Source organism: Urocampus carinirostris, chromosome 12, assembly GCF_059441175.1.
Source record: "Urocampus carinirostris isolate Australia breed hairy pipefish chromosome 12, RoL_Ucar_1.0, whole genome shotgun sequence".
Lineage (NCBI taxonomy): Eukaryota > Metazoa > Chordata > Actinopteri > Syngnathiformes > Syngnathidae > Urocampus > Urocampus carinirostris.
Window position 1 is genome coordinate 40253948 of NC_142360.1, and position 570698 is coordinate 40824645.

The following is a 570698-nucleotide window of genomic DNA, read 5'->3' on the forward strand; positions in this document are numbered from 1 at the left end:
CCTACCCAACCCTGTTAAAAATGTAAAATGAAGTCATGAACCGGCAGCAGAAGTTGTGACAGGAATATGCGTAATGAAGTCAACACGCCGCCGGGAGGGGGGACAGAAGGACTGAGGGACGGCGGGTTTTACCAATGAGCCGGTGGAGCATGAGAGACCAGATCTGTTACTACTGATGGTAAATCTATTTAAATGATGGTAAAATGTATTTGCGCAATGATTGCTCAGTCGAAAAATATCGATGATACAATAGCAAAACATTGGATGCAACAGAAATCGAACCTGGGACTGTCATGATTGCCAATTCGGGGACTGCCCCGTTGGTGCCAACAGCCCTGATCACTGATTGGACTCTTTTTAAACCCCCGTCTTCCAAGTGGAAGCTGTCAGACCGTCTGCGAACCTATGCTTTCAGCTAGGCAAGCTCTGTACTACCTCACATTCTCCTGCCCTGGTTTCTCCTGCCTGATACCTGTTGCCGACCTGTTTCTGCTCTGCTCCTCCCTCCCGGCCATCGACCCATTTTGCCCTGTTTCCTGCCTGATACCTGTTGCCGACCTGTTTCTGGACCCGTTTCTGTCTTGCTCCTCCGTCCCGGCCATCGACCTGTTTTGCCCTGTTTCCTGCCTGATACCAGTTGCCGACCTCTTTTCTGGACCCGTTTCTGCCTTGCGCTTCTGTCCTGGCCATCGACCCGTTTTGCCTTGTTTCCTGCCTGATACCTGTTGCCGATCTCTTTCTGGACTCGTTACTGTCCTTGCTCCTCCATCCCGGCCATCGACCTGTTTTGCCCTGTTTCCTGCCTAATACCTGTTGCCGACCTTTTTTCTGGACCCGTTTCTGCTTTTGCTCCTCGGTCCTGGCCATCGACCAGTTTTACCCTGTTTCCCGCCTGATACCTGTTGCCGACCTTGTTTCTGGACCCGTTTCTGTCTTTGCTCCTCCACCTTGGCCATCGACCTGTTTTGCCCTGTTTCCTACCTGATATCTGTTGCCGACCTCTTTCTGGACTCGTTACTGCCCTTGCTCCTCCATCCCGGCCATCGACCTGTTTTGCCCTGTTTCCTGCCTGATACCTGTTTCTGGACCCGTTTTTGCTTTTGCTCCTTCGTCCCGGCCATTGACCTGTTTTGCCCTGTTTCCTGCCTGATATCTGTTGCCGACCTCTTTTCTGGACTTGTTACTGCCCTTGCTCCTCGGTCCCAGCCATCAACCTGTTTTGCCCTGTTTCCTGCCTTATACCTGTTGCTGACTTGACTTTGTATCCTGAATCGCCTTCGTCGCTAGAGACAAAATGTACTCTTTTGGGTTCTTTGTAACCTGAAACTTCTGCATGTAGAGACATTTGTAAGAAGAGTTAACACTGGTCCTAAGCAGTGTTTTTTGACTCACTTTCCTGGAAAAACTGATCCAATGACGTCTGCTTCTTGGTTTTTGCCGGGATTCATGCATACTCATCGAGTTGGGAGCACGTACTGTGTTTTCGACTTTGTATCCTTCAACGCCTTGGTCGCTACAGGCAATATTTACTCTTTCAGGTACTTTGTAACCTGAAAATTTTGTTTGTAAAGACATTTGTAAGAAGAGGTAACAGAAGTGTTTTTTGACTCACTTTCCTGGAAAAACCGATCCAATGACGTCTGCTTCTTGCTGTTTTTTGCTGGGATTCACGCACACTCATACTATTTTACTGTATTTTGTCGCTAGAGGCAATATTTACTCTTTCAGGTACTTTGTAACCTGAAACTTTTGTATTTAGAGACATTGTTAGGACTAAAACCACTTCCTTTTTTGAAAGCAACGTTCCCGACGCCGCTCATGACGTCAGGCCCTCTGACAAAACGCACACACAGAGCGGCGGTCACGTGCACAGGCATTTAGCCAGGCTGCGCGGCGCTCGGGAGCAACACTCCTGCGGAGGGAAGCGCTCGGCAAACATCCTCTACCGGAGAGACGAAGAGGCGGAGGAGGAAAATCTCATCTCCGTTCCCCAACCTCTTCACAACCATGCACTCCGTCGGGGACCACTAACCCGGAAAATGAGTCACCTCCGGGGTGACTCGTCCGAGCACCGCCGGGTCAGGTCCGGGACCAACTCACCGGGAGAGACTGGGATGACCGGGATGACCGGGACACCGGCCCCGTGACGCTCTCCGGGCCCCGGGGCCCCGTCATGCGTGGCCCCCGCCGGCCGGGCGCCCATTCCTTGAGGCTCCTGTCCCTTTTGCTGTTGGTGATGGGGGTGGCCCCCTCGCCCGCCCTGACGGCCGGATGCCCCGACAGGTGAGGTGGAACTTTCAGCAGTCTTTAGAAATGGGAGAAAGAGTGAAGAGAGAGAGACAAAGAGAGAAAGTAGAAAGAAAAAGAAATAGTAAAGAGAGAAAGAAAGTGAGATCGATCAAAAGAATGAAATAAATGAAAAAAGACAGAGAAAGAAAGAGAAAAATAGTGGGCATAAGAAAGAAGGAACGAGAGAGGGAGAGAGAGAGGGGTTGAGAAAGAAAGAAAGTGTTAAAAAAAGAAGGAAAGAGCAAATGAGAGAAAGAAAGAGAAAAAAACAAGAGAAAAAGTTGGCACAAGAAAGAGAGAAAAAGAGAGGGGGAGAGAGAGACAGGATGAGAAAGAAAGAAAGTGTTAAAAAAGAAGGAAAGAGCAAATGAGAGAAAGAAAGAGAAAAAACAACAGAAAAAGTTGGCACAAGAAAGAAAGAGAGACAGAGAACTAAAGGGGTGAGAAAAAAAGAGAGAAAGTGTAAAAAAAACAAAAAGGAGCAAATGAGAGAAGGAAAGAGGAAAATGAGAGAATAAGTTGGCATAGGAAAGAGATCGAGAGGGAGAGAGAGAAAGAAAGGGTGAGAAAGAAAGAATGAAAGTGAAAAAGAAGAAAAGAGCAAATGAGAGAAAGAAAGAGAAAAAACAAGAGAAAAAGTTGGCACAAGAAAGAGAAAGAGAGAGAGAGAACTAAAGGGGTGAGAAAGAAAGAGAGAAAGTGAAAAAAAGAAGAAAGGAGCAAATGAGAGAAGGAAAGAAAAAAATGAGAGAAAAAGTTGGCATAGGAAAGAGAGAGAGAGAACTAAAAGGGTGAGAAAGAAAGTGAAAAAGAAGAGAAGAGCAAATGAGAGAAAGAAAGAGAAAAAACAAGAGAAAAAGTTGGCATAGAGGGAGGGAGAGAATGAAAGGGGTGAGAAAGAAAGAGAGAAAGTGAAAAAAGAAGAAAAGAGCAAATGAGAGAAGGAAAGAGAAAAAACAAGAGAAAGAGAGTAAAAAACAGTATATAAATAAAGAGTCAGAGGGTGAGAAAAAACAAAAGAAGGGAAAAGGACCAAAGGGAGAGTTGGAGAAAGAATGAAAGAGAGAAAGGAGAAACAAGAAAGGAGATGAAGAGAAAGTGAGAAAGAGAAATGGAGAGAAAAATAAGAGACAGGGAGAAAGAAAGTGAGAGAAAGAGAAAAATAAATCCTACTACAGTAGCTTGACCTTGGTAACATCAAGAGGACACATTATAAAGCGCAGCTCATTTTTCTCTTGCGCTTCTCTCATCTTACACCTTAGTCTACTTGGAAACACTTAGGAGAGGAGGGGGGCCAATACTTTTGCAAGGAGCAATAACAAAAGGAGAACCTGTTCCCGGACGGCAGGTGCGTGTGCGACGAGCAGCTGGTGGTCCAGTGCGCGGGTCGGGACCTGAGCCTGTTCCCTCGGGACCTCCCCCTGGCCACCCGCCAGCTCATCCTCTCCAACAACCGCATCGGGGACCTGCCGGCCCTGCAGCTCAACTACCTGTCGGACCTGGTCTACCTGGACTGCAGCAACAACTCCCTGAGCGAGATCTCCGAGTCCACCTTCGGGAACCTGCGCAAGCTGGCCTACCTGGACCTGTCCTTCAACTCCCTGCTCCGGGTGGACGAGCGGACCTTCGGGCCCCTGGGGTCCCTGGTCATGCTGCGCTTGACCGACAACCCGGGTCTGGGGGAGATCCACTCCGAGGCCTTCTCCGAGAACCCGGCCCTGCAGGTCCTGGACGTGAGCCGGAACAACCTGAGCGCCTTGAACGTCAGCGGTCTGATAGCGCTGCCGGCACTTAGGTCTTTGGGACTCAGCGGGAACCCCTGGAGGTGCGACTGCGACACCGAGGACCTTTGTCTTTGGGTTCAGATCGAGAGCTTCAAGTTCCAAGGTGAGAAGCCGATTCGGGGAGCAGCACGAGAAATATGCACAAAAAGTAGTAGAAGTCTTGGCGGAAGAGGGAGAGATGTTTATTTATCTTCGTCAGAGTCCAAAACAGAGTTCTCATTCGTCTATGAGACAATCAACTTTTTGATACCCTCAGACAACATCTCATGTTACTTAGCCCGTCCCCTCCCCTGTTTTTTCCTCAATGTGCATGCTTTCCAGGAATCGACAATGTTTTCTCGGAACGTTTTCGTCCTTTTTCGATTCTCCAAAGTTACACAATTTCCAAGAAAATCCTTGGGGTCGGCCTGACATCTAAACTCCTATCAGCTTGCCGGGGGAATGTTGTTATTTCGCAAGCTAATCCAAACCAAGCGAGTGTTTTTATTAATAACACTCGCTGATGTCTAAACTCGGGAGAAACAAGCCTGGAATTTCCCGTTTGAAACAAATGTGTCTTCCTTATGTCAAGCTCGACTCCAATAAACCCGGTCACGCTAACGAGTTACTTCAGTTAAAAGTCATTGTATTACTGTATAAGTAACTAGCTAGTTAGGAATGATGGTATATACCAGGGGTGCGCAAACTATAGTCCGCAGGCCACATGCGACCTTCCAGGCTTTCTCATCAGGCCTGCCGAAAACGATATTCATAAATACAACAGAAATACTACAGACATAGTACGGAAATACTTCTAAAGAAATGCTACAAAAGTAAAACTACAGCCGGGAATCGAACCTGCGACCGCTTGGTCCCAAGACACTACCTCATGACGTACTGCCGCCATGACATGAATCAGATATTTTTGAGGCAAAGGAGTTAAAGTGGCAACACGTGAGACGGATCAGGCCGGCCAAGGGTTTGAATCCGGCCTGTGAGACAACACTGAGAGAAGCGCAAGAGAAAAGTGAGCTGCACTTTGAAAGATGTCCAGTTGATGTCACCCAAGCCAGGCAGCTCTTGCAAAGCAAATGTAGTATTATTTTTATTCTCTCTGTCCCTCTCTCTCTCTCTCTCTCTCTCTCTCTCTCTCTCTCTCTCTCTCTCTCTCTCTCTCTCTCTCTCTCTCTCTCCCTTTTATTTTTTTCTGTATTTTTTATTCCTCTCTCTTTCTCACGTTCACTCTCTCTCCTTCTCTCTATCTATTTATCTATCTTCCTTGCTCTCTTTCTTTTTCTTTTCATCTCTGTCTCTCTCCCTCCCCCTCTCCCTTTTATTTTTTTCTGTATTTTTTATTCCTCTCTCTTTCTCACTTTCACTCTCTCTCTCTCTCTCTCTCTTGATCTCTAACAGTCTCTCCCTTTCTTTCTCCTTTTTCTCTCTCTTTCTCACCCTCATTTATATTTCTCTCTCTTTTGCTCTTTCATCCTTTTTTCTCAACTTTGTTCTTTCTTTCTCACCCTCTTTCTCTCTTTTTTTCATGCTCACTCTTTTTCTCTCTCTTTCTCTCTGTCTTTTTCCTTTCTGTGCTTCATTCATTCTTTTACCCACTTCCTTTCTCCCTTTATTTATTTTCTCATATTTCCCTTTTTTCTTTCTTTCTTTTCCTCTCTCCTTTTTTTCTCTCTCTCTCTCCCTCAGTCTCCCTTCTTTTTTATTTATCTCCCATGCTTCTTTTTCCTCCCTTACTCTCTCTCTCTCTTTCTATTGTTTTCTCTCGATTTCTCTTACTCTTTTTGCTTTTTCATGTGTCTCTCACCTTCTCTCTCTCTCTCTATCTCTCTCTTTCTCTCTCACACTCTCCCTTCTTTTTTCTTTCTCTTCTTTTTTCTTTCTCGTTTTTCTCCCTTGCTCTCTCTGTTTCTATTGTTTCTCTCTATTTCTCTTCCTCTTTTCCCTTTTTCATGTGTCTCTTACCTTCTTTCTCTCTCTCTCTCTTTTTTTTTTTACCCTCTCTCTCTCTCTCTTTCTCTCTTTCTCTTAAACCTACTTGTCCAGCCCCCGTGAGATTTGCTTTCCTAGCATGTGGCCCTCAGCTAAAATGAGTTTGACTTCCCTGTTTTAAGGCCAGCAGAGAAGGCCTTGCAGGACCAGACAACCCACCCCTTCTATTTCTCTCACTCGTTTTCCTTTCTCTCTCTCTCTCTCTTTCTCTCTCTCTTTCTCTCTCTCTCTCTCTGTCTCTCTCTCAGTCTCCCTTTTTTTCCTTCTCTCCCATGCTTCTTTTCTCCCTTGCTCTCTCTCTTTCTATTGTTTTCTTTCTATTTAGCTTACTCTATTCCCTTTTTCATGTCTCTCTTACCTTCTCTCTCTTTCTCTCTCTCTCTCTCTCTCTCTCTCTCTGTCTCTCTCTCTCTCTCCGTCTCTCTCTCAGTCTCCCTTTTTTTCTTTCTCTCCCATGCTTCTCTTTTCTCCCTTGCTCTCTCTCTTTCTATTGTTTTTTTCTATTTAGCTTACTCTTTTCCCTTTTTCATGTGTTTCTTAACTTCTCTCTCTCTCTCCCTTCTTTTTTCTTTCCCTCCCATGCTTCTTTTTTTTCTCTTGCTCTTTCTCGCCTTTTTATTGTTTTCTCTCTGTTTCTCTTACTCTTTTCCCTTTTCTTCATGTGTCTCTTACCTTCTCTCGCTCTCTCTCTTTCTTACCTTTGATCTGTCTCCCTTGTTCTCTCTCTTTCTCTTAAACTTGTCCAGCCCTTGTGAGATTTATTTTCCTAGCATGTAGCCCTCAGCTAAAATGAGTTTGACACCCTGTTTTAAGGCCGGCAGAGAAGGCCTTGCGGGCCCTGACGACCCATCCCTTTTATGACTCATGTCTTGAGGTGCAAATTCTGAGAGGTGACAGACAGGAGAGCAGGAAGGGAAAAAGACAGAAAGAACTGGCTAAAATAATCCAAAGACATTCCAAGGTCTCTGGGTTTCCTCTGGTCACGTGAACTCATTAAGATGATGCGATTGCCGCTCGAATTTCATCTCAGATAGCGCCGCACTTATCGCACCGATACCTCCACGCCCGGACTACGCAAACACGGCCTGTGAGGCCCCAAGGACCTCGTTCGCCAGACAAGTCGGTTTTTAATGCCGCTCCTCTGTGTGAATTAGTACAGTTCTGGTTGGTTCTGGGAGTAACTTCCTAACCTGAAACATTTGAAAAACTGATCCAATGACGTCTGCTTTTGCCGCTGCAGTTTCATCTCAGATAGCGCCGAACTTATCGCACCGATACCTCGACGCCGGGAACTACACAAACACGGCCTGTAAGGCACCAAGGACCTTGTTCGCCAGACAAGTCTGTTTTTAATGCCGCTCCTCTGTGTGAATTAGTACAGTTCTGGTTGGTTCTGGGAGTAACTTTGTAAGTAATTTGTAAGTTGAGACACCTTTTAAATGGTAGTGCGCTAATCCGTTCCATGCCCTGCTTAGGTATGAATTATTTTATTTTTTTTAATAGTAAAAGAGCATCAGAACATGTTTTCTGGTCCTCGGCAGTGTATTTGGCCTGGCGTTTCTTAAAAAACTGATCCAAAGACGTCTGCTTTTGCCGCTGTAGTTTCATCTCAGATAGCGTTGGACTTATCGCACTGATACCTCGACGCCGGGACTACGCAAACACAGCCTGTAAGGCCCCAAGGACCTCGTTCACCAGACAGTTTTAATGCCAGTCCTGTGTGTGAATTAGTATAGTTCTGGGAGTGGTTTGTATCCTGACATATTTGTAAGTTAAGTCAAGTCACAGACCACAGATTATTGCAAATTACAGACTATTATAGCACCATCCCCTGATCTAAAACCTACATGAGGGCAAATAATAAATAGATATTGTCAACATAAAATATAGCTTATTCATATGCTATAGAGTAGAAGTGTGTTTTGGTTGCAGATGCAGGGGGAAGAGCATTCCACAGCACCGGGGCCCGAATAGAGAACGCTCTCCAACCTGTAGATCTCTTCTTGGCGATCTAGTTTCATCAGTAAACCAAGGCGAGCGTCTTTTAGGTCGTGATTTAAGCCGTAGGGACGCCACGGAATCCAGGACATTAGCCAGGGTAGCATTAAACTCATTCATGAGTGAGTCAATAGAGCTTTTATATGAAGGAAACGACGCAACTACTACTAACCCTAACCCTAGATCAGAGAGCTGAGAAACTATGCCAGTGCTCATTATATTGCGTCCACTAAATCCTTCAGTTTCTTCAATACTACATTTAGCTAGCACCTCAAATGTAACTAAATAATGATTAGAAATAACGGTAGTACACAGTAACACCATTTGAGGTTGAGATACCTTTTTGAATGGAAATGCGATAATCCATTCCAAGCCCCTCAAAAGTATGATTTATTTATTTTTTATAATAAAAGAGCATCAGAACATGTTTTCTAGTCCTCAGCATTGTATTCCGGCGTTTTTTTGAAAAACTGATCCAATGACGTCTGCTTTTGACGCTTTTGACAATCGGTGGGAAATGCAGAGGCAGACGTCATCATGATGAGCGATAGCCTGACCTGTCAACACTCTCTCTAGAAATTCTGATGGAATTTTGCCAAAATGTCTTTCGTTGGGGTGAAGGAATGATGGTTGCGTCCTGCTCCTTGTCGTCTTTGAAGTCTTCCTGCACGGCACGGTGTGTTTTCATACCTTTCCATTATCACTTGCTTTTGTTTTGATGGCCAGACAAAGTCTCTTCCTCTTCTTTTCTCCTTGTCTTTCTTTTCAGGAATCCACAATGTTTTTTCAGAATGTTTTCGTCCTCTTTCGATTTTCCAAAGTTACACAAGTGAGTGTCTTTAATAATGACACTCGCTGACGTTTAAACTCGGGAGAAACAAGCCTGGAATTTCCCGTTTTAAACAAATGTGTTCTCCTTATGTCAAGCTCCACTCCAATAAACCACAACACGATCACGCTAACTAGTTACTGTGTTTCATGGTGTCCAGTAGATTGTTTACAAAGCGGGACAAAAACACGAAGAGCATGCTGACATTCAAGCGTGAGAACTGGGTTGCCAGGTAGACCTCTGAAATACGTACTACACTGTATTTTTGACTTTGTACCCTGAAACCCTTTTGTAACTAGAGGCAATATTTTGGGAGCATAGGTTCCTTCTGGTTATCTAAATCAGCAATCACCGGGCCCCAGACCGGAACCAGGCCATGGGTCCTCCACTTTACTACTGCTTTTGATACCAATCTATTACCTCAATCTTAGGAGACTCTTTTCAATTGTCATATCACCCCCCCTAACCCCCTAATTGTTCCAATCCTATTTTAGAGACTGCACTCGATTCATACAACTTCTCTTCTCCTCTAACAATTCTCCAGTCACCACAGGTGTGCCTCAGGGCTCCGTCCTAGGGCCCCCTCCACTTCATAACGTACACCTATTAGGCCAGGGGTGTCATACTCTTTTGAACTCGGGGCCACACGATAGAACAAACATTCTGTCGGGGGCCGGATTATTAGATGAAAGAGAAAGAAAAAGAGATCAAGAAATAAGAGAAAGAGGGAAGGAAAAGGAGAGAGGGCGGGACAAAGAAAGAAAAAGAGAGAGAGGGAGAGAGCGTGAGAAACAAGAGAGATGAAAAGTCAAGAGTGAGCGGGAAAAGAAAGGGAGAGGAAGAACAAAATCCAAAGAGATATAGTAAGACAGAAGGAGAGAAAAGAGAAAAGAAAGTGCGAAGGGTAGGAAGAGAAAAAGAGAAAAGAGAGAAAAGGGAAAAAGGAAGTTAGAGCAAAATAAGTTAAAAAGACACAGAGAGAGAAAGAAACAAAGAGCAAAAAAGGAAGAGAAAAAGAGAGACACGGAGAGTCAAGACAGAGAGAGAGAAAAGGGGTGGAAAAGAGAGAGAGGGAGAGAGAGAGAGAGAGAGAGAAATAAATACAAGTACAGTGACTAAGACCGGCAGTGTGTGTTTCTAATAATGAGCTTCCGACGAGGAGCGTGATATTTAAAGACACTCCACTTAAGTGTGTGTTAGGGCAAGGGAATTAATTAAAGGCCCTTCCAATCGGGATTAAGAAGGAACAGGGGAGCACTTTGAGACAAACTGTACCAGGATCATTTTGGGTGTGTCTTAAAAAAGAAATGCAGATATTTAAAGGACGCGTAACAGGAATTAATAGGGCAATGAATTTCATGTTGAGAAGGATCCTGTTATGCTGCCAGTGGCAGGCTGTGCATTTCACACCTAGGCATTTAGCAGTGCTACGTTTTTCCTCCATCTTTCATTTCTTTCTTTCTTTCTTTCTTTTTTCTTTCTCTCTTTCTTTCTTTCCTTCTCTCTTATTTTGTTTCTCTCTTTTTTTCTTTCCTTCCCTCTTTCTTTCCTCCTCTCTCTCTTTCTTTCTCTCTTTCTTTCTTTCTTTCTTTCCTACTCTCTTTCTTTCTTTCTTTCTTTCTTTCCTTCTCTCTTTCTTTCTTTCTTCCTTCCTTTCCTTCTCTCTTTCTTTCTTTCCTTCTCTCTTTTTTTCTTTCTTTCTCTTTCTTTCCTTCTCTTTTTTTCCTTCTCTCTTTCTTTCTTTCTTTCTTTCTTTCTTTCTTTCTTTCCTACTCACTTTCTTTCTTTCTCTTTCTTTCCTTCTCTCTTTCTCTTTCTTTACTTCTCTCTTTCTTTCTCTCTTTCTTTGTTTCCTTCTCTCTCTCTTTCTCTCTTTCTTTCTTTCTTTCCTACTCTCTTTCTTTCTTTCTCTCTTTCTTTCTTTCCTTCTCTCTCTCTTTGTTTCTCTCTTTCTTTCTTTCTTTCCTACTCTCTTTCTTTCTTTCCTACCCTCTTTCTTTCGTTCCTTCTCTCTTTCTTTCTTTCTTTCTTTCTTTCTTTCCTACTCTCTTTCTTTCTTTCCTTCTCTTTTTCTTTCTTTCTTTCTTTCTTTCTTCCTTCCTTTCCTTCTTTCCTTCTCTCTTTTTTTTTTTTTGTCTTTCTTTCCTTCTCTCTTTCTTTCTTTCTTTCGTTCTCTCTCTTTCATTCTCCCTTTCAAATCCTAAGAACCCAACCAAAACACATTAAAAAAAACGAGCAATAAAAAACCAAGAAGGACTACAAATACAACTATAAAATGACCAAAAAACAACCAAACATGACCAGAACTTGACCAAAACATGTCAAAAACGCTTAATGTGACCTAGAAAAAATCCTAAAAAAATAAATAAAATCCCACACATAAATCTAGTCATAAATGCCCACAAATGACTGATAAAAGGCCCAAAACATCAAAAACCCCCACAGAAGGACTGATAAGAGGCCAAAAACATGACAATAAAATGGCACCCCCCCAAACGAACAGACCCAAAAAAAAAAGACAAAATATGACAAATCAAAGTCCAAAAACCGGAAGAAAACACAACCCAAAAACAGTAAAATGACCCCCCAAAATACTGACAAAAAATGACCCAAAGCATGACCAAAACCAACCAACATCTTGGTTGCAATCTGGCACTCTTCCCCACAGCGTGTTTGCTAAAAACACAAGACTCACATTTGACGTGACGCAACCTCATTCGCGTTTCCTTTTGGCGCAGTAGTAAATAGGTGCTCGCTTTTGTAATGGCCGACTTGAACGGTCACATGATCAAAAAACGCGACGTAAACAGAACGGAGCAGCTTTAAAACTTGTACGAGGGCAAAATAGAGTTTCGCTCTCAAATTTGAGCAGGCGTTAATAAGGCGTGCGGAATTTACCGTAATCTCGGTTGCAATCTGGCACTCTTCTCCACATTGTGTTCGCTAAAAACACAGGACTCACATTCGAACATTCAGAACGGAGAAGCTTCAAATCTGGTGCGGGGGCAAAATAGAGTTCCGCTCTAAAATTTGAGCAGGCGACTTTTAATCAAGTGTCCGGAATTTACCGTAAATGGCGATTCCGACGCGATTATTTTGGATAGAGGAGGACAAAAACAGGTCAGGCCGAGGACAGCGCTCCAATTCCTGAGAAGACAATGGCTTCATTCAATCGGGGAGCAAGTTGCATTATTCAGGACGTAGCTCCCATTTAGTCAACCTACTTGTGCACGCTAGCTAAAACGCTACATAACAAAAGTCAGTTTTCCTTCCCTCTTTTTTAGAACGGCTGAAAATTTCCGAGGATAAATCCACGCACACATATTTTGTTTTGTTATTGGCTAAAAATGACAACATTCATTTTCAGTTACAGGAAGTTCTTAACCATTACATTTTACCACTGGGAAATCCTTGCACTAATACACATTTCATGAAGTCCTGTTTGGGTGTAGCATGCACCTGTCCTCTAGGGGGCGATGATGCTTTATAGCAGGGGTGTCAAAGTCATTTTAACTCGGGGGCCACACGATAGAACAAACATTCCGTCGGGGCCGGACTAGTAGATTAAAGAGAACAAAAAGAGAGATAAAGAAATAAGAGAAAGAGGGAGGGAAAAGGAGAGAGGGCGGGACAAAGAAAGAAAAAGAGAGAGAGGGAGAAACAAAAGATAAAAAGGCGTGAGAGAGGGGGAGAAGTAAGAGAGAGGAAGAAAGAAATCCAAAGAGGAATCGAAAGACAGAAGGAGAGAAAAGAGAAAATAAAGCGCGAGGGGTATGAAAAGAGAAAGAGAAAAGAGAGAAAAGGAAAATAGGAAGTTAGAGCAAAAGAGGTTAAAAGACACAGAGAGAGAAAGAGACAAAGAGCAACAAAGGAAGAGAAAAAGAGAAACACAGAGAGTGAAAGAGACAAAAAACAACAAAGGAAGAGAAAAAGAGAGACACAGAGAGAGAGAAAGAGACAAAGAACAACAAAGGGAGAGAAAAAGAGAGACACAGAGAGTGAAAGAGACAGAGAGTGGGAGAAAAGGGTTGGAAAAGAGAGAGAGAGAGAGAGAGAGAGAGAGAGAGAGAGAAAGAGAGAGAGAGAGAGAGAAAGAGAGCAAAAGAAATACAAGTATTGTGTCTTTGTTCGAGGCACCTTTCTTTGGCAACATCAAGTGGACATATTTCAACCTGCAGCTAGTTTTTCTCTTGTGCTTCTCTAACTGTTGTCCGCCTGTTTGACACCTGTGCTGTACCACATCAAGCCATATGAACTCATGCCAGCTGCCGTTAATCATGAAAGAAGAAAAACTACAATTGCAAAGAGAAGCAGTGTCGGGCTCATTTTGAAGCAGACCCACCCGAAATTCCAGCGCTTTTTAACCTTTGAAAATTCAGGCTTTTTTTAAGGATTTCAAACACCCGCACGAACCCTGTGTATTCGTCCCATAACAAAACAGGGTGAAGAAACAGAGGTAAAGAAACATGTTAATAAACTAAAAGAAAGCTACAGAGCTAACTTCAAAAGAAAAGCCAACTAAATAGCCTGATAGAAAGCTAAAACAAAGCTAGCTCGCTAGCTCGAAAGAAGGTCAAAATATAGCTTGATAATTAGCAAAAGAAGATAAAAGTTTAGCGAGATAGTGTGCAAATTTGTTTAGAAAGCTAGATAGATAACTTGCTAAAAAGCTAAAAAGGTAGCTTGATAGTTAGCTAGAAAAATAAACAGGCTAAAAACTAAAAGAAAGCTACATAGCTAGCTTAAAAAGAAAAGCCAACTAAATAGCCAGATGGAAAGCCAAAAACAAAGCTAGCTTGCTAGCTCGAAAGAAGGTCAAAATATAGCTTGATAATTAGCAAAAGAAGATAAAAGTTTAGCGAGATAGTGTGCAAATTTGTTTAGAAAGCTAGATAGATATCTTGCTAAAAAGCTAGCTTGATTGTTAGCTAGAAAATTAAACAGGCCAAAAACTAAAAGAAAGCTACATAGCTAACTTAAAAAGAAAAGCCAACTCAATAGCCTGATAGAAAGCTAAAACAAAGCTAGCTTGCTAGCTAGAAAGGAAGTCCAAATTGAACTTGATCAATTACCAAAAAGGATAAATGTTAGCTAGATAGCATGCAGAAAAATGTCAAACGCTTGCTAGATAGCTTGCTAAATAGCAAAAAAGTAGCTTTACAGATAGAAGACTAAATAGGCAAAAAACAAAAACAAAAGGAAGCTAAAAGGCTAGCTAAAAAAGACAGCGAACTAAATAGCCTGATAGAAAACAAAAAAAGCTAGCTAAAAAGGAGGACAACATTTAGCTTGATAATTAAAAAAAAGAGAAAAAGTTAGCCAAATAGCATGCCAAAAATGACAAAAAGCTAGCTAAATAGCTTCCTTAATAACTAAAAAGGTAGCTTGATAGTAGAAAACAGGTCAAAAAAACTAAAAAAACAAAACTTTTTTAGGTCAACAGGAAACCGCAACTTCAGTTTTCTGCTTCTCTGCTTTCAAGCTGAACTTTGTTCTTTTGCTTAAAGTTCCCGACATTAGTTTGAACTTGTAGTTTGCATTAAAAATATCAATTTATGACGAAATCTGATATACTTCATGTACAATAGGTGTCAAGACCAGAACGGAAACAGGACCCAATTGCGTACGTTTCTCTCAGGTTTTATTGAAGGAAAAGAAAGGGTTGGACCCACGATCCGGTGCCCGGAAGCAGGTCGCTCTGAACGCAGATGTGGGACGGAACAGAAAAAACGGGTCAGTAGCCGGGACAGGAGAGAAAAAACATAGTCGGGGTCGGAAGCGAGTCATTAGCCAGGAAAGGAGAGTAGACGTGGTCGGGGACAAAAGGGGTAGAAAACCAAGACGGGAGACTAGACGTGATGAGGATCAAAAGCGGGTCAAAGCCGGGGGACAGACAGGAGCAAAAAACAGGTTGGAGTCAGGGTCGAAAAAAAAGCTTGCCTAGTGTAAATTGAGGTTCGCAGACGGACTGACAACAGGGGACAGACAGGAGTGGGTACAAAGTACTGATGGGGAGCCAATCAGAGTCCGAGGCAGGTGAGTCAAATCAGTAATGGTGACAATAGGTCTACAATAGAAAGCTAAAAAACAAAGCTAGCTAGCTAGCTAAAAAGGAGCCGGAATTTTAGCTTGATAAGGTCGCAGGTTCGATTCCCGGTTCCTCCGAGTAAAATGTGGAAGTGACCTTGGGCGAGACACTGAACCCCTAAGATCCCTGATAAGCGGGTAGGTGTGGCTGCTATCGGCGTGTGAGTGTGTGTGTGAATGGGTAAAGTGTGAAGCACATTGTAAAGATTAACAGACAGGTCACAGGGACCTGTTTCTTCTTCCTTTTCTATTCCACCGCTTTTTTTTTCTCTCCTTTTTTTTTCTCCGAATTTGCCATCAGGAAAAGCTGTCTCCGTCGGGGACGTCCTTGACATTTGCGCCACTTGTCAGCCGGCTTATCTGTCGAGCGCTAAAAACCCACTTTAGAAAAGGTCCGGCTTTACTCTTTGCTTTACAGAGGGCGATGGAACTGATTTGGGTCGGGATTCGAACCTTGCCAATCGAGCACACGGGAAAAACCGCAGGGTGGTGTTGATGTGAGTAGCGCTTGAGAAGCTGGCCTTGGAAAAAAAAAAAGGAAAAAATGGAAAACAGAAAGGAGAGGGAAGGAAAAAGGAAACAAGTGAAAAGAAAGAAAAAAAGGGAGAAAAATTAAAGACTAAAACTAAGACTAGGAAAAAGTGAGGAAAAGGAAAAGAAGTGTCAAGAACCAGGACAGGATCAGGACCCAAATGCGTGACGTTTTTCACCCAAGCCTTTTATTTTACGGGAAATGGGGAGTCATGCACGTTAGCCAGCAGTCTGGCGTGGAATGACAGGAAGCCAGAGGCCGACGAGATCGATACCAATTGCCCGAATTGATATCGGACAGATGGGGTCGATACCGGACAGGACGGGACAGACAGGATTCATGATGAAACAGGATATCGAAGTTAAACAGGACAATCTAGACGGGAACGAAAACTGGGGAGAATAATAAACAGGACAAAAATAGACGGGAACGAAAACTGGGGAGAATAATATACAGGACAAAAATAGACAGGAACGATACTGTACAGGAAACATAGGCAGGAAACCGGACAGAGTCAAAACCCACGTCTTGCGGAGGTTCGTTGACGGACTGACAAAGGGTGAGTGAGAGCACTGAGCTTAAATAGAAGGGAAACCAATCTGTCACACAGGCGGGGCCAACTGGGCGCCATGGCAACCGTGACAAGAAGAGGAAAAAAGAAAAGGAAAAAAGAAAGGAAAAACAAAACAAGAGAAAAGATGGAAAAAAAGGAGAGAAAATAAAGAATAAGATAAAAAACGGAGAACAATAAAACATAAGAGGAAAAAAGAAACATGAAAAAAGGAAAAATGAAACAAGATAGTACAAGGGAAAAAGGAGAGGAAATTAAGAAAAAAGGAAAAAAAGGAGAAAGACGAAACAGAAGAAGAGGAGAGAGAGAAAAAAGAAAAAGACAAAGGAGAGAAAATAAAGAATAAGAAAAAAGGAAAGAGAAAAGGGAGTCAGAAGAGGAAAATGAAGAAAAAAGAAAAGAAAAAGGTAAAAGGAGAAAAAAGAAGAGGAGAAGAAAAATTGATTAGCAGCTAAAGCGCTAATGTGGACTGCATTACCTTGAAGAACCACCAACTCGACTTGAAACTCATTTGCCTGAAAACCTGCATGGAATTCCGATAAATCACTAAAACCATTTACGAGATAATTTATTTTTGTTCGTTCGTGTTTGAGGCTTTTCTATTTAGGCATAACTCAAAAAAACCTAAATCAACTATTCAAAGGAAAAAAAAAACAGCAGTCTAGTACAATAATATCATATACTACTGTAGCGTCACTGATACCACACCGAGCTAAACCACCAAAGAAGGACAGTGGTATTAAAGCTTTCATTCCATTTTCGGATGGTGAAAACCGCAAAAGTACATGACAACGCATTAAGACCGTGTGCCCACAAGTTCACAAAAGAATAAAAACACCCTTCCGGCATTTATTTTGAAACATTTTCCACATACGGTGTGCGCTAAGATTATTTAAACCCTGGTCCAGACATCGGGACGCTCTTCTCCGAGATGGCGGAGCCAACGTGGGGGCTTCCCTGGCACGCCCATGGGAGGAGCCGGCACGCCAGCTTGCGGAAAAACGTGGGCCGAGAAGAGAAGCGGGAGAGAGCGAGAGAGAGAGAGGAGGCTTGACAGAGACTCGAGCGACGCTGATTCGGCTAATTCGGCCAAATTCGATGGAGTTCACTTAGTTAAATTGTTTAAGAAATTCAATCAAGCCAGTCTCAAGAAATGAGCGTGCATTGTTAGGTGAATGTAGTTTGTGTTTGGTTAATGGAGTCAGATAACTAGTTTGAACAATTTGGTAAATGCTACTTTTTGATAGTTACCGTAAATTCCGGACTATAGAGCGCACCTGATCATAAGGCGCACCCACCACATTTTAAGAGGAAAACCGATTTTGTACATACACATGCCGCACCTGTATATAAGCCGCATGCGCCCACATTTAAACATGTAACACAAACACAAAATTAACAGAAACCCGACTTTAAGTCCCGCGATTGATGTCCTTTATTAAAGTCCACGGTCCAAAAATCTCAGCCAGCAAAATGAACGGAAAATGATACCGGTACTTAAGGTTTGATGCAGACCTGCAGAGTCCGGGTCCCGTTGAAAGTAATCCAAGGAAAAAAGTGTATTATTCCGAATACATTTACTCACGCAACTCCTTTTTCTTCAACCAACTTTTGACCCCCTCTTCTTTCCTTGTCTGTCCCTCACCTTTAGCGGTCCCCACTTCAACTCGGCACCCCGTGTTTGTTCCGCCCCTCCTTTTTCATTCACCCTTGCAAAACATATCAGAATAACTGTCTCAAATAAATACAAATAAATACATTACCAAAATATACAGTTGCAAATACATATTATACATGGGTTACACATATTTACAAAGAAAGACGGTACACCGAGAGAGTTTTTCGAAGCTTTAATAATAATAATAGAGCTTGAACACAAATCGGCCGCGTCACTGAATAAGCCGCAGGGTTGGAAGTTTGGGAAAAAAGTAGCGGCTTATCGTCCGGAATTTACGGTAATTCCTAACACTAGAAAGAAAAATCATGATCAATTGGGCTTAAAAAATGTTTAGGCAATAGGGACCGATTCATTTGTGGATTGACACACCGGTTAGCCAATGAAATTCCAGAGGTAGTTTTAGGAACCGTGTATAAATCAGATCCCGAACTGAACCGGATCCCTTGGATTTCCCTACAGACGAGGGCCTGACGGTGTGCCAGAGTCCGGACGAGCTGGCGGGCCGGCATCTGGCCGAGGTGGGTCTCCAACTGCGGGCGGACTGCCACCAGGGCCTGGGCTACTGGGACTACCTCTTCTTCGCGGCCATCGGCTTCGTCATCTTCTCGGCCGGCACGGTCTCGGCGTGGGTCATGGGCGTCCTCATGGTGCTGTACGAGCGCTACAGCAAACGCAAGAGCGAGGAACAGGACGGAGACGGGGAGGACAAGCAGGGAAACGGGGACCTTAGCAAGACCGGCGTGCAGGTCTGACGCCTACGACCGGGACTCTGAGACCAAAGACTGCGCTCGCGTCTGGATTCGGGTCGGGTTTGCGATGGAAATCCGGGTTAGTTGACGGGATTCGAGCTTTACTATCACCGGTCGGTAGAAAAGTCATACTTTAAGATTAGAGAAGCTCATTTTGAAATACAGTGGCCCCGCTACATACCAGCTACTCCAGATAGGAGACATTTTCGACATACGTGAAGTCTTTTGAGCAGCAATCTGGCGAGAAATGTGAGAAAAATCCAAGTTAGGAACATTTCCAGAGGCTACCACTAGAGGGCCGAGTGCTCAAAACCTCCGTCAATATACGAGCTACTCAAGATATGAGAAAGTCAAGATAAGAGAAATTCGAGATAAGAGAAATTCGAGATATGAGCTGTCTTTCGAGCAGCAATCTTGAGAGAAACACAGGTAAAAATACAAGATAGGAACATTTCCCGAGGCTACCACTAGAGGGCCAGGTGCTCAAAACCTCCCTCCATATACCAGCTACTCGAGATATGAGGAATTCAAGATACGAGAAATTCGAGATAAGAGAAATTCGAGATATGAGCTGTCTTTCGAGCAGCAATCTTGAGAGAAACACAGATAAAAATACAAGATAGGAACATTTCCCGAGGCTACCACCAGAGGGCCAGGTGCTCAAAACCTCCCTCCATATACCAGCTACTCGAGATATGAGAAATTCGAGATAAGAGATGTCTTTCGAGCAGCAATCTTGAGAGAAACACGAGAAAAAATCCAAGTTAGAAACAATTCCAGAGGCTACCACTAGAGGGCCAGGTTCTCAAAACCTCCCTCCATATACCAGCTACTCAAGATATGAGAAATTCGAGATAAGAGATGTCTTTAGAGCAGCAATCTTGAAGAAATATGAGAAAAAAATCCAAGTTAGGAACATTTCCAGAGGCTACCACTAGAGGGCCAAATGCTCAAAACCTCCCTTCATATACCAACTCCTCGAGATACAGGAAATTTTTGAGATACGAGAAGTCTTTTGAGCAGCAATTTTGAAAGAAATACGAGAAAAAAAACAAGTTAGGAACATTTCCAGAGGCTACCACTAGAGGGCCAGGTTCTCAAAACCTCCGTCAATATACGAGCTTCTCAGGATATGAGAAATTTTCGAGAAACAAGTCTTTTGAGCCACAATCATGAAAGAAATATGAGGAAAAAAGGGTAATTACCAGAGGCTACCACTAGAGGGCCGAGTGCTCAAAACCTCCCTCCATACACCAGCTACTCAAGATATGACAAATTCGAGATAAGAAATGTCTTTAGAGCAGCAATCTAGAGAGAAATATGAGAAAAAATCCAAGTTAGGAACATTTCCAGAGGCTACCACTAGAGGGCCAAGTGCTTAATACCTCCCTCCATATATGAGCTACTCAAGATACGAGAAATTTTCAAAATACGGGAAGTCTTTTGAGCATCAATCTTGAGAGAAACATAAGAAAAAATCCAAGTTAGGAACATTTCCAGAAGCTACCACTAGGGGGCCAAGTGCTCAAAACCTCCCACCACATACGAACTCCTTGAGATACGAGAAATTTTCAAGATACGAGAAGTCTTTTGAGCAGCAATCTTGCGAGAAATACTCGAAATCCGAGGGCAATTACCAGAGACTACCACTAGGGGGCCAAGTGTCAAGACCATCTATCCATGCGAGCTACTTCAGATACAAGCTTAGCGATCAGGTAGATGCGCTTTATAGCTAGCTAGCATGAACGTGGTTGAATTTGTTTGGCAGGGAACCGATTGATTGACTTTCAGTTCTTTCCTATGGTAAAAATGCGTTCAAGATACAAGAAAGTACGAAACAGCAGCTCCGATCGGGAACTCATCGATCCGGTATGTAGCGGGGCCGCTGCGCAGCAAATCATAGACGCTTGATTACAATTTCAAATCGATCCGTAGCCATGAAATGAGAGATCCTGAACGCAACCTGGATTATTTTCACGTGTGAGCGTGTGTTTGTGTATGCAAGCGAAAATATGACTCGTATGCCTTTACCTCAAGAATTACTTTCAAGACGATTGCGAGCAATAAATCCATGCGCAACCACCATCTTTGTGTCATTTCGTAGGATTCCTACCTTCAAGAGACGTTGGGGTTATTAAACTCCTTATTTATGTTCCTGTAGTAATCACAAGGAGTCTCAAAGGGCTGCAAAGGCCACAGACTATTGCAAACTACAGACTATGTAGACACCATCCCCTGATCTAAAACCGACATGAGGGCAATGAGACCAAAACTGAACTTTGATACGTACACATAACCCTAAAAACACAATCCTCACTGTCGAACATGGTGGTGGCAGCATCGTGCTCTGGAGTTGCTTTTCTTCAACAGGGACTGGGAAGAAAGATGAAGAAGAATGATTATTTGGAATCTATTATCGATTATCACACCATCTACTGATCTAAAACCGACATGAGGGCAAGGAAAAACTCAAAAACCTCAAGTCATGTTTATTTGTTTGGCCCTTAATCACAAATAGTCTCAAAGGGCTGCACAGACCAGAGAATATTGCAAACTACATACTATGTAGACACCATCCCCTCATCTAAAACCGACATGAGGGCAATGAGACCAAAACTGAACTTTGATGAATACAAAGTGTTACATTTGGCACACACGTAACCCTAAAAACACAATCCTCACTGTCGATCATGGTGGTGGCAGCATCGTGCTCTGGAGTTGCTTTTCTTCAACAGGGACTGGAAGGAAAGATGAAGAAGAATGATCATTTGGAATCTATTATCGATTATCAAACCATCCCCTGATCTAAAACCAACATGAGGGCAAGAAAAAACTCAAAAACCTCAAGTCATGTTTATTTGTTTGGCCCTGCTAGAATTGTAAAACAAATGCGTCTGGCTAATTTCCCAAAAATAAAACATCAATATCCTGACTCCAAAAAGCTAAGTGGAAAGGAACGCTGAGAAAATGTGAAGCAACAGGAAGCTGTTTTAACGGCACGGCAGCGCGTCGAATGTAAAACAGAAAAACACGAGCAAGCTCGCTTTAAAGTTGCGTGTCTGTAGGACGGAGGCTGTATTTTGACACGTGGCTATCTCCTGGACGCTAACCCGAACCGGTGGAGGTAGCGGATCAGGCTAACGCACGGCGACCACGTCAGTGTGATCCGGCGCGTCCGACCGCCAAAGGGAATCCGAGTGATTGGCCGGGGCTGACCCCGACGTATCGGCTTGCTTTTTTCCGGGCTGAAGCCTTTGCGTGTTAAAATGGGGCAACAAAATCATGCCGCTTCCCGTTTATTCACAAGGAGTCCATCACGCAGAGTCCTCAACATCAGGTCGTTTGGTGTCAGGGAGCAGGACTAGAAAGAAATGTCCGTGAATACGAAGCAAAAGGAGGACTTATTGGGGAGAATGAATCTGGGTCAAAACATTTTGGAATCTCTCTCTTCTTTCTCTCTTCTTTTCTCTTCTTCTCTTGTTCCCTCTCTCTGTCTTGTTTTCTCTCTTTTGTTCTCTTTCTTGTTCTTGCTTTATATTTTGTTCTCTTCCTTTCTCTCTCTCTCTCTCTCTTTGTCTTGTTCTCTCTCTTGTTTTCTTTCTTGTTCTCTTTCTTGTTTCTCTCTTGTTTTCTATTTTCTTTTTTCTCCCTCCTTATTCTCTATCCCTCTGTTGTTTTCTCTTTTGTTCTCTCTCTCTCTCTCTCTCTCTCTCTCTCTCTCTCTCTCTCTCGTTTTCTATTTATTGTTTCTCTCTCTCTTGTTTTCTATCTTTCTTCTGTTCTCTTTCTCTCTCTCCTTCTTATTCTCTATATGTGTTGTTCTCTCTCACTCTCTCTCTTTCTTGTTCTTTCTCATGTTCTCTCACTCTCTCTTGTTCTTTCTCTTGTTTTCCATCATTTTCTTGTTCTCGGTCTTCTATTTCTCTTTCTCTCTTGCTCTCCCTCTCTCTTGTTTTCTCTCTCTATCTTTCTGTCTTGTTATCTCTCTTTTGTTATATATATTTTTTCTCTATATATATATTTTGTTGTCTCTCTCTCTCTCTCGCTTTCTATTTCTTGTTTCTCTCTCTTGTTTTGTATTTTCTTCTGTTCTCTCTCCCCTTCTTATTCTCTTTCTCTCTCTTTTGTTCTCCCTCTTGTTCTCTCTCTCTCTCTCTTGTTCTTTCTCTTGTTTTCCATCTTTTTCTTGTTCTCGGTTCTCTATTTCTCTTGTTCTCCCTCTTTCTTGTTCTTTCTCTCTCCCTGTCTTGTTCTCTCTCTTTTGCTCTTTTTTTGTTTTTCTCTCTATCTCTTGTTGTCTCTCTCTCTCTCTCTCTCGTTCTCTATTTCTTGTTTCTCTCTCTTGTTTTGTATTTTCTTCTGTTCTCTCTATCTCTCTGTTGTTCTCCCTCTTGTTCTCTCTCTCTCTCTCCCTTTTGTTTTTTCTCTCTATGTCTTTTCTCTCTCTCTCTCTCTCTCTCTTTCTTGTTCTTTCTCATGTTCTCTCCCTCTCTTGTACTTTCTCTTGTTTTCCATCTTTTTCTTGTTCTCAGTTCTCTATTTCTCTTTTTCTCTTGTTCTCCCTCGCTTTTGTTTTTACTCTCTCTCCCTGTCTTGTTCTCTCTCTTTGGTTATCTTTCTTGTTCTCTCTCTATCTTTTGTTGTCTCTCTGTCTCTCTCTTGTTCTCTATTTCTTATTATCTCTCTCTGTTGTTTTCTTTTTCTCTCTCTCTTTTATTCTCTCTCTTTCTCTGTTTAATCTCACAGACGGGCCCCGGCGAGAGTTTATTCTCCTGCCTCGCGGCCCCCGAGCTCAAACTCCTCCGGCAGCCCCGTTCCAAGACTTAACTCGAAGACGCTTTTCTGAAGAGGGGTCCGCCACCCACTTTTGTCCCCCGACCCACCCGTTGAGAAACCCTGTGCTAATTCATGCTAGCCCCGCGGGGCCGCTCCAGTCTGTGTGTTAGGGCTCTATGGCGTGAGTCGCCCTATACGGGCTTCACGCTCAGAAGCTAATGCGCCCCCTGGAGGAATAAGGGAGTAGGAGCGAGGGAGTACACAGCAAAAGGAGTCATAAGGAAGAGCGCTAAAAGGCCTCTGGTCTTTTGTCTTCCTGCTCGCTGATGCCAAGCTAACGCGCTATATGTCCGTCAGTCTGTCTCATTAGCTCGAAAATTTCAATACGGACTATTTTTAGATCGGGGTCAGAGAAAGACATTTGCGAGTTTTGGGGGAGGAAAATAGGATTTCCAGTCCGTGTTAGGGTCAGTGTCCGCGAAAATGAATTTGTCGCATCGAGGACAATCCAACCATGTCAATTATTGATTCCAAAACACAACAAATAAATAGAAATACGCCTAAAAGCATGTCTGATTCATTGGACGTTGCTTCTTAGGTTTGTTTCACTCTCAAACTCATCTCATCTCATCTCATTAGCTACACCGCTTATCCTCAGTAGGGTCGCGGGGGTGCTGGAGCCCATCCCAGCAATCATCAGGCAATGGGCAGGGGACACCCTGAACTGGTTGCCAGCCAATCGCAGGGCACAAAGGGACAGACAACTCACTCGCCCATTCACACCTAGGGACAATTTGGACCGGCCAATTCACCTGACATGCATGTTTTTGGAATGTGGGAGGACACCGGAGTGCCCGGAGGAAACCCACGCAAGCACGGGGAGAACATACAAACCCCGCACAGGAAGTCTGGAGCTGGATTTGAACCCACGCAGGAGGTTCCCATGACTTGAACTGTGCCGCATATGCGCTAACCACTGCGCTGCCGTGCTGCCCACTCTCAAACTCCTCTTTCCAAATAAACAGACTCGTAACATGATTCTCAATATGGTAGTTATGTCATGAACCGGAACAGGATCAGGACCCAAATGCGTGATGTTTCTCACACAAGCCTTTTATTTAACGGGAAATGGGGAGTCATGCACGTTAGGTAGCCGGTCTGGCATGGAGGGACGGGAAGCCGGAGACCGACAAGATCGATTCCAATTGCCTGAGCAGATATCAGACAGATGGGGTCGATACCAAACAGAACGGGACAGACAGGTTTGATATCCAAACAGGATATCGAAATTAAACAGGACAAACTAGACAGGAACCAAACTGGAAACCGATATTAAACAGGACAAACAGGGTTGATATCAAAACAGGATATCGAAATTAAACAGGACAAACTAGACGGGAACGAAACAAAACCGATATTGAACAGGACAAAATAAACGGGAACAATACCACACAGGAAATACCAACAGGAAACAGGACTGAGTCAAAACCCACGTCTTGCTGGGCAGAGGTTCATTGACGGACTGACCAAGGAAGAGTGAGAGCACTGAGCTTCAATAGACGGAAAGCCAATCCGTCAACGAGCCGCAGCTGGCGCCAAACGGGCGGGGCCAATTGGGCGCCATGGTAACCGTCACAAGTTAGCCCTCCCCTTTCGATTGAAACCTTTTCCATGATGAGGCTCTGTCCATGCTAATTTTAGTACATTCAACTTGCATGTTCTTCAACACATATATTCCACCTGTCTCACGCCTACCTTTACTGCTCGGGCGCCCCCTGGCGGCCATTAGAAAATGCATCAATGGCAGCATCATTGCATAAGACGCAGGGTTAAAAGCTTGGGACCAAAGTCGCGGCTCACGACTCCCACTAGATGACTTGCAGTTAATCCACAACAATGTCGCCCTGTATTGTGAAGATGATGTCACCAGACTCTCTCTCACTATCCATGAACCAGTTTCCCAGCATGTTGAGGTACTTCTCACCATTGACTGATGCTCATTCAAAATAAGAATGGTCCGTAGACAGTTTACTTCCATATTAACATTTTTGGGGGCTTATTGAGTCGGTTGCAAGATACAGAACTGTACTTCATCCCATTTTTTTAGTGGAAGTAAAATGTTGGCAACACGATTCACTTGATATCATTGGAAATGATTTGAATGCAACACAAACTTTTTCTTCTTTTTTTTAAATTCCTTTAAAAAAATCTCATTGTTTATTTTTTCCGACCTGTTACTTTTTTTTCTTTTTGTTCTCTATTTGCTTTTTCCGTACATTTCTTTCTTTTCTTTTCTTCTGACTTTTTTTTCTAAATTTTTCCTTCTTTTTCTCTTCCTTTTGTTTCTTTTTTTCTCAGCTTTTCACTATGAAATGAAATGAACTGCATTTCTATAGCGCTTTTCAAGTCAATGACTTCCCAAAGCGCTTTACAACGCGCTCCACATTTCCCAATAGCGGCCTTGTATTGCAGTCATGTGAGACGCTAACCTGCTTATTGGGGCTATTTGGGGTTCAGTGTCTTACCCAAGGACACTTCGACATGTAACACGGACGAGCCGGGATTCGAACCGGGATCCCTTGATCCCAAGACGAGCGCTCTACCTCCTGAGCTACTGCCGCCCCAAACTACTACTTTTTCATTTTGGTATTTTTTTCTTTTTTGTTGTATTCCCCCCTTCCTTTAAGTCATTTTGTGCATAATTTTACTTAATATTTGGTCATGTTGGGATGAAAGAAGCAAAAACAACCCGAAGAGCCGTTTAGAACCCGAAAGAGCCGGTTCCTTTTAGTGAGCCGAGCCGAAGTAGCCGGTTCCCCGACAAACTCTACTAACTTTACTAAACTTCGTTCGACTTCGACTCGACTTCAAAGTACCGCATTTAGGACACATCGTCGGGGGAACCCGTGTATTTTGACCTTCATGCACTGTAACTTTGACTCAAGTCGCTTCTTAATTGGTCATTTTGAGCCCTGATTTTTGTGCGCTGGCTAAATTTTCTGTGCAGCTTAGAGGGAACACCGATTGCAACCATTGACAATGCAATACTGGCAAGAATTTGACGACGGGCTTGATGTGTGTCATGTGACTCATGGTGCTCACCTTGAAAATCTTTGTCCATTCCATGTAACATTTTATATTACAGGCTTTCGATGTGTTTTGATATCCGAAACAGTTTCCGAGATATCTCATGCCAAAATGCGCCCAGGACCTTCGGATCACCCTGTACAATACAGAACCCTGTTCGTCATGAAACCACGCAGTCCCTTTTAATGAGAGGTGCAGCGCCGTCACACCGAAGCTCAGAATAGAATGTTTCCGACTTTCTGGAATAGATCCTCCTCTGAGATGAACAATTCATTACCATCGGACCACCCCTCCATGGAACAGCTCCCCTCCCGTTCCTCCTCCTTCTCCTCCGTCTATCCTCATTTAAACAGTTACGACTCTCGACCTCAATCTCTTTCCTGAGGAGAGATTCCTGGGGGCTCCCTGGGACTACCACTGCGCTAGCCTGAATGAGGTCTCATCTCAAGAGGTGTCAGACTACAGGGATGAGGTCAAAAGACTAACGGTGTGATGTTCAGTCAACAACCTCCCAACGAAGACCACAAAAACGAAGGAGATCATCCCGGACTTCAGGAATTAGCGTGGAAGGGGTCCGCTCCGTCCGATTCCTGGACGCGCAGATCTCCGAAGGCCTTTCCTGGTTGGCCGACACCACCCTGGTGATAAAGAAGGCCCAGGTGTGACTCTATTTCCTGAGAGGAACAACCTAAAGGAGAAGCTCTTGGTGAACCATGGAGAGCATCCTAACGTACTGCATCACGTCGTGGTTTTAGATATATTATATATATACTGGAGCCATATCCCCATAGTAGGAGGTTGCTAGAGTCAAGAACATGTACACATTTCTGACACTTTCTGGGAGATTGACACAGAGGAGGGGGTTCCCAGCCCCCTCGCTCAACCCAACTGATGTGTTGGGAGTCATTAGGTGAGGAAACCCCCCAATTCCAACCCTTAATGCCGAGCACCAAGCAGGGAGGCAATGAGTACCAATGTTGTAAGTCTTAGGTATGACTCATCCGAAGCTTGAACCAACAACCTCCCGGTCTCGGGGCGGGCGCCATACCCCCAAGGCCACCGAGCCGGTTTCACGTCGTGGTACGCAGGATAATTTGCAGTGGACAGGAACGTGTCACACTCCTGCAATCAGGTTTGATGTCCTCTTTCTCTCCTTCTCATTGTCCAGACCAGGGGTTATTTTTCTCATGGTCCTGGTGTCACTTGTCCTGATAACTCTCCAATCTCACCTCTCTCTTTTCACTGTTTGAACCCTCAGTTTCCTTGGCTCTGTGCTATTCGCTGCCTCTTGCCTTCTTGTCACAGGCTTGTTTTCTTCCACTATACCGGACCCTTGCCTCCTTTCCCGACCACGAGGACCACCTGCCGGACATTTGGACTGTGTAACTGATCACTGACCTCTTGCCTTCACCTTGGGCCAGCACCGCTGACTCTGGTGATCTTGATACTGTTGCCCCGATAGCTGACACCCTGTGTACCGTTAAAGAAACTATATTACAAATGTATCGTTTACCAAATTGTTCGAATGAGTTATCTGACTCCATTAACCAAACACAAACTCCATTCTCCTAACAATGCATGCTCTTTTCTTAATTCAGGAAAAATATGGACAAGAGACTGGCATTTCCACACAGGGGCAGATTTGATTTCTTAACTAAGTGAATTCCATCAAATTTAGTCGAATTATTGTCGCTCCAGGCTTCCTAAAGCCTCCTTTTTCGATTGTCCCTTTCATTCTCCGAACTGATCTTCTGTCTTCTGTCTCTTCTGTTCTTCTCACACGCTGGGCCATTGGCTCCTCCCCCATGGGCAAGCCAGGAACTCCCCGCGTGGCCCCCACCTGGTCGACACCTCGTCTGACCGGTGCGTCACGAAGGCCCCTCCCATGGGGCGGATCAGGTGCCAGCTTCTCCACCTCCTCGCCGAAAGGCGCCGCCACGTCCAAAAAACACCAACAAAGCTTTTTAGAACAACTTCTGCAAACAAATTCCCCTTTCCAGCAGCTCTGTGTTATTTCGCTCTTTTTGTGATTTATTGTTTTAATTGTCTGCTTCCATCTTCGCTGTTTTTCGTCCCGTTTGACAACTACACTTTGGATGACTTTCTATCCTACGGTGATGGGTTTTAACGCACAAAAATGCGTTTATTCGAGGAATCAACTCTTTGCCCTGAAAATTCTTGCGCCGGCGTGATGAGGGCGCCCTATCGTGGCTGCAGAACCGGAGCTAGCTAAACGGCTAGCGGTGTTATAGGCCTTCAGTAACTGTTTGTAATCTTGGTAAATGTGAACTCTCTACCAAATAAGACAGACGAACTTGCGGTGCTGGTGAAAAACATCAAAGCCTACAGAGAGTGCAGTTTGCTGTGTTTTACGGAAACGTGGCTCACGTCTAGCATCCCGGACGGTAACGTGGAGCTACCCGGCTTCAGCGCTGTTAGGGCAGACAGAGACACAAAAGCCTGCGGGAAGCGGAGAGGAGGTGGACTCGCTATCTAGGTGAAACCCGAGGTGGTGGGCACAAAGACTTCCATCTGCCGCAGGGACGACAAACTTTTGGCCTAGCGTGTGACATCATTCACTCCGCTGTTGCTAAACTACAACACAGCACCCCGAGGCCATCCTGTTCATCTGTTAATAATCAACACAAGGATACTGCTGGAAGTGTGAATTTCCCTACGGGGATGAATAAAGTATCTATCTATCTATCGAATAAAGCTAATTCAGATGATGTATTTTCTGTCCTCATATTTTCGTCCAGTGTCTTTATTAAGATATGCGGAATAATCGAATGATCTATTTCAAAGTGTTTTTCAGCGCCGTCCCATCCGAGAAGACACGGGTGGACTTGTGCAAGCGCCGGGCTAGAAGAAAAGCGAGATGAGTTGGCAAGAATCACAACGGGACGCCAACGCGGATGCTGCAAGCTAAGAAGTCATTTGGCTGAAAATGGCTCAATACAAAAGAGATGAGGAGGAAAAGATCTCTCGCTTCCTGCTCTTCGCCACGCCGACTTCCATCGCTTCGACTCGGACTTCTCTGGATCGACGTAGGACGAGTGGCGATTCACGCTTGAACCTTCTTTGGACCCAAAGAGCCATAATGGCAAAAATATTTGGATTATTATTTATTTATTTATTTATTTTTAATTAACAAACCGTTGGGAGGTTTAATAATTCGATAAAATCTATTAAATAATAATAATTGGGCCAGAGCCTGTGTCCTATATTGTTATAAATATAGACAGACTGAGGAGATCATTTCTTCCTCATGCCATGAGACTCTTTAACTCCACCCGGGGGAGTAAAAGCCCACATGAAACCCTACCCCCACATTTGCATATAACCCTATTTTTATGACAGTGTGTATTTTATGTAGCACTATTTAAATATTCTATATCAACACGTGGGCAGCACGGCGGCGCAGTGGTTAGCGCATGTGCGGCACAGATCATGTCATGGGAACCTCCTGCGTGGGTTCAAATCCAGCTCCAGACTTCCTGTGCGGAGTTTGTATGTTCTCCCCGTGCTTGCGTGGGTTTCCTCCGGGCACTCCTCCCACATTCCAAAAACATGCATTTCAGGTGAATTGGTCGGTCCAAATTGTCCCTAGGTGTGAATGGGCGAGTGAGTTGTCTGTCCCCGTGTGCCCTGCGATTGGCTGGCAACCAGTTCGGGGTGTCCCCTGCCCACTGCCCGATGATTGCTGGGATGGGCTCCAGTACCCCCGCGACGCGACCCTACTGAGGATAAGCGGTGCAGCTAATGAGATGAGATAAGATGAGATATCAACACGTTATGTATTCTATTTCTTTTACTTGATTATTATTTTATTTTCAACACAAGGATACTGCTGGAAGTGTGAATTTCCCTATGGGGTTGAATAAAGTTATCTATCTATCTATCTATCTAAATATACCAATTGAAATTCCATTAACAATTACTGTCTTAAGTCATTTTTGTCCTAAATCATGCTTTCAAAACAAGGTGCGAGCAAAGTTCTTTTGTAAAATGTCTCCAAATACTGCAAACCAGGATACCAATGTATTGATCTTCATTGCAGGCGGCACTGAGCAAAGGAGAAGGAGTGTGCGGACACTGTGTATAGCTCCGCCCATTCCTACCACTCGCCCAATCAAATTGCTTTAGAACAGGGGTGTCGGCTCAATTGCTCAGAAGGCCGAAACTCAACGCACAGCTTTAGTTGCTAGCCAAACATTTATTTATATATCATGATTACCGATGTGATGCTCTTTTGGCGCCAACGGCCTCGGACTCTGATTGGCTCCCTGTCACTATTCAAACCCACTCTCTTCTGTCACCTGTTGTCAGTCCGTCTGCGAACCTCTGTTACTCCAAGCAAGCTCCTTTCGACCTTCGCCTGTTTCTGCTCCCGTCTGTTCTCCGGCGTTTTTTTTTATCCCGACTATGTTTTTGCTCTCCTGTCCCGGCTACTGACCCGTTTTTTTCTGTTCCCGCCATCGCTCGCCACGGAAGTCCCACTTCCGCGACCTGCTTCCGGCGTCCAGCGATCACCGGATCGTGGGTGCAACCCCTTCCTTTCTTCTAATAAAACTGAGAGAAATGTAACGCAAGTGGGTTCTGTCTCTGTTCTGGTCCTGACACAATATGACTCAAAATGGAAAGTGTTAATGATCTCCATAAAGACTCTGGGAATGATTTTGCAAGAGGTGTCATTTTTATTCCAGACTCCCCTCACATGCGGCACGTCGCTCTCGACAACATGACAAATAACTTCCCATAACCGTGAAAAATCATCCGTCATCTCGCTCGGCACGTAAATGGATTCCTCTCCATCAAAGTCGTTTATCTAAGGCGTCTCTTTGAGGCCCTGCTGGTTTCGCAGTCGCCTTTCTTTTTTTTTCTTTCCGGCTGGCTGATAACACAGATAACTTGTGACTGGGGGCTAAAGTGCTAATGGATTTAGCACGCTGGGATGCATTTGCATGCGTGGAACGAGAGGCTTCCTGAACAAAATCCAGCATGTTGTGTCTTTCCAATCGTTGGAAATCGGAATATGCATTAGAATCGAGAACGGGGTTCGTACACCTGCTACACGGTCAAATTCCAGCACTTTTTAAGGACTTTCAAAGCTAATTTTCCAGTACCATTTAAAAAAAAAAATCCGGTGTGAATCAAGCATCGTCCAGAGTGTTAGGGAAAAAAACGACCGTAAATTCTGGACTATAGAGCACACCTGAGCCCACGTGGGGGCCTCCCTGGCACGCCCATGGGAGGAGCCGGCACACCAACTTGCGTAAAAACGTGGGCCGAGAAGAGAAGCGGGAGAGAGCGAGAGAGAGAGAGGAGGCTTGACAGAGACTCGAGCGACGCTGATTCGGCTAATTCGGCCATACTCGATGGAGTTCACTTGGTTAAATTGTTTAAGAAATTCGATCAAGCCAGTCTCAAGAAATGAGCGTGCATTGTTAGGTGAATGTAGGTTGTGTTTGGTTAATGGAGTCAGATAACTGGTTTGAACAATTTGGTAAACGCTACTTTTTGATCGTTACCGTAAATTCCGGACCATAGAGCGCACCCGATTATAAGCCGCACCCACTACATTTCAAGAGGAACACCGATTTTGTACATACACAAGCCGCACCTGCATATAAGCCGCATGCGCCCACATTTAAAGATGTAACACAAACACAAAATGAACCCAAACCCGACTTCAAGTCCCGCGATTGAAACTAAATGTCCTTCATTAAAGTCCACGGTCCAAAAATCACAGCCGGCAAAATGAACGGAAAATGATACCGGTACTTAAGGTTTGATGCAGACCTGCAGAGTCCGGGTCCCGTTGAAAGTAATCCGAGGAAAAAAAGTGTATATTTCCAAAGGTAAGGGTGGGAAAAATATATCAGACGAACACATTTACTCACGCAACTCCTTTTTCTTTAACCAACTTTTTACCCCCTCTTCTTTCCATGTTTGTCCCTCACCTTTAGCGGTCCCCACTTAAACGCGGCACCCCGCGTTGGTTCCGCCCCTCCTTTTTTGTTCACACGTGTAAAACATATCAGAATAAGTGTCTCAAATAAATACAAATAAATACATTACAAAAATATACAGTTGCAAATACATATTATACATGGGTTACACATATTTACAAAGAAAGACGGTACGCCGAGAGAGTTTTCAAAGCTTTAATAATAATAATATAACTTTCATGCGGGCAGTTAATGGTAGCAACACTCGAGCGCCGCTAGCAGCCGTTAGAAAAATGACATGAATTGGCCGCATCACTGAATAAGCCGCAGGGTTGAACGTTACGGAAAAAAGTAAATGTAAAAATGTACAGTATATTACAAATTTAGCGTTTACCAAAATGTTCGGATGAGTTACCTGACTCCATTAACAAAACACGAACTTTATTCTCCTAACAATACGTGCTCATTTTCTTAAATTTAGGGAAACATATTGATAAGAGACAGGCTTTTTCACACAGGGGCAGATTTATTTTCTTAATTTATTATGAAGTGAATTCCATCGAATTTTGCCGAATTATTATCGAATTAGTCTAATGAGTCTTGTCGAGCCTCCCATCTCTCGTTCTCCCATCTGGTCCCCTGTCTGTCCCTGCTGTCTCTCTCAGTCTTCCGTGTTCCGTCCCTTTGACACGTCGGGGCGTCGGCCCCTCCCATGGGGTGTGGTGACTTCTCCTGCTAGGCGGGCCAGGAAATCCCCACCTCGTCTGACCGGTGCGTCACGAATCCCCCCCCCCCCCCCCACCATGAGGCAGGTCAGGTGCCAACGTCACCTCCTCCTCGCCGGAAGACGCTGCCACGTCCAGAGGACTCACAACAAGAAAGCTTATCAAAGCTTATGCCAAGCGTTTATCAAAACAAGACCTAATTCCCTTGTCAGCGCCACGCTATCAAAATTCCCCAGCCAAAATACTCTACACTTCGAACGGTGCGACCTTCAGCCTTCTGTGAAAAATCCCCACTGCATTCAACAAAATTTAATTTGTATTATATTAAATCCTTTATAGTCAATTCAATAAAATAAAAAAATCCTTCAAGAGCCACAAATATATCTGTAGTTTACATGTTCGGTTTTAATTTGAGCGCAGTCAAGGATTTTATACATTTGACTATAAAGGATTTTATACAATTGACTACAAGTTACATGTATTCAGTTTAATGCAATCAAGATATTCACTGACTGTGCTTTAGTTCAATGCACAATAAAAGGTTAGGGCAGGCTGTGTGAAATGATGTTTTGTCTTGGCCAATAAGAATGCGGCTCTTTGCCTCATCATATTTTCTATACACTGTGGCTCTTTGCCTCGTTTCATATATATGGGAGAACATATATAGCATTTATATAGCGCTTTTCAAGTCAAGACTTCCCAAAGCGCTTAACAGTGTGCTTCACATTTCCCAATAGCGGCCGTGCAGCCATGGAAGGCTAACCTACTTATTGGGGGTATTAGGGGTTCAGTGTCTTACCCAAGGACACTTCGACATGTAACACGGAGGATTCGAACTGCGATCTCTTGATCCCAAAACGAGCGCTCTACCTCCTGAGCCACTACCGCCCCGATAGATAGCCAATAAGAGAAAGCTAAAGTTAGATGCAAAGGACACATAGCCAATTGGGGAATAGCGGGATGTCTTTGCTTTGTTTATTAAAATGTATAAATGATCCTGGGCAATTCGAACTCGGGCCGTACCCCGTTTACATTTGGATCTGCTGTTAGGAATAATGTGGAAAGGGGCTGAGTCATTTTGCACAACCACTTTTTGTTTTTTTGTTTGTTTAAAATATCTTATAAAGTGTGTTCCACTTCATGATTGTGTCCCACTTATTGTTGATGCTTCATAAAAAATGACAGCTTTATATTTCTATGTTTGAAGTCTGAAAAGCCACCGTATGCACCCGATTGTTTTGTGTTATCCCTTTTAGTCAGGGATAATAGAAAAGCCCGAATCCCGGCGAAACTGCGCTAGATCATATCCAAGTGGTTTTTGATTCAAAGCGATGCAGTGGGAGTACTTTGGGTTATGTCACCTTCGAGTGCTTTCCAGCTGCGCTGCGTTCGGCCTCTCCGCTGGATTTGGATTTTCCGAAACGTGTAGGCGAGTAATGTTTTGTCGATACTTAAAGCTCATCCACGAGTGAGGGCTTTTTTTTGCGGGGAGTGGAGTTATGCGCGTGCGCGCAGAGCGGCCTGGCCCGGAGTGATCCTTATTTGAAATGCTAATTTGCTTCTCTTCCCGCAGGTTGATATAAATGGCTCATCCGAGCGGGTCGGCTTAAAGGGATACCCGAATTCTACAACATGGGAGAACATACTACGTGTTTTTTGCATAACATCTCGAAATATGGCATTCTATAGCGCTTTTCAAGTCACTGAAGACCTCCCAAAGCGCTTTACAATGTGCTTCACACTTACCCATTCACACACACACTCACACACCAATTGGGAGTCTGCCTCCAAACGTTTTGAGGATAATCAAGATGCTAAATGGTAAATGGTCTGCATTAATATAGCGTTTCTCAAGTCAATGAAGACCTCCCCAAGCACTTTACAATGTGCTTCACACTTACCCATTCAACACACTCACACACCAATAGGGAGTCTGCCTCCAAACGTTTTGAGGATAATCAAGATGCTGAATGGCGAATGGCCTGCATTTCTATAGCGCTTTTCAAGTCAATGAAGACCTCTCCAAGCGCTTTACAATGTGCTTCACACTTACCCGTTCACACACACACTTACACACCGATAGCAGCGTCCCCCATGCAAAGCAGCTACCTGCTTATCTGGGGCATTTGGGATTCAGTGTCTTGCCCAAGGACACTTTGACATATAACTCGGAAGAGCCGGGAATCGAACCTGCGACATCTTGATCCCAAGACGAGCGCTTTACCTCCTGAGCCAATGCAGGCAAATTTCAGGTTGTATTCAAATCATTGCCCAAACAAATAAACCTGCATAAACCAAGGTGGGATTGATGATTATCACACACAAGTTTGCACAATCAGTGATTGCCTTTTGGAAAGCCAAGTCAAACATTTCCAACCCTTTCACAATGTCTAAAGAAAGAGCTTTTAGACCCGTGCACGTTAGTATATTCCAATTATTTTCCGGGATAATGCCGTTTGACTTCCTGAGCTGTGACGTCATGTGAGTAACACCGGATCCCTAGCAAGCCAGTCACCCAATTTCTGTGTTCATGAGTCAAGGAGAGCGTTTTCAGCCAAGTTTTGGTAGTTTTGTGGAGAAAAGCTAGGCTTTGTGTCGCAGGTGGGTGCAGCAACAGTACCACAAATGGCGGGGGGCCAACTGGCAAAAACAACACACACAGAGCTAACAGTGGCTAAAGTAGCCAGGACACGGCAGGCTGGACGGCTGCTGAAAAAGGCTGACCAGGACTCATCGGCAGCAAAACAGGAAACTGGCCGACCAAAAGCATGCGATAGGCAGCCAAGATAACCTGGAGCCACCAACAAGATAACCTACCACGGCAATATTCACAAACCCAGCCGTAAATATACCAAATGATCATTGCTGGATACTATACAGCAGTGTTTTTCAACCTTTTTTGAGCCAGGGCACGTTTTTTACATTAGAAAAATTTTGCGGAACACCACTAACTAAGAATTTTATGAAATGACACTGAACAGTATGTTTAATTACAATACAATTTATAATACCCCCAGTTTTTACAGCACAGACACTTGACAATGACATCATATTTGCAGGAAATGATTCATAAATGTTTTATAAAATTCAACATTTTAAAAAGTGACGTTGGATGATTTCTCACGGCACACCTGACGATCTCTCACGGCACACTAGTGTGTCGCGGCACAGTGGTTGAAAATCACTACTATAGAGCAAAAACCGGGACCGATTGGCAAAAAAAAGCAGGACGCTGGCTGACCAAAAACATGCAGAAGGTAGCCAGGATAACCAGGAGCCAACAACAACAAAACAACCACTGCAACAAACCCTGCCACCGGAAAAAAAGTCAAGTCAAGTCAAGTCATTTTTATTTGTATAGCCCTTAATCACAATAAGTCTCTAAGGGCTTCAAAAAAAACAACAAAAAAAAACAAAAAAACAATGAGCTGGCTGATATTATTTGCAAGATACGCGGCAAAAAACACAAAAGGAAATGTCAAAATCACCTACCTAAAAGGAGGCGAAGGAAAAAAGGGAACGCACGCTGTACTTAGTTTTCTTTTTTTTAAAGGAAATCTTTTTTTTCCTTTATTTTCCTCATTTTTTCTTCATTCATTTATTTTTTTGTGTCTTTTCATTCATGTTTTTTTTTTTCTTTTGAGGTCATTGCTCGGATAAAATATATAGTTTGCCATCCATCGAATATCCCGTTTGCATTTGGCATCACGCGGCAGTACACTGTTTATATGTGAGAATAATACGAGAGGTACGCAAGAACTGAAATCAAGCTAAAGTAGAGGATTATGCAAGTGCAACCGTTGCTTGCCCTTTGATGGGATTATTTATTTGTTTGTTGTTGTTTTCTTTAAAAGCAGACGTTTGGGTTTGCGGGTAAATGCTGTTGAATCCCCCCCTCCCCCAGACCCCTACCTCCACTCCAGAGGAATAACAAGCGTAATCCTATTTCTATATCAGCTCCAAACACTCGCCGCTTTTGGCGTATACGGTTTTGACTCGGTCCTGTTTTCCTGTTGGCATTCCCTGTCCGGTATTGTTCCCGTTTATTTTTGTCCTGTTTAATATCGGTCTCCAGTTTCGTTCCCGTCTATTTTTGTCCTGTTTATGGTTTTCTCCAGTTTTCGTTCCCGTCTAGTTTGTCCTGTTTTCTTTTCGATATAGAAAAAGAGCGAGCACGATAGAGGGAGAGAGAGCAGAATAGAGAGGGAGAGAGCACAATAAAGAGAAAGGGATGAAAAAGGAGTGAGATATATATATATATATATATATATATATATATGGATGTATCTCTCTCTCTTCCTCCCTTTTTCTTTCTCTCTCTCTCTCTTTTCCTCCCTTTGTCTTTCACTCTCTCTCTTCCCCCCTTTTTCTTTCACTCTCTTTTCCTCCATTTTTCTTTCACTCTGTCTCTCTCTCCCTCCCTTTCATTTACTCTCTCTCTCTATCTCTGTCTCTTCCTCTCATTTTCTTTCACTCTTTCTCTCTCTCCCTCTCTCTCATCCTCCCTTTTTCTTTTACTCTCTCTCTCTCTCGCTCTCTCCATCCCTTTTTCTTTCTCTCTCTCTCTCTCTCTCTCTCTCTATTCCTCCCTTTTTCTTTCCCTCTCTCTCTTCCTCCCTTTTTCTTTCTCTGTATCTCTCCCTCCCTTTTTATTTCACTCTCTCTTTCTCTCTCTTCCTACCTTGGTTTCTCTCTCTCTTTCTCTCTCTCTGTCTCTCTCCCTCCCTTTTTCTTTCACTTTCTCTCTCTTCCTCCCTTTGTATCTCTCCCTATTTCTCTCTCTCTCCCTCACTTTTTCTTTCACTCTCTCTCTCTCTCCCTCTTTTTCTCTTTCTCTTTCTCTTCCTCTCTTTGATCCGAATACGGAAGTGGACCTTTTGGAGCGGGAGATGGCCGTGTCAAGGGCGGAAAAGACAGGTCGATAGCCGGGACAGGAGAGCAAAAACGTGGTCGGTTTCAAAAACGGGGCGTAAGCCGTGACGGGAGAGCAAACGGGGTCGGGGTCAAAAACGGGTCGAAGCCGGAGACAAACGGGGAGATCGGAAACGGACGGGTGGAAATACGGGTACAAAAAGCTGGACCGACGGCAGTCGGAGTCAAGATGCTTGCCTTGTAGAAACAGAGGTCCGCTGACGGACTGACAACAGGTGAGTGAAAGGACTGCACACATTCGTCCTCACCCGACCTCGCGGCCCCTGCTTCACCTTGGCAGGCGTCTCGAAAACCCGAGCCGGCTAATGACGTCGAGATTTAGGAGCCGGAGGCCGGGCGCTAATTATGCTAATCCGACGAGACCGATAAGAGAATTGCAGAGGCTACGGATTAGGCCGGGTAAACATTTTATGAAGCTAATTTGTTTCCAAGAAGGTGCCAAAAAAGGCCAGATGGTATTTCGATTCTAGCGCCCTCCTGTGGCAGGTTTAACACTAGAAGTAGAAGAGGCTCTCCTACATAGAATGTCCAAAGGACAGCAATACAACTCAGTAATAACCTAATGTGAAGAAAAGAATGTTTAGTGGGGGCGTAATCAGCCTGTATTTTTCTAGTATTACTCTAGTTGTACTTTTGAGTTTTTTTCTGCAGTCTGATTTTTGTTGTATATTCATAGTATTACTGTACTTTCACCTTGTAGTATTTCTACAGTGATTGCAGTATTTCCATAAAACATATATTTCTGTAGTGGTATTTTTGTAGTCCTTTTGATGTATTTTTGTGTTTTTTCTGCAGTCTGATTTTTGGAGTATATTTATTGTATTACTGTACTTTTGCCATCAAACATTTTTTGTAATATTTTTGTAGTATTACTACATTGCAGTTTTTTATTGATGGTTCCTGGTAAGCCTGGCTCCTCACTGCATGTTTTGGTAGGCAATTGTGGCTTTTCCTTTGGTGTTATTCACCGTGTGTCTTGCAGTAAGTATAATAATGGCCGGCTAGTGCCCCGTTAGCATCCAGGCTGCCGTAAGTTTCAAGATTTGTGCGTTCCTGGTTAGCCCCCGTTAGCAGCCAGCTAATCTGCAGTGTCCATCGGTTTAATCTTGATGAAGTCCACATTTGTCGCCATCGTAGTTCTTTGTTGATGGTTCCTGGTTAGCCTGGCTTCTCACAGCATGTTTTTGGTACACAATTGTGGCTTTTCCTTTTTCGCCACGTGTCTTACAGTAAGTAAAATAATGGCTGCCTAGTGCCCAGCTGGCGTCCAGGCTGCCAAAGGCTTCAAGATTTGTTTGCTCCTTGTTAGCCCCCGTTAGCAGCCAGCTAATCTGACCATGTCCATCAGTTTATTCTTGACGAGGTTTGCATTTGTCACCATTGCAGGTTTTTGTTGATGGTTCCTGGTTAACCTGGCTTCTCACAGCATGTTTTTGGTAGGCAATTGTGGCTTTTCTTTTGGTGTTTTTCACCGCGTGTCTTGCAGTAAGTATAATAATGGCCAGCTAGCGCCCCATTAGCGTCCAGGCTGCCGTAAGTTTCAAGATTTGTTTGGTCCTGGTTAGCCCTCGTTAGCAGCCAGCTAACCTGCCGTGTCCATCGGCTTATTCTTGACGAGGTTCGCATCTGTTCCTGGTTAGCTTGGCTTTTCGCTGCATGTTTTTGGTCGGCCAGCGTCCGGTTTTCCAGACAATCGGTCCCGGTTCGACCCCGTTAGCAGCTGGGTAGCCTGTCATGTACATTGGTTTATTCCCGGCCGGGTTCGCTTTCGTCGCCGTTTTTTGTCATTGCTTTCCAGTAGACTTATTGCGTGTTTTTGGTCATTCGGCTTCACGGTTTTCTGCCGAGGCTGCGGACGCCTATTGTGTGGTATTTTTTCCGTAAATCAACATGATGACCGGCTTGCTAGGGTGCCACTGTTACTCATATGACGTCAGTGCTTGAAAAGTCAACTCTGCAAAATGCAATATCTCAGAATGTCATTGGAATAAAATGATAAAATATGTATCGATTTTATGCATAAACGTTGACTCTTTCCTTACATTTTGCATGTGTTAGAATTTGGGTATACCTTTAAATTCTAGCTAGCCTGGAGAACTGACTAACCGAGGAACGTGGGCGTCCGCTACTGCTACGCTAAACCACGGCTCATCAAAGCTTCTGCCGCTCTTTTTCCGCCTATGCACTTTTCAGCGACGGAACCCGAAACGCAGCAGTTGCAGGGTTGCTTTATGTCCAATTTGCCCGTTTTAGAGCGTAATATTGGTAAAAGTCTTAAACTTATCGCAACAATACAAAAAGATCAAGACCCATATGGTAAACGGCAATTACCGTATTTTCCGCACTATAGGGCGCACCGGGTTATAGGGCGCACCCCCAAAAAATAGTTTTTGGTCATATATCTTCCATAGATAAGGCGCACCGGATTATAAGGCGCTACAATGGGAACGTGGACAAAACAGTCAGATGATTCAGTCCAACTTCTTACCCCCTTAACATTTCCAAAGCTTGCAAAGAAGCAAATACGTGTGGTAGACACGTGCGGATGCGGTGTCCGTACGATGTCACTCAAATGCATCGTTTCAAATATCATTCGGAAGGTTAAAGTCTTGGGATTCAAGAAATGCCAACCATTCCTTAGTTTCTATTTTCTTTTTCGCTCGCGACTTTACTGTGCATATGACAATAAACACTTGGAATTGAGTTGAATTCACTCAACTCATCACAGCAACATCAAGATCGTTCTAAAACAAGACACCGGGAAAATAGAAAGCCGCATAGCTCACCTAAGTTCTCACGTTCAAAAATGATACGCAATCATGGTCTTCTTACAACCGTGAGTGAAGTAAATCCAGGAGAGTAAATTATTTGCAAATACAGACTAATAAAACATGTTTCTTTATGGTGTACTTATCAAGCTTGCTAAGCCATTGCTAAACTCGGCCAATTGCAGGGTTTGTTTTGGCCCTCTAGCCAATCCGAGGCTCCGAATAACTTCAGCCAATAGCGATCGTTTCAACGGATGATTGATACATCTTTTTCGGCCAATTGCAGGGTTTGTTTTGGCCCTCTAGCCTATCCGAGGCGCCGAATAACTTTAGCCAATAGCGATCGATTCAAATGATGATTGACACATTGGTTAGCCAATGAAACGCCGGTATATAAATCCCAGCATACACCGCGGACTACTCCACGTTCGGGGGAAAATCGAGTCGGCGGCTGTTGCGTAAGTTGCGAGACGTTGCGATTTAATATTGAGCCATATATAAGGCGCACTGTATTATAAGGCGCATGGTCAGCTTTTGAAAAAAAATTAAGACTTTTAGGTGCGCCTTATAGTGCGGAAAATACGGTACTTGTGTCGGTTGCCTATAAAGTACAACTGAATTCAGTTATGGCAGTGTTCTGGTTTGCCGGCGTCCCTGCGTCCTAGACGCGTTATTTTTGCTGGGGACGCATCGTCTCAAATCAACGTGCGTCCCCGGGACGCAACTTTTTTGACAAAAAATTGTCATTATCACCCGATTACTTTTTTTTAACAAAGATTTAGCGCACTTCAAACTTTTCGTCAGGCAGATCCGCCATTGTTGTTTTGGTCTCGCGCCGATCTCGGCAAACGAGATCTCGTTGCTTCGAGATGTCATTGTTGTGGTGGTTGTCGAGTGAAAGAGAAGTATGCCTCCGAAAAAACAGTTGGTACTAGGTGCAAATCGACAAAAAAATTGGACATTTCTTCAGTGTCGGTAATAAGTCAAAACATAACACAGAAAGTGGTAACAACGGCAATAATTCTGGCACGAAAAAAAAACAGCAAAGAAATTCTTCAGATGACCGCGAAAGCAAGGAAAACACGCGTGTTGAAGCGAACGATTCGATGAAAGAAAATAAGCAAAAGAATACTCCGAGCAAGAAAAGGACTTTTCTGCCCAAATGGACTCAATTCTATTCCTGGTGACGCTATGAGGAGGATGATAATGGATTGGACCTTGAGAAGGCATTACAACTGTGGCGAGACAGCAAATCACGAAGAATATATGAACTGAAAAATTTGAAGTGATAACTGCTTTGTATTACCAATGAACTGTGATGATTAAAACTGCAAGAATATATAAATATTTCAGAAATATTATTTTGTATAGTGTACAATATTGCGAACTGAAAAATCTGAAGTGATAACTGCTTTGTATTACCAATTAACTGTGATGATTAAAACTGAATGAATATATAGATTTATATTATATATTTGTTGCCGATTTACAATTTTAACCGCGATAACACTAAATTTTGGGGACCCATAGATCTCTGTTGAGACCCATAGATTTTTCAGCATTTGAGCTTTTCAGAGGTAAAATGAACACTGTTATGGTGGTGCTGTCTCAAACACAGAGTACAAAGATGCTGAATTTCTCTTAAAAGAGATATCCTCCCTACCTTGTATATCTTTGCATCCAAGCCGATTTACAACTATAAAATAAAATACTGAAATCAGTGGGTCAGCTTATATGCGCATGTTGTGTTGTGTGTCACCAATAGCAAATGGTAGGCAGCGTGTGGGGAGGGGGGTGTGGCTTGGACAGGGACAAAATACTAAACGGGAAATCAATTGGGAAAACATGAGCACTGAATTTTGGTCTTTTGACTTGCAAAATTATTTGTGTAATAAACCATTCCAGGAGATAAGGGGGAAATGTTTTGGACAGTACCCAGGATTGGAAGAGCTCTTTGGTTTGAAGCCAAAATGGATATGGAGTGTCTCGGCTAAGAGTTTGTCTGCAAGCTTTCCAGATTGTACAAGCCAATGAATGGGAAGGTTTCTTTTATTTTATTCTATGACTTTTGTTACGTAACTATAAGAAGTTTTAGGGCAGGGGTCTCCAACCAGGGTGCCCCCGAAGGACAGCTGAAAATAACTCACCAGTACCGAGTCATTGTGATTTTCTAGCAAAATGATTTGTTTAGGTGTTGACTGAATCTACTTAGGGCAGCACGGCGGCGCAGTGGTTAGCGCGTGTGCGGCACAGTTCTGGGGTCATGAGATCAAACCTTCCTGTGTGGAGTTTGCATGTTCTCCCTGTGGGTTTCCTCCAGGCACTCTGGTTTCCTCCCACATTCCAAAAACATGCATGTCAGGTTCATTGGCCGATTCAAATTTTCCTTAAGTGTGAATGAGCGAGTGAGTTGTCTGTCTCTGTGTGCCCTGCAACCAGTTGAGGGTGTCCCCTGCCCACTGCCCGAAGATGGCTGGGATGGGCTCCAGCACCCCCGCGACCCTACTGAGGAGAAGCGGTGCAGATAATGAATGAATGAATCTACTTAACCCTACTCCCAATGATTAACCCTGTAATAACATAGTAACAACATAACACGATAAGTTATTTTAGAAATGCAAATGAAACATAGACATTTTCTGTTGCGCGCCGTGTTATTTAGAGGATTTATGGTAGCGCCCCTCCTCTTCTGTTTTGTGTGCGAGTGCGTATCTGCACAGCGACTCGATGAAAAGAAGAAATCAGTGTTTTGACCCAGCCAATGAAACACACGCGCGCGTAAAAACGGACGAATCATAACGGCTCCTCCGGCAAAAATATCTCGTCCTTACCAGCCAGCGTGGACAGACAAATGAGGCTTTGTGACTAAAATGACCGAGCTGTTTGTGCATTATGCCTCGAGAGCGTTGTACCTCGCACACCAAGTGTAAACATCATTACGAGACAAAACATGAATTCAAGGCGTAGACATTAAAACGCGCTGTGTCCAGGTACGGCAAACAAACACAGACCCTGAAAACATTTGTCACTGCTACAAACGCCACCACTGAAGCAAGCTATCACATTGCTCACTGCATAGCAAAGCACAGAAAACCATTTACTGATGGCGAATATTTTAAAGAAGCCTGTGTGATTTGATATTTTCTGCAACAAGATATCATTGATGAATGGTACGGTAGTTCATTGTTGAATGAAGAATGGTTGATTCAGGTTAATTCTTGTGGTAAGAAGTTGAAGTCATGGATGGCTACAGGCCTTTCCACTTGTTTTTCACATTCTATTTTTAGTTGATTGATGAACAAGAATAGTGGAAGATAAATTGGTGAGTTATACGATTTCAATGTACCGTAAATCCCGGACTATAGAGCGCACCTGATGATAAGCCGCACCCACCACATTTTAAGAGGATAACCGCTTTCGCACTTACACAAGCCGCACCTGTATACAAGCCGCTTGCGCCCACATTAAAACATGTAACACAATCACAAAATTAACCCAAACCCTACTTTGAGTACCGCCATTTTAACTGAACATAAAGTACACAGTTCAAAAATCATAACTGGGAAAGTGAACGGAAAATGATACCGGTATTTAAGGTTTGATGCAGACCTGCAGAGTCCGGGTCCCGTTAAAAGTAGTCCAAGGAAAAAAAGTGTATATTTCCAAAGGTAAGGGTGGGAAAAATATATATCCACTATTGTCTGCTGTGTCCACAAACACTCACCTTTACCGGTCCCCACTTCCCGTCATCCCCCGCGTCTGTTACACCCCTTCTTTTTAATTGGTCAGTGCAAGACTTATCAGAATAAGTGTCCAAAATAAATACAAATAAATACATAACAAAAATATACAGTTGCAACTACATATTATACATGGTTACACATATTTACAAAGAAAGACGGTACATCGAGAGAGTTTTCAAAGCTTTAATAATAATATTATAACTTTCATCCCAAACCGTGCATGTGAAGGGTAGCAAAACGCTACTAACAACACGCTCGCAATACAGTCAACGGGTCTGTTAAAAAAAAGCATACCGTACATGTAGAAATCACAGTAAATCGTTCTCATCTTCCTCCCTATAACTGACGTTATCAAAGTTGTCTACCTTTAGCGTGGGAAAGTGTTGGGAGTTATATACATATATTTATCCTACAGTTGACATTAATATGTTATAAGTGTTCTCAGCCCTTTTTGTATAGTTTTCAGCCGTAAGCTGTTCTTCAAGGCCATGAGTTGTTTTTTTGTTTCTGTCTCTTTCACATTCCAGTGGGTGCACCCTGACCTGTGCATGCCATAACTCAAGTTGTTTTTCTCCAAGAACCTTAATATTAGAAGGGAGGGTTCGGGGACTTGTTCAGAGTGAGAAGGAGATTTGTAACAGCTTGGTCTCCGCCGCTCTCATTATGATGATTAATAAAATAACCAATTCTCAATGACCGATTCTCTATGTCTTCTTTTATTTCAGAGCGTTTTATTAAAAATGTTGGGGAATTAAACCTAACAGAAAGAGACTTTGTCATATAGACGTCGTCCCACGCTCCCTTATTCAAAAACACGCTAGCTACACGCTCGCAAGGTAAAATTTGTGTGCAGTAGCTCTGTTTTTCTTTATCGGACTGCTCGATTGTGGTTAGCTTGTAAGCTGCGTCATGTGCCTTTCTTTTTGCAGTTTGCATGGTGAGGATATGTCTACGCTAATTTAATTTGTGCACAAGCAAAGAAGTTGCAGTCTTCCTCGGCACATATACTGTATTCCACCGGTCTAAATCTTACTTTTTGTACTCTAGCGCCGCCGGCGGCTGTTAGAAAAATGACATAAATTGGCCAAATCACTAAATAAGCCGCAGGGTTGTACGTTTGGGGAAAAAATTGGCGGCTTATAGTCCGGAATTTACGGTATATCCACGTTGTCTAATCAGGCTGGTGTTAAATGACAGCTCTGTTGGATATAAAACACACTGGCACACTGATTTACAAGGAAATATGAAAGTGGCACTCCACACCGAAAAGGTTCCTGACCCCTGGTGTATATGGTAATTTGTAATTAGATACTTCATGAGTAATGCACTACTTTTTGGTGTCAGTAATGTGGGTAGAACTTTTTAATCCTCGTTTTAAGGACTATTTCTGTAGTTTTTTTAGACATATTAAATGGGAAATGAGAATTAAAAACGACACTTGTTTTTAATTCCACTGTCTGAAACAATCTAGTTGAATAAAATATAATTTAAGGGGATTTTTTTCAGGGGGGGTTTTGACAATACAGTGGAAGGTCGTGGATATTCATTGGAGATGATTGATCAAACCTGATTTGCAAAAGTAGAACACAGCACACATCCACTCAAACGTGAGATCCAATTCCTGACTAGGTCACGCTTCTCCAAGGCACTTGGGAATGGCGTTGTGTTCAGCGCCTTGCTCAAGAGCACGGTGACCCGGGCATAGCTGAGAATCGACACCAAGAAAACAGTATTTTATGCGATAGGATTACCGTATTTTCCGCACTATAAGGCGCACCAAAAAGCCTTAATTTTTTTCAAAAGCTGACCATGCGCCTTATAATACAGTGCGCCTTATATATGGCTCAATATTAATTCGCAAGGTCTCGCAACTCACGCAACAGCCGCCGACTCGATTTCCCCCCGAACGTGGAGTAGTCCGCGGTGTATGCTGGGATTTATATACCGGCGTTTCGTTGGTTAACCAATGTGTCAATCATCATTTGAATCGATCGCTATTGGGTGAAGTTATTCGGAGCCTCGGATAGGCTAGAGGGCCGAAACAAACCCTGCAATTGGCCGAAAAAGACGACTGAATAGCAAGCTTGCTAAACTACGCCATAAAGAAACATGTTTCATTAGTCTGTATTTGTTAATATTTTACTCTCCTGGATTTACTACACTCACAGTTGTAAGAAGACCGTGGTTGCGTATCATTATTGAACGTGAGAACTTAGGTGAGCTATGCGGCTTTCTATTTTCCCGGTATCTTGTTTTAGAACGATCTTGATGTTGCTGTGATGAGTTGAGTGAATTCAACTCAATTCCAAGTGTTTATTGTAATATGCGCAGTAAAGTCGCGAGCGAAAAAGAAAATAGAAACTAAGGAATGGTTGGCATTTCTTGAATCCCAAGACTTTAACCTTCCGAATGATATTTGAAACGATGCATTTGAGTGACATCGTACGGACACCGCATCCGCACGTGTCTACAACACGTATTTGCTTCTTTGCAAGCTTTGGCAATGTTAAGGGGGTAAGAAGTTGGACTGAACCATCTGACTGTTTTGTCCACGTTCCCATTGTAGCGCCTTATAATCCGGTGCGCCTTATCTATGGAAGATATAGGACCAAAAACTATTTTTCGGGGGTGCGCCCTATAACCCGGTGCGCCCTATAGTGCGGAAAATACCGTATTTTGTCCCTGGAACAATTCTATAGATTTACACTCGAAACTCCACTACTCCACTTTCATCCACGTTTCCACCGCATATCTGCGAAATAACCCATTTAACAGATCATAGCAGCTAAAAATGAAAAGAATGGAGGAGGTAAGATTGAAGAGATGCTCCGTCAGTGGGCGTAAAGCATAATTAACTCTGCAAGAGCGCTGATTCAGTATACACATAGTTCTAATAGCACGAGTGGGAGAGCGAGCACAGGGGAAAGGCTCAGGGTGGAGTAGAAACACAATAAAAATGCATACGTGGAGTGGAAAACATGCACAAAACGATAATCCAGTAATACTGATAATAGTTGAGAGCAATAGGAGGATCTCAAGAGGCACACTCACCAATAGTATTAAAATACTGACATCTAGCGGCCAAATCATGCAGAAAGCCTAGAATGACAGCCGATTCATTTTTATTTAAAAAATATTTTATATTTAGTTAGTTTTTTACCTCCTATCAAAAAGTACCGCCCACTTAATTGTGGTAGTATTAAGTCACATTTATATTAAATATAGACTGTGTTTTAAATTGTAGGCTATTCTTTGAGATGTAAATATCACAGAGTATAATTTGAAGAACATAAGAGGTATTATTTTAAACCTGACTGAGAAATCCAAAAGCATTTTTATCAGCATTTAAGTATTTATTTTAGTTAACAGTCTCCAGCACATTTTTTTTTCCTTTTTGTATGCAAAGTATCTACTTGTCAAACCTACCGTTTATTTCCAAAGTACTTGAAAAGTTGTGGCACAGTAGCTGAAAGATTTTATACCTGAGAACAATCTTTTTGAATCTATGCAATCAGGATTCAGGGCTAACCACTCTACTGAGACAGCCTTGATTAAGGTAACCAATGATCTTCTACTGGCAATGGACTACGGCGCTTCATCACTCTTGCTGCTGCTGGACCTTAGTGCGGCCTTTGACACTGTGGACCATAATATCTTACTAGAACGGTTGGAAAAATGGATTGGTCTCTCAGGAAACGTCCTCTTATGGTTCAGATCCAACCTCTCAGATAGGACGCACTGTGTTAAATAGGGTGAAATGACATCTGAGCCCTTTGGGGTTACTTCTGGTGTTCCGCAGGGTTCCGTACTTGGCCACCTTCTTTTCAGCATTGACATGCTTCCATGAGATGATATTATTCGCAAGTATAATATCACTCAACTCAATATTCCGATGGGGGAATCTGCCACACTAAACTGTGGAAATTTGGAGGCCTGCCTCACTGAGATAAAAGAATGGATGTCACTTAATTTCTTGTGCCTTAACTCTGAAAAAACTGAAATGCTAGTTATTTGTCCATCTAAATGCCGTGACTTGTTCTCAAAAACGTCTCTGAATATTGACAAATGTAATATCACCGAGAGTGACACAGTTAAAAATGAAGGTGTCACATTTGACCCCGATCCGTCCTTTCAAACACACGTGAAGAAAATGACTAGAACCGCTTTCTTCCATCTTCCCAACATTGCTAAAATTCGTCCTATGCTGTCTCAGTCGGATGCGGAGATTATAATTCATCCCTTCTCGATTACTGTAATGCACTACTCTCCGGTATCCCGAAGTCCAAAATCAAGAGCCTGGTACAAAATGCTGCAGCGAAGCTTTTAACTAAGACAAGAAAGTTTGATCACATGACCCCGATTTTAGCTAACCTGCATTGTCTCCCTGTTAGCTTAAGATGTGATTTTAATGTTCTGTTGGTTATGTACAAAATCATGCATGGACTTGCTCCTTCATATCTTTCAGATTTAACTTTTCCCTATGTTCCGGTCCAGAGCCTTCACTCTGAAAACGCTGGTCTACTCGTGATCCCAAGAGCCAAGAAGAAATCCGCAGGTTTGAGAGCATTCTCCATCCGAGCCCTGGTGCTGTGGAACGCTCTTCCTCCTGAGATTCGATCTGCAACCTCAGTGGAAATGTTTCAATCTAAACTTAAAACACACTTCTACTCTATAGCATATGAATAACCTATACTTTATGTTGATAATATGTGTATCAGCTCAGTAGCCTAGATGGTAGTGTGCCCGCTTTGAGACTGGGAGGTCGCTGGTTCGCGCCTCGGCCGAGACATACCTAATTGGTATAATGGCGGCGCCCTCTGTTGGCTGCGGCTGCATCGACTCGCTACAACGGGTCAGGTGTATCGACATTTCGTTCTGTGTACATTGTTACAAAGAATGACAATACAAAGGAAATTATTATTAATTATTATTATCATTTGCCCTCATGTAGTTTTTAGATGAGGGAATGGTGTCATCATAGTCTGTAATAATAGTTTGGAATAGTCTTTGATCTGTGCAGCCCTTTGAGACTCTGATTAAGGGTGTCACAAATAAACATGACTTGACTCGTGAGGGAAATAAATATTATTATTATAATCATTCATTATTAATATTCAAAGGATATCATGTTATATAATGAAATTGTGAATATGTTTGATTTTCGAGAAGGTTTGTTCAAACCTCACTTTGTGTTTGCTGTTAAAAACGTAATATTGGAATATAATATTGTGAATGTGCTTAATTGCTGTTGAGATTGTCATGATTGTTTTCTGTTTTTAGTGTCAATAAATTTGTTCAAACCAAAAAAATCACATTTTTTGGAACACCCTGTACATTTTATTTAGAATGACAGCAGATAAATAACAAGAATAAAAATCCAAATAAAAAAATACTTTTTACAGATGTATTAATAAGGTTTTTAGCATGGCAGATGTGTCCAAGGCAAAAAAAGCAGACCTCCCAAATGGAATTATCCAACTATATGACAATCATTTCTAATGTAGTGTCAGCATAAAATAAGGTTAAAAATATATAAATAAAGAATTTCTGGAAGCCGTCGCAAATACAGGATGTTGTAGGAAGCCCCAAACCATTTTTGAGAAAGTGAATATTTTTTAGCTTGATAAATGACCAGTGTTCCCTCTAAGCTGCTTGCGTGCACAAGAAAATCTAGCCAGTGCACAAGAAAATCTAGCCAGCGCACAAAAATCAGGGCTCAAAATGACTACTTAAGAAGCGACTTAAGTCAAAGTTACAGTGCATGAAGGTCAAAATACACGGGTTCCCCCGACGTTGTGTTCTAAATGCGGTATTTTGAAATCGGGTCGAAGTAGAACGAAGTTGAGTAAAGTTAGTAGAGTATGTCGAGAACCGGCTTCTTCGGCTCGGCTCACTAAAAAGGGTCCTAAACGGCTCTTCAGGTTGTTTTTGCTTCTTTAATCCCAACATAGGCAGCACGGCAGCGCAGTGGTTAGCGCATGTGCGGCACAGTTCAGGTCTTGGGAACCTCCTGCGTGGGTTCAAATCCAGCTCCAGACTTCCTGTGCGGAGTTTGTATGTTCTCCCCGTGCTTGCGTGGGTTTCCTCCGGGAACTCCGGTTTCCTCCCACATTCCAAAAACATGCATTTCAGGTGAATTGGTCGGTCCAAATTGTCCCTAGCTGTAAATGAGCGAGTGAGTTGTCTGTCCCCTGTGATTGGCTGGCAACCAGTTCAGGGTGTCCCCTGCCCACTGCCCGATGATTGCTGGGATGGGCTCCAGAACCCCCCGCGACCCTACTGAGGATAAGCGGTGAAGCTAATGAGATGAGATAATCCCAACATGACCAAATATTAAGTAAGATTATGCACAAAATGACTTAAAGGAAGGGGACAATAGAACAAAAAAGAAAAAAAATACCAAAATGAAAAAGTAGTGAAAAGCTGAGAAAAAAAGAAACAAAAGGAAGAGAAAAAAAGAAGGAAACATTTAGAAAAAAAGCCAGAAAAAAAGAAAAGAAAGAAATGTAGGAAAAAATAAATAGAGAACAAAAAGAAAAAAGTAACGGCTCGGGAAAAATAAACACAATGAGATTTTTTTAAAGGAATTAAAAAAAAAGTAGAAAAAAAAACACAGAAAAAAAGAAGAAAAAGTTTGTGTTTGCATTCAAATCATTTCCAATGATATCAAGTGAATCCTGTTGCCAACATTGTACTTTCACTAAAAAATGGGATTAAGTACAGTTCTTCAGTGTATCTTACAACCCACTCAATAAACCCCCAAAAATGTTAATATTATGCGACAAAATATATCAGGAAATAAAAAGAAATGGTTATCTTGTGAAATAATTGTAAGAACAAACGACGTTTGTAGACCGTACAACCTTTGCAATAGTACACGAGTCAATTCATTCAAAAGAGAAAAATCATTTTGCATTGCTGTAAACTCAGCAAAATGTAACTTGATGTCAAGTATTGGACATGTTTGATCATGACTTAGTTGCCTCACTTGGGATTATGGTTGCTCACTGTTGTTTTAAGCGTTGCTCACCGACTTTGTGTGAATGCTCAGACCCGGGGAAAATTAGAGGGAACATTGTAAATGACTATACCACAGAAATTGAGAACCGTCTCTCCTCAGCCATGTCCATTCACCTGTGGGTTGTAAGAATCGATGTCGCCAGACTCTTGCAGGAGACCCCAACTTCTTAGCAGAGCATGTCTTTGGGCAGGTGCCGTGGAGAAATAGTCCATCTGTTTCTGGGAGTATGTCTGCGTTGGAGTGATGATGTTCCTGTAGCTCCAGTCCTGTGACATAAAACAATGCAATTGACAGGGGACGGGAAGAGTTCCCCGAGAGATGTTTCCGTGGTACCTGCCAGCGGAGATTGAAATCCTCCAGCAACTGAATCCTGGCCTCTCGAGAGGGAACGCAATCCGGAGGGTCCGGCGGTGTCTGTTCCGGGTCCGTTTTGATGTCTTGGAACACCAGCAGCGCTCGAATGGCGAACCAGCCTCCGAGTTTGGGGTGCACGCAAACCCCGAACATCTTCTTTTAGGGGAAAGGAGTGAGAAATAAGAGGAAAGCTACCATACTTGAATGGTTTAACCCTCATGTTGTGTTAGGAAAAAAGGGCTTCCCTGCCATTAAAACCGCATCCAGTTGCTTCACCTTTTCACAGCGATCTTTTCCATTTAGCTTTTTGTTGTCAGCATGTTTGCTCCGTCAGTGCCTCTTGACATTATATTCTTTGAAAACAGCCACAGTCTCTTAGGCAGAAGCAGTTGTTTCGGATTTCAGTGACAAAAACTAGTTTTCACTTAATATGGAAAACCCTCACAGTCAACTTTCCTTTTTTATTTACAGTCAACATGTCAGAAATGGTGTGGACTAAAATTCTCACAAAAAGCCAAGGGCAAGGTGGAAAATGAATCTGGTGCCATCATCTAGTGAAATGGTAATGTATTTTTTTGGTACACATGTATTTTATACAGCACTCAACATTACTGGCAAGCCACATATTATTCATTTTATGACGGAGGCTGCGGGCGAGTAATAGATTTATCTTACACTTGAAGTGTAACAAAAAAGAACAGTCAACCCTCACAGTCAACTTTCCTTTTTTTATTTACAGTCAACATGTCAGAAATGGGGTTTGTTAAAATTCTCACAAAAAGCCAAGGGCAAGGTGGCCAAAGGGCTACTGCCATCATCTAAAATCAAGATGGCGGCTGCGCATGGATACATGCTCGCGGCTAGCTCTCCAGCTAATCTTCTATTTATTGCCGTTCTCTTGTCTTTTTTGCTTTCACTTTTGGACACATGTGTGGCCAAAAACACTTACAGTAGGGACGAACTTATTCGGTTGGGTGGGCGTCTAAATTTCGATTTTTCGGGCACTTTTTATACCGCCCATGATATACCGAGCGAACTTCAAAGAGACCCGGCATCCTTGTGGACAACTATTCCTCTTAATAAACGTCGCCGACGGCGCCGTAAAGAAAGGACAAAGAAGCGTGGTTGCCGTGCAGGTAGATGTGTGAAACGTGTGAAGTCCAAGCAGCAAGATGGACGCGAGGATGGACGCGAGGATGTAACTAATTCCACCATTTATTCCTCGCCGGACAACCGACGCTTTAAACTCAGCGCTCACGAGCGGCCACAACGCCGGGAGCTTTTGAAGATCTCGACAAAGACTACAAAGAGTTCAGCTAAGTCAAATGATTCAGCAAAGCTGAAATTTGGTCTGTTAAATATTAGATCGCTTGCTCCAAAAGCTTTACTTGTTGATAACATTATTCGTGATTATAAACTTAACTGTATGGGTCTTTGTGAAACGTGGTTACGCCCGGATGAGCACTTAGCTCTAAATTATGCCTCTCCCCCAGACTACGAGAGTAGTCATATAGCACGCACGCTGAAAAGAGGTGGTGGTGTTGCGCTAATCTCTAAAAAATCGCTCAAATTTAATACACGTACCTCTAATAATTACAAAACGTTTGAGGCTCTTGTGATGCGGTCCCCTCAATTGTCAATTGATGTAATAACTATCTATCGTGCACCTGGGCCATACACAACTTTCTTAGACGAATTTGCTGAACTTTTGTCTGAACTAGTAACCTATGCAGACAAAATTATAATTATGGGAGACTTTAACATTCATATGAACTCCCCACACAGTTCACTTACTATTGCGTTTAGTTCTCTAATTGATGCATTTGGTTTTACTCAACTGGTTGACTTGCCAACCCATAAAAATGGGAACACGCTAGACTTGATTCTGACTCGAGGAGTTTTAACCTCAAACATTATGGTGCTACCGTGTACTACTGTTATCTCTGATCATTATTTAGTGACATTTGAGGTGCTAACTAAATGTAGACTTAATATAGCTGAGGGATTTAGCGGACGCAATATAAGCACTGGCACAGTTTCTGAGCTCTTTGAACTCCTTCCTGGAGCAGTTGCGTCCTTTCCTAAATACAATGGCTCGATTGACTCACTCATGAATGAGTTCAATACCACCCTGACTAGTGTGCTGGATTCAATAGCGCCCATAAAACTAAAATCACGTCCTAAAAGACGCACACCTTGGTTTACTGATGAAACTAGAGCCCTTAAAAAAGAATGCAGGAAATGGGAGAGAAAATGGCGCGCTACCAAGCTTGAGGTTTTCCATCAAACCTGGTGTGACAGCTTGTTAAAGTATAAAGCGGCCCTTGCCTCTGCAAAATCGGCCTACCTTTCGAAGGTGATTGCGTCTCAAAAGAACAACCCCAAAGCCCTTTTTGACACTGTAGCATCGCTTACAAGGCAACAGGCTATCGCAGACAGTTCGACACACTCTGCTCAGGACTTAATGGTCTTCTTCACTAAGAAGATTCAATGCATACAGGAAGAAATTGCAAAAGATATTGTTAGTACCACACGTATTAAAGGACTGAAATTTACAGATGCACGACAGGGTGGCTGCCCTGGGAAAATGGCCGGTTTTAGTGAACTGTCACTTGATGATCTCAAACAAGTGGTGAATGCGGCCAAACCGACAACTTGCCAGTTCGACCCTCTCCCAGGTTCACTTATTAAAAGTCTTTTTAGCGTCCTTGGGCCTTCAGTTCTAAATATTATAAATACATCACTCTCCTCAGGTGTAGTTCCAGCAGCTTTTAAGTCCGCCGTTATTAAACCCACACTGAAACGACCCAACCTTGATCCAGAAATATTAAGTAATTACAGACCTGTGTCAAACCTACCTTTCCTCTCTAAAGTACTCGAAAGAGTAGTGGCACAGCAGCTGAATGCTTTCATATCGGAGAATAACCTTTTTGAATCCATGCAATCTGGATTCAGGGCTAACCACTCTACTGAGACAGCTCTGATCAAGGTAACAAATGATCTCCTAATGTCAATGGATTCTGGCGCTTCATCACTTTTGCTGCTACTGGATCTTAGTGCTGCTTTTGACACAGTGCGCCACAATATCCTACTAGAACGGTTGGAAAAATGGATTGGTCTCTCAGGAGCCGTCCTCTCGTGGTTCAAATCTTACCTCTCAGATAGGACGCACTGTGTTAAATATGGTGAAACGACATCTGAGCCCTTTAATGTTACCTGCGGTGTTCCGCAGGGTTCAGTGCTCGGCCCCCTACTTTTCAACATTTACATGCTTCCATTAGGTGATATTATTCGCAAGTACAATATCAGCTTCCACTGCTACGCAGACGACACTCAACTATATCTTCCGTTGGAGGAATCTTCCACACTAAACTGTGGAAATTTGGAGGCCTGTCTCACTGAGATAAAAGAGTGGATGTCACTCAATTTCTTGCGTCTTAACTCTGAAAAGACCGAAATGTTAGTCATTGGTCCTTCTAAATGCCGGGACTTATTCGCAAAAACTGCTGTGAACATTGACAAATGTCACATCACACAGAGTGACTCAGTTAAAAATTTAGGTGTCATATTTGACCCTGATCTATCCTTTGAGATGCATGTAAAGCAAATTACTAGAACTGCCTTCTTCCATCTTCGCAACATTGCTAAAATCCGTTCAATACTGTCTCAGTCTGATGCGGAAACAATAATTCATGCATTTGTTACCTCCCGTCTCGATTACTGCAATGCACTACTCTCCGGTCTCCCGAAGTCCAGAATCAAGTCTCTTCAGCTAGTACAAAATGCCGCAGCGAGGCTTTTAACTAGGACAAAAAAGTACGATCACATAACACCGATTTTGGCTAACCTGCATTGGCTCCCAGTTAGCCAAAGATGTGACTTCAAAGTTCTCTTAGTATTGTACAAAATCATACATGGACTTGCTCCCTCTTATCTTTCAGATCTGATTTGCCCCTATGTCCCGGTCCGAAGCCTACGATCTGAGAGTGCTGGTCTTCTGGTGATCCCGAGAGCAAAGAAGTCTTCTGCTGGTTCGAGAGCGTTCTCCATCCGGGCACCGGTGCTGTGGAATGCTCTTCCCCCTGAGATTCGATCTGCAACCTCAGTGGAAATGTTTAAATCTAAACTTAAAACTCACTTCTACTCCATTGCATACGAATAACCTACTCCTCTTGTCGGTTGAAAATAGTTTGTGTAATATAGTGTAACAATCTGTGAAGCCCTTTGAGACTCTTCGTGATTTAGGGCTATACAAATAAAAATGACTTGACTTGAATCTAGTGAAATGGTAATGTATTTTTTGGTACACATGCATACTGCACTCAACATTACTGGCAAGCCACACATTATTCATTTTATGACAGAGGCTGCGGGCCAGTAATAGATTTATCTTACACTTGAAGTTAACAAAAAAGAACAGTAACCAATATAATAGAAAAGAAATCAGCAATATAAAGTGAGTTTAATAAATCAAATCTAACTCTTACAATCTGATATAACTAGTCAAGTAGACCTAGCCCACTGTACTTCAAGTATTTTGTTCACAACAAAGGTCAACTGTAAAACAATATCTTAAAACAATCAGATTTTTCGCATGGGCATGACCTGTATCCGATTGTTAGAGTGTGTCTGAACAGCTCATTTCTGATCACAGTCGTAACTGGCCCCGAGGGCCAGACTTTGGACAAACACCTGCCGTAACACAACATAAGGGTTAAGTATTTTACAAAAGAAAGGATGCAAAAATGAATTTAGTTTTCGGAAAGACAAATGTGCAGGTTAAAAAAAAAAAAAAGTATACAACAGTACACCCAAGTCACTTTCTCAAAAGATTTAGATAAAAAATAATCCCAAATGCAGTCAAAAATGGGCCGATTGATGATAGGGGAAAAAATTATATGGTTATTAATCAAATAACCCCATCTGTTAATCCAAATACAAAGTTACTATGAATTTGAAACAACTTTAAGAAACAACTAAGAAAAAGAGAAATAAAATAAGGGCTGGTGGGAAATAGCTGTAAATGGAGTAAATGGAAAATATATTGTGTTTTTGAGACCAATCTCTCCCCAAGCCAACAGAGAGCCAGCGTCATTTTTAAGCAAACTTGTTGAAAAACATGTCAAACCTTTTGAGCATTAATTAGCAAGTTCACCCAAAATTCAAGCATTTTTCAATTGATGCAAACACAACTTCAAAAGTCAAGCATTTTTAAGGGTTTCGAGCACACGTACGAACCTTTTCCAAAAATATAAGTCAAATTTGGGATTTTGGAGTTGTTTTAAATAATTTGATGCATTTTGAATATGGAAAAATATAAATCATCCAAGAAATTGGGTTGAAATTTTTGGAGAAGCCCACACTTGACTCTATTTTAGGTTAATTTGACCAAAGTATTTTTAGGGTGCACGAAAATAAAGGTACGATAAACAAACTTACTTTGTCAGCCCAGGGTTGGTCGGTGACATCACTCTGCTGGTAATAATAAGCTGCCCCAGACACATGCGCGGCAGTCTGTGCTAAGAACTTTGGTTTCCTGCTGGGCAGCAGCTCGTAGTCATACCGGACGTCTACCTTTTGTTCGGGTATTCTCTGTGGACGGTAGAGAAGACACACACACACACAAAAAAAAAAAGAGTTTAATTATATATATATATATATATATATATATATATATATATATATATATATATATATATAGAGAGAGAGAGAGAGATAGATAGATAGATAGAGAGATAGTGATAGACATATCGATATATATAGAGATTGAGATATATCGATATAGATTTAGATAGAAGTATAGATATAGAGAAAGAGATAGATAGAAGTATAGATATAGAGAAAGAGATAGAGAGATGTATAGATATAGATAGATGTATAGATATAGAGAAAGAGATAGAGAGATGTATAGATATAGAGATAGATAGATGTATAGATATAGAGAAAGAGATAGATAGATGTATAGATATAGAGAAAGAGATAGATAGATGTATAGATATAGATATAGAGATAGAGATGTATAGATATAGATAGATGTATAGATATATAGAGATAGAGATGTATAGATATAGAGAAAGAGATAGAGAGATGTATAGATATAGATATAGAGATAGAGATGTATAGATATAGATAGATGTATAGATATAGAGAAAGAGATAGAGATGTATAGATATAGAGAAAGAGATAGAGAGATATATTGATATAGAGATGTATAGATATAGAGAGATGTATAGATATATAGAAAGAGAGAGAGATGTATAGATATAGAGAGATGTATATATATATATATATATATATATATATATATATACACACACACACCGGTATATACATGTATATACATACATATATATATATAAGATAAAGAAAGAGAGAAAGAGAGAGAGAGAGAAAGAGAGAGAGAGAGATGGATAGAGATATATAGATAGATAGAGATATAGAGACATAGGGATAGATAGATAATAGAGTCATCCCCGTAGGGAAATTCACATTTCCAGCAGTATCTTTGTGTTGAAAAATAAAACAATAAAACAAAGATATAGAATACAAAAATACCCAATATAACGTTTTGCTATAGAGTATTTAAATAGTGCTACGGAAGATATACACTGTAATAAAAATAGGGTAATATGCAACTTACCACATTTTTGGATAAATCTTTTTCTGATGAAGTGATTTTTTTGCAGAGCAGAAGAATGCTATTTGAAAACATTGTAAGGAGATGTTATGACCCATAGTTTTTAATACAATGGTATTCCGAAATGAATACAACTTTCGTTTAACATACAACTATTTGGCCTAACTTAAGTGAAAATAATTTAATTTCATTGCACATCATTTTAATTCGACATTGCCTACCCAAGAGATTTTGCATCCATGTGGGCATGGGTAATTTTCTGTGATTACTTTTGGCACTTTACTTCCACATCATCTCACATTTAGTGACCCTATAATTAGGATTTGCGAGACCTTTCGGTCTCCTGCCCCTCTTTCTTTGCATTGCTGTCTCTTAGGGAGTAGAGATAAAGAGGAGAGGATCCCCAGTCCCCTCGCTCCCTCCACTTTAGTCGCCTCTTACGGCACGCAGCAGACCACGGTGGGAGAATTCTCTTACCCCTCACGAGGAGAGGGCACCTCACCACAGAGCACTTTGTTTGGACGTGTTCTAAGGGATGGGCAGGGGACCTGTATGATGCGGCAGGGGTAAACCAGTGAAAGCGGTCGGGCCCTTCTGTTGAAAAGAAGAGTGTGTTGTGTCACCCTCACCCAAGTGACATGGCTGCTTTCTGGTGTCCCGTTTCATCTGGAGGGACAAAAGCATGACCAACTTAGGTCCTGAGGTGCCTAACTTGTTTGGGTGTTTGGGCATTTGGGTTGGCCATGGTCCAAAAATGTTTGTGTGTGTTTTTTGCTATTTTTTCCCGCCTTTTTAAAATTTCTTTGTTATTGTATGGGTTTGTCTTGCTGTCGGTCACCCCACTTGAGGGTTATGACCAAAGTAGATAGATAGAATTAATCCATACACGTTTTAGTCACTTGGAATTGACTGGTATCTATTATACCAAGGACAGCAATAGTACACGAATACACACCTGGGAGAGAGCAGAGGTGATACAGTGTTTTACACACTGGTCAATGGGGTCAGAGACTCCTTGAAAGCCCTTTTTCTCCATGAAGGGAAGAAAAGCTTGCTCGAACATGTCAGGAGTGCTGAGGACAACCACTGCCAGGCTGTCATCTGGATAAGGAAGATGCAAGGTGGCTGGCAACACTGAATTGTACCAACCCACCTGAAAACACGAACCACAATTACTTTAATTAATTAATCTTATCGAATTGGAATGATCACACAAACATGCTACGGAAGTAGGACCATAAATACCTTCAATGTGTACAGCTCAAATCCGAGTTTTACAAGACTTTCCTCCAGCAACTTTTTGACAGTTTCCATGTTGACGGCAGAGGCCGCCATTTTGTCGTTTCAGTATGACAATGTGGCATTGTGGGAAATTGTGCTCTCCTCCGCTATTTTAACACTGCAAATTAATGAGTCACCTCAAGGGAAATGACCATATTCTAAAATATGATCATAGAAACAAAATATTTTCAAATAAAATATGTTTTTATTGTTTATTTCGACTTCCTTTGTATAAAAATCAAAGTAGATATCTAAAGAAAACTACAACTCCCAGTTGTCGCTAGGATACCGTGTGACGTCACGGGGCACTACTTGGGGCTCATTGATTTAAAAAGTAGCTCGCGAAACAAGAAGTAATATTAACATTTATTTTCTCCTTAAATAATTCGTTTTCGTCATTTATAGATTTCCAATAGTTGCTTTTTGTATTCCCATTTCAAGCACTATAGTCGATAAAGATATTACTTTACGATGTAGCATAACATGCTAACGCAAACATTTAGACGGTTTATATTTAATATATTTATTTATGTTTAGCCTTACTAGTTAGTTAACATGTATTTGTCTATTTTGGTTGACAGATTTCTGTTCATCAGTACAAAACTGTATTTGTAACTTTGTCTTTGAATCTCCCAGAAAGTGTCAAACTTGTTAATAACCTTGTTATTACAGTACAGAAGTGTACTTTTTACCGTGTGTGTTTAAATACTGATGTCTGGAGGGATGCCATCTTTATCTCCTTGCAGAAAAACCTTAAAATGAACTGGGACCGACAGCTGAACTCTATCCTTTCTGCAGCTGACGATAGTGTGGCCAATATGCGGGTAAGTACACTATATTTCATCTCAACATTGCTCAGTGATTCTTGACACTGTGCTGTAAACAATACCCTGGGTTGGGTAGGGTTACTTTAACCGGATTACTTTCAATGACTTTTGGATGACTCCAATACCAAATATGCTCATAAAAGACCAAAGAAACTACCGTATTTTCCGCACTATAAGGCGCACCGGGTTATAGGGCACACCCCGAAAAAATTGTTTTTGGTCCTATATTTGACATACATAAGACGCACCGGATTATAAGGCACTACAATGGGAACGTGGACAAAACAGTCAGATAGTTGAGTCCAACTTCTTACCCCCTTAACATTTCCAAAGCTTGCAAAGAAGCAAATACGTGTCGTAGACACGCGCTGATGCGGTGTCCGTACGATGTCACTCAAATGCATCGTTTCAAATATCATTCGGAAGGTTAAAGTCTTGGGATTCAAGAAATGCCAAACATTCCTTAGTTTCTTTTTTCTTTTTCGCTCGCAACTTTACTGTGCATATGACAATAAACACTTGGAATTGAGTTTAATTTAAAAATAGACACTCCATTCCATCTATTATCTGCACCGCTTATCACAGAACATCGAGTTCAGTCTGAAACAAGATACAGGGAAAATATATAGCCAGAGTAGCTCACCGAAGTCGTTGTGTTCAATAATAATGTGCAGCCATGGTCCTCTTATATCCGTGAGTGTAGTAAATCCAGGAGAGTAAAATATTTACAAATACAGTACAGAATAGTAAAATACTGTTTTCTCTATGCCGTCAACCCAACTTGCTATTCACATTCATCTTTTTCGGCCAATTGCAGGCTTTGTTTTGCCCCTTTAGCCTATGCCAGCCTGTAAATGATAAAAAGGATCCGCCCCCTTTACCTCCGAATAACTTTAGCCAATTGTGATCGATTCAACTGATGATTGACACATCTTTTTCGGCCAATTGCAGGCTTTGTTCTGCGCCTTTAGCCTATGCGAGCCTGTAAATGATAAAAAAGATCCGCCCCCTTTACCTCCGAATAACTTTAGCCAATAGTGATCGATTCAACTGATGATTGACACATCTTTTTCGGCCAATTGCAGGCTTTGTTTTGCGCCTTTAGCCTATGCGAGCCTGTAAATGATAAAAAGGATCCGCCCCCTTTACCTCCGAATAACTTTAGCCAATAGTGATCGATTCAAATAATGATTGACACATTGGTTGGCCAATGAAACTAAAGGCTTTTAGGTGCGCCTTATAGTGCGGAAAATACGGTAAATATGAATAAAATGATGACTCACAACACGTGGTAAGCTTTCTCTCCTGGCTTTGATCTCTTTGATCTCCGGCAAAACGAACATCAAATGCGACAGAAACAAAATGAAAATAAATCCAAACAGCTTGCCAACATCTTTTTTGCCGTTCCATGTATTCCGTCACTCCTCAAGCCTGCACAAAATTTAGTCATTTTATTCCTATTTCGTTTCTTTTGTCTTTTATTAGCATATTTGCTATCGGAGTAATCCAAAAGTAATTGAAAGTAATGCAGTTAAAGTAACCCTACCCAACCCTGACAATACCTGATTAAATTTAGTTTGTCCAAATGATTTATCTATGACGAATCTGTTATAATGTGCTGTGTGTCCCCAAAGGGAAGACTGTCCTTACTGGGTTACTCAAGTGTCAGGGAAGAAGGTGGGTGGAACTTGTTTTATGTGTGTAATGTTGGGAATTAAATATCAAATTGTACCGTTTAACCAATTGTTGGAATGAGTTATCTGACTCCATTAACCAAACACAACCTACAATCGCTCGTTTCTTGAGGGAAAAGATGAACAGGAAGCCGACATTTCCACACAGGGCAGATTTCATTTCATTAACAATTTAACTAAGTGTACTCCATCGAAAACGGCAGAATTAGTGACGTTGGGGTCTCTGGGAAGCCCTTTTCTCAAGTCCTTTAGCTTTCTCCTATCGGCCATCTTCTCCCCTCATAATGGCGTGCCGACTCCTCCCATGTTAGCGCCAAGGTAGCCCCCTGGGCTTCACCATCTCGTAGAAGAGCGTCCCGATGTGTGTGGTACTCAAAACAACGCCTGCCGTCCTCCCTCAGAGTCCTGTTATTAACAGAACTAAACAAAATATTCTGCATTTGGAACAGCCTGACCTGTCTTTGAACTAAAGCCTACTCAGTGAAAATCTTCATTGCATTATGAGTCAATCGTATAAAATCCTTTATAGTCAAATGTATAAAATCCTTCAGTAAAAAACAGAGAAATCCGACTATAGCTGCCTGTAAACCTAAAATTCTATATGTATTCATTTCTTCAGAGGTATTTCTGTCCAGAGGGAATCCAATTCTCAACAGTCACGCTATTACCACTCCATCAACGACACAGCAGGTTCCTTCTACCGGTCCTGCAGTGCAGTGGTCCGATGTAGCCTCCATCCAATCTCAACTTCAGACACAGAACCAGGTGATTGTGTGAGATAGGACACGGGAGCCTGATGAGACACAACTGGATCCATGGGACTGAAAGTTGAGTAAACTTAACTTTTTTTTCCAAGGCCATTGAATCACTCACCAAGAAACTTGGCGACATAGAACGGGAGAAACAGTCCCAGCAATTTCTCATACAGACCTTGCAAGGTAAAGAGAAATCCTTTCTGGATATCTATCTATCTATCTATCTATCTATCTATCTATCTATCTATCTATCTATCTATCTATCTATCTATCTATCTATCTATCTATCTATCTATCTATCTATCTATCTATCTATCTATCTATCTATCTATCTATCTATCTAGACATCTAGACATCTAGACATCTATCTATCTATCTCTCGCTCTCTCGCTCTATCTATCTTTTTATCTATCTATCTAGACATCTATCTATCTATCTAGACATCTACCTAGACATCTAGACATCTATCTAGACATCTATCTCTCTAGACATCTATCTATCTCTATCTAACTATCTCTCGCTCTCTCGCTCGCTCTATCTATCTATCTATCTATCTATCTATCTATCTATCTATCTATCTATCGCTCTCTCGCTCTATCTATCTTTTTATCTATCTATCTATCTAGACATCTATCTAGACATCTATCTATCTATCTAGACATCTATCTAGACATCTATCTCTCTATGTCTGTCTATCTCTCGCTCTCTCTATCTATCTATCTCTCGCTCTATCTATCTTTTTATCTATCTATCTATCTATTTAGACATCTAGACATTTATCTATCTATCTAGACATCTATCTAGACATCTATCTATCTATCTAGACATCTGTCTAGACATCTATCTAGACATCTATCTACCTATCTCTCTAGACATCTATCTATCTAGACATCTATCTATCTAGACATCTATCTAGACATCTATCTATCTAGACATCTAGACATCTATCTAGACATCTATCTCTCTAGACATCTATCTATCTATCTCTATCTAACTATCTCTCGCTCTATCTATCTATCTATCTATCTATCTATCTATCTATCTATCTATTTAGACATCTAGACATTTATCTATCTATCTAGACATCTATTTAGACATCTAGACATTTATCTAGTATCTGTCTAGACATGTATCTAGACATCTCTCTAGACATCTATCTATCTCTCTAGACATCTATCTATCTATCTAGACATCTATCTATCTAGACATCTATCTATCTAGACATCTATCTATCTAGACATCTATCTATCGAGACATCTATCGAGACATCTATCTATCTCTATCTAACTATCTCTCGCTCTATCTATCTATCTATCTATTTAGACATCTAGACATTTATCTATCTATCTAGACATCTATTTAGACATCTAGACATTTATCTAGTATCTGTCTAGACATGTATCTAGACATCTATCTAGACATCTATCTACCTATCTATCTAGACATCTGTCTAGACATCTATCTCTCTAGACATCTATCTATCTATCTAGACATCTATCTAGACATCTATCTATCTAGACATCTATCTAGACATCTATCTATCTAGACATCTACCTAGACATCTATCTATCTAGACATCTATCTAGACATCTATCTCTCTAGACATCTATCTATCTACCTAGACATCTATCTAGACATCTATCTATCTAGACATCTATCTACCTAGACATCTATCTACCTAGACATCTATCTAGACATCTATCGAGACATCTATCTATCTATCTATCTATCTATCTATCTATCTATCTATCTATCTATCTATCTATCTATCTATCTATCTATCTATCTATCTATCTATCTATCTATCTATCTATCTATCTATCTATCTATCTATCTATCTATCTATCTATCTATCTATCTATCTATCTATTTAGACATCTAGACATTTATCTATCTATCTATCTAGACATCTATTTAGACATCTAGACATTTATCTAGTATCTGTCTAGACATGTATCTAGACATCTATCTACCTATCTAGACATCTATCTCTCTAGACATCTATCTATCTAGACATCTATCTATCTAGACATCTACCCAGACATCTATCTATCTAGACATCTATCTATCTAGACATCTATCTATCTAGACATCTATCGAGACATCTATCTCTCTAGACATCTATCTAGACATCTATCTAGACATCTATCTATATCTATCTATCTCTCGCTCTATCTATCCATCTATCTATCTATCTATCTATCTATCTATCTATCTATCTATCTATCTATCTATCTATCTATCTATCTATCTATCTATCTATCTATCTATCTATCTATCTATCTACCTTGGTCATATCCCTCAAGAGGGGTGATCAACAGCAGGGCCCGACAGCTTTCACTGGTTTACCCCTGCCGCATCATTTCTGGATATGATTTTGTAAAATCACTAAAACGATGTCTCATCTTTTCAGCTGAGGTTGAGAGGTTGCGTGAAGACCTGAGAAGCAAGAAAAAGGACTTTCCGAGAGTAGAACGAGAGATGACCGAAGAAAGGTGCCTTCAAACGTCTTTACCTGAGGTTTCTAGAAAAATACATCATCGTTGTATCTCGATATCGTTCGTTTTGTCATAGTTGGAGCTTCAAGGTGAGCCGAGCAGAGCTGGAACACCTTTGCCGAGAGGTGGACCACCTAAAAATGCGCCTGAGTGAGTCACGATTATTCTGCAGGACTATACAAGTCTTGAGGCCTATTGCTAACCTTCGAAAAGGCAGGCACGGTCTTGCAATCATTTTGTGGTTATTATTATCGTTTCTTATGTGCTGTGGGATAAGAGAGGCAAGAGGAGGCGATGATACTTCATGAGAAAGAAGCTGACGCTACACGGCAACAGTGTCAGCAAAACAATCAGGTGTGTCTTTCAAACATCTTAACACCAAACTTCTAGTAATGATTTAAATAATACTTCTGTGATAACTGTGGTTCTATTGTTTCTGCTCCTCTTTTCTGATTGTGTGTATTCACAATTAAACATGAGTCTGTCATGATCCAGATCAGGACCCAAACGCGTGACGTTCTCACACAAGCCTTTTATTTTACAGGGAAATGGGGAGTCATGCACGTTAGGCAGCGGACTGGCGTGAAATGATAAATAAATAATAATAAATGATAAAAATAGGATAATGCAACATAGAGAAAGTCCTGGATCATTTTGTAGCAAAAGTAAATGTACCTTTCAATTAACTCATTTCTCTGATTCATTTTGAGTTTTCCTTGCCCTCATGTAGGTTTTAGATCAGGGGATGCTGTCATAATAGTCTGTGGTTTGCAATAACCTGTGCAGCCCTTTGAGACTTGACTTTTACGACTTGGAGGCCGACACAACTATTTCATTCTATTTTAGCGTCTACAGCAGACAATAGAACAAACATTCTGTTGAGGGCCGGACGAGTAGATTAAAGAGAAAGAAAAACAGAGGTAAAGAAATAAGAGAAAGAGGGAGGGAAAAGGAGAGAGGGCGGGACAAAGAAAGAAAAAGACAGAGAGGGAGAGAGCGTGAGAAACAAAAGATAAAAAGTCATGAGAGAGGGGGGAAAAGAAAGGGAGAGGAAGAAAGAAATCCAAAGAGAAATAGAAAGACAGAAGCAGAGAAAAGAGAAGAAAGCGCGAAGTGTAGGAAGAGAGAAAGAGATAGGGAAAAAAGGAAGTTAGAGCAAAAGAGGTTAAAAGACACAGAGAGAGAAAGAGACAAAGAGCAACAAAGGAAGAGACAAAGAGAGACAAAGAGAGTGAAAGACAGAGTGGGAGAAAAGGGGTGGAAAAGAAAGAGAGAGGAGAGAGAGAGAGAAATAAATACAAGTACAATGTCTTTGTTCGAGGCACCTGGCTTTGGCAACATCAAGTTGACATATTTTAACCTACAGCTTGTTTTCCTCTTGCGCTTCTCTGAGCATTGTCTCGCGGGCCGGATTCAATCCTTTTGCGGGCCTGATCTGGCCCATGGGCCGCCTCTTTGACACCTGTGGTCTACAGTATCTTTTCACGTCTGCTTTTTCAAGCAGATGCTTCAGGACCTAAAAGAGCGCTACAAGTCTGTCAGCAGAGATCTAGGCCAAAACGCCTTTGAGTATGTGCAGAAGGAGGTCGGTCACATCCGGTATGCGCCTTTTCTTTTGCACGTCCTCCATTTTTGCCGTCTGAATCATCAATGTGCGATTCTCCATCTCATTAGCACGTCGGTGTCGAGACTCGAGGAGGAGGTCATGAATCTGTGTCAACAAAGAGCTGCATTACCGGCAGGTAGGAGTGGATTTTTACATCAGCCTGACCAAATGATTTGATTTGCAAAATTTGATTATCGATTGTACAGTGGTGCTAAGAAAGGATTCATTTGTGCAAGTTGTCCCACTTTAAAAGAGGAGCGAGGTCTGGAATTGCCATCATAGATAGGCCTCAACTATAAGAGACAGAACGAGTGGAAAAAACAGAAGAATCACATTGTCTGAGTTTTAAATCCTACCGTATTTTACGCACAATATGAGAAAATGAGAAAGACTGAAAAAAACGAAAGAAAAAGGAGAAAAAAAACAGAAAATTAAGAGAAAGAAATAGAAACAGAAAAAAATAGAGAAATAAAGTGAGAGAAAATGTGCGGTTCCTTTAGGTTTCTCCATTTTCCTCATGATGAGGTTTTTGAGTTTTCCCTTGCCCTTGTGTCGGTTTTAGATCAGGGGATAGTGTCATAATAGTCTCTAATAGTTTGTAGTCTGTGTAGCCCTTTGAGACTATGTGATTAAAGGCTTACAAATAAAAAGGACTTCACATGTTTTCGAGTTTTTCCTTGCCCTCATGTCGGTTGCAGATCAGGGGATGCTTTCATAATAGTCTGTAGATTGCAATAGTCTGTGCAGCCCTTTAAGACTCCTTGTGATTAAGGGATATACAAATAAACAGAACTTGACGTGTTTTTGAGTTTTCCCTTGCCCTCATGTCGGGTTTAGATCAGGAGATGGTGTCATAATAGTCTGTAGTTTGCAATAATCTGTGGTCTGTGCAGCTCTTTGAGACTATGTGATTAAGGGCTTGCTACAAATAAAAAAGGACTTGACGTGTTTTTGAGTTTTTCCTTGCCCTCATTGCCCTCATGTCGGTTTTAGATCAGGGGATGCTGTCGTAATAGTCTGTAGTTTGCCATAGTTTGTGCAGCCCTTTAAGACTCCTTGTGATTAAGGGATATACAAATAAACAGGACTTGATGTGTTTTTGAGTTTTCCCTTGCCCTCATGTAGGTTTTAGATCAGGGGATGGTGTTATAATAGTCTGTGGTTTGCAATACTCTGTGGTCTGTGCAGCCCTTTGAGACTCCTTATGATTAAGGGCTTCACTAATATAGATGACTTCTATGTTTTTGAGTTTTTCCTTGCCCTCATGTAGGTTTTAGATCAGGGTATGCAGTCGTAACCTAAAAGCCTTTTTTTTTTTCACAAGCTGATCATGCGCCTTATAATACAGCGCGGCTTATATATGGATCAAGATTGGGTCGCAGGGTCTCGCAACTACAGTAAGCAGACGCCAACTCCCATTACCCCCCGAAGAAGAAGTAGAGCACAGTGCATGCTGGGATATATATACCGGCGTTTCATTTGCTAACCAATGTGTCAATCATCTGTCACTATTGGATGAAGTCATTCAGAAGTAAAGGAGGCGGGTCCATTTTATTTGTCGGCATTTGGTGTTTTGGAGTACGTAAATATTTTACTCGGTTGGATTCACTACAGGGCAGCACGGTGGGGCAGTGGTTAGCACGTGTGCGGCACAGTTCTGAGGTCACGAGATCGAACCTCCTGTGTGGAGTTTGCATGTTCTCCCCGTGCTTGCGTGGGTTTCCTCCGGGCACTCTGGTTTCCTCCCACATTCCAAAAACATGGAAGTCAGGTTGATTGGCCGGTTCAAATTGTCCAAAGGTGAGAACAAACAAGTGAGTTGTCTGTCTCTGTGTGCCCTTCAACCGGTTCAGGGTGTCCCCTGCCCACTGCCCGAAGACAGCTGGGATGGGCTCCAGCACCCCCGCGACCCTACTGAGGATAAGCGGTGCAGATCATGGATGGATGGATTGATTCACTACAGGGCAGCACAGTGGCACAGTGGTTAGGGCGTGTGCGGCACAGTTCTGAGGTCATGAGATAGGACCTCCTGTGTGGAGTTTGCATGTTCTCCTTGTGCTTGCGTGGGCTTCCTCCGGGCACTCCAGTTTCCTCCCACATTCCAAAAACATGCATGTCAGGTGAATTGTCCGGTCAAAGTTGTCCCTCAGTGTGAATGAGCGAGTGAATTGTCTGTCCTCATGTGCCCTGCGACGGGCAAGCAACCAGTTGAGGGTGTCCCCTGCCCACTGCCCGAAGACAGCTGGGATGGGTTCCAGCACCCCAGCGACCCTACTGAGGATAAGCGGTGCAGATAATGAATGGATGGATGGATGGATCAGGAGGTAGAGCGCTCGTCTTGGGATCAAGGGATCCCAGTTCGAATCCCGGCTCGTCCGTGTTACATGTCAAAGTGTTCTTGGGTAAGACACTGAACCCCTAATACCCCCAATAAGCAGGTTAGCGTCTTACATGGCTGCAAGGCCGCTATTGGGAAATGTGGAGCACATTGTAAAGCGCTTTGGGAAGTCATTGACTTGAAAAGCGCTATAGAAAATGCAGATATAAAAATGCAGATCATGGATTCACTACACTCACGCCATCTAGCGACCCGCATTATTCGCTTCATTTAAACACGTGATTTCTGTCTAAACCAATCAATTTGTTTCATGTGACCTCGTTTAAGCCAATCAGATGTTTTATACGTGTGTTTTCAATAAATGAGTCTCTAGCCTTTGGGGGGGCGGTGTATGATTCCTTCCTGAGCTAATCTTGGAAGCAGATTTAAGGGAAAGCTCAGGTGGGACGCGTTTTCGATGGAAGGGCTATCAAAAACCTAATCTCTGACTCTGGGTGTGTTCTTTTCTTTATCCTAATACACTTTCAAGTTTTAATAATCTGATCCGGTTGAGATCTTGAGACTGTTTTTAGCTACTCCAGGACCTCGAAATGCTTCTTAAGAAGCCTTACCTTTATTGCCAATGAAGTTTTCGGAGCGGGACGTATATCGGTCCCGCCCCAAAACATACACAAGAGAGCAGAGAGAGTCGAAATGAGAGGGGACACGTTGTTTGTTTCATCCAAACATTGTGTTCCGTCAGCGATGACGTGTTGTTTTCCTCTAGCCGGGCGCTCGATTCGAGTTGCCCTGACCCAGCCATATTCTTCTCAGTTAAGCAAATAGTTGGAGACGCCCTGACCTGGCCAAAGTCCTGTCAGTCACGCACCTTCCAAATGTTTCTTCTTTCCACAATAAAGTTTGCCTGGTATCACTCAAAATTTCACAATACATACTGTAATGGACCTGAGCCTAAGTTTACCATAAGACCTCTCTTGATCCATATCTTCTTTTCAGGTTGACCATGCTTTTTTTTACACTTAGCCGTCCTGGATAGCCGACCCAGACTCCGGGAAAAGTTCAAAGTTGAAGAGGCAAAGCCGGACTTGGACTCGGAGGACTTCAGCCCGTCGTTGAGCCTTGCGGAGATCAGCTCAGATCTCTCGCTACTGGATGATCTGTGTGAGTTTTGCATGGTTGTTCTATTGCAAGATCCTTCAGGAGACTCCAAACGCTTTCCTTAGCCAATGTTGGCGTTTTTCTTCATTTAACTCGTGTTAGGATTTTTTTTTTCTCGACCCACGTCTATCCGCAAGCTGGTGTGCCGGCTCCTCCCATGGGCATGCCAGGAAAACCCCCACATGGAGTCCACCCCCTCGCCTCCATGTCTGGAGAAACTCAAAACACCAGAGCGTTTATCAAAACAATGCCTGACGTCCTTTGTCAGAGTCCTGTTATCAAAGTTCCCCAGCCAAAACATTCCGAATTTGGAACAGCGTGATCTGAAGCCCACTCAGTGAAAATCTTCATTGCACTCGATAAATGTAAATTGTATTTAATCGTATAAAATCCTTTATAGTAAAATGTATAGAATCCTTCACTCGCCGTTCCCGTTACTAGTTTTTATGGGAAATGAGTCTCTGAGCCCTCCATGATAAACCCAAGTGCAGCAAAAAAATAGCCTCTTGCACACACAATTTAACAACACTAACAACTCCTTATGTGCTTCCTCCAGCATTCAGGAACTGGACTGTACCATCCCATGGAAAAGGTGAATTTCTAGACGAGGAAGAATTTGACGAAAAAGAACTCTTGGAGGACGATGATGACTTCAACCCGGATACGGAATCTGATTTGAGTCTGACGGACCTCTGATCCTCAAATTGCGAGGTGAGTGATGTTTCATATTTATTGATGGAGAGCTTCCTTCTCTAGCCACTCTCGTTAGCCACTTGGTTGCAGCTCATTGCAAAATGTTTTTTGTTCATGTTAGCTTTTCCTACTTCTTCCTTCAATGTTGCTTGCCTTTCACAGCCGGTCACGCAAGGATGCGTGGCCATCTATTACTTGTTTCACTGTTTCCTTCTCTAGCCTTGTATGCTAATCTATAGGCTGCAGGCTGTAGCGAACTGCTATAGTTACTTTTAGCTTCTCCTGTTTTGTTGTTCAGCGTTCAAAGTGTAAAAAAAAAAATAACATGAAAAAAGATTAAAAGTATTTTCACAGTTGCGTTTCAAATAACCTTTAATGGTAATAATAATAATAATCCATCATCAACAATGACCAGCAAAGCCTCAAAATGCAATCATAACAAAGCCTTAAAGGTGGGGTGCGTACTTTTAGGTGTCCTTAAAATGTTGATGGGTTATATATAATATATGAATATAATAAAAACATCATAGGCGCTGCCGCGAGTCGCAGCCTTTCCAGCAGCCCCGTGTTATTTCGCACTTTTTGTGATTTATTGTATTTATTGTCTGCTTCTATCTTTGGTGTTTTTCGTCCCGTTTGACAACTACACTTTGGAGGACTTTCTATCCTAAGGACAAAAAATGCGTTTATTGGAGGAATCAACTCCTTGCCCTGAAGAATTCTGGTGCCGGCGTGATGAGGGGGCCATATCGTGGATGCAGAGCCGGAGCTAAGGTGAAGGCTAAGCGGCAAGCGGCGATATAAGCCTTCACTTCCGTCGTAATCATGGTAAATGTGAACTCTCTACCAAATAAGACCGACAAACTGACTGTGCTGGTGAAAAACATCAAAGCTGTGTTTTACGGAAACGTGGCTCACGTCTAGCATCCTGGACGCTAACGTGGAGATACCCGGCTTTAGCGCTGTCAGGACAGACAGAGACACAAAAGCCTGCAGGAAGCGGAGAGGAGGAGGACTCGCTATCTACGCGGACACGAGGCGGTGTCACCCTGGGCACAAAGACTTCCATTTGCTGCAGGGACGTCAAACTTTTGGCCTAGCGTGTGACGTCATCCACTCCGCTGTGGCTAAACTACAACACAGCACCCCAAGGCCATCCTGATCATCTGTTAATAAACAACAAAAGGATACTGCTGGAAGTGTGAATTTCCCGACAGGGATGAATTAAGTATCTATCTATCTATCTATGTAGACATCCATCTATCTAGACAACTATCTATCGAGACATCTATATATCTAGACATCTATCTAGACATCTATCTAGACATCTGTCTAGACATCTAGACATCTATCTATTTAGACATCTCTCTATCTAGACATCTATCTATCCATCTAGACATCTATCTAGACATCTATTTATCTATCTATCTAGACATCTATCTATCTACCTATCTAGACATCTATCCATCTAGAAATCTATCTAGACATATATCTATCTAGACTTCTGTCTATCTAGACGTCTATCTAGATATCTATCTATCTATTTAGACATCTATCTAGACTTCTATCTGTCTAGACATCTATCTAGACGTCTATCTAGATATCTATCTATTTAGACATCTATCTATCTATCTAGACATCTATCTATCCATCTAGACATCTATCTATCTGGACATCTATCCATCTATGTATCTAGACATCTATCTGTCTATCTATCTAGACATATATCTTTCTATCTATCTAGACATCTATCTGCTCTAAGTATGTAATAACAATGCCAAACTGAGTTCAAAGAGCCCTTGTGCTTTATTTTCCATTGCGCCTCACTTACTTTTATCAGGCCTGTTGGAGACGGAACAAACCCCTAACAAGATGAAAAAAGAAGAGTTTATTCCAGCGCCAGAAATGCCATGTAACTGCATGCTAATCACGTGTTACTCTGCCGCCATCTCCTGGCTCAAAGTCATGATTGCAGTTCTCAAACTGCGCACCCCACCTTTAGGAAACGCAATCATTAAAAAAAAATGGAGTTTTCATGTGACTTCATCTCCAAAGGGAATGCATCTCATTTTTATAAATTAATCTTCACATCAACAACAATATTATATACAGCATGAACATGAATGTTTCAAAGGCACTCGCGAGTAGACTGCATTAAGGAGAGAAGCGTCACCAACAAAATATCCTGTTTAACCCCACCCGGGTCACTCTATTAGGTACAGCTACTCGATCAAATAGGAGAACTGTTAAAGGCCGAAAGCGCCATCTAGCTTTCGTTTTGCCTGAATTGTAAATGATTATATTCCGTGCCGGGTTTCTCTCTCGCTGACTTTTCACATTTTGGAAGCTAAACCCCGCTGTCAACAAGGGATGACTGTATTGTAAAATCCATTGGAAGAGGGGAGACTATTACAAAGGAGGTAGAGAAAAAGAGAGAAGGAAAGAGTGAGAGAGCAAAAGAGAAGCAAACATGAGAAAGACAGAAAAAGAGAAAAAAACAGAAAAAAACAGAAAATTAAGAGAAAGAAATAGAAACGGAAAAAAATGAGAGAAAAGAGAAAAAAAACAGAGAAAATTAAGAGAAGGAAATAGAGAAATAAAGTGAGAGAAAATGTACAGTCCCTTCTCTCGGTTTCTCCATTTTCCTCATGATGAGGTTTTAAAATTTTTCCTTGCCCTCATGTAGGTTTTAGATCAGGGGATGGAGTCATAATGGTCTGTAGTTTGCAATAATTTGTGGTCTGTCCAGCCCTTTGAGACTCTTTGTGATTAAGGGGCCATACAAATAAACATGACTTGAGGTTTTTGAGTTTTTCCTTGCCCTCATGTAGGTGTTAGATCAGGGGTTGGTGTCGTAATAGTCTATGGTTTGCAATAATCTGTAGTCTGTGCAGCCCTTTGAGACTCCTTGTGATTAAGGGTGTGACAAATAAACATGGCTTGATTTGACTTGACTTGACAGGTTTTTGAGTTTTTCCTTGCCCTCATGTAGGTTTTAGATCAGGGATGGTGTCATAATAGTCTGTAGTTTGCGATATTCTGTGGTCTGTGCAGCCCTTTGAGGCTCTTTGTGATTAAGGGCCATGCAAATAAACCAGACCTGACTTGACTTTTTCCTTGCCCTCATGTAGGTTTTAGATCCGGGGATGGTGTCATAATAGTCTGTAGTCTTTCGTACTGTAGTGCAGCCCTTTGAGACTCATCGTGATCAAGGGCGTCACAAATAACCAAATGAACATGACTTATTTTTAATTTTTCTAATTATCCACCTTTCATTGTTCTATGTTCCTTTTTCTTTGTGTCGCCTGGAAAATCCGCACGGTGGACTCAGTCCCCCTCTTTGGGACACAAAGAACAATGACGGGTGGATAATTAATCATAAATAAATAGACAAAATGAAATTCAGCGAGAGAGAAACCCGGCTCTCACAAATAAAATATAATAAATTAAAAATTTCTTTGGGCTTGGTACCTCGAATCAAGTTGTGTTCGGGTTGGGTCTGGCTATAATACCCGAACTGGATTTTTTTTTAGCTCAATCCTACGTAGATGCATCTCATGTTCTGGCCCACCAGTGTATCCATTAAATAAGCCATGAACACACCTATTTAAAACACAGGCACACATTTAAAAACACACAAAAGCAAAAAATGTGTCTGTACAGACTTTTCCCAGAAACTGAAAATTAAAGTGCAACCTCATTAAAAATATCATCAGGCCCCATGGTATCCGGAATTCCTTTTATAATAAGATCTCTTTATTTCCTCAAATCGGTGGCTTGATCGTTTTATTTTATTCTATTTTCTTTTAAAAAAAAACGGTAGAGAATTTTTTGACAGGTTCTGCTGTTTTTGTCAGCAACGGCATCCGAATTGAGATCGTTCCCTCCTCCTTTTCCTACGATTTATATTTTTTACTGAGCCACCGTTTGAGGAATTACGGTAAACGAAATCCCCCAAAAATCGTATTTCTTCTGCGTCCCAAAACATAAAATTACAGTTGATATAGAACCTGACATGGATGGGATCCATGTTGGGGATCCGACCTGGAAAAATTGCAGGTACCCACAAAATTCTATACCAAAACCTGGACTCTTCGGGATCGGGGTTCGAAAGAACAAAAATCCTTGGAGAAATTGTGTTTTTTTTTTTTTTGTCATTTGGTGGTGCGTCCATTATCAGTAGCTGTACATGGACAATGGCGTCTCCTCCATCATGTCGTCCTAAAAAAGGAAAGACTGTCATGAACTGGAACCGGATCAGAACCCAAATGCGTGATGTTCCTCACACAAGCCTTTTATTTAACGGGAAATGGAGAGTCATGCACGTTAGGCAGCGGTCTGGGGTGGAAAGATGGGAAGCAAGAGGCAGACAAGATCGATACCAATGGCCCGAGTTGATATCGAACAGATGGGGTCGATACCGGACAGGACGGGACAGACAGGATAGATAATGAAAAAGGATATCGAAAATAAACAGGAGAAACTAGACGGGAACGAAAACTGGAGAGAATAATAAACAGGACAAAAATAGACGGGAACGAAACTGGAGATCGATATAAAACAGGACAAAATAGACAGGGACGATACCGGACAGGAAACGCAAGCAGGAAACTGGACAGAGTCAAAACCCAAGTCTTGCTGGTGCAGAGGTTTGTTGACCAACTGACCAACTAGACGGAAAGCCAATTTGTTAATGAGCCGCAGCTGGAGCCATTCGGGCGGGGCCAATTGGGCGCCATGGCAACCGTGACAAACACAACAATAGCGCTTGGAATAAGAGGAGAGGTGATCAAATAGATTTTTTTTTTTTATTGCTGGGGTGTCAAACTCATTTTCGCTAGAAAAGAAATCTCACCGGGTTCGAACTAGAAGGTTTAAGAGAAAGAGAGAAAAAGAAGAGAAGGAAATAGAGTGAGATTAAAAGAGTAAGAGAGAGAGAGAAGGTAAGAGACAGAAAAAAGGAGAAAGATTGAGAGAGGACAATAGAGAAAGAGAGATAGCACAAAAAAGAGAAAGGGATAAAAAAGAGTGAGATAAACAAAGAGAGAGAGAGGGATAAATTAAGAGAGAAAGAGAAGGAAATGGAGAGGGGTTAAAAAAGAGAGCAAAGGATACAGAGTAAGAGAGAGAGAAGGTAAGAGACAGAAAAAAAGGAGAAAGAGTGAGACAAACAGAGCACAATAGAGGGAGAGAGAGCGAAATAGAGAGAAAGTGTTATAAAAAAGAAGTGAGATAAACAAAGAGAGAGAGAGAGAAAGAAAGAAATTAAGAGGGAAAGAGAAGGAAATGGAGTGAGGTTAAAAAAGAGAACAAGGGATACAAAGTAAGAGAAAGAAAGAGAAGGTAAGAGACCAAAAAAGGGAGAAGGATTGTGAGTGTGAAATAAAGAGGGCACAAGAGAGAGAGACTGGGAAAAAAGGGGTGAAAAAGACAAAGAAAGAGATGGAAAAAAAGAAAGTTCATAACAATGTAAGCAAAGAAAAGACTGAGAAAAAGAGAGAAAAAAAGTGAGAACAATAGAGGGAGAGAGAGTAGAATAGAGTGGGAGAGAGCAAAATAGAGAGAAAGGGTTAAAAAATGAGTGAGATTAAGAAAGAGAGAGAGAGAGAAATTAAGAGAGAAAGAGAAGGAAATGAAGTGAGGTTAAAAAAGAGAACAAGGTATACAGAGTAGGAGAAAGAAAGAGAAGGTAAGACGCAGAAAAAAGGGAGAAAAAAAAACAAAGAAAGAGATGGAAAAAAAGAGAAAGAAGTTAAGAGAGAAAGACAATTCAAGCAAAGAAAAGACCGAGAGAAAGAAAGAAAAAATAATGAGCTTTAGAAAAAGAGAGAAAGAAAGGGAGTGACAAAAAGAGAGGAAGTGATGGAAAGAGCAAAATAGAGGAAGAGAGAGAGAAGTCCCAAAAGGTCTACTATTAATTTGCCAAGCCATATATTTTTCCAAATGAATCATGATGAGATGAGAGGCCGACTCAAAATCAGCTAGTTTTACTGTCAGAACAATCCTAAAGTTTACCTTGATTCTAGATAGTTGACATTTTTTAAACACTATTTTGTGCGTTTCTTTGAAAATAATACCGTGCTTAGAATCTACATATTAAAAGGCATTATATATTCATGCGCCTGGGTCCCTCTACACTGCCCACCCACCAGGGTCTCACAAAATGCTATGAGAAGTTATTTCGATGTGCTCTTCGGTTCACCAATCGGGTTTTTCCTCACCATGGGCAAATCCTGTAGCCTTCGGAACTCCGGCCTGTTGTCCCTTCTCCGAAGTTTGAGGAAGAGAAGCAGCGTGATGACGGCGGCGCTGATGACGAAGGCCGATACCAACCCGGCCAGCAGGGGGTCCAACGTCGGGGAGTCGTGGACGATGACGGCTGAAGGGGGACAAAAAAGATGGCCGATTTTCACCTTCCGAGGTACGGGAAAAGTGGACGGGTCTGGTCGCGAGCTTGCCTCCCTTTTCTACTCCTTTGTGTTACAAAGTTTCACTTTTCTTATTGCTCATTATGCTCGCACGCCATCTAGCGACCAGACACATACCAGTCAAATTTTACTTAAAGGGTTATCCAAATTCCAAACACACAAAATGTAAGAAAATAGTACATGTTTTGTTGCATAATATCTATACATATGTCATTGGTATATTCCAATTATTTTCCAAGATACTGCAGTTTGAAGACAGTGTGTCTCGTCTTTGACTTTCTCAGCTGTGACATCACGTGAAGAACACCAGTACCCTAGCAAGGGTTTACACGTTAACTAGTCAAAAAGGTTTTGAGTGTTTTAAGCCAAATTTTGGTAGTGTTTGTGGAGAATGCCGGTGTTGTGTCGCAGATAGGTGCAGCAACGGTACCAAAAATGGCGGGGCCAACTGGCAAAAATAACTCACAGAGAGCAAACAGTGGCTAAACCAGCAAGGACACGGCAGGCTGGACGGCTGCTGTAAAAGACTAACCTGGACTAATCGGCGGGAAAACAGGACGCTGCCCGACCAAAAGCATGCAGTGTGCAGCCAAGATAACAGGAAGCCAACAACAAAATAACCTAACATGGCAATTTCACGAACCCAGCTGTAAATATACCAAATAGTCACTGCAGGATAGCAGGATGTTAAAGGGCATGAACCGGGACTGATCGGCAAAAGAAAGCGGAACGCTGGCTGACCAAATACATGCCATAAGTCACCAGGATAACCAGGAGCCAACAACAAAGAAAACAACTACAGCAATTTCACCAACCCAGTCATAAATATACCAAATGGTCACTGCAAGATAGCAGGATGTTATAGAGGACGATCCAGGATCAATCGGTGGAAGAAAGCGGGATGCTGGCTCATCAAAAACATGCAGTAAGTAGCCAAGATAACCAGGAGCCAACAACAAAATAACCTACTACAGCAGTTTCACCAACCCCTTCGTAAATATATCAAATGGTCACTGCAGGATAGCAGGATGTTAAAGAGGACGAACCGACCCCGATCGGCGGAAGAAAGCGGGACGCTGGCTGACCAAAAACATGCAGTGGGCAGCCAAGATAACAGGAAGCCAACAACAAAATAACCTACCACAGCAATCTCACGATAGCAGGATGTTATAGAGGACAAAGAAAGAGACAGAAAAAGAGAGAAAGAGAAAGCTCAAAACAATGTAATCAAAGAAAAGACTGAGAAAAAGAGTGAGCACAATAGAGGGAGAAAGAGCAGAATAGAGAGAAAGGGATGAAAAGGGAGTGAGATAAACAAAGAAAGAGAGAGAGAAAGAAATTAAGAGAGAAATAGAAGGAACTGAGTGAGGTTAAAAAAGAGAACAAGGGATGCAGAGTAAGAGAAAGAAAGAGAATGTAAGAGACAGAAAAAAGAGAGAAAGAGTGTGAGAAATAAAGAAGGCACAATAAAGGACGAACCGGGACCGATCGGCGGAAGAAAGCGGGACGCTGGCTGACTGAAAACATGCAGTAAGTCGCCAGGATAACCGGGAGCCAACAACAAAGAAAACCCCCACGGCAACAAACACGAACCCAGCCGGGACAAAAAGCAATGAGCACGGCAGGCAGTTCGGCTAGCCAACTACTAACCACCCGAAATTTCTGATTTTATTTGTGAAGAGGATAGGTGATTTACGATAACAAATCAAAGCCTGTCATTTATAAAAAAGGAACAACACTGAATAAACATTCACATCTTTTATATTTTTGTGTCCTTTACCGTTTCGGTACGTTGAAAATAAATGAAAATTACTCAATTATTGTTGATTATTATTATTATCATAAATTATACAGTTATTATAAATGAATCAAGTAAAATATGTGCTCCGTGGATTGTTATTGCGTCCAGGATTCGACTGTGGCGGAAGGGAGAGCTAACAGCTAGGCTAACAACCCAACGTGGCGAGTCACCAACACCAGATCCACGACAACAAAGACCATTTATTCAACTGCAATTCTGATTTTGGTTTTAGGTCAATAGTTATTTTGTTACAGTCGTATATTCTCAGTCGGTAGTCACGTCACGATGCCAGTCCTTCCTTTTTATGGATAGGGGTCTGCTTCCCCACATGAAACAAATACCACTGGTTTCCATGTTTACCAATAGCAGGAGAAGCCCCCCTGATCTGACTAGGATGCAGCACCTTCATCATCTGGTCGCCGTTGTTCTTCAGCAGAAAGCGTCATTCCACTCCTCAGAGATGAGCCGAAGCTCCGCATTGTGATAATACTAATATGGGTGGGTGGGTCTTTAGTATCCGTTAACCACAAGGGTGGTGGGGGCACCATTTCCTAGAGCACGGGTGTCAAAAAGCGGGCCTGCGGGCCGGATCGGGCCCGCGAAGGGATTGAATCCGGCCCGCGAGACAACACTCAGAGAAGCGCAAGAGAAAAACAAGCTGCAGGTTGAAATATGTCAACTTGATGTTGCCAAAGAAAGGTGCCTCGTACAAAGACACTGTACTTGTATTTATTTCTCTCTCTCTCTCTCTCTCTTTTCCACCCCTTTTCTCTGTCTCTGTCTCTTTCACTCTCTGTGTCTCTCTTTTTCTCTTCCTTTGTTGCTCTTTGTCTCTTTCTCTCTCTGTGTCTTTTTAACTTCTTTTGCTCTCACTTCCTTTTCTCTCTTTTCTCTTTCTCTCTTCCTACCCATCGCGCTTTCTTTTCTCGTTTCTCTCCTGTCTTTCTATTTCTCTTTGGATTTCTTTCCTCCTCTCCCTTCCTTTTCCCCCTCTCTCACGACTTTTTATCTTTTTTTCTCACGCTCTCTCCCTTTTTTCTTTCTTTGTCCCGCCCTCTCTCCTTTTGTCTCTATTTTTCTCTTCCTTTGTTGCTCTTTTTCTCTTTCTCTCTCTGTGTCTTTTTAACTTATTTTGCTCTCACTTCCTTTTCTCTTTCTCTCTTCCTACCCTTCGCGCTTTTTCTCCTTTTCTCTCCCTTTCTTTTCACCCTCTCTCACCACTTCTCTTTTTATCTCTTTTATTTCTCACGCTCTCTCCCTCTGTTTTTCTTTCTTTGTCCCGCCCTCTCCTTTTCCCTCCCTCTTTCTCTTATTTCTTTCTCTCTCTTTTTCTTTCTCTTCAATCGACTAGTCCGGCCCCCGACAGAAAGTTTGTTCTATCGTGTGGCCCCCGAGTTCAAATGAGTTTGACACCCAGGTCCTAGAGTGTGTCTTGGGCAAGGACACCCTGGTGGCGCCCATCCCTCTCCAGGCCAAGAAATGTTCCCACCCAACTTGGAACAGGTTAGGCACCGCACGACGGAAACACGATCCGAAAATGTTGTTTTTTGTTCGGAAATAGTGTCGCGGCCCTACCCCGTGCAATGTCGTGTTGCTACGGAGTGCTGTTTTGCCAACTGGACAGTTTTCACATCACCGAGTAAAATCAAGCACAGAGGAGTGAGTCAAGCCTCTTTTCTTCTGCCGGTGGAAAAAGGCAACTCGCCACGTGCCGACTCATAAAACCACACGTGCGGTTTTTCGTTTCGTTTGACGACGTCCTCAAAATTTCCGACAAAGATCTTCTTTTTATCGTAGTGAACTCGAATTCAACCCGACCGACTCGTTTCCGACCCCCGACCACGTCTTGCTCTCCCTTTGTCAGTCGGTCCGTAAACCTCTGTTTTTCAAGGCAATCCTTTTTTCGACCCTGACTCACGCCTGTCCTGTTTTTTGCTCCCGTTAGTCTCCCGCTACTACCTGTTTTGATTTTTGACCTCGTCTGTTCTCCCGTCCCGGCTTACGACTCGTTTCTGTCCCTGACCACGTCTTGCTCTCCCTTTGTCAGTCGGTCTGTGAACCTCTGTTTTTCAAGGCAAGCCTTTTTTCAACCCTGACTCACGCCTGTCCTGTTTTTTGCTCCCGTTTGTCTCCTGCTACTACCTGTTTTGATCTCGACCTCGTCTGTTCTCCCGTCCCGGCTTACGACTCGTTTCTGTCCCTGACCACAGCTTGCTCTCCCTTTGTCAGTCGGTCTGTGAACCTCTGTTTTTGAAGGCAAGCCTTTTTTCGACCCTGACTCACGCCTGTCCTGTTTTTTGCTCCCGTTTGTCTCCTGCTACTACCTGTTTTGATCTCGACCTCGTCTGTTCTCCCGTCCCGGCTTACGACTCGTTTCTGTCCCCGACCACGTCTTGCTCTCCCTTTGTCAGTCGGTCTGTAAACCTCTGTTTTTCAAGGCAAGCCTGTCCTGTTTTTTTCCTCCCGTTTGTCTCCCGCTGCTACCTGTCTTGATCTCGACCTTGTCTGTTCTCCCGTCCCGGCTTACGACTCGTTTCTGTCCCCGACCACGTTTTGCGCTCCCTTTGTTAGTCGGTCTGTGAACCTCTGTTTTTCAAGGCAATTCTTTTTTCGACCCTGACTCACGCCTGTCCTGTTTTTTGCTCCCGTTAGTCTCCCGCTACTACCTGTTTTGATTTTTGACCTCGTCTGTTCTCCCGTCCCGGCTTACGACTCGTTTCTGTCCCCGACCACGTCTTGCTCTCCCTTTGTCAGTCGGTCTGTGAACCTCTGTTTTTCAAGGCAAGCCTTTTTTCGATCCTGACTCACGCCTGTCCTGTTTTTTGCTCCCGTTTGTCTCCTGCTACTACCTGTTTTGATCTCGACCTCGTCTGTTCTCCCGTCCCGGCTTACGACTCGTTTCTGTCCCCGACCACGTCTTGCTCTCCCAGTCCCGGCTACCGACCGGTTTTCCGTCCCTGACGCGAAAAGGTCCCATGCCAAAGAAGATCCACTTCCGTGTTCGGATCACAAGCCGAGAGCGAATACCGGCGCAGCCCTTCCTCGTTCCTTCGATAAAACTTGTGGTAAACGTTACGCGAGTGGGTCCTGTTTCCGTTCTGGTCCTGACAGATTAAAATACATCTTAAGTCGTCTTAAATCTAGGGGTTTCCCGCAAGTTGTAGCTCCAGGTCATCGGTTTTGTGGGTAAAGGACCTGGCCTTGCTGAGATACTTAAGAGAGTTGTTAGCCTAGCCTCTGAGTCATGCCTCCTTCTGGCCAAGTGTGTAGGTTTTTCTTCTCTTTCGAAGACGTCCTTGAAAATTCTCCGCCGCACCGACGGAACGATAAAATGAAAAAGGGCGGTGTCTGGAGGAGCGGACTGTGGGTGCCTAAATAATTTAGCGGGTAGATGAAGAATGACGGAACAGGAGTCCCGTGACTCGGAACAGAAGCTGTACTGTACGCGGCCTGGTGGCGACGGGACTGGCTGGCTTGCGTGTCAACAAATGAAAGGACAGCGTGGCTTTTGTCCCTCGGCCGCTCTCGGCTTCTGTCCTCATCCAAACAGTGAAAAAACCGAGGACGTATTTGGAAAGCGCTGTTAAAGAAAGCTTTTAGAAACTCTGTTTTTACACGGCTAGCCCTTTTTCGACCCTGACTCCAGACTGTCCCGTTTTTGCTCCCATCTGTCCCCCAGCTTCGACCTGTTTTGATCCTGACCACGTCTGCTCTCCCATCCCAGCTTACGACACCTTTTTGTTCCCGACTATGTCTACTCTACTGTCCTAGCTTAAGACTCCTTTGGTGCCAACTGCCTACGACTCTAAATGGCTCTGTCCCTATTTAAACCCAGTCTTGTGACTCTCCGGTTGTCAGTCCGTCTGCAAATCTCTGTTTTTACACGGCTAGCCTTTTATTCAACCCTGTCTCACGCCTGTCCCGTTTTATGCTCCTGTTTGTCTCCCGCTACGACCTGTTTTGATCTCGACCACGTCTGCTCTCCCGTCCCGGCTTACGACCCATTTTTATCCCGACGACGTCTACTCTCCTGTCCTGGCTTAAGACTCCTTTGGTGCCAACTGCCTACGACTCTGATTGGCTCTCTGTCCCTATTTAAACCCACTCCTATCTGTCCCCTTTTGTCAGTCCATCTGCGAACCTCAGTTTACACTAGGCAAGCCTTTTTTTACCCTGACTCCCGCCTGGATTTCGACTCGGTCCTGTTCCTGTTGGTATTTCCTGTCCGGTATTGTTCTCGTTTATTTTGTCCTGTTTAGTATTGGTTTCCAGTTTTGTTCCCGTCTAGTTTGCCCTGTTTAATTTCGATATCCTGTTTTGATATCAATCCTGTCTGTCCTGTCCTGTCCGGTATTGACCCCATCTGTCCGATATCTGCTCAGGCAATTGGTATCAATCTCGTTTTGCCTCTGGCTTTGTCACGGTTGCGTTTATTTTGTCCTGATTAATATCAGCTTCCAGTTTTATTTCTGTCTTTTTTTGTCCTGTTTATTATTTTCTCCAATTTTTGTTCCCGTCTTGTTTCCCCGGTTTATTTTCGATATCCCGATTCCTTATCTATCTTGTCTGTCCCGTCCTGTCCGGTATCGACCCCATCTGTCCGATATCAACTCGGGCAAGTGGAATCCGTCTCGTCGGTCTCTGGCTTCCTGGCCTTCCCCACCAGACCAGCTTCCTAACGTGCATGACTCCCCATTCCCCGTAAAATAGGCCTGTGTGAGAATGTCACGCGATTGGGTCCTGATCCTATCCTGGTTCTTAACATCTCTCGGGGGCAATCAGTAGGAGTCGGTGACGTTTCACACGATGTGTTGGCGTCATTTTTACGCACTTTAAAAACCTAAAACTTGATGATTGCGTGGTCTTTCGAGTCAAGACTTTTCAAGGAATTCATCCGACCTTCAAGCATTTTCCCGACCTTGAAATCCAAGCATTTTCAAGGAGTTCAAGCACCCGTACGTCCCCCTGACTTACTGTCCCCCTTGTTGAGCTGCGACGGGGTTCCCGGATGCGTTTGGGTCCGCGTGGACGTGAGCGTGGGTGGAGCCACCGTGGTCTTCTGGGTGACTGCGCTAGAAGTCCTGTGCAGCGTGAGAGTCGTCCTCTGAGTCGTTTCTCTGGAGGAAGCGGTCGTTTGGCGAGCCGTGGTCGCAACCGTTAGCCGGACGGTGGTTTTATGCGTCGTGGTGCCGGACGCGGTCGGGGACAGGTGAGGATGCGTTTCCTGGGTGGTGGTCGGGATCGTTGGAGTGGCGGGGACAGGAATTGAGTGCGAAGTGCTGTGGATTCGGTGAGGAGTCGACGCGTAAGCTTTGCCGGGGAAATCAGTCGGCATCGACTCGACGTCGTCGGTCAGGTTGGTGGCGCTTCCTGGGACTGCGGTCGCCGAGGACACCGCCATGACAGAGTCTACGAAAGAGAAGATTTATTTTTAAGGCTGCAACAACTCATCGATTGATTCGGACCGATGATTTACTTGTTCAATGTCGAATGTTTCTCTCAAATGCTACCTGGTGCCTGACCATTTGTGCCATTTTGACTCATTTTTCAATGTAGTTCTGGTGCTCTATAGCACAGGTGTCAAAGAGGCGGCCCGTGGGCCAGATCAGGTCCGTTAAGGGATTGAATCCGGCCCGCGAGACAACACTCAAAGAAGCGCAAGAGAAAAACAAGCTGCAGGTTGAAGAATGTCAACTTGATGTTGCCAAAGCTAGGTGCCTTGAACAAAGACACTCTACCTGTATTTCTTTCTCTCTCTTTCTTTTCCACCCCTTTTCTCCCACTCTGTCTCTCTCTTTCACTCTGTGTCTCTCTTTTTCTCTTCCTTTGTTGCTCTTTCTCTCTTTCTCTGTGTCTTTTAACCTCTTTTGCTCTAACTTCCTTCTTTCCTTTTCTCTTTCTCTCTTCCTACCCTTTGCGCTTTCTTTTCTCTTTTCTCTCCTTCTGTCTTTCTATTTCTCTTTGGATTTCTTTCTTCCTCTCCCTTTCTTTTCCCCCTCTCACATGACTTTTTATCTTTTTTTCTCACGCTCTCTCCCTCTCTCTCTTTATCTTTCTTTGTCCCGCCCTCTCTCCTTTTCCCTCCCCTTTCTCTTATTTCTTTATCTCTCTTTTTGTTTCTCTTTAATCTACTAGTCCGGCCCCCGACAGAATGTTTGTTCTATCGAGTTAAAATGAGTTGAAAATGAAAGAAAACGAGAGAGACGGAGAGAGCGTGAGAAACAAAAGATATAAAAGTCGTGAGAGAGGGGGGAAAAGAAAGGAAGAGGAAGAAAGAAATCCAAAGAGAAATGGAAAGACAGAAGGAGAGAAAAGAGAAAAGAAAGTGCGAAGGGTATGAAGAAAGAAAGAGAAAAGGGAAAAAGGAAGTTAGAGCAAATGAGGTTAAAAGACACAGGGAGAGAAAGAGACAAAGAGCAACGAAGGAAGAGAAAAAGAGAGACACAGAGAGTGAAAGAGACAGAGACAGAGTGGGAGAAAAGGGGTGGAAAAGAAAGAGAGAGAGAGAAATAAATACAAGTACAGTGTCTTTGTGAGAGGCACCTGGCTTTGACCACATCAAGTTGACATATTTCAACCTGCGGCTTGTTTTTCTCTTGCGCTTCTCTGAGTGTTGTCTCGCTGGCCGGATTCTATCCCTGATCTGGCCCGCGGGCTGCCTGTTTGACACCTGTGTTTTAGAGTCTTTTTATAAAGGGGAGTTTTGGAGCGAAACCAAGGCGTTACAAGAAGGAACGTCGAATGAAGCAGACATGCTTTTAGGCGTATTTTTTTAGGTAAAAATCTGTCCGCATCATCCTGTGTTTTAGTTTTCAGGTATCTTGTTTCTGCGGTGAGTAGATCTGGACTCGAATGCCTTTCTTGTCTCTATTCTCCCTCTTTGCCCGTCCCGCCTAATCCGTTTATCGGCACGTCATCGTTTCCCGGATAATGAACTCACAGCCAACGACTTACCGGTGGGCCGACTCGTCCGCCGCCCCGTGTTGGCGACATCTTGACGCGGCGTGGAATGGTTTCCAGTAGAGGGAGCCGAGTTTTTGGGCAGGATCATCGTTTGATTCCCGGTGAGTTCCGCGTCTCGTTCCGGTTGCTCCTGATCTAAAGGGGTGCAAACGGAATCGGAGGAACGGTTATTTGGATTCCGTGGCGACCGCCCTGCTCGAACGCAGCACGAGGGCCAATCAAAAGCCTCAGAAGGACAGGTTTTATAGCGATTAATATTGATATGTATCTCCCCTGAGTTTAAGGTCTCCGACGTGGTGTCTGCAGGCACCGGAGCGCCCTCTATGGACAGTTGGGGTGCCTGCGGACCAATTCTGGAAACAGCTGACCAGTGTTGGGTCACTCTCTCTTTCCCTATCTCTACCCATCCCTCTCCATACATATATATATTTTTCTTTCTCCTTTCTGTTCTCTCTTTCTCTCATTCTCGACCCCTTCTTCTACTCTCTCTCTCTCTCTCTCCCTTTCTCACTCTCTTTCTTTCTAAATGTCATTCTCTTTTTTTTTCTCTCTCTCTCTCGTCTTACCTTTTATCTTGTTTTCTTTCACCCGTGCTCTCATTCTCTCTCCCTTCCTCTCTGTTTCTTTCTACTTTTCTCTTTCTTTTATTCCTTCTCTCTCATTCTCTCTTCTTCTCTTTCCCTATCTCTACCGATCCCTCTCCATACATATACATCTGTCTTTCACCTTTCTGTTCTCTCTTTCTCTCATTCGCTACCTCTTCTTTTCTTCTCTCTCTCGCTCTCCTTTTCTGTCTTTCTTTCTAAATTTCATTCTCTCTTCTCTTTCTTTCTTGTTCTACATTTTCTCTTGTTTTCTTTCACCCGTGCTCTCATTCTCTCTCCCTTCCTCTCTGTTTCTTTCTACTTTTCTCTTTCTTTAATTACTTCTCTCTCACTATCTCTTCTTCTCTTTCCCTATCTCTACCCATCCCTCTCCATACATATACATCTTTCTTTCACCTTTCTGTTCTCTCTTTCTCTACCTCTTCTTTTATTCTCTCTCTCTCTCCTTTTATCTCATTCTTTCTAAATTTCATTCTCTCTTCTCTTTCTTTCTCATTCTACATTTTTATTGTTTTCTTTTACCCGTGCTCTCGTTCTCTCTCCCTTCCTCTATGTTTCTTTCTACTTTTTTCTTTCTTTTATTCCTTCTCTCTCATTCTCTCTTCTTCTCTTTTCCTATCTCGACCCATCCCTCTCCATACATATATATCTTTGTTTCTCCTCTCTGTTCTCTCTTTCATTCTCTACCTCTTCTTTTACTCTCTCTCTCTCTCTCTCTCTCCTTTTCTCTCTTTCTTTATAAATTTCATTCTCTCTTCTCCTTCTCTCTTGTTCTACCTTCTCTCTTGTTTTCTCTCACACTTGCTCTCATTCTCTCTCCCTTCCTCTCTGTTTCTTTCTCCTTCTTTTTTCCTTTCTCTCTCTCTCTCTCTCTCTCTCTCTCATTCTCCCCTTTCTCTCTCTATTTCACTCTCATTCTCTCTTCTCTCTCTCTCTCGCTCATTCTCCCTTTCCGCTCTCTATTTATTTCTCTCTCAGTCTCCATTTTCTCTCTATTTATTTCTCTCTCATTCTCTCTCTCTTTTTCCCCCTTTTTTAATCTCTCATTCTCTCTTCTCTTTCTTTCTCGTTCTACGTTTTCTCTTGTTTTCTTTCACACGTGGTCTCATTCTCTCTCCCTTCCTCTCTGTTTCTTTCCCCTTTCCCCTTTCTTTTGTTCTTTCTCTCATTCTCTCTTCTGTGTCTTTCTCTCGCTTCAGTTCTCCCCTTTCTCTCTATATTTATTTCTCTCTCATTCTCTCTTCTCTGTCTCTCTCATTCTCCCTTTTCTCTCTCTATTTCTTTCTTTCTCATTCTCTTTCTCTGTATTTCTCTCTTTTTTCCCTTTTTTAATCTCTCATTCTCTTCTCTTTCTCTCTCGTTCTACCTTTTCTTTGTTTTCTTTCACACAGGCTTTCATTCTCTCTCCCTTCCTCTCAGTTTCTCTCTCTCTTTCAGGCTTTCTTTTTTTTCTTCTTTCTCTCTCTTTATTTCTCTCTATTTTCCTTTCTCTCCTGTTTTCTCTATCTTTTCTCCTTCTTTCCATCTTTCTCCTTCCAATAATGAACCTGGTAATAACACAGTAACGACATAGTAAGTAGTACAACTTATTATTTTGGAATCTTTTCAAAAATGTATATCAAACCGGGTGGCCTTTGCGCTAATTAGCGGCAAATCAAGCTCTTTGCTAGAAAAAGGTTGGAGAGCCCGGATCTAGAGTATTACCTGTACATTCTGTCTTCTTTTGAAAGTGGGGAAGTACAAATAACTGTAAGCGGAAGAGTACAAATAGGCCACCACATCCTTTCTCTGCGGTTGTGTTAAGAAAGGATGACATTGACACCAAACGGGAGACCCAAAAACACACAAGATAGGCCTTCAATGGATACTTACCGTATTTTCCGCACTATAAGGCGCACTGGGTTATAGGGCGCACCCCCAAAAAATAGTTTTCGGTCCTATACTTTCCATACATAAGGCGCACCGGATTATAAGGCGCTACAATGGGAACGTGGACAAAACAGTCAGATGATTCAGTCTAACTGATTACACCCTTAACATTCCCAAAGCTTGCAAAGACGCAAATACGTGCGGATGCAGTGTCCGTACCATGTCACTCAAATGCATCGTTCCATCATTCGGAAGGTTCAAGTCTTGGGATTCAAGAAATGCCAACCATTCCTTAGTTTCTGTTTTCTTTTTCGCTCGCAACTTTACTGTGCATATGACACTAAACACTAGGAATTGAGTTTAATTTAAAAATAGACACTCCATTCCATCCATTATCTGCACCGCTTATCACAGAAACATCAAGTTCAGTCTGAAACAAGATACACGGAAAATATATAGCCGGAGTAGCTCACCGAAGTCGTTGTGTTCAATAATGATGTGCAGCCATGGTCCTCTTATATCCGTGAGTGTAGTAAATCCAGGAGAGTAAAATATTTACAAATACAGAATAGTAAAAAATGCTTTCTGTGTGCCGTCAGCCACGTGCTATATGCATTCATCTTTTTTGGCCAATCGCAGGCTTTGTTTTGCCATCCAAGCCAATGCCAGCCTGTAAATGATAAAAAGGATCCGCCTCTTGACCTCCGAATAACTTTAGCCAATAGTGATCGATTCAACTGATGATTGACACATTGGTTAGCCAATGAAACGCCGGTAAATAAATCCCAACATACACCGCGGACTACTTGGCGTTCGGGGGAAAATCGAGTCGGCGGCTGCAAGTTAGTTGGAAAACTTAATGTTGATCCATATATAAGGCGCACTGTATTATAAGGCGCATGGTCAGCTTTTGAAAAACATAAAGGCTTTTAGGTGCGCCTTATAGTGCGGAAAATACGGTAATAGAATTGAGCTCAGTCCCATTACTTCCCCTTCCCCTCGATTGTACCCCTTTACTCTAGCAAAGCGCATCCACGATGAGGGGAAGAAAATCCTAATAGTCCGCAAAGAATAGCGTAAGTTGCAAGAGAGAGGGACACAAGAGAGTGAACATTGAATAAAGTACAAAGTACTACAAAAAAGGAAATCTTTTTTCATGTCTCCAATGAAAATACTACTAGAAATACGACAAAATGACTACGAAACTAAATATAAAATTCAGTGCTTGAGAAAACGAAGACTTAATGTATTATTTTCCTTTATTCCATAAGGAAAATACTATAGAAATACTACAAAAGTACTACTACAGCAATGCTAAGATGGAAAAATACAACTACAGATATAAAAATAAAGTAATATTACAAAAATACTACTATGGAAATACTAAAGAATTACTCCAGAAATACTACAGACAAACTACAAAATACTTAAATGGACAAACTTCAGAAATACTTCCACAGAAATACTAAAAAAAACACGAATACTATAATACAAAAGTGCTACTAGAGAAATATTACAACAAGAATACTGCAAAAAAACTACAATACAACAAAGCTACGTCGAAAATATTCCAACAAAAATTCTACAACTACAGTATTATTACAAAAATAGTATACAAAAACACTACAAAAATACAACAGATATACTACAAAACTACTACTAAAATACTACAAAAATAGCTCAAAATTAAACTACAATAACAACAAAAGTACCACAAAAATATTAAGTAAATGTTGCAAAAATGTTTCTGCAAAAAAAAGAAAAATGACAGAAATACTGCAAAATACAAGTTCAGTAAAATTACAAACTTACTACATAGAAACACTACTAAATACTACATATATTCTACAAAAGCACTACTAAGGAAATACTACAAAAATATTTCTACAAAAATATTAAAACAAGAATACTACAAAAATACAACTACAGTGACATTACAAACATACCACTACATAAAAACAACAAAAATACTACAGATACACTACAAAAATACTACTAAGGAAATTCTATAAAATATTACTAGGGATATACTATAAATTAAGCTATAATAACTACAAAAATACGACTAAAAATATTATATACATATTTTACAAAAATATTAGAACCAAAATACAACTACAGTAACATTACAAACATACCACCATGAAAATACAACAAAAATACTATGGACATACTATAAAAGTACTAATAAGAAAATAATACAAAAATACTACTAAGGAAATACTACAAAATACTACAAAATAATGGTACAATTACTACAAAATACGACTGAAGAATTCTATAAAAATACTACTGAGGAAATACTACAAAAATATTACTAAGGAGACACTATAAATTAAACTATAATAACTACAAAAATACAACTAAAACTATTCTAAACATATTTTACAAAAATATTACAACCAAAATACAACTACAGTAAAATTACAAACATACCATCATGAAAATACAACAAAAATACTACGGATATACTATAAAAGTACTACCAAGAAAATACTACAAAATCACTACAAAGGAAATACTAGAAAAATACTACAAAATAAAGGTACAATACTTACAAAAATATGAATAAAGGAATTCTATAAAAATACTACTTAGGAAATACTACAAAAATATTACTAAGGAAACACTTTAAATCAAACTATAATAACTACAAAAATACAACTTAAAATATTATAAACATATTTTACAAAAATATGAAAACCAAAATACAACTACAGTAACATTACAAACATACTACCATGGAAATACAACAAAAATACTACAAAATAAAGGTACAATACCTACAAAAATACGACTGAAGGAATTCTATAAAAATACTACTTAGGATCTACTACTAATGAAATACTATAAAAATACCAAGTGTGACGTATTAAAGCATCGTTGAAGAAGGATGGCGGAATTCATGTCAGTTTACAGCGGCCCATTGACACAAAGAAAATCTAATCTAAGTATGTGTTAGCAGCAGGATAGCAACTTTTGTTTTAGTCATGAAAGTCAGAGGTCATGGAAAAATTGGCCTTAAAAGTACTTGGAAGGTGCTTGAATTTGAACCGAACCCTGTCTTTAGGCTCTTGCTTATCGAGCAATTGCGATTTCCCTCTCCATGGGAAATCCGTTTTGTTTTCCCCGTCCTCCCACTTTCCCGCTTGAAGCGTACCAGAAGGCTAACGAAATGTGATTAGCGCCGGCTAGCTCATTAGCGCCGTCCCTTCCGTGACTGCGACCATCACTCAAGTAGGAACTGTGAATTGTGCGGACTATCCAGTCCGAGCCACTGATGGTAAGATATATTTTTAGCCGGAATATGTCGTAAATATTTCATGCTATCGCTTCGTCAAGATCCACCTTCTTCCACCGACCTCACTCGTCATTTTTTTAAAAGAAATACTCTATTTTTGGGACTATAAGGCTAAAAAATTTTACCTAAAAAAATACGCCTAAAAGCATGTCCGCTTCATTCGACGTTCCTGTAATGCCTTCGTTTTGCTCCAAAACTCCCCTTTATAAACAGACTCTTAAAATGATTCCAAATATGGTAGTTAGGCTCTGACTGTCAGAACCAGAACAGAAACAGGACCCAATCGCGTGACTTTCTCACACAAGTCTTTTGTGTTACAGGAAATGGGGAGTCATGCACGGGCTGGCGTGGAAAGATGGGAAGGCAGAGATCGACGAGATTGATAACGAATCAGGATAACAAAAATAAACAGGAGAAACTAGACGGGAACGAAAACTGGAGAAAATAATTAACAGGACAAAAACGGGAACAATACTGTACAGTAAATACAAACAGGGACAGGACTGAGTCAAAACCCACGTCTTGTGGGGCAGAGGTTTGTTGACGGACTGACAAAGGAAAAACGAGAGCACTGCGCTTAAATAGACGGAGAGCCAATCTGTTAACCAGCCGCAGCTGGCACCACACGGGCGGGGCCAATTGGGCGCCATGGCAACCGTGACAAAGCCAGAGGCCGACGAGATTGATACGAATCGGTCGAGCAGATATCAGACAGATGGGGTCGATACCGGACAGGACGAGACAGACAGGAATGATATCAGGCACTGGAGACTAGAGTCCGATAACAAGAAGGACGAGATAGACAGAAACGATACCAGACACTAAAAATCGAAATTAAACAGGACAAAAATAGACGGGAACGATACCGGACAGGAAACACAAGCAGGAAACGTCAAAACCCACGTCTTGCGGGTGCATAAGTTCGTTGACGGACTGACTAAGGGTGAATGAGAGCACTGAGCTCAAATAGAAGGGAAGCCAATCTTTTAACGAGCTGCAGCTGACGTCACACGGGCGGGGCCATTTGGGCGCCATGGCAACCGTGACAGGTATTGTTATTTTATAGATTTTATCGCATCATTTCACGTCACACAGTGAAATAAAATGGGCAGAGAAATTAGTTTTGGTCTGGAGAGCGGCTTTGGTGTCAGGACCAGAACAGAGACAGGACCCACTTGCGTACGTTTCTCTCAGTTTTATTTGGAAGAAGGGAAAGGATTGCAAAAATGATCTGGTGATTGCTGGTCGCGGGGAACAGGTTGCTCCGGACGCGGAAATGAGACTTCCGTGGCGAGCGACGGCGGTGTCGGGAACGGAAAAAACTGGTCAGTAGCCCAGACAGGAGAGCAAAAAACGTGGTCAAGATCAGAAAACAAGTCGAAGCCGGGAAACAGACGGGAGCCAAAGCAGGAGCGGGTCAGGGTCAAAAAGCTTGCCTAGCGTAAACTGAGGTTCTTAGACGGACTGACAACAGGTGACAGACACATTTTTGACTCAAAATATATATGGTGTGGCTCTCGAAAATCAAAAATCCAAATATTTGAGCTAATATGCCTCTGAGGGTCAAACTCATGGCTCGCATGCCAAACGTGGCCCGCCGCATCATTTTATGCGGCCCTTCTGACGAAAGAACACCGAAACTCCTAAGATGGCGTTCGGAGCCGAAGCTAAACTAAGTTACTGAAGAAAAATTTCCCGCTTCGAAGATTGCAGCAGCATGTCGGTACATGTCAGGTTTTATGCGGACCCACCCGGACTTCGCACGCCGGAGTAACACTAGTTCTCTGTACTCCCTGACCCGGTTCTGCACACTCGCAGAGCATCAATATACAAAAACTCAAAAGTCTCTCAGAGGATCCGTCAGGTTGCAGTACAAGGACGCTCTTATACTGGAAGGCAGCTACATATTTAGCCGGGAGTTCAACATAACAGCTTACGTTTACTCCATTGCGTCCAATTTGGATGAAGTCCTTGAAAATGCTTGGGATTGTTGCCATCGCCATGTTGCTGGGCAGTGGAATTCTAGATACCACGCAATAAATAAAGATATATTTTTTTTAAAGTGTGTGAAAAGGACGCCGACATGGATTGTCATCATGGCGATGTCACTGCCCCCTACTGGTCGCACCCAGGAGGACAGCTCTATTTGGAAAACCGGCTCTTTTTGGCTCAGATCGCTGAGAAGAGCCGTTTCGGCTCCCAAACGACTCCTCGGATTTTTCATTTTTTTTAAATCATATATTATCAATAAAATTAAAACTTTATGGCACGATTACTGATGTGACTCAGCTGTGCCCGCTCCTTTGGCGCCAACGGTTGCGGGCTCTGATTGGGTCCCGATCAGTTCTTGTACCCAGTCCTGTCTGCCCCCTTTTGTCAGTCCGTCTGCGAAACCACAGTTAACACTACGCAAGCCTTTTTCGACCCTGACTCCCACCTGTTTTTTGCTCCCGTCTGTTTCCCGGCTTCGACCCATTTTCTGATCTCGACCACGTTTTTTGCTCTCCTGTCCCGGCTAGTGACCCGTTTTTTTCCGTTCCCGACAGCGCCATCGCTCGCCACGGAAGATCCACTTCCGCGTTCAGAGCGACCTGCAACCACCGGATCGTGGGCGCAACCCTTTCTCTCTCTTCCAATAAACGTAACGCAATTGGGTCCTGTTCCCGTTCTGGTCCTGACAAAAAGTATCTCGAAGCTTGAAAAAGGTTGGAAATCTGCGGTTTAATGCCTGTTATTTTACTCTACGATGACCATTATTCCTTCATGGGCTATTTCTGTATTAAACGCAGGGAAAAAGTCTAATCTTGACAGAAGAACATTTCCTTCTTTCGTTTGGACGAAAATAAAAATGTGAGAAATAGGAAGAGTGTTAATGAACTGCCACGCGTCTGGGTCCCCTTAATGACTCTAAATGCTTCCCGGCTGGATTTCAGTTCTTATCAGTGGCGCTTCTGCACTAAACTAGGCGAGTGTACAACCCCAACAAGGTCCCCTTCCCCAGCAACTAAAGTGCCAAGAGACTTATTTAGATAGATAGATAGATACTTTGTTCATCCGCTTTGGGAAATTCACATTTCCAGCAGCATCCCTGAGCTGAGAACAATCGAGAACAATCGAAAATAACACGGGAGCTGCTGGAGTGGCTGCCATTCGTGACGGCGCCGATTTACCACGAGATACAGAGGTGGATCTATTTGTCAAATGCTTAAATAAAAATAGAAATACCCTATATTCTTAAAAATGGCAACTATTCATCAAAACATGCTTAAATGATGATACAAATGTACCAGGTGTCAGGAACCAGAACAGAGTCAGGACCCAAACGCGTGACATTCTCACACAAGCTTTTATTTTACGGGAAATGGGGAGTCATGCACGTTAGGCAGCAGTCTGGCGTGAAATGATAGGAAGCCAGAGGGCGACGAGATCGATACCAATTGCCCGAGTTGATATCAGACAGATGGGAGCGATACAGGACGGGACAGACAGACAGGATAGATTACGAAACAGGATATCAAAAATTAACAGAACAAACAAGACAGGACCGAAAACTGGGGCCCATCAACGAACCTCTCCCCCGCAAGACGTGGGTGTTGACTCGATCCTGTTTTCTGTTGGTATTTCCTGTCTAGTATTGTTCCCGTATATTTGTGTCCTGTTTACTTTCGGTTTCCCGTTTCTAATTTTTGTCCTGTTTATTATTCTCTCCAGTTTTCGTTCCCGTCTAGTTTGTCCTGTTTATTTTCGATATCCTGTTTTGATATCAATCCTGTCTGTCCCTTCCTGTCCGATATCGACCCCATCTGTCCGATATCTGTTCGGGCTATTGGTATCGATCTCGTCAGCCTCTGGCTCCCTGTCTTTCCACGCCAGACTGCTGCCTGACATGCATGACTCCCCATTTCCCGTAAAAGAAAAGCTTGAGTGAGAAAGGTCATGCGTTTGGGTCCTGATCCTGTTCCGGTTCCTGACATCAGGGAGGAAATCTGGACTTTGCTTGATGTGATCTTCCTCAGGAATGCATTTGTTTACGCATCTCCTCGTGAGCTGAAATTGATTTTTCTCGTTGTGATCTCATTGAGTATTCCACTCTAAGAAGCAAAGCGATAGAGCTATCAGAGTCACTTAAGGCCTTTTAAGACTCTAAACAGGGTTCCTACACCTTCCTCGGATAAACTCAAGCACTTTTAAGGACTTTCAAAGCCAGGATTTCTCCATTACCATCAAAATGTTAAACGGATAATCAGTGCAGAAACAAAACAGTAAATAACGTAAACAATCTAGTCAACGGACCCTGATTGGCTGTTGGACTCTTTTTAAACTCCCGTCTTCCTGAACACACTCGTCAGATCGTCTGCAAACCTATGCTACATGCTAGGCAAGCTTTTGTGACTCTCCCACTCTATCCTGCCCTGTTTTCTGTCCGATTCCCGTTGCCGACCTCTTTTCTGGACCCGTTTCTGCTTCGCTCCCCCGTCCCGGCCATCGACCTGTTTTTGCCCGGTTTCCTGCCTCATACCTGTTGCCGACCTCTTTTCTGGACCCGTTTCTGTTTTGCTCCCCCGTCCCGGCCATCGACCTGTTTTTGCCCGGTTTCCCGCCTGATACCTGTTGCCGACCTCTTTTCTGGACCCGTTTCTGTCCTGCTCCCCCGCCCCGGGCATCGACCTGTTTTGCCCTGTTTCCTGCCTGATACCTGTTGCCGACCTCTTTTCTGGACCCGTTTCTGTCTTTGCTCCTCCGTTCCGGCCATCAACCTGTTTTGCCCTGTTTCCTGCCTGATACCTGTTGCCGACCTCTTTTCTGGACCCGTTTATGTCTTTGCTCCTCCGTCCCGGCCATCGACCTGTTTTTTCGCTGTCTCCGACTACCCTCGCTCGACTCGGAAGTGCCACTTAGCGTTCCAGCTATCTGCTACCTGTGACCGACGATCATTGGGTCGTGGATGCAAGTCCTGTTCTCCTACTAAATAAAACTGAGTAAAACGAACGCAATCGGGTCCTGTCTCCGTTCCTGGACTGTGACAGGTCCAGCTCAGGATAGAATTGTTTTCTCCCAATTACTTCACACAGGACATGGGCCAAATGTGTCCCCTGTTAAAGTGCATAGTAGTAACAGGGGGGACAGAAATAGGGGCCACGTTTTTGTCACGACCAGGCAGGAATCAGAACCCAAAAGCGTAACGTTAACCACAAGTTTATTGATAGAAAGAGGAAGGGTCGCTGGACGCTCACGCAATCAAATCGTGATCCGAATACAGAAATGGATCTTCCGGAGCGGGAGATGGCAATGTCAAGGACAGGAAAAAACAGGTCGATAGCCGGGACAGGAGAGCCAAAACGTGGTTGGGACCAAAAACAGGTCAGAGCCGGAGACAAACGGGAAGATCAGGAAAGGACAGGTGGAAACACAGGTGCAAAAACGGGACAGGCGGGAGTCAGGGTCAAAATGCTTGCCTTGTAACAACACAGCTTTGCTGACGGACTGACAACCTGAGAGTGACATGACTGGGCTTTAAAAAGGACAGAGAACCAATCAGGTAGCACGCAGCGGCTGATGCCAAATGAGCGAGCACGGGTGATACTAATCGGTAATCATGACAGTTTTATGCTCAGTCCTGAGGTCACAAGATCAAACCTTCCTGTGTGGAGTTTGCATGTTCTCCCCGTGAGTGCGTGGGTTTCCTCCCACATTCCACAAACATGCATGTCAGGTTAATTGGCAGGTCCGAATTGACCCTAGGTGGGAATGAGCGAGCGAAATGTCTGTCCCTGTGTGCAAGTTTAGAGTGTCCCCTGCCCACTGCTCGAAGATAGCTGGGATGGGCTCCAGCACCCCCGCGACCCTACTGAGGATAAACGGTGCAGAAATTGGATGTCTTACAGTACTTTGTACTACATAAATCTAGTGTTTTGGGCAAGGGTAATGGGTTCAATTTCCAGACAACCCATTGCCCGACTATCGCTGGGATGGGCTCCAGCATCCCCGAGACCCTACTGAGGATAAACGGTGCAGATGATGGAATGGACATGAGGTGAGGGATATCTCATGAAGGCAATACAGAAATGATGTAAAACATTGTCTTACTTATATTTGTAACATAAGTCAATCAAAAACATGATTTTAGTGTACTTGTACTACTGTTATTTACAATTAATTACAAGTTCAAGGTGTCCCCTGCCCACTGCCCGAAGATATGGGATGGGCTCCAGCACCCCCGCGACCCTACTGAGGACAAGCCGGATGGATAATGGACATATTGGCGTGATAGGCAAGAAAATCTATTAAAAAATAAGTACAAGCAAATGTTGACACAAACTAGAAGAGGTTATGTCCCTGGGAATAACAAGAATGACCCATCAGAGTTGCGAAGTTATTCCGCGAAACATTTTATCGACACGAAGTCATTTTAAAAAAAGTTAACGCGTTACTTCAGGGTTTGGTTGCAAAATGACGCATACTTGCGCCTACTTACACTCCACTGCTGCAATTTAACGAAAGAGATCCGTTACCCCCCCTAAAAGTGTGTCTTACCGTGTTCTGCGGACCCCGTATGAAGCAGCAGCACGACGCCCATGTAGATACACGTTCTTAAATCCATCGCCATGTTTTTTTCTTCAAACTATAATCCGAGTTAACTGATTAGTGTACTGTGATCTGCGGGTACTGCGATATGATGTGATCGAAAATTTTCTTCTTTTTTGCTCTCTCTCTCTCTTTCTCTCTCTCTCTCTCTGGAAACAGTGCCACGTGTTCCCGGTTCCAAAATAGCCCGCTTAGCTCACGCCTTCGTCAGTCACGAGTCACGACTCACCGCCCCCCCGGAAAATAAGATTAATCCAAATTAATTACCCGTTAAAAATAAATATACGGCGTGTGGTCGTCACGCTGGAACTACAATACCCATAATGCCACGTCGTTACTCAGCACGCGCGGTGTGTGCTTTAATGTTTGTTGTTGTTTTACAAGCGAGTGACACGAAAGTAAATACATTTTTCACGCTTTGTCTTACCAACGAAGGCACGAGAGACAACACAAAGTGTTTATTGTTGTTTTATTTATTTAAGCAAATCCCCTGTGCGATTCTAAGTGCCTCTATTTTCATTTCCGGTTGTGTCATGTCAAGGATTGGCCACACAGTGCCGCTGTTGCCCCGGGTTGACGTGTGCTGTGGTTGCTTAGCTACAGCTGTTTAAAAGCTTTATTTAAAAAAGTGTTTTTGTAAATACAAAATAAAATAGGGTGGATTTTAGGTTCAGGGTGGGGTTGGGCACACTACGGCCTGCGGGCCACACGCGGCCCGTCAGGCTTTTTCATCCGGCAAACGAAAATGGTCGAAATAGAAGGACAATATATGTAATATTGAATACAGTAGTACTCATAAAAACTGGATTTTTAGTGCCCCAATGTCCCCATCGTTCCTTTGTGTTTCTGGAACAAAGTACTACGACTGGAATACTGCAAAAATACGACAAAATGAATACAAAACTAAATATCAAATCCAGAGATTGAAAACAGGGAGTTTATATATTATTTAGTTTTGGTTCTGATAGGAAGAAAACAGAACATGAATACTACAAAATACGACTACAGTAGTACAACGGAACAAAAGTACTACTACATAAACATTACAACAGAAATATTACAAAAATACAATTAAACTAATGTTTTTGAAAAACTAAAGAAACATGACAAAGATAATAACATTGAAAAACTTCAAAAATACTTCTTTAGAAATACTACAGAAAAGCACTACATTAATACCATAGTACAAAAATACTGCTGCATGAATATTACGACAGAAATACTACAAAAATACAACGAAATTAATATTTAAAAAAACTAAAGAAACACGACAAAGATAATAACATTGAAACACTTCAAAATACTTCTTTAGAAATACTACAGAAAAGCACTACAGTAATACTACAGTACAAAAGTACTGCTACATAAGTATTACGACAGAAGTACTACAAAAATACAGAAACACTACAAAAATGTGACTACAGAAATTGTACAGAAATACTAAAAAAATAGAACTACCAAAATACAAAAAAAATAATATCGAAAGCATGCAAGGAATCAAATGGACTGAACCATTTCAAGGCTGTGGACTATTTCCGACACTGGCTGGTTCCTATTTTTGTTTTGTTTTACTTGTTTAAAAGAAATCTAGTGTTTTTCATCGTCTTTAATTAATTGGAAGAAAGAGAGTTTTATAAATGTTATTGTTTTTGGGGGTGCCTGGTTTGAATTTGGAGGTGCTTGAGCACCACCCAAAACGGGCTGAAAGAACGAACGAGAAAGAAAGAAAGAAAGAAAGAAAGAAAGAAAAAAAGAAAAGGGATAAGAAAGAGAGTAGGAGAGCGAAAAAGAGGAGACATAGATAGAAATAAAGAAATAAAGAAAAAGGATAAGAAAGAGTAGGAGAGAGAAAAAGAGGAGACATAGAAAGAAATAAAGAAAAAGGATAAGAAAGAGTAGGAGAGAGAAAAAGAGGAGACATAGAAAGAAAGAAAGAAAGAAAGAAAGAAAGAAAGAAAGAAAGAAAGAAAGAAAGAAAGAAAGAAAGAAAAAGGATAAGAAAGAGAGTAGGAGAGAGAAAAAGAGGAGAAATAGAAAGAAAAAAGAAAGAAAGAAAAATGATAAGAAATAGAGAGTAGGTGAGAGAAAAAGAGGAGACATAGAAAGAAATAAAGAAATAAAGAAAAAGGATAAGAAAGAGTAGGAGAGAGAAAAAGAGGAGACATAGAAAGAAAGAAAGAAAGAAAGAAAGAAAGAAAGAAAGAAAGAAAGAAAGAAAGAAAAAGGATAAGAAAGAGAGAGTAGGAGAAAAGAAAGAAAGAAAGAAAAAGGATAAGAAAGAGAGGAGAGAGAAAAAGAGGAAAAATAGAAAGAAAAAAGAAAGAAAAAAAGAAAGAAAAATGATAAGAAATACAGAGTAGGTGAGAGAAAAAGAGGAGAAATAGAAAGAAAGAAAGAATAAAAGAATGACAAAAGTGAAAGAAAGCAAGAAGGTAAGAAAGAAAGAGAAAAGAAAGAAAAAAGAGAAAGAAGGAAAGAAAGAAAGAAAGAAAGGGAGGAAGAATAAAAGAAAGACAAAAGAGAAAGAAAGAAAGAAGGTAGGAAAGAAAGAAAGAAATAAAAAAGGAAAGAAAGAAAGAAAGAAATGCAGGAAAGGGGAAAGAGAGTGAGGAGGAACCAAGAGAGAGGATGAAAGAGAATAGATAGAAAGAGAGAAAGGGAGGAAAAAGAGAGAGAGAGAAGAAGAAAAAATGAGAAACAGAAACAAAGTGTAAAATAGAGGAAAAAAGAAACAGTGAGACAACAAGCGAGAGAGGGAGAAATAAAACGACAGCATCTTTGTGAGTGGCGCCTGGCTTTTGCAACACCTCGAGGACATATTTCAACATGCAGTTCGTTTTTCTCTTGCACTTCTCTCAGCGTTGTCTCTGGGCCTGATCTGGCCCTCTACCCTCAGTACTGTGCTTGGTTGTCCAACTTTTAATTCTAAATCTAAATTCCCATTTTCACCACAGTACTTGAACGCAGCCTAAGGTGCCTTCGGAATCACTGTCAGCCCAGGATGGTCTCACGTCCCAAGATTACATCATCCTACTTTAAATATTACCACTATTACTCATTTGGGGAATAAAAATGTAGGAATAAGATTGTCAACCAAGGAAAAAATAGAATATTTAATCACAATTATCATCGGGAAGGTCTGATGGGTGCGCGTTGTGGTAAGGCGGCTTGAAGCCCGGATTCCCCATAGCACTGGAACGCAACACAAGAGTTCCGAGGGGAAGGCGAAGCAGCGGGCAGCGGCACCTTCGCTCTCCTCAAGCGGACGCGGAGGTGAGGAAAAATGGCCAAAATCCTCTCAATACAATCGGAATTCAATAAACGCTCTTAAATGTCTTTTACGAGGATTTTTGTTGCGGTTCCGTATAGACGAGCGCGCATGGCTAAAGTTAGCTTCGCGTTAGCATCGCTTCTGTCAAAACAGGCGAGCTAGCATTAGCATACCGGCTAGCGTTTAGTAGCACTAAAACCGGTTGTATTGACGCCTTTTTGTGTTTTTTTTGTGTGTTTTGAACAGGTAAGGGGGGATATTTGAAACTCCGTACCCCAAAAGGGGTTGCTAGGATGGAGACGCTGGGGAGGATAGGAACTACTCAGGACGCCTTGGATTTCACCGTGGAGAACGTTGAGAAGGTGAGATCGATCGTGTCATTTTGAATGATCGCCAAATTCTTTAGCGATAATAAATCTTACAAACTCAACCTGGCGCCTAGCAAAACAAGTTGATTTGATTTGAAACCCACAAACCATTATTTCAGTATATTTTTTAGTTCTTTCCCCACTTGCGGTGAATTTAGTCTATCGATCCATTATTTGCACCGCTTATCCTCAGTAGGGTCGCGGCTATCTTCGGGCAGGGGACACCCTGAAGTGGTTGCCAGCCAGTCGCAGGGCACGCAAAGACAGACATTCACACCTAGGGACATTTTGTACTGGCCAACTCACCTGACATGCATGTTTTTGGGAATGTGGGAGGAAACCCACGCACGCACTGGGAGAACATGCAAACTCTACACGGGGGGGGGGCTGCAGTAGCTGGACTTGAACCCTATACCTCTACACTGTGGAGCTGCGCTCTAACCACCCATCCAAACTCTTGCAACATTTGGTCATCCTGGAAGGGGGATTACCTTATGTACAGCCCCCTTCCCAAGAGTTTTTAATTTCCTCATGCTGAGGTTTTTCAGTTTTTCCTTGCCTTCATGTCGGTTTTGGATCAGAGGTTGGTGTCATAATAGTCTGTAATAGTTTGTGGTCTGGGCAGCCCTTTGAGACTCCTTGTGATTATACAATTAAACTTGACTTGAGGTTTTTGAGTATTTCCTTGCCCTAATGTCGGTTTTAGATCAGGGGATGCTGTCATAATAGTTTGCGATCTGTTGAGACTTCTTGTGATTAAGGGCTATACAAATAAGCATGACTTGACTTTATCTCAGTGTTAGTACGAGTGTCTGATATTAGGGCTGCAACAAACGATTATTTTAATAATTGACGAATCAGTCTATTATAATTTCGATTAATCGATGAATTAGACTGTTTTTTAAACACATTTTTAATGTCCTCTTATATTCAAATATTGAAGTTTTGGACAGATAGAAAAAATGTGCACATTACAACGTAATATTCTAAAATACAAAATAACCCCAAGTGTTTGAAAAATAAATGAACAATAAACAAAGACATATAAATGTATGCTATACGTCTGTAAATATGTAAGATACTCGTTTCCTACCACTTCACCTAAAGCTCATATTTCATTTAGACTTATTACACCAAACAAAAATGAAGAAAGTGTAATAAATTACATTTTAATTGTATCAAATTTGTACCCGCCAAAAAATATCAAAAATGTAAACCCACTTTTAAAGCTGCTGTCAAAGAGTTTAGATAGATAGATACTTTATTCATCCCCTTTGGGAAATTCACACATCCAGTAGTATCCATGCTTTGAAAAATAAAATGAAAGATATATAATACAAAAATACGAAATATAACGTGTTAATATAGAGTATTTAAATAGTGCTACGGAAAATACACTCTATAATAAAAATAGGGTCATATCCAAATGTAGGGGTGGGGTTTCATGTGTGCTTTTACTCCCCCGGGTGGAGTTAAAGAGCCTCATGGCATGAGGGAGAAATGATCTCCTCAGTCTGTCCGTGGAACAAGACTGTGACAGCAGTCTGTCGCTGAAGCTGTTCTTCTGTTTGGAGATGATGCTGTGTAGTGGATGTCATGAATTGGTGTCTGCAAATTCTAGCACACAAACAAGGTTGGGTAGGGTTACTTTAACTGGATTACTTTCAATTACTTTTGGATGACTCCAATACCAAATATGCTAATAAAAGACAAAAGAAACTAAATAGGAATCAAATGACTAAATTTTGTGCAGGCTTGGGGAGTAATGGCAAAAATGATGTTGGCAAGCTGTTTGGATTGATTTTCATTTTGTTTGTCGCATTTGATGTTCGTTTTGCCGGAGATCAAAGAGATCAAAGCCAGGAGAGAAAGCTTACCGCGTGTTGTGAGTCATCATTTTACTCATATTTAGTTTCTTTTGTCTTTTATTAGCATATTTGGTATTAGAGTCATCCAAAAGTCATTGAAAGTAATCCAGTTAAAGTAACCCTACCCAAGCCTGCACACAAAACACGTTTTCAGGTTGCGTGAACTCCGTTAAACGACCTGAAAGAAATTTAAAAAAATAATAGATTTAGAAAAAACTTCCAGACACCACAACTTTTATCTAACCACCAATCGTAATTAAGGAGATATGGGGACTTCAAATGTGTCAGAATGACTGGTTTTCCTGTGTTAAAAAGCAGTGTGGATGCTAGTCATATTTGTATTTATCCAGTAACAGTTTACCATTCCTTTCATCTCATCTTCTCGAAGGCATCCGACACTTTTATCGGAGAGTTCTGATACAATATGAAAGGTATTGATACCGGTCCCTGATATCAATATTCACACATTCCTAGTTAAATTTGTTATGTTATTATGTGCATCATTGAAATTTAGTATGCTTAGAATAAGAAGCACACATTCACATATTGTGGTTGATGTTAAGACAACACAGTGAGTGTCAAAATATGTCGTCAAATGTCTCAATACTAGTGTCTAGAGCAGGGGTCGGCAACCTATGGCACGCTAGGGGTTAACCACGAGCGCATGGCAAAATAATCATCTTTTTTTTCCCCATGCACATTTTTAGGTGAAATTCAGACATTTTCAGTTGCGAGCCGTGTTATTTAGAGGCTTTACGGTAATGCCCCTTCTACTCTGCTCCGTGTGTGAGCGTGTCTGCTCCACGCCTGGCAGAGGAGGAAAGATCTGTGTTTTAACCCACCCACAGAAACACCAGCGTGCGATATTTGAACGAATCACAACAGCTCCTCCAGCGAAAAAAATCTCTATTTACAGCCAGCGTGGACAGATGACTGAGGCTTTGCGCCAAAAATGACCGTGCTGTTTGTGCATTATGCCTCGAGAGCGTTGTACCTCGCAGGTCAAGTGTTAAGCGTCATTACGAGATGAATCATGAACATGAATTCAAGGATGAACAACCGACCCTGAAAACAATTGTCACTGCTACAAACGCCACCACTGAAGCAAGCTATCACATTGCTCACTGCATAGCAAAGCAAGTAAAACCATTACTGATGGTGAATATATTAAAGAAGTGAGTGTGCGTTTCAAGTTTTGATAGATTCTAAAATAAGGTTTTATTGGTGAATGGTATGGTAGCTGTCCATATCACTTGATTTTGATTGTAGTTCATTGTTGATGAAAAATAGTTGAAGTCATGGATGTCTACAGGCCTCTCCACATGTTGCTCACATTCATTTTTTAGTTTGTCGATGAACAAGAATAGAGGAAGATAAATTGGTCAGTTATACTATTTCAATGTATATCCATGTTGTATATTCGGACTGGTGTCAAATGACAGCTCTGTTGGATTTAAAAAATTGTTGTGCCAGTCATGAATCTTGGTGTGGCACACTGATTTACAAAGACATTTGAAAGTGGCACTCCACACTGAAAAGGTTGCTGACCCCTGGTGTAGAGCAAAGAGAGAAATGAAGATAGATAGATAGATAGATGGATACTTTATTCATCCCCGTCGGGAAATTCACACTTCCAGCAGTATCCTTTGTTGTTTATTAACAGGTTAACAGGATGCCCTCGGGGTCTTGTGTTGTAGTTTAGCAACAGCGGAGTGGGTGACGTCACACGCTAGGCCAAAAGTTCAACGTCCTTGCAGCAGATGGAAATCTTTGTGCCCAGGGTGACACCACCTCGTGTTCACCTAGATAGCGAGTCCGCCTCCTCTCCGCTTCCCGCAGGCTTTTGTGTCTCTGTCTGCCCTAACAGCGCTGAAGCCGGGTAGCTCCGGGTAGCTCCAGATGTATCCAATGCATGTCAGACATTAAAATGTATCATCAAAGTTCATGGCACATTGATGAGTTTGAGATAAACAATAAGAAAACTAAAATACCATTCTACATCTTCACATCTTTTACATTCTTATTATCAGAAAATATGCTGCAAAAGGAGACATGTTGCTGACTATTGTCTGATAAATCACCCGACTCTCTGGGCCCAATTACTCCAACGCCACATTGTGAATTCTGTATTGGCTGGCTGAAATAAAACCTAGCGAGTTGCGCGGACCTTCGCATTTTGAAGCAACAGTAATGCCCTTTCGTCCACCATTTTGTCCAACATTGATTTAGGGTGCTGAACTGCTTGTGATGTTGTGTTGCTAGCATAAATCTCCCTGCTGGGTGGCCACAGAGGCTACTGAAGGGATGCCGGGGGGAGGATGGAGACGGGAAGGTGGGTCGGTGCATGTATGAGTGAGCAGAGTTTAATGTGCTGAAATGGAAAGGATGGGGTGGTGGGGGGTATTAGGAGGGTGCAGGATGTACAAGAGGGGGAGGTGCGTACATGGAAGATGGCGATGTCATTAAAGACAGAATGACGATGCTGCTCATTCATATAACCGACATTTAGGCTATTTTCTGTAATTTTTTCTAATTAAGACAGGAACTAATCAACCTTTCTGCATGCATAATTAACCCTTCCATGAGATCCATTAATAACTTAATCACATTGAATTGATCTGTTAAAAAAGAACCTGATGTGGGTTGTATGACTCATATGAGCTTCATGCTTATTTCACACCGACAAATTACGTTGATACCGAATCCTACGTAATACCCACTTTCCATCCATTCATTATCTGCACCGCTTATCCTCAGTAGGGTCGCGGGGATGCTGGAGCCCATGAATGCTATGAATGAATGAATGAAAACTTTATTCGAACATCAAAATAAAAAGAGAACAAAAACGATAACTCAACAACAAAATAATGTTACATACTGTATTTTCCGCACTATATGGCGCACCTAAAAGCCTTTATTTTTTTCAAAAGCTGACCATGCGCCTTATAATACAGAGCGCCTTATTTATGGATCAAAATTAAGTCGCAAAGTCTTCCAACTAACTTGCAGCCGCCGACTCGATTTTCCCCCGAACGCCAAATAGTCCGCGGTGTATGCTGGGATTTATATACCGGCGTTTCATTGGCTAACCAATGTGTCAATCATCATTTGAATCGATCACTATTGGCTAAAGTTATTCGGAGGTCAAGGGGCGGATCCTTTTTTATCATTTACAGGCTGGCATTGGCTTAAACAGCAAAACAAAGCCTGCAATTGGTCGAAAAAGATGAATATGTATAGCACGTGGTTGACGGCATACAGAAAGCATTTTTTACTATACTGTATTTGTAAATATTTTATTCTCCTGGATTTACTAAACTCACGGATATAAGAGGACATTGGCTGCACATTATTATGAACACAACAAATTCAGTGAGCTACTCTGGCTATATATTATCCCTGTATCTTGTTTCAGACTGAACTCGATGTTTCTGTGATAAGCGGTGCAGATAATGGATGGAATGGAGTGTCTATTTTTAAATTAAACTCAATTCCAAGTGTTTAGTGTCATATGCACAGTAAAGTTGCGAGCGAAAAAGAAAATAGAAACTAAGGAATGGTTGGCATTTCTTGAATCCCAAGACTTTAACCTTCCGAATGATGGAACGATGCATTTGAGTGACATCGTACGGACACCGCATCCGCACGTGTTCTCGACACGTATTTGCGTCTTTGCAAGCTTTCGGAATGTTAAGGGGGTAAGAAGTTGGACTGAACTATCTGACTGTTTTGTCCACGTTTCCATCGTAGCGCCTTATAATCCGGTGCGCCTTATGTATGTCAAAAATAGGACCAAAAACTATTTTTTCGGGGTGCGCCCTATAACCCGGTGCGCCTTATAGTGCGGAAAATACGGTATTTTCGAAAAGGGGGAGTAAGAAGCAGATGCTTATTTTCCCTTCCCCTTCATCTTCCTCACCAAAAACACAGATGATAATAACACCAATAGTAATAATAACAGTTATGATATAACAATAGCAACAATAACACAAAGTTAACGAGACGCACTATTCCCAATCTCTTGTATCACTCATACCCCATTTTCTTCATCTCTGTATTCAGCCAGTAATGCTTTTTTGTATTTAAATTTGAACACGTGAATAGTCGGACATTGTTTGATCTCGTCTTGTAAATTGTTCCAAGGTTTGACTCCACACACGGACACACACATACTTTTCCTGGTGGTTCTCACCTTTGGGATTATGAATTGACCTCAGCCCCTTAAGTTATCATTTCCCTCTTTCCGAATGAATCATTTATGGATGTTTTCTGGCATTATGTTTTTGTTGACCTTAAATAGCAGTTGTGCAGTGAAACATTTGACTAAATCATCTAAATTTTAATAATTTAGACTGCAGGAATAAAATATGAGTATGATCTGGATATCCTACCCTGTGTATGGTTCTAATTGCACATTTTTGGAGGATAAAATTTGTTAAGTATGGCAGAACTAGAGAACAATATCATAAATACAATACATTATAGTTAGAAATTAACTTCCCTCATAAGTTATTGGACATATTGGGTCTTAAGCCTCGATTTAAACACTAACACAGTGGTTGCAGATCAAATTTCTAAGGGAAGAGTATTCTACAGCACTAGGGTCCGAATGGAGAACGCTCTAGAACCTGCGGGTTACTTCTCGGCTTTTGGAATGACTAGACATCGAGACCTGAGAGTAGTCCATTACAGTAATCGAGACGGGCGGTAAGAAACGCATGAATCCCAGCATCAGACTGGGACAGCATTGGGTGAATTTTTGCGATGTTGCGAAAATGGGGGGAAAAAACTATTCTAGTAACATTCTTTTGTGTTTTTGAATTTATTGTACATAGCTTTAAAGACGATGGTGCCTGGCTCGGTGGCCACACTTTTGTTCTTTCTTTTGTTGAACAGACAAAGATCGGCATTGTCAACACTTGCCAGTTACACACCCTGACCCGGCTTTTTCATGCTATGGATGAGGGAAAACTTGTTGCTTCCCTGTCAACATGAGGATTTTGGAAATAGATAGATAGATAGATACTTGATTCATCCTCGTAGGGAAATTCACACTTCCAGCAGTATCCTTTTGTTGTTTATTAACAGATGAACAGGATGGCCTCAGGGTGCTGTGTTGTAGTTTAGCAACAGCGGAGTGGATGACATCATACGCTAGGCCAAAAGTTCGACGTCTCTGCAGCAGATGGAAATCTTTGTGCCCAGGGTTACACCGCCTCCTGTTCACGTAGATAGCGCCTCCTCTCCGCTTCCCACAGGCTTTCATGTCTCTGTCTAACAGCGCTGAAGCCGGGTAGCTCCACGTTAGCGTCCGGGATGCTAGACGTGAGCCACGTTTCCGTAAAACACAGCAAACTGCACTCCCTGTACGCTTTAATGTTGTTCGTCGGTCTTATTTGCTAGAGAGTTGACATTTCCCATGATTAAGGACGGTACCAAAGGCTTTTAACACCGCTAGCCGCTTAGCTTTAGCTCCGGCTCTGCAGCCATGATAAGGCCCCCTCAAATATAAGCAGCAGGATCTGTTTAGAGATGTAACCGACAAGTAAATCATAAATTACTGAGATTTTTTTCAGCTCTCGCCTCATTTTGAAATCTCAAAGGCAAATAAATTGAAAAAAATTGACCTAAGAGCTTTTCCAGAAATCGGGAACAATTAGGTATCTTGATATTTTGTTGTCTAAATTTGTATCAAAGGCTAAACAATATCTGAAATTGTCATGGTTACATCCAGTAGCCGATTAATTTGACCCTTAATTTTTTTTTTCTGTATTAAAGTAAGTTTTTTTTTTAATCTTCTTGATTTCATTTTTGAAATTAATTTAAGGAAAGTAGAATTTTCAGAAAAATATTGCCGATTTCCCACCCAAACATGGACGTCAATGACCCTTAACATCTTGTACTGACAATGAGTGATTCCATTATCTTTGTTTTTTTATTTGAATGTGTTGCAAATTGTAAAATAACGAATATAGGTTAAGCTCTTCTTTTTTGACATGGTTTCTGTTTTCTGCGTCCTTGGTTCTCATGGTTTATAATTCTGTCTGTAAAACCGAGTGCCCTTGTCAGAATAAGCAGGCATTTTTCCCGGCCGTCATTGATCCTTCGCGAGTGCCAGTTAGCGCTCGCTTTGAGTCATTTGGCACAAATTAGCGTGGCATTGGCAAACGTGAGAGCAGATGGCGAGGATGACATTTTCTCACTCGCGTCACTCCTCCGCCTCTCTACCGTCGCTCTGATGTGTTCGGGTTTGGCCAGTTGGTACGAGCGAGATCTTGTCGACTAGATGGTGTTTAGATGTTGCGGTCGCTCGGGGAATACTCGACTTGCCCTTGGGCTCTATATTCATGTCCTAGAATACAAATGAACCGTAATGGAAATGTTATGGGATGAAATCATTAGCTAAAAGTGTCATCCTATGGGTGTCCTGATGCATTGTTTTGACTTTTGATACAGTCTTGATATTGCAACCCAAAATATACTTCCAAGGAGCTATTATCCAATCCATTAAAGGCAGCATTTAATACACACTGTTTTGTCTCAGTTCGTGTCTCTGTTTCCTTTAGAACGATTCTGGGTAGGGTTATCAACTTTAATAGCAGGAACGGAAACTGAAATGAATTGTCTTTATTGTCGTTGTTAACATAGTCAACAACGGATCATTGTTTGCAACAAGTTAACCGGTAGATTATTAAATCTTATGTACGGTGATGGGCAAGTGCCAATTTTCATGCCATCCCGCCCCCTCAGATCTTCCTCCTCCCTCCATCACACCGTACCCGTTCCCCGTCTCGGCTCCATGGGGAGCCGAGCCCTCAGCTGCTCTGTCCCCAGCTCTGGAACTCAATACTACCCGACCTCTGAATTTCCAATGCCCTGTTCATCTTCAGATCTGGACTTGAAACCCATCTCTTCCGACTTGATTACCCATTAGTAAAGAATAGTAAACTGTCCCCGTCCCTTTATTAAAACTTTATGAGTATCCATTTTTTCAATGCAACTGATAAGATATATATTTTTCACTGTTTTGCACACTCATTTGGGGGGTGACCGCCCATTTGTTCTTGTTTATAGAGACCAGCACCTCTTGTGTGGCCCCTTTCGGAGCAGCCCGAGAAATATGCCCCAAAATATGCTCAAAAGTACACAGAAGTTCTTGGCGGGAGAGGGAGAAGCCGTTTATTTATCTTCGTCAGAGTTCAAAACAGAGTTCTCATTCGTCTAATAGACGATCAGCTTTTTATATCCTGAGACAACATCTCGTATTACGTAGCATGTCCCCCTCGCAATGACGCACGTGTTTATCTCAAAATGCACGCTACCAGACAGAATGTTTTCGTCCTCTTTCGATTTTCCACAGTTACACAATTTCCAAGAACTCGTTGGGGTCGCTTGACCGCATGTTCCACGCCAAGAAGAATGTTATTCCTTGGCAGCCCAAGGCGATTAATAATAACATTCGCTGACATTTACACTCGGGAGAAACAAGCCTGGAATTTCTCGTTTTAAACTAATGTGTTCTCCTTATGTCAAGCTCGACTCCAATAATCCACAACACCCCTTCTCTAGGTTTTTAATTTTCCTCATGCTGGGGTTTTCATTTTTTTTTTCTTTGATTGCATGCAAGTTTTAGATCATGGAATGCAGTAATGCCTGTGCAGTATTTCGAGATATTTTGTAATCAAGGCCTGTGCTAATAAATGTGACTTGACTTGACTAGCACCCATCAGAGGGCAACAGATGAAAGAGGTGGTGGCCTGGTGTGTGACATCCCTGATAATGTTGATTGCTCTGATGCTGTATCGCAAGCAGGCAACTAACTATGCTTGTATCAAAGATGAAGTTCCCCCCCAAAAATTCAATGCTATCTTATGGGCCTCATATTGGTCTAGCACACTGCTATTGGTTACCCTGATGCATACCGTAAAATTTTACCGGACTTCAAGGCGTACCTGGTTATAAGGCCGTACCCAGTACATTTTTAAAGGCAAAAACATTTTGTACCTGCATAAACCGCACCTGACTATAAGACGCATAGACCCACATTGAAACATGAGACATTTACAAATAAAATGGTACACAGAAAGAGTTTTGATAATATATTGTACCCCTTAACAGTGGGCGGCTTGACTTTTTATTAAACAAAATACAAGTCTGTATGATTTCACCAGTCACTGAAATACGTCAAGCCACATATCATTGGAAAGCTTCAACTCTTGGGATTCAAGATATGATCCAAAATATACTCATCAGAGAAACCGCACCATCAGTCTTAAAGGATTTTATACGATTGACTACAAGTTACATGTATTCAGTTTAATGCAATAAAGATATTTACTGACTGCTTTAGTTCAATGTACAATAAAAGGTCAGGGCAGGCTGTGTGAAATGCATAAGTGGCAGAGGTTTTGTCTTGGACGAGCCAAGACGCACTTCTGATAACGGGATGCATGGGTGTGCTGACGCAGAACGACCAGACATCAAGGCGCTGTTGGTTGAGATTGTTGAGCGCAAACAACTGCCTGGCGCGCCCATGCGAAGAGCCGACACGCCATCCTGCGGGGAGAACACAACCAATAAGAGAAAGCTAAAGTTAATTGCAGATGACACATAGCCAATAGGGGAATAGTAGGATGTCTTTGCATTGTTTGTTGAAATGTATAAATGATCCTGGGCAACTCGGAGGGGGGTTAGTCTCCTGTTGGATACACTTAGATCTGCTGTTAGGAATAAATCCGCCCCCGTGTGGAATTGCCGGCTTCCTGGTCATTTCTCTCTCAAAACGAGCGCGCATAATTGTTGAATGAATTTAAAATTCCAACAAGATACCCAAAAACTATAAAGCTGAGGTAACTCACCGTGACGTCCCCCGGCCGTCTTCAACTTTTTTGACTGTCTGTGAAAATGGTTTCTTTACATCAAGGACAATCCAGAGAATGCCACCGTGTCAGATATTTATTACAAAACACACGATCATGACAACAAATAGAAATCCGCCTAAAAGCATGTCTGCTTTGTTGGACATTGCTTCATGTAAGCCGTATGTTTTGCCACAATATTTCGGATGAATAGACTCAAAAATGATTCCCGAAATGGTAGTTAGCCCTCCCGTTTCGATTGACACTTTTTCCATAATGATGGTCTGTTCATGGTAATTTTTTTTACCCACAAAAAGCCAAGTTGTATTAAACTTCCTCAACACATATGTTCCACGTATCTCACTCTTACCTGTACTCCTCGGGCGCCCCCTGGTGGCCATTAACCGCATCATTGCATAAGCCGCAGGGTTTAAAGCCTGGCAAAAAGTCCCGGTTTATAGTCCGAATTTTACAGTACCTATGAATTACCCATAAAGGTTTTCACACTTATGCCACTCAAGGCTCTTCTCTTTTGTAATTGTAACTAGTCCTCTCTTCTATATGAAGTATGATATACACTACAGTAGCTTAGTTTGTTATACATACACAAAAAAATCTTGCTCCCTGAAGTTTTTTTTTAAGAAAGCATGTCTCTGACTGGGACACCTGGGAACTGTTCTGTGTCTTTTTTGGCTCCGGAGTTGCAAGGCCTTTCTTCCTCTTGACTAGTATGGGAAGTATAATGAGCTGCACTAATGATCCTTGACTTTAATAGCCCAATTAGCCGAATAGGGAAGTAGAGCTGTTCGGACTCAAACTGAAAGAAAAAAATAATCCTGATCTGATTCAGAAAATTATCAGTGCATTTTTAGCTTTTTTCACTATTTACTTGATGAACAAATTTTGATGTCATGACCAAAAGTGCAGATAAACCCAATTGTATTGGCAAGGCAGAATATTAACTTTGTATTAAAGGATGTTGGAATTGAACTATCAAAACGTACCGTTTACCTAATTGTTCGAATTAGTTATCTGACTCCATTTACCAAACACAACCTACGTTCATCCAACAATTATGCACCCTCGTTTCTTGAGAGAAAAATTACCAGGAAAGCCGACATTTCACACGGGGGCAGGATGTTTATTTTTCCTAACAGAAGAACTAAGTGTACTCCATCGAAGACGGCCGAAGTGACGTTGAAGTCCGTGGGAAGCCCTCTTTTGAAGTCCTTTAGCTTTCTCTTATTGGCTCACATCTCCCCGCAAGATGGCGTGCCGGCTCCTCCCATGGGCGTGCCAAGGAAGCCCCCTGGGTTTCACAATCTCATACACCAGCGCCTTGATGTCTGGTCAGCAAATCCACGAGCCCTGTTATCAAAATTTCCTAGACAAAATATTATGCATTTCGAACAGCCTGCCCTGACATTGAACTAAAGCCCAGTCAGTCAATATCTCCACTGCATTAAACCGAATACATGCAACTTGTAGTCAATCGTATAAAATCCCTTATAGTCAAATGCATAAAATCCTTTAAGGAGAAGAATAATTATCATGTATGCACAATTTTCATCTAGTTTTTCTTAATATAGGCATTCAAATGATGAGACTGACTATCTTAAAAACTCTTGCTTTTTATAAATAATTGCATTATGAAACCCCTAAGTGTTTTTAATGTAGTAGCGTTGATGGATGGCTGTTCTAAAACCAACCTTTAATTTCACATTTGTACCTGTACGAGTTGAAAAGACATCACTCACTATGACTCCAAGTGGCTTGCCAAATACTTCTCAGCAGTTGTACTTTAAAGCACCGTTTTTTAGGTCAACTCCTAATAAAGCAAAAAGTGTCCTGGGGCTTTTTTCGTAATGTATTTTACACTATTGCTGCTGGATTCCATTTTATGCTGAGTGAAAACATCAGTTTAAATTCTACAGTGATGGTGATTTTGTTCATATGCAAACTCTGACAGTATATCAGATCACACGTATTTTTCTGTCATTTCGAAAATCGAAATACCTTGGTGTTAGAATTACTGTTTTTGTTTAATCGGACTAAATAGATACAGTATTTAAGTGTGCCCTCAGGAGACGACTACCCCCCTCTGATTTTTCTAGGATCATTTATAAATCTCAACAAACAAATCAAGGACACCACCTTTCTCCAATTTGCTATGTGTCATCTGCAACTAGCTTTAGCTTTCTCTTATTGGCCATCTTTTCCCCGCATGATGGTGTCTCGGCTCCTCCCATGGGCGGGCTCCACAATCTCACACCGCACTCCCAGACGTTGTTATCAGAAGTACGTCTCGTCCTGTAAACAACATCTGCCACCGCCTGCCCTGACCTTTCATTGTACATTGAATCAAAGTCGAATTAGTGTCGTCTGAGTCTCTGGGAAGCCCTCTCTGAAGTCCTCCAGCCTTCTCCCTCAAGTTCTCCCGCTTCGCCTCCTGGCCCACGTCTTTCCGCAAGATTGTGTGCCGGCTCCTCCCATGGGCGTGCCAATGAATGAGCTCCACCATCTCTGAGAAGAGCGCTGCGATGTCTGGACCAACCGAAACAACGGAGAGCGTTTCTCCAAACAATGCCTGCCGTCCTCTGTCAGATTCCTGTTATCAACAGAACTAGACAAAATATTCTGCATTCGGATCAGCGTGACTTGTCATTAAACTTAAGCCTACTCGGTGAAAATCTTCATTGCTTTCAATAAATGTAACTTGTATTTAATCGTATAAAATCCTTCAATACTAATCAGTGAGGAAAAAGGATAAGGGTTTATATTGTGTATAACTCTGCTCTTAATTTATTTGTAAGCCTCTACTGTACCTACTGCAAGTATGTGACAAATTGGAGTTACGTTTCCCTTATGTTCCTTGCAGGCTCTCCACCAGCTCTATTATGATCCTAATATCGAAAACAAGAACATGGCCCAAAAATGGCTTATGCAAGCCCAGGTGTCTCCTCAGGCCTGGCAGTTCTGCTGGGCTTTGCTCAGCCCCGACAAGGTACAAAACACACTCACTGTCACATGCATAGAGGGAGTCGTAAACAACAATTTTCTAAACAGGTGCCGGAGATCCAGTATTTCGGCGCCAGCGCTCTCCACACCAAAATCTCCCGATATTGGTCGGACATCCCCAGTGACCAGTACGAGTCCCTGAAAAGTCAGCTGTTCACACACATAGCCTGCTTTTCCTCGGGCGCCAAGATGGTGCTGACGCGGCTCTGCGTGGCGCTGGCGTCCCTGGCCCTGAACACCATGCCGGAGGCCTGGCCCGGTGCAGTGTCCGAGATGGTGAGGGTGTTCCAGGAGGACGGAGGAGGGATCGATGGCAGGGCGCGCTGCCTTGCGCTGCTGGAGCTTCTCACCGTCCTTCCGGAGGAGTTCCAGACCAGTCGGTTGCCGCAGTATAGAAAGGGACAGGTACAGTGTTCATTTTGACCTGTGAAAAGTTCTCAAGGTCCAATCCATTATCATCCTCCTCATAGCGTCACCAGGAATATAATTGAGTCCATTTGGGCAGAAAAGTCCTTGCTAGGAGTATTCTTTTGTTTGTTTTCTTTCGTCGAATCGTCTGCTTCAACACACGTGTTTTCCTTGCCTTCGTGATCTTCCGAAAAATTTCTGCGCCGTTTTTTCGTGCCGGAATTATTGCCGTTGTTATCAATTTCTGCATTAAGTTTCGACTTATTACCGACACTGAAGAAACTATCAATTTTGTGTTGATTTTCACCCAATACTAACTATTTTCGGAGGCATACTTAGCCTTCACCTTCCCTTGACGACAACCACCACCACAATGACGTAATCTCGAAACAACGAGATCTCGTTTGCCGAGATCGGCATGCAGACGAAAACTCGAACCGCGAGACCAAAACAACAATGGCGGATCTGCCTGAAATTAAAGTTTGGAGTGCGATAAATCTTTGTTTAAAAAAAATGTAATCGGGTAAAAATGACAATTTCTTGTCCAAAAAAGTTGCGTCCCGGGGACGCGACGCACGTTGATTTAAGACGATACGTCCCAAGCAAAAATCATGCGTCTAGGACGCAGGGACGCAGGCAAACCAGAACACTGCAGGTACATCGGCGTGCTTGGTGTTCTTAGCCTTTGTAGTCGATACCTATTTTAATTCATTCCTTTTCTCCCTCTCAGGTCCGAGGTGCCCTGGGCCAGGAGTGGTGTTCGGTCTGTCCTCTCCTGCAGCAGTTGCTGCGACGGACTGACAGCCCCGGGGCGGTGAAGGCCCGAGTGCTTCGCTGCTTGTCGTCGTGGGTGCTGCTGGATGTGCCGCTTAGCGAAACCGAAGCCCTGGTGCACGATTGCTTCGTTGCACTCCCCGACCCCGAGCTCTTCGACACCGCCGTGGAGGCACTGGTCAATGCCATCTCGCAGCCAGACTCCCAAAGGTGCGTGCCGGTCTTCTAAGTCTCTCATGGAGAAATGAGGAAATGGGGCACTCTAAAGTCCATAAATTTTCTCTAGTTCTGCCATACTTAACACATTAGAATAGAATAGAATAGAATATACCTTTATTGTCATTGTTACAAAATGGGTTGAACATATTGTGACAATGAAATTGGACGTGGCACTCCAGGTTCACATTTAACAGTGAGGATAAAAGAAAACAAAGAAGATAAAGGTTATAATTTACACAATATTTACACAAGAAGTGTGGGCATGTAGGATGTATATACAGTTTTGGGATCGTATTGTGCAGAAGTCTGGGGCAATCATTACAAAAGTTGACTACAGACCCTTTTTATTTTCCAATAACGTGCAATTAGAACACAGGGTAGGATATCGAGATCATACTCATATTTTATTCTTGCAGTCCAAATGATTAAAATTATTAAATGCACAACTGCTATTTGAGGTCAACAAAAACATAGTGCCAGAAAGCATCCATAAAATGGTTCATTCGAAAAAGGGGAAATTATAACTGTCGTGAATTCCAAATCCCAAAGGTGAGAACCACCAGGAAAAGTATGTGTGTGTCTGTGTGCGGAGTCAAACTTTGGAACAATTGACAAGACGAGATCAAACAATGTCCAACTATTCACGAGTTCAAATTTCAATACAAAGGAACATGACTGGCGGAATACAGAGATGAAGAAAATGGGCGAGAGATTGGGAATTGTGCGTCTACAACTATGGTTAACTTTGTTGTTATTGTTGCTATTGTTATATCATAACTGTTATTGATAATATTATTACTATTGTTGTTATATCATTGGTATATTTGGTGGGGAAGTGGTAGGTAATATAAGCATTTGCTTCTTACTACCTCTTTTCGAGCATATTATGTAACATTATTTTGCTGTTGAGTTATTGTTTTTCTTCTGTTTTTATTTTGATGTTCGAATAAAGTTTTCATTCATTCATTAAATGGACATACTCGTATCTTAAAGGCAGGATTTTCCTAACAAGAGTGGTCAACCTCGAAATTTTACATTGAAATATCTTAAAAGGTTGTCATGGGAATACTGAAAAACATTTCCTTTGGGCAATGTTAGCCTAAAAAGTCCATTTGGAGGGGAATGGCTGAGTACTGTTGGAAATCAAATATCAAAATGTACTGTTTACCAAATTGTTCGAATTAGTTATCTGACTCCATTAACCAAGTGTACTCCATCGAAAATTAGCGTCTCTGGGAAGCCATCTTCTGAAGTCCTTTAGCTCTCTCCTATTCACCATCTTCTCCCCGCATAATGGCCTCCCGACTCCTCCCATGGGCGTGCCAAGGACGCCCTTCCCCCCGGGCATCGGAATGTCTGGAATACTCAAAACAACACGGAGCGTTTCTACGTCATCAGGGCGTTGTTCTCAAAACAACGCCTGCCGTCCTCCGTCTGGATGTGCTGATTATCTTATTAGCAGTACGTCTCGTTCTGTAAACATCTTCCACCACTCATGCCTGCCCTGAACTGTACGTTCCCCCGGATGCTAACGTTAGCATAGCGCTAAATCTCCTGCCCACTGCTATCAATAAACAGCAGCTCGCACACCCCGACGGAGCTTATATCGTCGCCGGCAACTTTAATCAGGCATGATTAAGGCCTGTACTTCCCAAATTCATTCAATACGAGGACTGAGCAATTAGGGAAAAAACACTGGACCGTGTGGACAGTAAGATCAAACATCTAGTTGGATCCGGCCATCTCTGTCTGTCCCTCACCCCCTCATACACCCCCCTCTGAAGGAAAACAAAGCCTGCAACAAGGACAGTACAAACATCCTCTTTGTTCTCTTCTATCCTCACTGTAAAATGTGATACTGGAGTGCCACGTCCAATTTTGTTGTCACAATATATTCAACCCATGTTATAACAATGATAATAAAGGTAAATTCTAATTCTAACTTTCACTGCTCATTGAAAAAAGGCACAGTCAGTAAATAACTATAGCATTAAACTCACTAAATGTAACTTCAATCATATAAAATCCTTTATATTCAAATGTAGAAAATCCTTTAGTACAAAGGAGGGAGGGAAGTTATGACGGGGCGTGTTGACAACTAAAAGAGAGGAGGAGAGGAGAGGAGAGGGGGTGGAGGAAGAAGGCGGCATGTCTCGGTTGGATGGTGTCGCTATGGTTACAGAGCCGGGGCGCGATGTCATCGCCATCGGTCGATTCAGATGTGGCGAGCGCTCATTACCCTTCTCTTTAAAAAGTGGAATGCCAGCATAAAGATGGAGGAGGGGGAAAGGAATGCTACTTCTTACCTTCGCATCACTGATTGGCCTACATCTAGACACTGACCTTTGATTTTGAATGTGTTGAGTTCTATATTATTCTAATCTATTATGTATTAGTGCAGGGGTGTCCAAACTTTTCAAAAAGCGGGCCAGATTTTGGTAAGCTGTAAAGGTGAATGGGCCTACTCTTCGAACAGTCTTTAAAAATTCCCCCCCAAGTTTGCCGCCCTCGTAGCTCGCTTCTGTAGCATTCTCATTTGACTTGTGAAAAGGCACTGCTGTGCCGTTAAAACAGCTTCCAGTTGCTTCACCCTTTCACAGCGTTCGTTTGCGGTTCGCTTTTTGTAGTCGGCATGCTTTGACTGGCAGTGCATCTTGATATTATATTTGTTTATTACAGATGTATTTCATACCGCGGTCAACGTTACTGGCGGGCCAGATATCATAAATTTCCTAGCAGAGGCTGCGGTCCAGTAAAAATTCTATCCTGGGCGGTAACTGGCCCCTGGGCCAGACTTTAGACATGCCTGAGATACACTATAGAGTTGTTTACTTCATCGTGCTTTTTTTCAGTTTTCTTCATTCTCGAGCATTCGTCTCTGGTACCTTGAATAATAATAGCCTTCACCGACTCAGTCTTTCTTTTTCTCTCTATCTCTCTATCACTATCTCTATCTCTATCTCTCTCTATCTCTATCTCTCACTATTTCTCTCTCTCTATTTCTATTTCTATCTCTTTCTATCTATCTATCTCTATCAATCTCTTTCTATATCTCTATATCTATCAATCTCTTTCTATATCTTTATCTATCAATCTCTCTCTTTCTATATCTCCCTCTCTCTCTCTATCTCACTATGTCACTATTTCTCTCTCTCTTTCTATCTATCTCTCTATCTCTATTTCTCTATATCTATCTCATTCTATCTCATTTTATGTCTATTTCTCTATCTCTCATTCTACTGTATCTCATTCTATGTCTCTATCTCATTCTATCCCTCTATCTCATTCTATGTCTTTACCTTTTTTCTCTTTCTTTCTCTGTAGTTATCTTCTTTTATTTCTACTGTTATCTATCGTTCTCTCTTGTTACGTCTTTATTCCTCTCTCTCTCTTTTGTTTTCTCCCTCTCTTTTTTTTGGTCCAAATTTATTTGATACTTCTGTCAACATTACTGGCGGGCCGCATATTAATCATTTTATGACAGAGTTTGAGGGCCAGTAAAAATCTGATCACAGGCCGTAACTGGCCCCTGGGCCGGACTTTGGACATGTCTATATTAGTGAAAAAGCATGCCTCAAGTTTTTCTTGACATCCTTCAGAAATCTTAAGACTGATGTGTGCCTTTGCTATATAGTCCCTCTTTCCCTCTCCTTTCCTTCGGGTTCTCCTCCTCTGTTTGAACTCATCACAATCATCTCATTGGAGGGCATGTGATTGGTCCAGCCGCATCCTGTTGCTAGGCAACCCGTTCCCCCGGTATCCGAGGTAATTGCAGAGGGGATCACAACAGGGAATCATCAGGAAATGTGTGATGGAAGAGAGGCTAATACCTCTTTTTCTCCCTAAGGATGTTATTCACATGCGTCAAACAGTCGGCCCGCGGGCCGAATCAAGCCCGCCGAGGATTTTAATCCGGCCTGGTAGACAACACTGAGCGAAGCGCAAGAGAAAAATGAGCCGTAGTTTAAATAGCAAAGCATCTGTAGTAGTATTTCTCTCTTTCTCTCTCTTTGCCTCTCTCGTTTTTTTCATTCTTTTTCTTTCTCTTTTTTGCTCTCTTTTTCTCTTTCTTCCTTTCTCTTTTTTTCTCTTTCCTTCTCACACTCTCTCTTTCACTCTTTCTCTTGTTCTCTCATTTTTTTCTCTATTGTTTTCTTTCTCTGTCTTGCTGTCTTTCTTTCTCTTTTTCCTATTTCCTTCTCACTATCTGTCCCTCTCTTTTTCTCATTTTTTATATTTCTCTGTTTTGCTCTTCCCTTCTTTTTTTCTCACTTTGTCTCACTCTTCCTCACTCTCTTTCTAATGTTCACTCTTGTTTTCTTTTTCTTACTCTATCTTTTTCTCCTTTCTTATTCTTTTGATCCTTCTCTTTCTTTCTCACTCTTTCTTTCTTTGTTTAATTTTCTTTTTCAATCTCTTTTTACTCTTTTTCTCTCTGTGTTTCACTCTCATTTTTTCTCGTTTTCTCTCTATTGTGTTCTCTCTCTGTATTTCTCTTACTTTTTCTCCAAGTTTTCTGTCTCTCCCAGCTTCTCTGTCTCTCACGCTGTCTCCCATGTTCTCTCTCTCTTTCTCTTTCTCTTTCCTTTTCCCTCTTCTTTCTCTCTTCCCCATTCTCATTCTTTTTCTTAAACCTACTAGTCCGGCTCCAGTGAGATTTTTCTTTTAAGCATGTGACTCCCATGCAATGTGAAATTAAACAACAATAGAATTTTTTTTTGTTTTGTTTTTGAAAAATCTTGAGAAAGTATGCACTTTTGTATTCAAATTTCAGTACTGTGGGAGTCTTTTATAATACTCCCCAGAGTAATATGAATGAATATTGTTATTTCTGATGAGCTGCAAAAATATTATGACATGTAGTTGATTTTACTATTCTTCCTTTTCGACCTTTACTTCAATTGTTTGATGTGGATAAATACTTGATTACACACTGTCAAAATTGCATGTTCAAGCAATTTGAACACCACAAAACTCACCAGAGAGACTCTAAGGCATGCACGGATGTATTTTTGTATTCTATATATTTTATTTTATTTTTCAACACAAGGATACTGCTGGAAGTGTGAATTTCCCTACGCGGATGAATAAAGTATCTATCTATCTATTTGGATATCTATCTAGATATCTATCTGGATATCTATCTATCTAGATATCTATCTAGATATCTATATGGATATCTATCTATCACACCCCATGATCCAGCCTCTGGCTGATTGGTCTGCGCCGTGTTTATGCAGTTTTAAGCATTGGGAGAAGCGTGATAGGTCATCGCCCTTGCCCCCAGGCGAGGTAATTAAATCATTGTTATCTGCACAAACAGAAAGGAAGAAAAGGCACATTCCAATGCAAAGTGCGGTTCACCACAAACCTCCCATAGTTTGCCCTCAAACACTGGAGTCAGATTTTAGAACAAGTATATTTGACTTGACGTAAAATTAAAAAATGTATAAAATAGTATATAACTTCAATACACAATAAAGTCTCTAAAAGCCAAATAGAAAGTATTGTATTAGTCGATTCTTACTTGTTGACATGACCTGCTCACAAAACTCTCAAGGCCACATGTTCAACCTAACTAAAAATCGGCCACTTTCGTAAAATTCTGAGTTTGTAGGATTCATAAAAGTATATATAATTTTTAATAATAATAATAATAATAATTTCCTTTGTATTGTCATTCTTTGTAACAATGTACACAGAACGAAATGTCGATACACCTGACCCGTTGTAGCGAGCCGATGCAGCCGCAGCCAACAGAGGGCGCCGCCATTTTACCAATGTTATAAGTCTTAGGTATGACTCGGCCGAGGCGCGAACCAGCGACCTCCCAGACTCAAAGCGGGCGCCCTACCATCTAGGCTACTGAGCTGGTATAGGATTCATATAAGTATTTAGTAGTATATTTTTAAAGATTGTGTGTCTGCCATCCAGGTACATAAACACCTTGCTGAAGCTGGTCCCTCCAGTCTTGGCTTTGCAAGAACAGCTTCGTGAAGCTGTCCAGAATGGCGATATGGAGACTTGCCACGGCATCTGCCGCATTGCTGTCACCTTAGGAGAGAACCACTCCAGGTAGGTTTACATGTCTTGACCCAGGGGTGTCAAACCCGGGGGGGCCACACGATAGAACAAACATTCTGTCGGGGGCCGGACTAGTAGATTAAAACAGAGAAAAACAGAGATAAAGAAATAAGAGAAAGAGGGAGGGAAAAAAGAGAGTGTGAGAAACAAAAGAGATAAAAAGAGAAGTCGTGAGAGATGGGGAAAGAAAAAAGAAAGAAATCCAGAGAGAAATAGAAACAGAAGAGAGGAAAGAGAAAAGAAAGCGCGAAGGGTAGGAAGAGAGAAAGAGAAAAGAGAGAAAAGGAAAAAAACTTAGAGCAAAATAAGTTAAAAAGACACGGAGAGAGAAAGAGACAAAGAGCAACAAAGTAAGAGAAAAAGAGAGACACAGAGAGTGAAAAAGGGGTGGAAAAGAGAGAGAGAGAGAAAAAGAAAAAGAAATACAACTACAGTATCTTTCTGAGAGGAACATGGCTTTTCCAACATCAATTTGACATATTTCAACCCGCAGCTTGTTTTTCTCTTGCGCTTCTCTGAGTGTTAACTCGCGGGCCAGATTCAATCCCTTAGCGGGCCTGACCTGGCCCGCGGGCCGCCTGTTTGACACCTGTGTGTTAAACCAACATACGGGCGAGGAAAAATTCAAAACCTCAATGTGAGGAAAAAAAGAAACCATGCAGCCATCATTTTTTTGTTTATTTTTTTATCTTATATTATACTTTTAATCAAGTTTGACCAAGTCTGTTTTTAGCAAGATAAAACAAATGGTCAAAGTACATAAATCATACGACATCAAAGCTGGCTTAGTCCAAACAAGGGGTCTCTAAAGTTGTGCCCCCTCAGGACAGTTGAGGTGCCTGCTGACTTGTTCTGAAAATAGCCCCCTCTAGTGCTGGGTCATTATTTTCTTGCAAAATTCTTTTTTTTATTGGTTGTCTTGAGTCTATTTAACCCCATTCCTAACAATGAACTAGGTAGTAACATAGTAATAAAATGAGTTTTCAGAAATTCAAATAAATAAAGTCCATTTCAAAGACCGCATGGACAGAAACAAATATAGACATTTTGACTGTTATTTTGAAGCAATTTATGCAATTCATGTATTAAACTAATTTATGTATTCGTCTTTTTATTTATATTTTTTACAGAAAAATACAACGAATAACGATTTATGGGTTTCATAACGCGAATGAGCAGTTTTTTTTCGTGAGCTATTTGGCTATTTTTTTTAGCTTTGAAGCTAGCTATCTTCCTTCCTTTTTAGCTATTTAGCAAGCTATCTAGCCAGATTTTGTTTTTTTAAATTGCATGCTATCTAGCTAACATTTTACCTTTTTTGCTAGTTATCATGCTATATTTTGCCCTCCTTCCTAAATAGCTGTCTAGCTTTCTCAAACTTCCTATCCTGCTATTGTTAGCTTTTAACTCTTTTAGCTAGTCTTAGTTTGCTATAGCTTTTATCCGTTTACCTTTTGTAGCTAACTATTAAGCTACATTTTGGGCTATTTAGCAAGCCATCTAGCTAAGTTGCCATTTTTAAACAAAAGCATCTCAAACTAGGTGCCCTTTTAGCCATTTACCTTTCTAGCTAACTATTATGTTACATTTTTAGCTATTTAGCAAGCCATCTAGATAAAATGGCGTTTTAAAAAAATGTGTATCAAGCTAGGTGCCCTTTTAGCCATTTACCTTTCTAGCTAACTATTATGTTACATTTTTAGCTATTTAGCAAGCCATCTAGATAAAATGGCGTTTTAAAAAAATGTGTATCAAGCTAGGTGCCCTTTTAGCCATTTACCTTTTTAGCTAACTATAATGTTACATTTTAGCTATTTAGCAAGCCATCTAGCTAAGATGCCATTTAATAAAAAAAATGCATATCAAACTAGGTGCCCTTTTAGCCTTTTACCTTTCTAGCTAACTATTACGTTACATGTTTAGCTATTTAGCAAGCCATCTAGCTAAGATGCCATTTATTAAAAAAACTGCATATCAAACTAGGTGCCCTTTTAGCCATTTACCTTTCTAGCTAACTATCACGTTACATTTTTAGCTATTTAGCAAGCCATCTAGCCAGATTAAAAAAAAATGCATCCTATCTAGCTAACATTTTACCCTTTTTGCTAGTCGTCATGCTTTTCTTGACTACTAGCAAATTATTTACCTTTGTAGCTAACTATAATTTTACATTTTAGCTATTTAGCAAGCCATTTAGCTAAGATGCCTTTTAAAAAAAATGCATATTAATTGCTAACAAAGAGTAGCTTGACGCTTAACAAAGGTTGGAGACCCCTGGTCCAAACTAAATTACCCACATCAAATATTGTTTCACTTTTTCTCTTTTCAGGATTCTGCTAGAACAAGTGGATCACTGGCAGAGTTTCCTGGCTTTAGTCAACATGATCATGTTTTGCACGGGCATCCCCGGCCACTATCCGGTCAACGAGACCACCAGTTCGCTCACGCTGACCTTCTGGTACACGCTGCAAGTAAGGCTTCGCGTCGGACCGTCTGCCGCTTTTGTTACGTGACTCAAGATTCTTTTGTCTCCTTCCAGGATGAAATCATGTCCTTCGAGTCCAGCAAACAGGCAGTGTACCTGCAAGTGTACAGGCCGGTGTATTTTCAGTTGGTCGACGTCCTGCTCCACAAAGCCCAGTTCCCCTCCGACCAAGAGTACGCGTCCTGGTCCTCTGACGAGAAGGAGCAGTTTCGTATTTACAGGTTTGTAGCGCTCTGAACAAAGTTATTTTCTCATTTCTGAGGGATGGAGTTGACTTGCTGTCCCTCTTCAATTCCAGAGTGGACATCTCCGACACACTCATGTATGTCTATGAAATGCTGGGTGCTGAGCTGCTCAGTAATCTCTATGACAAAATGGGACAACTCTTGACGAATACGGAGCAGCCTTCGTCGTGGCAGGTTGGTGGGATGCTTTGTTGCTCGGATGGTATTTCTCAAATGATTTCATAAGGGTTGAGAGCCAAAAGGACAAATCTCCCAATATAACTCTTATGACCTACAGCAGGGGTCGGGAACCTTTGTGAATGTACGGCTCGAAAATAAAATAGAACATGTGCAATTCTTTCATCTTTATGATTAAAACTGTAGAACAAACTTCAACCCCAAAAAACGTTTTTTACCCAAAAGCTCTTGCAGAGCGCCCAGAGCAATTTGATTGGGTGAGCGGTAGGAATTAGCAGAACAATGCACAGGGCGCACACAATCCTTCTCCTCGCCTAGCGCAGTCTGCACTGAAGCTAAATATCTTCTTTGTTAGCAGTATTTTGTGACATTTTTACAAGAGAACTCTGCTTGTCTGTCTCTGTCTGTCTGTCTGTCTCTGTCTGTCTGTCTCTGTCTGTCTATCTCTGTCTGTCTGTCTCTGGCTGTGTCTGTCTCTGTCTGTATGTGTATTAAAACTGCAAGACATTTGACATTGTGACTATTCCTCCCGCAGCACACGGAGGCGTTGCTGTACGGTTTCCAGTCCATAGCGGAGACGATAGATGTCAATTATTCCGACGTCATTCCAGGCCTTATAGGTCTCATACCCCGAATCAGCATCAACAACGTTCAGCTGGCCGACACGGTGATGTTCACCATAGGTGAGCATTTACCTCATAGACACACTTGATTTTACATTCATCGGCTTTTCTGTTTTACTTTTAAATTCTAAAAGTCATCAGGAGAAGCAGGCATGTTTTTGCTGTGAGCAAAAATACTCGTTGAATCGTCTATCTCAGGGCGCTGCTCCTAAATGGCAATGGACTCCGGCGCTTCATCACTCTTGCTGTTGCGGGACCTTAGTGCTGCCTATCTTACTAGAACTGTTGGAAAAATGGATTGGTCTCTCAGGAACCGTCCTCTTATGTTTCAGATCCTACCTCTCAGATAGCCCTTTAGTGTTACCTGTGGTGTTCCGCAGGGTTCAGTACTTGGCCCCTTTCTTTTCACATTGACATGCTTCCATGAGGTGATATTATTCGCAAGTATAATATCAGTTTCCATTGCTACGCAGATGACACTGAACTCTATCTTCCGATGGAGGAATCTGCCACACTAAACAGTGGAAATTTGGAGGCCTAAAAAAATGGTTGTTAATCAACTTCTTGCGCCTTAACTCTGAAAAGACCGAAATGTTAGTTATTGTTCTGTCTAAATACCGTGACTTGTTCTCAAAAACAGCTCTAAACATTGCCTCAGAGTGACTCAGTTAAGAATTTAGTTGTCATATTTGACCCCGACCTGTCCTTTCAAACAGACGTGAAGAGTATGACTAAAACATCTTTCTTCCATCTTTGCAACATTGCTAAAATTCGTCCTATGCTGTCTCAGTCGGATGCAGAGATTATAATTCATGCGTTTGTTACTTCCCGTCTCCATGACTGAAATGCACTACTCTCCGGTCTCATCTCATCTCATTAGCTACACCGCTTATCCTCAGTAGGGTCGCGGGGGCGCTGGAGCCCATCCTAGCAATCATCGGGCAGTAGGCAGAGGACACCCTGAACTGGTTGCCAGCCAATCGCAGGGCACTTGTCTCCCGGAGTCTAAAATCAAGAGCCTGGTACAAAATGCTGCATCCAGGCTTTTAACGAAGACATGATTACATGACCCCGATTTGAGCTAACCTGCATTGGCTCCCTGTTCGCTTAAGATGTGATTTTAAGGTTCTGTTGATGTTATACAAAATCATGCATGGATTTGGAATTCCGCCCCATGTTCTGGTCCGGAAACTTCGCTCTGAAAATGCTGGTCTACTTGTGATCCCAAGAGCCAAGAAGAAATCCGCAGATCGTTCTCCATCCGGGCCCCGGTGCTGTGGAACGCTCTTCCTCCTGAGATAGGATCTGCAACCTCAGTGGAAATGTTTAAATCTAAGCTTAAAACACACTTCTATTCCATAGCATATGAATAACCTAGATTTCATGTTGACAGTATCAGGTGATGCTGTCATAATAGTCTGTAGTTTGCAATAGTCTGTGGTCTGTGCAGCTCTTTGAGACTCTGTGATTAAGGGCCAAACAAATAAACACGACTTGACTTATTGTTCAAATTGACATTCCAAGTCAGGTGAACCTCATGGTGATTTACTGTAAATTGATGCCCCAGGTGCTCTGGCTGAGTGGTTGGCAGACCACCCGGTGATGCTGAGCAGCGTCCTGCCCTTGGTCCTGCAAGCTCTGGGCAACCCGGACCTTTCCATTTCTTCCGTTTCCACGCTAAAGAAAATCTGCCGCGAGTGCAAAAGTGACCTGTCGCCCTACGCCAACAATATAGTCGCTGTATCTCAGGTGCGTTTGTTTTATCGGTCGGAAGCGCATTTCAGCTCTTATTTGTGTGGAGTCACCATTCTTCTTTTTGTTCCCTGTTTTCTACAGGAGGTTCTAATAAAGCAGATCCACAAGGTCAGTTTATGGTCTGGGTTTCAATTAAATGTTATAAGTTTATGGTTCAGAATTTACCTACGGGGAGGAATAAAGTATCTATCTATCTATCTCTCTCTCTCTCTCTCTATCCATCTCCAACTCTCTTACTCTCTTGCTCTCTCGCTCGCTCTCTCTCTCTATCCATCTCTAACTCTCTTGCTCTCTCGCTCGCTCTCTCTCTCACTCACTCACACACTCTCTCTCTCACTCTCACTCTCACTCTCACACTCACTCACTCACACAAAAGGTCTCCGTCCGGGTGGCCGACAACTTTTTCAAGAAAAAAAAAAAAGAAAGATTTTATTTTCAAATCAAACGTATGCTTTATTAAGATTTCGAAATTTTCGTACGGTTTGGAAATTTCAGAATTTAGGTTTGTTTGGCATTTTGCACACGCGGCAGCCAATCAGAAGCCTGCATCGAATAACTTCGTGCTTCTGGACCCTCATGAGCGTTATAATGTCGTGCATTTGCATATCATGTGCCAAAGTAGACGCACAGAGAACACAAGAAAAACTGGATAAGTGGTTAGGAATCAAGCCAAAACCTCAGCCCTAGAAGAAAAATTCAAAAGAAGCTCACAAAATTGATGACGCTCCAAAACGTATACGTACATTAAAAGCATCGTGGAAAGAGGAGTTAATGTGGCTTGTAGCAGACGACGCAACGCAAACATTGCATGAATGAAGACGAGTCAATACAGGTACATACTGATAGCAGATGGAAAACAGCCATGTCATATACATGCAATGAATGTTATAAGTAGCTTTATAATCAACTTCATTTTAAAGTGTTGTTCTGTTATCCAAAATTAGGTGTGCGCCTTATACAAAAATATCCTATTTCCTCCCCACCCTCCTCACATTTTAAGCCCTGGCTCATTTGCATGTTCCCTGTGATTAAACCAGATGGTTTGCTCATGTTGTTTCGTGGCCTTAATTTATGAGGATTTCCTCTGTTTTTATGGTAGACGAGTCAGTGCATGTGGCTGATGCAGGCCTTGGGATTTCTGCTATCTGCTTTGCCTGTAGAGGACATCCTCAGGAACCTTCACTCTCTCATCACGCCTTACATCCAACAACTAGAGAAGCTCGCGGACGAAACGGTGAGTGGATCAAAACACGGATACAACACACAACGCATATCTCTTGAATATAGTCATCCCTTGAACGAACATAAAAACGCACCAGCTATAATTCAATGGATCCTGTTCCTTAAAGACACACATTCATCACATTATGTGAACAGCTGAGCATGTGTAAGAGTAGGGAGTGAGGCAAGTGAGTGGTTCCCTGTGTTGACTGGTGTGAGACAGGGGTGTGTGAGGTCACCATGGCTGTTTAATGTGTACATGGATGGTGTGGTGAGAGAGGTGAATGCAAGAGTATTTGGCACAGGTGTAGAGATGATGGACAACAGTGGAACGGTGTGGCAGGTAAGTCAGTTGTTTGCAGATGACACAGCGCTTGTGGCTGATTCTGAGGGAACATTGAGAAGGTTGCTAATGGAGTTTGGAAGAGTGTGTGATTGGCGTAAGTTATGTGTGAATGTTGGTGATGATGTGTTCATGGATGGAGTGGGCATGGCGTTAGAAATATGGTTGCATGGACGGGTGCTGGAAGAAGTTGAAAGCTTTAGGTACTTGGGTTGTAATGTGGCTCCAGTTGGTGGGATGGAGTGCGAGGTATTGCACAGAGTCAATCAAAGAAGCAAGGTTTTGGGTGCTCTGAGGAGAGGGATGAGCAACAAGAGTTAAGAGGGGACTGTATGAGACTGTGATTGTGCCGACTGTGTTGTATGGTGCAGAGACTTGGAGCCTGAACGCAGATTTGAGAAGGAAATGAAATGTTTTTGAGTTGACTGGCTCAGGAGGTAGAGCGCTTGTCTTGGGACCAAAAGGTTGCAGGTTCGATTCCTGGCTCCTCTGTGTTATATGTCAAAGTGTCTTTGGGCAAGACACTGAATCCCTAATGCCCCCAATAAGCAGGTAGTTTGGTTGTATGGCTGACTCCCTATTGGTGTGTGAGTGTTTGTGAATGGGTATGTGTGAAGCACATTGTAAAGCGCTTTGGGAGCTCTTCATTGACTTGAAAAGCGCTGTAGAAATGCAGACCATTTACATTTAATTCATTTACATTTACGCAAGATGGAGGATGCTTTTTCCATCTGCGGATGATTGAGCATGGAACAAAGCTGCTGCTAGGTGTTATGAAACATCCGCCAAGAGGAATCTTGCGTTGTCTTTGTCTTGTAGCCGTCACACACACAAAGTAGCACACTACTTCATTGATCCTGGCTGCTTCTCATCCATTGTTTACTGTCTTCTACTTGCTTTGTCAGCATGACATAAGACTTTCAAATGGGCTCATTTGCCCTTTGCTGGACAAATAGTGGCTCGTCGTGGGTAAACTTTTTATCCCTCTGTCTTAAAGGATTTTGTGTTTAATATTTTAAGCAGGTCATCATAATCCCAAAGGTGAGAACCACCAGGAAAAGTATGTGTGTGTCTGTGTGCGGAGTCAAACTTTGGAACAATTTACAAGACGAGATCAAACCATCCCCAACTATTCACTTGTTCAAATTTAAATACAAAAATAGAAAATACAAAGTTGAATCTAGAATTCTTGGCCTGTAGTCATTAGGGGGATGAGATGTAGCCCTGTATGCATCATTCGAAAGAAATAAAAGCCTCTTCAATTATTGATCGGCTCATACTTGTGAACATGTGCTGCTCATAAAACATACAGAATGTTCCACAGTTTGTCCATTAGCGTTGATGTCAGTCATGCGGAAGTCATCTAATAAAGCCGGGACCTCGGGGTTGTTTATTAACTCATCTGCAGAGGCATTGATGGGATACAGCTTCCAATTTTAGCATACATTTAGGATTTTCATTTGGATCCAAGACGATCATATTTTAGATAGATAGATACTTTATTCATCCCCGTAGGGAAATTAACACTTCCAGCAGTATCCTTTTGTTGTTTATTAACAGATTAACAGGATGGCCTCGGGGTGCTGTGTTTGTAGTTTAGCAACAGCAGAGTGAATGACGTCACACGCTAGTCCAAAAGTTGGATGTCCCTGCGGCAGATGGAAATCTTGTTCCCAGGGTTACACCACCTCGTGTTCACGTAGATAGCGAGTCCGCCTCCTCGCTGCTTCCCGCAGGCTTTTGTGTCTCTGTCTAACAACGCTGAAGCCGGGTAGCTCCGGGTAGCTCCACGTTAGCGTCCGAGATGCTAGACGTGAGCCACGTTTCCGTAAAACACAGCAAACTGCACTCCCTGAACGCTTTGATGTTTTTCACCAGCCCAGCCAGTTTGTCGGTCTTATTTGGTAGAGAGTTGACATTTTCCCATGATTACGCTCTGCATCCACGATAGGGCCCCCTCATCACGCTGGCATGAGAATTCTTCAGGGCAAGGAGTTGATTCCTCGAAAAAACGCATTTTTGTGCTTATTGGCTCATGTCTCCCCGCAAGATGGCGTCTCGGCTCCTCCCATGGGCGTGCCAAGCAGGTGTTTGGGGCCTTGAGGTCTGGCTCTCGCACAACAGTGCCTGTCCTTCTGCGTCAGCAAATCCACGAGTCCTGTTATCAACATTTCCTAGACAAAATATTATGCATTTTGAACAGCCTGCCCTGATATTGAACTGAAGCTCAGTCAGTGAATATCTTTATTGCATTAAACTGAGTCAATTGTATAAAATCCTTTATAGTCAAATGTATAAAATCCTTTAGTACCAACTTTGTATGTCATGGGTGTGACTCCGCTAAGGCTTGAACCAGCGAGCTCCCAGTCTTAGGACTGGGCGCCCTACCTCAAGGCGACCTAGCTGGTCTATTTAGCTACACTCAACATTTTATTCATACAATTTCAGCATCCCTTATATTTTTTTTTCTGCTTTTGCTGTTTTTCTCCTTTCAGCCAAATCCGTCCAATAAATTAGCCATCATCCACATCTTGGGGCTTCTGTCCAACTTGTTCACCACGCTCGACATCAGCAAGCAAGATGACGAATCGGCGGACGGATTAGTCGTGTCCGTCAAAACTGCCCCTCCTCCGCCCGGACCCAACCCGGTGAGTGCACCCTCTCAACCACCTCTCCTTGCCATCATTTAAGGAATATTACAAGCAAGAGGAACGTGTTTCATATTGAGTGCCGAAGCGTATCGTGAAATATTTCCACAGCTGGAAGAAGACGACGCGTTCAGCTTCTGTTTAAATATAATCAAGTGGTGTTGTCACGATACTGAGATGGAGCCAATAAGAGAGATGTTACTCTCGAAAGGGAAGAGCAGTTGCCAGCCATTTTTTGCCTTTTCGACTCATTTTTGAAAGCCTACAGAAAATTTAGTTCTGCGGTGTGAGGTTTTAACATTGCCTAAACTGCAATCTGACTCAAAGACACCTTACGTGTCTTGTCTAAACCCTTACGGTTGGAACATGTCCAAAAGTCGGAGAAATTATTGAGCCGAGTATAGTCCACGTATTACCGTATTTTCCGCACTATAAGGCGCACCGGGTTATAGGGCGCACACCGAAAAAATCGTTTTTGGTCCTATTTTTGACATACATAAGACGCACCGGATTATAAGGCGCTACAATGGGAACGTCGACAAAACAGTCAGATGGTTCAGTCCAACTTCTTACCCCCTTAACATTCCCAAAGCTTGCAAAGACGCAAATACGTGTCGAGAACACGTGTGGATGCGGTGTCCGTACGATGTCACTCAAATGCATCGTTCCATCAAGGTTCAAGTCTTGGGATTCAAGAAATGCCACACATTCTTTAGTTTCTATTTTCTTTTTCGCTCGCAACTTTACTGTACATATGACAATAAACACTTGGAATTGAGTTGAATTTAAAAATAGACACTCCATTCCATCCATTATCTGCACCGCTTATCACAGAAACATCGAGTTCAGTCTGAAACAAGATACAGGGACAATATAAAACCCGGAGTAGCTCACCGAAGTCGTTGTGTTCATAATAATGTGCAGCCAATGTCCTCTTATATCCATGAGTGCAGTAAATCCAGGAGAATAAAATATTTACGAATACAGAATAGAAAAAATACTTTCTGTGTGCCGTCAGCCACGTGCTATACGCATTCATCTTTTTCGGCTAATTGCAGGCTTTGTTTTGCCGTTTAAGCCAATGCCAGCCTGTAAATGATAAAAAGAATCCGCCCCTCGACCTCTGAATAACTTTAGCCAATAGTGATCGATTCAAATGATGATTGACACATTGGTTAGCCAATGAAACGCCGGTAAATAAATCCCAGCATACACCGCGTACTACTTGGCGTTCGGGGGAAAATCGAGTCGGCGGCTGCAAGTTTGTTGGAAAACTTAATGTTGATCCATAAATAAGGCGCACTGTATTATAAGGCGCATGGTCAGCTTTTGAAAAAAATAAAGGCTTTTAGGTGCGCCTTATAGTGCGGAGAATACGGTAAGTTATTTAGCCGAAACACACAGTTGAACAAATCAGGTCTCTACCTGTGCCAATTACAATCGTGTGCAGGAGACAGAGCGAAGAGACTCCGGGGGCTCCTCTGTCATGATACATGCCGTTGGAATGTTGACACCCCATGACCAAGCCTCTGGCTGATTGGTCCGCGCAGTGTTGATGCAATTATTCCAATGGTCCTTCGAAGCATTGGGAGAGGGGTGATAGGTCATCGCCCTTGCCCCCAGGCGAGGTGATTAAGTCATTGTTTTCTACACAAACAGAATTACAAAGACACATTCCAGAGGAAATGCGTTTTTTTGAGTATAAGTTATTGTCATTAACATCTCATCCCTTTTTCTTTTCAGGGGATTTGTTCATTTTGTGATATGATATTTCTTGCAACATGATTACTTGAACTACTTCAATATTTTCCTCAATATACCATTCGAATCGTGCTAAAAAGAGCACAGCGGGGTTAGTTTGTGTTAAGTCAAACTAAGTCCCGTTTATTAGTGGGCAAATTCAAAGCATTTAATTATGTGTCCTAAATGATTGCCATTTAATATTTTCTTTAAAGCTAAAATGTGGATACATGCTTCTTCACAGGTGGTGGTGGTCCTGCAGCAAGTCTTTGCCCTCATCCAAAACGTACTCAGCAAGTGGTTGAATGACTCGCAGGTGGTTGAGGTGCGGCACCTTGTTTATTTTTGCCCTTTTCTGACATTTTTCCGCTCGGGCTGAATGGAAACGTGTTCTCCTCAGGCGGTGTGCGCCATCTTTGAGAAGTCTGTAAAAACGCTCCTGCACAACTTTGCCCCCATGGTTTCGCAGTTGAGTCAAATGCTGGGACAGATGTACAGCACCATCCCCCAAGCTTCTGCACTTGACCTCACGAGACAGGTAGGAACGAATATATAAGCTAAGGAATTGGGCGTGTCGTAAATTCCCGACTATAAAGCGCACCTGATTAAAAGCCGCATGCTAAAATTTAACCCCTTAAACCAGGCGTGTCAAACTCATCTTAGCTGGGGGCCACATGCTAGGAGAAAAAAATCTCACAGGAGCCAGACTAGTACGTTTAAGAAAGAAAGAATGAGAGTGGGAGAAAAAGACACAAAAGAAGAGTGAGAGAGATAAAAAAGAGCAAGAACAGGAGAGTAGGTGTTTGTGTGTGAGAGAGAGAAACAACCTGAGAAAAAAGGGAAACAAGTGAAAAAGAGTAAAGATGGAAAAAGAATGAGAAAGAAGTGAAGAAAGAAAGTAACAGAGGGGGAAAGATTAAACAAATGAAAAACAGAAAAAAAACGAACGAAAGGGAGAGAAAAGAAGTATGAGAAAGAGAGAAAGAAAATGAGTGAGGAAAAGAGAAAAATAAAAATGATAAAGAGAGAAAGGCAAAATAAGAGTGAGAAATAGAAAAAAAGGGACAGAAAGAGAAGGATGAGAAAGAAGTAAAAAAATAAGAGAGAAACTGTCAAATGTTAAAACTTGAGATTGTATTAGGATAAAGAAAAGAACTGTAATTAGGTTTTTGATAGCACTTCCATCGGAGGCGCATCTTGATGTGGATTAATGAAGTCGGAGCTTATCGACATAATGAGGACACATTTGTTTGGACAGGAAATTCCAGGCTTGTTTCTCCCGAGTTGAAATGTTCTGCCTTGGTCTGGAACAGTTAGCAAGCTGAGCAACACAGCGCGGACCAATCAGCCAGAGGCTTGTTCATGGGGTGTAAACATTTTCTCCCCTCTATTGTTCTCTCTCACTCTATTATGCTCTCTCTATTTCTCTCACTCTTTCCTTGTCTCTTTTTTTCCCTTTACAGCTTTCTTTTAAATCTACTTGTCTTTTTTTTTCAAACAAGTAGCCCCCAGCTAACATAAGTTTGACAACCCGACTTAGAAATTTTACTCAGGTTTCTTTTTTTTTTTTTTTGAGATGCTACGTTTGCTTTTGTTCTAGTTGGTGCACATCTTCGCCAGCCAGACGGAACATTTCCCGCCCATTAAGGCTCTATTTGAGCTGGTCACTTCAGTCACACTCTCCATCTTCCAGCAAGGTAGGGCTTGGTAATACTATGAAATTCCCCCCACAGATTGATCTTTGAATGTATAGGTCTCCTTTCGTCGACGAGGTACAAAGTCGCACAAAAACGGCCGAATAAAACTTTCTCTTTTGTATTTCTTACTCTGCGATCACTCATCCTACACTTTTTAATTGATACCGACTGGGACATGAAAAAAAAAAACAAATGTTTACTTGAATATTCTGCGCCAACTCGTTGAAATATTCAGAACACCACTAGGCGCGACACTTGCACGGCATAATGAGCCAAATGCATAAGTTGGAGTGGAAAATTCTGCTTTCACTGAGACGATGATACTCTGTTTATACTGAGAAATGTTTGCTAAAGCGTTCGTTATCGAGTAAGTTGAGTCGTATTGAATCAATATAGTAATTGTCGGTGTGTGAGCGTGTGTGTGAATGGGTAAGTGAGATGCAGGTCTTCAGTGACTTTTTTCACTAGGGGAGGGGGGGTCTTTGGGGGGGAAAGCTACATTTTTTTAAAGTTGTATATTAATTTTTTTGTTTTTCTGATATCGCACCAAAATAGAGCTTTATAGTTTCTTTGTAATCATTTGTTTTAATCACAAAAAAGGAAAGGATAGACATCCTTATTTTATTTTATTTTTTTAATTAAAGATGATTTAATTAGATTTTTTTTCTTTACACAAGAATTCATTTTTGCAAAAATAAACTATAATGAACACAGCCTGTTTGTTGGATTCACCCATCACCCTTCTCTGTATTACAGACCGCTTTATTGTCTGACTATATTCTTGCGGCCCAATAATCTTAGTAATTATAACAATACAACCAGTTGAGGGTGTCCCCTGCCCACTGCCCGAAGATAGCTGGGATGGGCTCCAGCAACCCCGCAACCCTACTGAGGATAAGTGGTGCAGCTAATGGATGGATGGGTTATAACAATAATCTTAGCAAGCCCAAATCCACTCTGTCATCGCTATACCACTAGGGGTCTTGGCCACATAAGAAAAAGCATTAGATTTGATCTCATTATCGCACTGTTTTTACACACAGTACGACGTTGTTTTGGCTGAACTCTTTCCCATTATGCTCCATCACAACGTTGGACAATTTGGCACCATGAATTAAAAAAAAAGTGGTATGATGAGATGTAATATATTGCCTTTTCATATGTTACATTTAATCCTAGTGATCTAATGATTAGGATTGGGAACTCTCAGCCCCTCCATCCAGGTTTGATTCCAATTGGTCAGCGAGTAACGCCTAAATAGATAGATAGATACTTTATTCATCCTGTTGGGAATTAAATACTAAAATGTAGCTTTTACCAAATTGTTCGAATGAGTTATCTGACTCCATTAACCAAACACAACCTACACTCACCCAACAATGCGCGCTCATTTCTTGATGGAAATGATGAACAAGAAAAGCCGACATTTTCACACGGGGGCAGATTTAATTTCATTTGCAATTTAACTAAGTGAACTCCATCGAATATGGACGAATTAGTGTCGTCGGAGTCTCTGGGAAGCCTTTTTTCTCTCGGCCCACATCTTTCCGCAAGATGGTGTGCCGGCTCCTCCCACGGGCATGCCAATGAAGCCCAACGTGAGCCCCACCACCTCGCCGCGATGTCTGGAAAACTCAAAACAGCGGAGAGCATTTCTCAAACCATACCTGCCGTCCTCCGTCATCAGGGCCTTTCTGCGTCGTCGGATGTGTTGACTATCTTATCAGCCTCACGTCCTGTTCCCGCCATTCCTGTAAACAATATTTTCTACCAGGGTGCCCTTAACTTTCACTGCTCATTGAACTTAAGCCTACTCGGTGAAAATCTTCATTGCACTCGATAAATGTAACTTGTATTTAATCGTATAAAATCTTTTATAGTCAAATGTATAAAATCCTTCAATCCCTCTAGGGAAATTCCCACTTCCAGCAGTATCCTTGTGTTGAAAATTAAGATAATAAAGATATAGGTTACAAAAATACCCAATATAACGTGTTGATATAGAGTATTTAAATAGTGCTATGGAAAATACACACTGTCATAAAAATAGGGTAATATGCAAATGTAGGGGTAGGGTTTCATGTGGGCTTTTAATCCCCCGGGTGGAGTTAAAGAACCTCATGGCATGAGGTTAGCACGTATAAGCAAAAAATAAGGGAATTTTTTTCTTTTTTTTTTTTGCAGCCTGGTACAAAACTACTGAAGGCTTGTACTGTGGAAATGTTTTTAAATGCAATGCGTCCTGACTAGATTTGTCATGGTGGATACTCTAATAAAGGACGTTTTTATCTTTGTGAATGCAGAATTAGGGATTTAATTGTCTGCGAACGTGTATGTCTTGTACACAAACTGTACAAGTGTAATCGGGTATAGCATTTTTGGGGTTGTACACTCACACCAGACACTATCCAAAAGAAATAAGACATTCATTTCCGGCTCCTGTGCTTCTCTTTATGCATCCCCCTACCCCTTCCCTCCCCCTACCGCTATCTCCTGTCTCTAATTGCTTCCGCAATGGCTGCCGCACTCCCCGACTCTTCCTTTCCGAGCAGGAGCCTTTTCCTCAATAAGACCGGATTCTGTATGTTCGCGGCACATACGGTTGGCACCTAAACGCAGCGTATGGCTCTATGAGAGCTACGTGGGGACTCTTTGATTCAAAATATGTTTTTGTGTAGGTCAGGGGTGTCAAACTCATTTTAACTCTGGGGGGCCACACGATAGAACAAACATTCTGTCGGGGGCCGGACTAGTAGATTAAACAGAAAGAAAAAGAGAGAAAAAGAAATAAGAGAAAGGGGGTAGGGAAAAGAAGAGAGGGCGGGACAAAGAAAGAAAAAGAGAGAGGGAGAAACAAAAGATAAAAAGTCATGAGAGAGGGAGAAAAGAAAGGAAGAGGAAGAAAGGAATCCAAAGAGAAATAGAAAGACAGAAGGAGAGAAAAGAATTAAAGTGTAAATTAGAGAGAGAAAATAGAAAGCAAGACAGAGAAAAAGAAAGAGTTCGAGAGAGAGAAATAGAGAAAAGAGAGAGAGTGAACAGGAGAAAGAAAAAGAGGGAGAAATAAATCAAAAAGAAGTGTGTCAGAGAGAAATGGAGAAATACTACCACAACAAAAGTGTTAACTGTCTTTGGTGACAGCCGGTGGAAATATTTAAAACCACAGCTCATTTTCCTCTAGCGCACAGGTGTCAAACAGGCGGCCCGCGGGCCAGATCAGGCCCGCTAAGGGATTGAATTCGGCCCGCGAGACAACACTCAGAGAAGCGCAAGAGAAAAACAAGCTGCAGGTTGAAATATGTCAACTTGATGTTGCCAAAGAATGGTGCCTCGAACAAAGACACTGTACTTGTATATCTTTTTCTTTTTTTCTCCCTCTCTCCCTCTTTTCCAACCCTTTTCTCCCATTCTCTGTCTCTGTCTCTTTCACTCTCTTTTTCTCTTCCTTTGTCTCTTTCTCTCTCTGTCTTTTTTAACTTATTTTTCTCTAACTTCCTTTTTTTTCCTTTTCTCACTTTTCTCTTTCTCTCTTCCTACCCTTTGCGCTTTCCTTTCTCTTTTTCTGTCTTTCTATTTCTCTTTGGATTTCTTCTGCTCCCTTTCTTTCCCCCTCTCTCACGACTTCTCTTTTTATCTCTTTTGTTTCTCACGCTCTCTCCCTCTTTCTCTTTCTTTGTCCCGCCCTCTCTCCTTTTCCCTCCCTCTTTCTCTTATTTCTTTATCTCTCTTTTTCTTTCTCTTTGTTCTATCGTGTGGCCCCCGAGTTCAAATGAGTTTGACACCCCTGTTCTAGCGCTTCTCTCACTGTTGTCTCGCGGGCCGGATTGAAACCATTGGTGGGCCTGATCTGGCCTGCGGGCTGCTTGTTTGACACCTCTACGTTAGTCCTTGAAATGGTGTCCTTTCAGTGTCTATCCATTGGACAACTCTTCCACTAAAATCGTCAAATGATAACCATATATATGGTGATTATTTCCAATTGATGATAACTTTTAAGGGAGGTGACGAAATCTGAAACTTTGCCGACTCATTTCACACAGAGTGTTCATCTTTGGAGCAAAGCAGGATTTAGTGAGAAAGCCACCAACGGACGCTAGGACCTTCCCCTGAAACATGTTCATACCATAATCTTTGGTTGCTAGATATAGATAGATAGATACTTTATTCATCCCTGTAGGGAAATTCACACTTCCAGCAGTATCCTTGTGTTGTTTATTAACAGATGAACAGGATGGCCTCGGGGTGCTGTGTTATAGTTTAGCAACAGCGGAGTGGATGACGTCACACGCTAGGCCAGGGGTAGGGAACCTATGGCTCGGGAGCCATATATGGCTCTTTTCATGAGTGCGTATGGCTCCAAAATAAAATGTAACTATTGCACATCTCTCTGTGGCGTTCCAAAGTCAAGTGATTTCATCCCGATTTTGGTCCATATAAAGCCGAAGCGACTTCATGCAGAAGTTCGATAAGAAACCATTTCAACTGATAAATAAAAATGCTGGCAAAGGATTTTGATTGGGTGAGCAGTACAGGTGGGCGGATCCTTCCTTCTCTCTCTCTCGCTCAGCGCAGTCTACACCCAAAGTGAATATGACCATATGCTTATCGTTTGCAGCCATTTGTGACATTTTTACAAAAGAACTTTGCATGCACATTGTTTTGAAACCGTTAATAAGGACAAATTTCATGGAAAAAAATGGCCTCAACACTCTTAACTGAAGGTGGAAGACAAATTGTAATTGGCGTATTGACATTGATTTGAGACACAGGATTTGGCCCTATTTTCCATTTCATACATTTGATTAAATCATCAAATGACACACAGTGAAATAAAATGTGCTGAAGAATTAGCTTTTTTCTAGAGAGCGTGTTAGGCAGTTTTTGGAATTTTGTCTGAAAATATATGGTGTGGCTCTCTCAATTTCTTCCTAAAACATTTTTTGCTTTTATGGCTCTTTGGGTCAAAAAGGTTCCTGACCCCTGCGCTAGGCCAAAAGTTGGACGTCCCTGCAGCAGATGGAAATCTTGGTGCCCAGGGTTACACCGCCTCGTGTTCACGTAGATAGCGAGTCCGCCTCCTCTCCGCTTCTCGCAGGCTTTTGTGTCTCTGTCTGGCCTAACAGCGCTGAAGCCGGGTAGCTCCACGTTAGCGTCCGGGATGCTAGACGTGAGCCACGTTTCCGCAAAACACATTTCCCATGATTACAGACGGTACCGAAGGCTTATAACGCCACTCGCCGCTTAGCTAGCTCTGCATCCACGATAGGGCCCCCTCATCACGCCGGCACAAGAATTCTTCAGGGCAAGGATTCGATTCCTCGAATAAACGCATTTTTGTGCATTAAAACCCATGTCCATAGGATAGAAAGTCATCCAAGGTGAAGTCGTCAGACGGGAGGAAAAACACCATAGATAGAAGCAGACACTTAAGACAAGAAATCACAAAAAGAGTGAAATGACACAGAGCTGCTGGAAAGGCTGCCGCCCGCGGCGGCGCCTATGATGTCAAAGTTTATGATATATTACATAAATTTATTATATAAAAGTTTTAGAATTTGGGTATTGTATTCATTTTCTGAAAAAAAACATTGTACTTTCCCCAAAGTCTGTCATAGTTGTGTTTCAGGGTGAAGGCGCTAAGCAAAGAGGTGTATTTCTCCCCTTTACTCCAAAGCGTCACAGTAACAGAGGTGCCTCCTGGGTTCCCACTCCAAAGCCACTTTTCTTTCTTAGGTTTCTTCCGTTTCTCTCTTTGTTACGTCTTATATCGTCTCCCGCCTATGCTTTTCTTTCTCCTCCCAACAGTCCGCCACTGCTTCACACGCTCCCTAAAAAAAAAAAAACACCGCCTTCCCTTTTCCCTCCCGACCTCCCCCCTTTGTTCCTTACTCACATGTGAATGATTTCAATGAACTACTTTTGAGTTCTCTTTTGAGTTCCACATGACTGTTGAATCTGTTCCGTTGCTGTTTGTATATTATTCTTATTCTCTTTTGATTTCTTAAGTTTCATCTTTATTATATTTTAGGACCCAGGGATCATCCTGATATTGTTGATTCATTTATGCAACTCCAAGCTCAGGTGTGTTTTTGGTTACTTATTTCACTCACTTTTGGGTTTCTCTCTTCTTCTTTTTTCTGATTCCTCTCTGTCTTCTCCCTCTCCCTTTTGTCGACATTATCGGAGCTTAAAATGTCATGTTGCATATGGTGAGCTTTATCTTTGGTGCACAGCATTATAGGGTCACCTTGCCGCTAAAACGTGACGGTAGGGTAGTCGTACAGCACTAAAATACAGTAGCAATCTTATTTCTCACATTTTTAAAAATGTATTTAATAAACACATAAAAAAGCCACGTTTGGAAACTGAAGATAAACATTTTTTACGAACTCTTTGGTCAACAACTAATCAAAAACTAATTTATGGTCAACTTTAATCATTCGAATTACTGTACGGCTTGAAGAGAGGTAGAATAGCCTCCATCGTGAGGAAATTTAGGAAATTGCTTATCAATTATTTATCTAGTGCAGGGGTGACAAATTTGATTTAGTTAGGGGCCACATGCTAGAAAGAAATCTCTGGGGCCAGACTAGGTGTGAGAGAGAGAGAGGTAGAGAGAGAGGTAGAGGAATACAGAGGTAGAGAGAGGTAGAGGTATAGAAAGGTAGAGGTATAGAAAGGTAGAGGTATATAGAGGTAGAGAGGGGTAGAGGTATAGAGAGTTAGAGAGAGAGAAGTAGAGAGAGAGAGGGGGGTAGAGAGAACAAGGTAAGGAGAGAGAGAGGTAGAGAGAGAGAGAGAGAGGTAGAGAGCGAGGTAGAGGTAGGTAGAAGTAGAGAGAGGTAGAGGTAGGTAGAAGTAGAGAGAGGTAGAGAGAGAGAGAAGTAGAGAGAGGTAGAGAGAGGGGGGGTAGAGAGAACAAGGTAAGGAGAGAGAGAGGTAGAGAGACAGAGGGGTAGAGAGAGAGAGGTAGAGAGTGAAATAGAGGTAGGTAGAGGTAGAGAGAGCAAGGTAGAGGTAGGTAGAAGTAGAGAGAGAGGGGGAGAGGTAGGAAGAAGTAGAGAGAGGTAGAGAGAGAGAGAGCAACAGAAAGGGGATGAAGAGTGAGAGAAATAGAGACCACAATTGAGAAAAGGGAAAAAAACTAAAATAATAAAGGTCAAATGAATGAGCGAAGAGAAAAAGAAAGTGAGGAAAAGGGTGAGAAAGTGAGAAAAAAAATGACAGAAAGAGGAATGAGAAATAGAAGACAAGGTAGAGAACGAAAGAAAGAGGACTATAGACAAAAAGAAAGAGCATGAAAGAAAAATAGAGGGAGAAAGAAAGATTAAGTAATACTACTAAAGTTGCTCTGTGGGTGGCACCTGGCTTCGGTGACATCAAGTGGACATATTCAAAATCGCAGCCCATTTTTCTCTTGTGCTTCTCTGTGTTGCCATTTTGACACCTGTGATCCTTAAACTCGGTTTAAATGATCTAAATCGTTGACATTTAATCCTGACAGTAACTATTTACTGAATTCTGCAGTCCATAAAAATTTGCTAAATGTAAAATATATGCTACAAGTCTGATAAAGAGCTGGTGTATTAAAAAATACAAAGCTTTAAAGGTACATTAAGTAATATTTGTCGATCAGATGTCACTGTATTGTCTAATGCAAAACCAGAGCCAAATGAGCACAGCTTAGCAGCAAGATGCTAGAGAAACATGGCAGCGTCTACTACATATGATACAGCTATGTAAAATAAATACAAATTACTCCACCTATGAATATACAATGGCACGATACCTCATGTATTTTTGTCTAATATTTGAATCAAAATAAATAAAATAAAATTTTTGGTGTACCGTACCACTAGGAGGCACTAAATGGTAAACAAAGTCCACAAGTCCTGTGTATTTGTGACGCCCTTAATCACAAAAAGTCTCAAAGGGCTCAACCGATTATTGCAAACTACAGACTACTATGACACCATCCCCTGATCTAAAATTGACATGAGGGCAAGGAAAAACTCAAAAACATGTCAAGTCATGTGTATTTGTGACACCCTTAATCACAAAGAGTCTCAAAGGGCTGCACAGACCACGGACTATCGCAAACCACTGACTATTATGACAGCATCCCCCGATCTAAAACCTACATGAGGGCAAGGAAAAAACTCAAAAACATGTCAAGTCCTGTTTATTTGTAAGCCCTTAATCACAAAGAGTCTCAAAGGGCTGCACAGACCATAGACTATGTAGACAGCATCCCCTGATCTAAACCTACATGAGGGCAAGGGAAAACTGAAAAATATGTTAAGTCATGTTTATTTGTGACACCCTTAATCACAAAAAGTCTCAGAGGGCTGCACAGACCACAGATTATTACAAACCACAGACTATAATGACACCATCCCTTGATCTGCAACCTACATGAGGGCAAATAATACACAAAACACACTGTCCCTTATAAACACCTCCACTTTTTAAAATTCCTAAAAAAATAACACCAAAAAGGGGTTTGATTTAGCTCTGTGTGCCTCATTCCAGCCCATAGCAAATCAAAGTCCCAAAAGAATTCATATTTAATAATATTAATCACTTGTCTGTTACTCAAAGAACGATTTCCCTTATTACCGTCTCCATTCTTCTTATTTTTTCTATTTTTGGATAGACGCGACCTCCATCTTTCTCCTCCTTTCCTCTTCCTGTCTCCTTTCCTCCATCCTGAATGAGTTGTTTATAAGATTTGTTTGTATTTCGCACACATCGATTACCGACACACTTTTGTTGCATATTCCACCAAAAACACACACATTGAAAACAAAATGGCAGCCCAAAACCACCATCGCCTTTACTTTTCTATGATTTCAAACTTTTAGTTGCAATTTGTTTGTTATACCTGCGGAGTTGTACATCAGAGCATCTCTCTCTTTGAGTTTTTGGGAGATGCGGCCTGATGGTCAGATCTGTTTTCAGTTCCTCTTTGCTGTCAGATGTGACTACTAGGCAGGTGGGATAGGAAGTACTTTTCGCCGAGTACACGTAATATTTTCCTTTCTCGGCAGGCCCTCAAACGCAAGCCCGATTTGTACTTATCCGAGAGTCTGGACGTGAAAGCCGTGTACCACTGTGGTAAGTTTCTGCTGTTTGGTCCAAATTGGGGATTCTCAGGAAGCAGAGATAGTAGAATATACAGCTATTTCAAAGAAAAAAAAACTAAACATCCGGCCAATGTTCCCTCTAAGCAATTGCGCACTACCCGGAGTTTTTCCGCGCACAAGAAAATCTAGCCAGCTCACAAAAATCAGGGCTCCAAATTGCTAATTAAGAAGCCAATTAAGTCAAAGTTACAGTGCATGAAAGTAAAAATACACCGGTTCCCCTGACGCTGTGTTCTAAATGCAGTATTTGGAAGTCAAGGTCGAAGTAGAACGAAGTTGAGTAAAGTCAGTAGAGTTTTTGGAGAACCGGCTTCTTCAGCTCGGCTCACTGAAAAGGACCAGCTCTTTCGGGTCCTAAACGGCTCTTCAGGTTGTTTTTGCTTCTTTCATCCCAACACGACCAAATATTATGCAAAATTGTGCACAAAATGACTTAAAGGAAGGAGGGGAAATAGAACAAAAAACAAAAAATACCAAAATGAAAAAGTAGTGAAGAGCTGGGAAAAAAAAGAAAAAAAGGAAGAGAAAAAAGAAGGAAAAATACAGAAAAAGCCAGAAAAAAAGAAAAGAGAGAAACTAAGTAAAAAAAGAGAACAAAAAGAAAAAAGTAACAGGAAAAAATAAATGAGATTTTTTAAAGGAATTTAAAAAATAGAAAAAAAAAACAGGGAAAAAGAGGAAAAAGTTTGTGTTGCATTCAAATAATTTCCAATTATATCAACTTAATCTTGTTGCCAACAATGTATTTTCACTAAAAAATGTGATTAAATACAGTTCTGTATCATGCAACCGACTCAATAAGCCCCCAAAAATGTTAGTATTATGCGTCAAAAGATACCAGGAATAAAAAGAAATGGAAATCTTGTGTAAGAATTGTTGTAAAAACGAATGACGTTTGTAGGCCGTAAAACCTTTGCAATAATACATGAGTCAATTCATTCAAAAATAATTTTGCATTGCCGGAAACTCAGTAAAATGTAAATGTGATGTCAAGTTTTGGACATGTTTGATAATGACTTAGTTGCCACACTTGGGATTGCCGTTGCTCACTGTTGTTTCAAGCGTTGCTCACCGACTTTGTGTGAACGCTCTGACCTCTGGAAAATGACAGGGAACATTGGTAGAGAGTTTATTTCCCATGATTATGGACGGTACCGTAGGCTTTTAACGCCGCGTACTGTACTAAAAGAAATTCGGCCCCAAAGTATTAATAATCAGGGTTTGCACAGGCGCGTAATATCGCTATAAATGGTCAGAAAAATGGTTGAATTTTGGGTGAAGTGCTTGAAAATGCTTGAAATTGTTGCCATTACTGGTTTTCTCGGCAGTCTGACTCTATAGACAAGTGTTTTTCAACCTTTTTTGAGCCAGGGCACGTTTTTTTCCATTAGAAAATTTTTGCGACACACCACCCACCAAAATTGTGATAAAATGACACTGGAGAGTATCTTTAATTACAACATAATTCATAATACCCCTAGTTTTTACAGCACAGACACTTGACAATGACACACTATTTGCAAAAAATGATTCATAAATGTTTTATACAATTATTAAAAAGTGACATTGAATCATTTCTCATGGCACACATGACGATCTGGTTAAAAATCACTGCTATAGACGAAGAAATAAATGAAGATTTTAAACTGTGAGCACGCCTACTCTGGTGGCTTGTTAATATGGCGTTGTCATGTGAAGCGTCACTGCCCTCTACTGGTTGCACCCAGGAGGACAGCTCGATTTAGAAAACCTGGTATTTTGGCTCCCCTGAAAAGCTGTCTCTTTTGGCTCCCAAACGGATCCTCAGATTTTTTTATTTTTGGGCATATATTATCCATAATAATAAAACGTAATGCATCAATTTATTTAGTCATTAAGAATTTCAAGTGTTTTGCAGGGGATCCCTGGAAAAAAAAACACAATATATAAATTAAAATAAAATATTCACAGATCTACAAAACAAAAATTGTAAAACAATGTTTTTACACACTGAACAAATTTAAAGGGGTGCAACAACACAAAATCCCTGAAAATGACAAAAAAACAATAAAATAATCATCAAAATATGAGCTCTTCAGTGCTATAAATAAATAATAAAATACAAACAAAAACTATTTTCGATTTTATTTTAACCAATTTACACAGTTCCTTTGGAAAAACAAAACACCAAAAATATAAATTGAAGTAAGTAAAACAAAAAGCAGAAGATTAGCACTCTAAGATTGAAAGATTGAATGCACTCTGCTTCGAAGAAATTCAAATCATTAAAATGAGTCCAAATTAACTCATTTTTCTACTTTTGATAAATACAGTACCGTATTTTCCGCACTATAGGGCGCACCGGGTTATAGGGCGCATCCCCCAAAAATAGTTTTTGGTCCTATATCTTCCATACATAAGGCGCACCGGATTATAAGGTGCTACAATGGGAACGTGGACAAAACAGTCAGATAGTTCAGTCCAACTGATTACCCCCTTAACATTCCCAAAGCTTGCAAAGAAGCAAATACGTGTCGTAGACACGTGCGGATGCGGTGTCCGTACCATGTCACTCGAATGCATCGTTTCAAATATCATTCGGAAGGTTAAAGTCTTGGGATTCAAGAAATGCCAACCATTCCTTAGTTTCTTTTTTCTTTTTCGCTCGCAACTTTACTGTGCATATGACAATAAACACTTGGAATTGAGTTTAATTTAAAAATAGACACTCCATTCCATCCATTATCTGCACCGCTTATCACAGAAACATCGAGTTCAGTCTGAAACAAGATACTGGGAAAATATATAGCCAGGGTAGCTCACCGAAGTCGTTGTGTTCAATAATAATGTGCAGCCGTGGTCCTCTTATATCCGTGAGTTTAGTAAATCCAGGAGAATAAAATATTTACAAATACAGAATAAAAAAAAAATGCTTTCTGTATGCCGTCAAACCACGTGCTATACGCGTTCACCTTTTTCGGCCAATTGCAGGCTTTGTTTTGCCGCTTCAGCCAATGCCAGCCTGTAAATGATAAAAAGGATCCGCCCCTTGTCCTCCGAATAACTTTAGCCAATAGTGATCGATTCAAATGATGATTGACACATTGGTTAGCCAATGAAACGCCGGTAAATAAATCCCAGCATACACCGCGGACTACTTGGCGTTCGGGGGAAAATCGAGTCGGCGGCTGCAAGTTAGTTGGAAAACTTAATGTTGATCCATAAATAAGGCGCACTGTATTATAAGGCGCATGGTCAGCTTTTGAAAAAAATGAAGACTTTTAGGTGCGCCTTATAGTGCGGAAAATACGGCACTTTCTTTTTGTCTTAAACAAATGTGACTTATTAAATCTGTACATGCATTGCTGATGCAGAATGGTAGAATTCATCTCTGTTTATAGCAGACCATTCACACAGAAAGATCATAGTTAGAAACAGCTCAAAATAGCACTAAGTATGCGCTAGCACAGGGGTGGGCAATTAATTTTTATCAGGGGCCGCATGAGAAACCTGAATTGTGTCAGAGGGCCACACACTTTCTTTCATTGTAAAATGCTCAAATTAAATATTTTGAATAGCTGATGCTGATAATCAGAAGAATATAGCACTCTGTAAATATTTATATTAGGCTATGTGAAATTGTCGTGTATTGGTTAAATAAGAAAAACAATCATTGAACCAGTGCAATTTATTTTTAACTTGTTAATTTCCACAAACAATAACTTTTAATGTTCTTCACCTCATGTCACCTCTTCAGTGAGAATAATCCAGTCTGTTCTGGGCTTGAACAAGAGCATTGAAATCCGGCGGAATGTCTGAAGTGGCTATGCGAAGGACAGCTGAGAGGTGGTCATCAGTCATGGAGGATCTATGTGTGGATTTATTAAACTTCATAACTGAGAATGTCTGTTCACAACGATAGGTAGATCCAAAGAGGACTAGGATTCTCTGAGCATGCTTCCTCAGGTGTGGAAAGTTCTCCTCTTTGAGGGAGGAGTAAAAATCCAGCAGTGAGACTGACTTGAAGTGATCTGCCAGAAGTGTGTCAGACTGCAGATCTATGAGTTCCATCTGAACTTCACTTGGCGCATCATCCACACTGCATTTGAAGGGAGAAGAGACCATGTGCATTTCACTCTCAAGAGTTTTGAAATCTTGAAATCGCCTTGAAAACTCTGCATGCAATGTTTCTAACATGGTTGAGTACTTTTGGAGGTGATCGCCTGATCTTTTGGCTTCCTTAAGTGTTGGCAAGAAGGTCAGAATGTTGTCCTTCACTTGGCTTGAGAGAAGCTGCAGTTTTCTCATAAAAGCCTTCACTGCACTGTACATCTCATGCACAAAAAGGCCCTTGCTCTGCAGTTTGACATTAAGTTCGTTCATTAGTGCAGTCACATCCACAGTGAATCCGAGGTCTGCCAACCAGTCTTCATCTGAAAGTTCTGAGACGTCATGACCTTTCTGAACACAGAACTCCTGAATCTGGTCTCTCAGGTCCCAGACACTTTTCAGAATTTTGCCAAGGCTGAGCCACCTAACAGTGCAGTAATAGCTTATGTCACCATGTTCAGCCTCATTTTCCTCCAACAAAGCAACAAACTGTCTGTGATTTAAAGCTCTCGCTCTGATGAAGTTAACTATTTTAGTGACAGAATCAACAACATGTTTCATTTTTAACACTGTCTTACACAACACTTCCTGATGTATGATACAATGCAAAAATGTCAATTTCTGATCAGGGTTCATTTCTGTCACTTTATCCTGCATTCTCTTTAAAAGTCCAATATTTTTCCCGACAAGATTTGGACAACCATCTGTTGTCACACCTGCAAGCTTGTCCCATTTCAGTCCTAACATGTCCATACATGCATTTACCTCTCTGAACAAGTCATTACCTGTGGTTGTCCCTTTTATTGACTGCATGGCTGCCAACTCCTCCGTGATTTGAAAGTCTGCGGTTATCCCACGTAAGAAGATGAGCAGCTGGGCGGTGTCACGTATATCGCAGCTCTCATCCAAAGCCAGAGAAAAAAAGTCAAAGTCGGCCGCTCTTTTCTTCAACTGAAGCTCTAAATTTCCCGCGATGTCCTCAATCCGCCTCGTTACAGTGCGTCGGGAGAGTGAAACGTTCTCAAACGCGCCCTTTTTTTCTGGGCATATCAGCTCAGCAGAGTCCAATAAACACTCCTTAATGAACTCTCCGTCGGAAAATGCCTTACTTTTTCTGGCGATTTTATGAGAAATTACATAACTTGTCCTGACGGCTGCATCTCTGGAAGTGTGAAGTTTAGTGAAAAAACCTTGTTGGGTTTGTAGTTTTGCTAGCAATGCATCGGACTTTCTTGCACGCTCTTCACCAGACAGGTTTCTGTATTCATCTTCATGCTTGGTCGTGTAGTGGCGACTCAAATTATATTCTTTAAACACAGCAACCTGTGTACCACAGACTAAGCACACTGCTTTACCTTTAATTTCTGTAAAGAAATATTTGGCAGTCCATGTCTTGTTGAAAACACGGCATTCGTTATCAACTTTTCTTTTCTTGGGGTGTGCCGACATCTTGAAGGGTACCCTGGCGAACAGTATCACCTTCACTCACTCAAGTGTATACGCGCGTGAAGGCGCTACGTCTATGACGTGTATATGTAGTCAAAATAAAATTTCAAAATAAAAGTTTATTTTTTTTTTTATGGTGTATAATTGGTCCTACGCGGGCCGGACAGGGACGTACAAAGGGCCGGATGTGGCCCGCGGGCCGTAATTTGCCCAGGTCTGCGCTAGCAGCAAAATAGGGGCATTTTTTTGATCGCCGTTGAATTTTCTTCCTTGGAAAAATTGAAAACATTGTCCTTGAAAGCGTTTTAAAAGTGCTTGAATTTAGCCATGAAAAGGGTGCACAAACCCTGGCTACAGAATGGAATTTGTGTTACAAGTGTCGAAGGGTGAGACTAGTGTGCCAAAGATATTTGACAAAAAGGCTTTCTGTTTTCTTGACACAAAAACCTGCTTCGGAACTGTTTACCAGAAACTATTAAATTTGTGATATATTTTTTTCCAACACAGGGCTTCTATCACTTAAATTTCCCGAGGGCCCGACCGTCAAATCCACATGTCTCTTCTTTGTGAGTGTGCACATTGTGGTGGTATGATCATTATAGAGCGATATGACGCATTATATTTGTATGGTGTATTTTTCAGACGGAGCTGCTTCCGCGCTGTTCCGATGTGCCCCCCGTGGCCGGGCTTCTGCAGGAGGACGGCAAGCTGCTGATTCAAGCACTTTTGGAGGTAATGATTTGTAGCAGTCGTGCTTGAAATCCTTAAATTATTTTTAATGTTGTGTTTCAAGGATTAGAAAGTGTTTGAATTTTGGGTGAAGTGAAAATCTTGCCCACACTGCTCTCTGGTGGCTTTGCGTTGCCATTGCATTTCTTCTCCCCCTCTTGATTTATGGCTGCTGGCATGAGTTTGTATGGCATTGTCCTATGAAGCGTCATTGCCCCCTAGAGGACAGGTGGATGCTACATTTAAATAGGGCACTATGAAATGTGTATTGGTGCACGGATTTTGTATCATATATGGGCCTTGCAAAAAAAATGAAGGTAGCGTTTCCCAGTGCTAAATTGTGATAGGAAGAACTTCCTGCAACTGAAAATTTCAGCTACATATTACTGTAAATATTACCCATTCACATTGGATTATTTTTTTCAAATAATGATACGAGAAAAATTGGAAAATTGGCTTTGAAATGTTCATGAAAAAGGTGTATAAACCCTGAAAATCCAGTGTGGCTTGTACAAACACAAATAAGAGTTGTAAATCAGGTGCGCTCTGTAGTCTGGGATTTACGGTAATTCGGAATAATCCTTATTATTCTTCAGTGTGAAATTAGCCAAGATGTGAATTATTTTAGGAGGATATCAGTCATCTCCAGGGTTACTTTAAAAATGTAAACTAATAAAGTTACCAGTTACCTGATGAAAAAATGTCATCAGTAACGTCATCCGAATACCATAATAATGCAGTAATGTAATTTGATTACTATTGGATTACACCAATATCATATATGCTAATGAAAGACAAAATAAACAATGAAATGACTAAAAATCAGGACTCAAAATGAATTTCCTAGCAAACATGGCCAGAATTCAGTGCATGCGGGTTCCTTCCGCGGTGTGCGGTATTTCAAAGTCAATGTCAGCGCGTCATTGAGCAAACAAAAGTAAGCACGCATGTGACCTCGAGTTTTTGTGCCAGGAGAGGAGGGAATGGGGAATAGAGAGGCAGAGGGGTCATTGGAGAAAATTCACTGTAAGCCTGATCTTTTTCTTCTTATTATTTTGAAGCAGAAAAAAGTATTCAAAAATTACAAAAAACAAGGAAAGGAAAAATAAGAAAAAGCTAGAATAGAGAAGTAAAAAAAAGAAAGAAATAAGGGAAGAAACAAACAGAAGAAGAAAAGTAAATTTAGACAAATGAAAAAACAAGGAAATAAGAAACAAAATCTTTGTTCGGTTTGGAAATTTCGGAATTTCGTTTCGTTAGGCAATTTGCCTACTCGGCAGCCTATCAGAAGCCTGCATCGAATAACTAAAAAAATGGAGAATTGGTTAGGAATCGAGCCAAAACCTCAACCCCAGAAGAAAGATTCAAAAGAAGCTAACATAATTCATGACGCTACAAAACGTAAACGTACATTAAAAGCATCGTAGAAAGAGGAGTTCACGTGGCTTGTAGCAGACGACGCAACGCAAACATTGCATGAATGAAGACGAGTCAATACAGGTACATACTGAAAGCAGATGGAAAACAGCCATGTCATATCCATGCAATGAATGTTATAAGTAGATTTATAATAAACATAATTTGAAAGTGTTGTTCTGTTATGTATTCTGATGATCAACCCTTAATGCTTTGCAACAATGTTTTTGCAATGAGTCGTCTTATTGTGTTTCAAGTTGTGAAAAATGGGGTAGGGAACTTTTCAGAGTTGTGAAATGAAATGATCTGCATTTCTATAGCGCTTTTCAAGTCAAGACTTCCCAAAGCGCTTTACAATGTGCTTCACATTTCCCAATAGCGGCCGTGCAGCCATGTAAGGCGCTAACCTGCATATTGGGGGTATTAAGGGTTCAGTGTCTTACCCAAGGACACTTTGACATGTAACACGGAGGAGCCGGGACTCGAACTGCAATCTCTTGATCCCAAGACGAGCGCTCTACCTCCTGAGCCACTACCGCCTTGTCTGCACTGGTGTCCGCTAACCTTTTGCCACGAGTTTCGGACTCTGCTGCAACGGAATATATTTCTTTCTTTTGGTATCCTAATAACATAAGGCCGTCGCACGTATTCCATGACTCCCCAACACCGGTCATCTCAAACCTTGCGAAATGTTTCCATTTTGAACATTTCTCCCAGGGTATCGGTGGCGGGGCTTCTCGGAACCTGATGGACCATTTCGCTGAGGTGCTATTCAGCCTGAACAAGCACTGCTTCTCACTTCTCACCGTCTGGCTCAAGGTGGCGCTACAACCGCCCGGCTTTCCCTCATCACGCGTCACCTCCACACAGAAGGATCACTTTTCCCAGCAAATACTCAGGTGCCGACACTGGCTTTTTTATTTCCTGTTTATTTGTTTGGCCCTTAATCACAAAGAGTCTGAAAGGGCTGCACAGACCACAGATTATTGCAAACTACAGACTATTATGACGCCATCCCCGGATTTAAAACCTACATGAGGGCATATAATCCACAGATATTGTCAACATAAAATATAGGTTATTCATATGCTGTAGAATAGAAATGTATTTTAAGCTTAGATTTAAACATTTCCACTGAGGTTGCAGAGCAAATCTCAGGGGGAAGAGCATTCCTCAGCACTGAATGGAGAAGGCTCTCTTAACCTGCAGATTTCTTCTTGGCTCTTGGGATCACTAGTAGACCGGCATTTTCAGAGCAAAGGCTCCGGACCGGAAAATAGGGCAAAATTCAATCTGAAAGATATAAGGGAGCAAGTCCATGCATGATTTTGTATACGACCAACAGAAACTTCAAATCACATCTTAAGCTAACAGGGAGCCAATGCAGTTGAGCTAAAATCTGAGTCTTGTGATCAAACTTTCTTGTCTTAGTTAAAAGCCTCGCTGCAGCATTATGTACCAGCTGAAGGCTCTTGATTTTGGACTTTGGGAGACCGGAGAGTAGTGCATTACAGTTATCGAGACTTTGAAGAGATGTTAGCTTAGCCGTTAGCAGTAGGCCTGATGAGAAGCACCGCTCTTGCCTTCTCCCAGATGCTGCCAGAGCCGCTTCTTGAACCGGATAATAATCCATAAAGCACCTGTCGGTGATCACACGATTTAATCGATGAATTTATTTTCAACGTAACGAGCCGCTAAAAGCTAGTAGTCTCGATGCTTCCCAGTTTGTTATGACTGAGCATGCCCACACCGGCTATTTGACTGACTGCATACGCCAGCCTATCAGATTCTGGCACACAGTCACACCAGCCAATCACAGTCGCGCAGACACCCACATAAAGCCCCTCCCTAATCTGTTCTCGCGGTGTGCTGTCTAACAGAACACAATGCACAAAATGATGTCAATGACAGTAAAGGAAAAATCAAACTAGTGCGGGGTCTTTGTACTGGTATTATAAATACAATATATAATAATGTGTTCATAATTTCACACATAAGTTTCACCAGAGTACAACTCGCACCACCGTCCAAAATATATAAAAAAAAACTGCGATTTATAATTTATAAAATACGGTAATCGTTGCAGCCCTTCAGGCTCGTTTATTCAATTTTGCAAAGTCATGGAAAGTTCAACATTAACAATTCTCTTTCTATCTTCCATTTTGTGTCTACACATGAAGAGAGCGAGTGAACAAAAGGCGAGTGAAGGAAATCGTCAAGGAATTCACGCTCCATTGCCGAGGTCTGCACGGCACGGAATACGCCGCCGAGTACTGAACAAAAACCCTAGAGGGGAACCATCCGACGGGGAACCCGGGACGACCGGGACAGAACACGGAACTCCATTTAACGGACAACCACCCCTGTGGCTTTTAGGAAGGCTTTTTTTTGTAACGGTCCTCTTTCAGCTTTCCCAGCATGCCGACTCGTGTTCCCTCCAAGTTCCTTTCACCGCAAGATCCCTCCGAATGGCCCAGAGATCCATTCCCAGGGGTCTGCTTTTCCTCGATCTTCCTGTGGTTTCCCGGTGATTATGAAAATGGTATCGTAACGTAGCTACTAGACGTTCTCATTCGGGACGACTTATATATAAATCCACGTACATTATGGACAGGTGTTGGGAGGAAGTCGCGCTGCTGCTACGGAAGAGAGAGAATGGCGTAAAAGTCAGATCTGGCACACTCTGACACCTAGCCAAATGATCAAGTCCCGTGTATGTATACTTGGCTTCCTAGAATGAAGGAGAAGGGAACTGTGGGACAAGGCCAAGGGTGGGGAAGCTGCAGTCCTAGGGAGTCTAAGAAATCATGTTTATTTCATTTATCAGCTCTCAGAGGATAATAGATTATCCATAAAGTGCGGAATCCGGCCAAAAAGGGGATATATTTGTGAAATTGGTGTTTGTACAGTGCATCACGATGAATAGCGCTTTCCCCATCTGTTCAGAGGTTTTAGGATTTAATCTGGTCGCAGTTTATATGTCTTGATTCTCAAAGATCTATACCGTATGTTTCAGACTATATGCGCACTGAAAAACCCCTATTTGTCTAGGAAATTGAAAGTGCTCCTTATAACCCGTTGCGCTTTATATTTTGCGGAATACAGTCGATAAGATCGAAAATGCGTACGGTATTTATTGGTGTGCGTCACAACGCGAGGATTTACGGTATTTGAGCGGCAATCGTCGCTGGCCCGAGTCGTAAGCAATTGTATGCAACGGGATTCGAACTTGTGTCGTGGCGGTGAGGGCACCGACACTTTTCCACTGGATCTTCAGTGGGAGAGGTGACATGGAAAGGCATGAGAATTTAGCTTATCACATTATTTTTACTCGCGTTGCCAGAAACACTTATTAGCCAAATGTATGTATGATGGTGATCTCATTTGTATAGTACATTCTAAAAGTTTAAACAGCCACTTCTTCACCTCAACAGAAATTGAAAACAAAGTCTTTTGTACGCATACATAATAAACTGAGAGATTATTGACACACGGTTAAAGAAGTAGAGAGACTATTTAACCTATTAGAATGCACTATGCAAATCAGTGTTTCTGGCACTGTTTGTAAGACGGAAACGGAAAACCGTCTTTCAACAAAATACTATACTAGATGTTTCACGTACGTATACATAATAAACAGAAGTTATTGACACGCGGCTAAAGAAGTAGAGAGACTATTTAACCTATTAGAATCCACTACGCAAATCAGTGTTTCTGGCACTGTTGGTAAGACAGAAACTGAAAACAGTCTTCAACAAAACACCGTAAAAGCTCTTTTCTGTACGTATACATATTATACTAAGAGGTTATTGACACGCAGGTCAAGAAGTGAAGAGATTGTCTAATATAACAGAATGCACTACGCAGATCAGTGTTTCTGGCACTGTTAGTAAGACAGAAACAGAAAACAGTCTTTCCACAAAACACCGTATAAGCCCTTTTCTTTACGTATACATATTATACTAAGAGGTTATTGACACGCAGGTCAAGAAGTGGAGAGACTGTTTAACCTATTAGAATACACTACGCAAATCAGTGTTTCTGGCACTGTTATTAAGACAGAAACGGAAAACAGTCTACAAAATACTATACAAGCTGTTTACGTACATATACATAATAAACAGAGAAGTTATTGACACAGGGTTAAAGAAGTAGAGAGACTATTTGACCTATCAGAACGGTTAAAGAAGTAGAGAGACTATTTAACTTATTAGAATGCACTAGGCAAATCAGTGTTTCTGGCACTGTTAGTAAGACAGAAACGGAAAACAGTCTTCAACAAAACACCGTACAAGCTCTTTTCTGTACCTATACATATTATACTAAGAGGTTAATGACATGCAGGTCAAGAAGTGGAGAGAATGCACTATGCAAATCAATGTTTCTGACACTGTTCGTAAAAAGAGTGATAATGAAACATCCTAATGCGTTTTGCTATGTCAACTGTACCTTGAGTGGTGAAATCGTGGAGCCCTTACCGCTGCGATACAGGTTCGATTCCTGTTTCTCACATAGTTTTGCGAATTATTCTGATTTTTGTGGGTATGGACTGATTCATCATTGCACTATTCCATGCTGCCGAATGAATACGATAGCTCTCAATTGGACCCCTACCTTTTTCACCAATAGTCAGCTGGAATTAGCTTCAGATACTACTAACCCGAATGAGGATAAACTCAAAAATGATATCAAATAGTGTCTTGACATTTGACGCTATGCTAACATGCCAAATTCAAGCTATTAATTGCTTACGTGCTGAGAATTAATGGCAACAGTTTCCCTACCCTTGGACCGCTCGTACAAATAATCCAAATTGTGCATATTATTCGTCATTTGTGCAGCAAATTTAGATTGTAAGTGTTCATAGCTGCATCTTTAGCCACTTGTCCAGTGCACTTACTGTATATTGGACCTAACAGGACACACGCATAACCTCCTCATTTTTCACACTATTTAAAAAAAAAAGACTTTTTAACAAGTTCATATCTTTTCATGAGACTGTCACGGACGGGTTTTCCGGAAATCCGGAACGGAGGATCCAAAAGGATTAGAGCAGTGGTTCCCAAAGTTGACCCGGACCCACAACCTCAAATTTCTCCAATAATGTAGTGCTGGACACAGCTATGCCATTCTGGTACCATGAAATAATCGGAGTGTCTCGCATGCTCTTGCTTTTTTTTTGCGTAATGAAACAAAACTGGTTAGGGCAATTCTTATATCATGATTATCTTCCAGACGATATTTTGTTGGAGTTGAAAACTCCGCCTCACACTTGTACGGAGTAACAAAGGGAACATAGTCATTCATGGCGGATTTTTGTCAGTTTTGGGGACAGTTCCAACCCCTGGCATCAAATTGTTCTCTTATTTTCTTACTTTTAATGACCAGTCTTCTTCTACTTCACCCTGTCGATCAAGTTTGAGTCGACACTTCGAAACCATTCGTGCAGCACAAATCACAAAGTCAGGTCCACTTCTGCCTCTTGTGCCACGCGTCTTCTCTCTTTTTCTCCCCGCTATAGTTTAGTATTATTCATTACTCTTAATTTCTTACTTTTAACGACCAGTCTGTTCTCCTACTTCACCGCGTCGATCAAGTTCGAGTCGACACTTCGAAACGATTCGTGCAGCGCAAATCACAAAGTCAGGTCCACTCCTGCCTCTTGTGCCACGCGTCTTCTCTCTTTTTCTCCCCGCTATAGTGTAGTATTATTCATTACTCTTATTTTCTTACTTTTAACGACCAGTCTTCTACTTCACCCCGTCGATCAAGTTCGAGTCGACACTTTGAAACGGTTCATGCAGTGCAAATCAAAATCAAAGTCAGGTCCACTCCTGCCTTTTGTGCCACGTGTCTTTTCTGTCTGAATCACTCGTCTGGGCTCCAAAATAGGATTTATAAGATGTGGGAGGTAAAAAAAAAATTTTCAGAAAAAAACTTTTTATTATTACTCTGTCTCTGTTTTTCACCCCATGGGGTTCCGTGCACCCCACTTTGGGAACCACTGGATGAGAGGGCAAGAATACCAACCAAGAAGATCATCATCAGCAATCAAATGTATCTACTCCCACGCACACTCTAATCCTGCTGTCTTATCCGAGGTGCCTGCAGAAATGTAGCATGTGTTTGTGTTTAGTAGGGGAGGGAAGGAAGGTTTTGGGGTCTTTGGATTTGAGAAGGACTGGATCCTCGGATGTGTGAGATGAAATAAATGGTGGGTGGAGAATCAGGAAGGGGTGGGGGGGTTGAAATGTATATTGTTTTTTGTACCTTGGCTTTAATTTATTAAATATATATGACTGCAGATTCCTGGTGGTGTTTATTAGCATCATATAGAATTGTCTTGATTGTCATTGATATCTAGGTCTTAAAGCATTTTACACATTGGACTATTAAGGATTTTATACGATCGAATACAAATTACATTTAATGCAAAAGATATTCACTGACTGGGCTGTGGTGTGGTCAGGGCACCCTGGTGGGAAATGTTGTTTACAGGAACGGCGGGAACGGGACGTAAGGCTGATAAGATAATCAGCACATCCAGACGCTGGTGACGCAGAAAGGCCCCGATGACGTAGAACGCTCGGTGTTGTTTTGAGTACCACAGACATCGGGACTCTTTTACGTGATGGTGAAGCCCAGGGGGCTTCCTCGGCGCGCCCGTGGGAGGAGTCGGCACGCCATTATGCGGGGAGAAGATGACCAATAGGAAAAAGCTAAAGGACTTGAGAAAAAGGCTTCCCAGACTCCAGGATGACCAGATCAAAATGGATGTTGCATTACTAAACAATACAAATAATTAAAGTATAATATGAAATAAAAGGATGACCAGGTTGCAATGGATGTGGCATTAACAAATAAAATTAAGGGGTAGGGAATATAAGCATTTGCTTCTTGCTACCCCTTTCATTATTTTGTTAAGTTATTGTTTTTGTTCTTTTTTTTATTTTGATGTTTGAATGACGTTTTCATTCATTCAAAATGTATAATAATTAAAGTATACAAAATTAAAAAAAATACAAATAAAATTAAAAAGAATAGCCAGGTTGCAGCGGATGTAGCACTTCAAAACAAGCAGTGGTTAGCGCGTGTGCGGCACAGTTCTGAGGTCGTGGGAACCTCCTGCTTGGGTTCAAATCCAGCTACCGGCCTTACTGTGTGGAGTTTGTATGTTCTCCCCGTGCTTGCGTGGGTTTCCTCCGGGCACTTTGGTTTCCTCCCACATTCCAAAAACATGCATTTCAGGTGAATTGGCCGGTCCAAATTGTCCCTAGGTGTGACTGAGCGAGTGAGTTGTCTGTCCCCGTGTGCCCTGCGATTGGCTGGCAACCAGTTCAGGGTGTCCCCTGCCCACTGCCCGGAGATGGCTGGGATGGGCTCCAGCCCCCCCGCGACCCTAATAAGGATAAGCGGTACAGATAATGAGATGAGATGAGATAAACTATAGAATATTTGTTTTCGGCTCGCTACAGTTTAACAGTACGGGTCAGGTGTATCGACATTTCGTTCTGTGTGCATTGTTACAAAGAATGACAATAAAAGTAAATTCTTCTTCTTCTTTTAACCCAATGAAATATGACAAAGAAATCTCAGAAATTCGATAATAATTGACCATTACCCTGATTAAATAGGAAAAGGTGTCCACTCCAATCAATTTTCCTCTGTTTAAGCCCCGTGATGCGTTCAAGTCACAAGACTGTCCCAAACCTCCCTCCCTTCCCCTCCCTCCTCCATTCTCGCGCATGCGCACAGCGTCATCTCCCTGTCACCGGGACAAGTCCACGCGGATGTCACTCGCTTCCATCCTTTACCGCAGCCCACCGCAGACGACCGGCGTCTGCTCTCCTTTTCCTCCCTTCTGCCGTCCAAACATCACCCCCTGCCTGGGTTCAAAAGAAGAATAAAAGTCCTTTGAACACTTTAAGGTAAGTTAACTCACTTTTGGAGGGGGACGTACTAAGCTAACAGCTAATTAGCTTTACTTGCGAATGGCGCTCTATTCAAAATATTCTTATTACTTTTTCCTCAATAACACTCTTTATAGTTGTTCGTTAACAAAGTCTAGTCGGAGAAACGAGGTGAAAGTTTGTGTTTTATTTCTAAAACATAACTTTTTACCGTCACGTGTTTTCGAGTTTGTGTTTAAAGTTGCTATCACGTTTTCACACCGATACAGGGTTTGTATGGATGCTTGAAATCCTCCGAATTGTTTGCATTATAACATACCTGTCGCGCTCCAGGGCTCCATGCCCTTACAAATTGTCGTAGTTTCCCTTACAAAGAATCTTGCACCATATTTTTTTTCAAACGTGTTTATTTACGTAGTTTACCATGTTATATTGTACGTGTGTTTCGTTATATCATATATATTGCTGATTAACATTTTGTTGTGAGATACTGAGTTGCTCGACATGAGTGAGGTTTATTATAAAAAAGTTCAAAAATAAAGTAGTTTGGACATTCACTGTAGAAGGAAAAAATACATGCAAATAGAATTAAGTAGAGGGCAGCACGGCGGCGCAGTGGTTAGCGCTTGTGCGGCACAGTTCATGTCATGGGAACCTGTCGTGGGTTCAAATCCAGCTCCAGACTTTCTGTGCGGAGTTTGTATGTTCTCCCCGTGCTTGCGTGGGTTTCCTCCGGGCACTCCGGTTTCCTCCCACATTCCAAAGACATGCATTTCAGGTGAATTGGCCGGTCCAAATTGTCCCTAGGTGTGAATGAGCGAATGAGTTGTCTGTCCCTGTGTGCCCTGCGATTGGCTGGCAACCAGTTCAGGGTGTCCCCTGCCCACTGCCCGATGATTGCTGGGATGGGCTCCAGCCCCCCGCGACCCTACTGAGGATAAGCGGTACGGCTAATGAGATGAGATGAGAATTAAGTAGAATAATACATTTTTCTATTCAAATTATGAATTCATTTTCTGCATTCAATTATTGTTGATAATATACTGATTAAAGGGATAACCACTAACCTGTCTTTTTTTTCATTTTCTCCTTTTATACTTCCTTTTTTCTTCACATCTTTTTACATCATCATTCGTAATATAATGCATCAAAGCAAGTGAGCGGTTGGAGAGCCGGCTCTCTTGAATGAGTTGAGCCGAAAAAGCCAGTTCTCTAAAAAGAGACTGACTTCCTTTCACTACACAACTACCACATGAAATCCGTGGCGGCAGACGCGTGCGCACGGTAACATCAAACCGCTCGCTTCGTCTGCCTCCTGAGCTACTGCCGCCCTGTTGTGCCTTCTGTCACTCTTGAAAATATTTCATCGTTTTTTGTTTGTTCCAGCAATGGCCGTGGTGAAATTTTACGGAGGTGAGGTGAAAGGCAGAAGCGTCCGGCAGGCGGCCAAGCTCTACCCACAACTCTCCATCTCCTCAGAGCTTTGCTACAATGTAGAGCTAACAGGTGAGTGCTAAATGCATGTCAAATACCGGACATTACAGAGCAGACATCCAGGTCTTCACTGCTGTTCTTGCGAATCTGAGAAATGGCGCCGAGATGCTTAATTTTTGTTTGTTTTTTTTTTTTCAAAAAATGATCTTTGTACATGAGGCTCTTTCTAAAATGATTTGTTTGTGTGATAGGAAGCGAGCGTCTGAGTGCAGAACACAGAGAAATCCTGCTGTGGTTGTTCCAACCTCCACTGCAGACAGAAACGCTGAGTGAGACACCAAAATTGAAAGAAGGCGATGGCGCTACGCTGGTGGAGATCGGACCCAGGTGCAAAAATTCTTGACTTAAGAGCACAACAATAACTTCAGTAAATAATAATGCATAACATACAATTCTATATCTACCCTGGTCATATCCCTCAAGAGGGCTGACCGACAGCAAGACCAACACATGCAATAACAAAGAAAATTAAAAAAGGGAAAAAGTAGCAAAAAAACAACAAAACAAAAAAAAATGGGGGGGAATTGGGGATCCTCTCCTCTCTCTCTACTCCCTAAGAGACAGCAAAGCAAAAAAAGGAGGGCAAGAGACCGAAAGGTCTCGCAAACCCTAGTTTTAGGGTCACTAAATGTGAGAGGATGTGGAAGTAAAGCCACTGAGTGGAAGAGAGAGGAGATCAGAAGGATGATGACTAAAAGGAAGGTTGTTTATAACATAAAATACTCCGTAAAAATTTACTTGAACCGCTACAATTTACTGGACACATATATATATATATATATATATATTAATAATAATAATAATTTCCTTTGTATTGTCATTCTTTGTAACAATGTACACAGAACGAAATGTCGATACACCTGACCCGTTGTAGCGAGCCGGTGCAGCCGCAGCCATATATATAATTTTTTATATTATATAATAATTTTAAAACAAATTCACAAAAAAATAATAAATAAATCTTGGTCAGAGCAGGAGGGTTCTCCTGCTATTTAACCATGCAAACCAGTACTATTTGTTTCATGTGTCGGAGCTAACCTCGACCCCAAAAACTCTCCTGGAGCGGGATGGGCCAAGACGGGTTGTACTTGCCCAAGACACACCACATGAAGTGGTGCCTCTACGACCATCACATTAACGGGATCCGTGAACCAGGAGATGTTAAATGACCAGGCCTAGATTTCAAACTCATAATGCATGTGTACAAAAGTTAGACTGATAAAAGAATATTGAGTTAGCAAGAACAACATTTATATATTCTCAAATCAAGTGAAAAGTCCGGGCTCGGACTGGTTTGGGCTTTGATACCCGTGGGCCCAGGTCTTGGTCGGGCTCGATTTTTTTTTTAAAGGCCTGGTATTACCTCTGGTTGTTAGGCGCCAAAAATTTCGGAGCAGGCCGTATATTGGCCCTGCCCCAAAACAGACAACAGAGCAGAGAGAGCCTTCTGCTTTACTGTGCCCTCTCAATCACATACACACGATTTCCCAGAAATAGTTGGAGTTGCCCTGACCCAGCCAAAGTCCTGTCAGTAACGCACCTTCCAGATGTATCTACTTTTATTCCACAATACTATGTTACTCTTGCGTTATTACCAGGTTGCAATCATTAAAAGTCGGGTTGAAATGGGATAGAATGGGTTAGAAAGCAATCTCCTAAAAATCTTAATAATAATTAGTCAGCTACTTTCAGAACCACACTGATCTAAAACTTTGAAAGAAACCAAAAAGTATTCTTTTTTTTTTTTTTTTTTTTTTTTTTTTTTTTCACCAAGCATGTTCAAAATGGTTGTAATTGAGTATTTGCCTTCCTGGTAACTCCACTCAGGTTGAACTTCTCCACTGCCTGGTCTACCAACGCCGTTTCTATCTGCCATAGCGTCGGCCTCACTCATGTCACCCGGGTCGAGTTGTCGCGGAGATTCCTCATCAAGGTGAGAATGCCTTCAATGAAGAACGTTTGTTTGTGGCTTTCTATTTCGTCACAGGACAGAAGAAAACAAAAGTAATCGAAATATTTGCACAAAAACAGCTGTTCAATGTTGTGATATAATACATAGATAGATAGTTTCTTCATCCCCGTAGGGAAATTCACACTTCCAGCAGTATCCTTGTGTTGATTATTAACAGGATGGCCTCGGGGTGCTGTGTTGTAGTCTCTGTCTCTCTGTGTCTATATATCTATATCTCTATCCCTCTCTATTTCTATATATCTATATTCATTATCGTTTAACTTACCGTAAATTCCGGACTATAAGCCGCTACTTTTTTCCCCAAATGTTCAGCCCTGCGGCTTATTCAGTGAAGCGGCCAATTTATGTCATTTTTCTAACGGCCACCAGCGGCGCTGGGGTATAAAAGGTAAGAGTAAGACCAGTAGAATATGTGCGCCAAGAAAGAGTGCAACCTCTAAGTTTATGCATGCATTGTCTGTTAAGTAAAGGTACGTTCCGATAATGAGGAAGACGCCCCTGATGGCGATAGTTATGAGGAGGAAGTTGAGGACGATCTACCGTGAATTTCACAATTACGGGGTACTTTTTTTTTTTGACAGGCACGTTTGATGCATTGCGAGCATGATCCTACTAGCGTTTTGGTACCTTTCAAGGGCACGGTTTGGGATGAAAGTTATATTATTATTATTAAAGCTTTGAAAACTCTCTCGGTGTACCGTCTTTCTTCGTAAATATGTGTAACCATGTATAATATGTATTTGCAACTGTATATTTTTGTAATGTATTCATTTTAGAGATTTATTCTGTTATGTGTTCTACGGGCTAATCAAAAAGTAGGGCCAAACGCGAGTTGATGGGAAGTGGGATAAAGCTGAGTTACCGGTAGATCTGTCTGTTGTCGCAGCGGACAATAGTGAATATATATTTTTCCCACCCTTAACTTTGGAAATATACATTTTGTTTCCTTGGATTACTTTCAACGGGACCCGGACTTTACAAGTCTGCATCATACGTTAATTATGGGTATCATTATCCATTCATGATGCCGACTGTGGTTTTAGGATTGTGTACTATTGACTTTTGGATTGTGTCGCTAGGAGGCTAGGACCTTGACTCTGCCTCTTGGCTGGGAGCAAGTGTCTCGATCTATTGGCTTTGTAGTGTATTATGATTTGACCGATAACGGATAATTGATAAAGGATATAGAACAATAAACCTCTACAAAATCACAATCGTGGAACTTACAGCCTGGTCTGGGTTAAACTTGTGATCGTGTTTTAATGCGGGCGCACGCGGCTTATACACAGGTGCGGCTTGTGTAAGTACAAAAGTGGAAAATCACTTAAAAAGTGGTGGGTGCGGCTTATCATCAGGTGCGCTCTATAGTCCGGATTTTACGGTATTTTCGGTTAGAAAAGACGGGCTTTATTTTGTTATGAGAAATCACCTCCCGTCCTCACAAATAAAATAGCAAATTTGGGGTTTGCTTGGGGCTCATTGGGGCTTTAGTACCCGCAGGCCTGGTTCATGTCAGGCCCTATCTTCCCTCTGACAACAATGTCTTCTTTTCAAGCCAAAAGACAGCGGCGACGCGTCCAACTTTCAGAAGAACGTCCAAAATTTGATCAACCACCTTCACGACAGCATGACCGAGTGCGTCTACGAGCGTCCCATCGCCTCCTTCACCGTGGAAGCTCGAGCTCAGCCTGTTTTCGAAGTGGACGTCCTGAAAGAGGGGAGAGCGGCTTTGGAGAAAGCCAACGACGAGCTCGGTAAACCGCTCCTTCTATTTCTTCTTTTTACTTTGCGACATACAGTATACATCAACTTTGGATTCTCTTCTTCACGGCCTTCTAAAATTCTTTGGTAATCGCAGGGGAAATCAAGATTTAGAAGTAAAAATGGATGGTCCTGCAATAGACATTGTATCAGAAATTACGTTTTTAGGGGTCATAATAGACAATAAATTAAGTTGGAAAACACACATCAGACTCATACAAAATAAGGTATCTAAAAGCATTTCAATAATTCATAAAGCTAAATTCATTTTAAACTATAATGCATTGTATTTAGGATATTGTTCTCTAGTTCTGCCATACTTAACATATTGTGCAGAAGTCCTTTTTATCCTCCAAAAAAGGTGCAATTAGAACCATCGAGACATACTCATATTTTATTCCTGCAGTCCAAATGATTAAAATTGGATGATTTAGTCAATTTTTTCACTGCACAACTGCTATTTAAGGTCAACAAAAACAGAGTGCCAGAAAACATCCATCAATGATTCATTCAGAAAAAGGGAAATGATAACTTGAGGGGCTGTCGTGAATTCATAATCCCAAAGGTGAGAACCACCAGGAAAAGTATGAGTGTGTCTGTGTGCGGAGTCAAACTTTAGGAACAGTTTACAAGACGAGATCAAACAATGTCCGACTATTCACGTGTTCAAATTTAAATACAAAAAAACATGACTGGCGGAATACAGAGATGAAGAAAATGGGGTATGAGTGATATGAGACATTAGGAATACAGTGGGATCTTGCTACTTCGCGGTTCGACGTTCGCGGCTTCAGAGCTTCGCGGTCTGTAATGGTTAAAAAAATAAAATAAAAATTTGAAGGGGCGTTGCTGCTTCGCAGATTTTCACTTTTTGCGGGTTATTTCGGCGTACCGTCAGCGGATGCGGGATAAGGCAGCCAGCTGGATGGGGCGGGGGATGGGGGGGATAGTCGGCAGAGGTCACCCCTGGGCCACGCGACGGAGTGAGTTGGCGGACGTGGCGTCACCCTAATAAGGATAAGCGGTGCAGATAATGAGATGAGATGAGATTTTTTTTTTAAAAAATTTTGGAAGGGGCGTCGTTGCTTCGCAGATTTCACTTTTTGCGGGTGGTTTTGGTCCCCATTAACCGGGTCTAAAAAATAATTTAAAAACAATTTTTTTTTTTTTTTTTTCTTCCTAAATGGTTGTCGCTACTTTGCAGATTTTCACTTTTTGCGGGTGGTTTTGGTCCCCATTAACCGCGATAACCGAGGTCTTACTGTAGTAACTTTGTGGTATTGTTGCTATTGTTATATCATAACAGTTATTAATATTATTACAATTGTTGTTAAATCATTGGTGTACTTAATAGGGAAGATGAAGGGGTAGGAAATATAAGCATTTGCTTCTTTCTACCCCTTTTCGAACATATGATGTAACATCATTTTGTTGTTGAGTTATTGTTTTTGTTCTGTTTTTATTTTGATGTTCGAATAAAGTTTTCATTCATTCATTCCTTTTTCAGTGTGGCCGTTGGGTCAGCTGCTGGAGGTAATGGTGTCACATGAGCCTCGTGTTACTACTAGTCATACCGCCGCCATGCTTCTCATTTGCTTGCACGTGCTTTTGTTTGAACAAACGTGCCGGAAGCAAGCATTCATGTGACATTTTGCATGACACGCATTGGAAACTCAAATATATGGATGCTGCAGAAAAGTACTGGACAAAAATAATTTGAATACATTTAAAAATAATGATGGTTGAATGGCGATAGAATAGAATAGAATATACCTTTATTGTCATTGTTACAACATGGGATATATTGTGACAACGAAATTGGACGTGGCACTCCAGGTCCACATTTTACAGTGAGGCTATAGGGAAAACAAAGAGATAAAGGAACAAAGATGTTTGTACTGTCCTTGTTGTATAGGCTTTGTTTTCCTCCAGAAGGGGGTCTATGAGGGGGTGAGGGACAGACAGAGATGGCCGGATCCAACTTGATGTTTGATCTTACTGTACACACGGTCCAGTGTTTTTTTCCCTAATTGCTCAGTCCACGTATTGAATGGATTTGGGAAGTACAGTCCATAAGCATGCCCGATTAAAGTCCCCGGCGACGATAAACGCTCCGTTGGGGTGTGCAAGCTGCTGTTTATTGATAGCAGCGGGCAGGAGATTTAGCGCTATGCTAACGTTAGCATCCGATACAAACCCTGGCGCGTGAAATGTTTTGGAACATACCTGAATCTTCATAATTGTGGGGAGCAACATTAGGTAGACAGATAGATCCTTTATTCATCCCTGTAGGGAAATTAACACTTCCAGCAGTATCCTTGTGTTAAAAATAAAATAAAAGATATAGAATACAAAAATACCCAATATAGTATGTTGATAAACAGCATTTAAATAGTGTTACAAAAAATAAACACTGTAATAAAAATAGGGTAATATGCAAATGTGGGGGTGGGGTTTAAAGTGGGCATTTACTCCCCCGGGTGGAGTTCAAGAGCCTCATGGCATGAGGAAGAAATGATCTCCTCATTCTGTCCGTGGAACAAGACTGTGACGGCAGTCTGTCACTGAAGCTGCTCTTCTGTTTGGAGATGATGCTGTGTAGTGGATGTAGTGAGTTGTCCATGATTGACAGCAGCTAGTTCGGTGCCCGTCTCTCGACTACAGTTGTCGGACTGTCCTGCTCTGTGCCCGCCTTCCTCACCAGTTTATTAAGACGAGAGGCATCCTTCTTGGCGCTGCCTCCCCAACACGCTGCCGCATAGAAGAGGGCGCTTGCCACAACAGTCTGATAGAATATTTGTAGGAGCTTATTGCAGATGTTGAAGGACGCCAGCCTTCTGAGGAAGTCCAGTCGGCTTTGACCTTTCCTGCATAGAGCTTCTGTGTTGGCAGTCCAGTCCAGTTTGTTGTCCAGCTGCACACCCAGGTATTTGTAGGTCTGGACAAATTCTACACCTTCTCCTTTGATGGTTACAGGAACCGGGTGTGTTTTAGTTCTCCTGAAGTCCACCACCATCTCCCTGGTCTTGGTGGTGTACAGGTACTGATACATCCCATAATAGCAGTGTCATCAGCAAACTTCTGCAAACTTAGACATTCTTTTCCTTATTGCTTTTAAAACAATTGCCGTTAGTAAATACCTTTCAATCCCTTACCGTTCCAGTAAAATTCGCTTAAAATCCCAATCCAAGATGTACTTTAAGTAAATTTTTTTGCTGTTCTTGAACTATTTGGAGAATATGGACGCTTTTGGTCTTTTTTGAATAGAATAGAATATACCTTTATTGCCATTGTTACAAAATGGGTTGAACATATTGTGACAAAGAAATTGGGCGTGGCACTCCAGGTTCACATTTTACAGTCAGGATAGAAGAGAACAAAGAAGATGTTTGTATTGTCCTTGTTGCAGGCTTTGGTTTTCTCCGAAGGGGGTATATGAGGGGGTGAGGGACAGACAGATGGTCGGATCCAGCTAGGTGGGGGTAGGGGGAAAGCTCTGTACGCATGTTTGATGTTACTGTACACACGGTCCAATGTTTTTTTCCCCCCTGGTTGCACAGTCCACGTATTGAACAAATTTTGGAAGTACAGTCCTTAAGCATGCCTTATTAAAGTCGCCGGCGACGATAAATGCTCCGTCGGGGTGTGCGAGCTACTGTTTATTGATAGCAGCGAGCAGGAGATTTAGCAATATGCTAACGTCAGCATCCGGTGGAACGTAAACAGCAATCGCAATGACCACAGTTAGCGCTCTCGGTAGATAGAAGGGTCTACCCGATACTGCTAGAAACTCTATTGGGTGAGCAGTGTGTGTCAATGATTCTGCTGTTATTGCAGCGCATAGTCCCCCACCCCTGTTTTTCCCAGAGTTTCCGTCTCGGTCGTGTTCAAATTCACTAATTTTGTGAACGATGGATCTGGCATTGGTCAGGAACACTCTCTGAAGCGCTGGTCTGTGTGGCATCCTTCTTAGCCTAGCTGCTAGGCCTGACCGGCAGCCTCGCTTTTACTTTCGCTCCCTCCGCCGTCTCCCTCGTTTGTCGGGCAGGCATATCACCCAGGGAGATCTCGGTGGTCTCTGTATATCCCTCATTTGATGTTGTGGATGTTATTGTAGTCCTGAAAGGAGTCAAAGGGAAAATATGAGGGATAAAAGAACACTAAAAACAAAAAGACGAACTGGAGAGCCTGAAGCTGCTGCACTCGCGCAAGCCGCCATCTTGGGAACACTCTCAATGTTTCGTCCTAAACTGAATTAATACCTGCAAGTGCGACTAACATGGAGTCATTTGAGTTAGAACACACATAAATAGAAGGTTTTTATTTCTTTTTTGCATTAGAATTTCCTGCAGATGCGTGTAGCATGGGCATCTTTGCTAGAAAACAGGTGAGACAAAAGCTTGAAGCCTTACCTGGCACCTTATTAATTTGATCACAATCTGTAAAACTATACTAATATTTAACGAAATAACAAAAATATTTTGATGGACTCAAATAATATATAAGAATTCGAACAGCCATTTGATACTAGAAGAATTGGCTATTGCTATGTTGGTATACTAAATGTAAAAAAAAATCTACTTTATTTCAAATACTTCTGCAACATATTGAAATGAAATGAAATTGTCAGTATAAAAATATGAAAGTATCAATGCACAGGTGTCAAACAGGCAGCCCGCGGGCCATATCAGGCCCGCTAAGGGATTGAATCTGGCCCGCGAGACAACACTCAGAGAAGCGCAAGAGAAAAACAAGCTGCAGGTTGAAATATGTCAACTTGATGTTGCCAAAGCCAGATGTCTCAAACAAAGACACTGTACTTGTATTTGTTTCTCTCTCTCTCTTTTTCACCCCTTTTCTCCTACTCTCTGTCTCTTTCACTCTCTGTGTCTCTATTTTTTCTCTTCCTTTGTTGCTCTTTGTCTCTTTCTCTCTCTGTGTCTTTCTCTCTTCTCTTTCTCCCTGCCCTTCGCGCTTTATTTTCTCTTTTCTCTTCTGTCTTTCTATTTCTCTTTGGATTTCTTTCTTCCTCTCCCTTTCTTTTCCCCCTCTCTCACGACTTTTTATCTTTTGTTTCTCACGCTCTCTCCCTCTCCCTCTTTCTTTGTCCCGCCCTCTCCTTTTCCCTCCCTCTTTCTCTTATTTCTTTCTCTTTCTTTCTCTTTAATTTACTAGTCCGGCCCCCGACAGAATGTTTGTTGTATCGTGTGGCCCCCGAGTTCAAATGAGTTTGACATCCCTGCATTAATGCATGTTTTGTGAGTTCTCCAATCATTTAAATGCTGAGACCGAGAACTGACAATCTTGCACCAAAAACAGGTCTGGCCTTCGACAGCTGGGACCTGGACATGTACACGACAATGTTCCAGAAGATCCAGAGGAACCCGACCAGCGTGGAGTGTTTCGACCTGGCCCAGTCCAACAGCGAGCACAGCCGTCACTGGTTCTTCCGGGGACGGATGTTCATCGACGGGCAGGAACAGAAGGAAACGCTCTTCCGCCTTATCATGGACACGCAGAAACGCAGCAACGACAACAACGTCATCAAGTTCTGCGATAACAGCAGGTAGGAACGCTCCAAAACTAAATGGTAAACGGTCTGGATTTCTATAGCGCTTTTCAAGTCAATGAAGATCTCCCAAAGCGCTTTACAATGTGCTTCACACTTAACCATTCACACACACACTCACACACCAATAGGGAGTCTGCCTTCAAATGTTTTGAAGATAATCAAGATGCTAAATGGTAAAAGGTCTGGATTTCTTAGCGCTTTTCAAGTCAATGAAGACCTCCCAAAGCGCTTTACAATGTGCTTCACACTTACCCATTCACACACACACTCACACACCAATAGGGAGTCTGCCTTCAAACGTTTTGAGGATAATCGAGATGCTAAATGGCAAATGGCCTGCATTTCTATAGCGCTTTTCAAGTCACTGAAGACCTCCCAAAGCGCTTTACAATGTGCTTCACACTTAACCATTCACACACACACACACCAATAGGGAATCAGCCTCCAAATGTTTTGAGGATAATCAAGATGCTAAATGGTAAAAGGTCTGCATTTCTATAGCGCTTTTCAAGTCACTGAAGACCTCCCAAAGCGCTTTACAATGTGCTTCACACTTAACCATTCACACACACACACACCAATAGGGAGTCAGCCTCCAAACGTTTTGAGGATAATCAAGATGCTAAATAGTAAATGGTCTGCATTTCTATAGCGCTTTTCAAGTCAACGAAGAGCTCCCAAAGCCCTTTACAATGTGCTTCACACTTACCCATTCACTCACACACCAATAGGGAGTCAGCCATGCAAGGTGCCTATCTGCTTATCAGGGGGCATTAGGGATTCAGATTCTTGCCCAAGGACACTTCGACGTATAACACGGAGGAGCCGGGAATAGAACCTGCAACCTCTTGATCCCAAGACGAGCGCTCTGCCTCCTGAGTTAATGCCGGCATAAAACCTGATGTTGGCTGTGATGCGCGACAATTACCGCAAATTCTGGACTACAAGGCCGCTACGAGTGGCTTTAAATACAGTGCTGCTTATTCTATTTGTTTTTGTTTTGTGTGTCGGCACCGAGGATAACGGCAAACTCCTCTTCCACAACACATGCGCTCTAAATACCAGTTTTTCTTACTTTAGCAAAGCTGTTCGGGGTGGAACACATTAGGTAGGTGGAATAGGGAGGGCCGAAGAGTGAAAAGATGTCTGTATTTCTTTCTCTCTCTTTCTCTCTCTCTTTCTCTCTTTCTATACCATGGTAATACTACAAAAGTATTACTGTAGAAATGCTACAAAAATAAAATTGCCTACATACTACAAAAATACTAGAAAAACAGTCCAAAAATCTGACTGCTCGAATACTACTAAAATACAAATTCAATTACCGTAATACTACAAGACGGAAAGAATTATGCATTGAAAAGTGGAGTGCGTAGTCAGAGGTGTTCTTAAAAAGTAAAAATAAATAATTTCTCTACGGGTGGATGCTAACGAGTACACGCTAATAGATACCAGCTAACGACTTTGTCAAGGTTTCTTTATTTTCCTCATGTTGAGATTTTGAGTTTTTCCTTGAATCATCTTGATTCAGCACGGTTCAAACAACTCCGAGCAAAACTGAAAACAGCGCATCCGAAAACAGCGTCAGGCGTGCAGGTGCACACTGGTTCTGCAGCCAAATACGTCTACGGCCAAATTCCCTCTCCCCCAAGCAGTTGAGGTTGGGCTAAAAATATAAAAATGGACGTGAAAGAGTTCATTCTTATGACTGTTTAATCTTGTAGCTTTTAATCGGGTGTGCGGGGTCTAAGAAGCCGACCACTGACGTGTGGGAGACCTATAATTTGGCTAACGGTAGAAAAAATATCAGGCAAAGACTTGTTCAGGTTTTAACCAGCTGCAGCGGGAAGAGTAGCGGGAAGACAAGCCACTGGCTCGTCCACACTCACTCACTCTGTATGTTGAGACAAAGACAAAAGACCACCCCTATGGTAAAGCACCGACAAGGAACATCAAATGATTAGAAATACAAACCTTGAGCAAATACGTCTAAGCCTACTTTACAGGGTGCGCTTTGAAATCCAGAATTGACAGAAGTGCATTATTGTGTGTTTAGTGGTATCAAAGGTATGGAGGTGGAGTGCCTCTACCCCAAAGATACTTCTCAAGCCAGTCTTTATGAAACACGCCGGTCAGTGCGCCACGTCATCTTTACCGCCGAGACGCACAACTTCCCAACAGGTTAGATCAATGACCTGACAATTGATGACTATTTCAATCCCTCACCTTGTTTCTGATGTCAATGCACAGGGGTAGCCCCATTTAGCGGCGCCACCACCGGCACCGGGGGGCGCATCCGAGATGTTCAGAGTGCCGGACAAGGAGGCCACGTCATCGCCGGCACTGCCGGATATTGCTTCGGCAACCTCCGCCTACCAGGTCCACCTGCTTTCCGAACCTCCAGAGTTTTCCTTCTGGGTTCGCCTTGAACGCCTCGGAATATGCTCTGCAGGTTACGAGCTTCCCTGGGAGGAAGACGGAGACCAATGGGAGTACCCCAGCAGCTTTGCCCCGCCTCTGCAAGTGGCCATCGAGGCCAGCGACGGTGCCTCGGACTATGGCAACAAGTTTGGGGAGCCGGTTCTGTCGGGTGGGGAAACCAAACCTATCTAAACGTGACCAAAAATGTAAAAAAAATTGACAAGGGATATTCCATTTGCTAGGATTTGCTCGCTCCTTTGGCATGCGGCTGCCCAACGGAGAGAGGAGAGAATGGATTAAGCCCATTATGTTTAGCGGAGGGCTGGGTTCCATTGAGGATGCACATGTAAAGAAAGAGGAGCCTGAGAAAGGTGAGTTAGTATTTTTTTGTATTTCTTGTTAGGAATTAATTATTAAAATGGTCCGTTGACCAAATCGTTCGAATGAGTTATCTGACTCCGTTAACCAAACACAACCTACATTCACCCAACAATTTATGCGCGCTCGTTTCTTGATGGAAATGAATGAACAAGAAAGCCGACATTTTCACACGGGGGCAGATTTAATTTCATTAAAGATTTAACTAAGTGTACTCCATCGAAAACGGCCAAATTAGTGACATTGGAGGCTGTGTGAAGCCTTCTTCTGATGTCCTTTAGCTCTCTCTTTATTGCCCCACGTCTCCCCGCAAGATGGTGTGCCGGCTCCTCCCATGGGCGTGCCAATGAAGCCCCCTGAGCTTCACCACCTCGGAGAAGAGCGCCGCGATGTCTATGATTCCTCAAAACAACGCCTGCCGTCCTCCGTCAGAGTCCTGTTATCAAAATTCCCTAGTCAAACTATTCTGCATTTGGAACAGCGTGACCTGTCATTGAACTACAGCCCAGTCAGTGAATATCTTGCATTAAACTCAATAAATGTAACTCATATTCAATCATATAAAATCCTTTACAGTCAAATGTATGAAATCCTTCATGCTTTAATCTTTGTCACCATGTCTGGCTGACTCTCACTAGAAATACAAAGTTCTTAAGATAAAAGGCTAACATATTTTAATTGCTACCATTAAAATATTAAATATACACTTCCTGTGGTGTGTGCTGGCCAAGCACAGCCTGGTGGTGCCCATCCTTCTCTTGGCTGATTTTTAGGGCAGGGGTTTCCTCATACCCCATGAAACAGATAGTACTGGTTTCCACGGATAACGGTAGCTGGAGAAACCTCCTGATCTGAGTCTGATACAGCACCTTCATCATCCGGTCACCGTTGTTTTTCAGTGTAAAGCAGGGGTGTCAAATATGCGGCCCGCAAGACGGCGCCAAGAGCGGTGCGAGAGAAAAATGAGATTCAGTTTTAAATATGCCCACATGCTGTCGCCAAATTCAGCGCCACTCACAAAAGAAGCTGTACTGTACATATATTTCTTTCTCTCTTCCTCTCAGTCTTTGTCTTTCTACCCTTTGTCTTGCTCTTATCAGTCTTGTCTTATTTCCTTTTTTCTCTCTATCTTTTTGCCCCTCTCCTTTTTTCTCTGTCTCGGTCCACTCTCTCACATTTTCTCACTTTCAGTTTTTCTTTTATCTCTCTCCCGTTCTCTCTCTCGCTCTCTCTCTTTCTTTCTCTCCGTCTCCCCCGCCTCTTTTCTGTCTTTCCTCTTTGTCTCGCACATTGTCTTCCTCTCACTTTTTTGTTCTCATTTATTCTCTTTTCTTTACTCTCTTTTATCCTCTCGCGCTCTCTGTCTCTCACACTCATACTCTTACTCTCTCTCACTCTTTCTTACTCTTACTCTCTCTCACTCTTTCTTACTCTCTCTCTGACTCCTTTTTACTCTCTCACTTACTCTCTTCATTACTCTTTTTTTCTTCCACTCTCTCCATTACTCTTTTACTCTTTCTTCCACTCTCTCCATTACTTTTTTACTCTTTCTTCAACTCTCTCTCTTACTCTTTTACTCTTTCTTTCTTCAACTCTCTCTTTTACTCTTTTACTCTTTCTTTCTTCAACTCTCTCTTTTACTCTTTTACTCTGTCTTTCTTCAACTCTCTCAATTACTCTTTTACCCTTTCTTTCTTCCACTCTTTCCATTGCTCTTTTACTGTTCCTTTCTCTATCCTCTCTTTAATCTTCTAGTCCGGCCCCTGTGAGTCTTTTTCTCCTACCTTTTTGGCCCCCCAGATAAATTAAGTACGACACCCCTGGTGTAAAGCGTCATCCTGCTCTTCAGAAATGCGCCGGACCTCAGCCTTGACAGGCAGCGGCGTGTACTGGGGGCAAAAATATTTTCTTACAAAACAATGAATATCAAATGACATCTCATATTGTACATAAATATAATCTCTGCTGAGAGTCGCCTGTGTCTTTTAACACCACCCAAAAACATCTTAAAGCTTGGCTTGATACTACCATCCCCAAGTTACTCACATTATAGAAAGTTTATGCAACAATTATTCGTATTGACAAGTGCCGACTCTAATGAATGCATCAATCAGGTATGGAAGTCGTCAAGATCGGAGGCCCCGTGTATCGAATCGGCGTCGGAGGAGGTGCTGCTTCTTCTGTTCAAGTACGTCTGCTCAAACTTTTAAATGTGATGATAGGTGAATTGGGGAATGATGGTCGGAATTGTTCTGGAACACGTCAGGTGCAGGGCGACAACTCGAGTGACAGAGACCTGGGCGCCGTCCAGAGAGGAGATGCCGAGATGGAGCAGAAGATGAATCGGGCGCTGAGGGCTTGCCTGGAAAGGAGCCGCGGCAATCCTATATGCAGCATTCACGATCAAGGAGCGGGAGGGAACGGTAGGTGGAAGGTTCCCCTGTCAAATTATCGATGAAACTCACTTTTTTTTATCTCCATGAAAGGAAATGTTCTGAAGGAGCTGAGTGAACCTGCCGGTGCTGTCATCTACTGCAGCCGATTCAAGGTTTGAAAGTCAAACATGAACTCCGAGTGACTCTTTTAAGAAGAATAGAAATACCCATACCTGTCAAGCTGTAGGTTTTTGCCGTACAAAGTACGTTTATGATGCATTTTAAGACATGTAAGATGTACGAGAAAATCTGTACGGAAAAAGGCAAATTTGTCAATAAAGGATACCATCCGGTATACACCGACGATCACCAAACGGCAAATCAATCGAGTCAAACGAGTTCGCCGCGGTAGCCTCTATCTCTGTATCGTTTTTTTCGTCTCAAACAAAGCGAGCGGTTTAATGCTACTGTGCGTATGCGTCTGCCGCCTAGGGATCTCCCATCATGCATCATTTCGTGGTAGTTTTGTAGTAAAAGGAAGTCCGTCTCTTTTTAGAGAACCGGCTTTTTCGTCTAAACTCATGAAAGGGAGCCGGCTCTCCAACGGCTCACTTGCTTTGATGCATTATATTACGAATGATGATGTTGTATAAAGAAGTTAAGAGAAAAAGGAAGTATAAAAGGAGAAAATGAAAAAAGACAGTTTTGTGGTTATCCCTTGAATCAGTATATTACCAACAATAATTTAATAAAATTTAATTTAATAATTTAAGAAAATTTATTATTCTACTTAATTATATTTGCATGTGTTTTTTTCCTTCTATAGTGAACGTCCACGCGACTTCATTGTTGAATCTTTTTTATAATGAACCTTATTCATGTCGAGCAACTCGGTATCTCACAACAAAATGTTGATTAACAATATATATGATAAAATGAAACATGTACAATATAACATGTTAAACTACATAAAAAAAGACGTTTGAAAAAAATATATGGTGTAAGATTATTTTGTAAGGGAAAATACGACAGTTTGTAAGGGCATGCAGGTTGACAGGTATGAATACCGCAAATGTTTTCCAGTGAAAACTTGATCTAAAGTTTCTGTTTCATTTCAGAAAGGTGACCCTACATTGAGTGTGCTCGAGTTGTGGGGGGCCGAGTATCAAGAGAGCAACGCCCTGCTGCTACGCTCGTCAGACCGCACCTTCCTTGAGAAAGTGTGCCGGAGGGAGAAATGCCCCGTGGACTTTGTGGGCAACATCACCGGTGACGGCAAGGTGCGTAGAACATGTCGCGCCTTAAAATCTCCCACAATACACTTGTGTATTTTTTGCCCTCTTTCAAGGAAGAAAAACCTTTATTCAGCCAGTATAAACCATAAACATGATATATATACAAGAAATCATTTGACATGCGAACCCTCAATGGTGATAAATAGAATAGAGTAATAAAGATATTGTAGTGTATAATACAAGGTAATTATATAGAAAAGTTTAAAAAGAAAATATGCAAATAACAAGACTAGAGTAGAATAGGTCGGAGGAACATCGTTGGCGTAATAATACTTTACATAATAACCTAATCAATTCTCGTTGAACATGGGAATAGCGGAAGGGTAAAAATTATCTTCAAGATGTGTAGTCTTGCTCCTAATGGAGCGAAGACTGCGACCTGACAGCAGGTAATCAAAGTACCTGTGAGCAGGGTGACTGGGATCGTCCATAATTTTTAGTGTCCGTTTTCTCGTTCGTTCGATGTAGATACTATTCAGAGACGGGAGGCCAGTACCTATTATTTCCTCTGCCGTCCTCGCTACTGATCCCATCTTTGACAATTCTTCCTGATTGACGCGACCAAACCAAACTGTGATTGATCTCGTTAAAACGGATTCAATGATAGCACGATAAAAATTGATTAGAATGGATTGACGTACTCCGATTGATTTGAGTTGACGAAGGAAGTAGAGCCTTTGTCTGGCTGACTTTAGAATATCAATAGCATTGACAATCCATGTGAGGTCAGCTGACAAGTGAGTACCCAGAAATTTGAATGAATGGAGCAGTTCGACCTCACTACCATTAATTGACAGTGGCACATGCGGAGCAGGCTTAGTACGGAAATCTCTTATCTCCTTAGTTTTACCTACGTTCAATAACAGATTACTCTCATGACACCAGGTGGAAAGTGAATCAACTTCTGCTCGGTATTCAGTTTCGTCTCCATTTGAAATAAAGCCAGTAACCGTGGTGTCATCTGCATATTTAGCGAATAGTGAATGGTCAGAATTGGGTTGACAGTCATGAGTGAATAGGGAATACAAAGTTGGAGACAATGGACAGCCCTGAGGTGTACCAGTGTTGAGGACAATAGAACATGAATCTTTCTCACCAATGCGAACGAACTGTTCTCTATTGAGAAGGGAATCTAAAATCCAATTTGATAATAAAACGGGAAAATTGAGGTGAAGTTTAAAATGCAATTTAGAAGTAATGATGGTGTTAAAAGCCGAACTAAAATCTATGAATAAAATCCTAACGTATTAATTACTATGCTCAAGATGACTAAGAATTTCATGAATACAAATTGAAATGGCATCATCATCAGATCGTGCTTGTGGACGACAAGGACCCAGGAACAGAGCCGGTCCGCAACGGGCGTCATCCTGTGGACCTGCAGCTGGAATGGGTGCTGGGTAAGATGCCCCAGAAGGAATTCAAGATGGAGCGTTTGAGCCCGGTGCTTCGGCCTCTGCTTCTTCCTGCTGGGCTGACGGTCCGAGACGCCCTCGAGAGAGTTTTACGCTTGCCTGCGGTGGCCTCCAAACGCTACCTCACCAATAAGGTTTGCTGTTAATATTTGTGATCGGAATTTAAAAAAAACACAGGCATATCTTACAATTTGTATGACCGTTCAGGTGGACAGGTCCGTGACAGGATTAATCGCGCAGCAACAGTGCGTGGGTCCCCTTCATACGCCACTGGCGGATGTAGCCGTGGTGGCACTCTCACCTTTCGGCCTGCAGGGGGCGGCGACCGCCATCGGCGAGCAGCCGATCAAATCGCTGGTGAACCCGGCGGCGGGCGCTCGCATGGCCGTTGGCGAAGCGCTCACCAACCTCATGTTTGCCAAAGTCACCGCACTCAAGGTGAGTAGATACTTTGGAGTCAGAAACGGACACATTGAAATCATTATGTTGTATGTCACAATGAGGGCTGCAACTAATTTCGGAGCAGCCCGAGAAATATGCCCCAAAACATGCACAAAAGTACACCGAAGTTTTGACGGGAGGGAGAAGCTGTTTATTTATCTTCGTCAGTGTCCAAAACAGAGTTCTCATTCGTCTAAGAGACGATCATCTTTTTTATACCTTCAGACAACATTTCATGTTACGCACTTGTTTTTTCCTCAATGTGCATGCTTGACAATGTCTTTTCAGAATGTTTCTGTCCTCTTTCAATTCTCCAAAGTTACACAATTTCCAAGAAACTCGTTGGGGTCGGCCTGACACATCCCAATTCCTGACTTGACCCCTTGTTCAACGCCAAGCAGAATGTTCGCTTACATTTAAACCCGGGAGAAGCAAGCCTGGAATTTCCCATTTTAAACTAATGTGTTCTCCTTATGTCAAGCTCGACTCTAATAAACCACAACACTAACTGCCATTTTGATAGTTGATTATTGAAAGAACATACTAATATTTTTTTCCTGCAGTCCAAATGATAAAAATCTTTCACTGCACAACTGCTATTTAAGGTCAACAAAAACATAGTGCCAGAAAACATCCATAAATGATGACTTAAGGTGCGTTAGTGAATTCATAATCCCAAAGGTGAGAACCACCAGGAAATGTATGTGTGTGTCTGTGTGCGGAGTCAAACTTTGGAACAATTTACAAGACGAGATCAAACAATGTCCAACTATTATGGACATACTCAATGCATACCCTATGTACTATGTATACTCCTATGTAACATTATTTGTTGTTGAGTTATTGTTTTTGTTCTGTTTTTTACTTTAATGTTCGGATAAAAATTCATAAAAAAAAAAAAATACTCGTCTGAAAAATGACAATTGTTTTTTTTTTTTTCCCCAAAATCGTCCAGCCCTTAAGCTCTAGTCACAATATGTGTTTTAGGATGTGAAGTGCAGCGGGAATTGGATGTGGGCCGCCAAGCTTCCAGGCGAGGGGGCGCTCCTTTGGGACGCCTGCCAGGCCATGTGCAAGGTGATGGGGGAGCTGGGAGTCGCCATCGATGGCGGCAAGGACTCGCTGAGTATGGCTGCTCGAGTGGGGAAGGAGACGGTCAAGGCTCCAGGTATGCTTGCAGAATAACTCTCAAAGGTTTGTCTTTAAGGAATTTAACACCAGTTTCATTATTTAATCTTTATCATGAATTTATTACTCAATATTTTTAACGGCTGGAAACATTAATGGCATTAGATAAGATTTTTCTGTTTTTTTACATTGGATACCAGTGTTCTGGTTTTCCCGCGTCCCTGCGTCTTAGACGCATCATTTTTGCTGGGGATGCATCGTGTCAAATCAACGTGCGTCCCCCGGACGCAACTTTTTTGACACAGAATTGTCTTTATTACCAATTACATTTTTTTCAAACAAAGATTTACCGCACTCCAAACTTTTCGTCAGGCAGATCCGCCATTGTTGTTTTGGTCTCGCGGTTCGAGTTTTCGTCTGCATGCCGATCTCGAGTTGTGTAGTGAAAAGTCCGTCTCTTTTTAGAGAACCGGCTTTTTCGGCTCAACTCATTCAAGAGAGCCGGCTCTCCAACGCCTCACTTGCTTTGATGCATTCTATTACGAATGATTATGTTGTATAAAGAAGTTAAGAAAAAAAGGAAGTATAAAAGGAGAAAATGAAAAAAAGAGGTTTGTGGTTATCCCTTTAATCGGTATATTCCCAACAATAATTTGATGCAGAAAATGAATTCATAATTTGATGATTAAAACTGAATGAATATATAGATTTATATTATATATTTGTCGCCGATTTACAATTTCAACCTGGATAACACAAAATTTTGGGGACCCATAGATCTCTGTTGGGACCCATAGACTTTTGACAGCTCAAATGAACACTGGACATCTACAAAGGAGATTGCATAGTATGCAAGTTCATTATTTTGACTATTAAACTTGATTGTTATTCCGACTATTATGCACTGTTTACATCCATTTCCCTATCGGCCAATCATCTTGCTTGAGAACCTCATAAAAAAAAAAAAAAAAAAATCATGAATATTTTATACCGATCACGTCGACTGATGTGTTTTAATCATAAATGGAGATTTCTGACACGCTTCTAGCTTTTCACCGACGTGGGGTTTTAAGTGTCATTCCTGACCTAGGATATCTGAATTGAGGGTGGGTGGATGGATACAATTATCGATATTACTGATACTGAGCAAGTACTCGGATCAAATCGATACTATTTACCTGGGATCGATACTTAACGCCTCAAAGAGCCGCTTATATATGTGGAGAGCGGCAGTCCTTTTCTCTCTCACCCTTGGCGTAACTCTGGGGCCACACGATAGAACAAACATTCTGTCGGGGGCCGGACTAGTAGATTAAAGAGAAAGAAAAAGAGAGATAAAGAAATAAGAAAGAGGGAGGGAAAAGGAGAGAAGGCGGGACAAAGAAAGAAAAAGAGAGAGAGAGGGAGAGAGCGTGAGAAACAAAAGATAAAAAGTCGTGAGAGGGGGGGGAAAGGAAGGAAGAGGAAGAAAGAAATCTAAAGAGAAATAGAAAGACGGAAAGAGAGAAAAGAAAGCGCGAAGGGTAGGAAGAGAGAAAGAGAATAGAGAGAAAACGAAAAAAAGCAAGTTAGAGAAAAAGAGGTTAGAAGACCGAGAGTGAAAGAGACAGGAGGAGGAAAGGGGTGGAAAAGAAATAGAGAGTGAGAGAGAGAGAGAGAGAAATAAATACAAGTACAGTGTCTTTGTTTGAGGCACCGGGCTTTGGCAACATCAAGTGGACATATTTCAACCTGGAACTTGTTTTTCTCTTGCGCTTCTCTGAGTGTTGTCCCGCAGGCCAGATTCATTCCCTTAGTGGGCCTGATCTGGCCCGCGGGCAGCCTGTTTGACACATCTGGTGCAGATACTGAAAAGGAGGGGACCAAGTACCAAGCCCTGTGGCGCGCCACAGGTAACACTAAAAGGCACAGAGGTCATATTACTGTCTAACTTGCACAATGCATCCTATCTGAGAGGTAGGATTAAAGCGTCTTGAATCTCCTTCAATTTCCTCAAACTGAGGTTTTTGAGTTTTTCCTTGCCCCGTTGTGGGTTTCAGATCAGGGAATGCTGTTATGGTGGTCTGTGCAGCCTTTTGAGACTTTTTGTGATAAAGGGCGTCACAAAAAAACAGGACTTGACTTGTATTTCAGGAGCTTTGGTCATCTCAGCCTACGCAGTTTGCCCAGACATCAGTGCCACCGTCACGCCTGATCTTGAGGATCCAGACGGGAAAGGTAATCTGCTGCTGCACACGCTAAAATAATGCCCAACTTGACTATCTTTACCCTGTGTATGTATGCAGGGGTGCTCCTGTGGGTCCCTCTAAGTCCGGGCCAGCACCGCCTGGGAGGTTCAGCTCTGGCTCAATGCTACGCTCAGCTGGGAGATGTTTCTCCTGACCTGGAGAGACCGCAACTCCTGGTGGCCTGCTTCAATACCATCCAGTTGCTTATAAGTGGTCGGTTAGCATTTCCTGAAGATTCCCCCCTGAAACGAATTCTGTAGATGTGATTTTATGCACGCCTCCAGACGGTCTGCTGAGCGCCGGACACGACATCAGTGACGGAGGCCTGGTTTCCTGCTTATTGGAGATGGCGTTTGCAGGAAACCGTGGAGTTGACGTGGATGTGCCGTCTCTTGGAGCTCCAGGAGGTGAGTCATGGAGTTATGCACTTCATGAGCGTTATTAGAATTCAGAGTTGCTTCAAATGAACGTGAAAAGATTGACATATGCAAATTATTTGAACAATCAGACATCAGAGACCCAGAAAAACTGTTTTTGTTTCGTTTTGTCTTGATTTTTTTTTTTTGTCCCTGCTATTTTTTCTTTTTCTTTGATTTTTTTTCCCTTGCTTTTTTCTTGTTTCCTCATTTCCCCCCTTTTATTTCTTTTTTTCTTACTTTTCCCTTCTTTGATCGCTATTTTTTGTTTCCTTTTTTTCTTTATTATTAAAACGCACTTGTATGCTTGTCTGTGTCGTAAGGCGGCCGCAGCAGAGGCCACCTACACCCTATCGTGCGGTGCGCCCTGTATATATGAATAGAACCAGCTATGGAGAATACACCTTATAACACTGTTAAAATGGTGATTGGTCTGCATTTCTATAGCGCTTTTCAAGTCAATGAAGGGCTCCCAAAGCGCTTTACAGTGTGCTTCACGCTTACCCATTCACACACACACTCACACACCAATAGGGAGTCTGTCTCCAAACGTTTTGAGGATAATCAAGATGCTAAATGGTAAATTGTCTGCATTTCTATAGCGCTTTTCAAGTCAACGAAGACCTCCCAAAGCGCTTTACAATGTGCTTCACACTTACCCATTCACACGCACACTCACACACCAATAGGGAGTCTGCCTCCAAACGTTTTGAGGATAATCAAGATGCTAAATGGTAAATTGTCTGCATTTCTATAGCGCTTTTCAAGTCAATGAAGACCTCCCGAAGTGCTTTACAATGTGCTCCACACTTACCCATTCACACTCACACTCACACACCAATAGCAGCCATGCAGCCATGCAAGGCGCCGACCTGCTTATTGGGGGCATCAGGGATTCAGTGTCTTGCCCAAGGACTCTTCGACATATACCACAGTAGAGCCGGGAATCGAACCTGCGATCGCTTGATTTCAAGACAAGCCCTCTACCTCCTGAGCTAATGCCGCCCCACTGTTCACCCCATGGTCGTGAAAATACGGTATTTTGATATTGCAGTGTAATATTAATATTAACTGAGTGCACTGCAGGAAAGAGGTCTAAATCGAGATAGGAATGAGTGGAGAGGTGTTGTAAAAGGATAGTGGGATGTTTGGACGCGTTCTAAGGGATGGGCAGGGCACACCCGTATGATGCGGTAGGGGTAAACCAGTGAAAAGCTGTCGGGCCCTGCGTTCTTGTGTCCCGTTTCATCTGGAGGGATGAAAGCTTGACCGACTTAGGTGCCGAGGTGCCTAACTTGTTTGTGTGTTTGGGCATTTGGGTTGGCCATGGTCCCTACTGAAGGATGGCATGCTTTTGGCAAAGATGAAATGGAGGAAATTCCTGCAGCACACTAATGCACCCAGTTTGAAAAACACTGGAGTAGAATAAAGAAAGCCAAAATGTACATTTCAGGGCCATCCTTGCAAGCGTCCATATTAAAGTATCTCTATTCCTGTCACAGTTATGGAGCTGCTCTTCAGTGAAGAGCTGGGTCTGCTTTTGGAGGTGGCCGAGGTCGATGAAGAAAGCGTATGCCGCAGATTCCTTGACGCCGGCGTCGCCTGTCATCATATCGGACGAACTAGTGGTTTTGGCCCCGAGGCTATGGTGAGATCTCTTTCTACTCCTGTAAATGGTCTGCATTTTTATAGCGCTTTTCAAGTCACTGAAGACCTCCCAAAGCGCTTTACAATGTGCTTCACACTAACCCATTCACACACACACTCACACACCAATATGGAGTCAGCCGTGCAAGGCGCCTACCTGCCTATTGGGGGCATTAGGGATTCAGTGTCTTGCCCAAGGACACTTCGACATATAACACAGAGGAGCTGGGAATCGAACCTGCGACCCTTTGATCCTAAGACGAGTGCTTTACCTCCTGAGCTAATGCCGCCCTAAATCACATGTTTTGAGAAGTTATCGACAGATTATTAGTATTGAGAGGAGGTCGGAACCGATATTCATCTCCTGTAAAAGCTTAAAAATTGGCGCAAGAAATTTTGAATAATGCAAAAAAATATATGAATTTGTTATAAATTCAAATAAAACTTGAATAGCTCTCTGAAACCTATTACAGTAAATAAATTGGAATTTCCACACAACTAACATGATTAATATTTCACTTAGTACAGGCAATAAAATTGGACTTGGCAGAAACTTGTATAAAACTTTAAATATCTCAGATTTTTTGTTTTTCAGTAAAAAAATTTAAATGTCAATACAGATAACATGACTTAAATAAACCTAAAACAAAAGTTTTAGAGCCAGATTGACTAATTAATGTATTGGTAAAATCACTGAGCCCTCTCAATCACATACACGCTTGATTGACCACCTTATGTTATGATAAGAGCTAATATATCAGTCTCTGTCAATGTGCCTCCCTAAATCAAGTTTACTACTTTTGTTACTTGGGGCGGCAGTAGCTCAGGAGGTAGAGCGCTCGTCTTGGGATCAAAGGATCCCAGTTCGAATCCCGGCTCGTCCGTGTTACATGTCGAAGTGTCCTTGGGTAAGACACTGAACCCCTAATACCCAATAGGCAGGTTAGCGCCTTACATGGCTGCAAAGCCGTTTTGGGGAAATGTGGAGCACATTGTAAAGCGCTTTGGGAAGTCATTGACTTGAAAAGCGCTATATAAATGCAGATCATTTCATTTCATTCAATAAAAAATTGAAATGTCAATACAGCTAACATGACTTGAATAAACCTAAAACAAAAGTTTTAGAGCCAGATTGACTAATTAATGTATTGGTAACAGCTAATCACTGAGCCCTCTCAATCACATACACGCTTGATTGACCACCTTATGTTATGATAAGAGCTAATATATCAGTCTCTGTCAATGTGCCTCCCTAAATCAAGTTTACTACACTTTTTTTCGCTATCTGTTATTGTAACATCCATTTTGGCCTGGTCACTCTGGAAGGGGGATGACCTCATGTGCGGTCCCTTCTCAAGGTTTCTTCATCTACCTCATGTTGAGGTTTTTGGTTTTTCCTTGCCCTCATGTAGGTTTTAGTTCAGGGGATGTGTCATAATAGTCTGTGGTTTGCAATAATCTGTGCAGCCTTTTGCGACTCTTTGTGATTAAGGGCGTCAAAAATTAACATGACTTGACTGAGGTTTTTGAGTTTTTCCTTGCCCTTATGTAGGTTTTAGTTTAGGGGATGGTGTCATAATAGTCTGTGGTTTGCACAGACTATGGTCTGTGCAGCCCTTTGAGACTCTTTGTGATTAAGGGCGTCAAAAATTAACATGACTTGACTGAGGTTTTTGAGTTTTTCCTTGCCCTTATGTAGGTTTTAGATCAGGGGATGTGTCATAATAGTCTGTGGTATGCAATAATCTGTGCAGCCTTTTGCGACTCTTTGTGATTAAGCGCTATACAAATAAACATGACTTGACTTGACTATCTTTTCATCACTCAAACTTTTCTACCACCGACATTTTAAAATGACAATATTATGAGAGGCATGATTCACATTCATGCATGTCAGGACAAGTCGGGGGGTTAGCAGAGCTGTCGGAAGACTGCAGTGCGTAGAGTCAGAAAAGCTTTTGCTTCAGTGGTCCCGCTCCGGTCACTTATCCAATCAGAAGGCACGTGGTGGGTAGCAAGGAGAGAGGCGGAGTGGAGGAGTAGGAGCGACTGAGACGTAGGGTGTATTTGAGGCTTGATAGTCGGCCCGTCAAACGAATAATCGGTCAATTTCTACTTTTAAATTCTTCCGTCTTCACTTCGTGTTAATACTGCTGCTACTTGACCAGGTTACGGTGCGCGTGGATGGTCGAGAAGTGCTGAGGGAACGCTTGCCCGTCCTCCGGGCATCGTGGGAGGAGACGAGCTTTCGGCTAGAACGTCTGCAGGCCGACGAATTATGCGTTCGACAAGAAGAAGATGGGCTTTCCAGAAGAACGCAGCCCAATTTTAAAGTCACCTTTGACCCGACGGAGATGCCGCTTTGCAAGCAGCCAGGTAAAACAAGTCAATATCTCTTTGTGATTTGAATGAAGGAATGAAAACTTTATTCGAACATCAAAATAAAAACAGAACAAAAACATGAATTCGTGTGTTTTACTTTATAATCAATACAGGATTAAAACCCAACCAAACTCAGTTTTGCAACCACTGTATTTTTAAATGTGCAAACTCGTGGGTTTGCCTGCGTTGTGCTGATGAATACTATATATTGAAACCGGAGAACAAACCCTTAAACATATAAAAGTAGTTAACTTTATAAACTTTGCTTTGTGTTTTTTTCCCCTAAAAACTTCAGTACTGTCAAATTGTGAATTCCCAATTCCCAAATGATCTATCCATCCATCCATCCATTATCTGCACCGCTTATCCTCAGTAGGGTAGCGGGGGTGCTGGAGCCCATCCCAGCTATCTTCGGGCAATGGGCAGGGGACATCCTGAACAGGTTGCCAGCCAGTCACAAGGCACTCCCAGGGACAATTTAGACCAGCCAATGAACCTGACATGCATGTTCTTGGAATGTGGGAGGAAACCGGAGTGCCCGGAGGAAACCCACCCAAGCACGGGGAGAACATGCAAACTCCACACAGGAGGTTCGATCTCATGACCTCAGAACTGTGCCGCACGTGCGCTACCCGCTGCTCCGCCATGCTGCCCTGTATTGCACTAATGAATCTAAAAAAGGGGTGGAAATTATTTTAAGACACGTCCCCTTTTTATACTTCAGATGATCTGTACAGGTCTTTTAGACTTCTAGTGATTAAGGGCTACACAAATGAGCATGACTTGACTCATTATGTCGCCATCATGTGGACGTTATTGGAAAACAAAAATGTCCTGGAAAAAGGCTTTTGCTTCCTTTAGCATGAGAAGTCTTACTTTGTCGGCAGTACAAAGCACCTTCCCCTTACCTTTTGTGCTCTTGTTGGCCTTGAGGTTTTTGTTGATATGATGGGTTTCAGAGAAAATCGAAAGTGAAAAAATACTTGAGTAATGAAGGTTGGTCAAGCTGTTTTTCATTCTTGGACAACAATGTTATTGACACACAGGCAGACATAGGCAAATAAAGGGATGGGGTGACGGTCATTAGAATGCACAACACAAAATAGGCAAAAACTAAACTCATATAGGGCAGCACGGCGACGCAGTGGTTAGCTCGTGTGCGGCACAGTTCTTAGGTCATGAGATCGAACCTCCTGTGTGGAGTTTGCATGTTCTCCCTGTGCTTGCGTAGGTTTCCTCCCACATTCCAAAAACATGCATGGTAGGTGAATTGGCCGGTCCAAATTGTCCCTAGGTGTGAATGAGCGAGTGAGTTGTCTGTCCCTGTGTGCCCTGCGACTGGCTGGCAACCAGTTGAGGGTGTCCCCTGCCCACTGCCCAGAGATGGCTGGGATTGGCTCCAGCACCCCCGCGACCCTACTGAGGATAAGCGGTGCAGATAATGGATGGATGAATAAACTGATACAGCAAGGGTTTACTGTATTTCAAATGAAGTGACTGATATTGACTAAAAAGGCACAAATATAACTATTGAAGTTATTTGCTGTATATCATCCCTCCTAAAAGTTTTTCATTCAGTTCTGGGTTTTGTTTTAAAAAAAAAAAAAAATGTCTCTGTATTTTCCTCTAGCGGCGCTGCAACCTCGTGTGGCAGTGGTCAGAGAAGAAGGCAGCAACGGCGATCGAGAGATGTCAACCTCCCTCCACATGGCAGGATTTGAGGTTGCTCTTCTTAAACCTAAATAATCATGAATCTGAATTTAAAAAAACGATCCTTTTAATCAGGGGTCGGGAACCATAAAATCGAATATTTCAATGTTTTGATTTCTCAGCTGTCGCATATATTTTTAAGACAAAAGTAAGTACCCACACCTGGTCCCCAGACAAAAGTTAATTCTTCAGTGCATTTTATTTCATGACGTGACCTTTGATGGTTTCATAAACTATATTCAATTATAACGATGCCATAGCCTGTGTACAATATCAAAAATTGTCTCCCTCCAGCAGTTACTTAAGCTCATTCAAGCTCATTTTGTTTCCTAAAGCTAAGGGTCACACGCCTCGCATGAAAGGACATGAATTTAGCTCGTGAGGAGATGTAGTCTGTTCTAGGCCTGATTCTCATTGGCCCAAAACTTTTTTTTTTTTTTTTTACTCAGTTTTGGGGGAAGGGACACTCAATTGTATACATGGGATAATCAAACAGATGAATGCAGTTTTACTCCAGGGGATGATAAATCTGTAGATCAGGAGGAAGAGCACTCGTCTTAGGATCACAAGGTCACAGGTTCGATTCCGGGCTCCTCTGTGTTAAATGTCGAAGTGTCCGTGGGCAAGACACTGAATCCCTAATGCCCCCAATAAGCAGGTAGGCGCCTTGCATGGGTAATGGTGTGTGAGTGTGTGTGTGAATGGCTAAGTGTGAAGCACATTGTAAAGCACTTTGGGAGGTCTTCATTGACTTGAAAAGCGCTATATATGTATATGTTGCCAATAATAGAATAGAAATGGTTTCAAAACAAGGGGCAAGTTCTTTTTGGTAAATATTTAACAAAATACTCCAAATGAGAAGAGTATGGATTTATTTACCTTCAGTCGAAGTTATAACCTTGGGAATGGAGTCGTCAGTATTTGTCCTCCCTTCAGTTTCATAGTTGCAAATCTTTGAAATCCACAAATATTTGTCTTGAAAGGTCTCCAGCACATTATTGATCATTAGTCAAATTTTCAAAACTTGCATCCGCTTAACCACCTTGATCGCAGGGGCACCACTTCCTGTCGTGTGCCTTGGGAAAGTACAGCATGGTGACGCACATCCCTCTCCAGGCTGTTTGTTTGGGTAGGGGTTTGCTCCACCACATGAAACAGATAGTACTGGTCCCCATGGTTACCAGTAACAGGAGAAGCGTCCTTATCTGACTCGGATACAACACCTACATCATCTGGTCGCTGTTACTTTCAGTGTTAAGTCCCGTCCCGCTCTCCAGGAATGAAAAGGACCTCTGCAATGACGGGCAGCGGCGTGTGACAGTACTGATAACAGATCCCAAATCAATGGGGAAAAAACTATTTTGTTCGAAATTTTGAGTATCGCATCGTACAACACTTATTGCATCACTATACGCTTGAAAAAAATCCTGGCAAGGGTAAAAAGGATGTCTTCACACTTGCATGTATATATTGATGCATCTCATTTACAAAAAATCCTTATGACAGTTCCTCTTACCAGAGGATTAATGGACTGCATTTTCTACCAGTCACTGAGGACGTCCAAATTGCTTTACAATACACGTCACACTTGACCCATTCACACACCGATAGCGTAGTCTGCCATGCGAGGCGCCTACCTGCCTGCCTGAGGACACTTCCACATTTACCTCTTGTTGTGGATGAACTGTAAGTCAGCAGCCTGGTGTGCAGACATCTGACAGGATGTTATGAATCATAATGTTGATACTAGAAGTCACAAGTTGTTGACTGAGCGAGTCAGGGCCGAAAAAAAACGCTTTTGATTCTGAGAAAAACGTCACGAGGTTTTTTTGAATACAGTATAAAGCCCAGCGTCTCTTGAGTGGATTTCGAACGTGGCTTGAATGAACGTTGCTGAATGAATGCTGGATAAAGAGCGTTCCCTCTCTGCCTATTTCTGTCTCTGCGTATATTTCTCTCCAAAACTCCAACTATTGAATCGTACCTGCGACCTTATTGATCCTAAGACAACCATGCTACCTGCTGAGCTACTGCCGCCCCTGTTGCTAGTGGTAGAAACAGTGTTGCCCTCCCTCCCTCAACACGTTGAAACAATTGATTTTATCTCCGAGTCAGATGTACTCATGAAAAGAGGCATGTGTTCTCCATCCCTGCTACAGTCGGTGAGTAACAACAGCATTTTATTTTCTGTCTCTTTCTCCCGATTGGCAGGTTTGGGACGTGACCATGCAGGATCTGTGTTCCGCCGCCATTACTCTGGAGGCGTTCAAGGCCGTGGTCTTCGTGGGAGGTTTCAGTTACGCCGACGTGCTGGGGTCGGCCAAGGGATGGGCGGCCACCGTGGCCTACAACGCCGCCGCCAAAGCTCAGTTCGAGCGCTTTCGGGAAAGGGCGGACACGCTGAGCTTGGGCGTCTGCAATGGATGTCAGCTGCTCGCTCTGCTGGGATGGGTGGGAGAGAGCCAAGGTGCTGCAGGTTAGATTTACTTGGAATACCACGCATCTCATTAGCTTATCAGTCGGTCAGTCGCTAGTATTAAATTCTAGATAGATAGATGGATAGATAGATACTTTATTCATCCCCGTAGGGAAATTCACACTTCCAGCAGTATCCTTTTGTTGTTTATAAACAGATTAACAGGATGGCCTCGGGGTGCTGTGTTGTAGTTTAGCCACAGCGGAGTGGATGACGTCACAGGCTAGGCCAAAAATTCCACGTCCTTGCAGCAGATGGAAATCTTTGCCCAGGGTTACACCACCTCGTGTTCACATAGATAGCGAGTCCACCTCCTCTCCACTTCCCGCAGGCTTTTGTGTCTCTGTCCCTAACGGCGCTAAAGCCGGGTAGCTCCACGTTAGCGTCCGGGATGCTAGATGTTTCCGTAAAACACAGCAAACTGCACTCACTCCCTGTACGCTTTGATGTTTTTCTAGTGCTTCAAAATAATAGTGCAATGACATTTAGCTGCAACCTAAATTCCTGAATAAGTCGATGGAACATAGTACCCGTTTTTCAATGCAACAGTAGCTAGTTTACCGTGGCGAATGCCCTGGGGAAGGGAGCGGTAGCGCCTACTTGACTCGCCTTTAAAATGTCTGCAATGTTCTAAACATGTTTTTCGTCTGCCTTACAGCATCGGATGTGGTTCTGACCCACAACAAATCGGGCAGATTCGAGTCTCGCTTTGTGACCGTGGGGATCCGACCTTCTTCTTCCGTCTGGTTGGCGGGCATGGAGGGTTCCGCCCTAGGTGTTTGGGTGGCTCACGGAGAAGGTAATACACCCGTTTAACGCTTAGTGTATTTAGGCACCCCAAAATGAGTTTTTTCCTTTTGCCAAATATTTTTATATATAAAGCGCACTGGACTGCAAACGGAATCAAAACTACAGTAAGAGCTAAAAAAAAAATCATTATTTAAACTAAAATAATTGATTTCATTGAACATAATGATGGCATTTAGTTTCACCACCAAAATGAATTAATTCATACATGGTTGCTGTGGTGTCCTCCAAAATATCCCCTTTTTGCCAGCTAGACATCCTTCATATTTAGACTTATTCTCTTTAGTTGCTGCTTATTTTGGCCTTAACCATTACCCTTACAACAGGGGATAATGGTAAAATGTACCGCATTTATAAAGCGCTTTACCAGTTACTGAAAACCCCCAAAGCTCTTTATGATATAGTTCACTTTTTACCCATTCACACACACACATTCAACCATTCTAAGGCAAAATTTAACACGTAGGACCCGGGAATTGAACCTTCGACCTCTTTTATGTTTCTATTTTTTTCAGCTTTTTTTTTTTTTTATTTCTGTCTCTCTTAATCTTTCTGTTGCTTTCTCTTTTATTTTCTCTATCTTAGTCGATTTCTTTGTCATTCTTTTTTCTCTATCTTCCATTTTCTTCAATACTTTCTCCTCTTTCTTACCCTCTTTCCATGCATCCATTATCTGCACCGCTTATCTTCAGTAGGGTCGCGGGGGTGCTGGAGCCCATCTCAGCTATCTCCAGGCTGTGGGCAGGCCACACAGAGACAGACATCTCACTAGCTCATTCACACCTAGGGACAATTTCGACCGGCATGTTTTTTGAAATGCAAGGAGGAAACCCATGCAGGCACGGGGAGAACATGCAAACTCCACACAGGAGGTTCGATCTCATGACCTCAGATCTGTGCCTCACATGCGCTAACCACTGCGCCGCCGTGCTGCTACCGTCTTTCCTTCTCCATTTTCTTTCTGTTTTTATTTCTTTCCCCCTTCATGCCCCTCCATATTTCATCCTCTTTCTTACTCTCTGATCGACTAGTCCAGCTCGAGAAAAAAATATATATATAAACTCTCCCTCTCTGGCAAAAACGTCCTATGTTCTTCTTCATACTTTCGTTTGGCTGTGCTTTTTTTTACCTGCCATTTCAAGAGGTCATTTCAGGTCAATTGACTACAATACGTTTTGTCAAATATTTTTTCCTCGCTCGTTTGACGTCACTCAAACAGGGTTACATTGTCGGTGTGCCATCTAGCTGTAGGGAAGGCAAATGGCGGCTAAACATTTTTGATGCATGTCATGTTACAGCTCCCAAAGAGTCGCATTACACAGGGATCAGAATTTTCCACGGATCCGCGGATTTCCGCTGTTTTTGAACCCCAAAGGCATTCCGACTTTTTCACTTTTTCTCTTGCGTAGCAAACAAATTCAAAATCCGACTGTCTCACTCTTTCCTTTATTGCTCTGGCGCACCCTGGCGGCTGTTAGAAAAATTGGCCGCATTGTTGGGGTTGGCTCCGCCCTGCTTTATTCCTGGACCCTGCCTATTTCAGCTGAAAATGAAAATCTCCATTCTGATCCCTGATTACACTAGTTTATAACAGCTCCTAAAGAGTCGCATTAAAATATTTTAGTCATCATGTACAGTGGAACCTCGGTTCTCGACCATAATCCGTTCCAGAACCCTGTTCGAAAACCGATTTGTCCAATTACCGAAATCGTTTTTCCCATTAAAAGTAATGTAAATCGTTTTTAATCCGTTCCAACACCCTGAATGTTTATCTTGAATATTTAACGTAAAGCTAACCCAGGCTAATCGTACGTTCGCGTTAGCGTCATCTTCCGTACGAAAGATGACGCTAACATGAACGTGTAAAAATTTAAAAAATCTGGTTGTTTACATGTCATTTATCACCCGGGTCTCCACAACAAGTGGCTATCGCTTCATTGGAAATGGGGCTCGGTTACAACTCCCTGAATGTTTTACGTAAACAAAGCTAACCCAGGCTAATCGTACAATCGCGTTATCGTAATCTTCCCTACGAAAGATTACGCTAACATGAACGTGTAAAAATAAACAAAGGGTAAAGAAAAGAATTATGAATAGGATTTCTTACCTTTGTGGTGCTCAGCAGAAGCCATGCTGTATGTATAGCAAGATCGGAAACTCGCACACCTTCTTCATATTTTGCTATTATTTCTTTCTTAAATGCAATAGTTGTACGCACTACTTTTCTTTTTTCACCTGTAGCAACTTTGCTGCTTGCACCGACCTTCTTCTTCTAAAGCGAAAGCAAAAAGAAGTGCGCGCGCACGTCATAACAGTTCTTCACGAGGGGTGGGGGCAATCTACACCCATACGCCGCTCAGCATCGCACCCTAGCGTACCGGCGTTCGAACTCCCATTATTTGACCGAACAGCGAAGCAAGAATTTCTCGAAATTTTTGGTCGAGAACCGATTTGTTCGAACTGAGAGGCTTTCGAAAACTGAGGTTCCACTGTACTTGATTAGAAGGTGCACCTATTTGCAGTGTTCTGGTTTGCCCGCGTCCTAGACGCATCATTTTGGCTGGGGATGCATAGTGTGGAATCAACGCGCGTCCCCAAGACGCAACTTTTTGGACACAAAATTGTCATTATTACCCGATTACATTTTTTTTTAAACAAAGATTTACCGCACTCCAAACTTTTTGTCTGGCAGATCCGGCAGACGTTGTTTTGGTCTCGCGGTTCGAGTTTTCGCTTGCACGCCGATCTCGAGTTGTGTGGTGAAAAGTCCGTCTCTTTTTAGAGAACAGGCTTTTTCGGCTCAAGTCATTCATGAGAGCCGGCTCTCAAACGGCTCACTCGCTTTGATGCATTTTATTACGAATCATTATTGTTGTATAAAGAAGTGAAGAAAAAGAAGTATAAAAGGAGAAAATGAAAAAAGACAGGTTTGTGGTTATCCCTTTAATCGGTATATTACCAACAATAATTTGATGCAGAAAATGGATTCATAATTTGATGATTAAAACTGAATGGAAATATAGATTTTTATTATATATTTGTCACCAGTTTACAATTTCAACCCCGATAACACTAAATTTTGGGGACCCATAGATCTCTGTTGGGACCATTGTTCCCTGTAATTTTCCTTACGGGTCTGAGCGTTCACACAAAGTCGGTGAGCAACGCTTGAAACAACAGTGAGCAACGGCAATCCCAAGTGTGGCAACTAAGTCATGATCAAACATGTCCAAAACTTACGTTACATTTTGCTGAGTTTCCGGCAATGCAAAATGATTTTTCTCTTTTGAATGAATTGACTCATGTACTATTGCAAAGGTTGTACGGCCTACAAACGTCGTTTGTTCTTACAATTCTTTCACAAGATATCCATTTCTTTTTATTTCCTGATATATTTTGTCGCATAATATTCACATTTTTGTGGCTTATTGAGTCGGTTGTACGATACAGAACTGTACTTAATCCCATTTTTTAGTGAAAGTAAAATGTTGGCAACAAGATTGACTTGGTATCATTGGAAATTATTTGAATGCAACACAATCTTTTTCTTCTTTTTTCCGTGTTTTTTTTCTACTTTTTAAAAAAAATTCCTTTAAAAAAAATCTCATTGTGTTTATTTTTTCCGAGCTGTTACTTTTTTCTTTTTGTTCTCTATGTACTTTTTTCCTACGTTTCTTTCTTTTCTTTTTTTTTGGCTTTTTTCTAAATTTTTCCTTTTTTTCTCTTCCTTTTGTATCTTTTTTTCTCAGCTTTTCTCTACTTTTTCATTTTGGTATTTTTTTCTTTTTTGTTCTATTCCCCCATTCCTTTAAGTCATTTTGTGCATAATTTTACATAATATTTGGACATGTTGGGATGAAAGAAGCAAAAACAACCCGAAGAGCCGTTTAGGACCCGAAAGAGCCGGTTTCTTTTAGTGAGCCGAGCCGGAGAAGCCGGTTCTCGACCAACTCCACTCACTTTACTCAACTTCGTTCTCCTTCGACTCGACGTCAAAATACCGCATTTAGGACACAACGTCGGGGGAACCCGTGTATTTTTACCTTCATGCACTGTAACTTTGACTTAAGTCGCTTCTTAAGTAGTCATTTTGAGCCCTGATTTTTGTGCGCTGGCTAGATTTTCTTGTGCACTGAGAATGTGCTTAGAGGGAACACTGGTTCGGACCCATAGATTTTTGAGCATGCGAGTCCCCGGGACTCATCACTTTTCACAGGTAAAATGAACACTGTATTTGGCGTCTTCAGGTGCGTCTTATAGTCCAGAAGATTCTGTAATTCACCCTTTCCCTTCCAATAGGTCTGATGCAATTCCGTAGCGCCCAAGCTCTAGACGACATCACCTCGTCCGGCTTGGCTCCCGTCCGTTACCTGGACGACGGCGGCCAGCCCACGGAGGAGTACCCGATGAATCCCAACGGCTCGCCTCGGGGCGTGGCGGGGTTGATTTCCCGGGACGGCAGGCACCTGGCTATGATGCCGCACCCGGAGCGATGCACTCTGGGATGGCAGTGGCCGTGGGCACCCAGAAGCTTCAAGAAGGAGCTGAAGACGTCGCCATGGTTACGAATGTTCCGCAACGCCGCCGCGTGGTGCAGCCAAAATTAACTTCTACTTTCCGAATGTTACTGCTGAGGTTTTTTGCCTTTAAAACCAATAGTTTGATTTTGTTTTTCAAAATAAAAGAGCCATAAACTACAGACGCTTATCCAATATTTTATTATCTATTGGATAGGGAAATGGAGCACCAGATAGAGCAGTGTTTTTCAGCCTTTTTTGAGCTAAGGCACACTTTTTTTCCATTCGAAGATCTCAAGGCCCACAGTCCTTGTTTAAAAATTGAATCCCAGAACAAGTTTCATGTTATCGTTGTTCAAATAATCATATTGCTTAAAATGAATGAATGAATGAAAACTTTATTCGAACATCAAAAACAACAACTCAACCACAAAATAACGTGACATAATATGTTCGAAAAGGGGTAGTAAGAAGCAAATGCTTATATTCCCTAGCCTTTCATCTCCCCCACCAAACATACCAATGATATAACAACAATTGTGATGATATTAATAAGTTATAAGAATAGCAACAATAACACAAATTTAACTAGACACACTATCCCCAATCTCTCGTATCACTCATACCCCATTTTCTTCATCTCTGTATTCAGCCAGGAATGATTTTTGTATTTAAATTTGAAAAAGTGAATAGTTGGACATTGTTTGATCTCGTCTTGTAAATTGTTCCAAAGTTTGACTCCGCACACAGACACACACATACTTTTCCTGGTGGTTCTCACCTTTTGAGATTATGAATGTACGACAGCCCCTTAAGTTATCATTTCCCTCTTTCCGAATGAATCATCTATGGATGTTTTCGTTGAGTGATCTTAAATAGCAGTTGTGCAGTGAAAAATTTGACTAAATCATCTCATTTTAATCATTTGGACTGCAGGAATCAAATATTACTATGGTCTCGTATGGTTCTAATTGCAGGTTTTTGGAGGATAACAAGGAGCTGTAGTCAACTTTTGGAATGATTGCCCCAGACCTCCTCACTATATGTTAAGTATGGCAGAACTGGAGAACAATATCATAAATACAATGCATTATAGTTTAAAATGAATTTGGCTTTATTCATGATTGAAATGCTTTTAGATACCTTAGTTTGTATGTGTCTGGTGTGTTTTCCAGCTTAATTTCCTCTATTATGACCCATAAAAATGTCATTTCTGATACAATGTCTATTGCAGGACCATCCATTTTTCCTTTAAATCTTGATTTGCCTTGCGATGACAAAATAATATGACTTTGGTTTTAGTTAAATTTAAAGATCATTTATTTATACCCATCCATACTTTTAGGTTAATTAAGTCAGGATTAATACAGGTTACCAAATCAATATAGTCATCATTTGAATAGAAAATCAATTATTAATTGGATAGGGAACTGGAGCACCAAATAGAAGACACATAAAAAGGAAAAAAATAAATGTTAAGTAAATGTTAAACACCTGAATCGGACAATCTCAAACGGCTGTGAAAAACAAAGCTATGATCCAAATCAAATTTAAATTAGAAGTTGAAAAATAAAATAATAAAAGATATAGAATACAAAAATACCCAATATAACGTGTTAATATATTTAAATAGTGCTACATAAAATACGCACTGTCATAAAAATAGGGTAATATGCAAATGTGGGGGTGCGGTTTCATGTGGGCTTTTACTCCCCCGGGTGGAGTTAAAGAGCCTCATGGCATGAGGAAGAAATGATCTCAGTCTGTCCGTTACTGCATCAAATTAAAGTCAAACTAGAAAACAAGTTTCTGACAAAAAAAAATGTTCAAGTGTTTTAAAAATATATAATACTGTATTTGTTTTTAACACCTGCCCCTAATTTTTATTTTTTTTTAGAAATCACTTTTTCTGAGCTCAGACTAAACTTGTTGTTGGGTTTTTGCTGCCATGATGAAAATAAAGAATGACGTAAAACATAAACTCTATCAACTGATTCATCATCAGATAAACCAAAGAGTCGTTTCCCTACTTTGCGTGCTTTCAGGACCTCTACTTGTTCTCTCCATTCTCTCATATCAATCTCTGGTACCGGGAGTAAAAATAGTCTGATAATGAGATACAACTGATTACCTTTTCATATGTCGCCTAACACCATTCGACTTGTGGCTAGAATTCTCTGCTCTCACTGCCGCAACCAGGGTTCGATTACGGCTGCATCCAATGTTTTGCGGTTTGGGTCGGCGATACTTTATGACTGATCGATCTTTGCACAATTACTGCAGGCACCACATTGGACACCCCTGGTCTTGGTGTTTCCAAAAGGGCCCATTTGGAGACGACTAATTTACAGAACTAAAAACTGTGACAGTATTTTTTTGGGCCAATTTTTTTAGACCTTTTGAAAGAGTCGTAAACGTTTGACTCCTCTTTTCGGAAGTCAATCAATGGTTGTGCACGCTTGCATGTAAAAATGATGTAACTCTGCCTATCAATCTTTAGAGATTTAATCGGCTAACCAGTGTGTCAATCCACATTTGAGTCGATCACAATTGGCTAAAGATTTTTTTAAAATGAAGTACTTTTTATTTTAATACAGGCTAAGGTCTGTGAAAAAAATCCTGCGATTGGCTGAGAGGTGTCAGCCAAAAGGTCAATGGCTAACACTCATATTGGAAGTGATCTGACGAGTTTCTTTATTTTTAGTTATGCAACGAAACAATCTGATTATAACAAGGATCTTCAAATGATGCAGGAATGCTTTTAGGCAGATTTTTTTATTTATCTTTTTAAATCTGTCTGCATTGTCGTGTGTTTTGGAGTCTATATTTTACACGGATTCACTAAACTCCCCCATGGAGGCCATGGTTGTCGAGGTTTGTGTCATCAGCTAACTATAAGCATGTTATCAGTGAGCTATACTGGCTTTATTGTTTTGGGGTGTCTTGTTTAAGGCTGATTATGATGTTTCTGTGATGAGTAGATTTTGAAATATCTTGAGTCCCAAGAGTTGAAGCTTTTTAATGATATGTTGTATGACCGATTTCAGTGACTAGTGAAGATGAGTCTTTGTTTATCAGCAGTCTGACGACCCGCCGGCAGGCCATTGAAACATTAAGGGGTTAATGTGTAATGTATATAGACAATAAAAAAAATTGCATTTGAGATATTTCGATTTAAGCTCAAACAATAAATACTTTTTTTTTCTAACATCAAAACAACATAAAGCATACTGTATATTCACATGTCCATATTCCAAAGAATGTATGAATTAATGTGCATGTAAATAACAACATGAAGATAGGTCAATTCTCTTCTAGCTGGCCCCGTTGGACTACCCTCTTCCAGGAGTGATCTGATGATTGACATTGAGAACGCACAGGAGGAGCAAAACCACCACCACCAGGTCGTCCAGCAACCCCAAGAAGCTGCAGAGGGACGGGGCCTCTTTCGGGGAATCGAACAGGGACGTCGTGGAGACGGCAGCCCCTGCGCAACACAGCGCCACCCGCAGGAAGAAGAGCCACACCAAACGCCCCGGGGAGCCCGAACTGCGGACCGCCAGCTGCAAAAGGACCGGCGCGTCCAACAGGTAGTCCTGCATCTGGAGATAAAGCAAGCAATCTGTATTTGTAATTGCATTGTCACTAGTGATTCAAGTGGAAATTCATTGGAGAAAGATAGGTTTTGTAATGGGCAGCACGGTGGCGCAGTGGTTGGCGCGTGTGCGGCACAGTTCTGAGGTCATGAGATCAAACCTGTGTGGAGTTTGCATGTTCTCCCCGTGCTTGGGTGGGTTTTGTTGTGGAAGTCGGAGCTTATCCACATAATGAGGACACATTTGTTTGGAGAGGAAATTCCAGGCTTGTTTCTCCCGAGTTTAAATGTCGAACAGCTTGCAAGCTGACAGAAATTTGGCTGGGTCAGGCAGACTCCGATTTTCTTGGAAATCGCCTTAATTTGGGAGAATCGAAAGAGGACGAAAACATTCTGAGAAAAACATTGTCAATTCATGGAAGCATGGACTTTGAGAAAAACAAGCGCATCATCGCGAGGGGATGCACTAAGCAACATGTGATATTTCTGACCTGTAGTTTTTGCTCCAGAAGGTATAAGAAAGCTGATTGTCTATTAGACGAATGAGAACGCTTTTTTGAACGCTGATCAATAAATGTCTCCCTCTCCGTCAACTTCTCTGCTCTTTGTGCATATTTCTAGGGCGAGGCGGAGACACGGTCTGCTCCGAAAGTTTCCTCCGGGCACTCCGGTTTCCAAAAACATGCATGTCAGGTTAATTGGCTGGTCCAAATTGGCAACCAGTTGAGGGTGTCCCCTGCCCACTGCCCGAAGATAGCTGGGATGGGCTCCAGCACCCCCGTGACCCTACTGAGGATAAGTGGTGCAGATAATGGATGGATGTTGTGTAATATCAGGCAGCAGTTCCCAAGTGGACAGACTAAGGGGCCCACACAACATCCAACCCAAATTACAGGCCGCGACCCATATCAGGAAAAAAAATTCACTTTACAAATGATCGTGCACTTTAAGCCAGAGGCAGTACAATATATTCTCGTTTTTGACCGGCAAAAAGGTGAAACTTCTCTACTCTGAAGCTATCTTCTGGCGTAAGTCATCATCGCAGCCTCTGTCAAGCTCCTCATGTGGCGCAGGCAAGGATGTGTATTTATTAGACAGGATCGGAAAATCTTTTTTGTTTCATCTTTTTGGGGTTGGACTGTTTTTGAAACTGTTTCTGCAGTGCAGTGGAGGGATGGCTGTCACCAGGCGCGACCCACTTTTGGGACCTGACCCACCAGTTAAGAAACCGTGATATAAGACAAAATCATTTGAAAAAAAACCCCGATGAATTATTTCGAATATCAAATAAAAAAATGAGATCTAAAAGATGACACTGACCCGTCTGGGAGCCCCCGAATAACGCTTGTTGTAGTCTCTGATTTGGCCCAGGACGTCTTCGGACTGCCGGTCTGGTGGGCTCGCGTTAAACAACTGACACATGGCGCTGACCTGAGAAGACATTTGCAATTCATACCGAACTATTTCAGTTTAATTCTCTTTAATGTCATCGATAACGACAAGTTCAACATTGGATGTAACGAGATTAAACAGGGCACTTCACGGTAAACATGTAATAAAGACTTTAGGGAGAAAAACAAGATAAATTGGTAAACATATTTACAAGGTAACAGTTGAAGACCGGCCTATTTTGTAACGATGGAGCAATAAAAAAAGGAAAATAGTGCAATAAGCAATAGTGGGTTGAAATTGTTGTGGATTAATGACATCGGAACTTATCGACATAATGAGGACACATTTGTTTAGACAGGAAATTCCAGGCTTGTTTCTCCCGAGTTTAAATGTCAGCGAGTGTTATTAATAATAACATTCGGCTTGGTTTGGAACAAGCTGTCAGGAATTTGGCTGGGTCACGGCGACTTGGTGAGAAACATGCGGAGATTGCAAAAACACTGTCAATTCCTAGACGCATGCACTTTGAGAAAAACAAGAGTGTCATCGGGAGGGGACGCACTAAGCAACATGTGATATTTGTGACTTTTGATTTTTGCTCCTGAGGGTATAAGAACGCTGATTGTCTCTTAGACGAATGAGAACACTGACGAACATCACTTCTCTCTTTCCCGTCAAAATTCCTCTGCTCTTTGTTTATATTTCTGGGGCGAGGGAACACAGTCTGCTCCGAAAACATCAAGCAGCAACCACATTTTCAATGCAACTTGCATATCCTTGACAGTTTTGCGCACTTGTTTAGGATTGTGATGGCCCTGGGGCCATGTTTCCTGTAAGCTTCCCATGGGTCTGAATTCCCAGCAACACTAGTTAGGTTCGGCGAATTTGAATGACTTGGCTCATGTCATACTGGAAAGGTTGCCTGGCCCACACACATCAGTTTTTAATTCGTTTTAGATGAGATTTCAGTTTTTAAAAAAAATTATCGTTTGTTACATAATATGAACATTTTGTGGATTTATTGAGTTGGATGCACAATGCAGAACTGCCTTACTATACGATGTTCGCAAAAAGACCGTTTCATTCAAAAAATTTGCTAACTATGGAGACTCGGAGTAGCCAAAATAAACTATTAATAGATCTGACGGAGTGCTAAGCCACGCCCACCATAGTAAGGGCATCCACGTATCACACGGGGAGCAAATAAAGCGGCTTTTTTGACACTATTCCTAAAAGCATAGCCGTATCATTTCTTCCTTATGCAAACTTCACAAAAGTCTACAGTACAGTAGATATAGTTTATACAGAGTTCTATTCATGGCATCAAGGTGTCCTAAGACGCTAAAATTTTAGCGATCTATGAGGAAATAAGAAGCCCCTTTTTTACCTTTTGTCGACAGAGAGGACAGTTGACCGCATCCAGCCATGTGCCGTGTCTCCAGTAGGCGATCAAACACGGAGCTGTTCCAAAAGAAAGGAAATGAAACCCTGAGAATGAAATATTTTCCAGACAATAAGGCGCACCTAAAACCCCCTGATTGGCCAGAGATGTAAAAATGGGAAATATTTGAATTGCATAGTTCCAATGACATACTGCATGAGGTACTGTTCTGTCTGTGAGAAACGTAGTTTACTTATGTAATCAATTATTTCATTTTAAATTTTTATGCAACCCTAGCTCATACTGTTGTTTTAATCTCAGTGCGCCCGATGAGTGATAAATATATCACGGATAAAATTATTTTTTGGTGCCCCTTATTATCCGGTGTGTCTTATAGTACAGAAAATACGGTAATTAAGATGTGCAGGAAAAAAGCGAGACATCTTTTAAATACTACAAAATGGGCAGCACGGCGGCGCAGTGGTTAGCGCTTGTGCGGCACAGTTCATGTCATGGGAACCTGTCGTGGGTTCAAATCCAGCTCCAGACTTCCTGTGCGGAGTTTGTATGTTCTCCCCGTGCTTGCGTGGGTTTCCTCCGGGCACTCCGGTTTCCTCCCACATTCCAAAGACATGCATTTCAGGTGAATTGGCCGGTCCAAATTGTCCCTAGGTGTGAATGAGCGAATGAGTTGTCTGTCCCTGTGTGCCCTGCGATTGGCTGGCAACCAGTTCAGGGTGTCCCCTGCCCACTGCCCGATGATTGCTGGGATGGGCTCCAGCCCCCCGCGACCCTACTGAGGATAAGCGGTACGGCTAATGAGATGAACCTTCAGATCCCACGGAAGCCGGCACCCAAACGAACAGACTAAGGCACTGTTGGATCCAAAACGACCACTGTGTGGGAGAGCTCAAAAAATATTGGCTAACGGTAGAAGGAAATTCAGGCAAAGACTTGTTTAGTTTTTTTATAACTGTAGTTGGAGAAGGACCGGGAGGAGCGGATAATTTACTGGCTTTCGTCTCGCTGGCCACGCTCCTTCTGGCTTTTCCCCAGCCTGCCTTTGTGTTTTATTGAGATCACAAGACATGGGAAAGTACTGGTATGTTGAGACAAACACAAAGATAAAAGATAGTTTACGATCGATTACGTTTTGGAGCGTCATCAATATTTTAAGCTTCTTTTGAATCTTTCTTCTGGGGCTGAGGTTTTGGCTTGATTCCTAGCCACTTCCCCATTTTTCTTGTCTTCTCTTCGTGTCTACTTTGGAAAATGATATGCAAATGCGCGACCTTATAGAATAGAATAGAATATACCTTTATTGTCATTGTTACAAAATGGGTCAACATATTGTAACAACGAAATTGAGCATGACACTCCAGTTTACACATTCACAGTGAGGTAAAAAAAACAAGAAGATAAAGGAACAGAGAAGATAAGATTATAAAACAAGGAGGATAAGGTTATAGTTATAATTGACACAATATTTAAACAAGAAATGTTGGCATGTAGGATGTCACATACAGTTTGGTATCGTAAGGGTTTGTGCAATATGCATTTGGTGCAAAGATAGTCATCATAGTGCAAAAAAAAATGGTCAACATTGTGCAAGGTGAGCAGTAAACATAGCGCAGTCAACATTGTGCAGGAGACATAGACATGAGTACCATTTTACGTTCGTATGAGGTAGTGTTTTTGCAAGAGTTTTTCAGTTTTGTGCGGTGTCTGTTTAGGGTGGTAAAGCTCTGGGGAAGAAACTGTCTCTGGGTCTGTTTGTTTTTGTTTTGTGTGACCTGTAGCGCTTGCCGGAAGGCAGCAGGTCGAAAGGCTCAGGAGAGTCCGGAAGCACAAAGTTATTCGATGCAGGCTTCTGATTGGCTGCCGAGTATATGTTTACGTTTTGTAGCGTCATCAATTTTGTCCGCTTCTTTTGAATCTTCTGGGGCTGAGGTTTTGGCTCGATTCCTAACCACTTTTCCATTTTTCTTGTGTCCTCTTCACATTTACTTTGAAAAACGATACGCAAATGCACGACCTTAGAACGCTCGGGAAAGTCCGGAAGCGGGAAGTTATTCGATGCAGGCTTCTGATTGGCTGCCGAGTATGCAAAGTAACAAAACGAACCGAAATTGAAATTCCGAAATTTCCAAACCGAAAGAAGATTTTGAACGTTTGGTTTGAAATTTTTTTTTTTGTAAGTTGTACGCCTGACGTAAAAGACGCACCGTCCGGGCAGACGTTGCTTCAGATACTGGTGTACGGCTACGGTTCGGACGGCAAATTAAGGTTTTAAACTTATTTTAGGGTTCTGAAAGAAGGTTGGGGCTGGAGTTGGGGTTTGAAACTAAGAATTGGGCCATTTGAAAATTGGCTTTGAAAGTCTTTAGAAGTGCTTGAATTTGGCCCTGAAAAAGGTGGAGCAACCCTGTTGATATGAGAGGTGAGTACATATTATTTGTCCATGGATTTATTTTTTGATACTGTCTACGTTGCAAACCCTAACTTCCTTGTAGCGACACAATAATCTTAAAGGTGATTCTTCTCCTGTGGATTTTTCCGACGGGGAAAGTCAAAACGGTCCAGTCATCGAAAGTTAGTCATTAAAGGAGGAACAGATGGCCGCCGACCAAAACCTCCTCACGCTGATGAATTAAATACACAACGCGTGACGCTTTCGACGACCCACTGACGGTTCGCAAGCATTGTGATCGCCATGTCTTCAAAAAACATGAAGAAATGTCTGGGTCATTGTTATTTTCTGGGAAGTCATTGAGAAGATCAGTGGTCTTTAATGACAAAATATCCTCTTTCAAAATTCTCATTTCTATCATATATTCATGTAAATCTGTGCCCTTTATACAAGGCAGATGTATCGGTGCTGGCATTTCCAAAGTCCGGCTCGGGGACCAGTTACAGCCCGGAATAATGTTTTAACTGGCCCGCTGTCTCTGTCGTAAAGCAGTGTCTGAAATAAGGTCTGCCCGGATGCCCGGGGCATGCGTCTTTTACGTCGGGCGTACAACTTACTTAATTAACACTTCAAAATAATGATTTTATTTTGTAAATTGTCTATTTTCATAGAATTTGTCACGAAATACAGTCGGTAGCATGGGCATCGATGATATTGACATTTGGACTTTCTAACCCCCCAAAAATGTCTTTTTAAAAAAATTATTATTAAATTTGAAACGTTTTTGTCCTACGACAGAGTTCCAATTGACCTCTAGATGGCACAAACGGGCAGAATTTGACTGTCACGTACCACAAAATAAATGTCCACAGTTGGTCCGCACAGGAAAAGTGGGCACTTGCAAGCACACCGGGCACTGTCGCTCCCGATGACGTTCCTGCACATGCAAGCAGGAACAGGAAGCAGGAAGTAGAAATCAAAATAAAACAAATATTACCCTGGTCAGGTAACCATAAAAAGGAGCGGCCAAGGGACTCGACCAAACAAAAACGTTTAACGTATGTGGTATCCGCCACATGGAGCAAAGACTTTTCTTCCTGTGTTTTTAAAAATTCCCGTTGAGGTTTTTGTGACAGAATATTCTGGTCCAGTGAACAGAACGTGTCATGATTACGGGCTCTGATTGGCTCCCTGTCCCTATTTAAACCCAGTCTTGTCACTCTCCTGTTGTCAGTCTGTCTGCAAACCTCTGTTGATACAAGGCAAGGCTTTTTTTTTTTTACCCTTACTCCCGCCTGTCCCGTTTTTGCTCCCGTTTGTCTCCGGCTCCGACCTGTTTTGATCCCGACCACGTCTGCTTCCCCGTCCCGGCTTACGACCCATTTTTGATCCCGACCTCGTCTACTCTCCCGTCCTGGCTTACGACTCGTTTCTGACCCCGACCACGTTTCGCTCTCCCTGACCCGGCAACTGACCTGTTTTTTGGTCCTAGACTCGCTACGGAAGATCCGCTTTCGTATTCGGCTCACAATCCGAGTGCGAGAGCGACATGCTTCACGTGTCCAGCAAGCACCAAATCGCAGGCGCTGCCCTTCCTCTCTATCTCAATAAGCTTGTGAGAAACGTTACGCGATTGGGTCCTGATTCCGATCTGATCCCGACAGAGGTTGTGATGGTTTCACAAGCTGTTTTGACGATCATATATAACAACGACAAAACGCTAGATTAGTGGAAAATTCCCTGAAAAACGCCAGTCCTTGGTTCAGACTGCAGGTGCTTGGGTAAGACTTGTCAAGGCCTCCTAAGACCACTTAGGATAAAGGGGGGCAAGATTTTGGAGTTGCATAGGGACAAAACTCCATGGGGCCCTATCTATTTTTTGGGGTGTATTTATAAATATGCATGCAGACATCTAAATGTTTAATGTTTTTTAATACTTGTTTTTAAAAGTATTCGTTTTATCAAACTAAGCGTGAAACATTCAGAATTAAAGCAAAATAATACATTATGTGTCTGTTTTAAGCACTTCATTTGATATTTAGTGTCAAACGTTTACGACTCTTTCAAAAGGTCTAAATGAGTCTTTTTGTATTGTAGTATTACTATGCTCATATTTTTGTAGCATTTTCGTAGTATTTATTTCTTCAGAATGAAAGCATATTTTAGGTCTCTGGATTAAGTGCTAAATGTAATATTTAGTGTTGTTGTATTTCTTTCATAGTATTTCTAAAATTAGTATTTTTGTATTACAGTATTACTGCGCTCGTATTTTTGTAGCATTTTCGTAGTATTTTATTCTTGAGAATGAAAGCAAAATAATATTTTAGGTCTCTGGATTAAGCGCTAAATGTGATATTTAGTAATGATGTATTTCTTTCATAGTTTTTCTGAATTAGTATGTTGTATTACAGTATTACTGTGCTCGTATTTTTTCTTTAGAATAAAAGCTAAAAAGAACAAAAACTTTGCTTGATATTTAGTTTTGTAGTATTACTTTAGTTTTTTTGTACTATTTCTTTTGTAGTATTTTTGTATTGTAGTATTACTGTGTTCGTATTTTCGTAGTATTTTTTATTTAGAATAAAAGCAAAATATTACATTAGGTACCTATTTTAAGCACTTTGCTTGTTTAGTTTTGTAGTATTTTTTGTACTATTTCTGTTGTAGTGTTTTTTTATTGTAGTATTACTGTGTTCGTATTTTTTGTAGTATTTTTTCTTAAAATAAAAGCAAAATATTACATTAGGTACCAGTTTTAAGCACTTTGCTTGATATTTAGTTTTGTAGTATTACTTTAGTTTTTTTTGTACTATTTCTGTTGTAGTTTTTTTTATTACAGTATTACTGGTCTCGTATTTTCGTAGTATTTTTTCTTTAGAATAAAAGCAAAATATTACATTAGGTACCTGTTTTAAGCACTTTGCTTGTTTAGTTTTGTAGTATTTTTTGTACTATTTCTGTTGTAGTGTTTTTTTATTGTAGTATTACTGTGTTCGTATTTTTTGTAGTATTTTTTCTTAAAATAAAAGCAAAATATTACATTAGGTACCAGTTTTAAGCACTTTGCTTGATATTTAGTTTTGTAGTATTACTTTAGTTTTTTTTTGTACTATTTCTGTTGTAGTTTTTTTTATTACAGTATTACTGGTCTCGTATTTTCGTAGTATTTTTTCTTTAGAATAAAAGCAAAATATTACATTAGGTACCTGTTTTAAGCACTTTGCTTGTTTAGTTTTGTAGTATTTTTTGTACTATTTCTGTAGTAGTGTTTTTGTATTGTAGTATTACTGTGTTCGGATATTTTTAGCATTTCTGTAAGGTTCGATCTCATGACCTCAGAACTGTGCCTCACACGCACTAACCACTACGCCGCCGTGCTGCCCCAAAAATCATAACCTTAGAATAAAACAGCAACAAGATCGAATACAGGAACGAAACTTACTTCGGGGAGGATTGGGCGACCCCGACCCGTCAGACCTCGAGAAGGAAGACGGCGCCATCTGTGGTGTGACAACAAGCCAAGGTTAATTGCGCGTTCTCACAATTCAATTTCATTCGTGACGCAAAGGAAAATGTCCCACTTTTTACTGCGAAAATGCAAAAATAAAACGTTAAATAATGTGAGCAAACTGCGGCCCGCGGGCAAAGTAGGGCCCACATGCGCCCCACTCGAGCTTTTTCATTCGACCCTCCGAATGAAAATAGTTTCAATAAAATGACATTTTACGTAATCGATTTTAGTTCATAAAATAGTACTAATAAAAAAAAAACATGTACGCCAACTTTGTCCCCATTACAACAAAATACTACAAGTAAATATCAGATTGAGTGCATAAAACAGCGACCTAATCTATAATAACATACTGAAGGAGAGAATTATTCTACAAAAATACCACAATACAAATATACTATTACAAAAATATTACAACTAAATTACTGAAAAAAAGCCACAACTGTAATTTTGCAAAAATACTAAATACTAGAAAAACACCACCACAGTCATACTCAAATACAAATTACAACTAGAGAATACTACTACGCTGAGTACTAAAATACTTCTGTAGAAATACTTTAAAAAAAATCTGACTGCAGAATTCTGCAAAACAAAAGTACTACAAAAATACTTTACAGAAATACTTCAAAAACACTACCACAGCAATACTCTAGTACTTGATGTAGTATTCTCTAGTAGTAATTTGTATTAAACTACTACTGCAGAAATACTAAAAAATCTGACTGCAGGATTCTGCAAAACAAAAGTACTATAAATATACTTCTACAGAAATACTACAAAAACACCACCACAGTAATACTCTTAATACAAATTATTACTAGAGAATATTACAACAAAAATACTACTACATGAATATACAACATCAAGACAGACATACTACAAAATTCTACTATAGTATAATACACACATAAAACCGAAAGAGCACTAAAATACTACTGCAAAAATACTAAAAAAATCTGACTGCAGAATTCTGTAAAACAAAAGTGCTATAAAAATACTTCTACAGAAATACTACAAAACACCAACACACTGATACTCTAATACAAATTACTACTACAGAATATTACAAGTAAAATACTACTACTTCGAGTACTAAAATACTACTGCAGAAATATTTAAAACAATCTGACTGCAGAATTCTGTAAAACAAAAGTACTATAAAAATACTTCTACAGAAATACTACAAAAACGCCATCACACTAATACTCTAATTCAAATTACTACTACAGAATATTACAAGTAAAATACTACTACTTACAGTACTAAAATACTACTGCAGAAATACTCTGCAAAACAAAAGTACTACAAAAATACTTCTACAGAAATACTACAAAAACACCACCACAGTAACACCATATTATAAAAATACTACTCCAGAAAAAAATATAACCACAGAAATACTACAAAAGTCCTACTATGGAATGGAAACATACTACAAAAGTACTAGAAATGGACTATTGAAACAACTGCGAAAATATCACATATACAGATATATTACGACATAAATACTACCAAAAAAATACAAATTAAGGACTGCATATACCACCGCAGTAATACTATAATACCAAAATACGACTCAAGAAATATTTCCACAGAAATACTACAAAAACGCTACTATAGTCGAATACACACATATACAAGAAATACTGTAGCAATTCGAAAGAAATGCTAACTGTAGAATTCTCCCAAAAAACAAACTACAATATAAGTACTTCTAGAGAAATACTACAAAAACTACAGTACTAGAGAAAGCTTGGATCTCACCTTATCCCAGAGGTGTGTGAGGCGTTCATGGTCCAGCGGGAAAAAGCGAAATGTGGCCGCCGACGAGGACCTAAAAGACGTCCGACCCGGTTAATCATCCACCGCTTTCTCGTGGGAATCGTGCGCTCTCCGACTCCCGCCTTCGCCGCTGAAGGCGGGGTCACGTTCCTGTGAAACGGGGGTCTAGAACTCGCGGCCTAGGGGCCGATTGCGGGAACCTTGGATGACAGTTTGAGGCCCCTGACAAATGAGTAAAAATAGAAAAAAGAAAAAAAAAAGAAATGAGAGAAAATCAAACATGAAAAAAGAGAAAAAGAAAAAAAACAAGACAAAAAAGTGAAACTCAAGGGGTGGAAAAATAAAAAATGAAAATAAAAGTAAAAAAGAGAAAAAGCAAATTCAAAAATGAAAGTCAAACTCATGGAAACAAGGAAAGAAAGGAAAAAGACCACAAAAAAACTAAAATAGAAGAATGAAAAAATGAATAAGCAAAAAGTGAAACCAAACAAAAAGGAAAATAAAAATGAGAAAAGATGATAAAAAAGAAGAAATGTGACAAAAAAATAAATAAGACAAAAAAAGAAACTCAAGAAATAACAGGAAAATACAATTAAAAAAATAAATAAAAGAACAATAGAAAAATAAAAAATAAGACAAAATAACTCAAGAAAAAAGAAAAGGTAAAAAGAGAAAAAGAAAGAAAACGAAAGAAAACGAAAAAAACAAACAAACAAAAAGTGAAACTCGAATGTAAAAAAAAAGGAAAAAAAGAGAAAAAAAATAAAAAGTAAGACAAGAAGTCAAACTCAGAAAAAAAGAAAAGGAAAAAATAGAAAATGAAAGAAAAAGAAAAAAATCAAGACAATATGTGAAACTCGAGGGGGAAAAATGAAAATAAAAGTAAAAAAAGAGAATAAGGAAATAAAGAATGAAAAGAAGAAATAAGACAAGAAGTCAAACTCATGGAAACAAGGAAAGAAAAAGAATGAAAAATGACCACAAAACCTAAAATAGAAGAATGAAAAAAAAAAGAAAAGCAAAATGAAACTAAACAACAAAAGAGAAAGAAAATGGAAAAAGATAACAATAAAAAAGAAGAAAAAATAGGCAAGAAAAAATACGAAAATTGATAAATGAAAAAAAGTCAAAAAAACACCCACCAGAAATAAGAGGAAAATACAATTTAAAAAAATAAAAGAACAATAGAAAAATTAAAAAATGACGAAAAATGAAGACGAAGAGTAAAACTCAAGAAAAAAGAATTTTGTCTTTTTTCTAATTCCTTTCATTTTCCTTTTAATCCATTTCCCCCCCTTTTCTTTTTATTCCTGTTCTCCTTTTTTCACCCTTTTTTCTCATTTATTTTTCCCTCCTTTTTGTCTTTTCTTGAGTAAAGAGGCTGCTTTTTTGTTCCCTTTCAGTCTCCGTAGTTTGCAATCTCGTGGACGGATAGAAAACGCTGTCCCTTTAAGAAGACTGGAATGTTCTTATCAGCGCAGGTTTTTGTGAAAAAAAAAACCCCTTTGGTCCCACCTCGCCCGGACCCTCGCTTCAGCATTCCCCCAGACTCAATTCGGGTCGGAGACCCCCGCCTTAAATCAATCCATGGGACTCCTTGCTGGGGGGTCACATGACTGCGTCGACCACGCCCACTTTCAAGTATGCTAACGCTAACCCGGGCAATCATTGACTCTTTATCGCTAACTTTGTGTTTGGCGAGTCATTTAAGGCCCAATCGTGTCGCTCACAAACTTTAGCTGCAAATTCCCCGTTTGAAGCACCGCTGTCCAAACTGCGGCCCGGGGGCCCTGACGCGTCATCTCTAGAGGCCCGCCGTTATTATTTGTTGCTGAAAAACAGACTGCCTGCTGTGACTTTTTAAATAGGGGTCTCCAAGGTGGTGCCCCCTTGTGGACAGTTGAGATGTCCGCCGACCTTTCTTTGAAAATAGCCTAGTGATAGGCCATTGTGACTTTCTAGTCCAATGAATGATTATTGCTTGACTGATTCTCATCTCATCTCATTAGCCGTACCGCTTATCCTCATTAGGGTCGCGGGGGGCTGGAGCCCATCCCAGCCATCTCCGGGCAGTGGGCAGGGGACACCCTGAACTGGTTGCCAGCCAATCGCAGGGCACACGGGGACAGACAACTCATTCGCTCATTCACACCTAGGGACAATTTGAACCGGCCAATCCACCTGAAATGCATGTCTTTGGAATGTGGGAGGAAGAAACCCACGCAAGCACGGGGAGAACATACAAACTCCGCACAGGAAGTCTGGAGCTGGATTTGAACCCACGACAGGTTCCCATGACATGAACTGTGCCGCACAAACGCTAACCACTGCGCCGCCGTGCTGCTTGACTGATTCTATTTAGCTCTATTTCAAATAATTAGCTTAGTGATAACATGATAAAGTGTTGTTTTAAAAATTGAAATCAATCAATTCCAGTTCATAGTCTTCGTGGACATAAAAATGTTTTCAAGTATTGATAAATAGAGTGGAACTTCCGTGGCAAGCGATGGCGGTGTCGGGAACGGAAAACGGGTCGGTAGCCGGGACAGGAGAGCAAAAACGTGGTTGGGTTCGGAAACGATCCGTAAGCTAGGAAAGGAGAGTAGACGTGGTCGGGGACAAAAAGAGGTCAAAAGCCAGGACGGGAGAGTAGACGTGGTCCGTGGCAAGCAATGGCGGTGTCAGGAACGGAAAACGGGTCGGTAGCCGGGACAGGAGAGCGAAAACGTGGTTGGGTTCGGAAACGATCCGTAAGCCAGGAAAGGAGAGGAGACGTGGTCGGGGACAAAAAGAGGTCGAAAGCCAGGACGGAAGAGTAGACGTGGTCCGTGGCAAGCAATGGCGGTGTCAGGAACGGAAAACGGGTCGGTAGCCGGGACAGGAGAGCGAAAACGTGGTTGGGTTCGGAAACGATCCGTAAGCCAGGGAAGGAGAGGAGACGTGGTCGGGGACAAAAAGAGGTCGAAAGCCGGGACGGGAGAGTAGACGTGGTCCGTGGCAAGCAATGGCGGTGTCAGGAACGGAAAACGGGTCGGTAGCCGGGACAGGAGAGCGAAAACGTGGTTGGGTTCGGAAACGATCCGTAAGCCAGGGAAGGAGAGTAGACGTGGTCGGGGACAAAAAGAGGTCGAAAGCCGGGACGGGAGAGTAGACGTGGTCGGGATCAAAAACGGGTCGAAGCCGGGGGATAGACGGGAGCAAAAAACAGGTGGGAGTCAGGGTCAAAAAGGGCTTGCCTAGCGTGAGCTGAGGTTTGCAGACGGACTGACCACAAGTGACAAAGGGGTGGGTTTAAATTTGGACAGGGAGCCAATCAGAGTCTGAGGTGGTTGGCGGCAAAGGAGCGGGCACAGCTGAGTCACATCGGTAATCAGGACATAAACAAGGTTTTCAAGTCATTTTGCCGTTGATGTAACGTAGTTCTTTCCCTCCAGAACAGTCGGTAGAGGCGACTTTCCCTCGGGATCAATGAATCCAATCAAACTTTACATTTCCGTATTTTCTGGATTATAAGCCGCACGTTGGGGTTTTCAGGCGGCCCTCGTCGTCTGGAAAATAGGGTAATAGTACACCTTTTAAAGTCAAATTCCGTCCTGACCCAATCTGAAAGTGTGAAACTTCAAGCCCGGGTGGGAATGGCCGCAGCAAATATTGACATAGTTCGAGTTCTAAAAATAGAATTTACAGAGCGGGGGAGGGCTAAGAGGCTCTAAAAACAGATAAAAAGAATAGTAACGCAATCAAAGTCCAGACTTGGGTCACCGTGATGTGTCGTTTTCGTTTTTAGGCTTCCAGTTCCACAGTGTCAGGGTGACCACGGCACAAGAATGAATTTTTTTTTTTCAGTTTTTATTTACAAAATTTGTTCAAATAGAATCCATTTTTTGGAACCCTTAAATCAGGGGTGTCAAACTCATTTGAACTCGGGGGGCCACACCATAGAACAAACAGACTTGTAGATTAAAGAGAAAGAAAAAGAGAGATAAAGAAATAAGAGAAAGAGGGAGGGAAAAGGAGAGAGGGCGGTACAAAGAAAGAAAAAGAGGGAGAGAGCGTGAGAAACAAAAGAAAAAAAGTCGTGAGACAGGGGGAAAAGAAAGGAAGAGGAAGAAAGAAATCCAAAGAGAAATAGAAAGACAGAAGGAGAGAAAAGAGAAAAGAAAGCGTGAAGGGTATGAAGAGAGAAAGAGAAAAGGAAAAAAGGAAGTTGGAGCAAAAGAGGTTAAAAGACGCAGAGAGAGAGAGAGAGAGAGAGAGAGAGAGAGAGAGAGATACACAGATACAGTGTCTTAGTGAGAGGCACCTGGCTTTGGCAACATCAAGTTGACATAATTCAACCTGCAACTCGTTTTTCTCTTTTGCTTCTCTGAGTGTCGTCTCGCGGGCCGGATCCAATCCCTTAGCGGGCCCAACCTAGCCCGCAAGCCGCCTGTTCGACACATGTGCCTTAAATGCACAAAGAGGGGTTGTCCTCAAACTCGTGGCCTGGGGGTCGCAATTGTCCCCTGGGATGATCGTTTAAGGCCCCCTTGCCTTAATAGGAAAGTTAAAGGGACAGTGTGTATTATTTTGTCCACTAGATGTCGCTGTATTTCATTGTGCAACCCAAACGAGTGCTAAAAGTGCGGCGGAAAAGGACAAAATAGAGAATCAGAGTGACCAAAACGCAACTTATTCAGGTTGGAAAGAGAAATAAGAAAACCAAAAAAAGAATGAAAAGGAAAATAAAAAAGAGAAAAAAAGAAAAAAGGGGCAGCACGGCGGGGCAGTGGTTAGCGTGTGTGCGGCACAGTTCTGAGGTCATGAGATCGGACCTCCTGTGTGGGGTTTGCATGTTCTCCCCGTGCTTGCGTGGGTTTCCTCCCAAATTCCAAGAACATCCATGTCAGGTTCATTGGCCGGTCAAAATTGTCCCTACATATGGTTGTCTGTCCTTGTGTCCCCTGCCAAATTCTTGAAGATAGCTGGGATGGGCTCCAGCATCCCCGCGACCCTACTGAGGATAAGCGGTGCAGATAATGGATGGATGGATGGAAAAGGAAATAAATGAGAGAAAATTGCATGTTCTCTTTGAGACACTACACTGTGTTTAAGGGTAAACTTGACTTGACTTCATGCTGAGATTTTTGAGTGTTTCCTTGCCCTCATGTAGGTTTTAGATCAGGGGAAGGTGTCATAATAGTCTGTAGTTTGCAATAATCTGTGGTCTGTGCAGCCCTTTGAGACTCTTTGTGATTAAGGGCGTCACAAGTAAATGCAAATGAGTATCAGAACCTTCTTCAACAGCACTTGCTTCCTTACCTGTGTCCATTATCGCGCATTTTTTTGGAGATCGTTACTTAACTCTGGCCCTTTAAGTGGGAATCCATTTTTTTAAAGCATATTCTCTCCGACGATTGGCTCAAACGGCTGTCCATTACCAACCCTCAACGCTGATTGGATACGCCGTCAACGTAGGTCATCCTGGAAAAAATACACACAAAAAAAAGCGGATAGGGTATTCACCGGCGCATTTACGCCATTTGTGTTAGCTCGGCCGTGGTTTTGACCCTCTCTACGTAAATGACGTTAAAGCTTTACCTCTCGACAGCAGGTGAGGTTAATTGTAAAAAGAGGAGGAAGGGGACGAAGAAACAGGTGGAACGTTCTTTCGCTTTATGTTTCTTTTTCACTCTTTTAATTTCCTTATTTCGAAAAATGGACGAGGGGAAAACCGTTTTGGTTGAAAGCCTCATAAAATGGGTGAGTTTCGTGTTCATTTTATTCGTGATACGAGGGGAAATGAGTCCATGCCCCCCAGACGACACCTGTCGCCCTCGCCAATCAAATCATCGATTATGAATTAGTATTTCAGATTTCAACGAGCAATTCAACAATTTCACATGATATTTTCAAGTTTATTTGGGGACGAGCGAGTGCGCCTTTAAACTCAAATTAGCATAGCGCAGTCCTAGAGAGTCAAACGAGGTTGCCAGTTTGAGACGAAATCCCCCTTTTTACAGGACTAATCCGTTTACACCGGGGGAGCAAAGTACTCGGGGGCCGGACTACGAGATGAGAGAGCGAGAGGGGGGAGAGAAAGGGGGAGACATGGATAAAAAAGGAGAGATGGATAAAGAAAGTTAGAATGATAAGGAAAGGTAGAGAGATGATGCATAAAGAAAAGAAAGGGATGGATAAAGAAAGGTAGGATGATAAAGAAAGGTAGAGAGATGATTCAAGAAAAGAAAGGAGAGATGGAAAAAGAAAGGTAGCGATGCATAAAGAAACGTAAGATGATAAAGAAAGGTAGAAAGGGATGGATAAGGAAAGGTAGAAAGAAAGATGGATAAGGAAAGGTAGAAAGAAAGATGGATAAGGAAAGGTAGAAAGAGATGCATAAAGAAAAGAGATGGATAAAGGTAGAGTGATAAAAAAGTAGAGAGATAAAGAAAGGTAGGAAAGATGGATAAAGAAAACAAAGGAGAGATGAATAAAGGTAGAATGATAGAGATGGATAAAGAAAGGAAAGATGGATAAAGAACGGTAGAATGATAAAGAAAGGTAGAGAGATGGATAAAGAAAGGTAGAATGATAAAGAAAGGTAGAGAGATGAATAAAGAAAAAGAGATGGATAAAGGTAGAAAAAGATGGATAAAGAAAGGTAGAAAAAGATGGATGAAGAAAATAAATGAGAGATGGATAAAGATAGACAAAGATGGATGAAGAAAATAAAAGAGATGGATAAAGAAAGGAAGAGAGATGGATAAAGAAAAGGAGAGATGGATAAAGAAAGGTAGAATGATAGAGAGATGGATAAAGAGAAGAAAGGAGATGGATACATAAAGGTAGAATGATAAAAAAGGTAGAGTGATGGATAAAGAAAAGAGATGAATAAAGGTAGAATGATAAAAAAGGTAGAGAGATGGATAAAGAAAAGAGATGAATAAAGGTAGAATGATAAAGAAAGGGAGATGGATAAAGAAAGGTAGAATGATAAAGAAAGGTAGAGGCAGATGATTAAAGAAAAGAAAGGAGAGGTGGATAAAGAAAGGTAGAAAATGAGATGGATAAAGAAAATAAAGGAGAGATGCATAAAGAAAGGTAAAAAGAGAGATGCATAAAGAAAAGAGATAAAGAAAAATGAAAGATGGATAAAAAAGGTAGGAGAGATGGATAAGGGTAGAGAAATGGCTAAAGAAAAGGATACAAACATATAATATAGGATTAGTAAATAAAGTACTACTGATTGTTTTTTTATGCCAACTGTGTTTGTGCATCTACAACATAAATACTGCTACAGCACTCGTTCTCCCGCTCTTTTTCTCCATCTTTCCTCTATCTCTTGATCTTTCTCTTCCTCTCTTCATCACCTTTCTTCCTTTCTTGTTCTATTGCTTTCTAATCTACTCGCTCCCTTTTTTTTGTCTTTTCCCGAGCAAAAATGTGTTTGACAATCTTGGTGTATGGCCCCAAACATGAAAGGAAAAGACCCAGGATATTGTTTTAACTAAACAAAACATGAAAGGAAAAAGACCCAGGATATTGTTTTAACTAAACAAAACATGAAAGGAAAAGACCCAGGATATTGTTTTAACTAAACAAAACATGAAAGGAAAAAGACCCAGGATATTGTTTTAACTAAACAAAACATGAAAGGAAAAGACCCAGGATATTGTTTTAACTAAACAAAACATGAAAGGAAAAAGACCCAGGATATTGTTTTAACTAAACAAAACATGAAAGGAAAAGACCCAGGATATTGTTTTAACTAAACAAAACATGAAAGGAAAAAGACCCAGGATATTGTTTTAACTAAACAAAACATGAAAGGAAAAGACCCAGGATATTGTTTTAACTAAACAAAACATGAAAGGAAAAAGACCCAGGATATTGTTTTAACTAAACAAAACATGAAAGGAAAAGACCCAGGATATTGTTTTAACTAAACAAAACATGAAAGGAAAAAGACCCAGGATATTGTTTTAACTAAACAAAACATGAAAGGAAAAGACCCAGGATATTGTTTTAACTAAACAAAACATGAAAGGGAAAAGACCCAGGATATTGTTTTAACTAAACAAAACATGAAAGGAAAAAGACCCAGGATATTGTTTTAACTAAACAAAACATGAAAGGAAAAGACCCAGGATATTGTTTTAACTAAACAAAACATGAAAGGAAAAAGACCCAGGATATTGTTTTAACTAAACAAAACATGAAAGGAAAAGACCCAGGATATTGTTTTAACTAAACAAAACATGAAAGGAAAAGACCCAGGATATTGTTTTAACTAAACAAAACATGAAAGGAAAAGACCCAGGATATTGTTTTAACTAAACAAAACATGAAAGGAAAAGACCCAGGATATTGTTTTAACTAAACAAAACATGAAAGGAAAAGACCCAGGATACTGTTTTAACTAAACAAAACATGAAAGAAAAAGACCCAGGATACTGTTTTAACTAAACAAAACATGAAAGGAAAAGACCCAGGATATTGTTTAACTAAACAAAACATGAAAGGACAACTTCCAACCAGCTTTAATGGAAAAAAAAAACATGAAAGGAATACAACACAAGACGTTAGAACTGCTGAAAGTAAGACAACGCGGGGCGTGCTAAAACGGTAACCAGACAAAAACATGAAAGTATTTTAGGTTCCGTTCTTGTGCAGAAGATCTCAAAATGTAGGAATGTTCAGGCAGACTTGTTTTGGAGCGACTCGGCCTCTCCAACTTTGCACAATTGCATTTAGAACACTAATCTCTTTAACCACCAGACGAGGGAGGACCGTTCTCTAATTAAGGTCTTTGGTTGTGCCAAGTAAACCAGACGTACAAATAAGAATTTTATTAGCGATGTGATCGCACGATTTGGGGCCACCCACTTCGACACTCTCAACCGCTGGATAGAGGAAGCAAAGCAACAGAAGTGGTTACAAAAGAGCTGATCATCCTGGGGTCATTTATCATTCTGAAATCATCCCAAGAGGCTTGATACTCGCGCCAAGGCCTTTAGAATAGTTGTTTTTACGATTTGGCAATCAATGACAAAGATCTGAATGTATTTTTACGGTATGAGTTAAGATGAATAACATGGAAGTCAATGGGCTTCCGTTGCTTTATGATGGGACTGCAGTACAGCCCCTGTTGTGGTATAATGGAGTCGGAGCTCGACATAGTGAGGACACATTTGTTTAAGACAGGAAATTCCAAGCTTGTTTCTCCCGAGTTTAAATGTCACTCGCCTTGGGTTTGCCAGGTAATAACATTCTGCTTGGCTTGGAACAAGCGGTCAAGTCAGGCCGACTCAGACGATTTTCTCAAATTGTGTAACTTACTCACCTTCAACGCTGTCGACACAAACAACTGTTAGCGTGGACCAGTAGTTGTCAAATAGGGGGGTGGGGGCGTTGCAGGGTGCACGAGGCTTTGTTAAGTGGGACGCGTATTGTTGTGGATTAATGGAGTCGGAGCTTGACATAATGAGGACACATTTGTTTAAGACGGGAAATTCCAGGCTTGTTTCTCCCAAGTTTAAATGGTCTGAAACAGCCTCCAACTCCGATTTTCTTGTAAATCGGTGTAATTTTGGAGAATTGAAAGATGACGAAAACATTCTGAGGAATAACATTTTCAATTCCTGGTAGCATGCAATTTGAGAAAAACAAGTGCGTCATCGCGAGGGGACGCACTGAGCGACATGTGATATTTCTGACGTGATGTGTCTGCTCCGGAGGGTATAAAAAGGCTGATTGTCTCTTAGACGAATGAGAACTCTGTTTTTGGACACTGAGGAACATCAATAAACAGCTTCTTCCTCTCCTGCCAAGATTCCTCTGCACTTTGTTTATATTTCTGTGGCGAGGCAATAAGGTCTGCTCCGAAACCCCCTGGCTGCCTGGAGGGGTGTTACCTGAGGAAATAACACTTGGTAAGGCGCCCGCTTTGAGACTGGGAGGTCGGTGGTTCGCGCCCCGGCCGAGTCATTCCTAAGACTTAAAAAGTGGTCGGCGGCGCCCTCTGTTGGCTGCGGCTGCATCGGCTCGCTACAACGGGTCAGATGCAATCGACATTTCGTTCTGTGTACATTGTTACACAGAATGACAATACAAGGAAATTATTATTATTATTATTATTATTTATGTCAAAGTCACAGCTGTTTTCCAATGGGAGCTGCAGTACCGCCCGTGGCCTGTGAGGGGGCACATCAGAAATAACATTGGAGTCAATTTGAAGCCATTTTCTTACAACGTGAGCTGCAGTACCCGCATCTGGCCTGCTAGGGGCGCAACATTTAGAGGAATAACAGTCAGTGGGATGCATTTGACTTGCAATGGGAGCTGCAGTAACCTCCCAAGGCCTGCCAGAGGGCAGATCTTTCATTATTTCTCGAGTGTAAGCGAAGAAAACCTAAATGATGTGAAAATCCGTCTTTGGCACTGAATGAGTTAAGAATTTTTTTTTTCTTCATCAGCTCCAGACCTTCAAGACTTCGGCACCGTGCACGACAGTGGCCGACCTGAGCACCGGCGTCGCCATATCCCAAGCTCTCTGTCAAATGTGAGTGCATCAACCGGCAACATGGTAGAGAAAAAAAAAAACCTCACCAGGGCCAGACGAGTGGTATTACAGAGCAAGAAAGTAAGGGAGAGAGGAGAAAAAAAGAGTTAGAGGTTTAAATAGTGAGAGAGATAGAAAGACATTGATGGAAAGTGTGAGTGAAAGAAAGGAAAAAGGGGAGAAAAATAAAAAAAAGGAAAAAGATAAAAACGGTGAGTGTGAGAGAGAAAAAAGCGAGAGAGAAGGAAGGAAAGAGTGAAAGAAAGTAGGTGAGACAAAGAAGAATGAATGAGATATGGATAGAAATAGAATGATAAAGGTAAAAAGAGATGGATAAAGAAAAGAAAGAAGGAAAGATGGATAAAGAAAGGTAGAATGATAAAGAAAGGTAGAAAGATAGATCCTTTATTCATCCCCGTAGGAAAATTCACACTTCCAGCAGTATCCTTGTGATGAAAAAAAAGCAAGAGAGAAGAAAGGAAACAGTGAAAGAAAGTAAGAGAGAGACAAAGAAGATAGATAGATAGATACTTTATTCATCCCCGTAGGGAAATTCACACTTCCAGCAGTCTACCCCGTTGTTTATTAACAGATGAACATGATGCCCTAGGGGTGCTTGTAGCGGAGCGGATGACGTCACGCTAGTCCAAAAGTTCGACATCCCTGCGGCAAATGGAAATCTTTTCTTTGTGTCCAGGGATACACCACCTCGTGTTAGCAAGTCCGCCTCCTCTCCGATTCCCCCCGGCTTTCTTGTCTCTGTTTAGCGGCGTTGAAGCCGGGTAGCTCCGGGTGGCTACACGTTAGCGTCCGGAATGCTAAACGTGAGCCACGTTTCCGCAAAACACAGCAACTGCGCTCCCTGTGCGCTTCGATGTTTTCCACCAGCACTCGATGATCTCATTTGGTCGTGAGTTCGCATTTACCATGATTACGGATGGTACCGAAGACTTATAACGCCGCTAGCCGCTTCGCTAGCTCCGGTTCTTCTTCCACGATAGGCCCCTTCATCACGCCGGCACGAGAATTCTTCAGGGCAAGGAGTTGAAATTCCTTGAATACACGCATTTTTTGTGCGCTAAAACCCATGTCCATAGGATGAAAGTAATCCATAGTGTAGTTGTCAAAACGGGAAGAAAAAACACCGAAGATAGGAGCAGACAATAAAACAATAGGGCAGCTGCTGGAAAAGGCAGCCGCTCGTGGCAGCGCCGCTTTGATAGAGGATAGAGGATACAGGAGAAGAAAGAATGATGGATGGATAAAGGTAAAATGATAAAGGTAGAGAGATAAAGAAAAGAAAGAAGGAAAAATGGATGGATGGGGCACCATCAGGGCCAGACTAGTGTTATTACAGAGCAAGAAAGTAAGTGAAATAGTGAGAGAGATGGAAATAAAAATGTAGACAGAGAAAGACGGTGAAAGAAAGGAAAACAGGGTAGAAAAATACAGAAAGAAGGAAAAAGATAAAAACAGTAGGAGTGAGAGAGAGAAAGCAAGAAACAGTAGGAGTGAAAGAAAGTAAGAGAGAGACAAAGTCAAGTCTCATTTATTTGTTTGGCCCTTAATCACAAGGAGTCTCAAAGGGCTGCACAGACCACAGATTATTGAAAACTAAGACTATTATGACACCATCCCCTGATCTAAAACCCACATGAGGGCAAGCAAAAACTCAAAACCTCAACATGAGGAACATAAGAAACCTTGAGAAGGGGCTTCACAAGTGGTCATCCCCCTTCCAGGATGACCAGGCTGCAATAGATTATGCATTCGGTAACATTTTTTCCACCACTAGGAGGCGGTAGCTAATACAACTGTCCCTTTAAACAAATTATGGTGTAGGCGTGAAACGATTCCCCCGCAGGCCGCACGTTGGAGACCCCTGCCCTCTCGGTCTCGCAAATTTCAATGGGAAACAAACATCGAGCATAGAAAATGCACTTTTGTTTTCCGATCAAAAAATCGCATCGGAATCGCGATACCGGTCTGAAAAATCGCAATTGGGTTTTTCGGAAGTCTAAACCGAACGTAGGGTTTTGAAATGGTTTTGGAGCTAGGGTTTGGGCTTCAAGTCAGGTTTTAAACAGATTTTAGGGTGTTGTGGATTAACTGCAAGTCAGCTTGTTGGAAAACCTCTGGATGTTATGAAGCAACGGTGATACAGGAAATACCGCGGTATCGACTGAGCCAAGTCGGGAAAGAAACACGGTCGATCCTGAGAAAAAATAATGTCTGTTAGAGAAAAACATTACTTAACCACGAGGACACAGTATAAAAAAAGCTGACCGTCTTCCAGACAGACTTTGAACCTAGATGGATGTTGTTGAATACACAGGTTCCCTTTCTGTCATATCTCGTCTCTGCTTATGTTTTGGGGCGACGCCCAATAGCATCCTCTCCAAAAAGGCTTCCGAAATAATATAAATAATAATAACAGTGTGTTTGTGTGTCAGAGACCCGTCTTGGTTTAACGACGGATGGCTGGCTCGGATCAAAGTGGACGTAGATGGCAACTGGAGGCTTAAGGTTTGTTCTTTTATGATGATTTTTTTTTTGTTTTGTTTGAATTTTTGTGTCTTTTTAGCTAAACAACCTGAAGAAGATCCTGCAGATGGTGCTGGGGTATTACAACGAGGTAGGCCCCAACCCAAAGGTCTTCTTTTGGTTCACCTCGTGCAGGGGTCATCAACTTTTTGGACGCTGAGGAATACTTTTTTTGTAACTGATCAGCTGAACGTATGTACAGTGCCCTGCAAGAGTTTTGGGCCCCCCTAGATTTTTTTGACATAGACGCTGCCCTACTTACGAATGAGTTGAATTCGAATTTATTGGTAAGTTGCTTGAGTGCTATATTTTGTATGATTACGGTTTTTAGAAGTATGTTTAAGGCTTATATAAGTAACCTGTATTGTTTTGTACTACAAAATAAAGTTTCCATAAAATAATACCATCAATGAAGATAAAGTGAAATTTAACTTACTTTTGAACGACATGCTTCAAGAGGTCCTCTTCTGTGGTGGAAAAAAAGCGTTGCAAACATTTTCTCAACCGCATCAAGCTTTCTTATTCCACTTTCATTTCAAAAGAAACGGCTCACCTCTTCTTCACACTTTACACCAACCATATTGAATGGATGCATGAGATATTAAACGATAAAAACGTCAAAGATACAGAATACAGTACACGTTATGATTACACACAAAGTAGAAGCTGGATTTCTTCTTCAGGGTGGATGCTGGTTGAGCTCTCACAGTGCCACACTCTGGTAGAGGCGGAAAGGGGTACTACAGTGCTGTCCTGTACTCGGAAAAAGGTGCACACAATACATAATCTAAGTTACAGCAAAGTATTTTTCGACATCCTGGAAAAAAATGTTCGTATCTACCATTTTTTGTAACTCGGATGCTCGTAAGTAGGGGAGCGTCTGTATTGCTGTCTTTCTGGCCTCAATAAAAAATGTTTTTAAATATTTTCTAAGAATTAACAAGATGTGAGATACCGTCGTGAAAAGAAACCAAATTTCATCTATTGTGCTTACAAATACATGATTGAAAAGTTAGTACTTTCTAGAAGTCTTTTTGGTTAAGAAGTTTTGTACATCTTGTGCCCATTCTTCGTTCTTTAAGGTTGGATGGTGATCATTTGAGCAATTTTTCCAGATCTCTCCACAAATGGTCTTTAGGAGGATTGACACCTGTCTATTTTTAGTTATAAATTTGTCTTTATGTTTAGAGTCTTTGTCTTGTGCCCCTTTTTTGGGTTTCCTGCAGACCAGAAACAGATTTTCTGGCAAAATCGCCCCGCATCAATGATCTTCCAAGCTCAAGAAAAACAAACCCAGAGAATGATGATGCCACCACCATGTTTGACAGTGGGGGTGTTTTCAGGGTGAGGTGCCGTGTAACCCTTGCGCCAAACGTAACACTTTGCATTCAACCCAACAAGTTCAATTTTGGTCTTATCTGACCAGAACCCCTTGATCCACATGATATTTGTGTCTCCTATGTGGCACTTCCTGCCTGGTGTATTCTTTGATCCCCGTAATGCTGTCTGTTCTTCAGCTACTCCTTTCACAGACCTCTGAGCCTATCACAGAACACGTGCATTTAAACTGACACCTAATGATACACAGGTTCACTCTGTAATTGCCATTTAGGTTGACATTGGATCTTTCAGAAGTCATCACAAAACTTTTCAGTTTTGTTATAAAAATGTTCAATTTTCAAATCATCTGTTTCCACTTCACGATTATCTCACTTCTTGTTGATTCTTAGAAAATATTTTCAGTTTTTGAGCTTAGAGTTGAAATCCTGAAATAAAACTGCGAAAAATTTGTTGGGGGGTGGCCAATATCGCTAAGGGCTATCTGGGGCCGTGCTCCGCAGTTTGTTTTGGTCGCCACTCGAGCGCCCGCCCTCAGGTTTGACTGACAGCATATAACAGCCTATAAGTCAAACCCACCCAATAGAAACACACAATCTGCCCCATGATAGCATTTGCTGTGTGCTGTCTGCACAGAACGTTTAATCCAAAATAAATGATAGGCTAATTTTGGGAAAAATTTGGAATAAATCAATCCTGTCTTATATGCTCGCGGGCTCCGCGTTGGTGATCCCTGAATATTAAAGTGGTGTTGTTTTGTGTGACTCGCTATGCTAGGTGTTAGCCCAGGGTCTTTCTGACTTCCCCCTTCCCGACGTGGCCTTACTCGCCGAGCACTCGGACGGGGCCCAGCTGGGGAAACTGCTGCAGCTGGTTTTGGGCTGCGCTGTCAATTGTGAGCGCAAGCAAGGTAAACAGCTTCCGCCCCATTCGTAATATACAGGGTTTGTACGGGAGCTTGAAATGCTTGAAAATGCTTGATTTCTAATGTGTTTTTAAGGATATCAAAGTTTGATTGCCATGTTTCTTAACTAGTCTGCTCAAAAGTGTCGACGCTGCTCTCTAGGGGCTTCACTTTATTTACTCTTCCCCTGTGATGAACTGCAACTGGCATTAGTTTGTACCGCATTGACCTAGCGAGCGTCAACGCCCCCTACGGGTTGCATGCTACAGCTAAACAGGTCGCTATAAAATGTGTATTAGTGCAAGGATTAGTTCTCAATTATGGGTGTTAGGAATTTAATATTAAAATGTGCCGTTTACTAAATTGTTCCAATTAGTTATCCCACTCCATTAACCAAACACAACCTACATTCACCTTACAATGCGTGCTCGTTTCTTGAGGGAAAAGATGACCAAGAGACCGGCATTTTCACACGGGGGCAGATTTAATTTCTTAAACAATTTAACTAAGTGAACTCCATCCAATATGGCCGAATCGGTGTCGCTCGAATCTCTGTCAAGCCTCCTCTCTCGATCTTCTGCTTCTCTTCTCGGCCCACGTTTTTCCGCAAGCTGGTGTGACGGCTCCTCTCATGGGCATGCCAGGAAAGACACCCCCCCCCCCCTGTGGGCTTCTCCATCTCGGAGGAGAGCGTCCCGATGTTTGAAAAACTCAACACCGAGCGTTTCTACGTCATCAGGGCCTTGCTCTCAAAACATCGCCCGCCGTGACCCGGATCAGCGTGACCTGTCATTGAACTTAAGCCTACTCGGTGAAAATCTTCATTCCACTCAATAAATGTAACTTGTATTTCATCTTATAAAATCCTTTAAAGTAAAATGTATAAAATTCTTCATGGGCCATCCCAAAAAAATGAAGGTAGCATTTCCCAGTGGCAAACTTCATGTAACTGAAAATTTCAGCTACATATTACTGCCATTTTTACCAACATTCTCAATTGACTCAAGATTTAAAAATCATATGTCTTGATAGATGCCCACGCATGATGGATAATAGTAAATGTAAACATCTGCAAAAAACATGATATACACCAGATTTTTTTTTTTTGTTATTGGTACTGGGGAAATTGGCAACATAGGCTTTGCAAGTGCTTCAGTTTTTTCATGAAAAGGGTGTACGAACCCTGCGTGTATTTTTCCAATATCAAACATGTTTGAAAACGCTTCGGGGAGCCACTAGGAAGCACTAAAGACTCTCATGTGGCTTTAGAGCAAGTTTAGCGGGTCGAGAGGTCCATCTGTGTTGGCGACAGAAAGCATCTTCCCCTGTTTAGCCAGTCATTTTTAGCCAACGCCTCTACAAGGAGAGAATTTAAGTCATGTTTTGAGAAATCCTTCTTCAAGATTTAAATCGCATATGTATCGTATACAGATATACCAGTGTCACGAACCAGAACAGGAAAACAGGAAGCAGAACCCAATCGCGTAACGTTACTCACAATTTATTGGGGAGAAGAAGAATGAGCGCACACTCGATCCGGAGATCGTTGGTCGTGGAAGTAGATCGATGAGAACGAGGAAGTGGCCAAAATCAAACAGAACGGGGCGAGAACAAAACAGGAGCAAAACACAGGCAAAAACGGAGATTCACAGGGCTTGGCAAAACGAGAGCACAAAAACACGGGCAAAACGGAGAATCACAGGGCTTGCCAAAACAAGAGCAAAAAACACTGGCAAAAACGGGGATTCACAGGACTTGACATATCACAACAGAGTTTAGCAGGAGTTTTGCAGGCGCGCCGACAAAAGGCGACTCACGGGACAGCGTTTAGGTAGTGTCAGGGAGCAATCGGTCAACGCGTTTCAGCCGGTGTCCATGGGCGGGGCCAATTGGTCACCGTGGCAACCAGTGGTGCTGCAAAATACATGATCCCCGCCCACTTTTGTCTTTTAACGGTATTGGAAAATTTCAAAATTGGCTTTGAAAATCCTTAAAGAGAACATTTGAACGCGGCCATAAAAGTTCTACAAACCCTGAATTTCACAATATCTATTTTCACAGAATACATTCAGATCATCATGACGCTGGAGGAGTCGGTGCAGCACGTGGTCATGGAAGCCATACAGGAGGTGTTAGCATTGACAGCTAGCTAGCTAGCGTTTGGAAATTTACCGACCGAAAAAAACTTTTTCACGCAGCTTCTTCATCGAGACTCCGTCGGCCCTTTAGGAGCGGAGCTGTCGGGGGATTTGGAACCGCGGGTAGGTGGTCTTAGTATATGCACAGGACCAATACTCCCTGTCATTTTCCTTACTTATTTTTTAGTGGAAGTACAATGTTGGCAACAAGATTGACTTGATATCATTGAAAATGATTTGAATGCAACACATACTTTTTCTTCTTTTTCCCTGTTTTTTTTTCTACTTTTTAAAAAATAATTCCTTTAAAAAAAAAAATCTTATTGTGTTTATTTTTTCCCCAGCTCTTTTTCTTGCTTTTATGTTATCTGTTACCTTTTTCCTTTATTTGCTTCTTTATTCTTTATTTCCTTTCCTTTTTTTCTCTTTTTCTCTCCTTTTGTTTTGTTTTTTTCACTACTTTTTCATTTTGGTATTTGAATGCAAGACAAACCTTTTCTTCTTTTTCCCTGTTTTTTTTTTTACTTTTTTTTTTTTAAATTCCTTTAAAAAAAAATCTTATTGTGTTTATTCTTTCCCCAGCTCTTTTTCTTGCTTTTATGTTATCTGTTACCTTTTTCCTTTATTTGCTTCTTTATTCTTTTCCTGCTCTTTTTTTCTCTTTTTCTCTCCTTTTGTTTTGATTTTTTCACTACTTTTTCATTTTGGTATTTGAATGCAAGACAAACCTTTTCTTCTTTTTCCCTGTTTTTTTTCTATTTTTTAAATTCCTTTTAAAAAATCTCTTTGTTTCTCTTTGTTCTCTATTTACCTTTTTCCCTTTGTTTGTTTGTTTCTTTTCTTCTGGCTTTTTTCCTGCTCTTTTTTTCTCTGTTTCTCTCCTTTTGTTTCTTTTTTTCCCCAGCTCTTTCCTACTTTTTCATTTTGGTATTTTTTTCTTTTTGTTTCATTTCCCCCCCTTCCTTTAAGTCATTTTGTGCACAATTTTACATCATATTTGGTCGTGTAGGGATGAAAGAAGCAAAAACAACCTGAAGAGCCGTTTGGGACCCGAAAGAGCCGGTCCTTTTTAGTGAGCCGAGCCGAAGAAGCCGGTTCTCGAAAAACTCTACCGACTTGACTCAACTTCGTTCTACTTCGACCTTGACTTCAAAATACCGCATTTAGAACACAACGTCAGAGGAACCCGTGAATTTTGACCTTCATGCACTGTCACTTTGACTTAATTGGCTTCTTAATTAGCAATTTCGAGCCCTGATTTTTGTGCGCTGGCTAGATTTTCTTGTGCTCGGAAAAGCTCTGGATAGTGCCTAATTGCGCACACTTGCAGCTTAGAGGGAACATTGCACAGGACGTATTTTTATCATGAACATGTGTTGAAATTTTTCCTATAAGGGCCAAGCCAACGTGTACAAAATGTTATGTTCAGTGTATGCTCCCGGCCCCCAAAAAAATAAATCAGCAGGCTGCAAATGGCCCCTGGGCCATAGTCTGGAACTAGTTTTATATAACTATGATAATGCTTAACTCATTTAGTGCATTGTCCCTTAGTGCCAAAACCTAAAAATGTTTAAACTGAGATGTAATGACACATTCATAATTGTCATTTAGGTTGACATTGGATCTTTCAGAAGTGATCACAACACTTTTCAATTTTGTTGTAAATATGTTCAATTTTCAAATCATCTGGTTCCTCTTCATGATTGTCTCACTTATTGTTGATTCTTGGAAAATATTTGTATTGGTTTCATTAGGAATATTATAAAGGCTAAAGGTATCAAGCCTCTGGGAATGATGTCAGTATGGAAAATAACCATTAAATGGCAGGAGTTCCTCGGATCGGATCTTTGTCCTCGCATCAAGGAAGCCCCCACTTCCTTGTGTTTCTTCCTGTTTCCAGTAAATGAGAGTGTAGGCGCAGTGTGGTGAAAACAGCGAAGGTATAAGTATGAACAGTTAATGCTTCAAAGCTTTATTCTTTCTAGAAAAGATGACAAAGTCTCTTCGTCTTCGTCGGGGCAGAGAAGGATGTTTTATGCTTGTTCGCGATCGCCACGGTGACTGAAATCATGTAATCACCTATGCTAAAAAATATCTGGCAAAGTTCATGCATAAGTTCAATGTTCTTGCACTGAAATTTTATTTTGGAAGGAAAGTGCCTTTGTGTTTATGCAAATTATGGTTACGCTATGGGAGTTATCACAAATGCAAAAAAGTTGTTTGAAATACATCCTTTCACAAAAATCCGTTTTTCACAAAACTTTGAATGATATTGTCCGGATTATAAGAACACTGAGCTTATGCATGAACTTTGCGAGAACTTTTCAGCGCCTGATGTTTCTGGCGATGGTGCGATTTCTGTCACTCTGGTCCGCCAACACTATTTCAATCGCTGGATACAGATAGCAAAACTAGGCAGTGGGGGCTCCTTGATGTGAAGAACAAAGACAGACCCAAGCAACTCCTGCTATCTAGCGGTCAATTGATCATACCGAAATCATTCCCAGAGGCTTGATGATGAGCAGCCACAAAGCCTTAGGAATAGTTCTAAAATTGAATCCCAAAAAACAATTTCGATTTTGGCACTCAAGGACATTGCTTCGTTACATTTCTACGTCACGACACTGAGGTAAGTGAATTGTCTCGTGCGTTTGTTTCCAGCTGAAGAAAGCCTTGGAGGAACTCTGGGAAGTTTCCTCGGAGAAGGAATCGCTAGCGCAACGTTGCCTGGAGCTTGACCAGCAGGTAAATGGTCTGCATTTTTTTATATAGCGCTTTTCAAGTCAATGAAGAGCTCCCAAAGCGCTTTACAATGTGCTTCACGCTTACCCGTTCACACAGACTCACACACCGATAGGGAGTCAGCCTCCAAACGTTTTGAGGATAATCAAGATGCTAAATGGTCTGCATTCCTATAGCGTTTTTCAAGTCGAAAAAAAGACCTCCCAAAGCGCTTTACAATGTGCTTCACACTTACCCATTCACACACACACTCACACACCGATAGGGAGTCTGCCTCCAAACGTTTTGAGGATAATCAAGATGCTAAATGGTATATGGTCTGCATTTCTATAGCACTTTTCAAGTCAACGAAGACCTACCAAAGGGTTTTGCAATGTGCTCCACACCTACCCATTCACACACACACACTCACACACCAATAGCGGCCATGCAGCCATGCAAGGCGCCTACCTCCTTATCGGGGGCATTAGGGATTCAGTGTCGGATGGCTTCTCTTTGACATTGCATTTCTTCTTTCTTCACAATTAACGACAGCTGGAATTCATTAGTGCTTTGTCGCCCCCTACGGGACAGGTGGATGCTACACCCAAACAGGACACTATGAAATGGGCATTAGTGCAAAGAATACAAAATGCAAAAAATGAAGGTGGCATTTCCTAGTGCTAAATTGAAATGGAAAGAACTTCCTGCAACTGAAAAAGTAAGCCACATATTCCCCACCATCCGGTCGATGATGCTTCATAAGATAATTCCGTAAAAACTAATGCCGGCTGACGTTTTTCACCAAGAAAATGAAACAATGGTGAAGCCATTTGTCAGTGTCATTTTTAAGCGGACTTTTTTTTATTTTTCTTCATTTACCGCATGGTGTACTGCAGGGGTGTCAAACTCATTTTAACTCGGGGGGGGGGGGGGGGGGGGCACACGAGAGGACAAACATTCTGTCGGGGGCCAGGCTAGTAGATTAAAGAGAAAGAAAAAGAGATAAAGAAATGAGAGAAAGAGGGAGGAAAAAGGAGAGAGGGCGGGACAAAGAAAGAAAAAGACAGAGAGGGAGAGCGCGTGAGAAACAAAAGATAAAAAGTCGTGAGAGAGGGGGAAAAGAAAGGGAGAGGAAGAAAGAAATCCAAAGAGAAATAGAATGACACTAGGAGAGAAAAGAGATAAGAAAGCGCAAAGGGTAGGAAGAGAGAAAGAGAAAAGGAAAAAAAGTTAGAGCAAAAGAGGTTAAAAGACACAAAGAGAGAGAAAGAGAAAAAGAGAGAGGGGGGGAAGAAATCCAAAGAGAAATGGAAAGACAGAAGGAAAGAAAAGAGAAAAGAAAGCACGAAGGGTAGGAAGAGAGAAAGAGAAAAGGAAAAAGGAGAGGGAGCAAAAGAGGTTAAAAGACAGAAAGAGAAAGAAACAAAGGAAGAGAAAAAGAGAGAGAGTGAAAGAGACAGAGACAGAGTGGGAAAAAATGGGTGAGAGAGAGAGAGAGAGAGAGAGAGAAATAAATGCAAGTTCAGTGTCTTTGTTCAAGGCACCTGGCTTTGGCAACATCAGGTTGACATTCCAACCTGCAGCTTGTTTTTCTCTTGCGCTTCTCTGAGTGTTTTGTCTCGCAGGCCGGATCCAATCCCTTAGCGGGCCTGATCTGGCCTGCGGGCCGCCTGTGTGACACCTGTGGTCTACTGAGGAAGACTGCTGAGAAACACGGTATCAATTTCAAGCATTTACAAGCACTTGACACACAAAGGACTTTTCATGAATGATAGCAAAAACAGGTACAAAAATAAGTTCTTTTATCAAAGAACAATTCGAATTGGGTTCATCAATTATTATTAAATAAATTATGAAGTAACGCGGGCTGATTTCTACCGTTTTTCATTTTGGCTAACTGCCGTTTGCACCGGGGAAGTTTCTCTGGGTTTGAGGCCGCCATTTTGAATTTGCCAACTTCCTCACCAGGTGGCCATTTTGAATTTGCCAACTTCTTCACCAGGTGGCCATTTTGCAAGAGGAATATAACAGCCTACTGGCGGAAAACCAAGTCCTGAGCGATCGGGCCAACCAGCTGGACGCGTCGGAGGACCCCGACACGCAATTCGGCGAGAAACGCGGGCGCTCGCAGCAGCAGCTGGAAACGCTGCAGGAGGAGAACTTCAGGTCAGGGCCGCGCCGCGAGAGGACCCGTTAACGGCCCGCGGGCCGGAGGTTGAGTCAGGTTTTCTACCGGCCGCAGGCTGGAGGCGGCCAAGGACGACTACCGGATCCGTTGCGAGGAGCTGGAGAAGCACTTGGTGGAAGTCCAACACCGCAACGACGAACTCACCGGCCTGGCCGAGGAGTCCCGGACCCTCAAGGACGAAGTGGACGTGCTCAGGTAAAAGGGACGCCGACCGGGGTTTGAATCTGGCCCCCGGAGAAGCACGAGAGGAAAATGAGCTGACCGAGCAGGCAACTGAAGCTATATTACTCTCTCTCCCTCTCTCTCACACTGTTTTCCTTTCTCTCATATTTCTCTCCTTTTCTCTGCTTCTTTCTTTCTTCCATTGTCTTTATTCTTTCTCTATTCTTTCTCTCTTTCTATCCCCTTTTTCTCACACTTTTTTTTTCTATCTTTCTTCCCTCTTTCGCTATACCTTTTCTCCTTTCTGATTCTCCCTTTTTTCCCTGTCTATTTTTCTCTATATCTATTGCTTTCTATCTTTTTCTCTCTTTCTCTCACCCGTTGTCTCTTTTTTTTCTCTCTTTCTTTCTTCCTTTTTTCTCTTTCTTTCTTTCTCTCTTTCCTTCTTTCTCTCTTTCTTTCTCTCTTTCCCTATCTATCTTTCTTTCTCTTTTTTTCTTTTTCTCTCTCTTTCTCTTTCTTTCTCTCTTTCTGTCTTTATTTTTTTCTTTCTTTCTCTTTTTCTTTCTTTCTCTTTTTGTCTTTCTCATCCTTTCTCTTTTTTTCTTTTCTCTTTTTTTCTTTTCTCTTTTTTCTTTCTTTTTTTCTTACATACATGCAGTTGCCCGCTCTTGCTCTCTGTCTACTCTACGTCCAGCCCTCTTAAGGTTTTCTCTACCATGTGCCCCCCAAGCTCACACGATTTTGACACCCATGTACTAAGCTGTTCGGCATTCAATTGAAGCTAAGCAAGATGGCCACGATGACTTACGAGCTATCAAATGCGAACGTGACTCACGATGTCCTCGGTCCAGTTTGTCCTTTCAACAGATTGCAGCTACAGGCACCTCCTTTTGAAAATATCCGTTTTATGAATTGAATTGAAAAGAAATCGGCACATTTTCACTCTGAAAACGCCACTCGACATACAAATCTTCCCTCGCTCTATGCAAAGTCCTACTCCCAATGTTTTTGGGCAATGATATAGGAAGACATGTCAAGGATTCGTCCATATGATCCTCTTTCAGGAACTGTTCTGAGCGCGTGGTCATGCTGGAGGCCTCGGTGGAGACCTACAAGCGCAAGCTGGAGAATTTGGGAGATCTGAAGCTGCAGATGAAGCTCTTGGAGGAGAACAACACCATCTACATGCAGAACACCGTCAGCCTGGAGGAGGAACTGCGGAAGGCCAACGCTGCCAGAGCTCAGCTGGAGACGTACAAGCGGCAGGTAGAAATGCCCGGCTCCATTTTCATATATCTATATGCAAAAAAAAAAAAACATCTGCGACGCTCGTCAGGTCCAAGAGCTCCACAGGAAGTTGTCGGATGAAACCAGGCGAGCGGGCGACCAGGCCTTTGAGTTGAAAAAGCTGGAGGAGAAGAATGAGCTGGTGACCAAGGAGAAGGAGGTGAGACTGGGTGGAAAAGGTAGGGGGCCATGTTGATGTTTCTCCTTGTGGTCAGCGGGTTCTTGTGGAGAGGGACTCCTTGAAGGAACTCTACGAGGAACTACGCTGCACGCAGGCCCAACAGGACCAGCTTTCGCAAGCAGGTAGGGATTGACCGATACGTCAATTTCCACAAAAACTCTACACAAAGTAGACTGAACATCCATCCATTATCTGCACCGCTTATCCTCAGTAGGGCCGCGGGGGTGCTGGAGTCCATCCCAGCTATCTTTGGGCAGTGGGCAGGGGACACAGAGACAGACAACTCACTTGCTCATTCACACCTAGGGACAATTTGGACCAGACAATCCACCTGACATGCATGTTTTTGGAAGGTGGGAGGAAACCCACGCAAGCATGGGGAGAACATGCAAACTCCGCACAGAAAGCATGGTCTCATGACCTCAAAACTGCCACACTCGCGCTAACCACTGCTCCACCGTGCTGCGTAGCGTGAACAATTGATTATTTATAGAAGGTATTATGTTGCTGATACTGATAAATTGACTGAGCTGCCAAACATTAAACATAATCTTGGGGAATTGGAAGAATTTTCTAAGTATAAAAATTTACCGTATTTTCCGCACTATAAGGCGCACCTAAAAGCCTTTATTTTTTTCAAAAGCTGACCATGCGCCTTATAATACAGTGCGCCTTATATATGGCTCAATATTAAATCCGCAAGGTCTTGCAACTTACGCAACAGCCGCCGACTCGATTTTCCCCCGAACGCCAAGTAGTCCGCGGTGTATGCTGGGATTTATTTACCGGCGTTTCATTGGCTAACCAATGTGTCAATCATCATTTGAATCAGTCACTATTGGCTAAAGTTATTCAGAGGTCAAGGGGCGGATCCTTTTTATCATTTACAGGCTGGCATTGGCTTAAACGGCAACACAAAGCCTGCAATTGGCCAAAAAAGATGGATGCGTATAGCACGTGGCTGACGGCATACAGAAAGCATTTTTTTACCATTTTGTATTTGTAAATATTTTATTCTCCTGGATTTACTAAACTCACGGATATAAGAGGACCATGGCTGCACATTATTATGAACACAACGACTTCGGTGAGCTACTCCGGCTATATATTATCCCTGTATCTTGTTTCAGACTGAACTCGATGTTTCTGTGATAAGCGGTGCAGATAATGGATGGAATGGAGTGTCTATTTTTAAATTCAACTCAATTCCAAGTGTTTATTGTCACATGCACAGTAAAGTTGCGAGCGAAAAAGAAAATGGAAACTAAGGAATGGTTGGCATTTCTTGAATCCCAAGACTTTAACCTTCCGAATGATGGAACGATGCATTTGAGTGACATGGTACGGACACCGCATCCGCACGTATTTGCGTCTTTGCAAGCTTTGGGAATGTTAAGGGGGTAAGAAGTTGGACTGAACCATCTGACTGTTTTGTCGACGTTCCCATTGTAGCGCCTTATAATCCGGTGCGTCTTATGTATGTCAAAAATAGGACCAAAAACTATTTTTTGGGGGTGCGCCCTATAACCCGGTGCGCCTTATAGTGCGGAAAATACGGTAGTAGCATTTAACTCTCCGTAAAACGGAAAGTATCCAGGAATCGACAACATCCTGTCAGAACCGATACAAAATGGCGGTAAGCAAACTATAGACATCTTGACAAAAATTTGCAGAAAGCTCTGGTCGACGGGACAGTGGCCATCTGCATGTTCTTTCAGCTCAGTCAACTGACTCCAGAAGTTCCCTGATGATTTCCGAGTGATCCAATGTCCACCCAAATGACGAACGGGGTGTCCGTGTGTGTCATGACGTCTCAGTTTAAATCACGGGCGTCAAACTCATTTTAACTCGGGGGCCACACGATGGAACAAACATTCTCTCGGGGGCCGGACTAGTCAATTGAGGGGAAAGAATAACACAGAGAAAGAGTGGGAGAGAAAAGGAGAGGGTGTGGGACAGGGAAAGGGAGAAAGAGAGAGAGAGAACGTGAGAAACAAAAGAGATAAAAAGATAAATAGTGAGAGGGGGGAATGAAAGAGAGAAAGAAAGATATCCAAAGAGAAGTTGAAAGCGAGAAGGAGGGAAAAGAGTACAGAAAGAGAGAAGGGTAGAAAGATAAAAGGGGGAAGCAAGAGAGAGAGAGAGATAAAGAAAGGGAAGAGAGCAAAAGAAGGCAAAAAGACAGAGAGAGAAAGACAAAGGGGAACAAAGAAGGAGAGACAGATAGTAAAAGAAAGAGAAATAGAGAGTGAGAGAAAAAGGAAGGAATAGAGAGAAAGAGAGATAAAGAAATACAAGTACAGCATCTTTGTGAGAGGCACCCGCCATTGGCAACATCAAGTGGACCTATTTCAACCTGCAGCTCATTTTTCTCTTGCACTTCTCTCAGCGTTGCCTCGCGGGCCGGATTCAATCCCCTAGCGGGCCTGATTCTTTTTGCTATAGATAGATCATTTATTCATTCCGGTAGGGAAATTCATACTTCCAGCAGTATCCTTTTGTTGTTTATGAACAGATGAACAGGATGGCCTCGGGGTGCTGTGTTGTAGTTTAGCAACAGCGGATTGGATGAGGTCACACGCTAGGCCAAAAGTTGGATGTCCCTGCACCAGATGGAAATCTTTGTGCCCAGGGTTACACCGCCTCGTGTTCACGTAGATAGCGAGTCCGCCTCCTCTCCGCTTCCCGCAGGCTTTTGTGTCTAACAGCGCTGAAGCCGGGTAGCTCCACCTTAGCGTCCGGGATGCTAGACGTGAGCCACGTTTCCGTAAAACACAGCAAACCGCACTCCCTGTACACCAGTTCGTCGGTCTTATTTGGTAGAGAGTTCACATTTCCCATGATTACGGACGGTACCCAAGACTTATAACGTTACGTTTGGTGTCAGAAGAACACTACATTACCATGAAAACATATTCCCACTGTCAAACATGGTGACGGCAGCATCATGCTCGGGTAGATATTTTTCGGCAGGGACTGGCAAGATGGACGAAGCCAAATACAGGGCGTTTCTGGTTGAAAATCAGTTTGGAGTATGCAAGAAACCTAAAACGCAGGTTTTTCTTCCAACAGGGCAACCACCGTGGACATAAAGCAACATTTGGAATACAATGGTTTAAAACCAATAATGTCAAGGTGCTAGACTGGCCAGGCCTTAATCCTAGAGAGCTTCTGTACCTTGAATTTTATTTGTTTTTAAAGTTGTATTTTTCCCGATGTTCATTAAGTGAGAATGTTTATTTAATGTCTCTGATGATTTCGGAGAAGCCCGATAAGTATGCCCCAAACTATGCGCAAAAGTATGCTTCTTGATAAACAGAGTTCTCATTCGTCTAAGAGACAATCAGCTTTTTATATCCTCAGACAACATCTCATGTTACTTAACACGTCCCCTCGCCATGACGCACTCGTTTTTCCCCCAATGTGCATGCTTTTTGGGAATTGACAATATTTTTTCCGAATGTTTTCGTCCTCTTTCGATTCTCCAAAGTTACACAATTTCCAAGAAACTCATTGGGGTCGGCCTGACATCCAAATTCCTGACTATTGTTCCACGCCAAGCAGAATGTTATGACTTGGCAGCCCAAGGCGATTAATAACAACACTCGCTGACATTTAAACTCGGGAGAAACAAGCCTGGAATTTCCCGTTTTAAACTAATGTGTTCTCCTTATGTCAAGCTCGACTCCAATACACCACAACAACGATGCCCATCCTCGGTCTTGAAAATTGTAAATTGCTTCTACTGTCTTGTGCAGGGATGCTTCCTTCAAGGAGCTCCAGCCACGACAATTTGGAAGCGGAACTCATCCCGATCGAGCACAGGTACACCGAAATACCCTCAAACATCGAGCGTAGGTAAACCCTAAAATACAGACGGAATTCTTCCCTTTCTGACTTCAGTTTGTATCTTAGAGTTTCAAATATATCTGCCATCTTGAGAAAATCGCAAATATATTTGTTTTTGAGATGTTGGGTAAAAATGACAGTAAAATGTAGCTGAAATTTTCAGTTGCAGGAAGTTCTCCCTATTATAGTTTGCCACTGGGAAACGATACGAAATCCTTGCAGTAATACACATTTCATAGTGCCCTGTTTAGATGTAGCATGCACCTGTCCCCTAAGGGGCGATGACGCTTCATAAACAATGCCATACAAACTCATGCCAGCTGCCGTTCATCACAAGGGAAGAAGAAATGCAACGGCTTAGCCAAGCAGCCAGAGAGCAATGTAGGTGATATGTTCAAGTAGACTTGTTGATAATGATGCAGGGTTTTTACGGGTGCTTGAAATCCTTGAAAATGCATGAATTTTAATATTGGATTGAAAAGTGATTGAATTGTGGTGGAAATGCTTGAAATTGTTGCCGTGTTTCCTTTCCAAAAAAGCATATGTCGTGATAAATGCACATGCAAGATCAAAAATGGTATTTGTGAAAAACAGTATTTGTGTCAAAATACACGATTAAAACGGGATTTCTTCTTCATGTGGTACTGGAGAATTTTGAAATTTGGGTTTGAAAGTCCTTGAAAAGGCCTTGAACTGAAAAATGGGACCCTGAATAATACGTTTCATACTAACCAGTTTAGATATAGCATGCACCTGTCCCGTGGGGGGCGATGACGCTTCATAGGACAATGTCCTACAAACTAATTTCAGCTGCAGTTAATCAGAGCAGTGTTGGCGTCATTTTTAAGCAGAGAAACGTGGCTACAATTTCAAACACAAGCACTTTACCCAAAATGCAAGCCGTTTTCAGTCCTCGAACACAATTGGAGGATTTCGAGCGCCCGTACGAACCCCCGTTCTGGTTTCTACCTCAGGGAGAGGTTCATCCGGCTGGTGCACGAAAACAAGACGCTGCGGGTGCAGCAGCAAGACTTGGAGAGGGAGATCACCTCCTTGCACTCTCAGTTGGAGGACGCCCTCAAAAGTGGCAGCCAGATGGACACGGAGAGCAGGTCGCCTTTACATTTGAGTGCTTTAGCCCACCTTTGTCAAACGATGCTTAGAGAAGCACAAGAGAAAAATGTGAGGAAAGTGGACCTACTGTAGCTGTAGTCAAGTCATGTTTATTTGTGTAGCCCTTAATCACAAGGAGTCTCAAAGGGCTGTTTGTAAATCATTGTATGAAAACAAGATTAGACTTGGCAAACCGCAGACTATTATGACAGCATCCCCTGATCTAAAACCTACATGAGGGCAAATAATACACAGACCTAGCCACATCTAATATTCAATTCCCTTGCTGATGGAAGGAGATTTTCTCTCAAAATGCCTCCACGCATGGCCCCATTCGTTCTTTCCTTTACACAGATCAGCCGTCCTGGTCCCTTTGCAGGAGCCCCATGCATGATGTTTCCACCCCCATGCTTAACAGTGATGTTCTTCGGATGCAATTCAGTACTTTTTCTCCTCCAAACACGAGGACCTTATCAATTTCGGTTTAATCTGACCAAAACACATTTTTGATATGAATGTTGTATTTGCCGAGAATCCACCTGAGAGGAATAGTTATTCAACGCCTTAGTGTTCCTCATGCTTGCCGTCAAGACTGTTGATAAGCAGATTGGTGTCTTCACGATATTACCATTCACTGAAATCGCTAACGCTCGGGATTCAAGATTTTAAAATATACTCGTCATAGCAAAATCATCATCAGTCTCAAACAAGATACCTAAAAACTTAATTAAAAAAATCCACCTTAAAGCATTTCTGCCTCATTGGACGATCCTTGTTGCAATCTCTCTGTTTTGCTCCATCATTTCCTTTTAAAAGGAAAAAAAATGGTGAGATCATTTCTAATATGGTCATTCGCCTCTGACGTTTTGATTGACACCACTTTCAGCCATTTGCAACCTTTTTCACGGTGCTTAGCATGCCGATAGCCAATGAATGGATGTATTGAGAAAACAGACAGGACCTACTTTATCTTGAGCCCGTAATGACCGACTAAATTGATGATTGGCACATTGGCCATCCAATGAATTTCCCAACATAAATTTATTTATTTGCGATGTGTGTTCGCATCGACGCCGAAAATAAACATTGTAGATGGAACTCGGGATCCATTTTTACGCAATGTGCACACCTGTGCGTGATAAATCAGCGATTGACTTCTGGAAAGAGAAGTCAAACATTTATAACTCTTTCACAACGTCTAAAAACTGGCCAAAGTCGTATACACGGTTGCGAAGGTTTTAGTGTTGTAAACTGGTCGTCTCTAAACGGCCACTTTTGGAAATGCCCTCATAAAAATGTGTAATATACAATTTTTAGTTTTTTTTAGACTTTGATCAAATTTGACAAGATGCAAGGTACGGCTTCAAGCTATTGTCTTATCTGTTTTTCAGCCGTTTTTTGCTGAAGTTTTAAAGAAGCTTTAGCACCTTTCTTCTGTAAAATTGATTTGAAATATAACTGCAATGTTCCCATATACAAGTAAGAATTTTCATAAACTAAAAATTAAAAGCAGAAAGACTTTTAATCATTTACAGTCATGTTTGTATGTTATTTTTTTGTCAAATAAACATGCTTAATGGAACTCGGGGTCCATTTTTACGCGAATATCACGCACAAGTGTGCACAATCAGCGATTGACTTCTGGAAAGAGAAGTCAAACATCTATAAATCTTTCACAACGTCTAAAAAAATAACACATGTCAAATACATGGTTACAAAGGTTTTAGTGTTGTAAACTGGTCGTCTCTAAATGGCCACTTTTGGAAACCCAGTAACCTACAGTTAGAAAAATGTGATTGTGTCTAGTTTTTTCTTAGATTTTGATCAAATTTGTCAAGGTACCAGGTACGGCTTAAGCTATTGTCCTATCTGTTTTTCAGCTGTTAAATAAACGAATAAAAATACATTTTTTTTTACAAATGCACGGTTGACAAATACTACAAACCCTCTAATAGTTTTATAATGAAATCTTAACATCCCTGAATCCTAGTTTAGTTGTGGCCCCTCAAAAGACCCCCAGAGAAGGCCCTCATGAATTTACTCATCCGGCCCCTGTTTTTTCGAACATGTGGGGGCGCCCCCGAGCTCCAATGAGTGTGACACCCCTGCTTTAGTGCAATATTCTGTGTCCCTTCTCCAAAAAACCTGCAGGCTGAGTCGCCAGCGGATCGGCGAGCTGCAGCAGCAAGTGGAAGACCTCCAGAGGGCGCTGCAAAGTCAGGCTGTCAAACCCGATGACGTAAGTGCCACCGGCAGAATGACGGTATCAACCTTAGCATGATGCTGCCGTCACCATGTTTGACAGTGGGAATATGTTTTGATGGTAATGGAGTGTTACTCTGACACCAAATGTAATGGTTCGGGTTCAGCCCAAATCTCTCGGTGATCGCGCTTAATCGGGACGGGAAAAGTGAAATTCTGCCAAGTGATGTTACTCACTAACAGAGTTAGTCACCAAATTACTCTATAGTAAAAGTAAATAGTGACCAGGGAAAGTAACTATTACCGTTGTTTTAAAAAGTTGGATGTCAAAGAATTGGGAATTTTCCGAGCATAACTGCGTTATTCCCAACACTGGTTGCACCTTCATAAACCTACCTCTAGATCAGGGATGTCAAACTCCTTTGAACTCGGGGGCCACACGATAGAACAAACATTCTGTCGGGGGCCGGACTAGTCGATTAAAGAGAAAGAAAAAGAGAGAAAGAGGGAGGGAAAAGGAGAGAGGGCGGGACAAAGAAAGAAAAAGAGAGACGGAGATAGCGTGAGAAACAAAAGATAAAAAGTTGTGAGAGGGGGGGGGAAAGAGGAGAGGAAGAAAGAAATGCAAAGAGAAATAGAAAGACAGAAGGAGAGAAAAGAGAAAAGAAAGCACCAAAGGTATGAAGAGAGAAAGAGAAAAGAGAGAAAAGGAAAAAAGGAAGTTAGAGCAAAAGAGGTTAAAAGACACAGAGAGAGAAAGAGACAAAGCAATAAAGGAAGAGAAAAAGAGACGCGGAGAGTGAAAGAGACAGAGTGGGAGAAAAGGGGTGGAAAAGAGAGATAAAGAGAGAGAAAGAAATAAATACAAGTACAGTGTCTTTGTGAGAGGCACCTGGCTTTGGCAACATCAAGTGGACATATTTCAACCAGGGTTTGTTCATCTAGATGAAGTCCTTACCGACTGAGAGTACATCGCTGTAACAAAATAACCACACATCAACACATACAAACAGAATTGCAGTTGAATCAATGCTCTTTATTGTCGTTGTATGAAAGTACAACGAAATTAGTGGCCAGCGCAGCAGGCTGAACACACGTATCAGGGATCCTCGGCTTGAGCCAGGTCTCCGTAATTGTTAAAAACCGAACCTTCCTGAATGTAGCGGTTTCCCACGATTTGTTTAATGGGTAATGGATATGGTGATACAGGCTCTGCAGGGGTGGCTTGTGAGAGCTGTCAGCTGGACCTGCAGCCTTCTCTCCTGTCCCCACCTCAGCCCCTTTGGGACCTGATAAACTATGGAGCTCCTGCTGGTGATCAGCATTCCTTTGAGCTCTTCTGACTTTCCTCAGAGTCCAATTTAATTGACGAATTTCTTTTTTATGTTAATGTGCCGCTAAATGCTATCTATCGCCATGCTTGCCAGTTTGTTTTGGGTTAACGCGTCGACTCGCACGCCCGCCCCGCTGTTTGACCAACATACACCAACCTATCACACTCGTGCCCACCCAACACTAAGAGACCGCCCTAACCTGCCCCTGTGATAGCGTTTGTTGTGTGCTATTGTTGTGGAGTCGGAGCTTGACATAATGAGGAGACATTTGTTTAGAACAGGAAATTCCAGGCTTGTTTCTCCCGAGTTTAAATGTTATTATTAATAACACTCGCCTTGGGCTTGCCAAGAAATAACATTCGGCTTGGCTTGGAACAACGATTTTCTTGGAAATTGTGTAACTTCGGGGAAAACACGTAATGTTGGAAAATGGAAAAAGGACGCACCGACTTCGGGGGAAAACAACACGTGATATGGATGATGGGATGTGTCTGCTCCAAAAGGGTATAATGAAATGAAATGATCTGCATTTCTATAGCGCTTTTCAAGTCAAGACTTCCCAAAGTGCTTTACAGTGTGCTTCACATTTCCCAATAGCGGCCGTGCAGCCATGTAAGGCGTTAACCTGCTTATTGGGGGCATTAGGGGTTCAGTGTCTTACCCAAGGACACTTTGACATGTAACACGGAGGAGCCGGGATTCGAACTGCTATCACTTGATCCCAAGACGAGCGCTCTACCTCCTGAGCTTCTGCCGCCCCCAAAGGTCTGCCACAAATGGGATTTGAACCCACAATCCCTGGTCACAAGGACAATTACTAATCCATTAGGCCACTAAGGTTGCTATAAGAAAGCTGATTGTCTCTTAGACGAATGGGAATGTTGTTTGGACACTCTTGTGCATATTTTGGGGCATATCTCTCAGGCTGTTCTGGAACTGTCAGAACACAATGATTGATATGTTGATATCAATGACAAAAACGATTCAACTCCAAATCCGTGTACCAATAAACCAGCGATAACCGAAGCGTCTAGTACCGAGGGGCCTCTGTATGACCAAGCTGACTCTCTATAAATTGTTTTCCTTTGTTTCCCTCTCTAGTCCAACCTGAAGCGGAAATTGGACGCTCACATGTAAGATGACAAAGAAAGCTGGACGCACGCTGAAGACTTTCAGAAGTAATAAACGGTGCTTTTATTCCCTTCTCAGGGTCCAGCTGAATGAAGCCCAGGACCAAATCCTGAAGAAAAAGGAACTGCTGGAGGACCTGCAGCCCGACAACACTCAGAACTGTGAGTGCCAATCCGCCTGGACTGACTTGGCCCTTGGTCGATCACTTCGAGACTTTTGAAGACCCTTTAAATGAAACTTGAAATCAAATTGAAAATCAAGTTGACAAAAATACAATTGAAACGAACAACGCACCAAAAAACCCATGCAAAGCAATGTTAAACAAATGTTTATTTTAATCTTTTTAAAACTAGATTTTGATCCAGTTCTACTTGGAAAACTCTAGTTTTAGACATGGAAGATGTTTACGGTATAGCATATGGATCCTCAGTCAAAACTGCCAAAGAACTACTAATATATTTTTATCAAGATGCATTCAACCTTTTTAGTTTAAATAAATGTAAATATCAACAATGCGTTCATTTTTAAGACTTTCTAAAATTGGATTCGAAACACTTTAATGCCATTTAAGGCCTTATTTTTATATAAATAAAGTCAATGCCTTTTAAGACTTTTTCAAGGATCCGCTGGAACCCCTAGGAAGAGGAAAACCTCTCTCACCTCTCCAAGTGAGCGTGCCATTGCCACTTAGCGTAGCGGAGGTGCAACGGAACTTCATTCTCTTGAAAAACGTCTGAGGTGAAACTTTCAAAGCAGCTTGTGAAATATGCCCTAGAAATATGCACAAAGAACAGAGGAATCTTGACAGGAGAGGGAAAAGCTGTTTATTGATGTTCATCAGTGTCCAAACAATGTTCTCAGACAATTAGCATTCTTATACCCTCCGGAGAGAAAACATCATGTCAGAAATATCACATGTTGCTTAGTGCGTCCACTTGCGATGACGCGCTTGTTTTTCTCAAAGTGCATGCTTCCAGGAACTGACAATGTTTTCGTCCTCTTTCGATTCTCCAAAATTACACCGATTTTCAAGAAAATCGTTGGGGTTGGAAGCTGTTCCAGACCAAGGCGAGTGTTATTAATAATAACACCCATTTAAACACGGGAGAAACAAGCCTGGAATTTCCTGTCCTAAACAAATGTGTCCTCATTATGTCAAGCTCCGACTCCATTAATCCACAACAATACGCGCCCCTTAACAAAGCCTCGTGCACCCTGAAAACGCCCCCACCCCCCCATTTGACAACTACCGACCTACGCTAACAGTTGTTTGTGTCGGCAGCGTTGAAGGTGGATGAGCTGAACGCGGCGCTGAAAAAGAAGGATGAGGACATGAGGGCCATGGAAGACCGGTACAAGATGTACCTGGAGAAAGCTCGCAACGTGAGTGGACTCGGGTCTCGTTCGGCAAAAACTGGTCTTGAGTTTCCTCCTGGGATTAATTGATAAGGTTTTTAACGTTTCCCATGTTCGTCAGATGAAAAGTTGCGACAAATTCAAAATCAACAGCATCGATTGACTACGTTTTGCGACTCGATTATAGGGCGAGACGATTATCGGCACTGGAATTTTAACAGATATCGGTATCGGCATTTTCATTCATTGGACCGGCTGATTCAATATACCCAAAACGGGCTAAGAAGCTGGAGAGAACTTTGCTTCGAAGCCCAGCCATTCTCTCACTCTCCTCTTTTCCTGCTCTCTGATTGGAGAAGTGACTGAGGGGCGGAGCCACTGAAACGAAAGTTATCCGGACTCAGCATGCTCACATGACGTCGAGATTTCCAAAATGCCGCTTCTCTGTAGAAAAGCGCGTGCGTGATTGAGATGGCAGAAAAACTGTAGTTCACTTGTTTTAGGGAAGCATGTTCTGGTGGAGCTTGATCTATTAGCTCTTATCATAACATGAGTTTGTCAATAGTGTGCGTGATGAGAGAGCAAAAAAGCTCCTGCACTGTTATTTTTGAGTTGAAGTGAAAATGAGTCGTCTTTTCCATTGAAAAGGTTTCAGGGTGCAATTAAAGTTCGATTTGAATTTGTTTTGGCTTAAACAAAAATGTCTTGCGTCAAAATTTAAGCTTTTACAGCAAATGAATATTGGTTATCGATCTCTTTTTAAAACTAATCATCGGTATCAGCCCTGAAAAACCTGTATCGGTCAATCCCTACTCGTGACCCAACGCAACATATATTGCTGCCCGGTTGTCTTGGGAGGGGGATGATCACTTGTGTGGCCCCCTCTCAAGGTTTCTTGTTTTTCTCATGTTGAGGTTTTGGAGTTTTCTTCATCTCTGTATTCTGCCAGTCATGTTTTTTTTGTGTTTAAATTTGAACACGTGAATAGTTGGACATTGTTCCAAAGTTTGACTCCGCACACAGACACACACATACTTTTCCTGGTGGTTCTCACCTTTGGGATTAGGAATGCACTACAGTTAAACACTAAGTTATCATTTCTCTCTTTGCAAATGAATCATTTAGTTTTTTTGTTGACCTTCAATAGTAGTTGTGCAGTGAAAAATTTGACTAAATCATCTCATTTTGATAAAGTTAAAACTTATATAAACTATGTTGGCAGAATTACTTAAATAAAAACAAGCATTAAGGTAAATAAATGTAATAGCACTGTCCGGTGGCCCATTGGGGCCACACCTCGGGCGAGTGCCCCGGCAGCACTGGCCCCTCCCGTGTGTGTAGTTAACTTTATTCACACAGCAAACAGAAAAATACACCGGAAATGCGACTTCAAAATAAAAGAGTACAAGACTGATAAACGTACAAGAGATGCAATTAGACTGATTATTGAAACGTTACTTTGTGTGTGTGTGAAAGATTGTTTTTATATTTAAGAATATAAAAACAAGTTATATTCACTCAGTGAATTCTGAGAAATGTTACAACCAAAACGACCAACCTATCAAATTTGATAAGTTTTATCGGTTAATGAACATATTTTGGTATCTGGCAGCCGGGCTCCTGTGTTCACGGTGTAGGCGTTGGGGGCGGAATTGCGGCGCTGGAGGCGTCATTACACGAATGATGGCAACGTGCTGCCTACTTTTATTGTCAATGGGTCGATTGGACAATAAACATCTGATTTTTCTTGCTGCTGCGTTGGCAAGTTGAACGATAGAATAGAATATACCTTTATTATCATTGTTACAAAATGGCTTGAACATATTGTGACAACGAAATTGGACAGTTACACATTTTACAGTGAGGATAAAAGAAACCATAGAAGATATAGGAACAAAGAATATCTGGATCTGGAGGGAGGTTTATGAGGGGGTGAGGGACAGACAGAGATGTTCAGATCCAGCTAGGTGGGGGAGGGAGGAAGCTCTGTACGCATGTACTCAGCGCTTCTCCTCAGTAGGCTTGCGAGAGCCCGTCTTGGTGGTCTTTGGGCAGGGGACATCCTCCACTGTGTGCGTGTTAGCGTCCATTTCTTTGACTTTCAGGTGATCCGAGCTCTGGATCCTAAACTGAACCCGTCCACCCTGGAGATCCAGACCCTGAGGAACCAACTGACTCACAGGGACGAGCGGATCCTGGCTTTAGAGGTAACGAGCCGGGGGTGTCGAGCGTGCGGCCCGCGGGCCGTATCGAGCTTACCGAGGAACTGAATCCGGCCCGCGGGCCGACGCTGAAAGCGCAAGAAAGCTTTTAAATGTCGTTCTTTCTTTCCTTCATTCCATTGGTCTTTCTCATTCTTTATCTTTCAACCTCAAAGCGGCGCTGCCACGAGCGGCTGCCTTTTCCAGCAGCTGCCCTGTTGTTTTATTGTCTGCTCCTATCTTCGGTGTTTTTTCTTCCCGTTTTGACAACTACACTATGGATTACTTCTATCCTATGGACATGGGTTTCAACGCACAAGAAATGCGTGTATTTCAACTCCTTGCCCTGAGGAATTCTCGTGCCGGTGTGATGAAGGGGCCCATGGTGGAAGAAAAGCCGAAGCTAGCGAAGCGGCTAGCGGCGTTATAAGTCTTCGGTACCATCCGTAATCATGGTAAATGCGAACTCACGACCAAATGAGATCATCGAGTGCTGGTGGAAAACATCGAAGCGCACAGGGAGCGCAGTTGCTGTGTTTTGCGGAAACGTGGCTCACGTTTAGCATTCCGGACGCTAACGTGTAGCCACCCGGCGCTACCCGGAGCTATCCGGCTTCAACGCCGCTATACAGAGACACGAAAGCCGGGGGGAATCGGAGAGGAGGCGGACTTGCTAACACGAGGTGGTGTATCCCTGGATTCTCACAAAGAAAAGATTTCCATCTGCCGTAGGAATGTCGAACTTTTGGACTGGCGTGACGTCATCCACTCCGCTACAAGCACCCTCGGGCATCATGTTAATCTGTTAATAAACAACGGGGTAGACTGCTGGAAGTGTGAATTTCCCTACGGGGATGAATAAAGTATATATCTATCTAGACATCTATCTATCTTTTTCACTTTGTCTGTTTATTTCCTGTCTTTCCTCCTTTTCCCCCTTTGCCTTTCCTTAGATATATATATATATATATATATATATATTTCCTTTCTTCCTCTTCCTACTGCTTCTCATTTTCTCTCTCGCTCTTATTCTACCACCATTTTTATCTCTCTCTCTCTTTCACTCTTTTCCTCATCTCTTTTCTCTCTTTCTGTCCAAATATATAGATATCTACCTCTATAGATATAGGAGATAGATATAGAAATATCTATATAGAGATATCTATAGAGCTGGATATCTATATTTTCTTTCTTCCTCTTCCTACTGCATCTCCTTTTCCCTTGCTCTCATTCTACCATCATTTTTTATCTCTGTCTCTTTCTCTCGCTCTTTTTTGCTCTTGCACTGTTTTTCCGATCTTTCTCTGTTTCTGAGTTTTCCAAACGCTCTTAAATGTTGTTCTATTGGTCCCTCTTTCCATTTGTTCTTCTTATTCTCTATCTTTCAACCTCTTTCTGTCTTTCTCTTTTTCACTTTGTATGTTTATTTCCTGTCTTTCCTCCTCTTCCTACTGCCTCTCCTTTTCTCTCTCTCATCTTACCACCATTTTTTATCTCTCTCTTTCTCTCGCTCTTTTTTGCTCTTTCGCTGTTTTCCCCTTCTCTTTTCTCTCTCTCTGTCCAACCTTCTCTTTCTGTTTCTATGAGTTTTCCAAACGCTTTTAAACATCGTTCTTTCTTTCCCTCTTTCCATTTGTTCTTCTCATTCTCTGTCTTTTTCTCACTTTGTCTTTTCTCCTTTTTTACCTTTGCCTTTTTTTCTTTCTTCCTCTTCCTACTGCCTATTCTTTTCTTTCATCATTCTACCACCATTTTCTGTCTGTCTCTCTTTCTCTCTGTGTGTGTGTGTGTGTGTCTTTTCTCTTCTTCTGTCTAACCTTCTGTTTCTAATGAGTTTGACAGCCCCGATGCAATGGATTTTGGCTTCTCCTGCTACCGTCACCATTCCGTCTCGTAAAAATCCATTCTCCTCCCGCAGCGTCAGTGCGAGCAAGCCAAATTCCGCGAGTACGAGGAGAAGCTGATGGTGACGGCCTGGCACAACAAGGTAAGATCCCCGACGGGACTCGGAATTTAAGCAGGGGGGAAATGACGCGGTGTCCCCCCTCCAGAGTCTGGACTTTCAGAAGACGGCCATGGAGTCGCGTCTCCTGGGCCGCGCTTCGCCGTCCCTCGGACGCTCCTTCTTATTTCAACAGCGACAGGTCTCGGGCGCCCCTCGGCGAGTGCTCAACGCCGGCGTGCGGGGACCCGCCACCGAGTAGGTCTCTCGCTAAGTGAGCGTTCCGCCCTCAAGTGACCTTAAGCGTTTCAGGACCCGGGCATTAGAAAAGACCCAGATTTTTCCGATCGGGCACGGAACGTGTGGCGTTCCTTCCCGAAATTCTGAAAATATGTTGCAAAATATTACGTACGCCCTGGGACTTTAGTATATGTATACATCTCTATATCTCTCTATCTATATATCTCTATATCTACACCTATATCTATCTCTATATCCAGGGTTGGGTAGAGTTACTTGAACTAGATTACTTTCAATGACTTTTGGATTACTCCAATAGCAAATATGCTAATAAAAGACAAAAGAAACTAAATAGGAATAAAATGTAAAGGTTGACAGGTATGATCGATATATATATATATCTCTCACCTTCTCTCTCTCTTGCTCACCTACTCTCTCTCACCTTCTCTCTCTCACCTTCTCTCTCTCTCTCTCACCTACTCTCTCTCTCTCTTGCTCACCTACTCTCTCTCACCTTCTCTCTCTCTCGCTCACCTTCTCTCTCTCTCTCTCACCTACTCTCTCTTTCTCTCTCGCTCACCTGCTCTCTCGTTGCTTTTGAAAGAAATCAGCCAACTCTGGAAGCCACATTTGCACTCATGAGAAGCAACGGTATCCACTTTCAGACGGCATTTCTCTAAAAACCCAGCGTCTGGAATATTTTGCAACATACTTGCATCATTCTTCTGTCCCCTAATTAAGAAAAAGGCTCTTCCGATCCCTCCAATAGCGAATGAACAATCAATGTGACGTGCATCTTTGTTAGCGATCCAGTTGCCATTTAGACACAGGCAGCAAATGGAAATTGCTTTATTGAATTTTAGTACCAATGAATTTGAATGATGTCACTGAATAGCTGTAAATGAGAAGATTTTGAATAAATTGTCAATGTGATTCTCACATTCAAATAATGCAGGTCGACCGATTATCCGACGGGCAATAATTGGGAATTTGACGGGTATTGCCATTTTTATCTGACAGGGGAGTTATTTATGCTTGGATACAGCTGAACCTTTCTCCCCCTCTCTTGTTTTTTTTCCTTCCTTCTGATTGGATGAGCGACCAGGGGCGGAGCCACCGAAGCAGGAGGAATAACGTTAGAATGGAGTTTTTGAATCAAGATTAATATTATAAAGTGTGTGCGGGATTTGAAAAAAAGCGTAAAAAGTGTAATTGTTTTAGGCGAGCGCCTTCAAATTTACACTGATATATTAACTCTTATCATAACATTAGTTCGTCAATTAAGTGTGTATGTTTGAGAGAGCCTAAAACACTCGAGTGGAAATGATTAGCTGTTACCATAACGTTAGCTGGTCAATCTGGCTCTAAAACAGCTTGTTGAAATGTCCATGGACTTTTTGTTTTAGCTCAAATCATGTTGGTTGTATTGACATTTTTATTTATTTGATGTGAAGAAAAATAGATAGGGAGCTATTTAAGTTTTTATGTACCTTTAATACAAATTGCTGCCCTACGGTGCCGGACGACAACGGCAACCGACAAGGCCGAAAGCAACTGCTACGTCTTCCCAGCCGGGAAACCTAGCCGCAGTTTTCTTCTTCCCTCTCGGCTTAGAATGTTGACGAAGAAGGATAGAGAGAAATTTCTGAGGAGGGTTATTTTTCCTTTCTGCTTGCTGGTAATGCGCCGTGAGTGGCAAGCCATCGCAACTAACTCGACAATTCCCGAGGCAATTGTGAGAGTTGTGATGGATCTGGGAGATAATACCGGGATACGTATAACACGGTTGTTTTCGAAATGTTTGCATTTTAACGTTACCTTTTGAACTCGGTGAGATGTAACCCCTATAAATCCCTTACCACTTTAAACGAGAGTGACGCGTTGAAGCTGGTCATGCATTGTTGATACAGAATGTCAGAATTCATGTCACTTTAGAGCAGCCCATTGACACAAAAAGACCCTCGATCATAGATTGGAACTACGCAAAGTAGCACAAAGTATGTGCTAGCAGCATGATGGCGACTATTATAGACAAAAGAGTGCTTTTGGTTGGCGAAGCTTCTGGGAAAATAGAAAAAATGGTTATGAAAGTGCTTGAAAAATGCTTGAATTTGGACATAAAAGGCGTACAAATTGCCATCACAATTTTCAGCAGTGGCAAGCGTGTCATAGTAACCACTTGGCTTCGTGTTTACCATTCCATTTTATTCGAAAAAGGACCGACATGACCATCAGAGTTCATTGCTTTTTTTTTTAAAAAAAAGTTCTCTATGCCAAAGATGGGATAACCATCAGACAGATCTCCATCAAAGAGCACTACATCACCTCATCATATCAAAAGGAAACGTACCAAAAATGGCTTTGACATCCTTTTACAAATCGCAAAAATTGTTCCCGTGTGAGCTCTAAATTGACAAAGTATGAATACATAACTAGGCACATAAAAAAAAAACAGGAACCTACCTCTTTGAGTACAGTACACACGAGTATCATGGGAAATAATACCTCACATAGGTTTTTGTGTTAAAAGAAAGCAAGCGGGGATTTCAGGAGCCATTGGAGAAATCATGCTAAACACAAGTAGAGTGGGGCAAGGAAGTAGAGGTAAGATGGGGCCCGACCGTTTAATTTGAAGGACCGAAAACAAAACCCACATTTTCAGAATTTATTCGTGCAAATTATCCACCTGACATTATCCTTCGTTTCCTTTGTGGAGGATCCGTGCAATGGTTTCCATCCCCCTTTCAATCCCCCACAAAGAAAAAGAACAATGACAGGTTTATAGTAATAAAAAAAAATACACAGTAAGGGGAAAACCCTGCCCGAACCCGAACGTAATGGTTGACATTTCGAGGCTTTACCCGATCTGAATTTTAAGTCGGGCTTAAGATCTTACCTCTACAAGAAAGTCCATCCGTATTATAGCAGCTTCTTGTTTTATTACAGGGGGACCATAGTTCTTCCTCTCAAACTAAAAAGTTGTGCAATATTACTTTCACACCTCAACCTAAGAAAGGTTTTTATATACTAAGTCTGTTTGTATATAATGAGTATAGGTTCAGGTAGTTACTATGGTCATTTGTTTTTCAAAAAGGGAAAAAAATAACAGTCCACAAATAATACTGCCCATGCATAGATAAAAATGTCATTTTTGCATGTGATTTCTAGGATAAATGGCCGAATAATTCAATTCCAAAAAGTGAAAAATACATCAATTATTGAAATGATTTGCAAGTTCAATTTCATTTTTTCCACATTTAAAGTACATTTCAAGGGGTAAGAAACATGAAACACAGGGGTGTCAAACTCATTTTAGCCCAGAGGCTGCATTGGAGAAAAAAACACTATCAGAGGGGGCTGCAACAACTAGTCGATTCAAGAGAACTAAAGGGGGGGGAGGGACAAAGGGAGAGATAAAGAGGAAAGAAAAATACAAAAAAAGAGAATTGGAGAAATAAATAAAGAAAAAAGTGTACTCTCAGAGTTCTCACGAGCCCTCGGGCCACGCGTTTGACACCCCTGATGTCACTAAATAGGATCAATGCTTACGTTTTGTACAAATCTGCCATTGGCGGCTATATACGTCTAACCTTCGTTTCTCCTTCGAGTGTGCTCGTCCGTCCTTACGTCGTGTTTTCTTAAGAAAATTCAAAGGTAGTATCGAAATTCCTGACCATCGGTGATGATCCTTTGTATAAAAGTACGTCCACGTGATTTTTTTGTAACTTCCATTCCACTGGGCCCGCTTGTTCGCAGCAGTGAAAGTGCATACAAAACATCATAGAAGACCAAAATGTGCCACCACTTACAGTGCCTTGCAAAAGTAATGCCCCCCCGCAATATATTGTCGCATTTCAAGCTTCCAACTAAAAGCAAAAAAAAAAAAAAAATCAACAACATGAGAGGCACAATCGTGAAGTGGAAACAAATCATTTCAATGTTGTCCCCCTGTTCTCTCAGCTGAGCCAACTCATCCCAAAATTCCCCAATCACATCTGATTGAGCCAATGTCAATCTAAATGACTCATTTTGCAACATTTACAAATCTGGAGCACTGTGTGAGCAATGATATTCAAATGGAGAGAGAATAAAACCACTGCAGACCTACCAAGACACTCGAGACTTTCTCCCCAACAAGAAGAAAACTAATCAGAGAAGCAACCAAGAAACTGATCTGTGAGGGCTCGGAGATCTGCAAGAAAAGAGACGCTGGCAAACAGAATTATGAAGACCAAGAAAAACACACCAGGCAGGACTGAGTTAAAATTGTCAAAAGGTTAAAAGCAGGAATGTGATACAAGATTTCACACTTTGCATTTACACATCTTCCAGATTACTGTGCGAGCAATAATAAAAAGGGAGAGAGCATAAAACCACTGCAGACCTACCAAGACACTCGAGACTTTCTCCCCAACAACAAGAAAACTAATCAGCACAGCAACCAAGAGGTCAATGATCATATAGGATAAAGGGCAGACAATCTGTGCATAAGACAACTATTAGTTGTATACTGCATGAATCTGCCTTTCATGGAAGAGTGGCAAGAAGCAAGCCCTTTCTGAAAGAATACCATAAAAAAGTAGCCACATGGGAGACACAAAGCAGGAACGGGATCCAAGAAGATTTAACAATCATTACCCAAAACACAGTGCAAGCAATAATATCGAAATGAAGAGAGCATAAAACTAGTGCAAACGTTCCTAAACCTGGCCATCCATTTTGGGCCCAAACAAAGAAAAAACTAATTAGAGAAGCAACAAAGAGGTTATGCGTTTGTCGTACTTTGAATACATCTGCCTCTTATGTATGTGTGGCAAGAAGAAGGCTCTTTCTGAAAGAATGAGATAAAGAAGCAAGAAGCCACATAGTGGACACAAATAACATGCAGAATAAGGTGCTCTGGTCAGATGAGACCAAAAAGTGTTACATTAGGAGCAAGAGTAACTGCGTACTTCCCCTTCAAATCACCATCCTCACTGACAAACATGGTGGTGGCAGCATCATGCTCTGGGGTTGCTTCTCATGAAACTTAATACAGGACCTGAGGACAGGGCAAGGGTTCACCTTCCAACAGGACTACGACCCTGACCAAAATCTACAATGGAACGGTTTCAAACGGAAAACATAAAGGTGTTAGAATGGCCAAACCTCAATCCTGAAGAGCATTTGTGGAAAGATCTGAAAAATACCGTGCACAAATGTCGCCATCAAACCTTAATTGGGCAAATATTTTTCTATCAAGAAGTGCAAAAAAAAAAAAAGACTGATTGCAGCAAAAGGAGGTTGTACAAAGTATGACCTCAGAGGGGGCCGACATTTTTGCAACACCTACTTTTCAATTTTTAAGATCGAAAATGTCAAATAAATGTAGTTTCTTTTCAAGATTGTGTCGTGTTGTCGATTTTTTTTTTGTATCTGTTAGTTTGAAGCCTGAAATAAGTCTTGGGGGTCCAACACTTTTGCAAGGGACCGTACGCAGCGATTCCGTTGGACTTTTGTCTCTATAATCGTCATTGTGGCACGTGATCGCGATCGCTAAGGCAGAAAACGCAGGAAAAAGTAAAGACAAAAGTGAAGGGTTCTTGGTCCTCGCCGTCCCTAAAATGTCCGGGCGTGGCAAAAGGTCCCCGGGGCGTCTCATCGGGAGCCGGCTCTACAAATACTACAATCGCTACTACTGTCGCTGGCGGCGAGCGGGAAGCGGTTGCTTTTGCCCAGGATCCGGCACAGCTCGGGGGACATGTAGTAAGGCCTGAGGGACGAACCGTCGTTCCTCTCCAGGTCCTCGCCTGACGGGAGACGGGCGGGAAGCGGAGGAAAGGAAAACATGCGGGGAGGAAATTAATGGCTGAGACGACCTTCTTCTTCAGTTAGGCTTTGTTCTTGTCCTTTAAAGTAAGGGTGGGGCAACTATTTGGAGTCAGGGGCCCGCATTAGGCTGCTAAAATTTGGCTGAAAATTTTTATCCTAGAGAGCTAACACATTTTTTCATGCATAAATAAATATACTTGTTCTATTTCTTATCTAAAACTGCTTTTAAGCATATTCCATGTCAAGAGATTTCTTGGTTTTTGCGGTCAACGGGGACCAGAAACACCCAGAAAAATGGAATATCTGCGTATTAGTGTCACACTTTTTCGTTGTTGGGGGGGCAGCCTTGCTGACTGAAAATGAGAGAGAGGGAGAGAGAAAGAGAGACGGGAGCAGGAGAGAGAGAGAGCGTGAGAAAGGGCGGGCGAGCAAGCGAGTAGGTGAGCAAGAGAGGGCATGCAAGTGAAAGAGCAGTTGAGTGGACAAGAGAGAGAGAGAGAGAGAGAGAGAGAGAGAGAGTGAAAAAGGGTGAGGGAGCAAGAGAGGGCAGGCGAACAAGCAAGTAGGTGACCGAGAGAGAGCAAGCGAGTGAAGAGCAGGGAAGAGAGGGAGAGAGAGTAGGTGAGCGAGAGTGAAAAAGGGTGAGGGAGCAAGTGAGGGCGGGCAAGAGAGGGCAAGCGAGTGAAAGAGCAGGTGAAAGGGAGAGAGAAAGAGACAGAGTGAGAAAGGGTGAGGAAGCAAGAGACTGGGGCAAGCAAGCAAGTAAATGAGCGAGAGGGCAAACAAGTGAAAGAGCGGGTGAGCAGGAGAGAGAAAAAAGGGTGAGGGAGGTAGAGGGGGGTGGGGGGGGGGGGGGGCGAGCAAGCGAGTAGGTGAACGAGAGAGGGCAAGCGAGTGAAAGGGCAGGTGAGCAGGCGAAAGAGAGAGAGAGGGTGAGGGAGCAAGAGAGGGCGGGCGAGCAAGCGAGTAGGTGAGCAAGAGGGCAAGCGAGTGAAAGAGTGGGTGAGCAAGAGAGGGGGGGCGAGCAAGCGAGTAGGTCAACGACAGGAAGCGAGTGAAAGAGCAGGCGAGAGAGAGTGAGAGTGGGTAAAGGGAGAGAGGGCGAGCGGGAGAGGGCAGACAAGCAGGAGAGCAAGAGAGAAGAAGAGAGCGAGAGAGAAGGTTCGGCAGATGCATTCTTTGGCAGTATGACAAAGTAGCATGACACCCTTCCAAGCGAGATGCAGATAGAGTGCAGAGGAGGTGTCTGGTATGAATCAACCAATCGGCAAGTCAAGAGTTTTCTGGCCTAAGGGCGTGAATCTTAGCTCCCTGTGTCCCCCACTTTAACCCAAACTAGCGAAGGGTCTCGGTACCATTTCCTCCCATTTTGCATGTTAAGGATTTTGGGATTACCTTTAAAACCCTAACAAACTAATCATCGATCGAGAGAGGAAAAAGATTAAAAGTCATCCGGGGGTTATTATGCGTCTTCAAAGCGAGCGGGATTGCGGAATCGAGTGTAGAGTACTCACAAAAGCACAGGAACAAGGTGTCTACGCACATGGCGTAGACGTTAAAGAAGCTGTGAGCGACCAAGTAGGATCCCAATATCACCGCCTGGAAGGGCAAGGAAAATAACAAAATGATCATCGAGAAGGACAAAGAAAAGTACCACTTTTGGTGTGAATCGCGTATTGTGCAGAGCTAAATGTTTATCTATCAGGACTTTTGGGGATTTTTACATTTTGAGTCAATCTTTGTAGACTAAAATGGTTTTTGAGACAAATCTCTCTTTGAATAGGTTCTGGGTAAAAATGACTTCCATTTTCAGTTGCAGGAAGATTTACCTCTGGGAAAAGCTACCTTCATTTTTTGGATGGCTCATAATAAATGTCCATAATTCGCATTTTATAGTGCCGTTTATGTGTAGCATGCGCCTCTCCTGTAGAAGGCCATGACACTTCATGGGACAAACGCCATACAAACCAATGCCAGCTGCCGTTAATCACGAGGGTAGAAACGCAGTGGCAAAGCAAAGCCACCGGAGAGCATCGTCAGCGTCATTTTTGAGCAGACTATTTCCAGCACTTCCCCCATAATTTTCAAGCAATTTTCAATCCTAGAAAACTTTCAAATTCAAGGATTTTTAAAGCACCTATACACTCCTCGAATAAAGTCCATTTTTAAGAGATCACATGTGTGGCTCATAAAAACAACCTTTATAAAAATGGTGAGGTTTTGGGGTGACATTTTCTTAATTTTTTTTGTTCAACAATTTTTCCTGACAAAAAAGGACATTCTCTATTTTAATAAGTGATTTGTTGCATGCATTATACTTCATGTATTTGAAGAAGTCAAAATGACATCGGATAAAAGAAAAGCATGTTTGAAAACCCACATCGAGATATTTTTGTAAATAATATCTTTAAATATGTTTGAAGATATTAAAGATAAACATACAACTTTTTAGAGTGTTTTGCATGCACGTAATGAACATCTCTCACCAGCAGAGGGACCCAGTAGTAGTTTAAGGTGGGCGCATGACTTTCAAAGAGCGGGATTTGATGAGTGAAGAAGAAAAATGCAAACGCACCTGGTGAGCGGGAAAGGAACCCCAAAAAGGGAACATACGTCAAGAAAACCAGTAGGCGAATTGCCGTGGGCCGGCTCGGCGGACTCACCCACGCCCCCTGCGATGAGAAGTTTCCCCAGGAAAAGCAAGAAATCCGTCACGTTGTCCAGAAGGGCCACGCTAAAAGCGGGAGGGAATCAAAAACAAACTTGAGACGGGCGCAGGTGATGCGGTGTTTCCTGTGGGGGTGTCAGACTCATTTGAGTTGGGGGGCACGTGCAGGGTCAAAATCTCAATGGGGCCACGAGAGCGGATTAAAGAGAAAGAGGGAGAAGAAGAGAGAAAGGAATAAAGAGATCACAATAGAGGAAGGGAGAAAAATGGAGAGAGGAAGAGAAAGAAAGGGAAAGCAAAAGAAAGTGAAAAAGAGAAAGTAAAGGAATAAGAAGAGAAAATGAGTGAAAATGACAGATAGAAAGCAAGTAAAAGAAATAGAAAAGAGAAAGAGGAAAAAAGAACAGGAAAATAGATCAAAAGAGAGAACTAAGAGAGAGAAATGGAAAAGAGAGAGTGTGATAAAGAGGAAAAAAGAACAGAGATAAAAAGATAGAAGGAAAGATGGTGTGAGATATAGAAAGTAAAAAAAGTAAAAGAAATAGATAAGGAAAGAGGTAGAGGGGGAGAAAAAAGGAAGAGATAAAGAGAAAGAGGAAGAGAGAAAAAGGGAAAGAAAGAGACAGATAGAAAATGAGAGAAATTGAGAAAGAGTGAAGAAGAGAAGAATAGAAAAAAAGAGAGTGGGAAAGACAGAGAAAGTGAGAAAGTAATTGAATAAGAGAAAATGAGTGAACGTGACAGAAAGTAAGAAAAATGAATGGAAAAGAGAGAGAGAAAGAGAAAAAAAGAACAGGAAAATAGATCAAAAGAGAGAAATAGAAAAAAGAGAAATAGAAAAGAGTGTTATAAAGAAAACAGAGAAAAAGAGTGAAAGAAAGAGTGGGTGTGAAATATAGAAAGTCAACAAACAAAAAGAGAAAAAGAAATACACAAAGAGATAAGGAGGGGGAGAAAAAAAGGCAAAGAAATAGGAATAAAAAAGATAGAGAAAAGGGGAGAGCGAAAAAGGGAAAGAGATAGAAAGAGAAATTGAGAAAGTGAGTGAGGAAGAGAAAAATAGAAAAAACGACAGTGGGAAATACAGAGAAAGCGAGGAGTATAGAAAAATAAATGGATAAAGAAGGAGATAAAGAGAGGGAAGAAACAATAAGAAGAAAGAGAGAAAATAAAGAGAGAGCGCAAAATAAATAAAAAAGAGAAAGAGACAAAAGGACAAAGAGAGAGAGGAGCAAAAAAATAAGTTTGTCACTTGGACCCGTTGAAAAACCTTGGCAGGCCTGATCTGGCCAGCAGGCCGCATCTTTGACACCAGAAGCCCAGTGAAAGTATTGTCCCCTCCCCAAGAACCTTTTGTCATGGTGCAAAATTTGCGGCTTCAAACCTAAAAAACTGAAAATATGTGTGAGACATTTATTCCCAAATGTAGGTAAGTAATAACTCAAAGAGGGGCCATTCATTTTGCAACACCTACATTTCCAATTTTCATTTGTGAGCACAATATAAAATCTTTAATACATTTTGGTTTCCCTTCTCGATTGCGTGTCAAATCTCGTCGATTCTTCCAAAATATTTTGAGTTTGTTTGCAGCCTGATGTCAAAATATTCTTGGGGGGCCAATACTTTTGCAAGTCACCCAACAGAGGATATTTAGACCTTACCGGATAACGTTTCTCATCAGGAGGAAGAAGGCGTCCTTTGAGGAAGTGCAGAAGCTCTTTCCGTAGATGGCGATCTGTCGGCAAGCACATCCGTTAGCGAAACCGGGGGTGAGAAACCTGCGGCTCGGGGGCCGCATCGTGCTCTTTAGCGCTGCAGAGTGGCTCCCTGCTTCTTTTCCAAATCATGTTGATGGAGGAGGGGAATATATATATTTTTTGTTGTAGTTTCTCCTTCCAGAAACATGACTCAAGCACTCTTTCCATTTTCCAATGCTATTAAAAAAAGTTATATTTCAATGAGTTTGTACTTCCTGTGTTAAAACCGAGCAGAGCGCAAGCTCCGCCCCTTTTAAAGGGCTAGCCTCGCAATGTAACGCAACACTCCTAAATAAAGACAGAAAGTCACATCATGGTGACACGTGACGTCACACATGTTTGCGGAAGTAGTCATGGATGTTATCAGCAAAGCGTTGTGGCGCCAAATATCAATGAAGACTTGTCTTTCTCTTTTTTACTCGCTCTTAATTTTTCTTCCTCCCTCTCTCTTTCTCTTTTATCTACTAGCTTGTCCCCCGCTCCAGACAAATGTGTTTCATTTTTTTCGTCTAAACACACAAAGTTGAAGACCGACTTACCATAATGTAAGCGTTCTTGTTGAGGAACTTGATAAAACGTTCCAAACACCAGAAGCAGAATTTCAGGCATCCCATCAGGAAACGGGCAAATGCCGTTTGGGAACCTGGGAAGAAAAAAAAAAAACGTCTTATTTTGAAGTCATGAAGAAGGTGAGGATCGTATTAAGTCAAGTCAAGTCATGTTTATTTGTGAGGCCCTTAATCACAAAGAGTCTCAAAGGCCTGCACGGATCAAAGACTATTGAAAACTAGACTATTATGACATCATCCCCTGATTTAAAACCTACATGAGGGCAAGGGAAATCTCAAAAACCTCAAGTCAAGTCCTGTTTATATGTTTGGCCCTTAATCACAAAGAGTCTCAAAGGGCTGCACAGATTTTTGCAAACTACAGACTATTATGACAGCATCACCTGATCTAAAACCTACATGAGGGAAAATAATACACATATTATCAACATAAAATATAGATTATTCATATGCTATAAGAGTAGAAGTGCGTTTTAAGCGTATTACCCTTGAGTTTTCGGTCCAGGTACTCCAGGACGATGCGCACCATTTGCACCGCCGACAGAATGAGGGCGCCGAAGGCCAGAGAGCCGATGTGGAAACTGTGACGAGGAGAATTCAATCGAAGTTAGAAAATCCAGTTTTTCCCGTATCATATAAATTCATTGGCCAGGGTCTAATTGGTCCCACCGGGGCGTCATTATCTTGGAATATTCAAAATGATAAGGTTTTTAAATATATATAAGCGTGAAGTGTCAAAACATTATTAGGGAGGGGGCAATACTTTCACTAGGCTTATAGGGTCAAAGATGTGGCCCGCTGGCCAGATAAGGCCTGTCAAGGTTTTTCATCAGGTCCACGTGACTCACACTCTCTCTCATCTATTTCTTTAGCTCTCTCTCTCATCTATTTCTTTAGAGAAATAGAAAGACAGAAGGAGAGAAAGGAAAGCGCGACGGGTAGGAAGAGAGAAAGAGAAAAGGAAGTTAGCGCAAAATAAGTTATACACAGAGAGAGAGACAAAGAGGAAGAAAGGAAGAGAAAAAGAGAGACACAGAGAGTGAAAGAGAGAGACAGAGAGTGGGGGAAAAGGGGTGGAAAAGAGGGAGGGAGAGAGAGAGAGAGAAATGAATACAAGTAGTGTCTTTGTTCGAGGCACCTGGCTTTACCTGCAGCTTGTTTTTCTCTAGCGCTTCTCTGAGTGTTGTCTAGCGGGCCGAATTCATTCCCTTAGCAGGCCCGCGGGCCGCCTGTTTGACACCTGTGCCCTAACCCTAACACTTCACCCAAAATTCAAGCATTTTTCTGACCTTAAAAACACAACATTAGATTTTGAAGATATAAAGCCTTGAAAAATTGTCTGGCATGTATGGAATTAGTATGAAGCATGTATATTGTCATACCATGAGGCTCTTTAACTCCACCCAGGGGAGTAAAAGCCCACATGAAACCCTACCCCCACATTTGCATTTTACCCAATTTTTATGACAGCATGTATTTTCTGTAGCACTATTTAAATACTCTATATCGACACGTTATACAGTGGAACCTCGCTAGTTCGCGGTTCCACTTTTGCGGGTTCAGAGCTTCGCGGGTCTAAAAAATATGCCTTGCCTTCTCAATAAAAGCATTTATTGACTTGAGATTATGTCAACTGAGGACACGGTGTGGACAATCTTATTGTGAAGGGGAGGGGGAGGCCCTGACACAATGCTTAGTCATTGCCGCTTCACTCACCCCCCCTCCTTCAACTCCTCCCACCTCACCCCCTTCTTATGTGGCGCTCAGTTTATCAAGGAGGGAACTCGGCGACGCGACGTAAGTATATTCTCTTCTGTCACATTTCATCTCAAGTTTGACTTTATTATACCAAAAGCGAGCGGTTGTTTGTACTACCTAAACACGGCTAATTGTGTGCGGTTTCGTGTATTTGTTGTAAAAGCCGTTCGATGCCGCTAGCTAAAGTATGTTGTTATTGTCAGAAGGTGGCTCTTTCACTTTCATTAAAATGAACACAGACCATTTTTTGAACTGTTGTTTCCCAAAACGCTTAACAAACACTCATCAAATATCACATATTCACCGTTTTTATTTTCAATATGTAACCGGTAGTGTTAACCAGACATGGGGACTTGAGACTTAGTGACTTGGACTCGAGTCGACTCGAGTCGCTGTTTTTATGACTTGTGACTTGACTTGGACTTGGCAATCTAAGACTCGGGACTTGACTTGTGACTTGACTTGCCCAAGAAAAAAATACTTGGGACTTACTTGGGACTTGAAGGTGAAGACTTGAGACTTACTTGAGACTTGCACATGTGTGACTTGGTCCCATGTCTGTTAACAAGCGAAATAAGCTGCGATGGCTGCATGTGGTCGGTTAATACAATCATACTGAATGGTTCATAGTGGTTTCGCCGCAGCCCTATTCCGTGTACATACAACAGATTTTACAGGTTTTTTTTTGTTATAACATGAATTTCTCTCTGAGTTCAAATCCAGCTACCGGACTTACTGTGCGGAGTTTGTATGTTCTCCCCGTGCTTGCGTGGGTTTCCTCCGGGCACTCCGGTTTCCTCCCACATTCCAAAGACATGCATTTCAGGTGGATTGGCCGGTCCAAAATTGTCCCTAGGTGTGAATGAGAGAGCGAGTTGTCTGTCCCTTTGTGCCCTGCGATTGGCTGGCAACCAGTTCAGGGTGCCCCCTGCCCACTGCCGGCTGGGATGGGCTCCATGAGATGAGATGAGTTTCTCTCTCTCTACTCATATTCTATATGGTGTACTGTATACAGGGGGGGGTATACAGTATACGTTTTTTTAAGCATTTTTGAAGTGGCGCCGCTACTTCGCAGATTTTCAGTTTTTGCGGGTGGTCTCGGTCCTCATTAACCGTGAAAACCGAGGGATTACTGTATTGGGTGTTTTTGTATTCTATCCTTTTTATTTTATTATTTTATTTTTCAACACAAGGAGACTGCTGGAAGTGTGAATTTCCCCACCGGGATGAATTAAGTATCTATCTATCTATTGTAGTTTCGTAAAATTGTATGATGATCCACGTACCTTATGGCTCTGTTGAAAGAAGAAAAGAGAGGCCAGGAAGGGATGTCTCGGGGTTTCTTCAGGGCCCAGTAGTAGGATGCAAAAGCTCCGGCCAGGGTGCACTGGCCCAGAGCGAGGATAAAGTTGAGAAGCCAGAGGAAAGCAAAGACGTTGAAGCTTTGCAGGGGCGTGACGTACGCGCCCAGGAAGCCCTCGCCCTCGTAAGATTTGAAGAGGCAGCGGGATTTGCCACAGTTTTTCGGCAGCTGGGCGGGATCGAACGTCTGCGGGGTCAAAACGCAGGGGTGTTATTTTCAAATTGTCCCACAAACGAGTCACGGGCTTCCTGAACCTTTTTCAGGGCCAAATTGAAGCACTCTTTAACGTAGGGGCATCAAACAGGTCGCTGAGGGAAGTGCAAGAGAAAAACGAGCTGCAGGTTGAAATATGTCTACTTGTTGTTGCCAAAACCAGGTGCCTCTCACAAAGATGCTGCAGTTGTATTTCTCTCTCTGTCTCTCTTTTCTCTTTCTCTCTCATCTATTTCTTTAGCTCACCCTCTTTCGCTCTCTCATCTTTTTAGTTCTTTCTCTCTCTCTCATCTATTTCTTTAGCTCTCTCTCTCATCTATATCTTTATCTCTCTCTCTCTCTCTCACTCTTTAACTCTACCTCTCTTTATCTCACTTTGACTGTCTATCTTTTTCTCTTTGTCTCTTTCTCTCTCAGTGTCTTGACCATTTTTCCTCTCTCTTCCTCTTTTTCTCTCGCTCTCTTTTGATTTCACCTTCTATCTTTCTACCCTTCTCTTTTTTTATCCTCTTTTCTCTCCTTCTCTCTTTCTCGCTTTCAATTTCTCTTTGGATTTTGTTATTTCTCCCTCTCTCACTATTCCTCTTTTTATTTATTTTGTTTCTCACGTTCTATCTGTCTTTTCTCTCTCTCTCTTTCTCATTTTCCCTTTCCTTGTCCGACACTCTTTTTCTTTCCCTTATTTCTTTCTCTCTATTTTATTCTCAATCGAATAGTCCGGCCCCTGAGAGAATGTTTGTTCTATTGTGTGGCCTGCAAATTAAAATGAGTTTGACACCCAAAATCTTCTGGGTATCATGTATTTAGCGGAGCCACAAATTTGTATAAGATCTACGTATGCAATTTTTAATCTTGCGTGTTTATCTATCAAGACATATGATTTCTAGATCATGAGTAAATCCTGAGTTTATTTGTGAAGCTTAACAATACGTGTGTTTAACAAATCTCTCCCCATGTTGGGTTCTCCAGTACCATTAAAAGAAAAAAAATCCGGTGTGAATCATGTATTTTGCAGAGATACAAATAGATCTGAGATTTTGGTGCATATGATCTTGAGCAAATTGCGAAAATGTTTTTTCCTAAAAGGTGTTCGGTAACAATGACAGTAAAATGTAGCTGAAATTTTTTGTTACAGAAAGTTCATGCTATGACAATTTAGCACTGGGAAAGGCTTCATTTTTTGCATGGCTCATAATAAATGTCCATAATTGAAACATAATCCTTGCACACATTTCATAATGCCCCTTTAAGGTGTAGCATGCACCTGTCCTTTTGGGCGCGACCTGTAGAGGGCGATGAAGCCTGAGAGGACAATTCCATACAAACTGTGGGACGAATTAGATAGATAGATAGATACTTTATTCATCCCCGAAGGGAAATTGACATTTCCAGCAGCATCCCTGAGCTGAGAACAGTACAATAATAAAGCCAAAAGAATACAATATACAAATACCCAGTGTGACGTGCAAATGCCCACTGTAGCGTGTTATATAGAGTAACTAAATAGTGCTTCACAGAATACATATTGCAGTAAGATTCGGTAATATCCAATGTAGGTGGTGTGGTTTAATGTGGGCCTTTACTCTGCCGGGTGGAGTTAAAGAGCCTCATAGTACAAGACAGTGACAGCAGTCTGTCGCTGAAACTGCTCTTCTGTCTGGAGATAATGCTGTGTAGTGGATGCGATGGATTATGAATTATCAGCTAGTTATCACACATTTTCTTATGATTAACATTCATACAACATGTGGTATGTTACACTCAAATCTGCAGTTTGCAGTGTTTTACGGAAACGTGGCTCACGTCTAGCTAACGCTAACGGAGCTACCCGGATTCAGCGCTGTTAGGGCAGACAGAGACTCAAAAGCCTGCGGGAAGCGGAGAGGAGGCGGACTCGCTATCTACTTGAACACGAGGCGGTGTAACCCTGGGCACAAAGATTTTCATCTGCTGCGGGGACGTCCAACTTTTGGCCTAGCGTGTGACGTCATCCACTCTGCTGTTGCTAAATTACAACACAGCACCCCGAGGCCATCCTGTTAATCTGTTTATAGACAACACAAGGGTACTGGTGGAGGTGTGAATTTCCCTACGGGGATGGATAAAATATCGAGTGGCGTGGGATTTCGTCCCTTACGCAGATGTAACTGGAGGCTTCCCAAGTCAAATACAATGTTTGGGGAAACTGAGGGACAGCAGAAGCTGATGAGTAAGCTCCCAATTCTGACTGTCACTCAGTCTTCTCCCTGCTGGAAAAATAATTCAGCGTCTGCGCCTCTTTTTGGTCTATAAAAATGTCTCAATGAACCTGACACAAACTAGTGGTGGGGCAAAAAAATGATTCATGTATATATGGTGATCTTAGTTTTAGCAATTTTTTAAAATGAAGAATCGTGATATAAATCCTATCGGCACCTTAGGTATGATACAATGTCATCGTGACCAAAGCACAACGTCCCGCCGCCAACACAAACTAATGGCAGCTGCCGTTAAGTACAAGGGAAGAAGAAATGCAATGGCAAAGTGAAGCCACTAGGGAGTAGTGTCTGTGTCCTTTTTAAGCAGACTTGTTGAGAAAAACAACAAGCACTTCACCCAAACCCCGAAAACACAACATAAAATTTCAACCACGTTCAAGGATTTCGAGCACCCGAACGAACCCTGATTTCAGTAGCAGTAAGGAGTAAAAAAAAAAGGGAGAACGGATCACCGTTGGTTTGCACTTGACGTTGTCGCCCAGATTGCAAGACTCGTCTGGAGGTACGATCACGTAACTGGCCACACCGGACGTCGCCAAGCAGCTGAGATAGAAAGAGTTAAGGAAATACACACACAAAGGCAGGAGGAATAATAGTAAATTCTATTGAAAATTTGCTTTGAGGACGTTCAAGGCCAATTTTCCAATTTTTCCAGTAACATTAAAAGAAAAAATCCTGTGTAGATCATAAACCAAAACCCCTCGCTACTTCATGATCAGTTATCGCTGGTCTTTTTCAAAGACGCAAACATATCTGATTTACACATGCTATTTCAATCCTTGACAACACATTAAAATTCAGTCATTTTCAAGGATTTCAAGCGCCCATACAGACCCTGGAAAAACATGACACCTGGTGTTCCTTACTAGAAATACAACATACCTATTAACCTCAACCTCCTCGTTAATGATTGTAATTCCCCTTATTAAACCATAATGAACCGTAAAAACACAATTGCGGCACGTATTTACTCGCAACTATACAAACAATAAAGAATACCCTGACAATGTTAGCAGTCTAAATGACGTTGATTAGAGCCAAAATGGCCAAAGCAAGATCTTTCTCATAAAAAAAAAAAAATTAAATTACATTATATAAACATAAGTATATATTTATTTTATTGCGAAATTATTTGTCATACGTTGTACATAATTTGAAATAAGCAAAAAATAAAACGGGAATAACGTAAATTGACATGTATGTTACAATCTTATATAATTTGTAACACAAAAAAAGGCAGCATGGTCAACAATATGAATTAAACATATTATAATAATTATAATATTAATAATAATTAAAGCCTGTTTGTGTAGTTTGTTAAATTATTTGAAAGAAAGAACACGCTAATCATTATACAAGCTAATGCTAAGCTCAGTAGGCTATAGCTTCGCATACAAGGCGAGGCTTTAACTACACTTAACAAAATATCCTTTTTTATATTTAAAAAAACACAATCATGCGATAATAGTTGGACAAACGTTCAAGAAATTACATAAAGAAAAGACTAACGTGAAACTACTATACAACTTACGTTGTCCTCATCAGACGCCATGATGTGCACAAATCTCAAAGCACCACTAGAGGGCGGTATGTATTCTCCAAACCTCATTGAACTAAAGGTCGTACTGTATTTGGAATATTGTAGCTTGTTTATATTACAAATATGATGAAACTAAGCTTTTATTCGCAAACTAATACCATACCTGTCTGTCTAGAAGTTATTTTAATGATTCAAAATTGTGTACCCATTCTAAGAGGAAAAATAACATTCGAAACAGCAGGACTAAATCTACTGCCAGTGGGGAGGAAGAAATTGTGTTGTATATCCATCCATTATCCGCACCGCTTATCCTCAGTAGGGTCACGGGGGTGCCGGAGCCCATCCCGGCTATCTTTGGGCAGTGGGTTGTCTGGAAATTGAACCCAAAACCCTTGCCCAAAACACTAGATTTATGTAGTACAAAGTACTGTAAGACATCCAATTTCTGCACCGTTTATTCTCAGTAGGGTTGCGGGGGTGCTGGAGCCCATCCCAGCTATCTTCAGGCAGTGGGCAGGGGACACAGAGACAGACAACTCACTCGCTCATTCACACCTAAGGACAATCTGGACCTGACATGCATGTTTTTTGAATGTGGGAGGAAACCGGAGTGCTCAGAGGAAACCCACGCAAGCACGGGGAGAACATGCAACAGAGGCGTGTTCAGGAGAGTGATCAGACATGTAGTCTCTTGATAATCGCTTGCCGCGCACTGCTGAACGTTTTGTAATCGCTCACTGTGATTGCCTTACTGATCCAAAATGGCCGACGACAGTACAATGGATTTCGTTCTACAGCTTGCTTTGAGCGAGTTGGCTGATATGAGCGACAGTTCGCATATTGACACAGTTAAGGTTATCCTAAACGCAGTGGAAGGGTCATACCTGTCTTGCATTGTTCACAAACATTACCAGGCAATGTAAGACGATATATTACATCGCCAACAGCACTCGTCAGGGTGAGATCCTCCATCTTCTGCACTGTCGACGCCATGTTGGAAATCAAAGTAAGCGGTCTTTCTCCCGTGATTACTCGGGCACGCGAGCGCTCAATAATCACTGGCCGTTCAGAAGCTAGCGATAGCTCGCGATAGCAATCACTCACTCTCCTGAACACGCCTCAGGCGCACTAACCACCCAGTCGCCGCGCCAGCCTGTGTTTTATATATTGAAATAAAAATAAACGTTTTTACATGAATGATCTATGTTTTTATTATACAGAGATGCTCTTGCTGTGGGTAAATAGGTGCCGCATTGTGTTTTTAAGATTATCGCTGAAAAAGGGGAATTGCAATAATTAACAATTGGCTAAAGTTATGACAGGTATGGATTACAACAAAACAATTTATCACAGCTGCAAAATTCATGAGGATAACAGACTATGAAAATAGGGATCAATGTGTAAAAATTGAGATTTGGCTGTGAAGTTATATACTATTTACACGTTGTTTTATTCCACTTATACTCAAAATACTTATCCTCGGTTTGAGCCTCAGCCTTGAGTGGAACTTGTAAACGCCTATGCTTTGGAAAGTTTTCTTTGTTTTCAGTCTGTGCAGATAACAATGATTTAATCACCTCGACTGGGGGGGCAAGGGCGATGACCTATCACCTTCTCTCAATGCTTTGAAGGACGATTGGGACGATTGCATCAACACGGCGCGGACCAATCAGCCAGAGGCTTGATATGGGGCGTGTACAGTTCATCCCATGAGGCATAAAAGTGGACAACCTGGAACCCCTTGTCATATCTCCTGCACACGATTGTAAAAGTGGCACAGGCAGAGACCTGATTTGTTAAACTCTTTGATTTGGCTAAATAAATTATTATGTGGACTATACTCGGCTCAATAATTTCTCAGACATCTGGGCATGCTCCAACTGTGAGGAATTAGGAGTCAGATTTCAGATTTACAGTTGTAAAAGTGGACTCCAGATTTCATCAACACACCATCAAGTCTTGTCAAGGATACATTGCTACGACAGCACCGTAGGCAAGTGTGAGGCTGAACAGGAAGAAGGTGAAGATGGGGTAGGCCAGAGCGGTCATCACGTACCTGATGGCTCTAGATAAAAATATAGATTGAAGGGTTAGTAGAGGAACTCTAAGGACAAGATCAGATACACCTTTCCCATTGAGCAAGCGCCAGTGCCAAAATAATGTTCATGTTACACATTTGTTTCATATATTTTTTGTTGTTGTTTTACCTCACCTGCAAAATAGATGATAAATGTCAGTCTCACACGACACCCTTTTTGACATTAAGGATCATTTATTGAGCAAGTCTCGCTAAATCACGTGAGGTCTCGTGAGACTTGGCCCAAGCACCCTTCTCTGACCTGTGAGACTATGCCATCTAGCGGTGATATACTGGTACTACTCTTACCCCTTTCTGACATACAAAACTCAATACCCTGAAAAATAATAATACACTTCCCCCAACAGTCAAATACTGATTACACAACAGAAAAATCCCAAAATATAACATTTTAACTAGTCAGCAACCCTTGTTGCGCCACACTCAGTCTTGATAACTGTACTTTTGCATGCAACGTGTCGAAAGTTCTGCTCGAAAAATTTGTTTTGTGCGGGATGATCGTGTCGGGAAATTTTAGATGCAGTTCTTGTTTCAACGCAAAGAAAAAATAATCTTGTCAGCATTTAATTTTGATTTTTAATTATCAACGTTGTTATATGACTGCTGTCACAGTCTTGTTCCGCAGACAGACTGAGGAGATCATTTCTTCCTCATGCCATGAGGCTCTTTAACTCCACCCGGGGGAGTAAAAGCCCACATGAAACCCCACCCCCACAATTGCATATGACCCTATTTTTATGACAGTGTGTATTTTCTGTAGCACTATTGAAATACTCTATAGAAAAACATCATAGTGGGAATTTTTGTATTCTATATCTTTATTTTATTATTTTATTTTTCAATAATGAATAAAGTATCTATCTATCTACATAAAAGAAAACTAATAGTATACTAATATTAGTATTTTTGTTTAAATATAATAAGAGACACACAATATCTTGTTTCACCTCTTGCTTTGCAAAATAGTTGTCATCAATAATCTCAGACAATAGCTGACAGGACAGTTGCGTGTCCAATCCATCTCCATCCATGTTGAAGGATTTTCACCATCCACCATGTTAGAAATTTTACTGAGAAACGCTACCTTCATTTTTGGCATAGCCCATTATAAATGTCTATAATTGATGCGTAATCCTTGCACTTATTTATATTTTATAGTGCCCCGTTTAAGTGTAGCTTGCCTCTGTACTCTTGGGCCAAACCGTAGGGGGTGGTGACTCTTCATAGGACAATGCTGTACAGACTAATGCTGGCTGCAGTTAATCAAGAGGGAAGAAGAAATGTAACGGCAAAGTGAAGCCATCAAAGCAGTGTCCTTGTCATGTTTAAGCAGACTTTTTGTGAAACGTGGTGGCAATTCGAGCATTAACAAGAAATTTATCCGAAATTCAAGCCCTTATCTTCGAAAACACAACATCACAATTCAGGATTTTCAATACAAGATTTCAAGCGCCCGTACGGACCCTGAAGAACATTACAGTAAAGGTAATTTAAGCCTCAATAGCACATCCCCTTCAGTCCTTCTTTGGTGGTTTAGCTCGGTGTAATAACCATGACACTGCGGCAGTAGCTCAGGAGGTAGAGCGATCGTTTTAGGATTAAGGGATCCCAGTTCGAATCCCGGCTTGTCCGTGTTACATGTCGAAGTGTCCTTGGGTAAGACATTGAACCCCCAATTACCCCCAATAAGCAGGTTAGCGCCTTACATGGCTGCACAGATCACGGCCGCTATTGGGAAATGTGAAGCACAATGTAAAGCGCTTTGGGAAGTCATTGACTTGAAAAGCGCTATAGAAATGCAGATCATTTCATTTTCATTTCATTTTATACATTTGACTATAAAGGATTTTATACGATTAAATACAAGTTACATTTATTGAGTGCAATGAAGATTTTCACTGAGTGGGCTTCAGGTCACGCTGATCTGAATGCGGAATGTTTTGTCTAGTTCTGTTGATAACCGGACTTTGACGCAGGACGACAGGCGAAACGCTCGGTGTTGTTTTGAGTTTCTCCAGACATCGAGGCGAGGGGTGGACCCCACGTGGGGGCTTTCATTGGCACGCCCATGGGAGGAGCCGGCACACCAGCTTGCGGAAAAACCGTGGGCCGAGGAGGAAGCAGAAGATAGAGAGAGGAGGGTTGACGGAGACTCAAGCGATACCAATTCGGCTAATTCGGCCATATAGAAATTAAATCTGCCCCCGTGTGAAAATGTCGGCTATTTTTGTGCATCTTTTCCCATCAAGAAACGAGCGCGCATTGTTAGGTGAATGTAGGTTGTGTTTGGTTAATGGAGTCAAATAACTAATTCGAACAATTTGGTAAACGATACATTTTGATATTTATTTATTTCCTAACAGTATTCATAGACTGTATGTTAGTAATCTTAGGTATTCAATCGCTTTGAAGCTTAATTTAAAAAGAAAACGTAAATCCTATAAATATCGCAGTCCAGTAAAAAGTGATTTTTGAGCTCTTGGCACCCGTTCATTGTGAAAAGGGTTGAAAGTGAAGATTGCTGCTACCTACTTGCTCGCTTCCTCCAATAGCGCGATGGCGATCAGCAAACGCTGCCTCAGGAAAATCAGGATGAGCAGAATGATGCCTTCGATCACAGCCAGCGTAATCACTTATAAACAAGACCGCACGGTGAATTCTCAGGTGTTATTTTACTCCTTTGCAATCTTGCATGCAATGTTAAAGCGTACTGAAAATGAGCCAGGTTTGGGAAAGCTCCAGGTAGACGCCGAAATCCGTCTGGAAGCCGATATCGGCGATGGCGCTGTCGGCGCCCTCCGTCCCCAAGCGCTTGTTGTATTCCAAGTAGCAGTGGCCAATACCTGGGATGCAAAAGGCAAGAGAATCAAACGTACGATTGCGTTTTTTACAAGGATTTATGAACAGCAACCCTGACAAAGCTCCCCAGAAAAAGGTGCTGACTTAAATTTAATCCTGTAAAATTCACCAAAACTAACAATCCAAGCCAAAGAAAATGGAATGCTGTTTTTGTTGAACCGTTTGGAAAAACTGGACGGTTTTGGTCTCTTTTGACAGGTTTGTCCCTAACTGATACAATCACTGCAAGTGTCACTAACATTGAGTAATCTATGGAGGAATGGAATGGAATAGAGGAATCTGTCACACTAAACTGTGGAAATTGTGAGGCCTGCCTCACTGAGATAAAACTCATCTCAACTTCTTGCGCCTTAACTCTGAAAAGACCGAAATGCTAGATATTGATAGAATAGATAGATACTTTATTCATCCCCGCAGGGAAATTCACAAAAGTGGTCCATCTAAATGCCATGACTTGGTCTCAAAAACAGCTCTGAACATTGACAAATGTAATGTCACCCAGAGTGATTCAGTCAAAAATGTAGGTGTCATATTTGACCCCGATCTGTCCTTTCAAACACACGTTAAGAATGTTACTAGAACAGCTTTCTTCCATCTTGGCAACATTGCTAAAATTCGTCCTATGCTGTCTCAGTCGATGCGGGGATTCTAATTCACGCGTTTGTTACTTCCCGTCTCAATGACTGTAATGCACTACTCTCCGGTCTCCCGAAGTCCAAAATCAAGAGAGTTTATAGCTGGTATGAAATGCTGCAGCCAGGCTTTTAACTAAGACAAGAAAGTTTAATCACATGACCTCGATTTGAGCTAACCTGCATTGGTTCCCTGTTAGCTTAAGATGTGATTTGAAGCTTCTGTTGGTCGTATACAAAATCATGCATGGACTTGCTCCCTCATATCTTTCAGATTTAATTTCCCCCTATGTTCCGGTCCGGAGCATTCGCTTTGAAAACGCTGGTCTACTCGTGATCCCAAGAGCCAAGAAGAAATCCGCAGGCTCGAGAGCGTTCTCCATTCGGGCCCCAATCCTGTGGAATGCTCTTCCCCCTGAGATTGGATCTGCAACCTCAGTGGAATTGTGTAAATCTAAGCATAAAACACTTCTATTCTATAGCTGATGAATAACTTATATTTTATGTTGACAATATCTGTGTATTATTTGCACTCATGTAGGTTTTAGATCAGGGGATGGTGTCATAATAGTCTGTGGTTTGCAATAGTCTTTGATCTGTGCAGCCCTTTGAGACTCTGTGATTAAGGACGTCACAAATAAACATTACATGGAACGCACACAGAAAAAAAATGTTTTTCTTCTCTCCTGAACTTTATTTTGCAATCACATGCCTGCAGATGTGTAGCATGATCATAGCTGGAAAACAGGTGAGACAATAGCTTGAATCCTCACCTGTTCCCAGGTGAAAGTTGATGACAATCAGATAAACTAAACATTAGTATTTTACACATTTGTTCTCAGGGTATCTATCTATCTATCTATCTATCTACCCTGGTCATATCCCTAGAGAGGGGTGACCGACAGCAGACAAACACCTACAATAACAAAGAAAATAAAAAAAGTGGGAAAATAATAGCAAAAAAAAACAGACACAAATTTGGGGGAGGACCATGGCCAACCCAAATGCTCAAACACCCAAACCAGTTAAGCACCTCGACACCCAAGTCGGTCATGCTTTTGTCCCTCCAGATGAAACGGGACACGAGAAAGCGGCCATGTCACTCGGGTCAAGGTGACACAACACACTCTCCTGTTCAACAGCAGGGCCCGACAGCTTTTGCTGGTTTACCCCCGCCGCATCATAGAAACCGTCCAAACATCCCACTATCCTTTCACAACATCTCTCCACTCATTCCTATCACCAACAAGAGCTCTATCTTCCACTAGATTTAGACTTCTTTCCTGCAGTGCACTCATAACACCATCCATCCACGTCAATCGGGGCCTTCCTCTTGATCTCCTTCCATTGACTTCTGCTCTGTAGATCCTCTTCAACATTGGCTCCTCATCCATCCTCTCCATGTGTCCAAACCAACAGAGTACTCCCTTATCCACACGCTCGCTCAGTTCCGCTACTACTCCAGTTCTGCCTCTCACAATTTTATTTCTCAATCTATCCAATCTTGTCACTCCTAACATACTCCTCAAACACTTTATCTCAAAAACATTTAGAGAAACACAAAAAGGGTATTTATAGGAGATTCCAAAAGTGGCCATTTGGAGACTCCATACACCATACAACAGTCTGACGGCCCACCGGAGGAACGTCAACAGGTTATGAAGCAGGTCACGATGATTAGCCCTCAGAAGCATAAATGGCTAACAATTCCGAAATCGCAATACCGGTCTGAAAAATCGCTATTAGGTTAGCGTGGATGACGCGGAGCTTACCGTAAGCGATAGTGATCACCACGGAAACGACGATGAGCCACAGAAGCGGTCCGGCGACGAAACGCAGCAGCAAAAGGAAGATCAAGCTGATCACCATCGAGAGCACCATACCTCTGGAATACATACACAGGCTTCAAATACCGTAAATCCGGCACTACAAGCTCCAAATGTTTTCGACATTTTCAACAAAGCAGCTTACAATAGCATACGGCTTATTCACGACACAAAGTAAGACATTTCCCACCTTGAACTCATTCAATGCCAGACATTTCTCTCAAATAACAGACAATTTTTGCCATTTTTAATCATTTTTGAAGGCCTATCGAAAATGTCGTTTGGAGGTACAAAGGCATAAGACGCAAGTTTGACTCCTTATCTTTCATTAGAAATATACATTAGAAAATACTAGTTTCCAAGAAAACTTTTTGTGAAAGGATGCATTTAAAGCACAACTTATATAAGCAACTCCCAAATTTTCTTTCTAAGTAAAAAAAAAAAAAATCTGTGTTTTTTACTGAATAAATGCCGTACTCCCTCCCGCACAAACAAAACTGATTTGAATCAAACGCACCACCTCTAACCCCTGCAAAAATTTTTTCCAGGGATCTACACAATTCGCATTGGTCCCCATTTATGCCTTCAAAATGGTAGTAGCATGAAAACTCACAGCAGGATCCATTGCCAGGAATTTGCAAAATCCTCAAAGACTTTCCCGCTAATATCTCGAGCGTGCAGCAAATAGGTCATGTTGCTGTCATGAAGGAGGGAGAAGAAACACGGCGTTAAAAACAAAACTAAATGTTCCCTCTAAGCTTCCGAGCAATCTTACAGAATCTGTGAGCGTGGCTTGGAACCAGGGCGAGCAACATTAAATCCCGAGTGCGGCGACCAAAAACTCGCAATTGGAATCATACACAGGGTAGGATATCTAGATCATACTCATATTTTATTTCTGCAGTCCAAATGATTAAAATTAGATGATTTAGTCAAATTTTTCACTGCACAACTGCTATTTAATGTCAACAAATACATAGTGCCAGAAAACATCCATAAATGATTCAGTCGGAAAGAGGGAAATTATGATTTAAGGGGCTGTCGTGAATTCATAATCCCAAAGGTGAGAACCACCAGGAAAAGTATGTGTGAGTCTGTGCGCGGAGTCAAACTTTGGAACAATTTACAAGACGAGAGCAAACAATGTCCAACGATTCACGTCTTCAAATTTAAATACAAAAAAACATTCCTGGCGGAATACAAGATATGTAACATTATTTTGTTGTTGAGTTATTGTTTTTGTTCTGTTTTATTTTAATGTTTGAATAAAGTTTTCAATTATTCATTCATTCAAATCGTTATCAAAACCCGACTTCCAATCAAGTCACGTTCTGCTGGCTTTCCTGCAATATTTAGCATGTCCTTTTTCCTGCTTTTTCCCCACTTCTTCATTTTTACCCTTTATTTTTTCCTAGGTTCTTTTTACTTTTACTCTTTACTAGTTATTTACTTCTTAACTCTTGCTTTTTCCTTTTTTTCCTATTTTTCACTTTTTTTTTCCCTTCTAGTTTTCTTTTGTTTCCTTTTTCACTTTTGTCTTGTGATTTTTTTCTTTATTTCATCCTGTTTTAAGTAATTGTGTGCATAATGATCTGAATAATTGGTCACATATGGATGAAAGCAACAAAACAAAGAGCCATTTGGGTCCCAAAAGAGTCTTACTGTGCCGGCAATAATTAAAGTAAACCACACTTGTCTCTCTATATCTTAATGTCTCAGTGATTAAAAATAATACAATAATACTTGTTTTTTAAATTAAAGTACTGCAACCACCCCAACCCGAAATGTACGCCCCCCCCAACCTTTCAGAATTACTCAAGCCCATTTGCACGCTTGATTTCATTTACTCTATCTCGTGCTGACGTTGACTTTAAAATATCGCGCTTAAAATGAAAAGGAACAAAGAAACTGGCGTAGGTTTTGTCTGTATGCGCTGTAATTCTGGCCAAATTTGCTCGTGAAATAACTGATCAATTTTGAGCCCTGACGTTTTTATGCGCAGGAAAGGTTTTCTTTACGGGGACGAATAAAGTATCTATCTATCTATACATCTATCGAAAAGGTGACGCTGCTGTGCACACAGCTAAGAGGGAACATTGTAACGTATCTTTTCATCATCCAAACAAGAAGTAGTTTTCATTGCTTACCTGGCGGCATCTTTTAACTGATTGACACTAACAACTTGTTGTCCGTCATTAAATGAGGTCATGTTGCCGATGGATATAGTTCCGTGACTCGTTAGGAAACTGGGGAAGCACCGTTGTAGAACTGCAAAGAAATAAAACAAAACTTTCAAGGGGAATGCAGGGGAAATCAGTGTCTTGCAAAAGTATTGGCCCCTCCAAGAACTTTTGAAATACAGTGGAACCTGTGTTTTCGAACGCCTCTCAGTTCGAACAAATGGGAGTCCGACCCAAAATTTCGAGAAATTCTTGCTTCGCTGTTCGGTCAAAAAAAATCGGAGTTTGAACGCCGGTAATGAGTGAGTGCGTACGCTAGGGTGCGATGCTGAGCGGCGTACAGGTGTAGATCGCTCTTTTCGTGACCAACTGTTATCGCGTGCGAACGTGCTTTGTTTCGCTTTCGCTTTTAATATAGGTGTACGAAGTGTTTTAGCTCCTAATTATGCCTCTGAAGAAAGTCAGTGAGAGCAGCAAAGTTGCAACAGGTGAAAAAAGAAAAGTAGTGCGTACAACTATTGCATTTAAGGAGGTGTGCGAGTGTCTGATCTTGCCTGCGGCTTCTGCTGACCACCACAAAGGTAAGAAATCCTATTCATAATTATTTTCTTTCTCCTTTTTTTTAATTTTTACACGTTCATGTTAGCGTCATCTTTCGTACGGAAGATTACGATAACGCGAACGTACGATTAGCCCGGGTTAGCTTTATGTTTACGTTGAACATTCAAGGTAAACATTCAGGGTGTTGGAGCGGATTAAAACGATTTACATTATTTTTAATGGGAAAAATGATTTCGGTGATCGAACAAATCAGTTTTCGAACAGGGTTCTGGAACGGATTATGGTGGAGAACCGAGGTTCCACTGTATTGTCATACTTCAGGCTTCAAACTTATAGACAAAAAAACATTTCTAAGACTTGACAGACAACATGTGAGATACAATCGAGCAAATAAACCAAATAGATTCAAGGTTTTAAATTGTGCCAATAAATATAAAATAAATAAATAAATAAATCAAATCAATAAAATTAGTGTTGCAGAAATGTTGGCCCCCATTGAGTTCATACTTTTTAAAACCTCCATTTGCTGCATTCACAGGCAGACGTCTTTTTAGGTATGTCTCTTTTGCACATCTTGAATCAGAAATATTTGCCCAATCTTCCTTACAAAACAGCTCAAGTTCCTTAAGATTTGATGGTGAACACAGCATTTTGAAGGTCTTTCCACAAATGCACTATAGGAGGTCTGGCCATTCTAATACTTTAATATTGTTAGTTTTAAACCATTCCTTTGTAGATTTTCTTTTATGTTTAGGGTTGTTTTCCTGTTGGAAGGTGAATCTATGCCTCATTCTCATGTTTTCATATTATTGCTCGCAGTGATCAGGGTCATGTGTAAACGTTGCGAAATATTTTTGTATCCCATTCCTGCATTGAACTTTTCTACAACGATATCCGGGACCTGCCCGGTGTGTTGTCTGGTCTTCATAATATTGTCTGTTCTCCAGTGTCTCCTTTCACAGACTTCTGATCGCATCACAGGTGCATTTAGGTCGACGTCGAATCACTCAAAAGTCATAAGGGAACTTCTGGAGTCAGTTGGCTGAGCTAAAATAACAGGGGGGCAATGTTTTTGCAAGACCTATTTTTTCATTTTTCTCGTAAATATAAAGTGTTGAAAGAATTTGGTTCCGCTTTAAAATGATGTCTCGCTCGTTGTTGATTCTCAGAAAATGTTTTCATTTTTTTTTAGCTTTTTAAGTTTGAATCCGAAATGTGACAGTGATAAAAAGTTTTGTGGGGGGTCAATACTTTTTCTAGGGTGCACGTGCACTTACAAGGTGAGCTTGGAACAATCATGGATGGGCAGTCTTCATTTTCAATGAGTTCTTGATAGGCCTTGACGGGTAAGAAAGAAGAAACGGTATAAAAAAATGACACTCCATTGAAAATATAAACATTTGTCTCTACCGATTGTTCAAAAGCTGTGGTTTCAGTGTAGGACAGAGGTGGGCAAACAAAGGCTGGAGGACCACATGTGGACCCCCGGGCCTTTTCACACGGCCAGCCAAACTTATACAAATATATTTCAACCTGCAGCTTGTTTTTCTCTTGCACATCTCTGTGTGTTGTCTCGCGGGCCGGATACAATCCCTTAGCGGGCCTGATTTGGCCAGCGGGCCGCCAGTTTGACACCTGTGATCTACAGCAATATCACAATGACTCCCTATTGGTGTGTGAGTGTGTGTGTGAATGGGTAAGTGTGAAGCACATTGTAAAGCGCTTTGGGAGGTCTTCAGTGACTTGAAAATCACTATATAAATGAAGACCATTTAGCATGTTGATTATCCTCAAAACGTTTGGAGGCTGACTCCCTATTGGTGTGTGAGTGTGTGTGTGAATGGGTAAGTGTGAAGCACATTGTAAAGCGCTTTGGGAGGTCTTCGGTGACTTGAAAAGCGCTATATAAATGCAGACCATTTAGCATCTTGATTATCCTCAAAACGTTTGGAGGCTGACTCATTGGTGTGTGAGTCTGTGTCTGAATGGGTAAGTGTGAAGCACATTGTAAAGCGCTTTGGGAGGTCTTTGTTGACTTGAAAAGCGCTATAGAAATGCAGACCATTTACCATTTATCATATGCTCATCCTGATAATTGAAGAGGAGGCAGCTAAACTATTAAACGTCCATTTCGGAGTGAAATGGAACTAATGCTTACAAGGTTCTGCAAAATATTTTTTGGGGGCGGCAGTAGCTCAGGAGGTAGAGGGCTCGTCTTGGGATCAAGGATCCCAGTTCGAATCCCGGCTCGTCCATGTTACATGTCGAAGTGTCCTTGGGTAAGACACTGAACCCCTGATACCCCCAATAAGCAGGTTAGCGCCTTACATGGCTGCAAGGCCGCTATTGGGAAATGTGAAGCACACTGTAAAGTGCTTTGGAAAGTCATTGACTTGTAAAGCGCTCTAGAAATGCAGATCGTTTCATTTCATTTCATTTCAAAATATTTTGGCATCAGTTGATATTTATTAGCTATTTGAGATTTTCCTTAAAATCTAGTTCCAAAACACCTCAAACACTGGCCTTTTAACGGTAGGATTGAAAAAGCTTTGAGAATAGAGCACCTGATATTGCCGCTTTCAGTGAAGTGGAGGGAGAACTCTTACCGGATTCATTTTCACCCCGGGTTTGCAGAATTGCTTGTATTCCTCCCACTTGTCCTTCGAAACGGCATCCCGAAGTGTCATAAATTTGACGGGGCACTCGGAGACGCAGATCTGGGGGAGGCGGCGCGACAACATCAGAACAAGGAAGCGCATCCATCCCGTGTCACCGAGCGTGGAGGCAAAAGTCGGATGCAGGTCGGGAAAACCACGTAGGGCGTGGATGGACTTCTTACCTGAGTTGTAGGGCACTGGAGGTGAATCAACGCTGCCGAGTTCAGACATCGGAGGATGTTGATGTAGAACAATTTGGTTTTGTTCCTGCGGGTCGGCAACGGCACATGACGGGTTCAAATGACGGTCACAGAAATAAAAGTCACTGACATTGAGTGGAAACTTATTGTGCAGAAGTCTGGGGCAATCATTACAAAAGTTCCCTACAGCCCCTTTTTATCCTCCAAAAACGTGCATTTAGAACCATACACAGGGTAGGATATAGAGATCATACTCATATTTTATTCCTGCAGTCCAAATTGTTAAAATTAGATGATTTAGACAAATTTTTCACTGCACAACTGCTATTTAAGGTCAACAAAAACATAGTGCCAGAAAACATGCATAAACGATTCATTCAGAAAAAAGGAAATTATAACTTAAAGGGCTGTAGTTAATTCATAATCCCAAAGGTGAGAACCACCTTGAAAAGTATATGTGCGTCTGTGTGCGGAGTCAAACTATGGAACAATTTACAATACAAGATCAAACAATGTCCAACTATTCACGTGTTCAAATTTAAATACAGAGGCGGAATACAGAGATGAAGAAAATGGGGTATGAGTGATACGAGAGATTGGGAAAAGTGCGTCTACAGCTATAGGTAACCTTGTTGTTATTGTTATATCATAACTGTTATTATCAATATCATTACAATTGTTGTTATATCATTGTGTATTTAATAGGGAAGATGAAGGGGTAGGGAATATGAGCATTTGCTTCTGACTAGCCCTTTTCGAATATATTATGTAACATTATTTTGTTGTTGAGTTATTGTTTTTGTTCTGTTTTTATTTTAATGTTCGAATAAAGTTTTCATTAATTCATTCAAAAAAAAAAAAGCGAAAGTATTGGCCCCCCCAAATAACTTTTGTCGTAATGCCACACTTCAGGCATCAAACTTAAAGCTAAATATCTCAAAATAGTTTCTAAGATTTGACAACATGTGAGACACAATCGTATAGTACAACCAAATGATGTTAACATATTATATTATATTTACAACCAACAAACTAAAAAGTAGGAGTTACAAAAATATTAGTCTCCTGTTCTCTTAGCTTAGCTTCCATAAGTTCCCCAATGACTTCTGAATGATCTAACGTTAAACTTAATATTAACACTGACAAATAAAGTACACCTGTGTGTCATTAAGTCTCAGTTGAAATGCACCTGAACGACATTTTCAAGCATTATGACTGCATTATGAAGACCAAAGAACACATTGTTGTGGATTAATGACTTCAGAGCTTATCGACATAATGAGGACATATTTGTTTGGACAGGAAATTCCATGCTTGTTTCTCCCGAGTTTAATTGTCAGCGAGTGTTATTAATAATAACATTCGGCTTGGTTTGGAACAAGCTGTCAGGGACTTGGCTGGGTCAGGGCGACTTGATGAGAAACATGCGGAGATTGCAAAAACACTGTCAATTCTTGGAAGCATGCACTTTGAGAAAAACAAGAGCGTCATCGGGAGGGGACGCACTAAGCAACAAGTGTTATTTCTGACGTGATGTTTTTGCTCCGGAGGGTATAAGAACGCTGATTGTCTCTTAGACGAGTGAGAACGCTGTTTTGAACGCTGACAAATATCATTAAACAACTTCTCCCTCTCCGATCAGAACTTCTCTGCTCTTTGTTTATATTTCTGGGGCGACGAGGCAATACGGTCTGCTCTGAAAACACCAGGCAGGTTTGGGATAAAGTTGTGTAAAAGTTCAAAGCAGGAATGGGGTACAAGAACATTTCACAATCATTACACATCTCCCAGAGCACTGTGCAAGCAATAATATTGAAATATAGAGAGCACAAAACCACTACAAACATCCGAAGACCCTGCCGTCCATCTAAACCTTGGGTCCAAACAAGGAGAAAACTAATCAGACAAGCAACCAAGAGGCCCATGATCACATCACGTATGGAGAATGCTCTAGAACCTGCGCATTTCTTCGTAGCTCATGGGATCACTACTACACGAGCGAAGGCTCCGAGCAGGAACATAGGGGTAAAATTAAATATTATCCTATCACCTTACTTCTATGAGTGGAGTCCTGGGGGCTATACTTTCGCAAGGCACGGTAAAAAATGATAAATGAATTACAGAGGACAGCTTACTTATTTTGCTTCTGGCCGCAAACCTCCCCTCCGCTGTCGGTCGGATAGATGATTGTCCTGGGGTCGCCATTGAACCAAGCTGGAAACATAAAGTAGTTGAGGTCAGAAGCAAACTGGATACTTCGCTGAACACAAATAGAGGAATTCAATCTTAAAACTAAGTAGAAGTAAATTTTTATGATTGCTGCAGTTTGCAAATAACCTGTCTCTGGCACATTAATTTGAATGAATGAATGAAAACTTGATTTCGAACATTAAAATAAAAACAGAACAAAAACAATAACTCAACCACAAAATAATGTTACATAATATGTTTGAAAAGGGGTAGTAAGAAGCAAATGCTACCTACCCCTTCATCTTCCCTATTAAATACACCAATGATAATAACAACAATAGTAATAATATTAATAATAACAGTTATGCTATAACAATAACGACAAAGTTAACTATAGTTGTAGACGCACTATTCCCAATCTCTTCGTATCACTCATACCCCATTTTCTTCATCTCTGTATTACGCCAGGAATGTTTTTTTTGTATTTAAATTTGAACACGTCAATAGTTGGACATTGTTTGATCTAGTATTGTCAATTGTTCCAAAGATTGACTCCGCACACTGACACACACATACTTTTCCTGATGGTTCTCACCTTTTGACATTATGAATGTACGACAGCCCCTCAAGTTATAATTTCCCTCTTTCCAAATGAATAATTTATGGATGTTTTCTGGCACGTAAAAAAGTCATTATTGTTATTACTTCTTCCAAAAAGTAACTGAGTTAGTGAGTTACTCTATAGTGAAAGTAACAAGTTACCAGGAAAAGTAACTATCTCCGTTACTTTAAAAAGAAGTTGTATGACAAAGAATTTGACATTTTCTGAGCAAATACAAAACGCCGCCTTGATGTCTATGACAGGAGTTGACTTGTAGTGATGGATGGGGATTCCAACGAGAACTGCCTTTTTCAGCTCGACTCACTCTTTCTGGTCAAAAAGGCTCTTTAGGTTGTTTTTGTTGCTTTATTCTCTACATTACCAATTATGTAACATTATGCATAGAACGACATAAAAAAGGGGAAAAGAAACAAAGAAAGACCAAATGAATTAAAGAAATGGGAAATAAAAGTTTATTTGTGTAGCCCTTAATCACAAAGAGTGTCGAAGGGCTGCACAGACCACAGACTATGTAGACAGCATCCCCTAATCTAAAACCTAGTGAGGAAAAACTCAAAAACATGTCAAGTCATGTTTATTTGTATAGCCCTTAATCACAAATAGTCTCATAGGGATGAACAGACCACAGATTATTAGAAACCAGACTATTATGACAGCATGCCCCGATCTAAAACCTACATGAGGGCAAGGAAAAACTCTAAACCTTATTCGCTATCTAACTATTTTACATTTTGCATAAATCGAATGGTCGTAAGTAGGGGAGTGTCTGTACTCCAAATCCTGTGTTTAAGCTGCAAACAATCAATTAGCTTTCCTGTCATTAAAATGACTCTTGATTAATTGATCTGGGGCGTTTTTTCCCTGCAGTGAGTAGACAAAAATGCATTTGTGAATGATTTTTTAAAAATGTGGCCTATAAATAAGTAGCAGTGTGTCACACTCACCCACGATGCCCAATATGACGTAGGCGAAGATGACAATGACAAAAATAGCGCAGCAGATCACGTCCGTGCGCCTCCTGCAAAGATGTAAAAAAACAAATATTGTGAGTTTTGAAAAAGAATGGGAAGAGAGGGGGGGGGACATCACTTATTTGATGAATGTATAACACAATCTAAACAGAAACACTGCAAAAAAACTTCAGTTTTCACTTGTTTTATTTCCAAATCAAGTAAAGACTGTGAGAATGACAGTAGTGTAATTAGGATTCCTTAGGTTTGAAAAAGTAAAAATTTTTCTGGTCCGCTAAAATCTTTGGCACCATTTATATATTTTTTCATTGTTGGAATTGAAACTATCAAAATGTACAGTTTTACCAAGTTGTTCAAATTAGTTATCTGACTCCATTAACCAAACACGACCTACATTAATCCAACAATTGTGCGCGCTCGTTTTGAAAGAGAAAATGACCAGGACGCCCGACATTTCCACACGGGGGCTGATGTTTATTATTCCTAACAGCAGATCTAAGTGTACCCAATAGGAGACGGCCCCCATCCGAGTTGCCCGGGATCATTTATACATTTCAATAAACAAATCAAAGACATTCCACTATTCCCCCATTGGCCATGTGCCATCTGCAGCCAACCCCAGTTTTCTACCATTGGCCATCTTCTCCCGCATGATTCCACCCGGGCCTTGACGTTTTGTAAGTTGTACGCCCGACATAAAAGATGCATGCCCCAGGCATCCGGGCAGAGGTTATTTCCGACACTGATATATCACTGAATGAACAAAACAAAAATCTGAGGAGCTGTTCGGGAGCCAAACGAAAAACAAAGTAAAAAAAAAAGACCAATTACAAGACATTTAAGCAGTATTAGAATGACTGCTAGCCTCTAGAATTCAAGATATATTTTTACCTCATTAATAATGTTCATCAACGTTTGTATCTGCATAAGAGCCACAAACCATAGAAGTGTTTTTTCCTTTTTTGAAAAGTGACAGTTCTTGGGAGCATTGCACATTTTCTGAGTTTAAATAGGAGACAGTGTATGCGCACTGCCGTATATTCTCTGAAGGTTCTCATTAGGGGAAACCCTTTCAGCCGAAGAAACATGAAAGTATGTGAAGTCCCTTTACCCAGATGCAAAAGCGACGTGAAAAGGGGGGAGGGCAAGAAACAGCGGTACTGAAAACCCAAAACACCCTTATAGAAGCCTCCAGACGTTGAACTGAAGCAGGAGAAGATCTTGCAATACCTCAAAAAAAAAAAAAAATCATCAAAAGAAACAATGCCGAAAAAGCTGGCAAGGACCCTTAGGGAGGTCTGCTAGCAATTCAATACAGATCTCTCATCTGCGTCGTGCCATTTCTTTAGGAACACGTGCTAAAAAATAAAATAGCGAGACACACACTGTGTCACTTGTTTTCTCTTTAGCATGTTGGCGACTCGCTGCGTGTTCAACTTGAGAGATTTGGACTGAGTATATGAATGAATAAAGAAAAAAGTTAAAGAAAGCAGTTCGGTTAAGGACTTTTAAAAGGTACAAAATCAAATAAAAAGACTATACCAAGGGTCGGCAACCTATGCCACTGCTGGCACGCGAGGGGTTAGCCAGTGGCACGTGAGCGCACGGCCAAATAATAATGATTATATTTAAAAAATGCGCATTTTTACCTGAAATATAGACATTTTCAGTTGCGCGCCGTGTTATTTAGGGGCTGGTCCGTGTGGGAGCGTGTGAGGAAAGATCTGTGTTCCAACCCAGCCAACGAAACACACGCGCACAATAGAACGAATCATGACGGCTCCTCTAGCGAAAACATCTCGTTCTTTCCAGCCAGCGTGGACAGACGAATGAGGCTTTGTGCAAAAAATGACCGTGCCGTTTTGTGCATTATGCCTCGAGAAGGTTGTACCTCGCACAGCAAGTGTTAAACATCGTCACGAGACGAAACATGAACATGAATTCAAGGATGAGTCTGACATGGCGGAGACATTAAAACGCGTTGTGTCCAGGTACGGTAAACAAACACAGACCATGGAAACCTTTGTCACTGCTAAAAACACCACCACTGAAGCAAGCAATCACATTGCTCACTGCATTGCAAAGCACAGAAAACTATTTACTGATGGCGAATATTTTAAAGCATGTGTGTGTGGGCGTGCGTGCCTTCTGCTTTGCTGCTGTTATTTCAAGTTTTGATATTTTCTGCAACAAAATATCATTGATGAATGGTATAGCAGCTGACCATAGCACTTGTTTTTTGATTGTAGTTCATTGTTAATGAAGAATGGTTTATTCTTGTGGTCAAAAGTTGAAGTCATGGATGTCTATAAGCCTTTCCACGCGTTGCTCACATTCATTTTTTAGTTGATTGATAAAACAAGAATAGTTGAAGGTGAATTGGTCAGTTATACGATTAAAATGTATATCCATGTTGTATATTTGGACTGGTGTAAAATGACAGCTCTTTCGGATATTTAAAAAAAATGTTGTGCGAGTCATTAATCTTGGTGTGGCACAAAGAAATTTGAGAGTGGCACTCCGCACCGAAAAGGTTGCTGACCCCTGGATTATACTCTTATACTTTCACTGTTAAGGAGAGCGTTCTTCCACAAAGGTATCGAAAAATGTCTCTTCCCTGTCTCATCCAAAAGGGACGTCGATTTTACCCTCTCCAGGCCAACATACAGGTTTTATTTCCATACCGGGGACTTTTCTCACAGTTTTATTGAGAAGAGAAAGGAGCGCAAACACGATCCGGGGAACGTTGGTCGCGGGGAGTAGGTTGCTCAGACGCGGAAGTGGGACTTCCGTGGCGAACGTTGGCGGTGTCGGGAACGGAAAAAAGTCGAAAGCCAGGAGAGGACAGTAGACGTAAAACAGATTGTTATTCGGGGCGGGAGAACAGACGTGGTCTATCTTAAAACATATCGTAGCGGGAGAAAAACAGGAGCAAAAACACAGGTCAGGTGAAAAAGGGCTTGCTGTGTAAAAACGGAGATTCGCAGACGGACCAACAAAAGGGGACTGTCAGGACAGAGTTTAAATACTCACAGGGAGCCAATCTGTCAACAAGCTTTAGCTGGCGCCCACGGGTGGGGCAAATTGGGCGCGGTGGCAACCGTGACAGAAGCTGGCGCCACACGGCAGGGGCCAATTGGGTGCCATGGCATTCGTGACAGTTTGATTTATACTATTATTATTTTATTGTTTACTAGAGTACTTTAATTTTTAACGTATGATTAAATCAAATGTAATTTATTGTTGTTTATATGATTTGCTGATCTGATTCAACGGTTGTCTAAAAAAAAAAAGAAATCAATAAATAAGAAGTTGCAACAATTACTCGAAACTTGAATTGTTCTTTTCCACCAAGTAGTACTTCACTTTTACTCAAACAATCATTAGGGTGAGTATTTTTTTCCTCCTTTGCAACCCCTTCTTAAGTTTTTTTCATTTTCCTCATGCTGAGGTTTTGAGTTTTTCCTTGCCCTTATATAGTTTTAGATCAGGGGATGATGTCATAATAGTATGTAATGGTTTGTGATCTGTGCAGTTCTTTGAGACATCTTGTGATTAAGGGCCAATATACATGACTTGACTTGAATTGATTTGACATGTTTTTGTGTTTTCCCTGCCCTCATGTAGGTTCTAGATCAGGGGATGGTGTCATAATAGTCTGTAGTTTGCAATAGTCTGTGCAGGCCTTTGAGACTTCTTGTGATTAAGGGCAGAACATACATTTATAAATATTTCCAATGTGTTTTTATTGATGTTCACCATGTTTTGTGTATAGTTACACAATGCTAAATCTATTGTACCCCGGTCATCCGCGAGGGGGGGGGGGGGGGATTACCACTTCCACTACCACTCAAGGTTTCTTATTTTCCTCATGCTGAGGTTTTTGAGTTTTCCCTTTCCCTCATGTCGGTTTTAGATGAGGGGATGGCGTCATAATAGTCTGTAGTTTGCAATAGTCCGTGCTTTGTGCAGCTCATTGAGACTCTTTGTGATTAAAGGCCATACAAATAAACAGGACTTGACATGTTTTTGAGTTTTCCCTTGCCCGCTGTTGGTTTCAGATCAGGGGATGGTGTCATTGTAACCTGTGCAGTCCTTTGAGAGATTTTGAGATTAAGGGCCAAACAAAGAACGTAACATTACTTTTGATTGGTTGGATCTATTCACCACTTTGGTCGTCGGGGCACCATTTCATGTGGTGCGTCTTGGGCAAGTACAGCCTGGTGGCACCCCAGGCCAACATGGGTTTCCACCCGGTCTCAAACCGGAGACCTTATGCGTGTTAGGCGAATGTGAAAAACACTGCACTACCGAAACACTCTAACTTGAGTATAATCTTTGGCTACTCTACCCAACGCTGCATCTGGACTACAGTTTTTGTGCGTGGGCATGTGTGGTAGTATTAGGACTTCACAGTATGCGCCATCGAACAAACTGCCAACAGTACCGCTTCTGGTTATTGATCTGCGTGATGGAGCAGGGATTGCTGGCGGCATTTCGCCTCAGTCTGAATTAACCCAATGTGACAAATGATCAATCTGTTAATTCCCGCCACCTCCCAGCCACGAAGCTTACACAATAGTCACAATCAGTACACGCGCATCACTAGTTTTGGGAAGTTGAGGTTGGAAATCTGGGGTCTCGAACCCGCGACTCACGGGCAAATCCCAGGACACGGGATGATATTTTTCTGCTGCCTGCACATGTTTGATATGGATCCTATATCCGTGATGATAAGTTATAGAATATGGAACTATTCTTACTCGCTTACGTCATCTTCTGGCTTGTTTCATCATTACAGCCTCTTTTAAGCTTCGATGTTGTGCATGCAGGTAGTGAATTTCTTTTCTTTTCGTTTTTCATCTTTTTGGGGTGTGGGTTGGTGTTTTGAATGTATTTGAAACAGGCCTTTTCTTACTTTTACCATTTTCATGCTACACTAACAAAACACTGCAGTGAACAGCATAAACTGACTCCTCAATACCCAATACTCCTCCTGATTCCGAGATTCATCTTTCTGGACGTCAGATCCATTACCCATTAAACAGAAGAGCTGAAACTACAACTTGTGGAAAACTGCTACATTCGCGATGCTTGTATTTTAATCGTCATCAACACAAGGATCCCCAATGCTAGCGTGCAGCTAGTCAGCCGCTCTCTAAATCGCTTTCTTACACTGAAAGCAAGAGCCTTTCAATTTTGTTGTACTTTTGTATGACGATAAAAAACATCCATTTAACTGCAATTCTGTGTTCTGTGTTTGTATCTGTAGCTCTATAGTTTTTGTTGGTGCGGCTTGTTGTTGTTAGTCGTATATATTATATTTTACTGATATCTAATAAATACATAAACGTATTTGCTTCACAGGTTATGACTATTTTAAGTCCTTTGGAATACAACCCCACGAAAAACAAGGGATAACTTTATTAGCTTACTCTTGTGTTAACCTAGTGTGACCCAACCTTCCCTAGACCTAGCTCTTGTAGCCCCGGGTAAATTGAGCAGGAGACCCTTATTTTAAATAAATGCTGTATCTGAATTTTACACCGACTCAAAAATAAGATGATCATGAAAATGCTTGAATACCTGTCAAGAATTGGTCCTTTGAACCTTGGGTCATACTTGCGTGGCTCACCTATAAAAAGAAGAAATCAGAGTTAGTTTCAAAACAAAACAAAAAAAATTGTAAAAACCACAACACCACAGTACTATTTGGATTACAAACCGAAGTTAAAGTACCATGGTATCATGAATAAAATCCTGCGCTTAAGATATTGGCACTAGCATGATGGTATTGCTTCACTCATCAACTCGCATGAGGGACATTTGCATAAACATTTTCCAGAAATTTCAGTAAGTAGCTAACGTGAAGCTAACCGGAGCTACCCGGCTTCAGCGCTGTTAGGGACAGAGACACAAAAGCCTGCGGGAAGCGGAGAGGAGGCGGACTCGCTATCTACGTAAAGACGAGGTGGTGTAACCCTGGGCACAAATTTCCATCTGCCGCAGGGACGTCGAACTTTTGGCCTAGCGTGTGACGTCATCCACTCCGCTGTTGCTAAACTACAACACAGCACCCTGAGCCCATCCTGTTCATCTGTTAATAAACAACAAAAGGATACTGCTGGAAGTGTGAATTTCCCTACGGGGATGAATAAAGTATCTATCTAATTAAAAATAGAAAAGAAGAAAGTCAAAAACTCCTCCTCTTTTGAAATGTGGGACACTGAACTGTAATTAAAAGATAGAGAGTTTTGCATTAATAATTGGAAGATGGGGAGAACACATTTTAGATTTGTGACTGAGCAGTCGAATCCAGGTATAGCCACATTTGAAAACGTGCAAAATGGTACAGAATTTTTGTATAAGGTGACGTTGCCTTCCCTTCGCAGAATGAGAGCCATGACGGACAGCACTTGAATGAGCATTTGAGTTTCAACACAAATGCAGAAGAATATAACCAGCACTATTTACTATGGTAATTTATTGATGTGCGGTGGGCAAGGTTCTAAGCCCGATTTGGAACTTTAACCTGTTTGATGAAGACAGAAGACGGTGGGGTTTTATCTGCAAATCAAACGGAGAGACTCGCAGCTCTGAAATGATTCCAGGATTGGCAGCAAGCATTTTTACAAGGTAGGTTTGATGTTTTTCTGAGCAATTCTAAGTTAAGTAGGTAAGAGTCGTGTCAAAGACACTCAATTCTCTCTCTCCCTCTCTCCTTTTTCTTTTTCCCTCTGTTTTGTACTTTCTCTATCCCTCTTTCCTTCTCTCTCTCTCTATCTCTTCTTTTTCTATTTCCTTCCTATCTCACTCTCTCTCTTACTCGATCTCCCTTGTTCTTTACATCTTTTTATCTCTTTTTATTCCCCCTTTTGTCTCTCTTTTTCACTCCCTGTTTCTTTCTTTCTCTTAATTCTTGTCCAGTCCCCATAAGATTGTTTTTTGGCCGCCAGCTAAAATGGGTTTGACAGTCCCTGTGCTAAGAAAAGTTCCAATTTCTCTAAGCAGAAATGAGCTCTGTGCAATTGCATTCACTACTACGGCCGTCTGTTTTGGAGCTCCCTTATATGTTTTGTTAATGAGATTCACGATGTTGGAGGGGAGGTGTTCCTTCAGTGACATCAAATCTTCAGAGGATAGAAGCCAAATCGGTCAACTTTGAGATTAAATTTACCAAGTCCCCTTGCGCGAGGAATATTTTGCTATAGATAGATAGATGTCTAGATAAAAAGATGTCCAGATAGATGTCTAGATAGATGTCCGGATAGATTTTTACATAGATGGATAGATGTCTAGATCAGGGGTGTCAAACTCATTTGAACTTGGGGGCCACACGATAGAACAAACATTCTGTCGGGGGCCAGACTAGTAGATCAAAGAGAAAGAAAAAGAGAGAGAAAGAAATAAGAGAAAGAGGGAGGGAAAAGGAGAGAGGGCCGGACAAAGAAAGAGAAAGAGGGAGAGAGTGTGAGAAACAAAAGATAAAAAGTCGTGAGAGGGGTAAAAGAAAGGGACAGGAAGAAAGAAATCCAAAGATAAAAAGGAAGACAGAAGGAGAGAAAAGAGAAAAGAAAGCGCAAAAGGTAGGAAGAGCTTGTTTTTCTCTTGTGCTTCTCTGAGTGTTGTCTCGCAGGCCGGATTCAATCCCTTAGCGGGCCTGATCTGGCCTGCGGGCCACCTGTGGTCTTGATAGATAGATGTCTAGATAGATAGATACTTAATTCATCTTTACAGGGAAAATCAAACTTCCAGCAGTATCCTTGTATTAAAAATAAAATAAAAGATGTACAATAAAAGAATACCCAATATATCGTGTTAATAAAGAGCTTTAAATAGTGTTATGAAAAATACACAATGTAATAAAATAGGGTAATATGCAAATGTGGGGGTGAGGTCTTAAGTGGGCTTTTACACCCCAGGGTGGAGTTAAAGAGCCTCATGGTATGAGGGAGAAAGTATCTGATTGTATGCTGATGACGATTGTATCTGCATAATCATGGAAACATTCTAGGTTCTGTGCCAAGTTGACAAACAATTGGTCATTTGGAATACCTTTAACACAGTTTTCGGATAATAAAGAAATAAATAAACAAGCCTCAAATACTTCATTCATGACCTATTCCCAACTGAAATCCCATCATCACATAGTGCTGTTCACAACAAATTTACGAAGCACTGACAAAAATATCACTTTCTGAAATGTCACAGCAAATAAATTGCGAAACACTTTACTACAACAGTTCACCCGAATGTTTCTCCTCTATGTTAAATACTTAAACTACACACAAGAGTAGAAAAAAAAAACGGTGAAAATACTCCAAAGGGAAGGATAAAAACAGGTTTGTCCATATGGCCGCGACAGAAGGACTCACACGGCGATCAATGAGGGATAACAGATTGTGAGTCATACATTTTTTTCTAAACTGATATGTATTGTGCTCATTTTTGCTCTCCGATCAATACGGTTAGAAATTGATGTATAATTAAAAGTAGGTTATAGATTTTGGAGGCCGTGCTTCGGTTAACGCTGGTTCAGTCCATTGATTTTTATCTTTATTGTCATTGAGATCATTGTATCGTGTATTGTGTTCTGTTAGAGAGCAGACAGGTTATGGAAGGCGTGCCGTGGTGGGTGGGTGTGACTGTGTGTGCAAGACTCTGATTGGCTCTTGTAAGTTGTCAGTCAAACAGTTTGCAGAGGCTGCCTCCGTAAACCATCTACGAAGCAAAGGGACCACTAACTTTTTAGTGCCTTGTACAGTAAAAACTGATTGTCCAAAAGTAGTTTTCAACCTCAGGACTTGACAGTTCCCGCTCTGAACTCCTCTGGTTCTGGAGCCTACAGACCTACAGACCCATTTCCATTGGTATGTCTCGGGTAAGTACTGCCTGCTGGTGCCCATCCTTCACCAGCCTGTTTTCTATTTTATTTTAATTTTAAATTTCCTTTCAAGATGACATGTATTTTTTCAGTGTTGGATTTTATCCAATAAATATCCCCCAAAAAACGTGACTCATACCCCAGGTACGACTAATATGTTTTTTCTTTCTAAACTATGTATTTTTTGGCTGGTTTGACTTATACTCTGGAACGACTCGTAGCCCGTAAAATATGCTAAGTACACTTAAAACAACACTTTTCAATTGTTAAAAATAAAGCAATAGCGGTACTACTCTCCTGTCTCCCGTAGTCCAAAATCAAAAGCCTTCAGTACAAAATGCTGCAGCCAGGCTTTTAACCAAGACAAGAAAGTTTGATCACATGACCCCGATTTTAGCTCACCTGCATTGGCTCCCTGTTCGCTTAAGATGTGATTTGAAGGTTCTCTTGGTAGTATACAAAATCATGCATGGACTTGCTCCCTCATATCTTTTCAGATGTAATTTGCCCCTGTGTTCCGGTCCGGAGCCTGCGCTCTGAAAATGCCGGTCTACTCCTGATCCCAAGAGCCAAGAAGAAATCAGTAGATTCAAAAACGTTGCCTATTCGGGCTTTGGTGCTGTGGAATGCTCTTCCCCCTGGGATCCGATCTGCAACCTCAGTGGAAATGTTTAAATCTAAACTTAAAACTCACTTCTACTCTATAGCATATGAATAACCTAGATTTTATGTTGACAATATCTGTGGATTATTTGCCCTCATGTAGGTTTTAGATCAGGGGATGGTGTCACAATAGTCTGTGGTTTGCAATAATCTGTGGTCTGTTCAGCCCTTTGAGACTCTTTGTGATTAATAATGTCACAAATAAACAGGACTTGACATATTTTTGAGTTTTCCCTTGCCCTCATGTCAGTTTTAGATCAGGGGATGCTGTCATAATAGTCTGTGTTTTTGTAATAATCTGTAGTCTGTGCAGCTCTTTGAGACTCTTTGTGATTAAGGGCGTCACAAATAAACATGACTTGACTACCGGAAAACAACATTATAATAGCCACTGCTAAAGCCTAGCGATGCTAATCTGGAAAAACAAAAATATTGTCAGGGGAAAATACATCATTAACAAAATTAACAACTCAGCACTTCTATCCAGATAAATAACAACATGAATTGGTTTCTCCCCACGGGGAGTGAAAATGGTGGACTTCAGTTATGAAAGTTTTGCAAGAATCAGCTAACAAGTGAGAAAAAACAGATCCAGGTAATTAGGCGTCAAAGAGGCCCGGGGATGGCATTGATGCCAGGCCACCAGCAGGTGGCATCTGTTGAAATGGCATGGCACATTTCAAAGTCTAGAAAAACGAAATATTCTGCATAACTGTGAAGACAGAGATTTTTTAACAATTGTTTGGTTGTCAATGATTAAAAATTCAAATAATGCTTGGCCAAATAAAATCGATTTTTGACATCAAGAGCAGTAAATGTGGTGGGCTTTGCGTTTCACATCTAGGCCTTCAATCCAACCCTGCAATAGCTACAACAAAAATAAAAACGTCTCAATAATAACCTAATAAAATTGCAATATCATTTAGGAATATAGACAAATTTTACCCACCAAAATCAAGTCAAGTCATGTTTATTTGTATAGCCCTTAAACATAAAGAGTCTCAAAGAACTGCACAGACCAAAGATTATTGCAAACCACAGACTATTATGACAGCATCCCCATATGTCGAAGTGTCCTTGGGCAAGACACTGAATCCCTAATGCCCCCAATAAGCCTTGCATGGCTGACTCCCTATTGCTGTGCGAGTGTGTGTGTTGAAGGATTTTATACATTTGACTGTAAAGGATTTTATACGATCGAATGCAAATTACATTTAATAGAACACATATTGCGGGCAGCACGGCGGCGCAGTGGTTAGCGCTTGTGCGGCACAGTTCATGTCATGGGAACCTGTCGTGGGTTCGGCTAATGAGATGAGATGAGATGAGAACACATATTCACTGGGTGGGCTGTGGTGCGAGGTCAGGGCACCCTGGTGGAAAATGTTGTTTACAGGAACGGCGGGAACGGGACGCTGATAAAATAATCAGCACATCCAGACGCAGAAAGTCCCTGATGACGCAGAAACGCTTGGTGTTGTTTTGAGTATTCCAGACATCGGGACGCTCTTCGACGAGATGGTGAAGCCCGGGGGGGCTTCCTTGGCACACCCATGGGAGGAGTCGGCACGCCATTACGCGGGGAGAAGATGGCCAATAGGAGAGAGCTAAAGGACTTGAGAAAAAGGCTTCCCAAAGACGCCAACGACGCTAATTCGGCCGTTTTTGATGGAGTACACTTAAATTGTTAATGAAAATGTCGGCTTTCTTGTTCATCTTTTCCCTCAAGAAACGAGCGTGCATAAATTGTTGGGTTAATGGAGTCAGTTAACTAATTCAAACAATTTGGTAAACGTTACATTTTGATATTTAATTCCCAACAGTGTGAATGGGTAAGTGGGAAGCACATTGTAAAGCGCTTTGGGAGCTCATTGACTTGGAAAGCGCTATATAAATGCAAGCCATTTACAATTTACATGATTCAGATATGATTTGGGCCAGCACAGAAGGCCTTGCAGGTCCAGATGACCCACCACTGGTTAAGACTTTCCTAAAAGTCTTTCTTCATCTCGCGTCTCTAGTGAACGTTTATTTTCCTAGCCGGGTTCCGCTTGTCAAAAGAAGAGGCTCGGTTCTACTTCAAATTAGTGACTGAAGCAGTACAGTACGTCAAAAACGCGCTGACAGCGCATTCTCACTTCAAAGACGGCAAAAATAATGATGCAGTTCAGGACGATGGCGCTATTGGCCACGCGAGTGGAAACGTTTGATGTTGCACCGTATGTCCATTCATTTTTGATGAAAGCACTTGCGTCTGCTACAAGACGAGAGAAAGTGATATCTAAATGTGCCTTTTGGGGCATCCTATGTTTTCCTGAGGCATCTACTCAAAGAAACAAGGACGGTGAGAAAAGGGAGGACGTTCAAGGATCTACTCTCGTTGATATCTCCTCTAAAAATAAAAACAGAAACACTGAAGGATTTTATATCTTATTTATTTGACTATAAGGGACTTTTTTTTACAATCAAAAAAAAATTACATTTAAATACAAAAGATATTCACTGGCTGAGCTGTGGGGCGAGGTCATTGGGAAATTATAACTTGAGGGGCTGAAGTGAATTCAAAATCCCAAAGGTGAGAACCACCAGGAAAAGTATGTGTGTGTCTGTGTGTGGAGTCAAAATTTGGAATAATTAACAAGATGAGATCAAACCATGTCCAACTATGCATGTGTTCAAATTTAGATACAAAAAATATATACGGGGATGAAAAAAATGGGATATGAGGGAGATTGGAAATACTACTTTTAAAACTATGGTTCACTTGTTTTTATTGTTGCTATTATTATATCAGAACTGTTATTATAAATATCATGTTTATTTTTATTGTTGTTATTATCATTGGTGCCGCAGTGACATTTGGTAACTAGGCGCATTATGACGTTGACGGATGGGTATTACGGAGATTAGTGTATAAAATATGTGATTATTGTAATTATTATAATTATTGATATCTGACCTAGGTAATAAGTATATCCATTAGATTTTGTTATATTAGACACAAGAGGAAAGGAGGATTTGTAAAATGTATTTAATAGGGAAGGTAAAGGGGTAGGGAAAATAAGCATCTGCTTCTGACTACCCCTTTTCGAACATGTTGTTATGTGACATTATTTTTGTTGTTGACTCATTGTTTTTGTCCTGTTTTTATTTTAATGTTCGAAATAAAAGTTTTCATTCATTCATTGTAGCCTAGACAAGAATGAATTACAGAAAAACAACAAGAATGGGGACAAGGGCTGACGCGGGAAAAGGCTGATAAGCTTTGTTGGTGTGAGTCCTTTAGACATGGCGCCTTACAACGAGGAGGTGGCGAAGCTGGTTCCTGGCCCGACAATGGGGGGTGGCCGGCGCCCCGACGTGTGAAAAGACGGAAGACAGAAGGAGAGACGAGAGCAGAGATGGGAGAGAGATGGGAGATCATGAGAGGGAGGCTCGACGAAGACTAATTCGACAATAATTCGGCTAAATTTGATGGAATTCACTTAGTTAAATACCTTAAAAAAATAAATCTACCCCCGTGTGGAAATGCCTGTCTCTTGTCAAAAATTTTCCCTAAATTAGGAAAAGAGCATGCATTGTTAGGAGAATTAAGTTTGTGTTTGGTTAATGGAGTCAGATAACTCATTCAAACAATTTGGTAAACGCTAGATTTGGAAGATAGTTTTTTTTCCCTAACAGCACTCACACACAACCGCACGTATGAGAAAGAAAACGCTGTATTTTTCAGTATCTCCATCACGGTTGACCGATTACTGGCACGGATATCGGTATCAGCATTTTTATTTATTCGATGGGCCGAATTTTAAGGCTCAGATGCAGCTGAGCCTTTCTCTCCTTCGCTCCTAATCCTACCCTCTTCCTCCCTTCCCGCTGCCCACCGCGCACTTTCTGATTGGATAAACGACTGCGGCGGAGCTACTGGAGCAAAAGCTTTCTGGAATACACACACTGCAGACCGCAAACAGTAGCAGCTTCGCTAACTCGTCCTGAAATGCCTGAGTGTGAATCAAGCCGATAATAACATTGAAATATTAAAATAACTGTGGCAGAAAAATGTGAGTCTGATTAAGAAGTAGTAAGTCACTTATTTTAGGGAGGCACGCTCAAGTGGAGACTGATTTATTAGCTCTTATCAGAACATTAGTTCGATTAACCAAGCATGTGTGTTTGGATTGAATGAGAGCAAAAAAAACAAACATGCTAACGTAGAAGAATGAGTGATTAGCTGATACCATAACATGAGTTTGTCAATCTGGCTATAAAAAAGAAGTGCCCATATGATGTAGCACCGCCTCCGCCCAAAAAATACACAACAATGTACTATCAAAAAAACAAAAATCAAGGCCAAGTCAAGTGTTCCCACTACGTTTCGTGCATGGGACATTATCCTGACACACACATACTGAATAATCACACAAGTCCCTCTCAGTTTTGTTTTTTTTACTCCATCTCGGAAGCAATCACTGCAGCTAAGAGGCGCCAGATGGCTCATTTTTCTCTCCTTCTGACATGAAGGTGTTTCGAGATAATATCAGTCCTTTTCTCCTGACTTTTTGTTGCTCTTAATTGCCCTTTCCGTATCCTTGCTCACACGGTCTCCCTCAGGAGAAAAGCGCAACCTTTTAAGTTCTCGTCTCCTTGCCGAAACAAGGCATCGGCATCCAGATCCGTACTTTAAATTTACTAAGCAGCATCCCTCCTGGGATTTTTTCTAATTAAAACAAGTCGGAGAGTAGTCAGCTTTTTAAAACCCACTGGATCAGATCTTATTAGTGTACTTTGGTAAATCCTTATATAAGCACCTCTGTCACGGTTGCCCATGATGCCCAATTGGCCCCGCCCGTTTGGCGCCAGCTGCGGCTCATTGACTGATTGTCTTCCCTTCTATTTAAGCTCAGTGTTCTCACTCACCCTTAGTCAGAAAGTCTGCACCCGCAAGACGTGTGATTTGACCCTGTCCGGTATCGATCCCGTCTATTTCGTCCTGTTTCCATATCGGTCTCCAGTGTCTGTGATACATTTTTTTATTCCGCTGTAAATTTTAAAACGTCAGAAAAATGTATAAAATATGAGGAAAACCTTTAAATTGGTAGCTACGTGATCTCCGTTGCGCCTTTATAGCAATATCAGGTTTGGGAGCTCGGGAACAAACAAGTCATGTTTATTTGTACAGCCCTTTATCACGAGGAGTCTCAAAGGGCTGCACAACCACAGACTATTGCAAACTACAGACTAATATTACACCATCCCCTGATCTAAAACCGACATGAGGGCAAGGAAAAACTCAAAAACATGTTAAGTCATCTATATTTGTGACGCCCTTTATCACATGAAGTCTGAAAGGGATGCACAGGCCACTGCAAACCACAAACCACTACCACACCATCCCCTGATCTAAAACCTACATGAGGGCAAGGTAAACCTCAAAAACCTCATCATGAGGAAAATGAAGAAACCTTAAGAAGGGACTGCACCAATTAGTTTATTCATAATGGGAAAGTGTGCTCGTTATGCAAGCAAAGTGAGCTATTAGCACGATCCTGGAACAACTGAAGCTGGTATGAAGAAAAGGTACCACTGTATTAACAAGTCTTGGAACGGCAGAATGAGAGAAAAAATCCAAGGCTAGCAGACAAGCTCTTGCAAAAACAACAGCGGGGACGAGCATCGGGATTCAAACCCCGGGAGGGGGCGTTGGCGTCGGAGAGTGTCAAGCGTTGACAGCTGGCCTGCTGCTTTGCACTATCGGAACCAAGATTTTCTGCTTCTAAGTGACCTTGGCGAATTCTGGAAGAATGAGAAGTGCCTGGCTGTTGTGTGAAAGGAATTCATCCCCAGCGTCTACGTTGGCAATTATGGATTTGGGGGAACTGCCCATGCAGGACATTTCTTAATTAACTGCGGCCAGACTTAACGCTTCTTTCTCGCTTACTTTTTAAGTCACTCAATCAAGTATATAGTAGCGTCAGATACTCTGTCAAGGAATGATTACACCTTTATCTCAGTAATTACACGCCACAGGAACTCTGATTTAAGGATTGAGATTTGGTATTTATTACGATTGCATACCTGTCAAGTTCCAGGGCTCCATGCCCTTACAAACTGTCATATTTTTCCTTACAAAATACAAAATAATCTTACACCATATTTTTTTTTTCAAACATATTGATGTAGTTTAACATGTTATATTGTACATGTGTTTCCTTATATCATATATATTGTTAATGAACATTTAGTTGTGAGATACTGAGTTGCTCGACATGAATGATCTTTATTATAAAAAAGTTCAAAAATAAAGTCGCTTGGACGTTCACTGTAGAAGGAAAAAAATACATACAAATAGAATTAAGTAGAATTTTCTTATTCAAATGATTCATTTTTTTGCATTATATTATTGTTGGTAAATACTGATTAAAGGGATAACCACAAACTTGTCATTTTTCATTTTCTCCTTTTATACTTCCTTTTTTTCTTAACTTCTTTATACAACAATAATGATTCGTAATATAATGCATCGAAGCAAGTGAGCCGTTGGAGAGCCGGCTCTCTTGAATGAGTTGAGCCGAAAAAGCCGGCTCTCTAAAAAGAGACGGACTTCCTTTCACTACATAACTACCACATGAAATCCGAGGCGGCCAATGCATGTGCACAGCAGCATCAAACCGCTCGCTTCGTTTGCAATGGAAAAAAAACGATACAGAGATAGAGGCTACCGCGGCGAACTCGTTTGACTCGATCGATTTGCCGTTTGGTGATCGTCGGTGTATACCGGATGGTACCAGTCATTGACGAATTTGCCTTTTTCCATACAGATTTTCTTGTACGTTGTACACATCTTAAAATGCATCATAAACGTACTTTGTATGGCAAAAACGTACAGGTTGACAGGTATGCGATTGAGGAAAAAACATAAGAGTATTTGAAAAATTGCAGATAAAAAAAGGCACTGATGCACCATAGATAATGGATAATTTCTATTTCTGCCACTTGCGCACACCATGACTCTACAAAATGCTCCATTAGGCTTGATCTACGCTGGCACAATTAACCTCATTAAATGACTTTGTTCACTAGAAGGTGAAAGAAAACAACTCTACCACGCTGCAGGAATCGCATACCGTATTTTATCCTCTGGATGAGGAGCAAACGTAGCAAATGAAGAGGATCTACAGAGCAGAAGTCAATGGAAGGAGATCAAGAGGAAGGCCGCCATTGACGTGGATATATGATGTTATGCAGGAAAGAGGTCTAAATATAATGGAAGCTAGAGCTCTTGTTGGGGATAGGAATGATTGTGAAAGGATAGTGGGATGTTTGGACGCGTTCTAAGGGATGAGCAAGGCACCCGTATGATGCAGCAGGGGTAAACCAGCGAAAGCGGTCGGGCCCTGCTGTTGAACAGAAGAGTGTGTTGTGTCACCCTGCCCCGAGTAACATGGCCGCTTTCTGGTGTCCCGTTTCATCTGGAGGGACGAAAGCATGACCGACTTGGGTGCCGAGGTGCTTAACTTGTTTGGGTGTTTGAGCATTTGGGTTGGCCATGGTCCCCCAAAATCTTTTGTGTGTATTTTTGTTACTTTTTCCCTTTTTTAATTTTCTTTATTTTTGTATGTGTTTGTCTTGATGTCGGTCACCCCTCTCGAGGGATATGACCAGGGTAGGTAGATAGGTAGAATTTTATCCTCAAATGAACAGACTGGGATTTAAGTGACCCAAATGATAGAGCTATCAAACTTTTGTAGACTTAATTGTTTTTCTACTCTCTTATTTGCAACAAAAAAAATTAAAACTCTGTAGTTGCAGATGCCGTTTACTGTAAAACTGAACATTAAAAAAAAAAAAATCACATTATTTCTCAAAATTATTTCTTTAGCTTACTGTAAGAAATGTAAAAGGCCAGTTAATTAGGGCCATTGTTTTTTCACCAACTAAGTGTTTAACTAAGCAACAGATATTTGAACAAAAATGGCGGAGTAATGCAAAGAGAAAAAAATTGTTCGTACGACAAAACAAAAGAGTAATTTACTATTATTATGCAATTTACTAAAATTATGCAATAAGTGTGTCAAGCTTGATTCTGATTCATCATATTCTACTAGAGCTTATTAATATTGCCAAAGAATAGAATCTTAATTTCATCTGTCATTCCGGTCGCTTAAAATTTTAAAGAATAAACCCATCTTAGTAGTCATTTAAGTATTTTTAATTAATTAAAAAATAAACCCCGAGTAAAATGTTCAATCAAAATTGAGGTATTTTTTAAAAAAAAATGTTCCAATAGAAGTTAACACTTTCAAGGATTTCAAGCACCCATACAAACCCTGCTAATAATAATAATAATTGTCAACACTAGCTTTGAGTAAATGCAACGAAAATCCTTAATTCTTGGTCTCAATTTCCTGATTTAGCAAACGTTCAAATTGACAATTTTCATAATGACGTATTCATTTAATGAATTGTATTAAATTGTGTGTGTGTGTGCACAAAATTAGCGAGAACAAGCATCTGAAAAAAAGCAATGAATGAATAATGAATTTTGCAGGCCTGTCCTGTATTCTTTTCGACAATTTATGATCAATATTTAATTTTTTAGAAGCTAGCAAACATCTGCAAGTCTGCTGCAAAGAGCGCCGATCAAACTGCAACTGACGGCTTGCAGAGCGTTGCCGTCACAAGTCACTGGGGACACCGAGGGGTCAACGGAGGAGAATCTCGGTGCATCGGGATCGGGGACAACTCGGCGTCACGGATGAGCTACGCCTTGCGCTGTCATGCACAACTCTGGCACAATATGATGATATGATGTCACTGTCCGTAATAGACAAAGACAAAAAAGAAGCAGTGAATAAAGTCGGATTACAAGAAATCTCTGATATCTATCTATCTATCTACCTCAAGAGGGGTGACCGACAGCAAGACAAACACATACAATAAAGAAAATAAAAAAGTGAAAAAGGAGCAAAAAACACACAGAAAATTTTTGGGACCATGGCCAACCCAAATGCCCAAACACCCAAACAAATTAGGCACCTCGACACCCAAGTTGGTCATGCTTTTGTCCCTCCAGATGAAACGGGACACCAGAAAGCGGCCATGTCACTCGGGTCAAGGTGACACAACACACTCTTCTGTTCAACAGCAGGGCCCGACAGCTTTCGCTGGTTTACCCCTGCCGCATCATACGGGTGGCCCTGCCCATCCCTTATAACGCGTCTAAACATCCAACTATTATTTTACAACACCTCTCCACTCATTCCTCTCACCAACAAGAGCTCTAGCTTCCACTAGATTTAGACCTCGTTCCTGCAGTGCACTCATAACACCATTCATCCACGTCAATCACGGTCTTCCTCTTGGTCTCCTTCCATTGACTTCTGCTCTGTAGATCCTCCTTAACATTGACTCCTCATCCATCCTCTCCATGTGTTCAAACCAACCGAGTACTCCCTTATCCACACGCCTGCTCAGTTCCGCTACTACTCCAGTTCTGTCTCTCACAATTTCATTTCTCAATCTATCTAATCTTGTCGCTCCTAACATACTCCTCAAACACTTCATTTCATAAACATTTCATTTCCTTCTCAAATCTGCATTCAGGCTCCAAGTCTCTGCACCATACAACACAGTCGGCAAAATCAGACTCTCATACAGTCCCCTCTTAACATCCATACTCATACTCTCCTCAGATCACCCAATACCTTGCTTCCTTGATTCACTCTATGCAATACCTCGCACTCCATTCCACCAACTAGAGCCACATCACAACCAAAGTACCTAAAGCTTTTAACTTCTTCCAGCATCTGTCCATGCAACCTTATTTCTACCGCCATGCCCACTCCATCACGTGAACACTTCATCACCTTACTCTTCCCAACATTCACAACTAAATTACGCCTATCACATTCTCTTCCAAACTCCATGACCAATTTTCTCAATGTTTCCTCAGAATTAGCCACAAGCACTGTGTCATCTGCAAACAACAACTGACTTACCTCCCACACCGTTCCACTGTTATCCATCATCTCTACACCTCTTGCATTCACCTCTCTCACCACGCCATGCATGTACACATTAAACATTAAAATCTCTGATACGAATACAGTAAAGCAGGGTTCAGGAACCTATGGCTCTTTTCATGAGAACATCTGCCTCAGGTACAAAATTGAAATCATGCAGGTTTTGTCGTTCTATTTACAGCATTAGCTAAGCTAATTGATGTGAACACCAAAGGTGTGGTCCAGTATATATATAGAGACAAGTTTTGACTACAATTTACAGTCACGGTGCAATAGACCCAGTTTTGGCTCTATGCTCTATGGAATCCTGTACATCAGTGGTCTCAAACTCAATTTACTTGGGTGCCGAAGGAACTAGGGTCTGCCTGATGTTGGGCCATATTGGGTTTTCAAAAAGAAGAAAATCACAGAAAGTTACACGAAAGATACATCCAATGTCGTTTAAGCTTCAGTTCACCCCATCAGCCTCTCGTTCACATTTCAACTTCAATGAAATATTCTGCCATCAGTTTTGAAAACGATGATCAGTAGCTTCAGCTAATGTATAGTCTGTGTTGTGAACGCACTACCGTGAGTCCAACCAGGAAGTAGCTAGCCAATCATATAGTAGGGTAACTTACACCGATCTCAAACATTAGTCTGTACATTTCGAGCGCTGCCTAACTAATAAGCACAAATGTAGCATCCATATCAAACTCGAACGGGCCGCACAAACATTAAGCCTTCATATTGTTCCGGGGGGCCACGGGCCGAAAGTTTGAGGCCACAGCTGTACATGAAAGCTCATTAAAACAATGTATGCTCACTGTTAAGACACTATATAAATAAAACCCAAATAACAAAATGTAAACACTAGTAAAAGACCCAAAGCAATTTGATTGGGTGAGCAGTAGGCAGAGTTGGGTAGGGTTACTTTAACTTGATTACTTTCAATTACTTTTGGATTACTCCAATACCAAATATGCTAATAAAAGACAAAATAAACTAAATAGGAATAAAATTACTCAATTTTGTGCAGGCTTGGGGAGTAACGGAATACACGGAACGGCAAAAATGATGTTGGCAAGCTGTTTGGATTGATTTTCATTTTGTTTCTGTCGCATTTTATGTTCGTTATGCCGGAGATCAAAGAGATCAAAGCCAGGAGAGAAAGCTTACCACGTGTTGTGAGTCATCATTTGATTCATATTTAGTTTATTTTGTCTTTTATTAGCATATTTGGTATTGGAGTAATCCAAAGGTAATGAAAAGTAATCAAGTTAAAGTAACCCTACACAACCCTGTGTGGTGAAAAGTCCGTCTCTTTTTAGAGAACCGGCTTTTTCGGCTCAACTCATTCAAGAGAGCCGGCTCTCCAATGGCTCACTCGCTTTGATGCATTATATTACGAATGATGATGTTGTATAAAGAAGTTAAGAAAAAAAGCAAGTATAAAAGGAGAAAATGAAAAAAAAGAAAGGTTTGTGGTGATCCCTTTAATCGGTATATTACCAACAATAATTTGATGCAGAGAATAAATTAATAATTTGATGATTAAAACTGAATGAATATATAGATTTTTATTATATATTTGTCACCGATTTACAATTTCAACCTGGATAACACAAAATTTTGGGGAGCCATAGATCTCTGTTGGGACCCATAGATTTTTTTGAGCATGCGAGTCCCCGGGACTCATCACTTTTCAGAGGTAAAATGAACACTGGGACGGAGATAAATGTTAAGTGGTAAATTTATAGTAGGTAACATTATTATTTCATACATTTTATCAAATGATCAAACGTCACACACAGAAAATAAAATACCCTGAAGAATGACCTTTTGTCTGGAGAGCTGGTTTGAGGTTGTATTGAATTTTGTCTTAAAATATATTAGCATGGCTCTCTAAAAATAAAAATAAAAAAAAAAAAAAAATAAAAATAGTGTGGTTTCATGGCTCTTTGTGTCGAAAAGGTTGCCGACTCCTGCGGTAAAGGATTGGGATATGATATAAAGAAAGACATGTACAATATAACATGTTAAACAACATAAATATACACGTTTGAAAAAAAATATGGTGTAAGATTATTTAGTATTTTGTAAGGGAAAATACCACAGTTTGGAAGGGCATGGAGCCCTAGTATGCAACAGAATGAAATATTGTTTTTGTACCACTATATTTCACGCACTGTCTCTTTGGGATATCAGCAGTATAATCGTGTTTAAAAGAAAATAACTTACTCATTGAATCCTTTGCGTTGAAGTCAGAAACTCACAATAACACCAAGTGAGTTTTTAGATGGAGGAACTTCCTTCACATTGAGCTTCTACACTTGCAAGGGGCCACACGTCATTAACATCACCTTTATGTATCCATCATCAAAACCAACGATTGGTGACGACGTCAAATATATAATAATAAAGGAATAAGATAACGTAAACACACGACATACGTAAAAAAGACGAGAGTAGCCATTTTATGTTGAAAACTCGAAAGTGCTACTCCGAAATCACTGATACATTTATTTTTCTTTCTTCTTCAAAAATAATATATATTAACTTGTCTTTTTTTTAATTAGCTAACATTCCTTTACTGGACCACCGAGCGGTTCCGAAGAGGCCCGTTATCTTTTTTAGCAGACGAAAAAAAGAACAAAGATGTAGTCGTTAACAACAACAAACCACCGACCGTAGTAGGCGGATGGAACGTCCGTCTTCCGAGCCATGGCACCCTTCAAACGGGACCGCAGTGCCGTCGCTTCGGACCCGGGGACCGCATAGGATGGAGAGGAGTGAGCAGGTGGAGCGGAGAGAAGGAGGGCGGAAGGGAAAAACACGACCGCCTGCCACGGAGCTCTCGTCGGGTCCGGAGGATGCTGGCGTCCGCCACGCAGTTCGGCTTCGGCGGTGTTTACAGCTTCACTTCGTTAATTATTCCAAAATGGTCTTAAAGGGTCCGCGGCGCTGTTCTTTCTTTGTTCGGTTGTGGTTTCCTCGTCTTCGGCTTTTTAAAGCCTTGGCGTTGTGGTTTAAAATAATTATAGTTGGCAGTAAAATAGAAGTACGTGTTAGTACAATAGAACACTGATTGAGGTTTATTTTTGTCCCCTTTGTTTTCGCGTTAAAGATGGGTGAAACGCTGCCCCCTGCAGGAAATGACGCGGTATAACATTCCAAACAAAGGAGCACGTGAATCAAATGTTGTTGATGGAGATGGTTTCTTTGTTTCCGTTTTTAACCGCCATGACATGCAGGTACATCAACAAGATCTATATTTTATATCTATATTTTCATGTTTTTGTGTACTTTCACTCAGAGAGATCATTGAAAAGTAAATATTTGGGAGCTTGTATTTCCCCCAGGTTGTGATATATTTATTATTGTCATGATTACTGATGTGACTCAACCGCCACGGGTTCTGATTGGCTCCCTGTCAGTATTTTACGCAGTCCTGTCGGTCCCCTTTTGTCAGTCTGTCTGCGAACCTCAGTAAACACTAGGCAAGCCTTTTTCGACCCCGACTCTCACCTGTCCCATTTTTGCTCCAGTTTGTCTCCGGCTATGACCTGTTTGGGTCAGTACCCTGTGGTCAGTCCGTCTGCGATTCTAAGTGAACGTTAGGCAAGCCTTTTTTTTACCCTGACTCTCACCTGTCCCGTTTTTGCTCTCGTTTGTCTCAGGTTATGACCTGTTTGGGTCAATCTCCTGTTGCCAGTCCGTCTACAACTCTCCGTGAATCCTAGGCTAGCCTTTTTTGACCCTGACTCTCGCCTGTCCCGTTTTGCTCCTGTTTGTCTCCGGCTATGACCTGTTTGGGTCAATCCCCTGTGGTCAGTCCGTCTGCGAATCTCCGCGTATACTAGGCTAGCCTTTTTTTGACCCTGACTCTCGCCTGTCTCGTTTTTGCTTCCATTTGTCTCCACCTATGACCTGTTTGGGTCAATCCCCTGTGGTCAGTCCGTCTGCGAATCTCAGTGAATACTAGGCTAGCCTTTTTTGACCCTGACTCTCGCCTGTCCCGTTTTTGCTCCCGTTTGTCTTCGGCTACGACCTGTTTGGATGCTGACCACGTCTGCTCTCCTGTCCTGGCTTACGACCCCATTTTGTTCTACTCTCCCGTTCTGGCATACGACTTGTTTCCGACCCCGATCACATCTTGCTCTCCCAGTCCCGGCTATCGACCAGTTTTCCGCCCCTACAGAAGATCCACTTCCGCGTTCAGATCACAATCCGAGTACAAGAGTGACTTGCTTCCCTCATCCAGCAAACACCGGATCGTGGGCGCAGCCCTTCCTCTCTCTTTCAATAAAACATCACGCAAGTGGGTCCTGTTTCCTTCTGGTCCTGACAATTATAGCTTTTGGGAGCCAACCCTATACTATACTAGAACATGCTATGTACATTATATGGAGGTATATACATCCATTATAATTCATAATCCTTTATATAAAATAAACCTGGTGTTTTTAAATGCATTTTCCGTGGTTTTTGTATTTCTTCAGTGCCGTGGAGTCGATTTTATGCAAAGTAAACAAATTTGTTGTGTCGTTCGATTATTAAAATGTGCAATATTTCAATAAGTATGTTGTCACTATTGCATGCGTTTTCCAGCCATATTACCTTTATTTTTTAATCATCCACTTATTACTGTCAAGACCAGAACGGAGACAGGACCCACTTGCGTTATGTTTCTCTCAGTTTATGTCACGGATCAGGACAGGAAGCAGGAATGGAGAACCCAATCGCGTAACGTCCTCACAGTTTATTAGGGAGAGGAGGAATGCGCGCACACTCGATCCGGGGATCGATGGTCGCGGAAGTGGATTGAAATCCGAACAAAAGAGTTGTCAAAATCAAACAGATCAGGCCAAAAATAAAATAGGATCAAACACGGGCAAATTCACAGAACTAGGTATTTCACTCAGAGTTTAACAGGATTCTTGCATACGCTCTGACAACTAACGGCTCAAAGGACCGCATTTAAGTACTCCCAAGGAGCAATCCGTCAACGCGTTTCAGCCGGTGTCCATGGACGGGGCCAATTGGGCACCGTGGCAACCGTGACTGGCGCCACATGGCTGGGACCAATTGGGCGCCATGGCAACCGTGACAGTTTACTTGGAAGAAAGGAAAGGGTGGCACCCACGGTGGTCGCGGGAGGCAGGTCGGGAACGGAAAAACGGGTCAGTTGCCGGGTGTTAGGAATTAATTATTAAAATATACCGTTAATTGTTCGAATGAGTTATCGGACTCCATTAACCAAACACAACCTACATTCACTCAAAATTTTATGCACGCTCGTTTCTTGATGGAAATGATGAACAAGAGAGCTGACATTTCCACACGAGGGCTGATTTACTTTCCCTGACAGAACTAAGTGAACTGCATCGAATATGGCCGAATTAGCGTCGTCTGAGTCTCTGCCAAGCCCTCTCTGAAGTCCTCCAGCCTTCTCCTCTCGGCCCATGTCTCCCTGCAAGATGGTGTGCCGGCTCCTCCCATGTGCGTGCCAATGAAGCCCAACGTGAGCTTCACAATCTCAGAGACGAGCGTCCCGATGTCTGTGGTTCCTCAAAGCAACGGAGAGCGTTTCTCAAAACAATGCCTGCTGTCCTCCGTCAGAGTCCTGTTATCAACAGAACTAAACAAAATATTCTGCACAGAGTGACCTGTCATTGAACTAAAGCCTCCTCGGTGAAGATCTTCATTGCACTCAAAAAATGTAACTTTTATTCAATCATATAAAGTCTTTTATAATCAAACGTATTAAATCCTTGGGGCAGCACGGTGGGGCAGTGGTTAGCGCGTGTGCGGCACAGTTCTAAGGTCTTGGGAACCTCCTGTGTGGGTTCAAATTCAGCTACCGGACTTCATGTGTGGAGTTTGTATGTTCTCCCCGCGCTTGCGTGGGTTTCCTCCGGGCACTCCGGTTTCCTCCCACGTTCCAAAAACATGCATGTCAGGTGAATTGGCCGGTCCAAATTGTGCCTAGGTGTGGATGAGCAAGCGAGTTGTCTGTCCCTGTGTGCCCTGCAATTGGCTGGCAACCAGTTCAGGGTGTCCCCTGCCCACTGCCCGATGATTGCTGGGATGGGCTCCAGCCCCCCCGCGACCCTACTGAGGATAAGCGGTGCAGCTAATGAGATGAGATAAAATCCTTCACTGGACAGGAGAGCAAAAAACGTTGGGATCAGAAACAAGTCAAAAGCCAGGAGAGGAGAGTAGACGCGGTCAGGATCAAAAAACGGGTGGAAGCTGGGGAACTGACGGGAGCAAAAAAACAGGTCAGGGTCAAAAAAAGCTTGCCTAGAGTAAACTGAGGTTCGCAGACGGACTAAGTTTGATGACCTTGATGTACTGGAAATAGAATGTTGACTGTTTACTACAACTTTTAAACTTTTTCAGCTCTTCGCAAGTCGATAAAAGATTTGAGCAAGTCTTTCCCTCTTGAGAAACGTTCCCCGCTGAGGTTGCCGGGACAGATGAGGGGAATACGGTGCCCGTTACTCTCGTTCGTCCCTTCAACTATCTTTCTGGCCCGAGTGAAGCGCTATCGGCGGTTAACCCAGCGAGGCCGGAATACAGATTTGTAATCTCTCAAATCCATCTTAATTAACTCCTCTGAAGCTTTTCGACCGTTGCGGTAAAAGCAAAAAATGATAAGCCGACAATGCAAATCCTATTTATTTGCTCTGCGGGGATTCATTTGCGGACATTGTCTAAATACTGATCATCAAGGACTAACGCCTTTTGCTGCTGTCAGACAAATCTGCCTCTACCTTCATGGCCGAGAGAATTGCTTTACCGCAGTTGTTATTATTCAAACTTTTTAGTCTGCTCCCGTCTGTCTCCAGCTACGACCCGTTTTTTATCCCCACCACGTCTGTTCTCCTGTCCCGGCTTACGACCTGTTTCTGTCAGATGTCAATACAGGCTTATGGGTTAGGGTTAGGTTTATGTCAAGAACCGGAAGAGGATCAGGACCCAAATGCGTGACGGTTCTCACACAAGCTTTTATTTTACGGAAAATGGGGAGTCATGCACGTTAGGGAGCGGTCTGGTGGGGAAAGACAGGAAGCCGGAGACCGACGAGATCGATACCAATTGCCCGAGCAGATATCGGACGGATGGGGTCAATACCGAACAGAACTGGATTGATATTGAAACAGGATATCGAAATTAAACAGGACAAACTAGACGGGAACGAAAACTGTAGAGAATAATAAACCGGACAAAAATAAACGGAAACAAAACTGGAAACCGATATTAAACAGGACAAAATAAACAGGAACAATACCAGACAGGAAATACCAACAGGAAACAGGACAGCGTCAGAACCCACGTCTTGCGGGGCAGAGGTTCGTTGACGGACTGACAGAGGAAAAATGAGAGCACTGAGCTTAAATAGAAGGGAAGGCAATCTGTCAACGAGCCGCGGCTGGCGCAACACGGGCAGGCCCGATCGGGCGCCATAGCAACCGTGACAAATATGTTCTAAGTGTGCAGTCAAAATGGCTGACAATTGCTTTTAAACTGGTAGGGCGGTCCCAAAGACGGAGACCTAGGGAAAACGAAACTAAGAAAGTAAGCTGCAGTTAAATTCCCCAAACCAAGGAGACTTTGTCCAAAACAAACACATCCATAACGAAAAAGCCCCAGCAGCATCTTCACTTCTAGAGAGTCCTCAGGAGGACCAACCTGCTAGCTTTCTACCGCTCATCCATCGAGAACCTGAAACATACTGCGTTTTCGCTGCAATGAGGCAGACAGGGAGAGGAACTGATATGACGAGCCCATTTTGAGATAATGGAGAAGCTGGAAAATGACAACCAAATAAATTGATAAATCATGAAGTGTCAGGGGCTCTCTGGATGGTGCAGAAGCCCGTTGCAGAAGACCAGATTAGTACAATAAATAGTTTTCCCTTTTTTTGCAGTGTTCGTCACACTCAAAGGCAAGCGGCAAGGCAACAGTATCCTGAGCACCAGAAGCAAACAAGTGTTGCCAAGTAGACAGTCCAAAAGTCCATAGGGTGGTATTGGTCGTACAGGATGTCAGATGAAGGTTCAGTACACTAAGTGGAAAACCGCGTTGTGACAGCTGCTAGTAACGTGTCGAGAAGGGCAACAAACTAGCAAGGAACCAAGTGGATAGAGATTTATTAAAGGAAAGAGGACGAGGCAGGATTGGAGGAAAAAAACGCAGGGAACTCAAGACAAGGGACAAAAACAAATGAAGGGATATTCGTACTCGGCACAAAAAATGTTCTATAAGTAAATAGTTTTGGGGGTTTGGTGTGCTTCCTTCCTCTGGGGGGCGCTGGTTTGAAACTGGTCACAGGTGTGTCTACTGACGCATACTTGTCAACCTGTACGTTTTTGCCGTACAAAGTAGGTTTATGATGCATTTTAAGACGTGTACGTACAAGAAAATCTGTACGGAAAAAATGCAAATTTGTCAATGATGGGTACCATCCGGTAAACACTGACTATCACGAAACGGCAAATCGATCAAGTCTAACGAGTTTGCCGCAGTAGCCTCTATCTCGATATCGAAGCGAGCAGTTTGATGCTACTGTGCGCATGCGTCTGCCGCCTGGGGATTTGCCATCATGCACCGGAAAAAAAATGGTGTAAGATCATTTTGTATTTTGTAAGGGAAAATATGACAGCTTATACAGGTATGGTAACGTTACGCAAGTGGGTTCTGCTTCCTGTTTCCTGTCCTGGTTCCTGACATTAGGCGCCCTCTGGTGGACGGAGGTGCGTCAGACCCTCACAATTCTTTTGGCTGAATAAAGAACTCAAAATGTGAAGGTGTTTAGGATCACGCGGAGAAGAGTCGGGAACGCTGAGGCGAAGCTGGTATGAGGAAAAGGGGTTGGAGGGGGATGCAAGCGATAGCATGACGAGGGTGTCGCTTCTCCAGCGTTTTCCGGTGTCGACGTTATGTGAGAGAGGATGAGGGCTCGAAACGAGGGAGAGGAAAATGAGGATACGCTTGGTAATTATAAATGACACCAGGAAATATGTGCCCTTTTGCTTTAGGAGCGGGGGGTGCTTTGCAAATCGGTGATCTCATCAATGACAAAAACCAAGATTTCGCCTCCTGCTTCCTTTTTATACTACCGACCTCCGATTCCGTTGCGCACTGACGTGTTTTTCTTTATATTCCCTCTTTCCGCTCCAGTGCTTTGGGGTGAGTAGCATCATTGTCGTCACCATGGTGACCATTTGGATGCTGGTGTACCGCAGGAGATTCGGTGGTGAGAGATTATCCTCATCATCCCCGGGACACAAAGAAGGTCCCGCATCGGTGATAGGAAAGAAGCCCCAGAAGAGGTTGGGGGCGACACTCGGGGGCTACGTCGGTGTCTTGGATCGAAAGGTAAATATAAGACGATACGACTGATTTTGCTTCTTGGATATGTTCCAGATCCAACAGCAATAGTGGGAAATATTTTGACAAAAGACCACATTGTGTCAGGACCCACTTGCGTTACGTTTCTCTCAGTTTTATTTAAAGAAAGGTGTCATGATTGCCGTTGGCGCCAACAGCCCTGAGCGCTGATTGGTTCATTGACTCTTTTTAAACCCTAGAGGAAGCTGTCTGACCGTCCTGCGAACCTACGCTTTTGCTAGGCAAGCTCTGTACCCTCCAACAATCTCCTGCCCTGTTTTCTCCTGCCTGTTACTCGTTGCCGACCTGTTTCCGGACCCGTTTCTGCCCTGCTCTTCCGTCCCGGCCATCGACCTGGTTTGCCCTGTTTCCTGCCTGATACTTGTTGCCGACCTTTTTTCTGGATTTGTTACCGCCCTTGCTCCCCTGTCCCGGCTATCAACCAGCTTTCCTACCACCCACGACTCCACACGGAAGTGCCACTTGCGCTTTCCTGCCATCAGCTACCCGTGTCCGACGATCATCGGATCGTGGAAGCAAACGCTGCTTTCTTTCTCAATAAAACTGAATAAAATGCAGGCTATTGGGTCCTGTCTCCGTTTCTGGCCTGTGACAAAAGGAAAGGGTTGCACCCACGATCTGGTGATCGCTGGACGCGGTAAGCAGGTCGCTCTGAACGAGGAAGTGGGACTTCCGTGGCGAGCGATGGCGGTGTCGGGAATGGAAAAACGGGTCAGTAGCCAGGACAGGACAGCAAAAACGTGGTCGGTGTCAGAAACGGGTTGTAAGCCGGGACGGAAGAGCAGACGTGGTCAGGATCAAACACGGGTCGAAGCCGGGGAACAGACGGGAGCAAAAACAGGTGGGAGTCAGGGTCGAACAAAGCTTGCTTAGAGTAAACTGAGGTTCGCAGACGGACTGACAACAGGGGACTGAAAGGAGTGGGTTTGAATAGGGACAGGGGGCCAATCAGCGTCCGAGGCAGTTGGCGCCAAAGGATCGGGAACAGTTGAGTCACATCGGTAATCATGACACATTGAATTGAATTGAATTTTTTTTTTTCAGGATATAAGCTAGAAAAATGAATATTTGCAACGCAGTGCTTAGAGACTGGCCTAAGTTTTAATAATAGCGTGAATGAAAAAGAATCAGAATTAGAATTGTCCTTACTGTCATTGATATTAAAATTGTGAAACATATAGACAAAGAGAAAAGCAAAGGGTCAAAAAAGAGAGAATAAGAGAAAAAAAATCAAAGTGAAAGAGACTAAAAGGAAAGAGAGGGAGACAAAGGAGAGAGAAAGAGATAAAAACAAGAGAGAATGAGTAAAAGAGAAAGAGATAAGAAAATAAGGGAGACAGAGAGAAAGAGATAAAAAAGAGAAAGATGAAAAAGAGAAAAAGAAAGTGAAAGAGAAAGAGAGAAGAGAACAAGAAAGAGAAAGTGGGGCAGAAAAATAAAGATACAGAAAGACGCAGGTTCGATTCCCAGCTCCTCCGTGTTGTATGTCCTTGGGCAAGACACTGAATCCCTAATGCCCCCAATTAGCAGGTAGGGGCCTTGCATGGCTGATATCGGTGTGTGAGTGTGTGTGAATGGGTAAGTGTGAAGCACATTTTAAAGCGCTTTGGGAGGTCTTCATCGACTTGAAAAGTACTAGAGAAATGCAGACCATTTGCCATTTAGCATCTTGATTATCCTCAAAACGTTTGGAGGCAGACTCCCTATCGGTGTGTGAGTGTGTGTGTGAATGGGTAAGTGTGAAGCACATTGTAAAGCGCTTTGGGAGGTCTTCATTGACTTGAAAAGCGCTATAGAAATGCAGACCATTTACCATTTAGCATCTTGATTATCCTCAAAACGTTTGGAGGCAGACTCCCTATTGGTGTGTGAGTGTGGTTTGAATGGGTAAGTGTGAAGCACATTGTAAAGCGCTTTGGGAGCTCTTCATTGACTTGAAAAGCGCTATAGAAATGCAGACCATTTACCATTTAGCATCTTGATTATCCTCAAAACGTTTGGAGGCAGACTCCCTATCGGTGTGTGAGTGTGTGTGTGAATGGGTAAGTGTGAAGCACATTGTAAAGCGCTTTGGGAGGTCTTCATCGACTTAAAAAGCGCTACACAAATGCAGACCATTTAGCATTTACAGCAGCACGAGCAGTCCAGTTATCTCTATTTTATGAAAGGGTGCATCTGAGGTCTGCTTCTGCTGCATGGAGGGAGGAAGTGTTCCAGCACGCCCGTGCATAATCACACCTCGTTGTGACTCAGGTCTATAAATACACGGATAACTGGGTAATACCTTCTTGAATTCATACCGTTCCGACAGCGCTTGTTTTCAGCCAATCAGAAGGCGAGGCAAACGACGATTTAGGTCGGCCATCTTGGTATCACAAATAATGCACATGTGATCCACACGCTACTAGAGTGATTTGATCCCACTGTTGTCAGGACCAGAACAGAAACAGGACCCACTTGCGTATGTTTCTCTCAGTTTTATTAGAAGAAAGGTGTCATGATTGCTGATTCAGGGCACCTGCGAATGCCCTGTAGGCGCCAAAAGCCGTGGCGAGCGATGGCGGGGTCGGGAACGGAAAAACGGGTCAACGGCCAGGGCAGGAGAGCAAAAACGTGGTCGGAGTCATCCAAAAGTCATTGAAAGTAATCCAGTTAAAGTAACCCTACCCAACCCTGATCATGTCAGCCATATTTGCTCCGCTTGTGATACGTGGATACCGTAACTTGGGTGGGCGTGGCTTAGGGCTCACTGTCGGATGTATGAATTGGAACTGTAGCTTCCTGGTATTCTGCTTATGTTGCTAAAACAGGGGTGTGTAGACTTTTTATATGTCCTTTGTCATTGATGCCCACAGACTTTAAAGATGCACTGCAGGACTTGCGCTCTGGTCAGCAGCTCCGGCCAACTCACCGGCGGCAAAATGGGCCGTGAAATCGACCGATCGGAGTGCGTGATCCGCATGAACGACGCCCCCGTCTCGGGTTACGAGCGCGACGTGGGCGCTCGCACCAGTTTACGAGTGGTGGCCCATTCCAGTCTGCAAAGAGTCCTGCGCAAGACCCGAGAACTGCTGGACCCTCGCCAGGGGTCCGTCTTTGTCTTCTGGGGGCCCAGCATGAGCATGAAACGGGACGGCAGGGGCCACGTCTACAACCAGTTGAAGACGTTGAACCAGCAGATGCCCAGCCTGAAACTTTACATCATTTCTCGACTTAAAATGATGGCCTTTGATGAACTTTTTAAAAATGAAACTGGAGTGGACAGGTAAGCGCTTCATTCTTGTAAAAAGGCAGAGCGAATATATGACGTAGGTGTCCTTCAAAAACAGACCAAAACAGGAGTGAGTCAGGGTCGAAAAGCTTGCCTAGCGTGAACTGAGGTTGGCAGACGGACTGACAACGGGTGACAGAAAGACGGGTTGGTTAAACTAAGGTCCACGTACTAGATGCGACTCACCGTAACATTTGGTCTATTCCCCTGAAAAGTACTTAAAGGTAGAGTGTATCTTTTAAGGTGTCCTTAAAAATGTTAAGTATTATTTAACCCTCTGTGAACTGGTACCTTATCATGGTGGAGGGGTTTGTGTGTCCCAAATGATTCTAAGAGCTATGCTGTCTGTTTCGGAGCAGACCGTGTATCCGCCTCGCCCCAAAAATATGCACAAAAGAGCAGAGAAGTATGACGGAGAGGGAGACGTCGTTTATTGATATTCGTCAGCGTTCAAACAGCGTTCTCATTCGTCAAAGAGACAATCAGCTTTGTTATGCCCTCCGGAGCAGACACATCATTTCAGCCATATCACGTGTTGTTTTCCTCTTACTGGGCGCATACTTACCGGAATCGACAATGTTTTTCTCGATTCTCCAAAATGACGCGATTTCCAAGAAAACAGTTGGAGTCGTCCTGACCCAGCTAAATTCATGTCATCTTCGGTAGCTGATCCAATTATTGCCTCGCTGACATTTAAACTCGGGAGAAACAAGCCTGGAATTTCCTGTCGAAACATATGTGTCCTCATTATGTCGATAAGCTCTGACTTCATTATTCCACGACTCCTGGGGGCTACAAGCCCCTGGTACGGTCACTCATGACAAAGGTGTGGGGCCAGACCATGGATTCATGCCCCCTTCTGGAGCCATGCCTGGAGATGGGGTTTGCTGGCGAGCGCCTGATGGCCGGGCCTATACTCACGGGGCCTGGGCGGGCTCAGCCCGAAAGGACGACGTGGGTCCCTCTTCCCATGGGCTCACCACCTGTGAGAGGGGCCAAAGGGGTCGGGTAAAACGAGAGCCGGCTGGCAGCCAAAGAAGGGGTCCTTGGCGCACCAATCCCTGGCCTGGCAATGCCTGGGGATCCTGTGGGATGAGTTGGGTGAAATGGCTGGGAGTAGGGACGTCTGGGTTTCACTGCTAAGGATATTGCCCCCGTGTCCCGACCCCGTTTAAGCGGAAGATGTTGGCTGGATGGATGGGGTATGATTTCACAATGCCCAACTGAGTTCAAAGAGTCTTTATAATTTTTTCCATCACACTTATCTACTCTTATCTTACTTTCACCATAAGGTGTTATGGTTTCGGAACGACATTAGGCTGTAGGAAAGGAGGTGGAGTGGAGAGGGGTTGGAGAGTGTTTTCATGCTCGTGCTCTCCTTTTTCTGTTAGTGTAGCTTGAAAATCATAATAGTAAGAAAAGGACTGTTTCAAATACAGTCAACCTAAACCCCTAAAAAGATGAAAAAAAGAAGAGTAAGATTTGCAAGATTTGCAAGTACAAGCAGCTGGACAGAGTCGGAAATGATGACTTGAGCCAGGAAGTGAGTGACCAAATAAGGTAAGCATGAATGAGAGGGAGAGAAAGAAGAAATCAAGCCTGATTGCAGGACTATGGCCCCCTATTGGCTCTTCTGATGGGTTGCACGGGGGCTTCGCTGGAATGTCGTTACAACTTCAATCACATCTTCTGAAGTTGAGGGGCGTCACGTTCTTTTGCCTGGCCATAAGCACCCTTCCGTTATGAATTGACCACACTATTCCAAGATGGACTTCCTCTCTAGTGGTTTCTTTCCCAATTTTCTGTGAACTGCACCTTGAACAACAGTCCATAATTCAGATTTGCAAATTCAAGCACACAAAAACTGTCACGGTTGCCATGGCGCCCAATTGGCCCCGTCTGTGTGGCGCCAACTGTCAGTATTTTAACTCTGTCCCGTCAGTCCCCTTTTGTCGGTCCGTCTGCGAATCTGTTTTTACACAGCAAGCCTTTTTCGCCTGTCCCGTTTTTTGCTCCTGTTTGACTCCCGCTACGATCCGTTTTGATCTCGACCACGTCTGTTCTCCCGTCCCGAATAACATCCGTTTTTTATCTCGACCACGTCTACTCTCCTCTTCTGGCTTTCGACTTGTTTCCGATCTTGTTTTTGCTCTCTATCCCGGCTACTGACCCGTTTTTTCCGTTCTCGACCCCGCCATCGCTCGCCACGGAAGTCCCACTTTCTCCACACGATTGTGATTGGCAACGACGAAAGATCCGATTTGTTCAACTCTTTGTTCAGAGCGACCTGCTTCCCGTGTCCAGCAATTCCCAGATTGTGGGCGGAACCCCCTCCCTTTCTTCTAATAAAACTTGTGAGAAACGTTACGTGAATGGGTCCTGTTTCCGTTCTGGTCCTGACCAAAAAGAACGCCTTTTCTGGTTGACTTTACGCCATTAATGGGTCTAAGAAGTCATTTTAAAAATCAAGTGCCTTCTAGAAAAACAACTTGTATCTTACTACCATGCATAGAGAAAGAGATATGAGGACTTCAAATCTGTTATATTTTCAGGAAAAGCTCCAACTCGTGGCTAAGTACCGGCTGGTTCACGATGGCAATGGCCCTGGAGCTCTGTGACAGGATCAACGTCTATGGCATGGTGCCACCTGACCATTGCAGGTACAGTACTTCGTAAAATCTTTATTTGCATGGCTACAAAGTCATTTTCCATTCAACGTAATGGAGCATTATGGGAAAGTGTTCAGCCAAAGCAATAACAACATAGCAACTTGGTACCACAAGTCAAAATAGTGTGATGATGAGATTAAAATAAATACATAATACAGAAAAATCGAATGCCTTTTCTTTTGTCATCTAGATTTTCAAGGGTCTAATGTTTTCATAGTCAGAATTCCTTTTTAAAGATCCTCGTTTGCCTCTGCCGTCTCCCGACTGAGTGACTCGGACAAATAGTGCGTGAAGAAGAACAGATGGTTTCTTCTGTAACGGCCCCACTATGATTTTTTTTTCACGGTGTTCTCTGCTCCTCCTTCATCTTTAATAACGTCCTTTTGCTGTCTCTCAGTGACAAAGGGAAATGACAACCGCGACGGTTTAAAACCCATTTTAAATGACACACCGGGAAAACAAATGTATCATCCACAAACCCACCCTATACATTGCACTAATTATTAACATTTGAGAATACTCACATGCATAGATTCTTCATCCTCTGCATCAAACAACTAGTGGTTGAGTTGTATACTATTTTATACATTGTTTTATCTTAAGGAAAGTCAAATATACTTGTTCTAAAATCTGACACCAGTGTTTGAGGGCAATTCTTCAGAAGGGTGTTGTAAACCGCCTTTGCTTTGCAATGTGTCTTTGGTTTCAGTCTGTGCAGATAACAATGACTTATCACCTGGGAGGTAGGGCGATGACCTATCACCCTTCTCCCAAGCTTCGAAGGACTATTGGGAAATTTGCATTGACACGGCACGGACCAATCAGCCTGAGGCTTAGTCATGGGGCGTGAACATTTCATCGGCATGGATTATAACATGGGAAGATCCTGAAACCACGTTGTCTTTCTCCACACGATTGTAATTGGCAAGGACGAAAGACCCGATTTATTCAACTCTTTTATCCAGCTGAATAAATTGATATGTGGGCTACACTTGTCGTTCGGCGAATTAAATTTCTCCGACTTTTGAATATGCTTCAACTGTAAGGGATTACACAAGACACGGGTAGTGTCTTCGGAGTCAGATTTCAGTATAAGAAATGTTAAAACCTTACAGGGTCGACCAATTAATGCGCAGATTATCTGCACTGATATTTGGGAATCTGATGGACATCGGTATCGGCATTTGTATTCACTCGACTAGACGATTAAATATATTTAGAACTGGGTTAAAGGAGCAGGAGAGAGCTTTGCTTTGAAGCGGAGCCGTTGTCTCACTCTCCCGCCCACCCCACGCCTTCTAATTGGAGAAGCGGCCAGGGGCGGAGCCACAAAAACAAAAGCTTTCAAGACTTCACACGCTGCAGACAGGATTCAAGCCACTGATTATATTGAGATTTTTGAAAGTCGGTGCCTTGGTAGAAAAGCCTGCGTGTGATAAAAAGATAGCGTAACCAGTATAGATCGTTCAGGCGGAGACTGATATATTAGCTTCTATCATAACATTAGTTGGTCAATCAAGCGTTTGTGTCTGTGATTGAGCCAGAGCATGAAAAGCACCCTAAAGTGGAAAGCTAAGTGATTTGCTCTTATCATAACATTAGTTATTCAAGTCCCCACACTTTTTTTATTCGCCAGTTTCATTGAAAATTCCATGCACTTTCTGTTGATATTTATTTATGTATTTATGAAAAATGTATATTTATATGAGTCGCTGCTGTTGTGGATTAACTGTAAATCAGCAGCCTTGGAGTTAGCAATAGCCTATTGTGTGCAGACATCTGGTAGGCTGTTATTGCAGGATTCTGGCAGGATGTTATTGCAAAGAAAGTTGTTGACTAAGCGAGCCGAGGCCGGAAAAAATACTTCTGATTCCGATAAAACTTTAGAAAAAAACTTCACATGATCTTGTTGAACATAGTATAAAAAACCCAGCATCTCTTGGACGAATTTTGAACGTGGCTTGAATGTTGCTGTGTAAAGGATGTTCCCTTTCCGCCATATTTCTGTCTCTGCGTATATTTTGGGGCGACGCCCAACGACGTCCTCACGAAAATAAGTGGCGCCCAACGTGGGGAAAGCCTGATTTTATTTCCTGCACTGTTTTTGGTTGAAGTGAAAGATTAGTCATGTTAGTTGAAATTCAAATTTAGGTTTAAGAAAGCTATTAGAGTTTTATTTGAACTGATAATAAATATTCTTTGTTTGTTTTCACATTGTTAAAAATATGTCAATTTTCACACTTCTACAGCAAATTGATACCAGCTCTAAATAATCTGTATCGGCCCTAAAAAACCTGTATCGGTCGATCCCTTAGAATAACTAATATCAGAGTTCAGAGTTGTCAAAACACACAAAAAAGGTTCCTGTTATGCCATAGATAAAAATCCGGACTTTCCGGACTGAATCGCATACTTAAAGGGGCATTGTGTGTTGTTTAGCGCCTCTTAGTGTAAAAAACATCCACCCCTAAAAAATGGATTTAAGTAATGAGCCAAAATACCTGAACTATCATTTAAGCGTTCATTTTTTTGGAATACATGTCGATTGTGAAATCTGTATTTATTTCACATGACATGCGGCTCACTTAGAGAGAGCTGACATGATTTCCTGCCATCTTGCTGCTATGTGTACCCCCAAAAAACAACAGCCTTGTGAAAGATTGGGCAAAAAAAAACGAGAATAAAAATGGTGCGGTTTGGTCACTTTGATAGTTTACATTCTTCCTTTTCTCTGTAGCACTCTTTTTCAGTCGCACTACACGATACAGCAACATCTAGTGGACAGATATCACACAGTGTTTCTTTAAAATACAAAATGTGCCAGATATTTGAAAGCCTAATCATCCTTTGTGCCTTTGGGTGGAAAATACAGAAAATACAATTGGAGATGAAACACAATGAAATACTACTTAGTTAGGTAACCATTGAGGAATAAATCAATTCATTTTAGTAGTGGAACCATATTTAAGAATGTTATTTTGGTATTATGAAATACGTTTTTTAAAATTTTCAGGTGTTTTTATTTTTTTTCCATATATTTTTTTGATGCAAACCCATCTCCTACAGTAATTAAAATTTCATGTGGCTTATTGTCGGGTGTAAAGCGACCACTTACGTGTGGGAGAGCTAAAAAAATATTGACTAATCGTAGGAGGAAATTCAGGCAAAACCTTTTTGAGTTTTCTGGACAGCTGCAGCAGGAGAAAGGTTGCTTTTCGCCGGTCCCGCCCTTTCTAAAACCCTTCCCCACTGCGCTGTACTTTATTGAAGTCTTAAGGGTGAACAAAGAAACAGGAAAAAGAAACTCCCTCTGCCCCTCCTCCCTAGGACGGTACCAACATTTTTAAACAAAGAAACAGGATACAATCTGATTAGAAATACACACTTTTGAGCAAATACGTTTAAGCCTACTTTACACTTATAGTCCGGTGCACCTTGTATAAAGTTAAACCTATTTTACAAAAGATTATTTTTCAAAGGTGAGCCTTATAACCCAGAAAATTGATTACTTTGTTTCCTTTGTTTTTAGAACCCCATCCATTCCTTTGGTGCCGTACCACTACTACGAACCCTCGGGCCCTACCGAATGCGCCATGTACTTGAGCCACCAACGAAGCCAGCATGGAAGTCACCATCGTTTTATCACGGAGAAATCAGCCTTTGCCAACTGGGCCCGCCGCCTCGACATTCGTTTTTACCAGCCGGACTGGGAACCTGAAGTATCCACACGAGCTCTATCTTAGAAATAGTTCGATGCTTCGAAGGGAAGGATTCAACGCAAAGACTGAACCTTGGTGTCCTTATCGGAAACGTGTGCGCTTTTAAAGGTTCATTTGAGAAACTACTGAGTGTCATGATTATCAATGTGAATCACCTGTGCCCGAACTGCCTCGGACTCTGATTGGCTCCCTGTCCCTATTTAAACCCACTCCTATCTGTCCCCTTTTGTCAGTCTGTCTGCGAACCTCATTTTACTCTAGGCAGGCTTTTCTACCCTGACTCACTCCTGTTTTGGCCTCGTCTGTTTCCCGGCTTCGACCCATTTTCTGATCTCGACCACATCTACTCTCCTCTCCTGGCTTTCGACTCGTTTCCGACCCTGACCACGTTTTTGCTCTCCTGTCCTGGCTTCTGACCCGTTTTTCCGTTCCCGACACCACCATCGCTCGCCACGGATGTCTCACTTCCGTGTTCAGAGCGACCTGCTTCCCGTGTCCAGCAATCACAGGATTGTGGGCGGAACCCTTTTTCTTTCTTCTAATAAAACTGAGAGAAACGTAACGCAAGTGGGTCCTGTCTCCGTTCTGGTCCTGACACTGAGAGGATGGCATTCTCTTTTCACTTCCTTATCAGAAACGAGTTGGCGTTTTCATCTTTATTACTTCAAAGAGCAAAGATAAAGTGATGTTCTCATCTTCACCTGTCATAGCATTTTTTTTTTTCTCAAGTTTTCTCAGATGTTTGTTTTGACTCTTAAACATTACAAGATAAATGCCGTGGATTTTCTACTCCAGGGCTTCCCAACATTTTAAGATACAGGGAACCTGGCAAAGGTAAAATCTTCTTATTTGGGAGTTGGTTTGAGAGGATTTTATTTCAAGTCAAGTCATCCATGCATTATCTGCACCACTTATCCACAGTAGGGTCACGGGGGTGCTGGAGCCCATCCCAGCTGTCTTCAGGCAGTGGGCAGGAAACATGTCGAACTGTTTGCCAATTTACCTGACATGCATGTCTTTTTTTGGGAATGTGGGAGGAAACCGCAAAAATAGGGAGAACATGCAAACCCCGCACAGAAAGGCTGGTTGCTGGATTTGAACCTAGACCTCAGAACTGTGCCGCAGACGCTCTACTCAAGTCGAGTCAAGTCCTGTTTATATGTTTAACCCTTAATCAATTGAAATGTCAGTAATCGATTGGTTTCATGAAATAAAAACAACAATTTCAACCACAATTTCCTGTTTGCAGCAGTGTATCTGTTTTTGTTCTTTCCAGAAGATAAAGAATATCCGACATTGTATCTGGAAAAGCTCTCACGTCGAGTTTAATCTCAAAGCGGCCGTCACGATGCAACTTCTGAAGCCGGCAAAATCGTCAGATGGGGATTACCATACGCGGCTGCATCCGCATCTCCAGACAACCGCCACAGAATTCCACCTACGCCTGCTGCGTGTTCCTGAATGTTTCTTGGAATTTGGCCGCAGGACCCAGCGCATGAATGCAAATGAAACAGGAAATCATGTTTAATATATTTTATTCCGACTATAGGACAATAAAGTTTGTATCACGACCAGCACGAAAAGTAGACCCAATCGCGTAACGTTTCTCACAAGTTTATTGATAGGAAGAGGAAAGGCGGCGCCCGCGATCCGGTGCTCGCTGGACGCGGGAAGCAAGCTGCTCACAGAATCGGAACATGTTCCGAATGCGGAAGCAGGAGATCGTGGTGTCGAAGACAGAAAAAAACAGGTTGATAGCCAGGTCAGGAGAGCAAAACGTGGTCGGGATCAAAAACGGGTCATAAGCCAAGAAGGGAGAGCAAAACGTGGTCGGTGTCAAAAAAGTAGTCGTAGCCGGAGACAAACGGAGAAATCATGAGCAGACGGGTGGAAAACGGGTGCAAAAAGCGGGACCGACGGGAGTCGGAGTCAAAGTGCTTACCTTGTAGAAACAGAGGTTCGCTGACGGACTGACAACAGGCGAGTGAAAGGACTGAGCTTAAGTAGGACGGGAAAGTCATTTTGATCGGCACAACACTGTGAAAGCCACTTTAGGGAACTTCTTATTATCGACTTTTTCACCTCATATAGAACATCGGTCCTATCCGGTAGGTAAAATCTATTTTCATCCCCTTTAAATGGATGAAAGTAGTGGTTTAAATGAGCAGTTCATATTTACATTAGCATAGTTGGTGTCACGATCAGAACGGAATCAGGACCCAATTGCGTAACGTTAACCACAAGCTTTATTGATAGAAAGAGGAGGGGCAGTAAGCAAGCTGCTCACGCAATCGGATCGTGATCCGAATACGGAAATGGGAGATTGTGGTGTCGAAGACGGAAAGAACAGGTCGATAGCCTGGACTGGGAGAGCAAGGCGTGGTCTGGGTCGGAAACAAGTCATATGCCAGAACGGGAGAGTAGACTTAGTCGGGGGACAAAAAGAGGTCGTAAGCCGGGACGGGAGAGCAGACGTGGTCAGGATCCAAACAGGTCGTAGCCGGAGACAGATGGGAGCAAAAACAGGACAGGTGGGAGTCAGGGTCGAAAAAGGCCTGCCTAGTATACACTGAGGTTCGCAGACGGACTGACAAAAGGGGACAAATAGGAGTAGGTCTATATAGGGACAGAGAGCCAATCAGATTCAGAGGCAGTTCGGGCACAGGTGATTCACATCAGTAATCACTGCTACTAACATTGAGTCATCTGAGTTGGAACACACATAGATAGAAGGTTTTTATTCTTGATTATTTTTTTTGCAATCAAATGCCTGCATATGAGTGTAGAATGGGCATCTTACCTGGAGACCAGGTAAGACGATAGCTTGACTTACCTGGTCCCAAGTCAAATTTGATCACAATCTGAAAAACTAGATTATATTTTGCTAAATGTTCAAAGTGTATGTCAAAGTGTTTCCCAAAGTGGCCACTTGGAGACGACCAGTTTACAGCCCTTAAAACTTTGCATTCGTGTATATTACTTTGGCCAATTTTGGACAATTTAGAAGAGTTGTAAATGTTTGAATTCTCTTTCTAGGAGTCAATCCATGAATTGTGCACAATTGCACATCATAGTAGTGTGTAAAAATGAATAAAGATTAGTAAGTCCCCTTTTGCCGGTCCCTCTGTGAATCTGTTTTTACACAGCAAGCACTTTTTCGCCTGTACGGTTTTTTGATCCCGTTTTTCTCCCCCTACGATCTGTTTTGATCTCAACCATATCTGCTCTCTTGTCCTGAATTACGACCTGTTTTGATCTCGACAACGTCTGTTCTCCCGTCCTGACGTCCAATAAAACTGTGAGAAACGTTATGCAAGTGGATCCTGTTTCCTTTCAGGTCTTGACACCCTCACTGTAGACTGTAGTTGAAAATTTGCTCTATATCTATCGGGACGAACGAGTGTTTTGGCACCCATATACCAAAACTGAAAAATAATCGACTGACTTTGGACTGTCACAGAGAGAGTCATGAGATCGAACCTTCCTGTGTGGAGTTTGCATGTTCTCCCCGTGCTTGCGTGGGTTTCCTCAGGGCACTCCGGTTTCCTCCAACATTCCAAAAACATGCATGTCTTGTTCATTGGCTGGTCCAAATTGTCCCGAGGTCTGAATGAGTAGGTGAGTTGTCTCTCTTTGAGTCTCCTGCCCACTGCCCGAAGATAGCTGGGATGGGCTCCAGCACCCCCGTGACCCTACTGAGGATAAGCGGTGCAGATCATGGATGGATGGATGGATGGATGGACAATTGAAAACATGCTAAAAGAATAGCTGACGCTTTATACCACAGTATACTTTTGAACGCGTTCTTAAGGATGGGTTGGGCACCTATGATGCGGCAGGGGTAAACCAGCGAAAGTGACCCGAGTGAGAAGGCCGCTTTCTTGTGTCCCGTTTCATCTGGAGGGACGAAAGGATGACCAACTTGGGTGCCGAGGTGCCTGACTTGTTTGGATGTTTGGGCAATTGGGTTGGCCATGGTCCAAAAAAAATTTGTGTTTTTTTTTTGTTTGTTATTTATTTCCCTTTTATTTTCTTTGTTATTGTATGTGTGTGTCTTGCTGTCGGTCACCCCTCTTGAGGGATATGACCAAGGTATATAGATAGATAGATACTTTTGAATAGTAACCTGTTTTTATATAGAACAAGGAAGAACATATGGTTCAGAAAAAGGCCCTTTCCTCCTTACAGCACCAATAAATTGTCAAAAATGGCCGCCCGGGGACAGTTTGGGGCCACTTCTGGCGACGGCGAGGACATCACGAGGAGGAGTACGAACAGGGGAAGAGGACGTTTAATACCCGCGACTTTTGCCGTGGGAGGGCTTTTTGTGATTCCGCACCGCCGAAAAGCAAGATTACGGCTTATTTACTACTCCGGTGGAACAAAGCCTCCCCCCTGGACTGTGCTTTCCTATTAAGAAATCCGACAAAAGAGGTGATTTTTGCTTTTCTGCACATGGACCGCGTGCTTTCCCCGTGAGAGCGCGTTTAGAACGCGAGATGTCAAACTCGGGAGAGGATTTTGGGGGTGTCGGGCACGGAACGGGGCTAAACCACATGGCTATATTGTTGAGTACGGATGATTTCTTTGTTCTGAATGTTTGCTCTCGTAGTTCTCATTCCAGAAACAAAAATATCTCAAAGATTGTTGCAACGATCCGATGACTAGCCTACTACCTAGTGGTTAAAAAACAGGAAAAAAATGTATTGCTGATTTAAATTAAGAAAATATATATTTGAATGAAATAAGAAGAAAAACGTCTTTATTTTCGGGATGAGAGAAAGACAGAGAAAGAGAGAAGAGAGAGAGAAAAATAAAAATAAAGAGAAAGAGAGAGAGAAAGAAAGAGATAGAAAGATCCATCCATCATCTGTACCGCTTATCCTCAGTAGGGTCGCGGGGGTGCTGGAGCCCATCCCAGCCATCTTATATATATGTCACGGTTGCCATGGCGCCCAATTGGCCCCGCCCGTGTGGCGCCCTTGTGGTGCCCGTGTGGCGCCAGCTGCGACTCGTTGACAGATTGTCTTCCCTTCTATTTAAGCCCAGTGCTCTCACTCTTACTTTGTCAGTCCGTCAACGAACCTCTGCCCCGCAAGACGTGGGTTTTGACTCGGTCCTGTTTCCTGTTGGTATTCCCTGTCAGGTATTGTTCCTGTTTATTTTGTCCTGTTTAATATCGGTTTCCAGTTTCTAGTTTGTCCTGTTTATCAATCCTGTCGGTCCCGTCCTGTCCGGTATCGACCCCATCTGTCCGATATCTGCTCAGGCAATTGGTATCGATTTCGTCGGCCTCTGGCTTCCTGTCATTTCATGCCTGACCGCTGCTTAACGTGCATGACTCCCCATTTCCAGTAAAATAAAAGGCTTGTGTGAGAAACGTCACGCGTTTGGGTCCTGATCCTGTGCTGGTTCATGACATTACATATATTTTCCTTTTTTTCATTAAAAAATGATACATAAAATAAGCAAAATTCTCTGAGACGGCAGCTAGCAGACTATTTTTCTTATTTCAATATAATTTTGGAATCTTCATTTATGTAAATTGCATTTAATGATTATAATGAGATTCATTTAGTTCAGTGAATTTTAGTCATTGATTTAATGTCCTTAACTGGAACAGGAGGACCAAGATGCGTGACGTTCCTCACACAAGCTTTATTTTACGGGAAATGGGGAGTCATGCACGTTAGACAGCTGTCTGGCATGGAATGATAGAAAGCTAGAGGCTGACGAGATCAATACCAATTGCCCGAGCAGATATCGGACGGGACAGGACAGACAGGATTGATATCAAAACAGGATATCGAAATTAAACATGACAAACTAGACAGGAACGAAACTGGAGATCGATAATAAACAGGACAAAAATAGACGGGAACGATACTGGACAGGAAACACAGGCAGGAAACCGGACAGAGTCAAAAACCCACATCTTGCGGGACAGAGGTTCGTTGACGGACTGACAAAGGGTGAGTAAGAGCAATGAGCTTAAATAGAAGGGAAGCCAATTTGTCAACAAGCCAAAGCTGGCGCCACTTGGGCGGGGCCAACTGGGCGCCATGGCAACCGTGACAATTGTTCTAACTTTGTTCTTTTATTTCAATGTGTCATTTACAATATATACATTTTAATAACTATTGAAGGATTTTATATTTTATACGATTAAATACATATAACATTTAATGCAAAAGATATTCACTGAGTGGGCTTCAGGTCGCGCCGTTCCTAGTGCTGAGAGTTTTGGCTGGGGAATTTTGATAACAGGGCGCTGACGAAAAACGTCAGACATTGTTTTGATAAGCGCTCCGCTGATATGAGTTTTTTAGACATCGCGACGCCCTTCGGCAAGGAGGTGGTGAAGCTGGCACCTGGCATGCCCATGGGAGGAGTCGGCACGCCCATGGGAGGAGTCAGCACGCCCATGGGAGGAGCCGGCACGCCAGCTTGTGAAAAGACGTGGGCGGAAGAACTTCAGAAGATCGAAGGGAGAGGGATCGAGGGAAAAGGCTCGAAGAAGACTAATTCGGCTAATTCGATGGAATTCACTTAGTTTATTTAAGAAATTAAATCTGCCCCCCTGTGAAAATATCAGCTATTCTTGTCCATCTTTTCCCAAAAAGAAACGAGCATGCAATGGTTGGGAGAATGAAGTTTGTGTTTGGTTAATGGAGTCAGATAACTCATTCGAACATTTTTTTTAATATTTTAATTATTGTTATTTTAACACTAGCATGATAATATAATCTTTTATTGATATATTTAAAATAATAATAATAATAATAATAATAATGAACCACTTCATTGCATTTAATTTGATGATATAAAGGTGTATTTTTCTAAATGTGTGAGCTTGTGTGTGTAAGTGCTTGGAGGAGCCCTCCCAATAGGAGGATGGGCCGTGCTCAGTTTTTTTTTTGCAAGAACTGGAATCAGAAAACAGGATCTATTTACTTCTCCGCTTCATATGTGACATGGACCGGATGCTGAGAAGATTCATGACGTGAGATAACTCGGCTCAGGTAAGAAATCTTTCTATATTTTTATCGGTTGTCCTATAAAGTACAATTGTTTATTTTAGCATCCCCAAAAGTCCATCATGTCCAGTTGGCATCCGATATTAAGAGTCCACTGAAAAGTTGCTATTTGGGGTTTTCTTGTGCTACTTACTCCAATAATGAAGAAGATTCAAGTTGTTGAGCTGTTCCTCTCATTTTCTTCATTCAAATCCTTTTGAATAGAAATACATGATCAGGGAGCCATAGCTTTTTATTTGTTTTATCCGTGAGTCCAGACTCTTTCTCTGCCTTTAAAAGCGTTTCATCTCAATTGTTCCGATGAAAAGGACCAGCGAATGCCAAATTCACTGGCCTTTGTCATTTGTCTGGAATGAAGTTAACCTTTTGCGAGTCCAAACGGAACAAGTACCTTGGAGCCCCTGAAAAGACAGTGAGTCATATGACTGGAATAAGTATACATTGTAACAATTTGGAAACGGATTAACCGATATTCACTTTGATCACCACTCATTTAAATCCACTGAGGTGTGTACATAATTCGAAATGATGTGCATGGCTCTCTTTTATACCTGCCTCATGATTTTTTGGTGACATTCAAGTGGTAACTAACTAACTAACTAACTAACTAACTAACTAACTAACTAACTAACTAACTAACTAACTAACTAACTGACGAACAAATGAACTCACGAACAAATTAACTAACTAACCAACTAACTAATTAACAAACGAACAGACGAATTAACTGACTAACTAACTAACTAACTAACTAACAATATATCTAACTAACTAATTAACTAACAAAAAAATGAACGAACGGACAAATTAACTAACTAACTAACTAACTAAATAAATAAATAACTAGCGAACAAACTAACGAACAGACGAATTAACTGACTAACTAACTAACTAACTAACTAACAGTATAACTAACTAACTAACTAACAAAAAAATGAACGAACGGACAAATTAACTAACTAACTAAATAAATAAATAAATAACTAGCGAACGAACGAACTAGCGAATGAACGAACTAACTAACTAACTAACTAACTAACGAATGAGCAAACGAACGAAAAAAATAACAAATGGACGAATTAACTAACTAACTAACTCACAAACGAACGAACGCACGAACAAACGAACTAACTAACTAACTAACCAAGACTGGTACTTCTCTTACACAAATTTCCAAATTAATTCTTATCCTTTGGCAAATACGTTTCCTCATTTTTCACATTATTTTGAACTTTCTGTATTAAACTATTTATTTTCTAGTTCTAATAACTGAGTCAGATCAGGATGTTTCTCCTGCTACTGGTAACCATGGAAACCAGTTTCGTGTGGGGGAGCAAAGCCATACTTGTTATGAACCAGAACAGGATCAGGACCCAAACGTGTGACGTTCTCACACAAGCCTTTTATTTTACTGGCAATAGAGAGTCATGCACGTTAGGCAGCGGTCTGGCGTGGAATGATAGGAAGCCAGAGGCTGACGAAATCGATACCAATAGCCTGAGTAGATATCGGACAGATGGGGTCGATACCGGACAGGACGGGACAGACTGGATTGATATCAAAACAGGATCTCGAAATTAAACAGGACAAACTAGACAGGAACGAAAACTGGAGAGAATAATAAACGGGACGAAAATAGACTGAAACTAAACTGAAAACCGATATTAAACAGGACAAAATAAGCAATACCGTACAGGAAATACCAACAGGGAACAGGACCGAGTCAGAACCCACGTCTTGCAAGGCAGAGGTTCGTTGACAGACTGATAAAGTAAGAGAGAGCGCATTGAGCTTAAATAGACGGTAAGCCAATCTGTCAATGAGCCGCAGCTGGCGCCACACAGGCGGGGCCAATTGGGCGCCATGGCAAGCGTGACACTACCCTGGAGATGAATGGGCGCTGCCAGACTGTCCTAGCCCAAAATGTTTTTCTGAAAGATGTTTCAATAAAACTCTTCCAGATTCCCTTTCCATAATGTCGTCCGGTGAACTCTCGGATCTTATCTGCTGGGAAGAAGCCTCAAACATCACCCACATGAGGAACAACCTGTCGGTGACCACCTCGGTCGTCTCCATGACCGTCGGCGTCCTGTCCAATGGCCTCGCCTTCTTCATCCTGCTCAAGTCCTCCAAACGCATCAAGTCCAAAGCGCCCTTCTCAGTTCTGGCCACCAGCCTGGTGCTCACGGACCTTCTGGGCCACCTGGTCAACGGTTCTGTGGTTCTCTACGTCTACAGCCTGCATAAGCGCTGGGAGAGGTTCGATCCCCTCGGCAGAGTGTGCAACCTCTTCGGCGCCACCTTGGTGTTCTTCGGTCTGAGCCCGCTGTTCTTGGGGAGCGCCATGGCCGTGGAGCGCTGCATCGGGGTCACCAAACCCTTCTATCACTCAACCGGGGTAGTTTTCCGGCAAATGACTAAGCCTCTTTCTGCAATCTGGTCTTCAGCCGCACTGGTCGCGGCATTGCCGATGGTGCTGGCCAAGTCCTACAAGGTGCAAAGTTCCAGAAGCTGGTGCTTTTATAATTTGGACCAACCTCAGGACTGGCTGGAGATGTTCTTGCCTCTGCTCTTTGCCTTACTTGGCTTGCTGGCTCTTCTGTGCTCCATCTTGTGCAACGCCGTCACCAGTTGCTCCCTGCTGTGGTCCACGATGAAGCGAAAGCAACTCAGCAGAGGGACGGCTTACCATGTGGAGATGATCTGCCAGTTGATGGCCATCATGCTGGTTTCCTGCGTTTGCTGGGGACCTCTACTGGTAAGAAAGTGAATTGAATTGTCTTTATTGTCATTGATACTGTTAGGAAAAAACTATATTACAAATGTAGCGTTTACCAAATTGTTCGAATGAGTTATCTGACTCCATTAACCAAACACAAACTTTATTCTCCTAACAATGCATGCTCCTTTCTTAATTTTAGGGAATAATATTGACGATAGACAGGCTTTTCCACACGGGGGCAGATTTATTTTCTTAAAGTATTTATTAAGTGAATTCCATCGAATTTAGCTGAATTATTGTCGAATTAGTCTAATTAGTCTTTGTCGAGGCTCCCATCTCTCGTATTTGTCACAATCACCCGGATCGGGAACACCTGTGTTCAGGATTTGGCGCCAACAGCCAGGACAGCTGATTGGCGCACCCTGTACATTTAAATCCCCAACTTCCGGTAACACTTTGTCTGATTGTACTCACGCTACCTGTTGCCTTCAGCTCAGTAAGCCCGTACCTCTGACTCTTTGCCTGCTCCCTGTTTTCTTCTGATTGATCTCCGTTGCCGACCCGTTTCTGTAATCTGCCCTGCCCGTCTGACTCCTGAACCCTTTTCCGATTACTACGACGCTCTTCTTCTCCAGCCCCGGCCATCAACACTACGATTACGCCTGTCCGAGACCATTCCCGCCAAGCATTCACCCGCCTGTCAAGTTCCGTCAATCCGCCAACAAACGGATCGAAGAATCCCACCTTGTCATTTCCTTCCTTGCAATAAAAACCAAGAAACGAGGGCAAGTGATCTCAGTCTTCCTTTCGTCCTGTCTGACAGTCTCTCTCTTGTCTCTCTCTTTCCATCTTCCGTCTTCCGTCTTTTTGACATGTCGGGGCATCGGCCACCCCCCATGAGCGTGCTGACTCCTCACGTGGCCTCCACCTAGTCGCCACCTCCTCGCCGAAAGACGCCGCCATGTCTAAAGGACTCACAACAAGAAAGCTTATCAGAACACTTGTCTCCTTTTCCCGCGTCAACCCTTGTCCCCGTTCTTGTTGTTTTTCTGTAAACATCACTCTTGTCCAGGCCACACTGACCCCAAGCCTTCCCTGTGAAAAATCCCCACTGCATTCAACAAATGTAATTTGTATTATATTAAATCCCTTACAGTCAAATAAATAAAATAAAAAATCCTTCATTACCAATGTATGCAACAAGATTAGACACGGCACTCCAAGGCAATCACATAATCAAGTCTGTTATGGTGGGGTGCGGAGTTTGAGATGTTCCTAAAAAGTCAAAAGTTAAAGATTTTATCTATTAAATGTGTTTTTTGGGGGGGGTTGGGTTGGCGTTTGGACTGTATTTGAAACAATTCCTTTTGTCAGGACCAGAACAGAGACAGAACCCACTTGCGTACGTTTCTCTCAGTTTTATCGGGAAGAAGGGAAAGGATTGCACACATGATCCGGAAAACGCTGGTCGCATGTTGCTCAGATGCAGAAGTGGTATTTCCGTGGCGAGCAACGGCGGTGTCGGGAGCGGAAAATACAGGAGAGCAAAAAACGGGGTCAGAAAATGGGTCGAAGCCGGGAAACAGACGGGGGCCAGAACAGGAGAGTCAGGGTCGAAAAGCTTGCCTAGCGTGAACTGAGGTTCGCAGACGGACTGACAACCAGTGACAGAAGGACGGGGGTTTAAAAAGTGACGGGTTCAATGGAATTTAATGGAATCATATAAACTATATATGTTCATTGTTGAGATACCTTTTGATTAAAACACTCCAAAATCTTTTGTCATTTCCTCCATTTGCGAAACTCCACAGACCCGCATCATCCTTCTAACCGCCACAGAAGATCATCACCCCTCCTCCGACCAACTTCTTCTTCTCCTGCGGATGGCCACGTGGAACCAGATCCTGGACCCGTGGGTCTACATCCTGCTGAGGAAGGCCGTGCTGAAGAAATTCTACGTGGCGTTACGGCGCTGCTGCGGGTCCGAATCCCGGCGGTCCAAACGCTGGCAGAACAGCTTCCTGCGAAGCTCCAGCTGTTCCAAGCCGGATCCGCCCGCCGTCCTTTTCGATGGCCTACTGGTGCAAAATACTCACGGGGGTTCTTCTGAGGACTCCAAGATTGAAGTCTTTCACGTCATGCTCTCCGTGTGGAAGAAAAATTGAACGGAAGTGGGAATATTAGCGAATCTTACGTATTATGGACTCAATGTTAAGGTGGTGTGGTAATCTTCAAAGCTTTGCTATTAGATAGATGTCTAGATAGATGTCTAGATAGATGTCTAGATGTCTAGATGTCTAGATGTCTAGATGTCTAGATGTCTAGATAGATAGATAGATAGATAGATAGATAGATAGATAGATAGATAGATAGATAGATAGATAGATAGATAGATAGATAGATAGATAGATAGATAGATAGATAGATAGATAGATAGATAGATAGATAGATAGATAGATAGATAGATAGATAGATAGATAGATAGATAGATAGATAGATAGATAGATAGATAGATAGATAGATAGATAGATAGATAGATAGATAGATAGATAGATAGATAGATAGATAGATAGAAAAATACCCAATATAACGTGTTGATATAGAGTATTTAAATAGTGCTATGGAAAATAATAATAATAATAATAAAAATAGGGCAATATGCAAATATGGGGGTAGGGTTTAAAGTGGGCTTTTACTCCCTCGGGTGGAGTTAAAGAGCTTCATGGCATGAGGAAGAAATGATCTCCTCAGTTTGTCCGTGGAACAAGACTGTGACAGCTATCATGTTATCATTTTAAATACAAATTGAAGTTTTTTGGTAGATGGATTTCTTGAAGCGTAGTGAATAAAATATGTTTATATATTAGGGCAGCTGAAGGGCCTTGCCACATGTAAAGCCTGTCTTTTGTAATAAAATATAAGTTAAACAAATTTTGTATGGGTGGAGACAAAGAAGAACAATGACAGGTGGACAATACAGGTTGGGCTTGGGCTTAAGAGCGTACCTCCAGATCATGGGGTGTCCAAACTTTTCAGAAAGCGGGGGGCCAAGTTTCGTAAATGTGTCAGGGCCGACTATTCAGCCTGTTATTCTTTGAACAGTCTTGAATAAATTTAATTTTTCTGAAAGGTTTGCAATGCTTGGCCATCAGAATTTGTAGTTCGCCTTAGTCGCATTTTCATTTGACGCGCAGGGTCTCGTGAAAAAGCGCTGCCATGCCGTTAAAACAGCTTCCAATTGCTTCACCTTTTCACAGGGTTCGTTTCCAGTTAGGATGTTTTTTTTTTTTTTTTTTATCGCTCTAGGCTGAAAGTGGCGGACAAAACCTTTTTGGTTCAGAGTTGTCCGACCTTTCACTATTCACTATCCCTTGATTCCGATATTTTTTAGGCCGGCCCAGCAGTGAAGGCCTTGCAGGCCCTCATGGCCTGCTACAGTATTACCTATATGTGGTAAAATCGTTTTTTTTTATTTTTTTTTATCTTTATTACTTGCTTTTCTTGTCAGGAGAGTCAAATTTCGTTGTAAACATTGTACACAACGTTGTAATAAATGTTAAAACTATTCTATTCTATTCTATTCTATTCTATTCTAATGTCATTCTATTCTATTCTATTCTGTTCCCTTCCTCTTGTCCTTTCTATTCTATTCTATTCTATTCTATTCTATTCCCTTCCCCTTTCTATTCTATTCTATTTTACTCTACTCTATTCTATTCTATTCTAATTCTATTCTATTCCCTTCTCCTTTCTATTCTATTCTATTCTATTCTATTCTATTCCCCTTGCCCTTTCTATTCCATTCTATTCTATTCTATTCCCCTCCCCTTTCTATTTTATTCGATTCTATTCTACTCTAGTCTATTCTATTCTATTCTAATTCTATTATATTCTATTCTATTCCCTTCTCCTTTCTATTGTATTCTATTCTATTCTATTCTATTCCCCTTGCCCTTTCTATTCTATTCTATTCTATTCTATTCTATTCTATTCTAATTCTATTATATTCTATTCTATTCCCTTCTCCTTTCTATTGTATTCTATTGTATTCTATTCTATTCCCCTTGCCCTTTCTATTCTATTCTATTCTATTCTATTCTATTCTATTCTATTCTATTCTATTCTATCCTATCCTATTCTATTCTATTCTATTCTATTCTATTCTAATTCTATTCTATTCCATTCCATTCTATTCTATTCTATTCCCTTTGCCCTTTCTATTCTATTCTAATCTAATTATATTCTATTCTATTCTACCCCATTCCCCTTGCCCTTTCTATTCTATTCCATTCTGTTCTAATCTATTCTAATCTAATTCTATTCTATTCTATTCTATTCTACCCCCTTCCCCTTGCCCTTTTTATTCTATTCTATTCTATTCTGTTCTATTCTATTCTATTCTATTCTGTTCTAATCTATTCTATTCTAATCTAATTCTATTCTATTCTACTCTATTCCCTTCACCTTGCCCTTTCTATTCTATTCCAATTCTATTCTATTCTATTCTATTCTGTTCTAATCTATTCTAATCTAATTCTATTCTATTGTATTCTATTCTATTCCCTTCACCTTGCCCTTTCTATTCTATTCTAATTGTATTCTATTCTATTCTATTCTGTTCTATTCTATTCTATTCTATTGCTGTATTTGTTAAGTGGCAATGTGAAGACAATAAAAACAAAATTAAAATGAGTGGAGTTTGTCATTGATGCATGTCGTAGTTGACTCTCTAATATTTACGTCGTGGCTTTTGGAACCATGTCCAACAAAAAAGATACGCTAAGAATAATCATCGTTAAAAGCTTTCTACAATATTCACATAAATGCAACAGTGTTTTTCTTTTAGAATGAAATGTGTCTTTACTGATAACAACGTAGTGAACGTGGCACTCCAAGATAAACACCAAATGAAATACTTAATAAAGATAAAAATAAGAAAACAGAATGTGGGGATAAATAAACACGAATAGTTATATTATTTATACAGAAAAAGCTTTAAAAAATAGCTTTCCCAAGTCGTAAACATCCAGTCAATACATTACTAGTTTCTGGATGCAATACTTCAATTGTCCAGTAAGTGACAGTCAAACGAGAAAATCGTGTATTTTGTTGCAACGAAGAAGACGTCATAAACATCCATTTGTGACTTGACAACGTCTTCGTCTACATTTCTAAAATTATAATAATACTAATTATCATAAATATAAAAACCTGCATGTCTCCGAGGAAATCTGAGTAAGTTTGGGTATTAAATATTACAATGTCGTGCAAATTTTGTGTTGTTGTGGCGCTGCACCATGTCAAGCTAATGGTAGCTAACTTCATGTGGAATGTGATCCTTAATAGTCAATATTTAGCGTCATGTTCAGTTGCAAATATATACATATGGTTTTCTTGGGATTTTTCTTAGTATTTTATCACTGCAGGTAACAAGATGAATCAAGAAAAATTGGCCAAACTTCAATCCCAAGTGCGTATAGGAGGGAAGGTAAGTTCGAACCCGGAAGTAAGTGAAACCTCACGTCACGTCAAATAAACAAATAAATGCCATAAAAAATCAATAGCTCAAATTAAAACGATATTTTACGAATAACATTTATTCAAAGAACAGCCAAACACGAATCTGTTCTGAGCTGGAGATCTCAAACTAAAATGACTGAATTGCGGGGGATACAAACCTATGCTAATTAGCTAATGCCTTCCGAATTCCCAATTAAACGCAATAAAATAACAAAATTTCTACATCATAAGTACAACTTATCTCTAATATACGTGCATAGGAATTATTATTCCATTTTCTGTACCGCTTATCCTCACTAGGGTCGCAGGGGATGCTTGAGACCAACTGCTTATCCTCACTAGGGTCGCAGGGGATGCTTGAGACCATAATGTTTAATGAACATTATAAATAAATACAGGTAAAGGAAAAAAAATATAATTTATTTAACTTTGTTGTAATGTGACTGCAGATGGTCAAGTGGAATAGGGTGGATGAGACGGCGATGGAGGATTGTCATGCCCTTTAATCATAGTCCTTACTATAAATGTAAATGGTCTGCATTTCTATAGCGCTTTTCAAGTCAATGAAGATCTCCCAAAGCGCTTTACAATGTGCTTTACACTTACCGATTCACACACACACTCACACCCCAATAGGAAGTCAGCCTCCAAACGTTTTGAGGATAATCAAGATGCTAAATATTACAGCACTCCTTTTCTGTTTTCGTTTTTCAAAAGCGGTGAAGGGAGTGTTTTAACCCCTAATCATGCCTCGGAAAAAGGTCGGTTCAAGCAGCAAAGTTGCTGCAGGTGAAAAAAGAGGAGTAGTGCGTACAACTATTGCATTTAAGAAAGAAATAATAGCAAAATATGAAGAAGGTGTGCGAGTTTCCCTTCTTTCAGGAATACAGCATGGCTTCTGCCGACCGGTAAGAAATCCTATTCATAATTCTTTTCTTTATCCTTTAACAGCTCACCACTTGTTGTGGAGACCCGGGTGCTAAATGACGTGCAAACGACCTAATTTTTTTATTTTTACACGTTCATGTTAGCGTAATCTTTCGTACGGAAGATTACGCTAACGCGAACGTACGATTAGCCTGGGTTAGCTTTACGTTAAATATTCAAGATAAACATTCAGAGTGTTGGAACAGATTAAAACAATTTTACATTACTTTTAACGGGAAAAAATGGCTTCGGTGATCGTACAAATCGGTTTTCGTACAAAGAAATGGAACGGATTATGGTCGAGAACCGATGTTCCACTGTACTGTGGGTATCCGGGGGGGTCTACGGTAATTGATATTCTCAGATGAAATGAAATGTCAAGTCAAGACTTCCCAAAGCGCTTTACAGTGTGCTTTACATTTCCCAATTGCGGCCGTGCAGCCATGTAAGGCGCTAACCTCCATATTGGGGGTATTAGGGGTTCAGTGTCTTACCCAAGGACACATCGACATGTAACACGGAGGAGCCGGGATTCGAACTGCGATCTCTTGATCCCAAGACTCTACCTCCTGAGCCACTGCCGCCCCTAGATCAACTAATCTATCGTAAAGCACAATTTACCATGCTCAAATGTTACGGTTTTTATCACAGGCTGAATTGGAGTTAATAATTGAATGCTTTTCTAGTTATCCAAATGTCGCCAAACGATTTTTTTAAAGTGTAGCAGTGTAACATTTGATGTGATTTCAGGGTTCAGCAAGAAGGAAAAAGAAGGTAGTACACAGAACAGCCTCGGCCGATGACAAAAAGCTTCAGAGTTCCCTTAAGAAGTTGGCCGTCAACAATATCGCCGGGATTGAGGAGGTAAATGGGTCGGAATACACCTGGACGACAGTCGAGCTGCCAAGATTAGTCAACATTGTTTACAAAAATCGATAATAAAAAAAAACAACAATGAATTTAGACCGGCCAATTAACCTTTTGGGAGGAAACCGGAGTGCCCGGAGGAAGCCCACGCAATCACGGAGAGAACATGCAAACTCCGCACAGCAAGGCGTGTCGCTGGATTTGAACCCATTACTTGAGAACTGTGCCACGGACGCGCTAACCCCCCAGCTGCCGTGCCGACACTAGTTTTATATATAACGGTGAGCATTCCCTCTTCAGGTCAACATGATGAAGGACGACGGAACGGTGCTCCACTTCAACAACCCCAAAGTTCAAGCTTCGCTGTCCGCAAACACCTTTGCCGTCACGGGCCACGCCGAAAGTAAGCAGCTCACCGAGATGCTGCCGGGTATCCTCAGTCAGCTGGGGGCCGACAGCCTCACCAGCCTCAGGAAACTGGCACAGCAGTTCCCGAGACAAGGTACGCACAGCTACTGCACGATCCATCGATCAACACTCGTCACTAAAATACTCCAAACTCCAAACACAGAAACAAAAAAGCTTCTGTTTAATTTGTGTCGATTGCTAATCTCTTTCATTCTCTCTCATTCATTTACCTGAGAACTGTCGGGAAGGAACAACATGAGGGTAGTGTTCTGGTTTGCCTGCGTCCCTGCGTCCTAGACGCATCATTTTTGCTGGGGACGCATCGTCTCAAATCAACGTGCGTCCCGGGACGCAACTTTTTGGACACAAAATTGTCATTATTACCCGATTACTTTTTTTTAAACAAAGATTGACCGCACTCCAAACTTTTCGTCAGGCAGATCCGCCATTGTTGTTTTGGTCTCGCGGTTCAAGTTTTCGTCCGCACGCCGATTTCGGGAAACGAGATCTCGTTGCTTCAATATTACGTCATTGTTGTGGTGGTTGTCGTCGAGGAAAGGTGAAAATCAACACAAAATTGGTCATTTCTTCAGTGTGAGTAATAAGTCGAAACATAATGAAGAAAGTGATAACAACGGCAATAATTGCGGCACGAAAAAATTCTTCGGAAGATCGCGAAGGCAAGGAAAACACGTGAGTTGAAACTGACGATTCGACGAAAGAAAACAAACAAAAGAATACTTCTAGCAAGGGCTTTTCTGTCAAAATAGACTCAATTATATTCCTGGTGACACTATGAGGAGGATGATAATGGATTGGACTTTGAGAAGGCATTACAACGGTGGCGGGACAGCAAACCACCAAGAATATATGAACTGAAAATGTTGACGTAATAACTGCTTTGTATTACCAATTAACTGTGATGATTAAAACTGCACGAATCTATAGACTAATACATCAGCAATATAATTTTGTATAATGTACAATATTTTTGTGAAGTGAAAAATCTGAAGAGATAACTGCTTTGTATTATCAATGATTAAAACTGAATGGAAATATAGATTCATATAATTATTTCAGCATTATTATTTTGAATAATGTACAATATTGTTGCGAAGTGAAAAATCTTGAAGTGATAACTGATTTGTATTACCAATAAACTGTGATGATTAAAACTGAATGAATATATAGATTTTTATTATATATTTGTCACCGATTTACAATTTCAACCTCGATAAGACAAAATTTTGGGGAGCCATAGATCTCTGTTGGGACCCATAGATTTTTCAGCATGCGAGTCCCTGGGACAGCTCAAATGAACACTGTGAGGGGCCTCTTTTGAATGTATGAATATTGTGAAGCCAAATTATGGATGGATGTTTGTTGATGTTATATTCAGGCGGTGGATCACAATTATGTTGCTTTCTTTTTTTTTTTTTAAACAATTAAAGAAAGATCTGTCCTGAAACTAATTGCGGATTTCATACGGGTGCTTGAATTTTGAAGATGTGTTTAGGGTCAGGTCACACCCAAGAGGACAGCTCTATTTAGAAAGGCAGCCCTTTTGGCTTGGCTCCCAAACATCTCCTCAGATTAGTTTCTTTTTCAATGATATCTTATCAAGAATAATAAAACATTGTCTACCAAAAAAAAAAATTACATTTAGCAACAATTCCTGTGGTGTGTCTTGGGCAAGCACCGCCTGGCGGTGCCCATCCCTCTCCAGGCTGTCTTTTGGGGTAGGGGTTTGCTCCCCCCAGTGCAATGAAAAAAAGTGCATCGTAGAAATAATGCAATGAAAAGTAGTGCAATAACATTTAGCATTTATTAAAGGGTTCCTATGTTTTATTCTCCATTATAGCGCTGGAGAGCAAATCGACAAAAATAGAAGACATCGAGGAAGAAGACGAAGTTCCAGGTAGGTTTTATTTCTTTTTTTTGTGCTTGTGGTATGTATGGGGATGTGTTGATGTCGTACTACCCTGTTTACCCGGAGCGGGACGATATGCTTCGGTCTCGATTCGATTGTATCGCGATACTAAGGTGCCGATCCGATTGACATCGCGATTCTGCGTCATTGCGATTTGATATCATTGACGATTGCAATTTATTCTCTTTCCTAAAACACAAGCGACTTAAATCATACGCTTGTGACACAATAAACCATGAATGATGTTCAAACAAATGCTTATCAGTCATTCCAGAAGCTAAGATTTATGAACTTATATAATTGAGACAATGAGAACATGTACACTGCGCAACCGGTTTACAGCCACAAAATGTTATTAACTGAGATGTCAACATAACACAACAAACTACTACAGTAATACTATAATACTAAAATGCTACCATAGAAATACTGCAACTGAAATACTACCATAATACAACTACAGTAATAATACAAAAATGCTACTATGGAAATTTTACAAAAATACTACTGAAATACTAAAACAGTTCTATTAAGGAAATACTTAAAAAAAACTTTGTACAGAAATACAACAAAATACCATAATACTATTATACAAAAATAATACTAAAGTACTGCGATTGGCTGGCAACCAGTTCAGGGTGTCCTCTGCCCACTGCCCGATGATTGCTGGGATGGGCTCCAGCACCTTCGCGACCCTACTGAGGATAAGCGCTGCAGATAATGAGATAATACTAAAGTATTACAACAGAAATACTACTAAATACTATAGAAACAGTGCAAAAATACTAAAATGGAAATACCGTATTTTCCGCACTATAAGGCGCACCGGGTTATAGGGCGCACCCCGAAAAAGTAGTTTTTGGTCGTATTTTTGACATTCATAAGACGCACCGGATTATAAGGCGCTACGATGGGAACGTGGACAAAACAGTCAGATAGTTCAGTCCAACTTCTTACCCCCTTAACATTCCCAAAGCTTGCAAAGAAGCAAATACGTGTCTCAGACATGTACGGATGCGGTGTCCGTACCATGTCACTCAAATGCATTGTTCCATCATTCGGAAGGTTAAAGTCTTGGGATTCAAGAAATGCCAACCATTCCTTAGTTTCTATTTTCTTTTTCGCTCGCAACTTTACTGTGCATATGACAATAAACACTTGGAATTGAGTTGAATTTAAAAATAGACACTCCATTCCATCCATTATCTGCACCGCTTATCACAGAAACATCGCGTTCAGTCTGAAACAAGATACAGGGACAATATAAAACCCGAAGTAGCTCACCGAAGTCGTTGTGTTCATAATAATGTGCAGCCAATGTCCTCTTATATCCGTGAGGGTAGTCAATCCAGGAGAATAAAATATTTACAAATACAGAATAGAAAAAAATGCTTTCTCTATGCCGTCAGCCATGTGCTATACACATTCATCTTTTTCGGCCAATTGCAGGCTTTGTTTTGCCGTTTAAGCCAATGCCAGCCTGTAAATGATAAAAAGGATCCGCCCCTTGACCTCCGAAAAACTTTAGCCAATAGTGATCGATTCAAATGATGATTGACACATTGGTTAGCCAATGAAACGCCGGTAAATAAATCCCAGCATACACCGCGTACTACTTGGCGTTCGGGGGAAAATCGAGTCGGCGGCTGCAAGTTAGTTGGAAAACTTAATGTTGATCCATATATAAGGCGCACTGTATTATAAGGCGCATGGTCAGCTTTTGAAAAAAATAAAGGCTTTTAGGTGCGCCTTATAGTCATGAAAATACGGTACTATAAAAATACGACTTGAGTATTTCTGAAATACTAAAACGATACTACTATAAAATCATTTGACAGAAATACTCCCAAAATACTACCACAGTTATACTATAATATAGGGGTGCTGGCCTTAGTTCTCGTTCCTCGCTTTTTTCCTTTTCCGTTTTCTTACCTGCATTTTCACGTACCGGATTAAAGGTCAAATAAAGTCGTGTTTATTTGTGACGCCCTTACTCAACAAAGGGTCTCAAAGGACTGTACAGACCACTGATTATGGCAAACTACAGACCATTATGACAGTAGCCCCTGATCTAAAACCGACATGAGGGCAAGGGAAAACTCAAAAAACATGAGGTAAATGAAGAAACCTTGAGAATATCACAAAAAACTAGCAACTGTGTTGAAACGGAGAACATTATTGTGTCCGTGTGAATAATGATTCCCGGAAATTTAAAGGAGCCCGGCTAGCGTAACTGGCTATAAATGGGCACAAAACCATTATCCATTCTAAGAAACCTCGATTTTAAAAATCGCCAAAAATAAACTCGCCATATGTACAAAAATCGATTTTTATTTTTATTTTTTATTTTTTTTTTTTGTCCCAGTCCTGCCGTTGACGATCATGAGTGAAAACAATTTGATGTTGTCGTTGCAGATTTGGTGGAGAACTTTGACGAAGCGTCCAAGAACGAAGCCACTTGACCACTGTGCTAAAACCAGAAGAAAATCCGTACTTTCGCTTTTACACATATCAAATTCGACAAACATGCAACAAGTGTCTGATTTCCTCTGTGTTTTATTTTTTTGTCTGTAAAAGAAAATAAAAGGAGATCAAGATTTTCAAAGGCTGTTGAATTTTAATGTTGAGTTTTAAAGGTCGGGAAAATGCTTGAATTTTGGGTGAAGTGCTTGAAAATGCTTGGAATTGCTGCCGTGGACATGTAAATAAACATTTTAAGAAAACGGGTGAAAATAACGCCCACACGCTTCCTGTAGTGGCGTGTCGTTACGTCGTTGTCATGTGAAGCGTCACCCCCCCCCTACTGGTGGTCGCTCCTAAAAGGACAGCTCTATTTAGAAATCTGTCTCTTGGTTTGGCTTTTTTAATTATATATCATCAATAATATTAACATATTGTGCAGATTATTAACAGTTGCATATTAATTTGTGGGGAATACCTAAAAAAAAAAAACACCTGAAATACAAATTAAAATATTTACAGATCTCCAAAAAAAAGTAAATTTCAAAACAATTCCAGCTTTTTACACACTTAACAGATTTTTAAGTGGAACAACAAAAATGCAATGAAATAAGAATATAAAATATTAATCGAGTGCTATAAATAAATGATAAAATGCAAAATAATAACTATTTACAATTTTATTTTACCCAATTCATACACAGATCCACTGAAAAACGCAAAAAAGATCATTAAAATAAGTTAAACAAAAAGCAAAAGATCAGATCGGATTCTTTAAAAATTAAATGTACTCTACTTTGGAGCAATCAATATCATTAAAATGAATCCCATCTCATCTGATCAGCTGCACCGCTTATCCTCAGTAGGGTCGCGGGGGTGCTGGAGCCCATCCCAGCAGTCAGTGGGCAGGGGACACCCTGAACTGGTTGCCAGCCAATCGCAGGGCACAGACAACTCACTCGCTCATTTACACCTAGGGACAATTTGGACCGGCCAATTCACCTGAAATGCATGTTTTTGGAATGTGGGAGGAAACCGGAGTGCCCGAAGGAAACCCACGCAAGCATGGGGAGAACATACAAACTCCGCACAGGAAGTCTGGAGCTGGATTTGAACCCACGCAGGAGGTTCCCAAGACATGAACTGTGCCGCACATGCGCTAACCACTGCGCCGCCGTGCTGCCCTAAAATTAATCCGAATTATGCTAATTTTTCTGTTTTGTTTTGTTTTGAAATTTTGTTCTTTTTTTTCTGGTCTTCTGTATTGAACTCTATTATTACCCAAAACCTATTGAGCTATTTCCAGGTTTGTAAACAATAATTCTTCCAAAAGGCATCAAAGAAAATATTCCACTCCTCTCTTATAGGGAAAAATGCGAGGAATGTGACAAAATGGAATATAGAAGGCTAAAGAACGTAACTCAATCAACAAAAGACTTTTGTTAAAACTGCACACTGCTTGGATTTTCTAGGTTGTATAATAAGATACGGGAAAATACTGACCTGAAAACCTTGAATGAATACGGGAAGTTTTTACTTCATTCACGTATGTGGATAAGCATTAGGCGCATTTACTGTATAATGTTGTGGATTAACTGTGTTGATACAAGAAATCACAAGTTGCTGACTAAGCGAGTCGATTCCGAGAAAAAACACTTTGGAATCTGAGAAAAACATCACGTGATCACGAGAACACAGTGTAAAAAGCCCAGCGTCTCCTGGACGAATTCGAACGTGGATGAATGAACGGATGCAATAAACTGCGTTCCCTCTCTGCCCTATTTTGTCTCTGCGTATATTTTGGGGCGATGCCCAACGACGTTCTCATGATGTGAGGTGTCAAACAGGCAGCCTGCGGACCAGATCAGGCCCGCTAAGGGATTGAATCCGGCCCGCGAGACAACACTCAGAGAGGTGCAAGAGAAAAACAAGCAGGCAGATTGAAATAGATAGATAGATAGATAGATACTTTATTCATCCCCTAAGGGAAATTCACATTTCCAGCAGCATCCCTGAGCTGAGAACAATACAATAATAAAGCCAAAAGAATACAATATACAAATACCCAGTGTGACGTGCAAATGCCCACTTTAGCATGTTATATCGAGTAACTAAATAGTGCTACACAGAACACATAATGCAGTAAGATTCGGTAATATCCAATGTAGGTGGTGTGGTTTAATGTGGGCCTTTACTCTGCCGGGTGGAGTTAAAGAGCCTCATGGCATGATATGTCAACTTGATGTTTCCAAAGCCAGGTGCCTCTCACAAAGACACTGTACTTGTATTTATTTCTCTCTCTCTTTCTTTTCCACCCCTTTTCTCCCACTCTGTCTCTGTCCCCTTCACTCTCTGTGTCTCTCTTTTTCTCTTCCTTTGTTGCTCTTTGTCTCTTTCTCTCTCTGTGTCTTTTAACCTCTTTTGCTCTAACTTCCTTCTTTCCTTTTCTCTTTCTCTCTTCCTACCCTTCGCGCTTTCTTTTCTCTTTTCTCTCCTTCTTTCTTTCTATTTCTCTTTGGATTTCTTTACTCCTCTCCCTTTCTTTTCCCCCTCTCTCACGACTTTTTATTTTTGTTTCTCACGCTCTCTCCCTCTTTCTCTTTTTCTTTCTTAGTCCCGCCCTCTCTCCTTTTCCATCCCTCTTTCTCTTATTTCTTTCTCTTTCTTTCTCTTTCTCCTCAATCGACTAGTCCGGCCCCCGACGGAATGTTTGTTCTATGGTGTGGCCCCCGAGTTAAAACGAGTTTGACACCCCTGCGATAGTGGGTGCCCTTTGCGCCCATTAGCGACAAAAATTGATATTGACGCTAGAAAAGGCAGGAGACCCCTGATGGAGATGCCTTAGCCTCTGTGACGTCCTACGACTTTCGTTTCCTCCCTTTTAATTGCAGCAGAGAAACACAAAAGAGGAAGGAGAGGGGGAAATGAGGGAATGGTACCCAGGGGAGGCGGTGATGCAGCCCCCACCCCCCTCTGCTTCACCCCCCCCCTCTCCTCCCCATCAGCATCATTTTCTGCTGATGCGGCTGCAGCGCCGAGAGATTCGTGACGCCGGTGCCAAATCATGTTGAAGTTGTTCTCGGCGCGGGACGACGACGGACAAAGACTCTTGGGGGGGAACGCAGAAGGTAAAATCCTCTCCCGTCTAGTATTTCCTCCTCTCTGTATTCGGATTATTCTCCATCCACGCCGCCGATCTGCGGGAAGGTCCTCGCTTTCGGAGAGACGACTCTGCGTCGGCTCGTCGGAAACCGATTTCTGTTTTTCTTCCTCATCCAGTAAAAGTGGGAACTTAGAAGCAGGGCGAGCATGCATGCGTGATTAGCATAGTCAATAAACAACAGGGACGTAACCAGTTGGGTTTTGAGGGGGGAAATACACCCAAGAGACCCGAAAAATGATAACATTTTTAAACTCTCTTTTCCTTCTCCAGAATAGGCCTCAAATATAGATCAAAAAAGTCACTAAAAATAGATATAAACTGTGTGCATATATATATATATATATATATATATGTCATGAACCAGAAAAGGATCAGGACCCAAACGCGTGACGTTCTCACACAAGCCTTTCATTTTATGGGAAAGTCATGCACGTTAAGAAGCAGTCTGGTGTGGAATGACAGGAAGCCAGAGGCCGACGAGATCGATACCAATTGCCTGAGTTGATATCGGACAGATGGGGTCGATACCGGACAGGACAGGAGAGACAGGATAGATGATGAAACAGGATATCGAACATTAACAGGAGAACGAGGTGGGAACGAAAACAGGAGAGAATGATAAACAGGACAAAATCAGACAAAAACGAAACTGGAAACCGATATTAAACAGGACACAAAAATAAACAGGAACAATACCGTACAGGGAATACCAACAGGAAAACAGGACCGAGTCAAAACCCACGTGTTGCGGGGCAGAGGTTCGTTGACGGAATGACAACAGGGAAAATGAGAGTACTGAGCTTAAAAATACAAAAATACTACAGAAATGTTAAACAAATATGATTAAGGGAATACTTCTAGATAAATACTTCAAAAATACTGCTAAAGAAACAATACTACATAAATACTACTACAGGAATATCAAAACCAAAATACTACAAAAATTCCCCTACAGTAACTGTAATACAAAAAATAACAAAACAGAAATATTACAGAAATACTACAAAAATACTTATACAAATAATATACAACATAAAAAATACAAAAATAAAACTATAATAGTATTTCAAAATACTAAAGAAATACTACAGAAACACTACGATGGAAATACTAGGTGATACTTCAGAATTAAAACTAAATTAATCGTCAAAAAACTACAGAAATACTATGGAAATACTACTATGGAAATACTAGAAAATACTTCAGGAATAAAGCCAAATTAATAGTTGAAAAAAACTACAGAAATCCAATGGAAATACTACTATAGAAATACTAGAAAATACTTCAGGAATAAAACTAAATTAATAGTTTAAAAAAACACTACAGAAATCCAATGGGAATACTTCTATACAAATACTAGAAAACACTTCAGGAATAAAACTACATTAATAGTCAAAGAAATACAATGGATATACTACTTTAGAAATACTAGAAAATACTGCAAGGATAAAACTACATTAATAGTCAAATAAATACTCGAGAAATACTACCGAAATATTACTATGGAAATACCAGAAGATACTTGAGAAATAAAACTACATTCATAGTAACAAAAAAAATACTACAGAGATGCTATGGAAATACTAGAAAATACTACCAAAATATTACTACAGAAATACTAGAAGATACTTCAGAAATAAAACTACATGAATAGTAACAAAAAATACTACAGAGATGCTATGGAAATACTAGAAAATACTACAGAAATATTACAAAAATACGATGATGGAAACACATCAAAAATACTTAAAAATACTACTAGGGAGATCTTACAACCAAAATACTATGTACTCCAAAAGCTGGATGACGCAATAAATGCGCAAGGAAACGCGCCGATTTGGCCGATGCGACACTCGTGCGACGGATGAACGAGCCCCTCTATGCTTTCCTCGTATCTTGAATCAACGCAGAGGATCAAAAACTCGCAAATCGATTGGAAAATCCACGCGATCGACCGATGCGGCATCAGCGCCATTCCACGCTCCAAGTGACGTCACAGTGACGCTCTAATGATAATCCTACTGGCGCTTAGTGCGCATGCGCACAGGAATGATCAAGATTGAGTATTTCCCCTTTTCGTTTGGATTTCCTCTCATTTTTCTCTTGCGCTGCTTTTAAATATTGTTTCCTGGCGTCTTTTGCTAGCTTATTAGCTAGTGTTTGTCAGGGAGGTTCAGCAGGGGTGAGCAAACTACAGCTTTTCTATAAAAATACTACAAAACAACTACTTGTCAAGACCAGAACGGAGGCAGGACCCACTTGCGTTACGTTTGTCTCAGTTTTATTGGGAAGAAAGGAAAGGATTGCAGCCACGATCCAGTGATCGCAGGAAGCAGGTCGCTCTGAACGCAAAAGTGGGACTTCCGAGCGATGGCGATGTCGGGAACGGAAAAAACAGGTCAGTCGCCGGGACAGGAGAGCAAAAATGTGGTCGGGGTCGGAATCAAGTCAAAAACTGGGACAGGAGAGTAGACGTGGTCAGGATCAAAAAATGAGTCGAAGCCGGGAAACAGACGGGAGCAAAAAACAGGTGGGAGTCAGGGTCGAAAAAGCTTGCCTAGAGTACACTGAGGTTCGCCGACGGACTGACCACAAGTGACAGAAAGGGGTGGGTTTAAATTGGGACAGGGAGCCAATCAGGACCCGCGGCATTTGCCGCCAAATGAGCGGGCACAGCTGAGTCACATCAGTAATCTTGACACAAAGTAAATAAAGGTACTGTAAAAAAGGCATCGAAAGGTCTTAAAAGTGCTTAAATTTGGCCTTGAAAAAGGTGTACAAACAGTGTTTATTTGAAATATCGTAGAATCGAAGTACCCAAAGACACATATTGTACTTGACGCCGCCATCCTTTATTATTGTTTGTTTTTACAAAAAAACAGTCGATTGCTGGGACAGGAGAGCAAAAGCGTGGTTGGGGAGAGAAACCGGTCGTAAGCCAGGACGGGAGGGCAGACGTGGTCGGGATAAATAAACGGGTCGTAAGCTGGGACGGAAGAGCAGACGTGGTCGGAAACAAAACAGGTCGTAGTCGGAGACAAACGGGAGCAAAAACGGAACAGGCGGGAGTCAGGGTCGAAAAAGGCTTGCCTTGTATAATAATAATAATAATAATAATAATTTCCTTGTATTGTCATTCTGTGTAACAATGTACACAGAACGAAATGTCGATTGCACCTGACCCGTTGTAGCGAGCCGATGCAGCCGCAGCCAACAGAGGGCGCCGCCGACCACTTTTTAAGTCTTAGGAATGACTCGGCCGGGGCGCGAACCACCGACCTCCCAGTCTCAAAGCGGGCGCCTTACCATCTAGGCTACTGAGCTGGTATGCACAGAGGTTCGCAGACGGACTGACAACCGGAGAGTGACAAATCCGGGTTTACTTAATCCCATTCCGAATCCTCGTTTCATCTCGTGCCAAATGTTCCTTTTTTTGCGCCGTCATTATCTTTTTGCCGCAGTCCCGTCTGGCGCCTTTGAGACACTTTGGAGGCCATTGACTTTTATGGGTGCTGAAGCGTCATCTCGCAAACTCCTCAAGGGCGACTTAAACACAATTCATCGTGAAGCTTTAATGGACACTTAAAGAGCGTCAACCTTCCCCTTTTCGCACCCCTGAATGCCAAAACGTAAAAATAGTTCATTTTTTATGTTTTATTTAAAAAAAAATAGTATAAAGACTTTGTTAAAGTCAATCATTTTCGAGACTATTTCGTGGCCATATTTACCCAAATAAAATACATATATATAGTTAAAATCGAATTGTACCAAGAGCAGATTTCCTCACGTCCTTCATGTGATGTTGTTACAAGGGAAAGAGACCCCGCCCACAACGTGGGCGTCATTTATCATACTTCCGGGAGAAAGTTCACACGAGCATTTCACAATAAAAGAATATAAGATTGATAAACGTACAAGAGATGCAATTAGACTGATTATTGAAACGTTACTTCATGTGTGTGTGTGTATGAGAAACATTGTTTTTATATTTAGGAATATAAAAACAAGCTCATTACCTTGAGACAGAAATTCAAGAGATTTACATTGAAAACCTGACATTTTCAAAACTGCTGATCAGTAAGTACGAAAACCAGTGTCAAGAGCACAGCGTAGCAGCGAGATGCCTGAACAAAAATGGCGTCGACCTAAGTAAGCTTTCCTCTAGGTAAAAGAAATACAAATTTCTCGACCTATGATTTTTTTTCTTCTAAAAAATAGCATTGGTGTGTTGGTTCATGTATTTTTGCCCAATATACAAATGAATGTTTTTATAATTAATAATAATTAATAAAGCCAAATTCATTTTAAACTATAATGCATTGTATTTATGATATTGTCCCCTAGTTCTGCCATACTTAACATATTGTGCAGAAGTCTGGGGCAATCATGACAAAAGTTCACTCCAGCCCCTTTTTATCCTCCAAAAACGTCCAATTAGGGTAGGATATCGAAATTCCTGCAGTCCAAATGATTAAAATGAGATGATTTAGTCAAATGTTTCACTGCACAACTGCTATTTAAGGTTAACAAAAACATAGTGCCAGAAAACATCCCAAAATGATTCATTCGGAAAGACAGAAATGATCATTTAAGGGGCTGTCGTGAATTCATAATCCCGTAGGTGAGAACCACCAGGAAAAGTATGAGTGTGTCTGTGTGCGGAGTCAAACTTTGGAACCATTTACAAGACGAGATCAAACCATCCCCAACTATTCACATGTTCAAATATAAATCCCAAAAAACATGACTGACGGAATACAGAGATGAAGAAAATGGCGTATGAGTGATACTAGAGATTGGAAATAATGCGTTTACAACTATAGTTAACCTTGTTGTTATTGTTACTTTTATTATATCATAACTGTTATTATTAGTATTATTACAATTGTTGTTATTATCATTGGTGTATTTGATAGGGAAGATGAAGGGGGAGGGAATAGAAGCATTTGCTTCTTTCTACCCCTTTTCGAACATATTATGTAACATAATTTTGTTGTTGAGTTATTGTTTTTGTCCTGTTTTTATTTTAATGTTCGAAATCAAGTTTCCATTCATTCATTGAATGTAATTTTTGTACCGCTATGAAGCAATAAATTATTACACACTGTCCCTTTTTTAGGACACTGATCATATCTATGACTTCTAGTGCCAGCTAGAAATCAAATTTCCTCAAAAATGACTTATCACTGGTGAACTATTTTCGGAACCGCGGGCACCATGTTGGAAACCCCCGTTTTACTGCAACTGAAAACGAGTCCTAAAAAGCACCAGAAAAAACACAAGCTACGGAGACTCAGGGTAACAAAAATGCAAGATTCTACTTCTCAATTTTTAGAGTTTTGTCAGGACCAGAGCGAAAACAGGACCCAATTCCGTTACGGTTCTCACAAGTTTTATTAAAGGAAAGAGAAAGGGCCGCGCCCACGATCCAGTGTTAGCTAGGCACTCGAAGCAGGTCACTCTCGTACTCGGATTGTGATCCGAACACGGAAGTGGATCTTCTGTAGAGAGCGATGTCGGTGTCAAGGACGGAAAAAACAGGTCGATAGCCGGGACAGGAGAGTAAAAACGTGGTCGGGGTCAGAAACGGGTCGTAAGCTTGGACGGGAGAGCAGACGTGGTCAGGATCAAAACGGGTCGAAGGCGGAGACAGACGGGAGCAAAAAACAGGTGGGAGTCAGTTGCCTAGTATAAACTGAAGTTCGCAGACGGACTGACAACAGGGGAGTGACAGGACCGGGTTCAAATAATGACAGGGAGCCAATCAGAACCCGCGGAGGTTGGCGCCAAATGAGCGGGCACAGTTGAGTTGAAGTGAAGTTTGGGTATTAGGGTTAGTGTTTGGGGTTAGAGGCCGAGGGTAGGGTTAGGACTACAGCTAGGACTAGTGGGGTTAGGGTTAAAGGCTTTAGGGGTTAGAGAGTAAGGCTTAGGATAAGTGGGTGAGGTAAGGCTGTTATGGTTCGAGGTCAGGGGAATAGGGTCAGGGTTTATAGAGAGACATACAGGGTACAGGTTGAGTGTTGCAGCTTGTCGTTGCAACCCACTGAAACCAGGTCTTCCACCTTTGGGTCGGGACCCGTGTTCGGTGATCTAGGATGGATTGAGAATAGAGATCCTGCACCTCTGTTTTGGGAGAAGTACTTGAGTTGGTTTGTGGATCGTCAGAATTCCGCCAGGAAGCCTATCGTGTCAGAGGTTGAGGGCATGTCCAGAACTGATATGCTATGATGCTAATGGGTTGGATCCCCTAACTGCTAGAGTTGTAGGGGCACCGTTTCCTGTGGTGTTTCCACTCAGTCTCTAACTGGGGACTTTTCGCGTGTCACCAATGTACTTTGGCTAATACAAATAAACATGACTTGACATGTTCTCCTTGAAACAGATGAAGGTGACAATCCATCCCTTGGTGACACCAAGCTGCCCTGGCTGAGCCGACCTTATCTCCTGGTGCTCAAAGATGCAGGAGACATGCCCAAATCAGGTCAAATCCGATTGGAGGTACCTCCTTCCGAGTCCTCCTCGGATGAAAGGGACCCAGCCAAGCTTTCTGAGGAGGAACCTGCCAAGACGCCCAACGAGGAGGGTGGCAGCTGCATGGTGACCTCATGGGTCGAGGAACCACCCGGCCCTCAGGTTCTTAGCCCGCAGCAGGTGAAACTCAAGACCTCCAAGGAAGACTCTGTGGTCGAAGAGAAAGAGATGGAAGACTCCGCAGAGCTCCACAAAACCACCGCATCCTCGCCGATCTCCCCAGATAACGAGTCGGCACCGGCCGGTGTCCTGACCAAAGAGCGAGTTGGCGCCTTGGGGGAGGTCGCCCCGGTCTGGATCCCGGACACCGAGGCCTCGGTGTGTATGAAGTGCGGCGTAAAGTTCACGTTTACCAAAAGGAGGCACCACTGCCGTGCCTGCGGCAAGGTGAGGCCGGAGCTCCGTCCTCTTGTTGTCTTTTGTAGACTTCTGGTGTCATTGAAAGGTGTTTGTGTGCATGCGCACGTGTGTCGTCAGGTGTTTTGTGCACTTTGCTCCGGCCTCAAGTTCAGACTTACACATCTGGACGGCAAGGAGGGGCGGGTTTGTGTTTCCTGTCATTCAACCCTCATTAAAAGTGAGCCACTTTAGTTTTATTTCCTCACTCTGTCGTCCCTGTTTCTTCTTCTCTGGGTTGGTTGTAAAAACAACGTCGCAACAACTACTGGTGTCTTGCTCCCAGGCACCTCGCCGAAGGGGAAGAGGAGGGTTTGGTTTGCCGACGAACTTCTCATCGGCAAGCGGTCTGACTCGGCGCCTGCTACGCCGGCAGCGGGCAGAACACCACGGAATGATGCGGCCAAAGGTCCTTCGGGGTCGCCGCAGATCAGAAGAACCTCCAGGCCACGAGGGGGCGCTAACGTAGGATCACACCGGAGACGATCACACATAGTTCCTGATCTCCTTTGACATGACGCCGCTGCAATCATTGATCTTCATTTTTCTGTAACTTCTCATTTTCATCCATACTTTAAAGTCCTGATCAATGCCACGACTGAAATTAATATTATGGTCCTCATTCCATTCACACAAATCCCTGTAACCATTGTTATCATGTTTGAGCCCCTTCTTTTCCTTCCCCCCAGGAGGCGAGTGCTCGTAAAAGTTGGGGAATCCCCACTCTCGTGAACAGTTCATCCAACCTCATCCCGTTGGATGGCCTGCCACCCATCCTCACTTCCACAGGAGTCAAAGGAGGTACAGTGAGAATCTCTGTGGAACCATCATCCTAATAACCCTATTCTGTGTCCTACAATCCATGGAAAGAGTTGGATTCAAGTGAAAGTAGTTATCCGCATCAATGAAGTATATTGAACCAGAATTCAGGATCCCAGTTCAATGATTTGCCTGTAACCAAAACAATGTTTGTTTCTAAAAATGAATATGGCCATGAGAACTGAGGAGACTGTGCAACTAACTAATCTATTGACCAACCCACCAACCAACCCACAACCTAAACATCTCACCCTGCTAACCATACACCCACCCATTCAATAATCAACCCCCCAAACCACCAACTACCCCGCAAACCAACCAACCAACTCACCCACTCCTAAACCAACCCATAAACTAAACACCCCACCAACCAACCCACTAGCTTATGTTGTTGAGACATTCAGTGTCTCGCTGCGTGTTTAGACCGAGTATTCGGATGAAGAAAAAAAATAAGCTGAAGATAACATTTGAGTTGAGGACATAAACAAAGAGTATACTCTGGGCCAATTGGTCAGGAGAGTGTTCACCCACAAAAAGCATCAGAAAATGGCTGACCACAGTTTTTGTAAGAAAGGGTTGTGGATTGACAAGATGGAACATGAAACCAGCCAAAGAATAGACCTCACATGTATAAAGAAAAGGGCTGACTTATTGGAAGACCATTGCTGGGAAAGTACTGATATGAAAGGATACATTCAAACATCATATGAATACAATGAGTAAATATCCACCCATCCATCCATTATATGCACCTCTTATCCTCAGTAGGGTCGCGGGGGTGCCGGAGTCCATCCCAGCTATCTCCGGGCATTGGGCAGGGGGCACCCTGAACTGGTTGCCAATCACAGAGACAGACAACTCACTGGCTCATTCTCACCTATGGACAATTTGGACCGGCCAATTGACCTGACGTGCATGTTTATGAAATGTGGGAGGAAACCGGAGTGCCCGAAAGGAAACCCACGCCAGCGCGGGGAGAACATGCAAACTCCACACAGGAAGGTTTGATCTCATGAGCTCAGAACTGTACCCCACACGCGCTAACCACTGCACCGCCGTGCTGCCCAGCAGTAAATACTTCATTGAAATATGTGGATGAGCATAAGTACATTTATAACAACTAAATAAGTAATGTCATCAAAATAATAATGTTTTGACTAAATAATAGAACCAATACACCTGGAAAACGATATGTGATAGTGACTACATACTCAGTGACACATTTTAATGGTTTAACACTAACCAATGAAGGAATCAAACAACCAATCAACTCACCAAATATTCCACCCACTGACCCAATCACAAACCAACCCACCCATTCACCAACAAACTCATCCATCCACCCATTTTAATAGTTCAACACTAACCAAAGAACAAATCAACCAACCAACCTACTAACCAAATATTCCACCCACCGACCCAGTCATAAACCAACCCTCATTCACCAACATACTCATCTACCACCCATCCACCCATCCACACATCTTAATAGTTTAACACTGACCAAATAACAAATCAACCAACCAACCAACCAACCAACCTACTCACCAAATATTCCACCCACTGACCCAAACATAAACCAACCCACCCATTCACCAACAAACTCATCCATCCACCCATCCACCAACCAATCAATCAATCAATCAATCAATCAATTGAAATGATCTGCATTTCTATAGCGCTTTTCAAGTCAATGACTTCCCAAAGCGCTTTACAGTGTGCTTCACATTTCCCAATAGCGGCCGTGCAGCCATCTAAGGCGCTAACCTGCTTATTGGGGGTATTAGGGGTTCAGTGTCTTACCCAAGGACACTTCGACATGTAACATGGAGGAGCCGGGATTCGAACCTGCGATCTCATGATCCCCAGACGAGCGCTCTACCTCCTGAGCTACTGAGTATCAATCAATCAATCAATCAACCTACCAACCAACCAACCAACCAACTAACCAACCACGGTCGGTCGGTCCATCTGTCCCTCTGTCTGTCTGTCTGTCTCTCTGTCTGTCTATCAACACACCAACCAATTAATCAACCAACCAACCAACCAACCAACCAACTAACCAACCACGGTCGGTCGGTCCGTCCATCCGTCCCTCTGTCCGTCTGTCTGTCTGTCTGTCTGCCTGTATACTGTCTGTCTGTCTGTCTGCCTGTATAGAATAGAATAGAATAGAATAGAATATACCTTTATTGTCATTGTTACAAATGGGCTAACATATTGTGACAACGAAATTGGGCATGACACTCCAGTTTTACACATAGTGAGGGTATGAGCAAGAAGATAAAGGAACAGAGAAGATAATGTTATAAAACAAGGGGAATAAGGCTATAGTTATAATTGACATGGTATTTACACAACAATGTCAGCATGTGGGATGTTACATACAGGGTTGTCGTGATAACGTTGTATCGTAACGGTTGTGCAATATTGCATTTGGTGCAAAGTCATCATGGTGCAAAAATAGTCCGCATATACATTGGTGCAAGCATAGACATCATAGTGCAAAAAAGGAAATGGTCAGACATTGTGCATCCCTCTGTCCGTCTGTCTGTCTGTCTGTTTGTCTGTCTCCGTCTCCGTCTCCGTCTCTGTCTCTGTCTCTGTCTCTGTCTCTGTCTCTGTCTCTGTCTCTGTCTCTGTCTCCGTTTCCGTCTCCATCTCTGTCCGTCTGTCCGTCCGTCCGTCTGTCTATCTATCAACACACCAACCAAACAATCAATCACACCCGAGAATTAAGTCAAAAGACCGAATGAAGATGCACTGAGAAACCGTGTAGGGAAAAGTAAAAGAGAAGTCCTCCAGACTGAAAACTACAAAGACAGTAGCGTAGGAAACTAATAGTGTGAAACAGACCTCCTTTTAAAAATATGAGTCCTTATTTCAAGCAATTGGAACATTCATGTTTGAACTGAATATCTTGTATTCATCAAACACATTCCCAAAGGATGTGAGGAAAGGGCTTCAATGAATAACGTCTTTTGTAACCTTCAGGGCAGACTCTTGTAGTACTCGCTGTTTTCTTCAGCGTTGTCCTCCGACTTAAAAGTTTCCCGTCCTTCCTGAACAATTTCACAGAGATTTATTCTTAAGCAGCACAAATCCGTTTGAAGGTCTCGCAGATAACCAACACAATGTCGGCATCGTTACAACCGTGGCTGCCCTTCGCCCAACCAAAGGACATCGTCTGCTTCTGTCCTCAGATTACACCGTGGAAGAACGTCCCTCCGAGACGTTGCTGATCCAGGAACTGGAAAGTGGCCGCTCCGGTCCTCTGGTGTTCGTTCTCAATGCCAACCTGCTCGCCATGGTCCAGATGGTCAACTGTGAGATGTTTATTTCAGGTTGCGGACCTCCGCCGCAGCCGATTGATCGCGTCCTTGTGGTTCAGATGTCAACAGGAAGTGTTGGTGCGTGACCACCAAGGGGATGCACGCTGTGGGCCAAGTGGAGGTTGTGGTTCTCCTGCAGTGTCTGCCTGAGGAGAAGACTTTCCCCAGGGATGTCTTCAGCCACTTTGTCCAGCTGTACAAGGACAGCCTCACCGGTGAGGACCATTGAGCAGGGGTGTCAAACTCATTTTAGTTGGGGGGCCACATGCTAGGAAGAAAATCTCAAGGGGGCCTGACCAGTGGGTGTTCCATCGTTTCATTAAAGGACTGCTTGTGATCTAAATGTGGTTTGGTGGTCTAGGGGTATGCTTGAGGTACAAGAGGTTCAATTTTCTGACAAGCCCGACACACAATTACAATTTTGGTGTACTATCTAAGTGAAAACGCATAATAGACCACAAATATATATAGATGTAGTATGGTACTATGCACTCCCTCAAATGTGCCATTTAGGTCTATGGTCCTGGATTCAATTCTCAGTCGAGTATTACTCTTGTGGTGTACGGTCAATGTGACAATGCGTGATGGATCCCAACATTAGTTTAACCTGGTTTTGGAGCCTTGTTTCATAGACAGATATTTTCCAGAAGTTATTGTCAATGTAGACATGGCTTGTTGGTCTAGTGGCATGATTCTCGCTTTGGGTGTGAGAGGTCCTGGGTTCAATTCCCAGACAAGCCCTTCTCAGAATGACTCCTGTGGTTTATGGTAAAGGTGTGATGCATCCCAACATTACTTTAACCTGGTTTTTGAGCCTTGTTTCATAGACAGATTTTTTCCAGAAGTTATCGTTTATCTAAACATGGCTTGTTGGTCTAGTGGCATGATTCTCGCTTTGGGTGTGAGAGGTCCTGGGTTCGATTCCCAGACAAGCCCTTCTAAGAATGACTGCTGTGGTTTATGGTCAAGATGTGATGGATCCCAACATTTCTTTAACCCGAGTTTGGAGCGTTGTTTCATAGACAGATTTTTTTCCAGAGCTTATTTTTAATGTAGACATGGCTTGTTGGTCTAGTGGCATGATTCTCGCTTTGGGTGTGAGAGGTCCTGGGTTCAATTCCCAGACAAGCCCTCCTTAGTGTGACTCTTGTGGTGTATGGCCACTGTTTCAAGGTGTGATGGGTCCCAACATTTGTTTAACCTGATTTTGGAGCCTTGTTTCATGGCCAGATTTTCCCAGAACCCATTTCTTATCTGGACATGGCTTGTTGGTCTAGTGGCATGATTCTCGCTTTGGGTATGAGAGGTCCTGGGTTCAATTCCCAGACAAGCCCTCCTGAGAAAAACTCTTGTGGTGTACGGATATTGTGTCGAGGTGTGATGGATCCCAAAATTGCTTTAACCAGGTTTTGGAGCCTTGTTTCATAGACAGATTTTTTCCAGAAGTTATTGTTTATTTAAACATGGCTTGTTGGCCTAGTGGCATGATTCTCGCTTTGGGTGTGAGAGGTCCTGGGTTCAATTCCCAGACAAGCCCTTCTAAGAACGACTGCCGTGGTTTCTGGTCAAGGTGTGATGGATCCCAACATTTCTTTAACCCGAGTTTGGAGCCTTGTTTCATGGCCAGATTTTTTTCCAGAGCTTATTTTTTATGTAGACATGGCTTGTTGGTCTAGTGGCATGATTCTCACTTTGGGTGTGAGAGGTCCTGGGTTCAATTCCCAGACAAGCCCGTCTCAAAATGACTCCTGTGGTTTATGATCAAGGTGTGATGGATCCCAACATTACTTTAACCTGGTTTTGGAGCCTTGTTTCATAGACAGATTTTTTTCCAGAAGTTATTGTTTATCTAAACATGGCTTGTTGGTCTAGTGGCATGATTCTCGCTTCGGGTGTGAGAGGTCCTGGGTTCAATTCCCAGACAAGCCCTCCTGAGAGAAACTCTTGTGAGTGTACGGATATTGTGTCGAGGTGTGATGGATCCCAACATTACTTTAACCTGGTTTTGGAGCCTTGTTTCATAGACAGATTTTTTCCAGAAGTTATTGTTCATCTAAACATGGCTTGTTGGTCTAGTGGCATGATTCTCGCTTTGGGTGTGAGAGGTCCTGGGTTCGATTCCCAGACAAGCCCTTCTAAGAATGACTGCTGTGGTTTATGGTCAAGATGTGATGGATCCCAACATTTCTTTAACCCGAGTTTGGAGCGTTGTTTCATAGACAGATTTTTTTCCAGAGCTTATTTTTAATGTAGACATGGCTTGTTGGTCTAGTGGCATGATTCTCGCTTTGGGTGTGAGAGGTCCTGGGTTCAATTCCCAGACAAGCCCTCCTTAGTGTGACTCTTGTGGTGTATGGCCACTGTTTCAAGGTGTGATGGGTCCCAACATTTGTTTAACCTGATTTTGGAGCCTTGTTTCATGGGCAGATTTTTTTCCAGAACTTATTTTTTATCTAGACGTGGCTTGTTGGTCTAGTGGCATGATTCTCACTTTGGGTGTGAGAGGTCCTGGGTTCAATTCCCAGACAAGCCCTTCTCAGAATGACTCTTGTGGTTTATGGTCAAGGCGTGATGGATCCCAACATCTTTTTAACCTGGTTTTGGAGCCTTGTTTCATAGACAGATTTTTTTCCAGTACTTATTTTTTACTTAGACATGGCTTGTTGGTCTAGTGGCATGATTCTCGCTTTGGGTGTGAGAGGTCCTGGGTTCAATTCCCAGACAAGCCCTTCTCAGAATGACTCTTGTGGTTTATGGTCAAGGCGTGATGGATCCCAACATCTTTTTAACCTGGTTTTGGAGCCTTGTTTCATAGACAGATTTTTTTCCAGTACTTATTTTTTACTTAGACATGGCTTGTTGGTCTAGTGGCATGATTCTCGCTTTGGGTGTGAGAGGTCCTGGGTTCAATTGCCAGACAAGCCCTCTTTAGCGTAACTCTTGTGGTGTACGGTCAAGGTGTGATGGGTCCCAACATTTGTTTAACCTGTTTTGGGAGCCTTGTTTCATGGACAGATTTTCCCAGAACTCATTTCTTATCTAGACATGGCTTGTTGGTCTAGTGGCATGATTCTCGCTTCGGGTGTGAGAGATCCTGGGTTCAATTCACAGACAAGCCCTCCTGAGAGAAACTCTTATGGTGTACGGATATTGTGTCGAGGTGTGATGGATCCCAACATTACTTTAACCTGGTTTTGGAGCCTTGTTTCATAGACAGATTTTTTCCAGAAGTTATTGTTTATCTAAACATGGCTTGTTGGTCTAGTGGCATGATTCTCGCTTTGGGTGTGAGAGGTCCTGGGTTCAATTCCCAGACAAGCCCTCCTTAGTGTGACTCTTGTGGTGTATGGCCACTGTTTCAAGGTGTGATGGGTCCCAACATTTGTTTAACCTGATTTTGTAGCCTTGTTTCATGGGAAGATTTTGATCCAGAGCTTATTTTTTATGTAGACATGGCTTGTTGGTCTAGTGGCATGATTCTCACTTTGGGTGTGAGAGGTCCTGGGTTCAATTGCCAGACAAGCCCTCTTTAGCGTAACTCTTGTGGTGTACGGTCACTGTGTCAAGGTGTTATGGGTCCCAACATTTGTTTAACCTGTTTTGGGAGCCTTGTTTCATGGACAGATTTTCGCAGAACTCATTTCTTATCTAGACATGGCTTGTTGGTCTAGTGGCATGATTCTCGCTTCGGGTGTGAGAGGTTCTGGGTTCAATTCCCAGACAAGCCCTCCTGAGAGAAACTCTTGTGGTGTACGGGTATTGTGTCGAGGTGTGATGGATCCCAACATTACTTCAAACTGGTTTTGGAGCCTTGTTTCATAGACAGATTTTTTCCAGAAGTTATTGTTTATCTGAACATGGCTTGTTGGTCTAGTGGCATGATTCTCGCTTTGGGTGTGAGAGGTCCTGGGTTTGATTCCCAGACAAGCCTTTCTAAGAATGACTGCCGTGGTTTATGGTCAAGATGTGATGGATCCCAACATTTCTTTAACCTCAGTTTGGAGCCTTGTTTCATGGCCAGATTTTTTTCCAGAGCTTATTTTTCATGTAGACATGGCTTGTTGGTCTAGTGGCATGATTCTCGCTTTGGGTGTGAGAGGTCCTGGGTTCAATTCCCAGACAAGCCCTCCTTAGTGTAACTCTTGTGGTGTACGGTCACTGTGTCAAGGCGTGATGGTTCCCAAAGTTCTTTAACTTTATTTTGGAGCATTGTCTCATAGACAGATTCTTTTCCAGAACTTTTTTTTTATCGAGACATGGCTTGTTGGTCTAGTGGCATGATTCTCGCTTTGGTTGTGAGAGCTCCTGGGTTGAATTCCCAGACAAGCCCTCCTGGGAGAAACTCTTGTGATGTACGGTCACTGTGTCAAGGTGTGATGGATCCCTACATTAGTGTAACTTGATTTTGGAGCCTTGTTTCATAGACAGTTTTTTTTCCAGAGCTTATTTTTTATGTTTTTCCTTGCCCTCATGTCGGTTTTAGATCAGGTGGCGGTGTCATATTAGTTTGCGATAATCTGTTGTCTGCGCAGCCCTTGGAGATTCCTTGTGATTAAAGGCCTCACAAATAAACATGACTTGACTTGACTGACCTTCTGCTTGTCACACTATCACTATTGTAATAATGAATGTCAATATAACTGAAATCGAACCCTGATCCCCCAAGGGGCTACACATCGTCAAATACCCGATGTGTGGGGTATAAGACCTAAAGATCAGGGACGTCTAAGGATCCTTACTCATGATGTAACAAATCATGCATTCAAATCCCAAACAATTTATTTCTTTAGACTATTGATTCTTTCCAAGAAGAAAGCTGAATTGTGTTTTAAGTGTCAGAGAGTAAGACAGTCTCCTTTGGCTACAAGTACTCAACTTGAAATCCAGGTCCAAATGGATCGCCACATGATTGGCTATGTTCTAGGTCATAGTTCATGGTAAAGCATGGCTCTCTGGCTGCTATTTATTGTCTTCTCCAGCAAGACCTTTAATACTGAACTTCTTCTCATGCGATCATGGCCCATGCAGGGAAGGTGATCAAGCACCTGTCCCTGTCACTTTTTGGCGGCCAGTTCCTGGGAAGCGAAGAGCACGCGGGCCTCCTGTTTGTCCGGCCCACCCGACAGTCCCTGCACGGTCTACCCTTACCCAGACAACCGTACCTCTTCGGCCTGCTCCTTCACCGGGCCGAGGTGGTCTGGGCCAAGACCTTCCCCCTGCGTCTCATGCTACGACTCGGCGCAGAGTACCGATGTGAGTTTTTCCAGCTCATCCTCATAAGGTAAAAGTTATTTCGGGGGCTTTACTTAACGCGCTTTCCCTGTTTTGTTGCAGTTTACCCCTGTCCTCTGTACAGCGTGCGCTTTAGGAAGCCTTTGTTCGGAGATGTTGGACACACAGTCATGAGGCTTTTAGTGGTATTTCCCATTTCGTGTTAGCATTGATCTCGTGAACTTGAACCCAAAATATACGTACCATCCCTCCATCATGTGCAGGACTTTAGGAATTTCCGTTACAGTCTCCCCACAGTAGCAGGCCTCACCGTGGACCTCGAGGCTCAGAAGACCTGCATCAAAATACCGACCAGCGGCTACAATGAGGTGAGACCTGAGATGAACAACGCTTTGGAAAAGCTTTTTGGTGGACGGTCTGTTTGTTCTTCTTGGTCAGATGATGAAGGCCATGAACAAGAGCAACGAGAACGTCTTGGCCTTGGGCGCCTGTTTTAACGAGGAGGCCGACTCGCACCTCATTTGTGTCCAAAGGGACGACGGACAGTACCAGACGCAAGCCATTAGCATCCACAACCAGCCGCGGAAAGGTAAACATTTTCAACCGAATGACTACATGCTAACCTCTGCATGCTAAATCCTACATGCTTACAACTTCATGCTGACGATCGCATGCTCGCAACTGCATTTTAGCAACGACATACTAAGGACAACATACTAAGGCGTATATGCTAACAAGTAAACGCTATTAATTAGATGCTAAAGACTACATTATAATGAGGATATGCTAAAGAGAAGATTCTAACAAGTTGATGCTAACGTAAAAATGCTAATAACCACATGCTCAACACGACTTGTTAACGACAACATGCTAACGAGAACATACTAACAAGTAGATACTCACGACTTCATGCTAATGACTACATGCTAACGAGTAGATGGTAACGAGTAAATGCTAACGTCATATGCTAACAACCAAATGCAATGGACTACATGCTAACGAGTATATGCTAACAAGTAAACGCTAACAATTAGATGCTAATGACTACATTATAATGAGTTTATGCAAATGAGAAGCTTCTAACGAGTAAATGCTAATGTAAAAATGCTAACAACCACATGCTTGCCACTACTTGTTAACGACAACATGCTAACGACTACATACAAACAAGTAGATACTGACGACTTCATGTTAATGACTACATGCTAACAAGTAGATTGTAACGAGAGGATGCTAACGTCACATGCTAACAACCAAATGCTAAGGACTACATGCCAATGAGTATATGCTAACAAGTAGACGTTAACAATTAGATGCTAATGACTACATTATAATGAGTATAGGCTAACGAGAAGATTCTAATGAGTAAATGCTAATGTAAAAATGCTAATAACCACATGCCCACCACGACTTGTTAACGACAACATGCTAACGAGAACATACTAACAAGTAGATACTGACAAATTCATGTTAATGACTACATGCTAACGAGTAGATGGTAACGAGTAGATGTTAACGTCACATGCTAACAATCGAATGCTAAGGACTACATGCTAGCGAGTATATGCTATCAAATAAACGCTAACACTTAGATGCTAATGTCTACATTTTAACGAGAACATGCTAACAAAAAGATTCCAACGAGTAGATGCTAACGTAAAAATGCTAACAACCACATGCTCACCACGACTTGTTAACGACAACATGCTAACGACTACATACTAACAAGTAGATACGGACGATTTCATGCTAATGACTACATGCTAACCAGTAGATGGTAACAACGACTTGCTAACATGCTAATTCAAAATGAACGGGCCCATTCATTTTGTTATTGCTGTGTTATTACAAGTTCTAAAGTGTGCACAACTAAGGTAAACTAGGCCTGATTGAGATAAACAAAGTAAGTCAGTTCAACTAAAAGTAAAAGAAGTTTAGCTATACAAAGTTTAAGATAAAATGATCAAGTCAACTAAACTGAGCTTCAATCAGATAAGCAAAACTAAAATAAAATAAGTTTCTTTGAAGTTCGGATACACTGAGAAAACGGTGAGCTGCTCTTTTCCACTATGCATGCTCTCTGGAAAAAACGTAGCAGTGACATCTGGAAACATTTATGACGCCCTTCTAGAGAAATGAGCTTCTGAAGACTGGAGTTGATCTATTCAGATTTTGAGCATTTTATTTTTGTTCCCTTTTCTTTTTTTTTGTTCCAGTGACCGGATCGTGTTTCTTCATCTTTAGCAGTGCCCTGAAAGCAACAGCAGGTTACTTTGCCAAATCCAGCATCGTGGAAGGTACACTGTGGGCTACTCTTGGTCATAAATCACATTTCACGTTCCTTCGCAACCTTCATCTTTGTTCATACACTGTAATACGAGTTAGTTTACGTTCATACACTGTAAAGCAAGTTCGTTTACGTTCATACACTGTAACGTGAACTTGTTTCTGTTCATACACCGTTAAGTGAGCTTGCTTCCGTTTATACACCGTAAATTGAGCTTGTTCATATTAATACAATGTAAAGCGAGTTTGTTTGCGTTCATACACAGTAAAACGAGCATGTTTACGTTTATTCAGCGTAAAGCCAGCTAGTTTACGTTCATACATCGTAAAGCAAGCTTGTTTACGTTCCTTAATGGTAAAGCGAGTTAGTTTACATTCACACACAGTACAACGAGCTTGTTTATGTTTATGAATTGTAAAGCAAGCTAGTTTACGTTCATACACAGTAAAACAAGCTTGTTTATGTTTATAAACAGTAAAGCAAGTTTGTTTATATTCATACACCGTAAAGCAAGCTTGTTTACGTTCATACACCGTAGAGGGAGCTTGTTTTCGTTCATACACAGTAAAGCGAGCTTGTTTACATTTATTCAGCGTAAAGCCAGCTTGTTTACGTTCATACATCGTAAAGCAAGCTTGTTTACGTTCCTTAATGGTAAAGCGAGTTAGTTTACATTCACACACAGTACAACGAGCTTGTTTATGTTTATGAATTGTAAAGCAAGCTAGTTTACGTTCATACACAGTAAAACAAGCTTGTTTATGTTTATAAACAGTAAAGCAAGTTTGTTTATATTCATACACCGTAAAGCAAGCTTGTTTACGTTCATACACCGTAGAGGGAGCTTGTTTTCGTTCATACACAGTAAAGCGAGCTTGTTTACGTTTATTCAGCGTAAAGCCAGCTTGTTTACGTTCATACATCAGAAAAGCAAGCTTGTTTACGTTCCTTAATGGTAAAGCGAGTTAGTTTACATTCACACACAGTACAACGAGCTTGTTTATGTTTATGAATTGTAAAGCAAGCTAGTTTACGTTCATACACAGTAAAACAAGCTTGTTTATGTTTATAAACCGTAAAGCAAGTTTGTTTATATTCATACACAGTAAAACGAGCTTGTTTACGTTTATTCAGCGTAAACCGAGCTAGTTTTCGTTTATACATCGTAAAGCAAGTGTGTTTACGTTCATACACAGTTAAGCAAATTTGTTTACATTTTTACACTGTTAAGCCATCCTGTTTATGTTTATACACCGTAAATTGAGCTTGTTCATATGAATATAATGTAAATTTGTATTTATTTATTCAGCCAGTACATACCATAAACATGATATATACAGGAAATCATTGCGAGTTTGTTTTCGTTCATACACAGTAAAGCAAGCTTGTTTACGTTAATACACTGTAAAGCCATTCTGTTTATGTTTATAAACCGTAAAGCAAGCTTGTTTATATACACATACTGTAAAGCAAGCTTGTTTACGTTCATACACCGTAAAACGAGCTCTTTTCCTTTTTTGTCCGCCAATGTGTAAAATTGCGTCGGGCAGACGGTCTGATGGTGCAGATCACCGTGGAGACGATGGCTGAGTTGCGGCGCTCGCTGCGAGAAATGAAAAATTACTCGGTGACCTGCGGCCGCCTGGATGCGACCGACAACCAAGAAGTGGTTAGCCTGCAGTGGGTGGAGGCCAAGTCCAACCTCAATAAAGGGTAGGGGGCGCCGTCGCACCTTTATCCCTTAAAACGTCCTATATTTAAGCATTCCGTGTTGATTTTGGATCCAGTATATATTTGTAGCATTCGATTTCTGTTTTCTTGTTTTGGGACAGCGTTCTGAGCCCCATTGACGGAAAATCCCTGGAGTCCGTCAGCAGTACTAAGATGTTCCAGAAGTCGGAATACAAAGAAAACGGGAAAATGATCCACTGGACTGAAGTAGGTTCCCATCACCCTCCACTTTTTAGTCGGGGCTGGCGGAGCTAGGCGAAATCCTAGACTCGCTGTGCTAACTAACAGATGCTAACCAATACATATGCTTAAAACTACGTGCTAACGACTGCATGCTTGAAACTGCATGCTAAATCCTACATGCTAACAAGTAGTCAGTTAAGAGTAGATGCTAATGACTACAGGTTAACCTCTGCATGCTAAATCCTACATGCTTACAACTTCATGCTGACGATCGCATGCTCGCAACTGCGTTTTAGCGACGACATGCTAAGGACAACATACTAACGAGTATATGCTAACAAGTTAAAGCTAACAATTAGATGCTAATGACTACATTATAATGAGGATATGCTAACGAGAAGATTCTAACGAGTAGATGCTAACGTAAAAATGCTGATAACCACGTGCTCACCACTACAGGCTAACGACTACATGCTAACAAGTACATACTGACGATTTCATGCTAATGACTACATGCTAACGAGTAGATCTTAACGAGTAGATGCTAACGTCACATGCCAAAACCCAAATGCTAAGGACTACATGCTAACAAGTATATGCTGACAATTAAACGCTAACTATTAGATGCTAATGCCCACATTTTAACAAGTATATGCTAACGAGAAGATCTAACGAGTAGATGCTCATGTAAAATGCTAACAACCACATGCTCACCACGACTTGTTAACGACAACATGCTAACGACTACATACTAACAAGTAGATACTGACGACTTCATGCTAATGACTACATGCTAACGAGTAGATGCTAACGTCACATGCTAACAACTGAATGCTAAGGACTACATGCTAACGAGTAGATGCTCACGACTACTTGCTAACATGCAAATTCAAAATGAATGGGCCCATTCATTTTGTTATTACTGTGTTATTACAAAGTGTATTAACAGTGTTATTAATATAGCTAAAGACTGCAGGCTAACGAGTAGATGGTAACAACTACATACTAACAAGTACATACTGACGACTTCATGCTAACATGCCTAGATGCTAACGTCATATGCTAACAACCGAATGCTAAGGACTCCATGCTAATGAGTAGATGCTCACGACGACTTGCTAACATGCTAATTCAAAAATAATGGGCCCATTCATTTTGTTATTACTGTGTTATTGCAAAGTGCATAAACAGTGCTATTAATATAGCTAAAGACTGCAGGCTAACGAGTAGATGCTAACGACTACATACTAACAAGTACATACTGACGACTTCATGCTAACATGCCAACATGCTAACGAGTAGATGGTAACGAGTAGATGCTAACGTCATATGCTAACAACCGACTGCTAAGGACTCCATGCTAATGAGTAGATGCTCACGACTACTTGCTAACATGCTAATTCAAAAATAATGGGCCCATTCTTTTTGTTATTACTGTGTTATTGCAAAGTGTATAAACAGTGCTATTAATATAGCTAAAGACTGCAGGCTAACGAGTAGATGCTAACGACTACATGCTAACCGCGACATGCCAGGGCCCAGCCCCACCTGTCACAATTGCCGCGGGAACTGTTTATTTTTGTTATTATCTCTTAAATGTATTTTGATTGGACGATGCACAGGTGTTCTACCTGCAGAGGGCGGAGCCACCCAAAGAAATGACGGCGAGCGTCTCGGAACACAACCGGCTGACGGAAAGAATAGCTCGAGCATTCTGCTTGGCGCTTTGCCCGTACCTCAAACTCCTCAAAGAGGACGGCATGGCCAAGTTGGGGCTGCGCGTTACCTTTGACCCCCAGCAGGTGGGTGTAACACTTTATTGGCCACGCCTCCGAGAGGCAAAACACATTGATAAAGATTTTTTTTTCTTATTCAATACCATAGTTTTGTCTCTCATCTTTTTTTGAGTGTCTGTAAAACCATAAACTTATCATTTGGTCCTTTGAGCCAGATTTGAACTATCAACAGGTAGGCATTTTTAGGTTATTTGTACAGTTATCTCAAATTCAAAATTCATTGGTGTATTCTCTTCTTGTTTTGAGTGTTTATTAAACGATAAACAATTGGTCCTTCAAGCTGGATATTGGACATATTGATGGTTTTGTACGGTCCTCTCCTGTTTTACTCGGAAGTTTAAAATAGTGTGTAAAAGGGAAAAACTGTGAAGCACATTGTAAAGCGCTTTGGCAGATCTTCATTGACTTGAAAAGCGCTATAGAAATGCAGAACATTAACATTAAAGTTGATCGAGTTTAAAATAAGTGTCCATCTTCAAACCTGGGTTAAGAACAGTTGGCTTCACATATAGTGCCTAGGGTCCCACGCCAATCGGTGGAGGTACCCCAGTTTTCTTAAATTTTTCAAAGTTTAGGACCATGCAGGCTTTAATGTCATCAGGACAGGAAAGTAGGTGTTCAATGGAAGGTGCATCTTTCTCATTGAATGGAATCCAGCAGGAGTAAATACAATGAGATAGGATGGGATGAAGTGGCGAGTCTGGTGACACGGTGCGGGGACAAGAACCTCACCCTCAATACGGACAAGACAAAGGAGATGATAGTAGACACGAAGAAGAGGAGACCTCGTCAGCCACGGGAGCTTGAAGTAGAGCGGGTGAGCAGCTTTAAGTTCCTCAGCATGAACAATACAGAGGACCTTAGATGGTCCCTTAAAACCAAACAGCTCGTCAGGAAAGCTCAACAGCGACTGTACCTCCTGAGGAGGCGAAGGAAGTTTGTATTGTCAAGCAAGATCCTTGGCAACTTCTACAACTGCATCGTGGTATCACAGTTTGGTATGGCCATGGATCTTAAACACCTGCAGAGAGTGGTTAGGAACATCCAGAGGACCCCCAGGACCCCACTACCCTTTCTGCAGAGCATATACCACCGCAGGGTCCACAGGAGGGCTGCTTCCATCATTAAGGACCCTACTCACCCACAACACAGACTGTTTACACCTCAGCCCTAAGGACGGAGGTACAGGCGTCTGAAGAACTGATTTTACCCCTCTGCCATCAGACTCTTTAACGGCTGCTGATCGGACAAAACACTACAGTTACTTCAAACTGGACTGCACAGGACTACTCATGCAGAGTTAATTTTGTGTTTTATCATTATTTTTATCTTTATTGCCTTAACTCATCTCTGTCATGATCATCGATTCGGGGCACCTGCGGCTGCCCCGTTGGCACCAACAGCCCTGGTCGCTGATTCAAACCCCCCGGCTCCCTGTTACCAGCGTCAGACCGTCCTGGGAACCTACGCTTTCAGTTGGGCAAGCTCTGTACCTTCTGACATTCTCCTGCCCTTTTTTCTCCTGCCTGATACCCGTTGCCGACCTGTTTCTAGACCCGTTTCTGCCCTGCTCTTCCGTCCCGGCCATCGACCCGTTTTGTTGCCGACCTCTTTTCTGGACTCGTTACCGCCCTTGCTCCCCTGTCCCGGCTATCGACATGTTTTCCCGCCGCCTTCGACGACCCTCGCTCGACACGGAAGTGCCCCTCCCGCGTTCCTGCCATCCGCTACCCGTGTCTGACAATCATCGGATGGTGGAAGCAAGCGCTGCTCTCTTTCTCAATAAAACTGAGTAAACCAACGCTATTGGGTCCTGTCTCCGTTTCTTGCTTGTGACAACGTTTATTCTTGTAGAGCACAGGTGTCAAACAGGCGGCCCGCGGGCCAGATCGGGCCCGCTAAGGGATTGAATCCGGCCCGCCAGACAACACTCAGAGAAGCGCAAGAGAAAAACAAGCTGCGTGTTGAAATATGTCCACTTGATGTTGCCAAAGCCAAGTGCCTCTCACAAAGACACTGTACTTGTATTTATTTCTCTCTCTCTCCCTCTCTCTCTCTCTCTCTCTCTCTCTCTCTCTCTCTTTTCCACCCCTTTTCTCCCACTCTCTGTCTCTGTCTCTTTCACTCTCTGTGTCTCTCTTTTTCTCTTCCTTTGTTCCTCTTTGTCTCTTTCTCTTTCTGTGTCTCTTTAACTTCTTTTGCTCTAACTTCCTTTTTCCCTTTCTCCATCCTTCGCTCTTTCTTTTCTCTCCTTCTGTCTTTCTATTTCTCTTTGGATTTCTTTCTTCCACTCCCTTTATCTTCCCCCTCTATATCTTTTGTTCCTCACACTCTCTCCCTCTCTCTCTTTCTTTGTCCCCCCCCTCTTTCTCTTATTTCTTTATCTCTCTTTATCTTTCTCTTGAATCTACTCGTCCGGCCCCCGACAGAATGTTTGTCCTATGGTGTGGCCCCCCCAGTTCAAATGAGTTTGACCCTCCTGTTGTAGAGCTTTATCGAAGATTTTGGCTTTGAGAAGTAAAGGATAAATTGTGTTCTGACGCTGGACTTGGTTTTCAATTCCAGGTGGGTTTCGTGGCAGGCAGCAACGGACACCCCCTGCCCCCGCAGTACCTGAACGCCTTGGACAGCACGCTTATTCCCGTCATCCACAGCAGGGGGCGCAAAAGAGGGGACGAGCCCATCGTGATGGAGCTCATCTTTTACATCTTGGAGTACATCACGTAAATAAGACCGCAATAGGAATGGAGTTCCCCATGTGGACCACTCCCGAGGACCAAGGGTGTTTTTGGAGTTCCCAAGATGCAATACTGGGCGTCAAGCAATAAGAAAACAAAATGAACAAAGCATTAAAGTACAGTGGAACCTGGGTTCTCGACCATAATCCGATCCAGAACCCTGTTCGAAAACCGATTTGTTCGATCACCGAAATCATTTTTCCCATTAAAAATAATGTCAACCGTTTTAATCCGTTCCAACACTCTGAATGTTTACCTTGAATGTTTAACGGAAACATAAAGCTAACCCAGGCTAATCGTACCTCCGCGTTATCGTCATCTTCTGTACGAAAGATGACGCTAACATAAACGTATTAAAAAATCAGGTCGTTTACAAGTCATTTAGCACCACAAGTGGCTAGTGCTTCATTGGAAAGGGGGCTCCGTTCCAACACCCTGAAAGTTGGGCTCTGTTCCAACACCCTGAATGGTTACCTTGAATGTTTAACGTAAACATGAAGCTAACCCGGGCGAATCGTACGTTCGCGTTATCGTAATCTTCCGTACGAAAGATGACACGAACGTGAACGTGTAAAAATAAAAAAAAGGATAAAGAAAAGAATTATGAATAGGATTTCTTACCTTTGTGGTGGTCAGCAGAAGGCACAGGTGGACGGTGGTGCCATTATTTCTTTCTTAAATGCAATAGTTGTACGCACTACTTTTCTTTTTTCACCTGTAGCAACTTTGCCGCTTGCACTGACTTTCTTCGGAGGCATAATTAGGGGCTAAAACACTTGGTACGCTGATAGGTCGGTCGTTTTGGTTGTAACATTTCTCAGAATTCACTGTGTGAATATAACTTGTTTTTATATTCCTAAATATAAAAACAATCTTTCACACACACACACACACATGAAGTAACGTTTCAATAATCAGTCTAATTGCATCTCTTGTACGTTTATCAGTCTTGTACTCTTTTATTTTGAAGTCGCATTTCCGGTGTATTTTTCTGTTTCCTGTGTGAATAAAGTTAACTACACACACGGGAGGGGCCGGTGCTGCCGAGGTCCTGGCCCGGATGGGCCACCGGACAGTGCTCTTCCGCTTGGGAAATGTATTTACCTTAATGCTTGTTTTTATTTGAGTAATTCTGCCAACATAGAGTTTATATAAGTTTTAACTTACACCTATATTAAAAGCCAAAGCAAAACGCGATAACAGTCGGTCACGAAAAGAGCCATCTGCGCCCGTACGCCGCTCAGCATGGCACCTTAGCGTACGCACTCACGCATTGCCGGCGTTCGAACTCCGATTATTTGACCGAACAGCGAAGCAAGAATTTCTCCAAATTTTGGGTCGGACTCCCATTTGTTGGAACTGAGAGGCCTTCGAAAACCCAGGTTCCAACTGTAGATGATAATCCCCAAACTTGCCCAGGAAGGGCAAGATAGGGCATGAAGAGTCCCATTTAGTTGAATGCCGTAGTGAGTAGTGGATGCCGATGGAAGGAATGCCTGAATGATAGTTGAATGCAATGTTCTTGTATTTCATTTCGGTTAGCTTGAAATAAAACTTTGCAAGTAAATCTAGTTGACTTTTTCTTGAAGGTTGGTTGAGCCGCTGAATGCTAGCACACAAGTCCAGGTTAACATCTGAGTAGACTTCAAAATAAAACTCTGAGAGATACTCCTTGTTACTGATAAGCACACCGGGTTTCCATTTTGAGATACAGTTCCAAAATGTTCCTACGAGATACTGTGGTGGGTCTCACCCAGGGTTGGGTAGGGTTACTTGAACTGGATTACTTTCGGATGACTCCAATACCAAATATGCTCATAAAAGACAAAAGAAACTAAATAGGAATAAAATGACTCCATTTTGTGCAGGCTTGGGGAGTAGCTGAATACATGGAACGGCAAAAAGCTGTTTGGATTGATTTTCATTTTGTTTCTGTGGCATTTGATGTTCGTTTTGCCGGAGATCAAAGAGATCAAAGCCAGGAGAGAAAGCTTACCGCGTGTTGTGAGTCATCATTTGATTCATAATGAGTTTCTTTTGTCTTTTATGAGCATATTTGGTGTTGGAGTCATCCAAAAGTAATGGAAAGTAATCCAGTTAAAGTAACCCTACCCAACCCTGCGGAGATCAAAGAGATCAAAGCCAGTAGAGAAAGCTTACCACGTGTTGTGAGTCATCATTTTATTCATATTTAGTTTGTTTTGTCTTTTATTAGCATATTTGGTATTGGAGTCATCCAAAAGTCATTGAAAGTAATCCAGTTAAAGTAACCCTACCCAACCCTGCGGAGATCAAAGAGAGCAAAGCCAGGAGATAAAGCTTACCACGTGTTGTGAGTCATCATTTTATTCATATTGAGTTTCTTTTGTCTTTTATTAGCATATTTGGTATTGGAGTCATCCAAAAGTCATTGAAAGTAATCCAGTTAAAGTAACCCTACCCAACCCTGCGGAGATCAAAGAGATCAAAGCTAGTAGAGAAAGCTTACCACGTGTTGTGAGTCATCATTTTATTCATATTTAGTTTGTTTTGTCTTTTATTAGCATATTTGGTATTGGAGTCATCCAAAAGTCATTGAAAGTAATCCAGTTAAAGTAACCCTACCCAACCCTGCGGAGATCAAAGAGATCAAAGCTAGTAGAGAAAGCTTACCACGTGTTGTGAGTCATCATTTTATTCATATTTAGTTTGTTTTGTCTTTTATTAGCATATTTGGTATTGGAGTCATCCAAAAGTCATTGAAAGTAATCCAGTTAAAGTAACCCTACCCAACCCTGCGGAGATTAAAGCCAGGAGAGAAAGCTTACCACATGTTGTGAGTCATCATTTTATTCATATTGAGTTTCTTTTGTCTTTTATTAGCATATTTGGTATTGGAGTCATCCAAAAGTCATTGAAAGTAATCCAGTTAAAGTAACCCTACCCAACCCTGCGGAGATCAAAGAGATCAAAGCTAGTAGAGAAAGCTTACCACGTGTTGTGAGTCATCATTTTATTCATATTTAGTTTGTTTTGTCTTTTATTAGCATATTTGGTATAGGAGTCATCCAAAAGTCATTGAAAGTAATCCAGTTAAAGTAACCCTACCCAACCCTGCGGAGATCAAAGCCAGGAGAGAAAGCTTACCACATGTTGTGAGTCATCATTTTATTCATATTGAGTTTCTTTTGTCTTTTATTAGCATATTTGGTATTGGAGTCATCCAAAAGTCATTGAAAGTAATCCAGTTAAAGTAACCCTACCCAACCCTGCGGAGATCAAAGAGATCAAAGCCAGGAGAGAAAGCTTACCACGTGTTGTGAGTCATCATTTTATTCATATTTAGTTTGTTTTGTCTTTTATTAGCATATTTGGTATTGGAGTCATCCAAAAGTCATTGAAAGTAATCCAGTTAAAGTAACCCTACCCAACCCTGCGGAGATCAAAGCCAGGAGAGAAAGCTTACCACATGTTGTGAGTCATCATTTTATTCATATTGAGTTTCTTTTGTCTTTTATTAGCATATTTGGTATTGGAGTCATCCAAAAGTCATTGAAAGTAATCCAGTTAAAGTAACCCTACCCAACCCTGCGGAGATCAAAGAGATCAAAGCCAGGAGAGAAAGCTTACCACGTGTTGTGAGTCATCATTTTATTCATATTGAGTTTCTTTTGTCTTTTATTAGCATATTTGGTATTGGAGTCATCCAAAAGTCATTGAAAGTAATCCAGTTAAAGTAACCCTACCCAACCCTGCGGAGATCAAAGCCAGTAGAGAAAGCTTACCACGTGTTGTGAGTCATCATTGTATTCATAATTAGTTTGTTTTGTCTTTTATTAGCATATTTGGTATTGGAGTCATCCAAAAGTAATGGAAAGTAATCCAGTTAAAGTAACCCTACCCAACCCTGCCTGTAGGTTGTCTCTTCACCGTTGTTGGTAAGACCAGGGTTGGGTAGGGTTACTTTAACTGGATTACTTTCCATTACTTTTGGATGACTCCAATACCAAATATGCTAATAAAAGACAGACGAAACTAAATATGAATCAAATGATGACTCACAACACGTGGTAAGCTTTCTCTCCTGGCTTTGATCTCTTTGATCTCCGGCAAAACGAACATCAAATGCGACTGAAACAAAATGAAAATAAATCCAAACAGCTTGCTAGCATCATTTTTGCCACGTCAATTAAAATATTGTCCAGAAAGCTCTCTGTTAGCATGCAGGTACCTGAAAGCTTCCAGGTTAGCCTTGTTAGCAGCCGTCTAGCAGTCTAGTCTGCCATGCTCATTGTTTTTTTTTTTTTCCTGCTAGGTTTATGTTTGTTGCCGTAGACATTGTTGTTGGCTCCCTGTTATCCTGGCTTCTTACTGCATGAATTTGATCGGCCAGTCTCCCGTTTTTACGCAGATCTGTCCCGGTTAGCTCTCTATAGCAGTCAGATAAACCGCCGTGTTGCAGCTGGTTAGCTCTCAGTGTTATTTGAGCCAGTTGCCCCATTTGGCAGCTTGCCAATTGTTGTACCATCGCTGCACCCACCAGCGACTCAACGCTTTGGCATTCTCCATTAAAACTACCAAAATTTGCCCTAAAACACTTAAAAGCTCTTAGCATGAAAACCAATATGGTGGCAAGCTTGGCTTCACATGACATCATAGCTTAAAGACAGGACAGACAGTCTTCAAAATGCATTATCTCGGGAAATCATTGGAACAAACCAATGCGATATATTAAATTCTGAATTAAAAATAAAATAAAATGGAGGTAGCTTCTTTGCGGGTTTTGACCATTTTTGGGGGACGCAACTCCCGTAAAACAAAACCGGGATTAAAATATGACACCTATGAATACACTACCCCTAAAAGCCTAGTGTAAGACCAAATATGTGTTTTCATATTTCCTCATCAATTTCATACAAACTGCACACAAGCGCCCCCTTTTGGTGAATGAAAGCAGCCGAACCAAAGGGGGCGTCGACTCTTCTCCGAACAAGAATGTGAGCAGCATTTTTTTGAGCAACTCCCACAAGCCAGTGTCACATTTTTGGCATACTCGCGTTTATTGTTCGAATTGCGTAGTGGCCGCACAGCCATACTGCGTGTCCTGGGGGTCATGGGTGCGGTCGGACCGTTTTCGGGGTGCACAAGAACCCCCGGAATTCGAGCCAAGGATCCCAAAAATGATAGCATTTGTAAAACTCTCCCTAAAAACGACAGGTTAGGCTTAAATAGGATGAGATACATTACATGTTTTTTGAAAAATACACCATGGACTTGAAATGGTTCAGTCCATTTGATTCCTAGCACCACTTTTGATCATTAGTTTGCAGTATTACTAGAATTCCATTTAATATTTTGGTAGAATTTTCACATTTTTGTAGTATTTCTGTCGTAATACTTCTATATTTTTTTAACCGTTTCTATGCTGGTATCTTTGCAGTATTTTTTAAGTGTCTTTTAATGTTACCATAGCTGAATTTTTGTAGATTTTATGCCATATTTATGTAGCAGTATTTTTGTATATTATTGTAGTGTGTGTATTTCTATACTTGTGTTTAGTATTCTAGGATTTTTCAAATATTACTGTTTTTTTGCAGTATTTCTATCGTAATGCAGTACTTTAGTAAAAATTTTGAACTGCATGCTAGAATCTGCAGTATTTTTTTATTTTATAGGATTGCTGTAGTTGTACTTAAATACTACTATTGTACAAGAAAACTACTTAAGTAGTACCTCTTGTATTTTCTTCTCAAATTTAAAACATATAAAGGTCTGTTTTTAAGCATTTTACTTTGTTTATTTTTTGAGGTATTAATGTAGTTTTATTGTTGTATTTGGAATATTTCTATAGTATTACTGTAGTTGTATGTTTATAATATTTCTGTGGAAGTACTGCAAATTTGTATTTGATGTTGTTGCATTTCTGTTGTCGTTATTTCGAAATCAAAGCAAATATATTAGGTCCCCATTTTAGGTAATTAGTTTTGAAGTACTACTGTAGTTTTACTCAGGTAAAATATGTTTTAGTATTGTTTTTTAATAAAGCAAAAACAAGTATTTAGTCCGGGCAGCACAGTGGTTAGCGCGTGTGCGGCACAGTTCTGAGGTCAGGAGATCGAACCTCCTGTGTGGAGTTTGCATGTTCTCCCTGTGCTTGCATGGGTTTCCTCCAACATTCCAAAAACATGCATATTAAGTTAATTGGCTGGTCCAAATTGTCCCGAGGTGTGAATGAGCCAGTGAGTTGTCTGTCCCTGCCCAAAGTTGGCTGGGATGGGCTCCAGCATCCCGCGACCCTACTGAGGATAAGCAGTGCAGATAATGGATGGATTGAAGTATTTAGTCTTCGTTTTGAGCACAAAAATGGAGATCTCGTTCTGTTGGAATTTCCTAGTATTTTTGGAGAACATAAAAGGACGATAAGGACAAAGCTGGTACCTTGGATTTTTTTGTACTTGTACATCCTATTTCTACCAGTTGCCTCGGGCCACAGTTTGCCCACCTAAAACATCACTCAGTCGGAAAAAGGCCACGATTGAAAGCACAGTTTATTGGCATTTTATTTTTAAATAGACAATTTGTAAAGTAGAAAGCCTTAGAAATACAATTAGTCGTTGGGAAGTAAAACTATTTACAGGTAAAAGTATTCAAGTCATCCGTCCAGTCATCTGTCCGCAAAAGGGGAGAATCGCTTGCGACCGAGTGAAAGGCAACCAGTGCGATAGGAAAACTTTTTGCACGTCAGTGAAAATATTCCCTTCATACGTTGTGCTTCGGACCCCTCCCCCCAAAAAAACCTAAAAGACGGAAATCCCCCTTTTGCGGAAGTCGTGGAAGGCGTCGCTCCTTCCCTTTGGAAAAACTTTAAAAAGGAACGCGGCCAAAAATCGTCTTCGGGTCGTCCTACGCCTTCTTCATCTTGCCCATGGGCGTGCTGCCGTTTTCGTGGCGGGCCGTCCCGTTGGCGGTCCCGTTCTTGAAGCCGTTTTCCTGGCGATGCTTGCCGTTGGCGTGGACGACGGCGGCGGGGGCGTCCCGGACGCAGGGTCCGACGTCCCGCTTGGGCAGCCGCTTGCCTTTGACGTAGGCCTGCACCCAAAAGTTGGAGAAGAGCACAAAGAAGAAGGTGCCGTACATCCAGACCAGGTGGATGATGATGGGGAATTGGTAATCGCAGCTGCTCATGAAGTAATACTGGGTGGCGTGGAGGGAGACCAGCACAAACTGGGTCTGGTGGGGCAAAGAGAAATGATGGAGGAATCAGAAACGGTAGAAATTGGCAATTGAGATTAGAGAGGACCCAAAAAAAATGAAAGCGCAAAATACAAAATAGGTAAAAAGACTTGTATGGTGAAATGACATCTGAGCCCTTTAGTGTTACCTGTGGTGTTCCGCAGGGTTCAGTAGTCGACCCCCTTCTTTTCAGCATTGACATGCTTCCATGATGTGATATTAACCATAAAAGTTTCCATTGCTACAAAGAAGACACTCAATATATTCCGATGGAGGAATCGGCCACACTAAATTGTGGAAATTTGGAGGCCTGCCTCACTGAGATCAGGGAATGGATGTCACTTAACTTCTTGCGCCTTAAAGACCGAAATGCTAGTTATTGGTCCATCTAAATGCCGCGACTTGTTCTCAAAAACGGCTCTGAACATTGACAAATGTAAGATCACCCAGAGTGACTCGGTTAAAACTGTAGGTGTCATATTTGACCTCGATCTGTCCTTTCAAACAAACGTGAAAAATTTGACTAGAACAGCTTTCTTCCATCTTTGCAACATTGCTAAAATTCTACCTATGCTGTCTCAGTCGGATGCGGAGATTATAATTCATGCGTTTGTTACTTCCTGTCTCGATTACTCTAACGCACTTCTCTCTGGTCTCCCGAAGTCCAAAATCAATAGCCTGGTACAAAATGCTGCAGCCAGGCTTTTAACCAAGACAAGAAGGTTCTGTCGGTAGTATACAAAAAACATGCATGGACTTGCTCCCTCATATCTTTCAGATTTAATTTCCCCCCATGTTCCGGTCCGCAGCCTTCGCTCTGAAAACGCTGGTCTACCAGTGATCCCAAGAGCCAAGAAGAAATTCGCAGGTTCGAGAGCGTTCTCCATTCGGGCCCCAATGCTGTGGAATGCTCTTCCCCCTGAGATTGGATCTGCAACCTCAGTGGAGATGTTTAAATCTAAGCTTAAAACGCACTTCTACGCTATAAATATATAAATAACCTATATTTAATCCTGACAATATCTGTGTATTATTTGCCCTCATGTGTGTTTTAGATCAGGAGATGGTGTCATAATAGTCTGTGGTTTGCAATAATCTGTGCAGCCCTTTGGGACTCTTTGTGATTAAGGGCCAAACAAATAAACACGACTTTACTAGTGCTGAGGTTTTGAGTTTTCCCTTGCCCTCATGTAGGTTTTAGATCAGGGGATGGTGTCATAATAGTCTGTAGTTTGCAATAGTCTGATCTGTGCAGCCCTTTGAGACTCTGATTAAGGGCCAAACAAATGAACAGGACCCGACTATGAAAAGAATAACATCAATGTGACAACGTAAGGATCCGAAAGAAAAATTTGAATACAGGGGAAACAATCCTATAAAATCATCCTCAAGAAGAAAGATAGCCAAAAACATGAAAAATTAGAGATAGTAAAAAATCATGACTGATGCTAATCAAATAACAAAGGTAGAAATTAGCGAGAGATGAAAGTGCAAAATACATAATGGGCCAGATTAAAAGAAAAATGCATTTCAAGAAAATGACGATTTGAAAAAAGTGCACGTACAAGCTGAATGGCCGTCATGTATTTCTTCCACCAGAGGAACTTCTGGAAGCGAGGTCCGGCGGCGGCCAGGAAGTAGTAGAAGTACATGATGACGTGGACCGAAGAATTCACCATGGCGTGGAAGGATCCCATTCCGCCTGGGGGGGCGACACGCAGCCAATGAGGCGACAGTGGCCAAAACGTTCCTCAGTAAAATTAAGTCTCGCCGATTCTGCTAGAACGCCAAACTTTGTTTTATAGACATATATGTTTTTCCATATAAAGATGCAATAGAGGTAAGATTGGGCCTAAAAAAAAACAAAAAAAAACTTCATTTTATTTGTGAGGACTTGGGAGGAGGAGAGGTGGTCTAATCATAACAAATTAAAGCCCGTCTTTTTTTTTAATTCAAGTTAATTAGAATTGTATAAATATTGATTAATTTATATGTCCAGAGAGGTTACGTTAACCCACAATTTTCTATCGGTTGACGGATTTCTTTAAGTTGATGGATTGAAAATGGGGGTCATAAATCACTGCACAGGTTTTGTACACCTTTCAATGGCCAAATTCAAGTACTTTTTCCAGAACTTAATTTTTCCAATTTCTTCACTATTACTCATAAAAAAAAGAAGATTTTAGGCACTTTGTTTAAGGTATCACTGTAGTAGTATAATTTAGTTTTAGTTTTTTGGGGAGTATTACTGCAGTTTAATTTTTGTTGTTTCCTCAGTAGTTTTTCCATAGAGGTTTTTCCTTGGTATTTCTGTAGTATTTACATAGTAAACATGTTTGTTGTATATGTGTTGTATTTTTGTAGTATTACAGTAGTTTTATGTTTGAATTTTTTTTATAGTAGTACTATTTTTTTAGTATTATTTTTCTGTTTTATTTTGTAATATTTCCATAGAATGTTTGTTGTGTATCTGTAGTATCGCTGTCGTATTTTTGTAGTAAATTATTGGAGTTGTATTTTTGTCGTAGTTTCATAGTACAATTTTTGTAGTATTCCTGTATTGTATTTTGGCAGTATTTTTGTTGTACTACTTCTGTATTACTATTTCTCTAGAAGTGGTTTGAAATTGAGTATTATGAAGTGGTATTTTTGTTGTATTTCTGTAGAAGTATTTTCAAGTATTTCCAAAGCAGTATTTTTGTAATATACTTTTGTAATACTACTGTTGTCGTATTTTTTAAGTAATTGTGGAGGTCATATTTCTGTAGTAGTATTTTGTATCATAGCATCACTTAAACATTCACTTCAAGCATTTACAAGCACTTCAACCCAATATTCAAGTACTTAACAATCTTTGAAAACAACATTCCAATTCAAGCATTTTAGGATTTCAAGCACCTGTACAAACCCTGCACAGCTGCAGTGCGTCCTTTTAAATCTATAGCATAGGTGTCAAAGAGGCGGCCCGCGGGCCAGATCAGGCCCGCCAAGGGATTGAATCCGGCCTGCGAGACAACACTCAGAGAAGCGCAAGAGAAAAACAAGCTGCAGGTTGAAATATGTCAACTTGATCTTGCCAAAGCCAGGTGCCTCCAACAAGTACAATGTACTCGTATTTCCATTTCTTTAGCTCTCTCTTGCTCTTTCGTCCATTTCTTTAACTCTCTCTTGCGCTCTCATCCATTTCTTTAACTCTCTCTCGCTCTCTCTCTCGCTCCCTCTCTTTCACCCCTTTTCTCCCACTGTCTCTTTCACTCTCTGTCTTTTTCTTCCTTTGTTGCTCTTTCTCTCTGTCTTTTTAACTTCTTTTGCTCTAACTTCCTTTTTTCCTTTTCTCTTTCTTCATTCTCTTTGTGCTCTCTTTTCTCTCCTTCTGTCTTTCCATTTCTCTTTGGATTTCTTTCTTTCTCTCCCTTTCTTTCCCCCTTACGACTTCTTTTTATCCCTTTTGTTTCTCATGCTCTCTCCCTCTCTTTGTCCCTCCCTCTTTCTTTTATTTCTCTATCTCTTTTTCTTTCTCTTTCATCTACTAGTCCGGCCCCCGACAGAATGTTTGTTCTATCGTGTGCCCCCCCCCCTGATCTATAGGATGAAAACGCTTCACATACAAAAGATTTTTGGTTTAAATAAAGGACATTTTTTCCGTTCCTGTCCCGAGTAAAGGTGGCCAGACATCGCAGGCTTTCATCAGATGGGAGACAAAAAACGATCGGAATTCAGCTAACGTGCGGTGGGGTACTCACCCGGAGCGTAGCCGACGCCCCACCACCAAGTCCAGGGCATGAAAGAATGGTGGAAGATGTGCAGGAAAGTGATCTGCCCGCTCTTTTTTCTTAACACGAAGAAGATCTAGCGCAAAAAGCGGGACGAGGTTTTTTCCATACCGTCTTTAAACCGTGCCGGGTTCCAGAGATGAAAATGTGACTTACAGTGTCCATGAGTTCGATGATTTTGGAGAACCAAAAGAGCCAGGCCACGTTCACCATCTGGAGAGAGAAAGAAAAACAAAAACATCAGTAGAAGTCAGTCATTCTAGTGTTTTTAGCACCTTCACTCATCTAGGGGGCAGCGGCGCTCTAAATACTAAAGTGAGCGCACGGAGCGTTGTTCACGTTAACGACACAACAGGTATAGACACCTTACTCTTCCTGTCAAATTGGCCCCGAACAGTGTCCCCTCTAAGCTGCGCGTGTGCGCAATTGCGCACTGCTCGCACATTTCCAGCGCACAAAAAAAATCTAGCCAGCGCACAAAATCGAGGGCTCAAAATGACTCATTAAGAAGCGACTTAAGTCAAAGTTACAGTGCATGAAGGTCAAAATACACGGGTTCCCCTGACGTTGTGTCCTAAAAGCGGTATTTTGAAGTCGAGTCGAAGTAGAACCAAGTTGAGTAAAGTTAGGAGAGTTTGTTGACCACTCGTGGCAGCGCCGCTTTGATGTAAGACGACCCGTTGACAGCTCTAAAACCTCTGCAACGGTATATCTTACTTCGGCCGGTTTTTAGACATCGTGAAAGAGTTGTAGATAAAACCTTGATGGCCTCGGGGTAGAGTGCCCGTCCCAAGTCTTGGAGGTTGCAGGTTCGAGCCTCGGCTGAGTCTGCTCAGCTCTAGGCATTAGCGAGTTTGGACACCCAATGACTTCCAACGACTTGTGTTGAGACAAGTTGGGTAGAAAACTATTGTCGCATCATTAACCGGGCGCATTCGTACGACAGTGTATGGGAGCTAACCTCTGGTAAGATAAAATAAGGTGAGGAGGAAGACGTGAAAGACTTAAAAAGTTTGACTTCTCTTTCCAGAAGTCAATCACTGTGCACACTCGTGCGTAAAAATGGATCCCGAGTTGGATTAAGCACCTTTTTTTCCCCAATTCCTGATTTGAATACATATTGCAAATATGAATTCATCCATGTTGGGAATTTCATTGGCCAACCAATGTGTTAATCAATTTAGTCGGTCACTATGAGCTGAAGATTTTTACAGCCAGAGTAGGTCATGTCCGTTTTTTTTTTCAATATAGGCATTCATAGGCTATGTCATGCCAAGCACCGTGAAAAAAGCTTGCAATTGGCCGAGAGTGGTGTCAATCATAATGTCATGATAACTGCTATACCAAAAGTCATTTGACAAGTCTATTTTTAAACACAAGTCATGAAGGCAAAAAGTCAGATTACAACAAGGATTGTCAAATGATGTGGGAATACTTTTAGGCGTATTTTTTATTTTTTTTATTGTTCTGCATTATGGTGTGTTTTAAGTAAATATTTTACACAGTTGGATTTACTGGACTCTGGTGACTGTAACCAGACCATTTATGCGGGGAATTATGTCATGAGTGGAATCTCATAGCACTTTTAGGTAAGCCATCTTTATAGTTTTGGCGCATCTTGTTAATGACGGTGAGGTTTCTGTGACAAATGCATTTTGAAATGGTCCATCGTATCTTAAATCCCAAGAGTTTGAGCTCTACAATGATTAGGTGGCATAGTATATGTCAGTGGCTGATGACATCGTGAAAAGGGATGAAAAGACGGGCTTAAAAAAACAAAAAACAAAAAAAAAAACAGATCATCTCGGTCACTGGTAGCAGACAGTCATTGAAGATGCAAATGTTATGCTCGATAAGCATTTTATCTGCGTATTGTGGCACTTCTACATACATTAAACTTACTGCACGTGGGAAATAAACCAAGAAAGATGCTGGAAGAGGAGTTTGCCCGTTTTTTTAAGTCATTTGCAAGTCAATGACTAAACTGTATTCACCATACGTCACGAGGAAAAAAAACATGATCACCCTGGAAACAAATCTTGCAATGATCTAGAAATCTATTAATTGAATCCAATGTCCTCTCTAGTCTGCATCCACCCGCTACTCCACTTGACCAGTTCAACCCACAAGGTAAATACAATTTCCTTTCAATGTATATTTGTTTATAATGTTATCTTACACACACAAGCTGCGCTTACCACTTATCACTTTTCTATTATTATGTTATAATCTGAGGTTTTTATCCCCTGCTATAGGGTAATTTAATTTTACAATTCTGGGGTCCAATGTATAAGTCTGTTTCTTCTTTTTCACGGCTTACCATATTTTTTTTCACTTACTCTAAGTGCTTGAGGGCTGTTGGACTCATCGATTGCGTCGCATCGCCAAGTATACGTGGTGGCCCATCCAGACATCAAGAACTGGAATATAAAAATATACATTTAAGAACAGATAACGTACAAAAATCAGCTTGAAACAGGAAGAAAATCGGAGTCACCTCGTAGACGATGTATAAGGAGAGCGCCACCAGCGCAAAGTTATAAACAATCATGGCCTCCTTCAGCTGGAAAGGCTTCCGATTGGCCATGAGGCGAGGGCCCAGGCACAGGACGAAAAACAGGTAGCCCAGCAAAATGGCCGTCATGGGAACGGGGGACTGCATCAGGAAATGATTTTTCAGTCGGGGATCTAAACATGGAAACAGAAAAAGACATTTGGTCAGCCATTAAGCCATGTCAACTGGAAAACACTTCACTATGTTCACTTATTCAGTGCCAAAACATATAAAACGTTTTCAGAAGCATTGTCAAGAAGTGCCAAAAAGGTTTTGGTGCGGCTGATCAATACACATCAAGCCTCTAGGAATGATTTCAGTATAATAACCACGAGCTAGCAGGAGTGGCTTTGATTAGATATTTGTCTCCACAGAGGAACCCCCACTTCCTAGTGTTGCTTGCTGTATCTGGCGATTGAGAGTGTGTGGGCTAATACCAAGGGACCGAAATAGTGTGATTTTGTCACCGGAAGGGTCGGGACCGAAAGAGTTCTTGCAATAAAATGTTAATTGCAAGCATAGTGCCCTTGTGTTAATATATATATACACACACACAAAAGAGCCTTCTATGGCTTACAAGCGTAGGTCCCCGACCTGATTTTAATATTGGTGTCAAAGATAGTCATTATTAAGACTCTTTGATGGCTGTATTTACACAGATAAAATACATATATTGTTAAAAACTACATCGTGATAGCAGCTGCAAAGTACTCACGAGGCTCTCATGTCGGTTGAAAAAAAGGAAAGAAAGAGCCCAAACAGTGGGCGTGGTTTATGATACGTCAGTGAAAACAGTACACACATGAGCACTACTTCACAATAAAATAATATAACATTGATAAACGTACAAGAGATATAATTAGACTGATTATTGAAACGTTTTCTGTGTGTGTGTGAGAAAGATTGTTTTTGTATTTAGGAATATAAAAACAAGTTATTTTCATTAGACTGAATTCTGAGAGATTTACATCCAAAACGGCCACCTTGACAATTGGGGAAAAAAACGTTTGTGAAAGCTTTTTTTTAAAAGATGAATTTCAAGCAGAAGAAATCTTCTTGGAAGCAGGTTAAGAAATGTGAAATTCTTGTTTACAAAACAATAGTAATAGCTATAAACAGTTTTTTCTGATGAAAGACGAGGGTTGAAGCTTTCTTTTGATGTGTCCTAGATGCCTGTATAACCACAAAACTACATTTTCTGTAAACCTTCATGAATTTGACAAATGGCAAAAATGGACCGATATCTGCTCTAAAATCTTGTCGGAGAGCCAACATAATAAGAACAATTTGCAGTTTTTTCTTCAGACAACAAACTCGATACGCAATTTTAGAGGACCTCTTGCGGAGGAAACCGAGTCATTTGACTACTATACCAGATACAGTCATTTCCATGCTGTTGATTTGTTCACCACGGTTTTGCTACTTCGCTCATTAGCCCCGCCCCATTTTAGCTCTGCAATGACTTTGCGGCCCAAGTCGAACACATGCGTCAAACCAACTATTCAAGTTTCTTTAAACGCCATCAAAAAACTCTACATAGACCCACAAAAGCAGTAAAAGGCATTGGATGATGCTTTCTATTGCCAACAAACATGGACCTCTCCACTAGCTAGACTTGCTAGGAAGCCACATGCAGGTCTTTAGCACTCTCTAGTGGCTCTTTTTCCATATTTTCCAAATGATGGCAGCAGCGTATCATGTAGAGTGGACGGGTCCTTAAACCGTACAATTGTGCAATAAAACAGCCGGATTTTAAAAATTATAATTTGACTGTACACAAGTTATCCGTACAAAAAATGGTTATAAAGCAATGGTGTCAAACAGGTGGCCCGCTAAGGGATTGAATGCGGCCTCCGAGGCAACACTAAGAGAAGCGCAAGAGAAAAACAAGCTGCAGGTTAAAATATGTCCACTTGATGTCGCCAAAGCCAGGTGCCTAGAACACTTTACTTGTATTTATTTCTCTCTCTCACTCTCTCTCCCTTTCTTTTCCACCCATTTTCCCCCACTGTTTCTGTCTCTTTCACTCTGTCTCTTTTTCTCTTCCTTTGTTGCTCTTTTTCTCTGTGTCTTTTAACCTCTTTTGCTCCAACTTCCTCTTTTCCTGTCTCTCTTCTGTCTTTCTATTTCTCTTTGGATTTCTTTCTTCCTCTCCCTTTCTTTTCCCCCTCTCACGACTTTTTATCTTTTGTTTCTTACACTCTCTCCCTCTCTTTTTTTTTCTTCGTCCCGCCCTCTCTCCTTTTCCCTCCCTCTTTCTCTTATTTCTCCCTCTTTTTCTTTCTCTTTTAGTCCGGCCCCCGACAGAATGTTTGCTCTATCGTGTGGCCCCCAAGTTAAAATGAGTTTGACACCCCTGTTATAAAGTATGGTTCTTTTATTTGTTAAATACTTGAGCATGTAAAAATGGTTCTTGAGTAATGAAGGTTGCTAGTCTGCAAAAAACAAGGGATTCATGTACAGGGAGTTTTAAAACACGAATGTAAATAAAATCCATTTACCAATGGCAAACTCCACTAAGATTTTTGAAAAAAAAAAAAAATCCTCTTTGTGTAAATAAATGTACATAAAAAGTAAAATATACTAACCAGTTCCCGTGGCGAGGTATTCATAGATATCCATGGCGTGAGAGCCGAATTCCTTCAGCCCCTGCAGCATGTTGGCAGTTTTGTAGCCAGGTAACTAAAAAGAAACACAGCTTTAGTAAGTCTTGCCAAATAACACCAGAACCAGGGTTGGGTAGGGTTACTTGAACTTGATTACATTCGATTACTTTTGGATGACGCCAATACAAAATATGCTAATAAAAAGACACACTAAATATGAATAAAATGATGACTCGCAACACGTGGTAAGCTTTCTCTCCTGGCTTTGATCTCTGGCAAAACGAACATCAAATGCGACAAACAAAATGAAAAGCAATCCAAACAGCTTTTTGCCCTTCCATGTATTCTGTTACTCCCCAAGCCTGCACAAAATGGAGTCATTTTATTCATATTTAGTTTCTTTTGTCTTTTATGAGCATATTTGGTATTGAGTATCCAAAAGTTATTGAAAGTAATCCAGTTAAAGTAACCCTACCCAAACCTGACCAGAAGCCCAAAATAAGAGCACAATGTTTGATTTTGTTGCTATGGTGAGATCCAATTCTTCCGTTTCTCCTGCAGAACCTTGTGACATGTACCAGTTTTAGCCTCATAACAAAAGTGGTTAATCATTACATAAGTCTGAAATGTTCTCAAAGAGTTAAAGAGTAATCTCATTGAGGTGAAAAGAGTTTTGGGAATAAAAATGAATGCAAATAAATAAATAAATCACCCTCCCCATCAAAGATCCGTACGAAAACAAAACTGCAATTGTTGACTTTCAAAGCCAATTTTCTCAAGTAGCATTTCAAGAAATCCGGTGTGAATCATGTATTTTGCAGGGCTACAAACACATCTAAACGACAAATGCATTTTTAAATCTTGCGAGTGCATTTATAAACACATGATTTATCAATCTTGTAAATCTCAAATCTAGGTTTAGGGTAAAATTTTCATATTTTGCTTAGATTTCATGTCGCTAGAGGTACTTCCCGCTTCAATTTACCACGGGAGAACGTGGCCCATATTAAATGTTCATAATCCATAAACGGGGCACTATTAAATGTGTAAAAGCGCATGGATTAAGTGCAGCATGCACCCGCCCTCTTGGGTTCAACCCCCAGGGGGCGATGAAGCTTCATGGGACATGCTATATAAATTAACGCCAGTTGCTGTTAATCACAAGGTAATAATTGCAATGGGAAAGCAAAGCCACCAGAGAGTAGTGCCAGCGTCACATATAAGCAGCCTTGCGGTGAAACAGGGCAACAATTTAAAGCATTTACGAGCACTTCACCTAAAAATCCTTGAGATTTCAAAATCCCATACAAACCTTGCATTTAAAGTATACAAAATGGATGGACTTCCCTACTCGTTGCTTTTAGATTTAGTTTCCCCCTATGTTCCGGTCCGGAGCCTTCGCTCTGAAACCGCTGGTCTACTAGTGATTCCAAGAGCCAAAAAGAAATCTGAAGGTTCGAGAGTGTTCTCATTCGGGCCCTGGTGTTGTGGAATGCTCTTCCAACTGAGATTTGATCTGCAACCTCAGTGGAACTGTTTCAGTCTAGGCTTAAAACACACTTCTATAGATTATGAAAGATTTATATTTCATGTGTACAATATCTGTGTATTGTTATTGCAACATCCATTTTGGCCTGGAAGGGGGATGATCTCATGTGCGGTCCCTTCTCACGGTGTCTTCATTTTCCTCATGTTGAGGTTTTTGAGTTTTTCCTTGCCCTCATGTCTGTTTTAGGTCAGGGGATGGTGTCATAATAGTCTGTAGTTTGCAATAGTCTGGTCTGTGTAACCCTTTGAGACTTTGTGATTAAGGGCTATACAAATAAACATGACTTGACATGTTTTTGAGTTTTTCCTTGCCCTCATGTCGGTTTTAGATCAGGGGATGCTGTCATAATAGTCTATGGGTTGCAATAATCTGCGGTCTGTGCAGCCCTTTGAGACCATTTGTGATTAAGGGCCAAACAAATAAACACGACTTGACTTAAAGTCATGGCAAATGACACCAGAACCCCAAAATAAAACCACTATGACTGTTGCTGTGATCCGTTCTTTGTTTGACTTGCAAAACCTTGTGACATGTTTCAGTGTTTGCCTCATAAAAAGTGGTTTAATCATTACTCCAAACTGAAATTTCCACAAAAGGTAATCTCACCCAGGTGATAAAAATTTCTGACCAACTAAATCAAGGCAAACAAATCAGCCTCCCATCAAGGGAGGTTTCACGTATTGAAGCCGAGCACTTCCTGAAACAAGAAAAGGGCCGTGAAAAAATCCCAGGATGCTTCGCTCCGCTCATGCGACATGGCCTGACATCCGAGGAGGGGCCACCAGGGAAGTGGGACGGCTTTTTCCTGGTCCCGAGGCGTCAACACTCCCGGATTTATTCTCACCTCTCACACCAAACACGAAAACGCCGAGGGGAAAATGTGACGGGTTTCTCGGTAAGCTTCACCCTTATGTGGCAAATGGAATGAGTGGGCCATTACAAACAAATAGCCCATACTGGAATCTATGTAGGTCAGGGGTCTCAAACTGAATTTACCTGGGGCCCGCTGGAAACAAGACTCTAGGTGAGGCTGGGTTTTTCTCATAAAATATCTGAAAACAATTCTTATAATCTTGAAACATGAAAAATAAGGAAATAAATCAACCAGGAATAAAAGAAACCACGTATGGTTGCTGACTGGGAAAAAAAAGGTTGTCAGTTAAATTTCTCATTAACTTTCTAAACATGAAAAAAAACATGGCATCTCTTGCCCACTTCTTGCTGCAAGAAAAAAACGACCAAAAAAAAAAACAAAAATCACAAAACGTCAGAAAAATGATGGAAGCAAATCTTAAAATGAAAACTCGACAAAAAAAATCCCAAACCCCACAAGTATAACCCCAAAAAATGATCAAAATGACTCCCCCACCCCTCAAAAGAAACCATCCAGTAAATGACCCAAAATCAAATTTAGTACTGACAGAAACCTTAAAGGTTAAAAAGTTGAAGAACGTACTGAAAAGCACTGAAATTTAGTACTGAAGTACTTTTGTAAATATTACTCACAAGTATGAAAATTAACCCAAAAAAAAAACAAGAGAAATGAAAGATTTTAAACCAAAAAGACAAAAAAAAAGAAAATTCAACTGAAAATCGCCCACCATTTTCAAATAAAACAGACAAAAATAATTACAAAACGACTGAAAAAAATGATCAAAAAAACCCCAAAACTTAAAAATGAAACTATCATACCATAAAATAGCCCAAAAAGTCAGACAATGTGTATATAAAGATAAAAGCTTGTAGTACTGAAAAGTTGTATAGTACATATTACTCCAAAGTATGAAAATAAACAAAAAATAATCATAAAAAACAAACTATGACCCCCAAAATGATCAAAATTACACCACCCCCACCCCCCAAAAGAAACCATCCAGCAAATGACCCAAAATCAAAAAAATACTGAGAAACCTTAAAGGTAAAAGGAACGTAGAAGGAACTGAAAAGCACTGAAAATTAGTACTGAAGTACGAATCTAAATATGACTCAAAAGTATGAAAATGAATCAAACAAATCAAAAGGAAAAAAAGGATTTTAAGACAAAAATAGACAAAAAATGAACATAACAAAAATCAACTGAATATTGCCCACTATTCCGAAATAAAACAGGCCAAATAAATAATTACAAAACGATTGAAAAAAAATAATCCAAAAAAAAACCAAAAACCTTAAAAATGAAACTAGACCATAAAATGGCCTACAAAGTCAAAACGACCCCAAAACAGCCAGAAAATGATACAAAAACCGAAAGTATATATAAAAAAAGCCTTCTTAAGTACTGAAAGGTTGTACAGTACATATTACTCCAAAGTATGAAAATGAACAAAAAAAAAAAGATCTTAAAAAAACTTGACCAAGGCCATCGAGGTTTTATTTACAAATCTTTCACAATGTCTAAAAAACTACAATCGTCCAGAAAACCCCCCACCAGAATCGCAGTTTGCCTGCCGTCAGCCCACGAACCGCATGCTTGAGACCCCCGATGCAGCAGCGGGGGCAAACAGGGCCGCGTGTTCCTCCTTTGAAAGCGGAGCCATAGAGCGCCATTGTTTCATATACAATCAACAATGAGCCAGCCCAGATGAAGGAACCTCCTTGAACCAATATCATTACCAGCCGATATGCCGTTGCGCGGGAACGCAAACAAAGGAGGGTTAGCTTAAGTATTTACACCAGATAGCGGTCTTAACATTTGCTAAATGCAACCCCGAGGGCTAGAAATTCGCACCGAATACCTTTGACCGACAAGAAAACAGTAAATAGTGCCTAGCCTAGAAAGACTTGAGGCTGTAATTGCAGCAAATGGAGGGTGTATGAAGTATTCACTCAAAGGGGGCCAATCTTTTTGCAACACCTACTTTTAACATTTATTGTGCAGAAGTCTGGGGCAATCATTCCAAAAGTTGACTCCAGCCCCTTTTTATCCTCCCAAAATGTGCAATTAGAACCATACACAGGGTAGGATATCCAGATCATACTCATATTTGATTCCTGCAGTCCAAATGATTAAAATGAGATTTCGTAAAATTTCTCAATTCACAACAGCTATTTAAGGTCAACAAAAACGGTGCCAGAAAACATCCATAAACTATTCATTCGGAAAGAGGGAAATTATAACTTGAAGGGCTGTCGTTAATTCCTAATCCCGTAGGTGAGAACCACCAGGAAAAGTAAAAGTCAAACTTTGGAACAATTGACAAGACCATCAAACAATGTCCAACTATTCATGAGTTATTGTTTTGGTTCTGTTTTTATTTGGATGTTCGAATAAAGTTTTTCATCTTTGATTTTATGGCACAATTTAAAATGTTGAATAACTTGCGTTTCTTTCCACGATTTTCTCTCACATCATGTGGATTCTTGAGTTTTTTTAATCTACAAGTTTTAAGCGGTGTGTCAAAAGTTCTTGGGGAACCAATATTTCTGCAAGGAACGGTAGCTCCAACTACTATTGTTAACTGAATGGCATCCAGAGCGACAAAATACCACACTTCTCATGTCGTTTACCATGTCAGTTCATAACCAATTACAAAAACCACATTAACGATGAAAAAATTATCTAGAAAAATTCATTTTACTCCCCTGGGTTTAAATACAAAAGCTAGATCAAGACATGTCCAGTAACTCTTCAAACAGAGTGCTATCTAGAAAATCAATCGTTATTTCAAAGAACATTTTCTATATTTCTTCCTCATGCCATGAGGCTCTTTAACTCCACCCGCCAAAATTAAGCTTGCAGACGGATACTTAAGTGTTTTTCAACCCTTTTTGAACCAAGGTAAGCTTTTATTTATAAAAACTTCCGAGGCACACCATTTGTCGAAAATGTTTGAAAATGATGTCAAATATTTCACTGTACTACCTCATAAGCAGGTAATTAGTATATAAAAAGAAATACAAATGATGTTTATATTTTTTACAGTGCAATCTTAAACCGCTTCATTAAACAAATAAAGTTATTAAATGTACTGTGCTACCTCATGAGCAGATAATAACTGTATAAAAAGTAAATAAAAATGACTATTACAGTTCCTAGTCGGAAGAAAGCAAAAATACTAATAATTGGCCTGATTTTTTGGGAAAACTAAAATTGGGAAAATTCCAGCAGCACACTAGACAAGGATTCACAACACACTGGTTAAAAAACACAGACTTAAATGACCTTGAAATTTAATGCATTGACATAGATTAGGGGGCCCTATCGTGGATGCAGTGCCGGAGATCAGGCTAAGCGACTAGCGGCGTTACAAGTCTTCAGTACCGTCCGTAATCATGGTAAATGTGAACTCTCTACCAAATAAGACCGACGAACTGGATGTGCTGGTGAAAAACGTGGCTCACGACTAGCATCCCGGACGCTAACGTGGAGCTACCCGGCTTCAGCGCTGTTAGGGCAGACAGAGACACAAAAGCCTGCGGGAAGCGGAGAGGAGGCTTTTGCAGGAGGTGGTGTCACCCTGGGCACAAAGATTTCCTTCTGCTGCAGGGACGTCCAACTTTTGGCCTAGCGTGTGACGTCATCCACTCCGCTGTGGCTAAACTACAAACACAGCACCCCGAGGCCATCCTGTTCATCTGTTAATAAACAACAAAAGGATACTGCTGGAAGTGTGAATTCCCTACGGGGAGGAATCAAGTATTCATCATTTGAAACAAATGAGTCTGTTGGTACATCATGGACCTCTAAAGAACGCAAAGCCAGAAAGTCAAGGTCAGTTCCTCCGGCGTGGAAATTCGTCCCGCCTTATCGCAGATGTTTGTGTGTGGCGTGACAGCATCGGATAGACAACATTTGACAAAACTCTTACGCGAAACGCTGCGGTTTTTGAGCCACGGCGAGGCATTTGTGGCGGCTTCTCGGCATTTCTGCAAAGAGTTCATGTCAACTTCAAGGTCTTGTTCTGAGGAAAAATGCTACACAGTTAAGGCGACCCATGAGCCGTCCGTCGGGATGGGTCTAAACACACCTCAACTTTGGATTGCGGAGAAAACGTACTCAGGTTTTACCCATAAAGAAATAACCCTAGAGCAGGATCTCTTTTTTAGCAGCTGGATGAGATTTGCACTGAGAATATATCGCGTCCGTTCGGGTTCAATAACATCTCCAAACCGTGAGGAAACTGAGAAACCTGAGATGACACCCACATGAAGAGCCAAGTTGAAGGAAAATGAAAATTAAACCCTGGATGAAAACCATACAATCTGCCATTGACTGACGACAACCCATACTATGGTTCTTCCTCACTTTGTCCGTCAGCTCCTAGCAAATAAAAAGCACAACCTGATGTCTTCACCTCCTTTATAATCCCAATCCTTTTCATCGAAAGAACCAAAACGCTTCCACTGAGGAGACAAATATTCATTCTGTATACTATGTAGCAGTTGGTGATAGGAATGAGTGGAGAGGTGTTGTAAAAGGATAGTGGGATGCTTGGACGCGTTGTAAGGGGTGGGCAGGGCACCTGTATGATGCGGCGGGGGTAAACCAGCGAAAGTGACCCGAGTGAGATGGCTGCTTTCTTGTGTCCCGTTTCATCTGGAGGGACAAAAGCACGACCAACTTAGGTGCCTAAAATGTTTGTGTTTTTGCCTTTTTTTTCCCTTTCTTTTTATACGTTTGTCTTGCTGTCGGTCACCCCTCTTGAGGGATATGACCTAGGTAGATAGATAGATGTAGCTGTGTTTTTCACTGTTTGCTGTGAGACCTTGTTTAGTGTGCTGTAGTTAAGTGTCGAATTTTACCTTTGCAAAAAAAGCATGCACAATGTTCAGTAAATTCGCTTTCCTCCAGTGAGAAACGAGTAACTTAAACTCATACTTGCCAGTAGGTGGCACCAGATTACCATACTTTTTCTTTTAATACCAAATATACAGTATATAATTTGTCCAATAAGGCTGTTTAACCCTTATCCAGTGAACCGTTTTAAGGTTATATGTTAAAACTGATGCGTCTTCGGGGCCATAACATAAAATTATAATGGGAATATATTGTGATGGGTGTATATGATGTATTTTCAGATGTTGATGGATTTAAAACAAAAAGAATATTGGAATGATAGCTCATGTATTTTTGTCTAGTATTAAAATCAATGTTTTTACAGAATTAAAGTTATTTGTACCAATAGGAGGTACTTAATACCCCGATTTTAGCTAACCTGCATTGGCTCCCTATTAGCTTAAGATGTGATTTCAAGGATCTGTTGGTACTATAAAAAAAATCATGCATGGACCTGCTCCCTCATATCTTTCATATTTCATATCCCCCTATGTTCTGGTCCGGAGCCTTTGCTCTGAAAACGCCGGTCTACTAGTGATCCCAAGAGCCAAGAAGAAATTTGCAGAACGTTCTCCATTCGGGCTCCGGAGCTGTGGAATGTTCTTCCCCCTGAGATTGGATCTGCAACCTCAGTGGAAATTTTTAAATCTAAGCTTAAAATACACTTCTATTCTATAACATATGAATAACCTATATTTGATGTTGACAATATCTGCGTATTATTTGCCCTCATGTAGGTTTTAGATCAGGGGTTGGTGTCATAATAGGCTGTGGTTTGCAATAATCTGTGGTCTGTGCAGCCCTTTGAGACTCTGATTAAGGGCCAAACAAAGAAACATGACTTGACTACCGTCCTTTTGAGCTTCCAAAAAATGTTTAAAAAAATGAAAAAATAAAGTGGGGGATTAAAAACATCTTTAGCTTATTGTGTGCATAAAAAAAGGTGTGGAAAAAAGAGTCCTATAAATAATCTTGTTTCATGGAGAAAACAAAACATACGTGGCCAAATTAGCTTTTTGTCTATGCTAACATGATGAAAAGCTATACGAGATGAATGAACGACGTCATTGAAGTCCTTTAGGGAAGTTGCCAGCTCAGACTGTATTTACCTCTAAACTCTCCTCCTCAAACATTCACCCACTTTCCCTGCCAACCTCGATTGCGCAATCCCGTATACAGGAGTAGGTAACATACAGAAACCTTCATGGACAGTAAAAATCCGATTTCTTTCATGCCTCAAATCAGGGGTCTCCAACCTTTTTTCAAGGGTTGATCTACTTTTTGTTACTAATTAGCGCAAAGGGCACCTAGATGGATATCCACTTCTAAAACAGCAACTTCGCTAGATGCCTTGCTAAAAAGGTAAACAGGTCAAAAGCTAAATGGAGCTAAAAAGCTAGCTGTAAGAGTCAAAAGCCATCTAAATACTAATACGATCCCAAAACTGTATGTAAACACCTAATGTAAATATCTTCTGCCTCTACATGCCCACACTTTCTTGTGTAAATAATCTTATCTTTTGTTTTTTTAAATTCTCTCAGTAAAATGTGAAACTGGAGTGCCACGTCCAATTTTGTTGTCACAATATGTCCAACCCATTTTGTAAGAATGATAATAAGGGTATATCCTATTCTGTTCTAAATTGTCAGATAGAAAGCTAAAATAATAGCAAGGAGGCCAAAGCTTAGCTTGGTAACCAGCAAGAAAATATGTTTAAAAAAATGAATACGCTTGCTAATTAGATGGCTAACTACAATGCAAGACAAGTAGCCGGATAGCCAGCTTAAAAAACTGTTTTGCTCATTCACTTTATAAAACCCATTAATTCAAATTTAGTTTGTTGGAAATTATGTAAAAAATTAAAAAAATCAAAAATTAATACATTTGTTTAATACAGATTGTCTTTTGATTTTATAATTGCTTAAAAAAAAAATTGTCCATCAAGCCCGTGAATCAGAATTTATCGGTATTTGAATTTCTAAAATAACAATTTCATTTCTTCCTCATTCCATGAAGCTCTTTAACTCCACCCAGGGGAGTAAAAGCCCACATGAAACCCCACCCCCAACATTTGCATATCACCCTATTTTTATGACAGTGTGTATTTTATGTAGCACTATTTAAATACTCTATATCAACACGTTATATTGGGTGTCTGTGTTCTATTTATTTTATTTTATTATTAATTTATTTTCAACACAAGGATACTGCTGGAAGTGTGAATTTCCCTACGGAGATGAAGAAAGTATCTATCAAGTTATTACAATGTTCCCAAGTTGATGATTAAAAATAGGGTTAAGTGGACTCAGTCAACTGATAAAACGATCATTTTAAGAGAAATTTTTTAAAAAGCCAGCACTGATGAGCTATTTTCAGAACAGGTCCTTGGGCACCTCAGCTGTCCTTAGGGAGCACCACGCTGGAGACCCCTGCTTCAAATGCTATCAAAACATTTACATGCAGCTTTTGGGGTGTCAACATTTTAATTTAATGTCAATTTAGAAACTAGAACCTCGGCACAAGAAACCAAGCAAGTCCTTTTGAACTCTTATCTTAAATCAAGACAATGCAAGGCCCGACCGACACCTCCTATAATGTAAATGAGTTTCTTGTGAAAGAAGATTTTGTTGCCTTATAGTCATGTTTACGCAATCTTTCGCTTCTTTTCAAGTGCAAACTATTTACGCAGATTAAAAAAGTGCTGAAAGAATGCTTGGCAACAACACATTGTGGGCAAACCCAAAGTTACATTACGTAATTTTTTTTTTAATCGGTCGCGAAATGATTGCGATTCGTGGAATGCAAGTCGTTTCTGTGCCTTGAGGATTTAGTTGTTTTGATTGCCAAGAATAAGCAAGCATGGGCAGTAATTGGGTTCGAAATTTTGTTTGAGAAGGGCTGTGGCTCAAGAGAACCAAAATATGTCTTTTGGCCAAATTGCTTTCCCTGTATCAAGGCAAAATATGTAGTTTTCTTCTTCTTCTCACTTGGAAATCAGGCTGCCTTCCTCGACGTCAGATTTTTCTTCAAAAGCAAACCTAGCATTCATTTGCCGCTTTATGCTAGGCTGTGCGCACCCAATTGACACAAAGGATCGATTGATATTTGATTATTAGTATTTAGAGGAGGATGATAACGGATATTGGCGTAACATTTTTAATAATGCAAAAGATACTTAAGGTACTAAGTTATGCTAACTAATACCAACTTAAAAGCTCTCTGAAACCTTTTATAGTCAATGAGAATTTCAACACCACATGACTAATCTTTCACAAAAACAGTGCAGGAAATAAAATTAGACTTAGCAGGAAACTTGAATTATTAAAAAAAGAAATCAAGGGCAAACATTCAAAATGCGTTCTCATCAGTAAGAAGAAACCCCCAAAATATATGAAAACAATGGAAAAATTTGACCAAATTCCTTAATTCTCATGCCATGAGGCTCTTTAACTCAACCCGGGGGAGTAAAAGCCCACATTAAACCCCACCCCCACATTTGCATATTACCCTATTTTTTATTAGGGTGTGTATTTTCTGTAGCACTATTGAAATACTCTATATCGACACGTAATATTGGGTATTTTTTGTATTTTATTATTTTATTTTCCATAAGATCTTAAAGTTTACCTTCCCCTCCACGAACCGCATGACATTGTCAACTTTGATCCCCATAACATTTGGAGTCGGTGCCCCGACCAGAAAAACCACACTACGAAATTATAGTCTGCAGATTTTTCCCCGCGATTAGTTTTTGCTGAGCTTCGACAACAGTGTGGCTGGTTTTGCATCTAGTGAGGGGAAAAAAGCCGAGGCGGTCAATGAATCACAGGATGGGGGAAAAACTGGAAAGAGTTAATGAACACAGGAGAGAAGGTTAAGTGAGGAACACCAAAGGTATGAGGCATCTCTTGCAGGAGTGGTCAAACAGTGGCCCAGGAGGCTTTGTATTCCTGCCCGCCGAAGGGAAATGGCAAAAAATATCATGAGAATATATAATTAAGTACTATTAATTTTAAAAAGAAAAGTTTTTTTTCATGCAGCGAGCTTTGTTCTTAATGTCCCTTTAAGTGTCTGGAAGGGGGATTACCACTTGTGATGCCCCTTCAAGGTTTTTTTTCCTTCACGCTGAGGTTTTGAGTTTTTCCTTGCCCGCATGTTGGTTTCAGATCAGGTAATTGTGTCATTGTAATCCTGTGCAGTCCTTTGAGACATTTTTGTGATTAAGGGCGTCATAAATAAATGCGACTTGACTTGTCTACTAGGAAAATACTGCAGAAATTCAACAAAATACGACAAAACTAGAAATCAAATTTGGTGCTTGAGAACAGGGATACTACAATAAAAAAACAACAAACATGCGACAAAAAACGTACAACTACAAACACTACCATAGAAGTACTTCAAACCTTCTTAGATCGTAAAGTTAAGGATCTAACATATTAATTTGCTTTAATTCTGAAAATACTACAAAAACCCTGCAATATAAAACCCAAAGAAAATACTTCACTAATATTACAAAATACCACAGAAATACTACAAACCTCATCTTAGATCGTAAAGTTGGGGATCTAACATATTAATTTACTTTAATTCTGAAAAAAATACTACTAGAATCCTAAAATACCCAAAGAAAATACTTCAGTAATATTACAAAATACCAGAGTATTCTACAATATACTACAAAACTAGAAATCAAATTTGATGCTTAAGAACAGGGATACTACAACAAAAACATACAACTACAATAATACTACCATAGAAATACTACAAACCTCATCTTAGATCTTAAAGTTAAGGTTCTAACATTAATTTGCTTTGATTCTGAAAAGAAATACTACAAAAACCCAACACTACAAACAAAACCCTAAGAAAATACTTCACTAATATTACAAAATACCACAGAAATACTACTAAATTACTACGAAACTGAATAATAAATTCAGAGCTTAAAAGCGAAGTCCCGATGTTAATTTGCTATATTTCTGAATACTACAAAAACCCTACAATACAAAACCCGAAGAAAATACTTCACTAATATTTCAAAATACCACAGAAATACTACTAAATTACTACAAAACGGAATAAATTCAGAGTTTAAAAGCGAGGACCCAGTATTATTTTGCTTTAATTCTTATTACTACAAAAAAAAAAAAAAATCTACAAAAACCGAATATCAAATTTAGTGCTAAAAACATACCCATTTATACTTTTAGTTGAGTTTCAGAACTATGTTTGGCCAAATTCTTTAAGAAGCCAATCAAAGTTTGCCGACCCCCGTCTTGGAGGAAAACACCAAAGACACAAACCGAAAACAGGAACGTAAAACCGCACCAGAGCACATCAAGTTAGTCCGAGTGGAAAGAACTTACCCAGTTGGGAAGAGCCGAATTTCCAGCTTGGGAAAAGAAAAGCCAGCGTTGAGAGAATCCTCTTGGGGCGTTTCTCCCGGCCGGTAGGAACTGCAGAATGAAAACTTGTGTGTAAAAGAAAGGAAGGGGATGGAAAAGAAAAAAAAAAAGAAAAAGGGAAAACCGGGGAAAAAAAAATCCACCGACAAACGCGACTGGTACTGCCGAATCTCCACCCTCCCTGACTCACTCGTGGATGAATAACCCGACAGAGAAAACGAGGGGGAGGGGAGAGTGAACGCTACGAGAGAGATGTGAGGTGACGGCACTGTGCAAGGTTTTAAAGGCAAAAAGGAAAAGCTTGCGCTTTTTAGACTCCCGATCCTGGCTCTCTCCTCCCACTCGCGACTCTCCTGGCCACACCCTGAAAACCTGGCTCTCGACTTGCTGCCCTGTTTGTCCTCGGGGTGGGAAGATAATATTATTCCAATGGCGAAGGCGGAGAGTCAAGGGACCTTGCTATTATCAAGGACAACCATTGTTCTGTTTTTGACAGCCTTTGCTGTAGGATGAACAATTCATACAATTAACATTAAGGGTTGGCAAACTACGGCCCGTGGGTCACACGTATGGTAGAAATACAAGGTTAGATACACAGTATGTTGGAACTCTGTTCTAGATCAAGATTTAAAGGTGACCTTTACAACTACGCGTTTGTAGTTTTGGTCATTTGACAACTTAAAAATGTTTTTTTTGTCGCAATCAATATTTTGTTAAGTTCCTTTTGCAGAATTTGTACAGTTTTTCATGGCCTAATTCAAGCACTTTTTAAGGACTTTCAAAGTCAAATTTTCCAATTTCTCCAGTACCATCAAAAGAAAAAGAATCGTGTATTTTGCAGAGCCACATATACGTATGGGATTTTTGATTGGTGAGGTGTTGCTTTCATTTTCAGTTGCAGGAAGTTACCACTGGGAAATGTTACCTTCATTTTTTGCATATCCAAAGTTGATACGTAATCCTTGTACTACTACACATTTCATAGTGCCCTGTTTAGGTAGAGCATCCACCTGTCCACTAAGGGGCGATGACGCTTCATAAGACAATGCCATACAAACTCATGCCAGCTCATGTTAAACACATGGGGAAAAAAATGCAATGACAAAGCAATGCCACCATAGTGTTTGTGTCACTTTTAATCAGACATGTTGACAAACATGGCAACAATTTCAAGCATATCCCAGTACTTCACCCGAAATTCAAGCACTTTTTAAGGGACTTTCAATGTCAATTTTCCAATTTCTCCAGTACCATTAAAAGAAAAAAAAATCTGCGGTGAATTGTGTATTTCGCAGAGCTACATATACATATGGGATTTTTGATTGAGTTAGGTGTAGCTTTTATTTTCAGTTGCGGGAAGTTACCACTGGGAAACGTTACCTTCATTTTTTGCATGTCCATAGTTGATATGTAATACTTAACACATTTTATAGTGCCCCGTTTAGAAAAAGCATGAACCTGTCCTGTAGGGGGCAATGATGCTTCATAGGAAATTACCAGACAAACTCATGCCAGCTGCCGTTAAACAATGCAAAAAATGCAATGACAAAGCGATGACACTACAGAGCAGTGTTGGTGTCACTTTTAATCAGAATTGTTGAGAAACAATTTCAAGCATATCCAAGTACTTCACCCAAAATTCAAACACTTTTCAATCCATAAAAACACAACTTAAAAATCGAAGCATTTAGAAGGATTTCATGCACCCGTACAGAGCCTTTATAACCGGTTACATGACACGTTCAAAACATCTAAACGTGAATGCCTTCATGCTTCCATGTTTCGCATTTCAGAGATTTATGGACTTGGGAACATCGCCAAAGCACACTCCACCATTCGCTTATACAAGAAACATCAACATGATGTTTTCACAAAAGCCAACTAGCGCCATTGCTCATGAAAACAGTGTTCAAGGGCGCAGTTGGATTCAACAATAATGCCTCAAGGAGTTAAGTCGAACTGTTGAGAGGCAAAGGTACCAGGTAGGTAAGGCTTCAAGATATTGTCTCACCTGTTTTACAGCTAAGATGCACATGCTACATGTAACATCATAGGCGCCGCCGCCAGCGGCAGCCTTTCCAGCAGCTCCTTGTTATTTCGCACTTTTTGTGATTTATTGTTTGAAGTGTCTGTTTCTATCTTCGGTGTTTTTCGTCCCGTTTGACAACGACACTTTGCATGACTTCCTATCCTATGGTTATGGGTTTTAACGCGTGATGATGAGGGGCCCTATCGTGGATGCAGAGCCGGAGCTAAGGCTAAGCGGCTAGCAGCGTTATAAGCCTTCGGTACCGTCCAGTCATGGTACCAAATAAGACCGACAAACTGGCTGTGCTGGTGAAAAATAAAGCGTACAGGGAGTGCAGTTTGCCGTGTTTTACGGAAACATGGCTCCCGTCTAGCATCCCTGACGCTAACGTAGAGCTACCCGGCTTCAGCGCTGTTAGGGCAGACAGACGCAAAAGCCTGCGGGAAGCGGAGAAGAGGCGGACACGCTATCTACGTCAACAGGAGGTGGTGTAACCCTGGGCACAAAGATTTCCATCTGCCGCAGGGACGTTGAACTTTTGGCCTAGCGTGTGACGTCATCCACTCCGCTGTTGCTAAACTACAACACAGCACCCCGAGGCCATCCTGTTAATAAACAAAAGGATACCGCCGGAAGTGTGAATTTCCCTACGGGGATGGATTAAGTATCCACCGATCTTTACTCATCTGTAGGCTTTGATTGCAAAAACAAATATTCAGGCAAGGATAAAAACATTCTATATCTATGTACCAACTTAAGTTACTCGATGTTTGTAGCACTCTTGCAGTGATCATTACAGTTCAGAACAGCATTCAATTGACTTCGGGTACGTCTTGGAATGGGATTTTAGGCTAATTTGACAGGAACGTTAAGGGGTTAAACACCATATTGGTAATACTATGGACTTAGAACATTGCCAAAACACACAGCACACATTTGCTTATGTAAGAAACATCAACACTATGGCCAACCGACCGTGATGTTTTCAAAATAGCCAACTAGCGCCATCGCTGATGACAACAGGCGTTCAAGCGCGCAGCAGGATACGAAAATAATGCCTCAAATTCTTTTGTACATGACTTCACTGCCACGCCCTTGTGTTGTCAGAGCTTAGATATCAGTCATAATAGCAATAGTACATTTTCTATCGGTGACTGTGCTTTAAAAGAACTTAAATGGCTGCCGAGGGGAACAATGGCCGAGAGGACGCAGGAATTTCATTCACAAGATCGGGAGTCACTTCGCTCGGTGATCCGCAACGTTTTCTATCACGGACCCGTTTGATCTCGGTGTCGACTAGATTTACGCCACCCGCCCCAATAACAACAAGACAAAATCCACAGTGTAATTACCAGACCGCTAAGGGTGTAGATGACATAGGAAAAGGCATTCGACACCAAAAAAGGAACTGCCTGGGGAGGAATGGGTGCCACGAGGCCGGGAGTCAACCTTTTTTCAAGTCGTTTAATACCAATCAGTGCAAACTGTACCCAGCTTGATATACATTTCTTCCTCATGCCATGAGGCTCTTTAACTCCACCCGGGGGAGTGAAAGCCCACATTAAACCCCGAACCCACATTTGCATATTACCCTATTATTACAGTGTGCATTTTCCGTAGCACTATTTAAATACTCTATAGAAAACATTATATTGGGTATTTTTGTATTCTATATCTTTTATTTTATTATTTTATTTTTCAACACAAGGATTCTGCTGGAAGTCTGAATTTCCCTACAAGGATGAATGACAACTTGTTATTACTAGGTCGTTACTTTGTTATGACCAGACTTCCTATTGGTAATAGGGTTATAAGGACTCAGTCAACCACCCCAACATATTGTACTAGAAAATCACAATGGACCAGTACTGGTTTCACAGCAGGTCCGCGGGCATCTCAGCTGTCCTTGGGCGCACCACGTTGGAGACCCATGCACTAGGCTGTACATGCTCAAGACACACCACAATAAATGGTGCCCCTATAACCCCAGGTTACAGGATCACGTTGTACAACATTGTTTTGGCTAAACTCTTTCCCATAATGCTCTATTACAACATTGTAAAAACCACGGGTAAAAGTAGTGTGAAGATAAAATCAAATGCCTTTTCAATTGTCGATGACACTTGATAAGACAATGCCATACGAACTGATGTCAGCTCACGTTAAACACATGGGGAAAAAAATGCAATGACAACAAAATAAGGCAAATGGTCCTGCAGTCCAAATGAATAAAATTGGATGATTTAGTCAATTTTTTCACTACACGACTGCTATTTAAGGTCAACAAAAACATCAATAAATTATTCATTCAGAAAGAGGGAAATTCTAACTTAAGGGACTGTCGCAAATTCATAATCCCAAAGGTGAGAACCACCAGGAAAAGTATGTGCGTGTCTGTGTGCGGAGTCACTTGTTCAGGTTTAGATACAAAAAAAAACATCACTAGCATAATACAGAGATGAAGACAATTTGAAAATAATCCAGCTGCTTTTGTCCATTACCAAATACAGAAGCGCCCTTGATCACAGAGCGACTGCCTGGGCTGGTTGGACCTGTCACTCAAGCGAGCTCCGTGGAGGTGCGGGTTCGAAGGCGGGCGGGTGGATGATGGAGCTGGAGTGGCAACACTCCCTAGCGCCCCTCCTCCAAATATTTCAGAAAAATATATCATCGCAAAAGCTGCTGACAGCAATATTCGAGAAATGATCGCCATCTTGCCCCGTGAGGAAAACGCCTCGGCAATTGGACGGCCTGACAAATAGAGGATTAACAGAGGAAGTGGAGACGACAATTATAGCGCTTGATGAGTAAGCAGACAAGTTGATTTAAGGAATGGTTATCAATGGTCTCAATTTCAACTTACATTTCTCCCAGAATTTGCAATTAAAAATATTTGTCTATTTTAATATATTTTTTTCCTTTAACTGCAAATTACATTTTGAAATGCATTGTCAATCCCTACAACAGGGTTTGTACATCTTATTTATGGCCAAATTCAAGCACTTTTTAAGGAATTTCAAGTCAAGTTTATTTCTTTCGCCCTTAATCACAAAGAGTCTCAAAGGGCTGCACAGACCACAGATTACTGCAAACCACAGACTATTATGACACCATCCCCTGATCTCAAACCTACATGAGGGCAAGGGAAATCTCAAAAAAACTCAAGTCAAGTTTAATTGTTTGGCCCTTAATCATAAAGAGTCTCAAAGGGCTGCACAGACCACAGATTATTGCATACTACAGACTATTATGACACCATCCCCTCATCTAAAACCTACATGAGGGCAAGGGAAATCTCAAAAACCTCAAGTCCTGTTTCTTTATTTGGCCCTTCCTTAATCACAAAGAGTCTCAAAGGGCTGCACAGACTACAGATTATTGCAAACCAAGGACTATTATCACACCATCCCCTCATCTAAAACCTACATGAGGGCAAGGAAAATCTCAAAAACCTCAAGTCAAGTCATGTTTATTTGTAACGTCCTTAATCACAAAGTCTCAATTGGTAAATGGTCTGCATTTCTATAGCGCTTTTCAAGTCAATGAAGACCTCCCAAAGCGGTTTGCAATGTGCTTCACACTCACGCATTCACACACACACTCACACACTAATAGCGGGCATGCAGCCATGCAAGGCGCCGACCTGCTTATTGGCGGCATTAGGGATACAGTGTCTTGCCCAAGGACACTTCGACATACAGCATGGAGGAGCCGGGAATCGAACCTGCAATCTCTTGATTCCAAGACGAGCGGTCTACCTCCTGAGCCAATGCCGCACGGATCAAAGACTATTGCAAACTACAGACTATTATGACACCATCACCTGATCTAAAACCTACATGAAGGCAAGGGAAATCTCATAAAACCTAAAGTCATGTTTATTTGTGATCCCCTTAATCACAAAGAGTCTCAAAGGGCTGCACAAAACACAGACTATTGCAAACTACAGACTTATGACACCATCACCTGATCTAAAACCTACATGAGGGCAAGGGAAATCTCATAAAACCTAAAGTCAAGTCATGTTTATTTGTGATCCCCTTAATCACAAAGAGTCTCAAAGGGCTGCACAGATCAAAGACTATTGCAAACTACAGACTTGTGACACCATCCCCTGATCTAAAACCTTCATGAGGGCAAATAATACACATTATCAACATAAAACAATTCGACTGAGCTTTCCCCCCCTCTCTCATGACTTGTTTCTCACGATCTCTCCCTCTCTCTTTTTCTTTCTTTGTCCCACCCTCTCTCCTTTTCCATCCCTCTTTCTCTTATTTCTTTATCTCTTTTTCTTTCCCTTTAATCTACTAGTCCAACCCCCGACAGGCCCCCAGAGTTAAAATGAGTTTGACACCCCTGCTCTAGGGCCACCAATATAAAACATTTGTTTTTCTTTGCACAAAGTAGAATTTCTTTTGTTTTTATGATCCAGTCTGTCCTCTGAAGATTTAGCAATTTAACGTAAATAATTGGTGTGGCAGACTTTGCCAATCACGCCAAGAATCACCAGCAAGTAAATGTAAATGGTTTCAAGTCAATGAAGACCTCCCAAAGCGCTTTACAATGTACTTCACACTTTTTTCCCTTTTACAAACTAACCGATAGCAGCGTCAACCAAGCAAGGCAACTACCTGCTATCAGGGGAATTAGAGATTCAGTGTCTTGCCCAAGGACATATACTACGAAGGAGCCGGTAAAGGATTTTATACGATTGACTACAAATTATATGTATCGAGTTGAATGCAATAGATATTCACTGACTGGGCCTTACTTTAGGCAAAATTAGAGGAAATTTTGATAACAGGACTCGTGGATTTGCTGACGCTGAACGACAGGCGCTGTTGTGAAAGAGCCAGACCTCAAGGCGTGCAAACTGCTTGGCACGCCCAAGGGAGGAGCCGAGACGCCATCTTGCGGGGAGACGCGAGCCAATAAGAGAAAGCTAAAGAACTTCTTCGACCGTCTCCTGAGTACACTTAGTTCTTCTGTTCCAAAAAATAAATCAGCCTCCATGTGAAAGGCCTTCCTGGTCATTTTTCTCTCAAGAAACGGGCGTGCATAATGGTTTGATAAATGTAGGTCGTGTTTGGTTAATGGAGTTAGATAACTCATTTGGAAAATTTGGTAAACGGTACATTTTGATCATTAATTCCAACACCGGGAATAAGTCACAGCATATCACTTGTACGGTAGCTTAAACATTTTTGAATGAGAAAGTTAAAATAACAGTCTGGTACAGTCAAGAAAGCTGCAAAATAAGCAGCTTTGACAATCACACCATCGCTGGAATGACGATTTTGATCCCAAAAAAAATCAATCACCCATAATCTGGACACCATCGTCACCTTGCTCAACTGCTACCATCAAACCAGATAATCTTCCAGCAGCACGCAGTCAAATTCCAGGGACAAAATGTATCGCGGCTTCATCTTAATAACCCACAATGCATTGCCATCACCAGCAATATCCAGTTTAACAAATCAAAGTACTGTATTCAGGGTAAGTTCACCCTTTTTCATGGCCAAATTCAAGCACTTTTAAAAGACTTTCAAATCCAATTTTCCAGTACCATTAAAAATTCTGGTGTAAATCATGTATTATGCCAGGGGTGTCAAACTGGTTTTAGCCGGGGGCCACAAATGCTATAAAAAAAATCTCACGGGGGCCAGACTAGTAAGTTTAAGAGAAAGAGAGAGAGAGAAAAAGACAGAGTAAGAGAGAAAAAGGGAGCAAAATAGAGATATGAATGGAGAAGGGGGGAAATGAATAGAGAGAGAAAAAGAAAGTGAGAGAAAGATAAAAAGAATAAGAAATGAAACGACAGAAAGAAAAGGTCGGCAGGAGAAAGAAACAGTGAGGTGAGAGAGGTTGAAAAAGGGAAAGAAAGGGTGAGAAAAAGAAAAAATAGAGAATTAAAGTGTAAATTAGAGAGAGAAAATAGAACGAGAGCAAGACAGAGAAAAAGAAAGAGTTAGAGAGAATTAGAGAAAAGAGAAAAAGAGAGAGTGAACAGGAGAAAGAAAAAGAGGGAGAAATAAATAAAGGAGTCAGAGAGAAATGGAGAAATACTACAATTGTTTCGCGAGTGTTAACTGGCTTTGGTGACATCCGGTGGAATTATTTAAAACTACAGCTCATTTTCCTCTTGCACTTCTCTCACCGTTGTCTTGTGGGCCGGATTTAAACCATTGGTGGGCCTGATCTTCAATTCTTAATCTAGTATGTGAATTTATTTTTAGATTCAGTCTATATTGCAAATACATTTGTGGATCTCAACGATTTCTGTAAATATTTTTCAGACAAATAAAAAGAGAAAAAGTGAGAGAGGGGGAAAGAGAGAAAGAAATCCAAAGATAGAAGAGGGAACCAAGAGAGAGAGAAAAGGAAAAAAGTGAGAACAAAAGAAATTTAAAAAAAAAAGAAAAAAAAAAAAAAGAAAAAAAAATGGGGACACAGAGACAGACAGAGACAGACAGACACAGAGAAATATATAAAAGTACAGCGTTAACGAGAGGCTCCTGGCTTTGGCAACATCAAGTGGACATATTTCTACCTGCATCTTGTTTTTCTCTTGCACTTCCCTCAGCGTTGTCTTGCGGGCCGGATTCAATCCCTTAGCAGGCCTGATGCGGCCCGCCTGTTTGACACCCCTGGTTTAGGGGAAGCATACCTGTCCTGTAGGGGATGACGCTTCCTAGTACAACGCGATACAAACCAATGCCATCTGCTGTTAACCACAAGAGAATAGGAACTGCAATGGCAAAACTAAGCTACCAGAGATCAATGTTGGCGTCATTTTTAAGCAGACTTTCTAAATAACATGGCAACAATTCTAAGCATTTAAACGCACTTTGCCCCTATTCAAGCACTTTACAATGCTTGAAAACATTCAAGCACCTGTAAAAATCCCGTCTCTGGCTTGGCTTAGAAATTACATCACTGGGTGTGTACTCGAGTACAGGTGTTTGGGTAGCCGCCATGCTAACAATTATCAAAATTACGACACACTTAAAGCAACTCTATGAAAACACATGAGGTCATTGGAACCTTTATGGACATTTTTTTTTGTTCTGGAGCTTGGGCACAGATCTCAGTTCTCGTTGCACCCTGTGAAATACTTTGGACCACACGGGGTAAAATTCATGCTCGTCGAACTCCTGACCCCAAAGTAAAGCCGATAGTAATTTGCATAAACTAATTAGAAGCACACTAGATTACTTAAGTACTCTAAATCCAGGTTGCCAAATTCTCTAAGAATTCAAACCATGCACTTGCAAGTGGTTTAACACTTAGCTGGTATGTTTTTTGAAAACCAACGTGGAAAAAATGGCAAGAATAATGTTTTGAACACAAGCAAAAACCAAAAAAAAACCCTGGAGAGTACAAAACACGAAGGTGCAACCTGAGACGGAGCCAAAGTCGAAATGAGGCTAGCAAGCTGGTGTTATCCTGCGTCGTTTGCAACTCAATGTCAACAAAACTTGCTCTGCCGCTTTGAAAGGTGACGCTACACGCAGAGAAAGATAACAAATAAAAACTACAGCAACAAGTAAAACAACTTGTTTACGAAGAGCCGTACTATAAATCGTTTTACAAATTCGGGATTTTTTAAGTCATGAAGATGCAGAAAAGAAGGGGGCCAAGTACTGAACCCTGGGGAACACCTTGAAACATTAAATACAGAAGGTATATACTTCGCTCACACATTTGCATAAGAATAAGGTGCATAGATAGATAGATAGATAGATAGATACTTTATTCATCCCCTAAGGGAAATTCACATTTCCAGCAGCATCCCTGAGCTGAGAACAATACAATAATAAAGCCAAAAGAAAACAATATACAAATACCCAGTGTGACGTGCAAATGCCCACTTTAGCATGTTATATAGATTAACTAAATAGTGCTACACATAATGCAGTAAGATCCAATGTAGGTGGTGTGGTTTAATTCATAACAACCAAGTTATTCATGTGATTTTCAAAATAATGAAGTACTGATTAAATAAGTACAATGCTGCCTAATTTGCCAAGGGACTTACCGTTTTAGTGCAAGTGAACGACTGCAGTCCAAAATTCATAGGTCCAATTTTAAACTACAGTCTACTCTCATGGCGTTACACCAACAGACCCCACATTGGCTCTACGTCTCTAATAAGCTTCCATTTAAAAATGATTCTTTAAATGACCTATTTTCCCCGTTAAGACACTACGAAAACCCACAGACCAAACTGTAAAACACCTGCCAGCCAAGCACCCAGAACTATTTGATTGGGCGAGCGGGTCTCTTCACGCATGTCACACTCCCCCACAAAAAAAAGTGTATCCTTTTTGTTTGCAGTCTTGTGACATTTTTACAGAGGAACTCTGCTCGCACCTTGTTGTGAAACCATTATTTACGACAGTAATGACGGTAAAAACGAGCATCAATGATTTTAAGTAAATGCGGGCAAAGACAAATTTTATTAGTACCTCTACTTATGAAAGTTTCAGGTTATGAAGTACCTGGACGGGAAAATATTGCCTTTAGTTACAAAAGCGTTACAGGATATAAAGTCCGATAAACAGTAAGCGTTGCCAATATCTGCTCCTAAAGTTTCCCGAACAAAAACTGGCTATCGCTTGAGATCTGCCTGGGAACCTGGTGCAAATGTGTTATGCCAGTATGCTCTTTGGGTCAAAGTTCAAAGATGAGGAGGGGGGGATGTTCCGGCAAGATGGCGCAGGAGGAGGATGCAGCTATTGTTCCATTAGCCCAAATTAAAGAGTTTAGCAAAATTCCATGAAGTCTCTAAATTTCTGGAAAGGAATCACCCGGAACAAGTGTTGACAAGTCGGGCTATCGCTTATTATGATGTCTGCCTCGTGCATTTCAGACAGATTGGGAAAGATAGACGTCATTGGATCAGTTTTTCAGGAAAAGCGAGGCAAAAAGGTAAATGAATATTTTGTTAGTTTCCTTTATACTCTGATTTTTATGTGACATGCCTCTTGTTTTATGTTTATTGTGCAGTAATTTAATTTTAACAAGCATTTGTTTTAAGTCATGATGCTCTTTTAGGATTAAAATATCATTCTGTAGTTTTGTAGAGCTTGGAACAGATTAAATCATTTACATTGAAGGATTTTATACATTTGACTATAAAGGATTTCACATGATTGAAAACAAGTTACATTTATTGAGCAAGATTTTCACCGAGTGGGCTTTAGTTCAATGACAGGACAGGCAGTTCGAAATGCATATTTAGTCTAGGGAATTTTGATAACAGGAATCTTGACGGTTGACGCAGGCGTTGTTTTGAGGAAGCCAGACATCAAGACGCTCGTCTATGAGATTGTGAAGCCCACGTTGGGCTTCCTTGGCACGCCCATGGGAGGAGCCGGCACACCATTATGCGGGGAGAAGATGGCCAATAGGAGAAAGCTAAATGACTTTAGAGAAAGGCTTCCCAGAGACTCAAAAAAACACCAATTCGTCCGTTTTCGATGGAGTACACTTAGTTAAAATGTTAATGAAATTAAATCTGCTCCTGTGTGGAAATGCAGGTCTCTTGTCAATCTTTTCCATCAAGAAACGAGCGCGCAGGTGAATGTAGGTTGTGTTTGGTTAATGGAGTCAAATAACTAATTGGAACAATTTAGTAAACGGTACATTTTGATAGTTAATTCCAACAACATTCAAAATGAGTCTACTAACAAAGTTTACGAAGCTACTCCTGGAACAAATTCAATTCTTAGAGATAGTGTTTTCATTTGCCCGCGTCCTAGATGCATCATTTTTGCTGGGGGTGCATAGTCTCAAATCAACGTGCGTCCCCGGGACGCAACCTTTTTGCCACAAAATTGTCATTATTACCCGATGACTTTTTTTTTTTTTTAACAAAGATTTTACTGCACTTCAAACTTTTCTTCCGGCAGATCCGCCATTGTTGTTTTTGTCTCGCGGTTCGAGTTTTCGTCCGCACGCCGATCTCGGCCAACGAGATCTCGTTGTGTAGTGAAAGGAAGTCCGTCTTTTTTTAGAGAACCGGCTTTTTTGGCTCAACTCATTAAAAAGAGCCGACTCTCCAATGGCTCACTTGCTCTGATGATTGATATTACGAATTAAGTTGTATAAGAAAAAAAGGAAGTATAAAAGGAGAACATGAAAAAAAGACAGGTTTGTGGTTATCCCTTTAATCTGTATATTACCAACAATAATTTGATGCAGAAAATGAATTCATTATTTGATGATTAAAACTGAATGAATATATAGATTTATATTATATTATTTGTCGCCGATTTACAATTTCAACCTGGATAACACTCAATTTTGGGGAGCCATACATCTCTGTTGGGACCCATAGATTTTTCAGCATGAGAGTCAAATGAACACTGGAGGTACCACTGTATATTTGTTGATATGGGACACAAGCTCATGATATCATTTCCTAGATGGTCAAATTATCAAACCGTCTAAAAATATATGGTGTGATTTTGATGGGAAAAAAAGAAATAAAATCTTTTATGGCTCAAAAACGGTCGCCGAGCCCAGCTTTAAAGCGTCTCCCGAGAAAACAACTACTAAGTATCCAAGAGAAGTAGTTTACTGTTACACGGCCTCCATGAATTCCGTGGAATGTTGCGTGACTAGCTTGATGTCAGTCACGTTCATGTGCTTTTGTGTCCCGTGTTTGGGTGATGGTCTGTAGTTCCGGGAGGGAGCTCGACTGGGATGACTACACCCACCCCCTCCATATCTTGTTCAGATCTTCGGACAAGGGCAACCTTTCACCTCTAAAGATCTTCTTTTCCCCATGCCACACCTTTCCGTCCACTCTCACCTCTCCGGTAACTTTCCCGTTTGCAGCAACAGAAAGTGCAAGCTTGATCTTTATGAATGAGCTCAGAGGCGAAAGTGAAGAAACTGCCTTTGGGCAGCTCCGAGTCGATTAGCACGACGGCATTGATCGGTTTGTATGCAACTAAACCGAAAGTGAAGCTTATCTTACTTTACAGCAGTATTAGATTGCAGGACAAAGTTGAACTGCAAGTTTAACACCATCTGCACTGTTTAAGGGCAAATTTTCCAATTTTTTCGAGCAATAAAAATAAAAAAAATGTATGAATGAATGAAAACTTTATTCGAACATTAAAATAAAAACAAAACAAAAACATTAACTCAACAAAATAACGTGACATAATATGTTCGAAAAGGGGCAGTAAGAAGCAAATGTTTATACTCCCTACCCCTTCATTTTCCCTATTAAATATACCAATGATTTAACAACAATTGTAATAATATTCATAAACTTATGATATAACAATAGCAGCAATAACACAAAGTTACTATTCCCAAACCCTCGTATCACTCATACCCCATTTTCTTCATCTCTGTATTCCGCCTCTGTATTTAAATTTGAACAAGTGAATCGTTGGACATCGTTTGATCTCGTCTTGTAAATTGTTCCAAAGTTTGACTCCACACACAGACATACTTTTCCTAGTGGTTCTCACCTTTGGGATTATCAATTCACTACAGCCCCTTAAATCATAATTTCCCTCTTTCCGAGTGAATCGTTTTTGGATGTTTTCTGGCACTATGTTTTTGTTGACCTTAAATAGCAGTTGTGCAGTGAAAAATTTGACTAAATCATCTCATTTTAATCATTTAGACTGCAGGAATAAAATATGAGTATGATCTCTCTCCTCTCTATATATACTTTATCGAAACCAAAGATGAAACCTTTTTTAACAGGCCCAAGCATTCTTTTAACACAGGGGTGGGCAACTATTTGGAGTCGGGGGCTGCATTGGGGGTTTGAAAATGTGGGTGATTCTGGAGACGGATCCGATGTTTTCATTTACAAATATACATACACATTTTTAAAAATATTTTCAGAATGAAATTGTCTTTGTCATCGATTACAACATAGCGTACATTGTTTACAACGAGATTGGATGGGTCCCCTTAAAATAAACTGAATATTACCTTTTTTCTAATAGCTTTATCTTAGCTCATCATTACATAAAGTAATGATTGTAAAATGACCGACAGAAAATAGCACAACAGTAACAATATTATCTAAAAAAATATATACATTTTCAAGTCAAGATATAACCAGATCTGTAAGAGAAAATAAGTGTGAATGTCCTTTCATTTCTGTAATGCAATTCAATACAAAAACTAATGTCAAACATTTTTGATTCTTTCGAAAATTAAATGAAATACTGCAAGTCGTTTTAATATTGCTGAATATTCAGCAATATTATGAAAAAGCACAGGTTGCAAACCATTATATGCAACTATCAAAAGCCAAGCCATATTTTAGATGATTTGTAAAGAATACAGTATATATGTTATTTTAACTGCCACCTATGCATTTCACACAGCCTTCCCTGACCTTTTATTGTACATTGACTTAAAGCACAGTCAGTTAATATCTTTATTGCATTAAACTGAATACATGTAACTTGTAGTCAATCGTATAAAATCCTTTAAACCCAAAGAAAAGAAAAAAAAAACACATGAACTCATTTCTGCAGACGGTCCTGTACAACTTGTGATATAAGATTTGTTTTACTGGGTGACCTTAGTATCCAACTAACATGGTTTACTTCCGCGTATTCCTTAAAGTTACATAGACATACCACAGATCAATCAGCTCAAAAGACAGGGTAGAGGTATGTTCCCAAACTTATCTTCATGCATATCTGAGTAAACCCCACCCATGATCGTTGTAATCCTAAAAGGTAAAAAACAATGTACGCTTTCTTCCAAGAACAAGCAAGTCATGAGGGGACAAATGGGGAAAGTGCAAAACTAACCTGGTTGACTAGTTGTCTAACGCAATACTTTTGGTATGACTGGAAGCAAAAACATTCGTCACGTCTCCGGTGCGAGTACATGTTGGCATTTCCGAGCCGAGTGAACTTTGCTCCAATTATTTTAATGAGCGATACTTTGTTTCAAAACACGATGCAACTTTACTATGTTATTTACGCGGAAGTTGCGAAGATTAAATGTCCAAAAATGAAAATATGGACAAGCTTGCAAAGAAAAAAAAAAGGATTAAAGAGCTATCAATGATCAAAATATCTTACTTTCATTCCCTTCATCAAGAGTGAGTTTGTGAATCTTTAATAGTTACTTTTTTCAATACTTAATAGGTAATGAAATGAAATGATCTGCATTTCTATAGCGCTTTTCAAGTCAATGACTTCCCAAAGCGCTTTACAATGTGCTCCACATTTCCCAATAGCGGCCTTGCAGCCGTGTAAGGCGCTAACCTGCTTATTGTGGGCATAAGGGGTTCAGTGTCTTACCCGAGGACACTTTGACATGTAACACGGACGAGCCGGGATTCGAACTGGGATCCCTTTATCCCAAGACGAGCGCTCTACCTCCTGAGCTACGGCCGCCCCAAATAAATGATAATTCCACAAAGAAAAAAAATAAAATGTATAATAAATAACCCTCCCCCCAAGAACAAGTAAAAGCATCAAAATACAAAAGTAATTGCCAATAAAATAACAAAATACATTAAAAAATATCAAAAATTAAAGACAAAAACAAAATATATTAAATAACCAAATGGCAAAAAAACTCAAAACTTATATTTACCAAATGACAAAAAAAAAAAATAGATTACAAATAATTATCCAGTAATATAAAACACAGTACATTAATTTTACCAATAGTAAAGATTAAAAAAAATCCACCAATTCATCCGTTGTCTTTTGCTAATCAGCAGGGAAGCCCAGACCTCCCTATCCCATCATTTTTAAAATGAATATTTTTACAAAAATACATAGTTAAATTAAATCATTAAGCATGTAAGGTTAATTTTATTGGAATTGAATGGGTTAGTCCAAGAATTTTTACACAACGTGCCACACCTCCCCTCTCCAAGTACTCATTGCAAGCAAATAAGCATCGTGTATTAATACCTTTAGTCCAATAAAATAAAAAGGAAATACTGAGATAATGTTGGGGTCAAGACTTAAATACTCGAAAAGGTGAATAATCAGTTTAGTGAAAAGATATTGCTGTGTATATACACACAGCGTCTGAAACCCGTGAGAAAAAGTTAGTGGACCAAAGGGCAGACAACTCTGAGAAGTTGCCTGCCTCATTTTTCACAACCTGAAACACAATAAGACGACTCATCGCAAAAATAAAAAACCATTGTTGCAAAGTATTAAGGATTGATCATCAGAATATAGAGCAGAACAACACTTTCAAATGAAGTTTATTATAAATCTACTTCTAACATTGCATGTACTGGACTGTCTCAGAAAATGAGAATATTGTGATAAAGTTCTTTATTTTCTGTAATGCAATTAAAAAAACAAAAATGTCATACATTCTGGATTCATTACACATCAACTGAACTATTTCAAGCCTTTTATTATTTGAATATTGCTGAATTTGGCTTACAGCTTAAGAAAACTCAAAAATCCTATCTCAAAATATTAGAATATCATGAAAAAGTATACAAGTAGGCTATTCAACTAATCACCCGAATCATCTAATTAACTCGAAACACCTTGCGAGGTTTCCTGAGCCTTAAAAACACTCAGCTTGGTTCAGTAAACTAAATCACAAGTATGGGGAAGACTGCTGATCTGACTGCTGTCCAGAGGACCATCATTGATACCCTCCATCAGGAGGGTAAGACACAAAAAGAAATTTCTCAAAGAGCAGGCTGTTCACAGAGTGCAGTTTCAAAGCATATCCACAAAAAGTCTGTCGGAAGGGAAAAATGTGGCCGGAAACGCTGCACAACCAAGAGAGATGACCGCAGCCTTAACAAAATTGTGAAGAAGAGCCGCTTCCAGAATTTGGGGGAGCTTCAAAGACAGTGGGCTGAAGCTGGAGTCCAGGTATCAAAAGCCACAGTTCACAGACGTGTCCGGGAAATGGGCTACAATAGCCGTATTCCCGTGGTCGAGCCACTTCTGAACTCAAGACAACGGAAGAAGCGTCTGACTTGGGCTATGGAGAAGAAGCACTGGACAGTTGCAGAGTGGTCCAAAGTCCTCTTTTCAGACGAAAGCAAGTTTTGCATTTCATTTGGAAGTCAAGGCGCCAGAGTCTGGAGAAAGGCTGGAGAGGAGCAAAATCCGAGTTGCTTGAAATCCAGTGTGAAGTTCCCACAGTCAGCAATGGTTTGGGGAGCCATGTCAGCTGCTGGTGTTGGTCCACTGTGTTTCATCAAGTCCAGAGTAAATGCAACTGTGTACCAAGAGATTTTAGAGCACTACATGCTTCCATCTGCTGAAAAGCTCTATGGAGATGAGGATTTCATTTTCCAGCATGATCTGGCACCTGCCCACAGTGCCAAAACCACCAGTAACTGGTGCACTGACCATGGCATCACTGTCCTTGATTGGCCTGCTAATTCCCCTGACCTGAACCCCATCGAGAATTTGTGGGGTATAGTTAAGAAGAAGATGAAAGACACCAGACCTACAAATGCAAATGAGCTGAAGGCCGCTATCGAAGCATCCTGGGCATCAATAACACCTCAGCGATGCCACAGGCTGATTGCCTCCATGCCATGCCGGATTGATGCAGTAATCCCTGCAAAAGGATTCCCAACCAAGTACTGAGTGCATCGATGGACATTTTCAAATGTTTGATTTAGTTTTGCTGTTATAAAATTATTTTTTACTTGGTCTGAGGAAGTATTCTAATATTTTGAGATAGGATTTTTGAGTTTTCTTAAGCTGTAAGCCAAATTCAGCAATATTCAAATAATAAAAGGCTTGAAATAGTTCAGTTGATGTGTAATGAATCCAGAATGTATGACATTTTTGTTTTTTTAATTGCATTACAGAAAATAAAGAACTTTGTAACAATATTCTAATTTTCTGAGACAGTCCAGTATATGACAATCTTCTTTCCATGATGCTTTTGATGTACTTTTACTTTTAGTAGCGTCATCCCTTTTGTTAGCTTCTTTTGAATCTTGTGGGGCTGAGGTTTTGGCTTAATTCCTCACCACTTCTCCATTTTTCTTGTGTTCTCTGTGCGTCTACTTTGGAAAATGATATGAAAATGCGCGACCTTTTAAGGCTCGGGAGAGTCCGGAAGTTATTCAATGCAGGCTTCTGATTGGGTGCCGAGTATGCAAATTGCCAAACGAACCTCAAACTGAACGAAGATTTTGAAATCGGAATAAAGCTAACAATTGATTTGAAAAAAAATATTTTGTTTTTTTTCTCTGTTAAAGTTGTGGGCCACCCGGGTGGAGTACTTTGTACGCCCGACGTAAAAGATGCATGCCCCGGGCGTCCGGGCAGACCTTATTTCAGACACTGATATATTCTATGTATATAACATATTTTTCACCCATGGATCATCAACTCCCATTAAGATTAAATACGTTCCCTCTTTAAAAGCATAAAACATTCTCAGGTTGATTGCAGTTCCTTAGAGACCAGATTTTAATTAAAAGATTACCAATTGCAATTTAAATATACAAAAAATTGCAAAAGGACACTCACAGGCTAAGTAAACACAGGATTGCAGTGCTCAGACTTCCTGTCACAGGAAATTGCGGCGAGTCACAGTTCTAGGAAAGTTTCTGATTCAAACACCAAGTATTACTGCGTTGGAAACATACGTCGGCCTGGAGAGGGATGGGTCCCATCAAGCTGTACTTGCCCAAGACCAACACAGGAAATGGTGCTCAAGGATTACCGGTGTACTGGACCATCAATAACCGTTGACATCAAGTTATGGACTTGTTGGTCGGTTCTTACTGCGCGTTATCATTGAAACTCAGGTTTATGGAGTCCTGTTATAAATTTACTTTTACCATTTCAGATTCAGATTCAGATCTACTTTATTGTCATTCTAGTACACGTGTATACAGAACGAAATGTCGATACATCTGACCCGCACAGTTTCCTCGAATGTACAGATATAAGTAAAAGTTGTATTGTATTATGGCTACGTATAGTATTTTACCATACCATAGTGCCGATAGTGCAAGAGGATCTTAAATTTCTCACAACTAAATCATAATATTTGCGTCTTAATTTTATGGTTTATTTGCATCTTAGTTTATTATTGAGTTCTTTGATATAAATTAATGGTGATAATACATAAATGTCCTTAATAATGACATAATATGTATTAAGTGCATCATATGTAATACTTAGTATATGTACCACAGAAGATGGTTTAGTGCTACAATGGCAGCTTTGGTTTAATTCTCTCTCTTCTGAGGGGCCCAGTTAGTTAAATTAATATATTTAGAATGTCAGGGGTAAGGTTTACATGTTTATATACTAGTAAGTACAAAATTAATGTTTGTATTTCACAGAAAAGTATTCAGTCATATTAGTTTATTCCAAGAGCTTGTGGTGTAAAACTGAGTATATTATATTTTCAGACCAGCCCAGTTTGCATGAGCGACTTCTCGGTGTAAGGGAGATGCTTTAACTATGTTCTGCTATATATATACATATATATATATGTGTGTACGTACACCATCACCATAAAAACAACCAATCCAACCATCCATCCATCCAAACCAAACTGAACTGAACTTTCTCAAACTAATGAAGGATTTTATACATTTTACTATAAAGGATTTCATAAGATTAAATACAAGTTAAATTTATCGAGTGCAATGAAGATTTTCACTGAGTGAGCTTTAGGTCACGCCCTTCCAAATTCGGAATGCTTTGGCTGGGGAATTTTGATAACGGGACTCTGACGAAGGACATCAGGCATTGTTTTGATAAGCGCTCTGCTGTTAGGAGTTTTTCAGACATTGAGGCGAGGGGGTGGACCCCACGTGGGGGTTTTCCTGACACGCCCCTGGGCCGGCACACCAGTTTGCGGAAAAAAAAACGCGGTCCGGGAGAAAGAAGAGAAGATCGAGAGAGAAGGCTTGTCGGAGACTTGAGCGACACAAATTCGGTTAACTCGATGGAGTTCACTTAGCTAAATTATTTTAGAAATTAAATCTGCCCCCGTATGGAAATGCCGGTCTTTTGTCCATATGTTCCCATCAAGAAACAAGCTCGCATTGTTAGGAGAATGCAGGTCGTGTTTGGTTTATGGAGTCAGATAACTCATTCGGACAATTTGGTAAACGCTACATTTTTAATAATATTAATTCCCAACACCAACCACCCAACCCCATGTACACCACTGACTCCAACACAGCTACAAACGAGCTGTATTTGACTTTTGATGAAAATGCAAAATAGAAGAATTTAAAAGAAGTTAGGAATACTTGAAGTTTCAACCTGGCACGCATGCTCAGAATGTATTATATAAAGGTCACCTCGCCTTTACAACTCTACAAAGTAAATAGCAAGAGCGTGGGGTGTGGTATCACCCTAGAACAAAGAGTTGAAAGCTATCATATTATCTCATCTCATGCCAACAAACCAAAAGATGTTCACTTATCATGCTTAACTTGTTAACGTTCCCGTAAAATTGGCCTCATATCCCAAGCGAAGACGTGCCTAAAAGAAATTGAACCTGTTCTTAAACCATTGGGACATTTCCAAAAGTGTCCATGTTTACAACACCAAAACCTTTACAAATGTGTATTTGGCTTTGGCTAATCTTTTAGACATTGTGAAAGAGTTGTAAACAATTGACTTCTTTCCAGAAGTCAATGAATGATTGCACACACATAATAACGGCGCGGATAAATGACTCACAAATAATTTCGGATCAGATTTTAATACACCCCTGGAAAATAAGTTTGTTGGGAATTTATTGGCTAGCCGATGTGTCAATCTAATCTGTTACTACTCGCTGAATATATTCCGACCAACGACCTGTATAAGCTAATGGGGTTTCTCGGACCGTGAAAAAAAGCCTGCTACTGGCAGAGAGTGGTGTCAATCAAAATATTTGAGGCCACCGTCAAGATTGAAAATAAGAGGCTTGTAAAATTATTCCCAAAAGGGAGTTTTAGAGCAAAAAAAAAATGAATACGACATGGAACGTCCAACAAAGCGGATATGCTTTTCGGAGCTTTAGATAAAAGGTAGTAGGAAAAATGTATCTTTCACATTTGCATGTATTTATATTTATTGCCAAGTTATTTGACAACCCCTTGTATTTTGTATGAGTTTTCCATCAAACAGTCTATTGTTTTGTGCATTATTTTTCCATCGGTCCAAAACTTGTATATTTGAACAATGGAGGACATTTAAAATGTGTTTTTAAAAAATCAGATTCATCGAAAGAAAAACCGACCGATTCATCGATTATTAGTTGCAGCCCTAATCTCCACTAGAGTCTAAGTACGTCCATTAAAAAGTGGTGCTACTTAAAGGCTCCAATCAACTACAGCGATCTAATACAGTAAATTCCGGACTATAAGCCGCTACTTTTTTCCCCAACATTTCAACCCTGGTTTACCGTGCTTACTACAAGTACGGCATATTTTTTTAACAGAGCTGTTTGCTGTGTCGCGAGCGTGTTCCTAGTAGCGTTTTGCTACCCTTCACAGGCACGGTTTGGGATGAAAGTTATAATATTATTTTTAAAGCTTTGAAAACTCTCTCGGTGTACCGTCTTTCTTTGTAAATATGTGTAACCATGTATAATATGTATTTGCAACTGTATATTTTTGTCATTTATTTTAGAAACTTATTCCGATATGTTTTGTACGAGCAAATGAGAAAGGAGGGGCGGGGCAAACGCGGGCTGACGGGAAGTGGAGTAAAGGTGAGACGTGTGTGGATGCGGCCGACAATAGTGGATGAATATTTTTCCCACCCTTACCTTTGGAAATATACACTTTTTTCCTTGGATTACTTTCAACAAGCACCTGGACTCTGCAGGTCTGCATTAAATGTTGAGTACCGGTATCATTTTCCGTTCATTTTGACGGCTGTGTTTTTTGGACTGTATCGGGTATGGGTTAATTTCGTGTTTGTATTGCGTTTTTTCAATGTCGGCGTATGCGGCTAATACACGGGTGCGGCTTGTGTATGTACAAAATCGTTTTTTTCCCCCAAAATGTGGTGGGTGCGGCTTATAATCAGGTGCGCTCTATAGTCCGGAATTGACGGGAGTTAACAAAATTCACAAGCATACAAGGTTTTTCAACAGGTGAAGGAGGGCGAGCTGGATTTACCCGGAGGCGCTGAGTTTTTTTTCAATTCGGGAAAAAAAATCTATAGTGTTCCCTTTTACAAGGGACCAAAATTGTCAGTATTCTTTAAACAGTTCCAGAAAAAACATTCAATTGACTTGGATTATGTCTTAGATCATAGGTGTCAAACAGGCGGCCCGCGGGCCAGATCAGGCCTGCTAAGGGATGGAATCTGGCCCGCGAGACAACACTCAGAGAAGCGCAAGAGAAAAACAAGCTGCAGGTTGAAATATGTCCACTTGATGTTGCCAAAGAAAGGTTCCTCTCATAAAGACACTATACTTGTATTTCTTTTTCTCTCTTTCTTTTTCACCCCCTTTCTCCCACTCTGTCTCTGTCTCTCACTCCCTGTGTCTATTTTTCTCTTTGTTGCTTTTTGTCTCTTTCTCTGTGTCTTTTAACCTCTTTTGCTCTAACTTCCTCTTTTTGCCTTTTCTCCCTTTTCTCCTTCTCTCTTCATACCCTTTGCACTCTCTTTTCTCTCCTTCTGTCATTCTATTTCTCTTTGGATTTCATTCTTCCTGTCCCCGTCTTTCCCCCCTCTCTCACGACTTTTTATCTTTTGTTTCTCACGCTCTTTTCTTTGTCCCGCCCTCTCTCCTTTTCCATCACTCTCTTATTTCTTTATCTCTTTTTCTTTCTCTTTAATCTACTCGTCCGGCCCCCGACAGAATGTATGTTCTGTCCTGTGGCCCCCAGAGTTAAAATGAGTTTGACACCCCTGTCTTGGATTGAGATTTTAGGCCAATTTTAAACTGATGATGAAACAGTGGACTTAAATCTTTACTGTACCATGGAAAATAGTTTGAAGAGTTAAAATTAAATGACTTTTTCTACATCATCTAAATCCCTGGTGGTGCAGTGGTTAGAAATTCGGCCTTCTCACCGCCCCGAGTCGGGTTCGATTCCCTTTGTATCCAATCTTGTGTTCAGCGGAATTTCTCGACTGATCAATCATTGCTCAAATACAATATTACACTACCGTTAAAACCTTGTGTGTAGCGTGGACTCAAAAATTGAGCTCTTCTGTGGGTAAAATATGCGTTGTATACGATCTAGCCAAAAACATACAATTTTAAAATCTAAAATAAGGCAGTTTCTATTTATCTCTGAGCGTCCTGGTGATTGCTGAACACCATTTTAAATGCATTAGCTATTTACAAGACTAGGGGTTGCTCAATGAAACACCCTGGGGCTTTAAGGTTAGGGTTACTGTGACAGTTGAGTGTGTAAACTAGGATTTGCATAACCGAACCCGGCGGGGCTAAAATTAAAATAACGACACCAAATAAAAAAAGGAAACCCGACAGTTATGTTTACATAGTTCCCAAACTGCATGAGCCACTCTTAGACGGCTGAGAGTTGCGTTTTAAGGACACAAAATGAGGAAAAAGTACATTTTCAAGACATCCAATTCCAATAATTTTAGTGAAAAGTACATATTGGTGTTAGTAATCAAAACTACCTCTTTTAAAAAACTATCAAAAGTATTATGTATGGAAGCACTGGAATGCCAACATACTATAAATAGAAACTTCCTTTGGGAATAAAACATTTTTGAATAGCAGGCAATAATGTAATCTGGTTATTCATTTTTACAAAGTCACGTTTTTTTAATCACATGAAGTCTTACACAATTGCTCTTTAAGGTCAAGAAAAACAGTGCCAGAAAACATCCAAATTCATTCAGAAAGAGGGAAGTTATAAGTTAAGGGGATGTCGTGAAATGCGAACGAAAACCATTGCCAAGAGCACAACGTAGCAGTAAGATGCCAGACATATTACACATTACATTTTCTGAACCGAACCAAAACGCACTATATTACTTTTGAGAAGGAGAAATAAGAAAAAAAATGAAAAATGAAAAAGACAAAGACAAAGAAAATCGAAGTTTGCATTTTCCCCTCTCTTTTTCTGTAATTCCTTTTTTCCAGTTTCTCTTTTTTGCCTCGTCTTCCACTAGATAGATAGATAGATAGATAGATAGATAGATACTTTGTTCATCCCCGAAGGGAAATTCACATTTCCAGCAGCATCCCTGAGCTGAGAACAATCGAGAACAATCGAAAATAACACGGGAGCTGCTGGAGTGGCTGCCATTCGTGACGGCGCCGGAAGAAAAGATTCAATTTGAATCATGTACAAACAAACAAACAAAATATTCATGTTTCAATAAGTGGAGTGTTAATAAAATATTTCTGATACTGATATAACCAGATAAAACTAATTTTAAGTTACCTGTCCAAATGAATGTTGTGCCATCTCACCTTTCCCACTCTCTCTCCTGCAGTTGACTTGCTGCTGCTCGCTCCTGAAACTAATACTTACCTCTTTGTGTATTGCCTGCATATGGCGACACCCTCTTTCAGCTTGTCTGTCAGAACCTTGATCTCCTCAGTTTATGAAGATGATTTTGATCATGTCTGTCAGAACCTTGATCTTTAATTACTTAGTTTTTGGAATAAAATTGTAAATATTGTCATAACAAATTAGGGTACATTATGGCAACAATGTCAAATTTTTACAAGCACGTTACCAAAAATCTAAGTACCCTTTAATCATTGAAAACCTTACATTAAAACTCATGAAATTTCAAGGAAGACTACACATAGTCATTTCTACTTTTCACTGAGAGAGAAACAACAGAGAGAAGAAAAAAAAAAATCGAGAAGACACAGAATATAAAAAAACGAGAACGAGAGAAGAAAAAAAAAAAAGACAGAACACCAAAACCGAGAAAGCAAGAGAACAAGAGATAGAGAAGAGCAAGAGTACAAAAGATAGAAAAAAAATGAAACAAGACAGTGAGCGAGCACGTGGACGAGAGGAAGAAAAGAAAAAAGGGAGGGTGCAAAAGAAAAAAAGCAAGAGACAGAAAGAAAGAAGCAGGAGCGAGAGAGGAGAAAGAGTGAAAGAAACCAAAGGAAAGAGAGATGGAGAGATAGAGAGCAAAGATAAGAGTGGGATAGCGAAATAAGGAAAAATAAAGAGCAAATAAGAAAAAGGGAGGTAGGGAAAGAGGAAGAGGAGAGAATGAAAAAGTGAAAGCGAGAGATATTCTTTAAAATTCATTTGATAAAACAGATTTCCCTTTATGTCTGAGAAAGGCAGGGTAAATGTGACAAAAAAGCTGCTTTTCACTCCCATTCCAACTAGTTTTTACTTGCACTCCACACAACAGCGCCCTCTGGTGGACAAATGTAAACAATTGTCCCTTTAAGAACAATGGAATAGTTGATCAGCCCTCAGCCCATTCGGTCCCACCTCTGTGCTGATAGAACATTCGAGAAACAGCGATTTCAAACGAGGAGCGCGTGTCAGGTAATAAATACAAATATGGAGATAATCACAGATGTAAAAGATTTATATATATATAAAAAACAAACACACAAAATGAAGTTTTGCCCACTCAAAAAAGTTTCAATCGACCGCAGCGCGAAAATGACGTCACAGCAATCACGCTTAATGGACATTTTGGAATTGTTGTTACTTACTTACTCACTCTGTGTAGAAGGAGACAATAATGTTGTAGAAAGACAGTGGAGAAAAGTGACAACTTAGGCAGCAAGAGTGTTTCGAAGATTATCAAATGGGCTCCAAATTGCTCATTTCCGCGTCAATCTTTGAAGGCGAAGAGAGAGGCCAGCCACGGTTTTGACCGCCACTCACCAGGGGGGCGGAGTCTCATCACTGGCCACTCTTTATTAGTCGCATGGTTTCTACGTCATCGACTGATAGCTTCAGGGTCAATTAAGAAAAATGGCAATTTCATTAGCTCGTTATTCAAGTGAAGGCATGTTTTGTGTTACTATTTGGAGTGGTAGGTTCAAATAAGGGGCCAAGGGGCCAATTCTGGAGACTTCTCCAATGTTCTCACTTATTCATAAAAAAAAAAAAAAAAGTAAGAGAAATAGACACAGAATATAAAATAAACACAAGAGAACGAGAGAGAACAGAAAAGACAGAATATCAAAAGAGCAAGAGATAGGAGATTTTTTTTAAATAGTACAATGGAAAAAAAGACATAAAAAAAGAAACAAGACAGACAGTGAGGAAGTGCGTGGACGAGAGGAAAAAAAGAAAAGAAAGGAAGGGTACAATAGAGAGAGAAAGCAAGAAAAAGAAATAAAGTCAAGTTGAAGAACTTTTGGCATACATCACACAGTGTCACATAGATAGTACACCAAAAGAGTTACTCTAAGGAGGGCTAATATGGGAATTGAAACCAGGACCTCTGAGACCCAAATAGAGAATCATGCCACTGGACCAACAAGCCATGTCTAGATATGAAATAAGTTCTGGAAAAGAATCTGTCTCTGAAACAGGGCTCCAAAATCAAGATGAAAAAATTTGGGATCCATCACACCTTGACCATACACCGCAAGAGGCACTCTCAGGAGGGCTTGTCTGGGAATTGAACTCGGGACCTCTCACACCCAAAGCGAGAATCATGCCACTAGACCAACAAGCCATGTCAAGATATAAAACAAGTTTTGGAAAAAAATCTGTCTCTGAAACAGGGCTCCAAAATCAAGATGAAAAATTTTGGGATCCATCACACCTTGACCATACACCACAAGAGTCACTGTAAGGAGGGCTTGTCTGGGAATTGAACCCAGGACCTCTCACACCCAAAGCGAGAATCATGCCACTAGACCAACAAGCCATGTCTAGATATGAAATAAGTTCTGGAAAAGAATCTGTCTCTGAAACAGGGCTCCAAAATCAAGTTGAAGACATTTGAGATCCATCAAACCTTAACACAGTGACCGTACATCACAGGAGTTACTCTCAGGAGGGCTTGTCTGGGAATTGAACCCAGGACCTCTCCCCCCCAAAGCGAGAATCATGCCACTAGACCAACAAGCCATGTCTAGATTTGAAATAAGTTCTGGAAAAGAATATGTCTCTGAAACAGGGCTCCAAAATCAAGATGAAGACATTTGAGAACCATCACACCTTGACACAGTGACCGTACATCACAAGAGTCACTGTCAGGAGGGCTTGTCTGGGAATTGAACCCAGGACCTCTCACACCCAAAGCGAGAATCATGCCACTAGACCAAGAAGCCATGTCTAGAGATGAAATAAGTTCTGGAAAATTATCTGTCTCTGAAACAGGGCTCCAAAATCAAGATGAAAAAATTTGGGATCCATCACACCTTGACCATACACCGCAAGAGTCACTCTCAGGAGGGCTTGTCTGGGAATTGAACCCAGGACCTCTCACACCCAATGCAAGAATCATGCCACTAGACCAGCAAGCCATGTCTAAATATGAAATAAGTTCTGGAAAAGAATCTGTTTCTGAAACAGGGCTCCAAATTCAAGTTGAACAAATTTGGGATCCATCACACCTTGACACAGTGACCGTACATCACAGGAATTACTCTCAGCAGGGCTTGTCTGGGAATTGAACCCAGGACCTCTCACACCCAAAGCGAGAATCATGCCACTAGACCAACAAGCCATGTCTAGATATGAAATAAGTTCTGGAAAAGAATCTGTCTCTGAAACAGGGCTCCAAAATCAAGATGAAGATATTTGAGATCCATCACACCTTGACACAGTGACCGTACATCACAGGAGTTACTCTCAGGAGGGCTTGTCTGGGAATTGAACCCAGGACCTCTCACACCCAAAGCGAGAATCATGCCACTAGACCAACAAGCCATGTCTAGATATAAAATAAGTTCTGGAAAAGAATCTGTCTCTGAAACAGGGCTACAAAATCAAGATGAAAAAATTTGGGATCCATCACACCTTGACCATACACCGCAAGAGTCACTCTCAGGAGGGCTTGTCTGGGAATTGAACCCAGGACCTCTCACACCCAAAGCGAGAATCATGCCACTAGACCAACAAGCCATGTCTAGATATGAAATAAGTTCTGGAAAAGAATATGTCCCTGAAACAGGGCTCCAAAATCAAGATGAAGACATTTGAGAACCATCACACCTTGACACAGTGACCGTACATCACAAGAGTCACTGTCAGGAGGGCTTGTCTGGGAATTGAACCCAGGACCTCTCACACCCAAAGCGAGAATCATGCCACTAGACCAAGAAGCCATGTCAAGATATAAAACAAGTTTTGGAAAATAATATGTCTCTGAAACAGGGCTCCAAAATCAAGATGAAAGAATCTGAGATCCATCACACCTTGACACAGTGACCGTACATCACAAGAGTCACTGTCAGGAGGGCTTGTCTGGGAATTGAACCCAGGACCTCTCACACCCAAAGCGAGAATCATGCCACTAGACCAACAAGCCATGTCTAGATATGAAATAAGTTTTGGAAAATAATATGTCTCTGAAACAGGGCTCCAAAATCAAGATGAAGACATTTGAGATCCATCACACCTTGACACAGTGACCGTACATCACAGGAGTTACTCTCAGGAGGGCTTGTCTGGGAATTGAACCCAGGACCTCTCACACCCTAAGCGAGAATCATGCCACTAGACTGACAAGCCATGTCAAGATATAAAACAAGTTTTGGAAAATAATATGTCTCTGAAACAGGGCTCCAAAATCAAGATGAAAGAATCTGAGATCCATCACACCTTGACACAGTGACCGTACATCACAAGAGTCACTGTCAGGAGGGCTTGTCTGGGAATTGAACCCAGGACCTCTCACACCCAAAGCGAGAATCATGCCACTAGACCAACAAGCCATGTCTAGATATGAAATAAGTTCTGGAAAAGAATATGTCTCTGAAACAGGGCTCCAAAATCAAGATGAAAAAATTTGGGATCCATCACACCTTGACACAGTGACCGTACTTCACAGGAGTTACTCTCAGGAGGGCTTGTCTGGGAATTGAACCCAGGACCTCTCACACCCAAAGCGAGAATCATGCCACTAGACCAACAAGCCATGTGTAGATATGAAATAAGTTCTGGAAAAGAATCTGTCTCTGAAACAGGGCTCCAAAATCAAGATGAAAAAATTTGGGATCCATCACACCTTGACCATACACCGCAAGAGTCACTCTCAGGAGGGCTTGTCTGGGAATTGAACCCAGGACCTCTCACACCCAATGCAAGAATCATGCCACTAGACCAACAAGCCATGTCTAAATATGAAATAAGTTCTGGAAAAGAATCTGTTTCTGAAACAGGGCTCCAAAATCAAGTTGAACAAATTTGGGATCCATCACACCTTGACACAGTGACCGTACATCACAGGAGTTACTCTCAGGAGGGCTTGTCTGGGAATTGAACCCAGGACCTCTCACACCCAAAGCGAGAATCATGCCACTAGACCAACAAGCCATGTCTAGATATGAAATAAGTTCTGGAAAAGAATCTGTCTCTGAAACAGGGCTCCAAAATCAAGATGAAGACATCTGAGATCCATCACACCTTGACCATACACCGCAAGAGTCACTCTCAGGAGGGCTTGTCTGGGAATTGAACCCAGGACCTCTCAGACCCAAAGCGAGAATCGTGCCACTAGACCAACAAGCCATGTCAAGATATAAAACAAGTTTTGGAAAATAATATGTCTCTGAAACAGGGCTCCAAAATCAAGATGAAGACATCTGAGATCCATCACACCTTGACACAGTGACCGTACATCACAAGAGTCACTGTCAGGAGGGCTTGTCTGGGAATTGAACCCAGGACCTCTCACACCCAAAGCGAGAATCATGCCACTAGACCAACAAGCCATGTCTAGATATGAAATAAGTTCTGGAAAAGAATCTGTCTCTTAAACAGGGCTCCAAAATCAAGATGAAGACATTTGAGATCCATCACACCTTGACACAGTGACCGTACATCACAGGAGTTACTCTCAGGAGGGCTTGTCTGGGAATTGAACCCAGGACCTCTCACACCCAAAGCGAGAATCATGCCACTAGACCAACAAGCCATGTCTAGATATGAAATAAGTTCTGGAAAAGAATCTGTCTCTGAAACAGGGCTCCGAAATCAAGATGAAGACATTTGAGATCCATCACACCTTGACACAGTGACCGTACAACACAGGAGTTACTCTCAGGAGGGCTTGTCTGGGAATTGAACCCAGGACCTCTCACACCCAAAGCGAGAATCATGCCACTAGACCAACAAGCCATGTCTAGATATGAAATAAGTTCTGGAAAAGAATCTGTCTCTGAAACAGGGCTCCAAAATCAAGATGAAGACATTTGAGATCCATCACACCTTGACACAGTGACCGTACATCACAGGAGTTACTCTCAGGAGGGCTTGTCTGGGAATTGAACCCAGCACCTCTCACACCCAAAGCGAGAATCATGCCACTAGACCAACAAGCCATGTCTAGATATGAAATAAGTTCTGGAAAAGAATCTGTCTCTGAAACAGGGCTCCAAAATCAAGATGAAGACATCTGAGATCCATCACACCTTGACCATACACCGCAAGAGTCACTCTCAGGAGGGCTTGTCTGGGAATTGAACCCAGGACCTCTCACACCCAAAGCGAGAATCTTGCCACTAGACCAACAAGCCATGTCTAGATATGAAATAAGTTCTGGAAAAGAATCTGTCTCTTAAACAGGGCTCCAAAATCAAGATGAAGACATTTGAGATCCATCACACCTTGACACAGTGACCGTACATCACAGGAGTTACTCTCAGGAGGGCTTGTCTGGGAATTGAACCCAGGACCTCTCACACCCAAAGCGAGAATCGTGCCACTAGACCAACAAGCCATGTCTAGATATGAAATAAGTTCTGGAAAAGAATCTGTCTCTGAAACAGGGCTCCAAAATCAAGATGAAGACATTTGAGATCCATCACACCTTGACACAGTGACCGTACATCACAGGAGTTACTCTCAGGAGGGCTTGTCTGGGAATTGAACCCAGGACCTCTCACACCCAAAGCGAGAATCATGCCACTAGACCAACAAGCCATGTCTAGATATGAAATAAGTTCTGGAAAATAATATGTCTCTGAAACAGGGCTCCAAAATCAAGATGAAGACATCTGAGATCCATCACACCTTGACCATACACCGCAAGAGCCACTCTCAGGAGGGCTTGTCTGGGAATTGAACCCAGGACCTCTCAGACCCAAAGCGAGAATCGTGCCACTAGACCAACAAGCCATGTCAAGATATAAAACAAGTTTTGGAAAATAATATGTCTCTGAAACAGGGCTCCAAAATCAAGATGAAAAAATTTGGGATCCATCACACCTTGACCATACACCGCAAGAGTCACTCTCAGGAGGGCTTGTCTGGGAATTGAACCCAGGACCTCTCACACCCAATGCAAGAATCATGCCACTAGACCAACAAGCCATGTCTAGATATGAAATAAGTTCTGGAAAAGAATCTGTCTCTGAAACAGGGCTCCAAAATCAAGATGAAGACATCTGAGATCCATCACACCTTGACACAGTGACCGTACATCATAGGAGTTACTCTCAGGAGGGCTTGTCTGGGAATTGAACCCAGGACCTCTCACACCCAAAGCGAGAATCGTGCCACTAGACCAACAAGCCATGTCTAGATATGAAATAAGTTCTGGAAAAGAATCTGTCTCTGAAACAGGGCTCCAAAATCAAGATGAAGACATTTGAGATCCATCACACCTTGACACAGTGACCGTACATCATAGGAGTTACTCTCAGGAGGGCTTGTCTGGGAATTGAACCCAGGACCTCTCACACCCAAAGCGAGAATCATGCCACTAGACCAACAAGCCATGTCTAGATATGAAATAAGTTCTGGAAAATAATATGTCTCTGAAACAGGGCTCCAAAATCAAGATGAAGACATCTGAGATCCATCACACCTTGACACAGTGACCGTACATCACAAGAGTCACTGTCAGGAGGGCTTGTCTGGGAATTGAACCCAGGACCTCTCACACCCAAAGCGAGAATCATGCCACTAGACCAACAAGCCATGTCTAGATATGAAATAAGTTCTGGAAAAGAATCTGTCTCTTAAACAGGGCTCCAAAATCAAGATGAAGACATTTGAGATCCATCACACCTTGACACAGTGACCGTACATCATAGGAGTTACTCTCAGGAGGGCTTGTCTGGGAATTGAACCCAGGACCTCTCACACCCAAAGCGAGAATCATGCCACTAGACCAACAAGCCATGTCTAGATATGAAATAAGTTCTGGAAAAGAATCTGTCTCTGAAACAGGGCTCCGAAATCAAGATGAAGACATTTGAGATCCATCACACCTTGACACAGTGACCGTACAACACAGGAGTTACTCTCAGGAGGGCTTGTCTGGGAATTGAACCCAGGACCTCTCACACCCAAAGCGAGAATCATGCCACTAGACCAACAAGCCATGTCTAGATATGAAATAAGTTCTGGAAAAGAATCTGTCTCTGAAACAGGGCTCCAAAATCAAGATGAAGACATCTGAGATCCATCACACCTTGACCATACACCGCAAGAGTCACTCTCAGGAGGGCTTGTCTGGGAATTGAACCCAGGACCTCTCACACCCAAAGCGAGAATCTTGCCACTAGACCAACAAGCCATGTCTAGATATGAAATAAGTTCTGGAAAAGAATCTGTCTCTTAAACAGGGCTCCAAAATCAAGATGAAGACATTTGAGATCCATCACACCTTGACACAGTGACCGTACATCACAGGAGTTACTCTCAGGAGGGCTTGTCTGGGAATTGAACCCAGGACCTCTCACACCCAAAGCGAGAATCGTGCCACTAGACCAACAAGCCATGTCTAGATATGAAATAAGTTCTGGAAAAGAATCTGTCTCTGAAACAGGGCTCCAAAATCAAGATGAAGACATTTGAGATCCATCACACCTTGACACAGTGACCGTACATCACAGGAGTTACTCTCAGGAGGGCTTGTCTGGGAATTGAACCCAGGACCTCTCACACCCAAAGCGAGAATCATGCCACTAGACCAACAAGCCATGTCTAGATATGAAATAAGTTCTGGAAAAGAATCTGTCTCTGAAACAGGGCTCCAAAATCAAGATGAAGACATCTGAGATCCATCACACCTTGACCATACACCGCAAGAGTCACTCTCAGGAGGGCTTGTCTGGGAATTGAACCCAGGACCTCTCACACCCAAAGCGAGAATCATGCCACTAGACCAACAAGCCATGTCTAGATATGAAATAAGTTCTGGAAAAGAATCTGTCTCTGAAACAGGGCTCCAAAATCAAGATGAAGACATCTGAGATCCATCACACCTTGACCATACACCGCAAGAGTCACTCTCAGGAGTGATTGTCTGGGAATTGAACCCAGGACCTCTCACACCCAAAGCGAGAATCGTGCCACTAGACCAACAAGCCATGTCAAGATATAAAACAAGTTTTGGAAAATAATATGTCTCTGAAACAGGGCTCCAAAATCAAGATGAAGACATCTGAGATCCATCACACCTTGACACAGTGACCGTACATCACAAGAGTCACTGTCAGGAGGGCTTGTCTGGGAATTGAACCCAGGACCTCTCACACCCAAAGCGAGAATCATGCCACTAGACCAACAAGCCATGTCTAGATATGAAATAAGTTCTGGAAAAGAATCTGTCTCTGAAACAGGGCTCCAAAATCAAGATGAAGACATTTGAGATCCATCACACCTTGACACAGTGACCGTACATCACAAGAGTCACTGTCAGGAGGGCTTGTCTGGGAATTGAACCCAGGACCTCTCACACCCAAAGCAAGAATCATGCCACTAGACCAACAAGCCATGTCTAGATATGAAATAAGTTCTGGAAAAGAATCTGTCTCTGAAACAGGGCTCCAAAATCAAGATGAAGACATTTGAGATCCATCACACCTTGACACAGTGACCGTACAACACAGGAGTTACTCTCAGGAGGGCTTGTCTGGGAATTGAACCCAGGACCTCTCACACCCAAAGCGAGAATCATGCCACTAGACCAACAAGCCATGTCTAGATATGAAATAAGTTCTGGAAAAGAATCTGTCTCTGAAACAGGGCTCCAAAATCAAGATGAAGACATTTGAGATCCATCACACCTTGACACAGTGACCGTACATCACAAGAGTCACTGTCAGGAGGGCTTGTCTGGGAATTGAACCCAGGACCTCTCACACCCAAAGCGAGAATCATGCCACTAGACCAACAAGCCAAGACTAGATATGAAATAAGTTCTGGAAAAGAATCTGTCTCTGAAACAGGGCTCCAAAATCAAGATGAAGACATTTGAGATCCATCACACCTTGACTATACACCACAAGAGTCACTCTCAGCAGGGCTTGTCTGGGAATTGAACCCAGGACCTCTCACACCCAAAGCGAGAATCATGCCACTAGACCAACAAGCCACGTCTAGATAAAAAAAAAGTTCTGGAAAAGAATCTGTCTCTGAAAAAGGGCTCCAAAATTAAGATGAATACATTTGGGATCCATCACTCCTTGACTATACACCACAAGAGTCACTCTCAGGAGGGCCTGCCTGGGAATTGAACCCAGGACCTCACACACTCAAAGCGAGAATCATGCCACTAGACCAACAAGCCATGTCTAGGTATGAAATAAGTTCTGGAAAAGAATCTGTCTCTGAAACAGGGCTCCGAAATCCAGATGAAGACATTTGAGATCCATCACACCCTGACACAGTGACCGTACATCACAGGAGTTACTCTCAGGAGGGCTTGTCTGGGAATTGAACCCAGGACCTCTCACACCCAAAGCGAGAATCGTGCCACTAGACCAACAAGCCATGTCTAGATATGAAATAAGTTCTGGAAAAGAATCTGTCTCTGAAACAGGGCTCCAAAATCAAGATGAAGACATTTGAGATCCATCACACCTTGACACAGTGACCGTACATCATAGGAGTTACTCTCAGGAGGGCTTGTCTGGGAATTGAACCCAGGACCTCTCACACCCAAAGCGAGAATCGTGCCACTAGACCAACAAGCCATGTCTAGATATGAAATAAGTTCTGGAAAAGAATCTGTCTCTGAAACAGGGCTCCAAAATCAAGATGAAGACATTTGAGATCCATCACACCTTGACACAGTGACCGTACATCATAGGAGTTACTCTCAGGAGGGCTTGTCTGGGAATTGAACCCAGGACCTCTCACACCCAAAGCGAGAATCATGCCACTAGACCAACAAGCCATGTCTAGATATGAAATAAGTTCTGGAAAAGAATCTGTCTCTGAAACAGGGCTCCAAAATCAAGATGAAGACATTTGAGATCCATCACACCTTGACACAGTGACCGTACAACACAGGAGTTACTCTCAGGAGGGCTTGTCTGGGAATTGAACCCAGGACCTCTCACACCCAAAGCGAGAATCATGCCACTAGACCAACAAGCCATGTCTAGATATGAAATAAGTTCTGGAAAAGAATCTGTCTCTGAAACAGGGCTCCAAAATCAAGATGAAGACATTTGAGATCCATCACACCTTGACACAGTGACCGTACATCACAAGAGTCACTGTCAGGAGGGCTTGTCTGGGAATTGAACCCAGGACCTCTCACACCCAAAGCGAGAATCATGCCACTAGACCAACAAGCCAAGTCTAGATATGAAATAAGTTCTGGAAAAGAATGTGTCTCTGAAACAGGGCTCCAAAATCAAGATGAAGACATCTGAGATCCATCACACCTTGACCATACACCGCAAGAGTCACTCTCAGGAGGGCTTGTCTGGGAATTGAACCCAGGACCTCTCAGACCCAAAGCGAGAATCGTGCCACTAGACCAACAAGCCATGTCAAGATATAAAACAAGTTTTGGAAAATAATATGTCTCTGAAACAGGGCTCCAAAATCAAGATGAAGACATCTGAGATCCATCACACCTTGACACAGTGACCGTACATCACAAGAGTCACTGTCAGGAGGGCTTGTCTGGGAATTGAACCCAGGACCTCTCACACCCAAAGCGAGAATCATGCCACTAGACCAACAAGCCATGTCTAGATATGAAATAAGTTCTGGAAAAGAATCTGTCTCTTAAACAGGGCTCCAAAATCAAGATGAAGACATTTGAGATCCATCACACCTTGACACAGTGACCGTACATCACAGGAGTTACTCTCAGGATGGCTTGTCTGGGAATTGAACCCAGGACCTCTCACACCCAAAGCGAGAATCATGCCACTAGACCAACAAGCCATGTCTAGATATGAAATAAGTTCTGGAAAAGAATCTGTCTCTGAAACAGGGCTCCAAAATCAAGATGAAGACATCTGAGATCCATCACACCTTGACCATACACCGCAAGAGTCACTCTCAGGAGGGCTTGTCTGGGAATTGAACCCAGGACCTCTCAGACCCAAAGCGAGAATCGTGCCACTAGACCAACAAGCCATGTCAAGATATAAAACAAGTTTTGGAAAATAATATGTCTCTGAAACAGGGCTCCAAAATCAAGATAAAGACATCTGAGATCCATCACACCTTGACACAGTGACCGTACATCACAAGAGTCACTGTCAGGAGGGCTTGTCTGGGAATTGAACCCAGGACCTCTCACACCCAAAGCGAGAATCATGCCACTAGACCAACAAGCCATGTCTAGATATGAAATAAGTTCTGGAAAAGAATCTGTCTCTTAAACAGGGCTCCAAAATCAAGATGAAGACATTTGAGATCCATCACACCTTGACACAGTGACAGTACATCACAGGAGTTACTCTCAGGAGGGCTTGTCTGGGAATTGAACCCAGGACCTCTCACACCCAAAGCAAGAATCATGCCACTAGACCAACAAGCCATGTCTAGATATGAAATAAGTTCTGGAAAAGAATCTGTCTCTGAAACAGGGCTCCAAAATCAAGATGAAGACATTTGAGATCCATCACACCTTGACACAGTGACCATACAACACAGGAGTTACTCTCAGGAGGGCTTGTCTGGGAATTGAACCCAGGACCTCTCACACCCAAAGCGAGAATCATGCCACTAGACTAACAAGCCATGTCTAGATAAGAAATAAGTTCTGGAAAAGAATCTGTCTCTTAAACAGGGCTCCAAAATCAAGATGAAGACATTTGAGATCCATCACACCTTGACACAGTGACCGTACATCACAGGAGTTACTCTCAGGAGGGCTTGTCTGGGAATTGAACCCAGGACCTCTCACACCCAAAGCGAGAATCATGCCACTAGACCAACAAGCCATGTCTAGATATGAAATAAGTTCTGGAAAAGAATCTGTCTCTGAAACAGGGCTACAAAATCAAGATGAAGACATTTGAGATCCATCACACCTTGACACAGTGACCGTACATCACAGGAGTTACTCTCAGGAGGGCTTGTCTGGGAATTGAACCCAGGACCTCTCACACCCAAAGCGAGAATCATGCCACTAGACCAACAAGCCATGTCTAGATATGAAATAAGTTCTGGAAAAGAATCTGTCTCTGAAACAGGGCTCCGAAATCAAGATGAAGACATTTGAGATCCATCACACCTTGACACAGTGACCGTACATCACAGGAGTTACTCTCAGGAGGGCTTGTCTGGGAATTGAACCGAGGACCTCTCACACCCAAAGCGAGAATCATGCCACTAGACCAACAAGCCATGTCTAGATATGAAATAAGTTCTGGAAAAGAATCTGTCTCTGAAACAGGGCTCCGAAATCAAGATGAAGACATTTGAGATCCATCACACCTTGACACAGTGACCGTACATCACAGGAGTTACTCTCAGGAGGGCTTGTCTGGGAATTGAACCCAGGACCTCTCACACCCAAAGCGAGAATCATGCCACTAGACCAACAAGCCATGTCTAGATATGAAATAAGTTCTGGAAAAGAATCTGTCTCTGAAACAGGGCTCCGAAATCAAGATGAAGACATTTGAGATCCATCACACCTTGACACAGTGACCGTACATCACAGGAGTTACTCTCAGGAGGGCTTGTCTGGGAATTGAACCCAGGACCTCTCACACCCAAAGCGAGAATCATGCCACTAGACCAACAAGCCATGTCTAGATATGAAATAAGTTCTGGAAAAGAATCTGTCTCTGAAACAGGGCTCCGAAATCAAGATGAAGACATTTGAGATCCATCACACCTTGACACAGTGACCGTACATCACAGGAGTTACTCTCAGGAGGGCTTGTCTGGGAATTGAACCCAGGACCTCTCACACCCAAAGCGAGAATCATGCCACTAGACCAACAAGCCATGTCTAGATATGAAATAAGTTCTGGAAAAGAATCTGTCTCTGAAACAGGGCTCCGAAATCAAGATGAAGACATTTGAGATCCATCACACCTTGACACAGTGACCGTACATCACAGGAGTTACTCTCAGGAGGGCTTGTCTGGGAATTGAACCCAGGACCTCTCACACCCAAAGCGAGAATCATGCCACTAGACCAACAAGCCATGTCTAGATATGAAATAAGTTCTGGAAAAGAATCTGTCTCTGAAACAGGGCTACAAAATCAAGATGAAGACATTTGAGATCCATCACACCTTGACACAGTGACCGTACATCACAGGAGTTACTCTCAGGAGGGCTTGTCTGGGAATTGAACCCAGGACCTCTCACACCCAAAGCGAGAATCATGCCACTAGACCAACAAGCCATGTCTAGATATGAAATAAGTTCTGGAAAAGAATCTGTCTCTGAAACAGGGCTCCGAAATCAAGATGAAGACATTTGAGATCCATCACACCTTGACACAGTGACCGTACATCACAGGAGTTACTCTCAGGAGGGCTTGTCTGGGAATTGAACCCAGGACCTCTCACACCCAAAGCGAGAATCATGCCACTAGACCAACAAGCCATGTCTAAATATGAAATAAGTTCTGGAAAAGAATCTGTCTCTGAAACAGGGCTCCAAAATCAAGATGAAGACATTTGAGATCCATCACACCTTGACTATACACCACAAGAGTCACTCTCAGCAGGGCTTGTCTGGGAATTGAACCCAGGACCTCTCACACCCAAAGCGAGAATCATGCCACTAGACCAACAAGCCACGTCTAGATAAAAAAAAAGTTCTGGAAAAGAATCTGTCTCTGAAAAAGGGCTCCAAAATTAAGATGAATACATTTGGGATCCATCACTCCTTGACTATACACCACAAGAGTCACTCTCAGGAGGGCCTGCCTGGGAATTGAACCCAGGACCTCACACACTCAAAGCGAGAATCATGCCACTAGACCAACAGGCGGTGTCAAAATGTAAAATAAGTTCTGGAAAAGAATCTGTCTCTGAAACAGGGCTCCAAAATCAAGATGAAGACATTTGGGATCCATCAAACCTTGACACAGTGACCGTACATCACAGGAGTTACTCTCAGCAGGGCTTGTCTGGGAATTGAACCCAGGACCTCTCACACCCATAGCGAGAATCATGCCACTAGACCAACAAGCCACGTCTAGATACGAAATAAGTTCTGGAAAAGAATCTGTCTCTGAAACAGGGCTCCAAAATCAAGATGAAGACATTTGAGATCCATCACACCTTGACACAGTGACACAGTGACGTACATCACAGGAGTTACTCTCAGCAGGGCTTGTCTGGGAATTGAACCCAGGACCTCTCACACCCATAGCGAGAATCATGCCACTAGACCAACAAGCCACATCAAGATACGAAATAAGTTCTGGAAAAGAATCTGTCTCTGAAACAGGGCTCCAAAATCAAGATGAAGACATTTGAGATCCATCACACCTTGACACAGTGACACAGTGACGTACATCACAGGAGTTACTCTCAGCAGGGCTTGTCTGGGAATTGAACCCAGGACCTCTCACACCCATAGCGAGAATCATGCCACTCGACCAACAAGCCACATCAAGATACGAAATAAGTTCTGGAAAAGAATCTGTCTCTGAAACAGGGCTCCAAAATCAAGATGAAGACATTTGAGATCCATTACACCTTGACACAGTGACTGTACACCACAAGAGACTTACTCTTGTTTATTGATTTTATTGTTTGGCATTTTCAGGAATTTTGTATTGTTGTTGGATTTGAAATCTGTATGTAAAAATCTATAATTGTTTTGTATTCGACACATATTTTTCATCGATTTGTGAATATTTTAAATTGATATTGTGTTTATGTGTTTTTCCCCTGCAAACCATAATTTGATGCATGTTTTATTATTATTATTAAGATATGCTTTAAAAAAAATTGCAAAGAGCCGTTTGGGAGCCGACTCTTCTCAGTAGGCTGAGCCAAAAGAGCCGGTTTTCTAAATAGAGTAGTCCTCTTGGAGGCAATCAGTGATGTTTTCCCATGATATGTTGCCGCCATTTTCACTTTAAAAAAATAAAAGTTCATCATTTGCTCAGAAGGAAGAGCGCTCGTCTTGGGATCAAGAGGTCGCAGGTTCGATTCCTGGCTCTTCCGTGTTATTTGTGGAAGTGTCCTTGGGCAAGACACTGAATCCCTAATACCCCCAATAAGCAGGTCGGCGCCTTGCACGGCTGTCTCCCTATTGGTGTGTGAGTGTGTTTGTGAATGGGTAAGTGTGGAGCACATTGTAAAGCACTTTGGGAGGTCTTCATTGACTTGAAAAGCGCTATACAAATGCAGACTATAATTCAAACTGCAGCTGATCATTCTCTTGTGCTTCTCTGGGTGTTGTCCAGCCGGCCTGAGTGAAAACCTTGGCGGGCCTGTCGTGGCCCGCGGGCCGCACCATTGACACCTGAGACATCGTGTATTCATTGCTTGTTGCCGCGGTACAATCGCTCCATTGTCTGACACCGATACTGTACACGTAACGTTTTGTTATCGTTCAAGGGTCAAAAAGATCAACATTGGCAAGGAATTATTTTCTGTTCGAAGTCATAAAGCGTGGAAAAGAGGAGAATGCAAAACAAATCAGGGAGGATTTCAATCTATCTTTCATAAGTGCGATACAGGTCGATGGCCGGGACGGGGGAGCGAAACAGAAACGGGTCCAGAAAAGAGGTCGGCAACAGGTATCAGGCAGGAAACCGGGCAAAAACAGGTCGATGGCCGGGACGGGGGAGCAAAACAGAAACGGGTCCAGAAAAGAGGTCGGCAACAGGTATCAGGCAGGAAACGGGGCAAAAACAGGTCGATGGCCGAGACAGCGAAACAGAAACGGGTCCAGAAAAGAGGTCAGCAACAGGTATCAGGCAGGAAACCGGGCAAAAACAGGTCGATGGCCGGGACGGGGGAGCGAAACAGAAACGGGTCCAGAAAAGAGGTCGGCAACAGGTATCAGACAGGAAACGGGGCAAAAACAGGTCGATGGCCGGGACGGGGGAGCAAAACAGAAACGGGTCCAGAAAAGAGGTCAGCAACATGTATCAGGCAGGAAACCGGGCAAAAACAGGTCGATGGCCGGGACGGGGGAGCAAAAACAGAAACGGGTCCAGAAAAGAGGTCACCAACAGGTATCAGGCAGGAAACGGGGCAAAAACAGGTCGATGGCCGGGACGGGGGAGCGAAACAGAAACGGGTCCAGAAAAGAGGTCGGCAACAGGTATCAGGCAGGAAACGGGGCAAAAACAGGTCGATGGCCAGGACGGGGGAGCAAAACAGAAACGGGTCCAGAAGAGAAGTCGGCAACAGGTTTTAGGCAGGAAACAGAGCAAGATAGTGTCACAGAGTACAAAAGCTTGCCTAGCTGAGAGCATAGGTTCGCAGACAGTCTGACGGCTTCCTTTCGGAATACGGGAGTTTAAAAAGAGTCTAACAGCCAATCAGGTCTTGTGGCTGTTGGCGCCACCGGGTCAGCCGCAGGTGCCCCGAATCAGCAATCATGACATGATATATTATTTTCATTTTATACGATTTGACATTCGTTTTCTGTATTAGATGTTTTTGCACTTTTTTCATGGCCAAAATTTTCAGGGACTTTCCATCCCAATTTTCAATTCCTCCAGTACCATTAGAATCAAAAATGTATTTTGCAGGGACACAAACTGTCACAAACCAGGAACGGAGACGGGACCCAATTGCGTTCGTTTTACTCAGTTTTATTTACAAAGGGAAAAGGACTTGCATCCACGATCCGATGATCGTCGGTCACAGGTAGCAGATAGCTAGAAGGCGAGCGAAGGCAGTGTCGAGAGCGAGAAAAAACGGGTCGATGGCCATGACGGGGGAGCAAAAAACATAAATGGGTGGAGAAAAGAGGTCGGCAACGGGAATCAGACGGTAAACAGGGCAGGATAGAATCAGGAGTCACAAAAGCTTGCCTAGCGGGTAGCGTAGGTTCGCAGACAATCTGACAAATGTTGACAGGAAGGCGGGCGGGGGTTTAAAAAAGAGGAAGCAGCCAATCAGCGTTCGCGGCTAGCGCCCCGCATCAGTAATCATGACACAAACAGATGTGCAATTTTTTAATCTTACATGCACATTTATCAAGTTATGTTTTTTAGATCTTGAGTAAATCACAAATATATTTGTGGTCTGTCGTCAGACCGTCTGCGAACCTCAGTAACACTAGGCAAGCTTTTTGACTCGTTTCTGCTCCTGTCTGTTTCCTGGCTTTTTGACTCATTTTGGCTCCTGACCTCGTATACTCTGTTTTTCCCGGTTCTTGACTCGCTTTGGACCACGACCTCGTCTACTCCCGTCTCCTGGCTTTTCAACTCGTTTCTGGCTCCCGAGCACGCCTTTGCTCCCCCAACCCGGCTACTGACCTGCTTTGCCGATCCCGACGCCACCCTCGCTCGTCACGGAAGTCCCACTTCCGCGTTCAGAACGAACGGCTCCCCGCGACCACCGAGCTCCAGATCGTGTGTCGTCCTCCTGACCTGGTCTACTCTGTTTCCCGTTTTTTTGACCCGTTTTTGGCCCCTGACCTCGTGTACTCCCATCCTGGCTTTCGACTCGTTTCTGGCTCCTGATCACGCTTTTGCTCCCCTGTCCCAGCTACTGACCTGTTTTCCCGTTCCCGACGCCTTCCTCTCTCGCCATGATGTCCTACTTCTGCGTTCTGAACGAACAGCTCCCCGCAACCGGCGAGCTTCAGATCGTGTGTCCTCCTGACCTCGTCTACTCTGTTTCCCGTTTTTTTTTACTCCTTTTGGCTGCTGACCTCGTTTACTCTGTTTTTTGTTTATTTGTACTCGTTTTTGGCCCCTGACCTCTTGTACTCCCATCCTGGCTTTCGACTCGTTTCTGGCTCCTGATCACGCTTTTGCTCCCCTGTCCCGGCTACTGACCTGTTTTCCCGTTCCCGACGCCTTCCTCGCTCGCCATGATGTCCTACTTCTGCGTTCTGAACGAACAGCTCCCCGCAACTGGCGAGCTTCAGATCGTGTGTCCTCCTCCTGACCTCGTCTACTCTGTTTCCCGTTTTTTTTTGACTCCTTTTGGCTGCTGACCTCGTTTACTCTGTTTTTTGTTTATTTTTACTCGTTTTTGGCCCCTGACCTCGTGTACTCCCATCCTGGCTTTCGACTCGTTTCTGGCTCCTGATCACGCTTTTGCTCCCCTGTCCCGGCTAATGACCTGTTTTCCCGTTCCCGACGCCTTCCTCGCTCGCCATGATGTCCTACTTCTGCGTTCTGAACGAACAGCTCCCCGCAACCGGCGAGCTTCAGATCGTGTGCACCCTCCTTTCCCAACAAAACTCTGTGAAACATTACGCTACTGGGTCCTGTCTCCATTCTGATTTCTGACAGTAGTGGGACTTCCGTGACGAGTGAGGGTGGCGTCAGGAACGGGAAAACAGGTTATTAGCCGTGGTAAAAACAGAGTATACGAAGTAGGGAGCCAAAACGGGTCCAACAGCCAGGAAACAGACGGGAGCAAAAACGGGCGGGAGTCAGGGTCGAAAAAAGCTTGCCTAGAGTACGCTGAGGTTCGCAGACGGACTGACAACAGGTGACAGAAAGCAGTGGGTTTAAACAGGGACAGGGAGCCAATCAGAGTCCGAGGAAGTTGGCGCCAAAGGAGAAGACTCAGGTGTCCCGCATCAGTAATCAGAGACCATGGCTGGGAATGTAGTGATACAAAAGGATACAGCGAGTAAATACTTCATTAATATAAGTGGATAAATATGATGTGCATTTATAACAACTAAATAAATAATGTGATCATCAAAGTAATGATGCTTATACACGAATACATGCAGTATAGAACGTCAATCGACAACGAACCGGGACAGGGTCTCGACCTCACGGCCCATTCGGGTTCCGTCGGAATCCCAAAACCTGATCCAAAACCAACACAGAGGCCCGATTGTTACTGTCTGTCATCCGTCGGCTCGAGCGGATGTTTGACAGAGGAGCCTTGTAGAAACCGTGTTTTCCTACCGCATGCTTGTCATAGTTAAGGCACTTGAAGTCAAAAACTGCAATTGCTGCGTTCAAGGACCTTCTCTCCAGTTTTCCTTCGACGGAGGCGCGTTTCTAAAGTGACAAACGAGCGACCGGGAGTATCACACTCAATGGTTTCCGAACCCGTTCCATTTTCTCGGTAATGAAGGATTTTATACATTTGACTATAAAGGATTTTATACGATTGAATACAAGTTCCGTTTATTGAGTTTAATGCTGTAGTTATTTACTGACTGTGCTTTTATTCAATAAGCAGTGAAAGTTCAGGGCACCCTGGTAGGAAATATTTTTTACAGGGATGGCGGGAACGGGACGTAAGGCTGATAAGATAATCAGTGCATCCAGACGCAGAAAGGCCTTGATGACAGAGGACGGCAGGTATTGTTTTGAGAAACGCTCTCTGTTCGCTTTTATTTCCCTCTATCTCTTTTTTCAATTTCTCCTTTTCCTCTCTCAGTCTCAATTTTACTCTTTTATTCTCTCTCTTCTTACTCTCTCTCTTTCTCTCTATGTTGTCTCTCTTATTTTCTCTCTTTTTATATCCCTTTTCTCTCTTCTTTTATTTACAATATCTCATCTTTTGATCTCTCTCTTGCTCTCACTCTCTCTTTTCATTTTCTCTCCTCCTCTTTTCTCTCTCTCATTTTTTCTCTCCTTTCTCTCCCCACCCACTCCCTTATTTTTTTTCTCCCTGTATAATTTACTGGACTGCCCTCCTCTTTCTTTCTTTCCTTCTTTCCTTTCTTAGTAGTACAAGATAAGTTCTGTTTATCTTGTACTCTGATGAGTTGCAAAGAGTAGCTCTCACCTTGAACACCGCTCTAAGACTTGAGTGCAGGAGGCCTCCAAGTGGTCAATTTGAAGTATTACAGCTATGGGGAGTGACGTCACAATATATCCGCACACTAAAATCGAGTACGGTTGAATTTTGGGGGTTTATGACGATAATACAAAACAATTGAAGATATTTAATCCTCCGGTTCTGTTTTATATGGAACATAAGGTCCAGAGAAATAATTGATTGTTGTTGTTATCATTTGAGCCATCTTTGTATATTTTTGCTGTCATGCGGGGAAAAACGCGTTGACCAGGGCCGGACTGGTAGATTGAAGCGATAGAAAGAAAGGGAAGCGAAAGAAAAAGAGAGATGGAGCAGAAGAGAAAGAAAAAGAGGTAGAAAAAGAGAAAAAGAAAAACAAAGTGGAGTAAGAAAGGAAAACAAAAATGCTCAAAATATAACCAAGATTATATATATATATATATATATATATATATATATATATATATATATATATATATATATATAGTACTAAATTTGTGTGCCAACTTTGCCCCATTGTCCTTTTGGGTGTCTGCAAAAAAAGTACTCCAAAAATACTTCAAAATACTACAAAACTAAATATCAAAAAAGTGCTTAAAACAGGGACCTAACATATTATTTTGTCTTCATTCTGAAAAGAAAACTAGAAATACTGCAAAAATACTACTATGGTAATACTACGACACAAAAAGACCATTATAGAAATATTACAACTGAAATATTGCAAAAAACACAACTACAGAAATAGTAGAAAATAATTAAGAAATACTACAAAGATACTAGTATCGAAATAATTCAGAATATTTCCACAGAAAAACTACAAAAATACCACCCTAGTATCACTATAATACAAAAATACTGCTACAAAAATAGGACAATGGAAATACCACACAATTTCACTGCAGAAATACTACAAAATAAAAGTACAGTAATACTATAATACTACAGAAATACTACAAAAATCTGACAGCAGAATTTTACAAAAACACCACAAAGTTAAAGTAAGACTATAAAAGTACAGCAGATATAGTACAAATATTCTTATATGGAAATACCACAAGAATTCAAGTGCAAAAATACTACAAAAATACAAATAAAGTAATACTAGAAAAATTCTACAAAGATTTTACTATAAAAATACTACAAAAACACAGGTGCAAAAAGACAACAAAAATATAAACAAAATACTACAAAAATAAAACTACAATACTAATTCAGCAGTAATACAACATTTTGACTTCCGTGTCAGGACCAGAACGGAAACAGAACCCAATCGCGTTATGCTTCTCACAAGTTTTATTGGAAGAAAGAGAAAGGGTGATCGCTGGACGCGGGAAGCAGGTCGCTCTGAACGTGGCGGTGTCTGGAACAGAAAAACAGGTCAGTAGCCGGGACAGGAGCGCAAAAACGTGGTCGGGGTCGGAAGCCAGGAAAGGAGAGTAGACGTGGTCGGGGACAAAAAGAGATCGAAAGCCAGGACTCGAGAGAAGACGTGGTCAGGATCAAAACCGGGTTGAAGCCGGGGGACAGACGGGAGCAAAAACAGGTGGGATTCAGGGTCAAAAAAGGCTTGCCTAGTGTTAACTGAGGTTCGCAGACGGACTGACAAAAGGGGACAGATAGGAGTGGGTTTAAATAGGGACAGGGAGCCAATCAGAGTCCGAAGCAAATGGCGCCAAATGAGCGAGCACAGGCGATTCCTATCGTTAATCATAAAAAAAAAAATCAAAAATACCACAAAGATACAGTAATACTACAGATATATTACAAAAATTCTACTTAAGAAATACCACAGAAATACCACAATGCGGGGCTAGGAATGAAATGAACCATTTCAAGGCAGTAGAGTATTTCTGAAGCATCATTCACAGTTGTTGTTTTTATGTAGCGTGTTTCCTGATATTTTAAGCCTATCTTGTACCTTAATGACGGAAAAGAGAGTTTTTTAGAAATACAAAAATAAACATTTTGAGGGGTGCATGAATTTGGTGGTGCATGAGCACCCCCAAAAAACGGGCTGGTTACGCCCATGTTTCAAACTGCCATGAAAAAGAAGATATCGGGACATTTTTGTGGGCTTTTTTTGCAACACGCTGCTCTGATGGTTGGTTGCCCGGGTGGATTCCTTAACCAAGAGAGTCGTAGGGGCACTATTTCCTGTGGTGTGTCTTGGGCAAGTACAGCCTGGTGGCGCCCATCCCTTTCCAGGCCAAGATATCCTTCTTTCATGTTACATTCACTGCTCTGGACTTGTGGCAAATGGATCAAGACAGGGAAGCGGGGAGGGTCTTTGAGGAAAAACAAAGAGGAAGGACTCAAAGAAGGCCTTTCCCCTTACAGGTTTACCACACTTTTTTGGGAAGCGGCACTTTCGGCTCGGCTCCCAAACGGCTCTTCGGATTGTTTTAGGTGCTTTCATCCGCGTTCTACCGATTATTATGCAACATTATGCACGAAATGGATTAAAAAAGGGAAAAATTAAGCAAAAAAAAAATCAACAAAAATAAACAAAAGAAAGAAAGAAAAGAAGAAAAAAAGAGAAAAGGAAAAATTTGAAAACCAAGAAACGAAGGAAAAAAAAGGAAAGAAAAAAGGGAAAAAAGAAAAAAAGAAACAAGAGTAAAGTCAAGTCAAGTCAAGTCATTTTTATTTGTATAATATAGAAGAGAGCCAGCTCCCTATTGACGGAAAGCCGGGCCCCGTCTCTCACTTCAAAGAGTTGTCACATAAAGCCGTTTCGTTTACCAATGACACATGACCATAGAAAGGAGACAACTCCCTGTCGGCAGGGTAGCCTGTCTGAGTCGTCTAGCAGAGCCGTTTGGTTCCCCAATGACACATGACCGTAGAAGGGAGTCAGCTCACTATTGATGGAAAGTCGACCCCTGTCATTCACTTCAAAGAGTCGTCTCATGTAGTCGTTTTGTTTGCCATTGACATATGACTATAGAAGGGAGCCAACCCTCTGTTGGAGGGGAGCGGCTCCCGGCTCTCACTTCAAAGAGTCATCTCACAGAGCCGTTTGGTCTGCCAATGACACGTGACCACAGAAGGGAGCCATCTCCCTATTGATGCAAAGCCAGCCCCCGTCGTTCACTTCAAAGAGTCGTCTCACAGAGCCGTTTAGTTTGCCATGAACACATGACCAAAGAAGGGAGCCAGCTCCTTATTGATGGAAAGCCGGCCCCTGTCTCTCACTTCAAAGAGTCGTCTCATAGAGCCGTTTTACCCGACAATGACACTTGACTATAGAAGGGAGGCAACTCTCTGTTGACGGGGAGCCGGCTCCCGTCTCTCACGTCAAAGAGTCGTTCACAGAGGCGTTTGGTCCGCCAATGACACATGACTATTGAATGGCGCCAACTCTCTGTTGATAGAAAGCCGGAGCCCGTCGTTCCCTTCAAAGAGTTGTCTCATGGAGTTGTTTCGTTCGCCATTGACACATGACCATAAAAAGGAGCCAAATTTCTGTCGTCGGGGAAGCCAGCTCCTGTCTCTCACTTCAAAGAGTCATCTCACAGAGCCATTTTGTTTGCTAACAACACATGACTATAGAAGGGAGCCAACACTCTGTTGGAGGGGAGCTGGCTCCCGGCTCTCACGTCAAAGAGTAGTTTCACAGAGCTGTTTGGTTCGCCAATGACACGGTACTGCAGAAGGGAGACAAATCTCTATCGGCAGGGAAGCCGGCCCCCGTCTCTCACTTGAAAGAGTCGTCTCATAGAGTTGTTTTGTCCGCCAATGACACATGACTGTAGAAGGGAGCCAACTCTCTGTTGGAGGGGAGCCGGCTCCCGTCTCTCACCTCAAAGAGTCGTCTCATAGAGCCGTTTCGCTCGACAATGACACATGACTAGAGAAGGGAGCCAACTTTCTGTTGGAAGGAAGCTGGCCCCCGTTGTTCACTTCAAAGAGTCATCTCACAGATCCTTTTCATTTGACAATGACATGTGACTATACAGTAGAAGGGAGCTGCTCCCTATTGATGGAAAGTCAACCTCCGTCTCTCACTTCAAAGAGTCGTCTCACAGAGCCGTTTGGTTCGCCAATGACACATGACTATAGAAAGGAGCCAACTCTCTGTTGGAGGGGAGCCGGCTTCCGTCTCTCACCTCAAAGAGTCGTCTCATAGAGCCGTTTTACCCGACAATGAAACTTGACTATAGAAGGGAGGCAACTCTCTGTTGACGGGGAGCCGGCTCCCGTCTCTCACGTGAAAGAGTGGTTCACAGAGGCGTTTGGTCCGCCAATGACACATAACTATTGAATGGCGCCAACTCTCTGTTGATAAAAATCCGGAGCCCGTCGTTCCCTTCAAAGAGCCGTCTCACAGAGCCATTTTGTTTGCTAATAACACATGACTATAGAAGGGAGCCAACCCTCTGTTGGAGGGGAGCCGGCTCCCGGCTCTCCCGTCAAAGAGTCGTTTCAGAGAGCTGTTTGGTTCGCCAATGACACGGTACTGTAGAAGGGAGCCAAATCTCTATCGGCAGGGAAGCCAGCCCCCGTCTCTCACTTGAAAGAGTCGTCTCATAGAGCTGTTTTGTCCGCCAATGACACATGACTGTAGAAGGGAGCCAACTCTCTGTTGGAGGGGAGCCGGCTCCCGTCTCTCACCCTCAAAGAGTCTTCTCACAGTGCTGTTTGGTTCGCCAATGACACATGACTATAGAAAGGAGCCAAATCTCTGTCGGCAGGGAAGCCGGCTCCCGTCTCTCACTTTAAAGAATCGTCTCATACAGCCGTTTTCTTCACCATTGACACATGACTGTAGAAGGGAGCCAACTCTCTGTTGGAGGGGAGCAGGGTCCCGGCCTTCACTATAAAGAGTCGTCTCACAGAGCCATTTTGTTTGCCAATGACACATGACCATAGAAGGGAGCCAAATCTCTGTCGACAGGGAAGCTGGCTCCTGTCTCTCACTTCAAAGAGTCGTCTCACAGAAGCATTTGGTCCGCCAATGACATGTGATTATAATAGGGAGCCAGCTCCCTATTAAAAGCTGGCCCCTGTCTCTCACTTCAAAGAGTCGTCTCATAGAGCTGTTTTACCCGACAATGACACTTGACTATAGAAGGGAGCCAACTCTCTGTTGGAGGGGAGCAGGGTCCCGTCCTTCACTATAAAGAGTGGTCTCACAGAGCCATTTTGTTCGCCAATGACACATGACTATTGAATGGAGACAACTCAACACCGGCTCCCGTCTCTCCCTTCAAAGAGTGGTCTCACAGAGCCGTTTCATTCGCCAATGACACATGACAACCCCCACCCCCACCACACATTTAAAGCAAGAAGAGAGTTGAGAAGACAAAGTCAGGATATGACATCACTCAGAGAAGGGAAGCCAAAAGACAATTTCAGCTTTTTTCTGACACTCGACTTGGATTTCTGGAGGGGGACAGCGGGGGACTTTAGGGGGGGGGGGGGAAGCAGCTGAAGCTGTCCTCTAAAATTCCACCGCCGCCTCTCCTTTGGTCAGCGTCGCCGAGCCCCTGCAGGTACAATGCCGACGACTCTTTCCTCACAGACGTGAGTTACTTAATACTCCCGGTCTGGATTTTCACTTCCGAGCGGTTTAAAGTACGGAGGGTTCCTAAAAATGACGCTGGTATGCGTACGGGAGGAAAACGCAGGATCGGACATGCTTGAGGCCGGCAGAAGGGGTTTTTTTTTTAGCTCACATGTGTTCGTCTTTCGGGACCGGCGTTGCGCGGAAAAACAGTACTTAGTTATGGCTACTTCGTTTAAATAGTAATTCAGTTACCCCCCCTAGATTACTGAGACCAAAAAGTACCATGTATTTCCCTATGTCTCACTCCAAGCCAGGGGTGTCAAACTCATTTGAACTCGGGGGCCACACCATAGAACAAACATTCTCTCGGGGGCCGGACTAGTAGATTAAAAAGAAAGAAAAAGAAAGATAGAGAAATAAGAGAAAGAGGGAGGGAAGAGGAGAGAGGGCAGGACAAAGAGAGAGAGGGAGAGAGCGTGAGAAATAAAAGAGAAAAAGTCATGAGAGAGGGGAAAAAGAAAGGGAGAGGAAGAAAGAAATCCCAAGAGAAATAGAAAGACAGAAGGAGAGAAAAGAGAAAAGAAAGCGCGAAGGGTAGGAAGAGAGAAAGAGAAAAGAGAGAACAGGAAAAAAGGAAGTTAAAGTAAAATAAGTTAAAAAGACACAGAGAGAAAGAGACAAAGAGCAACAAAGGAAGAGAAAAAAGAGAGACACAGAGAGTGAAAGAGACAGAGACAGAGAGTGGGAGAAAAGAGAGGTGGAGAGAGAGAGAGAGAGAGAGAGAGATAGATAGATAGATAGATAGACAGATAGATAGATAGATAGATAGATCTATCTATTTATTTATTTTTATCTTCTACTTCACAAACTGTCTGGTATTGTTATAAAAATTGTGAAAAAAGGTAAAGGTGTGGGCCGACAGAAAGAAAATGTCTTCTATTCTGCAGTGAAGAATTTGGAGCCGGTCCGGACAAGACTCTTCCCTCTCGGTGACGTCCTCCTCAAGAGCATCAAACGCATTCTGGAGATTCCAACCTCCTCGGGAGATGGCTTTGTGCCTGGGTCAAGTCTTCAGCAAAGACAAAACCTTCCGACCCAGGAAGCGTTTCGAACCCGGGACCCAACGTTTCGAACTCTACAAGAAGGCCCAGGCCTCGCTCAAGTCCGGCCTGGACTTGAGGAAAGTGGTGCAGCTCCCCGAAGGCGAGAACCTCAACGATTGGGTGGCCATGCACGTGGTGGACTTCTTCAACAGAGTCAATTTGATTTACGGGACGGTGAGCGAGTACTGCACCCAGCGGACCTGCCCCATCATGTCGGGCGGCCTCAGGTACGAGTACAGGTGGCAGGACGGGGACGAGTACAGGAAACCCACCAAGCTGCCCGCGTTGGTCTACATGAACCTGATGATGGACTGGATAGAGTCGCTCATCAACGATGAGGAGATCTTCCCCACTCGAGTAGGTAAGTGTTAGATCTAAAACGACGGAGAGCTCAACCATATTGACTGATGGTAGGAGAAATTCAGACAAGGACTTTTGGTATTTTGAATGGTAAAATGGCCTCCAAACGTTTTGAGGATAATCAAGATGCTAAGTGGTAAATGGTCTGCATTTCTATAGCGCTTTCAAAGGCAACGAAGAGCTCCCAAAGCGCTTTACAATGTGCTTCACACTTACACATTCACACACACGCTCACACACCAATAGGGAGTCAGCCTCCAAACGTTTTGAGGATAATCAAGATGCTAAATGGTCTGCATTTGTATAGCGCTTTTCAAGTCAATGAAGACCTCCCAAAGCGCTTTACAATGTGCTTCACACTTACCCATTCTGTGTTGACTGCAGGTGTTCCCTTCCCAAAGAATTTCCAGCAGGTGTGCAAGAAGATCCTGAGCCGGCTCTTTCGGGTTTTCGTGCACGTTTACATCCATCACTTTGACAGCATCTGCAGCATGGGGGCCGAAGCCCACATCAACACCTGCTACAAGCACTACTATTTCTTCATTTCGGAGTTTCACCTCATCGACTGCTCGGAACTTGAGCCTTTGGTGAGATACCGGCATTATCTTCATCTTGTGCAAAAAGTCAGTGTCGTATGTTTCTGATCGGGAAGTATGGAATGAAACGAAGATTCGTGAAAGTCAGTTTTGGGGATAATACCGTTAGACATAATTGGCTCCCTGTCCCTATTTAAACCCAGTCCTGTCAATACCCTGTTGTCAGTCCGTCTGCGAACCTTTGTTTATACAAGGCAAGCCTTTTTCGACCCTGACTCCCGCCTGTCCCGGTTTTGCTCCCGTCTGTCACCGGCTTCGACCTATTTTTGATCCCGACTACTCTCCCGTCCTGGCTTACGACTCGTTTCCGACCCCGACCACGCTTTGCTCTCCCAGTCCCAGCTACCGACCAGTTTTTCCGTCCCTGACACCGCCATCGCTTGCTACAGAATAGCAAACTGAGTACGAGAGCGACTTGCTTCCCGCGTCCAGCGAACACCGGATCGTGGGCTTTCTTTCAATAAAACTTGTGGTAAATGTTACGCAATTGGGTCCTGTTTCCGTTCTGGTCCTGACATCTTCGGATTACTTTTCCGCTGTTACCGTACTTTGAATAAGAGATTGTTTTCATTCCATTAAATGCAACTTTTTTGCAATCTCCTGTGACTTTTAGGCTAGGTTCGCTGCAGAGCTTAAAACTAGAAGGAGCACAGCCAAGCCATTCGGTTTTCCTGGATAGAACTGTCACGACCAGAACGGAATTCGGACCCAAATGCGTAGCGTTAACCACAAGTTTATTGAATAGAAAGAGGAAGGGCAGCGCCCGCGATCAAGTGCTCGCTGGACCACAAGTGTCGGATAAATCTGTTACTGGTGAGGTGCAATAAATACTAATAGGTTCTAAAATACCTGTTTGTGTCACGGTTGCCATGGCGCCCAATTGGCCCCGCTTGTGTGGTGCCATCTGCGGCTCGTTGACAGATAGGCTTTCTGTCTATTTAAGCTCAGTGCTCTCACTCTTCCTTTGTCAGCCCGTCAACAAACCTCTGCCCCGTAAGACGTGAGCTTTGACTCAGTCCTGTTTCCTGTTGCTATTTCCTGTCCGGTACTGTTCCCTTTTATTTTTTTCCTGTTTAATATCGGTTTCGAGTTTTGTTACCGTCTAGTTTCGTCCAGTTTATTATTCTCTCCAGTTTTCGTTCCCGTCTCGTTTCTCCTGTTTATTTTCGATATCCTGTTTCATTATCAATCCTGTCTGTCCCGTCCTGTCCGATATCAACTCGGGAAATTGGTATCGATCTTGTCGGCCTCTGGCTTCCTATCATTCCACGCCAGACTGCTGCCTATCGTGCATGACTCCCATTTCCCGTAAAATAAAAGGCTCGTGTGAGAAACGTCACGCATTTGGGTCCTCCTCCTGTTCTGGTTCTTGACAGTTTGTTCTTCTCTATTCAACTGACTCGTAAACTGCTCAGAAAATTTCCAATTCTTTGACATGCAACAAGTTCTTGTTGATGTAACAGAAATTAATTTCCTGATATAACGTAGAGTAATTTCGTTACTAACTCAGTTACTTTTTGGAAAAAGTATTGAGTAACTATAACAGATTACTTTTTTTTGTTTGATTTCCACGCAGAAAGAGATGACGGAGAAGATTTGCAATTAAATAGAAGAAGACGAGGACTTCAGTGAACTTTGAACTTTGACATCAGTGTGTATCGTTACGATGTGTGCTGTGCCAGTGTCACTGTGAATATTTTTTTACTATCCCACTATGCTCTTTTTGGGGGTGGGGTTAAAATAGGTGTTACTTTCCTATTCACTGGTGCTTTATTTTTGTCTTATGGGGGTGGTCTCCGAGCTAGCTAATGTTTCCCTCGGTCTTGCATCCTCTTGACCAGGGGTGTCAAACTCATTTTAGCTCGGGGGCCACACGATAGAACAAACGTTCTCTCGGGGGCCGGGCTAGTATATTAGAGAGAAAGAAAAAGAGAGAAAGAAATAAGACAAAGCGAAGGAGAGAAAAAGCGAGAGGGTGGGACAATGAAAGAGAGAAAGGGAGAAAGAGAGAGAGAGGGAGAGAGAATGTGAGAAACAAAAAAGACAAATAGTGAGAGAGGGGGAAAGAAAGAGAGAAAGAATGATATCCAAAGAGAAATAGAAAGAGAGAAAGAGGGAAGGAGAGAAAAGAGAAGGGGAGAAATAGAGAATGGGAGAAGGGGAAAGCAGGAGAGAGCAAAAGAGAAAAAAGGAAAAATGGAAGAGAGAGCAAAAGAAGGTAAAAAGACACAGAGAGAGAAAGAGTCAAAGATAAACAAAGAAAGAGACACAGAAAGTGAAAGAGGGAGAGACACAGAGAGTGAGAGAAAAAGGGAGGAAAAGAGAGAGAGAGAGAGAGAGAAAGCGAGAGAGAGAGAGAGAGAAAGAGAGAAAGAAAGAAATACAAGTAGAGTGTCTTTGTTTGAGGCACCTGGCTTTGGCAACATCAAGTGGACATATTTAGACCTGCAGCTCGTTTTTCTCTTGCGCTTCTCTGAGCGTTGTCTCGCGGGCCGGATTCAATCCCTTAGCGGGCCTGATCTGGCCCCCGGGCTGCATGTTTGACACCCCTGCTCTTGACCCTTTGCACACACGGGACCTAACTTCGTACCGTAAACTGTAGTAAACGGTACTCCTGCAAACAGTAAACAGAAGACAACATAAGCAAATAGCTATACTAGGGGTTGGGAACCTATGGCTCACGAGCCATATATGGCTCTTTTCATGAGTACATTGTCAGGACCAGAACAGAGACAGGACCCACTTGCGTTACATTTCTCTTAGTTTTATTGGGAAGAAGGGAAAGGATTGCACCCACGATCCGGTGATCGCTGGTCACGGGGAGCAGGTCGCTCTGAACGCGGAAGTGGCACTTCCGTGGCGCGGGATGGCCGTGTCGGGAGCGGAAAAAACAAGTCAGTAGCCGGGATAGGAGAGCAAAAACGTGGTCGGGGTCGGAAGCGAGTCGTAAGCCAGAAAAGGAGAGAAGACGTAGTCGCTGACAAAAAAGAGGTCAAAAGCCGGGACGGGAGAGCAGACTTGGTCAGGATCAAAAACGGGTTGAAGCCAGGGACAGGCGGGAGCATAAAAGGGACTGGTGGGAGTCAGGGTCGAAAAAGGCTTGCCTAGTGTTCACTGAGGTTCGCAGACGGACTGACAACAGGGGACAGACAGGACTGGGTTCAAGTAGTGACAGGGAGCCAATCAGAACATTGACGTCACGTGCAAAGGGTCAATTGTGCTATCCTGTGCATGTATTCATGATTGGAATTTTATAAGCTTTATAAGCATATATTTATAAGCTATTTTGGGTTCTTTGGGATTGTATTTGTAATAGCGAAGGCTTTTTGAAGTTTAAGACACCCTGGATTTCAGGGTTGAATTTGTCAAGCTAAAAGGGAAAAATGTTTATGAATAAATGGAATTTACCTATGAAAGTGTTGGTTCTCAAAATTCATTCCACCAAAGTATTGGCATTACTTTCGGGTCTGCCAAATAAAGGATTTTATACATTTTGACTCTAAAGGATTTTATACGATTGACTAATGCAATGAAGATTTTCACTGAGTGGGCTTGAGTTCAATGTACAAGGTCAGGGCAGGCTGTTCGAAAGTCTGCCATTGAATGAGTTAAAAAAGAAACTTGAGAAAAAAACGATAGACAAATGCACAAAAAACTATTTCAAATAGGCTTTTGTCATCTTTCTAAAAACCATAACAAAAATGCGTACTAAATCAAATAGAGAGTTAAATCAAATAAAAGGAGGAAATAAATCTTATTTATTCGGATCAAAATAGAACGGCGAAGGCGTGCGGTGAAACGTCGTTATGACGTAGTTATATAGACCAATAGGAGAAGAGAACATGCGGAAGTAGGCGTGAAGGAATGTTTTCATGTGTTTCCCCGCTGGGAGCGTCACCGCCGCCTTCGAGAGGCACCTGGCTTCTCTTGCTGTTTTCAGCCAGATTCTGAACGGCGTCGACTTGACACTTCGGAGGATTTTCAGGTTATAAATCGATATTATCTCTTATAATTCACGTCCTTTTTCCTACATAAAAAGGACGGCGCGAAATGCTCCTTCGGTTTATGCTAGGCTAGCAGGTTAGCGTTGGCTAACGCTAAGAACAAAATGTTTCTTTCTTATCCTTTCTTTAAAACCAAGTCACGTAACCGTGTGTTTTACTAATAGGGTATTTTACTAAATATTAATTTCTTGAAATTAAAGTAAAATATGAGAGTTAAAAAAAATCCACGAATGCTTGGCTGTCAGTGACGTCACAGCTTGATTTGGTTATATTTACGGGACTAGCTATTGGATTTCACACTGATGTGTCTTAGTAAGAGTTTATTTACATAACATTTCTCACAGCGGATTAAAATGCTTCACGAGGTCAAAAGTAATTTAGAATACTCATTAAAAGGGCAATCGATACATTCAGGTTGGCATCTTTCATGCCTCTGGGAATGAGTAAGTGTGAAGCACATTGTAAAGCGCTTCAGGAGGTCTGTAGTGACTTGAAAAGCCCGATACAAATGCGGATCATTTTAATATTTCAGTGACGCGGTAGACAGAGTTCATATATGTGCTCTAAAGTACTTGAATTTCAATGTGTTTTCAAGGAATGAAAAGTGCTTGAGTTTTGGGTGAAGTGTTTGTAAATGGTTGCAAGTCTGCTAAAAAATGATGCAAACACTGTTCTCGGGTGGCTTCGCTTTGTCATTGCATTCTTCCCTTCTTCCCTCGTGACTAACGACAGCCGGCATTAGTTTGTACGGTCTTATGAACCGTCGTCTATTCCAAGAGGACAGGTGCATGCTGCACCTCAACAGGGGTACTATGAAATGTTAAGTATCAGTTATGGAGACTTATTCTGAGAAGTAAATTATAGTAGGAAAAAACTTCCTGCAACTAAAATATAAGCTACATATTACTGTCATTTTTACCCAACACCTATAAAAGGTTAGATTTGTATCAAAACCATTATTAACTATTTACTCAAGATTTTGTCTTGATAAATGTACAAGCAAGATTAAAATGGAATATATAAATCACAAATATATTTGTGGCTCTGCAAAATAAATCATTTGCACTTTTGCACTATTTTAACGGTACGAGAGAAATTGGAAAATCAGCTTTAAAGCTTTGAATTTGGTTGTGAAAAAGGTGTATGAACCCTGCATAAAAGTAATCATTTGGTTCAGTGACGTTATAGTCAAGTCACATTCATTTGTATAGCCCTTAATCCCAAAATTTCTCAAAGGACTTCACCGGTTACATTGACACCATCCCCTGATCTAAAACCTACATGAGGGTAGGGAAAAATTCAAAACCTCAGCACAAACCTCACAAGTGGTCTTATGGTATAGTGCAGAGGGTCTCCAACCTCTGTCAAGCAGAGGGCTATTTTGTTACAAATTAAAAGGGCACCCGGGTTGATACGGATCTCTTAAATAACAACTTATTATGTTGTGACTATGTTATGACCGAATTTATTATTAGACTTAGGGTTAAATAGACTCAGCCAAGCGCTCCAAAAATAATTTTACAAGAAAACTCAGAAAAAGTCTGCGGGGACTTTCGCTGTCCTCAGGGGTACCCTGGTATAGTGTCTCGAATTTTTTTATAAAACAGTTGTTTATGCATAACCAAAGAGGGGAAAACCCCCTTGTACTAGGCACGGAATTATGCTCTTGACTGACATTCCCTTATATTGTTTCATCTAGGTAATTGTGGCCGATGCGCATTATTCCAGGCCAACTAAATACTCGTAAATCTCCCCTCAGCCGGCAGCCATGGTGAGGCGCAGCATGATGACTGAATTGCAAGTCTTCCAGCACCCGCTCCAGGTACCGTCTGTCATCGCCATGTTGTGAAACATCTACTTATCGGTGGAATGACTTATCTCTCTTATCTACCTTTACACAGACATCAGTCTTAGTGAGTCATATGTGCTATGACTGGATGTATAAATATGTTTGGTCATATCTGATTAGGGTGCTCTTTTGCAAGGTAAAAGTGAGCTACTGTTTGGGCAGGTTGCCGAGAAGTGACTCTGTAGAAGCGATTTAGTATATTTGGGGAATAGAATAGAATAGAATATGCCTTTATTGTCATTGTTACAACATGGGATATGCTGTGACAACGAAATTGGACGACTCTAGTTCCACATTTACAGTGAGGATAAGGAAACAAAGAGACAAAGGAACAAAGAACTAACTGACTTTGTTGTAAGTAGGCTTTAATGTCATTTTGTCAGTAAATTTGACTGTTAACCCCGTTTGACTGTTAAGAAGCAAATATGTCTCTGTAAAATGTCACCAGTGACTAGAAAATGTCATGCCATGTCATTGGAAAGCTTTAACTTTTGGGATTCAAGATGTGATGATCATTTCAAAATACTTATCGCAGAAATCTCACGATCAGTTCGAAACAAGATACCCGAAAACTCTAAAGCCCGCCTAGCCTACCAATTACGTCCCCATCGAATGAGTTGAATGTCCGCAAACAGTGTCGTTATTTCCAGGACTGTCCAGCGAATCCAACCGTGTAAAATATTTGCTTCAAAACACACAATAATGCTGACTGATAAAAATAAAAAAAATCCGCCTAAGAGCATTTCTGCATTGTTGGACGTTTCTTGCTGCAATCGCCACATAATTCCCATTTGCAAATAAAAAAAACTCGCAAAACTATTTCCAAGATGGCCCTTAGCCCCTGACCTTTTGATTGATACAATTTTTTTGTCCAATTGCAGACTTTTTTTCACAATCCACACCCTGTATTAGCCCGTTAGGGCCTGTATTGATAAAACGGATGTCGCCTCCTTTAGCTTCAAATATCTTTAGCCAGTAGTAACAGATTCAAATGATTGACACGTGAAATTCTGTAAAGAACAATATGTAGATGCACGCAATGTCTTCAAATTAGACCCCAAAATAAACATGCGTAACGCCACTCGTGACTCATTTTACCATTTTTTCACGCAAGTGTGAACAATAGTGATAGAAATGCAGAAGGGGTAGTCCAACATTTGCAACTCTTTCAAAATGTGCAACAAAAACTAATCAAAGTCAAATGCACAGTTGCAGAGGTTTTAGTGCTGTAAACTGGTCGTTCCCAAATGACCATTTTTGGTAACGAGCTGGTCAGCTGGTATTAGTTTGTATGGCAATGTCCTTTAAAGCGTCATCCCCTCCTACAGGTCACGTCCAACGGGACAGGTACATGCTACACCTAAACAGGTCACTATGAAATATGTATTAGTGCAGGGATCACGCACCCATTATGAACTTTATTATGGACCGTGTAAAAAAAGGAGGTAGCTTTTCCCAGTTTTGAATTGTAATGGGAAGAACGTCCTGCAACTGAAAATATAAGCTACATATTTCATTTTACCCACCACCTACATGGGGAGAAGATTGTCTCATAAATATTTACGCACATATTATCTAGATTTACAAATGTATTCAGGATTTACCAATGATCTAGGAATCATATGTTTTGATATATGCAAACGCAAATTTAAAAATCGCATGTATAAGTCTGACATATTTTGGGATCTGCAAAATCACGACTCACACCGGATTTCTTCTTTTAACGGTACTGGAAAAATTGGCTTAAAAGTCCTTTAAAGTGCTTGAATTTGGCCATGAAAAGGGTGTAGGAACCCTGTGGTCTACTTTTAGAAACACTTGATTTTCACACCGTTTTTATAATAACCGGTTCCTTCCCTCGTTTCCCCATCTGTTCCAGGGCAACTCCCTGGCTCTGGGCCAAGTAGGCCACTGTTGTGGAGAACAAGAGCACCAACAGAATAAGATGGCTTCAGAGGACAGGCAGCTCATTGCTCAAGTCGCCTCAGGTACGACAGTATTGTCGCTCAGTGCCGCGAGTGGTTTTAAATATCCTTTTATTCCTTTGTTTGGATCAGAAGTTGAGAAAAGCCAACCTTTGAACATCCCCGATGCAGCCAAACGAAAGAAGAAAAAAAGATCCCGGGCGGCAAACGGCTCCACTGGCACTTTTGACGGTAAATATAGTGGAATTCTGTCACGTCTTATTGTAATATATAATTTCTGGATTCATTTTAGACCGTTACAAGCTGACAGATGAGGTGTTAGGCCAAGGCGCCTTTGCAAAAGTCCAAGGATGCATCAGCCTGCAGAATGGACACGAATATGCCGTAAAGGTGAGTTAAAAAAAAATTCAATAAAAAGGGGTTGTATTAGAATTTATGGCTAAGATGAGAGGTGTTTAGGTTTTTACTAACCCTGTGTGCATCAAGGCCTCAGTTTACAACAGAATTCTATTCCTTCAGAAAGAATGCAATAAAATTATATAGAATAGAATCATTAATGATATCAACGTGGTGAAACATTGTCACTCCAGGATAAACGTCTGATTTGGTCACAATATTATATATTTTTAGTATATAAGGATATATATTTAAGGGTGCCATTGCACATCAACTCCCCCTGGTTGTGCTGTGGGCTTATTGTTCGGTGTCAAGTCGGGAACAACAAAGTGGATTGAATGTCTGGTAAATGTAAGTGTGTTCTTGGATTTAGCCAACTCACACTGGGGGAATATGGCTTTGGTATATAGATAGATAGATAGATAAAGGGTACCGTATTTTCCGCACTGTAAGGCGCACCTAAAAGCTTTTATTTTTTTCAAAAGCTGACCATGCGCCTTATAATACAGTGCGCCTTATTTATGGATCAATATTAAATCGCAAAGTCTTCCAACTAACTTGCAGCCGCCGACTAGATTTCCCCCCGAACGCCAAGTAGTATGCGGTGTATGCTGGGATTTATTTACCGGCGTTTCATTGGCTAACCAATGTGTCAATCATCATTTGAATCGATCACTATTGGTTTAAGTTATTCGGAGGTCAAGGGGCGGATCCTTTTTATCATTTGCAGGCTGGCATTGGCTTAAACGGCAAAACAAAGTCTGCAATTGGCCGAAAAAGATGTGTCAATCATCAGTTGAATCGATCACTATTGGCTTAAGTTATTCGGAGGTCAAGGGCCGGATGCTTTTTATCATTTACAGGCTGGCATTGGCTTAAACGGCAAAACAAAGCCTGCAATTGGCCGAAAAAGATGAATGTGTATAGGACGTGGCTGACGGCATAGAGAAAGCATTTTTTTCTATTCTGTATTTGTAAATATTTTATTCTCCTGGATTTACTACCCTCACGGATATAAGAGGACATTAGCTGCACATTATTATGAACACAACGACTTCGGTGAGCTACTCCGGGTTTTATATTGTCCCTGTATCTTGTTTCAGACTGAACTCCATGTTTCTGTGATAAGCGGTGCAGATAATGGATGGAATGGAGTGTCTATTTTTAAATTAAACTCAATTCCAAGTGTTTATTGTCATATGCACAGTAAAGTTGCGAGTGAAAAAGAAAATAGAAACTAAGGAATGGTTGGAATTTCTTTAATCCCAAGACTTTAACCTTCCGAATGATGGAATGATTCATTTGAGTGACATCGTACGGACACCGCATCCGCACGTGTTCTCGACACGTATTTGCGTCTTTGCAAGCTTCGGGAATGTTAAGGGGGTAAGAAGTTGGACTGAACCATCTGACTGTTTTGTCCACGTTCCCATTGTAGCGCCTTATAATCCGGTGCGTCTTATGTATGTCAAAAATTGGACCAAAAACTATTTTTTCGAGGTGGGCCCTATAACCCGGTGCGCCTTATAGTGCGGAAAATACGGTATATAAAATACTAGAGGTGCCAAATATTAAAAATCATATTTTAGAATGGACAAAGATAATTTTCAAATGTGATTATTTTTCGTAGTTCCATTTAAGAGCACTGTTTTCAGGTTTAAAGTAGTTCTTAGACACTTAAAATTGGCAAACAACAAAGTAGCCATCATTAATAACTTTATGGGAGGATTTTAGCATGAATATGATTCAATAATTATAAAATTCAAGTCCTGTTTCTTTGTTTGGCCCTTAATCACAAAGAGTCTCAAAGGGCTGCACAGATCAAAGACTATTGCAAACTACAGACTATTATGACACCATCCCCTTATTTTGTCAATATAAAATAGATAGATGGATAAATATAGGTTATTCATATGCTATAGAGTAGAAGAAGTGTTTTATGCTTAGATTTAAACATTTCCACTGAGGTCGCAGATCGAATCCCAGGGGGAAAAGCATTTTTAATAAATTAAAATAATTATAAAAAACAATTTGGATTCCATTTTTGTAGTTTTTATCGAAAACGTGAATATAGTAATTTGCTGTAAGCTTTTGTATTTAATTGAATTGTCTTTATTGTTATTGATATCAACGTTGTGAAACATTGTATTTAACAACATTGTTTTCAACCACATTAGAGATGGCACTTTGTAAACATGTCATAAAGATTTGAAAAAGAAAAGTAAGATTTAATTACTGTCGGAATGAAAAGGCAAAATACATTTACAATGGATTTCTTAGAGACTGGCCAAGGTTGTGATAATAGTGCAATGAAAACCTGTGCAAAGATATTAGCAGAAACAAAAGTTCCCAAACGAGTTACAGGATACATATTTTAGTGTGCTTGTTTAGGGTGGTGATGGCCCTGGAAGAGAAACTATCACTGAGCCCATTTGTCAAGTCAAGCCAAATTTGTGACGCACTAAATCAAAAAATGTCTCAGAGGACTGCACAGGCCACAATGACACCATCCCCTGATCTGAAACCAACATGCGGGCAAGGAAAAACCCCAAACCTCAAAATGAGGAAAATAAGAAACCTTGAGAAGGTGACTTACAGGTAGTAATTCCCCTTACAGGATGACCTGGCTGCAATGGATGTTGCATTGGGTAACAATACTCAAAACATATTCAACATCAATAAAAAAAAACATGCAATATGTAAAATTGTCCAAAAAGTCCATGACAGCAACGGGGCAGCTTCCTTTCTCAGCCAGCTGGTCGATCAGACATTGACATGCTTTAGGTCCAGGTGCTGGTCTGCTAACTTATGCGGGTACGTCCTTCTCCCTCCTTTCACCACCAACCATCCTGCTGGAAAGGACACCAAAAAAGTATGAGGTCGGCATCAATCATAAGCTATAGAATAGAAGTGCGTCTTAAGTCTAGATTTAAAAACTTCCACTGAGGTTGCAGATCCTATCTCCTGAGGCAGAGCATTCCACAGCACCGGGGCCCAGATGGAGAACGCTCTCGAGCCTGCAGATTTCTTCTTGGCTCTTGGAGTCACAAACAGACCAGCATTTTTTAAGCAGAGGGTCGTAGGGGGGAAAATCAAATCGGAGAGATGAGAGGGGGCAAGTCCATGCAAATATTTGTATGTTAGTAAAAGAACCTGTCAGGACCAGAACGGAAACAGGACCCACTCGCGTAACGTTTACTGCAAGTTTTATTGAAGGAACGAGGAAGGGTTGCGCCCACGATCCGGTGTTCGCTCTCGTACTTGGCTTGTGATCTGAACTCTGAAGTGGATCTTCCGTAGCGAGCGATGGCTGTGTCAGGGGTGGAAAGCGGGTCGTAAGCTGGGACGGGAGAACAGACGTGGTCCGGATCAAAAACGGATCGTTATTAGGGACGGGAGAGCAGACGTGGTCGGAATCAAAACAGGTCGTAGGAGACAAACGGGAGCAAAAAACGGGACAGGTGGGAGTCAGGGTCGAAAAAGGCTTGCGTAGTATACGCGGAGCTTCACAGACGGACTGACAACAGAGGATTGACAGGACTGAGTTCAAATAGTGACAGGGAGCCAATCAGAACCTGCGGCGGGCACAGCTGAGTCGCATCAGTAATCATGACAGAACCTTAAAGTCACTTCTTAAGCGGACCGGGAGACAATGCGAGTCATGACTTGGACAGACTTTGTCTTCGTCGCATTTTGAAGCAGCTGCAAACTTTTGATGCTAGATATGGGGGGACCGGAGAGCAATGCATTACAGTCATCAAACTGAGAAGTCATCAACGCATGAATTATAATCTATGCATTTGATTGTGACGGTGTCGGGCGAGTCCCCGCAATATTACAAATGTAGAAGCAAGTCACTCTAGTCATGTTTTTCATTTGTAACTGTGAAACGACAGATTAGGATCAAATATAACACCTAGAGTCACTTTGGCTGATATTACATTTGTTAATGTTTTATGGGAGTAAATACTTGCGCAATACCTATTTTGAGGTTTTGAATTTGAAACAGACAAACAGAAATTAGTAGTTGAGAATCTTAACGCCGATGCCATTTTGGAATCTCGCACAGATCATCGAAAAGAGCGCAGGCCACAGCCGCAGCCGAGTGTTCCGGGAAGTGGAGACGCTTTACCAGTGCCAAGGAAACAAGTGAGGAAGCTCATGTTTCATTTGAAATGCTTTGCGCAAAATAACCACGATTATTACTTAACTCATTTTGTTTTCAGGAACATTTTGGAACTGATAGAATTCTTTGAATGCGAGACCTGCTTTTATTTAGTGTTTGAAAAGTTGCGAGGAGGTGAGCGGAGGAAAACAAAATCAGCCGTTTTGTCTGCAGGCTAAGCAAAACCTGTAGAAGCAATGTGATTTTTGTTTTCATCTCCCCAGGCTCCATTCTGACGCACATCCAAAACCGGAAGCACTTTGATGAGCTGGAGGCTAGCAGGGTGGTCCGTGACATTGCCCAAGCTCTCGACTTTCTACACATTAAAGGTAAATCGTCTTATTATCCACTCTAATCAAGCCTCTTCTCGTTGTCATGGTCGTAAATTGGTGTCCCTTCAGGTATCGCTCACCGGGATCTCAAACTGGAGAATGTGCTTTGTGAATACACGGATCAAGTAAGTTTGGGCTGTAAATGGGGGCTTAAAAGGATGGAGGATGTTTTCAGGAAACGCATTTCAAGGTTAGCAGGAGATTAAAAACCATGAAGGCTCAAAAAAGTGCGTCAATTAGTCTGTTTTCTTTGACAAAAGTCAACTTATTTAAATGATTTCTATTGATTGTCATGCATATCAAATACATGAAAAAAACACTACTTATCCAGTACCAGTAACGAAACTAGGGTTAGGGTTAGGGCTTGTCAAGTCATGTTTATTTGTTTGGCCCTTAATCACAAAGAGTCTCAAAGGGCTGTACGGACTACAGGCTGTTATGACACCGTCCCCTGATCTAAAACCTACATGAGGGCAAATAATACACATATTATCAACATAAAATATAGGTTATTCATATGCCATAGAATATAAGTGACACCCTTAGATCAGGGGTCGGCAAGCTTTTTGAGTGGCGGTATGCATCATTTTGAAATGATTTGCACAAGGGAAAAAAAGAATCTAATTGATGCATTTTATCATTTGTGTATACCAGTTGAAAGTCTTACATCAGAAACCTCGACAATTCATAAGGAAAATAGATAAATCTAATCCATGTTTCTGTTTTGGATTCACCTGCAGTGTTTGCATTTCATTGTCTATTTGTTTATAAAGGGACCGTTTCATCCAAATGGTTTTGAAACACAGAAAATCGATAGAGCTAGATAGATAGATAGATACTTTATTCATCCCTGTAGGGAAATTCACACTACCAGCAGTATCCTTTTATTATTTATTAACAGATTAACAGGATGGCCTCAGGGTGCTGTGTTGTAGTTTAGTAACAGCGGAGTGGATGATGTCACACGCTAGTCCAAAAGTTTGACGTCCCTGCACCAGATGGAAATCTTTGTGCCCAGGGTGACACCACCTCCTGTTTACGTCGATAGCGAGTCTGCCTCCTCTCCGCTTCCCACAGGCTTTTGTGTTTCTGTCTAACAGCGCTGAAGCCGGATAGCTCCGGATGGCTCTGGGTAGTTACACGTTAGCGTCCGGGATGCTAGACGTGAGCCACGTTTCCGTAAAACACAGCAAACTGCACTCCCTGTACGCTTTGATGTTTTTCACCAGCACAGCCAGTTCGTCTGTCTTATTTGGTAGAGAGTTCGCATTTACCATGATTACGGACGGTACCCAAGACTTATAAAGCCGCTAGCCGCTTAGCCTTAGCTCCGGCTCTGCATCCACGATAGGGCCCCTTCATCACGCCGGCACGAGAATTCTTCAGGGCAAGGAGTCGATTCCTCGAATAAACGCATTTTTGTGCGTTAAAACCCATAACCGTAGCATAGAAAGTCATCCAAAGTGTCGTTGTCAAACGGGACGAAAAACACTGACAATAGCTCCCATTTTTATGAGTAATTTTGATCATTTGGATTGAAAAACTCGATGCAATAGGGCTACTTCATAAGTGTTTTATTGCATACTTTGGTGACATCCATTGGACATTTTAAAAACTGCATATCATTGTTTGACTAGAAGCAGGTTATATTTTTCTTATGCTTCTCTTAGCATCGTCTCTGTTGGGGTTTAAGGGTTTTACATATACTGTAACTGTGACTTGAATAGTTGTCAATTGTGGTCATCAACTTTAGAGTGGACCTCTGCCCGTTTAACAATCAATGTTAGAAACTGATATTTATTTATTTGTAATTCTGTATTTCAAATGTTTTTTTATGAATTTAAAAAGAATCATTTATACAATACTTTTCCTATTTTTTTTTTTAGGTGTCACCAGTTAAAATCTGTGACTTTGACTTGGGAAGCGGTGTGCAGCTCAGCAGCGCCTGCACGCCTATCACGACTCCAGAACTTACCACGCCGGTAAGATTTTTGACTATTACCACCTGTGTTATAGCACATTAGCATTGTCCCGACGTGCCAAAACGTAAAAACATTTTTTTTTCATTCTTTTATGAGTTTTTCCCTAAATAAAATAATTATAAAGAATTGGTTGCAGCTCATCGGTAAGTATCAAGCCTCTGGGGATGGTTTCAGTTTGATAAATCACCTATAGATGTCAGGAGTGGCTTGGATCAGATCTTTGCCCACACATCGAGGAAACTCCACCGACCCGTGTTGCTTCCTGTATCCAGCAATTGAGTGTGTGTAGGTGAACCCCTAGTAGGCATAGTGGAGTGACATAGTAAGCTAGGGATCAGTAGACAGTCCCTACGCCGTTGTTGAGGCAACGAGAGATGGCGTTTCGTGCACGCCTGCAGGAGGGTTGTATGAGGGGGTGAGGGACAGACAGATGGGCAGATCCAACACATGTTCTATTCTAGCCTCTTGAGAGCGATTTTGAGACTATTAAACTCATCCGTAATGGGGCATATGGGGCCGTGTATCTGGTCCGCCACAAGGAGACCAGGCAGAGGTTTGCCATGAAAAAGATAAATCGGCAAAACCTTGTCTTGAGGAACCAAATTCAGCAGGCTTTTGTGGAGAGAGACACAAAAGCATCTCCGCGGACAGCCATGTTTACCTGCAGCACAGGGTTTTTAAAAAAATGTCGAATTTGAAGGATCTTGATTTTAATGTGATCGCTTACACTTGTGGTGTTTTTCTTTTTGTTTTAGATTCTCTATTTTATTTTACTATCTGACAGTGTTGCCTGTTAAATAGGATCATTAAAGGACCACATATGTGTTACGCTAACATTTCAATTCATGAGACTTTGAGGCTGTAAACCTGTTGCACGGTCTACATCTTATGTTCTTATTACCTCCGTTGAAATAAATGTCAGCTTCCAGACTGACTGACACAGGCTGATGTGCATCGTTTGACCATCGTTCATGGTTTATTGGGCCACAAGCGTATGATTTAAGTCGCTCGTTTTTTAAATTGCACACAATTATATCGAATCGCAATTATCGAGAATCGTAATGTAAATCGAATCGGTACCTTCAGTATGATACAGTCAGAGGTGGGTGGAGTAGCCAAATATTTTACTCAAGTAAAAGTACTGTTCCTTCAGAATAACACTCAAGTAGAAGTAAAAGTAGTCATCCAAGTACTTATTTGAGTAAAAGTAAAAAAGTACTTGGTGAAAAAGTTATTTAAGTACGGAGTAACTGTAGCACTGTAGCAAGTTAGGCACCTCTGCACCCAAGTCGGTCATGCTTTCGTCCCTCCAGATGAAACGGGACACCAGAAAGCGGCCGTGTCACTCTGGTCAGGGTGAGACAACACACTTTTTTGTTTGACAGCAGGGCCCGACAGCTTTCACTGGTTTACCCCTGCCGCATCATACAGGTAACCTGCCCATCCCTTAGAACGCGTCCAAACATCCCACTATCCTTTAACTAAACAATAAAATAAAAGTAGTATTAATCAAATAAATAAATTAAGAACATGTAGTAGAATATATATCTATATAGTATGCGTGCGTGCGAGGATAAATGGATATGCACTGCGCATTCAGCACAGTAAAAAAAGCCTAGTAAATGTACTCCGTTACTACCCACCTCTGGAGACAATTTAATCGTGACCAAGGCATATGGTCCCACCCTTAACAACGATAATGTCATGTCATTGTTTGACTGTTCTCTCCTTATTAGTGCGGCTCAGCAGAATACATGGCCCCGGAAGTGGTGGAGGTCTTCACCGACGAGGCCTCCTTCTACGATAAGCGCTGCGATCTGTGGAGCCTCGGGGTTATCCTCTACATCCTTTTAAGCGGCAGCCCGCCGTTCACCGGAAACTGCGGGAGCGATTGCGGCTGGGACCGGGGGGAAACGTGCCGCACCTGCCAGGTGAGCTCGCAACCGAGTGACCTAAATTGTGAAATGTTTGCATGTAAGGTACATTTTGAAGTACAAGACGCTTACTTTTTTGCTACGTCTTTAAATACGGTGCAGATATTATGTAATATTTTCCAACAGTATTCATATACAGTAATCCTTCGATCATCGCAGTTCATGGGGACTTGAACTCCCAGCGAAAAGTGAAATTCCAGGAAGTAGCACCTTCATAAAAGCCCCCAAGGGTCAAATTTATCTCGATATGACGTCCCTACCGACTGAAAGTATACCACTGTCACAAAATAACTAGATCTACAAATAAAAAACAAATACAGAATTACAGTTGAATAAATAGTCTTTATTGTCATTATACCAAAGTACAACGAAATGAGAGCCAACTGATTGCATGCTAGCATCAGGTATCGTCAAACTGAGTAAGGTCTCTGTGATGATTCAAATACAACCGTCCTGAACGTAGCAGTTTCGCACGAGTTGTAGCTCCAGGTCATCCGTCTCACGGGTAATGGATCTGGCATTGGTGAGATGCCAGCTCGGGTAGGAGTGGCTTAAGAGAGTTGTTAGTTTAGGCATAGCAGTAGCCAGGACATGCAGCCACGTTATCAGCTGCTCTCCTGACGCCACCTCAGTGGCTTCCCCGACCCGATAGCAATCCACGGAGCACCCGCTTGTGATCACCGTTTCTTTGAGCTCTTCTGACTTTCCCGAATTTAGTTTTAATGTAACGGGCCGCTAATAGCTAGCTGTCGCCATGCGCTGCAGTTTGTTTTGGTAGACACATTGACTTGTGCGCCTGCTCCACCGTATGACTGACACACAGCAGCCTTTCACAGTAGCACACAGTCGCAACCATAATAACATTAGCTGTCTGCTATCTGCTCAGAAAACAGGTTACAATACGTTGATATCAATGACAATAAAGACAATTGAATTCGATAACCAACTTAAAATATAAAAAATGGATTTGGGCTTATAGGAATTCGTAAAGGAGCCTTTTGGAATTTTGTTACTTCCTGCCCTCATTGCCTGGCTTACTCAGCTCACTCGTGATGTGCGTGCAAGTACGTGGATTTTTTTTCCATCTTTTTGCGAGTTTGGGTTGTTGTTTGGACAATCCTAAAAGCAAGCATTTTCTTACTTTCACCATTGTCATGCTACACTGGTGAAAAAGGGAACAAGAAATGCAAAAAAAAAAAAAAAACCCGCTGGAACAAGTATACTCTCAGCACTAGCCCCCAGCCCCTATTCCTCAAACCTAATGTTTTCTGCGGCAAACAGCTCTGATAAAAGCAGATAGGCGCAGTGGAAAATTAAACATAAGGGCTCTTTGAACTCAATTGGGCATTCGTAACACATATGTGATAGGGGAAATATTCTACTTATAACTTTTCTAAGGACACCTCAAACAATGCACCCCACCTTTAAATTTGTTAAAAGGTTAATCAGAAGTACTCTGTAGTCCAGAATTTACAGTATTTAGCCTGAGGATTGCTGATTCAGCTCAAGTAACTCCACAGACCAATGAGACGATAGATAAGAACAGAATTCAAAGTAGCAGACCATGCGGCATGCTCTTCCTTTCCCTGACATTTTTACGCTCGTTTGATTTATCGCGCCTCACCCGTCACCCAATGGTGTCGAACAAGTGAATGCGTGTCAGATAAGAGCATCCAGAACTTTCATCCGTCAACACCTAATCATCGTCTGAAGCTCCGTCATGCGATGCCCGCCAGCATTTGGCGGCGCTTGGCGTTTCGAAAATAGAACGGAAGGGAGATGAATCATCTCCTCGTGCCGGAAGGGCAATTTTAGACGGCACGATGAACCGAAATCCAATCCGGATTGCGATGTGACGTTGTGTAATCGTGTCATTTGCAAGACACTGCGGGTTTTTCAAGGATAAGTGCTCGTACGGGTGCTTGAAATCCTTGAAAATGCTTGAATTTTAATGTTGTTTGGACCAGCTCACTTAGACTTTTTTCGGCTCCCAAGCAGCTCCTCTGATTTTTAGTTTTTTTAATGATATATTATCAATAATAATAAAACACGATGCACCAATTTATGTCGTAATTGCTAATTTTATACGTTTTGCAGGGGATTCCTGCAAATATAGATTAAAATATTTAGAGAGCTACAAAAACATGCTTAACATACAAAACAATTTTAGATTTTTACAGACTGAACGGATTTAAAGTCAAACCACTACACAAAATCCCTGAAAATTCAAAATAATAAAATAAAATAAATACAATTTCAAATATGAACTCAATAGTGCTATAAAGGATAAAATGCAAAAAAAACCAATTTATTTTCACCGATTTACACACAGATCCTCTGAAAAACATGCAAAAAATAAAGATAAATAGATAGTTTATTCATCCCCATAGGGAAATTCACACTTCCAGCAGTATCCTTGTGTTGAAAAATAAAATGATAAAAGAAAAGAGACATACAAAAATACCCAATACGACGTGTTGATATAGAGTATTTAAATAGTGCTACAGAAAATACACACTATCAATGGGGGTAGGGTTTCATGTGGGCTTTTACTCCCCCGGGTGGAGTTCAAGAGCCTCATGGCATGAGGAAGAAATGATCTCCTCAGTCTGTCCGAGGAACAAGACTGTGACAACAGTCTGTCGCTGAAGCTGCTCTTCTGTCTGGAGATGATGCTGTGTGGTGGATGTGATTCTCCATGATTGACCGCAGCTTGTTCTTTTTTTGTCTAACGTAATGGAACTCCATTATTACCCAACTCCTATTGAGCACTTTCCAGGTTTGTAAACAAGTGTGACGTATTGAATCTGTCTGCGAATTGTTGACACAGAATGGCAGAATTCATGTCAGATTGTAGATCATAAATAGGAAATAACCCAAAATAACACAAAGTAGGTAAGATAGTGACGAAACCACTGTTTGTTTTTGTCCTTTGAAAGTCCTGGGAAAATTGAAAAGTCCTTGAAAGTGCTTGAATTTGGCCATGAGAAAAGTTTACAAACCCTAAAGGATTCATAGTTAGTGTGTTATTTCAGTGATGGAGTCTTTGACCAACCAGAATTGTGAATGTTTGGCTAGTACTGTTAAAACCCAATCAAAGGCAAGTTCAGTTCATTTCATTTCAAGTTTTAACAACACTATCAGTCAAACAGCCATTGTGGGCGGGCGCACAACCGGCCATAAAAACAAGCGACGGAGCAACACGACAGCTAGTATCAAAAAAACAGAAACATCATCAAATTGGAGGAAAGTCAGAAAAGCGCAATGAAATGGCGATTACCAGCGGGTGCTCTGTGGATTATTATCGGGCCCAGGATCGACTGAGGCAGGAGAAGAGAGAAAGCACCAGTGGTGCTCCAGGCCTGGCCTATGGCTATAGCTAGTTAACAACTCACACAAGCTACCCATGTACTCATCACAGAAACATCACGATCAGTCTTAAACAAGATACCTGAAAACCCCTGGAGGCCCGCTCATGATGCGATTCCCTGCTAACATTTTCTGGTTGCATTCACTAGTCCGGTGAATCCAACCGTGTAAAATGTTGCCTCCAAAACAAACCATCTGACATTAAAAAAAAGAGATCCTACTAAAAGCACCCCTGCATCATTTGACAATTTTATACGTAATTCGTCTGTTTGGCTGCATAATAAACACGTCAGATGACTCCCGGTACAGCCATTAGCCTCTGAAGTTTTAGTCTATCCCACTTTTGGCCAATTGCAAACTTTCTTTCACGGTCCTTAGCCTGTGACAACTTATACTACCTATACTGAGAAAAAAACATCTTGACCTACTTTTGCTTATAAAAATATTCAGCCAATAATGACCGATTGAAATGTGGATTGACACTTCGGTTAGCCAATGAGATTCCCAACATAACTTTTCCAGGCTGTATTAAGATCAGAGCCAAAAGTAAACGTAAGCGAAGCCAATCGTGATTCATTCTTACTTACCCACCATTATTATGTGCAAATGTGCACGATTCTTGGATTGACCTTTTTAAAAAGAAGTCCAACATTTACAACTCTTTCACATCGTCTAAAAATTGGCCAAAGTAAAATACACAAATATCCCCATGCGACACTCGTCTGCAGGCATTTGATTGGAAAAAAATAAATTCAGGCGAGAATCAAAACTTTGTTTCTGTGTGTGCCAACTCGGATGACTTCATGTTAGTAGGACTTGCAGTTTGGGACAAAACTTGAGAAAAGAGACCAAAAGCGTCCATATTCTCCAAATGGTTCAAAAACAATATTCTTCTTCTTTTGTTTTTTTTATTTGTTAAAATCATTCGTGTCTCGTCCCGCCCACAGAGTCACCTGTTCGAGAGCATCCAGCAAGGCAAGTACGAGTTCCCGGACAAGGATTGGGCCCGCGTCTCCGACGCCGCCAAGGATCTCATCAGCAAACTGCTGGTACGAGACGCCACCCTGCGTCTGAGTGCCGTGCAGGTCCTGAAGCACCCGTGGGTGCAGGGGGTAGGTCCATGCTTTTGAAAACATCAAAATAAAAACAGAACAAAAACAATAACAACAAAATAATGTTACATAATATGTTCGAAAAGGGGTAGTAAGGAGCAAATGCTTCTATTCCCCCTCTTTATCTTCCCCACCAAATACACTAATTATAATAACAACAATAGTAATAATATTAATAACAGTTATGATATAACAATAGCAACAATAACAACAAAGTTAACCATAGTTCCAAAGTTTGACTCCATACACAGACACACACATACTTTTCCTGGTGGTTCTCACCTTTGGGATTATGAATTTGCCCCATATTTAGGGTGGGCAGAGAGCTGGTCTTGATATTGGTCAATTCTTTGTGTGTGCAGAAGGCTCCAGAGAGAGGTCTTTCCACTCCTCATGCCCTACAGAGGTAAAACAGACATTTCATAATCACTTTTCAAAAAAGTTACGTCGACGAGGCTCGTTCGGGTGCTTGAAATGCTTAAATTCGTCCCCTGTGTCACCGTCACGGTAAACAATCTGCCGTTTCAGTCTTCTGGTTCTACATTGCGTTTGTCGGTCTCATTGTTATTTTCAGCTGGAATCTGCGGGAGATGATTTTCTTTTTGGTGCCATTTTTGTTTAGTTGAAACTGAATACCAAGCAGAAATTGATTCATTTTCCACCTGGTGTCATGAGAGTAATTTGTTATTGAACGTAGGTAAAACTAAGGAGATGATAAGAGATTTCCGTACTAAGCCTCCCCCGCATGTGCCACTGTCAATTAATGGTGGTGAGGCCGAACTGGTCCATTCATTCAAGTTTCTAGGTACTTACTTGTCAGCTGACCTCACATGGACTGTCAATGCTATTGATATTCTAAAGTCAGCCAGACAAAGGCTCTACTTCTTTCGTCAACTCAAATCATTCAGAGTCCTTCAATTCATTCTAGTCCATTTTTATCGTGCGACCATTGAATCCGTTTTAATGAGGTTAATCACAGTTTGGTTTGGTCGCGTCAATCAGAAAGAATAGTCAAAGATGGGATCAGTCGTGAGGTCATTATGTATATAGGGCGGCAGTAGCTCAGGAGGTAGAGCGCTCGTCTTGGGATCAAGGGATCCCAGTTCGAATCCCGGCTTGTCCGTGTTACATGTCGAAGTGTCCTTGGGTAAGACACTGAACCCCTGATACCCCCAATAAGCAGGTTAGCGTCTTACATGGCTGCAATACAAGGCCGCTATTGGGAAATGTGGAGCACATTGTAAAGCGCTTTGGGAAGTCATTGACTTGAAAAGCGCTATAGAAATGCACACATTTCATTTCATAGTATTATGCCAACGACGTTCATCGACCTATTCTACTCTTGTCTTGTTATTTACATATTCTTTCTTTTTAAACTATTCTACATAATTACCTCGTGTTATACACTACAATATCTTTATTACTCTATTATTTTACATCTATTATATTATCATTATCGAGAGTTCATGTGTCAAATGATATCTTGCATTTATAATGTTTATGGTTCATACTGGCTGAATAAATACATTACATAAATGAGACATCCCTTTTAAGCACGTTTAAAATATATACTTTGGCAAAAAAAAAATTCTAAATGTTCGCGTCCAGATCGGTAAGAAATCTAATTCCAAATTCATACATTTTCCCGACCTTGAAAACACAACCTGAAAATCCAAGCATTTTCACGCATTTCAAGCGTCCGTACGAACCCCCGAGTCTGTTTCGACGCCTATAAATCCGGGTTTTCCCTCGGTCCGCCCGGCAGGAACGGCAGCACCAAAGACCTGAGCCAGTTCTCGGCCGAAGCCATCGCCTTCCACCGGCAACTCTCGCAGCACGACGAGCAACGCCGGCACGAAAAAGACAAAGAGGACGAGGACGGAGAGGTTTGTCCCGTCCTGGTTTGTTCCGTGAGACTGTCTCCGCCTTCCAATTCCAGACTTGCTCGCCGGAGGGCGCAGTCCAACGCCGTGCGTGCCCGAGAATCCTCCGACAAATTTAGCGCCTGAAACCTCACTTTTTTTTTTTCCCCTAACTTTCCTTTTTCTGTCCTCGGTTTCCTCCAAGTTTTAGAGGTTGACCGATTATCAGGCAGGTCATTTCTCGCAACCGATATCGCTATCTGCATTTTTATCTATTATTAAAGGGAAAATAGTACATGATTTTTTTTGCATTATCCCGCTCTCGATTTAGCTATAGAGACAGGTGTCAAAGAGGCGGCCCGCGGGCCAGATCGGGCCTGTGAGACAACACTCAGAGAAGCGCAAGAGAAAAACAAGCTGCAGGTTGAAATATGTCAACTTGATGTAGCCGAAGCCAGGTGCCTCGAACAAAGACACTGTACTTGTATTTGTTTTTCTCTCTCTCTCTTTTTCCACCCCTTTTCTCCCACTCTCTGTCTGTCTCTTTCACCCTCTGTGTCTCTTTTTTTCTCTTCCTTTGTTGTTCTTAGTCTCTTTCTCTCTCTGTATCATTTTAACTTCTTTTGCTCTAACTTCCTTTTCTCTCCCTCTGTCTTTCTATTTCCCTTTGGATTTCTTTTTTCCGCCCCCCTTCTTTACCCCTCTCTCACAACTTCTCATTTTATCTCTTTTGTTTCTCACGCTCTCTCTCTCTTTCTTTGTCTCCTTTTCCTGTCCTCTTTCTCTTATTTCTTTATCTCTCTTTTCTTTCTTTTTCATCTACTCGTCCGGCCCCCAACAGAATGTTTGTTCTATCATGAGACCCCCGAGTTCAAATGAGTTTGACACCCCTGCTAGAGTGACATTGGTATATTCCAATTATTTTCCTAGATAATGCGTTTAGAAGACAGCCTGTATTGTCTTAGACTTCCTGGTTTGTGACATCATCAGAGTAAAACGGTCAGAAGTCTCCCAGCAACACGTTGATTAAAGTTCCGTTATGTGACTAATTGAAAAAAAAAAAGGTCTTTTGTAATCCCTTTAAGTCTGAGATGCAGCCGCCCTAAACTCTTTTGCACCAGCTCCTACTGTTCCCCTCCCCTTTTATCTGATTTTCTGACAAATATTCGGTGTTTCTCTTATGCCGACTCTTCAGCTTTTACAGCAAATGAATATCGGCTCCATATTTCGGTTCCCTTTAGACCAATCCTCTGTATCGGCCCTGAAAAACCCATATCGGTCAATCTCTAATAACTTGTGTTTTGGATTTTCTTCCTCACTTTCTGTCATCTTTACTCTTGCGAAAAAGAAGAGTTTCCTTATGGATTTTTTGTGGAAAATCTGGACATTTTTAACTTAACGTTTTTCTTGTGTTTTTGGAAGCAAGCATGCAATAGGTCATATATTTTTTATCAGCGAAAACCTGCTTAATATGATTTACTCTTAATTGATTTAAGGAACTTTTTTCCTCATGATTTTTTTTCCTTAAAGACTGTGAGTAAACAAAGATTGTGAATTCGACTATTTTCCAGACTATAAGGCGCACCCCAAACCCCAAATTTGGCAAACTCGAAAGTACTCCTTGTAAAGGGTTCGTACGGGTATTTGAAGTCTTTCAAAATACCATTATTGTTGTTTTTTTTAGGTTTGAAAAATGCTTAAATTCGTAGAGGGGCTTGTAAATGCTTGGAATCGTTGCCACCTTTTAGGTTAGGTGTTGGGTTAGGGTTAGGAGCTAGGGGTTGGGCTTCAAATCATGTTTTATGGTTCCCAAAATAGGTTTGGGCTGTGTTGGAAATTAAGGTTTAGGCTGTGTATTAGGGTTAGGGCTAGGGTTGCAGCCAGTGTTGGTTTTAGGGTTAGGAACAAGGATTTGCGCTCCATATTAGGGTTCTAAACTGAATGTGGGATGCCAAAATAGGTTTCGAGCTAGGTTACCTTTTGAAACTGGGTTAGGAGCCAGTGTTTGGGCTGCAAGTCAGTGTTTGTAACCCATTTTAGGGTTTGGAAATAAGGTTGGGGCTAGATTTGGGTGTAGGGTTGGGACTAGGATTTGAGCTCCATATTAGGGTTTTAAACTGAATGTGGGGTGCCAAAATAGGTTTCGAGCTAGGTTACTGTTAGAAACAAGGTTAGGGTTAGGAGCAAGCGTTTGGGCTGCAAGTCAGTAGTTGTAACCCATTTTAGTTTTCTGAAATAACGTTGGGGCTAGATTGAGGTGGAGGGTTGGAACTAGGATTTGAGCCCCGCCCCTTATTAGGGTTATAAATGGACTGTCTGCTTCCAAAATGGATTTAGAGCTAGGGTTACTGTTTGGAACGGGATTAGGGCTAGGGTTAGGTTTAGGGCTAAGTTTAGGAGTCAGTGTTTGTAACCCATTTTAGGGTTCCAAAATAAGGTTGGGGCTAGATTTAGTTAGGTTCTAAATTGAATGTGTGGTGCCAAAATAGGTTTAGAACTAGGTTACTGTTTGAAACGGGGTTAGGGCTAGGGTTAGGGTTAGGGCTAAGATTAGGAGCCAGTGTTTGGGCTGCAAGTCAGTGTCAGGGTTCCAAAATAAGGTTGGGGCTAGATTTAGGTGTAGTGTTCGGAGTAGGATTTGCGCTCCATATTAGGGTTCTAAACTGAATGTGGGGTGCCAAAATAGGTTTAGAGCTAGGTTACGGTTTGAAACTGGGTTAGTGCTAGGGTTAGGTGGTAGTGTATAGGCTGCACATTAGATTAGAGATTTAACTGATTTTAGGGTTCTGAAATCATGTTGGGTCTAGAATGAGGGGTTTCGTTTCTTTTTTCGATGGTACTGGGGAAATGAAAAAGTCTTTAAAAAAAGTGCTTGAATTTGGCCATGAAAAGCTGTACTAACCCCGATTATTATACTGTGCACCTTTAAAGAGGCAGAAATAAGGCACTTCAAGTTAAAAACAGATATGTGTACACTCGTATTTGCATCAATTTAACATACTTAGTGGCTCCTAAATCACGTGATACAATGAATCCATGATTGAAATTCAATTTTAATCAATTCCATCGATGAGTTGTTGCAGCACTAAACCATAAAAGGGCATGCCTGCAGGAAATTCTGTGCACTAAGCATTTATGGCTCATTTTAGCGGTGAAACCAGAATCCCTCCAATAAAAGAAGTTTTTGATCTTTCATTTTAATAGTATGCACCTTACACTTCAGCGCTTTGAAGAAAAACTTTTACAAGGGGATATTTTTCAAGGTGTGTCTTCTCATCGAGTGCGCCTTATAATCCGGAAAATACAGTCCTTTGATTTTGCAGACTGTGACGAAGGAACTTGTTCTAGTTTTCTTTCCTACATTTTCTAAAACGCACCTTTTGCTTTTCATGTTACTGTGATGTAACAGTTTGAGCCAGCAAGTATTTTCAATTTTCAGTTTTGTGAACTTTGCACGAGGTAAAACTACGAGTCGCCTATTTATTCCTAAGCCGGTGCTTCCACGTTGAATGTCAAGGAACCTGAAATGTGAGTTTTTGGCATATCGGGGGTGTCGGACATGCGGTCTGCCGAGGCTTTTAATATGGCTTGCGAGAAAATACTGAAAGAAGTGCAAGAGAAAAACAAGCCGCAGTTAGATGTGTGTCCACTGGATGTCGCCAAGCCAGGCGGCGCTCAAATATCTCACTCCTTTTATCTATCAAACACTCTCCTTCTCTCCTACTCATTTTTGTCTTTTCTCTTTCTCACATTCTCTTTTACACTCTTTTCCCTCTCTCTCATTCTCTTTTTTCTGTCTATTTCTTCTCTCTCTTTCTCTTTCCATTGCTCTGTATGTTTTCTTTATCTTTCTCACTCTCATTTTTCTCTTTATTTTTCTCTCCTTTTTATCTCTTTCCCTCTCTTTCTTTCCTTTTTTCTTAATTTCCCTTTCTTTTGTCTTCCTTTGACTTTTTCTTTTCTCTCATGTTTTCTCCGTCTTAGTCTCTTTCTCCTATGTTTGTCTTTCTCTAAATTTCTCTTTCCCTTTTCTCCTACTCATTTTTGTCTTTCTCTTGTTCTCTCTTTTACTTTCTCACATTCTCTCTTTCACACTCTTTTCCCTCTCTCTCGTTCTCTTCTTTCTCTGTCTTTCTTCTCTCTCTTTCCCTCTATTGCTCTGTATGTTTTCTTTCTTTCTCACTCTCACTTTTCTCTTTATTTTTCTCTCCTCTTTATCACTTTCCCTCTCTCGTTCTTTCCTTTGTTTCTTAATTTGTCTCCCTTTGACTTTTTTTCCTCTCTCATGTTTTATCTGTCTTAGTCTCTTATCTTTCTCTTTCTCTAAATTTCTCTTTCCCTTTCCTCCTCATTTTTGTTTTTCTCTTGTTCTCTTTTTCTTTCTCACATTCTGTCTTTCACACTCTTTTCCCTCTCTCTTGTGCTATTTTTTCTCTGTCTTTCTTCTCTCTCTTTATCTCTTTCCATTGTTCTGTATGTTTTATCTTTCTCTCCTTTTTATCTCTTTCCCTCTCTTGTTCTTTCCTTTTTTTCTTAATTTCTCTCTTCTCTCTCTCTCGTGTTTTCTCCCTCTTAATCTCCTTTCTCCTAGCTTTCTATTTCATTTTTACTTTTCTTTCTTTCTCTAAATTTCTCTTTCTCTTCTCTCCTTATTCTCTCTAATTTTCTTTAAACAACCAGTTTCCATGCCTTTTTTTTCTCTCGCTACGTGGCCCCCGGCCTCAAAGTGAGTTTGACACCCCCGGTCTATATAAAAAGGGATTGATTTTTTTTTTTTTTTATCCGAATGTGTTGGTTTTACTGAACGGATATAAAAAAAAAAAGGGGAGGAGCCCCAAAGTGTCTTCCAGTGCGTTTTTCTCTATTCTCTCATCTTTGGAATCCTACATGTGCCGAGAATGACACACTCTACGTACTATATTTTCTATGGAGATGTCTATTTTTTATATTCGGAAGAGATTTGTTTAAAAAAGTCTGGCGTCCGTTTGTTTATCCTGTGGTTGCCACGGTGACATGATCCGATGTTTGTTTATCTGCGTCCTCGACCGGAGAAGCCGAGGAGCTTTCAATAAAAGGTTCCGAAAGGTCTGTCCTGTTCAATTTTGGGGGGGATTGATGTGCCTCAAGTCATTGAATTTGGAACCTTGTGTTTTCCAGGCCTGGAAAATGCTTGAAGCGAAATTCAAGCGCTCTCAAATCTTTGAAACAAGTCTGCTTGAAAACGAGGTTTGTACGGGTGCTTGAAACCTTTGAGAATTCTGTCGTTTGAATAGGTTTCAAAGGTTACATTTTGTGTGCTTGTAAATGCTTGAAATTGTTGCCGTGTGTCCAGACCACACAGTAAGTGAAGAAGAATAAAACGATTCCGCTTAAAAACGAGGTTGGTAGTGGCGCTTGAAATCCTTAAATGCTTGAATTTTGCTTCAAGTGCTTTCAAATCCTTGAAACTGTTACCAGGCAGTCTGACTCCATAGAAAACAAGTCTGCTTAAAAACACGGTTTGAATGGGTGTTTGATATTTTTCGAGGATTCCGTCATTTGAATAGGTTTCTAAAGTTAGATTTTGTGTGCTTGTAAATGCTTGAAATTGTTGCCATGACGCAATAGACCACACAATATACAAAGGAAATTATTATTATTAATAAGCGAAGAAGAAAACAATTCTGCTGGTTTAAGATCAGGTAATTGTGTAATTTTGTAACTGTAATCCTGTGCAGTCCTTTGAGACATTTTTGTGATTAAGGGCGTCATAAATAAATTTGACTTGACTTGACTTAAAAACAAGGTTCGTACTGGCGCTTGAAATCCTTAAATGCTTTAAAAGTTCTTGAATTTTGATTAAATGCTTTCGAGTACTTGATATTGTTGCCATGACTCGATAGACCACACATTAAGTGAAGAAGAATAAAACAATTCCGCTTAAAAACGAGGTTCGTACTGGCGCTCGAAATCCTTAAATGCTTTAATGTGTTTCAAGGTTTAAAAAGTTCTTGAATTTTGGTTAAAGTGCTTGCAATTGCTTGATATTGTTGCCATGACTCAATAGATTACACATTAAGTGAAGAAGAATAAAACAATTCCGCTTAAAAACGAGGTACATACTGGCGCTCGAAATCCTTAAATGCTTGAATTGAATGCGTTTTCAAGGTTTTGAAAAGTTCTTGAATTTTGGTTAAAGTGCTTGCGACTACTTGATATTGTTGCCGTGACTCGATAGACAACTCGTCAAAGTGAAAAATATTTTGATGCCAGCAAGTTAAATGTACAAAATGAGTGGCTCAGATGAGCAGTTCATATTTGGCATGCACCCACCTCAAATACCTTGTTACGGTTGGTGAGATCAATAATGAATATTTTTAACAAAAATAGATTTTATTCTTCTTTAGATGGTACTGGAGGTATTGGAAAAGAAGTCCTTAAGTGCTTGAATCGGCCTTAAAAAGTGTACCAAAAAAACCCTGGTCTGGCAGCGTCACTTGATATTAAAGTCTTGGAAAACAACGTTGTTTCGGATATCCGTGAAAAAAACGACTCCGATTTCCACTTGGCCTGGAAGTGGCGGCCCTCACAGTCAACTTTCCTTTTTTACAGTCACCATCTCAGAAATGGGGTTTGTTAAAATTCTTATAGAAAGCCAAGTGCAGGGTGGCTAAAGGGCAAACTGGTATCCTTTCTCAGCAAACAGTAACACAAAGTAGTTTTCGGCTTCATAGGGTACTGTATAGCCTCGATGTGGGGTGGGGGTCGGCAACCTATGGCTCGTGAGCCAAAAGTATGCTACTTATGCTAATTGCTCCATCACGTTCCGATGCTTTTCTGTCAATTTCGGCGCAGGCGTCGTCGCAGTTACTCTAATCCCGCAGATTGTTTGGTCCAGTCTATAAAGCACAGGTGTCAAACAGGCAGCCTGCGGGCCAGATCAGGCCCGCTAAGGGATTCAATCCAGCCCACGAGACAACACTCAGAGAAGCGCAAGAGAAAAACAAGCTGCGGGTTGAAATATGTCCACTTGATGTTGCCAAAGCCAGGTGTCTCTCAGAAAGACACTGTACTTGGATTTTTTTCTCTCTCTCTCTCTTGCACCCCTTTTCTCCCACTCTGTCTCTTTCACTCTCTGTGACTCTATTTTTCTCTTCCTTTGTTGCTCTTTTTCTCTCTCTCTCTCTCTCTTTTCCACCCCTTTTCTCCCTGTCTCTTTCACTCTCTGTGTCTTTTTAACTTCTTTTGCTCTCACTTCCTTTTTTCCTTTTTTTTCTCTTTCTCTCTTCCTACCCTTCACGCTTTCTTTTTTCTTTTCTTTCCTTCTGTCTTTCTATTTCTCTTTGAGTTTCTTTCTTCCTCTCCCTTTCTTTTCCCCTCTCTCACGACTTTTTCTCTATTGTTTCTCACACTCTTTCCCTGTCTCTCTCTCTCTTTCTTTTTCCCTCCTAGTCTGTGTAACATAGTGTACTAATCTGTGAAGCCCTTAGAGACTTATTGTGATTATACAAATAAAAATGACTTGACTTGACTTGACTTCTCTTATTTCTTTATCTCTAATCGACTAGCCCGGCTCCCTACAGAATGTTTGTTCTATCGTGTGGCCCCCGAGTTCAAATGAGTTTGACACCCCTGATATAAAGGGTACACTTTTACTTCGTTTACAGTCACGATATCACCCTAACAGGCCTTGTTTTGGCTGTACATCGCTACAGAATCCTTTTTATGGGAGCTCATTAAATAATGTATGTTCACTGTTAAGGAAAACCATGCAACAAACTGTAATTACCCACAAAAGCTAGCCAAGCTCCCAAAACAATTAGATTGAGTGAGCTATGCAACACAGCACGCTCCCTTGTCACACGACGCTGGAAGGAAATAAATCCATTAACTTTTCATTTGCAATTTTTGGGTGACATATTTACAAAAGAACTCTGCTTGCACCTTGTTCTGAAAATCGAGACTTTGAGTCGAAGTGGGTTCCGAGTTCTGATGGAGATTGTAAACGTCCTCGAGATGAAAGCACATTTTATTGAAATACATACATTGGTGATGATTCACGGAGTACTGATCTTTACCGCTAGAGGGTAGCATTGTCATTCAGACGCTCTTCAACGATTTCCTCAGATCTTCCCAAAAAGAAGACGAGAGGAAAAAAGGTTTTCTTTCTATTTTTAGGTTCATTAAATGAAATTGTTTTCACTCTGATAGTGAGGATTGTTTTCTTGTTTACTTTGTAAACAAGAAATCAAAGAAATGAAATCAATTAGAGAGCCAGCCCTTCATCACAAATAGTCTCAAAGTCCTTTTGCAGTATTTCTGCAATTGTATTTTTGGAGTAGTACTTTTGCAGTATAGATTACTCTGGTAGTGTTTCTGAAGTAGTATTTTTCTAGTATTTCTGGAATAGCATATATGTATTATACTATTAATGTAGTCATTTTTGTAGTATTTCTGAAGTAGTACTTTCGTCGTATTTCTGGAGTAGTTCATCTAAATTACACCTTGAGCGTAGTTGTATTTCTGTATTATAGTAATATTGCAGTAGTATTTTTTGGTAGTAATTTGAAGTAGTATTTCTGTATTATAGAATACTGTAGTAGTATTTTTGTAGTATTTCTGAAGTAGTTTATCTGAATTATACTATGAGCATTGTTGTATTTCTGTAGTAGTATTTCTGTACGATAGTAATTTTGTTGTAGTATTTCTGAAGTAGTAGTTTTGTAGTATTTCTGGAGTAGTTTATCTGAATCATACTATGAGCTTAGTTGTATTTCTGTCGTAGTATTTCTGTACTATAGTAATATTGCAGTAGTATTTTTGTTGTAGTATTTCAAAGTAGTATTTCTTTGGTAGTATTCCTGTATTATGGAATACTGTAGTAGTATTTTGTCGTATTTCTGAAGTAGTAGTTTCATAGTATTTCTGGAGTAGTTTATCTGAATTGTACTTTGAGCGTAGTTGTATTTCTACGATAGTAATATTGCTGTAGTATTTTTGTTGTGTTTCTGTATTATGATATAAGCGTAGTTGTATTTCTGTAGCAGTATTTTTGTATTATAGTAATACTGCAGTAGTATTTTTGTTGCAGTATTTTGAAGTAATAATTCTGCAATAGTATTTCTGTACGATAATATGAACATAGTTGTATTTTTGTAGTTCTGTTGTAGTAATACTGTATCATAGTAATATTGCATTAGTAGTTACATTTTTGTAGTATTTCTGTATTGCAGTAAATTACAGCAGTGTTTTGTAGTAGTTACATAGTATTCTGTAGTATTTCCGTAGTAGTATTTTTGCAGTGTGTTTGTTGTAGTAATAAAGTATTATGTTATTACTGAGGTAGTATTTTTGAAGTAGCATTTTATTAGTATTTCTGGAAGAGTATATTTGTATTATGCTATTAATGTAGACGTATTTTTGTAGTCGTATTTCTGTATTATGGAATACTGTAGTAGTATTTCTGAAGTAGTAGTTTGATAGCATTTCTGGAGTAGTTTATCTGTATTATACTATGAGCGTATTGTATTTCTGTAGTACTGTTTCTGTACTATAGTAATATTGCAGTATTTTTGTTGTAGTATTTTGAAGTAGTATTTCTGTATTATACTATGGACGTAGTTGTATTTTTGTTGTAGTCATATTCTTGTAGTTCTGTAGTAGTATTTCAGTATCCTTGCACTAATACACATTCCACAGTGTCCTGTTTAGGCATGCACCTGCCCCTAGAGGGCGATGACGCTGCATAGGACAATGCCGTACAAACTCATGCCAGCCGCTGCTCATCACGAGGGAAGACGACAAGCAATAGAAAAGCCAAGCCACCAGAGAGCAGAGTCAGCGTCATTTTCAAGCAGACTTGTCAAGAATCATGGTGACAATTTCAAGCCTTTACAAGCACTCCGCGCCCCATTCGAGCACTCTTTAATCGTTGAAAAGGCAACATTAGAATTTAAGTATCGGGAGATCAAGCAGGATCGGCCCGGTGAGTACTCAAGTGGGAGACTGCCTGGGAATATCAGGTGCTCTACGCTCTGCTGCCAGAGCACTGACTGTACCCCCACCCCTGTACAGTCAATGAAAATGGAATTTCCCTATGGGCACCGAATACATCGAACAATCGTGATTTCGAAGGATTTCAAGCACCCGTCTACTTGGCATCGGAATTTGCGCGTTCATTTCTGGCCTGGTTCACTCGCGGGCCCCTATTGGCTCCCAATCATATTTCCTCCCAGATTAAGCGAGTGACACTCGCTCGCGCTTATTTCCAAGACATCATTCATTCAGGGATCTGGAAGCGGCCCCGTTTGTCAGTCCGAGTCCGGTCTGGGGCCGGCCGACACCGTGATGTATGAGGCGGCGGAGGCGAGCTATGAATGATCAAGCAGGGAGTCAATTATCCACTCTTAAAAGAGGGGGCCGGGGTCTTTTGGGCCCCGGGGGCCCCTTTCCCTATTCACCATATGATCCCATGGGAGGGCGGTGGACACGCCCTACGCCGAAATATGTACAGCGGTGCCTCTACTTACAAATCGGTTCCGAGAGTAGCTTCGTAACCTGAAATATTTGTAAGTAGAGGCGCCTTTCGAATGGAAATGCCCTCATCCGTTCCAAAAACCGCCAATGTAGATTTTCTTGAACAAATCATTGAAAAACATCACAACCTGACACAAATACATGTTCAAATGAGATTACCGCACAATAAACATAAAACGAAAGGCACATTTTTGGAAAGAACCCAAAATATACGCAGAGAGGAGATATGGCAAAAAGGGAACGCTCTTTTTGCATCCGGGACACGTTCAAAGTTCCAGACGCACAACATTGGCTTTTAGAGTGTTCTTAAATAAAGATATCTAGTATGATTTTTTTTTTTTTTTTAATAAAACGTAAAAGAGCATCAGAACATGAAACTTACTCAAATGGGATTACCGCACAATAAACATAAAAAACAAAGAGTAAAGGAAATATGCATTAGCTTTTTGAAAAAAAAAAAACAACTGATCAACAAAATGTAAAGTAGGCTTAAACGTATTTGCTCAAAAGTGTATTTCTAATCAGATTGTATAGGCCTTTTTGGCGTGCCATATCAGGCCAGCCAAGGGTTTGAGTCCAGCCAGCAAGACAACATGGAGAGAAGTGCAAGTGAAAAAGAAGCGGCACTTTGAAATATGTCCACTTGATGTCACTCAAGCCAGTCATTGTTCGCAAGCAACTGTAATAGTATTTTTTCTCTCTCTCTCTCTCTCTCTGTCTTCTTTTCTTCTACCTATTTTTTTTCTCACCAACTCTTTTTCTTTCTATTTTCTCTTTCTTTGTCACCCTGTCCCGCTCTGCTTTTCTATTTCTCTCTAATACCCTTTCCTTTTTCTCTCTCAATCTCTCTCTTTCTTTTCCCCTCTCTCTAACTCTTTCTTTCTTTATCTCTTTCTTCTTCACCCTCTCTCCCTTTTTCATCTTTCTCTTTTGTCTCTTTCTCTTTCCTTCTTTATTTCTCCTTCTTTTCCCCACTCATTTTCTTTCTTCAACTTTTTCTCATGCTCAGTTTTTCTGTCTTTTTCCTCTTTCATTCTTTCTCACTTTCTTTACCACTTTATTTCTTTCTCTGTCATTTTCCTCTTCTCTCATTCTTTCTAACTTTTTTCTCTCAATTCCTAGACTCTTTCTCCCTTTTATTGTCTTCTATTCCCCTCTCTGTCTGTTTCCCCTTTTCATCCATCTCTCCTTTTTCTCCCTCTCTTTCTCCTAAACCTACTCTCCAACTCTTTTTCGTTCTATTTTCTCTTTGTCACCCTCTCTCCGCTTTTCTATTTCTCTCTTTCTTTTGCCCTTTCCTCTCTTTTCTCTCTCTTTATCTCTTTCTTTCTCATCCTCTCTCTGTGTTTCATCTTTCTCTTTTTTCTCTTTCCTTCTTTATTTCTCTTTCTTTTCCCCGCTCATTTTCTTTCTTCCACTTTTTCTCATGCTCACTCTTTTTCTTTCTCTGTCCTTTTCCTCTTCTCTTGTTCTTCTCACTTTTTTTTCTCTATTTCTTTCCCCTTTCTCCCTTTTATTGTCTTTCTCTCTCTTTCCCTGTTTCCCTTTTTCGTCTATCTCTGCTTTTTCTCCCTCTCTTTCTCCTAAACCTAATTTCTAGGATCGCGAGCAGCCGGAATGACCTTGACAGCCCGTCCTTCTCCGGGTTCGACGGGGGCCGGCCACCCGGGTATCGGCGCGATGCCTTCGAGGGCGTCGGGATCTCGGAGCGTCGCTTCCTGTCAGCGTTTTGACATTTAAGTAAATGAGGCAGTTAGACCGCGTCGCTCGCTAATGGCTTTTAAGTTGGGGAAATTGCAGGCCCGGCCCATCGGGGACAGTACTTCTTTTTTTTTTTTCGACAGTCGTGCTGCTACGGAATAAAAACACAGGGGACTTTAGCTAAAGAGGAGATGATGTTCTAAAAATAAATCCGACGGAGACGGAAAAGATTTGAGGCCTTTTTCCTGGAGGTTTTTCTTTGAATTCTATGCCTCGACTTAAGAATGTCCCTACATATGAAACGTTCAGGTTGCAAAATATTGCCTCGAGTTACAAAGGCGTTTCAGGATACAAGCTCTGTAAACAGCCTACTATAAAGTATCACGACAAAGAGCTATCGTTAACAATGGGGACCGATGGAGAAGGAGAAAAGAGGAAGAGACTTTTTCTGGCCATCGAAAGAAAGCAAGAGATAATAGAAAGGGATGAAAACACACACCGCCGTGCAGGAGGACTTCAGAGACGAGGAGGACGAGGAAGTGCCTAAAATAAAGCCATTTTGGCAAAATTCCATAAAGACTCTGAATTTATGGATAGCAATCACCCATAACAGGGTTATCGCTCATTACGATGACAACTGCCTCGCGCATTTACCACAGATCGGCAAAAGCCGGCCAAAGCAGACCTCATTGGATCAGTTTTTCAAGAAACGCCAGGTAAAAACACTGCTGAGGAGCAGGAAACGAAGAGGCCAATTCAAAGTCAAATGCATATTTGGATTATTTCCTTTATTCTTTGTTTGTTTGACATGCTGTGCCTTTCGTTTTAGGTTTATTGTGCGGTAATCTCATTTGAACATGCATTTGTTTCATGTTCTGATGTTCTTCCATGATTTATGCAAGAAAATATCAAACATTGGACGTTTTTGGAACGGACGAGCGCATTTCCATTCAAAAGGTGTCTCGGGTTACGAAGCTACTCCCAGAACAGTCGCGAAATTCGTGGATGCTCGTTTATGATTTATTTAAAATATATCCAATTGCGATTTTGCGGGGCTTGAAAAGGATATATATATACATCTATCCATCTATCTAGACATCTATCTAGACATCCATCTCGACATTTGTCTATTTAGACATCTATCCATCTAGACATTTATCTAGACATCTATCTAGCTAGACATCTATCTGAATTTCCCAACAGGGATGAATAAAATATCCATTATCTATCTATATCTATCTAGCTAGACATTTATCTATATATATATATATATATATATATATATATATATATATATATATATATATCTCGACATCTATCTATATCTATCCATCTATCGATCTAAACATCTATCTATATATCTATCTAGACATCATTCTATATATCTATCCATCTATCTAGACATCTATCTATATATCTATCTATCTAGACATTTATCTAGACATCAATCTATCTATATATCTATCCATCTATCTAGACATCTGTCTATATATCTAGACATCTATCTAGACATCTATCTATCTAGACATCTAGCTAGACATCTATGTATATATCTATCCATCTATCTATCTAGACATCTGTCTATATATCTATCTAGACATCTATCTATCTAGACATCTAGCTAGACATCTATGTATATATCTATCCATCTATCTATCTAGACATCTGTCTTTATATCTATCTAGACATCTATCTAGACATCTCGACATTTATCTAGACATCTATCTATCTCGACATCTATCTAGACATCATTCTATATATCTATTTACAGGGAGTGCAGAATTATTAGGCAAGTTGTATTTTTGAGGATTAATTTTATTATTGAACAACAACCATGTTCTTAATGAACCCAAAAGTCTCATTAATATCAAAGCTGAATATTTTGGAAGTTGGAGTGGGGCTTTTTTAGTTTTAGCTATTTTAGGAGGATATCTGTGTGTGCAGGTGACTATTACTGTGCATAATTATTAGGCAACTTAACAAAAAACAAATGTATACCCATTTCAATTATTTATTTTCATCAGGGAAACCAATATAACAGCTCAACATTCACAAATATACATTTCTGACATTCAAAAACAAAACAAAAACAAATCAGTGACCAATATAGCCACCTTTCTTTGCAAGGACACTCAAAAGCCTGCCATCCATGGATTCTGTCAGTGCTTTGATCTGTTCACGATCAACATTGCGTGCAGCAGCAACCACAGCCTCCCAGAAACTGTTCAGAGAGGTGTACTGTTTTCCCTCCTTGTAAATCTCACATTTGACGAGGGACCACAGGTTCTCTATGGGGTTCAGATCAGGTGAACAAGGAGGCCATGTGATTAGTTTTTCTTCTTTTAGACCCTTTCTTGCCAGCCACGCTGTGGAGTACTTGGATGCGTGTGATGGAGCGTTGTCCTGCATGAAAATCATGTTTTTCTTGAAGGATGCGGACTTCTTCCTGTACCACTGCTTGAAGAAGGTGTCTTCCAGAAACTGGCAGTAGGACTGGGAGTTGAGCTTGAGTCCATCCTCAACCCGAAAAGGCCCCACAAGCTCATCTTTGATGATACCAGCCCATACCAGTACCCCACCTCCACCTTGCTGGCGTCTGAGGCGGACTGGAGCTCTCTGCCCTTTACCGATCCAGCCACGGGCCCATCCGTCTGGCCCATCAAGACTCACTCTCATTTCATCAGTCCATAAAACCTTAGAAAAATCCGTCTTGAGATTTTTCTTGGCCCAGTCTTGACGTTTCAGCTTGTGTGTCTTGTTCAGTGGTTGTCGTTTTTCAGCCTTTCTTACCTTGGCCATGTCTCTGAGTATTGCACACCTTGTGCTTTTGGGCACTCCAGTGATGTTGCAGCTCTGAAATATGGCAAAACTGGTGGCAAGTGGCATCTTGGCAGCTGTACGCTTGACTTTTCTCAGTTCACGGGCAGTTATTTTGCGCCTTGGTTTTTCTACACGCTTCTTGCGACCCTGTTGACTATTTTGAATGTAACGCTTGATTGTTCGATGATCACGCTTCAGAAGCTTGGCAATTTTAAGAGTGCTGCATCCCTCTGCAAGATATCTCACTATTTTTGACTTTTCAGAGCCTGTCAAGTCCCTCTTCTGACCCATTTTGCCAAAGGAAAGGAAGTTGCCTAATAATTATGCACACCTGATATAGGGTGTTGATGTCATTAGACCACACCCCTTCTCATTACAGAGATGCACATCACCTGATATGCTTAATTGGTAGTAGGCTTTCGAGCCTATACAGCTTGGAGTAAGACAACATGCATAAAGAGGATGATGTGGTCAAAATACTCATTTGCCTAATAATTCTGCACTCCCTGTATATCTATCTAGACATCTATCTATCTAGACACCTATCTATCTATTTTTTCTACATGGGCATTTGTTTTTCCAGACCTTGGCTTATCTCAATAGATAGATAGATACTTTCTTTATCCCCGTAGGGAAATTCACACTTTCAGCAGTATCCTTGTGTTGAAAAATCAAATCATAAAATAAAAGACATCAAGCTAAGTTGCGATTTTAGAAATTCATATCAAAGTGGTTGCTCTTTGCGCTGAATAGAAACAAAATGGGGATTCAAAAAGGTTGGAGACCCCTTAACTAAGCCTAGTTGGTCGCGCTAGCTGCTAATGCTAGCAGCAAGCTAAACAAGGCTGACCCGTAAATAAAGCAATACGCACGTCATTCTTTACCGAGCAAGTTTGAAATCTCGAAAGGCAGTCGAAATTCAAAAAACAGAAGGACTCTTCACATCCTTTGTTCCGGTCGGAAGGGTTTTTCATTTTGCGTGGCGATTCCGAAGCGCCCCGAGTCTTCAATTCAGCAGCTGGAGATAAACTCTTCACTTTTAAGACATGGGCTAATGCGTACGACCGTTAAAAGCAGCGGGACAGTTGAGTGGAGATTAAGGGACGTCTCCGAGCCTCCGTTCGCTCGGTCGGCGTCTGCCCTGAAAAAGTTCGAGATAAATAAATAAATAAATAAATAATTTACTTGTATTGTCATTCTTTGTAACAATGCACACAGAAGGAAATGTCGATACACCTGACCCGTACAGTTAAACTGTAGCGAAGCCGATGCAGCCGCAGCCAAACAGGGCGCAGCCATTTTAGTCATTAGGTGACCAAACCCCCCAATTCCACCCCTTAATGCTTTGCGCCAAGCAGGGAGGCAATGAGTACCAATGTTGTAAGTCTCGGCCGAGGCTTGAACCAGGAACCTCCCAGTCTCAAAGCGGGCGCCCTACCATCTAGGCTACCGAGCTGGTAAGCCCGGGTCTGGAAAAACAAATGCCCGTCTCGTAGAAATAGGCATAAATAAAGGATCATTCACCATTTAAATAAAGCCATACAATGTCATTGGGGAAACACCTTGTAGTAAATGTTTTTAGATAGCTGGATGTCTACATAGATAGATGTCTAGATAGATAGGTGTCTAGATAAATGTCTAGATAGATAGATAGATGTCTAGATAGATAGATGTTTAGATAGCTAGATAGATGTCTAGATAGATAGGTGTCTAGATAAATGTCTAGATAGATAGATAGATAGATAGATGTCTAGATAGATAGATGTTTAGATAGCTAGATAGATGTCTAGATAGATAGATGTCTAAATAGATAGATGTCTAGATAAATGTCTAGATAGATAGATATCTAGATAGATAGATGTCTAAATAGATGTCTATATTGATAGATGTCTATATATATAGATGTCTAGATAGATGACTAGATGTCTATATATATAGATGTCTGTATAGATAGATGTCTAGATATACAGATGTCTAGATAGCTGTCTGTATAGATAGATGTCTGGATAGATAGATATCTAGATGGACAGATAGAAGTCTAGATAGATAGATGTCTAAATAGATAGATGTCTAGATAAATGTCTAGATAGATAGGTGTCTAGATAAATGTCTAGATAGATAGATAGATGTCTAGATAGATAGATGTCTAGATAGATAGATGTCTATATATATATAGATGTCTAGATAGATGACTAGATGTCTATATATATAGATGTCTGTATAGATAGATGTCTAGATATACAGATGTCTAGATAGCTGTCTGTATAGATAGATGTCTAGATATACAGATGTCTAGATAGCTGTCTGTATAGATAGATGTCTAGATATACAGATGTCTAGATAGCTGTCTGTATAGATAGATGTCTGGATAGATAGATATCTAGATGGACAGATAGAAGTCTAGATAGATAGGTGTCTAGATAAATGTCTAGATAGATAGATAGATAGATAGATAGATAGATAGATAGATAGATAGATAGATAGATAGATGTCTAAATAGATGTCTATATAGATAGATGTCTATATATATATAGATGTCTAGATAGATGACTAGATGTCTATATATATAGATGTCTGTATAGATAGATGTCTAGATATACAGATGTCTAGATAGCTGTCTGTATAGATAGATGTCTAGATGGACAGATAGAAGTCTAGATAGATAGGTGTCTAGATAGATAGATAGATAGATAGATAGATGTCTAGATAGATAGATGTCTAGATAGATAGATGTCTAGATAGATAGATGTCTAGATAGATAGATGTCTAAATAGATGTCTATATAGATAGATGTCTATATATATATAGATGTCTAGATAGATGACTAGATGTCTATATATATAGATGTCTGTATAGATAGATGTCTAGATATACAGATGTCTAGATAGCTGTCTGTATAGATAGATGTCTAGATGGACAGATAGAAGTCTAGATAGATAGGTGTCTAGATAAATGTCTAGATAGATAGATAGATAGATAGATAGATAGATAGATAGATAGATAGATAGATAGATAGATAGATGTCTAGATAGATAGATGTCTAGATAGATAGATGTCTAGATAGATAGATGTCTAAATAGATGTCTATATAGATAGATGTCTATATATATATAGATGTCTAGATAGATGACTAGATGTCTATATATATAGATGTCTGTATAGATAGATGTCTAGATATACAGATGTCTAGATAGCTGTCTATATAGATAGATGTCTGGATAGATAGATATCTAGATGGACAGATAGAAGTCTAGATAGATAGATAGATAGATGTCTAGATAGATAGATAGATACTTTCTTCATCCGGGTAGGGAAATTCACATTTCCAGCAGTATCCTTGTGTTTGAAAATAAAATAATAAAAGATATAGAATCCAAAATACCCAATTTAACGAGTTGATAGAGTATTTAAATAGTGCTACGGAAAATACACACTGTCATAAAAATAGGGTAAGATGCAAATGTGGGGGTGGGGTTTCATGTGGGCTTCTACTCTCCCGGGTGGAGTTAAAGAGCCTCATGGCATGAGGAAGAAATGATCTCCTCAGTCTGTGTTTGGCCAAATCCCTAAATGATCTTCTGAAATAAACGATTCTGATTTGCAACCATCATAAATGTCAATAGCACATATTTTGTTAAGATGATCAACAACAATCCAACACCAAATCTCTCCTTTTCATATAAAACCTTCGTTTTGACTCCGCCCGGTAACGCTATGATTCACAATGGACCAAAAACCGAACGAGACGAGTTTTGGACAGCTTTTTTTTCCCTCCCAGAAAAATTCCTCCATTCTTTGGACCGTCAGAAATCTCAATCTACTCAGACCAGGGATCTAACAAGGATCTGATCCAGGATTTTCCCATCAAACTTTTTAAGACCTTTTCAAGACCTCATCTCATGAAATTTAGGACCAATCTCGCACCTATTTATGCATACAGACTCAGGAAGCGGGCGCTGACATTTACATTTTACATTTCAGTGGAAAATTCCTTTCGTCTTTACTGCGGAGAACTGAATTTTGAAAACCAGCGTGTGTTCCTGGAAACTTATCCATTGATTTGGAATTCCCTCACATAAAGAACATTGTGTTATATTAATAAACCTACAGCTATACCAGTAGATTTGATTCCCTCTGCTCACTAGAGTGCTTCTCAATTATTTTCTATCACCCCCCCAAAAGAAGAAGAAGAAAACTTTTCGCATTCCCCCCAAAAAAATCTCAAAATGCGTTAATTGACAGCTTTATTTATTTGGCTTCATGCTGTCCGCTGCCAACATTTTTCAACATAGCAAGAACACCAGTATTTTCTCGTCTTTTTTTGGGACTTTCGTGTTCTTCTTTATCCCCGCTTGTTTCTTAATCCCATGAAATAGTATTTAAAAGAGTGACTGGAGGGTTTGTGACACTTCTGTAAAGTTGGCTGTTTTTGGTTGTGTATATCTCAGACTGCCATGCTATGACATTAACCTGTTTTTATATTCCTATAATGAAAACAATCATCACACACATACACATACCGTAAATTCCGGACTATAGAGCGCACCTGATTATAAGCCGCACCCACCGCTTCTTAAGTGATTTGCCACTTTTGTACTTACATAAGCCGCACCTGTGTATAAGCCGCGCGCCCGCGTCGAAACTTGTAACAATCACGCGTTTATCCCAGAACAGGCTGTTTGCTCCACAATTGTAACTAAATAGATAATACACAATTCTAGAAACACAGTCAGCATCATGAATGGAAAATGATACCCATAATTAACGTATGATGCAGACTTGTAAAGTCCGGGTCCCGTTGAAAGTAATCCAAGGAAACAAAATGTATATTTCCAAAGTTAAGGGTGGAAAAAATATATATCCACTATTGTCCGCTGCGACAACAGATCTACTGGTAACTTAGCTTTACTCCACTTCCCATCAGCCCGCGTTTGCTCCGCCCCTTCTTTTTGATTCGCTCGTAGAACACAACAGAATAAATCTCTAAAATAAATACATTATAAAAATACACAGTTGCAAATACATATTATACGTGGTTACACATATTTTATTTTATTTTAATGTGAAGTCGCGCTTATGTGTGACTTCATTTCCTGTTTATGTGTGACATCAATAAAGCAGGCCCACTGACCGAATGTTGTCAGTAAAGATGGCGGCCGGGCCGTGCTGGCTCCATTCGCCAGGGATGTCAAACCTCAATCAGTGTTTTTATTTGAATAATTCTGCCAACAGAGAGTTTATATCTTGTATATCTCTCACAACTTCATAGTCATTCTCTCAGCTATGCATGCACAAGGATGCTTTACCACCAAGGGTTAGAGGGTGAGGTGGTTAAAGTTAGAGGGTTAGGGTTTTAGGTTAGAGGAACAGAGGGTAAGGGTTAGCACTGCTGCCCCTGATGTCATGGAGGTTGAATTGCACTTTATTCAAGGACAGTAAAAAAATAATAAAAAAGATCCTGCTGTCAAACGCTTTCCCCTTGGCAGAGCCGTGCGCCCCCACCCTGGGGGGCCCGCCCTACTCTTTGAGAACCACTGGCCTGATAGCAAAGGTGCTACACTGACCTCGGTTTTTCTGGTTAAACTACCGCCAGAGTCTTAATGAGAAAATGGCAGGCCTACAGAAATCAAGTGCCGATCCAAATTGGGCTCGCCTGACCTTGCTAGAGGTCCAGGATGCGTTTTAGCACCGTAATCTGGATTTTCAGTAGTTTAAACCAACTCAAAACCCGTCTCCGGTCTGGTAAACAAAGTCCCGCCCGGCCGGCGCGGAGAAGGTGTCGTCTGACGGCTTAAGTGTCAGGTAAATTGCGGGTTAAGTGGAGAACGCCGTCTCTTAACAAGAGACTCCGGGCTCCTGCTAATCCTCCTTAGTCTCTAATCTCAAAACAAAAGAAAGGGACTCAGGATTTCATCGGACCTCTTAATGTTCTGTTTGTTCCAGGCTGGGCTTTGCCTTATTTACTCCCGGTTGGGTTTTGACATCGACGGTGCTTCTAAAAGGTCTACGCGCCCCTACGGGAATCTAAAGTTATCCAGAGATGAAATTTAAAAACCGAAAAGGTCAAAGGACCTTTGAAAGAACATAAACTAAAATCAGATTTTCACTTCTGACTTTGCAAAAAAAACCAACAAAAAAGAAAGAAAAGCAATTCAGACTAAATTTGCATCGTTGGACACTCTCAGCAAGATGGAACTCTTTAGATAGATGTCTGGATAGATGTCTAGATGGATAGATAAATGTCTAAATGTCTAGATAGATAGATGTCTAGAGAGATAAATAGATGTCTAGATAGATGTCTAAATAGATAGATAGATAGATAGATAGATAGATAGATAGATAGATGTGTAGATAGATAGATAAATGTCTAGATAGATGTCTAGATAGATAGATAGATAGATGTCTAGATAGATAGATAGATAGATGTCTAGATAGATAGATAGATAGTTGTCTAGATAGATAGATAGTTGTCTGGATAGATGTCTAGATATATGTCTAGATAGATAGATAAACGTCTGGATAGATAGATAAACGTCTAGATAGATGTCTAGATAGATAGATAAATGTCTAGATAGATAGATAAATGTCTAGATAGATAGTTGTCTGTATAGTTGTGTGGATAGATGTCTAGATAGATGTCTAGATAGATAGTTGTCTGGATAGTTGTGTGGATAGATGTCTAGATAGATAGATAAATGTCTAGATAGATAGATAAATGTCTAGATAGATGTCTAGATAGATAGATAGATAGATGTCTAGATAGATAGATAGATAGATGTCTAGATAGATAGATAGATAGTTGTCTAGATAGATAGATAGTTGTCTGGATAGATGTCTAGATATATGTCTAGATAGATAGATAAACGTCTGGATAGATAGATAAACGTCTAGATAGATGTCTAGATAGATAGATAAATGTCTAGATAGATAGTTGTCTGTATAGTTGTGTGGATAGATGTCTAGATAGATGTCTAGATAGATAGTTGTCTGGATAGTTGTGTGGATAGATGTCTAGATAGATGTCTAGATAGATAGATAAATGTCTAGATAGATAGATAAATGTCTAGATGTCTAGAGAGATAGATAAATGTCTAGATAGATGTCTAAATAGATGTCTAAATGTCTAGATAAATGTCTAGATAGATGTCTAGATAGATAGAAAAATGTCTAGATAGATGTCTAGATAGATAAATGTCTAGATGTCTAGATAGATAGATAAATGTCTAGATAGATGTCTAGATAAATGTCTAGATAGATGTCTAGATAGATAGATAAATGTCTAGATAGATAGATAGATAGTTGTCTGGATAGATGTCTAGATGTCTAGATAAATGTCAAGATAGATGTCTAGATAGATATCTAGATAGATAGATAAATGTCTAGATAGATAGATAAATGTCTAGATATCTAGGTAGATAGATGTCTAGATAGATAAATGTCTAGATATCTAGATGTCTAGATAGATAGTTAAATGTCTAGATGTCTAGATAGATAGATAAATGTCTAGATGTCTAGATAGATAGATAGTTGTCTGGATAGTTGTGTGGATAGATGTCTAGATAGATAAATGTCTAGATAGATAGATAAATGTCTAGATAGATGGATAAATGTCTAGATAGATGTCTAGATAGATAGATAAATGTCTAGATGTCTAGAGAGATAGATAAATGTCTAGATGTCTAGAGAGATAGATAAATGTCTAGATAGATGTCTAAATAGATGTCTAGATAAATGTCTAGATGTCTAGATAGATGTCTAGATAAATGTCTAGATAGATGTCTAGATAGATAGATACATGTCTAGATGTCTAGATAGATAGATAGATGTCTAGATAGATAGATAGTTGTCTAGATAGATAGATAGTTGTCTGGATAGATGTCTAGATAGATGTCTAGATAGACAGATAAATGTCTAGATAGATAGATAAATGTCTAGATAGATAGATAGATAGTTGTCTGGATAGATGTCTAGATATATGTCTAGATAGATAGATAAATGACTAGATAGATAGATAAATGTCTAGATAGATAGATCGTTGTCTGGATAGTTGTGTGGATAGATGTCTAGATAGATGTCTAGATAGATGTATAAATGTCTAGATAGATAGATAAATGTCTAGATAGATGTCTAGATGGATAGATAAATGTCTAGATGTCTAGACAGATAGATAAATGTCTAGATAGATGTCTAAATAGATGTCTAGATAGATGTATAGATGTCTAGATAGATGTCTAGATAAATGTCTAGATAGATGTCTAGATAGATGTCTAGATAGATAGATACATGTCTAGATGTCTAGATAGATAGATAGATGTCTAGATAGATAGATAGTTGTCTAGATAGATAGATAGTTGTCTGGATAGATGTCTAGATAGATGTCTAGATAGACAGATAAATGTCTAGATAGATAGATAAATGTCTAGATAGATAGATAGATAGTTGTGTGGATAGATAGATAGATGTCTAAATAGATGGATAAATGTCTAGATAGATGTCTAGATAAATGTCTAGATAGATGTCTAGATAGATAGATAAATGTCTAGATGTCTAGATAGATAGATAGATGTCTAGATAGTTGTCTGGATAGATGTCTAGATAAATGTCTAGATAGATAGTTGTCTGGATAGATGTCTAGATAGATGTCTAGATGTCTAGATAGATAGATAGATGTCTAGATAGTTGTCTGGATAGATGTCTAGATAAATGTCTAGATAGATAGATAGTTGTCTGGATAGGTGTCTAGATAGATGTCTAGATAGATAGATAAGTATTTTTTAAATCTTAATGCTGAGGTTTTGAGTGTTTCCTTGTCCTCGTGTAGGTTTTAAATCAGGGGATGGTGTCGTAATAGTCTGTGCAACCTTTTGAGACTCCTTGGGATTAAGGGCCAAACAAGTGAACAGGACTTGACATCCATTTGAAAGCAAAATGATTGAAATAGAGGGTCTTTTTAAATCCTCATGCTGAGGTTTTGAGTGTTTCCTTGTCCTCATGTAGGTTGCAGATCAGGGGATGCTGTCATAATAGTCTGTAATAGTCTGTGGTCTGCGCAGCCCTTTGAGACTCCTTGTGATTAAGGTTGTCACAAATAAACAAGACTTGACTTGACAGAAAGACAATTCCAATTCTTCAAATAATAACAATAAAAGAATCCTAACCAAGTTTGGTTGAACTGCAAACAAATCTAAGACTTTTGTACCCAAACGCAAAACGGCATAAACAAGGACTTATTTAGCAAGCGACGGCGGCACCCAAAGTGGAAAGCGAAAGAAAAAAAAGAAAATGGCGACAGAGAGAGAGAGAAAGGCGCTTTGGGTTGTCAAGGTTTTAGAAGCTTAGAGTCAAAGCTATCCGGGCTCAGGAGAGAGGAGTCGGGGTCTTAGGAAGCCAGAATGACTCCTGATAGAAGGAGTTTGCGGCTCAAGCCCGGAAGAATCGTCTCGGCTGCCGGATGAGGCCGCCGCTAATTGATTCTCGCTAGTTTGCGGCGTCGCGCTACGATTACAGGTGTGACCGGATTAAAAAAGAAAAACGCAGAGAGGGGGGTTAAAAGAAAAAACAAGGAGGGGAAATCAAAGAGAAAAGAAGATGAGGCCTGCCACCGACGGATCAGCATCACTCGGCTCGCCTGATGCGCTTCATTTTTTTTTTTTGCGTCGTCGTTTGATCTCGGGTGTCGTCGCTCGCCCCGTTCCCGCTCGTTCCCCCAAGCGGCATGCCGTCGTGCCCTGATCGCTCCTTTCGCTTTCAAACGGAGGTCGAGTCCCGTTTACTTGTTTGGCCCTTCATCACAAGGAGTCTCAAAGAGCTACACAAACCACAGACTATTATGACACCATCCCCTGATCTAAAACCTACATGAGGGCAAGGGAAATCTCATGAAACCTAAAGTCAAGTCCTGTTTATTAGTTTGTCCCTTAATCACAAAGAGTCTCAAAGGGCTGCACAGACCACAGACTATTGCAAACCACAGACTATTATGACAGCATCCCCTGATCTAAAACCTACATAAGGGCAAGGGAAAACCTAATACCCTCAAGTCAAGTCAAGTCATGTTTATTTGTTTGGCCCTTAATCTCAAAGAGTCTCAAAGGGCTGCACAGACCAAAGACTATTTGGCAAACTACAGACTATTATGACACCATCCCCCGATCTAAAACCTACATGAGGGCAAGAAAAAACTCAAAAACACGTCAAGTCAAGTCCTGTTTATTAGTTTGTCCCTTAATTACAAAGAGTCTCAAAGGGCTGCACAGACCACAGACTATTGCAAACCACAGACTATTATGACAGCATCCCCTGATCTAAAACCTACATGAGGGCAAGGGAAAACCTAAAACCCTCAAGTCAAGTCAAGTCATGTTTATTTGTTTGGCCCTTAATCTCAAAGAGTCTCAAAGGGCTGCACAGACCAAAGACTATATGGCAAACTACAGACTATTATGACACCATCCCCTGATCTAAAACCTACATGAGGGCAAGGAAAAACTCAAAAACATGTCAAGTCAAGTCCTGTTCACTTGTTTGGCCCTTAATCACAGGGGGGTCTCAAAGGGCTACACAGACCACAGACTATTACAGACTATTATGACACCATCCGGTGATCTAAAACCAACATGAGGGAAGGGAAACACTCAACCTCAAGTCAAGTCATGTCTATTTGTGACACCCTTAATCACAAGGAGTCTCAAAGGGCTGCACAGACCACAGACTATTACGACACCAAACCCTGATCTAAAACCTACATGAGGGAAGGGAAACATTTAAAACTTCAGCATGAAGATTTAAAAAGACCTTCTATTTCAATCCTTTCGCTTTCAAATGGAGGTCAAGTCATGTCCTGTTTACTTGTTTGGCCCTTAATCACAAGGAGTCTCAAAGGGCTACACAGACCACAGACTATTACGACACCAACCCTGATCTAAAACCTACATGAGGGCAAGGAAAAACTCAACCTCAATTCAAGTCATGTCTATTTATGACACCCTTAATTACAAGTGGTCTCAAAGGGCTGCACAGACCATAGACGATTGCAAAACACAGACTATTATGACAGCATCCCCTGATCTAAAACCTACATGAGGGCAAGGAAATACTCAAAACCTCAACATGAGGATTTAAAAATACCTTCTAGTTCAATCACTTCGCTTTCAAATGGAGGTTAAGTCCTGCTTACTTGTTTGGCCCTTAATCCCAAGGAGTCTCAAAGAACTGCACAGACCACAGACTACAGACGTTCCCCCACCACTAAAATTCGAGTTACAAACAACGGTACATACAAACATTTTTTTCAAGATATCGAAAAAATATCCGGACTTTGCCGTAAGTTAGATTTTGTATATTGTGCACCTTTTTCCGAGTACAGAACTGTACTTGTAGTACTCCTTTACACCTCTACCGGGCGTGTGGCGCTGTGAGAGCTCACCCAGCATCCACCATGAAGAAGAAATCCGCTTCCTCCTCCTAGTTCGTGTATAAACAACTATACTGTATCTCCAGCGCGCTAAGCACTTTGAATTTTTTATTGTTTGATATCTCGTGAATCCGTTCAATATGGTTGGTGTAAAAAGTGGAATAAGGAAGCTTGATGCGGTTGAGAAAATGGTTGGACCAATCTCTACCACGCGGGAGGACCTCTTGAAGCCCGTCTTCCAAAAGTAAATTAAACTTCACTTTATAGTCATGTTTAATGGTCACGCCCTTAATCACAAGAAGTTTCAAAGGGCTTCAAAGACACAGAATGTCAACGCCTAATGTGTACCTTTGTTTTTCAGTACTATGCTTTATCATACAAGCCTTAAACATACATTCCTCTCTCTCTCTCTCCCCCTTTATTTCTCTTTCTACCTTTATTTCTCTCTCTCGCACGCTCTCTCTCTCTCCTTTTATTTCTCTCTCTCTGTACCTTTATTTCTCTCTCTCTCTCTACCTTTATTTCTCTCTCTCTCTACTTTTATTTCTCTCTCTCTTTATCGCACTCTTTCTACCTTTTTTTCTCTGTCTACCTTTATTTCTCTCTCTACCTTTATTCCCCCCTCTCTCTCTCTCTCTCTCTCTCTCTCTCTCTCTTTCTACTTTTATTCCTCTCTCTTTGTACCTTTATTTCTCTCTCTACCTTTATTCCTCTCTCTCTCTACCTTTATTTTTCTCTCTACCTTTATTTCTCTCTCTACCTTTTCTCTCTCTGTCTCTCTCTCTCTCTCTACCTTTATTTCTTGCTCCCTCTCTTTTTACCTTTATTTCTCGCTCTCTCTCTTTTTACCTTTATTTCTCTCTCTCTCTCTCTTTCTCTTTCTCCCTCTCTGTAATTACCCCTGTTATAAGGACAGCTTGGACAACCCACTAGGTCATTAATATCACTATTTCTGTTTTCTAGTTTCATCCTAGTTTGGTTTTTGTTTCTGGTTGAAACAGTTCTGTTTATTACTTTGTTCCTGTTTTGTTTTCTTAACAAATGTGAGGTTCAAGCCCACCAAAGCCAGCCCAGGGGCGCTCACTTTGTCACATGTACACGAAAACATTCAACAAGCGCCAAAAGTCGGAAGCCGGGCCCCGGAGAGCCATTTACCCCCGGACTATCGATCGGGTCCCGGGGCCGGCCCCCCTTGCGCCCCCTCCCCCACCCCTGGTCCCCGATCCCGTTCGGTACTCGTGTCAAGAGGAGCCAGTGGCCCCCGCCTGGTGATTCATAACCGGGCCCCCGGACTCGCTAATCAGTACCCGGCGGCGCCACCTGCATTTGACGTCTTGATGGAGTTGAAACAAAAGACTTTTTTTTTTTTTTTTAAGTGCTGAGACGTACATACGAGAAAAAACATCTCACGGGGGTCGGACTACTAAATTAAAGAGAAAGAGAGAAAGAAAGAGAAGAGGACAAAAAGAGAGAAGGAAAGAGAGAACAAAGAGATGGAGAAAAAGAGAAAAGTGGAGAAAGAGGGAGAAAAATAGAGAGAGAACACAATAAAAGAGAGAGAGAAAGAGATGCACAATAGGGAGAGAAGGGGAAAATAAAAGAGGGAGAATGAGAAAAAAAGATAAAAAAGAGAAATAAAGCAATGGTTAAAGAGAAAAAGAAAGAGAAGTGGACAAAAAGAGAGAAGGAAAGAGAGAACAAAGAGATGGAGGGAAAGAGAAAAATAGAGAAAGAGAGGGAAAAATTGAGAGAGAGCACGATAAAGAGAGAGAGATACACAATAGGGAGAGAAGGGGAAAATAAAAGGGAAGGAGAAAGAGAAAGAAAGAGAAAAAGAGAGAAATAAAGCAAAGGTAAAAGAGAAAAGAAAATAAGAAAGAGAGAGAAAAAGAGAAAAGGAATGGGAGTAGGGAAGAAAAATAGAGAGAGGTCAAGATATATAGAGAGAGATACAGAACAGGGAGAGAAGGGGATAAATGATAGAGAAAGAGAAAGAAAAAGATGGAAAAGAAAGTAAGAGAGAGAAAGAGAAAAATGAATAAGAGAAAAAGGAAGAGAGAAAAATAGAAAGAGCACAATATATAGAGAGAGATAAGAAATAGGAAGAGAAGACAAGGAAAAGGAGAAAGAAAAAAGAAAAAAAAAGAATAAGAGAAAAAGAGAGAGACAGAGAGAAAGAGACAAAGAGAGAGAGAAAATGAGTGAAAGTAAGACAAAGATGAAATAAAGAAAGAGCAAAGAGAAAAACAACCAAGAGTGAGAGAGAAAAATGGAAAAAAATGAGAGAAAAAGAGAGAGTGGGTGAGAAAGAACGAGGGAAGAAAAAAGACTTTCTTTTTCTGTCTTATTGCTGCACAGATGAAGATTGTTTCACCTATCAGAATGCACTATGCAAATCACTGTTTCTGGTACCATGAGTAGCAAAAGTGTGTCAATGAGATCCATCCATCCATGTATAGTGTAAGTCAATAACCTCGGGGTAACATGTATATCAACGTAAGAGCATTTTCTTCAAGGGCTGTTTTCTTTTTCTGTCTTTAGCAACGTTATTGACGCACAGACGAAGAAGAAGAGACTGTTTCACCTATTAGAATGCACTATGCAGATCACTGTTTCTGGCACAAAATGATATCAACTCTACTGCATGGATGTCAATTAGAATTTGGCTCCGGGGCCGGATCTAGACTTTCTGTTCTCAGGGGGGCCAGATCCCTAAAAGAATGTCAACTTAAAAGTTTTAGCTTAGCTTAGTTTTCACTCTTATGCTTCCTCAATCTGCCAACCCTGCATATTATAATTATGGATATTAGAGGATTTTATACATTTGACACTAAAGGATTTTATACGATTGACTCATAATGCAATGTAGACGGGTCAGGCCATTCCAAATGCAAAATATTTTGTCTGGTTCTGTTGATAACAGGACTCTGACGAAGGACGGCAGGCGTTGTTTTGACAAACGCTGGGCGTTGTTTTGAGTGTTCCAGACATCGCCACGCCCAGGGGGGCTTCCTTGGCACGCCCATGGGAGGAGTCAGCACGCCATTATGCAGGGAGAAGATGGTGAAAAGGAGAGAGCTAAAGGACTTCAGAAGAGGGCTTCCCTGAGACTCCAACGACACTAATTCGGCCGTTTTCGATGGAGTACACTTAGTTAAATTTTTAGGGGAAAAAAAATCTGCCCCTGTGTGAAATGTCGGCTTTCCTGTTCATCTTTTCCCTCAAGAAACGAGTGCGCATAAATTGTTGGGTGAATGTAAGTTGTGTTTGGTTCATGGAGTCAGATAATATTCCCAACAATGACAAGGCATCAATTCCAAGCATAAACATTTTCACGTTTGCCACGATCGATTCCTCACAGTAGGTATCGGCAGTGCGGCGTCGAGCAGAACAACAAAAACGTCGAGGCGAGGGGACATTAAGGACGCGCCGCTGAAGATGATGACGTCGTCCTCGTCGGTGCGCGATGTCAATTGGGAAAAGGACCCGGTCGACGGGCACGGCTGACTGGCCGGCTCGACACTGACAAATGGAATATTTGGGAGGACTTAATCAGAGGGAATGGGTCGGGGTCTGCGGGCGACACGCGTCTCGCTCCGGCGAGCGCCCGGAGAAAAGCTTTGACGCCGCCGTCTCTCGGTTTCCATCTCTGTCTGTGTACTGCTTTTTGCCGAATGCCATTATATATACATAGACGCAGTGGAGATCAAAATTGGAGAACAATTTGCAAACAATTGGATCATTCAGAAGAGATTCTATCTTCACTGCTCAACAGTTTAAGGGCGAGCGGCAGCCTTTCCGGCAGCTCCGTGTTATTTCGCTCTTTTTGTGCTTTATTGTTTGAAGTGTCTGCTTCTTATCTTCGGTGTTTTTCGTCCCGTTTGACAACGACACTTTGGATGACTTTCTATTCTATGGTTATGGGTTTTAACACACAAAAATGCCTTTATTCGAGGAATCAACTCCTTGCCCTGATCATGATGGGGCTCTATCGTGGATGCAGAGCCGGAGCTAAGGCTAAGCGGCTAGCGGCGTTACAAGCCTTTGGTACCGTCTGTACTCATGGTACCAAATAAGACGGACGAACTGGCTGTGCTGGTGGAAAACATCAAAGCGTACAGGGAGTGCAGTTTGCCGTGTTTTACGGAAACCTGGCTCACGTCTAGCATCCCGGACGCTAACGTGGAGCTACCCGGCTTCAGCGCTGTTAAGACAGACAGAGACACAAAAGCCTGCGGGAAGCGGAGAGGAGGCGGACTCGCTATCTACGCGGACACGAGGCGGTGTCACCCTGGGCACAAAGATTTGCATCTACCACAGGGATGTCAAACTTTTGGCCTAGCGTGTGACCTCATCCACTCCGCTGTGGCTAAACGACAACACAGTACCCCGAGGCCATCCTGTTCATAAACAACACAAGGATACTGCTGGAAGTGTGAATTTCCCTACGGGGATGAATAAAGTATCCATCTATCTATCTATCTATTGCAGTGAGGGCCCTAGCGCGGGTAGCGGGCCTTTATGAGCAGACTGTGACACTTTCCAATCATGTTGTCCGCCGGGGTCGCCCTATTGGTTTGAGCGCTTGCACGACATCAGCAGGCCGGACGTGCGCCACAGCACCGCCGACCCCGAGAAGGAGACGGGAACGCCGATAATAAATGAGGCCCGTCACTCCGCAGCGTTGATGAGCCGCGCCACCCGAGGGAATTGGACCGCGAGATGCAAACCTTTCTTACGCTTTCATCATCTTATTTTTTTCCTGGACTCGCAACTCTACCTGCTAACTGCGTATGTGTTTAAGCATATTCGTCATCTTCCCAGCATGCTCTTGGTGTCCCTTTCCCGCTCTGTAAACAGTCTACTGTACGGTACCGCTACGACGAGCTAACCTTCATAACAAACCCCAAGAAAAGTGGACGAGGAGAAAAGAGGAGGAAGAGACTTTTTCTGGCCGTCGAAACAAAGCGAGAGATAATGAAAAGGGATGAAAACGCACACCGTCCTGCAAGAGGAGTTCAGACAGGACAAGAAGGAGGATGCAACCTTCATTTCATCAGCCTAATTGGCAAAATTCCACAAACTTTTGGAATTTGTGGAAAGGTATCACCCAGGCTATCGTTCATCTGCCTTGCGCATTTCCCCCAGAGTGTCAAAAGCCAGCAAAGCACACGTCATTGGATCAGTTTTTCAAGTAACGCCACAGAACAAAACAATGCTGAGGACCAGTAAACAAAGAGGCAAGTTACGACATGAGAGAATTTATATTTACTATTTCCTTCATTCTTTGTTTCAGATGAAGCGTCTCTCGTTTTATGTTTATTGATTGGTAATTTAACTTATATATTTGTTTTGTGTTCTGATACTTTTAAAGGATTTATTGAAAAATATATACTTTTGCGGGGCTTGGAACGAATGAGCGCGTTTACATTGAAAAGGCGTCTCTCCTTACAAATGTTTCAGGTTACAAAGCCACTCCCAGAACCAATAAAATTGGTAAGTAGAGGTACCACTGTACTTGATTCTTACTTAAGGTCACAGCTGGTTCATAAGAGTTGCAGAAACTCGGCTCAAACTCAAACCCTGAAATTCTTTTGTGCGCGTGTTTTTTTCTCTGGCGTCGGGATGAAGACCCAGCGAAGAATAACAAATGCGTTTTGATCCGAGAGAGGGGGGGGGGTGCAATTTGGCATGCTAAACAGGCGGGCTAAACCCATTACCTAAGTGTTCTTTATCTTCCCATATGCTTTTGTTGTTTCATCAGCTTTGTATCTCTCCAAATCCTGGATTGAGATAACAAACAAATGGATGAGCGGGAAAAAAAAAATCCTTTCTGCCGGCGTCTTAAAAAAACCATTCATGGTACCACCTCACGGTCAGAGTACAGAACAGAACTGGGTCAAAAGGGATTTTCGGAGATTCTGCGTTTCGGTCATTTTTTGTCCCCGCCCGTCTCACCTGAAATCGTGGCGAGTCGATAGGGAAGGCCTGATTTCGGAGGATTTGAAGGCATCGGCGGCAGATTCTCTCCTCTCGTCTTCTACATAAGAAAAGGAGGATTCCGGTTTTAGATAAGCCGCGGCGTTCCGAGCCGTCAGAAAATTTGCTGCCAGCTCGTGCGACAGACACGCTTCTTATCAGATTTACTTCCTGTTCTGACTGATCAAAGTCCATTTATTTGTCATTTTTTTCAGATGTGCTCAAGATACAAGCAATCGAAATTTCCTTTCCCAATCTCCCGTGCGCAAACGTTGACGACAATAAAGTGCAGATGGATAATACTACTCGTCCGGTGAAGGATTTTATACATTTGACTATAAAGGATTTTATACGATTGAATACAAGTTACATGTATTGATTTTAATGCAAGATATTCACTGACTGGGCTGTAGTTAAATGGTAGATGGTCTGGATTTCTATAGCGTTTTTCAAGTCAATGAAGAGCTCCCAAAGCGCTTTACAATGTGCTTCACACTTACCCATTCACACACACACACTCACACACCAATTGAGAGTCTGCCTCCAAACGTTTTGAGGATAATCAAGATGCTGAATGGTAAATGGTGTGCATTTCTATAGCGTTTTTCAAGTCACTGAAGACTTCCCAAAGTGCTTTACAATATGCTTCACACTCACCCATTCACACAAACACACTCTCACACACTGATAGCAGCCGTGCAGGCATGCAAGGCGTCGACCTGCTTATTGGGGGCATTAGGGATTCAGTGTCTTGCCCAAGGACACTTCGACATGTGACATGGAGGAGCCGGGATTCGAACCTGCGGTCCCTTGATCCCAAGACGAGCGCTCTACCTCCTGAGATGACAGGTCACGCTGTTCCAAATGCAGAATCTTTTGACTAGGGAATTTTGATAACAGGACTCTGACGGAGGACGGCAGGCAATGTTTCGAGAACAAGGCCCTGATGAAGTAGAAACGCTCAGTGTTGTTTTGAATATTCCAGACATGGCGGCGAGGTGGTGGAGCCCACGTTGGGCTTCCTTGGCACGCCCATGGGAGGAGCCGGCACACCATCTTGCGGAGAGACGTGGGCCAATAAGGAGAGAGCTAAAGGACCTCCAACGACGCTAATTCGGCCATATTTGATGGAGTTCACTTAGTTAAATACTTTAAGAAATTAAATCTGCCCCCGTGTGAAAATGTCGACTTTCTTGTTCATCTTTTCCAACAAGAAATGAGCGCGCATAAATTGTTGGGTGAATGTAGGTTGTGTTTAGTTAATGGAGTCAGATAACTCCTTCGAACAATTTCTTTTCTGTTCTCTCTCCTTCTGTCTTTGTATTTCTCTTTGGATTTCTTTCTTCCTCTCCCTTTCTTTTCCCCCTCTCTCACGACTTTTTATCTTTTGTTTCTCACCCTCTCTCCCTCTCTCTTTTTCTTTCTTTGTCCTGCCTTCTCTGCTTTTCCCTCCCTCTTTTCCCTTTTCCCTCCCTGGCTGTGCTGGTGAAAAACATCGAAGCGTACAGGGAGTTCAGTTTGCTGTGTTTTACGGAAACGTCTAGCGTCCCGGATGCTAACGTGGAGCTACCCGGCTTCAGCGCTGTTAAGGACAGACAGAGACACTAAAGCCTGCGGGAAGCAGAAAGGAGGCAGACTCGCTATCTAGGTGAACACGAGGCGGTGTCACCCTGGGCACAAAGATTCCCATCTGCTGCAGGGAGGTCGAACTTTTGGTCTAGCGTGTGACCTCATCCACTCCGCTGTGGCTAAACTACAACACAGCACCCCGAGGCCATCCTGTTCATCTGTTAATGAACAACAAAAGGATATTGCTGGAAGTGTGAATTTCCCGATGGGGATGAAGAAAGTATCTAGCTATCCATCTAAATCACAGGTGTCAAACAGGCGGCCCGCGGGCCAGATCAGGCCTGCTAAGGGATCAAGAAGCGCAAGAGAAAAACAAGCTGCAGGTTGAAATATGTCTACTTGATGTTGCCAAAGCCAGGTGCCTCCAACAAAGACACTGTACTTGTATTTCTTTTCTTTCTTTCTTTCTTTTCCACCCCTTTTCTCAAGTCATTTTTATTTGTGACGCCCTTAATCACAAAGAGTCTCAAAGGGACTGCACAGGTTATTGTTCTCCACTCTGTCTCTTTCACTCTGTGTCTCTTTTTTTCTCTTCCTTTGTTGCTCTTTGTCTCTTTCTCTCTCTCTGTGTCTTTAACTTCTTTTGCTCTAACTTCCTTTTTTCCTTTTCTCTATTTTCTCTCTTCCTACCCTTCGCACTTTATTTTCTCTTTTCTCTCCTTCTGTCTTTCTATTTCTCTTTGATTTCTTTCTTCCTCTCCCTTTCTTTTCCCCCTCTCTCACAACTTTTCTCTCCCTTTCCCTCCCTCTTTCTCTTATTTCTTTATCTCTCTTTTTCTTTCTCTTGAATCTACTGGTCCGGCCCCCGACAGAACGTTTGTTCTATGGTGTGGCCCTCGACTTCAAATGAGTTTGACACCCCTGATCTAAATCCTGCCCCTCGCATGGTATCTAAACCAATAGGGTGCATTAAAACAAGCCTCCCTCCCCTCGGCCAACCAATCCGTAACTCCTGCATCGACTCCGATAAAAACACCTCAAAGAGGTCAGCCAGGAATTTTGGGGAGGAGGTCCCGGGCGGGGCATAAACATATTTCCCCCCCCTGCCCACTTCCCCCCGTTTATGGAAAGCAGCCGCCAGAAAAGGTGCTTACTTAGAGCAGATAAAGAGCCAGATGAGAGGCGAGCGGACTCGGATTAGGGAAAGGAGACGAGGCGGGCCGGGAGAAGCGGGAGGAGGGCGGGGGGTAAGGTGCGGACGGGCAGGGGGTGCCGGGCGGAGGCCGGCGGCATACGGGGGGAATATTAATCCGGGGCTCCGGCAAACAGAGCTTAGACGGGGCCGAGCTTCGGAGAAAGTCCTAAATCTTCACATTAGCTCCCCGCGTTTCTTCTGCTCAACCCGTAAGCTCTTTTTCTAAAGGACAGCACAAACAAACTGCAACCCCCCCATGACCCCCACCCATTCCTAGTACCTCTTGCCAGTCCCACTTCCTACTCTCGCACTCTCAAAATGGTTTGGAGATTGCAGGAAACCTATAAATCCAGGGTGTGAGTGGATAGGCAAAGATTAGAAGCCCCCCGCCCCGAAAAGGAAAGGATGCCCCTCCGATTGTGTCTCTTATTCTTCTTCTTGGCCTACTTCTGCGTCAGCAAAGAAAGAGGACTAAAAGAAGAATAGCACCTAAACCATCGTCACAATAACACAGAAAAGGGATAGAAGAACTCGATGTAAGATCAAAAAAAAAAAAACGACCCCGACCTGATCCAGGACGCAGGTATTAAAGCCTGACCCTGCCTGACCCCAACCAATTACCTGATTTGCAACACCGAGCCCGAAGCGAACCCCAAATTTCATTTCTATTTGGGAGGACTGGGGAGGAGAAGGGGTGATTTTTCTGGATCCAACGAGCGCAGTCCGAGGAAGAGGCAAGCGTGACAAGTGAAGCCCGTCTTTTGTAAGAAAATCGGTGTCAGGACCAGAACAGAAAACAGGAAGCCGAACCCACTCGCGTAACGTTACTCACAGTTTATTGGGGAGAAGAGAAAGGAGCGCACACTCGATCCGGAGATCGTTGGTCGCGGGGAGTAGATTGCTCGGAACGTGCAATTTTACCATCCCCTTATCTGAAACCTACTAGAGGACAAGGAAAAACTCAAAATAACCTGAGTTTTTTTGCTTTTGCATAGTGGCAAGCTGTTACCAAGAGATGCCAACAGGCGCATTTTGGCAGGAAATGCTTTTCAAGATATTTGGTATTAAAGGAATTTATACATTTGACTATAAAGGATTTTATACGATTGACTTAGTTTAATGCAGTAAAGATATTCACTGACTGGGCTTTAGTTCAATGACAGGGCAGGCTGTTCGAAATGCAGAATATTTTGTCTAAGAAATTTTGATAACAGGACTTGTGGAGGCGAATTTGTTTTGGGAAGCCAGACATCAAGGTGCTGTGTTGTGAGAACGATGGCCGCAAACAATTCCTTGGCACGCCCATGGGAGGAGCCGAGACGCGGGGAGACGTGGGCCAATAAGAAAAAGCTATAGGATTTCATAAGAAGGCTTCACACAGACTTCAACGTCACTTCTTCAGCCGTCTCCGATGAAATACACTTAGTTCTTCTGTCAGGGAAAATAAATCCGCCCCCGTGTGGAAATGTCGGCTTTCCACGTCATTTTTCCCTCAAGAAACGAACGCGCATAAATTGTTGGGTGAACGTAGGTTGTGTTTGGTTAATGGAGTCAGATAACTCATTCCGACAATTTGGTAAACGGTACATTTCGATAGTTAATTCCCAAAACAATTGAAATCAAATTTTGAGGAAAGTCAGAAGAGTTGTTATGGGGTCCGGGAAGAGACTGACGCGGCGTCGGCAGAGAAAACAATATCGGGGCTGCGGGTCCCGCCCACAGCGGCTAGGCTACGTAACAGCTGTCACACGCCCCCTCCTGCTGAGCTTGTATCTCAACAACACCAGATCCATTACCCATAAAACAGACGAGCTGGAGCAACGACTCATGCGACATTCGTGACTCTTGTAGTTTTGCCATCGTGGAGACCTCGCAGTTGCGGTTACCCGATGCTAGCATGTAGATAGCCGGTCGCTCTCTAAATCGCTTCTTTACACTTTCCAATGTCAATGTAGTATTTTAGAATGAGTACTCATAAGCAATGTTCCCTCTAAGCTGCGTGTGTGCACTACCCAGAGCTTTTCCGCGCACAAGAAAATCTAGCCAGCGCACAAAAATCAGGGCTCAAAATTGCTAATTAAGAAGCCAATGAAGTCAAAGTTACAGCGCATGAAGGTCAAAATACGCGGGTTCCCCCGACGCTGTGTTCTAAATGCGGTATTTTGAAGTCGAGTCGAAGGAGAACGAAGTTGAGTCAAGTCAGAAGAGTTTGTCGAGAACCGGCTTCTTCGGCGCGGCTCACTAAAAGGAAAAGGCTCCTTCTGGTCCTGAACGGCTCTTCGGGTTGTTTTTGCTTCTTTAACCCCTACACGACCAAATATTATGTAAAATTGTGTGCAAAATGACTTAAAGGAAGGGGGGAATAGAACAAAAAAGAAAAAAATACCAAAATGAAAAAGTCGTGAAAAGCTGAGAAAAAATCAACGAAAGGAAGAGAAAAAAGAAGGAAAAATTCACCCAGAAAAAAAGAAAAGAAAGAAACAAAGTAAAAAAAGTAAATAGAGAACAAAAAGAAAAAAGTAACAGCTTGGAAAAAATAAACACAATGAGATTTTTTTAAAGGAATTTAAAAAAAGAGGGAAAAAGAAGAAAAAGTTTGTGTTGCATTCAAATAATTTCCAATGATATCAAGTGAATCTTGTTGCCAACATTGAACTTTCACTAAAAAATGTGATTAAATACAGTTGTGTATCGTGCAACCGACTCAATAAGCCCCCCAAAATGTGAATGTTATGCGACAAAATATATCAGGAAATGAAAAGAAATGGAAATCTTGTGAAAGAATTGTAAAAACAAATGACGATTGTGGGCCGTACAACCTTTGCAATCGTACATGAGTCAATTCATTCAAAAGTGAAACAGAATTTTGCATTGTCGGAAACTCAGCAAAATGTAACTTGATGTCAAGTTTTGGACATGTTTGATAATGACTTAGTTGCCACACTTGGGATTGCCGTTGCTCACTGTTGTTTCAAGCGTTGCTCACCGACTTTGTTTGAACGCTCAGACCCCGGGAAAATGACAGGGAACATTGCTCATAACAATAAAGACCATTCGTTCGACGGCATTTCTGTTTCTACTCGTAGATCCGTCGTTGTTATTTTGTTCCAGAGGTGTACTCTCAGTCGGTAGTGACGTCATCTCAAGGCGAGTTGAACCCTTTTTCCACACGAGGTCACTCTGATAGCTTCAGGGCAAGGTTCCCTGTCATTTTCCTTAGGGGTCTGAGCGTTCGCACAAAGTGGGCGAGCGACGCTTGAAACGACAGTGAGCAACGGCAATCCCAAGTGTGGCAACTAAATCGTTATCGAAAACTTGACATCACGTTACATTTTGCTGAGTTTCCGGCAATGCAAAATGATTTTTCTCTTTTGAATGAATTGACTCAAGTACGATGGCCTACAAACGGCGTTTGTTCTTACAATTCTTTCACAAGATATCCTGTCCTTTTATTTTCCTGATATATTTTGTCGCATAATATTAACATTTTTGGGGGCTTATTTAGTTGGTGGCACGATACAGAACTGTATTTAATCACATTTTTTTACTGGAAGTACAATGTTGGCAACAAGATTGACTTGGTATAATTGGAAATTATTTGAATGCAACACAAACTTTTTCTTCTTTTTTCCGTGTTTTTTTTCTACTTTTTAAAAAAAATCCTTTTAAAAATATCTCAGGGTGTTTATTTTTTTCCAATGTGTTACTTTTTTCTTTTTGTTCACTATTTACTTTTTTCCTACATTTCTTTTTTTCTGGCTTTTTTTCTGAATTTTTCCCTCTTTTTTTTCTCTTCCTTTTGTTTCTTTTTTTTGCTCAGCTTTTCACTCCTTTTTCATGTTGGTATTTTTTTCTTTTTTGTTCTATTCCCCCTTTCCTTTAAGTCTTTTTGCGCATCATTTTACATCATATTTGGTCATGTTGGGATTAAAGAAGCAAAAACGACCCGAAGAGCCGGTTCCTTTTAGTGACCCGAGCCGAAGGAGCCGGTTCTCGACAAACTACTAACTTTACTCAACTTCGTTCTACTTCGACTCGACTTCAAAATACCGCATTTAGGACACAACGTCGGGGGAAGCCGTGTATTTTGACCTTCATGCACTGTAACTTTGACTCAATTCGCATCTTAATTAGCAATTTGGAGCCCTGATTTTTGTGAGCCGGCTAGATTTTCTTGTGCGCGGAAAAGCTCCGGGCAGTGCGCAATTGTGCACACACGCAGCTTAGAGGGAACACTGCTTCAGGGTGATCCTGGCTGTGACCACCACATTTGTCCCCAATACCAATCTGTCAATCACCAAGAGACTGGCATTTTTCGGAAAACAAGCTAACCGTTTCCTGTCCCCGGCAATCGTTCGAACCCCAAAAAGAGGGAATCGTCCGACCGCGTTCCGACACCCGCGGCTCGAAGGCGGAGAAGGAAGCGGCGGGGAAACCGGGAAAAGTGCTTCCTCGCTGAGTTTCATTAACCTGACCGCATGCGCCAAAAGCCGCCGTGTCGGACTTAATCAGAGTGACACCGATACGCAATCCGTGGCCCGCTGGCTCTCGAGCGGCCATTTTGAGAATCCGCGCACAAGTCGGTCGGCGCGGAAACGTGCCGAGTTCCGACGAACCGGCAAAATGGCCGAAGAGGTTCTTCACCGTGATTAGAACATCAGATGGAACCTCTGGGGGACTCGTGGCCTTATTAGTCACACTTTTCCATCATCCCGTCCGTCGCCCTTTAAATAGGTAGGAAGCCGAGAACCTTTCGAAAAAAAGGCGCAGGAAAGGGATGGGCGACACCAGGCTGTGCTTGCCCAAGACCGGGGTTGGGTAGGGTTACTTGAACTGGATGACTTTCAATGACTTTTGGATGACTCCAATAGCAAATATGCTAACAAAAGAAACATGCATTTCAGGTGAATTGGCCGGTCCAAATTGTCCCTAGGTGCGAATGAGCGAGAGAGTTGTCTGTCCCCGTGTGCCCTGCGATTGGCTGGCAACCAGTTCAGGGTGTCCCCTGCCCACTGCCCGATGATTGCTGGGATGGGCTCCAGCACCCCCGCGACCCTACTGAGGATAAGCGGTGCAGCTAATGAGATGAGATAATGAGAAACTCAATATGAATAAAATGATGACTCACAACACGCGGTAAGCTTTCTCTCCTGGCTTCGATCTCCGGCAAAACGAACATCAAATGCCACAGAAACAAAATGAAAATAAATCCAAACAGCTTTTTGCCCTTCCATGTATTCCGTTACTCCCCAAGCCTGCACAAAATGGAGTCATTTAATTCCTATTTAGTTTCTTTTGTCTTTTATTAGCATATTTGGTATTGGAGTAATCCAAAAGTAATTGAAAGTAATCCAATTAAAGTAACCCTACCCAACCCTGGACTCACCGTTTTCCACTTCCCCTCATCACTCATTTCTTAGGATTCAATAATATCATGACAAATGGGCAATAAAACACAGTAGATCACAATAAAACGAGATGGGGTCTTGCCCAACACATTTGGAACAGAACAGGATCAGGTAGAGGGCATGTTATATGTGGAAGTGTCCTTGGGCAAGACACTGAATCCCTAATGCCCCCGATAAGCAGGTCGGCGCCTTGGATGGCTGACTCCCTGTTGGTGTGTGAGTGTGTGTGTGTGAATGGGTGAGTGTGAAGCACATTGTAAAGCACTTTGGGAGGTCTTCCTCGACTTGAAAAGCGCTATAGAAATGCAGACCTTTTACCATTTAGCATCTTGATTATCCTCAAAACATTTGGAGTCTGACTCCCGATTGGTGTGTGAGTGTGTGTGTGAATGGGTAAGTGTGAAGCCCATTGTAAAACGTTTTGGGAGCTCTTCAGTGACTTGAAAAGCGCAATAGAAATGCAGACCATTTACCATTTAAGTAAACCAAGTAAAAATAGACAAAAAGGGTTACCAAAAACAAAAGTTTCTGCATTTTTAGATGATGTTATTCATTTTTAATTGAAGTTAAAAAAATACATGTATATAACAATTGAAAGAAGACTGAAACATTTACATTGGCTTGCAAAACTATTTGTCCCCCTGGAACTTTGTGACCTTTTGCCACATTTCAGACTTCAAACATCAAGATACAAAACTGTCATTTCTTGTGAAGCATCAACAAGAAGTGGGACACAATCATAAAGTGGAACGCACTTCATTGGATATTTTAAACTTTTTTTTTAACAAATAAAAAACAAAAACGTGGGTGTGCAAAATGATTCAGCCCCATTGAGTTCATACTTTGTAGCGCCACCTTTTGCTGCGATGACAGCTGCAAGTCACTCGGGGTATGTCTCTATCCATTTTGCACATGGAGAAACTGATATTTTGGCCCATTCCTATTTGCAAAACAGCTTGAGCTTAGTGAGGTTGGATGGAAAGCGTTTGTTTTCAGTTCTTTCCGTTTCTTCAGAAAAATATTACTCTAGTAGAAGTAAAAAACTGTCATCTTAATAAATACTTGAGTAAAAGTAAGAGCATGCTGTGCAGATCCTCGTCGAAGGAGGAAAAAAAATGAAAAACTTTAGCTCGGGATCAGGTGAGATTCGGACCCGAGGACAAAATCTCACCTCTACTTCAAATGAAGAAATCCAGCGTCGATCAAAAGCAAGTTGTTTTTTTCCTCGTGACCTCGATAACTAAAATAAAGCCACTATCTCGCTGCTAGCACATTCTTTGTGCTATTTGGAGCTGTTTGGATCCATGAACTAAGATCTTTTTTGTGTTAATAGGCTGCTATAAACTGACATGAATTCCGCCATTCTGCTTTAACAATCCACGCGCAGCTTCAATACTATCTATCTAAATACTTCAAAACGAAGATGCCACTTTGAGAACTAATGATCTACAATGCATTGTTGCGAACATGCCTAAGTGTCTAAAATAGCATTAGCGGCGTTTTGACACGGCCCGGAACGCCAGGTGAATCCTTCCTGGTAGATAGGAGGCAAAGCGGACCCAAAACTGCCACCCGGTATACCCTGAGAAGTTAAGAATTAGCGCGCGATGAGCTTAATGCTCCGCAAAGAAGAGAAAGTAGCGCTTTCAATGTGACAGAGAGTCGAAATCCACTTCTGTGGACAAGAATGACTCAGGCGAAGGAGCAAAACGGAGGCTTTAGATGTGTACAGTAGGAGGACCACGTGGCTTTAAGCTCCCCGCAAAGTCTCCCGCCGCCGGCTTTATTCCCAACGGGAAGCTGTCAGAAAACACAAGACCGCGCGCCGAGGCGACTTCATCAAAAGCGGACTAGCAAATATTAGACGAGTTTCAAACGTGAGCCGTGCCGCGGCCCCCCCGTGCCTCCCTTTGCCTGCGGGAAACGATTTCTTTCATTCCCGGGTTCCTACACCTTTTCCGTGGCCGGATTCAAGCACTTTTCAAGACGACGTGTTCCTTTTTCAAGTACCTTCTGTTAGGAATTAATACTATTAAAAATGTAGCGTTTACCAAATTGTTTGAATTGGTTATCTGACTCCATTAACCAAACACGACCTGCATTCTCCTAACAATGCGCGCTCATTTCTTGATGGAAAAGATCAAGTCAAGTCACATTTATTTATGACGCCCTTAATCACAAAAATGTCTCAAAGGACTGCACAGGATTACAATTACAAAATGACACAATTACCTGATCTTAAACCAGCACGATGAACAAGAATAGCCGATATTTTCACACACGGGCAGATTTAATTTCCCTGACAATTCAACTAAGTGAACGCCATCGAATATTGGCCGAATTAGTGTCACTCGAGTCTCTGTCAAGCCCCCTCTTTAAGTTCTCTAGTCTTCTCCTCTCGGCCCACGTCTTTCCACAAGATGGTGGGCCGGCTCCTCCCATGGGCGTGCCAATGAAGCCCCCAAGTGAGCTCCACTACCTCGCCGCAATGTCTGGAAAACTCAAAACAGCAGAGCGTTTCTGAAAACGTTGCCTGCCGTCCTCCGTCATCAGGGCCCCTCCGCGTCTGGATGCGCTGATTATCTCATCAGCCTCACGTCCTGTTCCCGCCATTCTTGTAAACAATATTTTCTACCGGGGTGCCCTGAACTTTCACTGCTCATTGAACTTAACCCTACTCGGTAAAAATCTTCATTGCACTCGATAACTGTAACTTGTATTCAATCGTATAAAATCCTTTATAGTCAAATGTATAAAATCCCTCACTACAAAGAGAGAGATCCAGCACGAATCAAAAGAACTAATGTTTTTTGTTATAAAGCTGCTATCTTGCTGCTTGCACATACTTTGTGTAATCTGGAGTGGTTCCCATCTATGATCTAGGGCCGGGGTCGGCAACCTATGAGGGGTTAACCAGTGGCACGCGAGCGCATTGCAAAATAATAATGATTTTTCTTTTTCATGTACATTTTTAGGTGAAATTCAGACATTTTCAGTTGCGCGCTGTGTTATCCAGAGGCTTTACGGTAGCGCCCCTCCTACTCTTCTTCGTGTGTCAGTGTGTGTTTGCGCAACGCCTCGCAGAGGAGGAGAGATCCGTGTTTTAAGACAGCCAACGAAACACAGGCGCGCGATAATCGAATAAATCATGACGGCTCCTCCAGCGAAAAAATGTTGTTTTCAGCCAGCGTGGACAGACGACTGAGGGTTTGTGCAAAAAATGACCGTGCTGTTTGAGCATTATGCCTCGAGAGCATTGTACCTCGCAGCTAGTGTTAAACGTCATGACGAGACGAAGCATGAACATGAATTCAAGGCGGAGACATTAAAACGCGTTGTGTCCAGGTACGGCAAACAAACAGACCCTGAAAACCTTTGTTACTGCTACAAACTGCCACCACTGAAGCAAGCTATCACATTGCTCACTGCGTGGCAAAGCACGGAAAACCATTTACTGATGGCGGATATATCAAAGGTGTGTGTGTGCGTGTGTTTCAAGTTTTGATATTTTCTGCAATAAGATTTCATTGATGAATTGTATGTTAGCTGTTCATATCACTTGATTTTGATAGTAGTTCATTGTTGATGAAGAATAGTTGAAGATGTGGATGTCTACAGGCCTTTCCACATTGCTCACAGTCAATTTTTAGTTTGTTGAAAAAAAAGAAAAAAATCCGAGGAGCCGTTTTGGAGCTGAAAGAGTCGGCTCTTCCCGATGAGCTGAGCCAAAAGAAACGGTTTGCCCCTAACTGCATGACACTTTACACCGAAAAACAACAGCGAACAAAAGATGAAAGTGCTGTATCTGAGTCACAACAGAAGATTTCTCCTGCTACAGGAAACCAGTACAATCTATTCCAAGCGGAGAGAAACCTTCATGCCAAAAACTGTCTTTCTCTCTTTTTCTGTCTTTATCTTTCTCCCTTTCTTTCTGATTCTCCCCATTTCTCTAGCTTTCTTTTCTCTCTCTCTTTCCCTCAGTATTTTTTTATTTCTTTCTTTCTCTTCATTCTCCTTTTCTTTTGCTTTCAATCAATTTCTCTCTCTCTCTCTTTCTTAATTCCCCTTCAGTCTGTTTATTTCTCTCTCTTTTTCTGTCTTTATCTCATTCTCCCTTTCTTTCTGATTCTCCCCAATTCTTCATCTTTCTTTTCTCTCTCTCTTTCTGTTTCCCCAGTCTTTGTTTTTTTCGTTCTTTCCCTTTTTTTTCATCTCATTTTTCCTTTCTTTTGCTTTCACCCAATTTCGCTCTTTCTCTCTCTCTCTCTCTCTCTTTCTTCCTTTTCCCCTTCAGCCTTGTTCATTTCTCTCTCTTTTTCTGTCTTTATCTCATTCTCCCTTTCTTTCTGATTCTCCATTTTTCTTTTCTCCCTCTCTTTCTGTTTCCCTCAGTCTGTTTATTTTCTTTTCTCTTTTTTTCCTCATTCTCCCTTTCTTTCGCTTTCACCCAATTTCTGTCTTTCTTTTTCTCTCTCTCTTTCTTCCTTTTTCCATTTCAGTCTTTGTTTATTTCTCTCTCTTTTTCTGACTTTATCTTTCTCCCTTTCTTTCTGATTCTCCCATTTCTTCCGTGACCTAAATACGGCTCACCGGGACATATCGGCGGAAACACAGAAGGCCGGCCGGCCGAAAACATGCAGTAAGCAGCCAGGATAACCACAAAAAAAAACCTACCGGCAACAAACAGAAACCCGGCCGTGAGAAAAGACACGGAGCACGGCAGGCGAGCCGGCTCGTGGCCCCGAGCTACAGAAGGAGAAGATCCGAGAAGATCAATCTTCGGGTGACACTTCATTTAGTCGGCATTGATGCGGAATTACCGCCCATTACGGCTATTGGCAGGATCTGACACCGCTTCCCGGGCGAGGCCGCCGCTGAATAGGGCAGATAAGCCTTTTTTTTCCCTTTTTTTCCCTTTTCTATTCAAGCCCGTCATCACTATTGCTAATCAACTAAAAGGACACGTTAGGGTTTTCTTTCATTCCTCTCCGTAGGGATCCTATCAAATCCTTTTTCAAGGGTAGATCCTTCAATATTTTCAACCTACGGTAGAATCTTTTTTAATCTTAGCCGTCTCGTATCGTTAAGGGACTCCGGGCCTCATCCGAACGGAGCAATTTCATTATTCATAGTACTTGAGCAGGGGTGTTAAACTCATTGGAGTTTGGGGGACATGTGGTAAAAAAAAAATTAAACTCTCACAGGGAAAAGAAAGAAAAGAGAAAAAAGAAAGAAAAAAAGAAAGAAAGAGAAATGGGGAGAAAGTGAAAGAAAGGGAGAATGAGATGAAAAGAGGAAGAAAGAAATAAACAAAGACTGAGGGAAAGAGAGAAAAGAAAGATGGGGAGAATCAGAAAGAAAGGGAGAAAGATAAAGACAGAAAAAGAGAGAGAAATAAAGAAAGACTGAAGGGGAAAAAGGGAGAGAGGGAGGGAGAGAAATTGGGTGAAAGCGAAAGAAAGGGAGAATGAGATAAAAAAAAGAGAAAAGAAAGAAAAAAAACAAAGACTGAGGGAAAGAGAGAAAAGAAAGATAGAGAAATGGGGAGAATCAGAAAGAAAGGGAGAAAGATAAAGACAGAAAAAGAGAGCGAGATAAAGAAAGACTGAAGGGGGAAAAGGGAGAAAGAGAGAGAGAGAGAGAGAGAGAGAGAGAGAGAGAGAGAAATTGGGTGAAAGTGAAAGAAAGGAAGAATGAGAAAAAAAAGAGAAAAGAAAGAAAAAAAACAAAGACTGAGGGAAAGAGAGAAAAGAAAGAGAGAAATGGGGAGAATCAGAAAGAAAGGGAGAAAGATAAAGACAGAAAAAGAGAGCGAGATAAAGAAAGACTGAAGGGGGAAAAGGGAGAAAGAGAGAGAGAGATAGAGAGAGATAGAGAGAGAGAGAGAGAGAGGGAGAGAGAGAAATTGAGTGAAAGTGAAAGAAAGGGAGAATGAGATAAAAAAAAGAGGAAGAAAGAAATAAACAAAGACCGAGGGAAAGAGAGAAAAGAAAGATGGGCAGAATCAGAAAGAAAGGGAGAAAGATAAAGACAGAAAAAGAGAAATAAAGAAAGACTGAAGGGGAAAAGGGAGAAAGAAAGAGAGAGAGAGAGAGAGAGAGAGAGAGAGAAATTGGGTGAAAGCAAAAGAAAGAATGAGATAAAAAGAGAAAAGAAAGAAAAAAACAAAGACTGAGGGAAAGAGAGAAAAGAAAGATAGAGAAATGGGGAGAATCATAAAGAAAGGGAGAAAGATAAAGATGGAAAAAGAGACAGAGAAATAAACAACAACTGAAGGGGAAAAAGGGAGAGAGAGAGAGACAGAGAGAGAAATTGGGTGAAAGCGAAAGAAAGGGAGAATGAGATAAAAAAAGAGGAAGAAAGAAATAAACAAAGACCGAGGGAAAGAGAGAAAAGAAAGAAAAGAGGAGAATTAGAAAGAAAGGGAGAAAGATAAAGACAGAAAAAGAGAGAAATAAACAAAGACTGATGGGGGAAACAAGGGAGAAAGAGACAGAAAAAGAGAGGGGGGGAGAAATTGGGTGAAAGCAAAAGAAATGGAGAATGAGATAAAAAAGAGAAAGAAAGAAAGAAAGACTGAGGGAAAGAGAGAGAGAAAAAAGAAAGATAGAAGTAATGGGGAAAATCCGAAAGAAAGGGAGAACGATAAAGACAGAATAAGAGAGATAAATAAACAAAGATTGAGGGTGGAAAACGGAGAAAGAGAGAGACTAATGATAATTGATAAATCGGTCGAGGATTTCTTAAATTACTTCCCCTTTGTTCAAATATTGAAGTTCTGAACGGATAGAAAAAGAGTGCACAAAACAACAGCGTTGGCCATCGCAGGTGAAGGATTGCCAAAAGGTTGAGAGTCAGGTCGGCCTCCCCCTGAACCTCCACCCCCTCGGCAGGGGTCGACCCCCGAACCCCCCGGCCCGTCCCGTCCCTCGCTGACCGAGAGGCACCCAGATACCCCCTTAAGGAGCTTTGCTTTCTGCAGGAAACTTAATCTTCTTTTTAAAGGCCGTGCCCAGGCTCCTCACAAGCCCCTGAATGGAGCGCGAGGGGGGGGGGGGGGGGGTGCGCTTGAGTCGGAGACGGAGTATCTCGGGGCCCACATTGAAGCCCGGCCCCCCATCCCAATAAGCCCAGAGATGCTCCAGATGCCGGCGCGGGAATTAAAGAGGAGACGGGCCGCCTCAAATACCGAGTCCGCACTGTGACCGACTCGCGTGACAACATAGACGGCGACTCCGGGCGATTTCATGCTGGATTTTCAGTAACATACCTCCGTTCACTTAAGAGAAAAAAAAATGGCTGCCGTATTTACTAGTGTGGAATGCACAGCCCTCATTTTTGGTTAAAAATCACTATACATTTTTTCCACTTGATTCAAATCCTTTATTGGCGACGTCAACGATGAACACAATACGGTACTAAAGGATTTTATACATTTTGACTATAAAGGATTTTATACGATTGACTTAATGCAAGATTTTCACCGAGTAGGCTTTAGATCAGGGGTGTCAAACTCATTTGAACTCGGGGGCCACACAATAGAACAAACATTCTGTCGGGGGCCGGACGAGTAGATTAAAGGGAAAGAAAACGAGAGAGAAAGAAATAAGAGAAAGAGGGAGGGAAAAGGAGCGAGGGCGGGACAAAGAAAGAAAAAGAGAGAGAGGGAGAGAGCGTGAGAAACAAAAAAGATAAAAGGTCGTGAGAGAGGGGGAAAAGAAAGGGAGAGGAGTAAAGAAATCCAAAGAGAAATAGAAAGACAGAAGGAGAGAAAAGAAAGCATGAAGGGTAGGAAGAGAAAAGAGAGAAAAGGAAAAAAGGAAGTTAGAGCAAAAAAAGGTTAAAAGACACAGAGAGAAAGAGACAAAGAGCAACAAAGGAAGAGAAAAAGACAGACAGTGAAAGAGACAGAGACAGAGAGTGGGAGAAAAGGGGTGAAAAAGAGAGAAAGAGAGAGAGAGAGAAAGAAATACAAGTACAGTGTCTTTGTGAGAGGCACCTGGCTTTGGCAACATCAAGTTGGTCTATTTCAACCTGCAGCTTGTTTTTCTCTTGCGCTTCTCTGAGTGTTGTCTCGCGGGCCAGATTCAATCCCTTAGCGGGCCTGATCTGGCCCGCGGGCCGCCTCTTTGACACCTGTGCTTTAGATCAATGACGGGGCAGGCTGTTCGAAATGCAGAATATTTTGTCCAGTTCTGTTGATAACAGGACGCGTGAGTGCGCTGACACAGAATGTTCCAGACATCAAGACGCTCGTCTATGAGATTGTGAAACCCACGTTGGGCTTCCTTGGCACGCCCATGGGAGGAGCCGGCACACCATTATGCGAGGGGAGATGGCCAATAGGAGAAAGCTAAAGGACTTTAGAAGAAGGCTTCCCACAGAGACTCCAACATTACTTCCATGGAGTACACTTAGTTAAATTGTTAGGGAAAATAAATCAGCCCCTGTGTGAAAGGCCTTCCCGGTAATTTTTCTCTCAAGAAACGAGCGAATGTAGGTTGTGTTTGGTTCATGGAGTCAGATAACTCATTTGAACCATTTGGTAAGCGCTACATTTTATTATTTAATTCCCTACAGTACCAACAGAAAATTTACAAAGTATTTATTTCCAAGGGAGAAATCCCAACGATTAAAAAAACATTTTTTCTTTTAGGTTGGCATTTTTTTGATAAAAATAAAGTTGCTATCTTGTTGCTAGCACATTCTTTGTGCTATTTTGAGCTGTTCCCATCTATGATCTACAATCCTTTAGTGTCAATGGTCTGCTATAAACTGACATGAGTTCTGCCGTTCTGCTTAGAAAACGCCCAACCCAAAACGTCAAACTTGGTGGTTGGTAATAATTCCGTTTAATCTCATCTCATCTCATCTCATTAGCTCCACCGCTTATCCTCAGTAGGGTCGCGGGGGTGCTGGAGCCCATCCCAGCAATCATCGGGCAGTGGGCAGGGGACACCCTGAACTGGTTGCCAGCCAATCGCAGGGCACACAGGGACAGACAACTCATTCGCTCATTCACACCTAGGGACAATTTGGACCGGCCAATTCACCTGAAATGCATGGTTTTTTTTGGAATGTGGGAGGAAACCGGAGTTCCTGTAGGAAACCCACGCAAGCACGGGGAGAACATGAGAACTCCGCACAGGAAGGTTGGTAGCTGGATTTGAACCCACGCAGGAGGTTCCCAAGACATGAACTGTGCCGCACATGCGCTAACCACTGCGCTGCCGTGCTGCCTAATTCTGTTTAATATGCAATACAAAAAAAAAATGAAAGTACTGAATGTATAAAAAGCAGAAAACATTTTAAGTTATTTGTCCTTCCTTACCTCCTTTCTTTCTTTCTTTCTTTCTTTCTTAAACTGCAACTTCTGCTGGCCATCTGTTGGCCCATATTTGTGTTACCAGCCAATTCTCAAAGTTTCAGTTAGTTTTTGAGGCATCTTCTAGGTCAACAGGAAACCGCAACTTCACTTTTCTGCTTGCAACAATCTCTGCTGAACTTTGTTCTTTCGCTTAAAGTTCCTGACATTAGTTTGAACTTGTATTTTGCATTGAAAATATCCATTTATAATAAAAGCTGTTGTACTTAATGTACAATGGGTCTAACATGGACCACTCAAAAATGCCTAGGGTCGCAAAAAAAATTATAATATTATAATGAATGCAAATCACGCTGTATCTGTATGAGCTATATCAAGTTTCATGAGTGTTTTTTCATAATGGTTGACAGGTAAGGGGCAGAACACAAGTTAGACGATACCTTTGCAAAAACCATTGTAGCAGGGTCATCCTGGAAGAGGGGCATTACCTCAGATTTTTGAATTTCTCCTTGCCCTCATGTCGGTTTTAGATCAGGGGATGCTGTAATAATGGTCTGTTGTTTGCAATAATCTGTGGTCTGTGTAACCCTTTGAGACTCCTCTTGATTTATATTGTGCAGAAATTTGGAGCAATCGTTCCAAAAGTTAAATCCAGCCTCTTTTTATCCTCCAAAAACGTTAGAACCATACACAGGGTAGGATAACCAGATCATACTCATATTTGATTCCTGCAGTCCAAATTATTAGAATTATTAAATTCACAACTGCTATTTAAGGTCAATAAAAACAGTGCCAGATGCGGTGTCCGTACGATGTCACTCAAATGCATCGTTCCATCATTCGAAAGATTAAAGTCTTGGGATTCAAGAAATGCCAACCATTCCTTAGTTTCTATTTTCGCTCGCAACTTTACTGTGCATATGACACTAAACACTTGGAATTGAGTTGAATTTAAAAATAGACACTCCATTCCATCCATTATCTGAATGGAGCCCATCCCAGCCATCTCCGGGCAGTGGGCAGGGGACACCCTGAACTGGTTGCCAGCCAATCGCAGGGCACACACGGACAGACAACTCATTCGCTCATTCACACCTAGGGACAATTTGGACCGGCCAATTCACCTGAAATGCATGTTTTTGGAACGTGGGAGGAAACCGGAGTGCCCGGAGGAAACCCACGCAAGCACTGGGAGAACATGTAAACTCCGCACAGGAAGTCTGGAGCTGGATTTGAACCCACGACAGGTTCCCATGACATGAACTGTGCCGCACAAGCGTTAACCACTGCGCCGCCGTGCTGCCTTGTTATACCAGCTCAGTAGCCTAGATGGTAAGGCGCCCGCTTTGAGACTGGGACGTTCGGGTTCGCGCCCCGGCCGAGTCATTCCTAAGACTTAAAAAGTGGTCGGCGGCGCCCTCTGTTGGCTGCGGCTGCATCGGCTCGCTACAACGGGTCAGGTGCAATCGACATTTCGTTCTGTGTACATTGTTACACAGAATGACAATACAAGGAAATTATTATTATTATATTATTATTATATCCTAACTGTTATTATTAATATTATTACATTTGTTGTTATATCATTGGTATATTTAATAGGGAAGATGAAGGGGTAGGCAATGTAAGCATTTGCTCCTTACTATCTCTTTTCGAACATATTATGTCACATTATTTTGTTGAGTTATTGTTTTTGTTCTGTTTTTATTTTAATGTTCGAATAAAGTTTTCATTCATTAAGGGTGTCACAAATAAACAGGACTTTGTTTATTTTTTTCTGTGTTTTATTTATTTATTTTGTATTATATTGTCACTTAGGATGCTCTGTTATTAATGTACAAGCTGAAAGAGTTTTATGTTTATATTCCTGATGATCAAAAATCCGGGCAGCACGGCGGCGCAGTGGTTAGTGCGTGTGCGGCACAGTTCTGAGGTCATAAGATCGAACCTCTTGTGTGAAGTTTGCATGTTCTCTCCGTGCTTGGGCGGGTTTCCCCCAGGGACTCCCACATTGCAAAAACATGCATTTTAGGTTAATTGGCCTAACCAAATTGTCCCTAGGTGTGGATAAGTAAGTGAGTTCTCCATCTCTGGGACTGGCTGGCAACCGGTTCAGGGTGTCTGAAGACAGCTGGTATGGGCTCCGGCACCCCCGCGACCCTACTGAGGATAAGTGGTGCAGATCATGGATGGTTGGATGGATGATCAAAATCCCCCGCAAAAAGAAAAACAAAATATATATATCTATATATTACCAAAAACCCCAATTTTTGGGGGGGTGTGCCTTATCATCCAGTGCACCTTATAGTGCAAAAAATACGGTATTTATAGGACGATACAGTGATCCGAACAAAACAGTTGAACTGAAGATGTACAACTGACAACATGAAGATCGCTTTAGTCAAAGCAAGAAGCATGCCTTTAGCGTGTCGACATTTTCGCCAGATTATCGTCGAGGAACGGGCGAAATCTCCCGCGACGGTGGCCCCCTTGCATCGACATGAACCCCCGCCCCCCAACAAACACGGCCAAAGGTTTTCTACGGGTCCTCGTAAAGTCCCGGAAAAAAAGACTCGGGAGAGGCGAAGAGCAGCGCAAACGGGCCTCACAAAGCTGGCCGACACGGCGTCTTTGCTTAAGCTAACGGGAGTTTCGTCCTTGGTCTGAAAGGAAAAAGACATTTTATGGCGGCGGGTGCGACAAATGGAGAAGGGGGCGCTCTATTTCATGCTTGAGTTACAGCCCGGGAGTAAAGAAGAAAATACAGATTCTTAAACCACTTTCCTCTTCTAAATACTTATTTCACTTTATCTGCTCAAGTACATTGGCTTCATCCCTTTAAAAGGCCATATTCAACATTTTAAGGCTGGGAAATGATAGTATTTTTTTCACTTTCTCAACTTTTAAGCTCTAGATGTCTTTGTACTTGTCCTGTACAATGGCATATTCATACTATACAGCAGGGGCGTCAAACTCATTTTAGCTCGGGGGGCCACACGATCGAACAAACATTCTCTCGGGGGCCTGACTAGTAGATTAAAGAGAAAGAAAAAAGATAGAAAGAAACAAAGAAAGAAAGAAAGAAGGAAAGTAAAAAGAAAGAAAGAAAGAAAAAAGAAAGAAAGAAAAAGGAAAAAACGAAAGAAAGATAAAAGAAAGAAAGAAAGAAAGAAATGAGAGCGAGAGAGAAAGAATGTGAGTAACAAAAGAGATAAGACAAATAGTGAGAGAGAGGGGGAAAGAGAGAGAAAAAGTAATCCAAAGAGAAGAGAGAACGAGAGAAGGAGAGAAAGAGAGAAGGGAGAAAAAGGAGGGGGAAGCAGGAGAGAAAGAAGAGAAAAGAGAGAAAGGAAAAAAAGGAAAAGAGAGCAAAATAAGGTAAAAAGACAGTGAGAGACAGAAAGAGACAAAGAGGAATAAAGAAAGAAAAAGAGAGACAGAGCGAGTTAAGGAGAGAAGGATAGAGAGTGAGAGAAAAGGGAGGGCGATAGAAAGAGAAAGAGTGAGAGAGAGAGAAATAAATACAAGTACAGTGTCTTTGTTCGAGGCACCTGGCTTTGGCAAGTTGACATATTTCAACCTGCAGCTTGTTTTTCTCTTGCGCTTCTCTGAGTGTTGTCTCACGGACCGGATTCAATCCCTGAGCGGGCCTGATCCGGCCCGCAGGCCGCCTGTTTGACACCCCTGCTATACAGCAAGGGTGTGCATACTTTTCAGAAAGCAGGACAGATTTGGAAGCTTTAAATATATTCAGCCTGGCATTCTTCGAACGGTCGTTAATAAATTCAGCCTCCGGTTTGCAGTGCTTGGCTATCAGCGTCCTGACCTCCCAGCTCGCCCTTGTAGAATTTTCATATGACGAGCTGGCTCCTGTGCCGTTAAAACAGCTTCCGGTTGCTTCACCTTTTCACAGCGTGTTTACAGTAAAGGATTTTATACGATTGACTCATAATGCAATGAAGATTTTCACTGAGTGGGCTTGAGTTCAATGTACAAGGTCAAGGCAGGCTGTTGGAAATTCATAATATTTTGGCTCGGAAATTTTGATAACGGGACTCGTGGAGGCGAATTTGTTTTGGGAAGCCAGACATCAAGGTGCTGTGTTGTGAGAACGATGGCCGCAAACAATTCCTTGGCACGCCTATGGGAGGAGCTGAGACGCCATCTTGCGGGGAGACGTGGGCCAATAAGAAAAAGCTAAAGGACTTCAGAAGAAGGCTTCACACAGACTTCAACGTCACTTCTTCAGCCGTCTCCGATGAAATACACTTAGTTCTTCCGTCAGGGAAAATAAATCTAATTCGAACAATTTAGTAAACGCTACATTTTGATGGTTAAATTCCAACACTGGCTGGCTCCTGTGCCGTTAAAACAGCTTCCTGTTGCTTCACCTTTTCACAACGTTCCTTTCCAGTTAGCTTTTTGAAGTGAAAATTTGATCGCGGGCCGTAACTGGCCCCCGAGATAGACTTTGAACACGCCGACTAGACGGGTATGACTTCTGTTGTATTTGAGGATTGACCCTAAGTGTGTGGAACTAAACAACAAAGAGAACTGATTTTGACGCAGGCATGGAAATAAGGTGGTAGTGGAGGAGATTCCTAACAGAATATTTATGTTTATGACCTTGGCTGAATTTAGCCTCAAGTGGCTTGCATAAAAGCAGGTTAATTTTAGCTTGGACCAGATCTGTGCCGATTTATTCTCTTCCTCTAGCCTGCTTCTGACCAGGCTAACTATCAGTTTATTCCAAGAGATACATGACACTTCTATCGTCTCGCTTGAGAAAAATTTAAGGGTTCATAGCAGTTCTGGACCGTTTATCACTAATATCGAGCAATCGTTGTTTTGTCCCCACCATTATTATCTGAAAAAAAAAGATCGATCGTAGAGGTTTTCTTCTTCCGAGGGGGGTCATGACGGAAAATAATTGAGACGCACTGCTCCAACCAAATAAATCAATAAGTGTGTCGGCGCGTTTCTTCTCGATGTAGGGATTTTCCATGAACTGCAAAGATCGATCTTAGCAATTAGCATCCTTCTCGTTTTTTAAGGATCCAATCAATGGATCATGATTTATGGGTTTTCAGTTGTCCATTCTCCACCCTGATTGGTTAAAACTGCAGAAGGCAACTCCTCCCGCCTGCACGAATGAGTGACTTTATGCTCGTCATTGCAGTTTTTTGTTAGTGTAGCAGAGAAGTGGTAAAAGTAAGAAACCGCCCGTTTCAAAAACAGTCCAGTTTTTGGCAGCTATTTATCATCAGGGAGCAAAACAAGGGTGGTTATATCGTTTTCGTTAGGGATCGAAGTATATATATATATATATATATATATATATATATATATATATTATGTATAACATTTTTCTAAAGAAATGTCAAAGAGTTTCCAAAAGTCTACTTTGGTCAAATGTTTAGACATTGTGAAAGAGTCGTGAATGTACTTCTCTTTCCAAAAGTCATTTACGGATTGTGCACACCCGATAATCGCCTGTCTAAAGGAATCCCGAGTGGCATTACGTACGTTTATTGTCGGCTCTGATTCGAAAACACATCGTGAATATGCATGCATTTATGTTGGGAATATCATTGGCTAACCAATGTGTCAATCATCATTTGAATCAGTCACTACTTTTTTACTTTGGTCACTTAAACTCCCAATATGGCACACCATGGCAAGGAACTCTCTGAGGAGCCTCCAGGAATTTAGATATGAACACCCTCTTTCACAGGCAGTCAGGTGGGTTACCCTATATGTGGAAAAATTGCTTTAGATTATATTCATGGAGGGGGGAAAAAAAACCCTTCTTCAGACAAGTCTCTCTGTCCCTTTCATCGCATCCCTCAGCCGAGGGAAAGGTAAAGGAGAGGAGAGGTGCTGTACAAGGATAGTGGGATGTTTGGACCCGTTCTTAGAGATGGGCAGGGCAATCGTATGATGCGGCAGGGGTAAACCAGCGAAAGCTGTCGGGCCCTGCTGTCGAACAGAAGAGTGTGTCGTGTCACCCTGACCTGAGTGACATGGCTGCTTTCTCGTGTCCAGTTTCGTGATCGACTTGGGTAACGAGGTGCCTAACTTGTTTGGGTGTTTGGGCATGGTCCAAAAATTTTTGTCTGTGTTTTTTTGCTACTTTTTACCCTTTTTTAATTTTCTTTGTTATTGTATGTGTTTTTCTTGCTGTCGGTCACCCTTCTTGAGGGATATGACCAAGGTCAGATTACAAATAGAAACTGGTGGAATTAGATAGAGATAGATGACTAGATAGATAGATGTCTAGATAGATGTCTAGATGTCTAGATAGAGATAGATAGATAGATCGCACTTTGCAGGAGGCATTAGAGGACAGAGCAAGCTCTGGGCTTTGTCTGTCCTCATAATTACTTGAAACGAAGACTCCAAAAGGAAGAGAATTCGCCATCTTTAAAAGGCCTTTCTTCTTCTTAAGCTCCTTCTGCAGATCTACACCAGACCCCCAAAAAATGTGAACCCCCTTTTCCTCAGATTCCATCTTTTGGGGGGGAGATCACCTCTCATTGGTCCACTTCTTTATTAATGCAGTGAAAGAGTCTTTAAAGGCACATTGGCCCAAAGAAAGGGAAGACAGCCTGTCCTATTGGAATGCTTCGTTCTGACTAAATGAGTCCTGACAGTGAGGATAGTCCATACCTGTCGAGCTCCAGGTCTCCATGTTCATACAAACTGTCGTATTTTCCCTTACAAAATAATCTTTCACCATATTTTTTTATTTATTTAGTTTAACGTGTTATATTGTACATGTGTTTCTTTATATCATATATATTGTTCATTGTGAGATACCGAGTTGCTCGACATGAATGAGCTTTATTATAAAAAAAAAAGTTCCAAAATGAAGTCGCTTGGACGTTCACTGTAGAAGGAAAACATACATGCAAAAAGAATGAAGTAGAATAATACATTTTCTTATTTTCAGCATTCAACTATTGTTGGTAATATACTGATTAAAGGGATAACCACAGACCCGTCTTTTTAGCAGCTGCCCTGTTATCTCTCACTTTTTGTGATTTATTGTTTTATTGTCTGCTCCTATATCTTTGGTGTTTTTCTTCCCGTTTGACAACTACACTTTGGATGACTTTCTAACCTATGGACATGGGTTTTAGCGCACAAAAATGCGTGTATTCAAGGAATCAACTCCTTGCCCTGAAGAATTCTCGTGCCGGCGTCATGAAGGGGCCTATCGTGGAAGAAGAGCCGGAGCTAGCGAAGTGGCTAGCGGCGTTATAAGTCTTCTGTACCATCCGTAATCATGGTTAATGCGAACTCACGACCAAATAAGATCATCGAGTGCTGGTGGAAAACATGGAAGCGCACAGGGAGCGCAGTTGCCGTGTTTTGCGGAAACGTGGCTCACGTTTAGCATTCCGGACGCTAACGTGTAGCCACCCGGAGCTATCCGGCTTCAACGCCGCTATACAGAGACACGAAAGCTGGGGGGAATCGGAGAGGAGGCGGACTTGCTAACACGAGGTGGTGTATCCCTGGACACAAAGAAAAGATTTCCATCTGCTGCAGGGATGTTGAACTTTTGGACTAGCGTGACGTCATCCACTCTGCTACAAGCACCCCTTGGGCATCATGTTCATCTGTTACTAAACAACAGGGTAGACTGCTGGAAGTGTGAATTTCCCTACGGGGATGAATAAAGTATCTCTCTATCTTTTTTCATTTTCTCCTTTTCTACCAGGGGTGGCGAACAAGTTTGACACAAAGAGCCGAAATTTTTAACTTTAAGAGCCACACCACGCACTTGAGGCCGTCTTTTGACCTGGCTTTTCAAGGTGCTCCATTTTTGCTTGCGTAGTTCAGTCCCTTTGGGGAATTCCGTGTCAATATTAGCATGGGCTGTGCTAAAATGACGCTAAAGTCTTGGAATGGGATATCGTACTACTGCATAATAAACGGAGTGATTTACCATTCTGTTCAATAAAAAGTAAGCGTCTTCCCATTCTTTCTGAAATGCTCTGTGTTCATCTTCATATTTCTGTTTGCATTTTGCCATTTTGACCATGAGGGGAACAGTCTGCACGCTCATGAAATGTTTACTTAATTTCCCGGCATTAGACGTAACCGAAGCAGAGGATTGGCAGTCAGTTATGTGTCCGGAGCAGCATAAAAACAACAAATCTGCCAAATTAATTTCAAACTATTATTTATTATTAACTCTGATGGATTCAAGTGTGTTTTAAGAGGGGGGAAAAAAATAAACATCAGTATATAGAAAATATGGTGAGGCAAAGAGCTGCATTTTGATTGGCCAAGAGCCGCATGCGGCTTGAGAGCCAGCCCCTGTTTTATACTTCTTATTTTTCTTAACTTCTGTATACAACATCATGATTTGTAATATAATGCAAGTGAGCCGTTTGAGAGACGGCTCTCTTCAATGAGTCGAGCCGAAAAAGCCGGTTCTCTAAAAAGAGACGGACTGCCTTTCACCACACAACTACCACATGAAATCCGAGGCGCCAGACGCATGAGCACAGTAGCATCAAACCGCTCGCTTCGTTTGCAACGAAAAAAACGATACCGAGATGGAGGCTACCGCGGCGACCTCGTTTGACTCGATTGATTTGCCGTTTCGTCATAGTCGGTGTTTATTGGATGGTACCCATCATTGACAAATTTGCATTTTCCGTACAGATTTCCTCGTACGTCGTACTCGTCTAAAAATGCATAATAAACGTACTTTGTACGGCAATTAGGGAAAAAACACTGGAGCGTGTGTACAGTAAGATCAAACATCTAGTTGGATCCGCCCATCTCTGTCTGTCCCTCACCCCCTCATACACCCCCCCTCCGGAGGAAAACAAAGCCTATACAACAAGGACAGTACAAACATCTTCTTTGTTCCTTTATCTCTTTGTTTTGCTTATCCTCACTGTAAAATGTGGACCTGGAGTGCCACGTCCAATTTCGTTGTCACAATATATCCTATGTTGTAACAATGACAATAAAGGTATATTCTATTCTATTCTAAAAACGTACAGGACGCCAGGTATGGGATACTGTATTGTAACCAGTTCATGCCAGCCCCCTCCTTCAACATCATCTAGGATATATCTCTTAAACTCTCGGACCCCCACCCCCCCTGTCCATCAGCAGCAGCGGTGCAATAGCCCGATTGCATGCTAATCCTCTTAAAGCCGGGCCTTATTAAACATTCATCTCGACCGGCGCAAAAGCGTGTGAGAAGGACGGCCGTGGCGGTTGTACGGCTGTTTTTTACTCGGGAGGGGTGCGTAAAAAGCAAAAGGTGCCCCCCAGAAGAAAGTTGCTTGGAATTCCCCCAATTTGATGGTGTGACAAGTGTATCTAAGTCCGCTCAAATGTACTTTAGAGCCCATCAAGCGGAGCCAATTTAGCCCAGAGCAGACGCTAAATTGAATTCCAATTAAGACGGCAGGGCAGACCATGAATACGCCGCTGATCCGAGTGGCTTTTGACTTATTCAATTTGGGAAATTGGGCATCGCTTGATCCCTCTTACGTCCCCCTCCCCGTCACCCCTCGCAAATACCGGCGCCGTAGGAAACGACTCATCAGGGTCCATTTGTAAAACGAGGTTTTATTCCGCCCCATTCAGAGAGGAGGCGGACTCGCTATCTACATGGACACGAGGCGGTGTAACCCCGGGCACAAAGATTTTCATCTGCTGCAGGGACGTGGAACTTTTGGCCTAACGTGTGACGTCATCCACTCCGCTGTGGCTAAACTACAACACAGCACCCCGAGGCCATCCTGTTTATAAACAACAAAAGGATACTGCTGGAAGTGTGAATTTCCCTATGGGGATGAATAATGTATCTATCTATCTATCCACAAATGAATTGCAGTCTTTTGACCAGACTTCTGCAAAAACCGATAGCCGGTTGTTAAGTCTTTAAGATGTCACCAGTCACTGAAACATGTCATGCCACATAACATCTGAAACATTATGAGGAACATCCATCCATTATCTGCACAGCTTATCCTCAGTAGGGTCGCGGGGGTGCTGGAGCCCATCCCAGCTATCTTCGGGCAGTGGGCAGAGGACACCCTGAACTGCTTGCTAACCAGAGACAGACAATTCACTCGCTAATTCACAATTTGGACCAGGCAATTAACCTGACATGCATGTTTTTGGAATGTGGGAGGAAACCCAAGCAAGCACGGGGAGAACATGCAAACTCCACACAGGAGGTTCGATCTCATGACCTCAGAACTGTGTCGCACACACGCTAACCACTGCGCCACCGTGCTGCCCAATACAAACATCTCATCTCGTCTCATTAGCTGTCCCGCCTATCATTATTAGGGTCGCGGGGGTGCTGGAGCCCATCCCGTTACTCCTTATTTTCTTTCGTCGAATCGTTCGCTTCAAAACACGTGCACTAAATATAGAAAACATCGAAAATTTAGAAGCTTTCCAACCCGGGAGAACAAGAATCATGATTCTAGCATGCATGGTTCAAAAGGCCAGAAATGTATATATATTTAGTCGTTTTCAAGCATCATGTTCTTGGCGGATCTGGATAAAATCTCGCTAGACTCGACAACAGGTCTAGGGTAAAGCCATCTTCGGGCAGTGGGCAGGGGACACCCTGAACTGGTTGCCAGCCAATCGCAGGGCACACGGGGACAGACAACTCACTCGCTCATTCACACCTAGGGACAATTTGGACCGGCCGATTCACCTGAAATGTTTTTGGAATGTGGGAGGAAACTGGAGTGCCCGGAGGAAACCCACGCAAGCACGGGGAGAACATATAAACTCCGCACTGTTAGGCCGTTAGCTGGATTTGAACCCATGCAGGAGGTTCACACGACCTCAGAACTCTGCCGCACACGCGCTAACCACTGCGCCGCCATGCTGCCACAATACAAACATTCAAATGAATATCATTTTTCCTTATAACCCAGCCTTTCTGTCAATTCTTTTACCTGAACGCAGCCCGCCGCTGCAAAAAATGGCCCACCCTGCCCCTATAGGGTACTTTCCCTGAGCCCATTTTATGAAATCTGCAAGACCCCCCCACTCCACACACACACCCCCCCAATATCACCCACATCCAGCCTCACGCCTCCTCTCAAACACAAACCCGAACTGGGCAGCAGCGCCGGGGCGTCTTAAAGGCGCCTTTAATTCAGCCAACTTTGAAGTGGCGCTCCGGCAAATGCACTCAATCAATTATAAATGAAATAATCTCCTTAAAATATTAGAGATTTTTCCCCCAGTCTAAGAAATAGCGGGAGATTAGGGCGCCCAAATCACTTTTAGCGGTATCTAAAGTGACAGCAGCAGAATCATCGCAGGAAGCGGCGAGGAACTTAAAATGATTATGTAGATCTGTGTCAAAACTGGCAAACGTTTGGCTAAATCCCTCCGCCGGATCCGCCGCGACCGGGGAAAGCGATCATTCCCGGCCTTATTTCCAGGGTTGCACTTCTTAAGGGGGGGGGGGTTGACGTCCGTATATATTTACCATGGTATTTACGGGCGCCGTCGGCGTCTTGTTACCTTCGGGGGTCAACGCGTTACACGGGCCCGCCTTGTGTACCACGCTTCGACTTGTTGTTCGCTAATACGGCGTGCATACCTTGACGTGTGGGATTAAGGCGGCGGAATGAGGCTTCGGGTGTATGATCATTATTGATATCTGACCTATGTACCGTATTTTCCACACTATAAGGCGCACCTAAAAGCCTTTATTTTTTTCAAAAGCTGACCATGCGCCTTATAATACAGTGCGCCTTATATATGGATCAATATTAAGTCGCAAAATCTTGCAACTAATGCAAGCAGCCGCCGACTCGATTTTCCCCCGAACGTGGAGTAGTCTGCGGTGTATGCTGGGATACATATGCCGGCGTTTCATTGGCTAACCAATGTGTCAATCATCATTTGAATCGATCACTATTGGCTTAAGTTATTCAGCAGTCAAGGGGAGGATCCTTTTTAACATTTACAGGCTGGCATTGACTTGAACGGCAAAACAAAGCCTGCAATTGGCCAAAAAAGATGAATGCGTATAGCACGTGGTTGACGGCATACAGAAAGCATTTTTTTTACTATTCTGTATTTGTAAATATTTTATTCTCCTGGATTTACTAAACTCACGGATATAAGAGGACCATGGCTGCACATTATTATTGAACACAACGACTTTGGTGAGCTACTTCGGCTATATATTTTCCCTGTATCTTGTTTCGGACTGAACTCGATGTTTCTGTGATAAGCGGTGCAGATAATGGATGGAATGGAGTGTCTATTTTTAAATTCAACTCAATTCCAAGTGTTTATTGTCATATGCACAGTAAAGTTGCGAGCGAAAATAGAAACTGAGGAATGGTTGGCATTTCTTGAATCCCAAGACTTTAATCTTCCGAATGATGCAACGATGCATTTGAGTGACATCTTACGGACACCGCATCCGCACGTGTTCTCGACACGTATTTGCTTCTTTGCAAGCTTTGGGAATGTTAAGGGGGTAAGAAGTTGGACTGAACCATCTGACTGTTTTGTCCACGTTCCCATTGTAGCGCCTTATAATTCGGTGCGTCTTATGTATGTCAAAAATTGGACCAAAAACTATTTTTTGGGGGTGCGCCCTATAACCCGGTGCGCCTTATAGTGCGGAAAATACGTAGTTTTTATTCAAACATTTTGATGTTTTTATATCTTTTATTATAAAGATAAAATACTTTAAATGCACATTGTGATTTGAAGGTTTTGTCGGTAGTATACAAAATCGTACATCGATTTCCTCCTTCATATCTTTCAGATTTACCTTTGTGACTAAACTGGCACTACGGCGGTTGCGATTTCTCCACCGTCGTTGGCGTTTCTGCTGAAGTTGGGATGCTGTTCGTACTCCTTTGCTCTTCTATCGTTACTCACAGAACTGGAAATTATGACCCAGTGCACATTTCTACGGGGTCGGGGCTCATTCATCTTTGATTACAGCTTTCAGATGATATAAATTAGGCCTATCCCACAGTGTTGGCTTGATGGATTACCTGGACCCATAGGAAACGCACTGATCAATATCATGGATTAGCTTCCCGAGTTTCCAGGCTATGCCATCGCGCTTTTTGCTGTTTGTTGCTAATGAAGAACTCCGAATGAGCCTTTTGAACATAGTAGCGGAACATGGTTGCACTTCGATAAAAGTGAAACTTCCAAAAGTTTTCTTTCTTGTGTATGGGTCACAGAATAGAAGAAAACTTTATTCAAACATTAAAATGAAAACAGAACAAAAACTCAACAACAAAATAATGTTATATAATATATCCGAAAAGGGGTAGTCAGAAACAAATGCTTATATTCCCTTCCCCTTCATCTTCCCTCTTAAATACACCAATGATATAACAACAATTTTAATAATATTAATAATAACAGTTATGATATAACAATCGCAAGAATAACATAAAGTGCTATTCCTAATCCCTCGTATCACTCATACCCCATTTTCTTCATCTCTGTATTCCGCCAGTAATGTTTTTGTATTTTAAATTGAAGACGTGAATCGTTGAACATTGTTTGATCTCGTCTTGGAAATTGTCCCAAAGTTTGACTCCGCACACAGACACACACATACTTTTCCTGGTGGTTCTCACCTTTGGGATTAGGAATTGACAACAGCCCCTTAAATTATAATTTCCCTCTTTCCGAATGAATCATTGATGGATGTTTTCTGGCACTATGTTTTTGTTGACCTTAAATGGCAGTTGTGCAGTGAAAAAATTTGACTAAATCATCTAATTTTAATAATTTGGACTGCAGGAATAAAATATGAGTATGATCCCGATATCCTACCCTTTTGTATGGTTCTAATTGCACGTTTTTGGAGGATAAAAAGGGGCCAAAGTGAACTTTTGTCATGATTGCCCCAGATTTCTGCACAATATGTTAAGTATGGCAGAACTAGAGAACAATATCATAAATACAATGCATTATAGTTTAAAAGGAATTTGGCTTTATTCATCAATGAAATGCTTTTAGATACTTTACTTTGTATGTGTCTGATGTGTGTTTTCCAGCTTCATTTATTGTCTAATAGTCCCTATCAAAATACAGGTGAAGGTACATAAACAGGGTATTCCATAAGTCCTGGGCACATTTGAAGTACTCATTATCTCCTTAACTATTAATGGTAGTAGGATAAAAGTTGTGCATTTGTAAAGGCAGTGATAGTACAAGTTTTGGATCCCTGTCAGTTTAAGATGTGATTTAAAAGGTTTTGTTGGTATTATACCAAATCATGCATGGACTTGCTCCCTCATATCTTTCAGATTTAATTTGCCCCTATGTTCCTGCTCAAATTCTTTGCTCGGACAATGCTGGTCTACTAGTGATCCCAAGAGCCAAGTAGAGAACCGTTCTCCATTCGGGCCCCGGTGCTGTGTAATGCTCTATTTATGATCCAATTGGCCAAAGCTAAATCTTATGCTAAATAAGTCAATCAATGCCTAACTAAGAGAAATGTAACTCAGTAAAATTACAAGACAATGAGTGAAAAGTTAATTTTCTAGAAACAAATAAAACACTTTACAGCTATGAAATAAAGTGTTGGTGACAAAAAAACACATCTCTCAGGAACCATCCTTCCATTATTATCCATTATTTTTATGTTCGAAATAAAGTTTTCATTCATTCATTCATTCATCCTCGTATGGTTCAGATCCTACCTCTCAGATAGGACACACTGTGTTAAATAGGGTGAAATGACATCTGAGCCCTTTAGTGTTACATGTGGTGTTCCTCAGGGTTCAGTACTTGGTCCCCTTCTTTTCAGCATTGACATGCTTCCATGAGGTGATATTATTGGCAAGTATAATTTCAGTTTTCATTGCTACGCAGGTGAAATTCAACTACATCTTACGATAGAGGAATCTGCCACACTAAATTGTGGAAATTTGGAGGCCTGCCTCACTGAGATCAAAGAATGGATGTCACTCTACTTCTTGTGCCTTAACTCTGAAAAGACCGAAATGTTAGTTATTGGTCCATCTAAATGCCGTGACTTGTTCTCAAAAACGGCTCTGAACTTTGACAAATGTAATGTCACCCAGAGTGACTCAGCTAAAAATGTAGGTGTCATATTTGACCCCCATCTGTCCTTTCAAACACACGTGAAGAATATTACTAGAACAGCGTTCTTCCATCTTGGCAACATTGCTAAAATTCGCCCTATGCTGTCTCAGTCAGATGCAGAGATTATAATTCACGTGTTTGTTACTTCCTGTCTCGATGACTGTAATGCACTACTTTTCGGTCTCCCGAAGTCCAAAATCAAGAGCCTTCAGCTTGTGCAAAATGCTGCAGCCAGGCTTTTAATTAAGACACTAAAGTTACCCCGATTTGAGCTAACCTGCATTAGCTCCCTGTTAGCTTAAGATGTGATTTGAAGGGTCTGTTTGTAGTATACAAAATCATGCATGGACTTGCCCCCTCATATTTTTCATATTGAATTTCCCCCTGTGTTCCGGTCCGGAGCCTTAGCTCTGAAAATGCCGGTCTACTCGTGATCCCAAGAGCCAAGAAGAAATCCGACAGTGTTTTCCATTGGGGGCCTTGGTGCTGTGGAATGCTCTTCCCCCTTAGATTCAATCTGCAACCTCAGTGGAAATGTTTAAATCTAAGTTTAAAACACACTTCTACTCCATAGCATATGAATAACCGATATTTTATGTTGATAATATGTGTACTATTTGCCCTCATGTAGGTTTTAGATCAGGGGATGGTGTCATAAGAGTCTGTGGTCTGTGCAGCCCTTTGAGACTCTTTGTGATTAAGGGAGTCACAAACTAACATGACTTGACTTATCAAGCATCATGGAAAAGCTAAGTCACCAAATAAACCTGATTTCCAAAATCAATCTCGCCAATGATTGTCCATCTTTGAGTCACGCTTGCTTTGCCATACATTAAAAGAAAAAGAGAAAAAATAGGAGGGGATGCAATGGAGGCGGTGCAATGGAACAGCGACAACTTCATGTTTGGGTAATTATCAGCAGTCACGTAGCGAGGGGCCGCTTAACAGACTCATTGTTGCTGTTTAACACTTTGGCCTGCTGATTGATGAATAAAAGGGGAACGCACACGCACGCAATTCTCACGGGACGCACGCCAAAATACGACAGCAGGGGCGTTACCGGGGGGGTCAGGGGTGTGCCGTGCTTACCCGTTGAGACACTCTGCCGCCCAAAGAAAAATAGATGGAGTGGTGAGGGCAGTCTGATGAATGAAAAAGACAAAAGAAAAAAAGAGAAGAAAAGAAGAAGAAAATAAAAAAGGAAGAAAAAGTAAAAATCCAGGAAAAGAAACAAACAAATGAGACAAAAATGAAAAAAAGGAGAGAAAAAGAAGAAGATATTATAAAACAAGAAAAAATAAGTTAAAAGCTAAGGGGGGAAAGAATCAAGGAAAAAAGGAAAAATAGAGGAAAAAGAAGAATAAAAATAACAGGAAAAAATTAGAAAACGAGGTAAAAGCAAGAAATTTAAAAAATCAAAAGCTAGGAAAAAAAGACAATAAAAGGAGAAAAATTAAAAAATGAAAATGGAGAACAAAATAAGAAAAAAGGGGTAAAGAGGTAGTGGGGAGTAACAAAAAAAAAGAAAAAAGAAAAGAAAAATGAAAAAAAGGGAAGAAAAGAAGAAGAAAAGAAGAAAATAAAAAAGCAAGAAAAAAAGTAAAAAGCCTGGAAAAAAAAACAAATAAAAGACAAAAATGGGAAAAAAATAAGCAAATGAGAAAAAAGCCAGAGAAAAAGAAGTTAAAAGCTAAGGGAAAAAAGAATCAAGGACAAAAGGAAGAATAGACGTAAAAGAATAAAAATGGCAGGAAAAAATTTGAAAACGAGGTAAAAGCAAGAAATTTAAAAAAAAATAATCAAAAAGCTAGGAATAAAGACAAAAAAGGAGAAAAATAAAATATGAAAATGGAGAAAAAAATGAGAAAAGGGTAAAAAGGGGGAAAAGAAGAGGTTTGGGGGGTCCCTTTGTCCAGTATAGTCCTAATAATAACGCTTGTTTTTTAAAATATATTATCCTTCTAAATTCTAATAAAATGTATTTTTTTCAGCTTTTAAGTCATTCTAGCTTTTTTATAAAAAGGGAATTTTCAGTGCACCAACAAATAAATAAACTATACATTTAAAACAAACACGGATTGCAGAGAAACACTGCAAACAGTTGGAGTTGATACTACCGCCCCAATGAGACGCATGTGTAGAACGGCCCCGGAGAGGACTATAGCGCAAGCGCCCGGCGAGCAATACATTATTCATAAGCGTCCGACGGGAGAGGGCGGCCATTTTATCATATCGGTGACAGACGTGAGTGAGAAGTCCCCAAGGGTCCTTTTACTGCACTGTCATCAGCTTCCCCGACATTCCCTCGGGACCGCCCGTCCCATTGCCGGTCACGACCCGATAATCATGATAGCCTAATATTTAGGCAGTGAAATAGAGGAGATCTTGATACGGGTCTTCCTTCTTTGAGAGCTGTCTTAAGGGGATACCCAAATTCTAAAACCTACAAAATGTGAGACATGTGTATATATATTTCGTTTTTAAATCCCAATCATTTCTCAAGACAATGTTGTTTTTATTTTCCCTGTTTTTACTTTTTGTCTCTTTTTTTTGTCCTTCTTTTCTTATTTCTCTTCTTTCCAAAAGTAATAAGGAGCGTTTTGGTCACTAAGTCTCCGTATTTTGTCCTCTTCCGTTGTGATTTTAGCACGCGGGAATAACGAAAAAAGAAAAGAAAAATGAAAGAAAAGAGAAGAACAGAAAAAGAAAAGAAAAAAGCAAGAAAAAAGTAAAAAGCCTGGAAAAAAAGAAACAAACAAATAAAAGACAGAAATGGGAAAAAAATAAGCAAATGAGTAAAAAGCCAGAACAAGAAATTAAAAAAGAAGAAATTATTAGGCAAGAAAAACCGTAATATCGATTTCAGACTGCAAAAATGAAGTTCCACTTCTCTTAGCAGATGTTTTTTTTTCATATGAAGATTATTTTTCTCGTTTTACTATATATTTATCTCTTTTTTTTTAATTGGCATTTTGTAGTGTGGAGTTGCTAATAGAAGAATAAACTTACATAATATTAATATTTAATATGAAAAATAATAGCAATAATACCTAATCGTTTGAGATGTATATATTTTATAATATAATCTTTAGTATTTTATATATATTTATATTTATATTTTATCTTTTATTTTTTCATTTTATTTTTTTATTTATATATTAATATTTATTATTTTATATATATTTATTATTTTATATATACTTAGATTTTTTATTTAATCTAATTTTTTCATTTAGATTTATTATTTGATATATGTTTATTTTAGAATATTTATTATTTAATATATGTATATATATATATATATAGGTATATATTTATTTCATAATATTTTATAATATTTTAATATGAAAAATAATACTTAAAGGTGCGTTGTTTGAGATGTCCTTAAAAATTCAAAAGTAGAATATTTTGTTCATCAAATATGTGACACCAATGCCTAAATGAGCTCATAGAGGCTTTATATTTTTTCCCCACTGCGCCTATCTGCTCTGATCTTACTTTCATCAGAGCTGTTTGGGACTCGCAGGAAAGGGGGTGTGGAGCGTAATTTTATGCTCATCCTCGCGGATTTCTGTTAATGTAGCATGAAAATGGTGAAAGTAAGAACTGTTCCAAATACAGTTTAAACACCAACGCAAACCCCAGAAAAGATGAAAAACAGAAGAGTTTATACGAGCGAGTCTCTTCTTTCTTGACAGAGGCTGCGATGATAACTTAAGCCAGAAGACGGCATCAGCGAGTAGAACATTTCTAAACTCTTGACAGCATCCTGAAGAGACCAATATTATCCAACAAGAGAATTTGAATTATTTTACATTATTCTAATTTATTTTGTGTGTCAATTTTTTTCAACGCGAGTTTCCGCAGTGTTTGCATCATATTTACACATCCATCCATCATTATCCACAGTAGGGTCGCTGGGGTGCTGGAGCCCATCTCATTTGAACTCGGGCAGTGGGCAGGGGACACCCTCAACGGGTTGCCAATGAACCTGACATGCATGTTTTTGGAATGTGGGAGGACACCAGAGTGCGTGGAGGAAACCCATCCAAGCACGGGGAGAACATGCAAACTCCACACAGGAGGTTCGGTCTCACGACCTCAGAACTGCGCTGCACACGCGCTAACCGCCGCGCCGCCCCATATTTACACATCAAACACGAAAACCTTAAGTTTTGACGCACCTGTCGAGCTCCATTCGGCTTTAGATCGGCTCGCAACCGTCAACAGGGTGGCTTAACGCGGGACGCGGCTCTTCTCTGGAGGTCAGCCAGAGCCTTTCTAAGAAGGCTTTCTGCAGAACAGGACCTAAAACCAGATTATAAATCAACAATATAAAGGATCCCTTATGCTCATTTGACAAAACAACACCCAACGCTCATAAAGCTTACGAAAGGATGCCAACGACGGCCATTATTCCGATGAAGGCCTTTGCGAGAAGCCTGCGCTTAAGCCGCACGGATGAGCTTCAATTCTCTAAAAAATGGCAATCCACATGACCCGCAGATGCTTTAGCGCAGATTTGACAAGCAAAGACAGATGTCGAGAGGTAGCCGGCGTTATCGCTCGCCGTTTCCGCGGCCTAAAGACTCGGAGCCGTCTACCGGCGCTGGCAAATCAGATTGAAAGAAAAGGAGAGAACCCAACTTCCCCGTGTAAGAGCGCTTTGTGCGGCTCACGAAGGAGCAGAGAGGATTACTTCTGGACGGGATCCTGGCTTTGGGAGGACTATGAAGACGGGAACGGGGACTTTACGGGATCGCTGGAGTCGAATAGAGGATGGGGGTGCATATTGTTCTTAGAGGGCCTTCTTTTTGACCTACTTGTCAACGTTTTCCCTGTATTATAAACGTTTTCGGATTATGACCATTTTTGTATGGGGTAAAAAAAATAATAATTTGAAAAAAAAAATAGAACAGGAGAAACGGAACCTATTGCAGGGGGATCCTGGCTTTGGGAAGACTATGAAGACGGGAACGGGGACTTTATGGGATCGCTGGAGTCGAATAGAGGAAGGGGATCTTTGTTCAATTTGTTCTTAGAAGTCCTACGTTTTTAACATACCTGTCAACGATTCCCCTGTATTATAAACAATTACATACCTGTAGGTTTTTGCCGTACAAAGTATATTTATGATGCACTTTAAGACGCGTACGACGTACAAGAAAATCTGTGCAGAAAAACGCAAATTTGTCAATGATGGGTACCATCCAGTATACACCGACTATGACGAAACGGCAAATCAATCAAGCCAAACGAGTTGGCCGCGGTAGCCTCTATCTCGGTATCGTTTTTTTCGTCGCAAACGAAGCCACCGGTTTGATGCTACTGTGCGCATGCGTCTGCCGCCTGGGGATTTCCCATCATGCATCATTCCAATCACACTTGAACAAAGCCAACGCGCTGTAAGTCAACAGGCGGGGTTTTATCGAGTACATTTGAAATACGCATGGTCCTAAAAAACATCGGATTTCATGTGGTGGTTGTGTAGTGAATACAATTTTTGTATGGGGAAAAAAATAAGAATTTAAAAAAAACAGAACAGGAGAAACAGAACATATTGCAGAGGGCCCGACCAAAACACTGACCTCCGTTTGGCATAATATTCATTCTGGTTCTTTAACATATTGTGCGGAATTCTGGGGCAATAATTAAAAAATTCACTCAGCCCCCTTTTTATCCTCCAAAAACGTGCAATTAGAACCATATACAAGGTAGCATATCGAGATCATACTCATATTTTATTCCTGGATTCCAAATTATTCAAATTGGATGATTTAGTAAAATTGTTCAATGCACAACTGCTATTTAGGGTTAACCAAAACATAGTGCCATAAATTATCCATAAATTACTCCTTCGGAAAGAGGGAAATTATCATTTAAGGGGCTGTTGTCAATTCCTAATCCCAAAGGTGAGAACCACCAGGAAAAGTATGTGTGTGTCTGTGTGCGGAGTCAAACTTTGGAACAATTTCCAAGACGAGATCAAACAATGTTCAACTATTCACTTGTTCAAACTTAAATACAAAAACATTACTGGCTGAATACGGAGATGAAGAGGGTGGGGTATGAGTGGTACGAGAGATTGGGATAGTGCGTCTAGTTAACTTTGTTTTATTGTTATATCATAACTGTTAAGGGGTAGGTAATAGAAGCACCTGCTTCTTACTACCCTTTTTCGAACATATGATGTAACGTTATTTTGTTGTTGAGTTATTGTTTTTGTTCTGTTTTTATTTTAATGTTCACAATAAAGTTTTCATTCATTCATTCACAATTTGATACGACCGGTAAGAATATACTGTATGTTTAATTTGATAGCAACAAAGGGAAGTGGCTTTACGGAAAATGTATTCAGTCAAATTTCCCAAAACAATGGCCAACAAAACGGGAAGCCCTTTACCATTTTTAACTTATATAAGTGATCTTATTTCGTCACATTACTTCAGAACATAAAAAAGTGAATAAGTTCACCATTTTCAAAATTGTATTCCGTTAAATTAGCTTCAAAAGCTACAGTAAATAAAATGTGAAGGATTTTGGCATTTTTACCTTAGTCACATTGTTGTACCCGAATTATTAAGAACATAAAATACCTGGTAGGTCTATCCAATTTTCGAGATCCCCTGCATTTCTATTTAAGTATTTTTTTTTCATTGTGAACATTCTATTCATGCAAAAATGACAACTTAATTGATTTTATTATTTGTTTTTAATCACAGCATACTGAGGAGATCATTTCTTCCTCATGCCATGAGGCTCTTTAACTCCACCCGGGGGAGTAAATCCCCACATGAAACCCCACCCCCACATTTGCATATGACCCTATTTTTATGACAGTGTGTATTTTCCGTAGCACTATTTAAATACTCTATATCGACACGTTATATTGGGTATTTTTGTATTCTATCTCTTATTTTATTTTTCAACACAAGGACACTGCTGGAAGTGTGAATTTCCCTACCTGGATGAATAAAGTATCTATCTATCTATCCATCCATCTATCTACTGTATCTATCTATCAGCAATGAAATGCATTTATGAATAAACAAGTAGACATGATTTACATTTAATATTTTTGTCGATAAGTAGACCGTTTCATCAAATTTATTTTGAGACACTATGAATTAATTTAAAGTCATATAATACATCCCTTTTTCCAGCACTGAATTTGATAATATGCATTGAGAAACTCAACATGTAATACGAGTAGCTAAGAAGTGTTTTTTTATGCATGAAATATTTTGATAAATAAATATAAATTTTTCCTTATGTATGGAAAAACGTACCCAGCTTTTAGAATGTAGTACTTTTTATACTTTACCATTTCACACATTTGATGAAGGGTAGTTTGTGCAAAGGTGCAGTGAATGAGGGTTACATTATCATAAAATTTTCAACATCGGATTCAGAAACCCTGTAGGTCGCATGTGGCCTGCGGGCCGTAGTTTGCTCACCCATGGTATAGGAAGACAATGCGAACTGATCTTTTGACATCTTTGTTGCAAATTAAACTAAATTGTGGCCAATTCTGCACTGCTATGTATAATAAGCAACCCCAAATGCACAGCAAGTGGGGAAAAAACGAAGAAAGCTCCTAAAAGAATTGTTTGTGTTGAAAATTTGGTGAATAATATACACGTGTTTAAACAATTTGTGAGTAAATAGGTGCCGCGTTGTGTTTTTGAGGTTTATTATCGCTTATTAAAGGAAATTGCGATCATTAATAAGGAATTATTGAGTGAGGTTGACAGGTATGTTTTAACACAAAATTCTAGACGTGCAGCAATTGCTGATGGCAAATAGGGGGCGCTACAACATGACGATATTAAGATGAAATAAAAATAAAAGCAGGGTAAAAAGTGTTTTTTATGGCGCTTGTTTATATTAAACGTCATTTCACTTTTGACCATGAGATGGCGGCACACCTGAATAGTGTGAGCCAATGTAAAGTTGAATTAACAAGGAATTACGTTCAGGAGTTAATAATGATTTTATGAGCTAGGTGGGATGACAAGTCTCCAAATAGTCTTCCCAACAACATGTTATATTGGTTACAACTGGTCCAAAGAGAGAAATATGGCTAATATTGCGTATTTGGAATGTAAATGAAGTAACAAAATTCACCTGTAATTATTTCCGGAGTGGCCATTAACGTCTTGCTGTCGCTTGAATATGACATCACAGTTACTCCGAGCTAACGACGAATCAGAACTCAGTTTATCAAGTCACATGACCAAACTCGGTAAACAATCACCGCCGATTCCTACATTAAACTCCACTCGGTTTTATATTATTATTATTTTTTAATTGTGTTGGTGTATTTCTTACATCCAGTTGCAATTTTATTTTATGGCCGGTTAGTTTCATAAAGTGAAAAATTAAAAATATGAGTACCAGACTTGATTTTGCTCAGTAGTGGGATCTGAGGGCTTGCAAGGCCTTCTCTGCTGACCTCAAAATGTCAGAATCATAACATGTTAATTATGTTTTGTCCCTGAATACTTTTTATATCATTACAAATTGTCTGTCAGATTTATTTCATTGCTTTTACTTGGTTGTGCTGCCTCCAGATGTGTGCAGCATTTAACCAATCAGATTTCAAAAATTGGCTGTTGCTATCCAGAGGCCTTCACAAAAAATCTCGAAGGCCATGTCCCATAATATAAGTCTCTGAGAAAACTGCTTCAGCCAATCAGATTCTGAGTTGGCGTTTGAAAGCTCTCTACAGGGCCGAAATCACCGCTCCCCCGCCCGAGTCCTCACAAATAAAATAAGAAATTTCATTTCACTAATTCAGACTGGACCTGAAGGCCCAAGTGTAAAATCCACAGCATGTCACTGCCTTTTCTTATTTCTGTCCTTTCTTTTTGTTTAACAGTAGTCAGCCAAAAGTGTGGTTTTTGCACATTTTTTATCTTTATTATATATTTTGATATTTTTATCTGCATTCGTTTTTTAAATCTTGTTTATCGGTGCAGTGTCCTAATTATTACATGTGCTGTGTGTTGTGCGGAGAAAATATTTGACAATAAAGTGGATAAAACAAACAAGTGAGCACTAAACAAAATGTCCAAACAAGAAACCAAAACCGGGCACAAAGTGCCGCAGTGGTTAGTGCGTGTGCGGCACAGTTCTGAGGTCATGAGATCGAACTTCCTGTGTGGAGTTTGCATGTTCTCCCCATGCTTGCGTGGGTCTCCTTCGGGTACTCCGGTTTCCTCCCACATTCCAAAAACATGCATGTTGGGCTAATTGGCCGGTCCAAATTGTCCCTAGGTGTGAATGAGCGAGCGAATTGTCTGTCCCCTGCCCACTGCCCGAAGATAGCTGGGATGGGCTACTGAGGATAAGCGGTGCAGATAATGCATGGAAGAAACCAAAAACCAGAAAAGCCAAACCTGGCGTGCCAGTGAAGATGCAATGATCCGACCCCATGGGCAGTCCAGACGGTCATTATAAAAAGTCAGTAAAATGTAGGGGACAGGAGTATTGAGATCTCAGGTGTCTTGTTCCTTACCTGGTTGGCGCCCCCTGGAAGTTGGCAACAGGTTGACACCCATGATCTCCGATGATGTAACTAAACCGGGATTCCTTCAAATGAATCCCGTGCACGGACCCCGTTCGGTGACTCTGCCGTAGGTTTGCGAGCCCCCTTCCCTCGGGTGATAGTTAATTACTCCCAGATAAACCAAGAGCCCCCCCACCCCGAATCCCCCAATAGACCACTTCCTCCTTTTTTCGGTTCCTTCTAAGCTCATGTAATGAATCGCTAATCACTCATTCCCTCATGAGCATCCCCAGTCTCTTATCTCTTAATTACCCCCTGGCAGGGGGTAACAGGGCACCGTGGGGGGGCAAGACCACAAATAGCATTCACGGAAAATTCCGTTTGTACAAATGGGAAATTTCAAAATCTGCAAGTTATTATTAGATCCTTATTATACAATAATGGACATCAATGGACAATATAACAAAATCAATACAATGGACAATAAGGATTATACTTATTATACTTAGTTATTGTTACATATATTGTTGTCAGAACCAGAACAGGACCCAATCGCGTGACGTTCTTACACAAGCTTTTTATCATACGGGAGATGGGGAGTCATGCACGTTAGGAAGACGGTCTGGTGGGGAAGGCCAGGAAGCCAGAGACCGACGATTCCAATTGCCCGAGTTTATATCGGACAGATGGGGTCGATACCGGACAGGACGGACATACAGGATTGATAATGAAACAGGATATCGAAAAGGACAACGAGATCAATACCAACTGCTTGAATAGATATCGGACAGATGGGGTCGATACAGGACAGGACGGACAGGCAGGAATGATAATGAAACAGGATATCGAAAAGGCAGACGAGATCGATACCAACTGCTCGAATAGATATCGGACAGATGTGGTTGATACCGGACAAGACGGACGGACAGGATTGATAATGAAACAGGATATCCAATAGGCTGACGAGATCGATACCAACTGCTCGAGTAGATATCGGACAGATGGGGTCAATACAGGACAGGACGGACAGACAGGATTGATAATGAAACAGGATATCCAAAAGGACAACGAGATTGATACCAACTGCTTGAATAGATATCGGACAGATGGGGTCGATACAGGACAGGCAGGATTGATAATGAAACAGGATATCCAAAAGGCCGACGAGATCGATACCAATTGCCCGAGTAGATATCGGATGGATGTGGTCGATACTGGACAAGACGGACAGACAGGATTGATAATGAAACAGGATATCCAATAGGCTGACGAGATCGATACCAACTGCTCGAGTAGATATCGGACAGATGGGGTCAATACAGGACAGGACGGACAGACAGGATTGATAATGAAACAGGATATCCAAAAGGCCGACGAGATCGATACCAACTGCTTGAATAGATTTTGGACAGATGGGATCAATACCGGACAAAACAGACAGACAGGATTGATAATGAAACAGGATATCGAAAAGGACAACGAGATCAATACCAACTGCTTGAATAGATATCAGGCAGGAATGATAATGAAACAGGATATCGAAAAGGCCGACGAGATCGATACCAACTGCTTGAATAGATATCGGACAGATGTGGTCGATACCGGACAGGACGGACAGACAGGATTGATAACGGAACAGGATATCGAAAAGGCTGATGAGATCGATACCAACTGCCCGAATAGATATCGGACGGATGGGGTCGATACCGGACAGGACAAATAGACAGGATTAATAATGAAACAGGATATCAAAAATAAACAGGACAAACAAGACGGGAACGAAAACTGGAGAGAATAATAAACAAGACAAAAATAGACGGGAATGAATTCAGAAACCGAAATTAAACAGGAGAACAATAAACAGGAACAATACTGGATTGGAAATACCAACAGGAAAGCAGGACTGAGTCAGAACCCACGTCTTGCGGGGCAGAGGTTCGTTGACGGACTGACAAAGTAAGATGATAATGTATATATATATATTATATATATATATATATATATATATATATATATATATGTATGTATGTATACATGTCTCTTTCTCTCTGTGCCTTCTCTTAAATCAATATTTTTGCGTGGTACCCGGTGCGTGGAATATTTTGCAGTATATCAAAATAAAAAAAAATAAAAAAGATTCCGTTTGGGGACAGCTTTAACGTCTCGTGAGGAGAGCAGGACGGATCGTAGATCAACCTCGTCACCCGAGAGCCTCGAAGGGATGGAGAGTCGATGGACTCACGGCTCCAGGACAAAAGTGACCCGTTCTCCATCTCGGCCGGACTCCTTGGGAGCCCTTCAGTCCTCCGGTGGCACGTTTAGAAAATGGAGCGGGCGAATTCGGTCATTTACCAGGGAAAGCCAGAACGCAAGACTGGAATCGGCAGCCAAACCGGGACTTACCCGTCATATGTGGCCGCGAGGAACTCATGATGATGATGAACGCATCGTAGCAGCAAGATGCCAGACAAACATGGTGGCAACTACTAGGTATAAATTACAACATGTAAAATAAATGCAATATTCTCCACCTATTAATGTATATAAAAATTAACATTTGCATGATCGTTCATGTAATTTTGCCTATTATTCAGATCAATGTTTTTGGTACCATTAGAAAGCACTCAATATAACACACTGTCCCTTTAAGAATGGGTTGCGTTTGCTCTTTTACAGACACCATATATTTGACCATTAACAAACATTTTTAAAAACGTGCCAGGGAGCCACTAGGGAGCACCAAAAAGCCACATCTGGCTTAAGAGCAAGTTTAGCCGGTCGGGAAGTCCATCTTTGTTGGTCATAGCAAGCATCTTCCTCTGCTTTTCAGTGCTTTTGTTGGTCCATAGCGTCTTGATGACATGATGGCTTTTGAAAAAGTTTGAAACCAACAAGAACTGAAACATCTGCAAACTCCAAACCCAATAACCCTAACAACAGTTCAGGGTGCCCACCTTCAAATATCTGTGGAGCATAATGTCAGACACCTGCTCATTGGATAAAGAGGTCCAGAACTGCCTCAAGCAAGCAACAGCATCTTTTGGTCTGCTAAGTAGAAGGGTTTTCCAGAACAGCGACCTCAGACTCCACACGAGAATGCTGGTCTTCAGAGCATGATGCATTATGCATGGATCATCTACAGGCGCCACTTGAGAAGCCTGGAGACCTTCCATGTAAGATGTCTCCAGAGGATGTCTCCAGAAGATCCTTGGCATCACATGGAGGGTCAGAGTGTTGGAGAGGGCAGGCAGCTGTACTGTGGAATCCATGATGACACCAATTGTGGTGGCTGGGGCCACGTCATTCGACTACCGCGCAGAATCCTTTATAGAAGACCTGGGCACTCTGGTCATGTCCTGCATGATTTTGGAGGTTTCTCCTCTTCAACTCCTACGATACAAATTTTTAGCTCGTTAGCAAGCTGGGAGAAGCTTGGAAACCCCTCAAAAACCTCAAAAACCAGGCAAGACAGAGCTCAGGTCTGCTCTATGGTAAGTTACATCTTGGCCAATCCAGAGTTGGTGGGCAGAAGAAGCAGTTCAAAGACCACATGAAGAACTCCCTGAAGAAATACCAGATGAAGCCCTCTTCATTGGGGGAACTTGCTTCCTGCCAAAACCTTTGGCGCTCTTCCTGTTCCCTGCAGCATCTCTTCAACATGCCCCGCTTGTACTTTTGGAGGGATCGTCGTTGGGCGTCGCCCTAAATTATACGCAGTGAGACGATATGGCAAAAAGGGAAAGCTCTTTACTGCATTCGGGACACGTTCCAAGTTCCAGATGTTCAACATTGGCCTTTAGAGTGTTCTCAAATATAGTTAAGATATCTCGTGAAGGTCGTCCACCCCGGCTCCCCCGGCTTATCAGCTTGTGACCTCCTGCAACAATGTCATCCCACGACCTTCACCAGATGCCTACATACTCATCATTAGTTATTATTCATATTCCTCAACATGCCCCGCTTGTACTTTTGGAGAGATCGTTGTCGGGCGTCGCCCCAAAATATACGCAGAGTGGCGATATGGCAAAAAGGGAACCCTGTATATTGCATTTGGGACACGTTCAAAGTTCCAGATGTTCAACATTGGCCTTTAGAGTGTTCTCAAATATAGTTAAGATATCTCGTGAAGGTCGTCCATCAGCAAATTAGCTTATGACCTCCTGCAACAACGTCATCCCACGACCTTCACCAGATGCCTGCATACTTATCATTAGTTATTATTCATATTCCTCAACATGCCTCGCTTGTACTTTTGGACAGATCGTTGTCGGGCGTCGCCCCAAAATATACGCGCAGAGGCGATATGGCAAAAAGGGAACCCTATATATTGCATTCGGGACACGTTCAAAGTTCCAGACGTTCAATATTGGCCCTTATAGTGTTCTCAAATAAAGTTAAGGTATCTCGTGAAGGTCGTAGACCCTGGCTTCCCTGGCATATCAGTTTATGACCTCCTGCAACAACATCACCAGATGCCTACATACTTTTCATGAGTTATTATCCACATTCCACAACAGTACCCGCATCTGTGGTTCTAGGATCGGACTCTTCAAACACCAGCAGACGCACAAATAATAGAACATGTTCATCATCAAGTCGACGGACAACCAAAGGGAGGTCCAACCCGAACAAAAGCCGACACGTCTAAAAACCCGTAGAGACCGATTTAAGAACAGTCGCTGCCACTCGCCGCCTTTCGACGGAATCGACTCGGAATTTCAGGAACGGAATCTTTCTACCTCGCGCCAAAGTTCAGCATCTAAAACGGGTATTTGCGTGGAAATCTGACAGCGCCCCGTTCCTCGCCAAGCTTCTCACCGTGGTGGAATTTAATCTGGCTAATTTCAACATATCCCGCCGGGGATCTTAAAGCTCAATTTGAGAAGAAAGAGAGACCCTGAATGGCCTCTTTAGGAATCCCGGTGTCCGTTTTGTGTCAATCCTTTTAGTGAAAGGCTGTCAAAAGACCTTAGCTTCTCCGCAGAAACTCTACTTTGCATCTGGGGTCTGGCTTCTGCCCAGTTTCTTTCCCTCCTCCTCGTTTCGTTCCTTTTGTTTAGATAAAGCGAGGGATTAGGGAAGATTTTCCTCCGTAAAGTAGTGGTTTGATGGGCTTTTATCCCGCCGTGTTGCTAAAGCTGTGTAGCCCCCGGATTAGGGCCCGACAATAGGGACCCTTGTGCTGGGCCGCGGCCCGAGGGGCACGGGTGAAACGCGGCTCCGGAGGAAAGAGGGAGGAAACCGTCCTGCCAACCTGGATCTGTCAACGTCTCGGGATCGTGTCGGGGTAAACCCTCCATTCATCCATCCATGATCTGCACCGCTTATCCGCAGTAGGGTCGCGGGGGTGCTGGAGTCCATCCCCGCTATCTTCGGGCAGTGGGCAGAAGACACCCTCAACTGGTTGCCAGCCAGTCGCAGGGCACACAGGGACAGACAACTCACTCGCTCATTCCCACCTAGGGACAATTTGGACCAACCATCCATCCATGATCTGCACCGCTTATCCGCAGTAGGGTCGCGGGGGTGCTGGAGCCCATCCCAGCCATTTCCGGGCAGTGGGCAGGGGACACCCTCAACTGGTTGCCAGCCAGTCGCAGGGCACACAGGAACAGACAACTCGCTCGCTCATTCCCACCTAGGGACAATTTGGTTAGGCCAATCAACCTGACATGCATGTTTTTGGAATGTGGGAGGAAACTCAGGCAAGCACGGGGAGAACATGCAAACTCCACACAGAAGTTCGAACTCATGACTTAAGAACTGTGCCGCACACGCGCCAACCACTGCGCCGCCGAGCTGCTCGGGATAAACCACTGAAGAAAAAAACTGTGTGGAACGGATTCGGTCTTTGCAGCGTTGGTTCTGGACTGGTCTGACTTGAGGAACCGACGTTCTACCATTGAGAAAAAATGTCCTATCCTTGACTACTTTTTTTTACGGACTTTGCGGTTCCCCACTGAATGGAGTTCACAAAACGCATCATATTTGTTCGATGAACCGTTCTACTCCTGCTAATGGTCCTGTTCTCGGTTGGAAGCAGTGCTTCTTAATCATTCTTAAACAAACACTGTCAAAAAGTGAAGCACCTGGAAGCTGTTTTAACCGCATAGCTGAGATTCTTAATGCAAAGTTTACGAAAAAATATATATATAATTGTCACGGTGGCCATGGCGCCCAATTGGCCCCGCCCGTGTGGCGGCAGCTGCAGCTTGTTGGCAGATTGGCTCCCTGTCAGTATTTAAACTCTGTCTTGTCAGTCCCCTTTGGTCGGTCCGTCTGCGAATCTGTTTTTACACGGCAAGCCTTTTTTTGCCCGTCACGTTTTTTGCTCCTTTTTGTCTCCCGTTACGATATGTTTTGATCTCGACCACGTCTGCTCTCCCGCCCCGAATTATGACCTGTTTTTATCTCGACCAGGTCTGTTCTCCCGTCCCGAATAACGATCCGTTTTTGATCTCGACCGGGTCTACTCTCGACTCCTGGCTTTCGACTTGTTTCCGATCCCGATCACGTTTTTGCTCTTCTATCCCAGCTACTGACCCGTTTTTTTCCGTTCCCGACACCACCATCGGTCGCCACAGAAGTCCCACTTCCGCGTTCAGAGTGACCTGCTCCCATCGACCAGCAATCACCGAATCGTGTGTGCAATCCTTTCCCTTCCTTCCAATAAAACTGTGAGAAACGTCACGCGAGTGGGTCCTGTCTCCGTTCTGGTCCCGGCAATATTTATAAGATGATTCGACTCAACGTTTCAATGGTGGGTAAATAGTGGGGATGGAGGAGCAAAACAGAAAGGGGTCCAGAAAAAGGGTCAGCAACAGGTATCAGGCAGGAAACGGGGCAAAAACAGGTCGATGGCCGGGACGGAGGAGCAAAACAGAAACGGGTCCAGAAAAGAGGTCGGCAACAGGTATCAGACAGGAAAACAGGGCAAAAACAGGTCGATGGGTGGGACGGGGGACCAAGGGCGGTAACAAGTCCAGAAAAGAGGTCGGCAAAAGGTATCAGGCAGGAAACAGGGCAAAAACAGGTCGATGGCCGGGACGGAGGAGCAAAAGCGGAAACGGGTCCAGAAAAAGGTCGGCAACAGGTATCAGGCAGGAAACAGGGCAAAACAGGTCGATGGCCGGGACAGAGGAGCAAAGGCTGAAACGGGTCCAGAAAAAGGTCGGCAACAGGTACCAGGCAGGAAACAGGGCAAAACAACTCAATGGCCAGGTAAAATCAAAAACGGGTCCAAAAAAAGGGTGGGGAAAAGGTATCGGGTAGGAAAACAGGGCAAAAACAGCTTGATGGCCGGGACGGGGGAGCAAAACAGAGACGGTCCAGAGAAAGGTTGGCAACGGGTATCAGGCAGGAAACAGGGCAGGATAGTGTCGGAGAGTACAAAAGCTCGCCTAGCTGGGAGCATAGGTTCGCATACGGGTAATTTTGGGAAGACGGGAGTTTAAAAAGAGTCCAACAGCCAATCTGAGGTGCCCCGAATCAGTCATCATGACAAGCTTGCTTTGTTACCGCAGTCACAGAAGTCCCTCGGAAGCAAGCGCTTAATTCGGGGCCATACATCAAAATAATCAATTTCACGTGCAGAGGCTAACCTTGGCTAGGTGCGGACCACGACGTCCCCGCTAATTTATTCATGAAGTTGAAGTAAGCTTAATGATACGAATGAATGGGCTCCCGAGGCTCAAGGCGACAACTTTCTTCTCCGCTTTTATGCGATAGGCCAGCGCGAGTGCAATGGCTGCAGCGGGAATGACAAACGTGCAAAACTCAGCTAAAACCTGATTAAAACACAGACGAGGGTCATATTAGGGAGACGGACAAAATAAGAGAAGAAACCATCCAAAAGAAACAAATAAAAATTGACCGGAATACAAACAAAAATTGACCAGGAAACAACCCAAATAAAAAAAAAAACAAATAAATCAAAATTATCTAGATGTCAAAAAAGTCGACCATAAAAAAAACGAATTAAAAATCAAAACATGACCTAAAATCGACAAAGAACTAGCAGAAAACAAATGATTGACCAAAAACTGAAAAACAAAATACAACAATAAAACAATAAAATATCACAAAACACAATTTGTCCCCAAAAAAATAGAAAGAATCAAACAAAAGATGAATAAAACAAAACAAAAAAACAACCCCCCCCCAAAAAAATTATCCAGATGTCAAAAAATTCGACTATAAAAAAACAAATCAAAAATCCAAAAATGAACTAAAATTGACAACAAAACCTATCAGAAAAACAAACCATTTTTTCCAACGATAGAACAAATTAATTATCAGGCAAAAACTAAAAAACGTTCACCAGGAAACAACCAAAATGCAACAATAAAAAAATCAAAAAACACAAGTGTCCCAAAAAATGAGCCCAAAAAATTTACCAAAGGATCAAACAAAAGATAAATTAAAAAACAAAACAAAAAAACAACCCCCAAAAAATACCAAAATTAACCAGATGTCAAAAAAATCGACCATAAAAAACTAATTAAAAATCCAAACAATAAACTAAAATCAACAAAAAACCTACCAGAAAAATAAACATTTTTTCCCAACAATAGAAGAAATTCATCTCATTAGCTGCACCTCTTATCAACAGTAGGGTCGCGGGGATAGAAGAAATTATTGAATTATTGATATTATTTAAAAAAATAATTAAAAAAAGATCAAATAACTTTAAAAAGTTGACAGGGAAACAACCAAAATACCACAATTAAAAAAAAACACACAATTTGTCCCCAAAAATTAGCAAAAAACAATTTACCAAAGAAAAAAACGAAAAAGATTAAAAAATAACAAAATAAAAAATAGATCTAAAAAATAAAACAAAAATTGTCAAAAAAACCTAAACTAAATTTACCCGAAAAACAAACAAAAGTTGACCATGAAACAAGCAAAATACTTACTGATAAACTGCGCCAAACATTTATAATATCATTTTATTTTTAAATAAAACAAAAACCCATGTTTTTTACATTTTAGCACTCAGAGACAATTCTGATACATTTTTATGTTATGGCAAATAACGCGTTTTTTTCTTTGTTTTATTTTTCCACGTTTGAAGTCATTTTGTGCATAACGCGATACAGTTATCATCCATAACAACAAAAATGACCCGAAGAGCCATTTCAAAGCCGAAAGAGTCGGCTCTTTTGAGAGCCGCGCCGAAAGAGCCGTTTCTCTAAAAAGGACCCGTAATCTCCATCTCCAGTCGATAAATCGCCCGTGCTGATCCGCTTGCAGGATTCCTGATGCAGGGATAAAGTTTTTCAGGCGGGAAGAGGATGATGGAGACGGATCTGGGGAAGGGGCTTAAAAGTGGGCGCAGAACAATGCCAGCGCCCAACAAATCCACGGAAATCGCAGATGAATTTCAGCTTTGGGGAAAAGTTAGCGGCTCGAAGGGGAACACAATGTCGCAACTTCTGCACGAGATGCAAAAAAAGAGAGGACCGAAAAATGCTCGCGGGATTTCCAAGCCGATCCTTTTTCACAACTGAACTGAAAAGGAGCCAAAACTGCAAACTATCCACTGCCGTGATCGATGAAGGTTTGGAGGATTCTTGGGACTATCCTCAATTGAACTGAACCAATAAACAAACTGGAATGAAAGAACATACAAGGGCAGGTTCAAAGGACGATATTTCTCAACGCAAACTTAAATAAAATATGCTCAATCGCAAGAAAACTTAAAATATCTCAACATCGTGATTAAATTCCTTTTTTTTAAACCCAATGATGTTGCAAAGAAATAATTCCACGAAAAATGACCCAAAAACGGAACAAATAATGACAAGAAACGACCCCAAATATCCATTGAAGTTTGCCAAAAGCTGACATCAATTAAACAAAACCCTGATAAAAATTGACCATGCAAAGACCAAAATGTGAAAAGAAATCAACAAAAAATAAACAAAAAAACGACTAAAGAAACAACCCAAAAATTAAACCCAAAAAAAGACAAAATAAAATGACAAAAAACAAACTGTCCAAAAAAAATCCATCAGAAAATGACCCAAAAAAAAGAAACACAAAAAAACGAAAAAGGAAAGAAAATAAATTGTCCACAAAAAAAGCGGACAAAAGTTGACTAGAAGATGACCAAAATACGACAAAAACGACCAAAAACACAGACAAAATTGACCAAAGAAAATGACCCAAAAATAATTTACCAGGACACAAGTAAAGTACCACAAAGGACACCAAAAATACTAGCACTTTTGTGAAAGGCAAAATAAAGAAAAATTAAAGAAAAAAAATGTCCAAAAAACGAAGAAAATTAGACCAGAAAGTGACCAAAATACCACGAAAATGACCAAAAACACAAACAAAATTAACGAAAGAAAATTAATTCACCAGGACACAAGTAAAGTACCACAAAAGGATACCAAAAATACAAAGCACTTTTGTGAAAGAAAAAGAAAGAAAAAAATCCAAAAAATGAACAAAATTAGACCAGAAAGTAACCAAAATACTGTAAAAACGACCGAAAAACACAAACTAAATTTAACCGAGATATGGACAAAAAATGAGCCAACAACCAAAATCCAAGAAGAAACGACCCAACAAGACCAAGGAAAACCAGCAAAAAAATGACCCCAAAACAAACCAAAAGGGATAATTGATCATCTAAATCTAATCCATCTAAAGATATATCCGTGTGCGCTTTGCATGTGTGTTCGTGTGTGGCTTATAGGCTCCGAAACGGCAAACTCGATTTTCGTGAAAATGAACACAATCGTACTTTAGGCCCCTGCGTGTGTTTTTAGCTATGTCGTGTCAAGACAGTCCCAATACATTTTAAGAAAATCAATAAACATCTGCTTTCATATACAAGCGGCTCCGGAGGGGCTTTTGGGCACTTTTTCAAATAACCACGGCCCCAAAAACCTTACCCAACACCCGGCATTCTACTTGTACTTTTATCAAAAGGCCTTCTGCTGAAAAATAAACGAGCATGGTTTTCATTTTTTTTCCCACGCCGAGTCCAAACCTCTCCCAGCGAACTTTAGCATCTCATCTCTCTTTTTTCGATTGTCTCCCCAAAATATTCAAGCTTTCCTTACATTTAAAAGGGGTCTCCTTCTTTTCGCTGCCCTTAATTCTAAAACCTGACGGAGAAGGAATCTTTTGAGGTTTGTGGGGAACCTCGGAGAGGACTTGGGCATTATTGTTTTAATCCTCTTAGCAGCAGTCATTTCAAGACATTTTTTGGGGGGGAGTCGTGAAGGGAGAAGGGGGGTGTCCTGTCTTCAAAATAGCCCACCACCCCCCCTTCTAGATAAATCCCTTCTGGGGCCCGACAGGAGCCCATCAGAAATCAGTTCTAACACGAGTGACTGTTTAGTAAAAAAAAAGAGCAAAGATGAAAAAAAATGATATAATGTTTGTAAAATGTAACTCATTCTATTGGTTTATTATTTATTATTTTTCATTCTTTCTAAATACCGGTACAAACAATATTATAAATCTTGACGTGTGTGTGTGTGTGTTTCTATGTGACTTATAGGCTCCAAAACACCTAAGACGATTTTCCTCAAAATTATACGCCTATTACCACCAGAGAGCCCCCAACCAGGGTTTGAACTGGGCACTGGTGTGTCCGGTTATCAGACAACCTAGCCCAATCATCCCTAATACTTTAAAAGGACATTTTGAACATTACACATTTTCAGGTCATTTTCATTTCATCAAGCCAATTCCTGCTTCTCCCCCATTGTGATCATCAGAGGACCCAGGGGAAGGCTCCCCTATCCCAGTAGCAGTTTTTGGTTCCTGTCCCGCGGCGACGAGAAGGCCCCTCGGCCACGCATGTATTTGTCTCAGCGGCGAGAAGATGGTCCCTCGACCGGCCCTGGTTCATGTCCTTGCGGCAGAAAGGCCCTCTGCCACACCATGGTTTCCTGTCCTGGCGGGGAGGAGAAGGCTCCTCGGCAGCACCTTTGGTTCCTGTCTCGGCGGCAACGAGAAGGCCCCTCGGCCACGCATGTGTTTTGTCTGGGTGGCGAGAAGATGGTCCCTCGGCCGCCCCTGGTTCCTGTCTTTGTGGCAAAAAGGCCCTCTGCCACACCATGGTTTCCTGTCCTGGTGGCAAGGAGAAGGCTCCTCGGCAGCACCTCTGGTTCCTGTCTCGGCGGCAACAAGAAGGCCCCTCGACCGCGCATGTGTTTTGTCTCGGCGGCGAAAAGATGGTCCCTCAACCGCCCCTGGTTCCTGTCTTTGTGGCAGAAAGGCCCTCTGCCACACCATGGTTTTCTGTCCTGATGGTGAGGAGGAGGCTCCTCAGCAGCACCTTTGTTTCCTGTCCTGGTGGCAGGAAGAAAGCCCCCCAAGCCACGCCCTGGTGTCCTGTCCTAGAAAGCCCTGTAACCGTGGCCTGGTTCCCAGTCCTGAGTGCCAGGAGAAAGCCCCTCGGCCGCGCCCTAGTTTCCTGTCCCGACAGCAAGGGGCAAGGACTGTCAGCCATCCCGTTCTCGTTACTACAACCTTTGTAAAAAAACCTTTTTGTTTTGTTGGGGCCATCAAATATCCAGTCCTTGAGGGGGAGGTTATGTTAGGGTCTGACACGCCTCCTACCACTAGAGAGCCCCAACAGGGGTTCGAACTGGACACCGGTGTGTCCAATCATCACACACCTGTGCCCAATTATCCTGAAACCATTAAAAGGACATTTTGAACATCACACATCGTCGGGTCATTCTCATTTTATCTCCACCACCAAGCCAGTTCCTGCCTCCACTACATCGTTCCATCATTTTACAAGAATGTAACATGTACACGGTTGTGCGTGTCTTTAACTAGGTTTTGTGTCGAGGCACCCCGAAAAAATTCCAACAAAATCAATAAATATTTGCTTTTGTGGGGTCCACTTTCCCTCTGGCGGCCAGATTGGGTACTGTAGATCCCAAACACTGACCACTCCAAGCAGCGCATTATTCCAATCTTCTATTGGGCCTCCTATTTGGAATGTGATGCTTCTAAATTCTCATTTTAAGAGGACGTGGTCCTGAAGAGTGCGGATACAGAAATGACGGCACAAATCTAGGCTAAAGCAGGGTTTTTCAACTGGTGGGGCGGTGACCCAAAAGTGGGTCGTGGACCTGTTTTTAGTGGGTCATGAGCCCTGTCTTTGGCAAAAAATTGAATTTCCCTTTCGGTCTTCGTTTCAGGTATGGATATTTTCAAGTTTGACTTTGCTTGGACATGTCATTTGGCTTGTCGCCCCTTGTTTGTTTGTTACTTTGTTCCTTGAATTTTCATTTCGGGTTTGGTCTTTGCTTCTAATTTAGATACCACCGGGTTTGCTTTTGTTCGGTCGTGTTATTTGTTTTATTTCCCCCTTGTTTGTTTGTTACTTTGTTCCTGGTTTTTATTTTGTGCATGCTTCCCTTCATTTGGGTCCATACCCGCAAATCGTAACAGAGGGTAAATTACACTCCTGAACAGTAGATGGCCATAATTCCCTGCAAATGCGAAATGGCACCCGTTATTTCACACTGTGGAAATACTACAAGAATCCTACCAAAGTACTACTGGAGAAATACTACAAAAAAAATTACTACGGGAATACTACCAAAATATTACTGTGGAAATACTACAAGAATGCTACCAAAATACCACCGCAGAAATAAATTTAAACAAGTAATTGTATACAGATCAACCTTTTTATATTAAAAAGCGGTAATTGTTACTATTTTTACGTGTGAAACGCAATCCCTCTTCAGAATATATTTAAAAACATATTTTTTAAACAAAAATGAAAAAAACGTGCTTGTTTAAAACCGGAAGTGGAGAACTTGGAACAGAAACGAAAAAAGGAAAATCACTGCAATCGATGGAGAGGGTTTATTCGAGTTAATTTATTAAAACAGTACATTTAAAAGGGAAGATAAGGAGCTAACCCAAAGCTTAAAATGATATTGTTAGTGAGTGTTTATAATGTTTATAAATACTCATTTTAATAAGACGTGATCTTAAAATGGCACGAAAGTGCGGGTGCGGAAATTGAGATACAAAAGTTTTTTTTTTAATTAGTTACCTTGATTTAACAGCAATTAAATTGAATCATATTTATCCGCTCAAAACAATTCATTGAAACAATCGAAAGTCACTGTGGAATGTTAGTAAAACAAAAATGTTTTTTTATTTATAAGTTTATTTTGGTGTTAGAAGGGGGCGGTACTGCGTCCGAAGCAGAACGACGTGATTGGGCGACACATGAAGTGACGTCACATCACCTATTGCTCTTTAAAAAGGGCGGAGATGGAGGCTTCAACATCAGTTTTACTTTTTCACAAACCGAACGGATTTTTTTCGGGATACGCAAAGAAAATATCTGAATGAAGTTACTAAAATCATGAGGATTTTTTCTGCCGCGATATAAGAAGAGAATAATCCAGAACGGGTGGAGATATTTCCTATCTTTTATTTTGAAAGCGACAAAGGTAAGTAAGGACACGTTATAACAAATATATATAATTTCTATTCTTCCAAATTGTCCCTTTTAAATTTCTCACATTTTATTTTGGATGAAAACGTTCGTTCTGACTAGTGTAAGTAATCTGAATATTTAATATTATGGTAGTTAGAATGATCCAAATTGTCATTGATAACAACGTCATAACTATTGTTTACAGAGAGATTAGACGTGGCACTCCGGTATAAGCATGTAATCAAATATTTTAAAATGGAAATTAAGATGAAAAGCAATACATAAATCGAGCACAGTTTAATAACCGGTGTTACTTTATAAGAGTACAGTTTAACACAGTGAATATATATTCCTTTCTGCAAAGTTTAAATTCTGCACTGGACGTAGAGTTATATTTTCAGAGTTAATTATTTTAAACTGCACTGCACTAAAACCTATTAGCTTTCAAAAGTCGATTCATTTATACACTGAAATGGCATTTTACTCCAAGTGTTGTGGCATCCACTCTAAAATTGTAAGAGTGACAGTGTAAAACCTATGCAAATTCGATTTTTTTTTCACCAACACTGCAAGTTTTTTGTTCCCTTTTTGTCTGTCCGTTGTTGGGAGAACACCAGAGGAGTTAAAACAATTCAACGATGCATATTTAACTCCTGTAAATTGAACTATATGATATTTTGGGTCAAACGCGCTGAGAAATTTTGTGTGCAACGAGATTAGACATGGCACTCCTGGGTAAATATGTCATAAAGAGAGAAAAGACTGTCAGGATGAATAGGAAAAAATATTTAGAAGGTAGTCAATTCTAATTGTAGTGCGGTGAATAAAAAGAGAGTAGCGCATTGTGCGGTGAAAAGAAGTGCGTTAACGTTTTGCAGCAACATAAATCACCAATAAGTCGCAAAGTATATATAAATTCAGTTTTCTGCAATAACATTTAGCAACAATAACAACAAAAAAACAAATGAATAAAAAAGATAAGTCGAAAAATATATTTTCAAAACGGTATGCTCCCGTTTAGGGTGGTGATAGCCTTGAGGAAGAAACAGTATTTACAGTGAATCTTTGGAAATATAAACTAAAAAAATATTTATCTTAAGCCTTGTTAACTTCCCAAAACCAAGACTGAGCCGTTTATTTCGTTACAATTTATTCTAAAAACTTTGATTAGATTCTGGCTACAGTTTGCACATTTTCCCCGAAACATATCTATTTTTATATGCATATTTTTCACTTTTTTGATAAAAAAGAGAAAATGAAAGAGAAAGAAAAACAACTGGTAGCTATTGGTTACTTGTATTGCGCTTTATTGATTGCACGTCATTTTATTTGTGTTGTATGTTGTGCATATATTTCCATATAGATATGTTTTTGCATTTTATTAATTAGTTTATTTACACTTTGACATCATTTCTAAAATATCGTGCAGATAAATGGAAAATATTTTAGTGGGCATGTTGACTTGGTTACAGTTTTAAGTGCAATAGCCCAGTTGTGTATAGTTTTTATTTTATTGGCGAATATTTTCTATTTTTCTATGTATATGAGCCTTTTTATTGTATATTTTGCCGATCGGGATGCATCTAAAATGTCGTTGTAGCAATAAAATGCTAATAAAACCGATTCTGAAGTTGAGTTTGTTTTACAGAAACTCGTTTCGTATGCATGCGGCTTATACATAATAGTATTTTTTTAACTGGCGAATATTTTCTATTTTTCTATGTATATGAGCCTTTTTACATTATATTTTGCAGATCAGGATGCAACTAAAATTTCGTTGTAGCAATAAAATGCTAATAAAGCTGATTCTGAAGTTGAGTTTGTTTTACAGAAACTCGCTTCGTATGCATGCGGCATATACATAATAGTTTTTTATATTACTGGCGAATATTTTCTATTTTTCTATGTATATGAGCCTTTTTATAATATATTTTGCCGATCGGGATGCATCTAAAATGTCGTTGTAGCAATAGAATACTAATAAAACTGATTCTGAAGTTGAGTTTGTCTTCCAGAAACTTGCTTCGTAAGCATGCAGCTTATGCATAATAGTTTTTTTGACTGGCGAATATTTTCTATTTTTCTATGTTTATGAGCCTTTTTATTGTATATTTTGCCGACTGGAATGAAACTGTAATTTTGTTGTAGTGATAAAATGCTAATAAAGTTGAGTTTGTTTTCCAGAAACTCGCATCGTATGCGTGCGGCTTATACATGATATGCATTTTGATACATTTTCCACGCGCGTCCGCTTCGCTGTTGTAAATCGAATTCGGCGTGCGTTTTTCCTCCCGCTTCTGGCAACTTTTCAATCCGAATTTTAGACTCCGAGCCAAATCATAAATCCGCAGCAATTAACATAACGAGC

At 41.7% G+C, this 570698-nt stretch overlaps 17 protein-coding genes, 1 long non-coding RNA gene and 69 other non-coding genes across 102 annotated transcripts in view; 28 read left to right on the plus strand and 59 right to left on the minus strand.

Moving 5' to 3' along the window:
* The first annotated feature begins 1898 nt into the window (after positions 1-1898).
* On the plus strand, positions 1899-20583 carry lrrc52 (leucine rich repeat containing 52). 2 transcript variants are annotated; one of them, XM_088350370.1, is made up of 3 exons: positions 1899-2283; positions 3638-4176; positions 18211-20583. In XM_088350370.1, the coding sequence occupies exons 1-3, from the start codon at positions 2174-2176 to the stop codon at positions 18501-18503; spliced, it is 942 nt and encodes a 313-aa protein (XP_088206496.1). In that variant the 5' UTR covers positions 1899-2173; the 3' UTR covers positions 18504-20583. The 2 variants fall into 2 exon arrangements, with proteins under 2 accessions (XP_088206496.1, XP_088206497.1); XM_088350371.1 differs by lacking the exon at positions 18211-20583 and adding an exon at positions 8631-8817.
* Positions 20584-50165: 29582 nt separating this feature from the next.
* Positions 50166-59833, minus strand: mmachc (metabolism of cobalamin associated C). Of its 2 annotated transcripts, none has more exons than XM_088349663.1 (6): positions 59740-59833; positions 59450-59647; positions 57297-57449; positions 51837-52010; positions 51617-51769; positions 50166-50585 (listed from the first exon to the last, which is right to left on the minus strand). In XM_088349663.1, exons 1-6 carry the CDS (start codon positions 59827-59829, stop codon positions 50475-50477), a joined length of 879 nt encoding a protein of 292 aa, XP_088205789.1. In that variant the 5' UTR covers positions 59830-59833; the 3' UTR covers positions 50166-50474. The 2 variants fall into 2 exon arrangements, with proteins under 2 accessions (XP_088205789.1, XP_088205788.1); XM_088349662.1 differs by having other exon boundaries at positions 51837-52013.
* A 234-nt stretch (positions 59834-60067) lies between these two features.
* Positions 60068-72581, plus strand: LOC148355954 (uncharacterized). The gene is made up of 13 exons (XM_088348850.1): positions 60068-60128; positions 60522-60599; positions 62237-62279; positions 62916-63061; positions 63153-63234; positions 65465-65546; positions 65626-65699; positions 65827-65903; positions 67054-67148; positions 67224-67291; positions 70517-70654; positions 71208-71362; positions 72017-72581. The coding sequence occupies exons 2-12, from the start codon at positions 60534-60536 to the stop codon at positions 71345-71347; spliced, it is 1011 nt and encodes a 336-aa protein (XP_088204976.1). The 5' UTR covers positions 60068-60128; positions 60522-60533; the 3' UTR covers positions 71348-71362; positions 72017-72581.
* A 495-nt stretch (positions 72582-73076) lies between these two features.
* On the minus strand, positions 73077-99040 carry LOC148355955 (uncharacterized). Of its 2 annotated transcripts, none has more exons than XM_088349912.1 (5): positions 98846-99040; positions 86528-86671; positions 84548-84982; positions 77566-77723; positions 73077-75580 (listed from the first exon to the last, which is right to left on the minus strand). In XM_088349912.1, exons 1-5 carry the CDS (start codon positions 98916-98918, stop codon positions 75566-75568), a joined length of 825 nt encoding a protein of 274 aa, XP_088206038.1. In that variant the 5' UTR covers positions 98919-99040; the 3' UTR covers positions 73077-75565. The 2 variants fall into 2 exon arrangements, with proteins under 2 accessions (XP_088206038.1, XP_088206037.1); XM_088349911.1 differs by having other exon boundaries at positions 73077-75565; positions 98846-99039.
* Positions 99041-101882: 2842 nt separating this feature from the next.
* LOC148355956 (importin-13-like) lies at positions 101883-156459 on the plus strand. The gene is made up of 23 exons (XM_088349065.1): positions 101883-102169; positions 102414-102529; positions 116140-116265; positions 116328-116684; positions 117418-117671; positions 123615-123755; positions 126094-126235; positions 126304-126470; positions 126548-126668; positions 127207-127354; positions 128862-129043; positions 129131-129157; positions 130149-130283; positions 133109-133261; positions 135246-135326; positions 135402-135539; positions 136602-136698; positions 142727-142779; positions 145749-145815; positions 151887-151945; positions 152022-152111; positions 154242-154423; positions 155705-156459. The coding sequence occupies exons 2-23, from the start codon at positions 102461-102463 to the stop codon at positions 155799-155801; spliced, it is 2886 nt and encodes a 961-aa protein (XP_088205191.1). The 5' UTR covers positions 101883-102169; positions 102414-102460; the 3' UTR covers positions 155802-156459.
* Positions 156460-161253: 4794 nt separating this feature from the next.
* pfas (phosphoribosylformylglycinamidine synthase) lies at positions 161254-198049 on the plus strand. The gene is made up of 26 exons (XM_088349921.1): positions 161254-161452; positions 162821-162940; positions 163120-163255; positions 164756-164861; positions 166456-166654; positions 171981-172227; positions 174290-174414; positions 174484-174612; positions 174686-174823; positions 174897-175025; positions 177147-177220; positions 177299-177455; positions 177519-177580; positions 178526-178687; positions 180015-180251; positions 180325-180555; positions 181546-181726; positions 183820-183903; positions 183972-184127; positions 184199-184321; positions 185833-185978; positions 188146-188353; positions 189990-190081; positions 192281-192545; positions 193204-193344; positions 197652-198049. The coding sequence occupies exons 2-26, from the start codon at positions 162823-162825 to the stop codon at positions 197957-197959; spliced, it is 3954 nt and encodes a 1317-aa protein (XP_088206047.1). The 5' UTR covers positions 161254-161452; positions 162821-162822; the 3' UTR covers positions 197960-198049.
* Positions 198050-201168: 3119 nt separating this feature from the next.
* Positions 201169-212014, minus strand: LOC148355958 (E3 ubiquitin-protein ligase RNF170). The gene is made up of 6 exons (XM_088348851.1): positions 211926-212014; positions 210090-210147; positions 207500-207584; positions 204244-204317; positions 202785-202895; positions 201169-201471 (listed from the first exon to the last, which is right to left on the minus strand). The coding sequence occupies exons 1-6, from the start codon at positions 211952-211954 to the stop codon at positions 201202-201204; spliced, it is 627 nt and encodes a 208-aa protein (XP_088204977.1). The 5' UTR covers positions 211955-212014; the 3' UTR covers positions 201169-201201.
* A 5459-nt stretch (positions 212015-217473) lies between these two features.
* On the plus strand, positions 217474-254065 carry hook1 (hook microtubule-tethering protein 1). 2 transcript variants are annotated; one of them, XM_088349392.1, is made up of 22 exons: positions 217474-217536; positions 222401-222486; positions 224940-225012; positions 225071-225121; positions 227146-227278; positions 229334-229401; positions 229471-229533; positions 232072-232155; positions 234137-234300; positions 234377-234517; positions 235552-235753; positions 235824-235934; positions 235990-236077; positions 239714-239780; positions 240779-240916; positions 243069-243156; positions 245555-245586; positions 245663-245745; positions 246867-246967; positions 249046-249147; positions 251060-251128; positions 251193-254065. In XM_088349392.1, exons 4-22 carry the CDS (start codon positions 225098-225100, stop codon positions 251343-251345), a joined length of 1911 nt encoding a protein of 636 aa, XP_088205518.1. In that variant the 5' UTR covers positions 217474-217536; positions 222401-222486; positions 224940-225012; positions 225071-225097; the 3' UTR covers positions 251346-254065. The 2 variants fall into 2 exon arrangements, with proteins under 2 accessions (XP_088205518.1, XP_088205517.1); XM_088349391.1 differs by lacking the exon at positions 217474-217536 and adding an exon at positions 217542-217685.
* On the minus strand, positions 253508-308724 carry LOC148355960 (choline transporter-like protein 5). Of its 2 annotated transcripts, none has more exons than XM_088349389.1 (22): positions 308291-308724; positions 291643-291691; positions 286030-286103; positions 284409-284487; positions 282256-282340; positions 282023-282133; positions 280694-280754; positions 278823-278943; positions 277289-277372; positions 276622-276734; positions 274070-274201; positions 273891-273990; positions 271233-271325; positions 268173-268263; positions 265173-265435; positions 262615-262709; positions 262099-262202; positions 261464-261537; positions 259798-259868; positions 259621-259709; positions 258649-258733; positions 253508-257112 (listed from the first exon to the last, which is right to left on the minus strand). In XM_088349389.1, the coding sequence occupies exons 1-22, from the start codon at positions 308325-308327 to the stop codon at positions 256961-256963; spliced, it is 2163 nt and encodes a 720-aa protein (XP_088205515.1). In that variant the 5' UTR covers positions 308328-308724; the 3' UTR covers positions 253508-256960. The 2 variants fall into 2 exon arrangements, with proteins under 2 accessions (XP_088205515.1, XP_088205516.1); XM_088349390.1 differs by lacking the exon at positions 308291-308724 and adding an exon at positions 307843-307932.
* Positions 308725-314375: 5651 nt separating this feature from the next.
* LOC148355961 (alpha-N-acetylgalactosaminide alpha-2,6-sialyltransferase 5-like) lies at positions 314376-325915 on the plus strand. The gene is made up of 5 exons (XM_088349393.1): positions 314376-314604; positions 314791-314988; positions 317877-318286; positions 320845-320952; positions 324491-325915. The coding sequence occupies exons 1-5, from the start codon at positions 314590-314592 to the stop codon at positions 324702-324704; spliced, it is 945 nt and encodes a 314-aa protein (XP_088205519.1). The 5' UTR covers positions 314376-314589; the 3' UTR covers positions 324705-325915.
* Positions 325916-331646: 5731 nt separating this feature from the next.
* Positions 331647-336648, plus strand: ptgfr (prostaglandin F receptor (FP)). Its single transcript, XM_088349972.1, has 3 exons — positions 331647-331702; positions 333679-334475; positions 336251-336648. The coding sequence occupies exons 2-3, from the start codon at positions 333693-333695 to the stop codon at positions 336602-336604; spliced, it is 1137 nt and encodes a 378-aa protein (XP_088206098.1). The 5' UTR covers positions 331647-331702; positions 333679-333692; the 3' UTR covers positions 336605-336648.
* A 2863-nt stretch (positions 336649-339511) lies between these two features.
* btf3l4 (basic transcription factor 3 like 4) lies at positions 339512-346696 on the plus strand. The gene is made up of 6 exons (XM_088349974.1): positions 339512-339674; positions 339866-339927; positions 341637-341750; positions 342054-342255; positions 344023-344079; positions 346507-346696. Exons 2-6 carry the CDS (start codon positions 339874-339876, stop codon positions 346551-346553), a joined length of 474 nt encoding a protein of 157 aa, XP_088206100.1. The 5' UTR covers positions 339512-339674; positions 339866-339873; the 3' UTR covers positions 346554-346696.
* A 2866-nt stretch (positions 346697-349562) lies between these two features.
* On the plus strand, positions 349563-376329 carry zfyve9b (zinc finger, FYVE domain containing 9b). The gene is made up of 16 exons (XM_088350508.1): positions 349563-349679; positions 356100-356635; positions 356726-356825; positions 356931-357109; positions 357334-357445; positions 360667-360789; positions 360855-361010; positions 365824-366048; positions 366130-366212; positions 366291-366395; positions 366466-366616; positions 368244-368324; positions 369865-370027; positions 370147-370252; positions 371851-372030; positions 374590-376329. The coding sequence occupies exons 1-16, from the start codon at positions 349616-349618 to the stop codon at positions 374749-374751; spliced, it is 2526 nt and encodes an 841-aa protein (XP_088206634.1). The 5' UTR covers positions 349563-349615; the 3' UTR covers positions 374752-376329.
* On the plus strand, positions 361465-361536 carry trnap-ugg (transfer RNA proline (anticodon UGG)). The gene has a single exon. It is a non-coding gene; the product is annotated as a tRNA-Pro (tRNA).
* trnap-ugg (transfer RNA proline (anticodon UGG)) lies at positions 361660-361731 on the plus strand. The gene has a single exon. It is a non-coding gene; the product is annotated as a tRNA-Pro (tRNA).
* Positions 361856-361927, plus strand: trnap-ugg (transfer RNA proline (anticodon UGG)). The gene has a single exon. It is a non-coding gene; the product is annotated as a tRNA-Pro (tRNA).
* On the plus strand, positions 362058-362129 carry trnap-ugg (transfer RNA proline (anticodon UGG)). The gene has a single exon. It is a non-coding gene; the product is annotated as a tRNA-Pro (tRNA).
* On the plus strand, positions 362261-362332 carry trnap-ugg (transfer RNA proline (anticodon UGG)). The gene has a single exon. It is a non-coding gene; the product is annotated as a tRNA-Pro (tRNA).
* On the plus strand, positions 362457-362528 carry trnap-ugg (transfer RNA proline (anticodon UGG)). Its single transcript has one exon. It is a non-coding gene; the product is annotated as a tRNA-Pro (tRNA).
* On the plus strand, positions 362653-362724 carry trnap-cgg (transfer RNA proline (anticodon CGG)). The gene has a single exon. It is a non-coding gene; the product is annotated as a tRNA-Pro (tRNA).
* Positions 362857-362928, plus strand: trnap-ugg (transfer RNA proline (anticodon UGG)). The gene has a single exon. It is a non-coding gene; the product is annotated as a tRNA-Pro (tRNA).
* trnap-ugg (transfer RNA proline (anticodon UGG)) lies at positions 363053-363124 on the plus strand. Its single transcript has one exon. It is a non-coding gene; the product is annotated as a tRNA-Pro (tRNA).
* trnap-ugg (transfer RNA proline (anticodon UGG)) lies at positions 363257-363328 on the plus strand. Its single transcript has one exon. It is a non-coding gene; the product is annotated as a tRNA-Pro (tRNA).
* trnap-ugg (transfer RNA proline (anticodon UGG)) lies at positions 363453-363524 on the plus strand. Its single transcript has one exon. It is a non-coding gene; the product is annotated as a tRNA-Pro (tRNA).
* Positions 363649-363720, plus strand: trnap-ugg (transfer RNA proline (anticodon UGG)). Its single transcript has one exon. It is a non-coding gene; the product is annotated as a tRNA-Pro (tRNA).
* Positions 364046-364117, plus strand: trnap-ugg (transfer RNA proline (anticodon UGG)). Its single transcript has one exon. It is a non-coding gene; the product is annotated as a tRNA-Pro (tRNA).
* On the plus strand, positions 364452-364523 carry trnap-cgg (transfer RNA proline (anticodon CGG)). The gene has a single exon. It is a non-coding gene; the product is annotated as a tRNA-Pro (tRNA).
* On the plus strand, positions 364655-364726 carry trnap-ugg (transfer RNA proline (anticodon UGG)). The gene has a single exon. It is a non-coding gene; the product is annotated as a tRNA-Pro (tRNA).
* trnap-ugg (transfer RNA proline (anticodon UGG)) lies at positions 364851-364922 on the plus strand. The gene has a single exon. It is a non-coding gene; the product is annotated as a tRNA-Pro (tRNA).
* A 4942-nt stretch (positions 376330-381271) lies between the features above and the next one.
* Positions 381272-429479, minus strand: elovl1b (ELOVL fatty acid elongase 1b). 6 transcript variants are annotated; one of them, XM_088350511.1, is made up of 9 exons: positions 429294-429479; positions 403602-403691; positions 390890-390983; positions 388245-388435; positions 388087-388167; positions 385904-385960; positions 385718-385823; positions 383540-383676; positions 381272-381971 (listed from the first exon to the last, which is right to left on the minus strand). In XM_088350511.1, the coding sequence occupies exons 3-9, from the start codon at positions 390957-390959 to the stop codon at positions 381645-381647; spliced, it is 969 nt and encodes a 322-aa protein (XP_088206637.1). In that variant the 5' UTR covers positions 390960-390983; positions 403602-403691; positions 429294-429479; the 3' UTR covers positions 381272-381644. The 6 variants fall into 6 exon arrangements, with proteins under 6 accessions (XP_088206637.1, XP_088206636.1, XP_088206635.1 ...); XM_088350510.1 differs by having other exon boundaries at positions 429290-429479; XM_088350509.1 differs by having other exon boundaries at positions 429286-429479.
* A 906-nt stretch (positions 429480-430385) lies between these two features.
* trnap-ugg (transfer RNA proline (anticodon UGG)) lies at positions 430386-430457 on the minus strand. Its single transcript has one exon. It is a non-coding gene; the product is annotated as a tRNA-Pro (tRNA).
* Positions 430458-430791: 334 nt separating this feature from the next.
* trnap-ugg (transfer RNA proline (anticodon UGG)) lies at positions 430792-430863 on the minus strand. The gene has a single exon. It is a non-coding gene; the product is annotated as a tRNA-Pro (tRNA).
* Positions 430864-431189: 326 nt separating this feature from the next.
* Positions 431190-431261, minus strand: trnap-ugg (transfer RNA proline (anticodon UGG)). The gene has a single exon. It is a non-coding gene; the product is annotated as a tRNA-Pro (tRNA).
* A 131-nt stretch (positions 431262-431392) lies between these two features.
* trnap-ugg (transfer RNA proline (anticodon UGG)) lies at positions 431393-431464 on the minus strand. The gene has a single exon. It is a non-coding gene; the product is annotated as a tRNA-Pro (tRNA).
* A 123-nt stretch (positions 431465-431587) lies between these two features.
* On the minus strand, positions 431588-431659 carry trnap-ugg (transfer RNA proline (anticodon UGG)). The gene has a single exon. It is a non-coding gene; the product is annotated as a tRNA-Pro (tRNA).
* Positions 431660-431790: 131 nt separating this feature from the next.
* On the minus strand, positions 431791-431862 carry trnap-ugg (transfer RNA proline (anticodon UGG)). Its single transcript has one exon. It is a non-coding gene; the product is annotated as a tRNA-Pro (tRNA).
* A 131-nt stretch (positions 431863-431993) lies between these two features.
* On the minus strand, positions 431994-432065 carry trnap-ugg (transfer RNA proline (anticodon UGG)). The gene has a single exon. It is a non-coding gene; the product is annotated as a tRNA-Pro (tRNA).
* A 131-nt stretch (positions 432066-432196) lies between these two features.
* On the minus strand, positions 432197-432268 carry trnap-agg (transfer RNA proline (anticodon AGG)). The gene has a single exon. It is a non-coding gene; the product is annotated as a tRNA-Pro (tRNA).
* A 131-nt stretch (positions 432269-432399) lies between these two features.
* trnap-ugg (transfer RNA proline (anticodon UGG)) lies at positions 432400-432471 on the minus strand. Its single transcript has one exon. It is a non-coding gene; the product is annotated as a tRNA-Pro (tRNA).
* A 131-nt stretch (positions 432472-432602) lies between these two features.
* On the minus strand, positions 432603-432674 carry trnap-ugg (transfer RNA proline (anticodon UGG)). The gene has a single exon. It is a non-coding gene; the product is annotated as a tRNA-Pro (tRNA).
* Positions 432675-433000: 326 nt separating this feature from the next.
* On the minus strand, positions 433001-433072 carry trnap-ugg (transfer RNA proline (anticodon UGG)). The gene has a single exon. It is a non-coding gene; the product is annotated as a tRNA-Pro (tRNA).
* Positions 433073-433398: 326 nt separating this feature from the next.
* Positions 433399-433470, minus strand: trnap-ugg (transfer RNA proline (anticodon UGG)). Its single transcript has one exon. It is a non-coding gene; the product is annotated as a tRNA-Pro (tRNA).
* A 131-nt stretch (positions 433471-433601) lies between these two features.
* trnap-ugg (transfer RNA proline (anticodon UGG)) lies at positions 433602-433673 on the minus strand. The gene has a single exon. It is a non-coding gene; the product is annotated as a tRNA-Pro (tRNA).
* Positions 433674-433804: 131 nt separating this feature from the next.
* Positions 433805-433876, minus strand: trnap-ugg (transfer RNA proline (anticodon UGG)). Its single transcript has one exon. It is a non-coding gene; the product is annotated as a tRNA-Pro (tRNA).
* Positions 433877-434007: 131 nt separating this feature from the next.
* trnap-ugg (transfer RNA proline (anticodon UGG)) lies at positions 434008-434079 on the minus strand. The gene has a single exon. It is a non-coding gene; the product is annotated as a tRNA-Pro (tRNA).
* Positions 434080-434202: 123 nt separating this feature from the next.
* trnap-ugg (transfer RNA proline (anticodon UGG)) lies at positions 434203-434274 on the minus strand. Its single transcript has one exon. It is a non-coding gene; the product is annotated as a tRNA-Pro (tRNA).
* A 131-nt stretch (positions 434275-434405) lies between these two features.
* trnap-ugg (transfer RNA proline (anticodon UGG)) lies at positions 434406-434477 on the minus strand. Its single transcript has one exon. It is a non-coding gene; the product is annotated as a tRNA-Pro (tRNA).
* A 131-nt stretch (positions 434478-434608) lies between these two features.
* On the minus strand, positions 434609-434680 carry trnap-ugg (transfer RNA proline (anticodon UGG)). The gene has a single exon. It is a non-coding gene; the product is annotated as a tRNA-Pro (tRNA).
* Positions 434681-435201: 521 nt separating this feature from the next.
* trnap-ugg (transfer RNA proline (anticodon UGG)) lies at positions 435202-435273 on the minus strand. The gene has a single exon. It is a non-coding gene; the product is annotated as a tRNA-Pro (tRNA).
* A 131-nt stretch (positions 435274-435404) lies between these two features.
* trnap-ugg (transfer RNA proline (anticodon UGG)) lies at positions 435405-435476 on the minus strand. Its single transcript has one exon. It is a non-coding gene; the product is annotated as a tRNA-Pro (tRNA).
* Positions 435477-435607: 131 nt separating this feature from the next.
* trnap-ugg (transfer RNA proline (anticodon UGG)) lies at positions 435608-435679 on the minus strand. Its single transcript has one exon. It is a non-coding gene; the product is annotated as a tRNA-Pro (tRNA).
* Positions 435680-435810: 131 nt separating this feature from the next.
* On the minus strand, positions 435811-435882 carry trnap-ugg (transfer RNA proline (anticodon UGG)). The gene has a single exon. It is a non-coding gene; the product is annotated as a tRNA-Pro (tRNA).
* A 131-nt stretch (positions 435883-436013) lies between these two features.
* trnap-ugg (transfer RNA proline (anticodon UGG)) lies at positions 436014-436085 on the minus strand. The gene has a single exon. It is a non-coding gene; the product is annotated as a tRNA-Pro (tRNA).
* A 123-nt stretch (positions 436086-436208) lies between these two features.
* trnap-ugg (transfer RNA proline (anticodon UGG)) lies at positions 436209-436280 on the minus strand. Its single transcript has one exon. It is a non-coding gene; the product is annotated as a tRNA-Pro (tRNA).
* Positions 436281-436411: 131 nt separating this feature from the next.
* On the minus strand, positions 436412-436483 carry trnap-ugg (transfer RNA proline (anticodon UGG)). The gene has a single exon. It is a non-coding gene; the product is annotated as a tRNA-Pro (tRNA).
* A 131-nt stretch (positions 436484-436614) lies between these two features.
* Positions 436615-436686, minus strand: trnap-ugg (transfer RNA proline (anticodon UGG)). The gene has a single exon. It is a non-coding gene; the product is annotated as a tRNA-Pro (tRNA).
* A 123-nt stretch (positions 436687-436809) lies between these two features.
* trnap-ugg (transfer RNA proline (anticodon UGG)) lies at positions 436810-436881 on the minus strand. The gene has a single exon. It is a non-coding gene; the product is annotated as a tRNA-Pro (tRNA).
* Positions 436882-437207: 326 nt separating this feature from the next.
* On the minus strand, positions 437208-437279 carry trnap-ugg (transfer RNA proline (anticodon UGG)). Its single transcript has one exon. It is a non-coding gene; the product is annotated as a tRNA-Pro (tRNA).
* Positions 437280-437410: 131 nt separating this feature from the next.
* Positions 437411-437482, minus strand: trnap-ugg (transfer RNA proline (anticodon UGG)). Its single transcript has one exon. It is a non-coding gene; the product is annotated as a tRNA-Pro (tRNA).
* Positions 437483-437613: 131 nt separating this feature from the next.
* On the minus strand, positions 437614-437685 carry trnap-ugg (transfer RNA proline (anticodon UGG)). Its single transcript has one exon. It is a non-coding gene; the product is annotated as a tRNA-Pro (tRNA).
* A 131-nt stretch (positions 437686-437816) lies between these two features.
* trnap-ugg (transfer RNA proline (anticodon UGG)) lies at positions 437817-437888 on the minus strand. The gene has a single exon. It is a non-coding gene; the product is annotated as a tRNA-Pro (tRNA).
* A 123-nt stretch (positions 437889-438011) lies between these two features.
* On the minus strand, positions 438012-438083 carry trnap-ugg (transfer RNA proline (anticodon UGG)). The gene has a single exon. It is a non-coding gene; the product is annotated as a tRNA-Pro (tRNA).
* Positions 438084-438409: 326 nt separating this feature from the next.
* Positions 438410-438481, minus strand: trnap-ugg (transfer RNA proline (anticodon UGG)). The gene has a single exon. It is a non-coding gene; the product is annotated as a tRNA-Pro (tRNA).
* A 131-nt stretch (positions 438482-438612) lies between these two features.
* Positions 438613-438684, minus strand: trnap-ugg (transfer RNA proline (anticodon UGG)). The gene has a single exon. It is a non-coding gene; the product is annotated as a tRNA-Pro (tRNA).
* A 131-nt stretch (positions 438685-438815) lies between these two features.
* trnap-ugg (transfer RNA proline (anticodon UGG)) lies at positions 438816-438887 on the minus strand. The gene has a single exon. It is a non-coding gene; the product is annotated as a tRNA-Pro (tRNA).
* A 131-nt stretch (positions 438888-439018) lies between these two features.
* On the minus strand, positions 439019-439090 carry trnap-ugg (transfer RNA proline (anticodon UGG)). Its single transcript has one exon. It is a non-coding gene; the product is annotated as a tRNA-Pro (tRNA).
* A 131-nt stretch (positions 439091-439221) lies between these two features.
* trnap-ugg (transfer RNA proline (anticodon UGG)) lies at positions 439222-439293 on the minus strand. Its single transcript has one exon. It is a non-coding gene; the product is annotated as a tRNA-Pro (tRNA).
* Positions 439294-439619: 326 nt separating this feature from the next.
* trnap-ugg (transfer RNA proline (anticodon UGG)) lies at positions 439620-439691 on the minus strand. Its single transcript has one exon. It is a non-coding gene; the product is annotated as a tRNA-Pro (tRNA).
* A 131-nt stretch (positions 439692-439822) lies between these two features.
* On the minus strand, positions 439823-439894 carry trnap-ugg (transfer RNA proline (anticodon UGG)). The gene has a single exon. It is a non-coding gene; the product is annotated as a tRNA-Pro (tRNA).
* Positions 439895-440220: 326 nt separating this feature from the next.
* trnap-ugg (transfer RNA proline (anticodon UGG)) lies at positions 440221-440292 on the minus strand. Its single transcript has one exon. It is a non-coding gene; the product is annotated as a tRNA-Pro (tRNA).
* Positions 440293-440423: 131 nt separating this feature from the next.
* Positions 440424-440495, minus strand: trnap-ugg (transfer RNA proline (anticodon UGG)). The gene has a single exon. It is a non-coding gene; the product is annotated as a tRNA-Pro (tRNA).
* A 131-nt stretch (positions 440496-440626) lies between these two features.
* On the minus strand, positions 440627-440698 carry trnap-ugg (transfer RNA proline (anticodon UGG)). Its single transcript has one exon. It is a non-coding gene; the product is annotated as a tRNA-Pro (tRNA).
* A 131-nt stretch (positions 440699-440829) lies between these two features.
* On the minus strand, positions 440830-440901 carry trnap-ugg (transfer RNA proline (anticodon UGG)). The gene has a single exon. It is a non-coding gene; the product is annotated as a tRNA-Pro (tRNA).
* Positions 440902-441032: 131 nt separating this feature from the next.
* trnap-ugg (transfer RNA proline (anticodon UGG)) lies at positions 441033-441104 on the minus strand. The gene has a single exon. It is a non-coding gene; the product is annotated as a tRNA-Pro (tRNA).
* A 334-nt stretch (positions 441105-441438) lies between these two features.
* On the minus strand, positions 441439-441510 carry trnap-ugg (transfer RNA proline (anticodon UGG)). The gene has a single exon. It is a non-coding gene; the product is annotated as a tRNA-Pro (tRNA).
* Positions 441511-441641: 131 nt separating this feature from the next.
* trnap-ugg (transfer RNA proline (anticodon UGG)) lies at positions 441642-441713 on the minus strand. Its single transcript has one exon. It is a non-coding gene; the product is annotated as a tRNA-Pro (tRNA).
* Positions 441714-441844: 131 nt separating this feature from the next.
* trnap-ugg (transfer RNA proline (anticodon UGG)) lies at positions 441845-441916 on the minus strand. The gene has a single exon. It is a non-coding gene; the product is annotated as a tRNA-Pro (tRNA).
* Positions 441917-442047: 131 nt separating this feature from the next.
* Positions 442048-442119, minus strand: trnap-ugg (transfer RNA proline (anticodon UGG)). The gene has a single exon. It is a non-coding gene; the product is annotated as a tRNA-Pro (tRNA).
* A 131-nt stretch (positions 442120-442250) lies between these two features.
* trnap-ugg (transfer RNA proline (anticodon UGG)) lies at positions 442251-442322 on the minus strand. Its single transcript has one exon. It is a non-coding gene; the product is annotated as a tRNA-Pro (tRNA).
* Positions 442323-442453: 131 nt separating this feature from the next.
* Positions 442454-442525, minus strand: trnap-ugg (transfer RNA proline (anticodon UGG)). Its single transcript has one exon. It is a non-coding gene; the product is annotated as a tRNA-Pro (tRNA).
* Positions 442526-442648: 123 nt separating this feature from the next.
* On the minus strand, positions 442649-442720 carry trnap-ugg (transfer RNA proline (anticodon UGG)). The gene has a single exon. It is a non-coding gene; the product is annotated as a tRNA-Pro (tRNA).
* A 326-nt stretch (positions 442721-443046) lies between these two features.
* trnap-ugg (transfer RNA proline (anticodon UGG)) lies at positions 443047-443118 on the minus strand. Its single transcript has one exon. It is a non-coding gene; the product is annotated as a tRNA-Pro (tRNA).
* Positions 443119-443256: 138 nt separating this feature from the next.
* Positions 443257-443328, minus strand: trnap-ugg (transfer RNA proline (anticodon UGG)). Its single transcript has one exon. It is a non-coding gene; the product is annotated as a tRNA-Pro (tRNA).
* Positions 443329-454270: 10942 nt separating this feature from the next.
* Positions 454271-458381, plus strand: mob3c (MOB kinase activator 3C). 2 transcript variants are annotated; one of them, XM_088349268.1, is made up of 4 exons: positions 454271-454337; positions 455299-455815; positions 456199-456401; positions 457987-458381. In XM_088349268.1, exons 2-4 carry the CDS (start codon positions 455398-455400, stop codon positions 458014-458016), a joined length of 651 nt encoding a protein of 216 aa, XP_088205394.1. In that variant the 5' UTR covers positions 454271-454337; positions 455299-455397; the 3' UTR covers positions 458017-458381. The 2 variants fall into 2 exon arrangements, with proteins under 2 accessions (XP_088205394.1, XP_088205395.1); XM_088349269.1 differs by having other exon boundaries at positions 454280-454368.
* A 1895-nt stretch (positions 458382-460276) lies between these two features.
* Positions 460277-479610, plus strand: mknk1 (MAPK interacting serine/threonine kinase 1). Of its 3 annotated transcripts, none has more exons than XM_088349226.1 (14): positions 460277-460395; positions 462114-462236; positions 464143-464251; positions 464321-464419; positions 464481-464578; positions 468654-468733; positions 468811-468884; positions 468974-469078; positions 469151-469206; positions 470968-471063; positions 472800-472994; positions 477314-477478; positions 477841-477884; positions 479244-479610. In XM_088349226.1, exons 2-14 carry the CDS (start codon positions 462183-462185, stop codon positions 479485-479487), a joined length of 1419 nt encoding a protein of 472 aa, XP_088205352.1. In that variant the 5' UTR covers positions 460277-460395; positions 462114-462182; the 3' UTR covers positions 479488-479610. The 3 variants fall into 3 exon arrangements, with proteins under 3 accessions (XP_088205352.1, XP_088205354.1, XP_088205353.1); XM_088349228.1 differs by having other exon boundaries at positions 464324-464419; XM_088349227.1 differs by having other exon boundaries at positions 460283-460395; positions 462174-462236.
* LOC148356037 (uncharacterized) lies at positions 467645-552564 on the minus strand. 3 transcript variants are annotated; one of them, XR_015852196.1, is made up of 6 exons: positions 552504-552564; positions 548561-548684; positions 511748-511829; positions 477761-477876; positions 477320-477489; positions 467645-467924 (listed from the first exon to the last, which is right to left on the minus strand). It is a non-coding gene; the product is annotated as an uncharacterized LOC148356037 (long non-coding RNA). The 3 variants fall into 3 exon arrangements; XR_015852197.1 differs by lacking the exon at positions 511748-511829 and having other exon boundaries at positions 477320-477454; XR_015852198.1 differs by lacking the exon at positions 511748-511829.
* Positions 552565-568193: 15629 nt separating this feature from the next.
* LOC148356038 (diencephalon/mesencephalon homeobox protein 1-B-like) overlaps positions 568194-570698 on the plus strand; it is a 16956-nt gene continuing 14451 nt past the window's right edge. The window contains exon 1 of the mRNA XM_088349370.1: positions 568194-568343. The gene's annotated coding sequence lies outside the window, so the exon portion shown is untranslated. The remainder of the gene's footprint in view (positions 568344-570698) is intronic.

Bases quoted from the DNA above. Each gene is read 5' to 3' on its own strand.
- LOC148355956 (XM_088349065.1), top strand. From the start codon at position 102,461: ATGGAGACGCTGGGGAGGATAGGAACTACTCAGGACGCCTTGGATTTC. The intron at 130,284-133,108 runs GTGAGTGGATCA...TTCTCCTTTCAG, and splicing joins AGAAGCTCGCGGACGAAACG to CCAAATCCGTCCAATAAATT. The intron at 154,424-155,704 runs GTGCCGACACTG...CTACACATGAAG, and splicing joins TTTTCCCAGCAAATACTCAG to AGAGCGAGTGAACAAAAGGC.
- pfas (XM_088349921.1), top strand. From the start codon at position 162,823: ATGGCCGTGGTGAAATTTTACGGAGGTGAGGTGAAAGGCAGAAGCGTC. The intron at 177,456-177,518 runs GTAGGTGGAAGG...TCTCCATGAAAG, and splicing joins TCAAGGAGCGGGAGGGAACG to GAAATGTTCTGAAGGAGCTG. The intron at 177,581-178,525 runs GTTTGAAAGTCA...GTTTCATTTCAG, and splicing joins TCTACTGCAGCCGATTCAAG to AAAGGTGACCCTACATTGAG.
- LOC148355955 (XM_088349911.1), bottom strand. From the start codon at position 98,918: ATGGCGATGGATTTAAGAACGTGTATCTACATGGGCGTCGTGCTGCTG. The intron at 77,724-84,547 runs GTAAGTCAGGGG...GTCCCCCTTCAG, and splicing joins GCAGCTCAACAAGGGGGACA to CCGTCATCGTCCACGACTCC. The intron at 75,566-77,565 runs GTGAGGAAAAAC...TTCCTTTTTTAG, and splicing joins GGCTACAGGATTTGCCCATG to GACGACATGATGGAGGAGAC.
- hook1 (XM_088349391.1), top strand. From the start codon at position 217,641: ATGGACGAGGGGAAAACCGTTTTGGTTGAAAGCCTCATAAAATGG. The intron at 227,279-229,333 runs GTAAACAGCTTC...CTATTTTCACAG, and splicing joins CAATTGTGAGCGCAAGCAAG to AATACATTCAGATCATCATG. The intron at 243,157-245,554 runs GTAAGTGCCACC...TTCCCTCTCTAG, and splicing joins AGGCTGTCAAACCCGATGAC to TCCAACCTGAAGCGGAAATT.
- mob3c (XM_088349268.1), top strand. From the start codon at position 455,398: ATGGCTTTGTGCCTGGGTCAAGTCTTCAGCAAAGACAAAACCTTCCGA. The intron at 455,816-456,198 runs GTAAGTGTTAGA...TGTTGACTGCAG, and splicing joins GATCTTCCCCACTCGAGTAG to GTGTTCCCTTCCCAAAGAAT. The intron at 456,402-457,986 runs GTGAGATACCGG...ATTTCCACGCAG, and splicing joins GCTCGGAACTTGAGCCTTTG to AAAGAGATGACGGAGAAGAT.
- mmachc (XM_088349662.1), bottom strand. From the start codon at position 59,829: ATGGCGGCCTCTGCCGTCAACATGGAAACTGTCAAAAAGTTGCTGGAG. The intron at 57,450-59,449 runs GTGTGTATTCGT...TACCGTCCACAG, and splicing joins TCACCTCTGCTCTCTCCCAG to AGAATACCCGAACAAAAGGT. The intron at 52,014-57,296 runs GTAAGTTTGTTT...TTCCCCTAAAAG, and splicing joins ACCAACCCTGGGCTGACAAA to AAGATGTTCGGGGTTTGCGT.
- lrrc52 (XM_088350370.1), top strand. From the start codon at position 2,174: ATGCGTGGCCCCCGCCGGCCGGGCGCCCATTCCTTGAGGCTCCTGTCC. The intron at 2,284-3,637 runs GTGAGGTGGAAC...CCCGGACGGCAG, and splicing joins ACGGCCGGATGCCCCGACAG to GTGCGTGTGCGACGAGCAGC. The intron at 4,177-18,210 runs GTGAGAAGCCGA...ATTTCCCTACAG, and splicing joins CGAGAGCTTCAAGTTCCAAG to ACGAGGGCCTGACGGTGTGC.
- LOC148355961 (XM_088349393.1), top strand. The intron at 318,287-320,844 runs GTAAGCGCTTCA...TTATATTTTCAG, and splicing joins AATGAAACTGGAGTGGACAG to GAAAAGCTCCAACTCGTGGC. The intron at 320,953-324,490 runs GTACAGTACTTC...CTTTGTTTTTAG, and splicing joins GTGCCACCTGACCATTGCAG to AACCCCATCCATTCCTTTGG.
- LOC148355954 (XM_088348850.1), top strand. From the start codon at position 60,534: ATGAACTGGGACCGACAGCTGAACTCTATCCTTTCTGCAGCTGACGAT. The intron at 60,600-62,236 runs GTAAGTACACTA...GTGTCCCCAAAG, and splicing joins ATAGTGTGGCCAATATGCGG to GGAAGACTGTCCTTACTGGG. The intron at 63,235-65,464 runs GTAAAGAGAAAT...TCATCTTTTCAG, and splicing joins TCTCATACAGACCTTGCAAG to CTGAGGTTGAGAGGTTGCGT.
- zfyve9b (XM_088350508.1), top strand. From the start codon at position 349,616: ATGTTGAAGTTGTTCTCGGCGCGGGACGACGACGGACAAAGACTCTTG. The intron at 357,110-357,333 runs GTAGGATCACAC...CCTTCCCCCCAG, and splicing joins GGCCACGAGGGGGCGCTAAC to GAGGCGAGTGCTCGTAAAAG. The intron at 361,011-365,823 runs GTGAGGACCATT...TGGCCCATGCAG, and splicing joins GTACAAGGACAGCCTCACCG to GGAAGGTGATCAAGCACCTG.
- btf3l4 (XM_088349974.1), top strand. From the start codon at position 339,874: ATGAATCAAGAAAAATTGGCCAAACTTCAATCCCAAGTGCGTATAGGA. The intron at 339,928-341,636 runs GTAAGTTCGAAC...ATGTGATTTCAG, and splicing joins AAGTGCGTATAGGAGGGAAG to GGTTCAGCAAGAAGGAAAAA. The intron at 344,080-346,506 runs GTAGGTTTTATT...TTGTCGTTGCAG, and splicing joins GGAAGAAGACGAAGTTCCAG to ATTTGGTGGAGAACTTTGAC.
- LOC148355958 (XM_088348851.1), bottom strand. From the start codon at position 211,954: ATGAACGCCTCACACACCTCTGGGATAAG. The intron at 207,585-210,089 runs GTAAGTTTCGTT...TTGCATGTGCAG, and splicing joins GTCGCCCAATCCTCCCCGAA to GAACGTCATCGGGAGCGACA. The intron at 202,896-204,243 runs GTAAAAAAGGGG...ATGTCTTCTCAG, and splicing joins GTCCTCTCTGTCGACAAAAG to GTCAGCGCCATGTGTCAGTT.
- elovl1b (XM_088350514.1), bottom strand. From the start codon at position 390,959: ATGCTGCAGGGGCTGAAGGAATTCGGCTCTCACGCCATGGATATCTAT. The intron at 388,436-390,889 runs GTTAGTATATTT...TTCCATGTTTAG, and splicing joins ATACCTCGCCACGGGAACTG to ATCCCCGACTGAAAAATCAT. The intron at 381,972-383,539 runs GTACGTGCACTT...TTGCCCCACCAG, and splicing joins ACATGACGGCCATTCAGCTT to ACCCAGTTTGTGCTGGTCTC.
- mknk1 (XM_088349226.1), top strand. From the start codon at position 462,183: ATGGTGAGGCGCAGCATGATGACTGAATTGCAAGTCTTCCAGCACCCG. The intron at 464,420-464,480 runs GTAAATATAGTG...GATTCATTTTAG, and splicing joins CTCCACTGGCACTTTTGACG to ACCGTTACAAGCTGACAGAT. The intron at 472,995-477,313 runs GTGAGCTCGCAA...TCCCGCCCACAG, and splicing joins AAACGTGCCGCACCTGCCAG to AGTCACCTGTTCGAGAGCAT.
- LOC148355960 (XM_088349389.1), bottom strand. From the start codon at position 308,327: ATGGCTCGGAAGACGGACGTTCCATCCGCCTACTACG. The intron at 282,134-282,255 runs GTAAGAAGTCCA...CGCCTCCCCCAG, and splicing joins TCCAGTGCCCTACAACTCAG to ATCTGCGTCTCCGAGTGCCC. The intron at 271,326-273,890 runs GTAGGTAGCAGC...ATTTTTATCTAG, and splicing joins CTATTGGAGGAAGCGAGCAA to AGCCATCAGGTACGTGATGA.
- ptgfr (XM_088349972.1), top strand. From the start codon at position 333,693: ATGTCGTCCGGTGAACTCTCGGATCTTATCTGCTGGGAAGAAGCCTCA. The intron at 334,476-336,250 runs GTAAGAAAGTGA...GAAACTCCACAG, and splicing joins TTTGCTGGGGACCTCTACTG to ACCCGCATCATCCTTCTAAC.